This window comes from Prionailurus bengalensis, chromosome B4 (assembly GCF_016509475.1).
Source record: "Prionailurus bengalensis isolate Pbe53 chromosome B4, Fcat_Pben_1.1_paternal_pri, whole genome shotgun sequence".
In the NCBI taxonomy this organism is placed as follows: domain Eukaryota; kingdom Metazoa; phylum Chordata; class Mammalia; order Carnivora; family Felidae; genus Prionailurus; species Prionailurus bengalensis.
In genome coordinates, this window is record NC_057358.1 from 64148675 (window position 1) to 64711224 (window position 562550).

A 562550-nucleotide genomic window follows, 5' to 3' on the forward strand; every position below is an offset into this window, starting at 1 on the left:
TGTTAATTAAGTGGGATTTAAGTGAAAACTTGAAGAGAATAAATAAATAAATAAAGTTCTATTTTGGGATGAAGATAGGTGATTTGCTCATTATTATAAAATTTCTTCTCATCTGTCTCCTTTCAGTAATAAATATGGTGTAACATCATTTTTACCATTCACCTATTTTTATATACAGTTTAAAAAAAACAATATGATTTTAATTTTAATGCTCAAGTTGAAATATAAACGATTGATAAAAAATTACTATAAAATTAATATATAGCTAATAAGTAAATGTTTGGTATGATCATACTAGAAGGCATAATGAATAGTGAGTTGCTTGGGCCTCTATATAGAAAAATGAGAATCTACTAGGTACAAATGCATATAGCAACAGTTATAATATTGTTGGACAGATTTTTTTCCCTTTATCTTTCAAAGTTTCTTCTGGCTAAGATTTAAATTGACATGAGATTAACAGGAGAAAATCAAGTTTAATTTTGTATGTACAGGAACCCCACATACATGAGAGGTTCAAAAAGCAGTAAAATAGGGGCACCTGGGTGGCTCAGTAGGTTAAGCATCCCACTTCAGCTCAAGTCATGATCTCACAGTTTGTGGGTTCAAGCCCCACATCGGGCTCTGTGCTGACAGCTCAGCGCCTGGAGCCTGTTTCAGATTCTTTGCCTCCCTCGCTCTCTACCCCTCCCCCACTCGCTCTCTGTCTCCCTCTGTCTCAAAAATAAATAAACATTAAAAAAAATTGTTTTTAAAAGAGCAGTAAAATGAGTTATATGTGCCATTCTGAGCTAAGAAATGGGATAGAGGACTGGGGCTTCAGAGGGTGGGAGGGCAGTTCACAGGCAAAGAGAAGAGCAGGTGTTTCGTAATTAGATGTTTGCCCTGCCATAGAGATTGGTCACTCAGTTAAAATTTATCTCTGGTAATAACTCTCCTTGTGGGAAAGGCTCCTTATGTAGATTCTTCTAGGTAGTTAATGGAGGGCAAATTTTTTCTTAAGTTTTTCTTAAGCCTGCAGGGCCTCAGTCATGTTCACCTCAAAATAGTACACAGGCCAAAGTGGCACATTTTGCGGAGGCTTGTTCTGAACCACTTCAATGTATCACCAGCTCAAAAACTATAACCCAAGTTGGCTTCAGAGAAATGATTTTCCAAAATGCTGAGTAACTCAGTAAACTCCTGGGCCAAGTAAAGTATAGTCTTTCCTAGATTTGCACAATGGTTGCATTTGTGGAAAATTCAGTGTCTAGTAAAAGCATGCAAAGTGTTTTCTTTATATGTGAAAAAAAAATTAGGTTTAAGCTCAAATAATTATGAACAGGTTTTTAACGTCTATAAATGTTTGGAGGGACTAGACATTCATACTCAGAAACAATTTTGCATTGTGAGACTATTCTACACACTGTTGTGTGCCTGGTCCCTACTAAACTAAATGGGAGTCCATATGAGTCCTTCCAATCCCAAATTCCAATGACTGAGACAATCAAAAAGACTTTCAGGGGGCTCCTGGGTTGGTTGAGCAGCTGACTTCAGCTCAGGTCACGATCACACTATTTGTGAGTTCAAGCCCCACATCTGGCTCTGTGTGGACAGCTCAGAGCCTGGACCCTGCTGCGGATTCTGTGTCTCCCTCTCTTTCTCTGCCCCTCCCCTGCTCATGTTCTCTTGTCTCTCTCTCAAAAATAAATAAACATTTAAAAAAGTTAAAAAAAAAAAAAAAAAAGACTTCAGAAACTTCCAAATTGACCTCTAGGGGGCAGTCTGATTCCTGTGGAGATCACAGCTTGAAAATCTCTGTTTTCTTCCACTTGCCTGTGAGGTTAGGTAGGGTGGCATTATTCTGTTGCCTGGGGGGCTGGCTTGGGGTGGGGGTGAGTGGTGGAAACAAAGGAACAATTTTTCCCTCTTGCTAGCCATCAGGGAAGACTGCAATACTAGGGCTTTTACATAAATGAATGGGTAGGTAACTTTGACACATTTCTCGTGCATTTTAAAATTTCCTTGATCAGTTTTCCTTGCATAGAAAGCTGGAGTCAAAAACCCCTCCCTATAAATATGATAGAATAAATGCAGAGATATCCATGTATATTGACATGTATGTATGTAAATGTACAGATATGTATATTGTATGTTTACACACACATATTCATCATGTTGTTTGTACTGTAGAAAAAGTACAGGCAATAAATAAATGTCCACAAAGAGGAGAGTAGATTAAACAAACAAAGAAAAAACAAACAAAATCCTGTGGCACCTGCATAAAATGGAATAGCATTGTAGCCATTTTTTAAAAATGAGATAAATCAGGGGCACCTGGGTGTGTCAGTCAGTTAACTGTCCAACTTCAGCTCAGGTCATCATCTCAAAACTCGTGAGTACGAGCCCTCCATCAGGCTCTTTGCTGTCAGCACAGAGCCTGCTTCAGATTGTCTCCCTCTCTCTCTGCCCCTCCCCCCCTGGTGCTCTCAAGTCTCTCTCTCAAAAATAAATAAACATTTTTTAAAAAATGAAGTAGATCAATTCATTGGCCTTGAAGAATGTCCTTAAGAACAACATAACTATAAATGTGATGTGTACAGAAATAGAATTGAAAGAATATAAACTGAAATACTATTAGTGGTTATTCTGGAATCTGAAAATTACAGGGGGTATAGGGACTTTCATAGTAGGGTGACCTCCTAAGTCATGACCACAACCCACAGAAAGCCATGTGTGATATCAGGTTTCAGTTAGGTATCTTCTTTTCTTTTTTTCTTCTTCAGTATTGTTTAAACTTACGTGACCATGAAACCCTATTTACCTTTCAGAGAAAGTGATATTTGAAGAAACTGATAGCATGATAAATGTAAGTGTGTGAGTTTTCTTGTGAAATTATACTGGCAGGCACAGAGAGCTCTAATTATGTTCCAGGCATCATTCTAGGGCTTTATAAGTATTCGCTCACTTAATATTCATGGCAAGTCTATGAGGCGAGTTGTTCTCATGATCTTACCTACGTCCAGCTTCATAAAACTATTCAGTGGTAGAGCTGGGATTTGAACCTGGATAGTCTTGCTCTAGAATCTACACTACCTGATGATACTCAATCTAATTCTCTATCTAGTCTAGAAATGCTCAGGCAAACTCAAAGTATGCTGGGTAGATGAATTTACTACTGTTTTCTTCCAATCCAGATACTGTTCTCTATCAATCCGGTAACCTTAGCAAAACTGAGAATTTTGTCAGTCTTAAATCACTTCAATTCATATCCCCATCCTAGTTGGTCTTCCTGCTTTCTGTATAGTCACTTTATTTCTTAAAATTTCCAAGACTTTTAGGGTAGAGCCGAAATCCCTTACTTTTGCTTACAAATCTGTGTATGATCTTGCCTCTCTTTATGTTCCAGTTGAGGGCTGGACAACTGGAGGGCAAGCTGAGGGCAAAGTACAAGCTAACAGCACCCCACCCCAACGTGGGGTAAGTGTGATATTCCTCAGACACTCCTGGCTGCCCAAGAACAGAAGAAAGGAAAGACAGCAAATGGTTGACTTGGTAGAGATCACAGTTATGCAGGACAGGAGTCTCCTTCAGTTTATGTATAACTGCAAGAAAAAGGCAATCTTATCCATACCCTAATCTCTAAAAACCTATAGATTCTGTTTCCTGGAGACCTAATATCCCCCTCATCAAGATGTAAGGGGGTTCAAGTTCTTGTCCTGGTGATGTGTGAAAAAAGGCAAATTAAAAATTAAATTCCTTTACTGTCTACAGCCCATTGACATCCTTGAAACTGGCAGAGTGATCTTCCTCTAGTTGCTCAGCTGCCTGTGTGAGCTGTGCTAGGGGCAAAAGGGAATCTTGGCTTAACATTATCCTGACCCCTCAGGATCCTGTAAGTTTACTTCAACATATAAAAATTCCTTTGGAAACTTCCTTTATCTCAGCCCTCCCAAGATATATGCTGGCAATCATACTCCAAGCTTGTGGCCCCTGATACACATCGGAAGGGTCTCATGACTGAGGTTTTACTAAACGGTAATAAATGGCGTTTTCCTAACAACAGCTAGCCCCTCGGGGTCCTGGAAACCTTGCTTCAAAATACCTTTAGAGACTTACTCTATCCCTAACCCCCTCCTAACTTGAAAGTATAAAATCAATTACCCATCACAACCCCAATGCAGCTCTTTCTGCCCATGGGTCCTGTCCTGGTACTTTTATTTATTTATTTTTTTAATGTTTATTTGTTTTAGAGAGAGAACGAGAGAGACAGAGAGTGTGTGTGAGCGGGGCAGAGTCAGAGAGGAGACACAGAATCTGAAGCAGGCTCCAGGCTCTGAGCTATCAGCATAGAGCCGGTTGTGGGACTTGAACTCACCAATCGTGAGATCACGACCTGAGCCGAAGGGACACTTAACTAACTGATTGAGTCACCCAGGCACCCTGTCCCCGTGCTTTAATAAAATCACCTTTTTGCACAAAGGTGTCTTTAAGAATTCTTGCTTGGCCATCAGCTCTGAACCCCACCATCACCCCAAAACCCCACCACAATCTCATCTCTTGCTTCCTCCCCACTTCCAATACATAGACACTCTCTCTGCCGAAGAGACCGCCTTCATTTGTTCCAGCAGGAGAACCTCTGCTCGTGCTATTCTTTCTACCTGAAACTGCCTCCCCTCAAATCCCACATATTTCTGGCTAACTTCTGCACATTCTTCAGGCACCAGGTTGGCTGGTAATTTCTTTAGGAAGGCTTTCTGACCCCCAGATCTCAGATACTCAGGAACTTTTCCTGCATCTCCAGTCCTCCACACGGGAGGCACCCTGTACTTCCTATCTGTCATGAGCGTGCTATGAAGGTACACACATGGATTGTGTCTTTCTACAATGTCAGCTTTATTCAATCTTAAAGCAAGGTTAACATAATTATAGCACAGGTTCACAATTCCAAATTTAATGATATTTCACCCACGTGTTTAACTTGGCTTCTTACATGGTACATAAAGTAAAGCACAAGACCAGCCACACAACCAACAAAAGACAAGAGGGGGTAGGAAGTTAATAAGCCAAACCCAAAGTCAGCCTGTGGGCAAGCAGTTGAGGTAAGGCCTCAGTCCAGCCTGGTCAGCTTGCAGCTCTTACTGCTTATTATGCTCAAACAATGAATTATCTCAGTTCTGTTTGGAGATGAACTGGGCAAAACCTTTAGCAGCAGCTGCCTTCTTGAAATGGTCAGACACAGAGGGGTCAGTGTCTGAAGAGTCTGACAATTTCCTGCAAAAATCCTCCCTTTTAAATGGGATTTTATCAGTCTTGGACCCCTGCACACCTCTTTGCTTCTGTGAGTTATCAGTTCTGGGATGTCATCAGCTGGCTCGGGTCTTGGCCATATCTGGTAGCTGCATTACCCTTGGCTGCTTGAGTCAGTAATTGACACGGGGCTCTGCCTGACATGAGTAACTCCATTTTGCTCTCTACACTATCACAGTTTGGGTTGTCTGTATCATCACCAAATTCTGTAGTCTCTGTGAAGCAACCAGGGTCACTTTCACCTCTGTATCTCCAACATCTGGCATATGGTAGATGCTCAATAAATATATTTTTTTAATGTTTATTTATTTTTGAGAAAGAGACAGAGTGTGAGTGGTGGGAGGGGCAGAGAGAGAGGGAGACACAGAATCTGAAGCTGGCTCAGGGCTCTGAGCTGTCAGCACAGAGCCTGTTGCTGTCATGACCTGAGCCGTGAGATCAGACCTGAGCCGAAGACAGACACTTAACTGACTGAGCCATCCAGGCATGCCAATAAATATTTCTTAAATGATGAATGGCTTAACCAAATAAAAAATGGAGAATGTTCTCTACTAGAAAATATTCATACTTCTTTTCTTAGTAATTTCACTTCTAGAATCTTTAAAAAAAAACTTTTTTCTTTTTCGTTTATTTTTGAGAGAGAGAAAGAGACAGAGCGCCAGCAGGAGAGGAACAGAGAGAGAAGCAGACACAGAATCCGAAGCAGGATCCAGGCTCTGAGCTGTCACCACAGAGACTGACACAGGGCTTAAACTCATGAGCTGTGAGATCATGACCTGAGCTGAAGTAAGACATTTACCTGACTGAGCCACCCAGGTGCCCCTAGAATCTTATCTAAAGGAGAGAATCAGAGAAACTTAGAAAATTATGTTCATGATAACAGTAAAAAATGCAAAAGAACCTAGATGAACAGCAAATAGGGCTTCCTCAAATATAACATGTCCAGAAGACATTATTCCACAAGGCTTTGAGAATGCCATTTTTGAAGAAATATAATGAATAGGAAATTATATACAATTTAATATTAAATGGAAAAAGCAAAATACCAAAAAGTGTAATTCCACTTTAATTTAAAATATACAGGGGCACCTAGGTGACTCAGTTTGTTAAGCATCTGACTCTTGATTTCCTATCAGGTCATGATCTCACAGTTCATGGGATTGAGCTCCTCGCTGAGCTTGGGATTCTCTCTATCCTCTCTCTCTGCCCCTCCTCAGCTCACATGCATGCTCTCTCACTTTCTCTCAAAATAAATAAATAAACATTTAAAATGTACATGTATGTGTGTGTATGTATACATGTTTATATAGCTCAGTTACACACATGTACATACATAGAAAAAAATGAAAGAAGAGAGAAAAATGTTAATAGGGATTATTTTGGACTGATGGAATTTATAGATGCTTACTATTTTATTCCTTACATATTGTTCTATTATCCATGTTTATTTAAAATAAATGTGTTACTTTCTTTATTATCATTTTTTTATTTAAAACTTTTTACTGTTTATTTTTGAAAGAGAGAGAGAGAGAAAGAGAGAGAGTACGAGTGGGAGAAGGAGCAGAGAGAGAGGCAGACACAGAATCCGAAGCAGGCTCCAGGCTCTGACCTGTCAGCACAGAGCCCCATGCAGGGCTCGAAATCACAAACCGTGAGATCATGACCTGAGCTGAAGCCAGATGCTCAACTGACTGAGCCAACCAGGTGCCCCAAATGTGTTACTTTCTTTCTTTTCTTTTCTTTTTTTTTTTTTTACCGTTTGTTTATTTTAGAGACAGAGAGAGACAGAGCATGAACGGGGGAGGGTCAGAGAGAGAGAGAGGGAGACACAGAATCGGAAGCAGGCTCCAGGCTCTGAGCCATCAGCCCAGAGCCCGACGTGGGGCTCGAACTCACCAACTGCGAGATCATGACCTGAGTCGAAGTCGGACGCTTAACTGACTGAGCCACCCAGGTGCCCCTGTGTTACTTTCTTAATCAGAGAAGAATAACTAAAATGTTTTACCACTAGATAGCTGGGTTATGATTATTTTGGTTTACGTTATTTTTTGTCAGAGTGAACAAAATGATAATTTAAAATTTTACAATTTACTAAATTTCCCATGCTGTATATTTATTATATGAATTTTTAAAGACTTATTTACTTTTACTGTTTCCTTTTCTTTTTTAATTTTAATTTTATTATTTTTAAAATTTTTAAATGTTTATTTATTATTTTGAGGGAGAGACAGAGCATAAGAAGGGGAGAGCCAGAGAGGGAGAGGGAGACACAGAATCCAGAGCAGGCTCCAGGCTCTGAGATGACAGCTCAGAGCCTCCTGCAGGGCTCCAACCCACGAACCATGAGATTATGACCCGAGCTGAAGGCGGCCACTTAATCAACTGAGCCACCCAGGTGCCCCAGTGCTGTTTTCTTTATTATGATTTTTGAAGTGAGATATAACTGACATATAACATTGTATTAGTTTCAGGTGTATGACATAATGATTTGATTTATGTATATATTGTAAAATGATTACCACAGTGAGTTTAGTTAACATCCATCACCATATAAGTTGAAAAAATTTTCTTATGATGAGAATTTTTGAGATTTTCTTGTGATAACAATTTTTGAGATCTAGTCTCTTAGCAACTTTCAAAATACAATACAGTATTGTGAACTATAGTCACCATGCTAAACACTCATCCCTATGACTTATTAATTTTATGTTTTATTATTTTTTAAATAGGACTTTACTTTTTATTTATTTATTTAATTTACTTTATTTTATTTTATTAACTTTATTTTTTTAAACTTACATCCAAATTAGTTAGCATATAGTGGAATAATGATTTCAGGAGTAGATTCCTTAATGCCCCTTCCCATTTAGCCCTTCCCCCCTCCCACACTGCCTCCAGTAACCCTGTTTGTTCTCCATATTTAAGAGTCTCTTATGTTTTGTCCCCCTTCCAGTTTTTATATTATTTTTGCTTCCCTTCTCTTATATTCATCTGTTTTGTCTCTTAAATCCTCATAGGAGTGAAGTCATATGATTTTTGTCTTTCTCTGACTGACTAATTTCACTTAGCGTAATACCCTCCAGTTCCATCCACGTAGTTGCAAATGGCAAGATTTCATTCTTTTTGATTGCCAAGTAATACTCCATTGTGTATATAAAACACCTCTTTATCCATTCATCCATCGATGGACATTTGGGTTCTTTCCATACTTTGGCTGTTGTTGATAATGCTCCTATAAACATGGGGGTGCATGTGTCCCTTCGAAACAGCACACCTGTATCCCTTGCATAAATACCTAGTAGTGCAATTGCTGGGTTGTAGGGTAGTTCTATTTTTAGTTTTTTGAGGAACCTCCATGCTGTTTTCCAGAGTGGCTGCACCAGCTTGCATTCCCACCAGCAATGCAAAAGAGATCCTCTTTCTCCACATCCTCGCCAACATCGGTTGTTGCCTGGGTTATTAATGTTAGCCATTCTGACAGGTGTCAGGTGGTATCTTATTGTGGTTTTGATTTGTATTTCCCTGATGATGAGTGATGTTGAGCATTTTTTTCATGTATCAGTTGGCCATCTGGATGTCTTCTTTGGAGAAGTGTCTATTCATGTCTTTTGCCCATTTCTTCACTCGATTATTTGTTTTTGGGGTGTTGAGTTTGAGAAGTTCTGTATAGATTTTGGATGCTAACCCTTTATCTGATATGTCATTTGCAAATATCTTTTCCCATTCTGTCGGTTGCCTTTTAGTTTTGCTGATTATTTCCTTTGCTGTGTAGAAGCTTTTTGTTTTGATGAGGTCCCAGTAGTTCATTTTTGCTTTTGTTTCCCTTGCCTCTGGAGACGTGTTGAGTAAGAAGTTGCTGCGGCCAAGATCAAAGAGGTGTTTGCCTGCTTTCTCCTTGAGAATTTTGATGGCTTCCTGTCTTATATTTTGGTCTTTCATCCATTTTGAGTTTATTTTTGTGTATGGTGTAAGAAAGTAGTCCAAGTTCATTCTTCTGCATGTCGCTGACCAGTTTTCCCAGCCCACTTGCTGAAGAGACTTATTCCATTGGATATTCTTTCCTGCTTTGTCAAAGATTAGTTGGCCATACGTTTGTGGGTCCGTTTCTGGGTTCTCTATTCTGTTCCATTGATCTGAGTGTCTGTTCTTGTGCCAGTACCATACTGTCTTGATGATTATAGCTTTGTAGTATAGCTTGAAGTCCAGGATTGTGATGCCTCCTGCTTTGGTTTTCTTTTTCAAGATTGCTTTGGCTATTTGGGATCTTTTCTGGTTCCATACAAACTTTAGGATTGTTTGTTCTAGCTCTGTGAAGAGTGCTGGTGTTATTTTGATAGGGATTATATTGAATATGTAGATTGCTTTGGGTAGTATCGACATTTTAACAATATTTGTTCTTCCTATCCAGGATCATGGACTCTTTTTCCATTTTTTTGTGTCTTCTTCAATTTCTTTCATAAGCTGTCTATAGTTTTCAGTGTATAGATTTTTCACCTCTTTGGTTAGATTTATTCCTAGGTATTTTATGGTTTTTTTGTGCAACTGTAAATGGGATTGATTCCTTGATTTCACTTTCTGTTGCTTCATTGTTGGTGTATAGGAGTGCAACCGATTTCTGTGCATTGATTTTATATCCTACAACTTTGCTAAATTCATGAATCAGTTCTAGCAGTTTTTGGTGGAATCTTTAAAGTTTTCCATATAGACTATCATGTCATCTGCAAAGAGTGAAAGTTTGACCTCCTCCTGGACGATTTGGATGCCTTTAATTCTTTATGTTGTCTGATTGCAGAGGCTAAGATTTCCAATACTATGTTGAATAACACTGGCGAGAGTGGACATCCCTGTCTTGTTCCTGGCCTTAGGGAGAAAGCTCTCAGTTTTTCTCCATTGAGGATGATATTAGCGTTGGGTGGTTCATATATGGCTTTTATGATCTTGAGGTATGCTCCTTTTATCCCTACTTTCTTGAGGGTTTTTATCAAGAAGGATGCTGTGTTTTGTCAAATGCTTTCTCTGCATCTACTGAGAGGACCAAAAGGTTCCTGTCCTTTCTTTTATTGATGTGATGAATCATGTTAATTGTTTGGCAGATATTGAACCAGCCCTGCATCCCAGGTATAAATCCCACTTGGTCGTGGTGAATAATTTGTTTAATGTATTGTTGGATCCAGTTGGCTAATATTTGGTTGAGGATTTTTGTGTCCATGTTCATCAGGGAAATAGGTCTATAGTTCTTCTTTTTAGTGGGGTCTCTGTTTGGTTTTGGAATCAAGGTAATGCTGGCTTCATAGAATGAGTTTGCAAGTTTTCTTTCCACTTCTATTTTTTGGAAGAGCTTCAAGAGAATAGGTGTTAACTCTTCCTTGAGTGTTTGGTAGAATTGCCCTGGAAAGCCATCTGGCCCTGGACTCTTGGTTTTTTGGCAGATTTTTGATTACTAATTCGATTTTTTTTACTGGTTATGGGTCTGTTCAAATCTTCTATTTCTTCCTGTTTCAGTTTTGGTAGTATATATGTTTCTAGGAATTTGTCCATTTCTTCCAGATTGCCCATTTTATTGGCATAAAATTGCTCATAATATTCTCTTATGATTGTTTTTATTTCTGCTGTGTTGATTGGGATCTCCCTTCTTTCATTCCTGATATTATTTATTTCTGTCCTTTCCTTTTCTTTTTGATCAAACTGGCTAGTGGTTTATTGATTTTGTTAATTCTTTCAAAGAACCAGCTTCTGGTTTCATTGATCTGTTCTACTGGGTTTTTTTGTTTGTTTGTTTCAATAGCATTAATTTCTGCTCTAATCTTTATTATTTCCTGTCTTCTACTGTTTTTGGGTTTTATTTGCTGTTCTTTTTCCAGCTCTTTAAGGCATAAGTTTAGGTTGTGTATCTAACATCTTTCTTCCATCTTTAGGAAGGCCTGGATTGCTATATACTTTTGTCTTATGACCGCCTTTCCTGCGTCCCAGAGGTTTTGGGTTGTGGTGTTATCATTTTCATTGGCTTCCGTGAACTTTTTAATTTCCTCTTTAACTTCTTGTTAATAAATGGGTGAGCCCATTAATTCTTTAGTAGTATGTTCTTCAGTCTCCAAGTATTTGTTACCTTTCCAAATTTTTTCTTGTGGTTGATTTCGAGTTTCATAGGGTTGTGGTCTGAAAATATGCATGGTATGATCTCAATCTTTTTGTACTTGCTAAGGGCTGATTTGTGTCCCAGTATATGGTCTATTCTGAAGAACGTTCCATGTGCACTGGAGAAGAATGTGTATTCTGCTGCTTTAGGATGAAATGTTCTGAATATATCTGTTAAGTCCATCTGGTCCAGTGTATCATTCAAAGCCATTGTTTCCTTGTTGATTTTTTTGATTAGATGATCTGTCTATTGCTGTGAGTGGGGTGTTCAAGTCTCCTACTATTATGGTATTATTATCAATGAGTTTATGTTTGTGATTAACTGATTTATATATTTGGGTGCTTTCACATTTGACATATAAATGTTTACAATTGTTAGGTCTTCTTGGTGGATAGACCCTTTAATTATGATATAATGCCCTTCTTCATCTCTTGATACAATCTTTATTTTAAAGTCCAGATTGTCTGATATAAGTTTGGCTACTCTGGCTTTCTTTTGTTGACCAGTAGCATGATAGATGGTTCTCCATCCCCTTACTTTCAATCTGAAAGTGTCTTTAGGTCTAAAGTGGGTCTCTTGTAAATAGCATATAGATGGATCTTGTTTTCTTATCCATTCTGTTACCCTATGTCTTTTGAATGGAGCATTGACCATTGACATTTAGAATGAGTACTGAAAGATATGAATTTATTTGCATTATGATGCTTGTAGAGTTGGAGTTTCTGGTGGTGTTCTCTGTTCTTTTCTAATCTGTGTTGTTTTGTTTTTGTCTTTTCTCCCCTCAGAAAGTCCCCCTAAAATTTCTTGCATGGCTGGTTTAGTGGTCACAAACTCCTTTAATTTTTGTTTGTCTGGGAAACTTTTAATCTCTCCTTCTATTTTGAATGACAGCCTTGTTGGATAAAAAATTCTTGGCTGCATGTTTTTCTGATTCAGCACATTGAATATATCCTGCCACTCCTTTCTGGCCTGACAAGTTTCTGTGGATAGGTCTGCTGCAAACCTGATCTGTCTTCCCTTGTAGGTTAGGGACTTTTTTTCCCTTGCTGCTTTCATGATTTTCTCCTTGCCTGAGTATTTTGTGAATTTGATTATGATATGCCTTGTTGATGGTCGGTTTTTGTTGAATCTAATGGGGGGTCCTCTGTGCTTCCTGGATTTTGATGTCTGTGTCTTTCCCCAGGTTAGGAAAGTTTTCCACTATGATTTGCTCACATAACCCTTCTACCCCTATTTCTCTCTCTTCCTCTTCTGGGACCCCTATGATTCTGATGTTGTTCCTTTTTAATGAGTGACTGATTTCTCTAATTCTTAAATCGTGCTCTTTTCCCTTAATCTCCTTGTTTTTTTCTACTTCATTATTCTTCATAAATGGGTCCCCTATATTGCTGATTATCTATTCTGCCTCATCCATCCTTGCCGCTGTGGCATCCATTTGTGATTGCAGCTCAGTTATATCATTTTTTACTTCATCCTGACTAGTTTTTACTCCTTTTATCTCTGCAGAAAGGGATTCTAAGCTATTTTCAACTCCAGCCAGTATTCTTTTTTTTTTTTTTTTCAACGTTTATTTATTTTGGGGACAGAGAGAGACAGAGCATGAATGGGCAAGGGGCAGAGAGAGAGGGAGACACAGATTCGGAAACAGGCTCCAGGCTCTGAGCCATCAGCCCAGAGCCCGACGCGGGGCTCGAACTCACGGACCGCGAGATCGTGACCTGGCTGAAGTCGGACGCTTAACCGACTGCGCCACCCAGGCGCCCCTCCAGCCAGTATTCTTATTGTTGTCATTCTAAATTCTGTTTCAGACATCTTGCTTGTATCTGTGTTGGTTAAGTCCCTGGCTATCGTTTCTTCCTGCTCTTTCTTTTGGGGTGAATTCCTTCATTTTGTCATTTTGAAGGGAGAAAAGGAATTAATGAAGTAGAAAAAATTAAAATTTAAAAAATTTAAAAAATTAAAATTAAAAAAAATTAAAATTAAAAAATTAAACACACACACACACACAAATCAAATAAATGATGCTAGATCCTAGGTGTATTTTGGTCTGGGTGTTTAAAGTGGCTTGATAGATTAGAAGAAAAGGGGGAAAGAAAAAACAAATCATTTGAAATTTGAAAAAAATGAATACGCTGAAGTAGACTAAAATGAAATGATGGAAATAAAATAGAATTTGAAAAATTTACGCAAAAGTAAAAAATATAGTAGAAAACATTTAAGGAAAATATTTTTAATAAAAATTAAAGATAAAAATGAATTTTTTCTCTTTCTGTATTCAAGAAAAAGAAAAGAAACAAAAAAGAAGGAGAGAAAGAAAGAGAGAAAGAAAGAAAGAAAGATAGAAAGTTGAATAGATGGACCTGCTAACAGACTGAAATATGACTGAAATTACTTCGTTTTCCCCTAGAAGTCAGATTATGAAGACCTTTAAAGTCCATAAACTAAGTAGGCAGTGAGACATCTGTTCATAAAGAGTGAGGTTGGCCCAGTTGGGTGGGGCTCAGTGTAACGGCTCTGTTCTCACTAGATGGCGCTGTTAGCCTGCTGGGGTGGATTGTTGTAGCACTCGTAGGTGCATATGCGCATGCACGGAAGTGGTGAGAATGGCATCACCCAGCTACCCAGTCTCTAGTATTGGTACTCTGTTCTCCCTGATCAGCAATCGTGCGCCTATCCTTTGTCGTCAGCTTTTCTCCACTGTCCACTTTTACACTGTCCGCAGCCAAGCCCCAGGCAGTACCTCTTTCCTGAGTTTTGTCTCAGATGCGGCTATTTTCCCTGGCCCCTTACTTCTGAGGGACTGTGGCTTTGACCCATTCCACCCCTCTGCGGAGGGTCTTATGGAGCAATGGCTGAATGCCGGCCACACCCAGGAAAGTTTGTGGGACTGTGCTGCTGCCGATGCCCAGAGATTGCAGCCAGGTGCCAGCCCTCCCTAGAAAAAGTTTGCAAGGTAGTGTAGCAGCAGTGTTTCAGGGATTATGCAAAATCACAACACACATCTGGCACTAGGCTTCAACATTAATAACCTTGTTCCAGCACCAGTGAATGTGGCTGTTCTCTGAGGTTTGCAGGGACCAGGTGGCCTCACAACATCTACTAAATGTCCTGCCAGCAGTGGAACCGCTTCTCCCCATGGGTCCTGAGAACCTCCCGGACCCCACTCTGTTCCTCAGGATTTGCCCTTCCCACCAGAGCACTGCCAGATATCGAGCTGCGGAGTTTCAGACTCTGCACTCCCCCTGTTTATAGTCTTAGTGGAATTTAAATCCTCTCCTTTCTCCTTTCTCCCTTTTTAGTTCAGTCCCTGCAGCTGTTTCCAATTTTCTACTTTCTCTCCAGCTGCTTTTGGGGAGGGGTGCTTTCCCATATTCTCTCCCCACCCCCTGTCTCCACATGAAAAAGCAACTCCCTCCCCTCTGTGCCTTCTCTCTCCCCAAGTTCACCTCTCCACACTGTGTATGTACTGAATTCTGTGGTTCAGGTTGTGCAGATTGTTGTGTTAATCCTCAGACAAGTTTTCTAGGTGTGCAGGATGGTTTACTGTTGGTCTGGCTGTTTTTTATGGGCACAAGACACACAAAAAACTTCCATGCTGTTCCGCCATCTTGGCTGCCCCCTGACTTATTAATTTTACAACAGAGGTTTATATCAGTTCACTCCCCACCCCACCCTACTCCCTGCCCCTGACAACCACCAATCTATTCTCTGTAGCTATGAGTTTGGGTGTGGGTTTTTGTTTTTATTTTGCTTTGCTCTTTGTTTCCACATATAAGTGATATCATACAGTATTTGTCTTATTCGTCTTTCTCTGTCTGACTTCTTTCACTTAACATAAGACCCTCAAGATCCTTCCATGTTGCCACAAATGACAGTATTTCCTTCTCTTTTTTTGTGGTAAACGATATTCCATATACCGTGCCCATTTTTTAATGGAATTATTTGGGGTTTTTTTACTATTGAGTTGTATGAGTTCTTGTGTATTAAAATTTTTTTTTAATGTTTATTTATTCTTTGAGAGAGAAAGAGAGCATGAGCAGGAGAGGGGCAGGAGAGGGAGACACAGAATCTGAAACAGGCTCCAGGCTCTGAGCTGTCAGCACAGAGCCCAACACAGAGCTTGAACTCATGAACCATGAGATCATGACCTGAGCTGAAGTTGGACGCTTAGCCAACTGAGCCACCCAGGTGCACAAGTTCTTATGTATTTCAGATATTAACCCCATTTCAGACATATGATTTGCAAATATATTCTCCCATTCTATAGTTTGCCTTTTCATTTTGTTTGTGGTTTCTTTTGCTGTATGGACGTTTAGAATTTGATGTAGTTCCATTTCTTTATTTTTGCTTTTGTTGCCTATACTTTTTTTTAAGTTTGTTTATTTATTTTTGAGAAAGAAAGAATGAGCGAGCAAGAGAGCCCACAAGTGGGGGAGGGGCAGAGAGAGGGAGAGAAAGAATCCCAAGCAAACTTCACACTGTCAACCCAGAACCCAATGTGGCGTTTGATCTTAGGAATCGTGAGATAGATCATGACCCGAGTCGAAATCAAGAGTCAGATGCTTAACTGACTGAGTCACATTTTCACCTATTCTTTTGATGTCAAATCCAAAAACTCATTTCTAAGACTGGTGTTAAGGAGCTTATCCCTTGTGTTTTCTTCTATGACTTTTATAATTTCAGGTTTTATATTCAAGTCTTTAACCCATTTTGAGTTTATTTTTGTGTATGGTGTAAGAAAGTGGTCCAGTTCCTTCTTTTGCATGTGGCCGTCCAGTTTCCCTAACACCATTTATTGAAGAGACTATCCTTTCCCCATTGTGTATGCTTGGTTTCTTTGTTGTGAATTTATTGACTGTATGCATGAGTTTATTTCTCATTTCTCTATTCTGTTCTATTGGTCTGTGTGCCAGCTTTTATGCCAATACCATACTGTTTTGATCACTATTCCTCTATAATATAGTTTGAAATCAGGAAACGTGATGCCTCAAACTTTTTTCTTTCTCAAGATTGTTTTGCCTATTCAAGGTCTAGATACTATTTTTTACTAGGTTTTACTTTTTACAGTGAAAATAAATTCAATTAATTCTTTTCTATTTCATTTAACAACTTTTTTCTGTTAAGAAGAATTATCTGCAATTTGAAAATAAGGAAAAATTATACCATGCATACTATCAAAGTCATACTAGAAGTTCTGTCAAGTGTTTTGTAATTTTGGGGGGCAATGATTCTGAAACTTGTTGACCTTAGAACCCCCATACATGCTAAAAATTATTCAGGACTTCAAAGAACTTTTGTTTAGGTGGGGAATATCAATCAATATTTAGTGTATTAAAAATTTTGACATGGGAATGCAAGCTGGTGCAGCCACTCTGGAAAACAGTATGGAGGTTCCTCATAAAAGTGAAAATAGGACTACCCTATGACCCAGCAATTGCACTACTAGGCATTTATCCAAGGGATACAGGTGTGCTGTTTCGAAGGGACACATGCACCCTCATGTTTATAGCAGCACTATTGACAATAGCCAAAGCATGGAAAGAGCCCAAATGTCCATTGATGGATGAATGGATAAAGAAGATGTGGTATATATATATACAATGGAGTATTACTTGGCAATCAAAAAGAATGAAATCTTGCCATTTGCAACTATGTGGATGGAACTGGAGGGTATTATGCTAAGTGAAATTAGTCAGAGAAAGACAAAAATCTTATGACTTCACTCATATGAGGACTTTAGGAGACAAAACAGATGAACATAAGGGAAAGGAAACAAAAATAATATAAAAACAGGGAGGGGGACAAAATATAAGAGACTCATAAATACGGAGAACAAACTGAGGGTTACGGGAGGGGTTGTGGGAGGGGGGGATGGGCTAAATGGGTAAGGGACACTAAGGCATCTACTCCTGAAATCACTGTTGCACTATATGCTAACTAATTTGGATGTAAATTTAAAAAAATAAAAAATAAAACAAGTTAAAATAAAAAAATAAAACAAACAAAAATTCTGACAAATATTTAAAAATATTCATTAACTCATTTAAAAATAACTCATTACATATGAACATAAATTATATATGTTTTTAAAATATAGCTATATTTTCCAAAAATAAATTAGTGAGTAGAATGGCATTGTTGTACAGTTTTAGAAATCTCTTTAATTTCTGGCTTAATAGAAGACACATAGATTCTCGTATCTGTTTCTGTAGTCAATCTACTGCAATATCACATGTAGACTCTGGAAAACTCCACTGTGTACTCATGAGAGGATGAGAATGAAAAAGTATATTTATCTTAAAAAGTATATATTTATCTTAGTACTATGAAAGTAATTTGACCTTGCTCACCTCTTAAGGATTTTAGCTGTCCCCTTGCCCCATCCCCAAGGGTTTCCACATGACACTTTCAGAGCCCTTACTCTAGGAGCTTATACAATCAATATAGGACCCAGACTTTGAAGTTAAATATTAAATGGATGAATAATTTTATTTTTTTAAATGTTTATTTGTTTTTGAGAGAGAGAGAATGAGCCAGAGAGGGACAGAGAGACAGGGAGACAGAGGATCCGAAGCAGGCTCCTCACTGACAGCAAAGAGCCTGATGCAAGGCTTGAACCCGCAAACCTCAAGATCATGACCTGAGTCAAAGTCTGACTTTTAACCAACTGAGAGACCCAGGTGCCCCTGGATGGATAATTTTCAAATGATACTTTTTTTCAGTACAATGTAAATGTTTTCTGTCCAGTAGAAATGATTACCCCAAAGGGTAACAATTTTCTTTTTATTTTAAACAGTTTTGTATGTAATTTAGCAAACATGCTGGCATTCTCTTTTTTCCCCAGTGATTATATATATCTAGTCTCTCAAATTCTCCTTTGAACCAGTTTTTCCACCCTGTTGGTCCCTTCATTAATAAGTTAAGTAAACCTGTAGCCTGGATTAACCTTTAATACTTTTTCACTTTGTATTCATCTGAGAGTCATGTTTTTAAGTATTTGAATACCTTTGTATTTCTTAATTTTTTATCTAGAAAAATTCACACCTTTAGAAAAGTTGCAATACTACAGTGAAGACCCTTATGCCACTTACTAGATTCAATCATTAAATTTTTACTACATTTGCGTTAGCTTTGTCTCACTCCATCCATCCTTGTAAAGATAAAATTTTTAAATGAATTTCCCCAGTGGCCAAGACAGAAGGGAAAGAAAACTTTTGCTTCTCCCCTTCTTAAAGAAGATCATTTCTGTGAGAAAACTTAGTGATTATGAATCCTTTCTCTAACCTTTTTTTTAAATAAACATTTTGTTTACATGTTAAGTATGAGGGCATTCTACACATCTAAATATAAGTATCCGACTCAGAAAACTTAGAATTTAGGGATGCCTGGCTGGCTCAGTCAATTGAGAATGTGACTTTTGATCTTGGGGTCATGAGTTTGAGACCCATGCTGGGTGTAGAGATTACTTTAAAAAATAGAATTTATACAGTAAGCTATCCTAAATTTCTAATATATGGTCTGTATTCAAATTTGCCAATAGTCTTAATAATGTCCCTTATGGTTTTCTTTTTTCTTTTTGCTTCAAGATCCAATTAAGGATTATACATTCCTTCTTTAGGAATTTGGACCTTCCATTGGCTAGATAAAAGGTTACATTTTTAACCTTTCTTCCCTCAGAGTTTCTGCTTTTTTTTTCTGTATGCAAGAACAGGTAGATAATAGCATGATGTGCTATATTCAAATCTTTACACTTGTAAATTATTTAATTTTACCAAACCTCAGTGAATCAGTTAAGATGCTTTTGGTTGCAAGTAATAGAAAATCCAAAATAAAAATGACTTAAACAATTACCTTTAGGGGTGCCTGGGTGGCGCAGTCGGTTAAGCGTCTGACTTTGGCTCAGGTCACGATCTCGCGATCCGTGAGTTCGAGCCCCGCGTCAGGCTCTGGGCTGACGGCTCAGAGCCTGGAGCCTGTTTCCGATTCTGTGTCTCCCTCTCTCTCTGCCCCTCCCCCGTTCATGCTCTGTCTCTCTCTGTCCCAAAAATAAATAAACATTAAAAAAATTAAAAAAAAAACCAATTACCTTTAACATCTCAACTAAAAATAAGTCTACCATTAGAACAGCTGCTCAGTGATGTCATCAGAAACCAGGTTCTTCCCATCTTTCCACTGTGCCATTCTCAACATATTGGTTTGCTGCCTTAGGCTGGCTTCCCATGTAATCCCAAGATGGCCACCACAGTTTCATGGTCACATATCAATAATAATGTTCAGAGGCAGGAAAAAGGATATATGTCTTCTTGACTCTCTTTTAAAGAGAGAAGATAACCTTTCTAAAAGCACCAGCCCACACACTGAGGCTTCATTGCCTAAAATTTTATTCCATGTTCCTGCTCAAACCAGTAACTTGGCAAGCAAGATGACAACTCCATGATTGCTCAGGCCAGTTAAAATTTATCTCCTAGTCTAAGAAGGTGCTGAGAATCCTCTGAAGGATTTGTCTGCATGATGAACATAATCTGGTTTGGGAAAGTGACAACAGTGTCTGGTACACTCAGTTTTTTCTCTTACCAAAAGGAGGATATCACTTATGGAATATTGCTATAAGTATGAAATGAAATAACATGTGTGAAGTCTAAGCCAGTGCCTGGCATGAAATATGTGTTGATTAAGATTAAGTTTCTTCCCTTGCTTTCTTGTTAAGATATACTGTTGTTTAACCAAAAGATGGCAGCAAAGGGAAAACTCTTCAATTTAATATTCTTTGCCGGCATCTACCTAGTCCATCACTTTATCTATGTTAGAATTTATGAGAATCTTTAAGTACTCTGAATTTTAATGTTGCTCGCAGAACAATTTTTAATAGATCAGATCTTATATTTTTAATGTTATAATAATAGCTGTTCTTGAAATCACATAATTTCCACTATGTGACTATATCAATCACTTCAGAAGAAGAGAATATATTAGAATTCTTAGCTGGGAGAGCAATTAAATAGACTGGGAAATATGCTGTTCAAACCACTTGATTCTCCAATCATTTTTATTTGAGGGACAAATCATTTAATAATTTTACAGTGTCTATATCAAATATATTAATTAACCACTGATTAATACTTACATCTCCCAATGGAATTTGTTATAATAACTTCAGTTCAGTTCAGCAAACATTTGTTAAGCACCTGTTATATGCCAAGTTTTGTGCTGTGCTGCCTTGGAAGAATCTACTGGGTTGGACAAAGACATGAATAGAAATTCCAACAAATAAGGTAAAGGTATGTACATGTTGCCATAGGTGTTATGCCCAGAATTCGTGATCCCCAAAGACCACTAGGGAGCCGAGTCCGATGCAAAAGCAAAGAGCCTTTATTCGAGCTAGCTCGAGCTCAATCCCCTACCTGCACCGACGCAGCGGTGAGATACCAGGGAAAGAGAGCGGGTTTCAAAAGGACAAAGGTTTTATTGGGGCCTGGGGGCAGTTGGTGAGGTAATGGCTATGGCCTCAGCCGATTGGCTGGGGAAGGGTCCTGGGGAAGGGTCCGAGTCCTGTTAGGCAGGTGAGGGAGGGTTTACTCAAGGGGAGGAGGTGTGGTCAAGGTGAAGGACACAGAACAAGATGGAGTTGGCTGGCGTAGGCCCGCCCTTTCATAGGAGCAATGAGAAGGGTACTATACCTGGTCTGGGAGATCGGGAAATTTTTCTAGGGTAGATGAGGCCTGAGATACAGTACAGTGAATGAGCAGGGTTTAGATGAGAAGAGTTGGGTGATCAAAGAAAATTGGGAAGACATTCCGAGGGTGGGGTGGGGGGAGAAATCACAAGCCATAGCATGAATCCCAAGCTTACAGTGAAATGTTGGGAGAATGGGAATCTATGAGCGGGGGTTAACTAGCTTAAGTATTACCTGAGAATGAGGTTTATTACTAGGAAAATAAGCAGATGAAACTGGGGGCCTAGGGAGCCCAGTTCATTGAAGACTTTTCAGACCAAGTGAGGAGAATGAATTTTAATGAATAAACAGTGAGTCCTTGACCACTGTCTAAAGGGTTTTAGGCAAAGAAGGAATATGGTAAAAATTTCCTGTTTAGGTATACTGATATGTCTATTTGTTGCATTTGATTTTTGTTTCTTAAAAATGTTTTGAAAAAATGTGTTTTGGAAAAAAAATGTTTTGTAAAATGGGATTAGGGGGCACCTGCCTGGCTCAGTCAGTAGAGCCTATCTCTTGATCTCAGGGTCATGAATTCAAGCTCCGTGTTGGGTATAGAGATTACTTAAAAAAATTTTTAATGAGATTAATAATGGTATCCACCTCATAGAATTGTTATGTGTGTTAAAAGGCTAAAAGATTTTCATATATGTAAAGTGCTTAAAACAGTTTTGGCATATTGTAAGCATTATATAAATGCTTATTAAGTTAATAAATTCTAATTTGTAACTGAAGAATGCCATATGAGATACACAATATGTTATATATATGTAATAATTGCATAAACATGAAGGCTGTTTACATATAGACATATAAATGTATACATATATAAATAACATATAAATTAAAACATTAAAATATATAAATAAAATATACATATATCATAAATATACATATAAAATGTACATATCTGCATAAATAAAATAACTTTGCAATGATTAGTCTGGTATGAAATTATGTTAGCCATGTTTGTTTTCATGTGGGAATAAGTTGGCTTTATAAAGTTTGAAACTAGGCAAAATATAAAGGAACTCTGGAAGTGTAGGTAAGAAACTAAGCACAGTGCATTGGGATGCATTTCCTGGGGTGGAAACCAGGCTCATGTGGGACAAGATGAGAGGGAGATTTTTACCTACTGTATATATTTTTATAATTTTTGGATCTGGAATCAGTATCTCTTCATCTTAAGTTCTTCATATGATGAGTGAGAATCATATCTACGTGTTAATGTTTTTTTCAAAGAATTTTCAAAGGGTTACGGATAGAGAACATTCTGAAGGATCCCCAACACAGTCCTGCAAAAACTTTTAACTGACTTTTGAAACAACTACCTACTAAGAAAAATGTATGATAGCTCAGTACAATTTACAAAGTGCTTTTAGAAATACTTTCTCATTTATTTCTGACAACTCTGGAGTTGACCAGAAAAGCTACTTTTCTACTTTTAGAAATAAGAAAGCTGAAAGTCCCAGAAGTTTCTGGGTGTGAAAGCCAGTATTTGAAACTGAGCCTATGTCTAGAACTATTTTTACTCTACCACCTACCTCTATAAAACAGATGCCTCAGGGAGGCTGGCTGGGTGGCTCAGTCAGCTAAGCATCAGACTCTTGGTTTCAGCTCAGCTTGTGATCTCACAGTTCATGAGTTCAAGCCCCGCATTGGGTTCTGTGCTGACAGTGTGGAGCTTGCCTGGGATTCTCTTTCTCTCTCTCTCTCTGCCCCTCCCCCATTCATGTGCATGTGCTCTCTCAAAATAAATATTTTAAAAATCAACAATCCAGGGAAAAATTTACTATTTAACTGATAGTTAAATTAGTTAATTTACAACTAATAGTTGTAATGCTTAATAACCAGCAAATAGTGATATTGACTGATTTATTAAGTTTTCATTATGTTTTTTACTGACTGCATAGTCAGCTGATGAGGAAAGCATTAATTATTGGTCAAATAGTCATAGATCATATGGCACAAAAAAGGAGGAAAGGAAATAAGCAACGCAGAGCCCCCAGCACAGAGCCTGATGCAAGGCTTGATCCCACAAACCATGAGATCACGACCTGAGCTGAAATCAAGAGTCGGATGCTTAACCGACTGAGCCACCCAGACATGCCTGGATTGTTGATTTTAATTAATAACACATGTTAATTCTCTACCACCTTGGGAAACTGAGTGTTGTCTGCAAGTTACACATGCACTGATAACATCTGCTTTAACAGATACCTGGTAAGTGGAATGAGAAAGTGGTGGTTTGTGTGAGTTTGCATTTCTCAACTCTTTTTCATGCCTCTCTTCATATTTGTAATTGAGATTATTGGGATAGTAAGGTAAATAATCACTGTTAGGAAAGCATTTTCAGGCATGTGATAGGTAAGTTGGACAAAGAACAAAGCCCTGATCACAGCTGTTAGAGATGTTGATATCTGCATGACAGTTTTCTTTTTAATGACATTTATCGCCAGCTCTCTTATTTTTGATGTACACTAATGATCCATTAACCAGACAATCCTCACTGTTTTCCAGAGGGATATCAGACTCTGAAAAGCTAACTGATAAGATGAAAAGTTGGGGCAGGTGGGATGTGAAGGGTACCCCCACTGGCTTTCCCTGTGCTAGAGTAAGTGTCACTCTAGTTGTCGTCCTTGACCATGTGAAATGGTAGGAGCACTCCCAAGGTGCAGGGGCACTGGTTTCCTGAAGCTGTCATGGTCTGGGTGTTAGCTGTTGTATCTCTTTAGAAGTCTCCTACAAGACACTTGAAACTTTTCCCTTAGCCTCTCAGGGCTTTAAGACTGGGACCATATCTTGCATACCTTTAATCTCTACATGGGACTCCTATTTCTTCCCATATTGAGGGATACTGAAGCCTTGGTAAGCTGTGCCCTTGGCCAGTAGTTATTTTTTTCTCCTACAATTGTTCTGGGAGAACCAGCGGACTCCATGAGGGCAGGGATTACATCGGTTTTGCCTATTATTGTATCTCCAGCACTTAGAACAGTGTTGTGCATGTAACGAATGCTCAATTTATTGAAGGAACTATCTTTCCTTTCTTTAACAGCTGAGTGTCACAGACTTGCTCTAGGTTTGCACAGTCTCCAAGTCAATGAAAAGTACATCCGACTGGCTCAGGACCCCCAACATCTCACATGTCTGGAGTTGATCAGTTTAACTGAGCCCAGAGTAAAATTTTTCCCTCTTCTCCCTCACTCAGTATACATTTTATGGGTCTCAGTTGATTGAGTGGGATTCTTCTTAAGCTCATACTGAGATTTGAGTCCTACCATTAACCAGCCCATTTGGCAATGGACCAGATCCCCTGCATAGTTCTATCTTGCTTTCTTTTTCCTCCTAGGGAATTGGCTTCAGCTCCAAGAAGCCCTAGATTTGTCCTGTGTCCTCGCTATCTCTGAACCTCCACTGGTGCCATGATTTTAGCAACAAATTTTGCCACTACTCACAGACTCTTATACTGAGGTCCCTCTCTATCTGAATGGATTTGTTAATACTGATTCCATTCTGGATGAGACATGAATCAATGCCCTCTCAACACACACACACACACACACACACACACACACACACTTTTGGACTTAAATTTTATTTTACTATTATTTCTTAAAATTTTATTTATTTATTTATTTATTTATTTATTTATTTATTTATTTATTTATTTTGAGAGAGAGAGAGAGTGTGCATGCACATGAGCAGGAGATGGGCAGACAGAGAGGGGGACAGAGGATCCAAAGAGGCTCTGCATTGACAGCAGAGAGCCCAATGCAGGGCTCAAACTCACGTACTGTGAGATCTCAACCTGAGCCAAAGTTGGATGCTTAAAAGGACTTCAATTTTAAAATACTGTCTCCACTTTGGGGATTGGTTCCATTACAAATATGCTATCTTAGTCACAGCTCATTCATTCCTGGGGCTTACATTCATCTCTCTGCCAGTTCACTGTTGGATTCCTAGCTGATCTCAAGGCCAAGGCTATATATGGTTATAAGAATAGCTCCTTCCTTTGGCAATGCACAAGGACTTCTGGGGATAAGTAGCCAAAAAGATGGCCTGATGTTATTACTTCAATTCACCATTATCTGTTCACTTCTTTGAAAGAGAAGTGTCTTGTTTTCCCTTGGTAAGCCACACAAATTACATGATATTTTTAAAAATAAAAATCAAAGTATTACTGTGATTTCGTTCCATTGGCTAGTAATTTAGTTAAAGTGGGTACATGAGCCAATTCTGGCATATGAGACAGAATGGAAACTGACCTGTGCAGGGTTTCCTTCCTGAAAAACAAGACAAAGGCACCAAAGGAAAAAGCTCTTGCCCCCTACCCTTTTTATTGGCTTGGGTTGGGGGAATGCCCAGAGCAGAATGCAGCCCTCCTGCAACCTTGAGATGACAAGCACAGGACAAGAGCCAACATGCCGAGCACAGGAGAGCAACAAGACAGCTGAGTTTTGCATCATTTGGCAGCTGAACTGATGCCAGCAGCAACCTACCTCCAGGCTTGTTTTAGGGGAAAATTTGTCTATTATTTGTTAGGGCCTGAAGTTGGGGTTTTTTTTACTTGCAAAAGCATGAATTCTAACTTGGAGTTAATTTTCTCTGTTTAGAACATCAGTTCTTATCTTAGAACTGTTAGAACATCTTATTTCTAGGTATTTTCTCATCTGACACTTACTGTGACCTCACATTTCCACATTCCTGGCCCATCCCTGTCTGGAATTTTATTTTTCTTTGTGTCCTAATTGTACCCTTTACCCTGTCCACCACTGGATATCCACCTACACTTTTCTCTAAAGGTTTTTTTTTGTTTAATTTTTTTTAACGTTTATTTATTTTTTTGAGACAGAGAGAGACAGAGCATGAATGGGGGAGGGTCAGAGAGAGGGAGACACAGAATCTGAAACAGGCTCCAGGCTCTGAGCTGTCAGCACAGAGCCCGATGCGGGGCTTGAACTCACAGACCGCGAGATCATGACCTGAGCCGAAGTCGGCCGCTTAACCGACTGAGCCACCCAGGCGCCCCTCTAAAGGTTTAATAGTCTACTATCCAAATCAGTTTTGGCTCAGGTCATGATCTCATGGTTCATGCGTTTGAGCCCTGCATTGGGCTCTGTGCTGACAGTGTGGAGCCTGCTTGGGATTTTCTGTCTCCCTCTCTCTCTGCCCCTCCCCTGCTCATGTGCTCTCTCTCTCTCTCTCTCTCTCTCTCTCTCAAAAATAGATAAACATTAAAAAAAAAGTCGACTCCAACATAAATATTATATTTTTTAAACGTAGGAAACAATGATTTATGGAGGACCTACTACATGTCAGGCTCCATACCAGGTATGTTAGAGACCTTACCTCACTGACTCTTCAGAGAGTTACAAACAAAAGTAATGGTTGCAAGCAAAGTAATGCATTCTAGCTCATTTAAGCGAAAGGGATTGATTTCCTGGTACAGGGTAGCTTACAGAATTTCTACGAGTCCCAGGAACCAAGCTTAAATGCTGCAGAGTTTAAAGGAACACTCAACCACATCATGGACTGTCAACACAGAAGCCCCACTGCTGCTTGTGCATGAAAGCACTGGACACCTGTGACACTAGAGCTTGATCAGTAGAACTTCTGCCACAGCGGCCCTGGAGAAATCATGTGCTTCCATCACAAGAGCCGATGGGCCCCAGTGCAGCTGCCCCCTCATGGGACTTTTTTCACCTCCCAAGTCTCCCAAGCTTGCTTGGCAAAACCTAGCCGTATATGTAAAAAACTGTGGCCACAAGAGAATCTAAAAAACGGAGTTCTTAGTTTTCCAGCATCTAGAGTGTAGGATGGCAAACTAGAGAGTGTTGCAATTGATGCTCAATGAGCCAATAGGAGGGCCTGGCACATGCTTCCTTAAAGAAAGAGTTTTCTTTACAGGGGAGCTGTTTAACTGGTTAATTGCCACAAGGCAGAGAAAACAAATGGATTGCAATTCAGTGGCATCTTCAGAAGAGTAGTGTTAGAATGATTGAGATGGAATTTCAGGAATGAGGGCCATGATGAATGAAGGATGCCTCTGCTGGCTGAGAAAGGTTAAGGAGTTATTCCTGAAATTTCTTTTAGGTAGCTTCACAAATAAACATTAAAATTTTCACATACTTCTTGAAATAAGTTGATGACCTGGGGCACCTGGGTGGTGCTGTCGGTTAATTGTCTGACTCTTGATCTTGGCTCAGGTCAGGATCTCACAGTTTGTGAGTTCAAGCCCTGCATCGGGGTCTGTGCTGATGGTGCGGAGCCTCCTTGAGATTCTACCTCTCCTTCTTTCTGCCGCTCCCTTTCTTGTGCACTCTGTCTGTCTCTCTCTCTCTCTCTCTCTCTCTCTCTCTCAAAGTAAGTAAATAAATAAATAAAATGACGATCTGCTTCAAATAAATTAGGTACTTAAAGTTTTTGTTTTAACCTATTTTAAATTTACTTCTGGAAGTAAATGGGCAGATAAAACTTTCCTTCTGCTCCTCTGTGAGTGTATGGGAAAACCAACCTGTGGGACATCCCTTCTATGGTGCTGTGATCTTCTACAAAATATTAAATAAAAATCCTTCTAGCTGGCTATGGAAAGTCTTAATGAACTGAAGGGTGGAGGAACGCTTTCTAATTCCTCCCATATTCATCACCTTAGTAAGAGACACATTTTATTTTATTTTTTTTTAAGGTTTATTTATTTTTGAGAGAGAGAGGCAGAGCGTGAGCAGAGGAGGGGCAGAGAGTGAGGGAGACACAGAATCTGAAGCAGGCTCCAGGCTCTGAGCTGTCAGTATAGACCCCAACGTGGGGCTCCAACTCACCAGCTGTGAGATCATGACCCGGGCCAAAGTTGGACGCTTAAGGAATGAGCCACCCAGGTGCCCCAGTAAGGGACACATTTTAACATCTTAAAAACCAAAAAACCAAAAACAAAAACCTTGTAAGTTTCTTCATTGATTATTCTGTGCTAAACTGTTTTTTTTTCCTTCAAGGGCAATGTTCATTAATTTAGTACCACCAGCTAGCTGACAGCTTGTTCTGTAGGCTGTCAAGGGCATTGACAAGTGACAAGGATTTTGCTTTTCCTGAAGGATTCTGGGGGGCTTTTCACTGCTACTCACAGGGTACTGACAGCAGAGAATGTGAGTCCACTGGCAAGGAGTCTCCAAGCGGCAGATTGAACATTTCCTGCCGCTGCCAGAAACCCAATACCATAGAGTGAAGCTCTTTGCATTCAGCACCCTCGCCCCCCATTCATTTTCAGAGCCTGTTTTTCCTTTGACAACACTTCTCAGAACAGTGACAAGTGTACAAATGAACTGTCTATTCCTACTCTACTGTATAGCAACATGTCTACTGTCTTAAATCCTCAAACATAGCAGCTTCTAGTTCATTTCCTTGATGTATTCATTATGGTAGCTATACCAGGGGTTATCAAATAAAATTTTCTTTAATGAATATCTCGAAAGATATAGTGTGTCTCTGCAGGATTGCATTGCTTTCTTAAAGTTTACCATGAAGTTACTTTCAAATGAAACATGCTTTTCTCATTCACGTCATCTTACAAATGAGGAATGCATGCTTATAAAAAAAAAAACTAGTCTCACTATGTAAGTAAAGACGCTCAACAGAATGCAGCAAGTTAAGGAAAGGAAAAAGGAACATCAGTAATAATTTTAGCACATTTCAGCACAGATATAAGATTCAGTGTTTGTTGGACTAAAATCATATTATTTAAACATTAATCCTCCTGGTTATTAGGCCTAGTTAATAGGTAGCCCTTTTAAAATCTCAAGTCTATCGCTTTTAGGCATTTGTTGCAAAAGTGTTTTTCTGTTTGCTCATCAATTTCATTTATTTTGTTAAAGGCTTCTCTTTCAGAGTAGGTCTCACTACTTTCAGAATGTCTAATAGATAAAATGCTCGACTGGTGTTTGAGTTTTATGCTATTGTTTGTGAGCCTGGGACTGAACCTTATCTCCAGAACCAGTCCTGCTCCCTGAGCCATAATACGATGTCAGTACCTGAATGAGTTAACACTGACGCCCACAAGGGATGAAAACAATCACTGCCCTAATTTTTTTTTTTATTTCTATAAGTTTGTCAGCATAGGGAGTTTTAAGTAAATGAAATAATATATAGTAATTAACGGTAAAAGATGAGGTGAAGGCAACAACAACAACAAAAAATAAAGTTGATTAAGAAGAAATGCATAGAAGTTTGAATAACAAGAATGTTTGAACAGTTACTAGTTGACTGGTTTAGCTTAGAGCAGGGTTAGCAAACGGTGGATCATTGGCCAAATCTGGCCCAATGCCTGTTTCTATACAGCTCATGAATCAAGAGTGGTTTTTTTTATATTTTTTAATGGTAGAGGGAAAAAAACACAAGAGAAATCCATTTTGTGACATGTGGAAATTAGAAGAAATTCAAATTTCAGTGTTCGTGGATAAGGTTTTATTGGAATACAGCAGCTCTGTATGGCTGTTTTCACACTTTTTTGGCCTAGTTGAGGAGTTGTGACAGAGATCATATAGTCTGCAAGATATTTACTACCTGGCCTTTTACAGCAAAAAGTTGCCCACCCCTGGACTAGATTTTGAAGTTTAATATTTGATACTTTGCTCTTCCTTGCTTTTCCTGTCTTACACCACTTCTTTTCTTTCTTCTTTTTAATTAAAAAATTTTTTTTTTAATTTATTTATTCATTTCAAGAGAGACAGAGAGAGTGAATGGGGGAGGAGCAGAGAGACAGGAAGAGAGAGAATCCCCAGCAGGCTCCACAATGTCAGTGCAGAGCCTGATGTGGGGCTTGAACCCACAAAACGTGAGATCATGACCTGAGCCATAACCAAGAGTTGGTCCCTCAACTAAATGAGCCACCCAGGCACCCTACATTCCTCTTTTTCTATGCACATCTTGGGGATCCTCAATCTGAGCTCAGGGGTGGCATTAACTTAAAGTGAGGGTCCGTTTATACCTAAGTCTGAAATAGAAGAGGCCCAGAAAGAGGAGAGAACTTGATAGAAGACAAACTTGGGTTTGGATTCTGGCTCTGCTGGTTGTATATCTTCTCTCGAGGAAGCATCAGTTTTGTCATCTGTACAATAGGGATAATAATTCAGACATGTGTACTGTGTAGTCAAAAAAATTGAATATGTATGGTGACTGATCTATACCTTCCTTCCCAATTTCCTAAGGAGCAGTGCTCTATGTTTGAGCACTGCTCAATTTGTTTGCCCAAATTCATAGAGATGGTTTGGGGAGAAAGAACCCCTTGTGTGGAGTACTTTCTTCCTCTGGTTCCTCTCCTGATGGGGTGATTTAAAGCAACCTACCCTGGATTAAGTGGACTTTCTCTCAAGACTGCATTAGAACTCCTTTCCCCTAGTGTCTAAGGAGGCCTGCCTTGCACAACTAACATTGTGGCTGATGTGAAGAATCTGTGCTTATATGTGACTTTTCATTGTTCTATTGAAGTTTGTCAACTTTGTTTTCATTTCCATTTAGCTCTCTTTTCCTATAAATAGTGTATGTCTAGATTTATACTTAGACTGAATAACATTATCCTGTAATATTTCATTTCTTGTGTCGAGCCCTAAAACATTAAGATCCTGGTCAATCTCTCTCTCACACAAAAAATATAAATATATTTGTTTTTTTTTTTTTTAACCAAAATGCTCTTAAAGTTTTTGGTCATATGCTCTTAAAGATATACTGCAAACACTGAAACATGTTTTTAAATGTCACTTATTTTCTCTACAAAATGTAGACACTTGTTAAAAGTTCTCACTCTTAAAATGCTGCCATGATTATTGTTATAGCTCAACTTTGTTTTGGTCTGGATAGAAGCCACAGTGATGACTCAGTTCATTCCATGAACCTTCAGTCTAGTTTGCTAAAATGGACAACAGCTGAGCCATATTTATGTCATAATCTAACGAAACAACAGTGTATGAAGTAACATTATAAACCCTTTTTTGAGAAGGAAATTCATTTAAATTAAATTTCCGTTTATATTTATCTAAAACAGGTATTATGTGATTTATATATATAATAATAATATATATAATATATGTATATTATATATATTATATATATATATATATATTATATATATATATAATATATATATATACCCCTACTTGATCTCTACAGGTACCTACTAAGTTTTGGAAAAGTTTAGAATTTTTGCTAAATAGATTCAGTCTTATTTTCAAATCTAGGCTTTGACAATTAAGATAAGGCTTGCTTTTTTTTGTAAAGTGAGGATAAATTTAATGTCACATTCTTAATCCTGGGTTTATATTTGCATAAAAGAAGAGCTAGTGGCTGAAAGAAGGAGCTCCTCAAGTTTGGAAGGAACTTTTTCCCCTCACAAGCTGTCACTAAAATAGATCTGCTCCCTGACATTACCCTGGAGGTGGCAGGAGTGTTGACAGGACTGGTCAGGGGTAGCTGGCTACCATGGCTTGAGTGCCACGATGTGGAACTGTGGGTAGGTCCCAGACTTACAGGTTCATCTTAGATATCTGTTGTCCCCTGACTCATAGGTGTGATTGATGAGGGACTGACTGAGCTGAACCAGAGAGAGAGGCTGATTTTTGCCTTTTGCCTGACTAGGCCAAGGACCAGAAAGGACAATGATTTTATAATAGAACTCCAGGTAAGGTATTCACTGATGTATTTTTTTTTTTTTCTTAATGCTAGGGGCATCAAGATGAGGCCATTTGCTTCATTCCTTACTGATCTCTATGTGGATTGGCTATATTGCCTGATCCATGAGTGAGCCACTGGGCCTTTTTTATTAAGTGGGTTAAGCTCAATTATCAAAGGTCTCAAGCATGGAGATTTTGGTCTATTTCTCCCTCCCTCTTTTTTCTAGCCCAATGAAAGCAAACACTAGGTGAATGTATCTGCTCTGTTCTCTGAAACTTGCCCTTAGGTGGGTTATTCTAAGGGCTAGACTGGAGGACAAGGAATTAATACAATCATTTTATTTTCCACACAGAGCTTCATCTTCCAAACTATACTTTATCAGTACTAACAGTAACAATTGAGTTTCCATCTGCCTTATTCCTTTGGAACGTTTCTTAATTGGTTCAGAAACCAGGTAGGAAGTGAGGTACTATTTATGGGTTGCTCTCAAAGACTTGATCAAGAATGACCCCCTGGAATAGTCAATCTCACCAAAATATCATGACTTTTACACAAAGGAGGGGAAGGGAAATGAATATTGGTCGTAATTGTTAACTGACATACAGCAATTTGGACTTAATATAATTTTAAAGTGATTTCTTGACTGATATTGGTGATAGCCCTTAGTTAGAGGTGGGTTAGGTTTAGCTAATCCCCGTTCCTCACTACCAGCTTATAATGAAAACAAATTTCAGATAAAATCAAGGTATTTACCGAGCTTGCACTTAGCAGCAAGCAGGAACACAGCAGTTCTTACGATGTTTTATTCGATTAGATTAAGACCAAGTCTGTTTCCTCAGGTGCTGGAGTACATCTTGCATAAAATGTTTACCTTAAGACACAGCTATCAGTATTCTGGAGGCAGGATGTGGTTAACTTCATCACTGAATCTTCTGAATCAATGACTGAACGCAGGAGGTTTAGAAGTCGATCTGGGTGCCATCCCTTAGGGAGCAGGCTCCAGAACATCCTAGATTCTTAAAAAAAAATTTTTTTTAATGTTTATTTTTGAGAGAGAGAGAGAGAGAAAGACAGACCACAAGCCAGGGAGGGACAGAGAGACACACACACACACACACACACACACACACAGAATCCAAGCAGGTTCCAGGCTCTGAGCTATCAGCACAGAGCCCGATGTGGGGCTCAAACTCATGGACTGCGAGATCATGACCTGAGCCGAAGTCAGATGCTTAATGACTGAGCCACCCAAGCACTCCAGAACATCCTAGATTCTTATACTCTGTTCCTGCCAAGAGTGGCTAAAACACTTTAGCTAATCCACCTGTCTTCATCATCACCAGTTTTACCAATGAAAACTCTCTTGTAACATAATGATACTAATTGGAGAAGTCTCCTTGCTTATTACAGAGAAGCACTTGTAGGGTGGGCTTTCTGGTTAGCACGCTGGCCAGCCCCTGAGAGGATGGAGCAGTTCCCAAGAAGAGCATCTGACCTGCCTACTTCACATGTATTACAGAGTGCACAGCCTTTGCAAAGGCCTTCTGTGGTATCCTTGCAGTCTCATTTATGGAGGTGAAAGAATTCAGCACATGCCACCCCAAAATATGCCCCATTTGTATATTGATTATTTTGAGCTGAAGGCACGTGAAAGTCAGCAAATGCTAGAGGAGGCTTTCTCTGAACTTCTATTATCTGCCCAAAGAGAGATCCTCCAAAAGGAAAGCAGTTGTCATAGGTGCCCTCCCCTGGAATTTCCTCAACCAGGGAAGACTGAGTTTTATCATAGGAGGCAAGACCAGAAGTTGGAACCCCACCCAGACACATTCTGTCACAAACTATCATATCTCACATTTTTCTCCTAAGGCCCATTCATTTACCAAAAAATCAAGTCGTCGCTCTGAAGTGGCCTACAACCTCTATTCCCTCGCCCTGTTAAGATTGTAAAGCTCTCAGATTTCACAGCTTCCCCCTCCGTGTACATAATATTAAAAATTAATAAATTTGTGCACCTTTTCTCCTATCAATCTGCCTGTTGCCAGTTTATGTCATAGACCCAGATATCATACTTAGAAGAGGAGGGAAGGGGTGCCCCTGGGTGGCTCAGTCAGTTGAGCGACCGACTTTGGCTCAGGTCTCCATCTCACGGTTCGTGAGTTCAGGCCCCGCATTGGGGTTTGTGTTGACAGCTCAAGCCAGGAGCCTGCTTCTGATTCTGTGTCTCCCTCTCTCTCTGCCCCTCCCCCGCACACACTCTGTTTCTCCCTGCCTCTCAAAAATAAAGAAAACTAATTAAAAAAATTAAAAAAAAAAAGAAGAGGAGAGGGAAAGTCTTTCTTCCCCTACAAAAGTTAAGTCTTTTATATGCCCATTTATAGAGGACAAACACAATAGCAGGTTTCCTGCTTCAATACATATTTGAACTCTCCAGTGAGGAGAAAGTATGAAATTTGTAAGAAGTTTTTTTCCATTTATTATTTGATTGTCGATTATATTATTCTTTTTTGGTTTCCCTTTCTATGCTTAAACATATTCCTTATTATATGCTGCACATTGAATAATTTTGGATTTCCTTAGTTCCTCTCTCCCTGCCCCCCTACTTTTGTAATTTTGTAATTTTTTCTTAAGGCCAACTCGTAATCATAGTTCAATTTCCTACTGTAGGCTTGGTTGGACATCATTATTATCATAACTATCATTATAGGTTCCCCTAACCCAAATTCGTCCATATCCTACGTCTTTCCAAGGTTTTGAACATGTTTGGAAGGTGGCACCTGTGTCCCCCCAAAATACGTGATCTATAGAAGAGCCCAAGTCATGAACTGGTGAGCTCAATGAAGACATAACAGGAATAGTTCCCCTTGATCTCAAAAGTATTCCATTAAGGATTGATTGTATGAATAATGTTTATTTTTCAGTATCCGCCCCGAAGAGCCAAGTATGGTACAGGCTCAATATTATAAGGTGAACAGCCACAGACATGGTTTGGTGGATTAACAATGGACCCTCCACTCAGCAGCCTTTGTAACAGGCTGTGGATACATTGGGAAAGATTGATCAGGGAACATTCTCTTTAGGGTCATGTGGCCTGACCCTCGTGGTGAATTGAATTTCCTCTGCCTTGTTTCCTTGTTCTCCCCTAGGGAGAGAACATTTTTTTTTTTTTTTTTTTTTTTTGCTTACAATCTTTATTGAAGTTATACAAAAAGAATCCCCCCAAAGTGAAAAAATACATTATATACAAACACACTTTCCCTCAGGAGGAAGGCTCTGCGCCCTCTCTTAACATGCAGTGCTTTCAACTGTTGCTCCGGCCTCCACGGTCCCCTCTGCTGCTGCCCGGCTTTCAGCCTGATTCTCAGCCTCCTCCTCCATGTTTTCTGAAACTTCATTTCCACTGGAGACAGCATCCCCACTGCCTCCATTCACCTCCAGCTCTTGTTTGGCTTTCTTTGCCTCATCTTTTCGGGGACTCTCTTCCTCTGGTTTCCTCTTCTTTCTGACAAGGTGGGAAATGTCAGTCACACAGTTAGATGAGGAAGCACCATCTGTTGGCTTTCTACTGGCAACCATGGAGACTGAAGTGCCTCCTCCACTAGGAGTGAAACCTGAAGCAGAGCTCTCCACCAGAGTTGCTTTCAGAGCCAATTCAGCTACATTCCCACTACACTGGGACTCCTTCGCATCTTCTATCTTCTCTCTAATTTCAGGTAGCAGTTCCTTCAGCTCCTCAATTTCTTTTTCATATTCAGAAGATGATCTATCAGCCTCCTTCATCTGCTTACTTAGTACAGCCATTCTCTTCTCAATGGGCTTCTTCGTAGCCCATACCCTCGGTCTTACAGAAACACATGGCTTTGAGGGCTCCTCTACCCGTGTCTATTCCCAGTCACATTTGAAGGGTGCAGGAAGGCTATTACCATGAAGAATGCTTTCCATGGAGTAAGATGGATCCTGAAGGCATCAGAGCTTCTTGCCTTAGCCACATAGGAGATGAAGCCAACCTTATGCGTTTATCTCATCAAGATTCTGCCTGTTGCATTCAGGGCAACATGAAAGTGTTTAGGATTTCTTTATTTTAATCTGAGAATGAATGATAGAATTTCTGGCCTTGAAGTGAAAAAAATGGTTTTTAAAAATTAATTGAATACATTGTGCCATGAGTCATGTCCTCCATCCCCACCCCTCCTCCTGTACATATCCCTCAACATGTCCTCCATGTTGGTCGTGCATGTGTGGCTTCGTTGTATGCTCCCATAGTCTGCAAAGCCCTCCCCTCATGCTCCTGACATCTCCTGTTGTGTGTACCAGCTGTGTCAGCGGTCCATCTCAATTTCCAGTTGTGCCAATTGCTTCAGGAGTGGTGTTTGGCAACATGAACAAAAATCATCAACGATGTTGTATCTGAACTAACGTGCTTGCGTGTGTGCGTTTGCTCGTTGATGAGTCATAAAGACTAACCCAGGGGTGCCTGGGTGGCTCAGTCGGTTAAGGTCCGACTTCAACTCAGGTCATGATCTCGCGGTTTGTGAGTTCGAGCCCCGCGTCGGGCTCTGTGCTGACAGCTCAGAGCCTGGAGCCTGCTTTGGATTCTGTGTCTCCTCTCTCTGCCCCTCCCTAACTTGTGCTCGGTCTCTGTCTTTCAAAAATAAATAAATGTAAAGAAAAAAAAAAGACTAACCTAGGTGCAGTCATCACACAAAGGAAACTTTATTTGCAACACATAAGGAGATGGGGGGGGGGCAACGAGGAGGAGGGAAATAACTTCCAAAGCATGACTCCTGGAGCATGGGTGAGTAGGTTCTTTTATTTAGGGTTAGGATGAATATTCAGAAAGGGGAGCTTTATTATCACATATAAAGGCAGGCATAAATAAGGTTATGCAGGTACTTAGAAAACATCCTATATTATGTTCATGAAGCTTGTGCTCCTTTTAGGGTAGACTTTAACATTATAATAAAGCAGGGGGAGGGGCTATATGGTCATGTTCCTAGAACTGGTATAAACTCCATGGGGTCTTGGGCTTGTTATCTCAGAGAAGGAATGCAGGGCCTTGCTTACTTTTGGAATAGCACTGGGAGTTCTAACATTTATTTATTGTCTCTGAACAATAAATAGGTTAGTTTATTTCCTGGACTGGTAGAGAATGTTAGTGTTTGCATTCCCTTTGTTCCCTTAAAATCCTTAATTACTATGGTTTTTGCATTTCTTTGTAATTCTGCCGCATCCTAGGAAATTCTGCAAGAAGTGAGCTCAGATTAGCGGGGCATACATAGATTACAGAAAATAGCTGCCTACAGTGACTTCTCTGATGTCACTAAAGCTGTGTCTTGTCTTTCTTTTCTGGGGACCCCTAACTCTTTCTGCTCACAATGTTTCACTAGACTCATTCTATATTGCTTAAGGCTTAAAACAAAGTTTTAAGTTTTGTGGACAATCCCGGTTTCCAGTCCAATGAGAGAGGAGTACGTGGTTTACTAGAAAAGCCTATATAACAGTTGATGAACATCATTTACCAGTTGTGAGTCCTTGGACAAGGTATATAACTTCTCTGTGCCTTCATTTCCTCATCTGTAAAATAGAAAACTGATCTCCTGGGATTGTTGAGAAGGGTAAATTAGTTGTAAAATGCTTAGAACTGGGTCTGGCACAGAGTAGCATGGAGGACATGAGACATGTCTTTTTTTTTTAAACGTTTTTTTTTTTTTTAATTTATTTTTGAGACAGAGAGAGACAGAGCATGAACGGGGGAGGGTCACAGAGAGAGGGAGACACAGAATCCGAAACAGGCTCCAGGCTCCGAGCTGTCAGCACAGAGCCCGACACGGGGCTCGAACTCACGGAGTGTGAGATCATGACCTGAGCTGAAGTCGGACACTCAACCAACCAAGCCACTCAGGCGCCCCGAGACATGTTGTCTTTAAAGAAGGAGTAGAGGAAAAGGACAATGGGTTAGGATGGGATCCACTTGACATGTTTTCCAAATTGAACGTCAAAAGCTTGCAGTTGGGTTTTCCTTAATCACCTAGAGAATGCAGTTGCACGTGAGATAAATTGTTGATGAAGTTTGTATAGCTTTGTCAAGCATGTGGCCATGGTCTGGGCTTAGCATCCTTGAACCTCTCAATATCCTCATGAAAATAGGCTGGAATATCCAGGGGCCTTATTAGGAGAAATCAGAGGAGAGATTAGAGGATTATTATGGCATGTCCTTTGTACTTATTAAACAGTTTTTAAAAGAACAGAAAAAGCTAAAATTGTCAAAAAAGAGATGCTAAGAAGTTGAGCCAGTTGTGTAACACAATGCCAAACCATCTAATTTCCCTCTACCAGCAATGTGAGAAAGCATTTCTAAAATGAAATGATTTTGGTAGATACACGATTTATTTGACTTGGTTTACTAAAAATTATTTGTGCGAGCTGGTTATGTAGTCATGGTATCAGCTGTGTTTCCATGGCTACAAAAATAATTGCTCTTCTACAAACAGTTTTTGCAACAGACAAGTATTTGATTATGATCTTAAAATTGCTCTGTAATTCAAGGAATTTTATCTCAACCGAAAGAACAAAAACCTAATGCTTTAAAAACTTATTTTTCGGGGCGCCTGGGTGGCGCAGTCGGTTAAGCGTCCGACTTCTCACGGTCCGTGAGTTCGAGCCCCGTGTCGGGCTCTGGGCTGATGGCTCAGAGCCTGGAGCCTGTTTCCGATTCTGTGTCTCCCTCTCTCTCTGCCCCTCCCCCATTCATGCTCTGTCTCTCTCTGTCCCAAAAATAAATAAACGTTGAAAAAAAAAATTAAAAAAAAATAAATAAATAAAAACTTTTTTTTCTGGAATTGATTTTGTTTTAAAAAAACAAGAGGAGAGAGTTAGATTATGGAAATGATCTAGCAACTGTGTTTCGAGTGTTTTGCTTTTAGAACTATGTATCCATCCTCAGTTAATAAGATGGCAGTTCACTCTGCAGGGCCTGCATGCTGACCTGAGCACCCATTTATGTGTTCCTGGTTGCCCCTTTTCTATTCCCCATGACTGTTCCTCAAGCTTCTCTATTAGGCTGTCTCCTCTCAGCAGATGACTAGAGACAGAAAAAATAGAGTCTGTTATCTTATTTAAACAGATACAAGGAAAAACACAAGGACCTTGATAGAAAAATTGCAAAAGATGGAAAGAGAGAAGAAATGAAGTGATTAATAAAATAAATGTAGTGGTTTGGGTCAGAAGGTTCAATCTCATTAGTTATCAACAAAATGTAGATTGAAATGACAATAAGATAATACTCCTTTTTTTTGCCTGTCAAGTCAGCAAGGATTTTCAAAAGAACTCAGCACTGCTAAAGCATGATAAGACAGGAGTCTTATCCTGCCTTATCCCATTGTCTATGCCAGTTGACGGGAAAATTAAGCACACAGCCTCCCAAACACCCATGGTCTTTGCCCAGTCATTCCAATTGGAGTAAATCCTATATAAGTAAAACTGAAACAATAGAAATATTCCAATGACTTCTTTTTAATTATTTTAAAACTTCTTTTAACCACTTAACTATGAGCCTTCACATGTATCTTGTCATTTGATCCTCATCAAAACTCTATGAGGCAGGTAACAGTATTCCCTTTTATACAAAGGAAGAAACTGAGGTACAGAGGAAATAAGTAACTTACTTGCCCAAGGGCACACAGACAGGAAGTGGCTCCAAATCCTGAATCAGGCCCTGAACAATTATGCTCTATTACTTAGTTCTAGAAAAAACTTAAGACAGCAGGCAGTACTCTATAAAACACAGATAATTTCAAGAATTCTGTAGAAGAAAGAAAAAAACAATGATGGGGACATAAAATAGGAACGATGCTAAAAATACATATTATTTCACCTATACCTTGCAAAAAGAAGGTCACAAATTTGCCTAGAAGCTTTCTAGCAGCCTGGGGATAAACAAAAATCTGATCAGTTATAAAATTCACAATACTCATGATATAAAAGCAGACCACTTACTCTGCAGAAGTCCAATTATTCTTGGTAGTAAGATCAGACATAGATTTATTGCACAGAACACAGAGGGTTCTCATAAAAAGATATTAGGTAATGTCATAGCTAATGACCTTGATAGCATCCTTGTGTAGACAAGATGACCACTTCTGCTGAGTTGAGTATTCCAACTTTTCTCATGTGGCCTCATGACCCAACATCAAAACAAAGCAGGATGTGGGCCAAGCACCTCGTCCTGTACTGGTCTAGAGATTATAGAGTACCTGTGAATGATATCCTTTAGATAAACCTCCCTTTGATAAATGTTGTAGGGCATGAGATTGAGATTGTGTTTTCAACTAGTACCTAGAACTGTCAGTTTCATGTGCACTAAGGACCATTGAATTGGATAGAGTATTAAAACAATTATGAAATAGTCAATTATGCAGCTATTAGAGATGATGCTTAGGAAATATTTTGCTAACATGAAAAATGTTCCATACTACAATATTAAATAAATAAAACTGGATATAAAACTGTATATAGCATATGATATCAACTATTTGAGAATATGTTATGTAGCAAGACATGATTCTTCAGTTTTTCTTAATATAGAATCTTATTTTTTCTGTTATTTACTGCAATAGAAGAACAAAAAGTACTTTCTGGATTGATGAGAATGTCTTAGAAAAAGGCAGCAGTTTTCAATTCCTAATTGCTTGGGTCACCATCAAACCAAAGGGAAAGAAGAAAACAGGTTTTGTTTTGATTTGGTTTGGGAGGCAAGAATACTTGGGGGAAAGCATAAAGACAATGTGGGGGAAACAGATTGGGAGAGGATGGCAATGAGGAGGATTTCCAGAGGTGCCTTCAGAAACCTAAAAACTAATCCCTGGAGTTGCCCATGAAGAGAGGGAGTCCAGTGCTAGGAGATTTCTGTGCCCAGGAGAGAGCTGAGCCCTCATCTCCTATCGGATACATCTGCACTTGAATAGTAACATGCCCAACACTGTTGTCCCAGGGTCTGTGGCTGTTTCTTCTCACAGAGATGTAGGGAGGGACTTGATCCTTCCTGGACTTGCATTAAGCTGATAATTGCCAGACCACAAGACTGTGGGACCCCTCATTCGTTACCCCAGAAAATACAGAGCATTTTCTGTAACCATGCCTTAGGATACCAGTGCAGGGTGGAGAGTTGGGGGGGGGGGGGAGGTGAGCAGACACAAGGAGCTTCTGATGTAAAGAAAAGACACTGAACTAGGTAAGTCTGAGATCATTTTAATAGTGTGCACACACACACATACCGGAAAAAACTATACCTCCTTCAGGGTCCTACTCTGCTTCCCCTATCTGCTCCTTAAATATGCGTGTTGCCCAGGATCGGTTCTCACTCTTCGTTCTTTATATTCTAGATACACTTTCTGGGCTGTTGCAGCTTCCACACAAATTCTGATACACACTAAATGTGAAGTCTCCAGTATCTTCTCCTTCAATTACAGTCTAATGACATCCAAACAGCTTCCACAGAGGAAACACATCTAGTTTCTCATCTATAAACTTTTAATCTGTGTTTTTGTCTTTGTTTCTCAATCCCTAAATCCTTGATAAATAGTGTTGTGTTGTAAAAAAGAGGGTCCTGGGAAGGAGAAGGAAATTAGCACTCAGAATCCTTGCAACCATTTTATGAAGTAGGTGTAGCATTATTCCTATTTATAGATGAGGAAATTGAGGTTGGGGCAGGTAAGTCACTTGCACAAGATCAAACAGCTTGGAAGTAGAATGACTAAGGTTTAAACTTAGATCTATTTCCATAAGAAAAGAAGCCTGATGCTCATGCTGGGGAATCAAACTTCCTGTCCCAGGACTGGGATACTGTGCTAACCAGGAAATAACCAGTTCTTCCTCCAGGACATGTTAGCATATGAGGTGTTTTGTAAGTCATCATTGCCTTTTAACTTGTTTTATTTAAGAATTCTGAATAAATGCAGTGACCTTCTAGCTTCATCTACTTTCTGATGTTACCTGGGACCTCAGTGTATTCTGCAAAAAGGTACATTACGCTATGCACACCATAAAGAAGAAACATCCCTCCTGCTGTGTGTCTCCTTTACTCTCACACTACACTCCTGACCCCAGACATGTGGGTTTTCCACACATCAAGCAATTCTGGGACACCAGCTGGGTGTCCTACAATTTAACACAATTCTGATACTACCTACCCAGAGATAGTGTCAGACCCCACAGGTTAAGGACTTAGTCTCACAAGACTACCCTATACCCCCTCCTTCAGACACCAATTGAAAGTTGAAGTTGGTACCTGTGCTTCTGGTGAACTAGCTATAATTCAGAGGTTCCCACACCCCAACACTTGGGTGTGATTAATTTGCTAGAGCAACTCACAGAACTCAGGAAAACAGTTTACTTACTAGATTACCAATTCATAATAAAGAAGATAATAAAGGATACAGATAAATAGCTGGCTGAAGACATACATAGGGCAAAGTCCAGAAGAGACTTCTGTGCAAGAGCTTCTGTCCCCATGGAGTTGAGTTGTGCTACCATCCCAGCACATGGATGTGCTCACTGACCCAAAAGCTCTCAGAACTCCACCCTTTTGGGTTTTTATGGAATATTTAAAATTTTATTTATTTATTTATTTATTTGGAGAGAGAAAGAGAGAGAGCATGCAAGTGGGGAGAGAGAGAATCCCAAGCAGGCTCTACACTGTCAACACAGAGCCTAATGTGGGGCTCGAACTCATGAACTGTGAGTTCATGACCTGAGCTAAAACTAAGAGTTGGACACTTAACCAAGTGAGCCAACAAAGAGCCCCTGGAGTCTTTATTATATAATTAAGATTATATAATTAAGCATGAATGATTAAATCATTGGCCATTGGTGATTGATTCAACCTCCCGCTCACTCCTCTCCCTAGAGGTGGGGGGGGGGGGGGTGGACTGAAAGTTCCAACCCTCTGTTCTTGGTTGATTTCTCCAGCAACCAGTCCCCATCCTTAGAGGCTTTCCAAAAGTCACCTCATTAATATAAACTCAGATGTGGTTGGAAGGAGCTTGTTATGAATAACAAGATACTCCTTTCACCTTTATGGATCTGGAGCTACCTCAGGAACTCAAGGAAAGATCAAATACTATAACAAAAAGTGTTCCCATTTCTCTTTTCACTTAGGAAATTCCAAGGATTTTAAGAGCTCTGTGCCGGAAATGGAATGACCAAATATACGTTTCTTATTACAAATCACAATATCACATACACCTCCCAATTTCAAAATTTACAGCAAAGCAACAATAATGAAGACACTGGTACTGGCATAAGAATAGACAAATGGACAAATGGAATAGAATTGAGAGTTTATAAATAAACCCACATGTCTATAGTCAACTGACTTTTGACAAAAGTGTTAAGACCATTCAATGGAGAAAGAATAGCCTTTTCAACAAATTGTGCTGGGATGACTGGATAGTCACATGTTCACATGTAACAGATGAAATTAGGCCCTTACCTCACACAACATACAAAAATTAATGCCATATGGATTACAGGCTTAAATTTAAGAGCTAAAGCTATAATAACTATTAGAATAAAACAGGTCTAAATCTTCATGACCTTGGATTTGGCAGTGGATTTCAGCTATGACACCAAAAACACAAACAACAAAGGGAAAAATAGGTAAGTTGAACTTCATCCAATTAAGACCTTTTGTGCTTCAAAGGACACTATCAAGAAAGTGAAGAGGGGCACCTGTGTGGCTCAGTCAGGTAAGTGTCTGACTCTTGATTTTGGCTCAGGTCATGACTTCACCGTTTGTGAGATCAGTCAGGCCCAGCATCAGGGTCTGCACTAAGCATGGAGCCTGCTTAGGATTCTCTCTCTCTCTTTCTCTCTCTCTCTCTCTCTGCTCCTCCCTCCACTCATGCATTCTCTCTCTCAAAATAAATAAACTTAAAAAAAAAAAAAGAAAGTGAAAAGACAGCCACATGATGGGAGAAAATCATTGCAAGTCATATAACTGATAAGGGAATTGTATCTAGAATATGCAAAAAACTCACACAATTCAATAATAAAATGACAACCCAGTCAAAAAAATGTATAAAGAATCTGGAAAGGCATTTCTTCAAAGAAGATATACAAATGGCCAATAAATACGTGAAATTATGTTCAATATCATTAGCCATTAAGAAAATGCAAACAAAAATCACAAGATACCATTTCATATCCACTAGGATGGCTAGAATCAAGATGTCAGATAATAATAAATATTGATAAGGATGTAGAGAAATTGGATATTTCATACACTGCTGCTGAGGAGGTGAAATACTTCAGCCACTTTGGAAATCGGTCTGGCAGCTTCCCAGAATGTTAAACCTGGAGTTACCACATGACCTAGCATTTCTACTCCTAGGTATACCCTAAAGAAATGAAAATATATGGCCATATAAAACCCTGTATGGGATGTTTATAACATTATTAATAATAGCCCAAAGGTGGAAATCAAATATCCAGGAACTGATGAATGGATTAAAAATATAGTATATCCATACAATGGAGTATTATTTAGCCGTAAAAAGGAAAGTAGTATGGATATATGCTACAACATGGACAAATCTCAAATACATGCTAAGTGAAAGAAGCCAGTCATAAAAGATAACATATAATATGATTCTATTTATATGAAGTGTCCAGAATAGGGAAATCTATAGAAACAGAAAGATTAGTAGTTGGGGCGGGGCGGGGGGGGCAAGGTACTTGGAGGATAGCTAAAGGGTATGGGGTGTATGTACGTATGTATGTATTTAGTTAGTTAAGTAAGCTCTACACCCACTGTGGGGCTTGAACTCATGACTCCGAGATGAAGAGTTCCATGCTCTACTGACTGAGCCAGTCAGGCACTCCACAGTGTTTCTTTCTGAGGTAACAAAATTTTTCTAAAACTGACTATAGTGATAGCTGCAGTTTTGTGAACATACTAAAAACCATTGAGTTGTATACTTTAAATGGGTGGATTCTAGAGTATGTGAAACATATCTCAACAAAACTGTTAAAGAAAAAAGATTGACTAGAATAGATGATTAAAATTTTTTTTTTCATTTTTATTTTAGAGAGAGAGAAAGAGAAAGTATGTGGGGGAGAGGGGCAAAGGGAGAGAGAGAGAGAATCTCAAGCAGACCCTACAATCAGCACAGGGCCTGATGTGGGGCTTGATCCCACGGCCCTCAGATCATGACCTGAACTGAAATCAAGTTGGATGCTTAACCCACTGAGCTACCCAGGTGCCCCTAGAATAGATGATTTCTAATGTTGCTCTCAGGCTTAGGTGATCCTTGCAGTCAGGATGAAAATGATGAGTTTGAACATTAAAGCTGGTTATCTCACCAATCCTCTTGTTAAGATTTAAGAACTGGGCACTTAAAAAATTTTTTTAAACAATTATTTACTTATTTTGAGAGAGAATGAGAGCATGTGTGCACACAAGTTGAGGAGGGACAGAGGGAGAGAGAGAGAGAGAGAGAGAGAGAGAGAGAGAGGAAGAGATAGAGAATCCCAAGCAGTCTCTGTGCTACCAGTACAGAGCCTGATGTGGGGCTTGATCCAACAAACTGTGAGATCATGACCTGGGTGAAAGCAAGAGTCGCTAAGTTAACCAACTGAGCTACCCAGGTGCCCCAGGACCCAGGCATTTTCTATCCTGTTGTCCAGTCTACATGATTTTCATTATCAAAGTTATTTCATGGGGAAAAAAAAACCCACAAAGTTATTTCATGGGCCAGGATGGCTCCTGGAGCTCCAGTCATTCTATTTGCATTCCAGCCAGCAAGAAAACAGAAGGTAGAAGGGTATACCTTACATTAAGGACAATTGCAGAGTTGTATGCATCACTTCTTAAATCCAGTTAACTGGATGCTCGTTGTTGGCAAGTAACTGAATGTACTCAAATAAATAGCCAGATTTGTTACATGACCATTCACACAGCATGACCATTCTTCTATGGAAGAAAAGAGATGTTGAGAGACACCCAGCAGTTGGCCATGTTCCACAACTTAACCCATCAGCTACCTTTTCATCAATATCCCCAATTTGCTCGTCTCCTAGTCCTCTTACACACTCACTGACAAAACCCTAAGTCTGGATTGATACATCTACTCACCATCTCTACTCTTATACTTAATCCTCTGGAAAAAGCCATTAAGTGTTTCTACAAATCCATGATATTTAACTATAGTTGGGCTCTTGACTCAGCTGGCTGACAAAAAATTTACTTAAAACAATCTTTAGATTCTTTGATCCATAGCACCTTGTAAGACCTTAGATGTATTTATCACTTAGCTGCTAGCATGTAGTTTTAGTCACTAGAGTGGTCCTCAAAATAAGCTTTATAAAAGAGAGGAACTGGTATTCTGAAATAAGTAACTCAGAACATTGCCTTAGATCAAGAAAAGCAAGGCTGGTCAGTGGAAAAATTCTAAAGAAATAAGAACTGGCACTCAGAATTTTTTAGTCTTCTTTTATTTTTTTTTTTATTAAAAAAATTTTTTTTAATGTTTTTATTTATTTTTGAGACAGAGAGAGACAGAGCATGAACAGGGGAGGGTCAGCGAGAGGGAGACACAGAATCTGAAACAGGCTCCAGTCTCTGAGCTGTCAGCACAGGGCCAGACACAGGGCTTGAACTCACAGACCGCGAGATCATGACCTGAGCCGAAGTCGGCCGCTTAACTGACTGAGCCACCCAGGCGCCCCTAGTCTTCTTTTAAAGAAAGAATACATTATATTAGCTTGTGTCCTACAGTGTGCAAATTCTTTTGGTTGTTTTTCAACCAATACATACGGGAGATAGATTTAATAATGAAGAAAGAATTAAGAAGATGAGATTGCCCCTGGAATAGTCAAATGCTGGTGGCAAAAATGGCAAAATCAGGAGTTTTTAAGAAAATATTATTTAGAAAGTAAAGAAAAACAGATGGAGAAATGTAATCCCAATTAAAATTAAATCAAGTGCTTGGAGAAACCAGTGCCTTTCCGGTGAGAAGATGACAAGGATGTAAACTGTGGCTAAGAAACAACCCCAGAGAATCTGGTAGTCACTGATTTTGAAGATGTAAAACAGGAGAGAACAGCTATGTGGCTTTTCTTTTTCTTATTACAAAATACTCCAGCTTTTATTAATTAGCATCTTGCATCTTGAAAGAAAAGAGACAAAAGACAGATGAGATAGCAGAGTTGGGAGTGCTCCCTAAATAAGGATCCAAAAGAGAGCAGAGCTCAAGAAGCCATGTGAACAGGGGGAGGCAACACCCTCTGGGAGTGGGTCTGGACCCAGGGGTGCTCCAGGATCTGAGCCAGAGGCAGCTGTACAGAGGGCTGGTATCTGAGCAGCTTGGAGATGAAGTCCTGGCCTCAAAAGACATTGATGGGGGAAAACCCACTCTTATCCCGGGGAGCATTTGGAGGTCCCAGTGTGTGAGATGCTCTTGAAGGGCGGATTTCTCACCAGCAGTTCATAACAGAGCATTCCAATCCAGATCCACCTTCTCACTGTATACATACATTGTTTCTGGGGTGTTTCTGAGGGCGTGGAGTTGTCTGCTCAGGCTGCTTCCTTCCACATCTTAAACTTCTCTTCATGCTTCAATCTCCTATATTTTGGTTTCTACCCTCTCTGTCATGCACAAACTGCTTTTGTCAAGAGTACCCACTTCCATGTTGCTAACTATGGTGACATTTTTGTGTCCTCATCTTACTTGACCTTGACCTCTCAACAGCATTGACTTGGTCCTTATTCCTTCACTTTTCTTCTTCTTTTTAATTTTTAAAAATTTATTTATTTTTGAAGCACAGAGCACAGGCTGAGGAGGGCAGAGAGAGAGGGAGACAGGATCTGAAGCAGCCTCTGCACTGACAGAGGACAGCCCTATGCAGGACTTGAACTCACAAGCCAGCTGTGAGATCATGACCTGAACCCAAGTCAGATGCTTAGCCAACTAAGCCGCCTAGGCATCCCCTCCTTCACTCTTCAATGTTTTGTTTTGTTTCCTACAGATATTTCTCTCCTGATTTTCCTCCTACCACACTTACTGGTCTCTTTTAGTTTTCTTTCTTTCTTTGTATTTTTTCAGTTTTTATTTAAATTCCAGCTAGTCAACATACAGTGTAATATTAGCTTCAGGTGTACAATATAGTGATTCAACAATTCCATACATTACTTGGGGCTCATCACAAGTGCATTCTTTAATCCCTAGCACCTATTTCACCCATCCCTCCACCCACCTCCCTTCTGGTAACCATCAGTTTGTTCTCTACAGTTACCTCTCAGCTTTCTTTGTTGGCTTTTCCTCTTCAATTCAACCTTTATTAAGGGTATTACAGGGCTAGGTCCTGGACCCCCTTCTCTTCTCTATTTGTGCCCTTTCCCTAGATGGTACCATCAATTTCCTTCACTTGAAATACAGTAAAACCATGGTTTGCAAGCATAATTCATTTTGGAAACATGCTTGTGATCCAAAGCACTTGTATGTAAAAGCGAACTTCAAGAACCATTGGCAAAGTTGTGATCATGTGACATTTGGCATCATGTACTAGTTGTACTGCAAGACATCACTCATTTGTCAAGTTAAAACTTATTAGAAATGTTTACTCATCTTGCAGAACACTCACAGAACAAGTTACTTGCAATCCAAGGTTTTACTCTACCGTATAATCCTGGGGCTCCCAGCTGGCTCAGTCATCAGAGCATGCGACTCTTGATCTCTTGGTCATGAGTTCAAACCCCCTATTGTATGTAGAGTTTACTTTAAAAAAACGTCATCTAGGGGCGCCTGGGTGGCTCAGTCGGTTAAGCGTCCGACTTCAGCTCAGGTCACGATCTCACAGTCCGTGAGTTCGAGCCCTGCGTCAGGCTCTGGGCTGATGGCACAGAGCCTGGAGCCTGCTCCCAGTTCTGTGTCTCCCTCTCTCTCTGACCCTCCCCTGTTCATGCTCTGTCTCTCTCTGTCTCAAAAATAAATAAACGTTAAAAAAAATTTTTTTTAATTAAAATAAATAAATAAATAAATAAAATGCCGTCTAATGCTAATTTCCAGAGGAGAATTGTTATACCTTCAAGAAGTCTTTTCTTAACCTTGGTCTTGCATCCAATTTTTGACAACATTTCTATTCAAATGTCTCCAAATGTCTTACACTTAATATGTCCAAAATAGAACTCTTAATCTCCTGAAATTTCCTCCCAGCCTTTCCCATCCAACTAATGGCAAACCATCTTCCAATTGCCCAAGTCAGAAAATTAGAATTTGTTAATGATTCTTTTTTTTCTTCCTATCCCACATCTAATCCCAAACAAGTCTTAAGACTTCTATCTTCCCCTCCCCCCAATATATTATGAATCCATCTACTTCCCCTACTGCTACCACCTCAGTCAAGGTCATCATCTTCTTTCTCCTAGACAATCACAACAACTTCTTACCTAGCGACCCTACTTTTTTTTTTAATGTTTGTTTGTTTAGATACAGAGAGAGAGAAAGAGAGAGAGAGGGAGAATGAGCAGGGGAGATGCAGAGAGAGAGGGAGAGAGAGAGTCCCAAACAGGCTCTGTGCTGTCAGTGTGGAGCCTGATGTGGGGCTTGATCTCATGAACTGTGAGATCATGACCTGAGCTGAAATCAAGAGTTGGATGCTTAACTGAATGAGCCACCCAGGCACCCCATACTTTTTTTTTTTTTTAAAGTAAACTGTACTCTCAACGTGTGGTTAGAACTCGTGACCTGGAGATCAAGAGTTGCAATCTCCACCGATTGAGTCAGCCAGGAACCCCCCTATTTCTGTTTTTTGATACCACCAATCTTTTTGCATCAGTAGTGATTTTTTTTTCCTTCATGCCCTGTGTGGCGCCCAACATGGGGCTTGAACTCACAATCCTGAGTTTAAGACCTGAGTTGAGCTCAAAACCCGGACGCTTAATAGACTGAGCCACTCAGGTGCCCCAGTAGTGATGTTCTTAAAGTACAAATCAAATCATTTCATTTTGTGACTAAATAATCAAGTCTCCTACTGCACTGAGAATAAAACCCAAATTCCTTTTTCTTCTTTTTCTTTCTTTTCTTTAGGCTGTTGGGTAAAGGAATGTTCCTGAACAGGTTCAGAATCACTATATAAATTCTAGGGCTATCAAAAACCAAGAGAAGGGACATATTTTGGCAGAAAGAAGCAGACTAAGAAATTTTGTTCAAATCTTGAAGAGCTGGGTGCAAGTCCAGCCTTAGGCAAAAATGTGAATTAGATGATATTTGTCTTCAGTGTTCCCATCCTCCACTTCTTCAGCCATTCAGTTCTTTCCTTGGGGGCATTTTTTCATCAGAATCAGAAAAAAATACAAAGCAAATATAACTGTACATTTAAGTTCAATAACTTTTTGCATTTTAAACTTATTTCTAATTATGAGATGATAGACTTCTTTGTTTATTACCAAAGGAGTCTCAGACATCATTTTCAGGGGGATTAGAAAGACCAGAGGATTTAAAAAGTCCTTTCTGGCAGCCTTAAAAAATCCCAGCTCACAACCTACCAGCTCTTCTGACTCTAAGGCTAATCCAGTTAGTAGGGTTATTTAAACATTTTTCAAAAGCATGCTGAGAAATGAAACAGAAATATCTTTTCTTGTTCTTGTGTGGTATGAAACTCATTTGCCTTAGAAAGTTTTTTACTCTGTGAATGCTTGCAGTTTGAAAGACCATAATTTTTTTTTCTTTTTTAAAAATTGGGATGTGGGGCACCTGGGTGGCTCAGTCCGTTGAGCATCTGATTTCAGCTCAGGTCATGATCTCACAGTTCATGGGTTTAAGCCCCACATTGGGCTCTGTGCTGACAGCTAGGAGCTTCAAATTCTGTGTCTCCTTCTCTCCCTGCTCCTCCCACCCGCCCTGCCCCCAGTCTCTCTCAAAAATAAATAAACATTAAAAAATTTTTTAAAATTGGGATGTAATTGATATATATAACATTATATTACTTTCAGGTGTACAACATCCAAATTATTCTAACCTGCAAGGCAGGCATGATCCCTGAGTGCCCCCCAGCATTGCTGATCTTTATATTGCAGTCTTAGGCCATCTACTCTTGGCTTATTAAGCCTCAGCTTCTGATTTTTGTTTTTTTGGTTTTTTTTTTGCACTCACCAAGCTCTTTTCTGCCTTAGACTTTTAGACATGGCTGTTCCCTCTTCCTGGAAAGTTCTTCCTTCACATTTAGCATATCCAATTCCTTCAGGTACCTTAAATATTAAGGTGTATATCACTTTTGTAGAGAGATTTCCACTGATCGTCCTGTTTCTGTTTTCTACCTCGATTTTATCCTTGTTTTTTCCCCTCAAACTTAAAAACACACACATTTATGCTGCTTATTAGGTGTCAGTTATTGTTCTGTTCACAACAATCTCATTATTGTCCCCTCTTTAAGGATGAGGCAACTGAAGCATACACAACTAGTAAGCGGCAAAGTTGGATTTGACCAAGACGACTAGCTTCTGCTCTTAGCTGCTCTACTGTATCCTGCTTATCAATGTCAAACTTTGGAATTTTTGTATTAATTTATCTTTTTTGTTGTTGTCTATTTTTGGTCTGTTTTGTTGTGTTTGTTTGTTTATTCCTCCCAGAACATAAGCTCCATGAGGTCAGGGACTGTTGACCCCTGACATCTTATTGGTCATAGATTTCACAATGCCAACTATTGTTCCTAGGACATAATGGGTACTTAATAAATATCTGCTTAAGGAATGAATGAATGAATGAATGAGAGCAAGAGAAAGCAATATTTATGTAAAGTTGGTGAAAGGTTGGTTTGAGGTACTAAGTCACAAAATATAAATTTTCCTGGATATTTGTAAGTAAGAAAATTGCCTAATTAATCAGAGTAATTGGAGTTCCCCACTAGGATAAAGAAATATGAGGGAGCCCTAGTTCCAGGAACAGTTTAAGAAATTCTTTCCTAGATACTTGTCAGTGTTATATCTATCTATATCTATATCTATATATACATGATATGTATGGCATATATATGAAGAAAGAGAAAGGTAACTGTGCAGTACTGGAAGAGTATGGTGGGTAAGGGAATAAGTTGACTTTCTTCAAGGTAAATGCCAACATATACAGGATCAAAGTTGTAATAAGCAAAATCTTAGTGTTAAAATAGTGTAATATCTCAATGAAGTCAGACTGAATACATTAACAAAAGTGGATCAATCAGCAAAATGCGGCAGGACAGAGCATAGGGAATGGGTGGCAATGGAAACTTGGAAGAAGGAAGATCACAGAGGCAAACTCCATTCTTAGTTCTACCCAAAGGAAAGGGAATCATAGGCAATCTACTCCAAATGTTATGATTCCTTTGGAAGGGCTCTGCTTATACTTTGCTGAGTGAGGAAAGGCCAAGGGCATCCTGGGAAGGAGGCAGTTTAGCTCCCTGCAATTACAGCTTTCATCTCTTTTCTCTCAGCACTTCATGATCGATTGTTCATCATTGTGATAGGGGATGGGCACTACAGGAGCACATGGGAGGGTCTTCTCAACTGTGGTGTGACCTCAAGGTAGTATAAATGGAATGATGTGGTCTTGATCACCCCCACATCTCTGCCAGCTTGCCATTCATGGTTGGTTGCATGTTTCAAGTGTTTTCTCCTTTATTTACTTATTTATTTATTTATAGATTAGTTTATCACAAGAGAATATTCTGTTGTAATTGTCAGCATCTGGAAGGAATCTTTTCTGTGTTTTCCGAGGTAGAGAAGATCACATCCAGGCTATTAGTCAAGGCTTTGTAAGACATTGTTGTTTGTTTGCTCTTCCTCCCACACCATCAGCAACTGCCTTTTTTTGTTTACCAGGTACAAAATGAAGGGGAGAGTGGAGTCCTGCTTTCTAAAACGGGAAGCTAGCCAGTGTGTGTGTGTGTGTGTGTGTGTGTGTGTGTATTGAACACCTCCTGGCCACTGAGAAGCAGCTCTCTAATAAGTGCAACCCAATAGAAGAGAGGGAAGGAACTGGTTAGACTTTTGGTCTATGGATCCCACAGCTTCCCTTCCATTTCCACAGAAATCCCTCCTTTCTGCTCCTATCCCTCCCTTTTCTGTAGGTTCTGTATGCTCATCTCTTCTCTGCTTTTGGTCTTTCACTCTGACTTTGCCTTCACCTCTTTTTGTGACTCTTCATCATCACTCTTCATATTGCTCAAAGTGCTCATTTTAAGAGCATATGATATTTAGTTGCTGGATTTGTATTGTTAATGAATGGTGAGGCCAACATAATGATCCAGTTTAGGGCTCTGGAGTTAAGGTTAAATTTTGGCTTCACCACTTAAGAGTTGCCTGATTTGGACAAATCCCTCAACTTCCCTAGGCCTTTCTTTTGCCACTTGTAAGTTGGGGATAAGGGTTGCTACCCTCCAAGAATTGTCATTAGGACTGGAGAGAATGAACATACTATACTCAGAAGAATGCCTGTCACATGGGCTCAAGAACTATTAGCTGCTACTATTTTAAAAATGTTTATTGTAGGGTATATCGGTGGTACCGTATAGAGGGAAATTTCATGCAGTTTTGCTTTATTGAAGAATCAGTAGAGTCATGAAATAATAGTTCCCAGAGGCTTACTGGGTGCCTGCATTACAGATCTCTTTTTCGGAACAGATGCCGATCTTGAGGCAAACTGGGCACAGGACCCCTGTGCGAGGGCAAGCAATCTTTAGCGAAGACTCTCTGCAGGGGTAATAAGGCTATTCGGTGACAGAGTGAGGTGAACCAGGCCAAGCTGGAGAGCGGAAGGGAGGGAAGGCGGAGGGGGTGGTGGTGGAAGCGGGCGCCTGGGGGCGCGTCTGGCAGGCACTGGAACCCAGCGCTGGTTTGGGTGCCGGAGGCTGCGAGCCCAGGGGGCGAGAAGGATGCGCGGGCCCGGAGCGCGTTAGTTACCGTTTGCTTTTCTTTGGGGAAGGCGCCGAAGGTCTTAGAGCAGGTCCCTGAGCTTGCGCTCACGTCGCAGCGGCAGAGCAGGGGCGTCCCCGCCACTCTCGGGGGCTGCGCGTCCGCGGGGCAAAGCCGTGCGAGGAACTCCCGCCCGCAGCGAGCCGAGCAGGGAGGAGGCTCCCCCCGCGCGCGTCCCGCCGCCTTCGCCTTGGCCTCTGGCCCGCGCTCCCCCCGCCCGTGCAGCCGGCGGCGGCAGCGGCGGTGGCCCCGCGCGCCCGGCGGGAGGCGCCTGGGGATGTTTCCGTCGGTTCCTTCCCTCCCCCCGCGCTGACTCCATCCGCCTCCCCGCCCCCTGCTCGGAGCCGGGGCCAGGCGCGAAGGGAGGGAGCGGGCCCGAGACTGCATCATTCCGCACCGGCTGCAGCACAGCCAGAGGGAGCAGGTGGAGCGAGCGAGCGAGACGCGAGCCGGAGCGCGCCAGGCCCCGGGGAGACTGCAGTGACGCTGCCCCGGAGACATGGCGGCCGGGCGCCTCTGAATAAGCAGAATCCGGAGCCCCTCGTCGTCCGCGGCCGCCGCAGCCCAGGCCATGCCGTACGGCTGCTGAGCGCACGCAGGGGCCGGCCCAGAGGACACATGCGGCAGCGGCTGCCGCCTCGCCCCTGATCCTCTCCCTGCGTTCTCCATGTTGCATTCCTCCTCAGTTTCTCGGGCTGTGTAGCCGCTGCCGCCGGGAGCAGCAGTCAGGGCATCGCTCCTCTCCGCACGTTCACCCAGCCACACTTTTCCATTTTTACCCTTCCCTCCCCACCGCCTTCACCCTTCCCCCCTGCCTGCCTCCCATCCATCACCCCACCCCGACACCCCCTCCTGCCTCCATCCGCCGGGGCTATGGCCGCAGAAGAGGTATTGCAGACTGTGGACCATTACAAGACTGAGATAGAGAGGCTGACCAAGGAGCTCACAGAGACGACCCACGAGAAGATCCAGGCTGCTGAGTACGGGCTGGTGGTCCTGGAAGAGAAGCTGACCCTCAAACAGCAGTATGACGAGCTGGAGGCAGAGTACGACAGCCTCAAGCAAGAGCTGGAGCAGCTGAAAGAGGTGAGTTGCCTGTCACCTCATCCCTGCTCGGCCCCCGTCCCCCCACCCCCAACGCCCACTCATCATGTACACAGAAGTCGGGAAGGATGCGGCTGGAAGGAATGTTTCTTCATCTTAGGGTCCTTTGTTGATAAGAGAGGATTGAAAGAGTCCATTGTCCCCCCCCCCCCCCCCGAGAAAAATTGCCCAGGAAATGAATGTATAAGCTGGAATTCGAGAGGCAGTGGCCCTTCAGGCTGTGGGGGAGGGACATTCAGAAGTCTTCAAGTCTTAGCACTCTGAGGCGACCTTCTGCTGGGTTGGAATGTGTAAATCCAACTTCTCAAAACTGCTGTTATTTCAAACCTGGGTTCCAGCGACAATCCCATAATCCACAAAGGCGATGAGTAGGTTTGTGCTGAGGGACCCACAATTTAAGGATGTAGGATCTATGCTACCTCAGCCTTCTGAACGTAACCACTCCTTGATGCAAGAGGGGACTGTTATTAGAAGAACTCCCCGCCAATCCCATTTGACAAAGTCTGGGCAATCTTCATTCTCCTTGACTTTAGTTATTCTTGTCATGGGCTGCCTGAGAAAAACAACTCCGCTGGATGATCCCACTGCCTTGATTTCACTTCTGAGTGAGGCAGAGCCATGCCCAAGTCCTGTAAGGTCACCCTGACCAGGGAGGATTTAAACTCCCTTACAAATGGTCTGAATGGTAGGTAGCAAATACATGGGTGGCTGTCCATATCAAACGAGCCTCTTCTGTTTGAAGGGACTGTGTTTATAAAATGCGTAACACTTGTCCTTTGTAGTCTTTTCGTATTTGGCTTTTTTAAAAGACTGGCTAATGTTTTGGAAGAAAATAATGGGTATGCTTTGATGTCCTGTCAAGCACTCATAAGCATATACATACTGTTGAAGGAACTCAGTCTATTTTACCCGATTCCTGAAGCACTATGGGTAGCAACTCACTGGTTATAAATTTAAATGTACCCACTGCTTTTCAATGTGGCAAGTCTTTATTTTTAGGTGCATTTTGGCATTTAAAGTGTTATTTCTAAATTTAGTATGTATTATTGAAGATGTTTTCTTATCATGTACTCACTTTTTCAGAAGGCATCTGTTTTATGTTGTTACAGTTAAAAAACATGGTTTATGACCTGTCTAATGAACTTGCCTTCTAACTTAGTACGTAATATGGCCAACACTTATACTTTCAGGTATGTCTAATTTTTATTCTGATGCCTAAAAGCCAACTAATAAACATACAGTGAACACCCCAACTAGACACCTGATCTTTGTGTATCAGGCTGTTAATTTTGAGTTCATGTTTTTCTTACCATGGACATGTCTGTTCTTAACAACAGCTGGGCTTACTGGTATTGTCCAACTTAGATTAGGTCTGATGTGTTTAAATTCAGCAATGCTAAACCTTGTGAAGTCAGGAAACAGGATAGTGATTGTAATTCTCAGAGATGTTTTGATGTTTACACCCGTCAACACTGCTTTGCCAAGACGAGGAAGTGCAAACCAGGCAGTGGTAAGCTATCACCTCCTTGATAAAGGAGGTAGACTTCATTTAATGAAGTATTACTGTTAACTGACCTTCCTGCTTGATTTAAACAACGTTTCTAAGGATATTTCTGTGTCATTTGCACTTAGCCTGCATAGTAAACCATAATGCAATTGTCTTTGCCTTTACTAGACCATGAGCTCTTAAGGCAAGGAATCTGTCTTAATTTACTTTGCATCTAAAGCCTTTAACAAAGCCTAGCACATAGTAAGTGTGTAATAAATATTTTGTGGAAAAATAAATTTATACTGGAAGAAGGTACACCTTTATCAAACATTCACTAGTCAGTATTGGTTAGTGTCAGAGAAAGACTAAGAAAATTAGGAGGTATGGGAACTGTTATTGAAACACTATATTACTATCATCAACAATAATGGGGAAAATGAGAAAAAACATTTTGTGAGCATGGTATAACAGTGGTTTCTTAATAAAGAATGATACAAATAGTAGTTATAAATTTTTTTCTTTAAAAATGTAAGGCGTATTTTGTTCTATATAGCAGGAGGTTAATAAAAAATTTATCGTGATTATTTTTACCAGATGATACTCATGTACATATGTATTTTAAGTTGCACTCAGCATAAATTAATTCAGTGTTTTGATTCCTAATGAACTGTCTTAAGCAATTACATACAATTTATTTTAGAGTAATAAAAATAATCATTATATTTGATTGATAGACTAACCTGGTATTTTTATTCTTTAAACATAATGTACACTTTAGTTGGGAATATTATTAAATGAGCTAAATCTGTCTCAATAATATTTCCTGTTTGAAAAGTAAATCCAGAAGAATTGTGCAAACAAAGATATCCCAATGATGATATCATATAGAAGCCATTTTTGAAAGACATGTTTTATGAGTGCTCTGATTTTTAAAAGGGAAGTTTTGTTCATTTTCAGGTGCATATAGGTGCATTTCAGGTGCAATGTTACATTTTATCTGTAAAGCCAAGTATAAAAATCTTTGGTTTATTTCTAGGCTCTTTCAACAACTATGATTCATTTAAAAATAATTGGTCCAGTTTATGGGAATATCAACAGAGAAAGACTGTACTGTTTTTCGAAGTTGAACATTAGTAATTTGTAGGGTAGCAATATGGCTCAGGCTTTACAGGTCATTTTGTTTTCAAGAGTCAGCACCCAACAATGTTGCTGCCCTCCTTCCCAGGCTGATTACCGCTGTGACAATAATGGAAATGAGCAGCATTGCCTGAAGATGTTCAAAATCAAGACAATGAATTCCTGAATGTTTTTCTAGTTATTTCTTCCCTTAGTCTAGATTGCTTTTTGACCTGGCCTGACATCATTTAGAGCTCTGCCCTGTGCCTACATCACTGTCTACATGACCCAAAAGAACACACTTAAAAAGAAAAGTACTAAGGATATGAAAAAAAAGAATGACTTCTGACATCGTCATAATGTTCTCGTTTTAATTATCTTTGGGGAGCTGGACAAAACCATATACCCGTTAGAATACGTGACCATCATTTTATGATTTCACAAGTAATGCTTGCTTCTCAGTGACCTGAGGGGCACCCATGCCCAGTTATGTCCAGATCCTGCTGATTGTATGTTTGGGATGTGTATAAATCAGCACTGTGAGTGTCATTCAGGCCAAAATAGTGTTTGAAGAAGAGTCATAGTTCTAAAATAATTTTAAAACTAAAAATAGACATACATTAAAAAAAAACCCTAGAATTTAAGTTTGTTTATTTGTTTTTTGTTTTGTTTTGTTTCTTACTCAAAAAAATATTTGAAATTTAGAAAGTAGTAAAGTTGAGAAAGATCTCCTCAGAAAGGAATGATTCAGCATTCCTGATGGCATTTTAGAAAACATCCATGTGACATCTTTAGAAAAGTTTTGCAGCTAGGTTACAGTAGACTATGCACTAAGAATCTCCAACTCCCTTTTTTTGCTCATGTTCTCAACCCAGACACCAAGGATAGACCCCACTTGCTGAAGAAGCACTTTGTGGGCAATGGGCAGCTTTTCTTCCTGGCACCGATTTTATGATTTTTCAGGGCTATGGTTAAATCATTCAAGGAGTAAACATTGAACTCACACACTTTTTAGAGACTGTCACATTAGGGACCTGAGGAAAGCCATTAAATTACTTTGATTCATCTTTAAACAGAACGTTTTTTCTTCATATGCTTGTTGTATATTCTAAATCATGAAATCATACTGTGGTGGGAATCCCTAGATTTCACTTCCCATCTATAAATAAACATAGAGAATGTTAATAATTCATTTACCTAAGCTAATATTTTCTTGCTCACTGTTTTTTCAAAAAAGAAATATTTATTTTTGTTATCAAGTTAATTAAAACATCTAAAATATATCAATGTAGGGTGCCTAGGTGGCTCAGTTGGTTGAGCATCTGACTTCTGATTTTGGCTCGTGATTCCAGGGTTGTGGGATCAAGCCCCGTGTTGTGTGCCAAGTGTAGAGACTGCTTGGGATTCTGTCTCCCTCCCTTTGCCCCTCTGCCCCTCTCCCCCACTCACGTGCTCTCTTTCTCTCTCTCTCTCTCAAAAAAAAAAAAAGAATGATACTTTAAAAAAGTATATGCACATACATTTTTGGAAAGTATTTACAAACAACCTCAACAAACAACACAATCACTTTCAATCATATTTCTTCCTTTCTTTTTTTTTTTTGATCTAATTGCTCTAACTTGCACCCTTCTTTTTATTTCAACTCAAAATTTCATCTCTGGCAAAGTTATTTCTCAGATATCATTTAGCAAGTTGTTATATCTTTAATCACACTCACTATGCTTGTATGAACAGGTATGGTAACCATGGTTGGGCAATTTTTTTGGATTTGCATGTTTGTGAATATTCTACTATATCATTCCCTTAAATACAGTTGTACTTTATGGACATCGCATTCCAAATTTGAAAATATGATGGCTACTTGCATGTTGAAATATACTGTAAAACATAATGTTGTACCTGTAAATATGGCTTTGAAGGAGAGGAAGGCATGAAGAGATGCACTCACAATAATTCATTGTGCTGAAGGAGAAGACGTGTGAAGTCAAGTGGCAAGAGTTGAAATTGGAAAGTGGCAGGAGCTACATTTTGCCTTGAAGATGGGGAGCCATTAAAAGGAAATGAAAAGAAACACTTTGTAACTGTATTTGGTGCCTTATATCTTATTTGATATTCAAAGTAATTCGAAGACTTACTGCTCATTTTTACAGATAAAAAATAGCAAAAATAATAAAGTGTTTAATTATGTACAAAGCTCCATTTAGGACTAGGCATTTTGCATGTCTTATCTCTGATTCTTACAGCGATCTTTTTATGAGGTAGATATTACTCAAATTATGCAGAAGAGGAAAGTAGGTTTTAGGTTAAGGATTCTTCTCAAGGCTGCCAAACTAAGTGGTGAAACCTGGTTTAGGAAGAAGCCCATTTTCTTCTCACCGCACCATACCACCCGGGAAGGTGGTACACGTCCATCACAAGTGTGGTTTAGAAAGTCCCATGGGGCGCCTGGGTGGCGCAGTCGGTTAAGCGTCCGACTTCAGCCAGGTCACGATCTCGCGGTCTGTGAGTTTGAGCCCCGCGTCGGGCTCTGGGCTGATGGCTCAGAGCCTGGAGCCTGTTTCCGATTCTGTGTCTCCCTCTCTCTCTGCCCCTCCCCTGTTCATGCTCTGTCTCTCTCTGTCCCAAAAATAAATAAACGTTGGGAATAAAAAATTTAAAAAAAAAAAAAAAAAAAAAAAAAAAAAAAGAAAGTCCCAGCGTTGGCTCTAGAGGGTGGATTGGAGCTGTGCGGGAACGGTAGGGATGGTGAGGAGGGGTCACACCTAACAGCCCTTCAGGAGGTGTAGGGTGGAACCCAATGCTGGGTGACTAGATGTGGAAGGTACGGGAAAGAATAGAGTGGAGTATTTTCTTAGGATGTGTAGAAGGTGGTTCCATTTACAAAGGAAGGTGCTATGGGGTAGAGCACTTTTAGAGGGTAAGGTTGATGGCCAAGGCATATGAGTCCTTTTAATTCATGTTTTCTTTGAGGGGAGGCATAAGTTCCATGAGACAATCCAGTACTCAACCCTCAATTTAATAAAACAAATGAGTAATTTGTGCAATTAGTCACCATTTCATTCAGACCTAATTTCCAGAACACAGAAGACATGAACAACTTAACAGTGTTTTCACCAGTTTGACTGCATTTTGAATTAGGAGATTTGAAAATTAATAAACAATGGGCAAAGAAGCTGGGCTGACACAGTGAGGGCCCAGAGGTCAGCCTAAGTGGAAAACAGTCCTTGCTGACCTCTTCAGTTAGAGAGGGGCCTGGGAGAAACAGCTCACACCCCTTGCTGACTGAAAACTTGAAATTGCATTAGTGTTTTGTTTTGTTTTGTTTTGTTTTTATTTGAGAGAGAGAGAGAGAGCATGTGAGCAGGGAGCGGGACAGATGTAGAAAGAGAATTCTAAGCAGGTTCCACACTCAGTGTGGAGCCTGACATTGGGCTTGATCCCACAACCCTAGGATTATGACCTGAGCGGAAATCAAGAGTCAGATGCTCAATCGACTGAGTCACCCAGGCGCCCCTTTTGAATTTAAGTTTTTTTTCCTTTCCTTTTTTGGTGACAAGAGTTTGATTGCTCCTTCAGAATTATGATTCTGTAATTACAACAACTTATGACAACAATCCAAGTTAGGTAAAATCATATACAAATTAATAGTTTCTCCTTTCTCTCCTCCCAATTCTGTCTGTATTTCTAATACTTTGATGAGTATTCTTTTATACTTGTTTTAAATGTCTTTAAACATAAATCCATTGACAGGGTTGTTCCTATTCCTTTGTTTTTATAAAAATGGGGTCACTTTATACATATTACTTCGCAACCTGCTGTCTTTCATTTAACACTGTATCCTTTTAGAATGCAGATTTTTCTAGAGCAGGGCTACCCTTTTAAGGCACTGATGTTGCAAGTGTGAAGAAAATTGGACTGCGTAGAGAAGAAAACCAGAGAATCTCAGGGAGGGTGGGTGACTCTGGGGGCTTGGAGGGAGCAGGTGGCCCAGCTTCTGCCCTGAGGATGGCTCTGGTGCTGAGAGAGAGAAAATAAGTGCAGGCGTGTGTAAAACAAATGGATGGTGTTTGTTGGGTTGTCCTGTGGCAGGCCCGTGTGATAATACCAAGGAAAAAGATGGAAAGTCTTGTGGGTGAATTAGCAGCAGTTTTGATTCTTGTCTTCTTGGCTGACGATGGAGCTATGTGTATCAGCATAATAGGTGGCTAGGTTCCATGGCCAGCAAGAGCTGGTCCTGCAGTGTGACTGCATCCTGTCCATACTGGGTCTTGGTGAGAAGCCAAGATGATTCAGACAATTGGGCCTCTTTATGCTCTCCCATCTTTGCCCCGTGATAATTGAGTTTTGAGATAGTTGGTTAGGCTCTTCCACAGCACCTCATATTTGGCATGTCATGAAGTCGATGGGGATCAGTGGGTACAAGACAGGAGATTGTTTGGCAAAAGAGTTCTTCCTTATTACAATGAAAAAGAATAGAAGAATGACAATTGGCCTTTTCCTTCTGGGATTTAATTATTTTGTCTATAAAATTAAGGGGTTGGGATAGATAATTTCTATGATTTTTTGCAGCTCTAAATTTCTGTGATGCTGTGTTTTAGAGTTACCTTGTCTACTTATTTTATCTACCTGTCCTTTACTTTTCAAATTCATTCTAATTTTTTTTTTTTTTTTACAAAATACAGAATGATCTTATGTAATTACAGTAATGTTTACCTAGCCTTTAGGGATGTGCATCAGCTGTTTTTGGTATTTTTCATCCTATCTATTTTTGCTCTGGTCACTCACTTCTAGCCAGGATAATCCACTTGTTTTCACACTTGTATTCTGTCCATTTATTTATTTATTTATTTATTTTTAATAATTCACAGTTTTCCTTTCCTTTGATACCTGGCCCAAATTCCTTTTCCTTCTGGATTCACTTTAGTTCTTTAATCATATCTATATTGTTATAGAACTGATTCATTGAGTTTATTTCATTGACATATTTGTACTTGGCTTCAGAGAGCAGAACCATGGCCCAGTGGGTCTCTGGGAGCCAGATTTGGGGCCCAAATCAAGAACTAACAAGTACAGGTGTCCAATAATGGAATGAGGCAGCTTTCTTTAGGAAGTAGTGAGCTCCCTGTCACCAAAAAAATTTAAGGAAAGGCTAGGCAACCACATGCTAGAAACACTGTCTGGAAGGTTCATACTTAGAAAGGAGTTTATGTAGAATGATCTCCAAGTTTCCCCCCAACCCAATCTGAGTTTTTTGATTTTATCATTTCATGTGTTCCAAGTAATTTCATACGTTTATGTGTTTTTATTTTTTATTTTAATTTTTTTATTAAAAAAATTTTTTTTTCAACGTTTATTTATTTTTGGGACAGAGGGATACAGAGCATGAACGGGCGAGGGGCAGAGAGAGAGGGAGACACAGAATCGGAAACAGGCTCCAGGCTCTGAGCCATCAGCCCAGAGCCCGACGCGGGGCTTGAACTCACGGACCGCGAGATCGTGACCTGGCTGAAGTCGGAGGCTTAACCAACTGCGCCACCCAGGCGCCCCCGTTTATGTGTTTTTAATATGCTCTTCCCCATGACTAGATAACAGTGTTTCCAACTTGGTTACATTTTTCTGTTTAATGTTTAGCATTTTGCTGTATTTCTGACTTTGAATATTTGGAATGTTTTCAAAGTATATCAAAACTTTATCTTAATTTTGATTTATGTTTTTCTTGATTTTCAATAGGAAACATGCATAATAAAGAATTTAAGGTGACTACATCTGTAAATTTGGGGTAATATCCATGAAACTTTGTATAGTTTGAAGCTATATGGTTACATTGAGGGGGAGCGGTCCATAGCCTCTAGAGTATTTGTTTTCGTACACACACACACAGTGATATATTTTGTCATTTACACTTAGTTCAGTATTTTGTATCTGCACTGTCAACTGTTTTCATTAGGTAGCAATCTGAGTTTTTGTTTTGCTTTAGATTGCCCATGCCTGTTGTTGTGTTTCAGTTATCCATTCAAAAGTTTGTATTGAGTGGCTACTATGTTGGGCACTATGCCACATGGTGAAGATACAGTGTTGAGCAAGACAGACAAGATGGAGGTGCCTGAATGGAGCTTATGTTTCAGACCTGGGAGAGATTCCACAATCACACAGTCAGGATGTGAGAAATGCCACAAGTGAAGAGATGGAGACTGGCTAGGGATGGTGTGATCAGGAAAACCTCTCTAGGAGGTGATGGTTGAGCCCGGACCTGAATGATGAAGGGCCCATCCTGTGGAAGAAGGGATTTTGAGGAAGGGGTACAAGTACAAAGATCATAGAACTCTGTTTGTAGTTGTTAGGGGAAATGATGGGTCACCATGCCTTGTAAGTATAGCCATTTATATTTGAAAAGTGACCGTTTATAAAGTACTATATTATCTTTAGAGTTTTGGATGAGATTTTGGGTCTCAGCATAGGAAGTGTGTAAGCAAAGCCTAAATATGCTCTCTGGGATCTTCTTTTGGAAGAGTTGGGTCAGAATCAGTGACTTTCTATACGGACTACTCATTAGGGTCATCTGGGTGATTTACAAAAATACTGCTGCCTTGACCCCATGATCCCACTCCGGCTTCCCCCCTGGGCAGTTCAGAGTCTTTGGGGGTGAAGCCGGGGCTTTGTTTTGTTAACCCGTCTCCCCTTATAGGTACAGTTAGGGCTGAGAACCTCTCCTAGAAACTTCCAACTCTAGGACTAAATGACTATAGGAATAGAAGTGTTCTGTAAGAAAAGCTGGGAAGTTATGAGCTAATATGTAAACCTTAATTGCACAGTCTTTTTACTTCTCCAGTTTCTGAAAACTAAAACACTGTAGGGGCACCTGGATGGCTCAGTCAATTAAGTGTCTGACTTCAGCTCAGGTCATGATCTTGCGTCTGTGAGTTCAAGCCCCGCGTCGGGCTCTGTGCTAACAGCACAGAACCTGGAACCTGCTTCAGGTTCTGTGTCTTCCTCTCTCTCTGCCCCTCCCCCACTCACGCTCTTCTCTGTGTCTCTCAAAAATGAATAAACAGTAAAATAATTAAAAACAAAAAACTAAAACACTGTAAAGTGTTTCAGAAGACCAACAGATATCATCAAAAACTTAACTGCGTTAGACAGAAATGTATGTTAAATGAGACTGTGTTTATTTTTATATACTCTAGGGTTCTTTAAAGTTTACTTTAAAAGTTGTCTTCCTTTGGGGCGCTTGGGTGGCTCAGTCGGTTGAGCGTCCGACTTCAGCTCAGGTCACGATCTCGCGGTCCACGAGTTCGAGCCCCGCGTCCGGCTCTGGGCTGATGGCTCAGAGCCTGGAGCCTGCTTCCAATTCTGTGTCTCCCTTTCTCTCTGCCTCTCCCCTGTTCATGCTCTGTCTCTCTCTGTCTCAAAAATAAATAAAAAACGTTAAAAAAAATTTTTAAAAAAAGTCTTCTTTGTTGAATCTGTTTTTTTTGCTTTATTCTGTTTGCAGTTGCTAATGCAAACTTTACAAGTTTATAAATAGAGAATTAAAAAAGAATTGCTTTGATTGATCTTTAACTTCTGGGGTTCTTTTTAAAATTATTAACGTTTATTTATTTATTTTGAGAGAGAGAGAGAGAGTGGGGGGAGGGAAAGAGAGAGAGGGAGACAGGATCTCAGGCAGGCTCCACACTGTCAGCGCAGAGCCTGACATTGGGCTCAGTTTTACGAACCATGAGATCATGACCTGAACTGAAATCAAAAGGATGCTTAATGGACTGAGCCACCCAGGCACCCCTGGGGTTATTTCCAATTGTTCTTTTGGTTATACATGCTCACTGTTTTCAAACAGTATTTTATGGAGAAAAAGCACTCTTCTAAAATGTAATATTTAACTGGTGTGTTTCTGTCTTTAAAATTAGAATTGAAAATAAGAAACCTGTTTACATTTATGGGAAGTACCCGGTGACAGTAATTTCCTTAAGAATGTTTGTTGCAGTTTGGCGTGGGTCTGTAATGGAAGGTTCAGAATGACGGGTCTTTGTTTTTCTCTTGCATACTGCAGACTAATGTGGAATCAAATGCCACTGCTGAAGAGGCCTTATCCATCACTTTTTGAAATTGAAAAAGGTTTATATTATAACGGATGTGTGTTGTTGATAAGTCTTACTGAGTGCCATTCTCTAGAAGGTTTTAGGAGATTTTTTTTTTTTTAAGTTGACCTCTGTGTGAGGTAACTAGATGGAGACAGGACTGGACATGACTTCTGTTGTTGAGCTGAAGATACTGTCATCTTGCACATTATCTTTTTGGCATATACAACCATTTTTTCCCGCTTTAAATCATAATGTGGCTTGCTTTCTGCTAATGCTGGCGTATGTGTGCAGAGCTTTTAAACCCAAAACCTCAAGTAAACATAATTAGGAAGGAAAGCAACCATTACAGAGGGGAAGAAAAGGGTATATTGCACTTGGAAACCAATTCTGAATACCTTTTGAATTGTTGGCTTTTTGGATTATTTAAAAAAAAAATTGATACTGGGGACTCCTGGGTGGCTCATTCGGTTAAGTGTCTGACTTCGGCCTGGCCAGGATCTCACAGTTTGTGGGTTTGAGCCCCGCATTGGGCTCTGTGCTGACAGCTTGGAGCCTGCTTCGGATTCTGTGTCACTCCCTCTCTGCTCCTCCCCCTCTGGCACTCTGTCTCCCCCTCTCTCAAAAATAGACAAACATTAGGGGCACCTGGGTGGCTCAGTCGGTTAATCGGCCGACTTCGGCTCAGGTCATGATCTCGGGGTCCGTGAGTTCGAGCCCCGCGTCGGGCTCTGTGCTGACAGCTCAGAGCCTGGAGCCTGTTTAGATTCTGTGTCTCCCTCTCTCTGACCCTCCCCCGTTCATGCTCTATCTCTCTCTGTCTCAAAAATAAATAAACGTTAAAAAAAATTAAAAAAGATATGATACCGGTTCTTAAGTAGTGTTGGTAATTCAGAATTAACTATGGCTTAATGATCTTCTTTTAGTTAATATTTTAAAATAATTTAGGGGCACCTGGGTAACCCAGTCATTCATTGAGCCTCTGACTCTTGATTTTGGCTCAGGCATTATCCAGGGTTGTGGGACTGAGCCCTGCGTTGGGTTCTGCGATGAATGTAGAGCCTTCTTGGAGCCTCTCTCTCTCTTTCTCTCTCTCCCCCACCCCAAAAAAAAAGTCCACCTCCTTCAAAGAGGGGAGAACACATGGGCATACACACACACACACACACACACACACACACACACACACAAAATCATTTAGAACTAGAACCCTAAGACACGTCAGGGTGTCTGTCTTAATTACTGTAGTTACCATTATAAGCTTTTTTTTTTTCATTGTAGCAAAATAAAATACAATACCTTTGCAAGTAACTTTGAAGTGTTTGGGATAATATGAGCTATTATTTGCTAGAATTGAGACCAAGATCTCAAATCCACAATTATATTTTTAGACAATGGTCACAGTAAGACATATCAGGGAAAGACAATGAAAAGAACTTTATACCCATGAGGTTTTTGTCATCATTGAAAAAATTTTAAGTTGCATTTAAAAAAAAAGTTTATTTATTTTGAGAGAGAGGGAATGAGGGTGAGTAAGCAGGGAAGGGGCAGAGAGAGAGGGAGAGAGAGCATCCCAAGCAGGCTCCATGCTGAGAGCGTGGAGTGTGGAGCTCATTGGGGGGCTCAATCTTATGAGCCATGTGTGACCTGAACCAAAATCAAGAGTTAGGCACTTAACCCACTGAGCCACCCAGGCACCCCTTAAGTTGTATTTTAATTTGTGATACCCATGTGATTTAGAAATACAGAAAATGTACACCAGAGTAAATACTGTGAGCAGATCATTGCATAAATAATGGTTCATTCATTCTTCCTTACAATAATGATATATTTAGCACCTTCTATGTGTTAGGCATAGAACTGGATGCTGAGGATACACCAGAGAACAATTCCAACAGAAATCTTGGTGATGGAAGGAGACAAGGAGAGGGTAGTGTGGGGACAATAAACAAAATGAGTAAGTAAAATAGAATGTTAGATGGTCCTAAGTGGTAGAGAGAAAGAGCAGAGAAGAGGGAGATAGGCTTTGAAGTGGGAAAATGTTACTATTTCCAATAGTGTGGTCAGAGAGAGGCTCCTTGAGAGGGATGGCAAAGAGGCCACCTGACTGGCTGGGATTGAGTGAGGGGGGTGAATAGTAAACGAGGCAGAGAGGGAATGGGGGTTAAATGATGAATCAACTTTTAGGTTATTACCAGGACTATGCCTTTTGGTCTCAGTGAGATGGGAAACTTGAGAAGGATTTGGAGCAAAGGAGTCACAATGCTCTTTTTCCCCACATTGAGATAATCTGTGCATACTTTCAAGTAAGACTTAACTTCTTTTTGGGAAAAGGAATTTAAATTGAACTGGTAGCTCCTGAGATGTGACGCATCCTTTTTTAAAACTCTCCTCCATAGCAAGTATTTAATAGATATTTATGGTATTGCATTGATTGAGGCTGGAAAAAAATGATAAAGTTATTCAGGTATTTTATTTTCTTTTTAAAGAGTATTTATTTAAGTAATCTCTACACCCAATGTGGGGCTCGAACTCAAAACCCCAAGATCAAGAGTCACATGCTCTACACACTGAGTCAGCCAGGTGCCCCGGGTAGCCAATTATTTTGAAAAGAGGTTGGATTAGACCACTGTTTTAAAAATAACCATTTGTATCATGTCTCTGCCTTTTGGCTAAGATCAAGTGTAAAAATAGCCATTTGTTTGATTGATTAAACCAGTTCACTAAAGAGACACTGTGCTGACTTTTCTGGTTCCTTGTACCTGAATCTTTAACTTTCTTTTATTCTCTGTCTCTTATTCTAGACCTTTTGAACCATCCAGTAGATCTCAGTCGAAGGTGACAGAAAGACAATTTCAACATTCTATTATAGATTCTGTGTTATGGTTGATATCCTACTTTCTGAGACACTGGAATGGATGCTAGTCATTATTTCATTCATTTGTATATTAAAAATTTATTTAATGTTTATTCATTTTTGAGAGACAGAAGGAGACAGAGCGTGATCATGGGAGGGGCAGAGAGAGAGGGAGACACAGAATCCAAAGCAGGCTCCAGGCTCTGAGCTGTCGGCACAGAGCCCAATGCGGGGCTCGAGCTCACACATCAAGAGATCATGAGCTGAGCCGAAGTCAAATGCTTAGCTGACTGAGCCACCCAGGCACCCCTACATATTAAATTTTTTTTAGTTGAAGTATATTTGGCATACAGTATTGTATAGGTTCAGGTGATTTAACATTTATATACATTTATATACATGGTGAAATGATTACCATGATAATCTGGCCACTATCTGTTACCATGTGAAGTTGTTGCCTATTATTATGTATGTTCTGTACTGTATGATGCACGCTGTATCCTCATGTCTTGCTTATTTTATAATTGGAAGTTTGTATTAAATATTTAGAGAGGATCAGTTGTATGCTAAGCATTATGGTTGTTATATGAAAATGAGGAAGACACAGTGTCTATGTATTAAAAAAAATTTTTTTAAGTTTATTTATTTTGAGAGAGAGAGAGAGAACACGGATAGGGGAGAGACAGAGAGAGAGGAAGAGAGAGAATCCCAAGCAGGCTCTGCACTGTCAGCACGGAGCCCGATGTGGGGTTTGAACCCACAAACTGCAAGACCATGACCTGAGCTGAAACCAAGAATCAGGTGCTGAACCTACAGAGCCACCTACGTGCCTCGAAATGGTCTATATTTTTAAGTTAGTTATTTACTCTTGGTAGCAACAGACATGAACAAAGGTGATTATGATACTTTATTGGAAAGGTCATGGGCTTTTTTTTTAATGTTTGTTTCTTTATTTTGAGGGAGAGAGAGCATGTGTGCAAGAGCGGGGGATGTGCAGAGAGAGAGAGAGCAAGAGCAAGAGCAAGAGAGAGAGAATCTGAAGCAGGCTCCTCACGGTCAGTGCAGAGTCTGAAGTGGGGCTTGAACTCACAAACTGCAAGATCATGACCTGAGCTGAAATCAAGTCAGACGCTCAAATGACTGACCCACCCAGGCGCCCCAAGGTCATGGGCTTTTGAGTCAGAGTGCTGTGTGATCTTAACACTTAAAACTCTATGAACCTCACTTTCTTCTTCTGTAAAATAGGGAAAGATATTAACTATGGGTGTTAAAGAAAAATCCCTGTGAGGGATGTAAAAGAGTCCTTGACACATAGTAAACACCTGATAAATGATGGATGTGTTGGGGATGATGATGATAATAATAAAATAACAATAAAAACAGTAACGTGTTGGCTGTGCTTGATAGGATACTGAAGTGGAGGGCAGCAAAGTTAACTGAAAAGAATCAGAGAAAGCTTCCTGATTGAGGCAACATGTGAGAGGGCATTGAAGAACAAGTAGGGCTTTATCAGGCAGCTGAGAGGGCAGAGTCATTCAGTAAGATGGAAACCACCTGCAAAGGAGGGAAGGTTGGAGGGACTGACGCTTCTCAGCTGTGGTGGCTGCAGTAGGTGGTGTTTGAAATGAGATAAGAGGTGGGGGGTGAGCCTGGGGAGATGGTTTGGGGCCAGATGGGGAAAGGTCTTCTAATGAGGTTGTCAGTCCCCACCAGCCAAGGCCTTGGTGCTGACTGTGATGTCTGCCATGAGAAGGCTCTGCCAGTGACAGCAGGCTCAGCCACCCTGGAGGAAGGTACCTCTAACAAATCAGGGGGCTGGAAGTATCTGCTGTTTGTATGTGCTCTGTGGGGTATGTTTTAGGGTTTGTTTTAGCCTCATGGCTTTTTGTGAATCTGAGAGTGGCAGCTTCCCGGTCTTTTACCGCCATTGTGGTCAGGTCGCCTAATTGCCTGTTAGTTTGGGCCTTCAGCGCCCACTGTCTCTTCACGGCATTGGGCTGGTGCTGCTCCTCATGGTCCTGATCTCTCACATCCCCCTCGCATTCCTGACTCTGTCAGCTCTGAGAGCCACTAGTGTCCTGCAGTCTTGACATAGATCCTTTAAAAAAAAATTTTTTTTTAAGTTTTAAATTTTATTTAAACCCAAGTTAGTTAACATCTAATGTAATAATGGTTTCAGGAGAAGTTGACATAGATTCTAATCTGTTGGTCAAGCCTTTGGATATGTTAAGCTCTGTCCATACCGGACTTGAACATTCTCTGCCATTGGGTTTTGCTAATTAAATTTAATTGCTGTTTTCCTCCTGTCGTCTTTTCTCTCAGTTGCCATTGATTCAGGTTCAGCCTTCCTTTTGCTTCTCCTCTGGGACAATCTCTCTTACAACTTGTGAACAGGAGCAGGTCACTTATGGGGAAGTTCAGGAGCTTAAACTATTCTAATGCTATGAGGAAAGTCTTGAAAATTTCCAAGCAGGAAAATAATATAATTAGTTTTGTATATTTTTAAAGTTTATTTATTTATTTTGAGATGGGGGAAGGGAGAAAAAGAGAAAGAGAGAGAGAGAACCCAAGCAGGCTCCACACTGTCAGTGCTGAGTCTGTTTTGGGGCTCCATTCCACAAACTGTGAGATCATGACCTGAACCCCAATCAAGAGTTGGGTGGTTAATTGACTGAGGCACCCAGGCATCCAGGTTTATATTTTAAAATTGTGATTTTTGGTTTTTGATTCTGGCAGTACAGTGGTCTAGGACCTCTGACTAACCCTTCTGCTGGAGACAGTTAAAGATACTTGATAACATATAACACTATCCTTTAAAATGCACAAGTGAATTGGCTATTTCGGAAGGATTCTCAGAGGCTAAAACTGAATTAAAGCGGAAACCCTTAGAACTAAGTAGTACATCAAAGCTGACTTTGGCTTTGAGTGCTTTTGCTGAATCAGGTAAAAATGAGCATTGTTTCTGTGGGTTGCTTGGGGTAGAGAAAATAGGAGAGAGAAAAAACCTAATGTCCTTCTAAGTTTGAGGCCCAAAGGACTTAATGCTCAGTGTAAGGGACAATTGGATATATTGTCCTTCCCCACCTCCATCACCTGACTACATGAAAAATTGGGTCTTTTTCCTCAGATTTCCTATTATCCACAATTGGTTCTCACCATAGACTGCAGATTGTTCACACAGAATGTATGTGTATGGAGGGGATGAATCCAAAAAATCTTAAGGTCCTAAAGTCAGAATTTAGAATGATTCCAGGTTGGTCATGCCTGCAGACATCTGTCAGAAGCAAATACAGACCTGCTCTAAGAAACCTACTGACATGATAGGTTAGAAAGAATCAACACAGATAATATTCTGAAAAATACGAAGGGTGCCTGGGTGGCTCAGTTGGTTAAGTATCAGACTCTTGATCTCAGCTCAGGTCTTGATCTCAGGGCCGTGAGTTCAGGCTCCATGCTGGGCTCCACACTGGGTATGAAGCCTACTTTAAAAACAAACAAACAAACAAATAAATAAATGGCAAAATATACAAGGAGCAAGGCACCTTTGGCTCCACATCTTTGTCATTACCTTTTAAATTTAAATTTATTTATTTTTATTTGAGAGAAAGAGAGGGAGAGAGAGAGAGGAAGGGAGAGAGTCATAAGCAGACTTGGGGCTCAATCCCACCACCCTAGGATCATGACCTGAACTGAAATCAAGAGTTGGATGCTCAACCGACTAAGCCACCCAGGCATCTCCTGGTCATTACTTTGTACTGTTAAACTTTAGGATATTTGCCTCACTGGTAGATGTGAAAGTTATCTCATTGTAGATTTGGTTTGCATTTTGGAGATTGTTAATGAGGGTAAGCATCTTCTTAGATGTTTACAAGTATTTATGTTTCCTCATTATTGAAAGGACTTTTTTTGTGTCTTTTGCCCATTTTTCTATTGGGGTTGTTTATGTTCTTTTTACCCATTTGTAGGAGTATATCTGTGTTGTGTAGACTAAGCCTTCTCAGTCATATAAGCCAGAAATCTCTTCCTAGTTTGTGCCTTGTCTTTTGACAGTTTCTGGGGTGTCTTTGATGAGGAGAACTTCATAATTTTAATTTGGTTGACTTATTACTTTTATGTTGATACATTGTGTGTTTTTTTACGTTTATTTATTTATTTTGAGAGAGAATGAGCGAGAGAGCTGTCAGCATGGAGCCCGATGCAGGGTTCAATCTGATGAGCTGTGAGATCACGACCTGAGCCGAAGTTGGATGCCCAACTGACTGAGTCACCTAGGTGCCCCTATAATAACATTCTTAATAGCTGGTGGAATACTTCTTCCTATTTTTCTCTTCTTTAGAACCCATTGGTTTTAGGAAGTCTTCTTTGCTCTCATTGACTCTTTGCTTTGATAGGCTTTCAACGTTTACGAGGAAACAACAAGTGAATGAGGGCAGATCACACCATTTCTATCTCACCAGTAAGTGTTAAGGAGAAGGATGCCAAGTGTTTGGTTGTGGTTGTCCTAGACTTTGCATACATTTTTATAAGCAAAGCAGGCAAGCTCCAGAAAAGGAACTAAATTGTCTAATTAGATGTTACTAGAAAACTTAATGGGACCTGTGCTCTAATTCTTAAAAAGTCACTTGGGACAAAAATATTATTTAAGGGCTTTTCATAAAGTATTAAAGATATAAGTTCGAATCCCTTTTTGGTTTTTGAGCAAGCACATGCATATTTCTAACTTAAGCATCTGGAATATCTTACTACCTGAAGCTCTGAAAATTCTTCCTTTGGTTATTTTCTTCTCATGACAGTTGTTGGAAAAACAAACTTGTAGACTACTTTCCAATTCACGGGTCTACTTAGGTATAAATAACATCATAATACCATAAAATTTAAAACTTTTATGGAAAGCGTCAGGTGAAGTATTACTTAAGTAGGAATTAACTTATTTTTTTATCATTTTACATGATTCCATTTATAGTACTATGAAAAATGTAATTGTTCCTCTTAAGTTGAAAAATTCATAGCATTACTTTTGTTCCGATAGTTTCAAACCAATAATTTTCTCTTATGTTTATAGCTTAATTACATTTTCAAGTCACAATATTTGACCTTTTCCCCTTCATAATATTAACTATATGAAGAAGAAAAGTTCAGCAATGCAGCATTATATGGAAACTCCCTCTTTAACATTACAAAATAAGATTTCTCCAGTCCCTTTTTCTACCCAAATCCTTTTCTTTTCTTTCTTTCTTTCTTTTTCTTTTCTTTTCTTCTTCTTCTTCTTCTTTTTTTTTTTTTTTTTGATATTTTTGAGAGCAAGAGAGAGACAGACAGATAGAGTGCAAGTGGGGGAGGAGCAGAGAGAGAGGGAGACAAAGAATCTGAAGCAGGCCTCATGCTCCGAGCTGTCAGCACAGAGCCCGATGTGGGACTTGAACCCACCAACCGTGAGATCATGACCTGAGCTGTAGTTGGGATGTCGAACCAACTGAGCCACCCAGGTGCCCCAATACTTTTCTTTTTTATCTTCATTTATCCCCTCCCTCCATTAACTTTACACTAGAATTTTGAGGATTTAATGGATCATTTAATGGATCAAATGAACTCTAATTAGGAGAAAATTCCTGAGAACACTTATTAAGTGTCAGTGTGGGGGAAATATTCCTAAGCAAGATTTGAAACTTGGAAACAAAAGACAGGACTGACACATTTGGTTACATAGAGATTAAAAAAAAAATGTGATAGACATTGTAAACAAAAGTAAAAAACAAGCAGCAGACTGGAAAGAAAATAAAGCAGTGTGGATGATTTACAAAGATTATTATCCCTAAAGTACAGTTCCTACAGGTCAACTGAAAACAATGATACAGTGGAAAAAAGGACAAAGACTAAATAGACAAACAGGAGGATTTGCAAATAATCAATAAACATCTGAAAACATGCATGATCATAGTAGTCCATGGATGCAGATTAATAATAGTGAGTTTTTTTGGGACGCCTGGTGGCTCAGTGGGTTAAGTCATAGCCTATTGATTTCAGCTGAGGTCATGATCTTAGCGTTGTGAGATGAACCCCACACTGGGTATGCTGAGCCTGCTTGGGATTTTCTCTCTCTCTTTCCCTCTCTCTCTTTTTCTCTCTCTCTGCCCCTTCCTTGCTTAGTCTCTCTTTCTCTCTCTCTCAAAATAAATAAATAGACCTATAAAAAAGAATAGTGAGTTTTCACTTTTTCACCAATCAACTTAAGAAGAGTTAAATTTTTTTTTAAATGTTTATTCATTTTTGAGACAGAGAGAGACAGAGCATGAACGGGGGAGGGACAGAGAGAGAGGGAGACACAGAATCTGAAACAGGCTCCAGGCTCTGAGCCGTCAGCACAGAGCCCGACGCGGGGCTCGAACTCACGGACCATGAGATCATGACCTGAGCCGAAGTCGGACGCCCAACCGACTGAGCCACCCAGGCGCCCCCAACTTAACAAGAATTTAAAATACTGATCATGTACAGCGTTGGAAAGGGTGTGGAAGTGTGAGCATTCTCCTACATTGCTTATGGGGGCATGAATTGCTATGAGCTTTGAGAATGGCATCTGGCAATCTTATTAGAATATAAAATGTAGTCGGTTAAGCGTCCGACTTCAGCTCAGGTCACGATCTCGTGGTCCGCGAGTTCGAGCCCCGCGTCGGGCTCTGGGCTGATGGCTCAGAGCCTGGAGCCTGCTTCTGATTCTGTGTCTCCCTCTCTCTCTGCCGCTCCCCCGTTCATGCTGTGTCTCTCTCTGTCTCAAAAATAAATGAACGTTAAAAACAAAAATTAAAAAAAAATAAATAAAATGCACACAGCACTTGGGCCCAACAGTCTCACATAAATCCTAGGTCATTGTATACCAGTCCCCAAATATCTCTTATCAAAGAAAAGCACTTAGCGTTTAGTATCTCCTACTCTAGACCCTATCCAAATATAGGTCATGTATGTGGGGAACATGACAGGAATCAAATTATACTTTCTTCTTTAACAGACTTCTATATATTTAATTAAATAATGCTTCTATACATTTCATAAATTCATATTATAAAATCTAAATGTAATCCTACATATCCCGCTTATCCCTTCTCCCTTAGTTCATTTCATAGACCTGGTTTGAACATTAGATTTAGTGCTCCTAAACTGTGTTTAAAAAATAATTTTGTAATGTTACATTATTTTTCAACTCTTTTGAGTCTTGAAAATATATTTTGTGAGCACTTTTAACAAAAGGTGATTCTCATTCTCTCTTCTGGTGGATTTGGGAGTTGTTCCCATCAAAGTAAAGGGACCCACGTATTTACTTTTGCCCTTGGAAGTACTTCTCCCCTGCTCTACTGACCATGTTAGTCAGAAGTAGCACATTTACTGTGAGGTTTAGAGAAATATGGTGCCCATAAACCCCTCCCCCCACGTTTACATTCTGTGAAAGAGGTAATTGGTGACTTGGAGCATTAAAAATTTACTGTTACCTCTCTGTGCCGTGGAATGATGGGTCAGTGCCACTGTACCTCCAAATGAAGTTTTGTTCATTCCTGATTCTAAATAAGAAAAGTTATTGTAGACATTTATTCATTTCACAGAAAATTATTGAACACTTGCTATGTTCCAGGCATTGTTAGGTGCTGGGGGTACAAATTCTCTCAGGGGGTTAACACACCAGAGGGGGAAAAAAGCAATAAAAGAGTAAATAAATAAACAAGTAAATTTTGCATAGTGATATGTGCTAAAAAGTAAATAAAGCAGGGTAAAAGAAAAAATAAAAAGACTGTCAGGAATGCTGGTAGTCTACTTTAGAAATGAGGGCTGGTCCATCTTCAAAGGAGATGACGTCCTGTCCCACACGTGAGAAAGAGCAAGCTGGGAAAAGATTTCACAGTGTGTTGGGCTGAGTACCTGCAAATGTAAAGACCTTGATGTGGGAATGAGCTTGCTGTTTGTGAAGATGGCAGCGATACTCCTGGCATTGGGGTACAGTGATCCTTTGTCGTGTAGAACCGTGCTTGTGTTGCGTGATGTTTAACATCTCTGGCCTGCCTACTAAATGCCAGTAGTGCCCCCTCCCAAGTCACTGTGATTACAAAAACGCACTCACTAGACCACACGGTGGCTACAGTTAACAGTCCTATATGGCATAATTGAAAGTCAGTAAGAGAGTAGATCTTAAAAGTTCTTCTCATCACAAGAAAAAACTTTGTAACCATATGTGGATGTTAACTAAACTCATTGTAGTAATCATTTGCAATATGTACATATATCAACTTTTTATGTTGTACACCCCCCCAAACTAATACATTGTTGTTTGTCAATTGTATCTCCACTTAAGTAAATACAAAGAAAAGAAATGCAAACAGAAAACATTCTCACTTATTTCAAACACTGCTTCTCCCCTCAGGGTGCCACTACCGCCCTCCACCTAGAGCCTCTGAAAGCTGGGAGGGAGGGAAGTTGGGGAAGGGGATGTTAGAAAGGCGTGAATGGGGAGGTGGAGGGCAACCAGGCCCTTGAGTCCTGGCAAGAAACCTTAATTTTATTTTAAGCATAACAGGCAGCCACTGGAGTGATGTGATCTGACAAATGTTTTAAAAAAATCACTCTGGCTCTTCCTTGCAGACTGTGGACAGAATGAGCTAAGTTAGGAAGCTGTGGCACCAGTTCCCATATTAGATGGCGGTGGCCTGGACTGGGGAGAATCTACCCAGGGAGAGGGCGGGATGATCTGATTCAGGATGTTGAAAGACTTGCTAATTAATTGGATGTGAGAGCCAAAGAGCAAGAAATTAGGATGGCGCCCGGCTTTTGGTTTTGTTTTTAATAAGGAGTTAAGAATATAAAGAAATCATATGGTAAGGAGATATGAAAATGAAGGAGGAGGAAATGTCACAATTAAATGTAGGAGACGAACCACTCCATATTTTTGAATTTTCAAATTCTTGTGGACTTCAATTTTGATGCTCTGTTTAAAAAAGAATTTAAAAATGTGTGTGCCAAAAGCATTTAACATTTGGAAAGGATTCATGACTTTGGTAGATAAACAAGCATCATCCTATAGTTATTATGCTCTATGATGTAATTTACTGGACTTAAGTTGGCTCCATTTCATGACACACATTGGGTGTATAGCCATATTTCTTAGTTTTCATTTAAAAGCTAAAATGTTAAATCATTTTCTTCCTATGAAATTGAACTAACCATATACACTCTCAATATTCTGTGAAGCCAACCCCATCTAGTTATCAAAGTGGATGTATCTTTTAAACTAAAGATTTAAAAAAAATTATTTATAGGACACAATGTGTAAATTCTAGATTAGGAACATGGAGACAAGGGCATAAATATATCCTTAAATTGGAATTATAGCAAACAAACAAACAAACAAACATGACTCGTAGAAAGAACACTTCTCTTTCCCTCTGCTGTGGATCTTTGTTGACTCACTTGCATTGTAGATTGTTCCATAGTCTTGAAGGGCAAGGAGGCAAGTGTACTAGCCTCATGAAACACTGTCTAGGCTGTGACGATAAATGTGAATCCATCTACTCCTGGGATATTTGTGCTCTAGGTATAATGATCCAGGAACAAACGGGTGGCAGTTACAATACAGAGTTCACCTTAATATGAAGAAGGACCTTCCATATGGGGAGACTAAGAGTAGAGTGAAAATTAGCAGGCCTTCTGAAGAGAGAGACTTCCCTGTTGGCTAATGGAGATGTTTAAACAGAAGCCAAAAAGCTACTTGCTAAGGGGGGTCCAGGAAGTGAGTCAGGCACTTGATGGATTTTGGAACAGATGAGGTCGAAGTTGTTCTCATAACTGCAGTTCTGTCACTGAATGTGCCTGCCCCATTAATACTGCAGAGTTAGGATAAAATCCTGGTAGCAACAGTTGCACCGTCCACTGGCTTGCTTTGCAATGATTGCTTGGTTGTTAAACTCTAAACTCTACGGGTGAAATACCACAGTGACGGAGACCAATGCCAGTCAGATCGGCCACCTGTCATCTAGAGCAGAGATTGCAAACCGTTATCTGATAGGCACAATGCAGCCCAGTGATTAGGAAGCATTTGATTTAGGGAGATTCTTTTTTAAAAAATGAGTCATAGAAAAAGACTGGATTGCAGAACTCTCTCAAAAAATTGGAAGATTTCACAAAACCCCGGGCCCACCTGCCCTTCAGAAAGGGCATGAAACTCCAGTTTGCCACAGCCCTCCCCATTCCATGTCGTCCATATCCTCTAACTGTCTATTTTCCTCATTTACATCGTCTGTCAGTTCCCTATTGACGTTTGAGTCTGACTTCTGATTTAGATGCTGACACTCTCTTGCCTTTCTAGAGAAAAAAAACAAAGGAGAAAGGAAAATCAAGAATGAGAAAGTAGAGGAGGTAGAGAAGCATCATAGTGCCTTACAGAGAGCCCAGGACTTGGATTAAGAGGGCCTCCATTTCATTCTGAGTTCTACCTCTTACGTCTTGAAGCCTCCATTTCTTTTTTTTTTTTTTTTTTTTAAATTTTTTTTTCAACGTTAATTTATTTTTGGGACAGAGAGAGACAGAGCATGAACGGGGGAGGGGCAGAGAGAGAGGGAGACACAGAATCGGAAACAGGCTCCAGGCTCTGAGCCATCAGCCCAGAGCCTGACGCGGGGCTCGAACTCCCGGACCGCGAGATCATGACCTGGCTGAAGTCGGATGCTTAACCGACTGCGCCACCCAGGCGCCCCTCCATTTCTTTATCTACTGAACAGGAACCGTAAATAGGACTGATACTGATTTTTGAATGAGATAGTATATACAGGAGCACCTGGCATAATCCTTGCTGAAAGTATATGTTCTGGTTAGCTAGTTAGCTGAGGTCTTTCTGTATTGTCCTGTAAAACCCCAGGGAACTATAATGTTCCCTTGTTCTGTGACTCTTGATTTTTGTATCTGTTTTCTATACTAGATTCTTTGTATTGTATTCAACTTTATATCACCAAGCACTGAACTTGACATTTTGATGAATAGACGAATTTTTGAGTGAATTTTGAGAATGGAGGAAAACCGAATAGAGAAAAGGGAGTAACTAGTCACCCCTTGCTTCCCTTTCTCCAGATCCCCCTTTCTTCCTCCTCCAGACCCTCAGGCTCATAGTCTTGCTGTGAACCATCATCTCTCTAGAAGGAAGTCCAGCCATACTGACTTGGACCACTCTGTGCCTGGGTTGAACATTCTTAAGAAATGAAGGAGGTAGTTCTTTGCTAAACATACCCCAGTTCTTTATTTAGGAGCATTATTATCAGCTTTGCTTATGGGTCCAAAAGTGGCCATTGATACACGGACCTAGAGCAAGCACTGTTTAGGTTTATGAAGACTCTGGTTTTCATTGAATACTCAGTATTTTAAAGCCGGTCACTTTACTGACAAGTTATTTTGCTTTTGCGACCTGAAGTAATACTATCAAATATTTATTGTAGTGATTCATTGCTTGTATACTTTGTGTATACTTTTCAAGAAGGAAAATGTCCTAGCAGAAAGAGAAGAAGCTAGTGTGTTTGGTGGTGTATGTCCTACCAGGGTATCTGACTGGATTATTGTACAAACTAGAAAGCCGTTGGTGCTCAGTGTTACCCAGTACACAATGCAACCAATGCTACTTTTTGTTACTGTATCATAATAGTACTTGTATCTATTCAATTAAATGGCCTCTTTTGATGTTTTCTAGCAGTGTGGCTGTAGAAAGTGCTCTAAACTTTATCAGGAGACTCGGGTTTTAATTCAGATTCCCTATTTCCTGGCTAGGAGACCAAGGCCAAACATTTATGCTGTAAAAATCACTAAATTGTGTTTGCCATCTACCGTGCACGGAGTCTTGTGCTAAATACTTCCTACTTCTTATTTCACTCTCAATAGCTTGTGAAGTATATGTTTTTATTATTACTTGCATTATATGAATGAGAAAAATTGAGACGCAGATAGATTAACTTGTCTCATGACAGAACCAAAATTTGAGTCAGGCAGTATGACTTCAAAACTTGCATTCTTAAGTAATAATAATTAATAATAATAATAATAATAATAATATCAACAATAATAATAATACTGTAATGGTAGGAATGATAGCTTGGGCTTCCATAGTGCTGCTTGTGTGTCAAGGAGTTCTCTAAGTGCTTTACATACGTTTATTCAAACTCATTGACCTGTGCTTTTTTAGTTCATAAAATTGTTATGAGTATTAAATATGAAGATATGTACATATTTATATATGTATAGATACATGCTATGGAAATTATAAGTTAACTAAATTTCTTAGATGGTATTATTGTATGTTCACACATAAGAATGTAGGATTTTATGGGACACCTGGTGGCTTGGTCAGTTAAGCGTTTGACTCTTGATCTCAGCTCAGGTCTCCATCTCATGGTTGTGAATTCAAGCCCCATGTTGGACTCCAGGCTGGGCATAAAGCCAGCTTTAAAAAACAAAAAGAATGAAGGATTTTGTGATTTTTATTAATTCATAGACTTTAAAGGGACCAGGAAGGTAGAATTTTCTGCATTCAGAAAAGCTGCATGTGTATTCATTTTATATAACAGCATAGCAGTAATAGCTTGGTCTTTCCTTAGTAAGTGTGTACTGCAATTTGTTTTCTTTTTTTTTTTTTTAATTTTTTAATGTTTATTTACTTTTGAGAGAGAGACACACACAGGCAGTTCTATCATTAGGCAGTGAGCAGGCGAGGGGCAGAGAGAGGGAGACACTGAATCTGAAGCGAGCTCCAGGCTCTGAGCTGTCAGCATGGACCCCAACGCCAGGTTCGAACCCATGAACCGCAAGATCATGATCTGAGCTGAAGTCTGATGCTTAAGTGACTGAGCTACCCAGGTGCCCCACAATTTCTGTTTTCTTGAAAACTTTGTACTGGAGAATGTGCTCAGTGCTCTTATTTAGAAACTATATGACAACTACATAATTGAGGGAGCTAATCTGCCATATGCCCTGTAGTTGCTGTAAAGTGACTGCTTTTAACAACAGTGTTACCTTTGCCTGCTGGATTAGATATTATTGCACCATCTGTGTTTGAGGCTAAGTTTTCTAATGTAGATTCATGCTGTTTCTGTGAATTTGTGTTTGTTGTCGTTTTACAGATTTTAAGGCAGTGCTTTTATGGGCTCTTCTTTTTTCTTTTTGTGTGCAGCATGATGAAAAAAAAAAAATCAAAACCTCTTCAATTAAATCAGAGTTTAATCCCTGTCCCTAAACTAGATGGTAAGCTGCTTTAGACCTTTTCCTCTCCCTTTACACAGAGTCATGGCTCAGTAAATACTTGCTGATTGATTCTCAAGTTAAGGATTATTTTTATAGTAGCATATGGTAGGCTTTAAAAAAATATTGGTAGTGGAAAACTAGCTGGCATATATCCATTTTTCAGATTTTTCTAGAAGATATCCTACCAGATGAAAAGCAGCAGAACCATCTGTCCCAGTACTTGGGACAGATCTTAGCAGTCCTCCTTTGGGTTGCACTCTTTGTAGCGGATTGCCTTGCTGCACTGTAATTAAGTCAGCCGGTGGGAGTCCCTGTGTTGAAGGGGCCCTTCCCTGCTGGAGAAGCACCACTGCCTTTGTGTTACATGCCATGTTATTGTGGAGTGGGTCATTTTTTTTCCTGCATGGGTCTTGATTTAACAGCAGGATCCTCTGGGCTTCTTCCAAGCAGCATCATGTTTCCCTGAAAATAAATGGTGGATGAATTCTTTCTCGAGATGATGAAAAACTGTTAAATGAAAGCTTTTCTTTTTTTCACGTTCAAAACAATGCTAAGTGTTTATAATTATACTTACGATGAGTTACTTGGTTCACTGGCTTTCTTCCTGTTATGGCAAAGATGGAGGTTTGTTTTTTTTTTTCCCTTTCACATGGCAGAGAAATTTATAAAGATATAATATTTTTTTAAATGACTGAAAGTCAAGAATATAACAGATTTATATGCCTGTCTGTGGCCTGATAAAAGAAAGACTACATGTAATACTGTAATAAAATTGATCTGAATATCCTTTATTCCTCTTTTCTCTTATTCTTACCTTCTTAAAGCCCTGTGTCCCCTCCTTCAGCCAAGTCTCTTTCTGCTTACCCATTCTCTTACTCTGCACACCCCCTTATTCTACGTACCCTTCTCCATGGTAAGCAAACTTTTTTGTACCTTAATCCCTTTCTGGAATATTCTTTCCATCTCCTTTTCTTGGCCTTACGTGTATTCTCCTGCAGCCCTTTGTAGGAGACATTGCTCATTCTCTCCCACATCCTTTAACCTAAGACTCCAGAGACAGTGGCATAGTCTCTTTTTTTTCTTCCATATTGCGATGTTTAGACCATTATTCCTCTATTGTTGCCACTACTTTTGCTATGTATCCTTGTTTGTAGTCTGTTTAGACTGAATAGCTTAGTGAAAAAGAATAGACTCAAGGGAAAAGGGAAGATGGGGAGATGCAAATGGGAAGTCTGTCAGCTGTGATAGGATGCTGTTATATACTGTGATAGGATGCTGTTACTTTTTTATGAAAATTTTTTATCTCATTCGTAAGCACTCAATTTTGACTAAATGGCTGAGTACAAAGCAGCTCCAAGAATGATCATATAAAGTTTGAATATTTAATTTGAGGGTAGAGAAAATATTCTTCCAGTGGTAAGATGCATAATTTCACCAAGAAATGTCTGGTAAATCAAGTCAAAAGGCCCTCAGTTTTCCAAGAAGCATTTCAGGGTACTTTCACTTCTTATGGGAAATCTTCCTAGGCATGACCTTGTGAAGTCTGTTATTACTCTGAGGATGTATTAACAGGAACAAACATGTGATCAGAAACGTAAATTATGAAAAATGCTGGAATTGCAGTCATAAGTGTTATTGACCTGTTACACATAAGAAACAAATCTAGGGGCACCTGGATGGCTCAGTTGGTTGAGCATCTGACTTCTGCTCAGGTCATGATCTTACAGTTTGGCTCAGGTCATAATTTCACAGTTTGAGAGTTTGAGCCCCGCTTTGGGCTCTCTGCTGTCAGCACAAGCCTCCTTCAGATCCTCTGTCTCCCTCTCTCTCTGCCCCCCACCCCCTCAGAAATAAATAATAAAACATTAAAAAAGAAAAGAAACAGAAATCTCTGCCTTCTTTCCCCAAACCTCTACTTATTGGATAGGTAAAACATGGTATGCCATACATAGTATTTTGAATTTTTAAATTATTAATAAGGGTGAACAACCCTCATGTTGTTTAACCATTTAAAATTCCTTTCCTGTCAGGTGGTTTTTGGTGTGCATATCCATTGCCTTATCAAACTGTATGTCACTGCTTCCATTGAAAGAAGTGCCATAGTTTAAGAGGATCTTTATTTTTTAGGCAGACTATCTATTGGATTCAGTGTTTATAAGAACTAGGTCTACAAATAAGAAGCAAAATCTTGGATATTAGTTTCTTTGAATGAATACAATTTCCATATATTTCCTCATTCTTACAGGGTTACATGCTTGAGTGTGTATAGTTTTGGCATTGGAGAGAGCAGAACTGAGAAAAAAGATGTTTGCAACCACATCATCAATATGTTATACAGCAGAGGAAATGTAGTGACTTAAATTCACTAACTGGAAACTCAAAATTTTTCAGTGTCACTGAAATCTTTCTTAGAATGTATATGTTTCCTTAAAAGGAAAACACATTAGAGAAATTTCTATTAGTTACCTTCTATTTCTGCAAAAGTCTTTGAAATTCAAAGTCTCTCTTACCTTTGGAGGGGATAAAAGTTCAGAACCATGGTTCTCTGTTTTGCTTCTTTGCCTTTGGCTGAGTGGTTACCTTTTCTGAGCCCTTGGCTTTCCATCTGTGAACATAAGGTGCTCCATCTGCCGTTTTAAAGTGAAAATTTATAATTCAAACAAGACAGTGTTTTGATCTTACACTGCTGTTTTATAAGTGTCCAACTTAAAATTAAAAAGATGGAATTATTCAAGTTATTATTATCTCATTCATATCGTATTAGGAATTAACATTTCTGACTTATTTTGTCCAGATATCTGCTTTTGGCCAATTTGTTGTGTTTTTGGTTGTAAGCTAAAAATGTATGAAATGGTATCTCAGAACAAAATCCTGTATTTGTAATGCCCAGTGAGAAATCTGATTTAGATACCTCCTGCTTTGGACAGACTTCAATAATACTTGCCATACACATGTCCTGAACATGTTGGTTTTCTTACCTTTTTCTCCCTCCTGTTGTTGGTAAGCTTCATGAGTCCGTGATCCTTGTCTTGTTTTTGTCTCTCTAGGCGCTAGTGCATGGTATGTGATCAACAAATATTTGTTCAGTGTACGGGTTCAATCATAGTCTAGTTTAAAAATAATATCATCCTCATCAGTGTTTTGAGTTTGCTGAACAGAAGATAGTGGGTTCCTTTTAAATAGAGAGGAAAAGTTATTATGAAAAACATACCTTTTCCATATAATGTCCAGCTCTTCAAGCACTGTAAGGCAGGACTGTGTCATAAATAGGACACAGCTTAGACTGCAGAGGTCGCATGTTAGGACAAATCCTATGAAACTGCCTTTTTGTAGCTCAAAAATGATGGGCTGAACCATGTGGAATTTTAATATTCTAATATATTAAACAGAAAGGTGTGAGTGTGAGGGCTTAAAATTTAATGCATTTTCAGGACCTTTGTTACCTGAGAACAGCTACCTACAGAAAAAATAAAATCAGTTCACTTAAAAATTGGGACCAACACTTGATAGTGTAAATAAGCAGGAAAAGAAAAAGGACTGATTGGAATTCTTCCTTGAAATATACAAACATATGGAAATGTTGATAAAAATAACGAATTCTTCAAATTAAAAATGAATGGCTTATTGTTATTTATGACACACAGCCTTAACTTCACATCTCAGATCTTCGGATCTCACATTAAATTTGAAGACTTCGTTAACTTTTCCAAGGCTTTAAAAAATATGTTATCATTAAAATTTTCTTATGAAGCATCCAAAATATAGACTGTGTTTGAAATTTTATTTTCTTCAGTGGTTAACTGGCTAATACTTCCAGATACTTATCTATCAGGGACTTTGGGTATCACTGGAACCATCTTTTACGGATTTTATGAAATCTTGCATGCGGCACAATTTGAAATTTCATTGTGCATTCAATTTGCATTGCCTTTTTGTGTCCACAGCAGCACTCCATTTGTAGCTGTGGAGATACTGATTTTGTAGGCTATAAATAGTTCTCTCCACTCAACCCATTGCCCTTTTCCTGCCTTATATTTCTTCATGGCAGTTGTTCTCTACTGATGATATTTTTTGTTTGTCCTTTGTTTCCTCCCATCCAGTTTCCAGAACATCTAGTCTTACCTGTCTGTATAACCTTTTTAAAAAGTTGCTTAAACTGTGAAATATGCCCTTCTATACAGAAAAAGCACACAAATAGGAAGCACAGTTTAAACACATGACATAAAGCCACTCTTTGTGTAGCCACGACCTAGGCAAAGGGAATAGAAGATTATGAGCACCCCAGAATCTGCCTTTGTGCCCCTCCTCCATTGCAACTCTCCCCACTCCAGGTAATCCATAATTTTGTCATAATAATTGTCTTTTTTTAAAAATAGTTTTACCACATGTGGTTTAGTTTTTGTCTGGTTTTGAACTTTACACGAATGGAATCATATTGTATATGTTCTTTCATACCATATCATTTTGTTTAACATTTTTTGTGATATTCTCCTGGTCATTGCATGCAACAGTGGTTGTTTTATTTAATTACTATATAGTACTCCATTGTCCTATTTATCTACTCTTTGGTTGGTGGATTTTTGGGTTACTTTAATTCTTTGGGCTATAATGAAGAGTGCTGCTATGAATAGTTTGCACATATAATCTCATATACAAGTTTGTGAATTTCTACAAGTGTGGCATAGTATATGCCTATCTTCAACCTCATCATGTTTTCCAAAGTGATGGTACCATTTTATATACCTCCCAGCAGTGTATGAGAATTCTTACATTATTGGATATTGTCAAATTTTAAAGTTTTGCCAATCTGCTGGGTATAGAATGATAGCCCATTGTAATTCTAATTTGCATTTCCCTGATTACTGAGATTGAACAACTTTTCAAATGTGTATTTGAATTTCCTATTTTATGAAATGCCTATCTAAGGTTTTAGCCCTTTAAAATATTAGGTTATCTGTCTTTTATACTGGGATATAGGAATTCTTTATATATAGTCAGGATTCTAGTTCTTTATCATTTATGTGTTGCAAATATCTTTTTTTTTAATGTTTATTCATTTTTGAGAGACAGAGATAGAGCGTGAGTGGGGGAGGGGCAGAGAGCAAGGGAGACACAGAATCCAAAGCGGGCTCCAGGCTCCGAGCTGTCAGCACAAAGCTGTCAGAACAGAACCTGACATGAGGCTCAAACTAACAAACTGTAAGATCATGACCCAAACTGCGAGATCATGACCCGAGCTAAAGTCTGATGCTTAACTGACTGAACCACCCAGGCTCCTCCAATTATCTTTTCCTACACAGTGGCTTGTTTTTTCTTTTCATTCTCTTTGTGATGTCCTTTGATAAAATTCCTAACTTTAATTAATGTAAGTAAATTTATCAATTTTTTCCTTTATGTATTTTTGTGTCTTAAAAAAATTTTTTTTTAATGTTTATTTATTTTTGAGAGAGACAGAGACAGAATACAAGTGGGTTAGGGGCAGAGAGAGAGGGAGACACAGTATCCGAAGCAGGCTCCAGGCTCTGAGCTGTCAGCACAGAGCCCGATGCAGGGCTCGAACCCATGAACTGTAAGATCATGACCTGAGCTGAAGTCAGACACTCAACCGACTGAGCCACCCAGGTGTCCCTATGTATTTTTGTGTCTTAAAGAAAGTCTCCTTTTCCCCCTAAAAAGAACATCTTCCCTATCCTGAGGTCTTAAATATAATTTTCGTCTAATACAATTAGTTCTTGAATCTTGTATTATTGCAAATATAAATAAATTGTGACCATCACTGAATCCACAGTAGTTGAATTGCGTATATAGACGCTTGAGTCATAAATGATTCTTTCCAGGTTTACTATTAGCATATCACAATAGACCAATGGCTCTTTTGCTAGGAAAATCTAATATTCTTGTTTCCCTGTCACAAAAACATTTTTGCTAAGCTAGAAAGAATATATATAAGGGTATAAATCTGTAGTAGACGTGAATGCCAAAAACTGTGGTTTAAACCAGCAAAATGTACCTTCTTAGATACAAGAAACCTTTGTCAAATAGCCCCTGGCTTCTTCTGGTCCAAGTGAAGAATCACCAGGAGATGTCACATAGTGAAATTAATCCACTTGTGGTAATAGTACTTGGTAATTGCTTGCATTAATCAAGGTAGGTTAATTTCTATTTATTTTCATAACTGTAAAAAAAAATCTATCATCTACCGAAGACTTTTATTTAATAAGCTAAGCTCTTATTTCTTTCATAAAGATTAAAGATCAAATATTAATCCAAACTACTCAGAATCCCTTTCTTTCCCTCACCTTTCTGATACCTGCACCCCACTCCCCTGAGAGGCCAAACTACATTATCAGTCATCTCAAAGCCCTCTTCTTTTATATCCAATACTAGGCCATAAATTAAAAAAAATGTTTTTTAATGGAAAGATGGGAATGGAAAGATGCATTAGTTAGTATGGGGTGGGGGCCCGTGTCAACATCTTTTACCTAGGAAAAGAGTTAGCTGTCTCCTGATGGTTCAGGAATATGCATGGACATAGAGGGAGACCTGAGTTTTTCTGAAAGCAGTATTCTTTAATTCTTGTCAATATTTTAATCAGTGCCACCATGTGTATGTTATTTCTGCATATTGTAGTGCTTGGTGTTGAAATGACAAAAAATGGCCGAGGAAAAGGCCATGGAGAGATACAAAATAGGAAAGAAAAGAAAGGATTCACTTTTGCTATAAAAATCCTGTCTATGTTCCCAAATCTCATTTCTTCTTTCTTTTAAAGACAGTGATTTCTGAGTACCAATTAAGTTACAAGGTACTATGTTGAGCCCACTTATTACACAGGAGATCCTGAAAATCTTTAATTAGTTCTTGGTCTTAGAAGAGGGAAGGAAGAGAGAGATGCTAAAATTATACTACATGATAATTTGCAAGATACTCAGATAATGTGTAATGGAAGCACAAAAAGCCAGTAACTACACAGAGAAAGCAGTTTTGGGGCTGGATCTTTGAGGACCAGGCTGATAGAATTTGATGATCAGGTAGATTTGAGGGGCTGGGGACAGTGAGTTTTTTGTTTGGCTTAATACTGGAGTGAATATTATTGTTGCAGGATTTTTTTACTTCAAAACTCAGGGTTCGTTGTCTTGCGGCTTTGAAGAATGAAGAGATGGACACAAAATGAGCAGCAGGCAGAAGTTTATTAGAGTATAAGATCAGAAAGGAAGAAAAGTATGAAAACTCTCTTTCAGAGAGGGGACCTGTGGCTATAGGCAAGGGCCTTTGTTTTACAAGGTTTTGGTCCCCACCTCCCTTCCCTTCCCTCTTGTTCCTTCTCAGGCTCTACCCTTATTGGCTTGGGAGCTCTAGGTGCGATCATTCCTGATCGGCTCAATTCCATCGTATTGGGGGTGGTGTATGGCCGGCCATACCAGTCCTTGAGCGTCAGACGTTTTCTGGTCTACTACTTATTTTCAGTTAGATCTTTTGTCAAATTCCTGAGGGAAACCTGAGGGGAAGTAGGTGGTATCTGTTACATTCTTAAGAGGAACCTTACACCTGAGGGGCTTTGCTGTGTCAGACACTACCAGCATTGTTCCAAAATATGTGTTTTTCCCTACTCAGGGACCTCAGGTCCTAATCTTTCCCTCTCTGACTATTGAATCCTATCTTTTCCTATCATATTAGGTCTACAAATGCAGGGCTTTAAGGAGAAAGGCGTAGGACAAAGTGCCAGAACACAACAGGTTTCTATTTTTTGTGTACTTATAGATCACGATAATTCATTTATAGACACACTCATCCTCGTGAATAAATTGTTCATATCCTATTCACCTTTACCTGGTCTGAGTTGTCAGATTTAGTCATAGAGAGTACAGAGTCAGCTTTTCCTTCTGTGGTGTTTGTGTGGAATGTTTTCAAAGAAGTTTCTCTTCTTGGTTCTTCTTCTTCTTCTTCTTCTTCTTCTTCTTCTTCTTTTTTTTTTTTTTTGTCTGATCTTGATTAGATGTCTCTGCTTGTCTCCTACCTTCCTGATCAATTGATACCTAGGAAATTTGATAGCCGACATCTTAGACTTGTTAAATCATTGAAAGGGTCTTTTAAAATGATAAATGACCCTCAAGTCCAATTTAGTTTTGCTGAGGTGAAAATCACAATCAGAATCAAGGTCTCTGATTTAGTGAGAAAGAGAAATTTCTGGTTAAATAATGAACTGAAGTCTCAACAGATATGCCGAGAAAATCTTATTCATCTTACTAGATAATTTTTAGTTTCTGTGGTGGCGTATATTCAGACTGATATTGTCTGATGAGGTTTAGGGGTGATGGGGGGAGTTTGTGGGTTTGGAACTGACAGCCAAGAAAGAATTCTTGAAGACGTCTTTGGTGCAAAAATGGTGATTTTATTAAAGCATGGGGACAGGACCATGGGCCAGAAGAGCTGCACTGCAAGTGTCGGGGGGTGACCGGTTTATGGAGTTGGGGGAGATAAAGTAATGGAGTTTCCAAAGAGATTTTCACATGTTAAAGACTTACTAGAGGCCTAGCTATTACCAAGCTAAGGTTGTTTTCACTGTAGCAAAACATTAAGACAGTAGGGAGTTCCTGGAGAAATGTCATACATTTCTCAAGTATTTGTCAATGGGCTGCAGATTATAAGGAAATTTAATTTTACCTCTCATTTCCTTCTTGCCTCTGTCCCCCACATCACTATGGTGGGGAGGGTGATGCTGGGGTTCCCAGGAAGCTGAGTCTACAGTTTACTGGAGATTAGACTATTGATGATTGCCTTTTTCTTGTAATTTACTAAGATATTTGTAAACTGATGGAGACTCTCATCTGTTTAACCATTTGTTTTCTGTCCTTTCCTTTGTCCTTGGGCAGCAAGGAGTATCTGAGGAATGTCAGACATATCCCACCTGGGTGGGGATGCATGTGTGTGCTAGTTTGTATTTTGCTCCCTCATCATGGTCTATTGGTGTTCTCTGAGTCTGCTTTGATTTTGATAGAAAAAGCAAAGCAGAACTCCATTGTTTTCAAAACCAAAGCAGAACTCAATTGTGTTTTCAGTTAATGTGAGCTAATGTGTTAGCAACTGTGTAACCATCAAGCATTTACTAAGCACCTACTATAGGTGAAGCACTGTACAAGGTGCTCTCCATACAGAGATAAGCAAAACAGGCAGGGGTCCTACCCTCATAGAACTTAATGTTGAGTGGGAAAAATGGAATTAATAAATTTTCCATATTTATAATTACAAGTGACACACACATATAAATAGAGGTCGCTCATAACCCATCCATTATTCCCTTTCACTCTTCCTAATATACCATCTGTGTAAGTTAACAGTCATTTGTCAGGCTTATTTAGCAAGTAGCTTTGCAATTTTCTCTTGCATATTTTTGTTGACAATTACTGTTAGTTACACAGTCACTCTTACATATTGGCCAAAGTACCCCACAATCACGATGGCTTCTAGATTTTCAACTTGGGAAAGCAGGTGGATGGAGAGGCCATATACTGAAATAGAGAACGCAGGAGAGAAATTTGAGACCAAAGAAAAAACATGTTTTGAACACAATTTAAGGGAACTGTGAGATGTCACAGTGGAGGTATGAAATAGGTCTTGGGTAATATTGGAAACATGGTTGGCCATTGATGAAGATTTGACTCTGTGGTGATGGGCTGGTGCAAATGCGCTTCTGAATCTCCAGACTGACTAATGATAAAAAGCAAGAAAATTAACAATGAGGAACCAATCACACGTGTCTTACTTGGGTTATGTGATATGTGGCTTCAAATCATGTATGTAAGTCATTCCTGAAGTCATGGAGCGAATGAGATGAAAGTAGAGGAAGAAGGACGAGAGTGCTGGTGGAGCCCTGGGGATCACAGTCGTTCAGGGCAGGCAGAGGCAGAGGCTGCAGGGAGAGCCAGAGCCGTGTGGTGGGAGAGCTGTGAACGGCACCAGAAGAGCAGACAAATGGAGACCAACACAGGAAGCGTTTCGAGAAACCAGAGACCAGCACTTCAGAGAGGCCAAGGCAGAGGGGCACTGGACAGCAGGCTGGTTGGGAGGTTCACAGGAACCCCTCTGGAGAATTCTGAATTCTGAAATCCACAGGTGTCATTTCATAGAAAGGACAGTGGGGTGATGGTTTCTTTTGTTTTCCTTAGCCACCATTTGGATATTTGATTAATTATCAGACAGCTAAATTTCCAGTGTCTGGGTAGTTAAGATTTACCAAGAAGAATTTCTATGCTCTTTAAAAGTAAGTGACTTGTGATTAAAATCATTCAAGTTGGTTGTTCACCTCGCTGCTCACTCCATTTCTTTGTTCTGTGTTTTAACATCTGCTTCAAGGCTTACTCTCTTTAGAGTCTCTATGGTGATCATTTTTAAAAAGCTTTTTCAGGTTTTCTAGAAACACGCATAGGTGCACAATAACTCTGAAAGTGGGCAGTAAGTACCTGGGTGTGATGGTGAAGTGCTTGCTCTGCCCTGAGAAGTAGGGAATAACATGAACAATTAAAGAGCTAGAGTAGAGAAGGAAAAATCTCAGAGACAGAATGGCTCCAGGTCAGCAAGCTTTGTCTATAGTCTTAAGAAAAGAAGTCTTAATACTATATCAAGACTGTAGCAGTCAGAGGTAGGGTTGTTTTAAAATGGGAAGCAGAGAACAAAGAGAACCCGAGAAGCAGAGGTTGGCAGTGCGAACCGAGCAGGGGCGGGCACCCTGCCTGGCCTGCATAGTGGTCAGCGCTGCCGACAGGCTTGTGCTGTGGAGACGCACAAACTGCTTTTCCAGGGCCTGATGGAGTTACATTTGAATCAGGCATATCTCATTTTGATGTTGATTCCATGCTTCTCCAACTGGTGCCTGGTTAACTGGTTGCTGGAGAGAATGTGATTTTCTTACTGATGTCCTTCTCTGACCTCTTGGCAGTTACAGAATTTTTTATTGTAAGATAAATGTCTATTCTGGTTTTGTGTATCAGTCTCCTGGGGGTTTAATTCACATGTGAGAGCATCCATGAGCCTGAATGAGTCTGGAGTGGGATCGAGTTTCCTAGTCCCCGGCTCGTGACCAGAATTATGTCAGATTCACCAAGTTGAGCTCCCTGTTAAAGTCTCTTGGCAGGCAGGCACTTTCCCGGTGCAACTCCTCCATATCACCATACAGCCTTCCTCTGGGAGCTTTCAGAGATTACCATTATTTTTCTAAAAATGGTAAAATTTAATGTACTAAGACTTAATTCTGTAATTGTAAAGATGTGAAACAGGTATTATCTAATGCGAAATGAATAATTGGTCATTTGCAAGCATGCCATGGTTACTACTGTGTTGCATTCTGTCTCCTGATGCTCAACTGCCTGGGCCAGACCATTTGTGTATAGCCTGGTCATCTGGCTCATAAACATGTATTAAATATAGATCTTGGGTAATATTGGAAACATTTTTGGGTTTCGGCCATTGATAAATGTTTGGCCACCACTGTGTGGTGATGGGCTGCTCTCTTATAAATGATAGCATTATACATCTATATGTTCTTGTATGTTAAAATTCACGTAACTTTATTAATAAGTTACGTAAGTCACAACTTAATCTGGCCTTATATATATTTCAATATGTAGTATAGGAGAAATCATTTAAAAATGTTTTTTAATTTTATTTTTGTATTTTACATCCAAATTAGTTAGCATATAGTACAACAATGATTTCAGGAGTAGATTCCTTAGTGCCCCTTCCCATTTAGCCCGTCCCCCCTCCCACAACCCCTCCAGTAACCCTCTGTTTGTTCTCCATATTTAAGAGTCTCTTCTGTTTTGTCTCCTCCCTGTTTTTATATTATTTTTGCTTCCCTTCCCTTATGTTCATCAGTTCTGTGTCTTAAAGTCCTCATATGAGTGAAGTCATATGATATTTGTCTTTCTGACTACTTTCACTTAGCATAATACCCTCCAGTTCCATCCACGTAGTTGCAAATGGCAAGATTGCATTTTTTGATTGCCGAGTAATACTCCATTATATACACACACACACACACACACACACCCCACATCTTTATCCATTCATCCATCGGTGGACATTTGGGCTCTTTCCATACTTTGGCTATTGTCGATAGTGCTGCTGTAAACACTGGGGTGCATGTGCCCCTTCGAAACAGCATACTTGTATCCCTTGGATAAATGCCTAGTAGTGCAATTGCTGGGTCGTAGGGTCGTTCTATTTTTAATTTTTTTGAGGAGCCTCCATACTGTTTTCCAGAGTGACTGCACCAGTTTGCATCCCCACCAGCAGTGCAAAAGAGATCCTCTTTCTCCACATCCTCGCCAACATCTGTTGTTGCCTGAGTTGTTCATGTTAGCCATTCTGACAGGTGTCAGGTGGTATCTCATTGTGGTTTTGATTTGTGTTTCCCGGATGATGAGTGATGTTGAGCATTTTTTCATGTGTCGGTTGGCCATCTGGATGTCTTCTTTGGAGAAGTATGTCTTTTGCCCATTTCTTCACTGCATTATTTGTTTTTTGGGTGTTGGGTTTGATAAGTTCTTTATAGATTTTGGATACTAACCCTTTATATGATATGTTGTTTGCAAATATCTTCTCCCATTCCATCAGTTGCCTTTTAGTGTTGATGATTGTTTCCGTCACTGTGCAGAAGCTTTTATTTTGATGAGGTCCCAATAGTTCATTTTTGCTTTTGTTTCCCTTGCCTCTGAGAAATCATTTTTTTAAGTGTTTATTTATTTTTGAGCGAGAGAGAGAGAGATGGAGGGAGCGTGAGCGGGGGAGGGGAAGAGAGGGAGGGAGACAGTATCTGAGGCAGGCTTTGTGGTGTCAGTGCAGAGCCCGATGAAGCAGAGCTCGAACCCCCAAATAATGAGATAACGACCTGAGCCAAAATCGGACTCTGAACCAACTGAACCACCCAGGTGCCCCAAAACCTTTTTTTTCTGAGGTCAAGAAATACATATCGTTTCATGCCACAAAATGTGTATGCTTTGTCAAAGAAGCACTTCCAGAAAGTAAGCTGGAGTTGTGAACAATAAAGTTGGGGCTTTAAGATGTTTTAAGTGAATCAGGAAAAAGAAGACTGGTGTCAAAGTTAAAAGCATGCAAAACAAGAGTAAAGGCAAAACATTGACCCTACCTGGCTTGGGAGAATTTTGGTCATGTAACTGTAAGCAGAATAAGTATCCAGGGTTCCTGGGTGGCTCAGTGCATTAAGCGTCTGATTTTGGTTCCAGCCATGATCTGATGGTTCGTGGGTTTGGGCCCCATATTGGGCTCTGTGCTAACAGCGCAGAGCCTACCTGGGATTCTCTCTCTTTCCCTCTCTCTCTCTCTCTCTCTCTTTCTCTGCCCTCTACTCCTGCTCTCTCTCTCTCTCTCAAAAATGAATAAGTGAACATTTAAAGAAAAAGAAAAAAGAAGAGTAAATAACCAGTTTGGGATTTCCCTGATAGTCCTAGTAGGTCATTTTAGCTTCTCTGAAGGTCTTATCTAGGGAGAAAAAAAAAGCTTTCTTCCTGACCTGGAGAGTTTATTCTGGCTTTGCTGTGTACAAACAGGAAGATCCTAGGAGATGCCCAATCAGTTTTTGAGAGGCATGTCGATAAAGGTAGGGATTGCAAGAACTGGGCTTGGGGGCTGAGCAGAGAAAATGATAATCTGAAAGGACACCCAGGTATGATGCTTCTCTTTAGCTGTACAAATACATTGCTTGTTAACATCACTGAATTCACATTGTTGCTTTTCCATGGTAATTTCCAGGCCTGCTGTGCTACATAACTTTGAGGAGTAGTGATGGAAATGGCACCACTGAAGTAATGCAGTGCAGGTCTGCAGAGCCTGACTTAGGTGTCTTGGGTCGGTCTGTGACAGCAGTAAGTGTGTGACACTCCCATATCCTGCTAGAGCAGAGGTACTTTGCTATTTTATGAAATAGATAAGATATGCAGGCTGTTGTTCAGAGATAGTATTCTAAAGAGTTAGAACCCTTTCCTTAGGTCAAGAAGGCTGGCAAGATTCCTGGTAAATTCACTGACTCATATAATTGTAGCCCTTCCTTGTAATCTTAATATAAGCTATATTGTGCTTCTCAGCAATTCTGGTAAGTCTTTGTGCTTCAGCAAATACTCCTAAACATGTAGGGTCCACTGGCTTGTCTTCTGTGTAGACATCAAAACAGATGATGGTGACGTTGTTGGAATGTGGTATGAGACACAGTTGCTTAAAGATAATAAGATTGTCTTGATATAAATGACTGGAAATACCTGCACAAGGCAGGTGATGGTGTAGCGTGTTTTGAGACAGAAGTACAGGGTCCCGCTCCCCCCAGAGCACCTCACACAGCCGTACAGCTGCCACTCACAGAAGTTGCACAGATTCCACCAGTGGACAGCCATTCACCTTCTTTCTTAGGCAGTCTTTTTGCCCTGACAGCCCTTCTGACTCTTCTGGAACCTCTGGCTGCCCGCCTGCCTGCTCACCAGGTACAGCTCATTAATTACTTGTATACAGTATGATTATTGGATTATGGTACAGCTTTCCTTAAAGCATATTTTTCATTTTTATTAATTTGGAGAAATGCATATGCCAACCCAAACATAGTAAGTTGTACAATATTTATTGTAAGACTAGATGAATGGGAGGCCATGTTCCCAGGCATCCCTGGGCTTGGTAACTGTACATTATGGTTACTTCATATTGGGTGATGACTAATCAAACTTGATCAGATCCACTCTCTGGGAGTTTGTGAGACACAGGAGAAAGGAGCAGAGAAAGAAAGAAGAGGAGCGGAGCCTGAAAGAACTGAGAGTGCACTGAGTCACGGAGTGAGGAATATCCAAGTAGACTCTGAGGGGTGGAGGGCATCCCTGCCTCTGCCTGCACTGTTTCACGTCTTTCTTCCCTGCCTCTGGTTTTCCTTTTTCTTTTTCCCAATGGCCATGGTGGAAGATGGATGCTCCATGGTTCCTGAGATTACATGTCTTCAGTTTAAGCAGTTAGCAGAGATAAGTGTTTTTAAATCCCAAATCCACCTGCTAGGGAGGGTGAAATTGATTGGTGTACCTGGGGTTATGTGTTCGAAGCTGGTCTATTCTGCTGTAGCCACGGAGACCGGTTTGTGTGTATAAACATGACTGCTAGGGTCCAGCCCAGAGAAGACAGAGATATGAGCTTGTGAGAATAAGTTCTCCTATTTAAGGAGTTATATCTATAGGTGTATAACATAACCTACTATTTATTTGTTTATTCAAAGAAATCAAACCTACTTAATATAGTAATAACATAGTCAAATAAATACACAGCCACATCTGGTTAGATTTGGTTGCTCATCTGGATCTGAGAGGATTGTTCAGTTATGTTCAAGAGGTTCAGTAGGAAAACTGCTCCTAGCAAGTTAGTCAGCAAGGCCCCCCTGGCAAAAGAGGAAATTAAAAAACATTAAATCAATTAAGAGGTTTATCAGGTTCCCAATACTTGACATCAGAGGGTGGATTCAAGACTCACCCAATTCTAAGATTTTTTTAAATGTTTATTTGTTTATTTTTGGGAGAGAGAGAGAGAGAGAGAGAGAGAGAGAGAGAGAGAGAGAATCCCAAGCAGGCTCCGTGCTGTCAGCACAGAGCCTGATGCAAGGCTGGAACTCAAAAACCGTGAGATCGTGACCTGTGCCGAAATCAAGAGCTGGACACTTAACCAACTGAGCCACCCAAGTGCCCCATCTCTAAGATTTTTTAATGGGCTTCTTTAAGGTCATTGTGTACCTTATTTTAAACAAGTCAATAATTTTTTTTCAGTATTTTGGACCTATTGCAAATATTTTCAATATTTTACATGTAATGCTTTTTAATTACTTTCCACCCTGGGGCTTTCATGGCACTATTCTCATTCTCCTCTTACCTCTCTTCCTCAAAGGGCCCCCAAATGCTCTGTATCTCCCCACTCTGTGAAGAGGGGCTTGACTTAAGTCCTTTGCCTCTGCTCTTCTTTTTCACTCATTTTCATAAGTTTTTCCAGTATTTTAGCCAAGGAGGCACGTTTCTGCCCCTGACCTCTCACATAACTATTTCTTGGTAGACACATTTGCCAGTTGAATGATAACACAGTGGCTTCATGTCCCACAATTACTAACATTCCCCTAATTTTGTCAGTCACTGAAACTCTCCCATTTACTTAGGTTTAATACCATGAACTCTTCTTTGACAGCTTTTCCTTCTTCATTTTCATTGCTATGACCACAGACCAGATTCTCATTGGGATATCATCATATTCTAAGAGGATTAAAAAAAATTCTTTTTGGCTTTGTTTTGCTTTTTTTTTTTTTTTAAACTTCACCTAATGGTTCATAGCCAGAAATCACACCAGGATTACTTGAATATTTCTTAAACACACACCCTCTGATCTCCATTACAATCACGATCTCTGGAGTGATTTGAAAAATCTCAAAAAATAAAGGCAAGTTCTAGTGTAGAAAGGTTTTGCAGGTGATTCTGATGTGTACCCTGGGTTAAGGATTACTGCTCTTATCTTACCACTGTTAGATCAGTTCTTTAAACATTGCATAAATCCTTCCTTTTGCCAGCAGCCTCCTTAGGCTTGTCAGGTCAAGGTCAAGGTCAAGATCCTCAGTCTGACATTCAGTGCTCCCCATTCCTCTATGTGAGTCCTGAACTTGAGGCAATTTGTTTTCTTGTCTGCCACACTCATATTCAATCTGTCACTTTACTGGTCTCATTAAAGCAGTTCTGCCTTAACTTCTCATAAGAACCACCTTCTCCACCAAGCATTCCCAATGAATATAGCTCCTGTTCTTTCCTTTGCCCAAATTTTTGTGGTTTACTTATTGTCTATACTGCTTATAACCCAATACTTGTTTAGGTACTGTCTTATATGCATGAAATCTTTTCTATCAAAGTAGATTTTACGTTTTCTAAAAGTAGGAAAAGTCTTTGATATCCTGTACACAGTCTAGGATAGCCTGTACTTTGAGTCAACTTAATCAAATACTAAATAACATGCATACTGATGCATTGTGGATAAACCTCCTGCTTCATCCTGTATCCAATTAAAATGATCTCATTTCAGGTTCTCCTCTAATTCAAGCATTTTACCCCATATTGTTTCTGCAATTAGGCAGAAAGATGAGCATCTGTGAAATTAACCTTTTTGCTTTTCTGACTCTGAAATGTGAATTTTAAAAACACGCCGTGGTTTTAAAGTCCAGTGTAGTGAATGACGTTTATTGTTTTTTTTTGTCTTCAGGTAACATATTTTAAAATTTCTTTAACACACAGTGCAGACAGGATGCTAATAGCAAATGTGGACTTTGTCCACAGCTGTACCCTATCAGCCACTAACACTCTGATTGCATTATTTCAAAGGCGCAGCAATCATTTACACTTTTTATTACCCAGGGGCATTTCAAACTGTTACTGAAATGCATCCATCCCTGGAGTAACCATCTGTGAATGTTGACACCATAAGGTAGAATGATGAGAACTAAATCTAATTGATATGCAAAAAGCAGAATTTCAGTTGTCCAGCTATGGAGATTAAAGTTCAGCAACGAGCTAAATTTTTTACGTAGTATCTAGTTTAAGAACTTATTGTATTGAGATTCTCAAGGAGAAATATAGCCCTCTTTATTCTGATAAGAACATCTCAAAGTATCTTCTTTAATACATGCTTATTGTAAACAAATTCAAACTCTGCAAAGAAAGGAAGTTCTTCTGAAGGCAAGGAGATTGCTGTTGTTGCTATAGGATACCACAATAACAATACATTTCCGTTATACGTTTTCTTGCCCTCCAAAAACAAAAAAGAAAAGAATGCCTTATTTTAATAGTTAAGCTATATTAAAATAAACTATTGGGAGCAACATTTATTAAGATATTAAGATATATTCACTTATATTAAATTGGTTTTATAACAATGGCTTAAGATCTTTGAAAAATTTCTGTCCCTTTATTATGAAATATAATTGTGAAAGGGTCACTTAAATTAGCTGTCTGGCAAGATGTACCGTGCCCTCATTCACTTGGAATTATCCAGAAATCCTACAGACCAGCTCATCCTTCAGAAAAGATGTTCCCTGGTGATTTATATGTCTGTGTGGACAAATAACACCTTTAAAATGCAGCGAGGTCTTGAAATGGCCCTGCTGTGGCTGTCCATTGAGAGATCACTATTCTCCTGAGGTCTACCCTAACTGCTGGAAGGAAAATAGCAGCTCCTGTCAGTCTGTGACAGGAGTGTATATTAGCAGACATTTGTAAAGAGACAACGGTGCGGACTCAGGCCTTTCTGCAATAAAATTGCACTTAAAAATGATTGCTGCTCCAGAGTTTTTGTATGCAGTGTTATGGCACGCTGCAGTTCGGGCAGCAGGCAAACAGCTCTCTTTGAATGGCAGGACAAGTGTATCTCTGTGTTTGAAGTGCCTGAGCTTGTCTTGCCTTTTGCCAGGGGGGACACAATAGCGTCGTCTCTTCTCCTCAGCACAGCTCAATCCTGGCTCCTGGGATGAATTAATAAAGGGATGTGGCCAAGGGCAGCGTTAGCCAGGGCTCAGGTTCCCAGCTATCATATTGCTGAAATCTAAGGATGTGCTTAAAGTAATTGAAGGAAAGCACAGCAGGATTTTATTGGCTCGAGATGAGGCACTCTGAGAGAGGTCTGTTACCGGCATTTGGGGAGTTATTTGGCACTGGGTAACTAGATCGTGTCCCCCCAAATTGCAATATTTTTTGGTGTTCTGGGCTCCACATACTTACCATTCTTTTCTGAAGAGCTGCTAACTGCCTGTCAGTTTAAAAGATTACATTTTGAATAATGCTATGAGGATATCCCTGTGCTGTCTTGGTATTATTTACCACAAGCAGGGCATGTATGTGTTTGGATCAACTAGGAGATCTGCTTGGGACACAATTCTAGAGGTGGTCAGGACTGCTTTTTATATTCTGAATAAGTTATTTGAAAATTATTTGTATTCAAGAAAAATTCCAACCATATGGATTTTTATCTCCAAACAGGAAAATTCTACAAAATTGTTATAAAAATACATATACATAAATATATATATACACACATATGTGGGTATGAGACATTTTGTTCAGTGTTACGTAGTGTGTGATACTGTGTTTTGTGATGCGTGTGTGAGGTGCGGTGTTGATTAATGTGTGTGTGAGTATATCTCTATTACCTTAAGATTTGACAGTATTGACACGTATATATACCATGTGACCTAAGAATAGATCAGGAAAGACTTAAGTTTTGATTATCAAAACAATTTCTCAAACATGATGGTACTATTTTATACTGAGTAGATACCGGTTATCATAAAATAAATAATTTTGGTGTTTACAAGTTAAGTAATCTTTTTATAGTCAAGCTAATTCTCTGGTTAGTGCTTTTCTTTTTTGTAAAATGTGTATTTTTTTAAAGTTCTGTGCCCAACCTGGGGCTTGAACTCATGACCTCTAGATCAAGAGTCATATGTGCTATTAACTGAGGCAGCCAGGTGCCCCATGTAAAGTATGTATGTTAATAACAGCACCTATCTTTTTTTTTTTTAATTTATTTATTTTTGAGAGAGAGAGAGCATGCGATTGCAGGGGAAGGGCAGAGAGAGAGAGAGTCCCAAACAGGCTCTGTGCTGTCAGCACAGAGCCCAACACAGTACTCTATCTCATGAATCGTGAGATCATGACCTGAGCTGAAACCAACAGTTGGACACTCAACCGACTGAGCCACCCAGGCATCCCATTAATAACACCTATCTTGAAAGATTTTATGTATTTGTCTATCTATACATATTTGTCTCCGTATACATTTATACATCATTCTCCCCAAACCAAAAATGTGTGATAGAAATGTATATGTACACCCCCCCCCCCCCGTATATGCATATACAGATTGAATTAGTGTATATCAGTTAACTGGCTGTTAACTGGGAGTAATTTTGCCCTCTCTTCCTCCCTGCCTTGGGGGGCATTTGGCAATGTCTGGACACATTTTTGGTTGTCACTGTTAGGAGTTGCTGCCTGCATCTGTATAGAGGTCTGGATGCTGCTAAATTTACTAAATGCATGAAACAGCCCCCCCCCAAAACAAAGAATTATCTGACCCAAATGTCAATAGTGCTGAGGTTGATTATCTCTGGATTAGCATAAATTAAATATTGTCAACCTGGATACATTTGTCTGTGTGTGTGTATATATATATATATATACACACACACATACACACACACAAACACACACATATACATATATGCATGTCATATATAATATATGCATATACTATATATAAGGAGGAAGAGAGACGGAGACAGAGAGGCAGAGACAGACACACATACATACACTAGATGAGTTAGTAAATATAAAACACTTTGAACTGTTCCCTAGAATATAATTGCTGGTACATATGCATACATTATAATTATTTTTCTAAAGCAGTGCTCTGATTTTCTTAGGCTTAAAACCCAATAAAGTTGGATATTAATTAGCATGTTTTAAAAATATTAGATATTGATTCAGCTAATTAAATTCTTTAGAAATTACTGTTGTCTATTATAATTATTTTGAGTCTAGAGTCTTATTTTCAGAGATAAGGACTTGATCCCAGCCTCTGTGTCAATATGAATTGAACTTTATGCATATGCTTTTTTCTAGTACTCTTTATATACAGGTGAAAGCATTAATGAAGGACCCAGGCCCACTCTGAGGATGCTCAGAAGTTTACCTTCTCTAGAAGAGATGAAATAAATGTTGGTAGGACAGACCTCTTTGCTTCAGAGCAAATGCAGGTGTGTTGTTACAAATTTTGGATAGTTTATATTAACAGATTTTCAGACCCACCCGTAAACATTTGGGTGGCCAGGACAAGAGGGCAACTGGAAGGCCACACATTCTATGTCTCAGTATTAAAAGTGATAAATCAAGTGTGCTCTCCATGTTTTTCTGTTTCTTCTGGAAGCACCCAAGATTCCTGAGTGCTCAAGGCTGCCTATTGGATGGAGCCAGGAACCATCTGATCCCAAATTTCCTTGCCATGTTTCTTTATTCTCTCAGCATGACTGTTCATTTCCTAGGTATTTTCTTAATCTCTCTACTTTTTTTTCCTGTCTTCATTGGCCATAGCTTAGTGAATTTCACCTTAGACATTTGCTTTTCCACCTATTTACTTTAAAAAAGTTCCCCCCGATGTTCACTGTGGTGTCATGATTAAGAGTGTGTGTTCTAGAGCCCAAATACCTCAGCCAAATCCTCTATCTGCCCTGGGCTGGCTAAGTGATTCTGGGCAAGTTGCCTCCCTATGTGTTAGCCTGTGCATCTGCAAAATGGGGATAATAATAAGAATACTTTTAAGGGTGTTTTGAAGACAAATGAGAACGTACATATAGAGTAGGTAATAAGTGTTTGATAAATGTTACTATTTTTATTGACAGGAAAGTAAATATAATTCTTGCCTTTACCTAAAATATTTGTCTAACCAGAAGCTCCCTTTGGGATTTTGGTATTTTGATTTCTGGTATTACAAAGGTGTGATACTTTAGCAGCTTTATTGACTAAAGTAAGTTTTGGTGACTAGATAGGGCACTTTGGCCCAATTAATAATATTTGAGGAAATATTTTCAAAGATAGATTAAGGTTTGGAACATGGCTATTTTTTAAGTTGGGACTGTGTTTGTTCACTGAATTGACAATTGACTGATGCCCTGTCATCTGGGGTGACTGGGGTGGCCTTCCTGATATCTGTGCCTTCACAATTTGAAAGGAAGTCAAGGCCTTTAGCCAAATAAAACATGTCACAAAGTTTATTTAATTTTAATTTGGCCATTAATTATGGGGCACTTTTCTACGTGCTAAGGGTTGGGGCAATAATATAGTTAAGAGGTTAAGGTGTAGGCTTCGGAATTAGACAGCCTGGTTTTAGATCCTGGCTCCCCCACTTACTTAGCTCTATGACCTTTGGCACATTCCTTCTCTGTGGCTCAGTTTCCAGAAGTAAAAGGAAAATAAAAATGATAGCTACATGTTAAGGTTGTTGTAAGAACTAAATGAATTAGTATGTGGAAAGAACAACTCTGACACGTAGTAAGCACTCAGCCAGTATTAGCTGTTAGCTTTTAAATTCTGTAGGTGGCAGATGTGGTCCCTGTTGTGGTCTTGTAGAGAAGAAACTCCTGCCATGGATTTGTGGAATAGCCCTCCATGACTCTCGTGATGGCTTTGCTTCCATTTCTGTGTGGCTTTCACACTTGTGCAGAACTTTCTTAGTCTCTGCGACATCCTGCAGCATTATGTTTGTATTCCCTGCTCTCCATCCCCACTGGTTTATGAGCTCTTCAGATGCAAGAACATGGTCTTTGGTATTCTTTTCAAAGGGCCTGCACAATGCCTGCCACTCTTGATTAAAAATGCTTAAGAAATGTTTGTTGAGTGAGTGAATGAAAGAATGGGACCAATAATTTGTGTGTAATTTGTACCCTATTAAAAAAGATTGGTTTCCCAGTTTTCTAATGTATAAATGAACTGGTAACGTGTATTTTTGGAGAGGTTGGGTGGGGAGACTTGGAGAAACTGTCAGGCATACTGACAGCAAAATGTGACTACTGGTAGGCTACCAGGGAGGGGAGAAAAACTATGAAAAGCCTGATGTGGGGTGCCTGGGTGGTTCAGCCAGTTAAGCATCCCACTCTTGATTTCGGCTCAGGTCATGATCTCACGGTTTGTGGGATTGAGCCCAGAGTCAGAATCCATGCTGACAGCACAGGGCCTGCTTGGGATTCTCTATCTCCCTCTCTCTCTGCCCCTCCCCTGCTCGTGACTGTGCATTCTCTCTCTCAAAGTAAATAAACATTTAAAAAACTTAAAAGTCTGGTGATGCACAGCTATTTCATGTAGACATAGAGTGCTACACATTGCAGTAGCCCTCTCTGGCATCCCTGTGATGTCATGGTGCAATAACCAAAGTGCCAACTATGCCCTCCCTGTCCTGTTAGCTGTAGCCATTATTATCCCGTTAGTGCAGCACCAACCACTTGGTCCCCAAAGCCAGTCCTGGCAAGGAGTGTTCAGGGAGAATCAGTTAACCAGCGGCAGGATTCTGGAATTGTCTTGCTGCCAAAGACCCACTATTTGATATATCTCTGTCATTACTGGATATGTGTGTCTCCAAGTCCAAGTCCCCATACTAATCTTGTCTTTGACAGAACTCTGGCTGAACCCTGCCTGTTTACCTGGTGCTTTGACATTCTTCCAGTTTATTTTGCCATTCTTGTTCCTGCAGAGAAAATAGGGCAATTAGTGTCTACCAGTAGTTTGGGACTCTCTTTCAGGAGGAGCCACACAGTTGCCCACTTTGAACACAGAGCTCTCCTTGGATATGATGGGTTGGGCCTCACAGACTGAAGCTCAAATCTAGGCTCCAACGTGTCATAGTTGTGAACTCTCTGAGCCTCAGATTTCTTACCCATAAAGTGGGGATGATAATGCCCTGTTGTTACAAGTTTGTTTGTTTACTTATTTATATTAAAAAAATTTTTTGTTTATTTTTAAGAGAGACAGAGCACAAGTGGGGGAGGGGCAGAAAGAGAGAGGGAGACACAGAATCCAAAGCAGGCTCCAGGCTTTGAGCTGTCAGCATAGAGCCTGATGCGGGGCTCAAACTCACGAACCGTGAGATTGTGACGTGAGCTAAAGTTGGGTGCTTAACTGACTGAGCCACTCAGGGACCCCTTGTTACCAGTTTAGATAGCATGTATGTATGACATCTGACACACACGTGGCATGTGGTTTAGCCTGGTACATACGTCATAGTCAACAAATGGTAGGTATTATCTCTCCCGCTGCCATGTCCCAACTACTGGCTTAGCGCACTCTGGATATTGTCTGGAACCATGTCTGCCTTTACTTGGCAGCTCTGGCTAAATCTCCTAGAGGTGAACCCATAGCATGGAGAATCTCTCCCAGCATGCCCTAGACTGCCCCTTTTGACAAGAGGTTTATAATACCCTTTGTAGTTAAAAAAGGTTTTATTGTTAAAAAGTTAAGCTGATGCAAGAAAAGCTATCTTTTAAAAACTATTGTATACTTTATAAATATTTCCACCCCAAAAGGGTTAAAAGAAAAGTAACCACTCTTATTGAGGTTATGTTCATTTATCTGAAAATAGAACTGCCTCACCTTAAAAAAAAATATTGAGCCTCAGTATAGATTTTGGAAAATCAGAAAGTATGAGTTTTTCAATATCAAATCTGGGTAATAAGAGCTAGCTAACTCAAATTACTTAAAAAAATTTGTTTTATTTGAAAGAGAGGGAGAACAAGTGGGGGAAAGGCAGAGGGAGGGAGGGAGAGAGGCAGGGAGGAGAGAGAGAGAGAGGGAGAGGGAGAGGGAATGAATCTTAAGCAGGCTCCATGCTCAGCATAGAGCCTGTTGAAGGGCTTTATCCCACAACCCTGGGATCATGAGCTGAGTTGGACACTCAACTGACTGAGTGACCCAGGCACCCCTCAAATTACTTTTAATCCTTATAATCTGGTATGAAAATCTGAATTATCTTGAAGTACAGTGGTACCAATTAAAATGGCTCTTCTGTTTCATATTCATTCATGCAACAATTTAGTGTTTATTATGTAGATACTGAGTAATAAACAATGAGATGGGTAGATGCTCCTGTTTGTGAATGGTTAAATGTATTTTTGTATAATTAAATTTCAGGTATCTCTCTTGTGCACACACACATACATGTATACATATGTGTGTGTTTCCCCTTTTTCTCCTTATGTAATTAAAAGTTAAAACAAGCAAAAGTTGATAATGTTTCAGTTGTACTTAAACTCTATCTAAAACTGCTTTATTTGCAATAAGACTGACATAATTTCATAAGTATCTAACATCATTCAATTTTTTAAAGTTTATTTATTTTGAGAGATAGAGAGAGGGCATGTGCATGAGTGGGGAAGAGGCAGAGAGAGAGGGAGAGAGAGAATCCCAAGCAGGCTCCACACTGTTAGCATGGAGTCTGACGCAGGGCTTGATCTCAAGAACCGTGAGATCACGACCTGAGCCAAAATCAAGAGTTGGATGCTTTACCAACTGAGCCACCCAGGCACCCCACACCATTTATTTAAAAAAAAAAACAAAAAACATTTTTACAGCATAGGACATAGAGTATATCATTCTATGACCAAAATCTTTATCTTTAGTCTGGGAGTCTGATACGGTAATTGCCCATAATCTGTTCAGATCAGAAAGAAAAATGATTTGAGTGTCATTATCTTTTCATACTTACTTAAATCCAGTCTTTTACATGACTCACTGAGCCCCCCATATGGTAAAAGATCTGAGCCTGAAGACACCCGTTGCCAAATCATTAGCCATCATAATGCTGAGTAGTAATCCTTCCAAGCTGAAAGATGGCATGCTGTATAACAAATGAAAGGGAGCTGACACTAGAAAGAACATTAGTGAAATCAATATTATTCAACCAGAGACCTAGACTCCATTAACAGTATGTCAATATGACCAATTATTTTCTGTAGCACTGACATCATGATTGTATTTTTTTTCTCTTTGTCTTTAGCAGAGAATAGTTTTGCTTACCGTAATTGTTGAATTGTAGCCATTTTCCAGAAGAAGGTCTTCTTGGAATTTTTGCACTGTCATCATTACAGGTTCAATTTGTCTTTATTTGGTATCTAAACTCCTGATTGTAACTTACCTTAGTTTGAAGTTAAGATCAATAAACTGAACTAAACGTTCTGTAAGTCAGTATGAAGTCTAGACATTTCTGATGGTATTCACTGCCTTGCGAATAAGAAGAAATGAAAGCAGGCAGAACTTTGAATAATTAGAGTTTGTAAATATTTGCATAATTATTTTGTTAATTTTTGCTTTCTCAACAAAGCTGTAAGCTCCCTAACTACAGACATGTATATTTTGTTTGTCATAGTGTTCCCACCTCCTAGTAGTGTATTGTGCCTGGCAAATAGAGGGCTCTCAATGATTTTTTTTTAATGCATTTCTAACGTTTCATGGACTTCTGTTCAATTTTTTTGACATTGGGAAGACACCAGCTTCAGAATTATACCTCCAACTACTATAGTAAGGAGACCACCATAATCAGGCAATTCCACATACTGTTGCTGGTTCCAGAACCATCCCATGCCTGCTACAGTATATACCAGCCAATGGATGCACCTCATCATGTCCTTCAACACCCATGAGGTGAGGGAATAATCTTTGGTAGCACTGCCCCAGCGAAGGAAGATCCCTGTATGACCATGTTTGATGGCAGAGACAAGCTGTGATCTCAGCCTCCCTTCTCCCCTCTAAATCCCAGATGAGTATGTCTGTGGTGGACTGGAAGTTAGACTCAAAAACCTAGCTGCAAGGAAGTCTAGAAAATGCGATTTTAATATTCTAGCCTCTGCTGAAAAGAAGGCTCATTAGAAAGAAGTTGAAATGGATGTTAAGCACAATCTACTGTATCTGTTCTATCTCCTTAAAAGTCTATATTCCATTAGCAATCTTGTAAAGAAGGTAAGTGTCGGTGATGACTTTGCAATGCCAAAAAATAATTGACGTGTATAGGGTAGTGGGTAAGGGTATGGGCTCCAGGGTCACACTATCTGATGTCAAATCCTCTTTCTACTCTGTGTGCTCCAATTTCAATACCTATAAATGAGCATAATCTTGTTAAGATAAGAGTTTGAGGAATACATGAGATTAAAAAGTGTGATATGCTTAGCACAGTGCCTAACTAATGGTAACTGACCAGTTAGTGTCACCTATTATAATTCTAACCCTTATTCATCAAATTCTTGTTCTCTAATAGGAAGTGAAGATTCTGTTGATTAATAAGTAGAATTTCAATTTTCCATTATAGTAGATTTGTCAAGTAAGAGTAACAAATCTCATTATTTAATTCTTCCTGTTCCCTTTTCATTCATTCATGCAGTGATTGAGGGTTTATTAATATACAAGGTCCTGAAGTGGATTGTACTCTAGTTTTATTGGATTGATTTAAATTCTTTTTTTTTTCTTTTTTCCAGTGCAAAAAAGTGATTTTATTAAAGCACAGGGACAGGACCTGTGAGGCGAGAATGATTATATACTTGGGAGTTGGAGGAGGTAAAGTGAAGAGGAAGTTTCCAAAGGGATTTTCATATACTAAAGAAGACTCACAGGATACTGGAGGCCCAGCTATTATCAAGCTAGGGTTGTTTTTCCCTTTAGCAAAGCATTAACATGAAGACAGTAGGGAGTTCCTGGTGAACTGCCTCAATGGGCTGCAGGTTATAAGGAAATTTATCTGCCATTTCCTTCTGCCTTTGTTTCCCTCATCATTCCCCTCTGAAAGATAGAGCACAAAATTTTGACCCTTAAATCTTTAAGGTTGCTGAGGGTAGAAGGTCTTCTCTTCTGTAACTTCTTCCTGCTGAATAGGGGTGTAGAGATGGCCCTACCTATGGGTCAACATTGGTCATTTCGGGTATTGATATACCAAAAATAGAGGCAGCCAGTCCATGGTAGACAATATAGAGGAACCTCCTCGAGTAGAAAGGATCACCTGTCAGCTAGACATAATGACAATGAAGGAGTCTTGTCACCAGGCAGGAAGACACTGGAAAAGACAACAAAATAAGGTGAATATTATGAGAAAGAGAAGCCTCAATAAAAGACCTTTGAGAGTTAATCAGAATTTTCCTCAAGTCCTTTGTTGTTGTTAGAAGAGAAATTTGAGGTCTTCCACAGGTTCACAGGAATAAGAAAACACATCAGTTTGCTCATTGGTTTCGTGTGAAGGAGATACAGGTTTTATTCTTGATATATGAACCTATGAAGAGTACCCCTCTCACTTTACTGCAGTGGGAATACGTACCTAAGATGACCCGGTAAGGGCCCTTCCATTTTGGAGTTAAATTCCCTGCTGTATTAGACTTCCAGTCCTTTAATAAACCATATCTCCTGGGTTTATATTGGATGGGTTGTTAACTGTCACATCAGGTTTAGGGAGGATATGGTTTGCATATTCACTTAGGGATCTATGAATTAACCCAGCCTCAAGTGAATGATTTAATAAGGCACTATAGGCTTTATCTATTGATAGGTCTACAGTGAGAACAGGCTTTTCATAAACAGTTGTTGGGGGAGTCCATCCCATTTTCCAGTTGTTCAAATAATTCTGTGTCTATGGGGTCCTGTTACTATCCCTACAGAATAACAAGCACAAAGATTGTCTATACATGAGCCACCTCTCTGAAGTTTACCTCAAGTTGTCCAGCTTAGGCAAACAACAAACATTTAAAGACAATCAGAGCTAGAATTTAACATCCACAGAGGTGCGTTACTGATACATAATTTGTCTCTCTAGTAACCTTCATTCCCAAAGACAGCCAAGTCAAGACTAATTTGTTTGTAAAACAAGTCCAAGTTTAACAAACTTGGCCTTATTATTTACATACGCTCAGTAAGAACAGCAATTGGCCATGCAGGTCTTTTAAATTTTGCTTTGCTGGAACTTTCTATAAGGAATCTAGATTGAATGTTTAGTAGCCTTTAGTAGCCAGAAGCCAAGCCGTACCAAGTACTTGTGCCATAAGACATGGCTGCAATACCTGTAGATTTAGGTGAATTCCTCTTCTTGAGGTCCCCCAAACATCCTGCACCTGCCAGGAAGTAGCATTCTTTACTCACCTGGTAAGGCTGCTGGGAACTCTGTAAGCAACGTATCAGGCCAACGTTTCCAAGGGGCTTTATTGGCTTCCTGCTTCATAAAGCCAATCTTAGTTCCTGAAAGCTGTATGGTCATATCTGAGTCTATGCATGTTGCTCTCAAATATGACATTTCAGTCAAAACTTTGGTAAAATAACCAGCATTTCCAATGGTGTTACAATGGTTACAAGGAGAATATTCTTACTGAACTTATGCAAATAACTATGATTGCCATGGAAGAAAGAACTCTCATTGAGAGTTTTTTGAATTTCACAGGGTTTAGGTAGGTAGGGGATATAAATTCTTAATATATTGTTACTGTATTTGGCATGGTATTGGAGAATTTGACAATAAGAAAGTACATAGAGAACAACATCAAGCTACCTCTAATTATACCATACGGAGATAACTATTGGTAATAAAGTGATATTTTTGTCTAGCTTTTAATTTTAATTGCTTGTAATATTTTATTATGTGGAATATAAAAATTGCTATTTCTAGTGATAGAAATAAATGTTTTGAACATGGATTGTAGTGCTCACCAGATATTCCATGTGCCCCTTATGTTTCTTAGCTTCCCTTTTAGTTGAGTTAGGATCCTCAGACTGGTTTAGACAGTGACCTGTGAACAGAATTCACTACTGGCACTTCTTGGCAAAGGCAGTTAAAAGCTAATGTGTTTCCTTTATCCCTTTCTTCCCCTGGTGAAATGAACTTGGACATGGTATATTCCCAATGGCATACCTGAGGAAAGCTGCCCAATCTACTTTGGACTTTACCTGAGTGAAAAACATTTGTTGAGTTAAACCGTTGAAATGTACAGATTTGTCTATTGTAGCAGCTTCTGTTAATTGTCCTAATGATTTGTAGAATTTATCTTGTTTATCAATGGTATTGATTTACTATTATACTCCCAGTGTTAATGGGCTAGGCTATTATGCACCAATTTTCATCAGTGCACTTAATAGTCGGTTCTTCCCACCATGTTAACTGAAGATAAATCAGAATATATGGTTGAGGGGAGCCTGGGTGACTCAGTCGGTTAAGTGTATGACTTTGGCTCAGAACATGATCTTGCGGGGCGCCTGGGTGGTGCAGTCGGTTAAGAGTCCGACTTCAGCCAGGTCACGATCTCGCGGCCCGTGAGTTCGAGCCCCGCGTCAGGCTCTGGGCCGATGGCTCAGAGCCTGGAGCCTGTTTCTGATTCTGTGTCTCCCTCTCTCTCTGCCCCTCCCCCGTTCATGCTCTGTCTCTCTCTGTCCCAAAAATAAATAAATGTTGAAAAAAAAATTTTTTTTTAAAAAAAAGAACATGATCTTGCATTCGTGGGTTCGAGCCCTGTGTCAGGCTCTGGGCTGACATTTCAGAGCCTGGAGCCTGCTTTGGATTTTGTGTCTCCCTCTTTGTCTCTGCCCCTCCCCCACTCACACTGTTTCTCTGTCTCTCTCTCTAAAATAAACATTAAAAAAAATTTAAAAAGAATATAAGGTTGAAAAGTGAAAGACCAAGAAAGTTTACTACCATGTAATTTATTTTTGTCTCTTTTTTCTTTTTTTATTGACATCAAACCAGTCAGTGTTTTAGACTACAAAATTTTTATTGCATGGAGGAAAAGTCAGATGGATTGAGATAGTCCCTATTGTTAAATGAAACGTTATGGTATTTGTTATAGAGGCAATTAAAGTAATTATAGAAATTCAAATATAACCTGTCTTTCTGTCTCAGTTCCTTAGTTGCGAGGTCAAAGGAGGAACATTGCAGCCTAGATTCAGAAGTCCTTTTCTTTTCTTTTTCTTTTCTTTTCTTTTTATTATTTTTTAATGTTTTATTTATTTTTGAGAGACAGAATGCAAGTGGGGGAGGGTCAGAGAGAGAGAGAGAGGGCGGGAGACACAGAATCGGAAGCAGGCTTCAGACTCTGAGCTGTCAGCACAGAGCCTGATGTGGGGCTCGAACTCATGAACCGTGAGATCATGACCTGAGCTGAAGTCGGAACTAAACTGACTGAGCCACCCAGGTGCCCCCAGAAGTCCTTTTCAATAACATATTGATAGTTAAAGACAAAGATTGTTGTTCAAGGGCATGAAAGGACAGAAGTGAATCCATTAACACCATAGATAACAGTCTGACTACTGTGAAAAAAAATCGGGAGGTAAAATGGATTTTAGAAGGTCACAGGAACTAATTGTCATTGTTTATGCTGTTCATCAAAATTATTTTTAATGAGCTATGTGAGGGCCGTGCATCCTGACAGTGTAGGTGAAATGGCAAATCTAGGATCATAGGGCGTAATTAGCTGACACTTCCCTGCTTTTGCTGAAAGAGGGAGATCTCTCCTTGAGAAAGATCCAGAGGGGACCATGGTTAGTTAGACAAAGCATTTGGTGAGAGCTTGAATTTCGCATCAGAGCTCAAAGGAACTGCAATAGAGATGAATTGAGAGAATATTATGAGAAGAAAGACCAGAATTACTAGAAGAGATATTTGAAAAGAGACTCTAGGACTGATGGTTCAGATCTATATAAAAGTATTTGAGGAGATGCTCTGTCAAAATTCATTTGTCAAGAGGATTTGGCAAGTTAGCCTCAAGGTGAACACGGTGAAACAATGCAGAATCTCCAGAAACTGCAGAGACCCTTCAAGAATCCTAACAGGGCTCTTTATAAAGGAAATCTGTAGGTAATCATTATTGAATGGTTTCTGTGAAAAAGGTCTGTCTTAGTTAATGGTATATGCTAATCAGACTGAGTTTCCAGAGATTGTTACAAGGTTTATTAAACTGCAGTAGTTCTCAACTGGGGGTAACTTTGCACTCCCTTCTCCCTCCACAATGTCTGGAGGCATTTTTGGTTGTCACAACCAGGGGAACACTACTGGCATCTAGTGGGTAGAAGCCAGGGATGCTGCTAAGTATTCAAATGTCCTATGTTGCACAGGACAGTCCCCACAACAAAGAATCATTCAGCCAACAATGTCATTATTGCTCAAGTTAAGAAACCTTGAGTTAATAAACCAGGGAACTTGTATTTAAGTGAAAAAATAGAGAAGACTGGAGGAAATGAAAATGAACCATATTTGTTAAGCCTCTACCCAACATAGTGCCTAGGACTATAGTGCCTAGGAAGGATTATAGACAGAGTGCCTGCCTCACAGAGATCATAGGATAGCAGTTCTTTTAGTAGTAGGTTGGAACCTTGGCTGAGGGCAAGTTTCCAGACCTTTCTAAGCCTCAGTTATCAAAAAAGTAGGAATAATAATAACAGTACATGCCTTGTTGGTTTTTGTAAAAATTAAACAAGAAACATAATAAATGCTTGTCACAATGCCTGACAATCTTTAAATGCCCAATAAATGGTAGCTGATATCAGCACAGAAATAAAATTGAAAAGTTGTATACCACAGTATCTGTATTGGTTATCACTGGGCCATATAAAAACATATTTTTTTAAGTTTTTTTTTTTTTTTTTTGAGAGAGAGAAACAGAATGAGTAGGAGAGGGTCAGAGAGAGAGGGAGAGAGAATCCTACTGTCAGTGCAGAGTGCGATGCGGGATCGAACCCACAAACTATGAGATCATGACCTGAGCTGAAATCAAGAGCCAGGCGCTTAACCGACTGAGCCATCCAGGTGCCTCTGGGCCATGACTTTTAACTTAGATTGTATTTAAAAATTTTCTACCATAACACTCTTATTTTTATGAGAAAATAGTAAACTTGTTTTAAGTCAGTTCAAAAGGAAGCTTCAGATTCCATATTATAAATTCTAAATATTCTCTTCCTTTTAGAGTCAAGTCTAGGTTATCTAGATTACAAAATAGATATTTTCAGCTGCTACCTAAATTATGAGTGTATAGAAAGCTGCGATGCTGGAATGAAATAGGACTCTGAAATAAAATGGTTGTCAATATTCTGTGATTTAAAAAAAAAGCAGTGATGTGTTTATGACAGATGGAATGAATTGCAGGATTTGGTTTTGTTCAAGGTATTCACATATATTCTTGTTTTGCTTAGACTTTAAAATTATTTCTCTTTCTATGGGCACATAGAAATTACAGAGAAGTAGCTGAGAGTCATTCTTATTTGACATGGATTTTCTTAATGCCAGGTCATATGTGATTGAGGGAAACCCAGAAAGAGTCTTGTGATTGAGGGAAACCCAGAAAGAGCACACACAGACCCTGCAGCCCAGCTTCTTTGCATCAAATCCCAGCCCTACCACTCATTACCTTTTTGATCTTGGGGAAGTAACTTAACTTCCTTGTGACTTAGTTTCCCCACTTTTTAAAAAAAATTTTTTTTTAACGTTTATTTATTTTTGAGACAGAGCATGAACGGTGGAGGGCCAGAGAGAGGGAGACACAGAATCCGAAACAGGCTCCAGGCTCTGAGCTGTAGGCACAGAGCCCGACGCAGGGATCGAACTCACAGACCGCGAGATCGTGACCTGAGCCGAAGTCAGCTGCTCAACCGACTGAGCCACCCAGGCGCCCCTTAGTTTCCCCACTTTTAAAAAGGAAATAATAATGTTATCATGCTATGAAGGTTAAAAGGAGATGATATACATTTCTGTTTCTATTTATTTGTTGAATGTTGGATAGATTTTTAATTTCTATATTTTTTTAACCTATTGCAAACACACAGCACTAACTTTGGTAAAACAAAGGTAATTTTGATAGCCATTCTTCAGGACATAAATAGTAGGTATCAGACTGCTCTGTATTAATTAGTTCACTTACATTGGATTGTATTCTATGACTTCATGTTATCTGTTACATTGGAAGATCTTATTATTTAGAACTAGCTACTAATGCATGACTCAGCTTTTCCAAGTTGTGGTTCTTGGTCAAGCACCTTCTTCACCTTTCATTCTTTCTCAAGAAAGGCCTTTCATTTATGTTCAGCTCATGAGATAAAAGCTAAGATGCACACTTGTGTGTTCTTGGTGGGAGAGTGAAGGATTCAAGGTCCCTTTCTCCTGGTGCAGTTTCCTATACTTGTTTTCTACTTACGTGGTAACACTTGGCCTCTGTGAGCCTTGTGCTTTGAAAGGCCCCGATGTAGGACTGAGGAGCAAGGCCAGATGAGGATCCAGGGACAAGAAATGGAAGCCAGCTACTCAGGGGTAGTTCTACCCTGGATCTTGAGGAAAGAGGATGGGAAGTGGGGTGGGGCAGTCTTTGAAACTGGTGAGGAGAATTTGGCATTTGGTTGACAGGAGCCAGGTCATGTAACAGAGGTTGATCACTGATAACATTTGTGCTGAAAGATTTTTAGGCTCAGACTGCCTCAACAATGCTCAGCAATGTAGAAACTTTGGATGTGGACCAAGCACTCAGTCAGGTCCTGAGTGAATCCAAAATAGTTTTCTGAGAAGAATCCTGATGTTGTGTGTGTCTATTGTGAGGAGATGGGACAGTGTTGCACCTAGATGTGAATCCTGGTCAGACGCTAGAAGTGGGCTCAACAATGAACTCTTCTAAATTCAAGGATCTGGGTATTAATCTACTTCACAGGCTCTCTCAGGAAATTGTATTGGGAACCATCAATTTTCTCATAAAAAGTTCAACTAAAAAAATTATTTAAAAAAGTTTTTTTAATGTTTATTTATTTTTGAGAGACAGACACACACACACGCACACACACAGAATGTGAGCACGGGAGGAGCAGAGAGAGGAAGACACAGAATCTGAATCAGGCTCCAGGCTCTGAGCTGTCAGCACAGAGCCCATGTGGGGCTCGAACCCATGAACCGTGAGATCATGACCTGAGCTGAAGTTGGACACTTCACCGACTGAGTCACCCAGGTGCCCCAGCTGAAAAAATTATTTTAAAGAAAATTAATATCTAAAACAATATTTACTCTGACACTTAGGAGCACGATACGTAATTGTTGAATTGTTGAAAGTATTCTAGGTATTTGAAGTTTTATTCTCTAGATTAGTGGCTTTTGAATTTTGCCTTGAGTCCCTGAGGCCTTCTGAGGATGAGAGAGAGTAGAAAGAAGGAAAGGCACAGATTTATTCAAGACTTCTCTAGAAGGTTCTACTTGAAGAAAAGTTTTCTCCACTAACCACACTTTGAAAACCACTTTTATAGGCAAATAACATCTTATCTTTGGATAACCTAGGTCATTAGACAGCTTTCATTGGAAAGCTACCTGTGTTGCTTTAGCTTCCCAAAGAAACACCTTCACCAAATTGTGTTTTAAAATTATGCTTTAAAATTATATTTAAGGTTGATATAAAAACTGGCTTTTTCTGTGAAACCATGACTATGGATCCTTTGAACATGTATTCCTCACATGAAACATATCTGATTAAATTCTAAGGAAACCCTTGTTTCTTCTTCTTCTTTTTTTTTAAGTTTATTTATTTGTTTCAAGAGAGACAGAGACCGCATGAACAGGGTAGGCGCAGAGGGAGGGGGAGAGAGAATCTCAAGCAGCTTCCATACTGTCAGCACAAAGCCTGATGCAGGGCTTGAACTCATGAACCATGAGTCCCTGACCTGAGCTGAAACCAAGAGTTGAACACTCAACTGACTGAGCCACCCAGGAGCCTCTGAAAAACTTTGTTTCTTTAGAGAGTAATTCCTCTTCTCTGCCAATGCAAATTATATAATTACTTTGTCTCCAACTTTCCCTTCGACATCTAAAATTCTGATCCTGATAAAATTATGCACAACCACAGAAATGATTGACTTTGAGGATCGCAATAGTTGTTTACTCTTTGTTCTTTACCTATTTCCCCCTAATTTTCTTCTTTTCTTTCCATTTTATTATGTATGCCTCTTTGCAAGCTGCCTCAAATGCTTTTTGGAATAAGGCAGTTTATGCATTCAATAAATAAAATATGTTTAAACCACTTATGAACAGTACCCTCTTGGGACAAAGCCTAAACATTGCTTGTATAAAAAGATCACCTGGGGTGCCTGGGTGGCTCAGTCGGTTAAGCATCTGGCTTTGGCTTAGGCCATGATATTGTGGTTCTCGAGTTTGAGCCACGCATCGGGCTCTGTGCTGACACCTCAGAGCCTGGAGCCTGCTTCGGATTGTCTCTCTCTCTCTCTCTCTCTCTCTCTCTGTCTCTGTCTCTCTCTGTCCCTCCCCTGCACATGCTCTGTCTCTCTCAAAAATGAATAAATATTAAAAAAATTTTTTTAATATGGTTTCCCAAATTTATTCTTAAAGTAGCAACACAGTGAGAAATTTCCCTTTGAGAATGAGATCAAGATAAAGATGTCTTTTGTCAAAAACAGCACCGTCCCTAAGAGTGCCTCTCTATAGGAAGATTGTGCATTCCTGCCCTGCTGAAGTCAGACATGGCTACTTTATTGTTTGGGCCTGTGAACTATGAGCAGAAGCAACATGTCACTATCAAATAGAAGCCTTAGGAGTGCATGCGTGATGTGTCACGTTCACTCTTCCCCTTGCCGGCACGACTAGTAATGTTCCAGGTCCGGCAGGTCTGTTAGCATGGTCTCAGAGCTACAACCAACCCTTGACAGGGATGTAGTGGGAACTAGAAATGAGCCTTTACTGTTTTAAAAACATATCACATCAGGAAGTGTGATATACAGTTTTCCTATGAAGAGCAAGATTTTGATGCTTCCTTTACTTTATAACTTAAGGTCTACACATACAACATTCAGTAAGTTTTTCTTCTTTTGTGGGTATCTCAACAAGGGTGATGAAGTTTTGTGGGTGAAGGTTCGGATGGTCTGGAGCCGACGGTCAAGAAAGAATTCTTGAAGATGTCTTTGGTGCAAAAAGGTGATTTTATTAAAGCATGGGGACAGGACTCGTGAGCAGAAAGAGCTGCACTTGGGTCGTGACCTGTAACTCATTATATACCTTCAGGTTGGGAGGAGGTCAAGGGTAGAGTAAGTCTCTAAGGGATTTTGGAAGCAAGGTTTCCAGGACCTTGAAGGGTTCAATGTTGCTAGGGAAACACCATTTATTACTGTTTAGTAAAACCTCAGTCATGAGACCCTTAAGATGTATATCGGGGGGCCATAAGCTTGGAGTAGGATTACCAGCATATATCATTGGGGGCAATTGAGATAAAGAAGTTTCCAAAGGAATTTTTATGTGTTAGAGTAGACTTACAGGAGCCTTGAGGGTGGGATAATGTTTAGCCAAGATTCTCTTTTGCCCCTAGCAAAGTGTCATCAAAGGAGGTCATTCTGCTGGTTTCAAGGACTTGTCAGTGGATTTTAGGCAGTAAAGGAATTTAAGTTTTCATTTGCCTTAGTTTCCCACATCACCATGGCAAGCACTTAAACCCCTTTCCTTTGTTTTTTGGTAGCCAGGAGTGTCTGAGGAATATCATGCATATTCCACCTGGGGAGCGGGGTGGTGTGTGTGCTGTTGCCCTCAGCTTGCCCCACGCTCCCTCATCAAGGGCACCCTCTGTTCTCACCCATCTGGAGTTAACAGTAAGGCTTATGTCACAGTACTGTTATGATGGAGTTAGCTGTATGAATGCTTTTCTTTGTTGTTATTGTTGTTTGCATATTTATATTTTTAAAATCATACTAAGACTGCTGGAGTTGAGCACTGGGCTTTATGAGGGATTTTTCCTTCATTTCTCTCTTATTTGTATCACTTTTCCCCTTCTTTTTCCTGTCCTGCTTTTATATTTGTTTCTACTTTGGACTGAGCACTAATGCATTCATTACTGGATGCTTTTATGTACCTTTATGTATTAAGTCTAGAATGACCAGTTACCCAAAGAAGGAGTTAAGTAGCTAGAGTTAAGGAGTTATAGTTAGCTAGGGTCACCAAGCAGCTGGCATCTTTGTGAGAGGGAGTGACTAGTTTGCTTTTATACTAGGTACTGGTTATATAGAGATGAAAAGAGAAGGATTCTTCAATCAAAAACCTTAGAATCTAGAAGGGAAATAGACTTATCAGCAAGCTAGTTTGTCTCTTTACCCCTAAACTTACACCAGAATCTCTGACGGTAACACTTTTCTCAGGAAGGACTTTTTCTTCCACATTAAAGGCAGTAAGAGATCCAGAGTCCAGAACTTTCTCCCCTCAGGCTTAGAGTAGATCTGGCTGAATTCACTATCTTCTCACTCACCCTCTACCTAACATTGGTCCTACACACAACTTCAGATCTTTTAAAGTTGTGACAACTTCCAAGACTCAGGCCCTCTTACCTCATTCCTGTGTAGGGAGGTCCAAAGTGACTAATCCTCCAGGGCTTTTATAGATCGTGTGGTGTTACAGAAGATTTTAATGTGGGTAGGACAGAACATCCATTCATTCCTTCATGTGCTTACCATGTGCCAGAATTGGGGATCCATTGCTAAATAAGACAGACAAGGTCTTTGCCCTCAAAGTGCCTGTGTTCTATACATTAATATTGTGAATTTCCTTTCATAACATGCCCTATGCCAAGTCATCCTCTCTTGTAGATCTCATCTTTAAGCGTTGTTCAGTTGCTAAACCAGCATTATCAGGTAGGGTTATGCCAGTTGACAGCACAACCTACCTAATACCAACAACATAAAATGCCTGAGTTTACCACTTGCCTGTGCTGTTACCTGGCTGGCCAGGTGTCTTGCTCCATTCAGGCAGAGCTTTAATTGACTACCATCAACTGCATTACTCCTAGATTCTAATTTCTGCTTGGATTCCTTAAAGCTATGTCCCACTTACCTGATTGGCTATCTGAATACAAACTGCTGATTAGCTGAGATAAGCATGGTTTTGACTTCTGTCTAAGCTACCCATGACAACTTTAGCTAACATGATCATTTTTAGAAGTATTCTCTTTAGAAACAAAGGGATGGGAGGGAAGGAGAGAGGAAGGAGACCAAGGAAGAAAGGAGGGAAGGAAGGAAGGAAAGGAAAGGAAAGGAGGGAAACAAGGAAAATAACAGCTAGAGTCATGCTTACCTAGTTTCAACTTTCCAATTTTGCCTCTTTTCTTACCAATGTAATAGCTCAAAAATAGATCAAACACCCTAACACAATAATCCCCAACTCCAAACCTGATTTTTATAGATTTCTTTAGAAATTATTTTAGCCACTTTATTTAGGTTTTTCTCTTTGAAAAATTACTTTAATTTCCATTCAGTTGCCAGATGTATTCATCAAACACTTCTCTAAGAAACTTGCACATATTTGGAATTCAATAAATATTGGTTGGATAAATGAATGTGAACTCTGTAAGAATCACTTATTCCACAAATAGTCTCTTACCAAAATTTCCAGAAACAATTTTTGTGTTAAATCAAAAAACAAAACAAAAAGCCAATTCTGCTTCTTCCCACAGAGTTTTACAATAGCCTTTACAAAATAATCTGGAACATATTTCAGTCTTGTTTATGGTAGAAATAAAAAAGCATCATCACATTTTTCTGTTGGGTATTGTTTCCTCCCATAATTTATAGGCATTCTTTGTCTATTATGATTATAACTTTAAAGCTTTAATCCACTGGAACTACTTTGTTTTTATTTTCTTCCAGTTGGATAACGAATTGTGTCAGCATGATTATACTGTACTGCCCTATGAAATGAATTGCCATCTCTTGACTATATGGACTCCTCTTTCCCTGTATATCCTGTTCTCCTCCACTGGTCTATCTTCTGTAGTTAGGCCTGTATCATGTTGGAAAACATTGTTGTTAACATAAGTTTAAAAATAGTAGAGATTCTCTTCATTATTGGTTTTCATAATTTTCCTGGTTATTTCCAGATTTTTATTTTCCAATATATGCAATTGTAAATCACTTACCTCCAAAACCTCATTGGAATTCTAACTGGAATTGCATACATCTTCTGATTCACAGGATCAGAATGTATTTCCATTTGTCTTCTCTTATGCTTTTTAAAATATAGTTTTCTTCATATAGGATTTGTACCTTTCCAACAACATTTTATAGGTTTCTTTTTTTGTAAATGGAATTTAAAAATGTTCTTTTTCTACCTGGTTACTATTAGTATAGAGAGAAGTGATTGATTTTTATTAGCCCTTTATTTCATTTATTTGCAGGCATTTATTAATTGACCCTTTTTTGAGGTCTGTTTCCTGTTTTGAAGCACAAGATAATGTTTACCTTACTTACTATTTTATTCCCATTTCAGCAGGTTTGATGAATAAATGAATGAATGAACTTCTTTTAAAAAGAGTTGGAGAGGAGATTCATAATTTTCTCTACTTTCTCTTATGTTTATTATAAATGTGTTTCTAACACATACCAAACACTTAACATCCTTGGATTACTGCTGTCAATAAATTGAGAAGATTCTTCAATCTCTTCCTTAACTTTTTTAAAACAACTTTGTTGGGCACCTGGGTGGCTCAGTCTGTTAAGTATCTGACTTTGGTTCAGGTCATGATCTCGTGGGTTTAAGCCCCACGTCAGGCTCTGTCCTGACAGCTCAGAGCCTGGAACCTGCTTCGGATTCTGTGTCTCCCTCCCTTTCCATCCCTCTCTGGCTCACTCTGTCTGTGTCTCTGTTAAAGATTAAAAAAACAAAACAAAACACACACACATTAAATAAATAAATAAATAAATAAATAAAACAACTTTATTGATGTATATATTTTGTATAGCATAAAAATCACTCATTTCAAGTGCACAATTAAATGACTTTTGGCAAATTTATTGAATGGTACAATTGTTACTATAAATCAGATTTAAAACATTTTGATCCTCCTAATAAGATCCCTCATGCCCATTTATAATTAATCTCTCTTTCTACCCCCACTCCCAGCCCCAAGCAACTACTCATCTATTTTTTTTCAATGGATTTGCTTATTCTGGATATTTCATATGAATGGGATCATATAATATGTGACCTTTTGTGACTAGGCTCTTTCACTTAGTATAATGTTGCTAAGGTTCATTCATATTGTAGCATGTATTAATATTTCATTCCTTTGTTGCTAAATAACATTCTATTGTATGATATACCACATTTTATCTATCTATTCATTACTAATTGTACATAGATTATTTCTACTTCTTGGTTATTATAAATAATGCTGGTGTGAACTCTACATGCAAACCTTTGTGTGGATATATGTTTTCATTTTTCTTGGGTAGCATCTAGGAGTGGAATTTCAGGTTCATTTTACTGTATTTGAGAAAATGCCAAACTGTTTCCCCAAGTGACGAGACCATTTTATATTCATAGCAGCAATGTATAAAGTCTCTGTTTCTCCTTCCTTACCTCTTTCTTCCCAATTGATATATGATTGAGATATAGTGTATGTTGAGGTACAACTTATATATGATAAAATTCTTAGATTTTAAGTGTGCAATCCAGTGAGTTTTGACAAATGTACACATGTGTGTATACCATCACTATGTCAATCAAGATAAGGAACATTGCCATCACTCTAGAAAGTCCCCATGCCAGTTGCCCTCAGATGTAATTGCTGTTTTGATTTTCATCATTGTGGATTAGTATAGTCTATTCTAAAATTTCATATAAACCAACTCATACAGATGTGCTCTTTTGTGTTGACTTTTTTCACTTAACATAAGGTTTTTGAATTTCATCAGTGTTGTTTATTCTCAGTAGTTTGTTCCTTTTTATTACTGAGAGTATTTCAGTGTATAAATGTACCATATATTATTTATCCATTTACTTGTTGATAGACATTTGAGTAATTTTTATTTTATGGTTATTAGGAATAAAGCTACAATTGAGCATTCTTATACAAATGTTTTGATGGATATGCTTTTAATTTTCTTATATAAATACCCAAGAATGTAATTGCTAGGTTATAAAGTAGTTATATGTTATCTACTGATTTATACCTGATATTGTCAGCTTATGAAATTTTATAAGAATTCTTTTTTGGAGTGCCTGAGTGGCTCATTTGTTAACGGTCTGACTCTTGGTTTCAGCTCAGGTCATGATTTCACAACTCATGAGTTTGAGCCTTGTGTCGGGCTCTGCCCTGATGGTGCAGAACCTGCTTGGGATTCTCTACCTCCCTCGTTCTCTGCCACTCCCATGCTTCTGCTCTTTCTCTTTCTCTCTCAAAAATAAAAATAAAAATAAAAATAAATAAATAAATAAAGCATTTAAAAATATGTCTTTGATTTTTAAACTTTTTAAAAAGTTTATTTACTTATTTTGAGAGAGAGAGAAGAGTGGGAGGGGCAGAGAGAGGGAGAGACAGAGAGAATCCCAAGTAGGCTCTGCACGGTCAGCACAGAGCCTGATATGGGGCCTGATATGGGGCCTGATATGGAGCCTGATATGGAGCCTGATATGGGAGCTATCAGCACAGAGCCCCGTGCAGGGGCTCAAACTCATCCAGGTGAGGTCATGACCTCGAAGTCAGATGCTTAGCCTACTGAGCCACCCAGGCACCCCTACTTTATTTCCTTTTTTGTTGAGATGATAAATTATGTTTATAGATTTCTTGAACTAATTTAACAATCCTGAAATAAAACTTACAAAAGACCAAAGATAGAAGTAGGATTTTATTAAAAAAATTTTTTTATGTTTTACTTTTTATATTTGAGAGAGAGAGACAGAGAGCGAGTAGGGGAGGGGCAGAGAGACAGAGACAGAATCTGAAGCAGGCTCCAGGCTCTGAGCTGTTAGCACAGAGCCCGACACGGGGCTCAGACTAACAAACCATGAGATCACGACCTGAGCCAAAGTCAGATGCTTAACCGACTAAGCCATCCAGGTGCCCCTAGAAATAGGATTTTATAGAGAAGAAAATCTAAGTGACCAACAAACATAAAAAGAGGCTCAACTTTAGTTTTAATGAAGGGAATATATATTAAGGTAACACTGATACACCACCCTTTATCCATAAGATTAGCAAAGAGGGTGATGATACTTAGTACTAGTGAATTTTAAGAAAAGAACACACTCCTATTTATTGGAGGGAATGTGAATTTCTGTAGGCTTTTGGGAACACTATCTGGCAAATCTTTAAAAAATAATGCATACAATTATTAGATCATATATGTAAGATCTATGATCTAATAGTCATAATCTTGCTTTATGTTGACATAGCCTTATATTTTTCATGAATTTCATGCTGTATAAGAGTTGGATTTTATACTGTGACTGAGTGAGAAAGTCTTTTTTGTTTGTTTGTTTTTTAACGATTTTATTTTTAAGGAATCTCTGCACCCAACATGGGGCTTGAACTTAAAACCCCAAGATCAAGAGTCACATGTTTCACCAACTAAGCCAGCCAGGTGCCCCAAGTGAGATAGTCTTGTAATCAGAACATTGAGTTCTTTTTTTTTTCCTTAAATTTTATTTATTTTGGGGCACTTGGGTGGCTCAGTCGGTTGGGTGTCTGACTTTGGCTCAGGTCATGATCCTACAGCTTGTGAATTCGAGTCCTGTGTGAGGCTCTGTGCTCACAACTCGGAATCTGGAGCCTGCCTTGGATTCTGTGTCTCCCTCTTTCTCTGCCCCTCCCCCTCTCATGTTCAGTCTCTGTCTCTCTCTCTCTCTCTCTCTCTCTCTCAAAAATAAACATTTAAAAAAATAAAGTTTATTTTTTTATTTTGAGAGACAGAGCATAAGCAGAGGAGGGGCAGAGAGGGGAAGAATCCCAAGCAGGCTCCTCACTGCCAGCGCAGAACTGGATGTGGGGCTTGCACTCATGAAACTGCAAGATCATGGCCTGAGCTGAAACCAAGAATTGTTTGCCAACTGATTGAGCCACCCAAGTGCCCAGAACATTGAGTTCTTAAGTAATAAATGTTACCCGTGATTAGCATGTAAATATGAAATAACATTATAATAACATTCTAATTATCAAGTTATTATTTCAGTGTATGTAAACATCAGGGTTTTTTTTTTCAGTATATGAAATTTACTGTCAAAATGGTTTCCATACAACACCCAGTGTTCTCCTCAATACCCATCACCCACCCTCCCCTCCCTCCCACCCCCCATCAACCCTCAGTTTGTTCTCAGTTTTTAACAGTCTCTTATGCTTTGGCTCTCTCCCACTCTAACCTCTTTTTTTTTTTTCCTTCCCCTCCCCCATGGGTTTCTGTTAAGTTTCTCAGGATCCACATAAGAGTGAAAACATATGGTATCTGTCTTTCTCTGTATGGCTTATTTCACTTAGCATCACACTCTCCAGTTCCATCCACGTTGCTACAAAGGGCCATATTTCGTTCTTTCTCATTGCCCTGTAGTACTCCATTGTGTATATAAACCACAATTTCTTTAACCATTCATCAGTTGATGGACATTTAGGCTCTTTCCGTAATTTGGCTATTGTTGAGAGTGCTGCTATAAACATTGGGGTACAAGTGTCCCTATGCATCAGTACTCCTGTATCCCTTGGGTAAATTCCTAGCAGTGCTATTGCTGGGTCATAGGGTAGGTCTATTTTTAATTTTTTGAGGAACCTCCACACTGTTTTCCAGAGTGGCTACACCAATTTCCATTCCCACCAACAGTGCAAGAGGGTTCCCGTTTCTCCACATCCTCTCCAGCATTTGTAGTCTCCTGATTTGTTCATTTTGGCCACTCTGACTGGCGTGAGGTGATAGCTGAGTGTGGTTTTGATTTGTATTTCCCTGATGAGGAGCGACGTTGAGCATCTTTTCATGTGCCTGTTGGCCATCTGGATGTCTTCTTTAGAGAAGTGTCTATTCATGTTTTCTGCCCATTTCTTCACTGGGTTATTTGTTTTTCGGGTGTGGAGTTTGGTGAGCTCTTTATAGATTTTGGATACTAGCCCTTTGTCCGATATGTCATTTGCAAATATATTTTCCCATTCCGTTGGTTGCCTTTTAGGTTTATTGGTTGTTTTCTTTGCTGTGCAGAAGCCTTATATCTTCATAAGGTCCCAGTAGTTCATCTGTGCTTTTAATTCCCTTGCCTTTGGGGATGTGTCGGGTAAGAGATTGCTATGGCTGAGGTCAGAGAGGTCTTTTCCTGCTTTCTCCTCTAGGGTTTTGATGGTTTCCTGTCTCACATTCAGGTCCTTTATCCATTTTGAGTTTATTTTTGTGAATGGTGTGAGAAAGTGGTCTAGTTTCAACCTTCTGCATGTTGCTGTCCAGTTCTCCCAGCACCATTTGTTAAAGAGACTGTCTTTTTTCCATTGGATGTTCTTTCCTGCTTTGTCAAAGATGAGTTGGCCATATGTTTGTGGGTCTAGTTCTGGGGTTTCTATTCTATTCCATTGGTCTATGTGTCTGTTTTTGTGCCAATACCATGCTGTCTTGATGATTACAGCTTTGTAGTAGAGGCTAAAGTCTGGGATTGTGATGCCTCCTGCTTTGGTCTTCTTCTTCAAAATTACTTTGGCTATTCGGGGCCTTTTGTGGTTCCAACATCAGGGTTTTGTATAGCAACAGAGTTAGGAGTGTGAGTGGCATAAGTATTAAAGAGTGCCATCCTTTAAGAAATTTATAATAAAAAATATATGCTCTTCTAAAATGGGCAGATCCGAGAGTTGATGAGTTATTTGCTTTATAAAAGCAGTCACTATTGCTTAAGTTATAACCTTAAAGTGTAAAGTTTACTACAAATACGTGAAAGTTTTCTTATATTGTATGTTCATGGCTTCTGGCAATAATGCTTTTCAATAGGGAAGAAAAGAAATGCTCTGATTTTCAGAGTTTAACTAGAATAATTTAAAGATGGCATGTGTTCATTATTTTCCCTTACTCTCTCTTTTAAAAATAGTGTAGTTTTTTCTTAAAATGTGCATTTCCCCCAACATACTAGATTTCTATTTATTTAGACTTAACTTATTCGGTAAGAGTAGCATAATGTTTGGATTCAAACTCAAGCTAAATCTTACCTTCTTCAAAATTAATAATGTGTAGCTTTTTTCTACCCATTTTACCCAATAAAATATTTTCACGGTTAAAAAAAAAGATAGGATCTATCCCAAAGAAATAAAATTACCAGGATTCAAATGTATGTATAAAAAGTCAATTTTATATTATTTTGTATAATGTCAAGAACTAGAAAAATCTGAAGCCCATCGTATCATGCGTTCATGCCATGGAATTTATACAAGTAACAAAAAGAATGAGTTAGATCTTTATCTGTTGATCTTGAGTTTGTTTTTTTGTTTTTGTTTTTTTTTAGTGAAATAAGCAAATTGCTGAGAAATGTACATGGTATAATACAAATTTTATCAGGCAGGTAATAACATATATATATTTGTTGATAATCTCATAGGCAAGGGAAGAGATTCAAAAGATGACCACTGGAACACTGACCCTGGTTTCCCGGCTGAGGTGTGGCAATGTCTAAGGAGAAGTGGAAGGAGTTGAGTTAAAAAAAAAAAAAAAAAAAGAAACAAACAAACAGGGATAAAAATATATTATTTTGAAAAGAAAAGTATTTTATTTTAGTTTTCAACAATTTTTTTAATATTTATTTTTGAGAGAGAGAGAACACAAGCAGGGGAAGGCAGAGAGAAGGAGGGGCAGAGAGAGGGAGACACAGAATCTGAAGCAGGGCCCAGACTGAGCTGTCAGCACAGAGCCTGATGCAGGGCTCGAACTCCTGAACCAGGAGACCATGACCTGAGCCAAAGTCAGATGTTTAACTGACTGAACCACCCAGGCACCTTGAAAATTATTTTAAAAAAATATAAATATTTATGTAAAATAATATTGCAAAAACTCTTTATAATGATAAAATTTAGAAATAGCACAAATGATTAACTTAATGAAATTATTTACAGCTGTTAACAATAGTGATATACATGTGTTTAGTATGTGTATTAAATGACAATTCAGATTGCAAAAGAGTATATATGCTGTGATCTTGTCTACTTCGTGCTAATGTGATTGCGATGATGGTTTTTTTTTTGTTTATTTTTTTTAGGGAACAAGAGCTGAAGTTATTTTTGGAAGTATGAATTACTAAAGTACTTATAGTCTCTATTACTTAAATTATACTCTTCCTGGTATAGCTGTAATTTCATGAGATTTAGTCATATCTTTAATTAGATAGTAGTCTGATTGAGGGGAGGAATCACTTTTTAAGATTCTATGTGTCACTCTCAGCACTCAGAATAATTCTGATTCATAATTTCAAGAGATCACCATTAAATACAGCCCATATGAGAGAATGGGTTCAGCATTAAAAAGGTCAAACCCTGAGTTTTTAAAAGCAGCAGGCCACGGTCAAACTATTCTTCACTTGGCTGCAGTGCTGGTGCCTGCCTGTTGCAAGTAACCAGCTTGATCACAATGCATGCTGGGACTGAAGCTGAAGTTTCTAGGAAAAGGACAGGAAGGTGAGATAGGACAGGAGACTGATCTGTTTGCCAGGTCAGCAAATTAGTCTCTGATATATGGAAATTAGGATTTGCTTAGAATTTGATGAACTGGTTGCTTTGATTCGAGCTGGAGCCTCTACTCCAGGATCTTCTATCTGGTGGATGGGCCATAGAAGCAAGAATCTCAAAAAAAAAAAAAAAAGGTGGGGGGGGAGAGAAGGGAACAGGAAGGGAAGGGAAGGATCTTATGTTAATGTTAAAAAGTCAGGTAGGTGGCCACTTGTTGAGTAGTCTCTATAATGGTGTGGAAGTCTGGCAACTGACTGGGTTTCTCGGTCCATACTCCCCAGTGCTGATGCAGGGAGTTCCTCTGTCTCTGAGGCTGGCTGTCCTGGCCCACCGCAAGTCAGACACCTGGGGGTTCCTCACTTCCGCACCTTCCAGCTGAAGGAATGAATGATGCATAAGGCTTTTGTATTATACTTTCATTCAAGGGCTTCGCATTTCATTGTAGGGAACTTAGCTGTTCCTTAAACAGCACTCTACTTGTAACAGAGCAGCCACCCTTTTCTACTTCTGGTAGGGCCAGCTTTTGGAGTATGTCAAATATTAATCAAAAGAACAAGATATACTTCATTGTTCTCTAAGGGCCACCACAATGTAAATAAATCAGGTTATTCCGCATAGTTGAGGGACCCAGTTTTGTATTTTTCTGTGTAATCTATTTGTGCTTCTGTAGAAACAACAGGCCATGTCTCAGGTGATGAAGCAGTTCTGTGGAGAAACCCATGTACACCAGATTCCGGATGCCATTCCCACCAGAAACGATGCCAAGAAAATACTTTTATTTTGAATAAATGAGAAAATCAATATCTAGATGAGGTATACATTGCAAAGTAGAAATTTTATATTGTTGGTATATTTATCAATCCCTATTAACTCAAGCTGAACTTGACAGAAAAATATTAGTCCCTCCTTAAAATAGATAAAACACATTTTAAGGTAGGTTGTTTTTCTTTCTATTGTGCTAGCCAGTGTTTAAAATTTAATGGTATAAAAATGTAGGGGAGGAAAAAGTTTTCCTCAACCCTCAACCCTTTTAGGATCCCCGACTGGGTCTGAAAATTAAACTGACCGAGACAGTCTAACAGGAGAAAAGCCTACAAATATTTAACAATAATTTTATAGATATGGGAGCCTTCATAAGGAAATGAAGACCTGAAGAAGCTGTTAAAGCTGAATATTTTTATGCTAAGTTTGATGAAGAGTGGGCATTTGTGGAGACATTTGATAGGTCAGGGAGAATGAGATTAGTGCGGTAAACTGGGAGACATTTAGCAAGGCCCGTTTGTTCTGATTCTTCTTACTGTCCCTTCGTCATAGGAGGTAAGGATGCCCCTTTCCTCCCTTATAAGGAAGACCTCTCTCATATGAAGTTTTTATGACCTGTTTTAAGGGTGAGAGACGGTGAGGAGGGAAGGTCTTTTCTACTTTTGCTATTTTCTCAAAACTCTATCAGTTTAAAATTTTCAGCCTGCCAAGTTGCCATATTTTGAGATAGCATTTTCTGAACCTCATCAATAGGTTGAGTGGTAAAAGAATCTAAATTTCTACCTTTTTTGAGTTCCAGAGTGCTTATTTTACTACAACTATGAAAACAAGCAAGATGTTTTCATAGCTGTAACACTGTGTTATTAAAAAAAAAATTATGTGAAGATTGTATATTAGGCTAATGTTTAATAAATTAGGTGAAGGCTGAAGTAATTCATGTCTTTGTGGTGGGAATAAAGGGGACTTAATGTGGGGGATTTCCCCTCATATAAGGCAAAGAAGCAAAGCCCTATTTATCCACTGAGCCCGAGCCCAGACTTGAACATCTTTCCCCTTATGAAGAGGCAGAGCGAGTGAAGTCCACATGTAGACATCAGTGCTCCTGAGCTCTTGGGTCCCATAATTAGCTTTAAAGCTCTGCCCAAAGAACCCTAAGGATTTCTCCCCAGACCTTGCAGTCACCCACTGAGACGTGTTTTCTTGGTCTGCTTTTCCTTCTTCCTCTTGGATGAATGTCTTCCTTGCCTTCATGAAGAGTCTCTACTTCACTTAGCCTTTCATCTGGAGGCCAACTCAGATGATTTATAATAGGCACCAGGTACATATTCTACTTATATTCTGGAGTTAGGCCTTTCTCTTGATGTTTTTTCTGGTTACTTTTTTTATTTCTTTATCAGATTTCCGAATATACTGCCCCTTGTGCCCTTCATTCTCTTCTGCAAAGGTTTTTCTAGGCAATATTACCCTAGCTCCACTGGAAGTACATGGCTCCCTTGGGGAACCTAAAATATGGGCATACCTCGGAGATATTGTGGGTTTGGTTCCAGACCACTGCAATAAAGTAAATATTGCAATAAATTGAGTGAAATGAATTTTTTGGTTTCCCAGTGTATATAAAATTAATGTTTGTACTAGACTATAGTCTATTAAGTGTACAATAATATCATATCTAAAACATGATTTAAAATAATTTAAGTTGGGGCGCCTGGGTGGCTCAGGTGGTTAAGTGTCTGACTTCAGCTCAGGTCATGATCTCATGGTTCATGGGTTCAAGCCTCACATCGGACTCTGTGCTGACAGCTCAGAGCCTGGAGCCTGCTTCTGATTCTGTGTCGCCCTCTCTCTCTCTGCTCCACCCCCAGTCATGCTCTGTCTCTCACTGTCTCAAAAATAAATAAACTTTACAAAAATTAAAAAAAATAAATTAAAATTTAAGTAATTTAAAAATGATTTAATAATATTGCTAAAAACTGCTAAACATCATCTGAACTTTCAGTAAGTCAAAATCTTTTTGCTGGTGGAGAGTCTTGCCTCAATGTTGATGGCTCCTGACTGATCAGGGTATTAAGTGGTTGCTGAAGGTTGGGGTGGCTGTTGCAATTTTTAAAAATAAGATAATGGCAACAATAAAGTTTGCCGTATCAACTGATTCTTTCTTTCATGAATGATTTCTCTGTAGCATGTGATACTGTTTGATACTATTTTACCTACAGAAGTACTTTCAAAATTGGAGTGAATCCTCTCAAACCCTGCCACTGCTTTATCAACTAAGTTAATGTGATATTCTGAATTCTTTGTTGTCAGTTCAGCAGTCTTCACAGTGTTTCACCAGGAGTAGATTCCATCTCAAGAAACCACTTTACTCATCCATAAGAAACAACACCTTGTCTTTTAAAGTTTTATTATGAGGGGCACCAGGGTGGCTCAGTTGGTTGAGCGTCTGACTCTTGATTTCAGCTCAAGTCACGATCCCAGGGTCATGGGAATGAGTCCATACGCTGAGTGTGGAGACTCTTTGGGATTCTCGCTCCCTTTCTGCTCCTCTCCCCTGCTCATACTTTCTAAAAGAAATTATGAGATTGCTACAGTTCAGTCCCATCTTCGGGCTCCTCTTCTAATTCTAGTTCTCTGGCTCTTTCCACCATGTCTGCAGTTACTTCCTCCACTGAAGTCTTGAACCCTTCAGAGTCATCCATGTGGCTTGGACTCAATTTCTTCCAAACCCTGTAAATGTCAATCTTGGACCTTCCCATGAATCGCAAATGCTTTTAATGGATCTAGAATAGCAAATCCTTTCCAGAAGGGTTTAAATATTCCTTTTATGGGCTACACAATGGATGTTATGTTAGCAGATGTGAAAACAACATTAATCTTGTACATCTGTATCAGATCTCTTGGGTAACCAGGTACATCGTCAGCAGACAGTACTATTTTGAAAGGATTCTTTATTTTGGAGCTATAGGTCTTGACAGTGGGCTTAAAATATTCAGCAAACCATGTTGTAAACAGGTGTACTGTCATCCAGGCTTTGTTGTTCCATTTACAGGGAAAAGGTAGAGTAGATTTAGCATAATTCTTTAGGGGCCCTAGGATTTTTGGAAATGGGCAGTGAGCATTGGCTTCAACCTAAAGTCACCGGCTGCATGAGCCCCTAAAAAGAGAGCTAGCCTGTCCTTCGAAGCTTTGATACCAGGCATTGACTTTTCCTCTAGCAATGAAAGTCCTAGATGGCATCTTCTTCTAATAGAAGGCTATTTCAACTACATTGAAAATCTGTTGTTTGGTGTCACCTTTACTCATTATCTCAGCTAGATCTTTTGGATAACTCGCTGAGGCTTCTACATCAGCACCTGCGGCTTCATCTTGCACTTTTATGTTATGGACACACCTTCTTTTCTTAAATCTCATGTACCAACCTCTGCTAGCTTCACACTTTTTTTCTGTAGCTTCCTCGCCTCTCCCAGCCTTCATGGACTTGAGTAGAAACAGGGCCTAGCTTTGAATTAGGCTCTGGCTTAAGAGAATCTTGTGGCTGGTTTGATCATCTATCCAGACCACTCAAAGTTTCTCCATATCAGCAGTAATCTCTCTGTGTTATCATTCGAGTGTTCACGGGTGTTCGTGGGAGTAGCCTCAAGAACTTTTCCTTTGCCTTCACAACTTGGCTAACTGTTTGATGCAAAAGACCTGGCTTTTGGCCTATCTCAGCTTTTAACATACCTTCCTCACTGAGCTTAATCATTTCTAGCTTTTAATTTAAAGTGAGATGTGTGACATTTCCTTTCACTTGAACACTTAACAGCCCATTGTAGGGTTATTAACTGGTCCTAACTTTAATATTGTTGTGTCTTGGGGGAATAGGGAAGCCTGGAGGAGAGGGAGAAAGACCGGGGAACACCAGATTGGTGGAGCAGTCAGAACACACACAACATTTATGGATTAAGTTCACTGTCTTAAATGGGTATGGTTGGTGGTGCCCCAAAACAATTACAGTAGATACCATCAAAGATCACTGATCATAGATCACCTTAAAGAATATAATAATAATGAAAAAATTTGCCAGAATTACCAAAATGTGACACAGAGACACAAAGTGAACAAATGCTCTTGGGAAAATGTCGCTGATAGACTCGTTGCACACACAAACCTGGGGCGCCCGGGTGGCTCAGTCGGTTGAGTGTACGACTTCGGCTCAGGTCATGATCTCATGGTTCGTGAGTTCGAGCCCCGCGTCAGGCTCTGTGCTGACAGCTCGGAGCCTGGAACTTGGAGCCTGCTTCAGATTCTGTGTCTCCCTCCCCATCTCTCTGCCCCATCCCCACTCATGCTCTGTCTCTCTCTGTCTTAAAAATAAAAAAAACATTAAAACACACACACACACACACACACACACACACACACACAAACCTTCAGTTTGTAGAAAAAGAAAAACTAGTATCTGCAATGTGCAGTAGATCAAAGTGCAATAAAATGAGGTATGCCTGTAGACCTTTCCCTTTAATAATTCACAACTCTGGTCTCAGCAGGTTACATTTTCCTCCTAACATTCTGTTTTCTTAGTCCTGGCTTGCCAATTTGAAACTTTATGCCACCTTCCAAAAGATCACCCGTTGTAGACATTCTGTTGAAAATAAAGATTACCCATTTATTGTATGCTTTATTTTGTGACCTATATTATCTCATTTAATCCTTAAAATAACGTTATTGACTAAGGAGTCTTGGTTTTCTCAGGTTTGTGGAACCAGTCACTCTTCATCCACATGTATTCCAGCTTGTGACAGTTGCCTCCTCTCATATTCTCTGGTGGAAAGATAGATACATATTTAATTTTACTGGAGGTTTAAAGGATTTTCAGGGAGAACTAAAAATACCTATGTTTCCATCTATCTTTACCCAGAAGTTGGAATATTACTTTCTACAGTGAAGTCATGAATTTAGGTATATTTTTGTACTTGGAAAGAAACATAAAAGAACTAAATACGTGTTTATAAAAAAGTTCCACTCTACTAATTTGTCATATTGAATGCCATGGTGTATAGTAATTCTGGCTATAAAATGAAAATCATTTTTAGATTTGATTTTTTTCTCTGATTAATATTTGAAATCCTTAGAAGTTACTATCAGGAGCCTTTTATTTTGTGCATATAAATGCAGTAAGACAGCTTGTTGGTTATCTTATGCACTTACGTATTATCTTATGAAATATTATATTTTTGCCCATTTCAAGTTCACATAAACTAATGATTCTATCAGAAAACATAATTTTTCACTCACTGGATTTTGGAACATAATTCAGTTTTTTTTTTTCAGTAACTACTGTTTATAATTGGAATTTACTTGTTATCATTCTAACAGCAAAATACTGGCCTATGTAATTTGAGTGCAATTATATTTTTCTCTTTATGTCTGTATGTACTTCATCAATTTAGTAAAAGCAATAGCAGAACTTTGAAATTCCTGCACAGCAGATTGCAGAGGAAATATCTGCTGATTTGTCTGCACTGTAAGACCCTGGTTCTGACAGAATTGTGATGGTAATTGCTCAAAGATGTATTCTGTTTACTAAGACTAATGTTGCATCTGTTTTTAATTAGCTGCTACAAATGATAAACTGCCAGTGTATGCTTGTTAGATTTACTTAAATTTATTCTATTCCAAATAAAGGAGAACTTAAAGAATACCAATATAGGACAGAAAACTGCTCATTGTCAATCAAGTTCAGAAAGGTGGTGGTAAATATCTCCATGCATCTTTTTGATTTTATGGAAAGGAGAAAAACTTGACTTCCTGTGGTACAGGCAATTATATCTCGTGTCTGTTGTAGTTTCCTAATTTTTTCGTATATATGAATTACTGTTTTGAGTAGATGATTCATTTCCAAGGACAAGGCTCTCTGCAGTCTCACACTGTCTGCCACTGTGTATAGAAAATGTTTACTGACATAAGGAGATTTGTAGTATTCCTATTCATAAGAGTTTTAAAAGTTGTTTTGAGAAAAAGGGTTGGAAAGGACGGAGAGTTAAAAGTGTTATGATTTATCGTGAAATTTGGTGATATCATTCACAGTGCTTTATTTATCCAATGGGTTGGAAAAATGTGTGTTAATTTCTTATTTTTTCATAATTTTACAGGCTGTTAAGCCATCTTGCTGTTAGTTTTAAAAGAGCAGTATTGGTGGTGCCTGGCTGGCTCAGTTGGTAGAGCATGTGACTCTTGATCTCAGGGTTGTGAGTTCAAGCCCCACATTGGGTGTAGAGCTTACTTAAACAGGAAAGGATTATGACATGCTGAAAGATGAGATATGATGGTTTAGCATCTTGGGGCACCTGGCTGGCTCAGTTGGTGGAGGATGTGACTCTCAATTTTGAGGTTGTGGGTTTGAGCCCCATGTTGGGTGTAGAGATAACTTAAAATCTTTAAAAAAAAAAGAGCAGTGTTGATGATCATAATCAGGACTGTTGAAGAAAGAGGACATTTTAAGTAACTGTGAAGTGTTTAAGTTGAGTTGGTATCTAATGCAGTGCCTTGCAAGGAGAAAACATTTATTGATTTGGTTTCTTGGCATACTGATTCCTTGCTACTGTATGGCCTTGAATAGTCAGTAATTGACTAAGACTAAAATGTTATATGGCAGATGATTGTTTTCCATCCTAGGTGAGGACCTCATGAGAAGTTGCTTAAAATAGCATCAAAGGAACTTAGACTTCAGAAAAAAAAGGAGGATAACAGGAATCCTTTTGCAGAGGATTCCTTTTTACCTGAAACTTTGGAAAACAGGTAAATGAATTAGAAAGTTCAATTTTTATAACTTTTGCTTTCTTGATTTTCATTGTTATGTGCAGTTTATGAAATCTAAATTTTCTTCATGAGATGTGTTTTGTGGTTTAAAAGAACAGTTAGGTCAAGTTAGTTAAGTTATATCGATAGAGTTATATATTAGAATGTCAGCTTTGTTCTTATCAGCTAATTCTGGCAGAACCAATTTGTATTTTTCAATATGATTTGTTGAATTCCAGAAGTTTATTTGTTAGTTGTTACAAACATGGTTTTATATTTAAGCTCTGTCCGGATGGAGGTGTTTTTATCTTTGCATGTGCCTGAACTAATAGTGCCAGAGAACAGAGGAGCAGAACTACCCCCCAGGCGCCTCGCCCCTTCCATAGCCTTCACTACCTGGCAGGGAAGCAGGGACTTCACGTCTCTAAGCCACTGGTAGAGTCCGTTCCCCAGGACCTGGGAAGGAATATGACAAGTAAAAAAGGCCAAAGTAAAGGTCATACCTAATTTAAATTATTGCTTTTGTCATATTCTCTGCTAGTCACAAGAATGTTTTATTATTAATCACAAACCAAGGAATTGCTATTCTTAATTTATAATGCTTTTTTTTTTAATGTTTATTTACTTTTGAGAGAGCGAGAGAGAGTGTGAGCAGAGGAGGGTCAGAGAGAGAGGGAGACACAGAATCCAAAGCAGGCTCCAGGCTCCAGGCTCCAAGTTGTCAGCACAGGGCCCGATGTGGGGCTCAAACTCACAAACCTGAGATCATGACCTGAGCCGAAGTGGGACGCTTAACCGACTGAGCCACCCAGGTGCCCTGTAATTTATAATGCTTCTAAAGAGCCGCATCCAGTGCTATGGTTTTGATACTTTAGTAGTCACTGAAGCTAAGTTATGCTGTGGTAACAAACCACCCTCAAAGTTTCAGGGGCTTGCCAGAGATTTGTCCCTCACGCTCTACATCTGTTATAGGTAACTAAGACTTATTCCATGTCGTTGCCATTCTGAGACATGAGCCACGGGAGCAGCCCTGGCTGCTCTGAGACTTTGCTTATCATTTAGCAGAGGGGGAAAAATCCCACAGTGAAAACCTACAGTGGATCTTAAAGCTTCTGCTTGAAAGTGGCACATGTCATGCCACACACTTTACAAACCAAGTCACATGGCTGCTCTGGGGTGTGCACAGAGGCGCACCGCAGGTCATGCAGCCAAGTCTGGCGTCAGTGTGGCAGGGGTGTATAGTCCTTCCTTGTGGGGCCACCAATAGTTTTGAATAGCGATACCATCTCCTTATAAAATCTTGAGATTCGTCTGTGTGTGTGATGAGGTCTGAATGTTGACTGACTTTTCATGCAAAGGCAGCCATCTGTACTCAACCCATCATTTCATTTCTTCTGGGATTTATAGGAAAATAGCCTGTCTCAACCCCTTTGCATCTATGTGGGACCAGAAGACTACTTATGGCCAGGGTATTATGGAGAGAAGTGTTGTGTGGCACTTCCAGACCTAGCTCCCAAACATCTAGTAAAATCCCCCCTCCTCTCATTATTGTTGAGGTGAATTCAGGGGAGCCTACTTCTCTAAATCACAGTTCCAAGGGGATGTAGCCAAGAGAACCACCTGACCAGAAACATCTACTTTGAACTATGGGATAGAACAAATGAACCTTTGTTGTCTTATGACACTAAGATTTCGTGGTTGCTTATTCCTGTGTTACCCTATCCTGACTAATAAAACCTTGCTTTATGGTTTATTTAATGATACTCATTTACTAGGATTATGTACATTCTGTAATAGAGTGGCCAAATAAGACATACTTCCAAAATTGCTGAAAGTATGCATGGATTTCTTTTTTATTTATTAAAAATTTTTTTTCAACATTTATTTATTTTTGGGACAGAGAGAGACAGAGCATGGACGGGGCAGGGGCAGAGAGAGAGGGAGACACAGAATCAGAAACAGGCTCCAAGCCATCAGCCCAGAGTCTGACGCGGGGCTCGAACTCACGGACCGCGAGATCGTGACCTGGCTGAAGTCGGACGCTTAACCGACTGCGCCACCCAGGCGCCCCTATTAAAATTTTTTTAAATTTGTATATAATTTTGAGAAGGAGAGAGATAGAGGTGAGTGGGGGAGGGACAGAGAGAGAGGAAGACAGAATTCAAAGCAGTCTCCAGGCTCTGAGCTGTCAGCACAGAGCCTGACATGGGGCTCGAACTCAAGAACCATGCTATCATGACCTGAGCCAAGTTGGACACTTAAGACTGAGCCACCCAGGCGCTCCTCTTTTTTTTAAATATTTATTTTTGAGAGACAGAGCATGAGTGGGGGAGGTGCATAGAGAGGGAAACAGAGAATCTGTAGCAGGCTCTAGGCTCTGAGCTATCAGCACAGAGCCCGATGTGGGGCTCAAGCTCACAAACCATGAGAATCATGACTTGAGCTGAAGTCGGACACTTAAACGACTGAGCCACCCAGGTGCCCCTGCATAGATTTCTACTGTAGAAATCTGAATATGTGACTAAAGAATTGAATTTTAGATTTTATTTAATTTTTTTAAAGTTTATTAGAGAGAGAGAGTATGTGCAAGCATGTGCGGGGAGGGGCAGAAAGAGTAGTAGAGAGAGACAGCAGGCTCCATGCTGTCAGTGCAGAGCCTGACATGAGGCTCAATCCCATGAATCTTGAGATCATGACCTGAGCCAAAATCAAACATTGGATGCTTAACTGACTGAGCCACCTAGGCACCTCCAGATTTTATTTAATTGTAATTAATGTAAATGTAAGTGTCCACATGGGGCCAATGGCTCCCATATTGGACCACAGAGCTTTAAACAGTAGGAAGCTTTTTGGCTTTTTGATGTATTATAAATCTTTCCACTATTTCATCCATTAAGCATAAAACCAATGTGTTGTCTAAATTAGACACTTACTGGGGCGCCTGGGTGGCGCAGTCTGTTAAGCGTCCAACTTCAGCCAGGTCACGATCTCGCGGTCTGTGAGTTCGAGCCCCGCGTCGGGCTCTGGGCTGATGGCTCAGAGCCTGGAGCCTGTTTCCGATTCTGTGTCTCCCTCTCTCTCTGCCCCTCCCCCGTTCATGCTCTGTCTCTCTCTGTCCCAAAAAATAAATAAATGTTGAAAAAAAAATTTAAATTAGACACTTACTGAATGACTGAGACTTATAAAAATGAAGAGCAAAAATTAATCACATTTTTATACAGTGTTTCATTGGGGACAGTTTTGACATTGGAGCACGAGTCAGAGTTCTTTACTAGTACGAGTTGACATGAGGGCCCATGTTAATAGGTTCCAAATATAGTGCAGAAGAACAAATGGTGAAATGGACATTTTTGCCAAAGTATAAGTGTAATCTTTACTGCCATAAAATAAATTTAAAATGAGTAAGACTTCACAGTCTTAAGTTTAAAAAATTTTTTCACTGTGAAGTATGTAAGATGTGTTGAGTTGATAACTTTGCAAATGCTGTGCCTTTGCCTGAATCTCTGTATTACATTTGTAGAGATGCTTGTGATCCCAGGAACCATTTACAGCTATCATGAAAAACGATCTACATTTCTCTATGTTTAAATGTCCATTTCAAAGCAGGAGCTGAGTCATGTAATGGAAATAGTATTGGATTCAGAGCAAATATCTATATTCTGTTGTCCACACTCTAACTTGCTATATGAACTTAGGTATGTTATCTAAATTCTCTGGGTCTCAATGTCTTCTACAGTGAACGTATGAGCTTAGACTCCTCACCAAATTCTAAAATTCTATGGTTGAACTTCCCTCTATTTCAATCATGTTTTTTCTCCTTAACCATTTGTTATTTATTTACTATTAGAGAGAGGGGGGAAAGCATGCTCAAGTGGGAGAAAAAGGCAGAGAGAGAGAAACAGAAACAGAGAGACAGAGACAGAGAGAGAATCTTAAGCAGGTCCCACGCTTAGCATGGAGCCTGACGTGGGGCTCGATTCCATGACTCTGGGATTATGACCTGAGCTAAAATCAAGGTTGGACTCTCAACCAGGTTGGACTGAGCCACCCTGGAGCCCCTAACCATTTGTTATTTACACATGGAATGGGGCATATTAGAACTGAGCCCACCCGTGTCAACATGACTTAACTCTTTGCTCCAGGAAATTATCTTGCTCAGGAAGATTAGACAGTAATTTAATAAATAACTTCACTGTTTGCTTTAGAAAATTCTTGCAAATCAATTTATCAGGACAAACACTTTGCTCATCTGGGCAAACAGCTCTCTTAATAGAACGATATACTGTTCATCTGGGCAAACAGTTTGACAAGTATGGAGAACAATGACATTATGCTTTGGGGTCTTGAAAGTGAATCTGCTGTAAATGCTATCTAATTTGGAGAAAAATATCTTAGTATGTGAGTCTAGGTATTTTTCTTGACTAGCATGAGATTCTACATAGTTTGTATATTGCTGAGGTTAATTATATATAACATGGATAGTGAGAACATAGACATTGGGTTAATTATAACAAGGCAGGTGAGCAAAATCAATTTTCTCTGTCAAACAAAGTTTACATCTTTATGTAAACAACAATTTGTTTATAAAATACATTCTAAGAAATTCAGTTTTGTATAACAAACATAACATAGTTTTAAGGTTCAAGGTTAAAGCCCTTATAGTTTGCATCTTTTTTTAGTTAAGTAAGCTCTTTGCCCAATGTAGGGCTTGAACTCACAACCCTGAGATCAAGATTCTCATGCTCTACTAAGTCAGCCAAGTGCCCCAACTCTTTATAGTTTGAAATAACATACTACAGAGGTTCCCTGACATTACTTACCCAACATTTAAGAACTACTTATTAGTTTGACAAGAGGCAGAGCATGTGCAAATTTAAACTGAAAGCAGAAATTTGTGCCTGTTGTTTGAGTATTCTTTGTTCAGTGTGCTCTTAAGACTCCCAAATGAAACTACTTCTCAACTTGTCATATTTTTGATCCTTCCTGAATTCTTTTTTTTAAATTTTTTAATCTTTATTTATCTTTGAGAGAGAGAGACAGAGTGAGAGTGAGGGAGGGACAGAATCTGAAGCAGGCTCCAGGCTCTGAGCTGTCAGCACAGAGCCTGATGGGGGGCTCGAATGCATGAACTGTGATATCATGACCTGTGCCAAAGTTGGATGCTTAACTGACTGAGCCACCCAGGCACCCCAATCATTTCCGAATTCTTAAATAACTTCTATCAAAGTTATTTTTCTCAAAATTTCTCACTCAGTACCTTCATTACTCATGTGTTCTCTCTTTAATTTTAACCAAGACTGAATCAAGGTATTTTCAGATTTATACTTTTTATTTCCTCACGAAATGTGGTAGAAAAAGTTTTGTCCTTAGAGTCATAGTTTTACCTTAGGAAATTGAAACATGGATCTGAAAGCAGGTTGTTGAAGATATGGAGTTGGAACTTAGAATGTGTCTTTAAGAAGGAATAACCCTGAGAAGAGCCTGTGACATTACATTTTGTTGTTCTGACATAGCCATTTTGTTGTGGGATCATTTGGTGTGTACTAAAAAGGATACCTTGGTTTTCAGTTGAAAGAAATGGCCAAATAATGTGCAAAGCAGACAGCCTTACCTTTCCTGAGCCTCATCCTGGTTGGCTACCTGTTACATTCTCTTTCCCTTCCTGAACTCCTCTTCCCCTTCTCCCCACCCTGGCCCTGTGGATACTGGATAATGTTGAATTGGGGATGTGGCATAAGGTGAATTGGAGGGAAGCATGAGATGGGCTAATGGTTAAATAACATCTGGCAGGCCAACTGCATATAATTAGGCATTAGAAGTTTTCCAGCCACCCTTACTTATCTTAGGAAAAGCCATCAGTCATTAAAAACAAAGCATCTTTTCCTTCCTGAGATTTTACTTATATCTTAAAAAAAAATTTTTTTTTACATTTATTTATTATCGAGAGACAGACATAGAGCATGAGCAGGGGAGGGGCAGAGAGAGGGCGAAATACATACTCTGAAGCAGGCTCCAGGCTGTGAGCTGTCAGCACAGAGCCCAACGCGGGGCTTGAACTCACAGACTGTGAGATCATGACCTGAGCCAAAGTCGGATGCTTAACCCAACTGAGCCACCCAGGCGTCCCTACTTATATCTTTAATGTCTGCATCTCAAATTCCATTCCTCTCATTTCTCCCTAAAGTTTTTTTTTAAGATTTTATTTTTAAGATCAATACACCCAATGTAAGATCAATACACCCAATGTGGGGCTCAAACTCACAACCCTGAGATTAAGAGTTGTACCATCCACTGGCCGAGCCAGCCAGATGCCCCTCATTTCTCCTTAAAGTTAAAGGCACTGATGCAGATTGTAATTGGAGTGGAAATGTTTGGGCTGTGGGAGAAAAATTCATATTAGTTTTGGTTTGAAGAGAGGAATCTACTTGTGGTTATCATATTATTACAATCAGGCCCGATGGAAGAAACCGAAAAGTCTTGTTTTCTTACTGACTAAGGAATTTAAGGACTTTGCCAAGGATGTTACATATAGAGGGCTGGAGACAGCTTCCTTGACAGCCAATTAGTATGTATAGTTTTGAAGTTTATGACTATATTCCTCAAGAAATAGAATTAGCCTTCTGAAGTCTGGATGTCTCCAGGTAACTTGTTACACATTGGTTGGGACGCTTTTATGATGAAAAGGTACAGAGTAGCCGTAAGTAAGACAGGAAAGAATCTTCACCCGGCACACGGTTAGGATTTGTAGATCTCCAAGTCCTAGGTATTATGGCTGTTCCTAGCCTTCACCTTATCAACTGGCTATGACTGCTTGTCTAACACAAACCTCTGAGTAATAAGCATGCATCATATATTTTTTTCCCAGTCCTTATGTATAATGATGAGTTTGGGGAGAGGACCAAATATCCTTAAAGTTCTATAGACATTTTGATAAATTTTTGAGAGGAGAATGATTATAGGAGTAACATGTATGTTATAAATGCTCTAAAAATACTGAAAAAAAAATAATGAGGAGCCTGAACATTCTTCATAGCCAGGGTTGGGGTCAGGGGTGAATGTTGCATGACTTGGTAATAAAACCTGCACCTGTGCGCTTTGACAGGCCAGTCTGAATACCCTGCTTGTTAGTCTGTTTCCCCACCCTCATCTTCCCCATGCTGGTGGTTGAGAGGCACCTCTAGCCTCCTTATTTCATGATTTTACTCCTCCCCTGCTTAGTACCGCACCAAGGTCTGTTTTTCTTAAAATGCCCCCTCACTCTCATGGCTTCTGATGGTCTGTAAGTAAGTACCATCTACCTCCTTCCTTCTCCCTCAAGGCTTTTTGTGAAACCAGTCACCCTCAACTGGAAGCTTTTTCCACTTCCTTCTTGCCTGTTCACTATCAGTGTTTCCCTTTAAGACCAACATCATAAAGGAGACTTTAGGTCTGGGCTCTGGTTTCATCAATTACTGGACTGGTGATCCTAGACAAATTTCTTACCTTTAATTTCTCAATATCTTTTTTCCCCTTTTATATCACGGCTGTTGACTTTTCATTTACTGTTCATTTCCACCTTTACTGATGTTCCACTGTTTTCTATTAAGAGTATGCTATGAATTCACAAAGAGATGAATATAAGACTAGTAGGAATGAACTGCAGAGAAGAATAAATGTGAGGCGGAAAGGAGGTTATTGTGAATTAGAATAAAATTTGTTTATTTTTAAATGTTTTTTTAATGTTTATTTTTGAAAGAGAGAGAGTGCAAGCCGGGGAAGGCAGAGAGGGAAGGGGACAGAGGATCTGAAGCAGGCTCTGTGCTGGCAGCAGAGAACCTGATGTGGTGCTTAAAAACTGTGAGATCATGACCTGAGCCAAAGTTGAACGTTTAACTGACTGAGCCACCCCGGTGCTGCTAGAATAGAATGTATTAATAGTTCTTGTAAATTTTTGGAAAGTATTGAGGATAATTAAAAGTTAAAAAATTATATAAGACAGTATATGGGGTACCTGGGGGCTCAGTCAGTTAAGTGTCCAACTCTTAATTTTGGCTCAGGTCATGATCCTAAGTTCATGAGATCGAGCCCCATATTGGGCTCTGCCCTCACAGCACAGAGCTGCTTGGGATTCTCTCTTTCAACCTCTCTCTCTGCCCCTCTCCTGTGCTTGTGCTCTCTTTCTCTCTTTCTCAAAATAAGTAAACATTTAAAAATATGAAAAAAAAATATCTAAGAGACTATATCACTTACAATTTGGCTACATTTTACAGAAAACTCAAGTAGGAGTGGCTTAAACATAAAAGAGGCCCAAAACTAAATAGTTTAGCACTAGTTTGGCAATCCTGTGGTCACAAAGAGCCCAGGCTTCTTCCCACCTTCTTCCTGCTCTCCTTAGTGCTGGCTTACATGCCAAAAGTCTGCTTATAGTCACAAGATGCTCTTAGCACTCCAGCCATCATGTCTGTATTCCAAGTTGAAGAAAATGAAATGGCAAAAGTGCACATCTGTCAACTGAATAAGCCCCCTTTGAAGGAGCTTCCCTAGCTTCTATCTACTTGGCTTCTGCTTACATTTCCTTGAACTCCTGTAGAAGTCAAGAAGTTAGGAAAAGCAGTCTTTAAGCTAGGGCAGTATACCCCAAATAACATCAACATTTCTTATGAAGGAGAGAGAGGGTAGATATTGTTTAGATAACTCACAGTCCCTTCCACAACAGCAAACTAGGGTGGGGGTAGCTGGATGACAGTTTCACTTTGGTTTATTTTTATTTTTATTTGTGTTTTTAATTAAAATTGTTTTTAATGTTTATTTTTGAGAGAGAGAGAGAGAGAGAGAGAGAGAGAGTATGTATGAGTGGGGGAGGGGCAGAAAGAGAGGGAGACACAGAATCTGAAGCAGGCTCTAGGCTCTGAGCTGTCAGCACAGAGCCCAACATGGGGGCTCGAACTCACGAACTGCGAGATCATGAGCTGAAGTCGGACACTTAACCAACTGAGCCACCCAGGCGCCCCTATTTTTATTTTTTAAAGTAGACTTCATGCTAGCGTGGAGCCCAACATGAGGATGGAACTCAGAATCCTGAGATCAAGACCTGAGCTGAGACCCAGAGTCTGATGCTCAACTGACTGAGCCACGCAGGCACCCCAGTTTCACTTTGTTTTAGCCTAATCTTTGCCTAAATTACTTTTGTATTTCCTAACTTCCTATAAGTTCAGAACAAAAGTCTCGTATTATCTTAGTAATGCTTTTTATCAGGTTTTTCATTTTCTGATCTGCTGCAGTTCTGCTCTGCATCGTACAGAGTACTTGATGCCCAGGCTCTGGAGTCAGGCCACTGGGCTTTTAATCCTGGCTGTCCCGTTGTCCAGCTGGTGACTTTGGCAGATTACTGAACCTACTATTCAAAATAGTCAATAATAATACCATTATTTATTTTAAGTAATGTTTTAGGCTGAGGTGGTTTTTAAACATTCAAGTAAAAGATCAGGTTACTTTACATGAAGGCAAGAAGACACCCTCAAAACATTTGGTTCATATATTTTGTTAACCAATAAGAACATGAGGGTCCACATACAGAGGAAAAGAAACAATATATCCAAGAAACATTTTTCTTTTCTTATTTGATTCGTAATAAAAGTCACTCAATGTAGTCTCATATCTCAGTCACAACTGAGTGTTAAGAAAATCTAGGCCACGTTGATAACTCCATGTTAATACTGCTTTTTTATTTTTGCTAATAGCTGCAAAACCAGGAATATTTCCTCATTACTTTCTTCTTTAGGCTTTCCAAAAAGCCTACAGTATTTCTTCTCTGAGAATAGAGTGTGAGATAATCTTTTTCCTGAATGAAACAAGGTTTTCCTTTTCTGACTCTGGAACTAGAATGATCTCCTGGGGGATCCCTCTTATCTAGGGCGATTGTGGTAGTCACTCTGCCTGAGCTGATTTCTGTTCACTTTCTTGAGCTGAATCACCTCAATGGCTCTACAAGTTGTCCTTCAAAGCACTAGACTTGTTTTTATACAAAACCTGCATATAAATAAAACCACCAGTTTTCCTAAGTTTTAACGAGGCCTTGATATTCCAGCAATTTGGTACCTAAATGCACAGGTTCTGAATGAATGTTGGAAGGAAGAAAGGATGGCAGAAAGGGAAAAAGGGAAGGGAGGGAAAGTTAGCAAAAAGAAATTGTTTTTTTACTGAATATTGGTTTGATTTTTAGTTGGGAAAAGGAATGTAAAATTTATTATTTTTCTACTTGGAGACCCAGAATATAACTTATGATGACTAAGAAGTTAAGTTCCTTTTATCTACATCTTAATAGACAAAGACGCTCAATGGATAAAATCCAGAAAAAAATTCTACCTGTATTTTATACATATTTTGTTCAGAAAACAGAATCTATTTAAAGATTGAAGAGTTGGTGTTTTTTTTTCTGGTTGTAGTACTCATAAAATGTGTGCATTTGAGTTTTGCTCCTGGACAGACATATTCTGCTAAGCAAGCAGTCTTAAAAGAGATTGATTGCTGAGCATGTATGTTTTTCCTTATGCTGATTCTTAAAGCCTCTGTAATTTGCTTGAGACTGTGGATAGCTATAGTAATAAGAGACTAGCTTTTAACCCAGGCAAAGGAGGCTGAAGTGAACCATCAGAAATAAGACTGACTATATACATCAACTAAGGGACAGTGGTTGCCTAACCCTTTTGACCCCAAGATTTCTTATGACATAAATCACCCTGCCAACAACAGAAAAAAAAAACACTTAGAACCCAGGGAAAGCTAAGGAAGAGGAAGCATGGGTGATCACCAGCCTGGCCAGATGGAGTCCTTTTGGTTGAACCAAGTTCACCAGGGTAGAAGACCAGATCTTAGCTTGAGGCCCACACCCTGATGAGTAAAACATGTGTTAAAGACTTCAAGGGGCCCAGTGGGGAACAATGGGCAAGATTTGGAGGTCCTGAACTTCCCTAAGTTTTGGGGGTGGGAGAGGAAAGGTGTAACTTTTTTCTTTTTCTACTTTTTGGGTTTATCTATATTTTCCTCAGTAATTACATGTATTACTTATATAAAGGTTTTATATATTCACTGGCTAAATTTCAAAATCAATATGGATTTGCTCCTTTCCTACAAAGTATGACATTTTCATTTAATAGATTGCCATCAGTACTCACATTCTGTTTGATGCAGATAGTTCAAAGCTTAAATAACAATGAATAAGGTTTAGATGATACAAGTTACCCCTTCTTTCTCAGGGGAACTGCCCCTCACTTCAGTACCTTAACATCTGTGGCGCATTATGGGATAGTCTAGAGACAGGCACACTTCTGTCAATATGATTTATGATGGACTTGGCACTTGATATCAGCAGGAAAGGAGGGGCAATTCATTACATTGTGCTAGGGATATTGATTATTTATATAGAAAATGATTAAAATAGATCTGTACTTCATTCCACACACAAAAATCAATTTCATGTAGATTAAGGGACTTAAATGTAAAAGGCAAAACTTTTGAACTTTTGGAAGAAAACACAGAATAGCCTTATGACCTTGAAGAAGGGAAGGATCTTAAATGAGACACAAAAGTCCTGGCCAGAGAGCAAGGGATTAGTCACTGGACCTAAAACTAAGGACATTACTTCATCAAAAGACATCACTAAAAGATTGGAGCGGCGGGGAGAGCAACAAACCAGAAAATATTTGCCATACTTATTAGTAACAAATAGTAAGGGAACAGGAACCTGTCCTTTAGAAAATGAGACCTTATGTTTTGAAAAGACACTGTAAAATGTGTGAAAAGACAAACCATAAATACTGGGGGAAGATATTTGCCATGCATATAACTGACAAATTAGTAAAGGCGGGGGCGGGGGGAAACACTCTGTTGAAAAATGAAAAAAAAAGCCTTGAGTTGAAAAATGAAAAAAAAAGCCTTGAGTAGAAACTACACAGAAATGGAAAGGTGAATGGTTAATAAAAATATGAAAATGCATAATCTCATTTGTAATCATGGAAATGCAAATTAAACCACTAGGTGGTACTATTTTACCCTCCCCAAGGTGGTAAAAACTTTAAAGTCTTAAAGTAAACAGTAAGGATGTTGGGCATTAGGAACTCTCGGTCACTGCTGGTGGCAGTGTGAGTTGGTCCAGCATTGGAGTCCCCTGCAGCCCTGCTGGGGAGAGCAGAGCTGTGTGTGATCTGCAACCTGGCCATTCAGCTCCTGGCCCGCACCCCAGACCCGTGGTCCTCAACCCTTCCTTACGTTAAAATCTCAAAATGAGTGTGTCAGAAATACTTAGGCGAGGACTTACCCCAGACCTGTGGATACCAAACTGTGTGCCCAGGGTGCCCAGGGGCACTGTGGCAGCCCCACAGAGGACCAAGGGATATTCACATATATTTGTTTGAGGGCAATACAGTGATACTTGGCCTCTGTTGACACTGTGTGAGCTACTAGCTCCAGATAGTTCAGTTCACAGTTTCAATATCAGATTGGGCTACATTCTTCTTTTTCTTTTTAGCACAATATTTTGCAAAGCTGGGTTTTCAGTGGTTGCTAATAAAAAGCAGATGCCATGCGAAAATCAATGTGTAACAGGAAATGAGGGTGACAGGGTCCAATCTGATTCCAGGTTTGAGAAGTTGTGCAGTGCCCAGTGGATACACACATCTCATTAGTAAATAATTATGGTTATTTAAGAATGACATTAGAATATTATTTTTTCTTTAAATTTGCATACATTAGATTTTTTTTATGAATGACAACTTTATTTTTTTTATTTTTTATTTTTTTACTTTCTGTAATTTATTTGTCTTTTATAATTTACATCCATGTTAGTTAGCACATGGTGCAACAATGATTTCAGGAGTAGATTCCGTAAGCCCCTTACCCGTTTAGCCCATCCTCCCCTCCCACAACCCCTCCAGCAACCCTCTGTTGTTCTCTACATTTAAGAGTCTCTTATGTTTTGTCCCCCTCCCTGTTTTTATATTATTTTTACTTCCCTTCCCTTGTGTTCATCCGTTCTGTGTCTTAAAATCCTCCTATGAGTGAAGTCATATGACATTTGTCTTTCTCTGACTGACTGATTTTGCTTAGCATACTACCCTCTAGCTCTGTCCACATAGTTGCAAATGGCAAGATTTCATTCTTTTTGATTGCCGAATTATACTCCATTGTATATATATATACCACATGTTCTTTATCCATTCATCCATCAGTAGACATTTGGGCTCTTTCCATACTTTGGTTATTGTCAATAGTGCTGCTGTAAACACTGGGGTGCATGCGTCCCTTCAAAACAGCACACCTGTATCCCTTGGATAAATACCTAGCAGTGCAATTGCTGGGTCGTAGGGTAGTTCTATTTTTGGATTTTTGAGGAACCTCCATCCTGTTTTCCAGAGTGGCTGCACCAGCTTGCATTCCCACCAACAATGCAAAAGAGATCCTCTTTCTCCGCATCCTCGCCAACATGTGTTGTTGCCTGAGTTGTTGATGTTAGCCATTCTGACAGGTGTAAGGTGGTATCTCATTGTGGTTTTGATTTGTATTTCCCTGATGATGAGTGATGTTGAGCACTTTTTCATGTGTTGCTTTGCCATCTGGATGTCTCCTTTGGAGAAGTATCTATTCAGTGTGACAACTTTATTTTTTACACTTAAAGGCTGATGAAAAACCATTACTAATCCTTTTAAAGAAAATGCAACATCTCGATCAGAAAGGATAACTGTATTTACTCATTAAATACCATTTACGTTTTTTACAACACAACTCGAAGACACCGAACATACATGTTTAATCTCAGTACAGTGGATTCAAGACCAAGTATAAGTGTTAAAGCATCAAGGCCAGATTACAAATTATCATAGTCGTCATTGTCGTTGTCATCATCGTCATTATCATCATCATCTTCTCATTTTCTTTTCAGCGCATTTGATGATTCATTAGCAGTACTTTATGATGACACCATTTTAATGGTAATAAGGATGTTTTTGGACCCAATTAATGATGGATTAACCAGAATGTTCTGAACTGTGAATGTTGCAGAAATTGATGCTTTATCAGCTCGGGACTGTGCAGTGGGCAGCCCAAGACTGTAAACCTTTGCTCTGTGAGGAACATTGGAGTCCCGAATTTAGTTGACACAGTGTGGGTTTGTGGGTTTGGCATGCCAAGTGTGGGTCTACTAGTCTACTACATCGTGGTCTGCTAGTAACTGAACCAATACTTAACTGTGGAACTGTTATTCTTCTCACAGAAGTAGATGCCTTTTTTTTTAAATTTTTTTTTTCAACGTTTATTTATTTTTGGGACAGAGAGAGAGCATGAACGGGGGAGGGGCAGAGAGAGAGGGAGACACAGAATCGGAAACAGGCTCCAGGCTCTGAGCCATCAGCCCAGAGCCTGACGCGGGGCTCGAACTCCCGGACCGCGAGATCGTGACCTGGCTGAAGTCGGACGCTTAACCGACTGCGCCACCCAGGCGCCCCATCCTTTTTTTTTAAAAATAAAGACTGAAGTCTATAGTTTGGAGCAGTGAACCAGTATCTCTCAGGTGCCAACCTGGGACCTGAATATGGCTTGGTTACTGGCAAAGGAGTTTGATTTCTTTGCCTTGCAACATCTAATAGAAAAATCTCTTGGGAGAGGGGAGGTAAAAGACCGATCAACATTACATTGGGTTGCAAATCACACATCGTTTGCATCAACAGTAGCTTTCTTAGCATGCCTTCAATAAATTTTTGCTTCATCTAGAATTGTGGTCACATATCGGAAGGCAAGCTCCATCTGATTTATAACTCTTGGCTTATATTCTGTAATGCCCATATCTTCAGGATTTGTGCCATCATCTGTGCATCTTTCAGCGTGCTCTTGGGAGAAGCCATCTTGCCAGACTCCATGATCTCCATTGTGGCTAAATAACCCACATTAATGTATTTCAGTCCTGATCTTGCAAGTTCTTTGCCTAGCGCATTTTTTCCAACCCCTGGTGTACCACACTGGCTCCAGGAGCCTTGGCTCACGTGCTGTACATACGTTAGTTTTTCAAACACCTACTACATTGTTAGGACATAAATACTTATTTAGGAAAGAGTTGTTCAGTAGTTCTTTTGTCCTGGGGTGCCATGAAAACATTATTGAGACACCAGGTGTGCCTTAAACCATGAATGCTTAGGAATCTCTATCCCAAATCAGTTAACTCAGAATATTTGGAGATGGAGTCTGTGTGTCTGTTTTCAAGAACTTTACAGGTGATTCTAATAGGCCACTAGGGCGGTACCATTATAGAGAAACTTTTGCACTTATGATTTAGGACAATGCTATTCAAAGTATATCTGGGGACCAGCAGTGTTTGCAAATTATTTCCTGCAGGTCTGTACCAAGATAAATATAGTTTATATTAATCACACTTTCAGTGAGGTACAGTTTTTATAATCCTTTTGTAATCCTCTTTTACTCCTACGTTATGTTTGTTCTGGTTAAGTTTATTGAAATACAATTTTATGTCTCTTACATTTATTAATAAAAAAATTGGTTAAGTGAATGCTGGTGAGGATGTGGAGCACTGTGAACCCCCATGCATTGCTGGTGCAAATGAAAAATGATGCAGCCACTTTGGAAGACAATTTGGGGGTTTCCTATAAAACTAAACATACTCTTGCCATATGATCTAGTGATCACGGTCCTTGACATCTATCCAAAGGAATATGGATATGAAAACATATCCAAAAAAAGCCTGTACATGGATGTTTACAGCAGCTTTGTTCATAGTTGCCAAAACTTAAAAAAAAAAAAATTTTAATGTTTGTTTATTTTAGAGACAGAGAGACAGCACAAAGAAACAGAGAGAGCCAGAGACAGAATCTGAAACAGGCTGCAGGCTCTGAGCTGTCAGCACAGAGCCCGACATGGGGCTTGAACCCACAAACTGTGAGATCATGACCTGAGCTGAAGTCGGACGCTTAACTGACTGAGCCACCCAGGTGTCCCAATAGTTGCCAAAACTTGAAAGCAACAAAGATGTCCATCAGTAGATGAATGAATAAATAAAAGGTAGTCCCTCTAAACAATGGAATCTTATTCAGTGCTAAAAAGAAACGAGCTATCAAGCCATGAAAAGACATGGAGGAAACTTATATACATATTGCTAAATGAAAGAAGCCAATCTGAGAAGCTAAATACATACGTGTGATTCCAACTATATGACATTGGCAAAACCACAATGGAGATAGTGGAAAGATCAGTGGTTGCCAGGAGCTAGTGGGGATGAGTAGGCAGGACACAGAATTTTTAGGGCTGTGAAACTGTTTGGTATGATGAAGGTGGTTACATGTCATTATACATTTTTCTAAATCTATACAAAGTACAACACCAAGAGTGCATCCTAATGTAAAGTATGGACTTTGAATGATAATGATGTGTCAATGTAGGTTCGTTGATTGTAACAAATGTGCCTCTCTGGTGGGGAAGGCTATGCATGTGTAGGGACAAGGAATAATGGGAAATCTCCATAACCTTCCTCTCAATTTTGATGTGTACCTAAAAGTACTCTTAAAAAAATAGTCTTAAAAAGAATTGAGGCCTATATTTTGTATTTTTCTTCTCACATTTTTAGCAATTTATGTTTGTCCAGCTTTGTTAAGGTGTAATTGACTTGCAACAAACTGCACGTATTTAAAGTGAACAGTTTGTTCAATTTTGACATATGCATGCATTTATTAAACCATTACCACAACCAAAATAATGAACATATCTATCAGTCCTTAAAATATTTTCATGCCCCTTGATAATCTCTCCCTTTTGCCCCTCCACACCCCTTCCTCAACACCCCCTACCCCATCTCAGAGCAACCATTCATCTGCTTTCTGTCACTACTGATTCTTTTACATTCTCTAGAATGTCATGTAAATGGAATCTGACAGTATACACTCTTGTTTTGTCTGGGTTCTTGTACTCAGCATGATTATTTTGCATACGTTGCATGTATCAACGTTCATTCCTTTTCATTGCCGAGTAATGTTCCATTGTATGACTCTACCATATTTGTTTATTTGTTCACCTATCGGTGGACATTTGAGTTGTTTCTCATTTTGTATATTACAAATAAAGTTGCTGTAGGGGTGCCTGGGTGGCTCTGTTGGTTGAACATCCAACTTCAGCTCAGGTCATGATTTCACAACTCATGAGTTCGAGCCCTGCGTTGGGCTCTGTGCTGACAGTTTGGAGCCTGGAGCCTGCTTCAGATTCTGTGTCTCCCTCTCACTCTGCCCCTAACCCACTCGCATTCTGTCTCCGTCTCTCTCAAAAATAAATATTGAAAAAAATTTTTTTAAAAAGTTGCTATAAATATTTATGTACAAATCTTTATGTGGACACATGCTTTCATTTATTTTGGGTAAATAAATACCTAGGAATGGAACAGTTAGGTCATATGGTCGGTGTATGCTTATAGTAATTTATTTTTATTGCATTTTACAAAAGCATTAGTCCACCAAAGATTGGAAATAAAACTGTTCCTTACCACATGTATTTTGAGAAGTATTAGCCTAGGAGATAGGCAGAAGAATATCCAGAGCTACATTGTTTATATCAAAAAACTAGAAGCAATCCAATTATCCATTGTCAGGAGAATAGATTATTAAAATGAGGTAATTGGGCACCTAGGTGGCTCAGTCAGTTAAATGTCTGACTTCGGCTCTGGTCATGATCTCGCGGTTCATGAGTTCAAGCCCCGCATGGGTCTCTGTGCTGACAGCTCAGAACCTGGAGCCCACTTTGGATTCTGTGTCTCCATTTCTCTCTGCTCCTCCCCTGCTCATGCTCTGTCTCTCTCTCCTTCAAAAATAAACATTCAAAAAAAATTTTAATGAGGTATATATTTATATATTTGTTATTCAGTAGAATATAGCAATGAAAAAAGATGAATTACAGCTATACCAATCAAAATTATATTGTAGGAATGTAAACGAGTTAAAAAAACAAATTACAAAAGAATGCATATGGAATGATTCCATTGTAGGACTTCAAAAACAAGCAATATTGAACAATATATTATTTACAAATACATACATATATGGTAAACTACAAAAAAGGAAATGGTAAATACAGAATAGTGTTTACTTGGGGGGCGTTGGGGTGCAATGTGGGAGATAGAGCAAATAGAAACTTTTGAGACTAACAAATCATGGTCTTTTTTTTAAACTACAGAAATTAATTTTGATGTTATTTTTTGTGCTTATATTTTGTTATAAATTTTCTTTGTGTATGTTCAATATATAACAACAACATTTAGAAAAATCTCTGAACTGGGGCTCCTGAGTGGCTCAGTCGGTTGAGTGTCCGACTTCGGCTCAGGTTATGATCTCACACTTTGTCAGTTGGAGCGCCATGTCGGGCTCTGTGCTGACAGCTCAGAGCCTGGAGCCTGTTTTGGATTCTGTGCCTCCCTCTGTCTCTGCCCCTCTCCCACTCACACTCTATCTCTCAAAAATGAATAAATGTTAAAAAAAAAAAAAAGAAAAGAAAAGTCTGAATGGTTTTAAAAGGCTGCCTGAATAGTTCTGGGGCACCTGGGTGGCTCAGTTGGTTAAGCGTCTGACTCTTGATTTCGGCTCAGGTCATAATCTCATGGTTCATGGGTTTGAGCCCCACCTCAGGCTGTGTGCTGACAGTGCACAGCCTGCTTGGGATCCTGTCTCTCCTCTCTCTGCCCTGCCCCTGCCCCGCCCCCCCAAATAAATAAATAAACTTAAAAAAAAATAAAAGGGGGTTTGTTTACCAAGACAGAAGGTGCCAATTATAAACCATCAAGAATACAAAAAAAATCTAGGCTTTAAATAAATATATATGTGAATGATAGGCTGTTAGGTATTACACTTGGAAATATCAGAGACAATAACTCAAGTTATCATAGATATCTTGTTTTTCCAAGATGGATGGAATTTACAATGAGATAGGAGTTAGGTTAAAAGTCAGAAAAGATAGGGAAAGTTAAGGAAGAGTTGCAAGTTCTCACTGAAGGAAGATAAAGCTGAATTCTTTGCTAAAGTAAACTTTAGAGCCTAGGCCTTGAGACATTTCTGTTGTTTTTTTGCTTGTTTGTTTGTTTTTACATTTTGAATGGCTTAATAAGAAAAAGCGTACATCAGAACTCCCTTTCCGGTAAGAGGTTTAGGGTTTCAGAAATGCACAGGGAGCTGTGATCGACGGAGAGAAGAACAGCCCCCTGAGTCATGCACAAGTTCGCAGAGAACCTCACACCAGACCTGAGACTTCCAAAGGGGAGGTGAGAGGCAGGGGCAGACGGTGTTTAGTAAGCCTTTACTGTGTGCAAGGTATTTTGTATGGGTTTTATACCTCTTCTCTGATACCCTTACCTTTGAGGGCCAGTCTGTTTTTACTTTTAAGGTAGATGGTATTATTCTCATTTATGTACATGTGAGGACTGAGACATAGAAATTCAAAACCTTGCCAGACATTTCAGAAGAGGCTTATTTAAACCCAAATGTATTTGATTCCAAAGCACGTTTTCTTCCTCCTGATAGTAGCCAGTAATTTTTGAGCATTTACTGTATTTGTACCAAGAACTGTTCCAAACGATACATAGATTTTCTCTTTTAAGCCTAACAATAACCCTATGAGATAAGAAAACTGAGGTTTAAGATATTAAGTAACTTGTCCAGTGCTCTACAGTTAGGAAGTGGCAGAGTTGCTCTAGCTCAGGAGCCCATGCCCTTGACCTCTTCTGCCTCTTATGAGTACATGTGCCCTTTCAAGGATCCGACTTGATTCTCACTGTCAAGGATACCCTAGGACTCCTAGTAACTTTTGAGCCATGAGTCATGGAAACCGATTTTTCCTAGCTGGGTACTTTTGGGTTGTCTCACCTCCAGTGATCTCGTCCCTTGTTATTGGATCATACCCTCTAAGATACTTTCCTGCTGGAATAAGTCGTTTGGGAAATGTTTCTCAGTCACTTCTAACAAGTGTAGCTCATTTATTCCTGTGTGTGTTATGCACACACTTTATGAAATCTTTTGGACCCATTATTTCCCACGGAATGAGTGAATCCTTAGTAGAACTCTCAGTTCTCTTAAACTCTCAGACTATAATCTTTAACATGGGCTTTCTTTAAGGCTTAAATTTCAAAGAAATGGTAATTCAACATTATTTAAACCATTTGATGGGATTATAACTCCTATCCTTTCTACTCCAAAAGTATTTGAAGTAGATCAAAATAAAAGAAGCCCATACCATGGGGGTATATACAACAAAAACTCAAAACAGTATAGAGAAAACAGGAGAGAGTTATGCCAGAAACTTAAGATATTTTAGTTAATTGCTCTAGAGCACTTAATGCTGAATTTCCTGGCCAGCTGAGGCAACAGAGAAGTATAATTGGTCAGATAGTTTTTATTATATGTTTACATCTTTTTTTTTTAATGTTTATTTATTTTGAGGGAGAGAGAGACAGAGTGTGAGCAGTGGAGGGGCAGAGAGAGAGGGAGACACAGAATCCAAAGCAGGCTCCAGGCTCCGAGCTGTGAGCACAGAGCCCGATGTGGGGCTCAAACTCACAAACCATGAGACCATGACCTGAGCTGAAGTCGGATGCTTAACTGACTGAGCCACCCAGGTGCCCCTATATGTTAAAGAAGGTAAAGTTGTTCATTGGAGAGGATGGGTTACAATGATAGGTTAGTTGCCAACCGTTTTTTCCTACATATTAAATCATGGCTCAATATTTCCTGATGCACCCAGATCTTAAAGTGCTACATGTAGTAGAGATTTTGAAGGACTGCCATTGATAGTCCTTTAAAGAAGTGCCATGGCACTGCAGTAATTCTTGTTTAGTAACACCGAAATTTAGGCTTGCTGTTGAGGGGAAAGGCCAGATTCTGGCTCACTCTCCCTCCTTTGTTCAGGTTCTGCTCAAAGGTCACCCCCTTCCCTGATAGTGCTGTTTAAATGGGTGGGTACCTGCCTTACTCTCTATCCCTGTTCTGTCCAACATGGGAGCCACTATTCAAATGTGACAATTAAAATTAATGAAATTACATAAAATGAAAAAATTCAATTCTTTGGTCACTCTGGCCACAATTTCAGAGCCCATCAGTCACATGTGGTTAGTGGTTAGTGGTTAGTGGACAACATAGATACATCTTTGCAGAAAGTTCTATTAGGCAGTGCTATTCTGTGCTTTTATGCTTGCTTTCATTTTCTTTCTAGAACTTTTCCAACATTATGCCACATACTTACTGATTTATTTATGTTCCACTGGAATGTATGCTCCCACTAGCAGAGATCTTTTTTCTAGAACATTGCAGATCTTCAGTGCTTAAAGCAGTGCCTATTACAGTTCTCTGTAGGTACTTGTTGAGCACTTAGATCAATGAAATGAATGAATAGATTTTAATATTTGAAATAAAAAAGATTTTGTCTGATGTCCTTGGATGATTTAGTATATTGTTTTGCCACAATTTTTAAGATGAAAGAATGAAAATTCTGTAACCAATTTTCAATTTTCTGTAACATATTTTCAAGATAATGTAACATTATTAAATACACTAGCCAAACTTTTATTTCTTTTATCATTCATATTAAGAAGGATAATAAGTATGAAAACTCCACTTAACAGCTAGTGTATTGTCCTGAACATGAAGGTAAAAAATATCAGTTCTCTTTAGGTTAAGAAGTCATGTGAGTAGGATGAGAAAGCAAAAAACTATTTTGTAGCTAACTGGACTTCCATTGGTATGTAATTGAAAGCAACTGTGATTCCATTGTAATGGAATATATGAAGATAATATTCTACAATTAAATCCTAATACATTCCAAAATTGTATAGAAATATCAATTTACCTGAATTAATTTCAAATGAAAATTACCCATGAAATGATTGCAGTACATAAAAGTATTTGCTGTCTGAAAGATAACTAGAGGCATGACTACCCTGGGTTTGCCTATATACATAGACATCGAAGCTAGTTTTGTGATTTCTGCCAAGGATACAGCTTCAATGGCCTTGAAGAAGATTGTCTTCTCTTGGGTCCAGCTTTGTCGGGATATACTTGGAGTAGTGATGGAGGAGGAAGCTACCTGGCAGAGCCAGACAGGTCTGATGAATGCACTTTGACAAGTAACCAAATGATAGATGTCAGCTGGTATCCCATCCCATTCTAGTTACTGACAGTTAGGATAGGTAAAGTAAGAGTGTTTTCTCCTTTTTTCTTCCTTTCTAAATTGCAGGTATTTTCTGAGTAGTGTTAGCACTCAGTGCATTTGCAAATGTAGATCATGGGGCTTCGGTAGCCTATGCAGCACTGCTATTATTTTTCTATTTCAAGTGAGAAACACCATGGTTAATGTCCTTGGATAACCTTGCATACTTTCACTGGTTTTTAAATCAGGTCCAATGAAGGGCCAAGTTCTTCATTAAAATAATGACTAACTTTGGAAGCCCATATGTTCAGTTAAGGTTCTGAGCTGCAGTAAATGTAAAGAGTCATCAAAATGTTTATATTTGCAATTTCAGTTCTTGATTCTTTTTTGAAATCTGTTCTGTGTATATATTTGAAAAATTTTATCCCCTTTGGTGTTGGACCCAGAGTATAATTTTTAAAACTGTATGTCAGGGGTGGAGAGGCACAGTCACTTGCTGTTAAGACTTCAGGGTTTGTTTCAGCTACCAAGAGAGCATTGCTTACGTACTGAGAATAATATGACCCCCATTTTTGAGTGCCTAATAAGTCTATTGATTTTACTCAGGAAGAGTAAAGAATATGTCCTCTGGTAGTTTTCTATTATGAAGAAGTGGAAAAATAGGTTGTAAAAAAGAAGGTAGCTGAGGTGCTTGACACAGTTAATGCTAATTGTAAATTTTACTAATGCCTAACTATGTAGTCAGGGTTCCTTTGCTAGGGGGAAGGTAGGTGAAGACTTCACCAGGTCACCATGGGGAAGTGTGCTGCCAGACCTCTCCCCTCCAAAGGCTTTCTAATGGGTAATGAATTCAGAATTGCCCTCACAGAATTTGACCACTACTGATGGAAAAGCAAAGTAAACATCACCTCTGAAGATAATTTTTCATCTGCTCATGAGTCTATATGTTTATTACTACATCTAGAAATTTGGCTACTCAAATAAGAGTTTATTTCTGTTTGGAGACTTAACAAGCCAAACACCAAAATGAATGTTCCACTCTGTGCAGATGAACGTCCATCTGTCCATACTGGAATGTTTCCTTCTCAGTTGATGCTTAGGAACCATCTTTTGATTTTGATCTATGTAGAAGTTCTAAAGAAGATAGTTTACTGAGACATAGTTTTGCAGGTTATTATTTTTTAAAATTTCTGTTCTATGAGTATAATTTGAAGAAGAGTCTTTGAAATAATGAAATCATACTGTCTCCTCCTAAGTTTTAACGATTTCCCTTGTAATGGATCAACACACACCTTTTCTGCCTTCAGGTTTGTAATGATGTCAAACAATTTTCCAGATTAACTCCAGCCTGTATCAAGTCCAGCAGCATAATTTTACGACATTTTAAATTTCAGAACAAAATTGCATTACATACATAATAAAGCCTCAGTACTATTTTTTTTAATTAAAGCATAGTTGACATACAGTGTTACGTTAGTTTCAGGTGTACAACATAGTCAGTAACTTTATATATTATGCTGTGGTTATCACAAGTGTAGCTATCATCTGTCACCGTATAATGCTATTACAGTACCATTGACTGTATTCCCCATGCTGTACCTTTCATCCCAGTGACTTACTCATTCCATAACTGGAAGACTTTGTCTCCCACTCCCCTTCGCCCATTTTGTCCATACCCCCACTCCCCTCCCTCTGGCAACCATCAGTATGTTCTCCGTATTTATGGGTCTGTTTCTGCTTTTTGTTTGTTTTGTTTTGTTTTTGAGATGCCACATATAAGGAAATCATATGGTATTTGTCTTTCTCTATCTGACTCATTTCACGTAACGTAATGTCTTCTAAGTCCATCCATGTTGTCACAAATGGCAAAATCTCATTCTTTTTTATGACTGAGTAATATTCCAGTGTGTGTATATGTGTGTGCATGTGTGTGTGTATGTGTGTGTGTGTGTGTGTGTGTATACCACATCTTTCTTATCCATTCATCTATTGATGGATACTTGGGTTGCTTTTGTATCTTGGCTATTGTAAATAATAATGCAATAAATATAAGGGTGAATATATTTTTTTGAATTAGTGTTTTTGTGTTCTTTGGGTAAATACCCAAAGTACTTCTAATTAAATATAGTATTCCATTGGTGTTGAAGTACATGTATTCTTTTTTTAAAAAATTTTTTAATGTTTATTTATTTTTGAGAGAGAGAAAGGGCACACAAGAGGGGGAGGAGCAGAGAGAGAGGGAGACACAAAATCCAAGGTGGGTTCCAGTCTCTGAGCTGTACGCACAAAGTCCAACACGGGGCTCAAACTCACAAAATGCAAGATCATGACCTGAGCTGAAGTTGGATGCATAACTGATTGAGCTACCCAGGGACCCCTCAAGTACATTTATTCTTCATAATTCTTTATGCCACTATTTTATCAGATCTACCAAATTCTTTAGGGTAGAAACTATACCTATTTATGTAACTTTTCATTTTGAAATAACTCTAGACATAGAAAAAACTCCAAAAATACTACACTGAATTCCCCAAATGTTAACATCGTACAAAACCATAGGAAAATTATGGAAACCAGAAATTTGCCTTGATACAATATTATTAACCGATATAAAGAATTTATTTCATTTTTGCCAGTTGCCCTACTAATGTCTTTTTTCGGGTCTAGGATCCAATCCAAACTCCCACATAGCATTTTATTGTCATGTTTTCTTAGTCTCACCTAGTCTAGAGGTGTCTTTACTTATTTTTATGGAACTTAATACTTTTCAAGAGTCCTGGCCAATACTTTTGTGGAATGTCCTCCAGTTATGGTTTGTTTGATGCATTCTTATGATAAGAATTGGCTTATATGTTTTTGGCAAGAATACCACAGAAGAGATGCCATCCCCTCTTATTGTGTTATATTAGAGAGTACATGATGTCAGTATGTTTCATTGCTGCTGATCTAACTTTTGGTCACATAAGGTGATCAGGATTCTCCACTGCAAGTTTCCCATTTTTCCAACTGGAATTTATAAGTATCATGGGAGAAGATACTTTAAGACTATGCAAATATCCTGTTTCTCATCATACTTTTGGCCTATGAATTTTATATTCCATTGATCATTTTTGCCTGCAACAATGATTACTTGGTGTTTGCCAAATGATGATATATTTTATCTCCACCATTCCTACTACACCTAAAAATTAGAGTTCTACTATAAGGAAGAGCAATTCCTTCTTCCCTCATTTATTTAGTTATTTTATCAATATGGACTCATGACTGTATTATTCTATGGATTATAATTCATTACTGTAATTATTTATTTTATTGACCAAATTATCCCAGATTTGGCCATTGGGAGCCCCTTCTGGTAGGCTCTTGTGTCCTTTGACAGATCCCTATCATTTTTTGAAAGCATTTTGTTACTTACTCTTTGGCACCACAAGATGTATGAAATTCATTTTGCTCTAGTTCAAGAATGGGTTGTTTCTCCAAAGAGCCCTAGTTCTTTTATTTACTTATTTATTTTAATGTTTATTCATTTTTGAGAGAGCGTGAGCAGGGGAGGGGCAGAGAGAGGGAGGTACAGAGGATCCAGAGTAGGCTCTGAGCTGTCAGCACAGAGCCTGATGCGGGGCTCAAACTCGTGAACTGTGATATCATGACCTGAGCCAAAGTTGGATGCTCACTTGAGCCACCCAAGTGCCCCCAGCCCTAAATCTTTTCTTTTTTTAAAAAAATTTTAAACGTTTATTTATTTTTGAGAGAGTGAGCGGGGGAGGGGCAGAGAGAGAGGGAGACACAGAATCTGAAGCAGGCTCCAGGCTCTGAGCTGTCAGCACAGAGCCTGATGTGGGGTTTGAACTCATGGACCATGAGATCATGACCTGAGCCGAAGTAGGACACTTAACTGACTGAGCCACCCAGGCGCCCCCCAAGCCCTAATTCTTTTAATGGAAATTGATATGTAGAAACAAAATTTGGGTGCAGGTATGTTCTTGGCTGCTGAGATGTCCTTGCTACTGCGCCTCTCAGAGGGCAGAGTTAGGAAATATGTGTGTGTGTATGCACATGCATAAATGTCTCTCTCCATCTGTTCATCTGTGAATATTTATCTACCTATTAAAGACTGTAAGTTCACCCTGATGCTTCTAATTACAACACAGTGCCACCAGTTTCCTTCCAGAAGTCTCCCTTTCCTTATTTGTAACTTTCTCCAACAGTGAGAAACCTGGCTTCCATTATCGATAATACAGTTATTTATTTGCTCAACCCTAGTGTACGTATAAAGAAGTTTTTAGGATTGTGATCCCATAATCCCTGTGAGAATTTACTAGCTTGACTATAGTAGTTGGGTACAGTTCTTTTTGTCTTTAGCTTTACAGTATACAGCAAATACACTAATTTCCAAAATTAGCTCTCCACTCCTCTCAGTATGGTTAAGTTGTTCATTTGTAGTACAGCTAGGAACATTGGTTACTTTTTGTGTTCCACATGGGGTCACTGGTTTTAGTTACTATTTGGAAGGTGTGTGAAACATGACTAGAGTTGTGAGAATCAGGGCTATATGAAAAGGTGTGCTCGGGAAAGTGAGTATCCCTCATCCCTTATATCACTTTTCCTTCCTGCTGCTCCCACTCGCCCTCTGTGGCTTACCAGTATCATTAGTTTCTGGTTTATTCTGTATTTCTTTTTTATTCTGTATATGTAGATGCATATCTTCTTACACAGTGATTACAGTTCTTGTGTGTGTGTGTGTGTGTGTGTGTGTGTGTGTGTGTTTAGTAGTGTGCAATTTGAATGCTGTTTGGGGATTTCCTCTCTTCAGAGTGCTGTTCCTAATTGGTATATTCTTACCACTAATGTATTCGAAAGCTAATGAAACTATTATTTTCTTCCTTGAAAAATAATTTTGGGATTGTTTTCTAGAATGAGAGTGAGAACGTGAATTTTGTTGGCCTCGTTAGCACTGGACTGTCTGTTCCTTAATAGGCTTGGTTTAAGAAAATTGTAACATAAAACAAGCAGTGTTTTTCAGGTTTTCTTTAAGTCATTATATATATTTTTAGCAAGACATTTAAAAATTTTCTTTCCCCTTACTAATTGAGTGAATTATTTCAAGTATCAGTGAGAGCAGTTAGACTGTTGCATAAAATGTATTGTTTTGCTCCCAGAAGTCTTGTAGAGTAGCTTTTCTAAAAATACTAAAAACCAAACATTTCCCGGAGTTTGTTTAAATAGTGCTGTGGTGCATTTCATCGGGCACTCTTTTTCTTTTCACATACTCTGCAGGCATTTGGGCAGTCCTTCTCCATCCACCGGAAGGTTGCTGAGGATGGAGAGACCCGGGAGGAAACACTTCTGCAAGAGTCTGCATCGAAGGAAGCTTACTACCTGGGGAAGATCTTGGAGATGCAGAACGAACTGAAACAGAGCCGGGCTGTGGTCACTAACGTTCAGGCAGAAAATGAGAGGCTCACGGCTGTCGTGCAGGATCTGAAGGAGGTAAACAGCCAACTCCCTGTGAGAGATTTGTGGGAGAGAGAAATAAGATGAAATTCTTTCTAGGAGAGAGGAATAAAACACACAAAGCACATAATACTGATGCTAGTGATTTTTCTTGTTGAGTGAAATGACAGCCTGTTCTGAGATGAGCTTTTTTGTCTTCTTGTTTGTTAAGAATTGGAAGTCCATTTATCGAGTAGTTGGGAATTGGCCTTGCTTTCCTGCAAAGGTTTTTAAAAAATATTGTGACCTTAGCACTTCCTCTCCCCTTTACCTGTTTTAATACAAGGTGGAGAAAAAGCTGGCTGTGATGCTCTGTGTCAGCACTAATTCAAAATGACAGTCGTGTTGGCTCAGGACTCTTCTCACTGGGGAGTGAGACCCCAGGGGAGTGTCTGTGGGGTCGTAGAGTCTGACAATGCAGAGCCATAAACTATTTTTTTGGCTGTAGAGAAGGCAGCACATTACAGCTGGTATGAATTAGGTCTGGGAGCCTTCCTCAGTTGCTGGGCCTTCTGGACTCACTCTCTTCAGCTTTTCCATGGCAGCATCACGTGCCAGATCATTTTCAGAGTGGCAGAGTCATTCTTTAGTGGGGGGGGATATTGGGAACAGCTTAATCTACCACACCCTTTTAAGAGCATTTTTGGAAACTTCATATTAAGTCATTCACTCCATTTTTGGATGTGAATGCTATAGAGGAGGTACAGATGTCCTCGAATTCTTATACCAGTGCAGAAGAGAATGATGAACCAAGTGGGCTTTTCAGTTGAGTGTTTTAGTAATGTAAAAGGGTAGAATGAAAGAATTGTTAAATATTGTAAAATACAAGAGAAATAATACACCGATGTTTTTCTCCTGAAATTAGTGACATTACAAATAGAGTTTTGTAAATAGAGATGTAAATTGTCCTAAATTTGTTGGCATTTAATAAATAATTTGCATTTCCACATGTCCATGTTACAGTGAACTAAATGCATATTACAGTAAGGTTTCTGCTTTACCTAGGTCATTCTCTTTGGACATGCCCAAGAATAGTAATATGATTTCTAGAGACCAAGAAAGGGCCGACCAAGTGGAAATTAGTGCTGGGTACTGAGAAGAACATGAGACAGTTTTCAAGATACCCTGCCTCCTTTTCCTCCAATGCAAGTGAAGGTTAAAAACAAAGCTCCTCTCTAGTTCTTTATATGATGCATCTATCAGTGTTGGGTTTGGGCCATCACTTGCTTACCCTTTATGGTAGCAGACCCTGCTCCTCCTAAGGAATTGCCATTCACCCTTTCAGCCCCAGGCTTCCCTGTGAGACAGGTGTCCACTACAGAAGTGGACCCAAGATCATGTAGTGCTACAGGCTACCATCCTGGATCAAGTGAGTCCCTGGACATCCACCAGGGGCTTACGTGGAGCAGCAGGTTCACGTGGCAAGTTGGCAGATGCAGTGTGACAAAGGCAACACGGGGCCATGGGCACACACAGGCAGTTGGTTTGTGGAGAATTCCCATGGCCAGTGAGTCAAGCGGTCTCAACTGCTAATTAGATGGATCCTCTGAAAGCCACACATCCTCACTGTGCACAGCAGCTAGAGCTGAGGAACAAGCAGTGAGGGTTGGGGAAGGGCAGAAAATCCACAGATGTTTCTCTGTGGAGGCATTGCAGTGGTGATTGACCAAGCATCCTCACTACAAGCTGCACTTGAGTGGAGTTTCCAGGGAGTAGATTTACGATCACCAGTGAGTGTCAGTACTGAAGAGTGAAGGTATAAGTTATGAATGAATTGAGGGAGCAAAGAAAAAAATTTTAAGGAGCCATTCATTCAGATCAGTTTTCAAATTTTAGTGAGTATCAGAATCACCTAGAAAACACATCAAAACATGACCCCTGGCCCCACCCTCAGGAGTTCTGATTCTGGAGGTCTTGGTGGAACGCAATTAATTTGCACTTCTTACAGTTTCACAGCAGGTGATGCTGTGGCTGCTGCCCTGGAGACCATGCATTAAGAACCACTAATTTAAACTTTTTGGCTGGCCCCAAATTAGGGAAAGGAGTATCATAATCATATGGCTCACAATTTGGGGAATTGCTGAATGAATCACTGGGTTATAATCCTCTATTTCTATACAATAGTTGATTTGCAGCAAGAGAAAAACTTGCTATATCCAAATTTATATATTTTTTAATCTAAAATATACATAAGGCAATCTAGCCTATGAGTGTATTCATTCAGGTTTATTAGTTAATGAAAAGAAAAAAAAACCCAGTTGTCAATTTCCTGTTCTTCTAAGTGTGCCAACAAGATATTTGTTGGTGTTCTTTCTGATGGGCTGGAAGCTACTGGTATTACTATACTTGGAGGCCTGCAGGTTTTCATCCAGGCCTCATGTTTTCAAGTACCTAGTAAAACTATTAGCATTTAGAGCTGAGTACATCTGTAAAAGGAGAAAAGGAATACATTCTATTTTTTGGTATATTGATATAAACTTTTTTATTGAGATATAATTGACATACAACATGTTAGTTTCAGGTATACAGCATAATGATTGATATTTATACAATGATTGATACAGGGTAATGATTTGATGTTTATATTGTGAAATGATCACCACAATAGGTCTAGTTAATGTCCATCACCTTACATAGTTAAAAGAAATTTTTTTTCATGTGATGAAAAAGTTTGTTAAGATTTGTTCTCTTAGCAAATATATAATACTATATTATTAATTATAGTCACCATACTGTACATTATATCCCCATGACATTTATTTTCTAACTGGGAGTTTGTATTGACATAGATTTTTGATGTCTGGTGTTAAATTGAAATCACAGATTTGTTTTTATTGTATGCTCAATTTTATTTTTTTATTTTTGTACTCTGAGCATGGAATGATGCATAATGATTGGAAGAGAGATCATAAAACAAAAAATCATAACCTGATGGGCCATGGGAAATACAGAAGGATAACCAACACAAGGTGTAGGAAATCATCAGCTTGACAGATGCTATGTGAATTTAATTAATTGATGGAATCATTTTTATGTACTGGCAGTAAACCATTTACTCATTTATTTACTCATCTCTTATTTCAGTAGGATTGTTGGTACTGGCCAAGATGTGTGTGTCTGTAAATGTTGCGTCTGTATTATAGAAGCTTGACACATGTTTGTATACATGTGTAATTCCAAGGTCAAATTCTCTTCCATATATGGTAGATATAGGATAATATAGTAGAAAAAAAATAGAACATTTTATGAACTAGGTATTAGAAAATTAATATTCTAGTCTTAGCTCTGCTAAAAGTTTTACAATTATATTCATGGTATTTGTAGAAGCTTATTTTATCATATAGTAAATACAGTACATATTAAACATAAACTGTTATCATTAAAAATTTTCTGCATCCTCCATAAAAACATTGTTGAAAATATCCCTTATTATGTTGATCTATATTCTTAGGTCAAAGAAACATCAGATAAATACCTCTTTGAATTTATTACCTTGAAAATTCTTTCTGTTGAGATATGAATCAGGCAGTAGGAATTACAGTATGCTTTTTTTTTTTCTGCTTTGGTTGTTAAGAAGCTCCAGGACTATGTTTAACTGTAAAAACTCAGATTTTTCATATAATTCTTCCCATTTTTATCATCCTGATTGTATGTGTGTCTTTAATGGTAAACTACTTTAACAAATTTTTTGAAGTATAGACAGCATAAAGAAAAAATATCACCCCAACTAAAGAACCAAATTAGGGGTTAATCCTACAGGGCCAGTAAAAAAACCCTTGGGTTGCCTTGATCAGCATCATTTTGGTGAGAGCTTAAAGAGAACAGGTTACCATAGTGCCTAAGCAGATATTTAGTAAACAAATTTGATTTTCATTTTTCTCTCTCCAACCTATAGGTGTAACATGTAGACGATAGCCTAAATAGGTTTATTTGAACAATATTTATTGAACACTTACTTTGTATTAAAGTAAAATCCACATTGATAAAATCATAAAACAGGATAATGAAACTTCTAATAATACTGAATACTCTCAGTTGTTAGTAAGGTAAGTCAGAATTTACTGCAATATTTTACGAAGCATACAATGCACTTTTACCGGTATTCCTAACCAGAATTGGTGTATATGTGAAAAAGAGATGTTATGGGAGATAGAACCCTTCAAGTAGAATGCAGAAGACTGGAGTTATAAAATGGATTATTGACCTTAATAGAGATTAAACCTATACTTTAAAATGCAAATAACTTAACATTGACTGCCAGATAATATGCCAGGCACTGTTCTAAATTCTTTACATGGATTAACTTGCTGAATCCTTATAACACCCTGTTGAGGTAGATTCTATTATACCATTTCATTTTCTGACAGGGCACATAAATCACAGAGATGTCACATAACTTGTCCAAAGCATGTGAGTAGTAAGTGACAAGCCAGGATTGGAACTCAGAAAGTCGCTCTCATCTAGACTGTGTCTGTCGTGTCACTATACTGCCAAGAGCACAAGTTTCCCTCCTCTCAGTCTTGCCTCACGCTAATGAAATTTCTAGCAAAATATATGAAGCTTTAGTACATTATCTAAATTTGTAACTTACTGGAATATTATTATTAGTTTTGTGATGTGGCCATTTTTTTAAATAATTTTTTTTTGTTAACATTTATTTATTATTGAGAGACACAGAGCATGAGCAGGGGAGGGGCAGAGAGAGGGGAAGACACAGAATCTGAAGTAGGCTCCAGGCTCTGAGCTGTCAGCACAGAGCCTGACTCCAGGCTCGAACTCACAAACTGTGAGATCATGACCTGAGCTGAAGTTGGTCGCCTAACCAACTGAGCCACCCAGGCGCCCCTTGGGATGTGGCCATTTAATTTTTTTTCCTTTTCTTTTTTATTTTTTAATTTACATGCAAATTAGTTAGCATAAGTGCAAAAATGATTTCAGGAGTAGATTCCAGTACTTCATCCCCTATGTATAACACCCAGCGCTCATCCCAACAAGTGTCCTCCTTAATGCCCCTTACCCATTTAGCCCATCCTCCCCACCCACAACCCCTCTAGCAACCCTCAAGTTTGTTCTCTGTATTTAAGAGTCTCATGTTTTGTTTCCCTCCTTGTTTTTATATCATTTTTGCTTCCTTTCCCTTATGTTCATCTGTTTTGTATCTTAAAGTCCTCACATGAATGAAGTCATATGATCTTTGTTTTTCTCTAATTTCGTTTAGCATAATACCCTCTAGTTCTATCCACATCATTGCAAATGGCAAGATTTCATTCTTTTTGATTGCTGAGTAATACTCCACTGTGTGTGTGTGTGTGTGTGTGTGTGTGTGTGTGTATCATCTTCTTTATCCATTCATCTGTCAATGGACATTTTGGGCTCTTTCCATACTTTGGCTATTGTCAATAATGCTGCTATAAGCACTGGGGTGTATGTGCCTCTTTGAAACAGAACACCTGAATCCCTTGGATAAATACCTAGTAGTGCAATTGCTGGGTCATAGCAATTCTATTTTTAATTTTTTGAGGAACCTCCATACTGTTATCCAGAGTGGCTGCACCAGTTTGCATTCCCCCCAGTAGTGCAAAAGAGATCCTCTTTCTCCACATCCTCTCCAACATCTGTTGTTGCTTGCATTGTTAATTTTAGCCATTCTGACTGCTGTGAGGATGGTATCTCACTGTGTGATGTTGAGTGATGTGGAGCATTTTTTCATGTGTCAGTTGGCCATCTGGATGTCTTTTTTTGGAGAAGTGTCTATTCATGTCTTCTGCCCAAGTCTTTACTGGATTATTTATTTTTTGGGTGTTGAGTTGGATAAGTTCTTTATAGATTTTGAATACTAACCCTTTATCTGATATATCATTTGCAAATATCTTCTCCCATTCCATCGGTTGCCTTTTAGTTTTGATGATCGTTTCCTTTGCTGTGTAGAATCTTTTTATCTTGATGACGTCACAATAGTTCATTTTTGCTTTTGTTTTTCTTGCCTCTGGAGGCATGTTGAGTAAAAAGTTGCTGTGGCCAAGGTCAAAGAGATTTTTGCCTGTTTTCATCTGTAGGATTTTGATGGCTTCCTGTCTTACATTTAGGTTTTTCATCCATTTTGAGTTTATTTTTGTGTATGGTGAAGAAAGTGGTCCAGGTTCATTTTTCTGCATGTTGCTGTCCAGTTTTCCCAGCACCATTTGCTGAAGAGACTGTCTTTATTCCATTGGATATTCTTTCCTGCTTCATCAAAGATTACTTGGCCATACGTTTGTGGGTCCATTTTTGGGTTCTCTGTTCTGTTCCATTGATCTGAATGTCTGTTTTTGTGCCAGTACCATACTGTCTTGATGATTACAGCTTTGCAATACAGCTTGAAGTCTGGAATTGTGATGCCTCCAGCTTTGGTTTTCTTTTTCAGGATTGCTTTGGCTATTTGGGGTCTTTTCTGGTTCTATACAAATTTTAGGATTGTTTGTTCTAGCTCTGTGAAGAATGCTGGTGTTGTTTTGAGAGGGATTGCATTGAATACATAGATTGCTTTGGGTGGTATTGACATTTTAAAAACACTTGTTTTTCCAATCCCGGAGCATGGGATATTTTTACATTTTTTTGTGTGTCTTCTTCAATGTCTTTCATAAGCTTTCTGTAGTTTTCAGTGTATAGAGTTTTCACCTCTTTGGTTAGGTTTATTCCTAGGGATTTTTTTGGTTTTTAGTGTGCCATTTTATATTTTAAAAGCTGCTTAATCCATATGACTTTTATTACATTTGAAACTCTTACTATTTTCCCTCATTGTTATACACCAAATTTCATGATATACCGTGGCTTAATTTCCAGGAACCTATGATGCCAACATTTTAGGAATACATCTAATCTACCATTAAGAATCCATATCTACAAACTTTTAGGGCAGGAAGGCTTTTAGTGATTATTTGGTAAAGACTATTCCTAGTTCAACAATTCTTTTTCCAATATCTCTACATGGTCAATGTAGCCTTTATTCAGACATTTCCAGCACTATGGAGAAGATAAACTGTGAGTCCTTACAAGGAGGGGGCTTTCTTTTGTCTGCCATTTATCTTTGAATCTCCAGCACCCAGCACAGTGTCTTGCCAAAAGCAGACATTAAAAAATGTTTGTTGACATGAACTGAAAGAACATGCTTTGGAAGTTACACATTCCTAGATTTGAATTTGAGGTGGGCCACTTACCAACTATGTGGTGTTGAAAAATTGCTTTTGTTCTCTAAGCTTCGCTTCCTTAATCCCAATGTGGAGGTGATAATACTAACATAGAGGTCCTGTGCAGAATGCCCAGAGTTGCTAAATTATTATTTTCTCCCTGTCTTACAACTTCTTTACAAGGCTGCCCGTCCTGTTGCTTGGCAGTTCTAATTGTTAAACTGCCCTTTTTTATTAAATGAACAGTTGACACCCTGTAATTTTCACCAGCTGGCCACATTTCTAGCCTTTGGATATACAAAGAATATATATATATATAAATAATATATAAACTAAATAAATAAATATAAATAAATAAATAAATAAATAAATATAAATAAATAAATATAAATAAATAAATATAAATAAATAAATATAATAAATAAACTAAAATATATATATATATTTATATATATATATATATATTTTAGTTTCCTATTCCACTTGACAATTTCAGCCTATGCCCAACAGCTTCAAATATTTGCAAAGACCTGTTTCAGGCTAAACATATCTAGATCCATTAGCACTTCCTTATGTGACATGGTTTCAGGTTGCCTTACCTTCTTAGACTAACATCCAGTGTCTCTTAAGAATATGTGTCTGCTTTTAAAAAACATGATACTATTGAGTGTCTTTACCCTTGTTATATATCCTTGAAATTTTGAATCATTGGACCTAGATTGGAGTTTCTCATCTTAGTGTTTTAATGTTTTTGGATTTCCAATTTTGCAATTGTACATTCATGCACTCAACAAAGCTCTCTGAAGTGCTTAATATGAACCAGATGCTTGGAAAACACCAATGAACAAATATATTTAATAATGAGTGGTTGTTTTCTTTTTTTTTATTTATTTATTTTTGGGACAGAGAGACAGAGCATGAACGGGGGAGGGGCAGAGAGAGAGGGAGACACAGAATCAGAAACAGGCTCCAGGCTCTGAGCCATCAGCCCAGAGCCTGACGCGGGGCTCGAACTCACGGACCGCGAGATCGTGACCTGGCTGAAGTCGGACGCTCAACCGACTGCGCCACCCAGGCGCCCCTGAGTGGTTGTTTTCAATGTTAAAACAACTAAATGTATTTAGAAACTATTTCCTTCTACTCTACTATCTGTGGAAATAGAGAGTAAGCTGTGTTTTAGACAATATATATGAATGTTTGTGCCCCCCCCCCCAACATACATATGTTGAAAACTAATCTCCAGTGTGATAGTATTTGGAGATGACATTTTTAGAAATTATAGGTCATGAAGGTGGAGCCCTTATGAATGGGATTAGCTCCCTCATAAAAGAGACCTCTCTAGCCCCTTCCACCATGTGAAGACACCGTGAGAAAATGGCCATCTCTGAACCAGGAGGCAGGCCCTCACTAGACACTGAACCTGTCTGTGCCTTGTTCTTGCACTTCCCAGCCTCCAGAACTGTGCAAAATAAATGTTTGTTGCTTAAGCCACACAGTCTATGGTATTTTGTTATAGCAGCCTGAATGGACCGGGACAACATATAACATTTTATATAATATACTCATCATCTTAGTCTCTCATTATAACTACAAATATCTGGTACTTGCTGTGACTAAGTGAAAAATATCATCTAAACAGCCAGATTAGATGTCATTGACCTGAGCTACTAAGCACATGTTCACTTTATTCTAGGGAGAGCCCTTCAGCCACTCTTTAAAAATCGATTTGCTTGTTTTATAAATAGGTGCTTTGGTAATGGGGTAGAATTAGCAATCAGGAAATCTAAGTTTGCGTCTTAACTATTATACCAGGTGTGTGATTAAATTTTTCATTTCCTATGTAAACACTATAATAATACCTGTCCTGTTCCCCATGATTTTTATGAAGATAAAATATTTTCATGAAAATGCTTTACAAGAAATAAAAGACTGTTATTTATTGTTTCAAGGTTTGGTAATCAGACTTACTCACACATAACAAGACAGAAACAATAAATTAGAAAGTTGTATTGAAGTGTCAGGAGAAGCCCCCCACACCTTCTGAAAGTAGCAAGAATAATGCCTGACATCCTGACACTAAAACAGGAAACAACACATATTTTAAAACCAGTAGGTTGAAAGAGGTGAGCTGTCTAGGTGCTCTTACTATCAGTGTAAGCAGCCTTTTATACCAGGCTCGTTCTTGAAAGGGTCACTGTGTTATTAGTACAACATCGAATGTGCTTATAGATGACCCAAGTGATGGGGACAAGATTGAATTATTTAATTGGCATAGCCAATAAATAACAAAGGTTTCCTTATGGTCTCTGATGTTGATCATTGGGAACTATGTTTATACATAGTTGAATGAACTTGACACTTTGAACTGAATGATGATTTTACCATTCTGTAAAGATAGGGCTTGGATGTACTCAGAAAACTATTTCCCTGGCCTGTCCCATTTTCTCCCCTGCTCCCCACACTTGTTGGGTATGGGCCTCACACCTCTCTGAGATGATACAAAGCCCCAAACAATGAAGAATTATCAGGGTTTTAATTGGTTTAGTAACTAATAACAATATCATAGCTAACATTTTGAGAGCTTACCACGTGCCAAGCATGGTATCAGCACTTTACCCTCATCATTTCTTTTAATTCCTTCTCTGTTTTCTATCTTTGCCTGCCTTTACTTGTGAGGCAAAGAGAGGCTAAACAGCTTGTCCAGCAAGTAGTCAAGAAGGCCTAAACAATCTGACTCTAGAACCCCTGCTCTTAATGATGTTAGTGTCTGCTATTGGTTTATTAATTCCACCAGAGAGTGCTATATTTCTTTTGGTCAAAAAGTTCTTTCCAGGGGCACCTGGGTGGCTCATTTGGTACGTGTCCGACTTTGACTCAGGTCATGATCTCGCAGTTCGTGAGTTCAAGCCCCGCGTTGGGCTCTGTGCTGACGGTTCAGAGCTTGGAGCCTGTTTTAGATTCTGTGTCTCTGTCTCTTTCTGCACCTCCCCCACTCGCACCCTGTCTCTGTCTGTCTCTCAAAAATAAACATTAAAAAAATTCTTTTTAAGTTATTTCCAACACTTGCTAAGCTATCGTAAACAAATATCTCTATTAACATTATTAGGAATTTGAAAGCAAAGTTTAACAATATACAGACAATTCACTTTTGAATAATTGTGCTTTGATTGTGCCTTTTGGAAAAATAAGTTACACGAGTGGATTTGTTTGTAGGATTAATTTAAAATTATAAGCTCAAAGAATGTTTTTTTGGCGGGGGGGGGGTGTACAATTCTATGAATTATGACACATAAATAGATTCATGTAACTGCAGCCACAATCAAGATGCAGAACAGTTTCATCGCTCCAGAAACCTCCACTGTGCTGGGCGACTGCTTGTGGTCATACGGTCCCCCACTCAATTTCTGATAACCAGTCATCTGTTCTCAGTCACTATGGTTTTGTCTTTTCAGGAATGTCATGTAAAGGAAATCCTACAACATGTAAACTCTTGAATTTCTGTCCTTTCTCTCAGCATAATGTCTATGAGATTCATCTAAGTTGTTACATATATCAATAAGTGTTCCTTTTTATAGTGGAATAGGATTCCACTATATGGATATACTATAGTTTTTTTCAATCAGTTCACTTATTGAAGAACAGTTGGGTGTTTTCAGATTTTGGTAGTTACAAGCAGAACTGTCATGAACATTTGTATTTTTGTGTGAATATAAGTTTTCATTTCTCTAGGACAAATAATTAAGAGGGTGGGAACTCTTGGTCAAGTGGTGAGTGTGTGTTTCAGAGTGGCTGTACCGTGTTGCATTTCTGATAGCAATGTGTTAAAGTTCTAATTTCCCTTCATCCTTTCCAGCACTTGATATTATTAGTATTTTTAATTTTAGCCATTTTTATAGGTATGTAGTAATATCTCATCATAGTTTTGTTTGAATTTCCCTAATGCCTAATAATATTGAGCATCTTTTCATGTGCTTATTTGCCCTCCACAGTCTCCTTGGTAAAGCTTCTGTTTCAGGCTTTTTTCCATTTATTAATTGTGTTATTTCTTTTCATAGGTAAGTTTTGAGAATTCTTTATATATTCTGGATATAAGACCTTTGCAAATGTTTGTCCTAGTACTTGGCTTATCTTTTCATTCTCTTTAATTTTTTGCAAAGCACAATTTTTCTCGTTTTGATAAAGTCTAATGTATCAGAAAACACTTATGGGAGGTGGGAGTGGGTGGAATGAGTTAAGGGGAGTCAGAAGGTACAAACTTCTGGTTTGTAATGATGTAATATATAGCATGAGGATGTAACATATAGCATGGTGAGTAGAGTTAATAATACTATATTGCATAGTTGAAGGTTGCTGAGAGAGTGGATCTTTTTATTTATTTATTTATTTATTTATTTATTTTTTATTATTTTTTTAAAGTTTATTTATTTTTGGGACAGAGAGAGACAGAGCATGAACGGGGGAGGGGCAGAGAGAGAGGGAGACACAGAATCAGAAACAGGCTCCAGGCTCCGAGCCATCAGCCCAGAGCCCGACGCGGGGCTCGAACTCAGGGACCGCGAGATCGTGACCTGGCTGAAGTCGGACGCTTAACCGACTGCACCACCCAGGCGCCCCTATTTATTTTTTTTAATGTCACTTTATTCCTATTTGGTATATAGATGAGCCAAAGGATTTTTTTTTTAATATGAGTTTATTCCTATTCAGTTGTTGCCTGCTTCCAGACCTCTATGGAAGACAAAGTTCCTTTGATCATCTGGTAAGTTGTGGGTTCTGAGCTGAGCAGTGCTCTTGGTCATGGAGTAGATAGACATAGAGTAGGTTCTGTGTCTGTGTCTGCTCAGGGCTCACAGCTAACAAGAGAGTAGATCTTAAAAGTACTCATCACACACAAAAAGTTTGGTAACTAGGTATGGTGACAAATGCCAACTGTATTTACTGTGGTGATCATTTCACAGTGTATACAAATATCGAATTATTGTGTTATATACCTGAAATTATTGGAATGTCATGTGTCAGTTATACCTCAGTAATATTAATATTATTATTAATAATAATACATTTATGTATTGTGTTGTTCCTATCAGATTTAAGAATACTCTGGGGTGCCTGTGTGGCTCAGTCAGTTGAGCATCCAACTCTTGATTTCAGCTCAGGTCATAATCTCACAGTCATGGGATTGAGCCCTGTGTGGGGCTCTGCTCTGTGTGGGGTGTGGAACCTACTTGAGATTTTTTCTCTCCCTCTCCCTCTGCCCCTCCCCTGGTCTCTCTTTCTTTCTCTCTCAAAAGAAACAAACAAACAAAATAAAACAAAAAAACCAACTTTTCTATCCCCAAGTCATGATAGATAATAGCTAGATTTTCTCCTATATTTTTATCTCAAAGCTTTAGAGCTTTAAATTTAGATCTGTGATCCCTTTGAGTTAATTTTTGTATAAAGTATGAAGTTTAAGATGGGGTTCATTTTTTTGCATATACATATCTGATTGTTCCACCATCATTTGTTAAAAAGACTTTTCTTCTTCCATTGAATTGCTTTTGCACCTCTGTCAGAATCAATTGGCCATATTTGTTTGGGTCTATTTCTAGACTCTATTCTCTTCTGTTGATTTATGTGTCTATCCCTTTGCTAATACCACACTGTCATGATGAAGTCATAGAGGTAACAGGAAGCCAATTCATGTAGGGTATTATAGACCATTGAAAGGATTTTGGCTTTTGCTTTGAGCGAAATGGGAAATTATTGGAAAGTGTTGAGCAAAGGAGTGACATGACTTTAATGAGACAAGGATAAGAGTAGGACATTTTTGCAGTCATCCAGATGTAAGAAGATGGTAGTTTGGGCCAAAATGATAGGTGGAGGTAGTGAAAAGAGGTCATATTCTGAAAGTATTTTGAGAGTGGAGCCAACATGACTTTTAAATGGGTCGATTGTAGAGATTAAGAAATAAGAAGGGGAAATGTTGACTCCAGTCAAAGGTTTTAGCTTGACCAACTTGAAAAATGGAATTATCATCACTTGAGATGGGGAAAGCATCAGATGAAATAAGTTTTAGGAGGGAAGATCAGAACTTTTAGACATGTTGAATTTTAAATTTTGATTAGACCACCAAGTGTAGAATATGCAGGGGTCATGGGGAAAGAGGGCCTAGCATTTGGGAGAGAGATTTAGGGATAGAAATATAACTTGTAGAATTATCAGCAGATACATTCTACTTAAGGCACATCAGTGGGAGATCACCAAGACTGGAAGTATAGATAGACAAGGAAGAGGCCCAGGAACTGATCCCTAGACCACCTCAGCACTGAGAGGTTGGGGACAAGAAGGGAAACTAGCAGAAGACACTAAAAATCATAGTGGGATAGAAAGAAAATAAAGAGAGAATGATTCCTAGGAGCCAAATGAAGAAAGTGATATCTATGAAGGAAGTTATCAAAAGTGCAAATGCTGTGGGGCACCTGGGTGGCTCAGTTAGTTAGTTAAGCATCCGACTTTGGTTCGGGTCATGATCTCATGGCTTAGGAGTTCCAGCACCACATCTGGCTCTGTGCTCACAGCTCAGAGCCTGGAGCCTGCTTCGGATTCTGTGTCTCACTCGCTCTCTGCCACTCTCCTGCTTGTGCTCTGTCCCCCTCTCTCTCAAAAATAAATTAAAAAAAAATTTTTAAGAGTGCAAATGCTGCTAATAGGTCAAACAAGATAAGGAAACTAAATATACCACTGGGTTTAACATCATGAGGTCATCAGTCACCTCAGTGAGAGACATTTCTGTGGAGTTGTAGAAGCAGAAGTCTGATTTAGAACAGGGTTGAGAAAGAAAAGAAGGAGAGGAATTGGAGACAAAGAATAGAGGCAACTTTGTGTGTGTATGACGGGGGGGGGGGGGGGCTAGTTTGTTTGCAAAGAGGACCAAAGAAATGAGGAAGTAGCTGGGGAAAGACAGAATGGGCTTAAAATAAAGTGGTTGATTTTTGTTCTTTTTTCTTAAGGTGAAAAATAATGTAATGGTGGCCTTTGTAAAGGCTGATTGATGATGGGTGACTCAGCAGGGAGGGACATTTTAATGACATAAGAGGACCAGGGGAGAATGCTAGAACAATTGATTTTCTTGATGGAAGGAGAAAGGGATGGGATTTGGTACAAAAAGTGGAGAGATTGCCTTTAAAAAGGAGCAAGGACGTTTCATCAATGGCAATGCCTGGAAAAGCAGAGTATGTGGATGCAGATGTAGGTACTATGGCAGGTGTGAGCAAGTCCTCTTCAGGTTGCTTCATTTTCCTCACTGAAGCAGGAAGCAAGGTCAGCAACTGAGAAGGAAGGTTGGGGGGAAGTGTTAGGAATTTGAAGAGAGAAGAGTGACAGAATAGTCACCTGGGACGGTGAATCACTAAGGGAGGAGCAGGGGAAAGAGTGGCTGAAGCCAGAGGAGGACGTTCCTCAAGAGCAGGAATTCCAGGAACCAAGATCATCTATGTGCATATTGAGGATGTCAGGAAGTATGACCAGAAGTTTTAGAGTTATTGACAGTAATCCTGGAGCTAAAGTCTTGGAGAAATGACGGGGAATGAATTGGTGTCTGGGAAGTGACTGTATCATTGGTGGTAATGGATAGTATACAGGGTTTAGTCCTACCCTGCTGCCACTAACTTGCCCCAGTGGAAGCTACTGTTATTTTGTCCCCCCCCCCCCAAATATGTATTTATCAGCCTAAGAAGAAAATCTCATAATGACATGAGATTCGAAGCAGAGGGGTTTTAGGAGAGTTGGGAGACTGCTCTGAAAGCAGCCATGTGGAGCAAAAGGGGCACCCATCCCACCTCCAGGCCAGCACTTGAGAGGGTTGCAGGGGAAACAGCGTCCCCAGGGGAGAGTCAGTTTTCCATTAAAGCAAGGTGAGGAGTGCATTATACACATCTATAAAACCATCATGATGCCTGCTGCAATCCCATATGCTCATAGAGTCAGTGGATATTGTTTAAAATGCATGCATTATTGTAAGGAGCATATACATTTAATTTCTCTTTTTAAAGATTGAAAATATTTTGTCCATGATTTTGGAAGTTGGTTGTTCTATTTGTCAATGAGAAATAATACAACAGCTCTTGAATAGTTTTGAAAATGATGTCAGTTGATCCCTATTAAATATTTTGAGCCTTTTTGAGATTATTTTGGAGAGGTAATGAGGACCTTTATAATGCCAGATATTTTGAGGGCAACTTAAAAAATGAAAGCATATGTAAATATTTCCAACATCCAGATGTTGGACATCATTTGGACACAGCTTCAAAATAGTACCTTTTTTGTTTGTGACTCTTTTGTTTCTGCACTATAATATGAGAAGAGGCATAAACTTCTGGCCTGATATGATAGTTGCATCAATTTCCCATGTAATAGCCAGTCATTAAACCAGTGCCAAATGGAGGGGCGCCTGGGTGGCTCAGTCGGTTGAGCGTCCGACTTCAGCTCAGATCATGAGCTCGCAGTTTGTGAGTTCGAGCCCCGCGTTGGGCTCTGTGCTGATAGCTCAGAGCCTGGAGCCTGCTTCAGACTCTGTGTCTCCCTCTCTCTGCCCCTTCCCCGCTCATGCTCTGTCTCTCTCTGTCTCTCAAAAATGAATAAATGTTAACAAATTTTTTTTAATTAAAAAAAAAAAAACAGGGCCGAATGGAGAATTAAAAGGGAAACTGCAGGGAAGGTCAAGCCAAAGTTAGAAATGGTCAGAGAGTATTGCTCAGAACATACTGTAGAAATGGAAACTCTGAAGTTGATCTAGGTTTTAAAGAAAATCTATTTTTAAATGTTTATCTATTTTTGAGGGAGAGAGAGAGAGAGAGAGAGAGAGAGAGAGAGAGAGAGAGAACAAACCTATGCATGCACGCATGTGTGGGAGAGGGACGGAGAGAAAGGGAGACAGAGAATCCAAAGCAGGCTTTGCACTGTCAGCTATCAGCACAGAGCCCGATGCTGGGCTTGAACTCACAATCCGTGAAATCATGACCTGAGCTGAAGTCAGATGCTTAACCAACTGAGCCACTTAAGTGCCCCCAAAATCTATTTTTAAAGTAGTCTTGAATAGTCTACTTTTTTAAAAAGGTAAGTAAGTTTCTGTTAGTTCTCATTCATCATTTAAAAATAATAAGCTGTGAAAGGCAGCCTGCTAAGTGTAAAATGGGTATGGTATATATGATCTATCTATCTATCTATCTATCTATCATCTATCATGTATATATTTCTTTCCTTTCCCCTTCCCTCCCTTCCTGCCTGACTCCCTTCCTTTTCCCCTTCTCCTGCCTTCCCTTCCTCCCTTCCCTTTCATATCTTGTGAATAGGGTCAAACATCAGCTTTCTGTCTCTTGGAATATAAGAAGAAAGATCCGTGTACAATCCATTTTGTACACATTGATTCTTGGACTAAAAATAGCTTGATTCCATTTCAAACTTTTTCTCCCATCCCAAGAAGCTCAGGTTTTGTTCCCAGTGCAGACTGGGTAGAAGGAGAAATAATGCCGTCAGCATTTTAGCTGGAGTGCTTAGTGGACAATTTTAATGTTTTTTTACATCTTGACCTCTGTTTCCAGAGAACATCCTGGTTGGCAGCTCAGGCCTGATTAAGATTCACTTCAGGCATTTAATTCTCCTAGGGGAGTTTATAGCTTAATCTAACAATCGAGAATACCTGAATCTACTCAGAACTTAATTTCTTGAAGGTTATAGGAAACTTCTACTCGAGCAAGGCAAAAAGAGCAAATAAATGGGTGAGCTTAGGTATATAATGAATTTTGATGTATATATTTTGAATTATACTTCTTAAAAATTTTAATTTTTTTGAGAGAGAGTGCATGAGTAGGGGAGAGAGAGGGAAGGAAGGAGAGAGAGAAAGAGAGAGAAAGAGAGAGACAGACAGAATCCTAAGCAGGCTCCATGCTGAGCAGAGTCTGATGTGGGGCTCAGTCCCATGACCCTGGGATCATAGCCTAAGCCGAAATCAAGAGTCAGATGCTTAACTGACTGAGCCACCCAGGTGCCCTGAGTTATACCTTTAAATATTTAATCAACAAATATATTTTTTAAAATAAATGTTAAAGACCAAATCGTACTAAATGTATTAATAGATCCAATTAATAGATCCATTAATAAATATTAAAAGACCAAATCGTACTAAATGTATTAATAGATCCAAACTTTAACTTTCAATTTGAGTTAGAGTAGAATACTAAATATCCCATTAGACAGCCTATACATTGATTACTTTCTTATCTAGCTTTCTCATTATCACTTGTTCAGCAATATTAAAAGTACTCAGATTTAGAAATAATTCTTTGTAGGGTTTTGGTTTCACTAAAACAATTATTCAAAAAGCAGAATTGGAACTAAAAATCTCTTTTGAGGCTACCACAATATAAAAAAACCTCACCACTTACATTACATTAAGAAATCTAGAATACCAACATGGGCTTTAGCAATACCTCATGGGCTTTAGCAAACAGTATACCCCTACAATTGTTTTTATTTATTTATTTTTTTAGAGACAGGATGCAAGTAAGCGAGGGGCAGAGAGAGAGAGAGAGAGAGAGAGAGAGAGAGAGGGAGAGAGGGAGAGACAGAGAAGTGGGGTTCACCAGAAGTGGGGCCCAAGCTTACCCAATATGGGACTTGAGCTCACAGTCCATGAGCTCATGATGAGCTGAAGTCAGATGCTTAATGACTGAGCCAGCCAGGCGCCCCCACAGTTGTTTTTAAACAGGAAGGTAGAGGGGCGCCTGGGTGGCGCAGTCGGTTAAGCGTCCGACTTCAGCCAGGTCATGATCTCGCGGTCCGTGAGTTCGAGCCCCGCGTCAGGCTCTGGGCTGATGGCTCAGAGCCTGGAGCCTGTTTCCGATTCTGTGTCTCCCTCTCTCTCTGCCCCTTCCCCGTTCATGCTCTGTCTCTCTCTGTCCCAAAAATAAATAAACGTTGAAAAAAAAAAATTTAAACAGGAAGGTAGAGATTTGACTACTTGTACCAAGAAGTGGCCTTCAAACGTTTTTGGATGGTGAACTTGGTGATTAAGAAAGGAGGATATGAAAGAATCTGTCAGTATAACATCACCTCTCTTCTGCAGCTATTAATGATGGTGAGACTGGGCCTTCAGAGCAATAAACATCTCACCTCATTATTTGAATCAGTCTTTCACTGGCAGTGCTTACCACTTTTCTTTCATTATCATCTCTATAAAAGAGCCTTTTAAGATATTTTTTCCTAATTGCCACAAAATTAAATAGCGAGGAATAAGATTTTGGAGGATAGGGTTGAGCTTGAGGGAATCACACACCATCGTAATACCTAAGACTTTTTTCACTTCCCCTAGGACCAATTTCACTCCCTTTGGGTCTGTATTGATTTTCTATGGCTGCTGTAACAAAGTACTTCAAATTCTGTGGCTTGAAACAGCATAAACTTACTCTCTAGTTTCTGGAGGCTAGAAGTCTGCAGTTTACTGGGCTGAGGTCAAAGTATGGGGAGGGCCACACTCCCACTGAAGGCACTATAGGAGCGCCTATTTCCTCTTTTAGCCTCCACCTTTGTCCAATTTCTAGAACTGCATTCCATACATTCATTGGCTCAAGGCTCTGTCCTCCACCTTTCAAAGTCAGCAGTTCAGCATCTTGCTTCAGTGTCATATTGCTGTCTTCGTCAAATCTTCCTCTGCCTCCCTTTTATCAAGACACTCGGGTTACATTTAGGGTCTACCTGGGTAATCCGGGATAACTTTGCCATCTCAAAATCCTTAACTTAATTACATCTACACAGTCTCTATTGCCATAGAAAGTAACATTCACAGGTCCCAGGCATTAAGACTTGATATATTTGGGGGCCATTATTCAGCCTACCACATGGGTGATACCACCCAATTGGAAATGCGCCATTAAGAAAGAAAGAAAAGAAAGTAGAATAGAAGGTAATAAATATGTACCTTTGGCTATTTTTTTAAATTATATTTTCATCTATTTGGGGCACTTGTCATTAGAAGATAGAGGATGTGTTTAAAATTAATAGGATTCAGAAGAGTAGAGTTGGTGATGCCCATCTTACTGTGGTGTACATTTATTCTGCATCACCCTTTCTGCTGGGGCCAGTCAGCAGAGAAGGGCAGTGAGTCACTCCAAGGTCAGACAGTGTTATTACCTAACTCTTATTGTGATGGGCAAATCCACCATTAAGCTTCAGATTGAGAGAAATACTATTGAGTTGGCAAATGCTTTCGATGTGTACGTGCAGATAGTCATATGTAACCACAATTTCTCACACTCTGTGGCAAGAGAAAGAAAGATGAAATGAAAAGAGAAATGAAAATTCTGTGCTGTATTTTAATTTGCTGCAAAACTCCTCCTTCATGAATGACCATTCTGTTAAGCACCTACTTTGTGCAAATGCTATGCCAACACTGCTGAACATATGAGCATGTGTGATGCAATGTGTGCTTCTATTAGACTGTTCAGAGGGATAAAATAAGTATGTAATTAATTATAGTACTGGAAGGCACTTCTCTCCCCCTGTGCTCCTCAGGATAGTTGTCTGAATTAAAGCAGGAAACACCTGCCTGACATCCTCTAAGTACGTAGCCTGATTAGTGCCCTCTGGGAAACATCCAGTGGCCACCACTTGGTTCTCTAGCCTAAGAGAAATATTATTAATTAAAGACTTACTGCCAGGTTCTTCTTTGTTTATTATAATGAATATCTTAGATGGCCTTGAAATCGATTAGTTCTCTATTAACAATCCATGAGTTGTACTTCCATCCGAAATGAGTAGAGGGTATTATGGAGGCTGAATAATACATTTAATAATTATGGAAGTTGAATTCAACAAGAATCCTTATCAAGTCCAACTAGATTCTTAAGGCTCTGCTCAAACTGCTTTTGGAGACAGACTTTCCCTGACATATTTAACCAAATCATAGGCTAAAAAACCTTCATATTTGCCCTTATTCTTGGGCAAATAGGACCTGGGCATCTTAATCTTTATTTTAAAACTGAATTGCTGGAAAATGGTATTGAAGGCTAGCATAATAACATTTCATTTTGGATAATGCAGAAGAACAAAAGAAAAATTGTATTAGGAAAAATCTCCTAAAAGTTTATTATTTAAAACTTTGCAAATAATTGAAGTCAGAAATTTTGGATTTTGTTTTTAGAGCTATGTGTAGATTTTGCAAGTAGTTTCATCCCCATATTTGCCAGAGTTTAGCGCTGGTTCTGCACATGTTAGTGGAGTAGTGTTAGGCAAGTAAAACAGCCTCTTCAGGCCTCAATATTATTACCTATTAAATGGGAGTAAGTTAATACGTACCTCTCCGGGCTTTTGTGAGGATTAAATGAATCCTGACATGTGACATACCTGGAAAAGCACCTGGCACGTAGTTAACATGGAGTCAGAGTTAGCTATTTTATTATTTTATTGCTGTTTGCATATATTTAAAAATATATTTAGGATTATTTCACTAGGATAGCATTCCAAAAATAGAATTACAAGATCAAATGATACAAAGGTTTTTTTTTTTTTTAAAGATCCTACATGTAGCTATATTGCTTTCTTAATTGGTTCAAGCAATTTATGCTCTCATCAGTAATAGAAAAGAATTCCCATTTCTCTGAGCCCTGGCGAGCATTAAGCTTTATAACTCGTTTTGATTGCTTATTTGGTAGTTGAGTAGTGGCATTTCAGTATTAATTTATAAGGTCATTTATGGTAGAGACATGATTTATCTTGTTCATCAGTGTATCCTAGCACAAAGCTTGGAATACAGTAGACACAGAAAAAAGAACAAGTGAATGAGATTTGCTACATTCATTAAATTGTGGAATAATTAATGAATAAATTCATTTAGTAATTAAGGAATAATTTGTATTCCTTATGTTTTTGCATATTTATTTATTAGGTTTTAGTGTTTCTATTATGTATGTGTGTTTCAAGAAGTTACTGATTGTTTTCTTTTTCATACATTACTCAGTGCTGGTCATGATAAGTGTACTCTTAATCACTATCACCTATTCCATCCATCCCTTCACCCGCCTCCCCTCTGCCCAGTTGATTTTTCTTAATCATTACTATGAGTATTTCCTCCAGTTTTTTATTTGCCTTTTGATTTTATTTTACTTTTGACACACTGAAGTTTTGGCAGTTCTATTTTTAAATCCACTGCTTGTAATCCTATGAGGTTCCTTTTAGTGGTTTTAAGAATACAATGTTTTTCCCTCCTTCTTCCCTTCACCCTTCTCAAAACTATAAAATCATAATATTTATATCAGTTTGATGGTTTGATTTTTAATCTTTTTTAAATTTAATTTTATTTATTTAGTTTGAGAGAGAGAGCACACACAAGTAGGGGAGGGGCAGAGAAAGAGGGGGAAAGAGAGAATCCCAAGCAGGCTCCACTGTCAGCGTGGAGTCTGATGCTACTCTTGAACCCATGAACCGTGAGATCATGGCCTGAGCCAAAACCAAGAGTTAGCTGCTTAAATGTATGAACCACTCAAGTGCCCCTGATTTTTACTTTTAATGCTTTAGTCTATGTGAGATTCAGTTTGGTATGTAGAACAATGTGAGAGTTTAAATTTAAAAAGTTCCCTCAGATGGTTAAATAACCCAACACCATTTACAGCATGGTGCCCCTCTTTTAGAAAGAATATCCTTCTCGGGGCACCTAGGTGGCTCAGTTGGTTGAATGTCTGACTCTCGATTTCAGCTCAGGTCATGATCCTAAGGTAATAGGATCAAGCCTTTGCATGGGGCTCTGTGCTGAGCTTGAAGCCTGTTTAGGATTCTCTTTCTCTTTCTGCCCCCCTCTCTAAAGTAATAATAAAAAAAGAATATCCTTCTATTTTCTTTTAAATAAGCTCTACACCCAATATGGGGCTTTAGTCACGACCCTGAGGTCAAGAGTCAGTTGCATACTCTATCGATTAAGCCAGCCAGGTGTCCCTCTTTCTCTATACACTCTATTTAAACTTATCACAAACAGTTTAAATTGGGAGAGTCAGAATAAATTACAGTTTAAAAAAAAAACAACAAAACCCAGAATATCCTTAATGAAAAGAATGAATTGTTAATAATTTTCAATTCAAATGAAGAAAAATAAGCATATTTAATGCTATTAATATTTTCTGCAATATGATTTTTTAATTTGACATAGTTCTTTTTTGTTTTTAAATGTTTATTTATTTTTGAGAGAGAGAGAGAGAGAGAGAGACAGAGCCAAGTGGAGGAGGGGCAGAGAGCAAGGGGGACACAACCTCCAAAGCAGGCTCCAGGCTCTGAGCTGTCAGCACAGAGCCAGATGTGGGGCTTGAACTCACAAACCATGAGATCATGACCTGAGCTGAAGTTGGACGCTTAACTGACTGAGCCACCCAGGCGCCCCCTTGGCATAGTTCTTTAAGGCATGATTTATAAGCTTTTAAAATTGGCCTAAGTTCTTCGGTTAAGGGTTTATAATTTTGATAACAGTCTCAGTATTTTTACTTTGAATATCAAAAATAGAACACTATAGTCAAAATTAATCTTATTTCTTTCTGCTTGATTAGCCAGCAACAGATTTTGATTAGCTTCCGGAAACCTAAATATTCAGTAGCCTGAGGGTTTCTTACCAGGTCTGAGAAGGTAATTATATACATAGCTTCTGAATAAATAACACATTTTTTGGTCTGAGTGATTTTCTTCATAATTTCCCTTTAAACTAAAATTGATTCCTTTTTTAAAGACACTTGTGTTTTCTTTCCCAAAAGAACACCTGCATGAGTCTGTCTTCACTGTATTGTGTTTTTTATCCTGTCTGTCCTAGTTTGTCCTGTTTCTATTGTATCCTGTTATTCTGCCTACATGCTCTTACGCTGGGGATTCACTTTGTAATTATTACCATGTGACAATATGTTTAAGTTTTACTAGTACTGTTTCTCTCTTATTTTTTTCTTTTGTTTCAATTATTTTGATGGCCCTTTTACTTTTAGATTATCAATATGCCTGCACTCTTGATAGATAGTACAATTTGGAAGACAAGCTCAGGCTCCTTTTTCTTTTCCTGTGATGATTTAATATTTCTTCTAGGAGTGACTTAAAAAAAATCATTAATTCAATTGTCTACAGGTAACAGTTCTTTATCAACTGTTCCAAAATTAAAATCATTGCTTTCATATGTATTCTCTAAAATGAAATATGGAAACCACTGATATTCACAACCAGACATTGCAAAAATCAAGACAGAAGTTCTTTTGGATTTGAAATACAGAGCTCATAATATCCAGTCATAGAACTTCCCGTCTAATTTTTTTTTCTGCTAATAGGTGCTCACTCTGACAGCTCTTCTTAAGGACCACTTGATCCTGTGTCTTTCTTTGCCCTTTCTCTTTATGCAAATAAGATGACCCCTATATCCAGTCAAATTATCACAGCAGGCTTTTCATCAGTTTTAATGGAGTGTCAGCCTTGCCACCTGCTTATCTGGTACCCAAAGCTTGTGTATCTCCCTTCATTCTGCAGCACAGAATACTCATCAGAAGCTGTCATCAGACAGGGTTAACTTCAATTGCCTACTTGTTATTCTATTCCTGTCAAAAACCCAGCTGACAGGTGTTCAAGGGCCATAGCCCAAGTGACATGCAATCCGCCAACTCCTCCATTTTTTCTTAAGTTTTAGTCTTCTCTTGACATGGAGTATTGGAAAGCTGTATACTTTCTCTTATCAGGAATTTGATGTGATGTTTGAAAATATGGACCCAGAAGTCAGGTAAGAGTTAAGTTCAAATTCAAGCTCTACCACTTTTTTTTCAGTGGAATCTTGTCTAAATCTCACAGTGTTTGTCAGCCTCAGTTGTTTATCTGTGCAATAAGGTTAAAAATAATGGGGAAGAAATGTATTTCTCTTGAATATCTAATGGTATTTTTAAAATGTTATTTTATATATTTTTCTATTTTTATTTTTATTATTTTTTTATTTGAATATAGTTTTTTTAATGTTTATTTATTTTTGAGAGAGATAGAGAGAGACTGCATGTGAGTGAGGGAGGGGCAGAGAGAGAGGGAGACACAAAATCCGATGCAGGCTCCAGTCTCCAAGATGTCAGCACAGAGCCCGACGAGGGGCTTGAACCCACGAACCGTGAGATCATGACCTGAGCCAAAGTTGGATGCTCAACTGGCTGAACCACCCAGGTGCCCCTATTTGAATATAGTTGGCACACAATGTTATATTAATTTCAGATGTACAACTTAGTGATTTGACAAGTTTATACATTATACTATGTTCATCACAAGCATAGCTGACATCTGTCCCTTTGCATCACTATTACAGTATCATTGACTGTATTCTTTATGCTCTGCTTTTTATTCCTGTGACTTATTCATTCCATAACTGGAAGCCTGTATCTCCCTTTTTCCTTTACCATTTTGCCTGACCTCCCACCCCCCTCCCTCTGGCAACTTAAGTTTGTTCTCTGTATTTGTAGGTCTGATGCTGCTTTTTGTTTATTCCTTTTTAAAGTTTTTATTTATGGGTGAAATCATATGGTTATTTGTCTTTCTCAGTCTGACTTATTTTACTTAGTGTAATACCCTCTAGGTTCATCTATTGTTATCTCAAATGGCACAATAGCATCTTTTTTTATGGCTGTATCATATCTAATGGTATTTTATTCTTTTTTTAAAAATATTTATTTATTTTGAGAGAGAGAGAGAGCAAGAGTGCATGAAGGGTAGGGACAGAGAGAGAGGGAGAGGGAGAATTCTAAGCAGGCTCACATCAGCACAGAGCCTGATTTGGGGCTCTGTCTCACTAACTATGAGATCATGACCTGAGACAAAACCAAGAGTCAGACGCTTAACTGACTGAACCACCCAGGTGCTCCAATTTTATTTTGTTTTTAAAGTTTATTTATTTATTTTGAGAGAGAGAGAGAGAGAGAGAGAGAGAGAGAGAGAGAGCAAGCATATGCATGCAAGCAGGGGAGGAACAGAAAGAGAGGGGGAGAGAGAATTCCAAGCAGGCTCTGAACTGTCACCACAGAGCCCAATGTGGGGCTTGATCCCAGTTACTTTGAGATCATGACCTGAGCTGAAGTCAAGAGTCAAATGCTCAGCTGACTGAGCCACCCTGGCACCCCTGTCTAATGGTATTAAAAAAAAGAGAAAACTAGAATTAAATGACTCTGTGTGTTTCCTTTTTCACATGTTTGCTGGGAAGCAGAGAGCTCAGTTTAAAGCTCAGTTACAGTGGCTACTTGAGACCTGGTCAGGGTATTGCTTTTTGGTATGTGAGCTATTTTCCTGGGTAAGTAGACGATTGGATCGTCAGTAAGTAACTGATCCAAGATCAGTTAATTTTCCTAAAGTAAAAGTTTATTTAAAAGTGAATTAAATTATCAGTTTACAGTCTTATCTGTCCTAGGCAAAATTTTCCTGGAACAAATAATTCATGTTGACACTAGGGGTCTCAGTCTTAGTCCTGAGAATTCAATTCTCAGGTCCTAGTCGTAGGACTAAGGCATCATATTAATGCTTTTGCTCATACTTCTCAAGGACATGTGCTTCTTTTTTTTCATTTTGTAAAATTTTCTATTTTATTTTAACTGCTTTATTATGTATATAAACATATATAATAAATATTATATATATTTTTTACTATAAATGTCCTCAAAACATTTTAAGTAGGGGGTATAAATAATAATAACGCACAAATGGTAATATAACCCAAATCATCAGGAGGGACAAAGAAGGCAAAAAAGGCCATGGTGTAGTGGTTAAAGCATAGGATTTAGAGTCAGACACATCTTGGTTTGAATCATGGTCCTGAGCAGTTCTTTACCTCTCACCGCCTTAGTTTCTTAATTTGTTATGTGAGCATAATGTTACCGTATAGGGTTATTCTCAGGATTAAATGAGGTAGTACAAAGCTCTTATAGTAAAAAGCTTAGAGTGAATAATAAGATGGGTGCCCAGTAAACAGTAATTATAGCAAAAAGGATGAAATCACAACTTGGTGCCACAGGCATTTTAAGGATTTGAATTTTAGGTTGAAGCAAGATTGACATCAGGAAAGAAAAAGTGTCCCTCAGCTTTTCAAGAATCATGAACTACAGAAGCTAAACAGTGCCTGACTTTAACCTGCCTCCTGTTAAAGAATTATTTAAAGTATACCACAAAGTCCTGATTTGATTAAATTCTCTAAGAAGGTGTAATTCCAAATTCCAGAGCTGGAGATGGACATGGTAATCACTGGACTTCAGTATTAGAATCAAGACATCCAAGAGGCAACCAGCATTGCTTCGAGTTCTCTCTCTAGTAGATGTAAAGACCTTTGCCAGCTGATTGGCAAGTGTGAAAGAGGAATATTAACAATACCCAGGAGTCTAAGTCAGTAGGGAAAATTAGGAAATGTTGCTCAAGTTGACTTCCCAGTGTAGAATAGAAGGAATGTTTAGACTGAAAAACAACTACCTGTTTGTAAATAATGTAAAGACGTAAATAACACATTTAGGGACACTTGAATGTCCTATTACTTCATTAGTTCACCTCCTGCTTAGGCCCACCTGAAAACTAGAAGAATGATGGGAGGGACTAGTCATTAAAGAGGAAAAGAATTGATTATCTCAATCTCCAGAAATAACAGCATAATAATATGGCAGATTTCCACCAAACCATTAAAAAAAAAAAGGCAGCACTTTTCTGCTGATTAGGAAAAACTGTTAAGCATCTTTATCGTTATTTGATATTTGTAGCTTTTACAGTGTTTATTGTTTTTACTTTCCTTCTCCCACTATTTTGCATTCATCAAATACTTGTTGAACATGTTCTGTTCACCAGGTACTGGTCTAGACAGTGGAGGTACAGCAAGAAACAAGACAAAATCCTTGCTGTCATGAAGCTTACATTCTAGTGGGTGAGAATGACTATAAATGTAATTATAATATCCTGTCATGTTGTAAAATGGGGAACTCTCATGGAGGGACTGGGTTGGTAGGCTGGGGGGGGGGGGTGTGTAACATCAGAGTTTTGTTTTGATCATATTTTGTTTGAGATGCCTGTAAGACCTCCAAGTGGAGAAGACAAAAAGAAGAAGAAGATCATTGGATACACAAGTCTGGAGCTCAGGGTAGAGGTTGAGACTAGGGAAAGAAGTTTAGGAGTTACCAGTGAAAGATGACATTGAAAGCCATGGGTCCAGATCTCATCACTGTGGAGTAACAAGAGAAGAAGTCCAAGGATCTAGCCTTGGACAGTTACTTACAGAAATCCATGAAGAAAAGGAAGAGCCATTAAAGGAGGCTGAATCCTAGAGATACATGTGTTTCCAAAAGGAAGAAGTGAACTGTGAGTAGGATGAAGCCAAGACTTGACCATTCAATTTGGCAAGATGGGGTTGCTGATAACCTTGGCAAGAGATATTTCCCTGGAGTGGAGGGAACAAGGCAGAGCAAAAGGGAAGAAATGGCAATATAAACAATTCATTTCAAGATTTTGCTGTGAAAGGTAGCAGAGGAATGGGGCTACTATTATTTTTGTTTTCTTTCTTAGTTTCTGTTATGGTGGTCATGTATTTTATTGCAAGATGTGTGTTTGTAAAGTGATGATCTTTATTTTTTTTTTAAGTTTATTTATTCTGAGAGAAAGCATGCAAGCAGGAGGGGGGCAGAGAAAGGGAGAGAGAGAAACTCAAGCAGGCTCTGTGCTGTCAGTTCGGAGCCTGATGGGGGGCTCGATCCCACCACCTGTGAGATCATAATCAAGAGTTGGGCATTTAACCAACTTAGCCATCCAGGTGCCGCATAAAGTGATGATCTTTAAAGAAGGAGAAATTGATAATGAAGAAGAAAGGTAGGAGAGATATTGGTAAGAGCAAAGTCCTTGAGCAGGTAAGCTTTCCTTGAGCTTTCCTGATATGCATAGAGATGGAAACCTTAGAATGAAAAAAACAGACTCAACTCTAAGTTAGGTTAGGGTGGGGTTGGTGTGGGGGCCTATGAAGCTGGGGAGCCTGTATATTACTGAGTACCAGTCGTTAGGGAAAGGAACCCCAAGTGGGTAGGGTAGAGTATGGTAACAGCTGACCAAAAAAAAAAAAAAAAAAGATTTGAATAAACAAGTGTTGTGGTGCCCTGGAGAGCAGATCTGGGATGCAAAAGTGAGCCGCTCAATTGGTGAGAAGACTGATATGGACAGGGATCTCTATGAAACAAAATATGTTCTTATATATGGGTGTTTTGAAATAGTTTAATTGGTCCTATACTTTGTTTAACAATATGTATATCTATTTTCAAGTAATTTATTGATTTGCCTGTGAATGTATCTTTCCTCTTCTCACTTTTTCTTATTTAGAGTAAAAACAACAGAATAGAGTTTCTTATTTGATTTTCATGGAGGAAAGAGATATAGATCATTGTGGCTGGAGAGGAGTATTTCTAGGTTTCCCAGGTGTCCCTAACAACATTCAAATGGAGTCTAACTTAAAATGCTGTGGTTTGGGGAATGTTTTCTTAGGGATCACTAATTACTTCAGGAGCCCTGCAGAAGAGTTGTTTGTTGACAATTTAAGATGTATTTGGTTAACTGGCAGTATTGAACTGAAGTTGTCACATTATTGTGTTGTTCATTTTTATGTACAATGACTTCCTGTGTGATTTGATAATACCATTAATTTGTGAGTGTTTTTATGGTAGCACAGCTTTAGTTCCCAGGAATGCTTAAAGCATGGGTCCTACAACAGAGACTTGACAAAGAAATAAAAGGGATATAATAATAAATGCTGTCGAGTTGGTATGCCAGACAATTTGGTTAGTGACCCGTTTTTTGAGGTCAAGTAGGAGACACAAGAAAGGATATTGGGAGAGCCTGTATGGTGGAGAGGCTGAACTATTGGAAAGGCCAGATGGAAAAGTATATTATTATGTTAACTCTGCAGCCCTAGATCTGCTAACAGGACTGCTAAAATAAAGCTTGTCTTGTGCTTCATTAATCATGAAGAAATTTCTTTTCAGACATTGAGTCGAACTTTCTTGGCTATATTGAGCACAGCACTAAGTGGTTGGTTGAGATTGTGCACTTAGCAGTTACCCTGTTCCATTCGAATCTGGTTTTTATCACTTATTAGCTGTGTGGACTTTGGGCAAGTAAATCCCTTGTGCCTAAGAAATAGGCATGATAATAGTGCCAACCACAGAGGGGTTATTGTGAGGATTAAATGCAATACATCTAAAACAATTAGAAGGATATCAGGGACACAAGTTAGATGTTTTCATTATTACTGCATTGGGATATATAATAATATGACTGTCTAAAAACCATTGTGTGGTGCATAGTTAACTTTAAGAGATGGTGAAAGGGTAGAATGACAAAGCTAATAAATACTCAGGGATGAGAAATGAGACTCATCTTTTATCTTGCTTGGTTTTCCCATACTTTTCAAAATTGTGTTATTTTAATCTTTATTACATATAGACATTTTCAGTAAATTTGGGCGCTATATGTCATTGTAAGGATGAAATTGCAAGCCTAATTATTAGTCCTTTTGAGTGTGTAAGAACCTATACAAAATTTCCTTCTCTTCAAATTTTATTTTTCTTATATTTACCTCATTGTTTTTGGCCATAATAGAAACTTGTCTTTAAAAGTTATTCCCTACAGAGCTGCCTGGGTGGCTCAGTCAGTTAAGCATCAGACTTCATTTCAGGTCATGATCTCATGGTTCGTGGCTTTGAGCCCCACCTTGGGCTCTGTGCTGACAGCTCACAACCTGGGGCCTGCTTCACATTCTGTGTCTCCCTTTTTTTCTCTGCCCCTCTGCAGCTTAGAGAATGACATACAATTGAAATCTTTAACCAGGCTGCCCCAACCTCCAGCACCCCCTTGTAGAACTAACCACTCGCATTAGTTTCCTGTAACAAATTACCACAAACTTTTTTAGATTAAAAACTCCAAATTTTTTAACTTAAAGTTTTATAGTTCAGAAGTCTGAAATGAGCCTCACTGGGCTATAATCAAGGTGTTAGGAGGGCTGGGTGTTTGTTCCCTTCTTGAGGCTCTAGGGAAGAGTCTCTCCCCTTGCCCTTTCCACCTCCTGAGGCCACCCACATTCCTTGGCTCATGGCTTCCTTCCATCTTCAACATAAGCAATGTCAAGCCAGGTCTCTGTTGCGCTAACCATTTCTCTGGTTCTCTCCTCTGCCTCCCTCTTCCACTTTTAAGGACCCTTGTGATTACATGTGCCCACCTGGATAATCCAGTATCATCTTCCTGTTCCATGGTCAGCTGATTAACAACCTTAATTCATCTATACCCCTAATTTTCATTTGTTTATAATTTAACATATGTACAGGGGATTAGGACACGGACATCTTTGGGGGGCTGTTGTCGTACCTGCTGTGCCACTGTTAACACTTACTTACATATTGTTTCAGAAATGTTTAATACTTCTTGATTTTTTTTCCATTTAATTATACATTTCATAGAACTTTCCATAGTTTTTTAATAGATACATACTGTTCTGTGTGGATATACCATAATTATGTATGCAGTCCCCTGGACAGTTGGTTTATTTTTATGCTTTTTGGTTTTTCTCTTAAACTATATGCTAAAGAATATCTTTGTAATTTATATTTGCATGTTTTGGTAAATATATCCATGGGATAAGTTGTTTGAGGTTTAATTTCCTGGTAAAACAGGATGGACATTTACAATTTTGATATTTTTTTTTCCAAATTGCCTTGCCAAAGACTCCATCAGTTAACCATTGATAAGAGTTCATGTTTACACGCACATTGGCAAACACTGTTCTTTTCAGGGTTTTTTTAACAAAAGTTTTAAACTCTACAACTATGATATGTTGGGAAAAAAACCCACTTCTTTTACTTTATTGTTTTTCATTATGAATTGGTGTTAGCATCTTACTGTGTTTATTAGCCATTTGGATTCTTTTTTCTTTGAAGTGCTTGTTCATATATTTGCACAGTTTTTCTGTTAGATTTACCACATTATTAATAATGCCAAGAACTCTGCTAGTTGCTATGCATGATGCAGAGATGAGGAAAATCTGATCCCTAATTTCAAACTGCTTACATTCTAAATCTGAACTCATTTAGTGTACTTTAATGCCCATGTACTTATCCAACCCCGTTTGTCACTTTCCCCTTTCAAAAGGACTTAGTATACATACAAATTTAATTGAATGAAAATAGCCCAAGAAGGACCGTGGATTAGTATTTTATTGTTTTTGACCGGAAGTGATTAGAATGTTTCCTTTTTCAAGAACAGCAGCAGCAACAACAACAACAAAAAGCAAAAGTGAATGTTAAGCTTCCAACTAATATTTATTAGTCAGAAGTCTTAGGTGAATAGTGACAGGAACAGCTCCGCAGTCACTCTCTAGCACATTTCTATTTGATTTTATTCTTAACGTTTTTGACCATATGAGCTTTTCTGGGTTTGTTTTATTTTATTTTCTATTTCCCTCCAACCGCACTAGATGCTCTCTGTAGGCAGGGACCATATCTGTCTTATTCATTGCTCTATCCCAAACACCCAGAATAGTGTTTGGCCTTCATACAAGAATATTTGCTTAGGAAAGTATCTGTTGCATAAACAAAATAGGGAATTTAAACCTCTTAATAGGTCCCCTATTTCGATATATTCACATGTAATATCTATTTGCAAATCCAAAGCAACACAGGAAAATAAATCAAAGCCTGGCATTCCCCACAACCTTTCCTCCTCTGTTCAGCATGCTGCTGTCAAGAGCAGTGCATTTGCTTGCATCACTAATTCAGTTGGGGGCAGTCACATCATGTGCCTCTTGCTGAACTAAGCCTTTGAATCAGATGAGTGAAATTTGGGCCCAGTCTTCTGGAATTCGATGAATACTATTACCTAGTTTCCCTCTGGTGCAATTAGAATGGAGCAGTGGCACCAAGAGATAACATTGCTTAAAAAGCAATTTCCTCTTTTGTTCTCTGTCTTTAATTAGTCTGTTTATTTGTCTCCGCACTGCTGAGGGGCATTTTTTTCTCCCAAAGCAAAAGCATTAAGATCCATTTAGTGTTTTGATTGAGACTCATATCTTCTTCCCTGACTAAATCTTGCCCACTGTGTTAGTCTGCTCAGGCTGCCATAACAAAATGTTACAGACTGGGTAGCTTACATAACAAAACTTTATACCTCAAACTTATGGAGGCTGGGAAGTCCAAGATAAGATTCCAGCCAATTTGGTCAGGGCTTTTCTTCTGTGCTCATGTAGGGGGTGAGGGGCAAGCAAGTTCTCTGGTGCCTCTTTTTGAAAGGGCACCAATCCCATCATGGGGTGCCCACCCTCGTAAGATCATCTAATTCCAATTCCTCCCGAAGGCCCCACCTCCATCACATTGGCAGAGCGTAGGACTTCAACATGAATTTGGGGTGGGGGACAACAACTCAGTACCTAGAAGCTGCAGTGGGCCAGTCATCTGGAGGGAGTTTGGAAAAGCTCTACCCATGCCAAAGCTTTCTCTCTTTTTAAAGGAATGGAAGTATAATTACTAATGTGACCCTTTTGATGCTCATTTATTCTACAAATATGTGTGCCATATTACTCACTGGATTACAAATCTTATCATGCAGCAGTGAATTGGAGAACATAACCAATCTGTCTGTGAGGCCGTGATCAGGCACCTGCTCACCTCCCAAATGTACTGTAGCACTCTCTTTTACCCATGTTGCTTCAGAACTCTGGCCACTTGTGGCTGCTTCCTTCCTTTTTCAGGGCCTTTGTTCTTGCTGTTCACTCTCCCTGAAATGCTTTGACCCAGATGGTCAGCTCATTGTCATCATTCAGCTAAATGTCATCCCTCATAGGACATCCCTGACACCAACCACAATTACTCCCTGGGCTAGTTGGTCTGTGCCAGATGCTTTGCCAGATAGAAAGAAGACAAAGATCAGTAGTAAAGTGCCAGGCTTATCAAAGTGTTACCCTTAATAAATGTTGGCACGAATGTTCATGTTGATAATAGCTGGCAGGTATTGAACACCTACTATGTGGGAAGCACTGTGCCAAGGGCTTACCATTATTTCTCTGATAAAATCCTTACAGATATCCTCTGATATACACATGATTATTGTCTTCACATCAGATCAGAAAACTGCAGCGCAGGAGAAAATGGTAGAACTAGAAATTACTCAGTTTCACTGGGTTTCAGATTTTAGAGGCTTACGTAAGATTTCCTTTTTGTTAGATGATAAATCAGATCAGCAAGACAAAGTATCTTTATCTTGAAAAGTTGAAAAAATAATAGATCAGAAGGAAAATTGTAAAAAGAAGCAGTGGTGATTAATGGACATGAAGGTATTTTGTAATTAGACCTGCATTTGAATTCTGACCCAGCCACCATTTGGCTCTGTGAAAGAATTAACTCTTATCTTTTGTTTCTTATCTGTACAAAGGAAGTTCCAACTGGCACTAACACATTCTCGTTCAATGTCAGTTTGATTTTCTTGAATAATAATAATAATAATGCTCAGTTATCTAATTTGTGCAGTTCAGCACCAAACACAAATAAACATTTAATAATTTCTTTTTAATGGTATAAAGTCTTTTCTAAGCAGCACTAAGATTAGAAATGCAAATTTTCCAGAAATTTGAAAGCTGTGTTGAAAGGATCAGACATTTTGTTAGGGAAATAGAAATAAATGTACAATTATATACATATAAAATTATTTTATTTGTTCTGGAATACAAAATGTTGCCTGTATTACTCACTGTAGATCCAGTGACCGTAGAAACTTGTGTAGCATTTTGTTGAGCTCCTCTGTCTCTTTAAAGGATTGTGCCAACGTATTAAAAATGTCAATAGGAACTCTCAAATATTAAGAGTGGGAATATATCTTGGTATAATCACTTTGAAAAACTGTTAGGTCTTATGTAGTAAAACTAAAGATGCATAGACTCTAAGATCTAGTGATTCCAATCCTAGGTATGTACCCTGGAAAACTTTGCACTTTTGAATCGGGGGGGCATATACAACAAAGTTCCCAGCAGCACTGTTTGCAATAGAGAAGGCTGAAAACAGATGTCCATCCACAGTAAAATGAGTAAATTATAGTATATGCAATAGAAACTTATGTTTGTACAGTTTAAGTGGCTGCTAATCACTAATGTGATTGTAATTCATTAGTTCTCATTGATAAATAATGTTTTATATATAATCTTACGTATATAGAATATGTCAACAACACACATGCACGGACTTTAGCTCAGGTCATGATCTTGCAGTTCATGAGTTTGAGCCCCACATCGGGCTTTGTGCTGAGCTCCGAACTTGGAGCCTGCTTCCGATTCTGTGTCTCCCTCTCTCTCTGCCCCTCGCCCGCTTGTGCTCTGTCTCCCTCTCTCTCTCAAAAATAAATAAACGTTAAAATTTTTTTAAATTTGTTTTTATTATAGTATAGTTTACACACAATGTTACATTAATTTCAGGTGTACAATATAGTGATTCCACAAATCTATATGGTATGCTGTGCTCACCATAAGTGTAGCGACCGTCTGTTACCATACAATATTATTATAATACTAGTGACTATATTCTCTATGCTGTACTTTTTATCACTGTGACTTAATCACTCCATAACTGGCAGCCTGTATCTCCCATTCCTCTTTGCCCATTTTGCCCATCCTCTCATGTCCTTCCCTATGTCAATCATCAGTTTGTTCTCTGTATTGATGAATCTGTTTCTACTTTTTGTTTGTTCATTTTGTTTTGTTTTTTAGATTCCACATATATGTGAAATCATATGGTATTTATCTTTCTCTCTCTGACTTACTTCACTTAGCATAATACCCTCCAGGTCTACCCATGTTGCTACAAACGTCAAGATTTCATTTTTTCTTATGACTGAGTAGTATTCCATTGTGTGTGTGTGTGTGTGTGTGTGTACCACATCTTCTTTATCCCTTCATCTGTTGATGGATATTTAGTTTGCTTCCATATTTTGGCTATTGTAAATAATGCTGCAATAAACAAAGGGGCACATACATCTTTACTAATCAGTGTTTTCATTTTCTTTGGGTAAATAACCAGTAGTGGAATTACTGTATTATATGGTCCTTCTATTTTTAACCTTTTCAAGGAGCATCCATACTGTTTTCCTTAATGGCTGCACCACTTTATATTTCCACCAAGAGTGCACAAGTGTTCCTTTTTATCCACATCTGTGCCTACACTTGTTATTTCTTGTCATTTTGATTCTAGCCTTTCTGGCAGGTATAAAGTGATATGTCCTTGTGGTTTCGATTTGCATTCTCCTGATGATTAGTGATGTTGGCATCTTTTCATGTATCTAAATTGTTTGAGATATTTGGCTATTAAGAATAGGGCTTCTCTGAACATCCTTCTTCATGAAATGCAGCATGTGTATGTGTACTTCTGTTGGTTATATGCCTAGGAGTAGAATTGCTGTAGGATGTGCCTGTTCGAGGATAGCAGAGACTGACAAACAATTTTCCAAAGTGGTTGTACCAGTATACATACCTAATATGTGAGAGTTTGGCTATACCACATCTTCAGCAATGCTTGGTATTTTTTTTCCCTTATTTTTGCCACTCTTGTGAGCATACAGCTGTATTGTACCATGGTTGTAATGTACATTTTCCTGAGGGTTATTAAAATTGAGGCCCTTTTAGTATGTTTATTGGTCATTTGTATGCTATTTTTAAAGCAAGATATTTATTAATAAAAGGATCCTTGGAAACATTATTTAATAAGGCTGATTATGAAATTTCTGTGTAAATCGTTGTATCGGTGAATTGAGGCTATATTATTCTACAGTAAGTGACATAATAGCACTTGAGCATCTGAGTCACTCAAAGCAATAAGGTTTAATTATTGCTTTTGCTTCTTGCCTATTTCTGATGGTTAGTGGTTCTGTTCCACATCCCCACCATTCTGACAGCTTGGCTGTGAGGACAGCTCCTATTTGGGGCATTGCTGGGCTCTGGGCAGAGTGAAAAGAAAGGCAGCAATGTGATGGGTCATACATCAATGCCCAGACGTGGCAGGCACTTCACTTTTACTCATATCCATTGACCAAACGTATCATGTGTCTAAGACTGATGTCGGTGAGAGCATTATATAATCTTCTAAGAGGAAGGAGCTTATTGGAAGGGGCAGTAAACATTTGTGGCAAGAAAGTGACCAATACAGTCTCTGTCTACAGAGTAGGTTTGAGAATCGTTTGGAGCTGAATGGCAGCCATCCCTCTAGGTAGGGTATACACTCACCGGTTCTTCAGAACTGTGTCTGGTGGCTGCCTTCTCTGCAGTTGTGCCTTTCAAATACTTTAAAGATAGCCCACAATAAATAGTACATTTTACATTGGTATTTGTCAGTTACATGCGTGCATATGCATGTGTACACATTCACGTGCAGGTGTAGAGATGCATATACATTCTAAAGCAAAATTTCATGGAACAATGCTTACTGTTACTTTCTGCAGTGCATGCAGATATGATCTCTTCTATTCTATCCTACTTTACCATATTCTGTTATTTGATACTTTTTTTTAAATGCTGGAATCAACCCTCTAAATTGATTTCACAAACCACTGCTGGGTCATAGGACACAAATTGAAAACATTGCTCTTGATCATATCCCTTGTCTGCTGCTCCTCTGAATGCTACTGGTTAGTTTTCCAGACTGAATTTCTGCCTATGCTTTTTAGGATTCCCAGGACAGTTTGTTGTGTGGGTGAGCAGCATCTGCTTGCCCTCACTGATTTAAGCCTGTGCAATTACTGTTTTTGCCCAAGGGCCCTAAATAAAACTTATACTGCTTAAGTACCCAGAAGTTTCCCTGACTCCTCTTTCTTTATCTGACTTTTTATTTCAATCAGAATAGCCTTTTAGACAAACAGACCTCTGATTCAAAGTATCATAATTTCCTAGCTGGGCAAATGTGAGTGAGTCCTACTGTAGGCGCAGGAAGGAGAGTTCCAGGAGCATGAGGGCTGTGAACGGGGACTTCATTACCTGGCAAGGCCCACAAGCACTGTTTTCATAGGATCAATTCCTCTATCTCATGGAATCATTTAATAAGTATTTATTGATCACCTATGTGCCTGGCCCTGTGCTAGAGACCTTACCCAAAACTTGTACAAAGATTCGTAGATGCACAGAGTGTAGATAGTAGTAATCATTTATTTCTATGTTTTACCCTTCCTGTTTCTTTTTTTTCCTCTTGACCCAGAAATCCAGCCGTTGTCAGAGGACAATTCCACTTAAGTGTTTGTCACTCAAATGTGTATCCTGCTCAGATCTTTGTGAGTTCTCATGGTGGTTTGTCTATACGTGTGTGGAATGGGTGTATGCATGTTGTTATAGGAGGAAGGTATGGGGACAGTGAGACACTAAGTAAAGGTCTATCAGCCACCATGACACAGCAGCATTGTTATGAAACCAAGTGGAAAAGGGTAATGCTAAAAGGAAGAAAAACAGTGCCTCCACGTTTTTATGGAGTTCAGTGAGGCTTTGCATTTTGAGGACCATACCTATTTTGATACCGAGAGGATCACACCGTCTCTGTGGTGTTGGTGGCTGGAAGAGATTTGGCACCTAGGGGAGTACTGGTGTCAAAGAACCTGGCATGATCGGGCAGCAAGGCCTAGAGGGACACGGCAGGAAAAGGCCCGTTGGGATCGTCAGAGGCAGCAGTGAGATCCTTTCGTGCCAATTAGGAGGCAGTGGAGGCACAGCAGGAGAGGAAGGAAATGGTGAGTGCCTTGACAAGACATGTTGCTGAGCCCAGGAGGACAGCTAAGGAAGACTACCAGAAATAATTACGGGGCTGAGGTGAGTTCACACCTAACAGATCTTGCAGTAGCTGTTGGAGGCAAGAACTGGTGACACATGCGTTGTTACTATTAATTGTAACCCCATTTTAAGTCATGGGCTTAGATAACAGGGTTCTTTATCCTTGTCTGTATATATGCTTTACCTGTAAATGCCCTTTCCTAACAGGTTGCATGGAGCTCATTACCAGGAATCTTTGAACACTGTCCCCAGCCTTCCCCATTGCCTTGACATTTGTTTCTTCTCTTTTTAAATGTTTTATTTATTTTTGAGAGAGAGAGCATGAGTGAGGGAGGGACAGAGAGAGGGGTGGACAAAAGATTCCAGGTGGGCTATGCACTGAGAGCAGCAAGACTGATGTGGGGCTCGAACTTACAGACTGTGAGATCGTGACCTGAGCTTGAGCTAAAGTCAGACGCTTAACTCACTGAGCCACCCAGGTGCCCCTCTTCTCTTTTTAAAAATCTTATCTCTTTTCTACCTATTCTGTTCTTGATCTCTTGAGTATATATTTGAGCCTGAGGAGTCATGAACTCTTTGGCTGCTCTGTTATGGTTGTCTTCTGTTTCCTCTGTTGTTCCTCCTCAGTCTCCCATTCCCTTCTCCATCCCCGTCCCTATTAAGAGCAAGCCTCTTGCTCATGCACTTCAGCCTCCTACCACCCTTAATGTTAGCAAAACAACAAAAAATAAGAGTAATTAAAGTGGGTGTAGGGGATTGAATAGTGGCCCCCCCCCAAGTAAATATCACACAGCTCAGCACAGGCTAATCCCTGGTACCTCAGAATGTGACCTTATTTGGAATAAGGGTCTTTGCAAATGTAATTAAGGGGAAGATCTTGAGATGCGATCATCCTGGAGAAGAGTGGGCCCTGAATCCAACGAGAGATACCCTCATCAGAGAAGAAAAGGAACAGACATAGGGAAGAATGCCTTGTGAAGACAGAGGCAGTGATTGGCTAATACAAGACAGCAAAGGCCAGGGACCACTAGAAGCTGGAAAATGCAAGGAAGGATTCTCCCCTAGAGTCTTCAGAAGGAGTGTGGCTCTCCTGGTACCTCAATTTCAGACTTTTGGCTTTTAGAACTGTGAGAAAATAAGTTCTATTGTTTAAGCCACCAACCTTGTGGTAATCTGTTGCGGCAGCCCTGGGAATCTCAAACCATGGGAGACTGTACAGCACCAAAGGATCATTTATTTCACAATCGGTGAACATTTTAAATAAGAAAATATTCTAAAAAGAATATTAAAACATTTTCCAATTGTTAAAACATTTTTTAAATGTTTGCTAAGTAATTATATGTAACATATTATAGAGCCAGTTTTCACCTGGCAATAAAGTGCTTCTAAAGTTAATGCATATACAAATTGTTTGAGACTCATAATACATTTTTTCCTGTAGGAGTCATGTGATATATTATGGGTTTTTCAGATATTAATCCATAACAATCATTCTAATGTTAATCATATGAAGACTGTAAATTTCTTGAAACTGGGAATCGTCCTAAACACATTTAAATGTCACTGCCTAGCAGACGGCTTTGCATATGATGGGTCCTCCAATAAACACTCCTTAAACAGTTCATTTTTTTAAGTTCCAGTAATGTGTTATGGCAGCTGTTTTGGAGTCCGATTTTAAGTCTCGAAATCCTGGCTCTGCTACCTACAGGATGTAAGTCATTGAGCAAATTATATAATCTCACTGCACCTCAATTTATTTGTCTTATAAAACTGTGATAATCATAATACCTAACTCATAATGTTGTGGGGAGTAAATGAATTATTACATATAAAATACTTATAAAATAACAGTACTTGCATACCAGGATTCAATGCACATTAAATATTATTAGCTTTTAAGCACATCTCCCCAGCTAAATTATAAACTCTTTGAGATAGAGGCAATGTCTTATACTTTTTATAATACCAGAGCCTATATAATTTCTTACATATTATATGCATTAAGTGAGTATTTATAAAAGTATATAATAAAAGGCATGAGTGAATGATTATATGCTTACAATACTTTCTCCATAAAAAATCAAATATACACAGAATTGGTAACATTCTAACATTTGTTACAGTAAAAAAATGTGATCAGAAATTAAATAAAATTTAAGACTTGTCAGAGAACTACAAGTATAAGTAAGAGAAGGAAAGAAACAGAAATCACTACCAGTGGGAAATTCTTCACTGTATTTTAGCCCCTGAAGGACAGGGACTTTTATCCTATGTTTCATTGTAATTCCAGTGTTTTGCATAATGTTTGGGATAGGAAGGCATGTGCAGCCTCATACACAAGAAGAGTTCAAGGAAACCCCTATGCAGATTTCCAGAGACCTTGTTCTTTTCTTTTTAAAAAATTTTTTTAAAATTTATTATTTATTTATTTTGAGAGAGAGAGAACACGCATGCATGAATAAGGGAGGGGCAGAGAGAGAGAATCCCATGCAGGCCCCACACTGTCAGCCCAGAACCTAGTGTGGAGCTTGATTCCATGAACCATGAGATCATGACCTGAGCTGAGATCAAGATAACGCTTAACAGACTGAGCCACCCAGGTGCCCCTGGAGGCCTTTTTCTGTGTAGCTCTCTTCTTTCCAGAATTCTACCCTGCAGATTCCAGCCACCTCAGCTTCCTGAGCTCTGAACTCCATCTGCTCACCTCAGGTGAGCCTCTGAGTTCCCCCACCTGGCACCTCCAGGCAGAAAGTTGGGGTGTGCATAGCATTTACCTCAATCTGGTTTCATTCTTCCAGAAATCATAGTCCTATAGGCCTGTCATTCAGTGTCTGAAAACAGCTGTTTCATATACTTTGTTCAGCTAATTGTTTACAAATTAAAGTTAGGACTTTGTTACTTTATCACAGCTGAAAGCAGAAGTTCTCATGCAAGTGTCTTGGTTAAAAGAGGGAAGAAAATAAAGTAACTATAAACTAAGACTTTTAAGTCTTTTGTTTACTAAGAATTAAGTGCTATAATTAATTTAAAAAGACAGTGTCATTCCTCAATTCTAGGCAAATTGTCAGGCTCAGTCAGCAGTTTGCTTCAAGAATAAATAAAGTCTTCCATCTTCACTTCCAGCTTAAGTGAATTAGAATGGAGAATGGAATTCTAAAGTATAAAGAATGTACACTGTTCACTGACCCAGAACCCATATCTCATAGCTTGTTAGGCAGGATGGTGCCTAAGTATGTCATCTCTCCATGCATTTGTACATCCATTCTTACAGCCATAATCTATGAGGATCTTCCATTGCCTCTCACAAATTGGCTTCAACTTTTAATGATGATGTATACAGATTCCTTCATCTAAGCACAGAGACCATGTCTATTTACATTATTTCTGTGCAATCAGTCATTTCCCCCTCGAAGGTCATAGCTGTACAGTTCTATTGTATGTAAACTATCTGTTTTAATCCTATTTTAATCCTCCTGTACTGGTGAGGAGGAAGGGATGAGAGTCATTTCATCAAAGAAGTACATTATATCTACTGGAAGATTTTCTTGTTTGAGAAACACTCTTGGAATTATAGTTTTCAAAAAATTTCAAAGTTGACTAAAATGCGGTAATTGTCAATTTTACAACGGATGATTTCTTTTCAGCATAGTGGTAATGAGTGGGCCACGTTGTAAAATTCATCCCATTGTTAGTTATGACCAGACTCTTAAAAGCTCCTTCGTGTGAGCTGCCGAACAGCAGGTGAACCCCATCATCTAAAAGATATTTGGGGGCCACCTTTGGTCCAGAATCCAAGACAACACAGCAGGGGTAGAATTTAGGATGAGCAAGAAGTTAACAAATAATACCTCAATCACCTTATGGGACGGAGAGGCCTGGTCTGAGAACCCTGGCACCAAAGCTTGAATTCTTTCCTGGCTGACAGGACTCCCAAGCCCCACCTTCATGGTCCCATTGTGCCAGCACAAGAGTGGCTGATGACAGAGGCTGTCAGATTTCAAACTTTCCAGACTTTCAAACTTTCTATTTTTGGGTTCCTGTATTTATATATAATGTATATAATTTACCCACAATTTAAGCAAATAACTGCATGATTTCCTTATTGATTAGGTCTGTTGTAAGTAAGGCATGTAAGTTCAGGAGAGCAGAGATCTTTATAGTTTTTTGTTGTTCTTTACTATATCCTAACACTTATAATAGTGTCTGGCACATAAGCACTTGATGAATAGTTGTTGAATGAATACATACTAAATATGAGTCTTTGTCAATATGTGTGAAAAACATCTATTCCTGTTTAGAGGCTTATCTTTTCATTTACTTTATAATAAATGATACATGTATAAACAGATATATTGAATTTTAATGCAGTTAAGTGTACCAATCTTTTCCTGTATAGTAAGCTGTTTTTGTTTCTTGTTTGAGAAATTTTCTGCTACAAAGTCATAAACGTGTTCCTATATTTTCTTCTAGCCCCTTTTTCCCCACTGATGTGCAATGACATCTCTGTGGTTTATTAATTTTTTTTTCACCCATTCCCCTACCCACCTTTTCTCTGGCAACCATCAGTTTGTTCTCTGCATTAGGAAGTCTGTTCCTGTTTTTCGTTTATTCATTTTGTTTTCTAGATCCCACACATGAGTAGAATTGTTGTCTTTATCTGTCTGACTTATTTCACCTAGCATTGTACCCTCTAGGTCCATCTGTATTGTTGCAAATGACGAGATCTCATCTTTTCTTATGGCTGAGTAATGTTCTATTGTGTGTGTATGTGTGTGTGCGTGCCACATCTTCCTTTTATAAAAAATTTTGTTTTGGGGCGCCTGGGTGACGCAGTCGGTTAAGCGTCCGACTTCAGCCAGATCATGATCTCGCGGTCCGGGAGTTCGAGCCCCGCATCAGGCTCTGGGCTGATGGCTCAGAGCCTGGAGCCTGTTTCCGATTCTGTGTCTCCCTCTCTCTCTGCCCCTCCCCCGTTCACGCTCTGTCTCTCTCTGTCCCAAAAATAAATAAACGTTGAAAAAAATAAAAAATAAAAAAATAAAAAATTTTGTTTTGATTATAGTATAGTTAACATATAGTGTTAAATTAGTTTTAGGTGTACAATATAGTGATTCACCAATTCTATATGTTGCTTGGTGCTCATCAAGATAAGTGTACTCTTGATCCCCTTCACCTATTTCACTCATCCCTCCCCACCTCTCCTCGGGTGACCATCTGTTCTCTATAGTTAAAAATCTGGGGGCTTTTTGGTCTCTTTTTTTTCTTTGTTCATTTGTTTTGTTTCTTAAATTCCACATATGAGTGAAATCATATGGTATTTGTCTTTCTCTGACTTATTTCACCTAGTATTATACTCCTAGCTACATCCATGTTGTTGCAAATGGCAAGATTTCATTCTTTTTTATAGCTGAATAACATTCCATTATATACATATATATATATATCCATTATATGTATATATATATATCCATTATATATACATATATATCCATTATATATATATACACACACATACACATATATACACATATATATATACACACATGTGTGTGTATTTGTATACATGTATATATACACACACACAAATACATGCACACATACCACATCTTCTTTATCCATTCATATATCAGTGGACACTTGGGTTGCTTCCCTATCTTGGCTATTGTAAATAACGCTGCAGTAAACATAGGGGTGCATTTTCTTTAGTAAAAACACAGTAGTGGAATTACTAGATTATAGGTATTTCTGTTTTAAATATTTTGAGGAGCATCCATACTGCTTTCCACAGTGGCTGTACCAATTTGTATTCCCACCAATAGTACACAAGTGTTCTTTTTTATCCACATTTGCACCAACACTTATTATTTCTTGTCGTTTTGATTCTAGCCATTCTGACAGGTATAAGGTGATATCTATCTCATTGTGGTTTTGATTTGGATTTCCCTGATGATTATTATGTTGAGCATCTTTTCATGTGTCTGTTGGCCATCTGTATGTCTTCTTTGGAAAAATATCTATTCAGGTCTTATGCCCATTTTTATACCAAATTACTTTTGGGGGGGGTACAGAGTTGTATAAGTTCTTTCTGCATTTTGGATATTAACTCCTTATTGGATATATCATTTGCAAATATCTTCTCTCTTCTCCCATTCAGTAGGCTGCCTTTTTGTTTTGTTGATGGTTTTCTTTGCTTTTTATTTTGGGATAGTCTCAATAGTTTATTCTTGCTTTTGTTTCCCTTGCCCGAGGAGACATATGTAGAAAAATGTTCTATGGCTAATGTCAGAGAAATGATTGCCTGTATTTTTTTCTAGGAGTGTTATGGTTTCAGGTCTCACATTTAGGTCTCTCATCCATTTTGAGTTTATTTCTGTGTGTGGTGTGAGAAAGTGAGCCAGCTTCATTCTTTTGCATGTTGCTATTGTGAGTCAGTTAACTTGGACCAGTGGTTATCAAATTTTCATGTACATCAGAAGAGCTTGTTAAAATGTGGATTGTTGGGGGTGCCTGGGTGGCTCAGTTGGTTGCGTGTCTGACTGCTGCTCAGGTGATGGTCTCATAGTCCATGAGTTCGAGCCCCGTGTAGGGCTCTGTGCTGACAGCTCAGAGCCTGGAGCCTGCTTCAGATTCTGTGTCTCCCTCTCTCTCTGCCCCTCCCCTGCTCACGCTCTGTCTCTGTCTCTCAAAAACAAATAAACATTAAAAAACATTTTTTAAAAAAAGAGGAAGGTAAACAGCTCTTCTTGAGTCTGTTGGGCCTTGATTGTTTTCAGCTTGAAATAATATATACGCCAAAGTGACATTTTTGAGGTCATGTATTTTGCTCCCCCTCACTTTTATAGACAAAATTCTCTGAGTTTATAGTACTTTCAACTTTTCCTTTTGGTGACACCAGAAAAGGATGAAAGCTACTTCACACATATCTTGATTAATTAAATAGTAGATGAGAGCATATTTTGTCTCACTGTTTAACTCACTAAAATGTTAAGTAAGTAAAGCAAAAAGTAATTATTAGAAGTTTTTAGGTAACAGTATAACAGGATAAAAAAAAAGCAACTCCAACAGAATACTCTTAAGAAATGTCCACCCCCTCCCCATGCACACTGAGAGTTCATTTGGCTAATAGTGATTTTTAATATATATTTTATATTTCCTTGGCCTTGGCCCATAGACTAAATGCAGACATTTCTCATTTAGTTATTTTCAAGTTTGTTGCCTAAGATGCTAATTGAAATTCAGGGCAGGGAAAAATACATCACTGGCCTTTGTGTATCTATGAAAAGGCCTTCTTATTGGACTTTGTTCAGTATAAAAGCTTCTCTTCTTTGCCAAGTGAGAGTGACCCTATGTGTGAAGTGTGTTCAGTGGGGTCTTCAAGAGCAACATCAACACCAGTCACTTACCAGCCGGAAGCCATCATGCTCTCTTCCCAAGAGGACAGCTTATAAGCTGTATGTGCCCCTGACCAGGTGCCAAAAGAAGATATTCACTCATGCTTTCCAAAATTCTTTCCCAGGCCTGGGGGAAGGGAGCCATCCTTTGAGCCCCTTGGTGGAACTCTGAGTCTCTAAGGAGGTAAAGCATGTTCTCATCCCTCAAACACCGCCTTTTCTCCCTGAGCCAAATACGAGTGTACTTAGGGCTTGAGGGTATGACCCCTTAGTTCTCTGTTTACAAAGAGCTTCCAGCCTCCTTCTGAGTTTGAAGGCCCACAAAATAAGGAATTCATTTTGATTTGCAGAGAACTCCTCATTTCACCTTGCATATTGTATTCTTTTCCTTTCAGTCTGTTTTCTTTGGTTATCTGCCTGCAGCCAGGAGATGAAGTCCGGGTGTCTTAATGAGAGGAGCCCTGACTGAGGGATCTGGGGAATCTGGGTCAAAACCTAGAGCTATCATTTCCTACCTCTGTGGCCTATCTCCATTTCCTTATTCTCTCTAGGCCTCAGTTTACTCATTATTGGAGTAAGACATACACTACAAGTTCTTTTTACTTAACTACTTCCACCATATTTAATTACCAAATATTAGTATTACATACTAGTTATATATGGTTGAATCATATGTTCTCTAGCTGTCTTTTTTATGCCTGACAAATTGCTTTCCTAGTTCTGATAACTCATATGCATGTGGTTAAAACAACTTTTCTTAAAACTTTTTTTTTAAGTTTATTTATTTTGAGAGAGAGAGAGTGTGAGGGAGGGGCAAAGAGAAAGGGAGGGAGAGAATTTCAAGCAGACTCCACACCAGCAGCGTGGAGCCTGATCTGGGGCTCAGACTCATGACTCATGAGATCATGACCTGAGCCAAAACCAAGAGCCTGATGCTTAACCAACTGAGCCACCCAGGCACCCCTAAAACAACTTTTATTAAAACATTAAATAATCAAGGTGTCATTCTTCAATGGCACTGTAATTGATTGAAAATTTCACTTTGGGTGATTATAAAATTGGTAACAACAATAAAGCAGCTGTTATTTTCTTATAAGAGAAAAATCACAAGATTGAGAATTTACTTACCTTTACCTGCCAAGAAGGAAAAATGTTGCTGAATGTATTTACATATACATACATATGTATTTGTATCTTTGCAATATAACTGAATTTCTGCTAATACTTCACTCTGTTCATCTTGACTTATAGTACTTCATTTGGTTTTAGATGTCCATCTGCAAAGATATACCTTGTAGGGGTGCCCTGGTGGCTCAGTCAGCTGAGTCCAACTCTTGGTTTCTGCTCAGGTCATGATCTCGCCATTTTGTGAGTTTGAGTCCTGCATCAGGCTCTGCACTAGCAGCATGGAGCCTGCTTGGGATTCTCTCTCTTTCTCTCTCTCTGCCCCTCCCCCACTGGTACTGTCTCTGTCTCAAAATAAATAAACTTTAAAAAAAAATTTAAAAAAGATATAGATTGTGGGAAAATTTCTTACTGTTATGGAGAATGTAAAGAAAATGCCTCAGAATATTCTCTTAGGAAGGCAAAACATTTCTGATGCCATTCATATCCCTGACACCTCTGTTCCATTTGAGGGCTGACTTGTATCATCTGCCTTCTGGTGTCCCAGCAGCTCTGTCCCACCTGAATATGCAGGATGTGAGGGAGGGAGGCTGCACCCTCTCATCCTCTGCATAGTGTCTTCCTGGATGGTTGCTGGAATTCATCAGTATTGCATTCTATTTTCCTAGCCTCAACTCCGTTTCTATTTGCTTTTATTAAAGTTGCAGCAATTACGCAAGATCAGATCATTGAAAGGACTCACATGATTCCAAAGGGTATATTCATATAAGGCTTTGTAGGGGCAGAAACCTTTCCTCTCTTCCCTTCTAGGTTCTTTGCCTTGTCTAATAACTAAATTGACTTAACACATTAACAGGAGACAAATTTTGTATGTATGGGTGGTCCCATAAAAACAGACTCCCCAGCAGTCAGGTAATTGAGTCTTATATGCCATCCTGAGCTAAGGAGAAGGGGGTAGGAGTCTGGCACTATTTTTTTAAGTTTATTTATTTATTTTGAGAGAGGGAACTGGAGAGGGGCAGAAAAAGAATCCCAAGCAGGCTGTGTGCCATCCACAGAGCGTGTCATGGAGCTCCATCTCACAAACCGTGAGATCATGACCTGAGCTGAAACCAAGATTCGGATGCTTAACTGAGCCCCCCAGGCACCCCAGAGGGTCTGGCACTTTCAAGGGGTGGAAGATGGGAAGAGCCAGTGTTTGGTAAACAAATGTTTGTGAAGTCATGCAAGTAGTTCTTTCTTATACAAAACGTTCTCTTTGGTTACAGCTCTCTTCCTGGTATAGCCCTCACCGCCCGCCCCCCCCCATCTAAATTCTTTGAGGCAGTTCAGGGGAAGGTAAAAAATTCTCCCTGTCTCCTGGGCCTCTGGTTGTCTTCAGCTGCAAATAATCCATATGTCAAAGTGGCACATTCTGGGGTGGCTTATTCTGCTCCCCCTCAGCTTTGATAAACTAAAGGATGGGGTATAGCAGGAGCAGGAAAACACAGACAGACAGAGAGGTCTGAGCCTTCCAGACACAGCTTTAGGGCTCTTTCTTAATCTCAGTGGATGTGATTTGTGTTTAGGTTATGCACCATTAAGATACACACAAGATACCTGTTTCCAGGGCAGCCAAGACACAAGTTTACAGAAGAGTCTTTTGTATCGCCCTGCTCATATAGCTAAATTAGACAATATAATTTATGAATCTGAGTACCAATCATCGACCTATAAGTTTTCTATAAAAGATATAGATAATGGGGCACCTGGCTGGCTCAGGCAGTAGAGCATGTGACTCTTGATCTTGAGGTTGTGGGTTTCAGCCCCAAGTTGGGTGCAGAGATTACTTAAAATCCTTTTTAATAGGGGCGCCTGGGTGGCTCAGTCGGTTAAGCGTCTGACTTCGGCTCAGGTCATGATCTCACGGTCCATGAGTTCGAGCCCCGCGTCGGGCTCTGTGCTGACAGCTCAGAGCCTGGAGCCTGTTTCAGATTCTGTGTCTCCCTCTCTCTCTGCCCCTCCCCTGCTCATGCTCTGTCTCTCTCTGTCTCAAAAATAAATAAACGTTAAAAAAAAATTTTTTTTAATCCTTTTTAATAATATACAGACAAGTTAGTAGAGTATGTGTCAAGGAGAATTTCAGACTTTAAACAGCATACAAGTCACTCTTTAGTTCATTTTGTCTTTGTCATGGCCCAGGGTCAGCCACGGATGTCCAGGGGTCCCCAGAGATGAGCACAGACCTACCTTTGACTGCAGGTTAACCCGTATACAGTAACTCTTATTCTGTGCTAATACTGTTTCACTCTCACCTGAACCTTATAACTTTTAAATTTCACTACCTAGGATTTCCACTATATGTCAAGTTATCACTCCTGTCATACCAAAAGTTCGTTTTTTAGGTGATACCAAAGTTCAGTTTCTATTTACTTATTTCATAACAACAACAAAAAAAGCTTATACCAAGAAGACCTTGGTAAGGAGAGTTCTTTTTGAAACTTTTTAAGAAGTTTATTCATTTATTTTTGAGAAAGAGTGCATACACGTGAGCAGGGGAGGGGCAGAGAGAGCAGGAGAGAGAAAATCCCAAGCCCGCTCCATGCTGTCAGCACAGAGCCCAACACGGGGCTTGAACTCGTGAGATCATAATCTGAGCTGAAACCAAGAGTCAGACGCTTAACCGACTGAGCCAGTCGGTACCCCTCTTTTGGAAACTTTAATGGAGATTTTAAGAGGTATAAAGTTTATCACCTTAAATATTTATGTAAAAGATACATCTTTGAATTTCTTAAGACTTTTAATACAACAGTAAAAAATTGGAATGCCGGTTAACTAAACACCAATCAATACTTTAGAGTTTGTAACTTGTATTTTATTAAGCACATACACAGCTGGCTTCCTATATTAGTTAGCCTGTAGGACTCATATTCCCAGAATATTAAAAGCCTTTAATAGGGAAAAGATTCTGGATACACTGTAACAGTCAGGACCATAGCTACCACTGCTTCAGTAATCAGAGTCTTTACCTATGAAACTTACTTAATAGGCAGTGAGTATTCAAAATGTGGGCACCTCTTACTACCATCATGTCATTAGCTCCAGCATCAATTCTGAGGAAAATCTGTAGGTTGTCCTCTTGGAAATAATAAAATAGTTTTTTTTTTTTTCCAGAAATAGCACCCACTAGTTCATTATAAACTGGGATAGATTTGCTGAGGCATTTATATGTATATTCATTCGTTATTTCTTAGAAGGAAACTATAACCTAAAGACAGAAGTTAAAATAATCTGGTTCATATTAGCCATCCCATTTAAGCAATAAATCACTTTAAAGATCATTTTAAAGATAGCAGAACATAGTGGTTAAGAACATGTGTTCTAAAACTACATTGACTCTTGCTCTGCCATTTATTCTTGAATTTAGGGAAATTATTATGTAACCAAACCAAGCCTCAGCCTATGTGTAAAATGGGATTAAGGGCACCTGGCTGGCTCAGTCAGTAGAGCACATGACTCATGATCTCCGACTTGTGAGTTTGAGCCTTACGTTGGATGTAGAGATTACTTAAAACAAAATTTTAATGAGATTAATAATGGTATCCATCTCATAGAGTTAAGTGTGTTAAAAGGTTAAAAGTATTTCGTATTTCTAAAGTGCTTAGAATAGTCTTAGCACATTGTAAGCATTATGTAAGTGCTTATTAAGTTAATAAATTCTGGCTTGTAATTGAAGAATGCCATATGAAATACATGATATATATGATATATATATTATATATAAACATATATATAAATACACGTAAATAACATATAAAATACTTATTAAAACATATAAATAAAATATACATATTCCATAAATATACATATAAAATATACATATATGCATAAATAAAACAGCTTTGCAGTGATTAGTCTGGTATGAAATTATGTTAGCCATGTTCGTTTTCATGTGGGAATAAGTTGGCTTTATAAAGTTTGAGACTAGGCAAAATACAAAGGAACTCTGGAAGTATAGGTAAGATACTAAGCACAGTGCATTGGGATGGGGTGGAAACCAGGCTCGTGTGGGACAAGATGAGAGGGAGATTTTTACCCACTGTATATATTTTTATAATTTCTGGATCTGGAATCAGTATCTCTTCATCTTAAATTCTTCATATGATGAGTGAGAATCATATCTACGTATTAATGGTTTTTTCAAAGAATTTTCAAAGGGTTACGGATAGAGAACATTCTGAAGGATCCCCAACACAGTCCTGCAAAAACTTTTAACTGACTTTTGAAACAACTACCTACTAAGAAAAATGTATGATAGCTCAGTACAATTTACAAAGTGCTTTTAGAAATACTTTCTCATTTATTTCTTACAACTCTGGAGTTGACCAGAAAAGCTACTTTTCTACCTTTAGTAGAAAACTTTTCTTTTAATAAGAAAATACTATTATCTTAATAACTTTTCTTTTAATAAGAAAACTGCAAGTCCCAGAAATTCCTGGGTGTGAAAGCCAGTATTTGAAACTGAATCCATGTCTAGAACTATTTTTACTCTACCACCTACCTCTATAAAACAGATGCCTCAGGGCGTCTGGGTGGCTCAATCGGTTAAGCGTCCTACTCTTGATCTCAGTTCAAATCATAATCTCACAGTTTGTGGTATGGCTCCTCATCTGGCTTTGCGCTGAAAGTGCAAAATCTCTTGGGATTCTCTCCTCTCCCGCTGAGCCTCCCCCGTTTGTGTGTGTGTGCGAACATGCACATGTGCTCTCTCTCTCAAAATAAAAAAATAAATATTAAAAAAAATAACCTAAACAGAAACTTAAAAAAACAGATGTCTCTCTGCAGCTATTGTTTTTGATACTATGCCATAAATTGAAGACTTCATTTGAGTAACTATATTCACTATTTTTTAAGTTTCCTGCTTTATTGCCAATGTTTGGACTAAACTTTTATTTCCTGGGTAATAAAGGTGTTTTATAGGAACAAAAAATAAATAGCTAGGTCAGACAGGCCAGATATCCTGGAAAAGCTTCAGAAACTATCTGGATGAATGACCAATCATCGTTTACTAGACACACATACCTGAAGAATAAACAAAAATAGTGTCTCTAATAATCAGTCCCCTGAGGGACTAACTTGTCCCTTTCAAATCAAATTATAAGTTGTATTAATACCCCCCTTTCTGTTCAGCCTTTTCTTCCTGATGATAATCATCTCACATTTTGTTACTTTCTATCCTTTCTCCCTTATCTTTCCTCTAAATTTTTTCTTTATTTCAATGTTTACTTGCATTTTAAAAAATCACTTTAATGGATACAATTACCTCCTTTTTTATTCCCTTCTTTCCCTTTCACGATGTCTCTTTTCAATAAAAAATCTATAAACAGTATATTCCCTTGATGATGGGGATTAAAATTACTTATCATAATCAATCACTTTGACCCTGTTGATGCTATCTATTTCTTTGGTTAGATCATTCTTTACAGTAAGATCAAGGAAAGTATGAGAAGCTGAGGTAAAAGGGTAACTGTTAGAGATTGAACTATTTCTGGAGTATTTGCGAATACAGCTTTCATGTGTATTGCACAATCTAGATTCAAATTTATTTATTACGTGATGTAAATTTCCCTTTTCCATTTAATAAGTCATCACAGTAATTGTGTAATCAGAGCAGCATGTATATTTAATGTTATAAAGAGAAACTATCAGAAAACTGTTGTGCTATCATTCATTATGGTGTTTTATATCTTTAAATTTAAAAAAGAGAAATTAAAAGAAAAATCAAACAAGTAAGCAAGAGGTAACTAGACTGCTTTGGGAAATGATCATGGTTTCCTGACGTCAAGGTTGGTTATAGAAAAGAGAAAAGATTTCAATATTTTATGTATGTAAGAGCTCATTCCAAAACAGATCAGTATATTTAGGTTACAATACCCGGGTCACAAAGCCACATTTTATTGATAAAAAATAACTTGCAGCAATTGAGTGAACTTTAAATGATCATGCTTCCTTGTGAAACATAATATTGTGATTGCTAGATCTGATATATGCTGGATAAATGCCAGCACGATTATAGTACTTTGCTGATGTAGAATGAAATATGTTTTGTGCTGTAGTAAAGCTGCCTATAGACTTCAAAAAGCCAAGATATTTTATCAGCAGTAACCAATTGTTTAAAATGTTCCACACAGTTTTAAAGGACCACATACTATATGATTCCATTTATATGAAAATGTCCAATAGAAGCAAGTAGAAAGTGGATTAGTAGTTGCCTGGAGCTGGAAAAATGGGGTGGGGTATGAGGTGGGGAGCTAAAAGGTTTAGAATTCATTTCTGAGGTAATAAAAATGTTCCAAAATTGATTGTGGTGATGGTCACAACTCTGTGACCATATTAAAAACCACTGAATTAAATACTTTAAGTGGGTGGATTATAGGTATATGAATTGTATCTTAAGGAAGTTGATACCAAAAAAAAAAAAATCTTACACAAAGAGCTTTCCTGTAAAACACATGTTCCACACCACTAAGATACAATGGAAATGTTTCTGATTTATTTTGAAAATTTAGAATTATGTCTGTGTTCTTTTAATGCACTCTTTATTAAAGTAAAAGAATGAAAAAACTATAAATCAGGGTATAAGAAAATAAGTCATGTTATTTATTTTGTGCCATTTATTTCAAATGTTTGCATTAAAAGGATAGGTTTTATTTTGCTGGCGAGCTATTGCTTATGATAAATGTTTGAGATGAGGCATTGAAATGTGAACTGTTTGTGAGATGTATTGGTCCTTGGCTTCTTTCTAATGGAGTCAGATGTCCTATGGGAAAGATGCCTTTATTGCTTCAAATTCAGTCTAAAATCGTTAACTCTTCATGATAGCACTTCTTCAGAGCAAGATTTGTGTACGCTTCAAAGTGAGAATTGCAGAGTTTTGGTTTTGTTATAGCTTTGTTTCTCTGTTTTTTTCTTTCTATTTTTTGTTTCCAGTTTTTATTTAAATTCCAGTTCGTTAACATACAGTGAAAGGTTAGTTTCAGGAGTGGAATTTAGTGATTCATCACTTACATATAACACCCAGTGCTCCTCATAACAAAGAGCCCTCCTTAATACCCATCACCCATTTAGCCCAAACCTCTGCCCACTTCCCTTCCAGCAACCCTCAGTTTATTCTCTGTAGTTTAGAGTTTGTTTTATGGTTTGCCTCTCTTGATTTTTTCTCCTATGTTCATCTGGTTTTTTTTCTTGAATTCCACATTTGAGTGAAATTATATGGCATTTGTCTTTGACTGACTCATTTAGGCTTGCATAATATGCTCATGCTCTAGTTCTGTCCTTGTTGCAAATGGTAAGATTTCATTCTTTTTTATGGCTGAGTAATATTCCATTGTATATATATACCACATATTCTTTATTCATTCCTCAGTCAATGGACACTTGCACTCCTTCCATAATTAGGCTATTGTTGATAATGTTGCTATAAACATTGGGGTGCATGTGTCCCCTTGAGTCAGTATTTTTGTATCCTTTGTGTAAATACCTAATAGTGCGGTTACTGGATCGTAGGGTAGTTCTATTTTTAACTTTTTGAGGAACCTCCATACTGCTTTCCAAAGTGGCTGCACCAGTTTGCATTTCCTACCAACAGTGTAAGAGGGTTCCCCTTTCTCCTCATCCTCACTAACATCTGTTCTTTCCTGTATTGTTAATTTTAGCTATTCTGACAGGTGTGAAGTGATATCTCACTGTGGTTTTTATTTGTACTTACCCGATGATGATTTATGTTGAACATCTTTTCATGTGTCTCTTAGCCATCTGTATGTCTTCTTTGGAAAAATGTCTATTCATGTCTTCTGCTCATTTCTTAAGTGGATTATTTATTTTTTAGGTGTTGACTTTGATAAGTCTTTTATAGATTTTGGATACTAACCTTTTATCAGATGTCATTTGCAAATATCTTCTTCCATTCCAAAGGTTGCCTTTTAGTTTTGGTGATTGTTTCCTTGACTGTGAAGAAGTTTTTTTGAATCTTCATGAGGTCCAATAGTTCACGTTTGCTTTTGTTTCCCTTACCTATGGAGATGTATCTCAGAAGAAATTGTTATGGCCAAAGTCAAAGAGGTTGTTTCCTGTGTTCTCCTTTAGAATTTTGATGGCTGTCTTACAGTTAGGTCTTTCTTTCAGTTTGAATTTACTTTGTGTAAGAAAGTGGTCCAGTTTCATTCTGCATGTTGCTGTCATTTTTCCTACATCAGTTGTTGAAGAGACTGTCTTTTTTCCATTGGATATTCTTTCTTGCTTTCTTGAAGATTAGTTGGCCATATAGTTGTGGGTCCATTTTCTGTTCTGTCTTCTGTTCCATTGATCTATGTGTCTGTTCTTGTGCCAGTACCATACTGTCTTGATCACTACAGCTTTCTAACGTAACTTGAAGTCCAGAATTTTGATGCCCCCAATTTGCTGTTCTTTTTCAAGATTGTTTTGACTATTTGGTTTCTTCTGTGGTTACATACAAATTTTAGGATTGTTTGAGCTCTTTGAGAAATGTTGGTAGCATTTTGATAGGGATTGCATCAAATGTGTGGATTACTTTGGCTAGTACAGACATTGTAAAAATATTTGTTCTTCCAATCCATGAACATGGGATGTTTTCCCATTTCTTTTTGTCATCTTCAATTTCTTTCATAAGTGTTCTATAGGTTTCAGAGTACAGATCTTTTACTTCTTTGGTTAGGTTTATTCCTAGATATCTTATGGTTTTTGGTGCAATTGTAAAGGGATTGGTTCCTTGAATTCTTTTTCTGCTTCTTCTTTATTGGTGTATAGAAATGTAACAGATTTCTGTACATTGATTTTATATACCTGCAACTTTACTGAATTCATGTATCAGTTGTAGCAATTTTTTGGAGTCTTTCAGATTTTCTACATGGAGTATCATGTTGTCTGCAAATAGTGAAAGTTTGACTTCTTCCTTGCTGATTTGGATGCTTTTTGTTGTTGTTATTGTTGTTGTTGTTGTTGTTGTTGTTGTTGTTGTCTGCTTGCTGAGGCTAGGACTTCCAGTACTATGTTGAATAGCATTGATGAGAGTGGACATCCTATTCTTGTCCCTGACCATAGAGGACAAGCTCTCAGTTTTTGCCCATTGAGGATTATATTACCTGCAAGTCTTTCATATATGGCCTTTTCTATGCTGTACTTTGCCAAATGCTTTTTCTGCATCTATTGAGTGGATCATTTGGTTCTTATCCTTTCTTTTATTAGTGTGGCGTATCGGGGTGCCTGGGTGGCTCAGTCAGTTGAGCGACCGACTTCAGCTCAGGTCACGATCTCACGGTTCGTGAGTTCGAGCCCCGCGTCGGGCTCTGGGCTGATGGCTCAGAGCCTGGAGCCTGCTTCCAATTCTGTGTCTCCCTCTCTCTCTGCCCCTCCCCTGTTCATGCTCTGTCTCTCTCTGTCTCAAAAATAAATAAACATTAAAAAAAATTTTTTTTTTAATGTGGTGTATCACATTGATTGATTTGCAGATACTGAACCACACTTACAGCCCAGGAATAAATCCTACTTGATTGTGATAAATGCTTCTTTTAATGTACCATCGGATTCGATTTGCTAGTATTTTGTTGAGAATAATGGCATCCATGTTCACCAGGGATATTGGCCTATAATTTTCCTTTTAAAAATTTTTGAAAAATGTTTATTTATTTTTGAGAGAGAGAGAAAGAGAGAGAGAGAGACAGAGTGCAAGCTGGGGAGGGGTAGAGAGAGAGGGAGCCACAGAATCTGAAGCAGGGTCCAGGCTCTGAGCTGCCAGCACAGAGCCGACTCAGGACTCGAACTCCCAAACCATGAGATCATGACCTGAGCCGAAGTTGGACACTCAACCAACTGAGCCACCCAGACACCTCTGTAATTCTCCTTTTTAATGGGGTCTTTATCTGGTTTTGGAATCAAGGTGATCTGTCCTCATAGAATGAGTTGGAAGTTTTCCTTCTATTTCTATTTTTTTGAAAAGTTTGAGAAGAATAGGTATTAACACTTCTTTAAATGTCTGGTAGAATTCTCCTGGGAAGCCATCTGGCCCTGGACTTTTGTTTGTTGGGAGATTTTTGATTACTGATTCAATTTGTTGGTTATGGGTCTGGTCAAGTTTTCTATTTCTTCCGGTTCTCCTTTTGGTAGTTTGTATGTTACCAGGAATTTATCCATTTGTTTGAAATTGCTCAGTTTGTTAGCATATAATTTTTCATAATATTCTCTTTTAATTGTATTTCTGTAGTGGCGGTTGTGATCTCTCCTCCCTCATTTGTGATTTTATTTATTTGGGTTCTTTCTCTTTTCTTTTTGATAAGTCTGGCTAGGGGGTTATCAATTTTAGTAATTCTTTCAAAGATCCAGCTCCTGGTTTCATTAATCTGTCCTACCTTTTTATTTTAATTTTCTGTATCTTTTATTTCTGCTCTAATCTTTATTATTTTCCTTGTTCTGCTGGCTTTAGTATTCATTTGTTGTTCTTTCTCTACCTCCTTTACATGTAATGTTAGGTTGCATATTTCAGATTTTTCTTGTTTCTTGAGGTAGAACCGTATAACTGTATACTTTCCTCTTATGACTGCTTTTGCTGCATCCCAAAGGTTTTGAACTATCTTGTTTTGTTTATCATTTATTTCCATGTATTTTTTAATTTCTTCTTTGATTTCTTTGTTGACCCATTCGGTTTTTAGTAGTATTTAACCTCCATGTATTTGCGGTCTTTCCAAATTTTTCCTTGTGGTTGACTTCTAGTTTCATAGTTTTGTAGTCTGAAAATATGCATAGTGTGATCGCAGTCTTTTTGTACTTGTTGAGTGCTGATTTGTGACCCGATATGTGATCTATTTTAGAGAATGTCCCATGTACACTCAAAAAGAATGTGTATTCTACTTTAAGATGAAATGTTTGAATAATCTGTTAAGTCCATCTGGTCCAGTGTGTCATTGAAAGCCATTTTTCCCTTGTTGATTTTCTGCTTAGAAGATCTCTCCATTGCTATAAGTGGGGTGTTAAAGTCTCTTATTATTATTGTTGTTATTATTATTATTTTATTTAGACAGAGAGTGAGCATGAGTGGGGGAGAAGGCAGAGAGAGGGAGGGAGGGAGAGGGAGGATGTCAAGCAGGCTTCACTCTCAGCATGATGCCTGAGGCGGTGCTTGATACGACAACCCTGGGATCATGACCTGAGCTGAAATCAAGAGTCAGATGCTCAACTGATTGAGCCACCCAGGCACCCCTAATGTCCCCTACTATTATTGTATTATTGTCAGTAAGTTCTTTATGTTTGTTATTAATTGATTTATATATTTGAGTGTTCCAAGTTGACATAAATATTTCCAAGTTTTAGATCTTCTGGTTGGATAAACCACTTTATTATGATATAGGTATTCATCTCTTATTACAATCTTTTGTGTAAAATCTAGTTTGTCTGATATGAGTGTTGGTATTCCAGCTTTCTCTTGATGTCTGTTTGCGTGATAAATGGTTCTCCATCCCCTCATTTTCAATCTGCAGATGTTTTTAGGTCTGAAATGGGTCTCTTGTAGGCAGCATATAGATGGGTCTTTTTTTTTTTTAATCCATTCTGACACACTGTGCTTTTGATTGGAGCATTTAGTCCTTTTCCATTCAGAGTGATCATTGATAGATATGAACTTAGCGCCACGGTAGTACCTGTAAACTCCTTGTTTCTGGATATTTTCTCTGTTCCTTTCTAGTCTTTGTCCCTTTTGATGTTTCCTTTCCATTCAGAGTCTCCTTTAATATTTCTTGCAAGGCTGGCTTAGTGGTCATGAACTCCTTTAGTTTTTGTTTGCCTGGGAAACTCTTTATCTCTCCTTCTATTCTGAATGACAGCCTTTCTGGATAGTATTCTTGGGCTGCACATTTTTCCCATTCAGCACGTTGAATATATCATACCACTCCCTTCTTGCCTGCCAAGTTTTGAGGAAGGGGTATGCTGCTAACCTTATTTGTCTTCTTTTACAAGTCAGGGACTTCTTTTGTCTTGTCGCCTTTTGGATTTTTTCCTTATCTCTATATTTTGCCAATTTAACTATGATATGTCTTGGTGTTGACCTGCTTTTGTTGATTTTTGATGAGAGTTCTCTGTGCCTCTGGGATTTAGATGTCTGTTTACTTCCCCAGATTAGGGAAGTTTTTAACCATTATTTCCTCAGTCAACCTTCTGCCCCCTTTTCCTCTGTTCTTATTCTGGAGCTCCTATGATATGAATGTTATTAGGCTTTATGGATCACTGAGTTCTCAAAGTCTACATTCATGATCTAATATTTTTCTTTCCCTCTTCTTTTCAGCTTCACAATTTTCCATAATTTCATCTCCCATTTTTTAAAGGTTTGTTGATTTATTTTGAGAGAGAGAGAGAGAGAGAGAGAGAGAGAGAGAGCAAGCAGGGAAGCGGCAGAGAGAGGGAGAGACAGAATCCCAGAGCAGGGTCTGAACTGTCAGCCGAGTGCTCAAACTCACAAACTGTAATATCATCCACCTGAGCCAAGATTAAGATGCTTAACTGACTGAGCCACCTAGGCACCCCCATAATTTTATCTTTTTTTCTTTTTAACAATGTTTATTTTTGAGAGAGACAGAACATGAGTGGAGGAAGGACAGAGAGAGAGGGAAACACAGAACCTGAAGCAGGTTCCAGGTTCTGAGCTGTCAGCCCAGAGCCCAAAACGGGCTCAAACCCACAAACTGCAAGATAATAATCTGAGCCAAAGTCAAATGCTTAACCAATTTAGCCACCTAGGTACCCCCATAATTTTATCTTCTATATCACTTATTTGTTTCTCTACTTCTTCCATCCTCGTGGTCATTACATCCAGTCAGTTTTGCATTTTGGTTATAGCATTTTTTATTTTGGCCTGACTAGTTTTAGGACTTTTACCTCGCAGTAAGGGACTCCATGGTGTCTTCTATTCTTTTCTTAAGCCTAGCTAGTATCCTTATGATTGTTGTTTTAAATTCTGGCTCAAGCATATTACTTATATCTGTTTCGCTTAGATCCCCTGACCTAACCTTTTCTTGTTCTTTCTTTTGGTATGAATTCCTCCACCTTGGCATTTTGTCTAGCTCTCTGTCTTCTTTTGTATGTTAAGAAAGTCTGTTATGTTTCCTCCTCCTGACAGAAATGGATTTATGAAGCAGAGGTCATATACCGTCCAGAACCTGGCGCTTCAGGAAGTGTCTCTGGTGTATGCTATGTGCACTCTGCTGCTGTTTTTTGGCTGCTCTTTCCCTCAGGTCAATCTTCTGCAGAGTTTCTCGGTAGAGAGTTAAACTAAGCCAGAGTGTGGCTAGTTTTAACTAGGTGTGCTCTGATCTACTTGTTAAAGAAGACCTGATGTTATTTCCACTAGAGCTGAAGCTTTGCAGAACTCTGTGACCGGTAGTAGACATGGTGTGTGTTTGTTGGGGGGTGGGGGTGGGGGGTTGTGCTGGTCTTCTGGAGGAGAGGCCCATTGCACTGATTCTTAGGCATACTTCCCCCAAAAAAGCAGTACCTGCAATGTGCAGGGGGGTGGGCCTTGGTGTAAGCAGTTTATTTAGGCTGCCACTGTCGGCACTGTGCTGGTTAATGAAGTTAGTTTATGCTGAGGAGTGGGGAAGAGAAATGGTGTCAGTTGCCTCCCTTGTCCCCAGCTAGGGAAGTTTGTGCCTGCTGTTGTCTGGGAAGTCCTCCCAGAAGGGCAAACCATCTCCCCTCATATAACCTAGGCATCCCTCATATCCTTGCCCACACCCTGTCTGTGTCTGGGCCATCTGCCCACCAGGCAGCACAGGCTTTGTTGCTCTTGTATAGTCACTAATTCGTGTCCAGTCAGGACCTGATCCTGATTACCCTTTTTAAAAAAAAACATTTATTTATTATTGAGAGACAGAGAGAAACAGAGCATGAGCATGGGAGGGGCAGAGAGAGAAGGAGACACAGAATATGAAGCAGGCTCCAGGCTCTGAGCTGTCAGCACAGAGTCTGACATGGGGCTCGAACTCAAAAACTGCGAGATCATGACCTGAGTCGAAGTCAGATGCTTAACTGACTGAGCCACCCAGGCACCCCTGTTTTACCCTTTTTAAAAAAAAATTAATGTTTTTTGTTTTGTTTTGTTTTTTTTTAGAGAGAGAGAGAGTGCAAGTGGTGGAGGGGCAGAGAGAGTGGGAGACACAGAATCTGAAGCAGGCTCCAGGCTCTGAGCTGTCAGCACAGACCCCAGTGCAGGGCTCCAATCCATGAAACACGAGATCATGGCCCAAGCCAAAGTCAGATGCTTAACCGACTGAGCCAGCGAGGCACCCGATTTTACCCTTTTTTATATTGATCCACTTCTCTGCTTTTATTTTTATGCCATTATTTAAATCTGATCGTCCAGTCAACCCTTGGCAGTTGCAAGTGATAAGGGGCTTAGTGGTTTACACCATTCAGCTGTACAGATACTATCATTTTACTGTCTCAAAATAACATTTTTCAGTGATTTGGTCTGTGGATTGTTTAAAATTTTCCTTTAAAAGGCAAAAGTCTTGCAGTCAAATAAACTTAGCAAACACTGCATACCATGTCTTGCTCTTACAAAGTTTCAAAGCATACTAGCAAATGAAGTGCTCTGGGAAGTCCAGCAACAACAACAAAAATAAGCGCATGACTTTATTTAACGTAGTATTTCCCAAACTTATGTTTGAATGACTCCTAGTAACTCTATATAGAATAGCCTACTAAAGAACTCACTGTGGGAAATGCTGTCCTGAAATCATAATTCTCTTCTTCTTTATTACTCTTGCCCAGCCACAACAAATCTTCTACTTCCTTTTTCTTGCTGAGCATGTTTGTTTTAAGCCACATTTCAAAATTACCCTGTTTGTTCTTCCTAGTTATTAAGTCTAGATTGCAATCAAAGATACCGACTCTTTGGTACTCTGGATATTGTGTTTTCTTCATTGGTAGCTCTCCTGAAGACTTGTGAAGCCCACATACTGCCTGTTAGAGCAATAGGGTTTACCTTATTGTGATTTTGGAAGAAAATCCTTATGTGTCCATCAGCTTGTTATCACAGAGATGTCTTGCTCTGTTTCTCATTCATTGTACCCATTCTTTTTTTTTTTTTTTTTTTCAACATTTATTTATTTTTTGGGACAGAGAGAGACAGAGCATGAACGGGGGAGGGGGCAGAGAGAGAGGGAGACACAGAATCGGAAACAGGCTCCAGGCTCTGAGCCATCAGCCCAGAGCCTGACGCGGGGCTTGAACTCACGGACCGTGAGATCGTGACCTGGCTGAAGTCGGACGCTTAACCGACTGCGCCACCCAGGCGCCCCTCATTGTACCCATTCTTATGAGAGATAACATTGCAAGTCATGTCAGTCATATATCAATACAGTAAATGAGTTTATCAAATCTTTTCCTTAGTGTAAATTTCTAGAGATGGAATAAAGTATAAATATGCATGGAATGGGTGTCACCAATAAGAATTTCTTAACACTAGGGGATTTTACATGGGACCTGATTTGTAGGTATGCTTTTGAAATTTTTTTTCAGTTTATGAACTCACATGTATAAAATATACTCACCCCTACAAAGACTTCCTTAGCTTCTCTTCATGTTACCACTAATCCTGTTCAAGCTTGAAATGATGAGTTGAGCTCTGGGATACAACTACCATGTGTGACATGCCCACTGGATTCTAGGGCACTGTGATAAACAATTACTGAGAAAGTCCCTGCTGTCATGGCTCTTACATCTAGTAGGAGAAAAAATAGCCAATAAGCAAACAAACAAATCAGTAGCGATAAGCATTTTCCAGACCATTAACACAGGATTATGTGAATGTGACTGGGTAGCTACTTTAGATTGAATCATCAGGGAAAGCTTCTTATGGAGAAGACATTTAGGTTGAAATCCTAATGTGACTGTTAGATTTTGTATTTGGGATTTTTCTTGTTTCTTGAGATAGGCCTGGATTGCAATGTATTTTCCTCTCAGGACTGCCTTCGCTGCATCCCAAAGCGTTTGGATTGTTGTATTTTCATTTTCGTTTGTTTCCATCTATTTTTTAATTTCTTCTCTAATTGCCTGGTTGACCCACTCATTCTTTAGTAGGGTGTTCTTTAACCTCCATGCTTTTGGAGGTTTTCCAGACTTTTTCCTGTGGTTGATTTCAAGCTTCATAGCATTGTGGTCGGAAAGTATGCATGGTATAATTTCAATTCTTGTATACTTATGAAGGGCTGTTTTGTGACCCAGTATATGATCTATCTTGGAGAATGTTCCATGTGCACTCGAGAAGAAAGTATATTCTATTGCTTTGGGATGCAGAGTTCTAAATATATCTGTCAAGTCCATCTGATCCAATGTATCCTTCAGGGCCCTTGTTTCTTTATGGACCGTGTGTCTAGATGATCTATCCATTTCTGTAAGTGGGGTGTTAAAGTCCCCTGCAATTACCACATTCTTATCAATAAGGTTGCTTATGTTTATGAGTAATTGTTTTATATATTTGGGGGCTCCAGTATTGGGCACATAGACATTTATAATTGTTAGCTCTTCCTCATGGATAGACCCTCTGATTATTATATAATGACCTTCTTCATCTCTTGTTACAGCCTTTAAAGTCTAGTTTGTCTGATATAAGTATGGCTACTCCAGCTTTCTTTTGGCTTCCAGTAGCATGATAAATAGTTCTCCATCCCCTCACTCTCAATCTAAATGTGTCCTCAGGTCTAAAATGAGTCTCTTGTAGACAGCAAATAGATGGGTCTTGTTTTTTATCCATTCTGATACCCTATGTCTTTTGATTGGCACATTTAGTCCATTTATGTTCAGCGTTATTATAGAAAGATACAGGTTTAGAGTCATTGTGATGTCTGTAGTTTTATGCTTGTAGCGATGTCTCTGGTACTTTGTCTCACAGGATCCCCCTTAGGATCTCTTGTAGGGCTGGTTTAGTGGTGACAAATTCCTTCAGTTTTTGTTTGTTTTAGAAGACCTTTATCTCTCCTTCTATTCTAAATGACAGACTTGCTGGATAAAGGATTCTCGGCTGCATATTTTTTCTGTTCAACACATTGAAGATGCCAATCCTGCCAATCCTTTCTGACCTGCCAAGTTTCAAAAGAGAGATCAGTCACGAGTCTTATAGGCCTCCCTTTATATGTTAGGGCATGTTTATCCCAGCTGCTTTCAGAATTTTCTCTTTATCCTTATATTTTGCCAGTTTCACTATGATATGTCATGCAGAAGATCGATTCAAGTTACGTCTGAAGGGAGTTCTCTGTTCCTCTTGGATTTCAATGCCTTTATCCTTCCCCAGTTCAGGGAAGTTCTCAGCTATTATTTCTTCAAGTACACCTTCAGCACCTTTCCCTATCTCTTCCTCCTCTGGGACACCAATTATGCGTATATTATTTCTTTTTAATGTATCACTTAGTTCTCTAATTTTCCCCTCATACTCCTGGATTTTTTTATCTCTCTTTTTCTCAGCTTCCTCTTTTTCCATAATTTTATCTTCTAGTTCACCTATTCTCTCCTCTGCCTCTTCAATCCGAGCTGTGGTCGTTTCCATTTTATTTTGCATGTCATTTAAAGCATTTTTCAGCTCCTCCTGACTGTTCCTTAGTCCCTTGATCTCTGTAGCCAGAGATTCTCTGCTGTCCTCTATACTGTTTTCAAGCCCAGCAATTAAGTTTATGACTATTATTCTAAATTCACTTTCTGTTATATTATTTAAATCCTTTTTGATCAGTTCATTAGCTGTTGTTATTTCCTGGAGATTCTTCTGAGGGGAATTCTTGCGTTTGGTCATTTTGGATAGTCCCTGGAGTGGTGTGGACCTGCAGGGCACTTCCCCTGTGCTGTGGTGTATAACTGGAGTTGGTGGGCGGGGCCGCAGTCAGACCTGATGTCTGCCCCCAGCCCACCGCTGGGGCCACAGTCAGACTGGTGTGTGCCTTCTCTTCCCCTCTCCTAGGGGCGGGATTCACTGTGGGGTGGCGTGGCCCATCTGGGCTACTTGCACCCTGCCAGGCTTGTGATGCTGGGGATCTGGCGTATTAGCTGGGGTGGGTAGGCAAGGTGCACGGGGGCAGGAGGGGCAGGCTTAGTTCACTTCTCCTTAGGTGATCCACTTCAGGAGGGGCCCTGTGGCAGCGGGAGGGAGTCAGACCCGCTGCCGGAGGGGTGGCTCCGCAGAAGCACAGCGTTGGGTGTTTGCGCGAGCAAGCAAGTTCCCTGGCAGGAACTGGTTCTCTTTGGGATTTTGGCTGGGGAATGGGCGAGGGAGATGGCGCTGGCTAGTGCCTTTGTTCCCCACCAAACTGAGCTCCGTCGTCCCGGGGCTCAGCAACTCTCCCTCCCTTTGTCCTCCAGCCTTTCCGCTTTCTGAGCAGAGCTGTTCACTTATGACCTCCCAGAAGCTAAGTCCCGCTTGCTGTCGGAACATACGCCGTCTGGCCCCTCCACTTTTGCAAGCCAGACTCGGGGCTCTGCTTGGCTGGCGCGCTGCCCCTCCGCCCCCGCTCCCTCCCGCCAGTCCGTGGAGCGTGCACTGCCTCTCCGCCCTTCCCACCCCCTTTCGTGGGCCTCTCCTCTGCACTTGGCTCCAGAGACTCTGTTCTGCTAGTCTTCTGGTGGTTTTCTGGGTTATTTAGGCAGGTGTAGGTGGAGTCTAAGTGATCAGCAGGTCGGGCGGTGAGCCCAGCGTCCTCCTACGCCACCATCTTCTGCCCTCCCTTGACCACTGGGTATTTTAACACTGCCCTCAACACAAATATGACTCTGCTTTTGTTTCAAAAGTTTACTTCTGACTAGAAGGGCTGTCCTCTTTATCGATTTAGTTAACTCTACTACATGTCTTTCAAGGTCTGCTCAAATGTAACTTCCTTTGTAAGGCTTTCGCTGACTTAACCAGTAGTAATTGACTGCTCAGCCTTGTGGTGTGAACCTCTCTAACAACACTTGTTCTGTTGTGTTATGGTGAATTATCTGTGTGTCTGGCATCTCTGCTCCTTTCCCCATGTTACATTATTAAATCCTTATAATTACCACATAATGTTAAGTATTAGGTTCCCCATTTTACAGATGAATAAACTGGAGGGTCTAGTGCCCATCTCACACAAGCTATTATAAAGACCTAATGTGACAGTGAATTAACTAATTTATAAAAGACTAAGTTATATGACTGGAAGGCATTATTTACACAATACTTTTGTGTGGTAACAAATGCTTAGATTTTCTTCTTGCCGATAATAGAAGGAATGTATTGTTTGCGCAAAAAGAAATCCTTTTAATATTAATTAAAATAAAACTAAGAATGCTGCTATGCTCTAGTGCAATGCAAATAATGAGGATAGTCAACCCCAAACATTTCAGGTCCATTTGCTCTGAGGAGGAACTGGAGCTCAGGTCTCTGGAGGTGACAAACTAAAGCATTCCCTAGTCGTACCTTGTCTCCCTTTCTTTCCTGCTTTATTTTTCTCACTCTCCTTATTCTTTACGGGGTTTTTAGAAGAGCTCAGAAACATCTTATCCCAGGAAGAAAAAATTGTAGGAGATAAATGTATGATGCGTGACACAAAAAACAATAGGAGAAATCTTTTAAATTTATGATGGAAGCAAAGAACATTGCTCAAAGAGTGTAGTCTTTGCCAGTTCAAAAACAAGGACTTCTAGCAAAATACATAAGACCAGGGGCACCTGGGTGGCTCTGTCGGTTGAAGGTCTGACTTCTGTTCAGGTCATGATCTCACGGTTCATGAGTTAGAGTCCTGCATTGGGCTCGCTGCTCTCAGTGTGGAGACTGGAGTCCGCTTGGAATCCTCTGTCTTCCTTTCTCTTTGCCCCTCCCCTGCTCACATGTGCTCTCGCCCCCCCACCTCAAAGATAAATAAACATTAAAAAGAATACAGAAGACCAGTTTTCTTCCTTTAGGCCTTATGTCTGTTTCCTTGTTAGCTAGTCTTTGAACTTAACCTGTCTCCCAGCTAAGCTCCTCCTTTTCCTTATTTAGCATCAGGAGTTTTCATTAGCCATTTTATGAGTTATTTGATAGTGATGCTCATTAGCGTTGTTGTGGCCTTAAATTTGACATTTACCATCTTACTATATAAGATTTTAATGGTTAATTCTCAGTGTATTCAAGCTAGGCTTCTGGTTATTACATTTTTTTACAATGTCCACGTTCACATTTTAGAGCATGTGTTATATCTTAACATTTTTCTTTACAATTTTATATAAATGACTGGCATCCAATTTATCAGGCTTCTTCACATCTTTATGCAGGTAAATATGGACAACTAAATAAATATATATCACTCAGTTAATGGTAAGTTTCTCAAGAAATAGAACAATATTATTTCAAGGTTTCATGTTCTGCAAAATAAAAGAATTTAATGAAATATTTTAATTTGGCTTTATAGCCAAACTCCACTACTTTTCATTCTATACTTACTGAGCACGTGTGTCCAAGGAACAGGGAATAAAGTAACATTTCTGCCTCCAAGTTGCTGGACTACATAGTGAAGAAGAATTATAGCAAGTCTAGTTATTTCACAGATTTAGGTATGTTTTATTTCAAAGTGTCTTATTCTCCCTTTGGTCCCCACTCTAAAGCAATGCAAGACCAAAAGCCATCATCCCAGCAATAATAGTCTTCTTTAAATTTTGAGTTAACCATTTGTATTCCTGTTTTGTTGTTAATTCCATGGTTATAAAGGCCTAAAATTTGCCAGGTATTAGGGACACATCGATGAGCAATACAGAAAAGGTTCATTATGTTCAGATGAAAAAGGAAATTTAATGTCAAAAGTATAAAAGGTACGTGAATGATTTCCATCAATGATTGGTGCTATTCTTTCAATGGTTATTTTTTGAGTGCCTACTATATGCTAAAGGCTGACATATAAAGTAAATCATGTAAGGTGAAGGGAGGGCCAGGGAGCTGTCATCTTAGCTGTTTAGAGAAGGTCCCTCTGAGGAGATGACATTTGAATTGAGATCTAAATGACAAGCAGAAGCAGAAGAGTTTTTTTGACCTGGGTCCTCAGAGTCTATGGATAGAATTCAGGAGACTTGATGATAAACTTGGGTGGGAAAAATAATTACATTGCGTTCACTGAAGTTAGGCTGAAATTTGACTTTGTCTTGATGTGACTGTAGGCGTCAAACCTCAGTAGTATCATCATCGCCTGTTACTTTGTGATCAGTATTTTCATACCACATCTCTGTTCTTGCAGGTATTGAAATATCATCATTGCTTTGAAATTATGGTATTTCTTAGATCTGCCACTAAATCTGATTATTACGTTGTGTTAATAAAGAAGCACACGTGATTATGCTGTTGGTCAGTATTGCTGTGTAGTCACCTCAACATTTAGAGGCTTAAAGCATCACTCTGTGATTCCAAGGATCGGTCATTTGGGTTGTGGTCGGCTGAGCAGTTCTTATGGACAGGCCTGCGGTCACTCACAGGGCTGCTTGTCACCCGGCAGCCCAACTGAGCAAAATAGTCCACAAAGTCCCTCTCCCGTGCTTGGCAGCTGGTGCTGACTGTGGGCTGGATGGCATGGCTCCTGCAGGCGGGCCTGGCTTCTTCGTACGGTGGCACTGTTCCACCTCGTGAGGCTGAGGCTCAGAAATCCCACAACACTTCCACCACCTTCTGCAGGTCAGAGCAAGTCAGAGGCCAGCTCAGAGTCAGCTTAAGAGGAGACTCCAAGAGAAGTATGATTAATTGGAGTCCATTACTGTAATAAATGACCTGATTGCCATATCGTAATTTTTAAAACATTGTATTAATTTAATTGTAATATAATCAGTATCCTTTGTGATCCTGTCAAAGCATAAGCTCTGAGGGAGGAAATTTTCCCTCCTCTCTGTGCCTGAGCCAAAGAATTAAACATAAGACATTTTATATAAGACATACACAAGATACGACAGGTGAACAAGAAGAAAGCATACAAATTAACTTTTTTATGTGTACACAGGGGGCTTTAGAAGGAAAATGAGAACCCAAAGAAGCCATCAAGCCCCCAAACTTATATATACCTTTTACACAAAAAATGATAAATTGTGGGGATGTGACAAGATAGGATAACTTGTGCTAGGGGCAGGACATTGTGGAACAGTGACTAGGAAATGTATGGAGAACCTAATAGAAGATCAGGGTTATTTTAGTAGGTTTGTTTGTACAAGTCCATTTTGGTGCCCATACTGTCTCTGCTGATAAGAATGTTCTTCTCTTCTGGTACACGGAGAGCACCTTTCTCAGGGGCAGTTTCGTGTCCTGCTTTTAGGTAGAAAGGGGAGGACAGAGAGAACCCTTCCTGCATCAGCTGTTTCTCAAGGGCCTGCAGCTCAAACTAATCAGTATGCATGCTCTGAACCCTTTAAAATATTATTCTGAGAAAAGCTTCATCACCTTCAACACATTGTCAAAGAGGGCCATGGCACAAATGAGGTCAAGAACCCTTGATCAGGGGGCACATGGGTGGCTCAGTTAGTTAGGCATCTGACTCTGGCCCAGGTCATGATCTGGCGGTTCACACGTTCAAGCCCCACATCCAGCTCTGTGCTGACAGCTCAGAGCCTGGTTCCTGCTTCATTCAGATTCTGTGTCTCCCTCTCTCTGCCCCTACCCTGCTTGCACTCTGTCTCTCTCTCTCTCTCCAAACTAAATAAACATAAAAAATAAAAAAATAAAAAAATAAACTGATCTGGAGGCAAGAAGTTCTGGGAGGGGAAGTGCAAAGGCCTCAAGGCAGGAGCAAGCTGGCAAGTCCAACATGGTTGGGGGGCACGAGGAAAGCTACTGAGACTGCCACGCATGACCAAGAGCTGGACAGAGGCAGGTCAGACCATGTGGCTTATTGGGAAACTTGTGGATGGACAGCCCCCATACTTGGAGGCTGGAAAGTTGGTACTGTATGTGTACTAACCTATGATTTTCTTTTATATTTCATAATATATTGTAGCTGTATTTCTCTTTCAGTATATTAAGCTCATTTTTTTCTCATTCTTTTTTTTTTTTTTAATTTTTTTTTCAACTTTTATTTATTTTTGGGACAGAGAGAGAGAGAGCATGAACGGGGGAGGGGCAGAGAGAGAGGGAGACACAGAATCGGAAACAGGCTCCAGGCTCTGAACCATCAGCCCAGAGCCTGACGCGGGGCTCGAACTCACCGACCGCGAGATCGTGACCTGGCTGAAGTCAGACGCTTAACCGACTGCGCCACCCAGGCGCCCCTCTCATTCTTTTAAATAATTTTATAATGCCAATTCAGCAGATGCCTGATTCTTTATTTCATTGTTTCCCCGATAGCCAACATATAGGCTATTTCCAGTTCTTTGTGTAAATATATACAGGTTTACTTTTCTCTATGAAAATACTTTTAAAATTGTTTTTTCTATGTAGAATTGCTGAATCTCGTGTATGTGCTTTTAAAGTTTTGTCACATACCACTACATTGCCATTCGAAAGATGGTGGGACTGACTTACATTCTATGAGGTGTTTTTGTTATTATCTGTAACCACCAAGGTATCTGTACTTTATAAAACCTAGCATAAGAAAGTTTTATATCTATTGTCTATTCTGTTGTTTCAGAACAATGAGATGGTGGAGCTACAGAGAATACGGATGAAGGATGAAATCCGAGAATACAAATTCCGAGAAGCCCGCCTCCTTCAGGACTACACTGAGCTGGAAGAAGAAAATATCACGTTGCAGAAACTCGTGTCCACGTTAAAGCAGAACCAGGTGAGGTTCAAAAAGTTTTTGAGTTACACTCCAGATAGAGCCACATCTTCTGACCACCAAGGTTAAATCTCTTTATTTCTCAGAAAGGAACTTGCCTGAATTTGCCTTAATCTTCCTACAATATTTATGTGCTGGTATTTCCTGACCCTCCTCCTGTTTCAGCTAACCTTTAAAAGTCAAACCTGGAAGGATAATTTACAATAAAACTTTGCTGGATAAGAAGCAAAATCTTAGTTTATCCTGTAGCCCTGTGTTAACTTATTTTAGGTGGAATTGAGTTGTATTATAATCAATTTAACCTGACAGCTTCTCATTAAGAGCAATCCCTTCTCTCTCTTTCTGTAGATTGCTTTCAAATCACACAGGAAAAGGGATTATGAAATATAAATGAATAAGAATAAAATTATAAGAAAAAGATAATATCTGATTTTTCTTCAGCTGTAACCTGACCAAAAACATTGCGTGTGGACATTCAAATAATTTTTTTTTTTTTTGTAGTGAGGCTTAGTTTAATTGCTTAATTTTCCAGATTGGTTTGCTTGTGGTATGTTACAGTAAGTAACAAAAGTAAGTAACTTAGTAAGTAAACTTAGAGGCCATCCCAGGTGTATGCTTCTATTTCTCCTCCCTTCCCAAGCTGATATCTCTATCCAAAACTATTTTGGGGTTTGATAGATAACAAGGGTTAGGAAGGGAAAGAAAGAATCCAGAAGAAAAAAAAATTGTGTCACGTGTTGACACAATTGAAATTTGATTTCTGATCATTGCTACTTCCCCCCAGCTTTGGAATGTTGGGGAAACAAAGTATCTACCAGGGAGCACAGGAGTGGGGGGGTTGGTTTCAGACCATTACAAAGGGCTACCAGGACATCCCCCTCTGTTTTTACCTCAATCCTTGCAGTTTAAGTACTGACTCCCTGTGTGTATGTTCTGTTCTGAGGGCTGGTGAGCATCCCAGGTCTCAGTTTGGCTGGGGTCAGTGAGCTCACGTGAAGAAAATCAGTCTGAGAAAAAAATTTTAAGTATGTTTCTGAGAAACTTCTTAAGAAGGGTATTTTTGTTGTTGTTTTGGTGTTTTGGTCACTGATGAAGAATGCAGAGGACTTGAAGCGAATTTACTTGAAGTGCAGATATTTGAAGTGGCCATTAGCTCCAGTCCTTCTAAACCCTCTCTGCACAGGCAGGAGTGTGGCCAGACAGCCTTGCTGTAGCCTCCCATCACTGCATGTGGTAGACTGATAGAGTCGGGAGGTTAATTTAGGCCAGTATTAGGTATTCTTGAAAGTCTGCCAAGGTATCCTGTGAGTATTCATTAACCCAGATGCCGTTTCTGTGGGAATCCGTACTATTAGTCTGGCTGATTACTGTTTATGGCTCATCCATGCCCTTCCACCAGTAATTGAAATATGGAAATCAAATGCTTAACTCAGAAGTTTGAAAAAAGACAAAACAAACAAATGGGAAAATGTACGCATCTCTCCAGTTTTATTTTCTAGATGCAATATGGTAATTTTCCCAATCAAGTGTCTAATTAATTAACTTGAAATCATTTTCTGCACAAAGGGCCATTCTGGCTTATTCCCTGACAAATGGATACACTGTAGTGTTATAAGTCTCTCCCAATTAAGAAAATGCTAGGTTTAGCTTTTTGGTGTTTTTTCCTCCTGTTGGCCTTTATTGCCAGGAGTTAGAATCCATCATAAACTCTCTTCCCAATTAATGCGGTATTAAGTATAATATTTTATGTATACATGCCACAGTTGGTTTTTTTTTTCCCAAAGAAATGACGGTGCTGGCTTTCAATCTCAAAACTGGTCTGAATGTTGCTTTGTACTGAAGCTCCCTAAGCAAAGTATACTCCCACAGCCTGGGTATTGACATTTCTCTGAATAGGTAAGCTAGTAGCATTGTAAAATGCTTAGTTCAGAGAACTAGAAGATTATTTTTCTTCCTGAGGTTCTATTTCTCTTTTAACTATTTATTATTTTCTAAATAACTCTGGTTTAAATAGCACTTCTTATTCTCTATATAGTTCCTATATATTACTTTGTTTATTTTCTATCCCCCTCAACAATTATATGGCACTTAGTACAGAGCCTGACCCATAGAAGGCGTTGAATAGACATCTGTTAAAAGAATGAGTAAATTGTTTCTTTCTTTCTCTTATATTCATTCTTTTCAGCTTAGAAAGGAAATTATAATTTCAGATAATTATAATTAACCAAACCACATTTTATTGTTTTATTTATTTTATAAATATGAAATATATGGGAACACCAGAGAGTCGACTTTGAAAACTTTAGCTACTTTGCTCTGTGTGCTGGTTTGGTTCCGTGTACAAAATAAAATCAGGTCCAGTCTTATAAATATTATTTATACCTCGATATTTTTTAAAAATAAAATATCTGAAAGAAGTATAGGAGCCATGAAGAGAGGTCAAGTGAACTGTCAATTTCCTACCAGAAAAACCCATTGATGAAGCAGAGCTATTTATTAGACCTCTCCCAGTAAGAGACCACCCACCTCGACAGAGCCTCAGTAATGTCTAAAATGGGAGGTTTAGGGAAAGGGTGTTCATAGGATTTTAGGTTCTGGACTGGGTTTTGCATGGTGGGGAGCTGGTTGGGATAGATTGAGCCTATGACATAATGGCTGTCAGTTAGGAGGCACAACAAAGCAAGGGTCCTGATGTGTGGGTCTCATCTTTTAGGAGCAAGTATTTCCCACAAGCAGCCAAGTTTTTTATCCCTCATCTCAGTATTGGTTAACACAGAGTTAACAGGAAAATTTGCCTGGTCCCAGTATTACCTACAGGGCAGGGAATTATGTTAGCTTCAATTTCTAGAGATGTACAGGTGGGGGGGGGGGGGAGGGCGGGCGGAAATAATAAGTTCTCTGTCCCTAATATCTCACATGCTAAGCTAAAGCACTCAATATTGGTTATCTAGCCTTTGAAACCCTGTTTAAAATTAATAATTCAATCATACTTCTATTATGAAGAACATTTCCTCCAGGGATATATTTCTATATCAAGAAATAATATCATAAGAGACCTAGGGAATGTATTCAATTCAGTTTTATTTCATTTAACCAGTGTTTCAGGAGTATCTTTCAGTGAGGTCATGTACTTTTTTAAGGACAAAAGATATGGTCACTGGCTTAAAGAATTTATAGTCCCAGTAGGGAAGGCAATAATAAACTCATAGCCATCCACATAATTGCATATTAAAGCTATGTGTTAGATTTGGCAATACAGGGCCAGTGCCGGGAGCCGATCCATCCAGCCTTCCTGATGGCACAGCCCGGGTGGTTGGTGGAAGGGCAACGCACAGTGACCCTCTGAATGGGAAGCTACTGGTATCCCTCCTGTTACTCATCTTGGTCATCCCCATGGTCCAGTTGGCACTGATGATTCAAAATAAACCCATGGGGGGCAAACTTGGGAACATTTTCTGGGGATGACCCCCAGGAAAACTGGGAAAAACCACGAGAATCCGAAGATGCATAATGAAACCTTATATCCAGCCGGTGCCACCCCCGCCTGCCCATCCCCTACCTAAAGGAAGGATAGCCCCCTATATTTCCCAGCCAAGGAGGGGGGCAAATGGATTAGAAACCCCCACTCCGGCAACAAAGGAATGTATCTATGGATACAAGTTACTCCAACCCCTAGGCCCACTTGGCCCCCAGGAGGCATTCCAGAGCATAGCTGGACCTGGTGGGTTAAGGTATAGAATGGTTCATTAGTTCCTAGGTATACATTGTCTCTCTGGGAGCGCATAAGCGTGGGTTCCCAGGGCCCTCTTGGCTCCCTCCCAGCACCCCAGACCAAAGCGAATACTTTTGTTCCTTATGCTGCAAATGGTTCAAAGGAACAATTAAGAAGTCACATCCCTGTAAATGTTCCACTTGAGGTGTTGAGAGCTAGATGACCTTTCATGAAAATAGCAAAGCAAATGCCTTATAAACTATAAATAAACGTAGATACATAATGAAAGTAATATGAGGAAATTAATCAATAAGCAAAGGGCAGGAGGGAATGTTACACAGAAATAACCATGAAGTTCCTTAATGGGTGATTACACAAAGGAACATTTTTAGAATTAGGTAATGCCGAGAAACATAGATGACGCACGCTACAAACAAATTGCTAACAAATATGATGCCACGTTGGCCACAATAAAGCGGCCAGTCTAACACACTGCTGTTGTCTGTGTCCATTTGTCATCTCACGGACGCCATTCATCGTTCGGGAACCCCTGGACCTACTGGGGCTGGACCCCGGCAGGCCAGATTAAGATTTTTAGAGTTCCTAAACTCTGAAAAGATTATGATACTTACCCCCAACCCTCTTGTAGTTAAAAATAAGAAAGTTACTAAGCTGTGAAGTTGCTATAAGAAATTGTACCAAAGTACTGATTTTTCTAATAGTGACTACTTTGATGATATCTTTAAAAAATCAAACATCAATTTTTTAAGTGCCTTCTCATTCCTGTTTCTTGGTACCTCTCCTTTGCTGGACCTCTAACCATGTAATGTGGCCTTAATGGTAATGGCATCAGAAAAGAGGGATCTGTTTGCCTTTGGAGTTAGGATCAGATTTTTGACATGGGTCTGGAAAGATGAATAGGAGTTTTCCAGATGACGTCCTTTGCTGAGGCAGAGAAACATGAAACAGCTGGGTAAATATTAGGAGTATTTGAGTGAGAAGCGAGTGAAGCTGCCCAGAGACAAAGAGATCAAGTCTTATACGAAGTATACCATCAATTAAATAAGAATTATAAACTAAAAAAATCTACAGTGTCTTCAAGTATAGCTCAGAAATCAGTAAACTTTTTCAATAAAGGGCCAGGCAGTAAATATGTTAGGTTTTGCAGGCCTAATATATGTCTAACAGCATCTCTTCCAACTACTCCACTCTGGTGTTGTAGCATGAAAATGGCCATAGACAAAATAGGTTGAATGTATTCTAATAAAACTTTATTTGTAAAAATAGGTGGTGGGCTAGCTTTTGTCCAGAAGACACAGTAATGTTTGATAGTTCCTGGCGTAAGCTATCAGTTTAACAAGGATTACAGAATAAAAGGCCTACAATGTAAACTAGAGCAATGTCTGCATACGTAAAGCTATCATGTAATTTGGGAGCAGTCAGAGGATTGGTTGAAATACTAGGAAAGGTTAGCAAATGATAGGTATCCTGAGTTGTCCAGGAAAGGGAAAAGAGAAGGTCAAGAGGAAGATAACTTTATAGTATATAAGCAGGCCTAGAAGAAACCATGATATAAGGACACAGATTCTGTTATCCCAAGCAATTTCCATGATTTGAGTCTTTTGAATGATTCTGTCATGGACATGTGAAGTTCCAATGGTCTTGTATAACGGTGAGTGCTGTTTGTCCAGCATTATCCATTATTCCTTTCTCCCAATGTTATTACCCAGTTTTAACTGAGCATAAGGCTACCCAGAGGAAAGATATATTCTTATTCATTCACCTCCCTTGTAAATAAGTTTCATATGACTAGTATTGCCCAATGGTATATGAGAAGTGATGAGCACCTTTTGGGACATGTGCTTAAAGGGAAGGGGTGAGAGGGCGCCTGGGTGGCTCAGTCGGTTGAGCGTCTGACTTCGGCTCAGGTCATGATCTCACAGTCGGTGAGTTCGAGCCCCGCGTCGGGCTCTGTGCTGACAGCTCAGAGCCTGGAGCCTGTTTCAGATTCTGTGTCTCCCTCTCTCTGACCCTCCCCTGTTCATGCTCTGTCTCTCTCTGTCTCAAAAATAAATAAACATTAAAAAATATATATATAAAAAAAGGGAAGGGGTGTTCCCCTTACTTTGAGCCACTGCTTGAAACATGATCAAGGTGGCATACTGCCTTAGATCATATGGGCCAGAGTAGAAGACAGTGCAATAAGACAGAAGAAGACTGGTTCCTAGATGACCTTATGATGGAGCAGAGAGTCCTATTGGCCCTTTACTGACTACATCCATAGTGTTACGTGAGACAGAGAAACAAACTTCTATCTAGACTAAATCATTCTTACTTAGGTCTCTGTTACATCAGCCAAACCTATATCTGACCTAAACCTATAACAAAAATTGTTATCCTAACCTTTATGAGATAAGCCATTGCATTGAGATTATGTGAAGAACAGGGGTTGGAGGGTAGAATTAAAGATCCCCATCCTTTAATTTTTTTTAGTATTTCTTAAAATGGAAGTTTAATATAAACACTAAGATAAATGTAAAGCTAAACACATAGTTTATATTAGTATCTAATATAATGACTTTATTATATTACCTTCCTAGTTTTTTCTTCCACAATAATTTATTCAGCAAACACTTGTTGAAGAGCAGAATTCTGTTGGAACATGATGGAAGAATATTGAATCACTGTGAGGACGCCTAGGTGCATAACAAGTATTTCCTCCTTCTGAGGAAATTACCTCTGTGGAGGTAAAAGAGTTATTAAATTAAAAAGTGACATGTGAAAGGGAAACCACAAGAGACTAGAGATAGAGAACAAACTGAGGGTTGATGGTGGGGAGGTGGGTAAGAGATGTGCTAGATGGGTGATGGGTACTAAGGAGGGCACTTGTGATGAACACTGGCTGTTGTAAGTGAAGGATCACTGAATTCTACCTCTGAAATCAATATTGCACTGTATGTTAACTGATGTGGGAAGGAAATGACAGGTAGAACTAAATTTCCTTATAACCTGCAGCCCACTGACAAATGCTTGAGGCAGGCAGAGTAAAATGTTTCTCTAGGAACTCCCTGCTGTCTTAATGCTAATGATTTACTAGAGGGAAAAACTATCTTAGCTTGACAATAGCTAGGCCTCCGGTATCCTGTGAGTCTTCTTTAGCATATAAAAATCTCTTTGGAACCTTCCTCTGGACTTTATCTCCCCCAACTCCCAAATATATGACCAGTCTCTTCACAGGGTCTGGGGCAGCTCTTCCTGCTCCTGGGTCCTGTCCCCGTGCTTTAATAAAGTCACCATTTTTGCACCAAAGACGTCTCAAGAATTCTTTCTTGGTCGTAGGCTCTGGATCCCACCTTAACCCCCAAAACTTCATCATTAACTAAAATTTAAATTCAAAACAAAAGAAAACAAACAAAGTGGCATGTCGATTTAGAGTAGGGATCTCTTTCACTTGTGGGCATTCATGACCGAGAGAGTGTTTAAGCAGGCTATTTGATTCTAATTCAAAAGAATATTACATTGATAACTATATATATATATATATATATATATATATTTGTTATTAGATAATCAGTACCGCTATTCAGATTCTATCTGTAAGCACATAAAATTGTTCTTTGTTTTGTTTTACCCTCACACATATTTTCTTGAGATTAAATTCTTATTGTGATATTTTAGCTAATTTATCTGAATATAAAACTTTCCTTATCATTAATAATTGAATAAAACAAAATAATAGTGATGATAAAATATTTTCTTGGTTGTAAATATTCTGATAAACTATGTTGTTGTTGTTTTTTTTTAAATTCCTGGTTTTTTTTTTTTTTTTAGGCAAACAATGCCCCCTTTTGGCCATTGGCTCCTATAAAAAGAAATCATAAAAACAGACACCTTTTTCATCTCTGCTAAGAATTGAATTTATATATATAACTTAACATATATATAGATTATATATCATGTTACATATATAAGTTATATAATAATAATATGTTATAAATTATATAATTTACATACAAAGAACCTGTCCTGTGTTACCTTAAGAGTATATATACTGTGTCCTGAGATTTGAGACTTATTTTGTAGAGAAACAATTTATACTGCGTAGTTTCTTTCTTTTATTTTGTTTTTAGTTAACGTACAGTGTTATATTAGTCTACTTGCTATATTGTATGCCTGAAACTAACATTTTAATTTTTTAAATAATTAGGTCTACTAGAATGGTTAATGGCAGTGTTGTAAGACCCAAATTTTAGTTTTATGAATCTTCTTTGTCATATCTAATTCAGGTTGAATACGAAGGCCTAAAGCATGAGATTAAGCGATTTGAGGAAGAAACCGTGCTGCTCAACAGCCAGCTGGAAGATGCCATCCGGTTGAAAGAGATCGCAGAGCACCAGCTGGAAGAAGCCCTTGAGACCTTAAAAAACGAGAGGGAACAAAAGAACATCCTGCGGAAGGAGCTCTCCCAGTATATCACCCTCAATGACAACCATCTTAGCATCTCTGTCGATGGACTCAAGTTTGCGGAGGATGCGGGTGAACCGAACAATGACGACAAAATGAATGGGCATATCCACGGGCCCCTTGTGAAACTCAATGGAGACTATCGGACTCCCACTTTAAGGAAAGGAGAGTCTCTACACCCCGTTTCTGACTTATTCAGTGAGCTGAACATTTCAGAAATACAGAAGTTAAAGCAGCAACTTATGCAGGTAAAATCTCTTCTGTTACTGTGAACTTCTTGCAGGCTGCACGGAGCCTGTTTTGTGATATCTTCTTCTCACATTTTACTTCTAGCTCATTTTTTGACATACTGCTTCTTCACCTGGCAACCTTGAAAGTATAGTATTTTAGAAAGACACAACCGAAGAGGTGTTGAAAAGAAATCTCTCATTTGCCTGGCTTTAGGAAATATATCTTAGAGCCACAAAGTGGATTATGATCAGGTGTGAAGGGAGAGAAGCCTCTTGATGCGTTTCTAACAGAAGAATTCAAAAGCTTTATACATGAGTGATCTGACTTTTCCACCACAAACAACTGTAGTGTTAAAGAATAACAATACACTTCGCAGGAATACTTTAAGCTTTTTTTTTTAATTTTTTTTAATGTTTATTTATTTCTGAGACAGAGAGAGACAGAGCATGAGTGGGGGAGGGGCAGAGAGAGAGCGAGACACAGAATCAGAAGCAGGCTCCAGACTCTGAGCTGTCAGCACAGAGCCTGATGCGGGGCTCGAACTCACAAACCGTGAGATCATGACCTGAGACGAAGTCGGTCGCTGAACCGACTGAGCCACCCAGGCGCCCCGAAGCTTTTAAAAGACATGAAGGACTTTCGGTCTATAAATTAGCCAGGATATCATATGATTCAAAATACAGAGCAGGTATAAATCTGAAACCAAGGAGTTCTTATTGCAACATGAGCTAGGCCTTAAATTTTTAGCATCTTCAAATTCAAATATCTTGTGAAGAGTCCTGCGTTTTAAGTTTATCTCACTGTGAGATGGCTTTTCTAGTTTAGATACTGCCTCCCTGCCATACCTTAATCTAGTGCTAATGGGAATCTCGTCTGAAGCATAGCACTGCCACCAACACCATCATCTGAGGGCTTCTTTATAGTACACATTCTTGGGCTCCACGCAAATCTTCTGAACCAGGAATCTGGTTCAACAGGCTTGTCAGGTGATTAACTCTTTGGTCTGTTACCCACCCCCTCACCCCCCAAGTTTCTCTACATACAACTGGTTAGAGGCCATCAGGACTGTGCAGTCATTTATTTCTATGGTAAACAGGGCTTATAATGTTCTGCCTCTACAGAAATGATGGCTAAAAAGTGAAATTAGTGAAAATAAATAAAGATCTGGAGACGGAGTGAAGTTAATTTTATAGGTTTATTGTTAATATTACATCACGAGTTAACACATTGTGCACTTTACCTGCCCTGTGCTCTTGGCTACTAGCAAAGAATTCGTTTTCACAATGTTTAACTGAAATCAAGAGGGCATGGCCATTGGAAGAAAATGAATGTATATAGACTTTTATCTGACTGCAAAGTTCAGTTCTGTGTAGGTAATATTTTTTTATGTCTTTTTGCTCAGTTCACACTAATACAACTAGATTGATAGCAAACATATTTTAAATTTGTATGTGACAGATAATATAAGAATTCATGCCCCCAAATTAAATAGAATTAATATAAAATTTTTCTTAAACTATCACGTTGGTGGCTTTAGGATAAAAAGTTAGCATGCCAAGACTTTTGTTTCTTCTTATTAGGGTGGCAGTGTAGATTAGGAAGAGGCGCTTTTCTGCATAAAACAGCACAACAGTTTTCAACTAGGTCGGCCCTTGGGCTGCAAACTCAGGGCTGCTCTTCCATTTAATCCTGTAGGTCATCTGAAATAATAGAAAATTCTGAAAGAAATGAGTCGTGTAACAAAAAGAATGGTGGAGACAAGTTCTCAGCAAGGGAGCGATTCCGGGTTGGAATGTCATTTGCATTGGGGTGGGATGATTCCTCCTTGTCTGTGACTGGTGAGCTACCAGAGGTTTAGTGTCTCTGGTCCCAACCCATTAAGTGCCGGTTACATCTCCTCAGGCAACGTGATGATGAAATGCCCCACCCGTTTCAAATGTTCCAAGGGTCAACTGCCAGTTGAGAATCCTCCTATAGAAAGACAGCACTTTACTCTCCCATAAAATGGGGATACAGACTACCTTCTCCATTAGAGTGGCATGGTTTATGAGTTAATGTGTGTAGAGTGCCTCGTAAACGCTCAATAATTGTGAACTGTTATGACTACTTCAACTCCATACTGCCTGGAGCACTCTCTTTAGCTTTTATTAGTATTATTAACTTACTGTTGGACAGTTGGCTCTGGGAGAGTCATCTCAGAAGGGACTAATGTGCTCACTGGTAAGAATACAGGAAGGTAACAGTAAAGTGTCAGCGTGAGGTCTGAAAAGGGATGTTCATTTAGCAGAAAGTTAGGGAGAGAAAGACTTGGCCGGGTAAACCTTCCCTCAGTACAGCAGACAACAGTGTACCGGGGTTTAATTAATGTTGACAGTTTGTCAAGATATGAAGAGGCACAGGCACGGCCTTATGTTCCAAAGTTAGCACTGCATTTAGTTGTGGAGACCAGGCTCAACACAGGAATGGGGGACTTACAGCTTCCAGTCTCACAGCAACAACACTAACATCTAATTATGGTTTAGACAAAATCACCATCTTTTGGTAAGCAACATTTTTTAAAAAGCGCATTAACTGGGGCGCCTGGGTGGCTCAGTCAGTTAAGCGGCCGACTTCGGCTCAGGTCATGATCTCGCGGTCTGTGAGTTCGAGCCCCGCGTCGGGCTCTTTGCTGACAGCTCAGAGTCTGGAGCCTGTTTCAGATTCTGTGTCTCCCTCTCTCTGACCCACCCCTGTTCATGCTCTGTCTCTCCCTGTCTCAAAAATAAATAAAATGTTAAAAACAATTTTAAAAAAAGCGCATTAACTTTTTCTAAGAATATATTTCGTTCAAACTGTTGAGTACAAGTATAGCGGAATGTATCTTTTCATGCATAATTTATAATCTGATAGGTTTTCCTTAGCTGTGCATCCCCCTTGGGTTTAATTTGTATAAATAAGCAAATTATAAAAACATTACAGGATACATTACCAAAAAGTAATTGCAGTTGTCTTTGATGTTAATGAGGCTTGAAAATAATATGACAGTTCTGATACACAGCAGTACTCTTAATGCACCTTGCAGCATATCCTGTATGTCAGCACCACTGTCTGGACATCCCAAGGAACAAGCAATCAGATGTACTTTACGTGTGACTATCTGAAATGCTTGGAGCCAAATGTGTTGAATGAAATGTTCAGAATGTAGAAAGGTAATATACAGCATATACTATATATTTTGCGACATCCCTAATGAGATCAGGTGCAGCAGTGAATGATCAAATACTATTAACAATTTTTTTTATGTTTATTTATTTTTGAGACAGTGAGAGACAGCATGAACAGGGGAGGGTCAGAGAGAGGGAGACACAGAATCGGAAGCAGGCTCCAGGGTCCGAGCTGTCAGCACAGAGCCTGACGTGGGGCTCCAACTCAGGGAATGTGAGATCATGACCTGAGCCGAAGTGGGACTCTTAACTGACTGAGCCACCCAGGCGTCCCACTATTAACATTTTTGTAGTGAAACATGTGACTGTTCACTCTAAGAGGAGAAAATGAGGACCAGAGAAGGCCTCTCATCAGGCAGGTGCAATTTTGCTGCTTGAGGAGTCTAGGGCTGTCTGAATATCACTACCCATTGAGTTATGATACAACTTTTATTTAAAGCCACTTGAGATTTTGAAATTATGGCTGTCGTGGGGCATTACAGCTGCCATACTGTTCAGGCAGTTCTCAGTCTTGTGTACCTCAGCTTCTAACATCAGAATACTTTGGATATCCCAGCTTGTATTTTCATAGTTCACTTGTCTCTTAGGATTTCTTTTGGCCAGGGTCCAAAGTACCGCATCTGAGAGAAAGTTTTGCACCTTCAAATTGAACACCTGTGCTTAGTTAATGTTGTCAGTTTGTGGAGACATAGAGAGGCACAAGCAGGGATCTAACACCCTGTACCAGGGAATATGCAGCTTTTAAATTATTCTTCCTGAGAATTAAAGAAACCTTTTGTAAACAGCATGCCCAGGTCAAAGCCTATTGGCCTATTCTTATCTTACAAGTTTCCATCTATGCATGTTAATTATGTTTTCCCATCTATGGGTATTTATTTGCCTTGGTTCTGAAAAGAAAAAAAATCTGTTTTTGCCTTGGGTATCAGGAATGATGGGTGAGTTGCTTTACTTCTCTGAGATGCATCTATAAAGGGAAGGTAATAAATTAGCCCCATCAGAAGTCTCTAGGCCTTTGTTAGTTAGAATTAGGGAAAAAAAAAAATAGGTCCATTTCTAAAGAGGTCATACTGCCATCTTCTGGGAAATGGCAATAATTAATATGAAAATCTAGGACAACTGCAATTGAAATAGTGTCTCTGACAGTTGTATTGCCCTCAAGACTCGGTTATTTAAAACAGATTAAACAGCTTACCCTTGAACAACATGGTTTGAATTGCATGGTTCCACTTACACACAGATTTTTTTTTGTAAATACAGTACAGTACTGTAAAGGTGTCCCTTCCTTATGATTTTCTTAATAACTTTTTTTCTCTAGCTTACTTTATTATAAAAAAAAACTAGTGTATAACACAAGTAACATATAAAATATGTATTAATTGACTTTATGTTATTGGTAAGGCTTCCAATCAAACAGTACTGCGTTGTTCAAGGGCCAACTGTAATTGATATTTTCCAGTGCTGGTCAGGTAACTTAATTAGTTTTATTAGAATGAAAATAAGTAGATCCTGTCTGAGGAAACTAAATTTCTTAATCTATTTAAAGGAGTCTCTATGCTTATGCTAATATTTCTGCCTTCAATAAATAGCCTCTGTCTAACGTCACATTGCAGAGAGTTTTCTCCTTGGTCAAACTAAGGGGAAAATTTTTGGATTTTTTTCTTTCAGTATCACACTAGCTATATTTTACATTTAATGTGACAAAACAACAATGTTTCTATGAAACTGAAACTGATATTTTGTTGTATCCTCATGGTTGTGAAAGAATAAAGATTCATATTATATTTAGATCCACTCTATTAAAAACAATTTTAGTTTTTCCTATAATGATGGTAAGTGGTCAATTTGCTATATGTCCCATAAGAGTTCAGAGCAGTTTATATATATTTGATTAATTGGTTGGTGTTTGCAACAACTGTATGGGGTAGATAGTATTATTATCTTCATTTTACAGGTAGGGAAACTGAAGCACAGATGTTTTTGTCACCAAAATCAAATCAAGTCAAATATTATATGTGCTTAAAAAGACTTACAGAATATTTATGGGGAGAAATTAATTATAAGAAGATGCTCTGTGTTTTTTAAAACTTAAAGTGACATATACAGTTTCCTAGGACAAAGTTGACAACTCATTAAATGATTACAGACTTTATAATTAAAGATTACCTTTAATATAAGCTTTATAAGCAAATGAATTTCTCAGAAGCCTTACTTTTCCTGCCATATATCAAAACATAAAAGGGCATCTATTATCACAACAGCAAGGGAGTCTATGTCATTTTTTAAGAATTTTCTGGAGATATAATTCACGTAAAATACATCCACCCAGCTAAAGGGTATAATTCATTGTTTTTTAGTGTATTTACAGAGTTGTGCAACCATCACCACGGTCAATTTTAGAGTATTTTCATCACACCAAAAATAAACCATGTATTCATTAACCACTCCAGCCCTGAGCAACCACTAATCTACTTTCTGTCTTTATAGATTTGTCTATTCTAGACATTTGATGTGCTTGGAATCATACAGCAGGTGGCCTTTCATGACTGAGTTTTTCTTTTTTCTTTTTCAATGTTTATTTATTTTAGAGAGAGAGCATGAGCAGGGGAGGTGCAGGAAGGGGGGGGACAGAGGATCTGAAGTGGGCTCCATGCTGACAGCAGAGCCCAATGCTGGGCTCAAACTCACAAACCATGAGATCATGACCTGAACTGAAGTTGAACCCTCAACAGACTGAGCCACCCAGGCGCCTTATGACTGGCTTTTTCCATTTAGCATAACATGTTTGAGGTTCATGTATGTTACAACATATATTAGTATTTCATTCTCTTTTCTTGGCAAGTAATATTCCATTATTTGGATATACCGCATTCTATTTATCCATTTACCAGTGATGAACATTTGAATTGTTTCCACTTTTTGACTGTTATGAATAATGGCATGAACATTTATGTACAAGTTTTTGTGTGCACATATGTTTTATTCTCTTCAGTATATGCTTAGGAGTGGAATTGCGGTCCTTTGGCAACTCTGTTCCACCAGTTGATATTTCACTAGATTGATCTTTTTCATAGTTCTTGTTTGTCAGGGAACAGATATGCATTGCCAGAATAGTTTTACTTCAAGCAGAGAAGAATAAATTATTTATTTCTGATTTCTATTTGTGTATGTCTGTCCTAGGTATACCATTACAAGAATCACACTATCCATTCAAATTGAGAGTCAGTTGACCAGGATAAAGACTTTATGAAAATGAATAGCATATAAGGGTACCTGGGTGGCTCAGTCTGTTAAGCATCCAACTTCGGCTCAGGTCCTGATATCACAGTTTGTGGGTTCAAGCTTTGTGTTAGACTCTGTGCTGACAGCTTGGAGCTTGGAGCCTGCTTTGGATTCTGTGTCCCCCTCTCTCTCTGCCCTTCCCCTGCTCACACGTTCTCTCTCTCTCTCTCTCTCTCTGTCTCTCAAGAAGGAAGAAAAGAAGGAAAGAAAGAAAGAAAGAAAGAAAGAAAGAAAGAAAGAAAATTAATGGCATATAAAGCAGCTTTGATTTCTTTTCCTATAAAAGTCCTTTGAATGTGCAAATTCTGACTATCTTTTCTTTTGTTCTTCCACAAAAGAGCTATCAGTACTCAATACATATAAATGTGTTCATTTAAAAGATAAAGATACAGTGAAATTAAAAAATTTCTATGGGAGGGACACGTGGCTCCATCAGTCAGTAAAGGATGCAACTCTTGATCTCAGGGTCATGGGTTTGAGTCCCACATTGGTGGTAGAGATTACTTAAAAAAATTTTTATGGGACATAATGACAATAATAATAATAGTTAACATATATTGTATACTAAAACTGGATTAAAGAGTTCACAAATTCTGCATTCAAGTTTTCTGGCAAAACAACCCGCCCTACCATAAAAAATAAAATACTCAGTTCCAGATAGAAGATGAAGATTGTAGAAGATGAAGATTTTAGTCACTATGGAAGATGCTAATTAATAGAGCAAGTCTCCCTTAGATAAGTTCTTCACCAATAGAGATTAAAATAGTACCCTTAAAATGAATAGTAATTTTAATCTTTGAAGTGCTTTACACATCTTAGTTTGTGCACTGCTTCTGAAATCCAAATATAATTTAAGGTACTCTAAACCTCAATAGCTAAGCGAAAATATCATGCTGAAGTTGTATAAAATTATCCACAATTTAGTTATTCATTGGAGGGGGAACAAACCAACCATAACTGTCTGGAAAAAAATGTGTGTGTGTGTGTGTGTGTGTGTGTGTGTGCGCGCACGCGCGCGTGTAAATTTTGATATCATTCTCTGTTCAAGTGATTCCACCAGAAATATACTGAGTGTGATAATTAATACTGTATGTGGAAAATACAGACATGAAAGAGATAATGTCCTATTTGATATTTTCTGGAGAGACTATCATGAAGAACCTGACAGATTTACCTTGTAGCCTTAGAAAATGTTATTTGTAAATCAGAATTGGCAGAGTACAGATTGAAATTCTCCTAATGGTATTACCTCATTTATTATAACACTGTTTCCTCTAAAAACAAGGTTGAGACATATTTAGTGCCTTTTGTTCTGGTCCAATTTTTATTTTATTCAAAGGCTTTTTGGAAACAGCTTTGTCTGTTGTAATCATATATACTAATCAAATGATGTTTAGGTTTTTCAGAGTAAATACACTTAGTTTTCAAGAGAAAAAAATTCCTAAAATAATACATTTTCATTGATACTGTCTACAATATCAGTAATAGAATATTTAGAAGATTTTCTGTCTCCCTTATCAAAAATTCAACTGACTTGGCTTTTCATCAAGTACATTACATAATTACCTGCATTTTTTCATTTAAAATTATTGCCCAATAGTCTGGATAAGTCCATTCATCTTTGGCTATGGTGATATAGTTTGTTATATCTAATGAAACCCAACCAGGAGGATTTGTATTGAAATATGTCTTGACTTTGAAATGAAATAGTTGCTTTTGCAAATACAGATACAAATCTGTGAAACAAAGGCGTTTGCCGTGTAGAAATATTTTGGTCATGGGAATGACCAGTTACCCAAGTGTTAACAATGGCTAACATTAGAATACCTGGAGCATTAAATTCACTGTCTTACTCAATCATCCTTTTGTAAGTTAAGAAACTTGCCCAGAGTCATAGAGTTAGGTAAATGCTGGTGCCAAGATTAGAGTCGAATTCTCTGATACTACAGCCTAGTTGGGTTTTTTTTTTAACCTGTAATACTATTCTTTTGGAATATTTTGGTTTCTATAGCCATAATATGTACCTTGTGGATTGTGTTCCAGATATGGGCAAGCACTATGTCATAAAATCAAAGCTATGACTTAGAAGGCTCTAATAATAAGATAACATAACTATATTTTTAATTCTAATTTCATGACTGTACTATACATTTGATCTTAGCCAAAAGGCCGCGAAGCAATGAGTGTACTATACAGGCAGTCCTCGTTTTGCATGATATTGATGGGTCATAAATGATTGTGTAAACTGAAACCATGCAAAACAAACTCACAATTAATGGAGAAAATTCAATTGTACTATGATCTTTTTTATTTCTCTCTCTCTTTTTTGTTTTGAGGTAAGGTCTATGCTCAATGTGGGGCTTGAACTCATGACTCCAAGATCAAGAGTCGCATGCTCTACCAACTGAGCCAGCCAGGTGCTCTTTGTTTTGTGATCTTTAAAAATTTTTTTTATCAGAACATTCAAAACTCCCTTATTGTTGGCTATAAATATGTAAAGAATTGAAAAAATAGTAAAACTACTTAGTACACTGTAATCCAAAAATGAGAAATATATTTAAAGTTTTCCTTGTAAAAAACTTATCTTTGAGATAAAAATTTAACCCTCCCCAGAATAAACTAGGGAAATTAAATTTATGTTTTATAGAATATTAAAGATATCCAAGCTTTTGAAACAGAAATTTGAACTGTGCCTCCTCCCCACCAAACACTTATCAAGAATAGTTTGATCTTGCCACCCTCTCATCACATAATTTATTATCGGAACAAGAATCTTTTCTATGCCTTGTTAAATTGTCATACTCATAAGTTTGGATCAGCTTTCAACATTCTATCCTTTGTACTTTCAGTGTCTGAAAATATCTCTGAGAGTGCCTTTAGTGTACCCATGTCATTTTGTCTAGAACCTTTTAATCCTTTTTGTAACAACTGTTCTTTTGATTTATATCGATACCTCTCTATCACCAAATTGCCTTGGCTGCATATCTAAATTCCTTGAAATGGCATCGGGGTCAATATTCGCAAATTCAACCGTTTCTCCTGTAACTCCATTTATGTTTAATTCAGATTTCACTTCCAATGTGTCTCTCTTTGTTTCTCTGCTGCTTGTTCATTCCCTCCTTCCTTTTCTTTTTGTTTTTTCACTTTCCCTCCCTCCCTTTCTTCCTTTCTTTTCTTTCTTTCCATCTCTCTCCCTCCCTCCCTTCTTTTCTTTTCCTTTCTTCTCTTTCCTTTCTCCTCTTTCTTTCTTTCTTTCTTTCTTTCTTTCTTTCTTTCTTTCTTTCTTCCCCAATGCCCTCTTTGGACTATTTTTGTGAAACTTCATGTGGGTTTATCACTGGAAGATGGTGAGACAACACAACTACACTTTGCTGTCTGTGAATGAACTGAATAACAGATATGCAGTGACCAATCACTGAAAGACTTTGGAAGAAGTAATGTAATTGTTCACTGGTCATGATGTTATTATGTAATGATTTTGTATATTGAAGCAGCAAAGTTTATACCTTACACATTGTTCACAGTTAATGTACCAGTCATCAAAATTCAAACTGTGTTTTGGGGGACTGGTGTTTTAACTAACTATGGTCACTGAAATTAATACATATTAGAACCTTAAGTGAAGACTCTCTATATATGATAATAATATGAAGGATATCAAGTATCACAAAGAATCATAAAAATATTACTCTACTGTATTACAAATTTATAGATAGCTATGGATCTCCTAAAATAATATGCTGATATAATATTAATTATAGTTTAATAATTGATATTATCATGTTATTATAATAATAATTTTATTTAACCCCTAGGAATTTAGAAGTTTGGAGGGATATAATGTATGATTCAGGAAAATTTTAAAGTTCAAATTGATAAATTACTTTAGTTATAAAAACATTCAACATCAAGCTGTTATCTTTAAATAATATTTAAATATTTAAATAATAATATCAATATATTAGTAATATCAATATATTGATACTGTATTTATAGAATATATTATATTATGTGTTATATTATTATGTTATATATTAGTATAATATCAAATATTAACAATATCAATATTTGCTTATTAAAAACACATTTATGTCATAATCACATAAAAACTTTTAATTCATAATGATTACCTGAATTGAGGGAAGAAAATGTTCTTTTAAATATATATATTTAACACAACTATGTATTTAAATATATATATATATATATACTTTTTGTTTTTTAATTTTTTAGTGTTTATTCATGTTTGAGAGACACAGAGAGACACGACGCATGAGGGGGGGGATAGAGAGAGAGAGAGGGAGACACAGAATCCAAAGGAGGCTCCAGGTTCTGAGCTGTCAGCACAGAGCCCAACATGGGACTTGAACTCACAAACCATGAGATCATGACCTGAGCTGAAGTCAGGTGCTCAACCGACTGAGCCACCCAGGTGCCCTATATACTTTTAATATTTATTTGTTTTGAGAGAGAAAGAGAGCAGGGGGAGGGGCAGAGACAGAGGGAGAGAGAGAATCCAAATCAGGCTCCATGCTCAGCACAGAGCCTGATGTACGGCTTGAACCCACAAACCGTGAGATCATGACCTGAGCTGAAAGCAAGGGTTAGATGCTTAATTGACTGAGCCACTGAGGCACCCCCAGGAAATGCTTTTTAAAATTCTCCTATTATAGGGGTGCTTGGTGGCTCAGTTGGCTAAGCATCTGCCTCTTGGTCTCAGCTCAGGTTTTTGGAGTTCGAACCCCACGTTGTGCTGTGCTGACAGTATGGAGCCTGCTTCAGATTCTCTCTCCCTCGTTCTCTGCCACTCCACCCCTCTCAAAACAAATAAATAAACTTAAAAAATTCTCCTATTATAATTTCTTATAAACTTATGCTTTTTTAAAAAAAAATTAACGTTTATTTATTTTTGAGACAGAGGGAGACAAAGAGACAGTGCACGAGTGGGGGAGGGGCAGAAAGAGAGGGAGACACAGAATCCAAAGCAGGCTCCAGGCCCCAAGCTGTCAGCACAAAGCCCAACGTGGGGCTTGAACTCACAAACTGTGAGATCATGACCTGAGCACAAGTTGGATGCTTAACCAATTGAGCCACTTGGGTGCCTTTTTATAAACTTATGTTTAATGAGACAGTATTTTACATTGAGATTAGAATTTTTTTAATATACAATAATACTACCTATGTAATAACAAAACTGTCATGTTAATCAAATATATTGCTAATTTTTAAAATTCCTGTTTGGACTGAAGGAATTGAAATGGTTTATAAATTGTTCTTTTAGCCCTAAAACTCTGTGTTTTTATATTAAAATCTATCAAATTTTGAGCATGTCTGTTTTGGAGATCAAATGATTATTTTTTATTTTAAGGGGATGGTTAGTGCTCCCAGCATTATTTAGTAAGTTAAAGCCTTAGGTGTTAAATCTGATTTTTGGTTGAGCTCTCAGAAGGAAAGGATGATTCATAGGCACCTTGAGACAGTCACTTATCCCACATGAACTAAGGAGCATATATTCTCCAAGGCTCTGAAAATAAAGACAGTGCTAAGTACCATCTCTTGAAGTCATGTTGTGTTTTCTGCAAGATGTTAAGATAAAAATAAGATTGTTTGGATAACATTCAGGTTTCATGAGTGTATGTGTATAATGCATGAGAATTTGGATGAGTAAATATGCATAGCATAATTCTTTTAAAATGATGTACTTTTAGACTGATTGACTTACCAGAACTGCTGAAATAAGAAAACACACTCCAATTTAATTTGCAATAATGGGGACATTGGCTCTTCTACAGTTATTTTAAATGTATACATGCCTGACTGTGAATGGATCAAGTGCGTCATTGGCATTGCACTGAAATCATTCAGACACTTTTTTTTTGCCATCACAGGTAGAGCGGGAAAAGGCCATTCTTCTGGCCAATCTCCAGGAGTCACAGACGCAGCTGGAACACACGAAGGGGGCGCTGACAGAGCAGCACGAACGGGTGCACCGGCTAACAGAACACGTTAATGCCATGAGAGGCCTACAGAGCAGCAAAGAACTCAAGGCTGAGCTGGATGGGGAGAAGGGCCGGGACTCAGCGGAGGAGGCCCATGACTATGAGGTGGACATCAATGGCTTAGAGATCCTTGAATGCAAGTATAGGGTGGCAGTAACTGAGGTGATTGATTTGAAAGCTGAAATTAAGGCCTTAAAGGAGAAATATAATAAATCTGTAGAAAACTATACTGATGAGAAAGCCAAGTATGAGAGTAAGATCCAAATGTATGATGAGCAGGTTACAAGTCTTGAAAAGACCACCAAGGAGAGTGGAGAGAAGATGGCCCACATGGAGAAGGAGTTGCAAAAGATGACCAGCATAGCCAACGAAAATCACAATACCCTTAATACAGCCCAGGATGAGCTGGTGACATTTAGTGAGGAGCTAGCCCAGCTTTACCACCACGTATGTCTGTGTAATAACGAAACCCCCAACAGGGTCATGCTGGACTATTATAGGCAAAGCAGAGTCACTCGTAGTGGCAGCCTGAAAGGGCCTGATGATCCCAGGGGACTTTTGTCTCCACGATTAGCCAGGCGGGGTGTGTCATCCCCAGTAGAAACAAGGACCTCATCTGAACCAGTTTCAAAAGAAAACACAGAGGCCAGCAAAGAACCAAGTCCAACCAAGACCCCCACAATCTCTCCTGTTATTACTGCCCCACCATCATCTCCAGTATTGGATACAAGTGACATCCGCAAAGAGCCAATGAATATATACAACCTTAATGCCATAATCCGGGACCAAATCAAACATCTGCAGAAAGCTGTGGACCGGTCCTTGCAACTGTCTCGTCAAAGAGCAGCAGCACGGGAGCTGGCCCCCATGATTGATAAAGACAAGGAAGCCTTAATGGAAGAGATCCTCAAGCTCAAATCCCTGCTGAGCACCAAACGGGAGCAGATTGCCACACTGAGAGCAGTACTGAAAGCCAACAAACAGGTGATCTCATTCACACGCTAGCCAACGCTTTCTTAACTAGTTAATTCTTTAATGGTTTTAGTGTCCGTTATCATCAGGGTGAGAGTTCAGATTCCTGGTCAGCAGAGTAATAAATCAAACTACGTCTCAGTGCCAGATCAGAATGTAATAATTATTTTTCAGTGAGTGAGTAGATGATACAGGAGAGTAGCTATGCCCCTCTAGGGGAGATCGAGGAGAGGAAGTTAAAGCAGGATCCAAGAGGAAGATCTAGTTGCAGATGTAGAAAGGCAATTCAGGCAGTACTTAGCTGGAGTCCAGCAGTCACTGAGTATGGAAACAGGAGATGGAGGGGGGTTGAATGGGCTGGCATGGCAGCATATACCAGGGAGACACTCTGGCAAGCCCCAGAGCGAGCAGAGGGGAGCCCTCTAGAGAGAGATATAGAATGTCTACGAGCTCTGCCAGTGACCACGTATCTGAAATTTAGGTTCAGTTGCGATGTTAATTCATCACCTAGCTTAAGCTGTGGAAAGTTTTTCCTAAGCATAGATCTTGTCCTTCTGGAATAAGCAGGAATGCTACAACATGACCCTACCTAATTCCTAGATCTTCTCTGTGACTGAATTTGTTTTCCACCCTTGAGTTTTACCTGGGTGAGAATGCTGTGAAATATAGATGGGAAAATATTTTTAACCTCTGTTTAGTCTCTCTGGAACATAAACCTTAAAAGATACATTTGAGAAGGGTGCTGATAAAGGGTGTTGATAAAGGGAAAGCATCAGATGCCTTCTTGCAAATGTAGGCAGTGCTGGTGTTGGGGGGTGAGGGTTAATTTCAGATGCAATGCTCCTTCTCCTTTTACCCTCATATGAGGGAAGCCACACCAATATTGTGTCATCCACAGTACAGTTTTGTAGCGTCTTTGTCTTTAGTTCCCATAAATCCCCTGATATAATTGGGAGGTCTGTCCCACAAGCACTAATTTCTTTGCACTGTAAACATGTTTTATATAAATCTAAGGACAAATTAGGACCTTCTTTTGTGCCATCACTTCAAGGAAATAGAAGAGATTAGGATGAGTAAAGAATTTGCGAGAGATCTGACTCCAATTTGAGGTCAGAATGAAAGAATTTGTGGGGCGCCTGGGTGGCTCAGTTGGTTAAGTGTCCGACTCGTGGTTTTGGCTCAGGTCATGATCTCATGGTTTCTGAGTTCGAGCCCCTGTCAGTGCAGAGCCTGCTTGGGATTCTCTCTCTGTCCCTCTCTCTCTGCTTTTCCCCTGCTCTATCTCTCTCTCAAAAATAAGTAAGTAAAAACTTAAAAAAAAAATAATTTGCTACCATAAACTACTACAATCCAAAGACCCAGTTATTTAGAGTAATCATAACAAACCAATACCATATCACTAAAAACCACATTAGATAAGGCTTAGACATATCCTGGGCATTCTTGCTCAAGCCACTCAAATAGCATCTCTGACTTCTTCCTGAAGGTTGAATATGAACAACCTAGAAATCTAGATCTATAAGTGACAAGATGCTTAAATGATGCAGGAGTATAGATAGGCATGGTTGATAAGCCATGAAAGACTAATTTGTGAATGAGCATTCATTTATTACATAGTTCAAGGCAGGTGGTAGATAATGATGCCAATTAAGTGACCAAGTAATCTAGTAGGAGTTCAACACATGCCTGTTAACTGTTTGCAGAGTAGGACGTGTCATTGAGAGGTATAAACAGTATCATAGGAATTCAGGGCAATACAGGAATACAAAGCATTCCTGGCTAAATTTTTATTTTCTCAGTGGTTTGTGGTACCATTTGCATTACACTAGCGTCACAAACCGTATGGTCTCAGTAAATAAAATGAAAACACATTTCTAGCCATGCATTTAGTTTACATTTTAATGATGTTGGCCCTATCGCTATGATGCTTATGTGCCATAAATAACTTCAGATGTCTGCAGATGACATCCATTATGTTTAGACATTGTGGAATGTTCACTATTAAGACTAAGGTAAGAATTCTGTCATAAAGGGAAAAGGGGGAATCTTCTTGTTTTAAAAATAGACATTCTGCGTTCTCTATGAATTTTTTCATAGACTTCAGGTTTTTCTGTATGCAGTGTCTTCTGAAATATGCAAATGTTTATGAAATAGCATCTGTGTACTAAACTGTGCTAGATGCTAAACATTCAAAGAAGAGTGATACATGGTCCCTGCCCTTCAGAATAGGACTCACAAACTGGTGAGAATGTTGGGAAAGAAACAGATCATTACAGTTTGATATTATACATGCTGTAATAGAAGTTATGGAAACATTGCCGAGGAAGCAATTGATGTTTCCTAAAGGAGTTAGGAAAAAAAAGAAGACTTCATGGAAGCAGTTTTACTTAAGTTTGTTGTTAAAGGATAAGGAGTTGTTTTCCAGGAGAGGAAGAAACAATTCCAAGCAGAAAGAATAGTAGGTAGAAAGTCAAAGAATAGAATGATATATTCAGGGAATGGTTGTGAAGATGTCTGTGGCTGGAAGCAAGATTTTTTATTTACAAAGTTAAGTTAGGGAGCATGGAGAATGTAGCAAATGCAGACATCAGCAAATCTACTCATGGGCTGAAGATACTTAGAGTTTCTAACTTCTGAAAAGGCTTTGTGCAGTCTGGACCAACAAGTCTACAAACAGAACTGAGTCTTTGGGGGCATTTCTCACAAATAATAAATGAGTTTGTGCTTCTATTTCAGATCTTGCTCTTCTGTTATTCCCTTCTCTCCTCCCCTTGGATAACTGACCATTTGGCTTCATATGCTTACCAATTTGTTACACCTACATTTTCACAACTTAAGCTTAACGGTTCTATATGGATATATGTATAAATTAAAAAAAAATTAAACTGCCATTTTTCTCCCCAGATCAATTTCTGCATTCTGGATAATTTTCTGAATCGGTAGTATTTCTGAAGATTCCATTGAGTTATAGCTACAGAATACGCTAAAATATTTTATCAGTAAATTCTCATTTTAATCTGAATTTAAATTCAATTAAAACCTATAAGAAGCTACTTTGGAATCAAGACATTAACAAGTTACTCTATCCTAACATTGTTTTAAGTATAAAAAGAATCCAGGTATCTCGATAGAAGTTGGCACTTTGCATAAGAAAGTTCAAGCTGTCCATTTTAAGCACAAAAGGAAATGTTAAAAACCAGGAACATCCCATTAGCAATGGATTTTTCTTCATTAGTAGTGGATTTTTTCATTAGTATTGAGTATTTTTACACACTCTGAAAAGCTGTGGTTAACAGTTTGTTTAAAATGGTTTGTTTTCGGGGTGCCTGGGTGTCTCACTCAGTTAAGCATCCGACTTCGGCTCAGGTCATGATCTTGCGGTTTGTGAGTTCAAGCCCCGCATGGGGTTCTGTGCTGACAGCTCAGAGCCTGGAGCCTGCTTCAGATTCTGTGTCTTCCTCTATCTCTCTGCCTCTCCCTTGCTCATGCTCTGTCACTTTCTGCCTCAAAAATAAATAAAACATTAAAAAAAATTTTTTTTAAATGGTATGTTTTCTGTTTGGCTTCAATATATATACACCATGTGCTGTGCATCAAACAGGCAGTCCCTGAATACACATTGATTTCATGCATTGATTCAGTTAACATTTTTCTTTCTTCTTACAGTGTGTCAAGCTAGTTTTCAGTTTGAAACGCTGTTAATTCCAAAAGATTCAGAAATGCCCAAATTCTAAGTTCAAAGGGATATTTTAATTCATTCAAACATTTTGGAATTTCTCCTTTTTATGGAAATTGTGAAGAATTAAATTAGACTATAATTTATTGTTTTGAAGTTGTATGCAAAGGCAGGAAGTAATCGGTTCCTTGTGAATTCTTTTCCTTACACATGTAATATGGATTTATAGTTTATTGTGTACTCATACTATAAATTGCAATGGCCTGTGTCTTTTATTCTATGTTTTAGGCCCCTAGAGCACAGGGGCAAGAATATTTGCATTCTGTTATATTTCTTTTTCTTTTTTACTTTTTTTTAACATTTATTTATTTTTGAAAGAGCACAAGTGGGGGAGGAACAGAGAGAGAGGGAGACACAGAATCTGAAGCAGCCTCCAGGCTCCAAGTTGTCAGCACAGAGCCCAACATGGGGCTCAAACTCACGATCCATGAGATCATGACCTGAGCTGAAGCCGGACATTTTACTGACAGAGCCACCCAGGCGCCCCGCATTCTGTTGTATTTCATTTGGAACCTGTGCTTCTTTACTGCCTTCTCCTTGATAAAATCCTTCTTGGATAAAGTTTAATTTTAGCTCCCTTTCTGTCTGAAAAATTGCGGACTCAGGAATTTGCATTAAAATATTTTCTGAACTATGATCATTTCCTTAGCTTCTGATACTCTGGTTCACAGCTGGCTTCCAGGGCGATTTAACCATGTTATGGATTTTAAAGAAAAACTGCCTTATGTCCGTCCAAATACATATATATGTTTATATAAAATTAACCAAACCAATTTCACTTTCCATTTATGAAAGAAAGTCCTAGACCCAGCATGGAAAAATCTGTATGATAGGTTTTCCTGATACGAAAATCCTAAGCGTTGTGATTTTTCTGCTTCAGACAGCTGAGGTGGCTCTAGCTAATCTCAAGAACAAATATGAAAATGAGAAAGCAATGGTGACTGAAACTATGACGAAGCTTAGAAATGAACTGAAGGCTTTGAAAGAAGATGCAGCAACTTTCTCATCCCTGAGAGCAATGTTTGCAACAAGGTAACAGTTTTTTCTTCCAAGATGAGGTGGGGTGCTTGGGAGAAAGACTTTAAAATTCACATTCACATGCACACCTCTTGGTGTGCCATCTAAGGGTGAGGGGTGAAGAAAATACTTGAGATTCCACTCTGACCTAAGGCAAAATGTTGTGTGCTGTTTTCCAGAGCCCTCTACTGGACACACTGGATCAAGCAATTCGTTTACATAGAAGTATTTTTAAATTAATAGATATTTTTCCCTAGAGCTTATGTGCCAAAAAGAATTAGGACCCCCCCCCCAAAAAAAAAGCCTCCGATAATGGGGAGGAAATGTTTTTCTTAAAATTGCTAAATATTGTATTATCACCACTGAAATTTATTTCTGTGACATAAAAGTGCTTATCATTAGTAAGTATTGCATGAGAAAGACATGTTCATGATGAATATAAGTACTCATTATATCAGCTAATTATTTGGACTTTAATACACTATGAATTAAATTATAATTTTTTTTTGTGAGAGAGAGCATGAATGGGGAAGTGGGGCAGGGAGAGAGAGAGAGACAGAGAGACAGAGAGAGAGAGAGAATGAGACAATCTTAAGCAGGCACCACACTGTCAGCACAGAGCTCAACGTGGGTCTTCATCTCATGAACTGTGAGATCATGACCTGAGCTGAAATCAAGAGTCAGACGCTCAACCAACTGACCCATCCAGGCGCTCCTAAATTATAATTTCTAAAATGTAATTGTATTTATCACCAAGTTTTTCACATTGCCATGCTAATTAACTAGACAAATATTAGTGACTACCTCTCCCCACCAGTTTCATTATGAAGTGCTTTGTGTTTAAACTTGAAGTGATTAAGCATGTATGGATTCAAAGGTTTCAAAATCTTGAGATTTTCAATAGTGTCGCCATCCCCTTTTTACTGTCACAATTCAGTGCCAAAACAAAAGCAGTCATGTGTCTTATATAATACACACGTGGTACAAAATTCATAAAGCGTAACTATGGGTTTATTTGCAGATTTAGTAGATAACTTATATGTAGCTGATATAAATGTAAAAAACAAAACAAAACAAAACAAATCCTGGGTTTTATAGGAGCCCTGGAATCTGTCCGGCTTTCTTGCATATGAGGAGAGAAAGGTTTCAAGCTCATACATTGTGATTGACTCTCTCGGTGATGGCCGCTAGAGGGCTAAGTGCTTGGTGAACCACAGAGATGCAGAAGACCTGAATGAGCTGACCTCTGGGTCTGATCCTGGGAGAGTTTGAGGAATAGAGTGGATATATTTATACACCTCTGGCCACCGTGGGGGGCAGGATAGAGAATGGGGATGCTACACAGTGCTCCCCTCTTTGATGAAAGAAATCAGTCAGCATTACATGTAGAATTAAAATATATATATTTCCTCTTTTAAACAGAAGTCAAAATATTTTTAATGGGACATTTATAGTCTTAATCTGGCTTAAATAACCAGAAATTTGTTTTTTTGTTTTGTTTTGTTTTGTTTTTTTAGGTATAGTAACTGCCTTGCTCCCTAGTATTTTTAAAAATATTGTTATCTGACCAATTAAAATAAATCCAGGATGTTAAACCCATCTCGTATTTTACTAAGACGCAATATTTCTTTTGGTATCCCTACTATGCTTCTTGACATTTAAGTTTAACAAAAATGGGACCCACCTGCATTTCAAGTTCTTTCACCTAGAGTCTGTTTTTTCTTTAAAATGCTGCAAGGCTTATCTTAATTTCAAAGTTTGCACGGCACATTTTGGATATCTCCATCAAGTCATTAACTCTCAGCTGGTGCATGAAGAGTATTTGTTGTTATTATGTTAGTGGGTAAGTAAACTCAGAAAAAAAAAACCTGAAAATTGTGTGATCAAGCCTCCCTTCCAAATGTTTGTGTGCTTAGATTTTACTTTTGTTGGGGAAAAAAGATCACTGAGCTTATCTTTTGGCTACAGCACGAGTATCAAAGCCGAAGAAAGATGTTCCCGACAGCCTGCTATATCTGTATCAAACCCTATGCAAATCTTGATTTTCTTTGACATCTATGGCTTTATCTTCTGGTTAAGAAATCTTTGAAAATATTCAGGTTTCTAATTCAGGCAAATCTGCCATATTGAAAACAGTGCAGCTGCAATGGGGACTCAAAGTAAAACCTATAAATACAGATAAAGGAGGAAATGTTTTCTTTATAAACACTATTATTCCTTTGCATGCTACAAGCCTAGTCTATGATAAACCTGTCACATTCCTCTGAAGAAGATCATGTTACACAGTAGAAGAAGCTATTGTAACACATCTAAGATGATGTGAACATTACCTGAAATGTTACAGTTCACTCTTCTGCCACCATGGAGCAGCCTCCATAATAACTCTGTCACTGGGGTTTAAGATGTCATCCATTAAGAGTGTCCCCATATGCACTCCATGGTATGGAAGAACCATCAGTTCTTGAACCTTCTCCAGTTTTCCACTGTAATAGGTTACCTCCATTCTGCTCAGGGAAGACCAGTGTTCTAAATCTAAATTCCAGTGAAATTCTCAACTCAAGTTCCACATTTAGTATCCCCAAGATTTTCTCCTGACCACTTTTTTGTTTGGGTTCTAGATGTGATGAGTATGTCACACAGTTGGATGAGATGCAGAGACAGTTAGCAGCCGCAGAGGATGAGAAGAAGACTCTAAACACTTTGTTACGAATGGCTATCCAGCAAAAACTCGCCCTGACCCAGCGGCTGGAGGACTTAGAGTTTGACCATGAGCAGTCCCGACGCAGCAAAGGCAAACTTGGAAAGAGCAAGATCGGCAGCCCTAAAGTAAGTGGGGAGGCATCAGTCACCGTGCCCACCATAGACACTTACCTCCTGCATAGTCAGGGCCCACAGACACCCAACATTCGGGTCAGCAGTGGCACTCAGAGGAAAAGGTATGCATGCAGCGATCTTCATAGTATGGTGCAGAGGCCAGATTTTTAGTTAACTGCAAAAATTAATGTGCTCTTATTGTGGAGGATGGAGGAAGGGAAGGAAGAGAAAAACTGGGAGTGGGTGTATAAATGGGCCTTGCTTGGCCCTTCCAAATCAAATCCTTTTGATAATCGTGTTTATTTGTTCCTTTCTGTCCCCCATGCCCCACGTCTTGATTAACCATAATATAATTTTTGAGTATCTGTCAACATTTTTGCTGTTCTTTGTATGCATAAATTTGCCTCTCCCTTACCTCCAACCTAAAAATTGATAGACAAAAAAAGGTGGATATTAAGAATGAAGCTGCGTTTTACGTGACATTTAAAAGTCATTGTACCTCTGGTAATGGTGCTAGTTACCAGCTTCTCTTTAATGCGGCAAGGATATGAATATGTTTTTTTAGGGAAGCTTGTCCACATTACCAAATCTGACAACTGACTCAAAGGAGATGTCTATATTTAGGTAAATGGAATTGATTGTGTGTAGTCTTTTCCTTAAAAGCAGGTTGTTGTGCCTTTTCATTTCGTATGTGAATGTTGCTCAAAGAAATCATTTGCAAGGTTATTAGTGGCTTGATTTGGTGACCTTTTTACAGAGTCCTGGATGTTGAATTACTTACCCTGTATTTTCAGTTAATGGTAAAATTTGTATTTTAGGAATTTTCAGTAAAGTATCAAATAATATAAATATTTTCTATTTGCGGTTCAAACTGACTAACGATAATAAATTTCTTTTCCAGTATCCAGTACAGTTTCCAAATAGGGTTGTATCCTGGTATGGAAACTAAGCAATAAGCAAAAATCTTGACTTACATGTTTTAAAAAAATTAAATGCCAATGTAAATAATGTTGTCACTGGTGAGGCTTTGAAAGGTAATTAAAGTAAAACTTTTTTGTTTCCTATATGTATTTTCTTGGATCTCCTGCAAGACAATTTTCACCTTCCCTTTGTGATCAGAGCCGTCCCAGGACTTCAGGGGCTACCTACCTACAGAATTTATTAAGAGTTCCCCCTGATCCCACCTCCACAGAATCATTTCTTCTGAAGGGCCCCCCTTCCATGAATGAATTCATCCAAGGGCACCGGCTCAGCAAGGAAAAAAGGTTAACCGTGGCTCCACCAGGTAAACATTTTTTCCTTGGGTGCATGTGATGCAGATGATTAGCTGAGTAGACCACTCCCCCTTCCTCCCAACCACTCATGTCCACCCATCCACGGAGTCCAACTTGGACCACAGGTAAATTCCTGCAGCTAACATAAAAATGCCTTTATGCCTAGCTTCCCGTTTCCTCCTTGACTCGGCCAGACGAGCATACCTTAGGAGTCTCCAAGGACTTCCTTTTAACAGCCAATGATGGTAAATGAGAGTTGGAAGGAATGGGATAGGTCAAGGGAACCTAGCAACAGGCGTAATGCAGGGCACACCCCCCGGGTCCTATCTGCAGCGTGGTAGCTCATAGCGATTCCATCTTGATCAAATTTTGTCATTTTGTTCTGATATTTTTTAAGGTAGTTTCAGTCAAGGGAGCTATCTTTATAAAAAGCCTTTGGGGCTAATCTCCTTTTGTAGTGACTCAGAATGTCTCTTCAATCACTATAGAGAAAATAGAAGTAAAATCCGCTAAGGTTTTGCTCCTCTGGAACATTTACATCTTAATGTAATATTCTTGTAGTTTGCAAGCCCTTATTGATTTATGCTTACCAATATGCTCACATTTTATTTTTAGCTTCACTGTTTTGCATTTTTCTTTTTCTTTATAAAAAATTTTTCCTATGAAGAGCTTCCTATGTGACTTCTGGCAAATAAAGTTCAGCCCTCTGAGAAATCCCTGCATGTGAATTATAGGTCAAAGGTGTCATACAGGAAGTCCATGAAACAAAATAAGCCCAAAGGCAGCATAATGGTTAGTTGTCACAGGGAATGAAAAATTAAAACTAATTCAAGTTAGTTGTCAACACGAGCATCTATATTTCTGGCCTCCCTTGAAAGATTCTGAATATCTGATAGCCCGAGGTCAGTGTCCATGTGTGTCAATAACCTGTCAGAGCCTCATACTGGCTGCTGCTTTTATGCACTTTTCCACAGCCCCCTTACTCCCGAGTACTGATACCCAGCCTGCTGCACCCATTTTTGTTATCTTCTGGACCCTACTATAGCCTTTGAGTTTGCCACAGAATTTTTTTTTTTTTAATTCACTTTAGTTGTCTCACCTACCTCATTTACTTGATGTTTACCTTAATTCCTTTTTGGAAACCTCTGCCTTTGGATCTGTAATAATATCCTCATATGATTCACGAATCAGCCTACTGATTGGGATGAAAAGGTGTGGTGTGGAAATTTATAGCACATAATCAACATTCTAAGAATGTTTGAGCAAATGGGTGATGATAACGAGTTGGGAGAGCATATCAGCCAAAATGTATGTCAAAAAACAAAACAAAAACAACAAACAAAAACCTACAACTCTGCCAGGTGTTCTTACTTTCATAGCTCATTTCCTAATATTTCAGACCCCTTTGGAAGGTACCTTGAAGTATCTGTAAATCACCAAAACGATTGTGGTTCATCAGGATATCTAACTTGAATAAAACACTTCAAGTTGTTTTAGTGTTCCAAGTGGATTTAGTAGCACTATCTATTGGAACTTAGGAAAGAAATCCTATGATTAATTAGGAACCCTATTGTATTTGAATTAAAAAGTGACCTATCAGTAAGATTAAAAATTAATAAATATTAACAATAACTGTTTTCATTTTGTGTATGATCATTTGATCCTTATTTACATTAATGTGTATTTATATCATTGTCATTACATTGTCGAAACCATTAACATTACATTGTAAACTTTTCTATGCTACTACCTCAACTATTTTTATTTTTAAAGGTTGTATCATAAATTTTATTTCAGATTTTATTCCTTTAATCTCTACTTCTCCTGTTAACTGCTGGGGTGTTTTTTCATTTTTTGTTATTTTCTGCAGTGCTGCTAGAAATACTCTCATGCATTCAACTTCTCATCGGTTTCGTTTTTTTCTCAAGTGAGATCACTGGGTTACAATGATGAAAATCTTTATGTTTTTTGCTCCGTTTTGATGTTGCTGTCAAAGAGGATAGATCAGTGTACTAAGAGTCTCACAGAATATTTTTCCCTTTTCCACACATTCTGAATGTTTCTAGTTCTTTTTGCACACTGTACCCATCTTGCAACTCTAAGGCTAGTGAGCCTACATGAACGAGAGTAGCATTATGTTTTCTCAAACACTTGAGTTTCAAATAACCAGAAAATGCCGTTGGTCTTAGAAATTATTATTTTATACAAGATTAGAGATGTAAATAATGTGGCATTGAGAATCATCACTAGGCCAGAAAATCATTTTAATCACAACTTACTATATATCGATAAACCTTACATTTTTAACCATTTATTTGAAGTTAAAATAATGGAAGAGGGGAGGGAGTAAAGCTGTTATCATAGCCTAAGGAATTTTCAGTTTATACCACGGGCCCAACCAGATTAGTTCTTAATCAATTTTTAGAGCAACCCAGCAACATTTTTTAAAAAGTTTTGGTTAAATCAATTACTATAAAAAGTGACTAATTACCTATACCAAATTGTAGCTTCAAAAAATATATTAGGGTTATTGACACTATATATTATTTTTCCTAGGCTGAACTGCATTGGGTAAGACATATTAAGTATTATTTATAATGGTTTTACTATATAAAATATGTTCAATAAGCTGAGAAAGGGAAAATATACCATATATATCCAGTCCAATGTTCTCTGTAAGAAGTATTTTAAACCCATGGGAAATAATAGATTTTATTAGTCTTTTTTACTCGTGAGTTTACTATAAGTTACTGATAATTATAAAATTTACTAGCTAGTAACAATATATGTTCATCATTTTAAAAGGACAATTCCCTGTTAACTTATTAGAATGTTTTTTGATAAGTTTTCTGAAATATGTTTTTAATAGGTTGTTGTAGGTGATTATTATTATTCTAATAAGTGGGTTTTCTATTGAGGACCATTGAAGTAATTAAATTAATCAAATCATTTCAGTAGACATACAAAGAGTTTAATTTGTTTTGAAGCCTTTTGTTGAGGAATTATGACAGATATAAATCTCATTTAAAAATTTAAAACACAAAACATAAAATATTATTTACCATATATAAGGTATATTTTCAAATAGATTTTATTTCTTTGAGATGGTCAGGAGAAAACCCATCTTATTCAAGCTACAATTTCTCAGTTTCTGGAGAATCAACTCTAGGATGGGGCACTGATTTTCAAAATTAATAGATTGTTTTGTACTAATTAATTTTCAACATTAATATAACCTTTTGGAGGAAATTTTGGCCTTTGCTTCTGATTTCGGCTGTTTCTGCTGCCTCATCCCCTGAAATTCCAGAGTTTCTGTCCTTAGCTTGTTGACTTTCTTGTTGATGACTTTGTCCTTATCATGGCATACAAAATGTAGTGTCCTCACACATATGGCTACTATCCTTGATGAATTTGAATCCAAAGGGACTCTGCTGTCATCAACAAGTTTACAATCAGGCAGCAGGTGGCGCATCTTTATAAAATCATTAGTTGTTTTATATTATTTATAATATAAATGGTTGTATATTATTTATATAATAATAATAATAACAATAATAACATCTTACTATTTCATCAATACTTACAATCAGTCTACCAGAATATGTGAAAGAAATCCGTGTAACGTATAGGTAAGAGTTGCTATTTCAGTAAAGACTTGACTGCATGATTTGCGCAGGTAAATTAGGTTCCTGAACCCAGTTGAAATGTGTGTATCTGTGTCTGTGTGGAGGCTTCCCCACACCAACCAGCAAATCTCAGACACCATCAGGGTGTGCTACGATTCAACTGAATTCTGACACTGTGTATCCAGAAATAACACTGCATTCCACGGTCCCACAAAACTGCTGCTCCCTGCTTCCCAGACACCAGTTGAAAGGCCAGATTATTACTTGTGCTTCTAACTAACCGGCTATAGATTAGGGGTTCCAATGACTCCCACTTTGGCTTCAGATACCAATCATAAATTAAGTTGTTACCTATATTTCTGACCAAATGAATCAGAGAGACTATGAATCAGAGTTCCCATGACCCCCTCCTCAGGTTCATTAATTTGCTAGAGCAGCTCACAGAACTCAGAGAAATATGTTACTTACTAGATTACCAATTTATTGTAAAAGGATCTAAATCAGGAACAGCCAGATGGAAGAGAGGCATAGAGCAAGGTATGGCAAAGGAACTGGGAGTTCCATGTTTTCTCCCAGAGCACACTGCTGTCCCCAAATCTCCTCAGGCATTCACCAGTTCAGTCCTTTTGGGGTTTTTTGGAGGCATCATTACACAGGCACGGTTGATTAAATCATTGGCCATTGGTGATTGATTCAGCCTCCAGCCCCCTCCCCTCCCCTGAGGTTAGGCCTGGTAGGACTGAAAGTTCCAAACCTCCAATCACATGGCAAGTTCTCGATTCTCCTGGTAACCAGCCTCCATCCTTAGGCAGAGTCCAAAAGTCACTTTATTAACATAACTGGGGACACCATTGTCACTCCCAACACTTAGGAAATTCCAAGGGTTTTTTTTGTTTTGTTTTGTTTTTGTTTTTGTTTTGAGAGCTGTGAACCTGGAACTATGGACAAAGACCAAATAAATCTTTCTTATAAATCACAGTATTGCAACAGGATAAACAAGAAATTTCAAACTTACAAAAGCAAGTTGGAACTCTCTTCTTGAAGTAACAGCCTAAGCAGTTTGCTCTTCGTGCTGCATTTTCCGTTTAGGAGCTTTCTCTTTTGGATGTTTTGCTTTCCCGTATCATTTCACTTCCCTCTGTCCCTCCGCACTTCTCTCTTTCTCTCCCTCTCTCTGACACCATTACTGAACTCGTGTGAGAGAATGGTATTCTTGTGAAATCTGAACATTTTGTATGATGTTTTAGATTTTACCCGTGTTTAAAGCAGCTCACAGAAATGTGTTAACCTTAGATATGCAATCACCCTTTCAGATGTATAGTCAACAATAGACACGAACATGTTCATTAGTGAAAATTTCACTGCATTCAAACATTTATTTGTCTGTCTTTTATATTGCAGTTTATGCTCTTAAGCATGTATCAAAACCATATTTCTTAACTCATTTGCTCACTCACTCATTCATCAGAATGTAACAAAATGTATTGAGCTACCATTATGTGTCAGGCACTTTTCTTGGCTCTTGACATAATATGTTATGTAAGTGAAACACCATCCCTGTGCTTCAAGAAACTCATAGTCTGTAGGGGAGGTAGGTAGGCAAATAAGTAACAGTGTTAATAGGTTTTCCCAGAATAAACAGAGGGTTTAGGGTGTTTAGGAACATTCTCCCAAAAGAAATGCAAGCCCTGGTCGTGAAAGGTGGCTAGATGTTGATGGGCAGATGATAGGGATGCAGGTGTGGGTAATGAGCAGAGCCTCCTAGGAAAGGAGGTCGACCAATACAAAGGCCACGAGGTTGGGAACTAGAAATTGCAGCAGGACTGAGGAGTGATGGGAAATGACACTGGAAGGACAAGCAAGGACTTGAAAACAGACGGCCAGGTTAGTGAGAGTGGACTTTATTCCATTGGCAGAGATGACTGTTTTAAGAATAAGAACAGGTTTTCATTATATACGATTGCCCTGATAAAAGGTGGAGAATGGATTGGATGTGCCAACACCTAAGGTAAAGAAGCAGATACAGTGTCTGAAATTTGCAGATGAGAGGTGGTAGAGACTGGACGTCAAAACTGGAGCAGTGTGAATGTTGACATGTGTCTGAATGTAGAGAAGTCCAGCCATACCCAACAGCTGGTATGTCCTGTGTACCCACAGCCTACTTTAACAGCCTGTCTCCTTCATCCTCCCACATTTTGTAGGTAGAAGGAGCTCAGTGAATGCTATTTGAACTGACTTACTGAACTAACAAACAGCCTCAGTGGCATTTTTTTTTGTTTCCTAAAGCTTATTTTTTCCCTTAGAGGCTTCTCCATTTTTGTGGGTTCCCTTTCCCCATATCAGTATGCTTCCCGCCCCCAACAGGATTTAATTCTTGAAATAGCCAGAGTGAACAGCATTCTTTTGAAACTTGTAACTTTGGGGCGCCTGGGTGGCTCAGTCGGTTGAGCGTCCAACTTCAGCTCAGGTCATGATCTCCCAGTTCATGACTTTGAGCCCCGAGTAGGGCTCTGTGCTGACAGCTGGGAGCCTGCAGCCTACTTCGGATTCTGTGTCCCTCTCTCTCTCTGCCCTTCCCCTGCTCACACTCTGTCTCTCTCTTTCTTTCTCAAAAATAAATAAACATTTAAAAAATTAAAAAAAAAAGCTTGTAATCTTTTGGGCTTGTATTTTCTCTTAACATAGCTTCTATAGAGTTCTTCTTTACAGATGAAAGCTTGGGTGTTTTCTGATGCTGGTCCATGTTGCCCTTACTTTGAATCTGACAAAACAGAAGTTAAATCAAAAATATCAATCCAGGGGCGCCTGGGTGGCTCAGTCGGTTAAGTGTCTGACTCTTGATCTCGGTTCAGGTCATGATGTCACAGTTGGTGAGTCTGAGCCCCATATCAGGCTCTGTACTGACAGTGCAAAGCCTGGTTGGGATTCTCTTCTCTGCATCTCTCTCTGCCCTTCCCCCACTCGCTCTCTCTCTCTCAAAAATAAATATTTAACAAAAATATCAATTCAGAAAGTTACCAATCACATGTCGAAAAATACATGTTTCTGTCTTGCCCCGATGTAATATGCAATTAGAAATTGGTTCAGATTTCCAAATTTCAGTGTATCATGTATGTTGCAGGAGTATTTTTATTTTCTGGGTCAGTCATGCTTCATTTCACAGTGGAAATGTCCGACACCCTCACATTTCTTTTCAGTATTTCTTTCAAGGAGCAATTCCATTTTTATAGGAAATCTTTTACTATAGGATGAATGATCTTGAGTTGGAATGTGCAATGTTAAGAATGCCATCTGGGGGAAGAAAAAAAAAGAATGTCATCTGAGAGATGTGTCTCTTCATTAAATTCCAGTTGAAAATTGAAAAATACCCGATTGAAAACTGAACAATGTAGCTTATTTTTCCCAATAGCTCTATATTTGGTTTGGTTAGAGAAATACCCGTGTATTCTCTAATTTAGCTGAATGTTTTGATTTTTGTCTAGATAACGAGTTTAGTATAAAAATATCTTAGAATTTTAAGATTTTCCCCCTTTCTTATTTTCTCTTACAAAGTGTTTAACCTGTGTGTATCCTATATACCAGTTTTACCATTGGGTACATAAATTACACAAATTATGAAGACTTTTCTGATCCCTTGTATCCACTAGATAGAATTGCCTTCCTCTTCCTCTCTGCCTCCCTACAGGTGGCATGGACACAGTGTCTTAAATCAGATTCCTCTATGAATCTATAAGGTTTTCGGCAGGAACCCTGTTCCTTGATCTTTTACTCTTCAAGATCTTGCACTGTTCGTGGCACATAGTTGGCCCTCAGTTTGGTGGATAATTGATATTCAGTCCAAATTTTCTACGGTGTCTCAAAATATTTGGCTTTATTGTGGTTTATCATCTATACATGTAGTTCTTCTGATGTGTAGATTAGAAATAGTGTATTTCAGATGTGATGTAATGTAGGTAATAGAATAAAATCTGCATAACAGTTGTATTTGGGAACTTTTCAAGTGGGGTCTTCACTTCTCTTGTTTTATTCAATGTGTGATATATATATATATATATATATATATATATATAATCTTGAAGTTCCTGTATTTGGTTGTTTTTATATATGGGTACTTAAAAATCAAGGCAATTATAAGAAAATATCCACTTTAGAGGCAAAGTTTATGAATCCATGTAGTACAGAGTAAAAGATTGCATATAAATATGTAGGCTTTCCTCATTTTTTACTCTTACTCCTTTTTATATGTTTTTAAAATAGTTTTTAAGTATATTTTCAATAGATAATGATGGTCCAAAGTTCAAAAGGTACGAAAGAATATAAAATAGAAGGTAGCTCTCTCCCAGCCTCCTTCTCATGTCCTTCCAGAAACATTCTCTATATGTACAAGAGAATATCTATAAATACGTACATATATAATCACAAGTATATATTATATATGTATGTATTAACATTGGCACAACCACAAACATTGTTATGCATGCTATTTTTTTCACTTAATATAGCTTGGCTTCCTTTATATCAATATTCATCTTTTTGTTTATTTTTAACCAGGTGTTAATGAGGAGAAGGAAGATATACTTGAACCCTTTACAAAATCTTAAAAATGTTTTCATGTGTAGAATAGAAATATTTCTTGCTATTCAATAAAATGGGAGTCATCAGATGTTTCACCTCCTAGACCAGAGCTATTCAGTAGTAAGATAGTGTGAACTAGTTGTGTAATTTTAATCTAGTAGCCGTATGAGAAAAAGTAAAAAGAAACACATGAGCTTAATTTTAGCAATATGTTTTAACACAGTGTGTCTATATTATTATCATTGCAACATGCAGTCAATAGAAGCAAATATTAGTGAGATATCTTATGTTCTGATCTTCTTGGTCCTTGAAATTCAGCCTATATTTTGTACTTAGAATACATTGCAGTTTGAATTAGCCATATTTCAAGTGCTCAATAGCCAGATTTGGCTGGTAGTATTTTATTGAACAGTGTAGTTCTAGGCCTTCTTGCTTACCAATAGTTTTAACTACATATAATTTCTGCACAGAAACTTCAGTTTTACTCATTAACATCTAATTTTAAAATGAGACTTAAGATGGTGCATATTTAGGTTTTCTTTTAAAATGAAATGCTAGGGGACACCTGGGTGGCTCAGTCAGTTGAGCATCTAACTCTTGATTTCAGCTGAGGTCATGGTCCCAGGGTTGTGGGTTTGGAGCCCCGTGTTGGGCTCCATGCTAAGCATGGAGCCTGCTTGATAATTCACTCTGCCTCTTCTTCTCCCCCTCCCCCCATTCTCTAAATAAATTTAAAAATGAGATATTGGGCCAAATGTTTTTTGTTGCAGATTTATTCTGCTTTGTTTGTCCCTGATTGGTGGCAATGCTCTTTTAGATAGGTACATATTAAATGTTTGTATACTCTTCTTTATACTTCTCCTTTATTTGTTACTAGGCATCTTCGTCAGTATTCTAATTTAATCCCTATTGTTTAGGTATATCCTAAGAAACCATATGTCTTAAATATTCTTAAAATAATAACACAACTGAATTTTTCTAAAATTGGTATAATCAAGCTTGTAAAAAGTCCATTTTATTTAAGTAGGGAGTACATTGAAAATGTTTATAATGCATCCTGCTAGTTTTAAATGACAGAATTTAATGACACCATATTATAGACTGAAAACACACAAAAAAAACTCTTTCCAGGTAGGTCCCCTGTATTTTCCTTTTGTCCAGGATAACAGAGAAGATAAAGACAATACTAAATAAATAATTTCATGGTGCGTACTAAAGCCACTCAATAAATAATGCAGAATTTAATGGAACATCTGACGACCTGAGGATTTTAATTTATTTTTATTTTTGTCTTTGTTTCCTACTCCCTCCTCTGTGAGGTATACTATCCAGAGCTTAAATTTTCTTGAAAGATTCCATATTTAAAATCTGAGCATTGTAAGCAAAATTAGCAGTGATAAAAAATTTACGGAAGGGATCCTCAGGAAAACAACATTGTGGCAGGAATGTACATATTAGATTAGACAATATTTTTTATTCCATGTTGACTATTTTAGTATAAGTATGTGGTTTTAAACCCACGGAAATTGAAATTTTCTTGTTAAATTCTTCAAGGAAAAAATGAAAATCTTCCCCAATATATCCATTAAGTGAAAGAAAATATAGTTTTTGATAGACCTAATTATTGCATATTCAGGGCAAAAGTGGTCAGGTCATACTTGTGTCCTCTAGAGTCCAGCTAAAGATGGAGGCCTCCAGGGGCACCTGGGTGGCTCAGTTGGTTGAGCATTCCACTTCAGCTTAGGTCATGATCTCGCGATTTGTGAGTTCGAACCCCATGTCAGGCTCTGTGCAGATAACTCAGAACCTGGAGCCTGCTTTGGATTCTGTGTCTCCCTCTGTCTCTCTGCCCCTCCCCCATTCCGTCTCTCTCTCTCTCTCTCTCTCTCTCTCTCTCAAAAATAAGTAAACATTAAAAAAAGAAAAAAAAAAGATAGAGGCCTCCATAAACTGGCTAAGTTCAGAAGGATAATGGAGGGGCATAGATGGGCTGGGACACACAAAAGACACAGGACATTCCAGGCAATAACTGCCTTCCTCTTCTGATTCTGCCCAAATGACACTTTGTAGCTCACTAAAAAATATCAGGAGGCGGATAGAAAACATCAAGGAGACGTATACCTCTAGGATAAGTTTCTAGATTAGAGATCCTGCTTCCGACTCACTGAATTGACCAGCCTCTGCCACTAAAGGACCAACTAGTCCAAATACTGAATTTAAAAATTGCTCATGTTCTCTATGATCTACCTGTGCATGCTCCCAACTCAAGTCAGGGAACACCTTTATTCTGCCAACCTGTCATCTACAGCACCTACAGCACCTAACCTTTAGTATCTTGGGTATCCTTTGTGGGTGTCAGGTGCTGCAACTGTCTACCACTGGCATCACCTTGCCTTCATATCCCAAAGCTCCTTATGCAAAAGAAGAGTTTTAGTATTCTGTTCTGTTGGGCAGCTGGGACCTCCCCCTTATTGTATTCCAGGGGAGAATAGCCATCAGCCTCTTCTTTGCTATGCTCCCACTATTTAATCCTGTTTGTTGGCACTAGTCTATTGTATTCTACTGTTTGCCCTCACTGCAACTACTTAATAACCTCTGTTATTTTAAAACAAAACCCCTCTGATTACAAACATTTCCCGGGATGTTAAATCCAAACTTCAGCTTTCAAAGGGATGCTTTATATCTACAAATAACTCTAAGAAAACATAAGAAAAAGCCACAATGGGTCTCCAGTGAAGCCAATCTTGAGGTTAACAACAGTAGACTCTCCTTTACATTCATAATGATATATGGACAGAGCTTCTCCCAACTCTGGAGACTCTGATTCTATGAGTACACATTATTCCCTTCGTGATCGGGACTGGAGCTTGTGTACAACCATGTTTCTAAATAGACTTGCAAGTAAAAACATTAAAATATTTCAGTACAAGTAGTACACTTTCCAACAAGAAAAAGGAATATTCCCATTATCTTAAACAGAACAACCTTTTTTTGTTTGACAGTCTGAAGTGTCTATGTGTTATGAACTGACTGTACAAGGCAGGAAAGAGCAGTGTCCCACACTGAATTCTTGCAGTGTGCTAATGCTTTGATTTCCTTCCCAAAACTGATGGGACTCAATTTCTAAAAGCATCCCTAGATTATTACACATGATATGGAGGCCACTGATTTAATTTAGATATGTTTCTTTGGTGCCCATCACCAAACTCTCTGGAGGCATTAATAAATAGCTGGGGAACGGACCTTTCCACGTGCTAACACTGGCTTCAGTGGCTCTCCTGAGCTCTGGGCAAGTTGGTCAGGGTCTGAAGGGGCAGCCTGAATTCTGCTGGGAGCATGGTGCAAATAATGGGTAGATGTAATGCTCATGGGAAGACTACACTTGCTTGAAATGAAGTAGTGAAAAGGTAGTTCCATAGCACTTGCACCCAGACTACTTACAGTGACCTAGTAATTAAACTTGTACAGCTCATCGACCAGAAAAGATTGACCGTGGGTGATACTCATTACATGACAATGGAGCCACCCTGGCTTTCCTTTTGTGCAACAGTATGTCCCTTCTTCTACACACCCCTCTCTTCCACCATCTATTGATGCTTCTTTGGTTATCTTGGCAGTTTCCTCAGTGTATTGTGCTTGAAAGGTATGAGAGGAAAAAGGAAAAACACCAAACAGTTGACTTTATTCCTTTCTCTTGTTTACTCTAAAAAAAGTAAAGTCATAAAGATGTCATATAACTCTTAATTTTATGGTCCTTTAATTGTCACCTCTCAGCCAAAAAGAAACAGTCATTAATGTGCTCTCCACATCACAAATCCAAAGTTTTTAGGAACTGTGCATGTAAAAGCCAAGTTCGTTTCCATTTTGCTCATTACTGGACTCTGGAGATTTCCTTTTTCTTTCTTGGTGTATAGGTTATGTCACTTTCATGTGTCCAGACCATAAATCAGATCTCCTTCAGGGGGACTGCTCAGGTAATGGCATTAGTCTGTGAAGGTTCTCAAGAAACGGACTGATCAGATTGTTACTCTTAAAATAGTTAAAGGAAACAACTCTAATTTCAAATATTTGCATTGATTTATATGAAAATGTGTGTGTTTATTTTGCAGGATACTGGTTTAGAAACAGGACTGTCATTTTAGCTAAACCTACTTTTAGTGGATATGAAATTGTTGCTTTTTTTAGTTGAAGGGATAAACTTTCCTCACATGAAGTACTTTTTTGCTGCTCCGATGCTGTTCATCTAGTCTGTTTTTTGCTCCAAACTGGGCCTTGCCTTCCAATTCTTCATCACACATAAGGGTATGTCTGACTCCAAATAGAATCAATCGATGATCAGCTTAGATGGTAAGATCTGAAATTACAAGTTTAGAGTAGGAGGGAGTACCATCCCTGGTACTCTGGTCAAATGGCACCCAAGACTGGCACAGATGTCACAGGGAGGATGCTATTTAGCTTACCTTGCACACCGGTTTCTGGCAGCCCACAGTCACGGCTCCGCCTCCATTCATACGTCCTTAAAAAAAACAAGTATAGATTAGTTGCTTACTCTGAGTAGGTATTTATGGAATAAGCCGTTATGTAATGACACAGAATCAGTTAAACATACATTTTTTTCTCTTTTTATGCACTACTTGACATCAAAAGCAAAAAGAGGTAAGTTGGCTATATAAACCTGTAGGTGAACCTCATTTTCTTTAATAGATTTATTCTTGAGTAGCTTTGCTTCAAACAAGTTTCCATAAGTCAAATACTTTTACATTAGGAAGCTTGTCATTGTAAATCCTTATTCTTTGATAAATGAATAAGCACCTTCTGTAAACCTGGATTTTAAAAATATTTAATATTTAAAGATACTGCTTTTCCTTTAACCGAGTTATACTTAGGATTTAATTTGCTTGTGAGGACATAGTGCATTTTGTAACACTTGGTTTAGTTTGGGGGTTTCTGAATTGTTCCCCCCCCAAAATATGGATTACATCAGTATTTCTTCTTTTCCAAGAAAAGTGAAAAAAGGCAAGAAACAACTGACATTGGTGAACATCTATAATTTTCAGATCCATCGCTTTACAGAAGAGGATGCCCTGAACCTCTCAGAATATTTTCTAGTGTTGACTTTTTTATGATGAAAAAATATTAAATAAGAAAATCAAACACATTTCACTGAGTGGTGTCTCATATATTTTTCTTTTCGGGATATATTTTTACAATTGATCTTTTTGGTGGGTTTTCGGTGGTAGTTTGTTTAACTTATTTCTCTCTTGTGTCTTTTTGGTGATGAATCAATTCTGACATTTCAAAGGTATAGCTGGTCTTCATCTGCTACGTGCTATTATTCACTTTGCTGAATGAGAACAGACCCATCATACCACCTTGAGTTAACTCTGCCAGCTAACATTGTCCTTGGGAAGGTCATTTCTGAACAAAAGGCTGTTTTCCAAAAGGTGTCTAATTGGTGTAAGAATCTGGTAGCAAAATGTACTTTTACCTCTTGGTGCCACTGTATTTCATCCCCCTCCCCTCCTTTATCTTCTGTCCTTCCCACCGTAAGGAGTTGATTACACATGTGCTCATGGTTTCATTATACATTGTTCAGGAGCAGAAGGCTGACTATATTGCAGGGCATTTTTATATTTCTCTTTCGCAAGGTTAGAAATAAAAAACAGATTGTGAATATTGCTTTGTTTTATCAGCTAGTTATATGATATCCATGAGGACAGCAGATGGAAAGCTGGGTGAAAGTTTTTGTTTAATCTATGATGACTGAAAGGTTTAAAGATGCTCCCTCTTCTTCGCAAGTCATGCTCTGATTCTACATCATTGAAGACAATTTTAATGCTTGTCACCAAAATGTGATAAACTATATGCAGTTGTCATTTGTATGAAGGTGGAGCCAGTTTAAAGATGTGTTATCGGGTCATATGTTTGCATTGTCTATATTGAATTTTTTCTATGTATTTCAACAATTCTGTCTTTACTGTTCTCTGGAAAATTTTAATGAATAATGATTGTTTCTATCAAGGGTATAAACATGTCATGGAATTTGCTGTGTTAAACACTGATGGAAAGATAAGGCTGAAGTGTCTGGTGACATGAATTAGCAGATTACACTCCTGAGTAGTCAGAAATAAGGCTATTGTCCTATCGGTGGATACTTTCAGAGAAACTAATGTATTCACAGGATATGTTGTATGTTTAGCAAACAGGGATGAGATAGCCAACTCTATGTGTTTGATTATAAAATGCTAAAAGTTGATTCACAGCTATCCATTTTTATTAGTGTCAATGTACCTTTAAGTTCATCATTAGACTTTTACAAATATTTCAACTTTTCTTAATTACTGTTTATATTTATGTCAATGTTTCTATTTCATGCTCTCCTTATTATTTTTCTTTATATAATGTTTCTACTTTAAATATTTCTTTTTTTTCCCTAAATATTCTGTATGTCTGTTTTTTTCAGTTTATGTGTATAGGCATCCATAGGACCATTTAAGCGTTCAAGCCGTTACTATTAGGAGAATGTATTTTGATGCTTCTTTCCATGAACTTTTCTGTTAATTCACTAACACACTATTAATCATTTTGTAGATTTAGTGAGGAATAATTTAGTATTGATGTTATTTGGCACACTTTAAATAATGGCACTTAAAAATTATTTTCAAGATTTATACATCCGAGTTTTACAATTATCAAAGGACAGTAATTAATCACCCAATATCACTAAATTAGCTCTAAAACCTCTATCAGATAGTATTTCCTCCTTCTTAATTCTTTCATTAGAAAGATGATGACAGGAATGCCTAATTATAAACTCTCCCCTCTTCAAGTGGATCCATCAGACAATGCATTAATGAAGTACTAATAAAGAAACAAATCCAAGAATCCTTTAGGGAAGATGAAATCAGTATATTAACAAGGATTTTTTCACCACATGCATCCCCAAGCAAACTATTGTGGGGAAACGAAGAATTATAAGAATGATAAGACAGGGTTCTCTCTCTCTGAACCACGTAGAGTGGCCAAGGAGATTAGACATACTTCAAGGACAGCAGTGGTCAAAGCTGTATACAAAAGGAGTTTAGGGGAAGCAAATGCTTCCCTCTGGGTGGTCAGGAATAAAAACAAAACTTGTTATTTCTGAATGGTCCAAGAGAAGAGCATTTCAGATGAATGTAATGATAGGGGCAAAAAAAAAAAAAACAAACCAAAAGAATCATTGTCAAGATGATTTCATCATATGGTCTATCTTGGCTTTTTAAATTTTACTGTTGTCAAAGGCATTTACTTAGTTACTTCAAGCTGAAAACCTCAAGGTCACCTTGACTTCTCCCCATGGTGTTCCTCATGTGTAATCAATGGCCAATTCCTGTCCATAGACCTGGGCTGTATGCTTTCACAGACATTCTTTCACCTGGTCTGCAAAGTTGTATTTAATGTCCTCACTTAACAGAGAAACTGAAGCTCAGAACAGTTAAGTCACTTCTTCAGTGTCCCTCAGCTACTGTTTGGTGGAGTAGGATCTAACCACAAAGGTCTCTCTGATGGACTTTAAATCTCATGCAGAAATGGAGGAAAGTTGAGGAGCACAGGGGAGAGAGAATGGAGAATGAAGAGGAAGGCAAGGAGACCACAGAATTGCTGCAGAAGTATCATTGGCAGATGGAAGAAAATTATCATGATTTACCCATTATCCATCCCCAAGGATTGTTGTGTAAAGCCCTCACTTAAGACCTGGCTGTAGGCATAAGTATGACAGTAACTAATCATGAGGAGCATCTTTGTGCTGTTATCTGCAAATATCCAGAATTCCTGTGTTTGGGAGGCTTTTCTTTAATAATTATACATTTTTTCTAGAAACTTGTTTTCTAGAAAATACTCAGATATCATATTCTGTCATCGGTTTAGTTTTCGCCAATACCACTGATTTGACCACTTTGGCATTTAAAATGCTTTTTTGCTAAGAAGAAAGTCTGCAGAAATTCGAGTACAGATGTTCATTTAGAATTTGTGCTTCTGGCCTTTTGTATATGTCTTTTTCCCTGAGTTTCCTTGAATTAAACCTTATTTATTTGTCCCAACTCTTAGACTGTTTAGAGTTTGGAAAAGTTTAAGTTCTCAGTTTACTTAGACTAGAGAAGTACTGGTGACAGAGTAAGAGAGAAGAGTGGGGGTGCTAACTGCTTCCACTTTGGAGCAACTACAGAGGCTCCATATTAGTTTGCTAGGACTACCATAACAAAAGACCATAGACTGAGGGGCTTACACAATATACATTTATTTATTCATCGTTCTGGAAGCTAGAAGGCCAAGATCAAGGTTGGGCAGGATTTGTTTCTCTGGAGGCCTCTCCCCCTGGCATGTAGATGGCCACCTTCTCTTCACATGGCCTGTGTGAGCCCATCCCTGGTGTCTCTGTGTTCTCTGTCTCCCAATCCCTGCTCTTCATAAGGCCATCAATCAGATTGGATTAGAGCTGACCCTAACACAGCAGCATTTTCACTTAATGACCTCTTTAAAGATCCTGTTTCCAAATATAGAGTAGTTACATTCTGAGGTAGTGGTAGGGCTTCCAACATAAGAATTTGGGGTGACAAAATTTAGTCCATTACAGATCCATGGGGCATTCCACTGGGCTTGTGTTCTCACTGTGCTTCCCTCTGCAAGCGTGCAAAGCACATCACTTGAACCTTTCTGATCCTCAGTGTCCTGATATCTAAAATGAGGATCATGACAACCAAACTCAACTGAGTTTTGTGAGCCCAAAAAAGCTTTATAAAAATCACTATAAAAATCTTACGGAAGGTACCCATGCACAAACTCCTTAACCTTGGCCTCAGGTTCTTGTTTGCAAAATAAAAATAAATCCTATCTGTTTTAAGTTTTTTTAGGGATTAAAGAACTGTTGCATGCAAAATGCTTAGCCTAATGTCTGCAAATATACAGCACTTACTGAATGTTCCATGTTACCATTATTTCTCATCCTTTCCTCTTCCTTCTGCATTCCTTCTGCCTGCTCTTCCTTTTCTGTCATGGCCCAAATCCCAATTAGTGACTAGTTTGGAAGTATATGGCCAGGTGTGTGGAAAGAAGAACGAGGGATATCCTTTCATCTCTCATAAGGGCACAAAAGAGGATGTCTCTACGTTTGGATCATTAACTAAGGAGCTATTTTAGGACAATCTATAACTATCTCTGTTGACCTTCTGTTTGATAACTTTCATCGTTAAACATTTTTTTTCTACTGTTAATCATCTGTCCTCATTGAAAGGTCCTTAATGAATATTGACCATTTACTCCAAGTAGGTAAGATTTTTGTTCCAAAGTGATATCCATTTGAAAATAACAGTAATATCATTATTTATGACAGCAGTTGTTTAAGTGGGTAAATTTAATTACTGAGCCCATCTTTCTTTAACAGTCTTGGAAATAGTACATCAAGTAGACAAAGTGATTAACTGTCTCACCAAGAGGCATGTTTGCATTTGTATCGTGATTTTCATTTTCCCTGCCATTTTTGAAGTATGTGAGTTGCCATTTGTAAATGAGAAGGGGGAAAAAAAGGAAAGCACACATACTATTCCTTCCCACTTTTCTTGTTGAAGGAAAGATGCTAAAAATATCATGGCCTTATGAAAGATGAGGAAAATGTGCTCAGGGAGAATATGGAAGTGAGAAGGTGAGTTCCTAGATGAGTCAGAGAAAGAAATGTGGAAATAGAATTTTTATATAATGGAAAAGAAATATATTTCTCTGATCTGTAGACCAACAACCTTGAGGCTGATTCTAGGGAAATTTCTGGAAGCTGATGGGTTTCATATGCTCAGTATAGAATAGGGATCACTAACAGCCAGCATGAGTTCATCAAGAATGACTTATGCTAGACTTATTTTCATTCTCTATCTTGTAAGATCAGGAAGAGTGGTAATATAATATACCTGAATTTTGGCAAACAACTGACCAGGTATTTTATAATGTTTTTTAGGATAGAAAAATTCTAGATGATGTAATTGTTTAGGTCCATAACTGGTTGAAAGACATCTTCAAATGGCCCAAATTCATAGATTGGTACTCATGACATAAGGTCTCTACTTAGCCTGACCCCATTATTGGTTACTAATCTTAGATAAAGATGAAGATATCAAGGTCATGATTATCACATTTTCTAATTTGAGGGAGAAATAACAGGGAGAGGACGTTACTGTACTAGATGGACAGAATAGGATCTAAAAGATGCATCAGGTAGGAAAAGGTGAGACTTACTGGAGATAAACATAAAATTAAAAGTATGTGAAGGGCACTTGGCTGGCTCAGTCGGAGGAGCGTGCAACTCTTCATCTCAGGGTCATGAGTTCAAGCCCCATGTAGAAATCACTTAAATAAAACTTTTTTAAAAAGCACATGAAATATCGCATTGGGATTCCAGACACCCCAAGTACAAGTTGGAGGAAGCATAACTGGATGGCACCCTCTGTAGGCAAAGTGAGCTCGTATGAAACAGTGTGACACATCTGCCGGAAAAAAAAAAAAATCCATGCAGGCTTCTGCTCTTTGGATAGAATCAGGGTATCTCAAATGAGGCAAGACTGCCAGCCCACCCCACCAATCACATCTTATCCCACATGATTTCCTTTCTGAACACCTCACTTTTAGAAGATTGTTGCACAAACTGGAACATGGTCAGAGAGCAAGGAGGCGAGTGAGGGAAGTTGAAATTGGGTCCTGTGAAGAGGAATTTGCATTATTTGGCCCGAGGAAACCTCAGGGGACAGGGAATTTTCATAGGAAGATGTGTAGCGCCTGGCAGAGTCTGTGGTCATGAGGGAAGGAGGTGTAGTATGGAAAATAAGAGCTCATGAAACCATAGGGATGCGTCAGTTCTCAGGTCTGGAACCCCAGGGGTGGGGAAGGCTGGCCACTCTGTAGGGGACCATTTGCCACAAAGAGCTGCTGCTACGCTTCCCGCAGAGCATATGGCACCAAGGAAGCTGTCCCTGCAGCCGCAGGGTCCTCATCCTCTCACCACTGCCTGCTGAGCCCAGTGTGGAGCCAAAACACAGAGGCGGTCCCTGCCTCCTTCCACATGAGGCTCTCCCTCCCTCCCCAAACAGCCACCAGGAGGCTCATGGGACTTTCTAAGGCATTGACTTTTTAAAAAATTGGTTCATATTTCTAAGTTGCATTAGGAAATTTAAAAGTAATAGAAGCCAGAGGGGAAAACCCTATAACCAGACTTTCTCTCCCTAATCGTTAATTTACAGAAATTGCATATTATCTCCATTCTTGCACCCTTGATCTTGCTTTGTGTTTTGAGGGAATTGGTTGCCTTCAAATTACTATGTCAACTATCTGGTGAAGTTCTTATTTTTTTTAACTTTTTTTTAATGTGAATTTATTTTTGAGAGACAGAGGGAGAGAGAGAGAGAGGGAGAGAGAGAGACAGAGCATGAGTGAGGGAGGGGCAGAGAGAGAAGGAGACACAGGATCTGAAGCAGGCTCCAGGCTCCAAGCTGTCAGCACAGAGCCTAACAAGGGGCTCGAACTCACAAACCGAGAGACCGGGACCTGAGCCAAAGTCGGCTGCTTAACCGACTGAGCCATCCAGGTGTCCCTGGTGAAGTTCTTATTTATGTTTCTTTGACTCTATGACCCCCATATTTTCTAGAGGCCTCAGCATCAGAAAAGTCTGCCTGTTTTAAATGCTCTGCCACTTTCTACCTGTGTGACGGTGAGCAAGTTAATATATATGGTGATCGTGTATTAATTTAATCAGTGAATGTTTGTGGAACACCTACTATGATGTCAGTTCTGTATTTGTTGCTAGTGCATGAAAAATGTTAAAGGAAAAAAATAGCCTCAGGGTATATGAGATTCTGATATCGTTCCCATATATCAAAAATACTTATTTTCTTATGGTAGGAATAGTGAAAATAATACCTCCAGAGTGTTGCTAAGACTTAAAACAGATAACTAATATAAAGTTCCTAAGAGAAATTACATCACGTTGATTCAGCGAATAATTTCCTTTCTTCTTTCTCCTTCCTTTTTTTTTTTTAACTTCCTTTCTAGTCGGTTTTGTTTATGGAGGAATGTCATACAAGTGTAGTCTTTATGTGTATACCAATATAGACCTGTCAATGCTTTAAGCTATAATATCCCTTATTCATCTGCCCTTGAGGTACTAACAATCTCTTGAATACGCTATGACGTGTCTCAGGCCTGTGACCTTATGAACATACAGTGTTATCTAGTTCAGTTCTGAACATTTCAAATACTTTAATTTTGTGATAAAAGATTTTATTACTATTAGTAGAGACCATAAGCCATTTATAGTTGCTAAGAAGTTCTTTGGCTAACTCATCATTTTAGGCATCAGCCTAGATGTTACAACCTCCAGGAAGCATTTTCTGGCCATTTAGACTCAGTTAAGTATTTCTGCTCTGAGATTCCTACATTTTCCTATCCTGGAAAGCAATGCACTGATTTGTGTGCAAATGTAATTCAGCCTTTGGCTTATACAATCCTGGATTCAAATCCAGCTCCACCTCTTGGTGGACTTTGGCTAGTTACTTAACCTAAGTCCTCCTTTCCTCATCCATCAACTGTGATTAATAAAACAGGATTACAGGAGAGCATGCATGTTAAGTGCCTACCCAGTGCCTGGCACATGGTAAGCATTGAATAAGTGCTGGGTGGTTATCATCATCACCATCATCATCATCACCATCACCATCACCCCCGGCATCATGACACTTACTGTAATTGCTGGTTGAATATGCTTGTTTTACCTAATTGGCCAGGGACCATATCTTCTCTGTTTTCCTTTTGTCCCCAGTGCCTAACAGATTTGAACACATACTCAGAGTTTAGTAACTTGATTGTTGAATGGTTGTGATGAGCTCAGGTGACAGTCGTGACTCCTGGAGTGCTTTAATATATCCTGCATGAGTCACATAATTGTCATCTTTTATGCCCTCAAAAGTAAAGGGATTTTCCCAATCCCCAACCCACCCACTTCATTTTACAAAGTACATGCTAGTACACATCCCACTGTTCAGCTGGGCTAGATGTATATGTAACTGGAAGGCTGTCAACCCAATAAGAGAGTTTAAAAAAATTTTTTTAATGCTTATTTATATTTGAGAAAGAGAGAGAAAGAAACAGTGCACAAGTGGGGGAGGGGCAGAGAGAGACAGAGGCAGAATTGGAAGCAGGCTCTGGGTTCTGAGCTGTCAGCACAGAGCCCAATGTGGGGCTCGAACCCATGAGCCATGAGATCATGACCTGAGCTGAAGTCAGACACTCAACCGACTGAACCACCCAGGTGTCCTGAGAAGAAAGTTTTAGAAGGCAAGTCAGAGCAATATGGCTGTTTTTCAAATTTTATTTTTCCATCTATCACCATATTATTTGTGGAATTTGCTTTTTAACCTTTAAGGACAACACTTGCTAACTACTTATAAATAACAAGTGCAAAGTAGTAATGATAATGAGCCCAGAGGTGATGTTGCTACTAAAGTAGAAAAAACTGATACTCACTATAAGTGTAAGGAATATCCACCACTTATTAAACAATTCATTAAGGGAATACACTGTGGTCCTGCTCATCTGCTTGCTAAATTTTATCACAGAGCATATTTTGAATGAATAATAATTTGTAACTACCTTAGCAAAAAATATTTCTATTGTAAGGGAGAAATAGGAAAAAATTTAGACCATGTAAACCCTCAAAATTAATTCTAAGGCTTGTCATTCCACAGAGGCCAATTTTTTTTAAAAGAAGAGCTTTACCTCCCTGGAAATGGAAGACATAAGGCCACATTCCAGAGTGGTTTTCCCAGTGTTCACTTTCATTTCAATCCATTGTATTTACCCAAGTACACCATAGGAGGGCAGCATTCTCCTGGTTAACTTAAACAAAACTGCTGATCGTATCAAAATCATTATCTGAATTAGCCCAAGACATCCCTAAATTATCACTTAGATCAGAAAGCCGTTGGAAAAGATAAAAGGAGCATGAAGGAAATCATCCTTTAAGACTCTGAGTTTCTACAAAAGGGAATCATTGAGTTAATCAAGCTGCAAAATGAGAAGACAAAGTTAAAGGAAAGAAAAAATAATTCTCCAAAGTGGAGAAAATGGAAATATTTGTTACATTTGAAAGACTTTTACTAACTATGATAATCTGAACACAAGCTACTCAGTGAGAATCATATCTCATTCTTATTAGTAAGCAATAATTAATAAGCTATTCTGCAACAAAGACCACCTATGAAAGGCTCCCTTCAGTAATGATGTTCCCTTGAATGAACTCAAATCAGGCCTGTCTACTTAGCATCACAGACAGCTTTAGTGTGGTTTCAGTGTTGTAAGCAAAAGCATCAGCAGTTTTCACAAATTTTGGTATTCTGGAATTATATAAGCAGGTTTTGCTGTATTGAGAATATACTGGCTTTAGAACAAGTGATACTTAGACACAAGCCTGTGAATGGAAATTTCAGTGAAGCCTCAAAAATTCAAGGCTATAAATCATGATTTTATAATTTGGCTTAAATGTTATCTTTATAACATATAAGGAAAGAGGTTTGCTAAGCAAATCCATGGTCTAAGCAGTTAGCAAAAGGACATGCTGCAATTATTTGAGAATAATTGAATTTTCAAGTCTAACTCCAATTTTGACTTTTCTGCAAAATCTTTTTGCAGAAATATGACACATGCATTTCTAACTAGCTTCTCAGGTGACAGTCTGGTGCTAATGAACAGACTATTCTTTGATTATTTTAGAACACCCAGTACACGGTCTTTCTTGGGAGTAGATGATTAACATAACTGATCAGCTAACACATGGAGTTCACTAACTAGCATTTTGCCAACCTAGTGTGAGTAATATTATGTGACTTTAAAATGGCAAAAATATAACAAAAGTGATTCTCCCATTCATGTTATCTTTATCAGTCCAAGTTACTAACAATTAGCTATTGTAATGAACATTCTAATATTTCTGCTAGCAGTTCTTGCTTTTGATTAATAACATTATCAGAAAACTGTAAAGATGACTCCTTTCTCTGATATCTTCTTAATCATGGAAAATATTGTATTGCATGCTTTTTCTCAGTGTGCCTATGGGATTGACAATATGCCCATGTGTTCTGACAATAAAGGCAGTTATCTGAATGTATCCCATTTTGGAAAAGCAGACCTAGGTGCAAAACATGTAACTACCATCAAGTTCAGAACTTGAAGATCTTTAATTATATTAATAGGTCCCTTATTTTTAGATGTATCCAGATACCAAATATGAATGGCCACATATGTTCAAAAGTACTTGAGAAATCTCACTACTAATTTTGTGTCCCTAATTTTTTAATACTGTATTTAAATAAGAAAAACGTCTTTTCTATTGGCATCATTCAGGGGGGAACAAAGCTTAATCCAGATGTTTCAATGAGAATGCACATTCCTCACTAAATCTCTCAGGCAACTGCTTTAGTTACTGTTACTAACACGATGCTCCGTCATCTCTTTGTATACATGTCTAATTTATCAGTTTCTTGTAGATTGTCAGCAGCCTGCTGCCTCCGTACCGCCACAGTGCTCACAACTAGCCGGGAGGCAAGACTGCCCAACTGTCAGGTAAATTTGGATGTCATTTCTCTTCTCACCCAGCTGCATGTCAGATCCATGGATCCCAAGCTCTCCTTTCTAACACCATAACTTCCTATCCATGATTATATTTGCTACATTGTATCTCAAATATGGGCTACGCTAACATACACTGGATACCTGAAGTCCACGTGTACCCGATGGAAATACAAGAGAGCTAGAGTTGATTTTACTGGCTGCCAGTGGGTAGACTAAGGGCTGCCTTCAGCTCCCTTGTGTGAGTAAATAGTTGAATTAGTCCAGTGGTTCATTACCTTCCCAAATATAAAACCTGGAATTGTTAGGATGCTTGCCCTACTTTTTCTTTTGCTTGTCTTTTGTCCTTAGAATATAGTTCTCAGGCAAAAAAAAGCAAGAAGAATAGAAAGCATATCTCATGTCTGTGGCAAGATAACTTTATGAAAATGTTTCTCTTTTTTCTCCACCCACCATCCTCATTAAAACTGAATTTGAAAGCTGGAGAATAACTTATAATTGGCATTTAAAACGAATATTTGCAGTGATAGTGCCCTTTATGTGAGATTAACTGAAGAATTTTAAAGACAGCTTTACATATTCCCTGGACACTAAGTTGGAGAGTTTGCTGACGACTTGTGTTCCAATGAAATCTTTACAAATCCATCATGAATTTACCTCCATGTGGCTGCACTCCCGCTCAGCATCAGAGCGCCCCCCCTCAGGACCTCACATTCTTGTGGAATACTTCATCTCCAGTTACTTGGCCTCTGATGGTGCCAAGTTTTTATAGTCTGGTGCCGCTTGTATAGTCTACTTATTGTTCTTTCCGGATTTTAATTTGTGCTTTGCTCTTCTACCAGGGCAAGGCTGGTTTTGAGCAGGGGCGGGTCTAATTGTATTTCTACATATGTCAGAACTAGATATCAGTAGCTGGCTGCCCGTGGCCATGGGTTAGAGCCAGGAGGACTGGGGAGCCATAAGTTCTCCCCAGAAATACAGTGGCAGCCAAAGCCCCCATGTGACTTGGTCTCCAGGTGGTTGTCCAGCCAACTGTGGAAGTGAGACGGGGAGTTAGCAGGAAACGGTGCATGATTAAATAGGCCCCAAGCCAGTATCTCCTGATTGATGTCTAGTCTGCCAACAGGATTCCAGCAACAGGATTTTTACTTTAGAAATGTTCTTTGCTAACATATGAATGCCATTTTATTACAGCAGCCAACTGTAGAGTCACTTTAATTGTGTAAGTAATTGAATATAATTATAAATGTTCACACCCAACCTAGCGGGACTCTGTGTGTGGAGTGTTGAAGGGGTCTTAACCCGCAGTCCATTCTCCACCGGGCATCCCCACCGCTCCACCGATGTTCAGCACCTGTTGATTACAGGAATGAGTGAATGAGCTCTGGAGGCAGATAGTTTGAGTTTAAGTCCTACCCCTACCACCTGCTAGTTGTGTAATTGTGGAAAGTTGCTTTTGCTGGCTCAGCTTCTGTGTGTGTCTGTTGTTGTTTTGTTTGTTTGTTTGTTTCCACTTATAAAGTAAGGAAGAGAATAGTTTTGAGGGATTCTGTGAGGCACAGGCCTGATGCACACCCAGTGTGCTCTCGATATCTATTACCACTACTAACCATTCTCAGTACCTAACTGTTCCTCAAGGCAAAGGCCTGTGGTCTCTTTCATAACTTCTCTAATTTGCTTGTGGAAAGTGTGAGGAAGCCCACGTCTTATTTATTTATTTATTTTTTAAATTTGTTTTAATTTACATCCAAGTTAGTTGGCATATAGTACAATAATGATTTCAGGAGTAGAATCCAGTCATTGATCTCCTATGTAGGAGAAGTCTACTTCTTTAAGTGTTTCAAATGGGTAAGGAATGGAAAGGCTAGTGGGGAAATTTTTTACATTGAATTTTATTTCACCTTCCTTTCTTTTTCTTAGGAACCAGTTTGACTAAATGGTTACCTGCCCCAGTTCCGTATCTTCTGAGTGTACAGAATTTAGGTTGTTTGCTACACCCTCACAGGGATTATTTCCTTTAAAGAAAAGCAACTTAATGAATTACAGATGTTTCCAGTTTCTGCCCATGGGAATGCAGCATGGTCCAAGCTTCCGCTGTCCCTTATTGTGGTCCACACAGAGAAATGATAAAGTACATACAGACCTGAAAAGACTGTCCTTTTCAGAGTCACCGAGATTATGATCGTCTTCCTTCCCACCCACACCTGCTGCCAAATGGCTTGAATTTGATGCCCTCACTGCTCTTTTCACTTCTTTCTGGCAAGAAAAGTTAACAGCCAACGTTTGAATTCTTACCATGTACCTGACATGTGTTCAGTTCTTTACGGTTTTTAATCATTACAACCCCCCGAAGGTAGGCACAGTTACCCCACCCATTTTTAAACCAGGACACTGAGGAGGAGGAGGAGGTCACATGACTTCTCTGGGGTCACCCATCCTGGAAGCAGTTGAGCCCAACGAGTCTGGCACCCATGGTCCCACCACTACAGTACACACCAATGTGCTGCCAGGAGATGCTCACCGATTTTAATTCTGCTGTGATGAGCATAGAGAGCATTTAAATCACCCATGTTGACGCTTTATCCCTGCCTGGAAAAGGAACGTTCATTTCATAGAAACATGAGAAATGAAACACGCTAACAGTGTTGAGTAACCATACATCAGTGTTCTCTATCTCTGTTTCTCACAATGAAAATTATCTTATACTTCCTTCAGCTTACATAGGTGTTCAAATAACTTTTTGGGCATATGGTTTTGAATACATGAGCATTTTCCTATTTTTCATATGTGCTTTCTACAGACTGATTCCATCATAGAGCTAAGTTATTGCAATTGTTTATAGATGATAGATACTATAATATGGACAGAGTGCCCAAGGTGTTGCAGCGTTGGATGTAATATTTAAATATATGCAGATGTTTCTTATTTAGCACTTCTCCCCTTCTATCAAGTAGTTGCTTATTGGGACAAAAAAAAAGAAACTTTCTGAAGAAATACCCATCTTTATATCTTAATAATAGTTTCCTAAGCCAACTGTTTACAATGTGATCTACCTACAAAAAGTAGGTTCTTAAATGGTAAAGGTTGAATAACAGGTGGGTTCCTGAAGGTGTTTAGTCATCAGAATTGAATACATTCTGTGCCTTAAATAATTAGAACTTCTCTAATATTTATATCTAAGAAACAATTTTTTAACCTGTAAGCCAATGTGTGATTGCATTTTTATGGAAATTTAAAATAGCCATAGTGTATTATAAAGTATTTATGGGGGTGCCTGGGTGGCTCAGTCGGTTGAGTGTCTGACATCAGCTCAGGTCATGATCTCACTGTTCCTGAGTTTGAGCCCTGCATCGGGCTCTGTGTTAAGAGCTCAGAGCCTGGGACCTGTTTCAGATTCTGTGTCTCCCTCTCTCTCTCTCTGTCTCTGTCTGCTCCTCCCCTACTCATGCTCTGTCTCTGTCTCTCTCTCTCTCTCTCTCAAATAAACATTAAAAAAATAATAAAAAAGAAATAAAGTATTTATGATCCCTCACTTTATGTAAAAAATCTGAAATAATGAACAAATTTTGAAATCATCATGAATAGCATAGTGTCATGGTGTTGGGCCAAGCGGACCATAACTTGGAGTTAAGCTGTTGCTACACCCTTCAGCTGGTCAAGCAGAAATGCTTGTCTTCTTTGATGAAGAAGAGTATTTGAACGACATGGGGCCTTCAAACAGCCATCTTGTGTAATGTGACTACCCCATGCTGCTTGCCACAACTTATGTTGAATAATATGTTTCGTTCCCCCCAGAAGAAACTTGTTCTTAATCATGCAGATTTAATAGAAAGAAGCCCTGTTAGGTCTGTGGGAGAGTCTGTCTGCTGCTGTGTTTCCTCCGCCATCTGACTCTGTGTGGAGGGTGGAGGTAGACTCTTGCCATGCGATATTTTTTAGTGCTTGTGTTGAAGCTCCAGCTCTCCCAGGCTCACCTACCATATTTTAAAAATAGCTGGGAAAAATCATTGTTATCGCTTGTTGCTCTTACCAATACAGAAGAGCACCTCTCCTCTGAAATTAAATTCATAGCAGTTCAAAGAGTTTGGGAAGTAAAGATGACCTCAAGCAGATCGGTATTTTACATAATTATAATTTTGTATTAAAATTCAAGAGATATACTTGAAGGATAATCTCAGTACCAAAGGTAAAAAGTGGTTTTTTTAATGTTTATTTATTTTTGAGCGAGAGAGAGAGAACACGAACAGGGGAGGGGCAGAGAGAGAGGGACACGCAGTATCTGAAGCAGGCTCCAGGCTCCCACCTGTCAGCACAGAGCCGGACGCGGACCTCAGACTCACCATCCGTGAGGTCATGACCTGAGCCAAAGTCAGATGCTTAACTGATTGAGCCACCCAGCTGCCCCAAGATAAAAAGTATTTTTAATGGCAATTTTTAATGAATTCAATGATAATATTAGCTTTAAAAACTATGATTAAATAAATACTAATACTCATAATCATGGTAAGCCATGAATAGTTTTCTCAAATATTACTCCTGACAGAAATGAATTCTATGGTACTGAATTTCATAATATATGAGGGAAAAAGCAGAGTGTTAGAAAAATGCCCATCTTTTTCTATTAAAAAAAAATCCCCATAGTGTGTGTTCCCCTCCATTAGTTACCTTTGAAAAGGTCTGAACTCCAATGTGTTTTATATTTTACCGTAGAAAATTCAGTGATTTCACTCCCTTATCCTGCAAGATTATTCATCAAAACATTGATGAGCCTGGACATTTATGTGTTCATTTAAACTGGAGGCTCTCCGAAGTGGTTGTTTGGAAGTCTGTATTATATGCTCATCGAATAGGAAGTTTTAAAACTGTCCCGTCTGATTTACACCACTAAACTAAAGCAAGCAGTGGCAACCTTTAGAGCAAATTAGGCTTCAGTAGACAAAGGACTTATCCTATGGAATCTGGATCTACCAGAGAACTGAAGAGTTCTCTAAAGGCTTGGTCCAGCATTGTCTGCATTCCCCTGGAGCTTGTTAGAAATAAAGATTCTCAGGTCCCCCCTCAGAGCTATCAAATCAGAATCGGCATTTTACCAAGATCCCAGGTGATTGGTGTGCACATAAAAGTTTAAAAAGAACCGATTTGAAGAAATCTTGCAACTAACCCAAAGACCTGAGGGAAACGAGACTGTGTGCAGAAATTAAAGAGCAACATTGGGGGAAGAGTTATATATGTCCTTTCCTTACCACATTTTCCTTTTTCTTTTTAATTCCTTTCTTTCTCTCTTTCTTTCTTTCTCTCTCTCTCTCTCTCTCTGTCTCTTTCTTTCTTTCTTTCTTTCTGTGCACTGTTTTGAAAAACTCCAGTCGTCTTAGCATGCTTTAGATTTAAACCGTTTATTGTGCAGAGTTTCTGTTTCTGTTTTAAAATTTTCTGTGAAGAGATTGTGTCTCTTTAACCCTTACAAGTGTGCCTGGCCCCCTGTACGTGTGTTTCTTGCTGACACGCTTGTTTCTCATTTTCAGTCCTGACATAGCTCTCCCTGACGAGCAGCCACATTCCAGCCCGCAGTGCGCCCCTCTCCACTGTCTCTCCAAGCCTCCTTACCCCTAGTCTCCATCTCCCACGGACGAATATCTGAGGTGAATGCTTTGTAACCACACACAGGATACTGCCCAAGATCCCGCGGGTGTTTTCTTCTCGGGTGTGAGAGGTAGGATTGGATTCGTGTTCGTCATTTTGGAAGATGAAAGAAAGTTAAGAAGAATAACACAAAGCACAGACTCCAGTGTGATGAAACATTTGATGGTTTCTCTAAGTCACAGACAAACCTCTACAATCAAATGGCTATGGTTAATTAAAAGCAAGAAATAAAAGGAAACAGGAACCGTATATCTCAGATGGCTGGCTTTACCTCGATAGCGTAAGAAAGACCTAAGACAATGTAAAATACATAGATTGTAAAATCATCTTTCCTTGTACTTCTAATTCAGCTATAGAAGTCGATTCCCATATTTTTTGTCATCAATATTTATTTTATACTTTATTTGCCACATGACTTATGTCTATAAAAATCATTTCTGTGAGAGGTGAACTTAATTCATTTATTTTTAAATACACATAATTTGCTCAATTAAGTATGAGTTTTAATTTAGTTTGAAATCTGGAATTGACCAGACCATGGTCATATTTCTTGCACAAAATAATAAATGAGGTGCATCGGAATGTTAACAATAACTGTATTTTGCTGCTACACTGATATTGTTTATGTGCTTATTTACATTAACTGCTGGTGGTGTTTATTTTTTAACTATAATTCTTTACTTGATTTTATTAAGTAAATCTAAGAAAGACTATGTTATGATTCACTGACTTACTCAACTTTTGACAGCATCTTTAATTTTTTAAAACTGCAGACAAGTAGATCACTGGTGCTGCTCTCTTGTGTGTGTGTATGTGTGTGTGATAATGTTAAGGAAGCTAAATAACGTTAAGGGGGAAAAAAGCGTGTTCATTTAAAGACCAGATTTTTTTTTTTTTACTTTCCCAAATTCAGGGTCCCTAATCATGAGTCTTTCCTGCAAAAAAGGTATCAAACTGGGAAAAAATATACTACATAGATGTAAGTTAGCCTTTGATTAATTAATTTACCCAGAAAGTGTTCAAATTTTGATTAAAAGTGTATGTTTTGTTGTTGTTAGGTTTTTTTCATAATGAATCTTCCTTGCCAAAAAACAATAAATAAACCTTAGCTCATTGTCTACTTTTGACAAACACTCAGGTGCCTACAATCATTATATTATATTGAGATAATACATGTTCCTAGTTCATTTACAGATTCTGCTGGGTAACTTTTATGACTTGATTTAAGGCAGTGGATTTTCATAGCAAAATTTCTTTTGCACATAATCTGACGAACAAGGAAAACAGCTAATTGAGCTGAAAGGTCTAACACTCTTGGGCTCCTTAAGTACCAAGTGCTGCCCACACAATCGCTCCTAGCCCTGATTCCTTGTCTAGTCAGGTAGCCTTAACTTATTTAAAACCATAACGGTTTGACCTTTTCATGTAACTGTATCTGTGACTTCTCTTCAAAACAAAAACAATCCTCACTGTTAACACAAAAGACAGTTAACAATGCAGGGCTCTAGCAGTGGAGATCTAGTTGTGGAGATCTCAGCTTCATGGGTGGGGGTAGGGAGCACATTCGTGGATGGTCTATCAAAGATGGCAGCCAGTCAGTAAATCCTAAAGCACAGTGCAGGAGCTCTCGTCAGTTGTACGTACACCTATTAAGTAGTGGTCACTATTACCAAAGCAACCAAGAGGTTTTGAGTTCCTTATGTGAGTGCTATTTTCAACAGTGTCATTTATTATGCAGCTTGGAGTAACTGGAAATCTTCACCAAAGTAAAGATTCAGGTTAAAGTAACAGAAACAAGAAACAAAACAAACCTTCATAAAGTCCTGATCGTGGCAGCCAAATGTTCTGCTCGTTCCTACCTGCATTGCCTTGCTGTTCTTAATCATTTCCTTCATTTTGTTAATGTTTTATCTGCTTGGTACCAGTATTAGTGAGACGGTGTGGATTTCGTTGGAGTTCAATTCAAAGAAACTATCCCATACCCCCTCCTACTTTTTCTTTCTCTGTTTCTTCTTTTTATTTCTCTTTCAAGCATTATGTTTTCAGACCTGAGAAGTGGCATGGCTGCTAAGTTGACTTTTAATAAAAACTGTTTGTGCCTGAGGGAAAATACGCCTTTTTAAAAAGTACCTCAGAACATCTTCCTCTATTGCCTCATCAACTTTGTTGGTGGTACAGGGATTCAGCAGTAAGTATTGTCTGTGTGGAGTACAGGGCAGTACTGCCTATTGACAGTGCAGTATTGCTTTCGTGCCCCTTTACTCTGTAGTTATGACCTGGTGAAAAGCCAAGGTATAGACAACACATTTATTTCTTTCAATACAAGTTTATCATTAAGTCTATTATATGCTGGTTTTATTTCACTTCTTTATCCTAATAGAGTGGGAAATGCTTGTTTTGAGGTATCAATTCTATAAAGTTGTTAATTTTAGCAAACTTTGCCAAGAAGATATAGAAACGTGGAAATAAATTTCTAATTTTCAGCACAAACTTAGATAATAGTCCCTAACCGGTAAGAGAGAATTCCATGTATTTACACTGTGGCATCATTTAGTATAGTTTAAACCGAGCCATATCTATATTTATTTATAGGCATTTAAAAATTAAATATGTGTAGCATTGATAAAAATCAGTACCTTTAAAAAAATCAGAATTCAAAAAGAAATTGAAAAATTGAAGAATCAGTGAAAATCAGAAAGAACAAACCTCAGTGAGACTGACTGAAGACAGACTTGGCGAATGAAAACCAACTACAGAAATACAATAATATTGGTTAATCATTGGAAACACAGTGGGCAAAGACGAAAGGTAACCGGCAAGAGCGGTTAACAAAGGAACTAGTAGTTTTTTACAAGTAAGCACAATTACTATACTAAAAAGAAGTCATTATGCAGAGATGCTTTCCTACTGAGGCTTTTTCTTAGCCAAAAAATAAAATTAAGTTTAAAGGAGCAATAAATTGCCTTTGGCCTGAGTGCCCAGGAGTATACAGGACCCTTGGATTTATCTTTCCAGTCAACTTGTATGTCATCAGATCCCTCTCATACATACAATTCTGCTTCAATGAGAGGAATCTGAAGAACTTTGAGAAAACGAAAAGTTATTAAATAATTCAGAAAAGACCTATTTAGAAAGATGATACTTTTACTTAGCTTAAGGAAAAGGAGGTACAATAGTGATCCTCAAGCCAAGAAAATGTAACAAACGAGAAGTACCGGTTATAGATATCATTATTAAGACTGGAATAAGAAAAACTAAGTCTTTAGTGTGAAGGATTTATATTACCTCTATGAAAGAGATTTTTAACGGTGGAAAATAAATCAGTGGAACTGATAATCATAAGGAATTTTTGTTTTTCAAAAATTAAATACTATTGGTTTTCTAGTAAGGATTGATAGGTGGCAAGGTATTTTGTGATAACGTATTATAATTCTGGGATTCCATAATCCTATGCTTCTTTTGAACTTGAAAATACTCTGAAGTAATGCTGGTTAATCATAAAATATTTTATCCCTTGAAAATAGGATAACAATCTTAATTTTTCCAAGATCTCTGATAAAAAACAAGACCATTGGTATTACTTTTTCTTCCAGCTATATTTCATAATATCTTTAAAGTTGCCCAGAATGTAGTAATTTTAGTATAAAAAGCCTCAGTTGTCAGAGTCTAAAAAACAAATGTCCTCAGGAATACTTCAGAAATAGAAAGTATGCAATCCCTTGGGGGCCAGATGCCTCTCAAATTTTATCTTTTCTTAAAAGGATCTCCAATCTCAGTATTTCCTCTTTCTAATGCTTTGGAAAATATTCCTGTACAGATAGTCCTTCTGTTTCCAACAACCATGAAACATTGGTCATATAAACCAACCGGGAATGTGGACGGTATTAAATAAAATCCTCTACAATTCTCAAGTGGAAATTACAAAATATGAAAAGGAAGAAATGGAATATATTTTCTACTAGGATAAGAATGACAAATTTTAATGTGTAATTATTGTAATCAATCAGCCAAAAGACATAATCTGTCTTTCAGAAAGACATATCAAGGGAAAGTAATCGATTTCCCGTAAGGAACTATGTTGATCCAGCCCAAGGATGCCAAAGGCATTGATATTGTAGATCTAAAGGAGGACTTAGATTCAAAAGGAACTCTTAGGATAAAGTTCACAATTCAAAAAAATTGTCCTCCAGACTTTTTGTTTGTTTTTAAGCCAGAATGATTTAAAATAATCATTGTATTTAAGATTGCAAAAAATTTAGAAGAATATGTTTTCAAATAAAGGGAACATAATTCTTGACAAAGCTGTTGAACTGGAGTTGTGATAAATGGCATGATCAGTGCTGCTATTGACAAGGAATTTTTACCTTGAAATCAATTTCTATGGACATAGAAGACCAATCTAGCTCCCGAGTGACCTTTTCCACTGTCTGTAATTATGTCCCCAGATGAGTTGCATCTGTAAGTAAATTCATCTTTACTTAAACACCAAGTTAACTGCCATAGTCCCTGATGTGTTGCATTTGTAGCCTGATCCAATTACGTTGACATCAGAAGGATTTTGTCTAGACATCTCTTTCATCCTTCTTACTCAAAGTATAACCGCAAAAGATAGTTAGTATTAAGGTGTGTTCCCCAATCGATTTTTCCAGAAATAATGTTCTACTTACGAAGAAGAGGAGTAATTAACTGCCTTTACTTTAAGGGTGTGAGTACATAAAAGTATGCGTGTAAAATGTTTGCATGAGATATTTCACATCATGTAAGCTTTCCCATATTCATAATATGAACACTATAGAAGTCTTATTTCTCTTGTGATCTTCTCTCCATTAGGAATGTAAGGAGATTATTACCTATATCTGGTCTCCTTTCCATATTGAAATGCATGGCTCTAATCCTCAGTGTATTTTTATCCCTTTCCTCTGGAGTTATTTAAAATTTGTCCTATTTAAACTGACGCCTGAATAAACTACCGAGCCAGATTATTTCTGTGATTGGAGTTTAAGTGCTATAGAACATTGGTCAAGAACACATCTTTATTTTAACTTTTCTTTCTTTCAGAATTATTCTCTGATCGTTATGGTTCTCTAATAAAAACACTGAGAAGTAAATCGAATGTTTTTAGTATAGCTGTATGCTTTTCTTTCTAAAAAGTCATTTAAAAACAAAGATCAGAGAACTATAAAGAGAAATGTCATCATTTTGTTGACGAATCATTATTCAATAATAACAAATATCCAGAATGAATCATTTTGTTGTTTAGGTTTATAGATTTGATTATGTACCAAATCTTAGAGGAAATAAATGATTTTACCATTATTGCCACAAAATTTTTAAGCTCAATGGTTTGACTGTTAGAGTCAATTAAACAATTCTTTGAAAATCTTTTATGATATTTTTATAATCTACTCAGTGTTTTTATTTGCATGATTATGCATATATGATGAACCATATATGATTCTGAATTGTATTTCTTTCCAGTATTAACATTTGTGCAATGTGTGGCCCCCCTGATTTGTACACTATATAATTGTTGTTGTAAAGATTCTGCTGTTCCTACATTTAATTGCAATTTTGTTATTATACCTTTTGGGATTAAATGATGTGAAGTGTTTCCACCTAATGATAATACCATATGAAAACATGACTAAAAGACTGATCTAAGAAACTCTTTTGTTGCTAATTATTTTTTAAAACCCAAATTTCAAAGGACACTTGTTCTCCAAGACATATACATTTATTTTAAATTCAGAAAAATTCTTATGAATTTATTATTGCTTGTTCTTTAAAATTTTTTTATTATAGACAATCCTCAGTGAATGTTTCGTGGGAGAATCCATATATGATATGTTCTTGTATTTGTGTAATCTGATCATGCACTCAATGGTTGGAAAAGGAACTCCAATGCTAAGAAAATAACCAAAAGCCAATATATCGATTCTTATATCTTGGTTTATGTTACCAACTGAATATGGTGTAATGCATAACTCTTTCCAGTAAATAAACTGGTTATCTTTTGTTCATTTCATCTATGCTACCTTTTTATCAGTTTGAGCCATTTTTCTGTATGTCATTTTGATTTGTACTTACCAAAAAAGAAGAAAGTATAGGAGTTTCTATGTGATTTATATATTTATTCAAAGAGCACTTATTTGAACTGAAAACTAAATGCTTCCCTTTGACATTTCTACACGTTCCTATTAAGTAATGTGTATCAAATTTGCCCATTTTCTCCATTTATCATCTCTCATACCTGTAATCTTTTCTAAAAGGGTATTTCGGCAGGAGGATACACTTAGCTGAATTAGATTAGGATGTACCAACATGAAGAAAATGTGTGTTCAAAAAAAAAAAAAAAAAGAAACATTACTTTAATGAAAGAAGAATGAAGAAGTTTGTATGCTTTATTTTGGAATACAATCCTTCTTTGTTCTCTTTCATGTGAAGGAACAGCAGAGTCCCAAAACTTGGAGGAAGGTTAGTTTGCTAGCTCCTTCTTCAACTATGTGTTGTAGCAAATCAGCTGCTTTGGGAGTTATCTGCTTTGACGTGATTGTATTTCAGGAAGTGGGAGAGAGGGAGAACCAGGCAGAATATGGACTTACGTGAGGCTTTGATGAGTTGAAACCTCTAATGCAGTCCTCACCATAACTGATCAGATTAATGGGCACTGCAACAATCCTAGCTGAAGGTGCCTGCTTAGTTGTATGAACACAACACTAGATATAATAGTGTAAACTTTCCCCCAAGTCTCTCCTTTTCCTCTTCTGAAAGCTATTGCCTTTCCTGGAGGTTGGATCTAGAGGTCTATTTGATCCATGATCTTCTCTTAAACAATGAAGCTAATAGTTGCATTCAAAAGCTAAAAACTGGATCAGCCTCCAGGAGCACCAAGTAAGTTTCTTCTTATCCCTGCATTTTGCAGGTGACTTGAACAGCACTGCATCCCCACTGGGCGTAAGAAAGAATCCAGAATTGATGGGCACTCGTGGGAGGGATTTTCTTAATTCGGGGTTGTACACACATCGACTAGTAAGTACATTGTGGGAACTCAATAAACTCGAAACCCACTTCCTGAGAAGTGGGTTCATTGGCTCCTTACCATCGAACCTTTCTTTTAACACATCTGGAATTGAGTTTATAGAACCTAAAGTCACCTATTGTAATATCAGCAGGCACAAAATACCAACCAATTGAGGGAAGTGGCCTTTAAATTAAGTGAATGGTTATTCTCACCATTTTCTTAGTCTAGGTGTCTAACTATATTTGAAGGAACCTTCATGTATATAATGAAATCATCTGACAGAGTTCCTTCTTAAACATTTCATGAATCAACTATCATTGAAATACCTTAAGCAGAAAGGATAATTCAGCTACAATATTAGCTGTCAAGAAAGATAAATATCACTGGAAAAAATATTGCCAGTATCAAAAGTAAACATAATTCATAATGTAATTTAAATGTAGAAAACAATATAAAGATAGATAAGTCATAACTATAGTAACATCCTGTTAAAGAGTAAAGAAAAGTTACAGTTGTTTACGTAATTTGTGAGACCTGGTGCAGAATGAAAATGTGGACTTCCTTGTTCAAACATTATTCAGAATTTCAAGATCTTGACAGCAGAGCATGAAAGCAGGCTGGGAATCCTCAGCATAGGGCCCTGTGTGACAGCAGAAGGCCGGCCCACGAATAGGCTAGAAGTCCCGCCCCAGAAGATGCTGCAGTAATGCTCTGGGACCTAAACAGTGAACGGAGCTATGCAGAACCTGGACCTTATTATTAACAGAATGGATTTTCCAGTTTCTGTGTTGGCAAGAAAAAAATAATGTGTTTATTATCTGGGACAAAGCATTTTTTTTATATAAATAGCATTATTTTTTATTTTTTATTTTTTATTATTTTTTATTATTTTTATTTTTTTTATATATGAAATGTATTGTCAAATTGGTTTCCATACAACATCCAGTGTTCATCCCAAAAGGTGCCCTCCTCAATACCCATCACCCACCCTCTCCTCCCTCCCACCCCCCATCAACCCTCAGTTTGTTCTCAGTTTTTAACGGTCTCTTATGTTTTGGCTGTCTCCCACTCTAAAGGGACAAAGCATTTTAATGCTGTTACTTCAAAGAGTTATAATGTTGAGTCTTGCAATACTCTCATAACCCAATGCAGTCATACATTTCAATTTGAGACTTTAAAATTCTGACATACCTACTAAGTCGTATAGAGATGGTAAAAATCATTAAAATAAATCTTATATCAGCAGTAGATGTTTTAATTACTGTGTATTTAAGTAAAACCAATTTAAAAACCCTGCTGGTAGCTTCATAACTTGACTTCCCTTGAAGTTATGAATGATTAATAATGTCAGTCAAATATCACAGGAAGATTTGCCTCATTTAGAAGAGCTAATAGCCCAAGATTAGTAAGTGATTTCTCTCAATTTCTAAATAAATCAGAGGAAAGAAATTATTTACTTCTTTGAGATCCATTGATATTGAAAATAAAAGGGCTCATGTTTTACTGTTACCCTATGTGAAAGAAAGGGAGAAAATTTGAATATATATTAGTTTTTCCCCCCTTGTTACTTTTGATAAAGTAACAGTGGAGACCTATGGAAATGGTTATCTGTAAAAGAGCAAGGGGTATGGTGGAAGCGAACCAAGGGAGCCAGATCCCTCAGTAGGAGGTGAATGCTTTTTTACATTGTTTTCCTATTTCAACCATGGAAATATAGTATCTATTCAAAAATGGAAAAATAAATATTGGCTCTCAAATATTTTACAATGAAGTCAGAAATAAAAAATTAGCATGAATTCTGGAGCAATAATTGTTTTAAAGCAGACTATGTCATCAGAAGTATTTTGAAAAACATGAAATTTGTTCAGATTTAAGCCCTGGTATTTACAATCTCTGTGCATTGGAAAGGTATTTAATCTCTTCTTGCCTCAACTATCTCATTTTATAAGTGAGGATACCAATGACCACCTGCAAGGTTATTATAAAAATTAAATGCAAGGGCGTACGTGACTTCTTTCAAACAGTATTTAGCCTTTCACAGCTAATAATATTTCCAATACCATAATGCTTAGACTACTGAATTTCATCTTATCTGGATGAAATTCATCATTCACTTGTACATGCATCACTTCAGGAAAGATTTATTGAGAACCTGTTTTGTGCCAGATATTCCTCTAGGGGCTTAAGATAGAAATCAAAACAAAGAAGGTTCATGTCTTTCTGAAATTTGTATTGTATATGTTGCATTAATGAGGGAGATATACAAAAAACAGTAAACAGAATAAAAGTGTAAATATCAAAGTATGTTAGTGAAATTGTTATGGAAAAAGAAAAAAAGTAGAACCAGGAAAAGAGATTGTGCTGGGTTGGTGGGGTGAAAGTGAAACAGATCACAATATTAAATGGGGTGGACAGGTGGGGCCTTATTAAAAGAAGATAAATATAATCCTGTTCACATCACGATTGCTTCAGTTTTTAAAATTATTAAATTACATCTGTTGTTTGGATTTTTATATGTTATTATCCATCTAAAAACATCAACCACAATGAACATTAAGCAATAGCATTTTCAAAATCTGCCTTTTAAAATATTCTAATAATTTGGAATGAGCATTAAAAAATCTGCATGTATTTCATTTCATGACAATATTGGCTTAAAATCCCAATATTTATTTTACAAATAGCTTTCATGCCTTTTTGAAACTTTAAGACATGCCCATTTATGCTTCCCCAATAAAAATTTGAGTCAGATAATTTTACTCAATAGACTCACTGATAATTGTCAATTCTAATGTCAATTGACCCTATATATAATCCTTAAGATAACTCATGTTTTTCAATGTATAGTCAGAGACTAAACGGTTCTTTCCTTTATGGATTAATTCCAACTCTCTCCTTGAATGACCCTTTCATCCAAAATAAAATTAAGGGTTCTTTTAAAAATATATTTGTAGGGGTGCCTGGGTGGCTCAGTAGGTTAAGCGTCTGACTTCAGCTCAGGCCATGATCTCACAGTGCATGGGTTTGAGCCCCACATAGGGCTCTGCACTGACAATGCAGAGCCTGCTTGGGATTCTCTCTCTCACCCTCTCTCTCTGCCCCTCCCCTACTTGTGCTTTCTCTCTCTCAAAATAAATAATTTAATAAATAAAAACTTAAAAAAAATGTATTTGCACACCCTCCCCTAAAAAATACATTTATGCAAACTTTCTTCCTAATACAAAGGTAAGAAAGATATTGTCATGGAGTGCCTGGCTGACTCAGTTGGTAGAGCGTGACTCTTTATCTTGGGGTTGTCACTTCAAGCCCCACATTGGGTATGGAGATAAAATTAAATCTTTAAAAAAAAAAGATATTGTCACATTGCTAAACTTCGCATTGACTTGCTGCTGAGAATTACCTTTTTCTTAGATTTGCATAGATTCAGACTTCAAGCCTGCCTATTTCATTAGAATGGGCAGAAAATCATATATATTTTGAAGCCAGCTTTCTCTGTATTCTCATGAATAGTTGCCCTAATTCTGGGTTATTTTATTAGAAAATAAGGCCCATGTTACTAAATATACTTATGAAATATGGAAAGAGCCTCATCAAATTACAAACGTAGGTAAGTATGCATACTTAATAAATATCAAACAAAGATGAAAATAAAATCCAATTTATGAAAATATCATCTATTAAAAGTCTAATTATCTCCTGTGAAGAGTTCTTTAATGTCACTCCTTTCCAGCAGCTGCATCAACAAAGCTGACTTGAATTCAAGTATAATTATGATAATGTCACTTTAATTACACACACACACAAAACCAGTCAAAGGTGGTTCTTTAAAAGTGTGTTTTATCTGGTAAATGGCTGCCTTTGGACTGGAACGTGACAGCCTACAGTTATTGGTAATATCATTTAATTTCCACATCTAACGATTGATGGGGAAAACAAGATTTTTCAAAAGTACTCTGTAGGAACACATTATTATTGGAATATTCCAAAGACCACATTGGAATATATTATGCACATTACTATATAGTTTCTATATATTTTTTAATGTATATACATTATATTTAAAGGATATTTTCTTGCTCAATATACTTCATTAGAACTTTGAAAGTGAAGTCAGACCAGGGAAATGGAGTAACTTCATGTTGTTGGAATAAAAATTAAATGAATTCTAATGAATTCAATGTGTAGGCATCACCTGCTCCTGTCTTATGTTCTCTCTATAATAACACTGCACATGACCATCAAAATTGCAGTTTTCATTTATCAACTGTTCAGTTACTACTAAAAATTCTTTTGAACATTTATTGACCACATATTACATGTATCAGTGGAATCTTAAAACTTCCTTTAAGACCAACCAGTTGGACAAAATTATACCACCTGGAAAGTATACCAAATGGAAAGCTGGAACATGTGCTGAAGTAATGGCAATCTCCTGGTGCTTGAAACCCTGTACTGAACAATATGGATGCTTCTAGAACAGTCCTGTTATTTAGGACATATGAAAACAGCATAATACAGTTAAAACATTTACCAGAATACATCTGATAAAGTCTGAAAACGAGCACAGAAAGCCTGGCTGTCTATTTTCAGATGGAAACATTGTGCCTAAGGTATTGAACAAATTATGCAAGAACTGATCATGTTCTTAAATATACTCTAGATCAGCAAAGACACAGGGTGATAATTGTCAGGGTAAGTGATGATCACACTAGTGAGGCTGAGGAGGCAGTGTCAGCTTTTAAGTTCAAGATCCTATTCTCACTCGAGACTTGCTGAGCTTCTCTTTGTCCTTGGATGGGAGTTACTTTCAACCAGGAAATTTGGGAGAGAGCTGATCAGTTCAGGATAAAAGCGTTCAGTTCAGCTGGAATAAATCAGATTATTTTCCTTCAAATCGGTCCAGGTGAGGTTCTGCCAACCCCATTCATGTATTTCCCAGATGTTTGTTCCTCTTTTCCTAGTAATAGAAGCAATAGAAGCATGTTTATTCTAGCAAATTTGCAAGATGTGGAAAAGGAGAAAGAGGACAATAAAATTCACCCATAGTCATCTCTCAATAAAAACTGCTGATAATATTTTGGTGTCTTTCCTTGAATGATATTGCATATACAATTTTGAATCCTGCTTTTTTCTCTTAACATTTTATAGGGAATTTCTTTATAGGTTATTAAAACTTTTGAACTATATCATTTTTAAGGCTGGTATAATAATATTCTATGGAATGAATAAAGTATACTTTTTAAAACACTCTCCTATTTTTGGACATCTAGGTTGCTTTCAGACTTTTACTATTGTAAATAATTATTAAATTTTTAATAAAATTTTAATTATTAAATTAAAATTTATTAAATTTTAATAAATTATTAAAATCTTTATACAGATATTATCTAAATTTCTGACTCTTTTCATGGGATCCATTCCTTCAGGAGGAATTACTGTTAATAATGGTCATATATATTTTTCCTTTAATGCATTTTTCTTCAGTAAATTTCACTATTTTACTATAAAGAAGTTACTGTGCAAGATGCTACGGGGATACAAATATGAATTAAACAGACTTCACCATCATAGACCTTACAATCTAGAAAGGAAAATCATACAAAAGTATACGTAATTATAATCAATGTTTGAAAGTGATACATTCCATGAACAAAGGTTTTGATTTGCCCTTTGGAGACTCAAAAATTAGGAGTCTGTTTTCTCATGACAAATTGAAATCTTTTTGCACGAAAACATTATTCCCTGCTTTAAAAAGTATTTCTTTTTTTTTTTTTAATGTTTATTTTTGAGAGAGACAGAGAGACAGAGAGAGACAGAGCACGAGCAGGGAAGGGGCAGAGAAAGGAAGACACAGAAGCCAAAGCAGGCTCCAGGCTCAAAGGTGTCAGCACAGAGCCCACAGCAGTGCTTAACTCAGGAACTGGGAGATCATGACCTGCGAGATCCTGACCAGAGCGGAAGCCGGAAGCTCAACCGTCTGAGCCACTCAGGCACCCCTAAACAGTATTTCTGATTGCCAGTGTTCTCATTAAAACGTTGTGTCTACTTTGAAAACGACTCAATTGGATGTATTGCATAAATAATATCACCGAGTTCAGGTTTGTAGTTTGTCTCTTTTTCATGAGAAATTTCATGGCATTTTGAATATGGTTATTTTGTATTCTAATGATGTAGGCAAATGCCTACAGATGTGAGTTGTATAATAAAAGCAATGGTGTCATTGGATAAATTATACATTATACAATTATACAATTAGCACTACTATCTTATAGCTACAATATATCAGCTTTGTTGACATTGTTAGGGTACGTACGAAGGCATAATATAGCAGAGCTTAAATGACAGGTTTTGATACTAGTTTAATTATTTTTCAAAATCAAATGAACATTCTACGTAGGTTTCTTATTTTCATTATATCAGGGGTCAGAAAACTCTGTAAAGGGTCAGAGGGTAAATATTTTCAGACTTGTTCTCCATCTCGTCTGTGTCACAGCTACTTAACTCTGCCGTTGTATGAAAGCAATCATAAACTGCTGACTGGGTTCAATAAAAATTTATTTATGAACATAGAAATTTGTATTTTACATAGATTTTATGTGTGATAAAATATTATTATTTTGATTTTCCCCACTGTTTCAAAAATTAAAGGCCATTGTTAGTTCATGGGCCATACAAAAATAATCAGTGGGTGGGCTGCATTTGGTCCACAGGTCATAGTTTGCTGACCTGTTACCTAGATTATCATATTCTAAAGTGACATATATATACATATATATATATACCCTAAAATAAAACCTTTCTAACCAGCAGTAATAAAAGATTAAATAAAAAGCTTTATAATTTCACCACTTTAAGTACTTTTCTTAAAATTCAGATAAATTATTTTCCTTGTATTAGTATGCTTTTGGCTACAGGTAACAAGAAAGGGTGACTAATGGTGGCTTCATTCTAAAGACAACCTATCACTTACGAAGGATTCAAGATGTAGGAAGTTTCAAATTGCTTGCATAGCATATTGAACTCAGCAATTCCCCGGGCTCTTTGCAACATTCTGTTCTAGCACCCTGAGTAGATCCAGCAACCTTTCCCCTCCTGGTCACAAGATGGCTACAGCAACTCAGGGCTTACATCTGTATCCTTATAAAACCACTTCTATAAGCAGGAGGAGCATGGAGGACATGGGTAGGGAATGGGTTCTTTTCCATAGGTTATTCTGTTATCGAGGAGGAAAGTTCTTCCCAGAAGCCCACAGCAGAGTTTCCCTTAACACCCACTGTGCGGAACCAGCCATATGCTCTCCCCTTAAATCAACGAGCAAAGAAAACAGGATTACCCTGATCATCTGACCCCATCCAGCTTTTCCTTTGAAAGAACACAATTTATCTGCTATATTGCTGCCAACATTTAAATGACATTGGGTTTTGTTAACAAAGAAAAGTAGGGATGGCAGTTGAGTACACAACCAAGAGTGTTGCTGTATTCTTTCAGTTTTTAATAATTTATGAGGCAATATATTTAAGGTGTATAAAACCAAGTTAAGAAAAACCACACTTCATTAAATGAGATATGGGGTTTTTGTAACATTGTAATAAATTTTCTAATTTCTTTATATATTCTGCCACTAATTCACTTCTGATCATTCCTGGAATATTTTAGCTCAAAGAATAAGCTTCTTCCAGTAATAAGTACATAAAATATATACATACATACATACATACATACATAAAATATTTGAGAAAGAAAATTAATTTAAATCATGCACATATAAGAAGCTTTAGAAAAAGTCTATCAGAATGTTATTTGGATTTATAACAGTACAAAAAATGTGTATGTTTACAAATGTATGTATATCATATTTCATCCATCCATTTTTTTTCTTTTTAACATCTCTGAAATTGCATTGCATCTTACAATCAATGGTATCATATAATTTAAGGCTAGATAGCTCCTGATAAAATACATCATTGTGGACGTGTAAACTTGGTTTTTGAGGGTTTTTTTAATCATAGTAAAAACACATAACATGAAATTTACCATCTTAGCCATTTTAAGTGTATAGTACAGTAGTATTAATTATATGCACAGACACTAGAACTGTCCTTTTGCAAAGCTAAAACTCTATACCCATTGAACAACAGCCCCAGCAACCATTGTTCTACCTTCTGTTTTTAAGAATTTGGCTACTTTGGGGGTGACTGTGTGGCTCAGTCGGTTAAGTGTCCAACTTTGGCTTAGGTCATGATCTCACAGTTTGTGAGTTCAAGCCCTGCATCGGGCTCTGTGCTGATAGCTCAGAGCCTGGAACCTGCTTCAGATTCTGTGTCTCCCTCTCTGTCTCTGCCCCTCTCCTGCTCATGCTCTGTCTGTCTCTCTCTCTCTCAAAAACAGATAAACGTTAAAAAAAAAATTAACAAAGAAATTTGGCTTTTTTTTTTTAAGTTTACTTATTTATTTTGAGAGAGAGAGAGCAGGGGAGGGGCAGAGAGAGGGGGAGAGATTCCCAAGCAGTCTCTGCACTGTCAGCACAGAGCTGGACATGGGACCAAACTTATGAACTGTGAGATCATGACCTGAGCCAAAACCAAGAGTCGGGATGCTTAACCAACTAAGCTACCCAAGTGCCTCCAAATTTAGCTACTTTAAATACCTCATGACCATTGAGTTTGTGCATTGTAAGTTTGCGTGTGGTGGGTTTAAAAGCATTTAAAATATCTCCAAAGAAATTTCACATAAAATGGAATCAACAAAATCTTAGAGTGTATACACACAAAGGTACAGAAACAGAACAATGGTTGCAAACGTGATTATTAGTAACATTAGTGATGGCTGTAAATGTGATACTAGCAAATATTTGTTGGAGGAAGGACTGTATTTCCATGTTTCCTTAGAAAAAAATAAGAGTTCTTTTTATGGGATTAACAAGTTACCTATAAGTAGATACGGCTGTTTTATTTCTCCAGGTAAGATAAGCAATTTTCTATCTCATACAAAGCAATACAATTGGAAGTAGGAGAAATTGTAAAATTCTTCAGAATAGATAAAAGAAATTTCACAGCAAGATTCACCAAATGATCATTAAAACATTTGTCATGGATGGCTCTCTATGCCCTCCACTAGGCCTTGTCTTCACCTTGCCATTCCCCCTTAACATTGACTTCCTCTGGGAAACTTCTGATAGGCCAGCTTCAAGCTGGGTGCCCCTCTCCTAATATCACAGAACTATCAGGGACTGTATACTTTATAAGGTAACTGCTTTCTTTCCAGTTTCCAAGTGGTTTAAAAAATATTGACTGGCCATTTCCTTTCAAAGAGCAATAGGGGTAAATTGAAGTTCAAGGCCAAACTTGTACCATGACAGTTTCAGAGGACTCTTTGAATTTGTGCAAATCTTCTAAGAGGTGTGTATATATGTTTCCTTGATGCAATACTTGGTCAAAATATAGGTGTAGAAGTTAAATTAACAAAAATTAATTAACAGTAATATATATGAAATTATATATATGATTGCATAATTTCTAACATGCAATTTCATATATATAGAAAACTATTGAAATCTCAAGTAGTATCAACTCAATATATCATACTGTTTACTATTTCCTGTTAAATGTAGCATCTTATTTAATTAGGTCTTCAGAAAATTATCTTCTGTATGTCATCCCCCTAATGCTACTACATAAAGTCAGCATGATTCATGCCTTTTAGTGACCTTTATTACTTTAATGACATTTCTATAAATTCCTACCCAGTGATGGCATCAAAGTAAATGAATAATAAGTTTGTAACTCATTTACTGAGGATATAACACAATTTATTATTAAGGTGAAGAGGTTTTATCTTTCTTTAGTGAGATAAAAATAAGAATGAATTTGCTGCAAAGCATTGATTTATCATAAATTCTAGTTTGGGAAATGATGTCCTATCAGTCATGGAAGCAGCTTATTGGTTCATAATTTTTCTTCTGAATGTTCTTTTTAGGCTTTATCTCACTTATTAGGGACTAGATCAGTTGGAGACTGGTTAGGTTGTTAAAATTAAATTGCATGTTTGTTTAAAATATTTAAATCAGAATTAAAAGATATATCAATATACATAAAACTTTTGCTACAATGCGAAATATAATTATAGATAAAATTTAAGGAACATGAACTAGTCTATAGTCTTGCTATGCATTTTTCTAGTCTGACCTTACACGTTAATTCCTGGGAAAGAGGTGATTCTGGGCTGCCAGCTCCTCTCCAGGAGCTCCACCATGGTGTGGGACTCCAGCTTCTCCTCCGGCCCTTCTGCATTCCAGCTGGCAATTAGAGGACTAGAGATCCTCATGGTGAGGGTGCAGAAGCCAGGCCCGGAGGTGACACATACCACTCCTGTCCACAAAATTTTGAAGAATGTGGTTACATGGCTCTACCTAACTGCAAGGGAAGGTTTAAATCAGTCCCCTTGTGTGCCCAAGGAAAATGATACAGGAGTGGGTTAGCATCCCGCACTGTCTCAGCCACAGAGATGGGGTGTATAAGCACCTGTGAACTGTGCTTATCTCTGTGTGTCGGTATCCAGTGCAGTTCTCATTCAATATGTGCTAATTAGTGGCAAATCTCCTATTAGCTATATAGATCAAAAACACAGTACACAAAGACTATATGTATTAGATAATATTCAATATTTTGTTCTACTCTTACCTAAGATAACTTGAGATCAAATGACCCACTCGTTCCATGTTGCAAATCATAGCCATCAAATGTGAAGTTCCTTAAAAATGGTTTTTATCAGAAAATAGTAAGCAGCAGTAACACTGATAGAGGTAATGTCAGTTGATATGTATGTTATAAAACATCCCATCTGAAAATACAGACATCCACTGATGTGAACTGATATTATATCATTAGGCAAATGTGAACAACTTTGAACCAAGAAAGAAATAGAAATATGTACACACTACTCAAAATATCCAAATAAGGGAGCATAAAACTGCTGCCCCAAATACTTGTAGTAAGATACCTTTTTGCCCCAAACAGATGTGTTTACTGTAGTCCTCTTTTGACAGAGAAAGCATCTCTCTCTCTCTCTCTCTCTCTCTCTCTCTCTCTGTGTGTGTGTGTGTATGTTGGGGAGGGGAGTTCATCAGTAACCAGTTCTCTAAAAAAGAAGATTGCCAGCATGTTCTCACTTAAAAAAAAAAGGTTACTCTGAGCTAGGTTGCTAGTACAGTAGTATTGATTGCAATACTACCTTTTTACGGAAGCAAATACATTATGTTAAACTTTGTATTTCAATTATGGTTAACTCGCATATATGGAGTAAATCTATTTCAGTATTAATTTATATTTGAAACTACTATTTAAATTATTTCCAGTACCATATGGCATAGTATATAAACTTTTAAAATAAATAAATAAATGTTTATTTATTTTTGAGACAGAGCATGAGTGGGACAGGGGCAGAGAGAGAGGGAGACACAGAATCTGAAGCAGGCACCAGACTCTGAGGTGTCAGCACAGAGTCCGATGTGGGGCTCGAACTCACGAGCAGTGAGATCATGACCTGAGCCAAAGTCAGACGCTTAACCAACTGAGCTACCCAGGCACACCAGTTTATATAATTAGGTGCAATGTAGTGATACGGATAATAAATCCAAGGGGAGCAAAACCTCCTTTCAACAAGGTGTGAAAACTTAAAAATTAGGGGGTATTTTCTTCTCAGGGGGTATGTTTATTGAAGTAGCAGCCAAGGAGATTGAGACAGTTGAACTGCCCTCTTTAAAGTTTTCTTGAGAACTGGGTTATGAGTTACACTCCAGGGAGCTGGAGGAGATGTTAAGCAGGTGAAGGACCATTTGAATAAATGTGGAGTGGCTTCCAAGGTGGAAACCATGGTTGGGGAACTTCTTCAGCTTGAGTTGGGGTTCTTGGAATGCTGTTTTTTCCTCTCTTATGTCTGTGATTTTGGAACACAGCCTTTTCATTATTAGAGAGAGTAGTGAATTTTTAAATGCACGTGAGCAAACCAATTTAACGTGTATTTTCTCCAATTTGCTATTTAGCTGATGTGAAACAAAACAACAAATTAAATGGACCCTACAGTGTGTTACTAATAAAGTCCTAAAAGTGTTCAAGGTGATGGAGGGTCTGATGCTTTTCTGGAAACCTGTGGATTGTTAGTTCCACCTTTTCCTTTTCCTTCCACACATGCCTTCGTCGTCTCTGGTCTGATGCCTCTGGTAAGACAATTTGATTCGGTGAGATAAAGACAAGACATTGATGCAGAAACTCGAGTAGGGATTCTAGCAGTGCTATGTGACCCAGTGTGGGTTCCGCTTCGGTTTCCTGATCTGAGATACTTAAGTCACCGGGTAGCTCTACGACCATAAATAAGATTATAATCAAGGGCTCGGGACAGCGGCCTGAGGCGCACGTGTGACCCCAGGCATGTAGGTGTGTAAGAATGGCGAGCCCTTGGGCAGCGTTCAGAGTAGCTGTTAATTTTCTTCTCTTTCTCCTCGAGACCAGTGCGCGGCCGGCAGGCGAGCACGGCTGACCCCTTGAGCACCCCAGGTGTGTGCCGCGCCATTCCTCTCGGCCAATGGGCTGGCCCGTAGCGCGCCGGGCGGGGCGGGGCGGGGCCGTCCCGAGGAAACCGGCTCAGGAACCGCGCCCAGGGCGCTCCAATCGGCACTGCGAGTCCTTGGCTGCTTCCCCGGGAGGAGGCGGCCGCGGCGGCGCTGACTGTCTGTACTCTGCGCTCCCGGCGCTCCGCCCCCGGGACCTGCGGGCGATTGGCTCCAGCGAGGAGGGTGGACACAGCACGGCTGGCCGCTGCAGTGGCCGCGTCAGGTGAGTGCGGGAGCCGCAGCGACCGAGGCGTTGCGGCTGCGGCAGGAGCCCGAGCCAAACTCTCCGCGCGGCCCTGCGCGTCCCGGGAAGGAAGGCGCGGCGGCGCACTCGCGAGGGGCGCCGAGCAGCCCGGGGTCGCCCCTCTCGAGTCGCGCCGGGTGTGGCACGCAGGCGACACTGCCCCCCCCCCCCCCGAGGTCCGGTCCCCCCGAAGGAGCGGGTCGAGCGCACACTTGCGGACGGACGAGGGCGAGGGAGAGCGCGGAGCTGCGAGCGAACCCGGCGCGATGAGCGGCGAGGGCGGCTACAACTTCAGGCGGGTGGCTATCCGACGGAAGTCCAGTCCGTCCTACCTGCCGCCCGGGACCCCTCGGCCCTGGAGCAGGCCCTCGCCACACCTGGGACGGGCCGAGCCGGCCGCCTTCAGGAGCCAGGCGCCCGCAGACGGCGCAGGTGAGTGTCTCGAGGGGCAGGGTTGGGCGGGGGCGTGGCCGCCGGTGGAGGAGGCGCCGGGCGCCCTGCAGGTGTGCGGGTCTGCTGGCTGCTAAGGGAGCCAGCTGGGGGCAGCTTCCCAGACGCCGGAGCCTGGCCTTCCACCGTGACCGGTTTCGTCCCTTCCCCCAAAGGACCTTGGGCAGGAACTCACAGAGGGCTGAGTATGCCCTGGAGGTCACTTATCAGGGAATTCCGGAAGTGTAGATATAGCTTAAAAAAGAAAAAAAAAAAAAAACTTAGGAAGTAATAAGGCCCATTTTCGAGACCCTGAAGTTTAAGTTTCTTAGCTAAATTCCTGCTACGGCAGACCTAGTGAAGGACTCCTACGACACATGGGGGAGGCTGATGTTCTTCTTAGTCCGGTAGCCCAGCTGTTGGGTAACCTCGGACCGGCTATCCTGAGTGCTCTGGTTTTGGCTGTTGAAAAATACGCTTGACCTCCACTCTAATTGTGAAAGTCTCTCTCATAAGGAAACATGTTCCTAACATCGAGAAATGGAGCTCTTATTGCTCTCTTTGTGTAGATAAATTCAGCTATCAGTAATGCAGGATTTTGAGTTCTGAATTCTCATTTAATCTTAGTGTTGGCAGGAATCCTAAAGACGATCTATTCAAGCCCACATATTTTCCTTCTCCCTTTAACGGCATTCCTTTGATCTGAGGGGAGCTTGAACCTATGTGGAAACTAGGGATTTTTTCCCTTGATCTGTAAAACGTTTTTTACCCCCCCCCCTTTTTTGTGCTCCTATCCTACAATACCAGAAACGTCTTCTGTGTAGACCAGTTATCAGGCAGAACCGTCGTTTAAGCGGCAGAAATACAAATGCTCTTATTCACTTTCACACGTTTTGATTAGGCAAAGCTGTTATGAGGGTTTAAATGGGATAAGTATTGGAGTTTTAAAATTTCTCTGTCTAGTCCTTGTCCTGAAGCAGTAGTCCTAGGCTAGAAACACATGATGGATGGTGAATTCGAAATTTACAGCTATAGTAGGTAAGGGAGAAACAGTGATGTGAGAAAATAGGTAAACAAGTAACTGAATTATAGTTGTTTATGTCTCAGTTTCCTCATCTGCAAAATGAGGACAGTGGTGAAATCATCTCTTCTAGATTTAGGTGTGATTCGCTCTAAAATGAATGGAAGAGTGTGTGCCCCCCCGAGCCCCCCCCCCCTTTATGTACTTGAGAGAGAGAGAAAGCAGGAGGCAGGGAGGGGCAGAGAGAGAGGGAAAGAGAGAGAATCCCAAGCAGGCTCTGCCAGGAGTCAGTCACAGGTCTCAAATCCACCAAAAGGAGATCATGACCTAAGCTGAAGTCGGGTGGTGGCTGACTTGAGCCACCCAGTCGCCCTGAGTGGTTTCCTTTTTTTAATGAAAATATGTTTGCTTTGTTTTGAAGTTATTTATGAATTAATTTTTAAGTTGAGCTACCAAATTTCTTAGTCATCATCTGTTTTCAGTCTGAGGCTGATAGGATCCAAGTTCTTTACATCATCGTTTTACTTAAAATCGCATGACTTGAGTAGGTGAGCAAAAGATGAAGAGACTTCCTTAGAAGTAGGAGTGAATGGAGCTGTGGCAGTCTATAAATCTTTCCTACAAAGCAGTTGCGCTTATAGAAGAAATAGCCTTTTCTTTTTCTTTTTAAAATGATAGGTAGGGTTTCCTGGCTGGGTCAGTTAGTGGAGCATGCAACTCTTGATCTCAGGGTTATCATTTTGAGTGCCATGTTGAGTGTAGAGATTACTTAAAAATAAAATCTTAAAAAAGCAATAATAAATGATATGTAGAATGTAGCAATAACTTTTGTAGGTCAGTTACATTGTTTTAAAATGGTTTATAAGAACTCAAAGTTTTTGCTGCTGTTATTTTCAGAGTTGAAATCTTCCTCGATAAGATTCTTTCTCTTTACCATAATATATATATTCTCAATATATTTGAGAATGATCTGATATTTAGACAAGTAGTCTTAACCTATTGAGCGACCACACCCTATGCAAAAGTGCTTCCTTTTTTGAATCAAATCTGCCTCCCTATTCAGTCTCATCCAATGATCATTACATAAGTAGGATCCTCTCCAAATAAAAAAATAAACCAGGTTTAATTTGCAAGAAGTGTCCATTTCTTTGCAGCACCTAGAAACGTATTTATATATGAAACCACAACATTTAGACCCATTGCATACACAGTGGATGTGACTCATAATTGAAAAATTACTTTCCCTTTTAAAGAAGGAACAAAAACTGCGAGGTTAAGAACTTAACAGAAAATTCGGTGTAGTGATATTGTGTTATATCTATGATTGTGAGACCGGCTATTTTTAGAGTTTGCTGATTTGGTGCCAAAAAAACAAATGAAAGCAAAGTCTACCAACTGCATCTTCTGTATATACCTGGAATGTGCATTTCCTGATCTAGGTGAAGCAGAGAGTTAAGATGATTAAGATACAGGGTTTGGGACTCATAGCACCCAAGTTTTAATTCTTCTTTTATTACTCGCTGTGTGAATTGGACCAAGTCCCTTAATTTCTCAGTTTCTTCATTTGAAAAATGCAGAGAACAGTACTTTATAAGATTATATAAGTAAATGGCAGAAAACAAACATTCCAGATAGTATTGTAACAAGGAATTTTTTTTTATCTATCTGTGTCTGAAAGAGTCTGGCACTAGGACACAATAAATACTTGTTGAATGAATGGATACCCTCCCCCTGTAATATTCATAATAGCAACTATGTAGTGACTGCATTTTCTATACTAAGTACTGTGCTATGTGATACACACACAAACACACACACGTATGAATTTATTTTGTAACAATCTTAGGTAGGTAGCGGTAAGCCCATTTTACCACTGAAGAAACTGAAGCACAGAGAGCTTTACTTACTTGCTTGAAATCTTAGAATTGGTACTTGGTTTGCTAGGATTCAAATTCAAATGTGCCTGGAGTCAAAGGCAATGGTCCTATACACATAAAATTAAGCACATAATTCTACTATGGAAAAAACACATAATTAAAGGGATGTTTTACACACACAAATTTTTTTTTTCTGTTGTCGTAGGGAAACTCCTTTATTTTCTTATGATCTTAGCAATAAAAATACATTTAGAAGCATATCTGTTGTAATATATTCATCATCCAGGTGCTTTGTGGTGAAGGACTTTTCACATTGTATGATGTGCTACCTTTCTGTAAGTGGAGTTTCTTTTTCCAGTTCTCGTCACAGCTGGAGTACTCAGATTTTCAACACTTACCTCCAATACCCCCGAGCACTTTTGGAGGGCTGATTTCACCTTTGTTGTGGGAGGAGGGATGGAGATTTGGGTAAGAGTGATGAACATTTACTGTTTATTGAATGCTGTCTCTGAACCAGGATTACATGTGGTTTTGCTTCCATTTCTATAACAACCTGTAAGACAGGTTCTATTATCATTTTAGACAAGAAGAAAGCTCAAGTTTCAGAAGGTCGCAACTGTAACGTGCTACAACCAGCCTAATCTTCAGGGGCAGGATTTGAACGGAGTCTCTCTGGTCTCAGTGCTCATACACTTGTAACACTAGTTCTTGAAGGTTTCCCAGAGCTTTGAGAGGCAAAGTGCAAGGTGACACCAATGTGTTACATATGTTAGCGCTAATATTCTTTGTGACGTTAATAATGTATTTTACACTTAAAACAATGATCTGAACAAATAATTTAAAGATTTATAATAAAATAGTGGTGTGCAGCAATATCGTTAATGTTTCTTGAAACTGCTTAAAGAGGGACTTTGAAATAGGAAAGTCCTTCAGAGGGACAGGAAACAGGAAGTGTTTTTTAGTTTGGATTTCCTTCCAAGGGCAGTTAGAGTGGTCCTTTGTCTCTTAATGAACAGCCATGCCAACTTGTGAAGCTGAGGACCTTCAGAGACTTACTCCACATTTACTTATTTGCTTGCATTTTTCTTCTGCTGACAGACACTTGGGTTCATGGATCCCACTGGTGACAGAAGAGGATGTGGGACTTTTGGGGAAGGGATTAGGGGTCTGCCCAAAGCCACTACCTCTGGGCTTCCAGGACCCTGGATGCATACCTGGTATAGTCCCAGTTGTACTGAAATTCTTTTCTACATGCATGTGCTGAAAAGTTGTTTGAAAAAGGAGTCAAACATGATGCATTTAATTTTGTGAGTATAATGTGAGATTCACTAGATTTGGACAGGAGCCCGGAAACCTATACTTTTTAAATAGTACATTGGGGGATGCCTGGGTGGCTCAGTTGGTTAAGCATCCAGATTTGGCTCAGGTCATGATCTCATGATTCTGTTTGTGGGTTCAAGCCCTGTAGTGGGCTCTCTGCTGTCAGTAAGGATCCTCTGCCCCTCTCTCTCTCTGCCCTCCCCCACTAACACTCTTAAAAAAAAAAAAAAAGTACATCAGAACAGGGCGCCTGGGTGGCTTAGTCGGTTAAGTGTCCGACTCTTGATGTCTGCTCAGGTCATGATCTCACAGTTCGTGGGATTGAGCCCCAAGTCAGGCTTCATGCTGTTGGCATGGAGCCTCCTTGTTGTTCTCTCTCTCTCTCTCTGTTCCCCTCCCCTACTTGAGTGCACTCATGTGTTCTCTCTCTCTCTCTCTCTCTCTCTCTCAAAATAAGTAAAATTATAAAAGGAAAGTACATCAGGTGATTTTGATGATCTACTTGGTTTCCAAAGGTCCTCCTACTGGCTGCATCAGAATTACTTGGAGTGCTAATTAAAAATTCCCAGGGGTGCCCGGGTGGCTCAGTTGGTTGAGCGTCAGACTTTGGCTCAGGTCATGATCTCGCCGTTTGTGAGTTCCGAGCCCTGGGTGGGGCTCTGTGCTGACGGCTCAGAGCCTAGAGCCTGCTTCAGATTCTGTGTCTCCCTCTCTCTCTGCCCCTCCTCTGCTCATGCTCTGTCTCTCTCTGTCTTTCAATAATAAATAAACGTTAAAAAAAATTAAAGAAAAATTCCCATCCATATCCTGGGTATAATGAGTCAAAATCTCCAGGGGTAGGGTTAGAGAAGCTGTATTTTTTAACAAGTGCCCCAGATGATTCTAATGTGCAACCAGCTTTACTGTGAATTCCTAAACATTGGTGAACCCTGCCTTTGGTCCTCAGCACAGGTAACCAAAATTAGCAGGTGCAAAGCAAAGAACAATCTAGATGGCCCTTCAACTAGCACAACATCCAGGCCCTCTGTACTTTTTGGCAAACCTTTTGCCCATTTCTGGCTGATTCTTCATTGCATTTTTTATATCTGTTATAGGTATTTTCTACTTTGTTCTTGTTTCTCAGCTCGAGCTGTGAGATCATGACCTGAGCAGAAGTCGGAGACTTAACCGACTGAGCCACCCAGGCCCCCCCACCCCACCGGATTAATTTTCTTAAATCTGGACCTTGATCATAATCTTCACATTGTCAGAAGCATTCTGTGGCTCGCCAACTGCCTGTTATTGATGTCTATAATGGAATATTTTAAAATGGTCACCTTAGTGACTGTTGGTTAAATCTTTACCAGTAACCTCTCAGTGGGGAGATGGACCTTTTAAAATTCATACATTCGTTCTTATTTGAACTAGTCATGCATTGATCACAGTTCAGGAATTGTGTGTTTGTTTTCATGAGTAAATTTAGCATTGTTTGCAGAGCATTGTCTAGAATTAGTTCTCTGTCCCTGGAGTGTAGTTGGCAGTGTGGACATCACCAACAAGTATTCTGGGTGCCCATGATCAATTTTGTATTGCCTCCCTTATGCAAGAATACAGTGGAGAAGCCAACCCCAGCTGCTATGCCCCTCACGCGTACCAGCGCACTGAAATTAAGCCATCAACTTCAGCTGCAGCATCTGCAAAAACTAGGGAGCTGCCACCATTCTGGGGAATGCTTGAGCCACAGTGCAGTCTTGCTGCACACCAGTACCCCATCTGCTCTGCAAGGTTGGGTTGTTCTCTGGGGCCTCTAGCAAGATTTTGTGTTAGGCTCCATGTTAAGAGTAACCCTAAAAAGTGCAATGACTTTGCGAAGAGGTTATTTGTATTTTTTAAAATGTATGCTAGTGAGCATATTTAGGAAGTGAAAAGTCAGTAGGTAGAACCAAATAAGATGCCCTGACTGAAGAATACAGGTGAGTTATGCTTACAGTTTCAAATACAGTGCAATATAATTTGTGTGAGGTTATCAAATTATAGCCAACTAAAACCCTTGATAGAAAGAGTAAAACATACATTTATTTTATTTTATTTATTTATTTATTTATTTATTTATTTATTTATTTAGTGAGCTGGGGAGTGGCAGAGAGAGAGGGAGAGAGAGAATCCCGAGCAGGCTCTGTGCTGTCAGTGCAGAGCCCAATGTGCACTGTGGGAGATCAAGCCCCACTAACGGTGAAATCATGACCTGGGCCAAAACTAAGAGTTGGCTGCTTCCCAGGCACCCTGAAAAATAAAACTTTTAAACAAAGTGATCTTCATTTCACCTGCAGAAAGTTGAGTGATCTATACCTTTTTCCCCTAATTTATGCTATTTAATGGTATCATTTGGTGGTATGCCATGTTGATAAATGATATTGGGAGTCCAAAGGTGAATGAGACAAATGCCTTGACCTTTGGTCATTTCAATCCTAGAAGGAGCAGTAGGATGTAAAATAAACACCTGGGTATAAGTTAGTGTTATAAGTAAAAGCAGTGATTAGAGTGGTTGTAGTTCAGAGGAAGGAAATCCATACCAGGTTGGAAAAATGATTTCACTCCCAAGTCCATTCAGAGCCCTACACCAATTAACTCCATCTATGTATCTCCATTCTCTTTTCAGTTCTCTGTATCCTTCATTACAAAGCTTGCCTCCTAGAATCCCAGTAAAGCTAGGGATCCTTCAGTCTTTTAACAAGTATATCAGTGTTCACTATGGACGAGGCATTGTGGCAGGGCCTAGAAATCTAGGTGAAAAGAATCCATGATAAGGGCTGATAGTATCGGCTTTGGAGTTGGACGGACTGAGTTTGAATCCTCCTCTAGTAATTAAGTGGTGGATTTGGAGCTCTTTTTGACTCTGCTCCCTTATATATAAAACGGGAACGTTAATATTACCTACATCATAGAGTTGTTGGAAGAATAAAAGTTAATATTCTTAAGGGCTTAGAGCAGTGTTCGGGAAGTGTTGAGGGAATAACTTTCAGTAGTTTTGTTGGGATTAACACAAGTGCTATCCTCATAGTCTGGCCTTCTCTTCTATTGTATGTGTCCCTCTAATCTGGTGCTATCTCACGAGATTGTGATTGGTTGCTTACAGTTGTACCTATTGAATGCAAGCTCAAACATGCTGAGCTCTTTCCTGCTTAGCCCTCTTCTCTCGAGTCCCTGCCGAAAGGGCCTCCCTCCTCCGTCTTCCCTCTTGTGCCATCCTGAGCCCCACTTTCATGTCAAACTTCCCTAAAGCCTGGAGTGCATCACAGAACCACCACCCTCTACCTCTATTTCCTAATTGAAGTCTGGCCTTCTCCTCTTCACACTGATCCTCTGGTGACTCAAGTGGCCATTGGTCATCTTGCATGATCCATGGACCTCCTGGTCAGAATGTGAGGCCAGTCCACCCGTAGCTTTCCCTGACTATTTGTCTTCTATGTTCCTAGAAAAAAAATCCTCATTAACTCTTGCCAGCCAACTCCAGTTCTTCATGTTTGTCTGTTGTACCTGCCCCACCAGTCCCTAACTGGAGTCATCCATTGCCATCACTCCTCAGGAGCCCTTCGAAGTCCATGTAAAGGCACAGTAAATGTGAAGTAAACGGAAGAATCCCAAACTACCTTGGCACATCTTGGTCCAACAGAAAAATTTTCTGGCAGTGCTGTCAGAGAATGGAATTGAGTTCCTTTAATGATGGTGAGCTCCTTATTAATGAGGATGCTCAAAGATAGGCCAGGTGACTTAGTGGCTGTGCTGTAGAGATGGGGTGTCTTTCTGGCCTGTGCTCCTAGCTCAGAGACTGTTTTCCTGTCAGTGGTTCTTTGCTTTCCTTCTGTGTCTATATCATTTGTATGCACCTATCAGCAGCATGTGGTAGTTTTGTGCAGCGGTGTGTTAGGGGAAGCTTGGGAGTGGTATACTTCGGCCTTGTTGAGAATCCATTGACTAGGTGCCCTTTTTGTTTAACAATTGTGATTAGTCCCGGCATTCTTTCTGATGCTGTGGTATGTCTGGACTAAGAGACCTTTGGAATTCGGAGGACCTGGGTTGCTCCTCTATGGAAAGACACAATGCTTTTTTGTCCAAAGTTTTGTTCTCTTCTAGCTTTGTCTCTCCCATTCTTGCTATCCTCCTTTTATGGCCTTTTTTTTCTTTTTCTGTTGTTTCTCACTCTTAGGACTTAGCTTTTGAGATCAAAACTCCTAATAAAAGTTGTCTTTTGGGGCACCTGGCTGACTCAGCTGGAAGAGCGCGCAACTCTTGATCTTTGGATCATGAGTGCAAGCCCCACTTTGGGTGTGGAGCCTACTTAAAAAAAAAAAATTAGGGGCACCTGGGTGGCTCAGTTGGTTGAGTGACTGACTCTTGATTTCGGCCGCTCAGTTGTGAGATTGAGGCCTATGTTGGGCTCACGCTGAGCATGGAGCCTGCTTGGGATTCTCTGTCTCCCTCTCACTCTGTGCCTTCTCTCTCTCTCTCTCTCTCTCTCCCCTCCCCCACCCCCCACCCAAAAATTAAAACCTTAAAAAAAGTTTTTTTAAGTTGTCTTTCTGCCCAGATCTAATGGGCTTGCTTTAAAAAACAATCTGAGGGGCATCTGGGTGGCTCAGTTGGTTGGGCATCTGACTTTGGCTCAGGTCATTGTCTCGCGGTCTGTGAGTTCGAGCCCTGCGTTGGGCTCTGTGCTGACAGCTCAGAGCCTGGAGCCTGCTTCAAATTCTGTGTCTCCTTCTCTCTCTGCCCCTCCCCCGCTCATGCCTTGTCTTTTTCTCTCTGTCAAAAATAAACATTAAAAAAGTAATAAAAGTAAAAAATAAAACAATCTGAGTGATAGATATTAGGTATGATCAGAAGCAAAATTTTAGTTTCCAGTTCTCATAGCAAAAGGTGAGACTGTGGAACATCTGATACCTGAAATCTGTCTGTATTGTTTTCCAGATCTCAATGTATTTCACCAAATCCAAAATGCACACTTTTTCACATTTTAACATCTCTGAAATTGGGATGCTTTCCGTTGGTGGCATTTAAAAAATTGTAAGATGTTAAAATATAGATTGGCTTGAATTGTAAAATGTAACTGCAGTATTTACTCCCTCTGAATAATAGTGAAGATGATGAAATGTATTCCTGGATTATATAACTGAGAACATTGACTAACCACTGCCTTCTCCCTCTTCTCTAAACCCAAAACATATGTTGTGTGGTTATCTCCTCTGTATCTCTGGCTACTTCTTCAGCCCCCTTAATTATAATTATTATAATAAGAGTTGTAATAGCTATCATTTATTGAGCACTTACTTTGTTGGTCAGACACTGTCCTAAGTGCTTTATGTGCATAAACTCAGTTACCACAAGTCCTCACTGTACAGAAGTGGAACCAGAAGCCCAGACAGATTAAATCATTTGTTAGAAGTTCATATGGCTGGGGGAGCCAGGATTTAAATCCATGCTCTCAACACCTGGGCTTTTCTATCTCCCATTAATTTCTTATTGCCAGTTTTTAACATCCCTGAACATAAAGTTACTAATTGTTGCTCTTGAGTAACAGAGGAAGCACTTTTCCCTGGTATTTTTCTCTATTCTATCCATAGTATTCAAAACAAAAGCAATGCTCTGACCCACTGTAGCTAGTAAGGAAGGGAGGAAAAAACAAACAAACATGTTCATGGAGAAAGAGAAACATTCTTAGAAAAGATTCTGCAGATGGTTACAAGAAATAGCTACCTGGTCTTTGCTGTGCACCCAGACTTCCCAGGAATACTTACCTAATTCAAGTCCTCTGCTGCTTTCTTTCTAGGAAATTTTGACTAGATTATATCCTATCTTTAGCAGGGTGATACTTATGTACCGAACTTTGAAGTTATATGAATAGTATTAATTTTCAAGAATCCTGCTATTTATAGATGTTATCCAAACAGGAAAAACTGCATTTCTCTTACCTAATTAAAAAAAAAAAAGAACTATAATGTATGGCTAGGTAATAGAATATGTCTATTATACACATGTATATGTGTGTATATAATGTTAATAGATCAATATCATGATCCTATTGGTATGTGTCAGCAAGGCACTTTAAATTTTCAAGGAGAATTCTGTAAGCTCCCTCCTCCCAGCACTCTTAACACCTTAAAACACAGGGTGTGGGTAGTCACACTCAGATGCCCACTGTGGAAGAAATAGGAAACTGACGAGGGTGCTAATTAGAGACCCTTTTTAGTCCTTTTATAGAAAGTGGTAAGCTCAGGCCAGTGGTTGTGAAAACAGTGAAAAGAAGGGAAGAGAAGGATTCACGGAGAAGCAAGGAGGAAACTGCCAATGATGGCCATCATTGTTCCAAAGTCAGTGTGGTGCCCAGTAGAGGCTCATTTTCAATTGAGAACTGATGCTCGTTTCCAAGTTTTGGAACTAAAGGACCAACTTGCAAGTTTTTGTTAACCTGGGAGATTTGCTTTAACCACATTGTGGGCACTGGGGAGATAGAAAAAAGAAATAGAAAAGTAAAAGATATTTGTGTAATCCCCACTTCCAGGGGGCATCCTATAATGTCATGAGAGCTTCCCAGAGCCGGCAGGAGTGCGTGGGGTACTTTTCTTCCTCATGGTCTTGATGGTAACCCATTTCTGTAAACCTGAGGAAAATTGTATTGGCAATTACATGTATCACTGACACACTAAAAGCCCTTATTTCAGAATATTTCACTCTTGCAGATCTTTTGTTAATTGTCCATTTCTGGCATAGATTCCTGGGTTCCACTATTCATACTTTTTCATCTGGAAAAGGTCTCAAAGCCAGTTCCTTACAGTTAGTTCCTGCAAATGTTATAGTGGCTCATTCAGAAAATAGGCTTCGTTATGGACTTTTGGAAAAGCTTAACAGTTTATATCTGCTTATTTGCCTTTATCTGAAAATACTACTCCCCAATTATAGATGGAGAAAATCCCTTCCTGTTATTTTTTTCTTCGAATATTTTTTCTGCTCATGTGTTATGTGACACAACTTCTTATTGTAGACCTGAAAGTCTTGGATAGGAACTTTCAGTCACTTGAAACATTATTTTTATTTTTTTATGTCTGTTTCTTTTTGAGAGAGTGTGAGCGGGGGAGGGGCAGAGAGAAAGGTAGACGTCGAATCCGAAGCAGGCTTCAGGCTCTGAGCTGTCAGCACGGAGCTTCTCAGACCCACGAACTGCGAGATCATGACCTGAGCCGAAGTTGGACACTTAACAGACTGAGCCAACCAGCCTCCCCAAAACATTTTTAATGTTTAAAAAGTATTGAGTTCATCTGTTTTCCATGTTTACTTAAATTCACCTTCACCCTGAGGCCTTTCCCTGACCATCTTATTTAACGTTGGAAACCCTGCTCTCCCACTCTTTTCCGGGTTTTATTTTTCTTTGTAACACTTGGCACTATTTAACTGTTTTCTACTCCTCCTTTCTGCTGTTCGTCCCCTCCCCCGCCCCCAGTACATGAACTAACCTCCATGAGATCAACTGGTTTTGTCGGTTGTGTTCTTTTTTCACAAAGACAGGGTATCGTCAGGGTCCACATTGTGGCAACTGCCCAGCTTAGGCCTGAGGGCTTGTGAAATAGGGATGTAGGTGGTGGTTGTGTGTTCGGGTGGGTAGTGGGAGTGAGCATTGGTCAGACCTGTGAGGTAGGGTGCCAGGCCGGGCCCTTTGACCAGAGCGCCCCCGCTACGGCAACTAAGACACTGTTGGCTGCAGTTTTGACCAGAACAGGTGGAGGCAGAGTGTGGGATCAAACTGATTTAAGAATAAAGTAGAGACGAGTTGGCATGAGGCCTCAGTTCATCAAGTTGAGACTATGTAGTTAGAGAAGCTTCTTCATCGCTTTTCCTAATTAGTTGAATGACTTTAACACAAAGATAATTTTATGTTAGCATAATGAGAGCAGTGACTCTAGTGGTCTTGTTCCCTGCTATTTCTCCAGCACCTAGAAGAGCTCCTGGCTCACTGGGTTTTTGTGAAATTGGGTGAGGGCGGGGGTACAAATATAGCACTCAAGATTTCAAAGTGCATGTTTTATGCCAGCCCAATATTTAAAAATCTAGTTAGTAAACAAACTTTACCCTACCTTACCTTCATTTTTTTCTTTACTCCTTGTCTTTATTTTTCCCAAATAGAGTTCCTTTAAATAAGTTTTCTTGGTGCAGATGAGAGGTGATTCAGTTTAAAGGTGCACAACTAGAACTTTTAAAAGTATATTTGTTTGATATACAAAGTATACTTCAATTATAACTATTGAAGTTACATCTCTGAGTTGTTTCCTTGAGACAAAGTTCTATCTGTGAAAATCACTCTGGGGGTGGGGTGTAAGGGAAAAAGTCCTTTGGCAAAGCAAAGGGATTAGCTATCTGATAGTATGTTTAACCTGAACTACATAACAAGCTGAGCCTTTTCCCTTGGTTTTCTAAGGTTTCTCACAGGCCTCTGAAAGATTTTTTCCTTTCCAGCTCTTTTATTTGATAGTACATTCTAAAACTTTCCATCTACATTTGTATGATGGAGGAAGACCTCAAACCATAGTAATTAGCTTTGTGTTAGCTTGCAGTAGATCTTAGCCACAGAAAAGTTGGTTGTCCTGTACCTACAAAATGAGGTACAGGTGAGCACTTAATAGCTTGAATACAAAACTCCTTACAGCTGGAATATTTAAAATAGTTTTGTTCTCTTCCCCATAAATTTGATGCACAGGAAAATAATTTTAAATTCATAGGCTAAATTCATTTCTTTGCTCCTTTATAATAGTCTGACCTTTTCAAAGAAGAAAGCTTTAATTATAGTGTGTATAGGAAGGTCACTTCCTTCATGTCAATTAGGATTTTTGTGTATCTGGGGCCACTCGCTGGTTTCTTTATAGGTGTAATGAATTGCCTTCTCAGTGCTTTATGCTAGGGAAATGGGAACTGCGTTAAATTTTTGTAGATATTGACATTTAGAATGTGATTAATTTGTGAACTAGGGTTCAGATTTATTCTAATGCAAAAATCTATACAATGTGATGAGGCATCATTTGGTGTTTTGATCAAATTTTGTTCACTCTGTATAAGTCATGGAGTAGTGGACAAGATTAAAGAAAAATTCAGTACAATGATGAGTGGTAGAAATTTTTTGTTCTGAGAGAAGTAGCTTCATTTCTGGAAAGTGGGGTAAAATTGGTTAAGAGATCTGGCTCAGTAATCACACAGGCCTGGGTTCAAATCCTGCCTCTGCCACTGCACAGCTTCGGGCAAGTTGCCTTACCTCCTGAAGGCTTTCTTTATAATCAGGATAATGAAAATGATATAACATTGTAAAGGATTAAATGAAGTAATGCATGTCAGGTTTGGTACATTTACATATTCAGTACTCAATAAATGCTGCTACAAATTGTATACAGACCGTGTATATATGGTATATGTAATATATGTATGATTGTGCATTTTAATTGGTAATTAGAATTGGACCCAGGTCTTTTGAAGATGTCTGCTGAAGCTAATGTATCAAAACTTCTACACAGATACCCACAGAATTAAGTAGAACAAGCAGATTTCAAATTAGCAAATGTTTTTTATTAGCTCCTAAAATCTTACAAAGATTTTAATGTGTTTTTATGTTTACAAAGGTATGCTTACAAAGTTTTTTCAGATGTTCTATGAATTCCTTGTTACTTTTTGGGGTGTTTTATATTTGACCAGTGTCTTTTCAACAGAAAGGAAATACCTTTTGTAGACCCCCCGATCTTCCTATTGCACATTATTTCACATATTTCCCTCTATCATCCTCTATACTACTGATATGTTGTCACCATGAAACTTATTTTTCATAATGTTGCACGTCAGTGTTGAGGGTAGGAATATGCAGGAAATGCTCAGTTCTTTTCTTCTTAGGAGATAGTACGTTCTCCTTTGCATTATTGACATGGCTCGGAAATATGTCGTACTGACCACACTGTACCTTCCTAGATCAGTCTTGTTTAACAGCAGTAACTGTTAGGACATTACCCCAAGTTGAAAAAGAAAAAAGTATCTATAGCTCTTAAAGTAATGTTAAAAGCTCTGAAATTTTTTCATGTTAGCCTTCATCAACAAATACGTTAAGCTTGATTTTACTTTTCCCCACTGTTCATTGCAGATGAAAAGCCACAAATTAGAGGCAAGAAGGGGAGTGACCACAGGAGTGTGCTTCTAAACAATACAGCAGAAATTGTCTGACAATCTGACATAAAGAATAGAAAAAATTTGCAATACCGTCCAATGTTTCAGTAATGGATATTCACAACTATGTCTTTGTCATCAAAAAAGTTAAATAATGTTCAACACTGTAAAAAGCAATCGTGTATAATTTCCTAAAAATTTTGACTGTGATTGTTTTCAATTTTACCTTCATGTACCAGACTAGGATTATAGTGTGACATCATAGAAATAGCAGTCTGGCTGTTAAGTCACAATCAGACTCTTTTTTTCCACCCCCTTTCCCTTTGGTTTCCATTGGCCTACCTCTTGGGTCTTTATGAAATCAAAGCAAACTGTAGATAAAGGGTGTGAAAATTTTCTACAAGTGCTAGTGGTTGGTAAACAGGGTTTAATTTGTAAACCCCAATTATGATGGTTTTTTAAAATTATTTTTTAAATGTTTTTTATATGTTTATTTATTTTTGAGAGAGCACGTGAGCAGGGGAGGGACAGAGAGAGAGAGGGAGACACTGAATCTGAAGCAGGCTGCAGGCTCTGAGTGGTCAGCACAGAGCCCGATGCAGGGCTCAAACTAACGAAACGTGAGATCATGACCTGAGCTGAAGTTGGATGCTTAATCGACTGAGCCACCCAGGTGCCCCTAAATGAATTTTTTTAATGTTTGTTTATTTTTGAAAGAGAGAGAATGAGCAGGGGAAGGGCAGAGAGAGAGGGAAACACAGAATCCGAAGCAGGCTCTAGGCTCTGAGCTGTCGGCCCAGAGCCTGATGCGGGTCTCAAACTCATGAGCAGTGAGATCATGACCTGAACCGAAGTCGGACACTTAACGGACTAAGCCATCTAGGTGCCCTTCAATTATGTTTAAGAGCACCATCCATAAAGTATTTGGTTAATGCAGAATTCCCCAGTCTGCACCATTGACACTGTGGGGCTCATAATTCTTTGTTGTGGGGGCTGTCCTGTGCATTGTAGGACATTTACCAGCATCCTAGCCTCTACTCACCGGATGAAAGTAGCTCAGACATTGCCAAATTTTCCATGAAGAGCTAAAATTGCCCCAGCCTGAGAACCACTGCTTTAGTGCAAGTGTATTTAAATTAGGTATAAACTGGTGTGCCTGGGTAGCTCAGTTGGTTAAGGGTCTGACTTTGGCTCAGGTCGTGATCTCACTGCTCGTGAGTTCGAGCCCCACATGGGACTCTGTGCTGACACCTCAGAGTCTGGTGCCTGCTTCAGATTCTGTGTCTCCCTCTCTCTCTGCCCCTGTCCCACTCATGCTCTTTCTCAAAAATAAATAAACATTTATTTATTTATTTAAAAATTTTTAATATTTATTTATTTTTGAGAGAGAGAGAGACAGAGAGAGAGAGAGAGAGAGAGAGAGAGAGAGAGACAGAGTGTGGGCAGGGAAGGGGCAGAGAGAGAGAGGGAGACACAGAATCTGAAGCAGGAGCCAGGCTCCGAGCTGTCAGCACAGAGCCCAACGCAGGGCTTGAACCAAGAACCGCGAGATCATGACCTGAGCCGAAGTTGGACGCTTAACCAACTGAGCCACCCAGTTGCCCCCAAAAATAAATAAACATTAAAAAAAATCAGGTATAAACTTAAAACCAAATGCACTACTTATGTTTTATCTACACAAAAATGTCCATTTACCGTCTTTTCATGGTGGTTTTGGGTACCTTCTGTGCTCACTTTTTGTTGTTGAACAAGGAAAGAACTGCCTATGTTTGGATTTGTTTCCTACTTGTTTTATATCGCCCCTATTGTGACTTTAAAGTACTGAAAAAGACTTCTATGACTCATAGAAGGAAGTATACAGCATTGTTTTAGCATCTCATTATTGAAGTTTCTGGACTGTTTGGTGGGGCATATAACTCCTAGTAGAATGCCAATGCTGGTTGAAGAGGAGGGTACTTGCAACTTGCCTGATTTGTAGCTGGTCCCCTGGAACAGATGGTGCTCTTAAAGCCAGTCTCTGTGGATATGCTGATCTGTGTGCACAAAGTGGGGCAGAGTGCCAGAGTCTATTAGGGAGATGAATGTTGCAAGCCTTTGCTCTCTGCCAGCAAGAAAGGGTGCCGAAGTCTCTGTTTTCTCGTTTCTTCTTCTTCTTCCTTCCTCCTTCAAGAGTTCTGTCATTTTCATGTTAGTTTTACAGGAGCATGAGCTGGACAAGGGAATGGGCAGAAGAACTGAGAAGTCTAGGGCTATAAGGAATGCTTTGGGGAGAGTTCAAAATAGGCCCAGGGACAAGCACAGAGTGTAAGAAGCACATGGGAGATCAGAGAGGGTTTTAAGACATGTTGCTGTGGAGTGGACGTTGTATTTGTAGGGTTTGAATGCCTGCCACATGCCAGGTGTTGAGCAAAGAGCTTTATATACACAATTGTACTTAATCCTCCCTCCAATTTTCCGAGATGTGCACTATTTCACTTGTTTTATCGATGAGGAAACTATGGTCTTGGAAAGGTGATTGGCTTCCTCAAAGTTTCCTAGCTAATGAATGATAGAACCGGGACGCACATCTAAGCTAGTCCGTGTGTAAAGCCTGCAATCAACCACAGTATTATTCAGTTAATAGGCTGCTAGAAATTACATTCCTCTTCTGTGGGATTTAGAGGTATAAAACAGTAGAAAATTACCTTTTATCTTAATTAAACAAAAGAACTAAAGTACTTTGGACCAGATGGAAGAGGAGAACTAGAGTGTTCCCTGGCCTGCATGAGAGCTCATGTCTGCTCCTGAGCTAGCACAAAGTGGCTCTTACTCCTTTCTTTTGCAGGCATGTGCACGTGGCTTCCTGGGTTTGGTTGGTAGCTCGTTCGTCTAGGTGGATGCTTGGGTAGATTTTCTCTCTCTCTCTCTCTCTTTTTTTTTTTTTTTTTTTTTTTTTTTTTTTGGTAGGTACTTGCAAGGATAGGGAGGAGATGACATGCACTGTAACTGTTGCTTTATGGTGAAATAAATGTATAAATCACCCAAACATGTCTCAAACCATTGTTTCTGCCCACTGCCATCTTCATAAATCTGGATCAGTTCTTACAGAATTCCTTCTGGTGACAACAGCTTACAAGCCAGTAACGCTCTGGTTTTATGGATAAATTCCTCTGTCCCTCCTACTTAAAGATCACTGAACTGTCAGCCCTATGATTTGGTCCCAGTGGCTTAGTTCATCCCTGTCCCCAGCCAGTATCTGAAGTTGTATCTTCAGAGCACCACTCTTGTTTGCAAAGCGTCACATTCCTCAATGTCTTGCCTTATGGCTAAGAAAAGGGCTTGTGAGAAACAGAATGTGAGGTCAGAAAAATCTGTTTCAGGAGAGCTGTAGTACTGGCAGTCCTGAAAATGCCAGAATGAAAATGAACCATAGTCCTGAAGTTCAGTCTCTGCATTTGATTGTGATGACAGTTTTGAAAAAGGAACCATATTTGAAAAGGCCTAAAACCAAATTAAAGTAATAAATTGTGGGGTTGTGTTTTTGTTTATTATTAGAAAATTAACAGGTTGACTTTTGTTTTTTAAGCTTATTTACTTTTTATTAAAATTTTTAAATTTATTTTTTAATGTTTATTTTTGAGAGGGGGGTGCAGAGAGAGAGGGAGTCATAGAATCTGAAGCAGGCTCTGGGTTCTGAGCTGTCAGCTAAGTGCCCCACACAGGGCTAAGCTCATGGACTGTGAGATCATAACCTGAGCCAAAGTTGGATGCTTAACTGAGTGAGCCACCCAGGTGTCCCTGTTTATTTATTTTGAGAGAGAGAGAGAGAGAGCAAACAGGGGAGGGGCAGAGAGAGGGAGAGGGAGAGACAGACAGAGAGAGAGAGAGAGAGAGAGAGAGAGAGAGAGAATCCCAAGCAGGCTCTGAGCTGTTAGTAGGGAGCCTGATGTGGGTGGGGCTCAAACTCACAAACCGTGAGATTCTGACCTGAAGCCAAAATCAAGAGTTTGATGCTCAACTGATTGAGTCACCCAGGTGCCCCAGGTTTACTCTTTTTAAAAACCAACTTTATTGAGATATAACTAAAATATCATACACTTTATCCATTTAAAGTGGATAAACTGACTTCTAGGTGGAAAAAACAGTGGAAAAACTTTGGAATGTTTCAATATAATTCCATAGAGCTCTGACTTAGGCAATGATTTTTGACAGAGGAATTTTCTCTCTTCAAAAGGGCTTAATTATGGCCAAGTAAGAACTAGGACAAAGATCAAACAAAAAATGGGTAGCATTTCTTCAGAGTTCAGAAAGTTTTGGCTACCTTTAAGAAGACACCCTGTCCCAAATTTGTAATGATTTAAGTGCTTTCTTCCAATTGCCTAACATTTGAGATGGTGATTGATAATGTATATAGACATGGTTGGCTTATTAGAAAATCTTTCACAGAAGCATAGTAAATGGAGATAGAAAAGCAAGGGTCACTGATAAATAAGTTCCTATGCAAATATGTGCTTTCTTTAACACTTCCCGGTTGGAGACTTTGGGGTGTGTTCATGAATTGGCCATGAAAGAGAGTGAGGCAAATGAGGTTGAAGGTGGTTCAGAGGTTCTTAAAGGAACAGGAGAAACTGCACTTGGCATAATGAGATTTATTAGAAAAAGCTGGCGCCTAGTGAAGTCTTCAGTGTGCTCTGTCTAGTCCTTACAAGGGAAAAATCCTTTAAAAGAATATACAGTCTTCTTCATACGGCTCTTTAAAGGTAAGTTTTTTATGTGGTTAATATTTGTAAAAGCTTGTATCAAGGGTTTTTTTTTTCAATTTCTTTTGCTACTTCTGTGGTATAAAATAGGTATTTAGGAAATGAACTTTGACTTACATAATTCTTACCCTTTGACCATTGCTTAGGAACCATTAGGTTGCAAATTGGGGCTTACCTAGTACAATGGCTTTTTATATGGGTAAGGACTGAAGGAAGCAGCTAATTCATGGTAGGATTATTGAATAAAATGTTTTGTTTCTGTGGGTGCTGAAAATGGCAGAAAACATATTTATTGCATTTCATCAGTAGGTCTTTATGCATTAATTATTTTGGGACTGAATTTACATAACTAACATAAGCTTCACTGAAAATGAGGAATAAGTTAGACTGGGAGTCAGGCTATACTGTGAGCTGTGAATAAGATACATATTCTTTCCAAGAGTGTAAAATTTCTTTGCTAAACATGGATTAAAAAAAAAAAAGGAAGCTTCTGTAAGGACCTCCTGCCAGTGGAACCTCTAATTTTTCTACAGAAGCTCAGAAGCTGGAATATTACGTAAAAAAATTTCTCAGTGGTTGCAACTAATTACAAAATGTTACTTTGTTTCGTGGGCCAAACCAACAAGCTCTAGTTGGCCGTGTGCGCTCTCCTGCCCAGGTGGCGTGGGCACGATTCTGGCCTCGCTGGAGACACAGAACAGCAGTACCTGTCACACAGGCTGGAAAGTGGTCAAGCCTGGAGCCCATGGGCGTGCGGAAGTCCAGCAGCGGGACAAGGAGGCGTAGTGCAGAGACGAAGCGGCGTTGATCTGGGCCCTGGAGCCTGGGGAGGATTTAGAGGTGTGTCAGCGAGGGGGGTGCATTGCCCAGAGGACAAAAGCACAGGCTGATTATTGGGAGTAGCAGTTATTTCAGTGTGCCACCAGCCTCCTGCTGTGGAGATGTCTCCAGGAAGAGAAGGATAAAGTAAAGTCCTCCCCATAATATGTGTGAGCCCCCACAGCCCCAGCCTCTTAAAATGAATCATACAGTATAGGTTAAAAGAGAATATGAAAATTTAAAAATAAGGAAAATCAACTTTCAGACAGGTCTCATAGCCCGACCAGATTTTTGATCCTTAAAGGCTCTTCTGTGTGGTGGAGCTGCTGCTGTCTTATGAGTAGTCACCCACTTTTCGTCTGCGGAGTCACTGGCTGAAAGTAAAACCACCACACGTTTTACTTTTAAGTAAAAAGGATATTGGCTCAGTACTGGAAGAATTGAAAGCTTTGACCCCTTAAATTTTGTTCTTCTTCACTAGACTTTCATATTAAAAAAATTTTTTTTTAATTATTATTTTTTTAACGTTTATTTATTTTTGAGACAGAGAGAGACAGAGCATGAACAGGGGAGGGTCAGAGAGAGGGAGACACAGAATCCGAAACAGGCTCCAGACTGAGCTGTCAGCACAGAGCCCGACACGGGGCTTGAATTCACGAACCACAAGACAATGACCTGAGCCGAAGTCAGATGCCCAACTGACTGAGCCACCTAGGCGCTCCTGTATTAATGATTTAAAAAAAAATTTTAATGTTTATTTATTTTTGAGAGAGAGAGAGAATGTGAGCAGGGGAGGGGCAGAGAGAGAGGGAGACACAGAGTCTGAAGGAGGCTCCAGGCTGCAAGCTGTCAGCACAGAACCCGACTTGGGGACCAAACCCACAAACTGTAAGATCATGACCTGAGCTGAAGTCGGTCACCCAACTGACTGAGCCACCCAGGCGCTCCTAGACTTTCATATTTTAGAATCACCTTTATATTTCTCATTAAGTAGTTTCCTGAGGTGTGGTTGGATGACTCAAAGGTTACTAAAGTTATGCTTTCACTTTCCGGGAGTTAAGGTTTATTGTCTTTACCGTTAAGCATTAGATTTCTGACTTAAGGTGACACACCGTATGAACTATTGTGTTGTATTAAATGAGACTGTCTTTTCCATTTGCAGTATGGGAAGTAATCTTATACAACTAGAATTAAATGTACAACTGAAACACTTAGCCATTTGAGTCCTGAGTCATCCATTAACTTGCTCAGTGACCTAGAGCAAATCACTTACCCTGAATGACTTGGGACGTTTTTCATCTGTTAAATAGAGATAGATTGTGTAAATACTTGATGGGGCAGGGTTCAGAACATACACACCAAAATGCTGTACCTCCTCCTGTCTAATTTGTTCACCTTGGAATCATAGTATGATGCCACACACATAGCAGGCTTTCGTGAAATCCATGTAAAAGAGAAATCGATTTCCTCCCCCTGCGGTATTAGAAGAGGTGGAAGCTATGTATCTTCAGGGTTTGTTTTTATGAATGTATGTGTGTGGAAAACCAAAAGCCAAACACTTATGAAGAGGGGAAGGACACGGAGAACTGTCTGACAAAAAATTAAAGGTGAATACCTGCCTGATCTGTCCCCAGATCTTTAGGTGCTGCAAATTGTAACCTTGGCCCCTTTTGTGCCCTCATGTGCTCATTCACTTTGGTAGATTCATTTATTCAGAACTCGTTTATTGAGCACCTACTAGGTCCCAAGCCCTGGTTTAAGCAAGGTGGTGGCTAAGATGATGAGGTCCATACCATCAAGTAGGCCATCATCTTAATAGAGAAATGAACAGAAGCAGATCATGGTGCTGCTGTATGATGTTAGAGGTATTAAGGCGAGTGAATATAGAAGGTACAGTGGAAGTGCAAATAAGGGAGCCATTGTCTCTGGACAGATGGAACAGAGTCATCTGGGCTCATAGAAAAAAGGAGTACTTGAGCTTGGTCTTGAATGTGAATGTCTATTGAATAAGGATAAGGAATAGGAAAGAATGGAAAGCAAGTGAAGCATAGGGCACTGGGGATCATTTCCTATAGGCTGATTTATAGGAGAGGATGTATGAGAGGGATGCAAGGAAAAACGGGAAAACCTGAAACCACATATCCTGAGACAGAGTATTTCTAAAGTATGGTTATAAATTAATGTACAGGAAAACCTTGGTTTGTGAGCATAATTCATTCCAGAAACATGCTTGTGATCCAAAGTACTTGTATATCAGACTGAATTTCCCATAAGAATTTCCCCATAAGAATCAGATGATTCATTTCACAACCCAAAAATATTCATGTAAAAATGATTACAATACTGTAATAAAATACAAAACAGTAAAGAAAATATAAAGAAAAATAAATTAACCTGCACTTACCTTTGAAAACCTTTGTGGCTGGTGTGAGGGACACAAAAGAGAGGAGGGTTACTCTGTAGCATGACTTTCACCATCACTAACAGAATCACTGCTATCTATTGGCTCAATGGGATCTTTTTTGCATGGGGTCCTTTGTATATGTGCACACAGATGTTGACTACAGTACAGCATCAATAAACTCTTGTCATATACTGTATTTAATGCAATTGGCAATAAGGCAGCTGAGGAAAGGGTCTATCTGCAGCCAGCCTGACCTAGAATGAAGCAAAGCATTCGAAGCTTACTCTTGTGTGGAAAAGCAAAGGACTGTCCATCGGTGCTTTGAAGTGACAAAAAATTGACTAGTGCCAGTTGTGGGCACCTTCCAGCATTCTGAAAAATCACTGACTTCTGCCAAACACTATGGCCTGAGATGGAGCATCCGAACATGGGAGTTGATTGCCTACAATCCTGCAGTGAGGAAGAGAGAGAGAGCGAGGAACTGTTGGCTCAGTAGTGATCATGTGACATTCGGCATCATGTACTACTTGTATTGCAAGACACTGCTCATTTATCAAGTTAAAACTTATTAGAAATGTTTGCCCGTCGGGGTGCCTGGGTGGCTCAGTCAGTTAAGCATCCGACTTTGGCTTAGGGTATGATTTCTTGGTTTGTGAGTTTGAGTCCCACATCGGGCTGTGTGCTGGCCACTCGAGGCCTGGAGCCTGCTTCTGACCCTGTGTCTGTCTGTCTGTCTGTCTGCCCCTCCCCCACTTGCACTCTGTCTCAAAAATGAATAAGCATTAAAAAAAATTTTTTTTAAATGTTTGCTCATCTTGCGGAATACTCACAGAACAAGTTGCAATCTAAGGTTTTACTGTATTTTATATTAAAATTTCTTCCAATATATTAAATTTTGTATTTTTATGTAATTTAAATTTCATAATATTCTTGGAAGAGTAGACAGTATTATTTCCATTTGTAGACTGAAGAACTGAGGTAATCCAACTCAGACAATTTGCTTAGGGGAATTACTGATTATAAATCCTGTGTCTTTAAAAAAATTAAATAGTATCAAATATACAAAAAAACCTGAAAATGTAATACACAGAACTTTTTTCCCTGGTTGACTTGATAATAAGTTGCCTACCTGATCCCCCATCATCCCTGAATATTTAGTGCCTGTATATATTTTAAACTAAAGACATTGACCTACATATTCATAATACAACCATCAAAATCAGGACATTAAATTGATTACAACATCTAATCCTTAGGCCCCACTCAGGTTTTACCAGTTGCCCCAGTAATGTCCTTTGTGGCAAAAGGATCCAGTACAGAATTGCCACTTGCTTTTAGCTGCCATATCTATCTTGTCTCCTACAGTCTGGAATACAACCTTAGTCTTTCCTTGGCTTTTGGAATATCCTTGACACTTCCAAAGATTAAAGACCAGCTGTTTCATGGAAAGGCTTTCAATCTGGGTATGTCTGAGGTTTTGTCATGATTGTGTTGAGTTTAAAAATCTTTGACAGGTATATCACAAAACTGATACTGTTTCTCTTCTAATTGAATCTTACCAATCATAAGATTGACTGATTGCTCTTGGTCTCATTACTAAGGTGATTTCTGCCCGACTTCTCTACTGCAGATTTGCTTCTTTGTAATTAAGTACAAAGTACTTTGTGGTCAAGTACTTTGAGACTATGTATATATGTTCTTTCTCAACAAACTTCACGTTTATTTGGTTGCACTCCTGTGTATTCCTCATTTCCTAGTAAGTTTGTATTTGTTATACTCCTTTCAAGTTGGCTTTTGTTCTTTTTTGGCAAGTTCCCATAATTCTCTGAGCACTTCTGACTGGCACAAGGTGTTCCAAGATCATCGTGTTCTTCCCTTTCTCCTCAGTACTGGAATCCATACTGGAGCCAGTAATGCTCCAAGACACCCTGGTTCTTCTTAGTGGAGAATGGTATAGACAAACCAAGATCATGACTATTGGGATGTCAACTGCTCCCAGGTCTTCTCAGCTAGGGGAAGATATGCACTTATATACATATGTATGTATGTACACACTTTACATATTCTCTATCTAAAAACAATGAGCCATTCACACAGATATAGCCAGGTCTAATCTGATACCACAGGATTCATTCCAGTTTTCTCCCTTGCCATATTTGCAGCTTCTTTCAGAAAGTGGATATTCTGGCCGCTGTTATCTTTGATGCATTTACTTATTTGGTCAGTCCTGTACTTAACCAGTCTCCCATTGCTGTGGTCACCTCTCCTTCTGATAGACTGATCATGTTGACCCCAACGTGTGGATACCCTTTTGACTCAGTGTGGGGTTGGCTCTATTTTTAAGCGTGGCAAGTCTGAAAGCACTAGATTTAGGTCTCTTGTACTTTGGGTAAAGCTTTGTGAAGGGGTAATTGAGATCTTGCCTGTACTCTCCTAATCTTAACTTGCATATTTTTTGGTCAGTTTTTTTCATGTAATTAGGTTTCTTTTTGTTTTTGTACTTTGTATAAAATGATATACATCATTATTAGACAGCTTGTGGCATATTACATAAATATTATACCTAAAATATATACAAGTAGTGAAGCCATGTTTGTGTAGCAACATAAAATGCAAAGATGGTAAAACCAATTTTGTCTGTAATCCTCATTATCAGAGATTGCAGTATAAATTAGAATATTGCACAAATTTGTGATTCTCAAATTTTAAAATTATAGCAAAGACTTTACTATTGGTGTACTAGTTTCTTTTGATTTATAATTGTGTTATTCCTTAAATTTCTTTTTTCTTTCAAACATGCATGAGGAAGAAATTACTAATTAAGGTCATGCATATGTTTTAAAGATAACAGTAACAGGGCGCCTTACTTTCCTGAACTGCATTACTTTGGAAATCCTTCACAAGCAAGTCAATCTGTTGGAAAGTAGAGCTTCCTGGACATTCCTTTCTTGTGTGCACTTATGTGTTTTATAGGAAGCTTATGTAAATGTGGACACCCTGAACAGTTGTTGACTGATCCCCACACGGATTGATTAGAAGCACACTGACATTCAAGTTCTTTTACATTTTTGTTCCTTTACATTTTTCTTTCATAAGTCTGTCCTGAAATAGCACCTCTGGGAAGCCCTCCTTTTTCACTATTTTTCAGTGACTTGAGGAACAATTTTATAGGACAAGGTTTTATATCTCTGCCTGTTATGCCTGATAATTCTGGTGGAGTTGGGAGTGTCAGTATATACCAGACAATATTCAGATCTCATCTGTCTTTCTTCGTGAATCTAAAGATCACTGTTGCATCCATGAGTGGGTAGATCACTGTTAATTCAAAACAAGTTAACAAATTCATTTGTCTAAGAATGCCATGTTGCAGAAATTATCAGTACAAATGAAGGTATATCAGTTTGTGAGGTACAGTTACACTGGAAAGTAATACAGTTGGCTGGATTGGTTGGATTTACTACTTTTTGGAAGCTAGGATCCTGAAGCAAAAAAGGTAGAGAACTTTGAGGACCATATGGTAGGTGAATCATTTGAGTATTCTCCTTACTTTGAATTCTAGCCCATCATTGCCCTCTGGAACTATATGACCCTTAATAGCTGAAAGTGTTTTAACACCTTGTGGTAAAGAATGCACTAAAATAATTTAACTTTTTATCATGGAAAATACCTACTTTGCAGAGGTTTGAAAAGGGTATAACCTCCAGCTTTATCACCCAACTTTGACAATTAACATATGGCCAAATGATTTTAAGTTATAAAGTTTTCTTTTTAAGTTTGTTTGTTTATTTTGAAAGAGAGAGAGAGTGCGCACATGTGTGTTGAGGAGGAGCAGAGAGGGGGGAGAGAGAGAATCCCAAGCAGGCTTTTCATGCTGTCAGTGCAGACTGATGTGGGCCTCGATCTCACAAACAGTGACATCATGATCTGAGCCTATATCAAGAGTCTGACGCTTAACCAACTGAGTCACCCAAGTGCCCCAAGTTATAAAGTTTTTAAAAAACTCTTTGAATTTTAATGAAATGGGACTCACAACTTTTAGTCTGCTATATTCTCAGAACTAAAATAATTTGCATTTAGAGCGATCATGCATATGTAAACTTTGTCTAATAGGGAAAATGAGACATTTCCCTTGAATTCCAGTTTATTGCCTTAGGTACAATTGATTCCAGTTCTCCCTTTGTTTTGTAAAATCATTAAGATTACTTTCTGGAAAAAAAGTTTTCCCCTAGGCCTAAACAGTAAGTAAAAGAAACAAAAAAACCTGAATACACTGATGATTGTTAGTTACCTGAATTAATCAGAAAGGTTCAAGGTGATATTTTGCATAGCAAGATTCTTTCCCTTCCTGATTTTTTGATATCCTTCTTCCCTGTCTGCACAGCATATCCTCAGAACTTTTTTTCCATTTTTAAAAACTGTGGTAAAATACACGTAACATAAATTTTGTTGACTTCACCATTTTTAAGTGCACAGTTCAGTGGTATTAAATACGATCGTGTGCAACCATCACCACCATCCATCCCCATAACTCTTCATCTTTTATAAAATTGAAACTTTACACCCATTAAACATAACTTCCTATTCTCTCCCTGTACTATGCAACCTCTGGAAACCACCACTGTACTGTGTCTCTATAGTTTTGACTACTTTAAATACTTCATATAAATGGAATCAAATGTGACTTATTTCACTCAGTATAATGTTCTCAAGTTTCATCCATGTTGTGTCATATGGTAGAATTTTTTTTCAATTTTTTTTAAAGTTTATTTTTGAGAGAGAGAGAGAGAGAGAGAGAGAGAGAGAGAGAGAGAGAGAGAGAGAGAATGAATCTGAAGCAGGCTCCAGGCTCTGAGCTGTCAGCACAGAGCCTGATGTGGGGCTTGAACTCACAAACCACAAGATCATCATGACCGGAGCTGAGGTGGAACGCTTAACTGACTGAGCCACCCAGGCACCCCTAGAATTTCTTTTTTAATGCTGAATAATCCATGTGTGTATTTACCACATTTTGCTTATTGGTTCATCTGTCAGTGGACAGTAGGCTTGCTTTCATGTTAAAGCTACTAGGAATAATGCTGTCATGAGCCTAAGTGTATAAATCTCTCTTTAAGACCCTGCTTTCAATTCTTCGGTTGTATATCCAGAAGTGGAATTGCTGGATTATATGGTAGTTCTATCTTTCATTTTTTTTTTTTCTTTAAAGGAATTGCTACAGTATTTTCTACATTATACACTTGCACTAAAAATATACAAGGATCCAAATTTCTCCAGACCCTCACTAACAGTTGTTTTCTGTTTTTGTTTGTGTTTGTTGGTTGGTTTTTGGATAGTAACAATCCACATGGATGTGAGGTGGTATCTTGTAGTTTTGATTTGCATTTCCTTAATGATTAGTGATGTTGAGGATCTTGTCATGTGCTTATTGGCCATTTGTATATCTTCTTTGGAGAAATGTTGCCCATTATTTTTTTTTTAATTTTTTTAACATTTATTTATTATTGAAAGAGAGAGAGAGTCAGAGCGTGAGCAGGGAAGGGGCAGAGAGAGAGGGAGACACAGAATCTGAAGCAGGCTCCAGGCTCTGAGCTGTCAGCACAGAGTCTGACGCGGGGCTCAAACTCACAAACTGCGAGATCATGACCTGAGCTGAAGTTGGACACTTAACCAACTGAGCCACCCAGGTGCCCCAAATGTTGCCCATTATTGAATTAGGTTGTTTTTTGTTGTTATTGAGTTTTGGGAATTCTGTATATATGCTGGATATTAATCCCTTATCAGATTTGTAAATATTTTCTCCCATTTTGTAGGTTGCCTTTCTGTACTCTTTTGAATAGGTCTTTTATGCACAAAACTTTATTTTCATGAAGTTTCATTTGTCTATTTTTCTTTTGTTACCTGTGCCTTTGCTTTGCTGTCAAGAAATCATTGCCAAATTCAATGTCATAAATCTTTTGTCCTATGTTTTCTTATAAAAATTTTCTTGTTTTAGGTCTTAAGTTTAGGTTCTTGATGCATTTGAATTCTTGCATCTGGGGTTAGGTAAAGGTCCAACTTAATTATTTTGCATGTAGATAACTAGGTTTCCCAGCGCCATTTGTTGGAAAGACCATCCTTTCCCCAATGAATGGTCTTGGCATCCTTGTCAAACATTCGACCATGTATGTGAGGGTTTATTTTTTAGCTCTCTGTTCTATTACATTGGTCTATATATCTTTATGACAATACCACACTATTTTGATTATTGTAGCTTTGTAATTTCAAAATCAGGAAGTGTGAGTTGTCTAGTTTTGTTCTACTTCAAAGTTGTGTAAGCTATTTGGAATCCTTTGAGATTCCATATGAATTTTAGGATGGGTTTTTCTATTTCTACAAAAAAAAAAGTCATTGGGATTTTGACGGGCATTGCATTGAATCTGTGGATCAATTTGGGTAGTATTGACATTTTGGCAATATTAAGTTTTCAAATCCAAGAGAATGGGATGTGTTTCAATTTATGTCTTTTAAAATCTTTTCAGCAATGTTTTATAGTTTTCATTGTACAAGTATTCCTACTTGCTGCTATTGTAAATGTATTTTCATAATTTTTTTCAACTCATCGTTTATAGAAATGCAACTGAGTTTTGTGTGTTGACTGTGCTGAATTTAATTTTCATTTATAACAGGTGTGTGTGTGTGTGTGTGTGTGTGTGTGTGTGAGTGATCTGTAGGGTTTTATAAATGGCCAATAGGATTATTATCTGCAAACAGATAATTTTACTTCTTCCCTCATTTTGGATGCCTTTTATTCCTTTTTCCTGCCTAATTGCTCTGGCTAGAAATTCCAGTACTATGTTGATTAGAAGTGGTGAAAGCAGGCATTCCTTGCCTTTTTTTCTTATCTTAGAGGAATAGCTTTTAGTCTTTCTCAAATGAGTGTGGTGTTTGCTATGGGTTTTTCATATAAGGCTTTTATTATGTTGAGATTGTTTCTTTCTATTTTTAGTTTTTTGAGTATCGTCATGGAAGGGTATTGAATTTTGTCAAATGCTTTTTATGCATCAATTGAGATGATCATGTGTCTTCCCCCCTTCATTCTGTTGATGTGGTATTACATTAATTTTTCATATGTTGGACCATCCTTGAATTCTAGAAATAAATCTAACATAGTCATGATAAATAATTGTTGCATTATGTTGCTGAATTGTTTGGTACTATTTTGTTGAGAATTTTTGCATCAGTGCTCATTGGAGTATTGGCTGGTTAGTTTTCTTGTAATGTCTCTGTTTTGTTTTGGTATCAGAGTAATGCTGGCCTCCTAGAATGAGTTAGGAATTATTCCCTCTTTGATTTTTTTTTTTTTGAAAGTTTGAGAAGGATTGGTATTCTTTAAATGTTTGATAGAATTCTCTAGTGAAGCCATCAGGTCCAAGGCTTTTGTTTGTTGGGAGATTTTTGACTAATGATTCAATCCCTTTACTGATTATAGGATTGGTCAGATTTTTTCTTTGTGATTTAGTTTTGGTAGGTTTTGTGTTGTTAGGCATTTGTCCATTTCATCTAGATTATTCAGTTTGTTGGTATAGCATTGTTCATAATACTCATCCTTTTTATTTCTGTAGAATTGGTAGTAATGTCCCTACTTTCATTTCTGATTTTAGTACTTGGAGTGTTCTGTTTTCTTCTTCGTTCATTTAGCTAAAGGTTTGTCAACTTTGTTCATCTTTTTGAAGAACCAACTTTTGGTTTCATTGATTGTCTTTATTTTCTAGTCTATAATTTAGCTCTGTTCTGTATTATAGTTCCAGCTTTCAGTTCATTTTGTTCTTCTAGCTCATTATGTTGTTACAGGTTGTTGATTTGAGATTCTTATTTTTTAATGTAAGCAGTTACAGCTGTAAATTTCTATCTTAGCATTGTTTTTACTGCATCCCATAAGTTTTAGTATTTTGCTTTCATTTTCATTATTTAAATATTTTCTGATTTCCTTTGTGATTTCTTCTTTGATCTGTTGGTTCTTTGAAAGTGTGTTCAATTTCCACAATTCCATGAATTTTCCAGTTTTCCTTGTTTTATTCTTAACTTCATTCTATTGTGGTCAGAGAATATACTTTGATATTTAAAAAAATCTTTTGAGATAGGGCACCTGGGTGGTTCAGTCAGTTAAGCATCTGACTTTGGCTCAGGTCATGATCTTGCAGTTTGTGAGTTTGATCCCCACATCGGGCTCTCTGTTGTCAGCACAGAGCCTGCTTCAGATCCTCTGTCTCCCTCTGTCTGCTGCCTCCCCTATGCTCTCTCTCAAAAATATGTAAACATTAAAAAAATCTTTTGAGGCTTAATTCATTTCCTAACATATGGTCTGTCCTAGAAAATGCCCCATGTGCAGTTGAAGAATATGTATTCTGTTGCTGGATAAAGTGTTCTGTATATGTCTATTAAGGCTAGTTGGTTTGTTGTGTTAAATCTTTGATTTCCTTACATCTGACTGGTGGCTCTATCCATTATTGTGAGTAGAATATTCAAGTCTCTAACTTTTAGAACTTTTTATTTCTCTTTTAAGCCTATCAGTGTCTGTTCCATATATTTTGATGGTTTGTCCTTAGATACATAAATGTTTATAATTGTTATCTTCTTGCTGTATTGAACCTCTTATTATATAATGTCCTTTTTTTAAATTTCTTGTAAACTTTTTTGATTTAAAGTCCATTTTGTTTGATATTAGTATAGTCACCCTTCACTTTTGGTTACTATTTGCATGAAATATCTTTTTTTCCCCATATTTTCACTTACAAACTTTTTGTGTCTTTGTATCTTAAGTAAGTCTCTCTCAGACAACATAGAGTTGGATTGTGTTTTTTATCCATTGCGCCAATGTGACTTTGTTTTTAATGTTTATTTCTGAGAGAGAGAGAGAGAAAGAGTATGAGAGGGGGAGGGGCAGAGAGAGAAGGAGACACAGACTTAGAAGCAGGCTCCAGGCTCTGAGCTGTCAGTGTAGAGATTGACATGGGGTTTGAACCCATGAACCGTGAGATCATGACCTGAGCCGAAGTCAGGCACTTAATCGACTGAGCCATCCAGACATCCCATGCCAATCTGACTTTTGATTGGAGAGTTTAATTTAAAATAATTATTGATAAGGAGAAACTTATCATTGTGTTGTTTCTATATGCCTATGTGCCTTATAGCTTTTTTCGTCACTGATTTCCTGCATTACTGTCATCTTTTGTTGACTTTTTCTTTTTTTTAATTTATTTAAAAATTTTTTTTAATGTTTTTATTTATTTTTGGGACAGAGAGAGACAGAGCATGAGCAGGGGAGGGGGAGAGAGAGAGGGAGACATAGAATCTGAAGCAGGCTCCAGGCTCTGAGCTGTTAGCACAGAGCCTGATAGGGGGCTCGAACTCACGGACTGTGAGATCATGACCTGAGCCAAAGGTGGACACTTAACCGAGTGAGCCACCCAGGCGCCCCATTTGTTTTTTCTTTGTAGTGAAATGTTCACCTGCGTTTCCCATTTCCTTTTATGTATATTCTGTATTTTCCCTGTGGTTACATGGAAATTACATTCAATCCTAAAGTTATAACATGAATTTGAATTAGGCCAGCTTAACTTCAATAACATACAAAAAAAAAATCTCTCTTATAGCTCTATCTTCACTCCTTTGGGTTGTTAATGTCAAAAAATTACCTCTCTGGGCATTATGTGCCCTAAAACAAACTAGGTTTTAATGCATTCGTCTCTTATGTAGAAAACAAGATTTTGAGTTATGAACCAAAGTTAAAGTAATACTAGCTTTTATATTGATAATTGTTTTTTTCCTTGATGGAACAGTATCTTAAATCATGTAGAAAACAGAAAGTTCAGTTATAAATCATTGTTAAGATAATACTGGCTTTTATTATTGCCATGTATTTACCTTTATTGAGGTCTTTATTTCTCTATATGGCTGTGAGTTACTGTCTAGTGTAGGACTCCCTTGAGAATTTCTTGCAGGGCATATCTAGGTGTCACAGACTCCCCAGCTTTTGTTTGTGTGGGAATGTCTTAATTTCTCCCTCACTTTTGAAGGACAGTTTTGCTGGATATAGGATTCTTGTTTGAGAGGTTTTTTTCTTTTAGCACTTTGGATATATTGGCCCACAGTCTTCTGGGCTCTAAAGTTTCTGATGAGAAATCTGCTTATACTCTTAATGAGGATCGTTTTTTGTGATGATTTACTTCTCTCTTGCTGCTGTCAAGATTTTCTTTAGTTTTGACCTTTGAAAGTTTGAATCAGAGTTCTGCCACAATAGTAGCTGCCCACTTCCTTGTCTGCACTTCTGTAATCAGAAGCAGTAGTCAGCAATGAGAGCATAGATCCTGAAATTTGGAGGATGGGGTCCTTTTTGCCCATCCTGATTCCTATAAGCTGTATGGAAACTACTGCCTGTCCTGTGACTGGGGTTGGGGAATAGGTTGCTGCTGTTGCACTAAGAGCTGAAGTTGACCTATATTGACTGCAGTTTACCACCCAAGTCTTCCCCTGGAAGTTACAAGCCTTCAACCAACTCCAGAGTTCCAAAATGATTAGCATCAGAGAAATTCTGCAGAATTGTTGTCCAGGTGGGGAGACAAGATTCCTGCTTCCTACGATGCCATCATCCCAGATCTTCTCCACAGTGAACTTTGTTTGTTTTTGTTTTTGAAAGACAGAGCATGAGCAGGAGAGGAGCAGAGGGAGAGAGGGAGAATCTCAAGAAGGCTCTGCACTGTCAGCACAGAGCCCCAAGGTGGGGCTTGAACCCACGAGACTGTGAGGTCATGACCTGAGCCAAAATGAAGACATGGATGCTTAACTGACTGAGTCACCCAGGCACCCTGTCAACAGAAAGTTTTTGAAGAGCACAAGATCTTCCCACTAGAGCACAGATTGGATATAGCCATACAAGTACTCAATTTTATTTGACTTGGTTTAAAATTTGCTTCTCCTCTTCCCCCTTGGATCCACTCATTCTAGAATCTGATCTTGTAGCTTATATTGCCCTTTTATCATTCAACTGTTAGCAGAAGACTTCATAAAATGAATATATCAAAATGGTGTTTTAGCTTAATTTTGAAGGATTGGTAAAATTTAGATTGGGAAAGGTGGGATAGGAATTGGGAAGGTTATATTCTAGATCTCTGGAAAGTACAGAACTATATCCAATTAGAATAAAAGTGAATGCCTTTTTATGTGTTAACATGTTTTAAAGTATTGTCTACAATTCAACAATAACCTTAAGAGGTAGATATTGTTATCTCCTTTTTTGGTATAATACTAGTCTTTCTGGTACTCTCTTGGTTTCTCTCCTGGCATGTCTTCCTGTTTAGCATTGGTCCTGGATAAGTGTTCTAATTTGGTTGATGAAATCTGTGCTCATCCTATACAGAAGCAAAGTGGCGTTCAGACTGATTAATCAGCTTGCCCAACTTCCTGGGAAAGAGCCTGATTTTGGCTCATTATTTCAAATTCTAGTAAACAGTATTTTCAAAAACTGTTCATTTTCCCATGATGTAGGACGCTTTATTTTATTTTATTTTTTATCTATTTGTTTTTTTATATGCTTATCATCTCCCTTGTTCTCTGAAGAGTAAGATCCAGGAAGCCAGGATTGCATCTGTTGTATTTACTACTGCACATCCGATACCTAGTATAACATCTGCTATATAATGTTGAATAAATATTTGTTGAATGAATGAACTCGATTACTTTTTTAGTAGGAGTTTTGGACTTGCATTCTAAAAATATTTATATGGCATTAATTAATTTCATTTCCATCAAGAACAATTCCCAGTTTTTCTTCATAGTAGACTATTGCCACCAGGGACAGAGTAGACTTGATTACTCTGAGTGTTTGTCTCTAATAAAAAGAACCTACTAAAGGTAAAATATGAAAGGACTATAAAAACTGTTTATTTTCCAACCTGTCAGCCAGTTGCTGAATTGATATTTATAAGCAATGGGTAGCATTGAGGAGAAAGAGGCATGTTGGTAATGGGAAGTAAAAGAGTAGTTCTCCCATATTCCAGGAGCAGAACTATGTAGCATCTGTGTTCTCTTCTCCTTTTAACATAATCATAGTGTAAATGAGTAATGTGGGAATGACTTGAGGGAATGAGTGTATGTACCCTGTGCAGGTGTCTTTCCATTTTACCTCATTAAAGCATTAGTGTCACATAGTTCGCAATGCAAAAACTTAGGTTGCTCAAAAAACAGAGTGGAAATGAGCAGGAAATGCCTTTGTTCCTTGAGAGAAGTACTTTTTCTTTTAATTGTCAAGTTAGTCTGTACGCCAAGACTTTTTCCCATAGTAAAGGATTTCATGGCAACTTTTTGTTATTGGTTTAAAAATATTTTTTAATGTGGTTGGTTTAATAGAGGCAACCCGAAGTAATCCTGTGTGCCTGTCTTCACTTTGAAGTTCATCATTTAATTTAATCCAGTGTATAACATAAAATGCTGAGTCAGCATGCTCTCTAGGGTTTTTCTAGTTAGTTTCTTGAATTAAATCATCAGGGATTGTTAAACTACTCAATTGTCTCATAATAAAAAAGCATATTCTGAGCCTAAGACATAGAAACAAAAAAAAATGGACCTTTATATTTATCTAAGTGAATGTATCTGAGCAATAACATTCACCATTTCTGAAAAATGTTATTAGAAAATTGCTAAAACTACTACACGAATCAAGAGTATAGAGTGCTGTTAGGGCAAGCAGAGTGAGCCCTAAATGTCATGTTGGACATAGACGTTTTTTGTCAAAGGCAGCTTTGTGGATGAAATTAGGAAGTCATAAAATCATAATTCCACATTTTGTTTATATTCTCCTTTGGATTGATGTTTTGAATCCTAGTGTTGCCCCTCACCCCACAATGTATTCACTTCTCTGTGCTTGTCTTCCTTCAGGACTTTATCTGTGTTAGTCCTGGGTAGCTCATGGGTAGTGCATAGTGATTTGTAAAGACTGAATCTATTCTCTTCTGATGCTTTTATGGCAGTAAAATTTTAACATACATTATGAGAGGTTTCTGTGTTAATTTGGATCACATTGATTCTGGCCTTTGGGTAGTTTCCTTTTATGCAAACAATGATCGGTATTCTATAGAAGGTCGCTCTGCAGATCTCTAGGGATTTCAGGTGACTATATGGTCATCTTTCATTCGCACCCCTACTACCTATGAACCATTATTTGTTTAGGGTCTGCCTTCTCTACAGAATTAAAAGCTGCAGGAGGACAGAAACCACATTTTATTCACTTGTATATCCTGATAGTCTGGAACATACTACACACTTAATAAATATTTGCTTAAAAAATAAATCAGTAAATGTCAAAAATGACTGTCATGATTTTATAAATCATGTACTCTTGAGTATTCTTTATTATAGAATACTCATGTACTCTTGAGTATTCTTTATTATAGAATTCATGTGGTGTAGAATCCATGTGGTATAGATATATTTGGGGGTATCTGCCAGTCAATCTCTGAATTGCTGCTTCTCTCCCACTTTCCAAATGGATAGGCTTGAACTTAAGCTTCTGCCTCAGATGGGATAACTGAATTTACCCTCCCATCCAAAACAAAAAAAGCAAACAACCAACAAACAAAACAGACAAAAGACATGGCATAAAATAATAAAGAACAATGATCCTGAGAATTGTTATCCCTGGGAGATGGCAAATAGATGAGGCAAGCTCTAAAAGTTTTATTGCCTTGAGAATGCTTCTAGTTCACAGCTCAGGAAGGGAAATCTTAGGAGGAGTGCAGAGGACTGAGTTGAGAAATCAGGGAGACCATTGTGGTTAGAATTTGTAGAATACTGATCATTGTTTGCATAAAAGGAGACTACCCAAAGGCCAGAATAAACCACCCAATGTAGATTATAAGAAACAATGCTCAGTGCTCAAAGGGAATAGTACTTTTTCTGAGTCATGATGGGACCTTGGAGACAATACTCAGAATGATTATGCCTTAATAGTGGAGAATTAAGTAGCCCTGGACTGAGCAATGCCTTGGATCTACCTAACAAATCATAAAAGCAAGACCTGAGAGGCACAGTTTTCAAGTGATTTCTAACTGCATCCTGGAACAAAACTTAAGAATATTTATAGGAATATAAAAATATCCAGTACCCAGCAGAATAACATTAACAATGTCTGGCATTCAATCAAAGATTACTAGGCATGCAAAGAAACAGGAACACAATCCTTAATGAGGAGGATAATCACTTGAAACCAATCCAGAGGTAACAGATGTTACAATGATCAGAAGGCATTAAAATGGGTTATTGTAACTATATTCCATATGTTTAAAAAAATACAGATGTGAAGGATGAAAAAAAGACCAAAATAGAACTTCTGAAGACGGAAACTATGAGATGAAAAACACACTGGCTGGGAATAATGGCAGGTTAGACATTGCAGAAAAAAGACTAAGGAACTTTAAGCTTAATAGAAATTATCTGAAATAAAACATGGGGGTGGGGGACAAGAGTGAGAAAAAGTGAAGGGAGAGTAAGTGAACCATGGGCAACTTTACACAGCCTGATACAGTGTACTTGTAGTCCCTGAAGGGTAGAAGAAAGGGGTGGGAGACAGAAAAGAGTTTTTGAAGAAATAGCCAAAAAAATTCGAAAGTGATGGAAACAATAAATCTGTAAATCTAAAAATTTTAGTAAGCTCCAAGCACAAACACTAAGAAAGTTACACAGAGGCGTATCGTAATTACATTGCTCAAAATCCATGATAAAAGAACACCTTAAAAGCAACCAGAGGTGGAGCTCCTGGGTGGCTTGGTTGAGCATCCAAATTTGTCTCAGGTCACAATCTTGCAGTTTGTGAGTTTGAGCCCCACATTGGGCTCTGTGCTGACAGCTTGGAGCCTGGAGCCTGCTTTGGATTCTGTGTCTCCCTCTCTCTCTGCCCTCCCCCATTTGTTCTCTGTCTCTCTGTCTCTTTTTCTCTCTCTCTCTCTCTCTCAAAAATAAATAAACATTAAATTAAAAAAAATTTTTTAATGTTTATTTATTTTTGAGACAGAGAGAGACAGAGCATGAATGGGGGGAGGGTCAGAGAGAGAGGGAGACACAGAATCTGAAACAGGCTCCAGGCTCTGAGCTGTCAGCACAGAGCCCGATGCAGGGCTCCAACTCAGGGACCGTGAGATCATGACCTGAGCCGAATTCAGACACTTAACAGACTGAGCCACCCAGGCGCCCCAAACATTAAATTTTTAAAAAATATATATTAAAAGAAATAAAAGCAACCAGAGGTAAAAGATACCATACATGTAGAGGTCTTTGACAGCAGATTTCATCTGAGCAATGCAAGTGAGAAAACAAAGGAACAACATTTTTAAAGAACTCAAAAAAAAAAAAAAAAAAGAAAAGAAAGAACAAAAAGAAAATGATAAACCTAGAATTCTATATCATCAAAAATATCTTTCAAAAATAAAGGTGAAATAAAAACATTTTAGACATTTTCAGTTTCAGACACTCAAAAGCAAAAAGAATTTATCACCGGTGGATGGGCTTCCAGGTATCCATTTGATTGGGCACAGATGATTTGATCACAAATAGGCAGACCTTGGGGCGCCTGGGTGGCTCAGTCGGTTAAGTGTCCAACTTCAGCTCAGGTCATGATCTCATAGTCTGTGGGTTCGAGCCCCGCATCGGACTCTGTGCTGACAGCTCAGAGCCTGGAGCCTGCTTCAGATTCTATGTCTCCCTCTCTCTCTGCCCCTCCCCTGCTCATGCTCTGTCTCTCTCTGTCACAAAAATAAATAAAAATATTAAAAAAAAAATACAAATAGGCAGACCTTACCTGGGCCCATCAGAATATTCTTCTAGGACTAATATTACCCTGTATGTTAAGTAACTGGAAATTTAAATAAAAACTTAAAAAATATTTTTCTAGGAATGTGGAACTTGAACTAAGAGAATCATGTTAATATGTGAAAATGGGGCTGATGTGCAGTAGCCCAGGGGAGGTTGTGAGCACAGAAGGAATAGTTAATGAAATAACTATTAATGAATAACAGAGGTGACAAGCAGACATTCCCATGATTCTTGGTGGTCTTCCAATTCTCAGTTCTAGTCTTTCTTGCGAGTGAATTTGGATTCTGCATTTGAATTCTGTGAGAAACCATTCTATCTTTAGAATAAACTTACCTCTTTTTAACATACTTGTCACCAAAATCCAAAATTTTTTTGTTTATTTTAGCATAAATACACTGGGGTTGTCACATCTAGACATAAGAACAGAAAGAGTAGTCACTTGTGAGGATTTAGCATTTTTAGGCCAGTCATCTTTAGGATACCATGGTCTTCTGAGCTTTAAGACCTTGGATTTCTGTTGAGTCATGGGAGAAAAAGATGCTACAGCTTTTAAAGTTTTCTTTTTCACTATATAGAGTGCCCAGCCAGCCAGAAATTGTTGAAAAAATGAGGAAAACGGCAGCAAGTGCTTTGCAATATTGGTGTAAGAGTCCAGGAGAAATTAGAGTTTTCTATATGTACTATTTGCTCTTCTAGCATCATTCACAAGATGCCCCTAAGCCCTGGTTGTTACTAATAGAATCTTTGACTTTTGCTTTTTCATTAGTCCTTAGTCTTTTTTTTAAAAAAAGTTTTTATTTTAGGGGCACCTGGGTGGCTTGAGTCGGTTGAGCGTCTGACTTCAGTTCAGGTCATGATCTCACTGTCTGTGAGTTCAAGCCACAGCTCAGAGCCTGGAGCCTGTTTCCGATTCTGTGTCTCCCCCTCTCTCTCTGCCCCCCACCCCCACTCATGCTCTGTCTCTCTTCTCCTCTCTCTCAAAAATAAACAAACATTAAAAAAGAAAAAGTATCAATGTGGTATATGCCAGCCTCTGAGTCTATACCAAACGATTGTTTTAAACAAGTTTTGGTTTCCATGTATCCGTATTTCTATTCTAGTCATTAGGTATTAGGTTTTATTTTCTTTTATTTAATTCAACAGGATAATAAGCATGCTTTTGACCACACGTTTTGCTGGTAAATTGACTAGACTTCAACTTAGAATCTTAGAAAATTTAAATCTTTAAACAGTTGCTCTTTTTATAATCTTTAATGTTCTTGTTTCTAACAGTGTATCCTGTGATTTTTTGTATTTTTCTTCCCTTTTGGATGATGCGACAGTGTTAAAGTCTTTTATGAAGGTTCTGGTGATTCTAAATATCGTTTGGGGGTGTTTTGACCTACTTAGAATGGCTCTTTGTGCTATAGAGTGTGCTGATCCCCAGGGTAACGCTGCTACAGAATTTCCTCGTGTGAATGCATTGAAACTTCCCACTTGCCAGATCTTTTATTACATGAACACAATGAAGCAGCATGTGGCCAAAAAGCAGTGAGGGAGATTGCATTGTTCTTGACTTCCTTGAATTAGACATTTTATTCATCTAGTGTTGTCTACAGATTGTTTAACAGTAACATCGTGAACCAGGGTTTTGCAGCAATAGTTGCTCCCACGTGTGTTAATTCTCAATATGTTTGCTGTGCATTTTGTTTAATAGCACATACTTTCAGATAAAAGTTTACTTTATACTGCAGTTTTTTCAGGTGTATGGCTCTATTAAATGTGACAATGTAATCCTTGTAGATATTTAAAGATGAGCTGTCAGGTTGTTGTATTTAAACTTACAGGATACATTTTCAGTATTTGCATTTATTAATACTCCATATTTGTGGATTTGTGTGAATCTGCATGTCATTTGCTTGATCATTTCAGGGTTGGGTCATTTGCAGTAGACATTTTTACCTAACCATTTCCACTTTTAAAAAATGCAAGTAAATATTTACACAGAAATGAGAAATAATCACTTGAAATAAAAATAAGCAGGTCATGTTCTGTTTGGTTGCTGTCAACACATGAACTTGAGGCCATGTGATGTTTGTTGAAAGTGGACAATTGTGATGAATGTAGTATTTTTATGTACTTTGCCTCTAGGAGGCAGCATGATCTAGTAAAATTTCTGCATCCGAATAAGAAAACAAGTTTCCTTTGTCATTTTCCTTTGTCGTTTTAAGAACTTTTCAGTATGAGGGGCGCCTGGGTGGCTCAGTCCGTTAAGCGGCCAACTTCACCTCAGGTCATGATCTCGCGCTCTGTGAGTTCGAGCCCCGCGTCGGGCTCTGTGCTGACAGCTCAGAGCCTGGAGCCTGTTTCAGATTCTGTGTCTCCCTCTCTCTGACCCTCCCCCGTTCATGCTCTGTCTCTCTCTGTCTCAAAAATAAATAAATGTTAAAAAAAAATTTTCTTTTAAAAAGAACTTTTCAGTATGAAAACATTTGCCCTCTGATTCATAAAGTTATATTGGGAACAAATAACAGCGGATAGTCACAGACTCCTAGAGAAGGAGATTTTGTGATTGTGTTGTTCTCTTTGTGAGTACTTAAAAAGGAAAAGGAATTATTGTGATTGCTAAAGTAGTCGCCCAACGATTGAGAAAGCAAAGAAATTGATAATTTTAATGGATGGATACTTTTCCATTTACAGATCATAGTTTTCTCATGTAAATGCTCTGTGAGCATTACTATTATTAATAGTTGGGGACTCATTTCTAGCTGGTATTTTTGCTAGAATACTATGATAAGTGTTTAAATATAATTTGAATTACATCATTGGCAAATGTTATAGCTCTCTTATAGCTATTATTAAAAGCTGTCTAAAATTGGCTGAAATTGAAGAGATGCATTATGTCAATATTTTCATTGTAATATACTTTTGAGTGTGATCAAAGTATACTTATGACCTACAACTATTGCTGGCTTCAGGAGAACAGGAATTGTGAATGTCTTGTTGGGGGACAGTTGGAAAGCGGCCATCTTTTATGTATTTTTCTTTTCCTGTTTTCATGGCACCTGAATGAATGCTATTTAGTGACTTGGATGAGAATAGTATTGTAAAAGAATAATGCCCCTCCCCCCCTTCCTGGTTTCCTGGAATTGCTACTTTTAGGAGAATTTATTCTGCTAAACCTCAAAAGGTGGTTCACAAGTCAAAGGAACTGGTGGGAAAATTTATTTATAACCTTATTTATGAGATTGATACTATTTCCATTAATTGAATTTTGTGTCGGTTTCAACCTGAACCTCATAAAGTTTGGGTCCTACTCTTTTGACCTTGAATGTACTTAATCCAGAAGGAATTAACCAAATACTGAAAGAATTGATAAATGTGAAGGAAAATTAGAGTGCCATATATTCTAAAGAGGTCCAGTGCTTTTTCCATAAAAGGATGTGGTCCTTTAAAATGGGTGTCTGAAAATATAATCTGGCATTTTCTCATTTGGATGGTCTGAGATTTCCACCTCTCTTTTTGTATTTGGCACACAAAGGTTTGCAGTCAGCTAATGAGCTGGGTTTCTTTGGGGTTAAATGTTCAATGTTTCTGCATTCAAAGGGTGATATTTGGGACAAAACGGAAATGGGGGAACACTAAGTGGTATAACCTGTTCTGACTTCTGTAATGATTAGGCATTTGCTTGAAGGGATTAAAGCATCTCAAAATCTTCAGATTTTAGAAAGCAAAATGGGGCTTCAATTCTCAACTTTTCATATATTCTACATTATGTCACTAAAAAGTTACTTACAGGAAAACATAATTGCTACCAAGAAAAACAGTGTCTCAAAGTATTCTATTTCAACATTGTCTAGTTTCTTGTTGTTCTTTTAACTAGAAATCAGTTATATGAAGGAGAAGCATTGTGAAGCATGTTGTATTTTAGCCTAAGTGTACCTAGGATTTTTTTTTGTCCATTAACGTAATTTATGACCGTTAGACCTAAAATAATCATGCCTAAAAGTTGTGTCCTGGTTCTCGTAAGAGGAGGAATTGTAGTAATGAGATTATTTTTCGTACCATTTACAACTGTCCTCATTTTGAAGCAAGTCTATCCAATGCATGCTATAAGTATACATCATAAATATACTGTAGTGTTTGTAGAGTATGGGAGGAAATTTCTTTCTTTTTTTTTTTTTAATTTTTTTTTTCAACATTTATTTATTTTGGGGACAGAGAGAGACAGAGCATGAACGGGGGAGGGGCAGAGAGAGAGGGAGACACAGAATCGGAAACAGGCTCCAGGCTCTGAGCCATCAGCCCAGAGCCTGATGCGGGGCTCGAACTCACGGACTGCGAGATCGTGACCTGGCTGAAGTCGGATGCTTAACCGACTGTGCCACCCAGGCGCCCCAAAGGAAATTTCTAATATCTAGTTGCAAGAGTCTTCTGTAAGAAAACATGGCCTGTGCTTGGTTTGTCAAATATAGAATAAAATGTACTGTTAGAGCATTCAGTGTGCTTCAAGGATGTCTACAGTGGACTGAGCCCTCCAGGGTTGTGTTTTGTGGGGATGTGTTTATGTGTGAGTACATGTACATGTATGTAGGCTGGGCTGTTTCATTAAAAACAGCTTATTAGGTACTATTAAAAATACTACATTGGGCACTTGGGTGGCTTAGTCAGTTAAGCGTCCGACTTCGGCTCAGGTCATGATCTCACAGTTTGTTAGTTCGAGCCTTGTGTCGGGCTCTGTGCTGACAGCTCGGAGCCTGGAGCCTGTTTCAGATTCTGTGTCTCCCTCTCTCTCTGCCCCTCCCCTGCTTGTGCTCTATGTCTCTCACTCAAAAATAAATAAGCATTAGAAAAATAATAAAAATATTGCTACATTTGTGCCCAGAACGGTATGTAGCATATATAGACAGAATGAACATTTCAGTGTAAACAGAGTCCTAGGGCTTAGAGGGACCCTGGAGAGTGGCAGTGCTTCTTCAGTCCTCCAGCTCTGCTCTCAGGAGCCGGGGTAAAGAGTTCTGTGTTAAAATTGAATAATTAAATGATTAATAATTAAATTCAATAAGGACAGGGTTGCTTTCCTTTTTGTTAATTAGATGTAATGAGTAGAATTTCTTCATTAAAAAAATTTTAGCGCAATGTTTCTTTTAACCTTTGTCACTTCTTGCCATTTGTCTGCCTGAGTGCTAACTGAATTCATGGGGAAATCTGTATAGATACATATGAATGCAAATTAATGGGAAAAATGCAAATAGCTCACTTTTTTGTGGCCTTGTTTGCTTGTGGCTATGATTTTCTTTCTTCTAATAGGTATAACATGGTTCAATTTTCTGGGGGTAAGAGTCCCCTGTGTGTGTGATAGAACTGAACTTAGCCGGTAAATCAATATTCTATCCACAGGAACATGTTCTGCAAAGAGCGTTGTGAAATTTCAAGTGTTCCGTAACCCAGACAATGATCATAGCCAGTGATTTGGTCTGCTGTTTGTTCTTACCAGTGAAGCCCAGAGAGATTTAACGACTCCATTAAGGTCAATGAACAAAGATTGGTAGGGTTAGGGCTCTAAAATGTGGCTCTGACTTTATGTTCATTATTCTAGATTTAACAGCAATACTTCACAAGTATAACTGAATTTGGAAGGAGCTTTTTTGTTTTGGAAATATTCATCTATTCGATAATGTAATCACTATTTTTAAAGATAAGGAAACAGGTTTATAGAGTTTGAGGGATTTGCAAAGTTTTCTAACTGACTCATTGGAGGAGAAGCCAGGTCTTGTTCTGGAATTGCTGGTCCTTTCTTCATATAATTGGATATTAGTAGGGGAGAAATTATCAACAGGAATGATGACACCTTCAAAAGTCTCTCCAGTCAACATTTCATTAAAATCACATTTTCAAGGATTTAAATTCAGGAAGAGCTGGGCCAGCTGATAGCCTTTTGAAAGAGATTTGGTTTGTAAATTGTGGTTTTGGGGGGATGTTTGACTCTTGCTATTATAAGGATCACAAACAAAATTCAAAAGTTTTTTTTAAGCCTTTGTCTTCATTTAAAAATTGTATGTCCTTCAACAAAAATAAAGCTTGGAAGAAGCAAGCATGCATTTAAAAATCTAAAAGTCTTTTGAAGGAAAATAGATAGTTTTGAAATAGAGTGTCTCAGATTAGATTGTACAGCTGATTGAATTTAGTGTCTTATTTATTCCTAAAATATTTTCCTGCTGTAATTTTTCTGTTCTTTGAAATTCTCAATTTGATATTTAAAAAAGTTCTTATTTTTGAAAAAAGGTCCAGTTAAAAACTAGATTATTGCTCCTATAGTGTCGGACTATAGATGTTCAGGTTGTTACTGGGACTCAGAAAGACCTAAGGCTGGGTGCGGGTTACTGGACTGTGTCCATCGTATGAAAATTCATTCAGCGTGGTGGGTGCACTGTCCTCTGTGAATATTGTGTTTCCATTAAAAATGGGGATAAATAAAACCCCTGTGGAGCAAATACATTTCTTGAATGGCTAATCTTAACTTTAAAAGTTTGCTAGTTGTCATTAGATGGAATCATTATTTTGCAGCTTTGCCAGCTATTTTTTTAACATTTGAAAATTTACCTTTCCACAAAAGTTGCATTGAAAATGTCATAATAATACAGCAGTAAGTGTTGTTTATAACAACTTGACTCAGTGATATAGCAGCTACTGGGAAGAAGTCACAAAATCTTTCCAGGCCAGTTTATGAAGTAAAAATGGACATTGGAATTGGATTTTGAAGGATGAGTAAGAGGTTATTGAACAAGGAATAAGGGAGGTTAGTATACTCTGGGTGAAGGAGATAACACCTACCTGACAAAAGGAGCTAAGAAGCATCCCAACCCCAGGCTTTCATAATACTTTGCATAAATCTCCATTTGAGTACTTTTCACATTATGCTGGAATCTTATTTATTTGATTATTGTGCTGGAAATCTGGGCAATGACTGGGTCTTTATCTTCCCCAATGCCTGGCATATAATAGATAGCCAATAAATGCTTGCTGAATGGGTGAAACTATGCAAGACCACGTGTTAGAAACATCTAACAATTTGGTGGGGCTCTAGGATAAGCCTTAGTGTGGGCATTGGTAAGAGGAAAAGCTGTGTATAGATGATATGAAGTTTTGGGGTGATGGGGGAGTTCGGAGCTGATGGCCAAGAAAGAATTCTTGGAAGTGGGCGGTAAGAGCTGCACTGGGGTTGTGAAGAATGACTGGTTATATACCATGGAGTTGGGGGAGGTAAAGTCAAAAAGGAAGTTTTCAAAGAGATTTTCATAGGCTAAAGATTCACAGATTACTAGAGGCCTAGCTGTTGTCAAGCTAAGGTTGTTTTTCCCTCTAGCAAAGCATCAACATTAAGACAGTAAGGAGTTCCTGGACTTTAGGCTATTGATGGGATTGCCTTTTTCTTTTAAACTGGTGAAGACTCTTATCAGTTTAACTGTTTGTTTTCTTTGTCCTTTCCTGTTCTTGGGCAGCTGGAAGTGTCCAAGGAATATCACACATAGCACACTCCTGGGAGGGGGGTGCTAACTTGAACTTTGTCCTCAGTGTGCCTTATGCTCCCTCATCAATATCCTTCTCCACGTCATAGACTTTGTATGCAAGGCTAAAGGGTTTGGATTTACCCTGTAAGGAGTTGTTGTGCCATGGAGGATATCTGAGAAGGGAGTGGGTAACATGATCAGACTTATAATTTAGAAAGGTAACAGTTTGAGGCCATGCAGAACATAGACTGGAGGAGGCTGTATTAAAAGTTTAAGGCCAAGTGGGGTATAACGTGTATGTATACTTGGGGATATGTAAGACAATCCAGGTGTTAGGAGAAAATATTCAAACTTCGATTTCTTTTTTAAAAATCTTTACCAGCATTTATAATGTATGCTGAAATGTCATCTTAGTTATTGTATATGTTGATAGTGGCTTCCTCGTCTGAATGTCACATATTCACATCCATGTGGTAGGTAAGGCTTCCTGAAAAGAGAAAGGCAATTCTTTGACTCAAAAGGCATGGCAGGGATTTTTTGTTTGTTTGTTTTTTGCTTTTAGTATTTTGCTGAACTTTTTTTTTTTTTTTTTTGAGAGAGAGAGGCTGGGGTGGTGGGGGGTGGGGGGAGGGCTTACATGAGAGAGGGGCAGAGAGAAAGAGAGAATCCCAAGAGGGGCAGAGAGAGGGGCTGGAGTTCATCCCAAGCAGGGCTTGTGCTCATGGGATGTGGGACTTAAACTCACGAACTGTGAGATCATGACCTGAGCTGAAGTCAGATGCTTAACGACTTTGCCACCCAGGCATCCTGAACTTTGTAGTTTGCGTGTGGTTGGTTCAGTGGATTTACAGAATATATTGTCTAGCTTTAAACTCTCACAAAATGGTGCATGAATGTAAAAATACTCTTAAGGAAACCACAGTTTGAAGATAAGCCTAAAAATAAAACCCAAATAAACAAGTAAATAGTAGAGTTTACATTTCTAGTAGTTCTGAGTCACATGATGAGGCAAAAACAGTGACTGTTTAACCGGACAGGACAAGCAGGTGACCAAAAAAATAAAATCAGAATGATCACAAAGATTCTCTGGAGTCTGGATGTACATCCAGTGTGAAGTATGAATTTTGACTTAAGCTTTACCATGCTTTGAGATATTAAGTAATATGAAGCCAAGACTGCTTTTCAGGGCTCCTGGGTGGCTCAGTTGGTTAAACATCCGACTTTGGCTTAGGTCACAATCTCACCGGTTGGGAGTTCTGTGCTGATGATGCAGAGCCTGCTTGGGATTCTCTCTCCCTCTCTCTTTGCTCCTCCCCCACTTGTACACACACACACACACACACACACACACATTCTCTCTCTCTCTCTCTCTCTCTCTCTCTCTCAAAGTGAATAAATAAACTTTAAAAAATTAAAGAAAAATAAACAGGTTTTCATTTTATCTTTCGATCCTCTTATTAAAAGTTCTACTTTTGTGTATTTTTTAATATATTAGTACATTAGTACATGTGTAATTTATAAATGGTCATGTCCTGGGGTGCAGAGTCAGAAGTTTTAATGGGTTGTATGAAAAAAAAATTGGGAGGATTGGTTTCGAGAAAGATGCTGAAAAACTAAGGCAAAGAAAGGTTGGTTATTTGAGGATCTATTTAGATTCTACGAGGTACTGTAGACCTTATGGTTTCCTCTGTATAATTTTATGATGTTAATGATAATCCTGTGAAATAGATATTATCATTTTATAGACAGTGAAACTGACTTAGAGAAATGAAATAGCATGTCCAAGATCACAATTACTGTATTGCAGATTGACTATTTCAGCCTAGGTCTCTTAAAAATTCATGGGCTTTCTATATATTGTTTATATTGAATAGCTGGGCATTTTAAAATGCTTTTAACTGAGATAAAGAATACAAGTAACTCATTTTCTCCAGTAGGTTACTAGTGAATTTGTTATGAAGTTGTATTTGTAGTAATTATGTATGATGTGTGTTACTTGTTCCTGTGTCTGAGGGTCCAAAAATTATTCATCGTGTTCAAAGTTAATACTGATTTTTTTTTTAATTTTTTTTTTCAATGTTTATTTATTTTGGGGACAGAGAGAGACAGAGCATGAACGGGGGAGGGGCAGAGAGAGAGGGAGACACAGAATCGGAAACAGGCTCCAGGCTCTGAGCCATCAGCCCAGAGCCCGACGCGGGGCTCGAACTCACGGACTGAGAGATCGTGACCTGGCTGAAGTCGGGCGCTTAACCGACTGCGCCACCCAGGCGCCCCGTAATACTGATTTTTCTAAGCTTTTGTGTGATAATAGAATATTCCAGTTAGGGAAAATATTTTTCCTTTGGAAAGTCAGTCCTGTTTTGAATCAGGAACATATGGGGGGGTGGAGGGGACATAAGCACTATTCAAGCAACTAAAACTGATGTAAATACAAAATTTACGGATGCATTTAATTAAGCCCTTGTCAGATGTAGGTTTTCATGTCTCCTTCTGTATCTCCAGGCTTGTAATAAAAGTTTTCAAATGATTTCTTCAGTCTTAGAAGCTAACAAGATAATGAAAACTGCCTCAGAGCTTAAGAGGCTTTTACTTGATCAGTTTTGTAGTATTATTTCCCTTGATTCATTTGTTTATTTCTTTTGATGTCTTTTTGCCAGGTACATTATTTATTTGCTGTGAATTTATACAACTAGCAGAAGTGGAATTCACATATTTGCACAGAGTACTGAGAGATGCTGTAAAGCAAACAAAAACCTTCCTGGGGGAATTTTAAGAATGCTGTATATTTTTAAAATGCAAGTATCTGCTTGTTCCCAGTTGATGCCCTCTGCCCTGTGACTATTATTTTCTGTCTTTTTAAAGGTTTTAACTATGACCTTTTTCTTATAAATTTGGTTTGGTTTCTGCATAATGTCAGGTGGTTAATAACAAGTAAACACTGCATATCTGTCTTAGGAAAGTTGCTAGAAAATTCACTTTTCCATTCTCCATGTGGCAGCCTTAAATGCCGTTACAGCTTACTCCATGGTTTGCCTTTTTCTGGTAATTGTCAAATTCAATGATGCATTATTTCTTTTTCTGCTTATTTATTTTTCATCTGTGAGGAAGCTACCTTATACTTACATTCAAAATGAAACTTAATTTTCAAAATAATAAGTTTCCAACTATTTAAAACAATTTGTTTTTAACATTTATTTGTATTTTGAGAGAGAGCATGAGTCGGGGCAGGGGGCAGAGACAGAGGGAGATACAGAATCTGAAGCAGGCTCCAGGCTCTGAGCTGTCAGCACAGAGGCTGACATGGGGGCTTGAACCCGCAAACTGGGAGATTATGACCCGAGCCGAAGTTGAACGCTTAACCGACTGAGCCACCCAGACGCCTCAGCAAATATTTTTTTTAAAATAGACAAAAGGCTGGAGACAGTTTGTAAGTGCAGAAATACTTGGGACTCTAGTTCTCTGAAGCTGCCCACCACCACCCCCCCCGCCCCCCATGACTCCAGTAGTTTCAAGAAAATATAGCCAGTGTGATAAGGGAGAGAATGCAATCAACACACGCCAGGCACGGTGCATAGCTGTTTTAGTGCACATTATAGAACGTATTGTTCCCATATGACATTGGAGGAAACTAGGCTTCAGAGAATTTATATATGTTTTCAAGGTTGTACCCCCAGTAACTGACAAAGTGGGGATTGACTTCTGAGTGTGCTACCATTGCTCTAATTTTTCTTGGGAAAGATAACCTGTATATATATATATATATATATATATATATATATATATATATACACACACACATATATATATATATACACACACATATATATATATATATACATATATATATATATATATATATATATATATATATATATGAAAGCCTTAGCTTGGTGTCTGTCACATGGTAGCTACTTTTTAAAAAAAAATTTTTTTTAAAAAAAATTTTTTTTTTCAACGTTTATTTATTTTTGGGACAGAGAGAGACAGAGCATGAACGGGGGAGGGGCAGAGAGAGAGGGAGACATAGAATCGGAAACAGGCTCCGGGCTCTGAGCCATCAGCCCAGAGCCCGACGCGGGGCTCGAACTCCCAGACCGTGAGATCTTGACCTGGCTGAAGTCGGACGCTTAACCGACTGCGCCACCCAGGCGCCCCTAAAAAAAAATTTTTTTAATGCTTATTTATTTTTGAGAAAGAGAGAGAAAGAGAGCATGAGTGGGGAGGAGCAGAGAGCCAGGGAGACCCAGAAACTGAAGCAGGCTCCACTCTCCGAGCTGTCAGCAGGGAGCACAACTGGGGCTCGAACTCACAAGCTGTGAGATAATGACCTGAACCGAAGTGGGAGGCTTGACCGAATGAGCCACCTAGGCGCTCCACATGGTACATTCTTAATACAGATTCTCCTCTTTTTTCTGAACTTCTCTGCCTATCACTGAAACAATTAAAAAAAAAAAAATCATACACAAAGGGGATTAACTGCTATTTCCTCCCTTCTGGGAAGGGGCAACTTGATTAAAAGAAAGGAAATGTGTTAACTACCCCTATGCTGCTTTATCCCTTTTTGGCTAAGCGTCAGGAAACCATTCACAGAGAGCTTTTCTTACTGTTTTAACTCTTGTTATTGATGTTACAGTTGAGACACAATGTTACTGTAGTTTCAGGTATACAACATAGTGATTCAGCAACTCTGTACATTAGGCTGTGCTCATCGTAAGTGCAGCTACCATCTGTCACCATATAAAATTGTTACAATATTATTGACTATATTCCCTATGCTGTACTTTTCATCCCCACGACTTTGTTTATAACTGGAAGTTGGTACCTCTTAATCCCTTTCACCTACTTGCCCATTCCCCACAGAGAGTTTTTCTATTTTGAATGTAAAGTGGAACCAACAGAGAGCTGTAGAAGCTACCGGCCATTTGACCCCTTACTAATAAGGATTGTTAAAGGTTTGTTTGAAGATTTTTTTTAAATAAGTAAGCATTTCTGGAGCCTAGTTTTGCATATAAGGCCAGGCGTCTCCTGATGCAAAGAAAGAAGTAAGGGGGAGTTCTAACAAGTTTTGTATAGCAAGTTTTGGATAGTAACGAGTCTTATCAGGCCCCTTGGGCATATGGGAATAGTCCATGGCGTGCCCTTCATATATGCTAGGTTGTGAATGCTCCTTCAGACCCCCAGAGTTGTGTAGCACAGTGCCCCTGAATCCAGTAGATGGATAATTTCTTTTATTTTTCATTTATTTTTTATTTTTGTAATGTTTACTTATTTTTGAGAGAGATAAGAGAGTGTGGGGGCGGGGAGGGATGGAGTGGGGGCAGGCAGAGGATCCTATGTGGGCTCTGCACTGACAGCAGAAAGCCTAATGTGGGGCTCAAACTCACGAACCATGAGATCATGAGATCATGACTTAAGCTGAAGTTGGACGCTTAACCAACTGAGCCACCCAGGTGCCCCCAAGAGATGGATAATATCTTTGAAGAGATCATTTTCTACTTGTATGAGTCTTTGAGTCTCTTTAAAATCCCATCTGTGTGTTTTACCATTTAAACAAATATTAGCAAATATAGTGGCTTCTCAATTGATGGCTCCTCTGGAAATTAAGGTTGCCCTAATGAAGACCAGTTTTTTTGTGAGGTAGGAGGCATCTGAAGGCCAGAGTCCCAAAGGGACAGTCATTCTCAGCAGGTGGCTGAGGGAACAGCCTTTGAACACAAGAGTCATCATTTGCTCTGGTCATGTGAATCCTTGCTGCCACTAGGTGGCAGGACAGGCAAGAATTTTAGGCAGACCTATAAGGTTAGGAGGCCAGGTCAGCCATTCTTGTGGAGGTGGGAGAGGGTATAGGCAGTCAGGGTGCTACAGGAAAAGAATTTGCGCCATAGAGTTTGTTTTTCTGCTACTTATTTAAATTGTGTCCTTATTTTAATTCTGATAAAGTTTCTGGGGATGGAATTTGTTCCTTAGAATGTGTCCTCTTAAAGGCATGAATCATTAAAATCTTAGCTATCAGAAACTGCAAAGTTCTGCTATACAAATAGAGGTCCATAGAAATTGGCTTTCTCAACATCTTAGAGCAAGTCACTGGCTGTTCTTGCTCTTTGAGTTCCAGTTCTGTGCCAATTAAGCTATTGTTTTGAGCGCAGTCTATTTAAGGAGAAAACTAAGAGACTGAAGGATGTTCTAAATTGTACCTTTATCCATAATCCTGAATGTGGACCCTATTCTGCCTAAATCAGGCACTGCTGGTCAAGAGGTGTAATAACCAACCTTGTCAGTCCTATGACTGCAAGAAAATGACCTTCATTAGGTTATGAATTAAAATGAAGAACTATGAAATCTAGCTACCACATTGTGATACTTACAGGTTAGGTGGATTAAAGGGGGAATTCTAGAGGTGTGCCTGGCATATAATCTAGCACCATGACTGGAATTAATAAAATATTTTTTTCCTTTGTACCTGTCCTCTCCCTACTGATTCGTTCATATATGTGTCTTGACTTGGAGATATATCAGTTATTTGGGCATTTTAATGATCATTTGGACTGAAGTGTTGAGTAGGAGGAAGAACTTTTTAATAGTCCAGGCTTTTATTTTTAAATTTCTTTTTAAGTTTATTTATTTATTTTGAGACAGAGAGAGAGAAAGGGAGGCAGGGGGAGGGGCAGAGAGAAGGAGAAAGAGAATCCTAAGCAGGCACTGCAGTCCAACACAGGGCTCAGTCTCACAAATTGTGAAATCATGACCTGAGCTGAGATCAAGAGTCGGACGCTTAACCGACTGAGCCGCCCACGTGCCCCAACAGTCCAGCCTTTTAAACTGTCTTTTATAATAGTAATGACCTTTTAAAAAGCAGTGTTATTGTCAGTTACCTGTTTTCAAAAGGAAAGCAGTTAGTAACTGTGCTTTTGAATAGTGATTTTCAAACTTTTTAACCACAACCCAGTACAACACTATCTGTGCATGTGTGAGCATGTGTGTATCTGGGATAAAACTTAGCCTTTCTGTGTGCTTACATACGGTATTTTCTGCTGGGCTTGCTAATGGGATGAAACCACATTTTGAAAAATCTTACGCCTTAGAGAAAAAGATGATAAGAAAACATTCTTTTTTGGCAGATTGCAAACATCCAGGGCCAAATTTAAAATGAGAAGGTGTTAGAAGGTGGAGGAGAGATAGTGAAGTATCTCTCAGACAGGGCACTTGGAGACCAGGAAACAAAGAAAGACGCTGTGTATCTTTTACAGAGTTGTATTCAGGGTACCTTACTGACACGGGGGGAGATAGGGCAAGGACAATCCACAGCAGCTTCAGAGTTATTCTCAGCAAAATCCAGACCTTCGTCCGCAGACTTCATGAAGCGAGGGGACATGCAGAAGCGCACTGTAGTGAGACCAAAAGTTGACACGCACCTCAAAGGGCTTGCACATACCCTTTAAATCTTGTGGCCCCTCCTGTGCGTCAGGAAAGAAGGAAGTCTGTGTTATCTTTAACAGATTCCTGGGAAGCCAAAATAAGCCTGAACCCATTCTGGTCTTGGCAGGTATCCCTAAGGTATGTATGTCAATGTCCACGGGACCTGGGACACGTAGCCCGAAGAGAGGTCATTGAGCAAACATGAACAAGATGGAGGGCCAGAGATGGAGTCAGTATTGGGAGCACTCCTACAGATTGTACCTCTTGAAATATGTGAGTTTGGGTCCTAGATCTTGGTGAGGCAGATGGGGCATTGACATTTCCTTTTTCTTTTTCTTTTTCTGTTTTTTTTTGTTTGCTTTGTTTTGTTTTGTTTTTAGAGGGAGAGAGCATTAGTTGGGGAGAGGGGCAGAGGGAAAGAGAGAGAGGATCTTAAGCAGGTTTCACACTCAGCATGGAGCCTGATACAAGGCTCGATCCCATGACCCTGGTATCATGACCTGACCCAAAATCAAGAGTCAGGGCTCAACCAACTGAACCACCTAGGCGCCCCACGCATTGTCATTTTTATCAGCTCTCCCTACACTTACTTGTGCCAGGGCTATGATTTAAGGCTGTGAGAGCTAAAAGAAAATGCAACATAGGTACTGTGAATCACAACTAACATTGTTGCTAAAACTTTTACTCACCCTGTATTTTTTCTGTGGGTAGGTTTTAAACTTACTTCTTGTAGTTCTTGGGTCAGTTCTTGTGTTAACTCCCATCAGTTAGCAAATCCACTTAGACAGCTTTGGAAATCCAGGCGCGAGTAAAACCGACTGCCTTCTCACTGCTGGAGGAGTAGGGCAGCAGTGTTGACTGCTGCTGCCTTGCTCATAACTTGGTGTGTGTGGCCTCACTTGCTCCTCATAACCCTGCGAGAGAAAAGGTAAAATTGTCTTCTTCGTTCAATAAGACCACCAGTACCAAAAAGCAAACAAGCAAACAAGACCCAGGAATCGAAAATGTTAGCTAGCTTGCTCAAAGTCACAGAGCTAGCAGAGGAGGGTAAAAACGTCAATTCGGGTCTGCCTTATTGCGAGAAATCTTCATAACAGAGCCTTTTACAATATGAAATAAAAAGCATCAGTGTCAGAAGTATTCTTATTGTGGATTAAATACTAATAAGATGGTAAGATGCCTTCATTTGGAGAAACATTGATGCCGTCCCCACACACGATTTTTCCCCCTCTGTGCAGCAGACTTGGAAGCCTGAGTTAAATGCCTGTTTTTTATGGTTTGTCTTGACTGTTTTTTTGTATTGCTTTGTTTTTTGTTTTTCTGAAAAACCTGTGAAGTAGTGGGGGGGGTGGTGGTGGTGGTATCATTATTGTCAATACTGAGGTCTGAAAAGGTTGTGTGAGAATTTAAATGAAAGCTCAGATATTCTGACCACCTGCCCACGTCTTCACAGAAGCATTAATCCACGTGGGCAGAGTAATTGAATGTGTTGGGTAGAGGCCCAAGGTCAAAATGGCAGAGGAATAGGATCACGCAGTGTATTTGCCGTTTGAGTTGAGAATGTAGCCATATCAATACTGTGTTTGGTCCGGGAACCCTCTTGCACTGTTGGTGGGAATGCAAATTGGTGCAGCCACTCTGGAAAACAGTGTGGAGGTTCCTCAAAAAAATTAAAAATAGACCTACCCTATGACCCAGCAGTAGCACTGCTAGGAATTTACCCAAGGGATACAGGAGTCCTGATGCATAAGGGCACTTGTACCCCAATGTTCATAGCAGTACTCTCAACAATAGCCAAATTATGGAAAGAGCCTAAATGTCCATCAACTGATGAGTGGATAAAGAAATTGTGGTTTATATACACAATGGAGTACTACGTGGCAATGAGAAAGAATGAAATATGGCCCTTTGTAGCAACGTGGATGGAACTGGAGAGTGTGATGCTAAGTGAAATAAGCCATACAGAGAAAGACAGATACCATATGTTTTCACTGTTATGTGGATCCTGAGAAACTTAACAGAAACCCATGGGGGAGGGGAAGGAAAAAAAAGAGGTTAGAGAGGGAGAGAGCCAAAGCATAAGAGACTCTTAAAAACTGAGAACAAACTGAGGATTGATGGGGGGTGGGAGGGCGGGGAGGGTAGGTGATGGGTATTGAAGAAGGCATCTTTTGGGATGAGCACTGGGTGTTGTATGGAAACCAATTTGACAATAAACTTCATATGTTGAAAAAAAATAAAAAATAAAAATAAAAAAAATACTGTGGTCAACATTCTATAAAGTGACCTCGTGAGGGACAAAATTAAGTGCTGTACTGACTGGCTATTTCACGTAGCCAATAACTATCCAGCTCAACAGGTAGAAATGTTATCTGAGTTGTGATTTTTCCTTTCTGTGTCCAGTTTCTTTGAAGTACTTATTGAAATGCAGTGCAGTAAACCATGCTAGGTGAATAAACAGTGGATTCATCAGTGGCTTTTAAATGTATTTGGCCTCATCCAGCTGAAATTTAAGATTTTACGAATGATTAAAGAAAAAGGATAAGTGTAAGTAGGTCATTTGTACCATAACTGTAGAAAGGCTGATTAAATTATAAACAATAAGGAGAGTGGATAAAGTTTACTAAGAGTTTCCTATGTGTCAGACAGTGTTCAAAGTGTTTTACCCATTTTAGCTTAGGAAATCTCCTTAAAATCCCGTTGAAAGTCAATACTACTCTAGTTTTTACAGATGAGGAAATCAAGCCACTAATAGTTTAGATTAATAAACTAATAGCTTCATAGACCTGAAGGTCATAGTTTGATAAGTAGTAGAGCAAGCATAACCTGACTCCAGATCTTATGCTTATGATACTGTTATATAGCCTCCGTGTATAACAGAAATTAAACTAAGTTAATAGAAAATGGGTCCTAATTGTAATTTTGTTGTTAACTTATAATCTGAACTTACACAAGTCACTTCATCTCTTTCTACCTCTGTGTCATCATCTGTGAAGTGTGTATAATACCTATTCTGTCAACAAGTTCAATTTGTGATAGGGATCAAAAGCTGGAGTGCTAAAGTGACCCTAGGGCAGGATATGTTGTGGAAATGAGAGATGATGAGGAAGAGCTAAAGACGATAGAAAGTGCTAGAAAGTATATATTTTAAAAGCTTATATGCAAGAAATATTTCACAATGTTGGTTTGGTGGCAGAAAAGTAAGTGCCAACATGGCAATTGTCAGGGTAGGCTGTGGGTACCATCTTCATGGGAAGATGGGTGGGAGGGGCCAGAAGTAGAGCCTGGAGAAGTAGCTCTGTGAGTGGATGTACAGCGATGCCCTGTGGGTGGCGCTGCTCAGTGATGGCAGGCCACATTGGACGGCTGCAAGATGAAAGAAGGCTGATGTGGTGGGGGAAGTTAGGATGAAGCATAACCACACGTGGTATGTATGTATGTATATATGTGCCCCTTCAGCATTTTTGCATCCTTCGGATACAACATCCCTAGTAGTGCAATTGCTGGGTCTTAGGGTAGCTCTAGTTGTAATTTTTTGAGGAACCTCCATATACTGTTTTTCAGAGTGACTGCACCAGTTTGCATTCCCACCAACAGTGTAAAAGGGTTCCCCTTTCTCCACATCTTCACCAACATCTGTTCTTTGCTGAGTTGCTAATTCTAACCATTCTGAGAGATGTGAGGTGGTATCTCATTGTGGTGTTGATTGGCAGTATTCACTGATTTAAATGTTAATCTTATCCAAAAACACCCTCCAAGTGGACACATAGAATTAACCATCACAACCCTCTGCAGGATGTGCTGTAAGCAAGGCCTTCTTAGGACATTAGAGCCTTTACCATCCCATTCTTAGAGTGTGTTTTAAATGCCAGCATTTTTTTGTTCAATGTATTAGGTAGAAATCCTATAACCTGCTTGAGTTAAATTAATGGATAACAAGGTACTTTTAAAATTGTGTAACAGTCTACAAATGCAAGGAATTTAGGGAAGTGGTGAGTGGAAAGGGTATGGGTAGAGTTTAGTATAAATGGGTGGATTGCCACCTGTCAGGAGGAGTACAGTTTGGCAAGAGAACAATCAACCCTTGTTTTTGTGACCAGACACTTTACTACACACAGTGCAGGGAGGAGGGGCCTTCTTAGAACCTTCTCTTAGATCTGCAGGAAAATCCTATTTTTGTTCTGGCGGGGAATGGCTTGGGTGGGGCCTTTCGAACTCTGGTGCTGCTCCCTAACCATTGAGTTCTTACCTACTGTTCCTGCTGTTGGCTCTCCGAGAGATCTCCTTGTAGTGCTGTGAACCCGTGGGTTGAGGAACTGGGTAGATAAATATAACTTGTTTCTATAGTAGCTGTCTCTTGAGCCATATTGTCTCATAAACTTGGGGGGAATCTAATTAATTAGAAGGGATGATTATGTTACTAATATACTTACAGATAGAGTAACCCCAATTTTAATTCTTCGAGTCAGAATAGAACAGCATTTTGACATTGTTGCTCAATAAATGTTTGGAAACCATTATTCTATTTTTGTAATTCATCTCTTTTCTGTCTCACCTCTGATGTTCCCCACAACTCACATTTGAGTGCCTATGATAGGAAGGATGCTGTATTTTTTTTTTTTTTATTTTAGGAGTAATGAAATAGAATTTAGATTTCCTTGAGGAAGTTTTAAATGAGATGGATCTTAGTATCACTATGGAAATAAAGTTTTTGTTAACAAAGTAAATATTACATACTCTCAAATACCTTTTAGAGTATGTTTTTATAACTGAAATCTTTCTACAGAATAAGCTTCTCTTTAGTCTGACTTGCAGACTGGTGGTTTTATTTCCAGTGAACTCTTACAACAAAATGTTCATTAATTAAAAATAGCTGCCCCATACAGGAAACAGCTCATATAGCAGCTTCTGACACTGTTCTAAAAACAGACTTGAGCTGCTCTGAGTGCTAAAGAAGAATGAACGCTGAAAACCTTGTGAACGAATTCAGGTAAAAGCATGATATTTTTAAAGAAGGATCTGTGGTCTTTACATTTATGTTTTTCTGTTTATAAGACTCATGTGCTTATTATTAAAAAACCAAGTATTATAGCAATATATTCTGTAGAAACTGAAATTCCCACCCAAATTGTGGTGTCCATGGAGTCTGGTGGTTTTTACCAGATTTTTTTTCTATGCATCTACAGAGTATATGCTTTTTTTTTTTTTAATGTTTGTTTATTTTTGACAAAGAGCACATGTGTGAGCACGGGAGAGGCAGAGAGAGAGGAAGACACAGAATCCAAAGTAGGCTCCAGGCTCTGAGCTGTCAGCACAGAGCCCGATGCAAGGTTTGAACTCATGAGCTATCAGATCATGACCTGAACCAAAGTCATACACTTAACCAACTGAGCCACCCAGGCACCCCAAGTATATACTTATTTTTAAAATGGACTTATATGGGGATGCCTTGGTGGCTCAGTCAGTTGAGTGTCCAGCTTCAGCTCAGGTCATGATCTTGCTGTTTCCAAGTTGAAGCCCCGTGTTGGTCTCTGTGTTGACAGCTCAGAGCCTGGAGTCTGTTTCAGATTCTGTGTCTACTTCCCTCTCTGCCGCTCCCTGACTTGCACGCTGTCTGTCTGTCTCTCTATCTCTCTCTCTCAAAAATAAATAAACATTTTTTAAAAATGGGATTGTATGTTCTTTAAACTTGGTTTTTTCATTTGTATGTTTTAGAAATTTTCCACATCAAATTTTCAAAGCCCTCTTCCTTTATTATTTCTTTTTAAAAACATTTTTTTAACTTTTATTTATTTTTGAGAGAGACAGAGCACAAGGGGAGAGAGGCAGAGAGAGAGGGAGACACAGAATCCAAAGTAGACTCCAGGCTCTGAGCTGTCAGTGCAGAGCCTGATGTGGAGCTCGAACTCTCGGACTAGATCATCATGATCTGAGCCAAAATCTGATGGTTAATCAACTGAGCCACCCAGGCACCCCTATTATTTCTTCTACGTTAGCATCTCACTGTTTAGCTGTACTGCAGTTTGTTTAAACGAGGTGTCTATTAATAGGTTAATGAGTTGATACTCTATTTACATTTTTTTCCTTGAAAGTCATTGTTTTTATGGCAGATGTAATTGAACAAAGTTAGCATATAGTATATTGATAGTGTAATATATTGGGAATTTATTATATGTCTGGAACTTTTTAATGCATTATTCTGTGAAAATTAGAATAATTCTATGCTATAAGGAATTTATTATTGTCCGTATTCTCGAGATGCAGAAAGCCTCCAGGATCCTTGCATGCCATCATCTATAAGATGAACTGAAAGTCAGGGGTGACTGGAGTAGACATGTGAGAGCCCGTTAAATCCAGAGGAGCAGGGGTACCTGGGTAGCTCAGTTGTGTCAGACTCTTCATTTTGGTTCAGGTCATGATCTCATGGCCATGAGATGGAGCCCCACATTGGGCTCTGTGCTGACAGTGCAGGGCCTGCTTGGGATTCTGTCTCCCTCTCTCTCTGCCCTTCCCCCAGTCACGTACACACTTTCTGTTTCTCTCTCAGACATTAAAAATAAGAATAAAGAAAGAGGAGCTAAGCAAAAGGACAGCAGCCGTGTCAGCATAAGAGAAAACATAGCATAAGAGTTTAGAAATTCTTACTGGTGTCACTGATGTTAAAAATCCTTTCTGGTTGCCATAACAACAGGCTTCAAAAGACCTGCCATCTTAACCCCGTGACTGTGCCTTGAGGAATTCTGGCCATTACCACAGACTGCTTGGCATTTGTCTATCCCTCGCCTGTCTTCCGAATGCCTGTTGTGAATTTATCTGATACTCAGGGACTTTCCTCACATTTGTCTGTGATCCTCGTGTGCCTTGCTGAGCACCAGGAGATGTCAGCTGATGCTGAGATTCCCATCCGTGGCCAGTCCTCTTTGATGGCTTGTGCAGCTGCTTATTGTTTTTTACTGAAAATGGAAACTTTTAAGTTCTTGTCACTATTAGTCACTTACACTCTAAGATAAACTCTAAGGAAATTCTCCTGAGACTTAGAAGGTGTATTTCATATGCTTCAATGATTGCTGAATTGATCCTAAGTACAATAGATTAAGCTTTTAGAGGGGAAAAAAAGTTTACTGCACAGTATATTTCTTTATAATTTAGTCTGTCATGCCTAGAGAGAAGTGAAGCTTAAAATGCCACTAAAAGGGACTGGTTGGGGTTATTTATGGCAGTGTAACAAACCACTCCAAAACCAGATAGTCTAAAACAGCAATTTATCTCGTGACTCACTGAGTGGTCCAGGAGGTTCTGTTTTTTTTGTGGTATCATCTGGATGCTGGGATGGCTGTGGTCCTCCGAGTCTTGGTTGGGGAGATCAGCTGGGACCCAGTGGCGGCTTAGGTTGCCTTGTGGTATCTGGGTTCCAAATGGAAGAAGAGGATGCTGCCCAAGCAGTTAAGGGCTAGGCCTACAACTGGCACTGCATCATTTTTGTCATTGTCTGATGGTTCAAGTAGTAATCGGCCCAGCCCAGAGTCCATGTGGGAAAGAACTCCACAAGGAGTGGATACCTACAAGGGTAGTTCATTGGAGGTGATCACCAGAACAGCAATTTACTACAGGGCACGCTCTGGCCACTCACACACATGCACGCTGCACTCGCCCACACCCAAGACTCCCACAAGTCTTGCTCTATTGCTATGTTAGCTTGAGTCCAGGAGCTCATTCATGTCAGGTCCAGGTACAGATGAGGCTCTTTTGGTGCAGCTGTTCTCAACCAAATACCTGTGAACTAAAGGCACAAATTATTTGCTCTCCTCCCCTGACCCAACATGCAATGGCAAGGCAGGGACAGGAAAATTGCCACAGACGCTCCCCTTCAAAAAGGCATCAGAGGCTATGGAGAAGTCACAAGGATACACTGCTGGTGGAGATGTAAAATGATGCCATTGCTTTGGAAACAGTCTGGCAGTTCCACAAAAGGTTAAACATAGTTAACATTTGACCTTTCCTAAGTGTATATCCAAGAGAAAACATACGCCCACCCAAAACTTGTACAGGAATATAACATAGCATTATAATAGCCAAAAGGTGGAAACAACTCAAATGTCTATCAACTGATGAACAGATACATGAAATGTAGTGTATCCATACGACGGAATGAAGTACTGATACATATTGCAACGTGGATGAACCTTGAAAATGTGCTAGGTGCAAGAAGTGGGTCACGGAGACCACATAGTGTACGATTCCATCAATATGAAATGTCCAGAATGGGCAAATCTATAAAGACAAAGTAGATTAGCAGCTTCTTAGAGCTGAGTATATGGGTGGGATGGGTATATGGGGGTGATAACTAAAGAGTACAGATTTCTTTTGAGGTAATGGAATTTTTAAAAATTTTTTTTTAACTTTTATTTATTTTTGAGACAGAGAGAGACAGAGCATGAACGGGGGAGGGGCAGAGAGAGGGAGACACAGAATCTGAAACAGGCTCCAGGCCCTGAGCTGTCAGCCCAGAGCCCGACGCGGGGCTCAAACTCACGGACCGCGAGATCATGACCTGAGCCAAAGTCGGATGCTTAACCGACTGAGCCACCCAGGCGCCCCGGTAATGGAATTTTTTAAAAGTAACTTGCTTGTATCTGTGAATACCCTAAAAACCTGAGTTGCAAACTTTGGGTAAATCATATGGTAGGTGAATTATATCTCAGTAATGCTGTTATTTTTTTTTTTTTTTTGAAAACACAGAACAGGGAAATGGGAGACACCTAGCCCTCCCTGGTCCACAGCGGTTCTAAAATCCAGCTAGGTAAATGTCAATGGTTTCGTGAAAAGTTTCTAACTGGGGTGGTTCTTCGTGGCTCTGGTCTCCGCCCTCTAGGCTCTTGGTTATGTCCTCTGAATCTTACTTTTCCATAAGAAATGACTTATATTTGTAGCCTCTTCCTGTCTGAATAAGGGCCCTGGTATTTTTCATTTTGAAATGTCTCTTTAGTCCACACCAATGCTCTTTCCGTTGATATGTTTTTCAGAGTTTTTATGTGTATTCTCACAGATCTCTTTGGCTTCACAACATTACAAACCATTCCCACAAATCTCTTTGAGACAGGGGTCTACCTTGAACTGCCTTTAAGTCAGGGGTTATATGAAAATATCTTTAAGAGTCTTACGAGCTGTACTGTCTAGGAGAGATGGTTCTTAGAATCACACTGAAAATTCTTCAAAGCCTTTTGGTCTAGCTCTGTGATTTGCAAAGTGTGGTCTCTGTAGCGGCAGCATTAATATCACCTGGACACTACAGAGGTCAGACCCCATTCCAGACCTGAAAATTGGGTGCAGCAGTCTGGGTTTTAACACCCATGCCTCAACCCCAGCTGAGTCTGGTGCACACAGAGTTTTAGAACCACTGGTCTAACATAGTCTATGAGGAACCAAGCACCTAACATCTTTGATAGCTCAAAAAAGGTTGAGGCCACATCTTACTGGCAGCACAGGATTTGATCTTGGCCTTGAGCCATGTCTCACTTTGAGCTTACTTTGTGCTAAGATGCTGAAATGAGGAATGGTTTTATTTTGAACCCATCAAGTTTGGCTCCTCTATATTTCCTCTAAATTCTTCTTGAAAAGGAACCAAACGGTTCCTTTTTAGTTCATCTCACTACTCCTGTATTTTCTCATAGGCAGCTAACACGAACCACTTAGTACTTTCAGCATTCTTGCTGAAATTCTCCATAGTCTGATGCATGAGTCTGTTAGGTGCCCTTTCTATTTCCGTGCTATTGCATGCTTTGGGTTTGCTAGTTATTCTGTCAGTGCAGGATGTAGACTCCCTTTCTTTAGCCACCAGCGGCATTTCTTCATGTTTTTCAGATCTTTATTAACTGTCTCCTAGAGACCTTTCTTGATTCTGCCCATCACTGAGACTCAAGCTGGTATAGATTTTAGGTTTTTGTTACAGTCCCACTTCTGGTACCAAATTTTGTTATCTATTGCTGCCTAACAAATCACCATCAAATTTCATGGCTTAAGGCAACAACTATTTTCTTGCTCACAGCTTTGGGATCTGGCTGGGGTTTGGTAAGGATGGCTCCTTTCTGGTCCGTGTGCTGTTTGCTGGGACAGCGTGATTAGAGCTGGAAGATTTATTTCCAAGGTCGCTCGCTTACAGGGCTGGCAACTTGGTGTTGACTGTTGACTGTCAGCTGTGATCTTAGCTGGAGTTGTCAGCTGGACCTTCATTCTCTTCCATGGAGGCCTTTCTCATGCATGTGGCTCTTTGGACTTTCTCATAATGTGGCAGCTGGACTCCAAAAAGAAGGAAGCAGAAGTTGCCAGACCTCTTAAACATTTAGCTCAGAGCTGGTGCAATGTCATTTCTGTTCTTTTCTGTTGGATGGAGTCATTCAAAGAGGTGATAAATGACCCTGCCTCTTGGTATGAAAATAGTGGCAAAGAATTTGAGGCTGTCATCAACCCACTCCAGTCTGTTAGGGATATATTTTGTTTGTTTGTTTGTTTGTAGTATTGGAAAGGCACTCTTGGCTTAAGTTATAAGTTGGTGAAAAGTAATTGTTAGTTGGAGAAAGTTTCAAGCTTTGGAAGGAGGCTAAGGGAAACATTTACATATAACTAGCCTCTCAATGTTTGTGGAAATTTTATTTTTTTATTATTACTTAAAAATTTTACTTGTGTATGTGTGTTTTATTTTTTTTTTATTTAATTTTTTTTTCAACGTTTATTTATTTTTGGGACAGAGAGAGAGACAGAGCATGAACGGGGGAGGGGCAGAGAGAGAGGGAGACACAGAATCGGAAACAAGCTCCAGGCTCTGAGCCATCAGCCCAGAGCCTGACGCGGGGCTCAAACTCACGGACCGCGAGACTGTGACCCGGCTGAAGTCGGATGCTTAACCGACTGCGCCACCCAGGCGCCCCTGTGTATGTGTGTTTTAATCAAAGCAGTGGGAAAACCTCATCAGATTTTTTTTTTTAATTTAGGTTTTAGTTAACAGGAGTAGAATTCAATGTGTTTGTGGAAATTATATTTTTTTAAATGTTTATTTTGAGATAGAGTGCAAGTCAGGAAGGGGCATAGAGAGAGCGAGAGAGAAAATCCCAAGCAGGCTCTGCTTCTGTCAGCATAGAGCCTGATGCGGGGCCTGAATCCACAAACTGAGATCACAACCTGAGCCGAAATCAAGAGTCGGACGTTCAACTGACTAAACCACCCAGGCACCCCTGTGGAGATTTTAAATGTTGTATTTCACTGGTTGACAAAAGTCATTTTTTTTTCCCATGGAATTAAACTCATTAACAGAATATAGTCTTTAGCACTTGGGTTATGCCAAGATTTGTATGTGACAGGGATGTCTGAATGCTTTTATATATTTTAATTGGTCTGAAAATTGAGCTAGTTATTTTTGGTAAAGGTTGTCTTATATATTACCAAAGGTAGAGAAATAACCCCTTTCTATAGACTTTTCTCCCTAGAGTCAGGACTAAATGCTATTCAGGAGTTGTGAACAATGAAAGGCAAACTCACTGCATTGTAGAAATGATTGTGGTAAAGGCAGACGTGAATAGTGGGGGGAAAGAATTCCCAAGATTTTCTACCATTTGGAGCTTTTGCAGCTGTTTCCAGATTGGTAAGAGAGGACAAGACCGATGGCAGAAACTCCCTCTGGTTCTGCTTATTCACCCAAATTATGTATGAAGTTTGCTCATACAGGCTCATAAGTGGCTTCCTGAATGTGTAAAGCACTTATGTTAGTAAATTTTTCTCTATCCACATTGGAACTCCATCAAAAAAAAAAAAAATCAGACTTAGTGCTTTATTACAATAGTGATTCAACAGAGTTTAAATACGGCTTACAGGCATATTTTAAAATTAATAGAATCTGACTGGTATTAAATCTTTGACCTTTAGTTCCTATTTTTACTTAGAATTGAACATTTGATTGAATGCTTTTGGTTTGGGTTATAATCTTTTTTTTTTTAATGTTTATTTATTTTGAAAGAGATTGAGTGAGCAAGTGGAGAGGGGCAGAGAGAGAGGGTGAGAGGGAATCCCAAGCAGGCTCCATGCTCAGCACAGAACCCGACACCAGGCTCAATCTCACAACCGTGAGATCATGACCTGAGCCGAAATCGAGAGTTGGATCCGCTTAACCCACTGAGCCACCCACGCACCTCTAGTTTGGGTTGTACATTATCTTAATAATACTGATAAGATATTGTTAAACATAAGTTGAATATTTTTTCTCTAATTCGATCATTTGTAAAAATGGGGCAGAACTACTTTCCCTTACTTTTAGTTTTTCACTCTCCTACATGTAAGTAGTTGTCAAGTTGACTAGTAATGTACTTCCTCCTTTTTTGTTCTTTCCTTGATTCTTCTCTTTATGTTTATCTTCCTTACTCTCCTCATACCCTACCAAATCTGGTGGAGTGACCTATTCAGGAGGGAAATTATGGATAGTATGGATAAGATGACATGATACATGTGTTTAGAAGAATCCTTCTAGATGCCATTGTCAAACTTCCCTGGCATGATGCTCATGACCAACAGTTTAGAAGATGATAACATGCACATGTAATGCACAGGTTTGATACATAGAAGAAATATAATCAAAAAAGGGAAGAAGTGCTACATATAACTAGAGGGTATGTACTCTATCCTTTAAGCTTCCAATCTGTCCTTTTTACAGTTTTACTTGCAAAATTCCCTGTGGAGCCTTTTTATTTCTTTGTAAATTATGTGAAGCCAGCCTTTCAGCAAAATCTGCTTATTTGCCCCAAATAAATGTGTTTATGCGATTCCTGATTTTTAATTTTAGTTACTCCAGATCTCTTTGGTTTCCAAAACCTGTTTGACCTATCACTTTTTATTTTGGTAGCATTTATAAGCTATTTCTGGGTCATTGTTTGGGTTGTTTTTATAAGATATACCCATGAAAACTACAAAGTGCTGATGACAGAAATAAAGAAATAAAAATCTAAGACATATTGTGTTCGTGGATTGGAAGACTCTTAATAAAGATGACAGTTCTCCCAAATTGCTGTATGTAGGTTTAATACAGTTCCTGTTAAAATGCTAGCAAGATTTTTAATGGGTGTAGATAAGATTATTCTAAAAATTTACATGGAAAGGCAAAGTAACCAAAACAGCTAAAAAATAAAAATTAAAAAAAAAAAACAACAGTTTTGAGAAGGAAGCATAATGCGGGGAGAATCACTCTAAGACATTATGTAGCTACAGTAATCAAGACTGGTATTGTCAGAGTGAGAAACAAATAGGTCAGTGCGACAGAATTGAACCCAGAATTAGCCCCACACAAGTAGGGGGCTTTTGCCAAAGGTGCAAAAGTAATACAGTGTGTCTTTTAAACAAATAATATTAGAGCAATTGGATGTCTGGAATAAAAAAATAACTTCAACCTAAACCTTAGACTATATATGTGAATTAACTCAAAATAAGTCATTAATTTAAACGTAAGACATAAAACTGTAAACTATTTAAAACATTTTTTAAACAGCGTGTGTCTATTTTTGAGAGAGAGAGAGACAGAGCGTGAGTGGGGAGGGGCAGAAGGAGAAGGAGACACAGAATCCGAAGCAGGCTCCAGTCTCTGAGCTGTCAGCATAGAGCCCGATGTGGAGCTCAAACTCACGAACTGTGAGATCATGGCCTGAGCCGAAGTCAGACACTCAACCAACTAAGCCACCCAGCTGCCCCATAACTATAAAACTTTTAAAAGAAAACCTAGGAGAAAATCTTCTAGACCTAGGACTTACCAAAAAGTTCTTAACCATGATCCCAAAAGCATAAATCATAAAAGCAAAAAATGGATAAGTAGGATTTCATCAGTTTAAAACTTTTGGCTGTGTGACTGTTAAAATGGCAAAAAGACAAGCTATAGGCTGGAAAAAATATTTGAGAACCCAATGTTTGACAAAGAACTCTATCTAGGATATATATAAAGACCTCTCAAAACTGAGCAGGAAAACGAAAACCCTAACAATCTCACTAGAAAATGGGCAAACAACATGAAGATACTCAGATGATAAATGAGGATAGGCACGTGTGGACACTCATCATACAATCTAGCAGTCGTACTTTTGAGCATTTATCCCAGAGAAATGAAAACTTAGATCCACACTAAGACCGTACAAGAATGTTCATAGCAATTTTATTTGTCGTTGCCAAAAACTGTAAGCAATTTAATGGTCATTAACATGTGAATGGCTGAACTGATTTTAGTACAACTGCACTATGGAATTCTACACAGCAGTACAAAGGAACAGCCTATTGATACACGGAAAAACCCGAGAGGGTCCTAAGACCATTATGCTGAATGAAACAAGCCAATGTCAGTCACACACAGTGTGTTTCCACTATATACAGTGTTCTGTAGATGACTACATGATAGGAATAGGGAACAGAATAGTGGCTGCCGGAGGTTAGGAACAGTGAAGAGAAAGGTGTTGGTGATGACGAGGAATGGCTAACATGAAGGAGCTCTTAGTGATGGCAGAATCCTTGAGTGTCGTGATTGTGGTTGTGCTGATGCAGATCTATACCAGTGATAAAGTGGCACAGAACTAAACACACATATTGTGCCAAAGTCGGTTTCCTGGTTTTGATATTGTACTATAGTAATATAATATGATGTAATCATTAGGGGAAACTGGACCTCTCTGTACTATTTTTGCAATTTCCTGTGAATCTATAATAATTCAAAATAAAAAGTTAAAAAAAAAAGATATCCAGACCTTAGGCCTAAGCTGTCCGTCAGTCACTGGTTGCTTTTAAAATTAAAATTTAAATGCAATGAAATGATGTTAACTTAATTCCCTGGTTACTTGTTTCAAGTGCTCACGTGGCTACCTTATTATATAGCACAAATACAGAACACATCCATCACCACAGAAATTCAGTTGGCGGTGCGAGTTCAGACCAGATCCTCTACGGTGCCAATTCCCATATGTGTCAGTAGCTACGTGTTTCTTAGTGAACTGTCTTAAAGTTATAAGTCAAAAGATAATGGTCTGTACCAATAAAATTTAAATAGAAGAAATGGATTTAACATGGTTTTTGAAAATGTCATACTTTTTGAGGCTATATACCATATTTTAATAAAAGGAAATGAAACTTTGCTTCATGTTTGAAATAGGAATAAGCTTTTTCCTTATTTGCCAAAGCAGTTGGAGTTTCTTCCCATAATCACAATATAAAATATATATGAAATGGGAAAAATATAGAGAAGGGACAAGTAGAGGAAAGAGATCAGCAAAAAAAAAAAATAAATATTTGAAATATCTCATACTTGTTGTTTTTCATTTCTTAGCAACCAGTCTACCAATGGTAGCTCGCTATTGCAGAGGAAGCGTGGTTTAGCAACCAGACCTTAAACCAGAATTATATTTCTAGCTCAAAGTGACCTTGAGAAAGTGACAAATGTGCTCTTCCCATTTTCGTGACCAATAATCAAACTAAGATAAAACTGACTATTGCTTGGGTGGGCTATGGGGTGAATTATTCATAATGATCCTACTTTTGTAGGATCATTGGTCAAATATTGGCTTCCAAGTAGATTAAAAAAAAAGTTTTGGGGAATTTGGTTATGAAAAGGTCACATGAAATAGGAAGGGGAAGTTTACCAGGTATGAACAGTTTTAGGTTTTGAGCTTGGAGTTAAATACAAGAAAGCGCAGACAGGGTAAAAAGTTTTCTTAGTTTGTACCAGCTTAATAATTTCAAGAAGTCTCTGGGAGACTAAGCAGACGTTTGGATTTTAGAGACCAGGTTTTGAAGTTAAACAACGCAGGGTCTGAATCACAGTTCTGCTGGGAGCTGCTTACCATTATTTTTCACTTTTACGATCTGTAAAATGGGGCCCCTGACACCTTTGTTATGGTCGTTATGAGAAGGACACATAAGTATACAGCTGTAGTTACTGATGATAATTTTTATTTTATCAAGACATGGCATTGGATGATGGTGTTAGGAGCAAATAAATAGCTCTTTTTGCTTTTCTAAAGATTTATTTTTAGCCCCATAATGTTTTTTGGAGGTAGGGTACTAATTTTAGCTTTATAACACATTGGTTGATAATCATGGTTTCTAAAGCCACTTTCAAATTTAATTAGTATCTAGAGTATGACTAAATTGATCAAAATCACTTGATTTAAAGCCAAGACACATAAATCTGTTTTTATAAAATATAAACAGCCAAACTGAAAAAAAAAACCCACACATTTATGAGAGAAATGTTATTTCAGTGCAATTTTTGCAACCCATTTCTACAACTATAGCCACATAATATCTGAAGTGAACAATAATGAGAAGGCTTAATTATAAAGATTAATTATAAAAAATATTCATTATACAAGGTCAAATTATCAGAAAATATTTTGTACGAATTTTTTTTTCTTTGCTTACTACTCTGCTAAAAACATTGAAAAAAAAAAAAAGGTCAAGAACCAGAGCCACCATACTCATTAGGACCCTTCCGGCCTTAGTAATGTAGCGGAGGAGGACAGTTGCAATTTTAGGCAATAGTTCACTGGCATGTGGTCAGTTTGAAGGGAACCAAAAATGCTGACATCCTCATTTGACTTCATCACCCAAGACTGAGTACATACACCAACACTTCCTGTGCAAACCTACCCTGACTCTGCAGAGGACACCCCAACCCTTGGCTGATCTGGGTGGGGAGGGTGGCTTGGATCGGTGACGTTTGCAAAGCATTCGTCCTCAGTTGGATACCACCACTACTGTATGAACATGCCATTTCTCTTTATCTTTCACTTCATAGAGATCAGCTTTCAAAGCTGATAATAATATTCACTGACAGCAAGAGATTGTTGCCAGTACGTGACTTGCCCTGAAAATCACCACTCCTTGAAAGTACACCAGAAAACAGCATGTTTGAGAAAGAACTAATTCAGAAATGTACTTTAAAAAGTCTGTAAGAAGATCTGGAATGTTTATAGCTTGTCTCCCTGATGTCAGTATGTCTACACCTACCTTAGCACCCTTGGCCTCAGTTTTCTCATCCATATAATGAGAGGATTTCTAAATTTCTAAGACTTTGTGATTTTAATGTATTTTGCCAAGTAGTTTCCTCCATGATTGCACTTGTTGATTCATAAGCTACATTAAATGCTTTTTCTATGCATCAAAATTTCCTCAAGTATTATCAAATTCTTTAAGGTAATCTACTATTTTCAGTTTGTCATTCTTTCAGACACATAGTAGTTTGAAAAAGTGATATTGCAAAGTGAACTTAGTCTTGGTGTTAGACTTTGATGCTGACAACAACATCTAAATAGCACATGAAACGGAAATTAACATTGGGATTATTATGTAAATGCTGAACTCATGTTGTAGTAAACAATTAGGTGTTTTTAAATTTTTTCTGATGTTTGTTTATTTTTGAGAAAGACAGAGACAAAGTGTGAGTGGGGGAGGGCAGAGAGGGAGACACAGAATCTGAAGCAGGCTCCAGGCTGGGAGCTGTCAGCACAGAGCCCAGTGCGGGGCTTGAACTCACAAACTGCGAGATCATGACCTGAGCCGAAGTCGGACACTTAACCAACTGAGCCATCCAGGCGCCGCCCCTGGGTGTTTGAGATGTCTGTGTGAATTATGAAGTAAAGCATGGACTTCAGTAATTTTCCCTTATAAACGTGGCAAGGATGAGAAATTTGCTCATTCGCAACTTTCCTTCTTTATTTTTTATTTGTTACAGTTTATTTTGAGACAGAGACAGTGCACACGAGCAAATAGGGGGAGGAGCAGAGAGAGGGGAGGTGGAGAGAGAGAATGAATGAATGAATGAATGAATGAATGAATCCCAAGCAGGCTCCATGCTGTCAGCACAGAGCCCATCGTGGGGCTCGAAGCTGCAAACTGAGATTGTGACCTGAGCCGAAATGAAGAGTTGGATTGTCAACCAGCTGAGCCATCTAGGTACCGCCCCCTGCCCCTTATCTCCTTTAAAATCCTGATGCTTTTATGAAGTTATTTGGGATTGTTAGGTGACCTAGGAAAGGAATAGAAGGGTCTTTTGCTCCAGAGAGGCAGAGAGCTTAAACACTCTTTCACTGTCTTTCGCTATTCGACATTTCTTATGACTTCTAATGAATATGAAAACAATTTCTAAGACCTTTTAAAACCTATTTTTAAAGGATAGTCTGTTTTAAATCTAAAGGCTGTAACTACAGTAAAATCACATGTCCTTGGGCCCATCCTTCCCATTCCACCATAGTATTGAAGAGCTCTCTCACTGCATTTTGAAATACCTTCATGGAATTTTGAAATGCCGTACTTGCGTAGGTCTTTGAAACTGCATCAGTGCTAGAAGAGTTATGAAACCTAGTTCTGCACTTCCCATTAGTTAGTTCTTCATGTCAAATGGAGGATGTGTGCGTGTCTGGTGTCTAAATACAGACCTGTAGGTTTTACCCGTAAATTATAGATACAAATAATTCCTCCACAAGCAGGAAATAAGTATGATTGATCAGAAGAATAAAAGGCAGCACTGGATGTTGTTGGAAAAAGATCCTTTATGGGGGGCTGTGAGTATTTTATTTTTGCAATTTCTATTTCCGAGGTATCTCAGGTTAAAAACGTGAAGTTTTGAATATACAAAGTAGGTGAGTAGATGAAGTAACTGGTTTTTGTCTTTTTGATTACTATTAAATGATAAGTCATTTTTTCACTACTGAAATTATCACAGCTCTTGTTTAGAATGGTTTTGTGGTGTGGTTTTAGGACATAATGTACTTTATGGTCCATATGTGATTCCTTGAGGTAATGGCCTTTCTCTGTAGGATTCATGGCATAGCAATGTTCTCTGAGAGTGGTGAATGTAAGCTGTGCTTTGAGTGAAACTGTTGACCTTTCTGATCTGAGACTTTTTATGTTAAGCTTTTTCCTTCTATTTCTAATTTCCATTTCTTGCCTTCTTTGGTTTCTAATACATAAAAACTATACTTTAGTCAATTTCTTAGAACTTATTTGTGTACTTAATATTCTCTTAGTCATCAGTTATTTGGGAATAAAATTCTCTCTACTACTAAAACATTAGCAAAGTACATTGGCAATGTGCAAGTTTAAGGATTTCTTGAAATTACATACTAGGATCTGAAGTCCAGTTTACTAGATCCTTCTGTCATTGGGGCTATTATGTTCTCCTGGTCTTTTGTAGTTAACTGAAAAGCCACTTTAAGTAAATGTGTTTGTTCAGAAAAACAATTTTAAACAGATTTTTCTTGATAAGAAAAAAAATAAACATCTAGGTGTAACTATTGCCAACATTTTGATGTATGTTTCTTTGTATCTGTTTTACAGAGTTGGGGTCCTATTTTTATTTTTTTAATTTTTTAAAAATCTTTATTTATTTTTGAGAGAGAGAGAGAGAGACCGAGCACAAGCAGGGGAGGAATAGAGAGAGAAGGAGACACAGAATCTGAAGCAGGCTCTGGACTCTGAGCTGTCAGCACAGAGCCCGACATGGGGCTTGAATTCATGAACCGTGAGATGATGACCTGAGCCGATGTTGGTCGCTTAACCGACTGAGCCACCACCCAGGTGCCCCAGTTGGGGTCCTATTTTATGTGGATCCCCTCCCATGTAACATGGAATTATCTCATGTTGCTAAAAATTCTTAGTAAAAATTCAATAGTTGTGTGATTCTGTTAAAAAGTATTACTTTAGTTAACATGTCCTCTATTGTTAGATATTTAAATTTTTTTCAATATTTTGGATTATAAATAAGTGAGGACACCATCATATTTAATTAAAGACTATCTTGCAAAGTGCCTGGGGTGGGGGAAATCTCACTGTACTTATATTCTTGATTTATCATATAGCCTGACCTTAGAATTTTAAGGAAAAACACTGAATTAGGATTTTAAACAAATGTGTTGGGTGCAATGCTGGCTTAAACTTATGGATCTCACATTTTTTTAAACTTTTACTTCTGTGTGTCAGGCAGTCTATGCACTTGCTGTTTTTCAAAGGTGGGGGGCATTGCTTTATTTAGAGAAATAAACTGGAGTGGAATTTGTAGAACTTTTGCAAATAAATGGTTCATTGAAGAAAACTGAAAGAGGACTCCCCTAACTAAGGTTGGTTCTTCTATGTACAACCTCATGTAAATGGAAAACTAGATCCATGCAACAAAATAAATCAAGCATGGGCTATAAAAATATGGTGCCTGGGAAAAAAACAGATTCACAAGGCTTTGGCCAAAGTTTTTCTTTGTTTTACTAGGTTAGAAATGGACTGGGATTCTCCCTGTAATTCAGCCACAGAAGAAAGAAAAAGCTTCTTGTTCTTCATTCCCATTGTATAGAGCCCCTATGTCACTGACTTGCACCAAGATGGACTACTGACCTTTCTTGTGGAATGAATAGAACTGAGTTTAGAGTACTTTGAAATACTCATAATTTCTTAACTATATCTTACTTTTAAAACTTAATAGGCATAATAATTAATTTTAATAGACTAGAACTAGCTAGGGTGTATGAATATAAAGTCAAAATATAAAAGTTTGGAGCCTTACTCTTCAAGGAGTTATTTTGGATCAGCAAATTTGATTTCAAGCAGCACCTGGGTGGCTCAGTCAGTTAAGCATCCAACTCTTTATTTCAGCTCATGTTATGATCACAGTGTCATAGGATCAAGCCCTGTGTCGCGCTTTGTGCTGAGCGTGGAGCCTGCTTGAGTTTCTCTCCCTCTTTCTCTCTCTCTCTCCCTCTCTCCCTCTCTCCCTCTTACCTTCTCTCCCACTTGTGCTCTCTCTCTCTCTCTAAAAATAAATAAAATAAAAAAATGTTTTAATTTGATTTCAAGATTTCAGAAGATTTTTTTTCTTTGCCCTGCCTCTGCCTTCCCCTTACTAGTTTAGATGGTAATACAAGTTAATATCCTGACTTTTCTTTATAAGTGAGTAAAATATTACTGACTATGTGTTATACTTAGAAATAGCCATTTCTCCTAATATTTATTATAACTTTAAAATTTAGGATCTGGTTGCTACGAAATACCAGATCTTATACACACACACACATATATACATATTTTATATTAAAAAGAAGTCAAAGTGAGATTTACTACAGGACTATATGTTTTATTCTCTAACGACAAGTATGAATAGACTTATTTTTAAGACTAAAGAAGACTCAGGATTACGCTCACAACCATAGTAATAATAAGGGACTTTTGTCCCCATTTTCATTCTTTTGTTTTTTGGGCATTATAACCTGCACGTGCTTCTCTTCAGAGTGCATACAGTGCACTTAGTGTTCTCTAAGGATCAACTTTGTAACTCAACCAGTTGGACTCCTATCCAGTTTGTACACTTGTTGGCATTTCTCCTGCCCATTTGTTTAATCTTTCCAACTCATTTGATCCTCTGGCATTAGAACTGACAGCTGAAATTGCATGTGGGTTTATAAAGTAGCTGAATAATAAAATGCCATGACCTGGTTCTTGTATAGTTTCACCGATGACTGAGTTGGCAATGCTACAAATTGGTTTGGCAGGTCAGGTGGAACATTATCTTTACAGGAAAAGAGTTTATGTATAAAAAAGACTGGTATTGATCCTGAGTGATAGAAGTGCTGTTGCCTAAATCCCAGTCTTACTGTTTACTGAACACCTATTAGACATAGTGCTTTGCTTTATAGGCACATTATTTCTAATCCTCAGAATTGTCTTGTAAGATGGTTATGACCCTGTTTTTCAGATGGAGAAAGCAGATTTTTGAGGTTTTGTACTCATATCTACATATTTAGTCCAATTTCAGTAAACTGAAATTCATGTCCAAGATCATTCATTTCCAAAGCTTGTGGCCAATCCATTGCACACTGTAGCAGTAATTTTGTTCATTGTGATTAGTAGTTTATTTCCATTTTGCCATTGACGGGCATTGACTATTATGATGAATGGTGCTATGAACATTTTGTACGTGTCTTTTGGTGGAATTATTGGGTCATGGGGTAGGCATCCGTTAAACTTTAGGAGATGTTAGCCTAAAAGTTTTCCATACTGGTTGTAGTGTGTGAATATTCTGGGTGTTCCACTTCTTTGCCAGTATTCTCCGTAGGTTTTAAAAAATTTTAGCCATGTGACAGGTGTCCAGTGGTATCATTTTGTGATTTTAATTCACATATCTCTGATGGTTAGTCATTTTTATATGCTTATTGGAGACCTTCTTTGGTGAAGTTCCCAATCAAGATTTTTGCCCATTTAAAAAAAAAATTGGATTGTCTTTTTTTTGTTTGTTTTTTTGGTCTGCATTCTTTATGTATTCTGAATACTAGTTCTTTGAGCACTCACTTATAAATACTTATTTTTCCTGTAATGCTTTCTTTTTTATACTTACTGGTGTCCTTTCATGAGCAATGCTCAATTTCAGTTCTATCCTTTAAAGTTAGGCTTCTGTGTTCTTTTTAAAAGCCTTTGCCTATCTGAAGGTAGTAAAGATGATTTCCTACAGTATTTATAGAAGCATATTGTTTATTTGTTTATAATTGTTTTACCTTTCACATTTAGGTCTATGATTGCTCTGAAATGGATGTTTGTAAAAGATGTGTGGTGGGGGTCAAGATTTATTTTTTGTGCCATGTAGATATCAATTGGACTTAGCACCATTTACCGAAAAAACTGTCCTTTGCTCACTGTATCTCATTGGCAATTTTGTGGTACAGTTTTGACTGAGAATTCTGACATTTGACATTTACAGAATCCAAACCACCCCAAATTCTTTTTGTTGTTTTCCTTAAATTGTCTCAAGCATGGATTATGCTTTGTATTTCATCGCATCTCACCTAGTATAGTGCTCTGTACACATTGTAGGAAAGAGTTGAGAATTTACCAGTCCTGCAAAGGTTTTTATTAATGGAATGGCAGCTGTTGGGGTTTACATCCCTGCAGGGGAAGGAAAAGGAAGTGGTTTGCATTGCTGGGTGCAAGTCGTGTGTATGTGAGTTTTTGAGGCAAAATCTGCCTAGCTGCACTTTTCCCATGAGTTTCTTTACACTGAAAATTATGGACGTTTGGATTATAGCTCTTCTCACTGGATTGAAAGCAAGTATCAGAGGAATTATTCACTGAAAACACAGTTCTTCAGCTGTACTCTCTGATGAGTTCTGTATGTGCTCAATAAACTTACGTGTTCACCATAGTGGGGACCTATTTCCCCCTCATTTGGTTTATTTCTTTGGTTCTTTTTTTTTTTTAAGTTTACTTATTTATTTTGAGAGACAGCAAGAGCATGTGTATGAGCAAGAGGGGAGGGGCAGAGAGAGAGGAAGAGAGAGTATCCCAAGCAGGCTCCATGCTGTCAGTGCACAGCTCAACTTGGGGCTCTTTCCCACCAACCATGAGATCATAACCTTAGCCAAAATAAAGAATCGGTTGCTTAACTGACTGAGCCATGCAGGTGCCCCTATTTTGTTGTTGTTGTTGTTGTTGTTTTTAATTTAAATTCAAGTTAGTTAGCACATAGTGTAGTATTGGTTTTGGGATTAGAACCCAGTGATTTATCACTTATATATAACACCCTGTGCTCATCCCAACAATGTCTGCCTATCACCAATTTAGCACAGCCCCCACCCACATTGGTTCTTAATTTGATTTTTAAGTAAGCACTAAGAAGAAGTTCCATGAAAGAATTTTGGTCCTGGCCATGATGGAATAATTGGTATTGTAATACTCTTCTGCCATTAAAAAACTATAAAACTGGAAAAATATATGCAGCTTTATATGCTTACATTAGAAAAGAAGTTTTAGAATCAATGATCTGAGCTTCTACCTGAAGAATTTAGAAAATGAGGAAATTAAACCAAAAGTAAATAGAAAGAAAGGCATAAAAAATATAAAAGTGAAAAATATGCACTAGAGAACAGACAATAGAGAAAATAAAATGCTTCCTTGAAGTAATAGTAAGATTGATAAGTCCCTGTTGAGACTGATCAAGAATGAGACTATTCCAATATCAGGATTGTTACCAACACTAAAAGGATAATAAGTGGTTACTATGAACAACTTAGATAAAACAGACACATTTCTTTGGAAGACAAACTGAATAAACCATGAAGAAATAGAAATTTGACTAGCCCTTCAGTCTACTAAAGAAATGGAGTTGGCAATTAAAAGTTTTCTAACAGAGAATACCATGATGCTGCTGGCCCAGGAGCCACATTTTAAGAACCAGTATGTTAGACTGTGACGTCTGTGAGGGCAAGGAATAGCTTTCGAACCCCTTTTTATTATCTGCATGTGACATAACATTCCTGGTAAATGTTTCTTAAATAGAATTGATTGGATGACATGGTACTAAGGTAGGGAAGTTTCTTCCCTTGAGAAATCTAACAGCTTTTTATTTTCTTTCTTTGGTGAGGAATTTTGATCTTGTAGTTCATTTCAGAAAATGTGTACACCCTACTGAAATGAAAACACTTAAATTTCTTGTGTTTGTGAAACTATGTATGATTAGGAAGGTCTCAGGGTTTCCTTGGTGATCATATAAATCATGTTGGGTGTTAAGTAAGTGTGGGCTGTATTGTTCCCAGACATGATGCTTTAAAACCATAAATCCTGTGGTTTTACATGAGTTAAATGAAAAATGACATTGATCCTCTCCCTAGCAAAGGCAATTTGGGGTGGGGTGGCATGGGGGAGAGGGGAATCTTATGAGGGCAATGTGTGTGTGTTTTCTGGCATTACAGTTCTGTTGAACACTGTATCGCCAGTTTTTAAAGAAAGAACCAAATTGTGGCACCCCAATTGCTTCTTAAAATTCATGAGTTTCATCTAGCATGAGGCATTATTCAGCTAATAGTTGAAAATCCTCCAAAGTGAACAGCATTTAAGAGGCTATTAGAAACCTTATTAGAAAGGCAGATAGTGACTCTGAACAATAAATCAGCTCAACCTGCAGGAGAAAATGGTACATCAGCTGAAAATAAGTCTCCTTTGAATCAGGAGCCAACTCTTGTTGGGTGGAAAGTTTTGTTTATGTGAAGAAATTTGAAATGGCTGTGCTCATATTTATTGGACTCTTAGAGAAATTATGTCCTTGAGCATTACCAACCCCTATAAAATGTTAAATACCTCAATTACATATCAAAATCATCTTTTAAACCCCATCTACCCTGGCATAATTGAGAAAAAACTGAAGCAAACTCTTCTTTAGAAATAAATTCATAAAATTTATTTTTTTAATGTTTATTTTTGAGAGAGCACAAACAGGGGAGGGGTAGAAAGAGGGGGCCAGAGGATCTGAAGCAGGCCCTGCACTGACAGCAGTGAGCCCGACGTGGAGCTTAAACTCAAGAACTGAACTGCAAGATCATGACCTGAACCAAAGTCAAATGCTCAACTGACTGAGCCACCTAGGTGCCACAATTTCATAAAATTACTTAAAGAGCACAATGTTTAGGGGCGCCTGGGTGGCGCAGTCGGTTAAGCGTCCGACTTCAGCCAGGTCACGATCTCGCGGTCTGTGAGTTCGAGCCCCGCGTCGGGCTCTGGGCTGATGGCTGATGGCTCAGAGCCTGGAGCCTGTTTCTGATTCTGTGTCTCCCTCTCTCTCTGCCCCTCCCCTGTTCATGCTCTGTCTCTCTCTGTCCCAAAAATAAATAAACGTTGAAAAAAAAAAAATCTTTAAAGAGCACAATGTTTAGAATAATGCCAATCCTGATACATATTATGCAAAAGTTTTAAAGGAAATGCATCAAAACGTTAACCACGATTATATCTACCGGATTGTTTTATAGGTGATTTTAATTTTATTTCTAATTTTTTTATTAAAAATTTTTAAACATTTTTAAAAATTTATTTAGTTTGAGAGAGAGGGAGACAGAGTGTGAGAGGGGGAGGGGAAGAGAGAGAGAGAGAGAGAGAGAGAGAGAGAGAGAGAGAATGAATTACAAGCAGGCTCTGAGCCATCCGTGCAGAGCCTGACAGAGGGCTTAATCCCACTAAGCGCAAGATCACCACCTGAGCCAAATCCAGGAGTTTGACGCCCAACCTACTGAGCCACCTACACGCCCATTTCTAAAATTTATTTTTAATTTTTTACTAAAAAAATTTAATGTTTATTTTTGAGAGAGAGACAGAGTGCAAGCAGGGGAGGGGCAGCGAGAGAGAGAGACAGAATCCAAAGCAGGCTCCAGGCTCTGAGCTGTCATCACAGAGCCTGACGCGGGGCTTGAACCCACAAACTGTGAGATCATGACTTCCATCCCTCTCTCCTTCTCTCCTCTCCTTCTTTTCTTCTCTCCCTCTATCCTTCTCTCCCTCTCTCCTACTCTCCCTCCCTCCCTCCTTCTGTCTCTCCCTCTCCCCCTCCCCTCCCCATTCCTCTCCCCTGCTTCCACTCACCCTCTCTCTCACTCCCTCTCTCTCTCTCTCTCTCTCTCTCTCAAAATGAAACAAAACAAAACAAAACAACTTTGAGCATGGGAGTCTGCATTTTTTCTAGCATTAGAAAAGGTATAAAGCTGGTGCTGCTGTAAACACAGACATCCCTGCTGTCCAGTGAGTGACAAATCAGTGAAGGTGGAGACAAGTGAAGAAAATATAACTGGGGCTTATGAACTGACTAGCTATTTTGGGCTCCCAGGTTGGCTAACTGTACTTCTGTTTTCAAGAGGAAAACACCATTGCGTGATCACATTGGAATAGTGTTAGGATTTACATGACTGCCAGGTTTAGGTCATGAGGTAAAATCTGGATCATAAATAGGGAAAATGGAGAGCTAGCGTAAAGTCACGTGTCACTGTCCACCCACCCCGTAGAAGAGCAAAGGAATAGAGAAGAGTGCCAAGAAGAAAGTTGAAAAAATTTTCCCTTGATTTACATTTTTGCTAAGTCAGACATCTCTTGTTCACTTTTCCCCCAGAAAGCATCTAGAATATCCGTGACCTCTATAAGATCCCTTATCTCCTGGACTGCCCACCATCTTCCCTTTGAGACTTACTCTTTTGTCCTGGAGAAAGTGTGGTATCCTGATGAGTCAAGTTCATTAGTCCTGGGCCATAGACTTCCTGCCTGCTTGTTCCTCAAGACTAGCAAGTGTACTTGCTGCTTGACTTGCTTCAGAAACTTATCATGTATTTCTGTGCCCATTCACTCAGATGTGTCTGTGACCTGGCACCGTGGTCACTACCTGGGTAGGTAACAGTGGTGGAGCCCACACTTACATTGTCTTTATTCATTCCCTACTGTTTTTTCTTCTGTTCATTTTTCAACAAAGATTTAGTGAGCACCTGCTTTGGGCCAGATACTGGGGATTCCTTAGTAAATAAAACAAAATTCCCTTATTCATGGAATTTACCTTCTAGGGTGGGAGGCAGACAACAAAATGAGTGGGGGAAAAAATTTAATGTTGGGCAGGAATAAGTGCTATTAAACGACAAAAGGACCAAGGTGCTGGAATAGATAGGAAGTCTCAAGGGGTTGTGAGGAAGCAAAGAGATACTTGAAGAAATGGCATCTAAGCACAGACTCTAATGAAGTGTGTTATGGAAGCAAGAGGAAAATTTGGGGAAATGTTCTAAACAGAGGGAAGGGCAAGTGCGGAGGACCTGAAACAGGAATGAGGTTTGACATCAGAACTTGACAGGGAAGTATTTAAATTCCTACACACCTGTTGGGCAGACTAGCTTACGAGGAATGGTAAGGTCTTTACTTGGACCTACCTCCAGCTATATGTTCAGTAAGATATCATTTACCTTGTTTTCTCACATATAAAGATTAAAAGCTTTTAATCTGTTAATGGGGTTCCATGTTTGAACTGATAACTTCATGTTTTGCCAATGAATTGTTGTATAATGTCTAAACACATTTACTTGTGATGTGTTTATGAATATTTATTTAGTGAACATTTATGGGTCTTACCTGATGGATTGGATGTGGCTGAGGAGGGAAAAAGTAGGGAAGGAGATGCTGATGAGAAGAGGAAAGGAGTTGCTGGAGAGACCCCCGCAGAACCGGGAGAGTTAATCGTGAGGCAATACAGGAAGAAGGAATGCCAAAGAAGAATGAGGTCAGCACAGTCAGATGTACCCAGGGAAGTCCAGAGATACAAGAACTGAACAGTGACCTGTGGGTATGGCACCTGGGATGTCTCTGCTAGTCTTGGAGGGAGCAGAGTCTGGTGTATGTTGGTCAGACAGAGGTGAGCTGAGGAAGTGGAGGCCATGACTGTAGAGTTCCCACCTTTTGAGAAGTATGAACAAGAAAGACAGGAACAAGATTAGACAGCTTGACAAAAATATGAATGGAGCTAAGAGGGTTTTTTTGCTTTTGTTTTTGTTTTTTATTTTAAAAGAAATTTCATTGGTGGTTTTTCATGACAGGAAGTCATCCTTTGCTATCCTTGGCTCACAGAGTAAACAGTTGTTTTACGTGCATTTATGTCCCACCACCACACTTTTAAACATGTTTAAAACTTCTTACAGCTATATAGTTATCCAAGTATTCAAAGAGAGTTCACCTATGTAATCTTGATCTTCTTGAAAGAAAGGTACCAAATATTATGCCTGTTTCTTAGATGCATGCCTCAAATCCCAGGTTATAGCTGAGAAGTCACCCCCCCAAAAAGTTGTAGGACAAAAAATTCTATAAGTATTTCCCATCCTGCCAAGAGTTTGGCAGTCTATATTCACAGCATTAACTAACCATGATTTGTCCCCATATTCAACTGATTATCCTCTGGTTACCTCAGAAAAGAACCCAGGGCATTTATATATAATTTATAGGGAAGATGAAAATTTTCAGAATACACCATTATGTCCCTCTTGCCGCACACATACCCTGCCATACACAGAGCAGATACGGTCACCTTCAAATGTTCACAATGGAGTACACCTCAGTCCTAGTCTTAAAGGATTCTTGCCCACACAGCCTGGCTACTCTTTTCAAGACTTTCCTCTTTCTGGGGTTTGGACTTGGAGTAGAAATGTAAGGTTAGGTAGAGAGAGTTGATTTTATAAGACCAGATGAGAGGCCATAAATAATCCCTAGGTTTCAATAGTAAGGGTTCATTTGATTATTTTTGCTGAATTTGCTTTCTCTCCTAACAAAGAAAACCCTGTAGAACTTAAGCTCAACAGTTTTGTGTAAATTTGATCTAAGTAGTAGCGGTGCCCCCAAGTTGTGAGCATCCAAATATATAAATCAATTAATAACAAACATAAACTCATTGGTAATAATAGTAGGGGACTTTATCACCCCACTTACAGCAATGGACACATCATCTAAGCAGAAAAATCAACAAGGAAACAATGGCTTTGAATGTCACACTAGACCAGATGGACACTTAACAGATATATTCAGAACATTTCATCCAAAAGCAGCGGAATACACATTCTTCTCCAGTGCACATGAAACATTTTCCAGAATAGATGACATACTGGGTCACAAATCAGCCCTCAACAAGTACAAAAAGATTAAGATCATACTGTGCATATTTTCAGACCACAACGCTATGAAACTTGAAATCACCACAGGAAAAAAAGACCACAAATACTTGGAGGTTAAAGAACATCCTACTAAAGAATGAATGGGTTAACCAAGAAATTAAAGACACCAAGGCACCTGGGTGGCTCAGTAAGTTAAGCATCCAGCTTCAGCTCAGGTCATGATCCTGTGGTTTGTGAGTTCGAGCCCCACATTGGGCTCTCTGCTGTCCCAATACTACTACCCCTGCCACTCTCTGCCCCTTCCCCGCTCATGCTTTCTCTCAAAAATAAACATTAAAAAAAAAGAAATTAAAGAGGAAATAAAAAAGTACACGGCAGCCAATGAAAATGAAAGCATGACAGTCCAAAACCTTTGGGATGCAGCAAAGGTGGTCATAAGAGGGAAATACATAGCAATCCTGGCCTTCCTAAAGAAAGAAGAAATATTTCAAATATATAACCCAACCTTACACCTAAAGGAGCTGGCAAAAGAACAGCATATAAAGCCCAAAACCAGAAGAAAATGGGAAATAATAAAGATTTAGAGCAGAAATCAATGATATCAATATCAAAAAATAGTGGAACAGATAAACAAAACTAGGAGTTGCTTCTTTGAAGGAATTAATAAAATTGATAACCCCCAGCCAGACTTACCAGAAAGAAAAAGGACCCAAATAAATAAAATCATGAATGAAAGAGGAGAGATCACAACCAATACCATAGAAATAAAAATTGGGCACTCTGGAAGAGATGAACAAATTCCTAGAAACATGTAAACTACCAAAACTGAAACAGGAAGAAATAGAAGCTTTGAACAGATCCATAACCAGTAAAGAAATTGAATCAGTAATCAAAAATCTCCCAACAAACAGGAGTCCAGAGCCTGGGAGCATGACTTCCCAGGGGAATTCTACCAAACATTTAAAGGTATTCTTTTGAAACTGTTCCAAAAAAATAGGAAAACTTCCAAATTCATTCTATGAAGCCAGTATTACCTTGATCCCAAAACCAGACAAAGACCCCCTAAAAAGGAGAGTTACAGACCAATTTCCCTGATGAACATGGATGCAAAAATACTCAACAAGATACTAGCAAATTGAATCCAATAATATTTTAAAAGAAATATTCACCATGATCAAGTAAGATTTATTCCTGGGCTGCAGGGATGGTTCAATATCCACAAATAAGTCAACATGATATACCACATTAATAAAGGAAAGGATAAGAAATATATGATCCTCTCAATAGATGCAGAAAAAACATTTGACTACATACAGCATTCTTTCTTCATAAAAACCTTCAAGAAAGTAGGTATGGAAGGAACATACTTCAACATCATAAAGACCATATATGAAAGACCCATGGCTAATATCCTTGATGGAGAAATGTATAGCCAACTAATCCTTGACAAAACAGGAAAGAATATCCAATGGAAAAAAGTCTCTCCATCAAATGATGTTGGGAAAACTGGACAGCTACATGCAGAAGAATAAAACTGGAACACCATATGCAAAAATAAATTAAAAATGGATGAAAGTCCTAAATTTAAGACAGGAAGCCATCAGAATCCTAGAGGAAAAAACAGGCAGCAATCTCTTTGACCTAGGCCACAGCAACTTAGTAGGCATATATCCAGAGGCAAGGGAAACAAAAGCACAAATGAACTACTGGGACCTCATCAAGATAAAAAGCTGCTGCACGGTGAACAAAACAGTTAACACTAAAAGACAACCAGTGGAATGGGAGGAGATATTTACAAATGACATCAGGTTAGTATCTAAAATCTATAAAGAATTTATCAAACTCAACACCCAAAAAACAATCCAGTGAAGAAATGGGCAGAAGACATGAATAGACACTTTTCCAAAGAAGACATCCATGGCTAACAGACACATGAAAAGATGCTTCACATCACTCATCATCAGAGAAATACAAATTAAAACCATAATGAGATACCACCGCACACCTGTCAGAATGGCTAAAATTAACAGCTCAGGAAACAACAGATGTTGGCAAAGATGCATAGAAAGGGAAACTCTTTTGCACCACTGGTGGGAATGCAAACTGATGCAGCTACTCTAAAAAACAGTATGGAGGTTCCTCAAAAAATTAAAAATAGAACTACCCTACAATCCAGCAGTTGCACTACTAGGTATTTATCCACAAGGATACAGGAGTGCTGATTCAAAGAGGCATATGCACCCCGATGTTTATAGCAGTGCTATCAATAATAGCCAATGTATGGAAAGAGCCAAAATGTCCAGTGACTGATGAGTGGATAAAGAAGATGTGGTATACAATGGAGTATTACTCAGCCATCAAAAATAACAAAATCTTGTCATTTACAACAATGTGGATGCAATTAGAGTGTATTATGCTAAGCGAAATAAGTCAGAGAAAGACAAATACCATATGATTTAACTTGTGGAGTTTAAGAAACAAAACGGATGAACATTAGGAGAAGGGAAGGAAAAGTAAAGTAAGATAAAAACAGAGAGGGAGGCAAACCGTAAGAGACTCTTAACTATAGAGAACAAACTTGGGTTGCTGGAGGGGAGGTGGGTGGGTGGATGAGCTAAATGGGTGATGGGCATTAAGGAGAGTACTTTGTGGGATGAGCACTAGGTGTTCTATATAAGTAATGAATCACTAAATTCTACTCCTGAAACCAATACTACACTGTATGCTACTAACTCCAGTTAAAACAAAAATAAGGTAGTAAGGGTTTGCATGTGTTGGTCTTTCAGGATATTTATTTTTTGAACTGTAATAACTGTTGAACATTGAATTTTACGAGCGCAAACCTGAGTTGTCCTTCCATTCTGGCTCAATCTCAGCCTCTAAAAGAATGTTCAAGGGCACCAGGTGGTTCAGTTGTTTGGGCGTCTGACTTCGGCTCAGGTCATGATCTCGCCGTGAGTTTGAGCCCCACGTCAGGCTCTGTGTTGACAGCTCAGAGCCTGGAGCCTGGTTCGGATTCTGTGTCTCCCTCTCTCTCTGCCCGCCCCCCTGCTTGTGCTCTCTGTCTCTCAAAAATGAATAAACATTTAAAAAAAATTTTTTTTAATGTTCATAATGTTGATATTTTGATCATTTTTACAGAATATTTGCGTATCTTTGCCTAGTACCATAGTATTTTCCTAGTACCTTCCATCTATCACTGTTTTATCTTGTTAGCTCCTCACCAGCTCCTGCCCCTGCACCAGAGGTAAAGGTCTTTGTTTCTCAAACGTGCTGAAGATTCCTCAAGAGAAAGGAACCAGTGTCTCATTTTTGTCTATAGAGTTTAGGTTGGAACTTTGCAAATTGTGGAGCCCCATGTCTTGTTTACATAAGTCTTTGTTTTTAACCCTTTTTCCACTTGTCACACTGTCTCATAAACATTTAACTTAAATGCATTTACTAATTAATACATTACCATAAATGTATATTATGTTGTATATATTGTACTCCCTGCAAAGAGTCTTCAGCTTTCATATATTTCAGGAATTTTCTTAAACAAATAAAGAAGAATTAAAACATCTAGATTCCAATTTAGATGAGTCACTTCCTGGAAAAAAAAATGTAAGAAGGAAGAATGTGAATGGCAACAGACTAGGACCCAGATGCTTGTATAATTTCCTCCCACCTCTGTTTTAGAGTCAGTGTTAAAGATCTGTAAGGAGAAGGTTTATTACCCTAACGAAGACAGTAACAGATACTCTAATGATGTGAAGAATTGGATCCTGTTATTCACACTGGACTAAGACATCATCCTTCCAATTTTAATCAAAAACATCCCTTAGGGGTTCTTGGCTGGCTCAGTTGGTAGAACATGCAACTCTTGATCTCAGGGTTATCAGTTCAAGCCCCACATTGGGTATGGAGCCTACTTAAAAAAAATCCATGGGGCATTGGTAGATCTGAGGTCAAGTCCTAGTGGTTGGACTTTGATGAAAGATGGCTAGTGTACAAGCCTCCCTAACATAGACTGACCCTCCTCAACTTTTGTTTTCTTTATAGTGTGGTACCTGGGCATGTCCCAGAAAGGGAAATACTTCTCTGAAATGCTAACCACAAGAGAGGAATGATGGGCAGTTAAAAAAAAATTGCTTCCATCATGTCAGGCTGGACTCATTACTGTATCATCTTAACCCCTTGCAAACTGGGCAGAAAAGTTCCACTTATTTCATTGTGTTTTCTTTTGCCTATAAAGCACTCTTTACCCTGCAAATACACTTTTCTAAATCATGTCTTTAAAACTAGTTGCAAAAGAGAAAAGTTAAATTTTAAAACAAATCTTATAGAATGTTAAGAATACAAAATTCTCGGTAAATGTCAGAAAATATCACCTGTTTACAAATATTGTATTTTGTGTTTCAGTGTCCGTGCCTGGTCAGCCCTGTTGTTTAGTCTGGTCCTTCTTAAGCTGACATGATGAGTTTGATCTCCAATCAGGATAGGTAATTTGAGTCTGTTTCATAGTCACTCCCAGCCTGACAATATCCAGTCACCTCATAATGCAAACCATTTGTCCAGAAGGAGTTTGGGTAAGAGTATAAACAGCACACGGAAAGAGCAGTGCTGGTGTCAACGTCACTCAACAGTGTGCCCTACGGGGAATGTAACCACCACCTCACCTGGTAGCCTAGTAACATCTCATGCTCCAACCTTTCATCATAGCACACCTAAATTTTAGTATGAATTTCCTTCTGGAAAATAAATACTTGTCCTGGCTGCTCTAGCCCTTTCTCTGTTCCCCCTGAAACCAGTAAGAATGAGGAAGAGCCTTCCTTTAACATTCATTCTTAGTGTTTGAGAGCAGAAGGGAACTTGGGAGATGATCTACACTAGCTCCCTTATTTTGAGACTGAAGCACACGTGATAGGGAGGGCAAAACAACCTGCCCATGTCATACCACTGGCTAAGCAGTAAGTCCAGGCTTCTGAATTTCTAGTTAGGGAGTCTTTTCATCATCTGGCACTCCGAGAACTAAGGGCTTAAAGACATCATTGACAAAATATGTGCCTAGGCTGAGGTGCTCTGGGGCAGTGCCACCAGCTCAGTGGGGTGCTACCTGGAGGGTATTTTAAAATTTCAAGGGAAACACAGGGACATCTATTAAACACTGTGGGAACAATTAGCTCTAGGTGGTTCTGTTTTAGAATTACACTGTACTGTGTTTCTTTTGATGACATCATAGTTTTGCAGAGCTGGGGTTTCGGCGGGTTATCGTGATAATAAGCAAGTATCTGGTAAAAATCCGTGTGGAACAGAAATGAGGATGGCAAGGTCTAATATGATCCTGTGGTGTGAGAAGTTTTGCAGGACCAAAACCCATCCAGTACCTACATGCCATTAGTCAGTAATGGTAATGATTTCAGAGTGGAATAAAAATATTAATTTTTCTTGCAACTGTTTTATGTTACATTTTCAAATGGTGGTAAGTTGCTGGGTCAAAAATAGTTACAAAGTTGTTTATACCTAATTACTTAATAAGTGAGCCTGTTAGGGGCACCTGGGTGGCTCAGTCTGTTGAGGATCTGACTCTTGGCTTCAGCTTGGGTCATGATCTCACGGTTGGCGAGTTCAAGCCCTGCATTGGGCTCTGTGCTGACAATGCAGAGCCTGCCTGGGGTTCTCTGTCTCCCTCTCTCTCTGCCCCTCCCCAAGTTGTGTGTGTGCATGTGTGCACACTCGCTCTCAAAATAAGTGAACTTAAAATAAAATAAAATAAATGAGCCTGTTAGAGATTTCTCTTGGCCTGGAGTGCCATGAAAATGTTACTGAGAGGGGCGCCTGGGTGGCTCAGTTTGTTGAGCGTCCGACTTCAGCTCAGGTCATGATCTCACAGTTTATGAGTTTGAGCTCCGTGTCGGGCTCTGTGCTGACAGCTCGGAGCCTGGAGCCTGCTTCGAATTCTGTGTCTCCCTGTCTCTGCCCCTAACCCACTCACATTCTGTCTCTGTCTCTCTCAAAAATAAATAAACATTAAGAAAAAAAAAAGTTATTGAGAAGTGGCTAAGGACTCCATGATTCAAAAAAAAAAAAAAAAAAAAAGAGGTTAGAGTGGAAGAGAGCCAAAGCATAAGAGACTCTTAAAAACTGAGAACAAACTGAGGGTTGATGGGGGGGTGGGAGGGAGGGGAGGGAGGGTGATGGGTGTTGAGGAGGGCACCTGTTGGGATGAGCACTGGGTGTTGTATGGAAACCAATTTGACAATAAACTTCATATATTGAAAAAAAAAAAAGAGTTTGGGAACCTCTGACTTACAGCATCTTCCTGGATAAAACTTCTTGCTAAGAAAAAGAGAAAGGCTGAGTAAGGATGGATGCAACCAGGTACATTCAGTAGCCAAGGGAGGCAGAACAATACTCACAAGGCTGTTTGATCGCTGCTTTGCCGGCACAGTGGCCACTATGACGGGCAGTGTTGCTGCCCACCCAGCATTTGAAGAAGATAAATTATCCGGCCTGTTTCCAACCCTTTTTCACCTTGAAAATCTTTACGGGATTGTTGGCTCTTTGTCACATGCTTACGTTTGGAGGCCCTGTTACTAGATTGGTGGACAGTGCAGCTGGAGGTGCCATCACGTAGACAATGTCAGAACCCCCAGAGGTGCACATGGCTCTGAAGAGGACACTGCCGCTTGTGTGCCTTTCTGGGATCTGCCATTTTTTTCTTCTTTCTCAGTAAATGCCCATGGAATCAATTCTCTAGAAACTGTGAGTCAAGTTCTTCCTAGGTTTTTTTACTGTGTCTTACTACTTGGTAGATCCACCTAAGAACAGAGTAGAATCACCATTGAAAAATATGCGTAGAAGGAGTAAATATTGTTTTTAGAGAGTAATCATTTTTGACATCAAGAATTTTGGAAAACAGAGGAAAGGAAAATATCACCAATATTCCTTCCTCACAACTGCTCTTAGAATTTTGAAGTAGGTAACCCTAGGCTTTAGTTCCTAAGTATCTTTTCTTTTTTATGTAGTTGTTCATAGTGAGTATTTAGTTATGTATTTATTTTTTCCCCTTTATTTCCAGAAGATAATGTAGCAATAATGACTTAGAGCCAAGCTTTGGTCTCAAATGAAGTTCAGATCTTAGCTGTGAGACAGAGGGCACAGAACCGAATTTCTGAGTCTTTGTTTCCACACCTAAAAAATGAGGATAGTAAGGTCTACTTTATAATCCCTGTGAGGTTTAAATAAAATATTGTGAACTGCTTATTACAATACCTGATACCTACTAGGGGCTCAGCAAAGAGTATATACTTTTTTAAATGTTTATTTATTTATTTTGAGAGAGAGACACACACACACAGAGTACACACATGAGTCGGGGAGGGGCACAGAGAGAGAGACAGAGACAGAGACAGAGACAGAGAGAGAGAGAGAGAATCCCAAGCAGGCTTTGCACTGTCAGTGCAGAGCCTGACAAGGGGCTCAATCCCATGATCTGTGAGATCATGTCCTGATCCAAAATAGAGTTGGCTGATTAACCGACTGAGCCACCCAGGTGTCCCAATAGTATATTGTTATTAAAATGCCATCAACATTCTCCTTATGCCACATAGGTTTTGTGGCCATATTTTTAATAACTGCATGATATTCTATCAAGTTGTACGCATTCTTGTGTAATCATTCATCTGTTATTAGATTCTTAGGTTGCCTCTAAATTTGCACTAGACTACAAAATTCTGCAGCAAGCTGTTATTCATTGCAGATTTAATAAGTGCTCACTATACACAAGGACCTTTGCCTGGCATTAGGAGCATAGAGTCCAGAGTGGCAGTCCCTGGGTTTTGGCTTTGAGGGGCTGGCTCACAATCTGGTGGCAGGGGAGATGCATACAGATAACTGGCCTGTGGTAAACACCATCACAGTCCCAATTACTGAGAAAGTGCAGAGGAGAGGACAAACTGTCAGACTGCCTGAAGAGCTTGGGGAAGGCAGGAAAGGGTTGTAGGAGAGAGGATTTCGGTGAGTAAAGGGGTTGGGTCCCAGGTTATTAAGGGCTTTTTAAGCCATCGCATAGAATGGGACCTTTTTTTTTTAAAATGTTTATTTTTGAGAGAGAGAGAGGGAGACAGAGAATGAGCAGGGGAAGGGCAGAGAGCGATGGAGACACAGAATCCAAAACAGGCTCCAGGATCTGAGCTGTCAGCGCAGAGCCCGATGCAGGGCTTGAACCCACGAACCATGAGATCATGACCTGAGCTGAAGTTGGACGCTTAACTGACTGAGCCATCCAGGTGCCTCTAGAATGGGACGTTTTTAGTGCAACAGGAAAGTCAGTTTTGAGAAGAGAGTTGGCATTATCCATTTAGGTTTTATAGCCCTGTAGGAGGTGAGATGGAAGCAGAGTTTAATTAGGAAGTTATTAAAGAGACCAGGTGGTAAGAAGTGGCCAGATTGAAAGAAATAGCCCATGGCATGAGCTGTCAGGTTGGATGTGAAGTTGTCAGAGAAGGGTCAGAGATGGGCTCCCAGACATTTAGCCTGAGTTTGGAATAGTGGAGTTGCCATTTCCAAAAACAAGGAATGATGCAAGAGGAACAGGTCTGGGAGCTTATGTTTGAGATAGTTGTTAAACATCAAAGCAGAGATGTTCAGTAGGAAACTCCATGGGAAAGAGGTTTTTCCTGAAGTTATACATATGGGCCATATCAATAGATAATATTCATAACATGTTTTAAAACTTGGTATAGTTATTTTGCCCATTATTACTCTTCTCATATAGAATTTTTTTTGGTATTTCCATCTTTTTAAATCCAAGTAAATGTCAGAGTTACTTTGTTAAATTTATTTTCTAAAGTATGTTGGAAATTTTACTACTAGGTTATGTGGTAATTTGGGCATCTTTAAAATAGATCTTTGTATTCAGCAACATACTAGGTTTTCCTTTACTCCTTCTGATAAGAGTTCATTCTTCCCCCCACCCAAGTAGTTCTCACATACTTCTTGATCATATTCCCGAGAATTGTATACTTTTCATTGCCGTTGTTAGGAAATCCCCTTTCATTGGTATTCTGATAGTTTTTTGCTCTTATAAAGGTATTATATTGATATATTTGGCTATTTCACTGAACTTCTGGTACTATAAATAATACCCTACTTGATTTCTCTGATTTTTCTCCAGGTAGAATCATATCATCTGCAAATAATTTTGTCTGGTTCTTTTCAATATTTGTGTCGTTTATATTCATGCCTGGAAGAGAACTCGTAAATTTAAGATAGGAGATAACTGTGGAGGTAATTAATATATCTACATCTAGTCACAGCTTACAAGTTTTGTTTTGTTTTCACCTTAGGCTTATCCTAATTATTTATTTGACCTTTTAAAAATTTATTTCTGATAGATTTTTGGAGTGATTTGAGTTTATCTGTTTTAGATTTGTGCATTACCTCTCATAGTTGGTTTTGGTGTGAAATAGTATTTGGTTTTCAGCCATTTTACTCCTTCAAGGACTTATTCTCTAATTCGATGAGTACCACCCATTCACGGAAAGCTCTTTTCCTGCTGAATCAGCATTTAACTTTTGTGGCTGCAGAAACAAACCTGTAGAGAGTACATAATGAAGAGATTTCCATCCCATAACTGGGTAAGGCTCTAATGGAAAATTTAAATTCAGTAGCCATCCCTCCAACCTGAAATCCACATAGTAAAAATGAATGTATACAAGTTTTTAAAAAATGATTGCATGCACATTTGTAAAGCAACTGGTTTTGAAAACTTATTTTCAAACTAAGGTAGTTTTACAGATTTTAAAAGTCCTACTTGTTTAAAAAATCTAAATACAAAACCAGTTTTACTTCTCACGTGGATTGCAAATCAGAAAATGATTTGCTGCCACAGCATAGATTTCTAGAATGCTTTATCTTGAATTTTCAAGTTAAGTTTCAAGTGTTATTTTCTATTTGTCAAGTTAAGCCTCTTGTGACCTTTCTCCCTGAATGAGCAGTGGGCACTATCTGAAATGTTAGGACTCTGAATCACCAGGAGTAGATTCGCGGAAAAGCTTTTAATTGGCCTGCATCGCCTTGTTTAAATAGCCAAACACCTGCTAGGCAAGCCCTTGCGCATGTGAGTGGCTATATGTTGCTTCCTTTAGGATTTGCAAGGCTGGAGCACAAAGACAGTGATTGTTACCCAATAAGCTGTAGTCACACACTTCTACCAATCGCCTTAGGAGGGCTGGTTACCATGGAATCCACCATCTGTTCACTCCCCGCTGGAATGTGATTATCCTTGCTGGGCTGGGAACTGGGAAGCGTGTGCTGTGTGAAATTATCTGCAATGGACTGGGTTAATGGGAAGCTAGATTTGGCTCGCTGGAAGAACAAATGAAGGGAGTTTCACTTAAACCATTTGTGACTTCTAATCAAGAGGAAAAAATTCAGCTTTTATAAGGTAAGTAACCCTAGTACTGTGTATCCAGTTTGTACTACGTTTGGTGTGGGGCAGTATCTCCATGTGGTCCAAGGAAAGGGAGCTGTAAGCTCTTCTGGAACAAATCTCCAGCGTTACACACTTCTGTTGTATTGAATTTAAGCAGCTCAATTATGCCTACACAATATCCGGTTGGTGGGAAAATGAATTATTTTTTAATCAGTTAAAATTTTTTGTGCCTGTGAAATTATGTTATGACCCCTGAAAGTGGCAAAGAGGCAATCATTTTTAGCGGTTCCTAAGAGTGAATTACACCGATATTCTTTTTGAAATACGCCCATGGCTACAACGTGTTCTATGCCTGTTCGTCAAATGAGAAAATGTCTCAGGTCAGGGGCGTTTGTAGGTTATGATTTAATTAATAATTATTCTAACCTACATGACCGCCCTACCATTACTAGCTCATGTTTTGAAATGCGATGTTGATGCAGTTTTATTTTGCAATGCTTTTACACAAGTTTCAAGGGCCTGAGCATGTGGAAACAATGTGACAGTGCTTTAACGGCAGGCATGCAGGCACTGTGATAAGGGCAGGGGCAAAGCTCGGAGATCGGTTTCTTTTTCAAGGGCTTCCTTTGTTTTTCTGGTTCAACATCCCCTTAAAATGTGTGGTGCATATTGTAAGCAGTCGAAGGAGATTTTGGTGCTAACAAATGGATGACTGACATTTTTCTGTGTGGCTATAAGAGGTTGGTAGCTCAAACAAGGGAGTTCTCTGTCCTTTGTAAAGCAGCATTGTATCCCCTTCCCCAAAACAGTGCCCTAAAATATAAAAGTGAGAAACAAAAAGAGTGCTGTCTGTACTCTAGATACTCCTTTTGTGTTTTTCTGTCATTTAAACCATAGCACCAGGGCTCTGTGAGTCTGGCTAGGTCTGCCATTTTTATTTGATATAGGAAGGGTTGCAAAGAAAAGCTTTTTGCTTATGCAGCATGAGTCCTTCTAATTGTGCTGTTTTGCTGTCATCTTAGACATTCATGTCAGTGGGTCACTGGCTGCCCAGAGAGCTAGGAAAGGTCATTGCTATCAGACCGAATCTTGTTTGGTTCTCTTTTTTAAATGATAGTATAAAATTAGATAACCTTGTGTTGGTCAAGGACTCCTGGTCTTACTTCAAGAACAGGATTTTAGGCCTGACTGCTAGTTATGGGTTCTTGGTATTAAGTGTAGTTGACTTTAAAATTCTTACATTCTTTTGCATTTACTGATCTATATACCGTATTACTGTTTTTACTATGAAAAATTAAATGAGATACATACTAGCTCTAAAAAGCATCTTTTTCAATAATTAACAGATGCCTGTCTGCCTGAAATTTTCCTTAGGAGCACGTGCAAGAAATTTTAAGCTAATCTTGTATTATTGGGGTGAAATTTTCACCCATAAAAACACCTACAAGCAATGTAAGTTGGGGGGGGATGAAATAATATAAAAGTGTCTGTTTTTAGGGTGTTCATGTTGTTTTAGTTACTTTACCTTAAAAACCTAGAAGAGGCTTTGAGTAAATGAGTGTGAAGGGTTTGAGCCTCCATGTGCCTGGGGTGTGGTTACCTCAACCGGTGCGATGGGCTGGATAAATCTGTGCACTTCTCAAGTTCTCTAGTGTTTGTGAACTTCTTCACCATTTTTATTGTTACTGAGTTAAAGTTCTAAGACTGGTTTTCTTTAAGTGGGGATTCATGTCAGAATTTATCCCAGTGTTTTATGGGTGTTGGCAGGCACTTGGGTCATTTATTTTCACTTATAAGCATATGTGTTACTATCACCCCTTACTGGGTTTTTTGAGTAATAATTAATAAAGCCACGAGTGTGTTCAAATGTGTTGAAAACTCTCTTCTGCCAGCCACTGACAAGAAACTTAGGGCTGCACTTTCTAAATTACTGAAGAGGGGCTGGTGGCTGGGACACTCCCAGAGAACTTGAGATTCCTACCAGCACACCCGAGGGGCAGGGGTGCACGACCCCAGATCGCGAGGTCGCTCACAGGGCGGTGGTGTTTGGACCTGCTGTTTCTTATCAGCGGGGCTGAGGTGTTTGCTTCCATTCATAAATGGTGTCCACAGTCTTGTGGTAATGAGTTCAGACTGTACTCCCTTCTTGGGTCTGCTGCCAAGCCTTGCCTTCTGGTTCTCACCGTCCTTGCCTGAGGGTGGGAAGAGGTGTGAGGTTTCCCTGATTTCTGAGCTGCCTTCCAACTTTTCAAACTCTGATGGTGTGATGCTTTTCAGTCCTTCAGTATAGCTTAAGGTTTCACTAAATGGCAAGTTTATAACGTTTGTTAACCCCCATTTGCAGTTACTTCTTATAAACGTATTAAATGGATGACGAATCGGAAACTCTGAATAAAGTACTTGTTCTGATTCAAACCCATAACGGTCTGAATAGACAGCAAATCAACTCACTTCTGGTTCAGGGGCAGGCACGTCTTTCTGCTGTTCCATAATATATGCTGGGATGCTGCCTGACTTCACTTCTATTTGGACAGGTAGACTAGAAAGCTAATAAATAGCACTTAGATGCTTAAATTTTTTCCTCCTTTATTTTATGGCCGCATTCTTTCTAACTTCTCAACTGAGTCTCTTTGCTTTTGAAGTACAGGTTTAGAATCCATTCTTGGAAGTGAATTCTTTTGGGCCGTTTTGGCGCATTTGGGCCTTGAGCTGCCTCAGCTGATGGAACACTAGGGATTTGAAGTGGAAGAGAAACTGCAGAGGCTGTCATTACTGATGCCGTGTTCACATGTTTTCAGTGTTGAAGCTGTTTGCATGTTACATGACATTTAAAAATAGATGTACTGAAATTTTTCCTCTTTTATCCTCTCCAACAATCCCATACTGTCATGGTCTTAAGAAATGCATAGAATGAATTGATATTATGCACCAGTAAAATTTTGTGTTTGTGTTAGATATAGAACTACAGGATGGGAAGCCTCGGAAGTGGGTATGTGAATGATGTAAGGTCACCCAAAAGCCACGGCTCAAAAGTGGTTGCATTTGGCAGGATTTTTCTCTGAGTGTGCCATAGTTTTGATTATCAGCTGCTCTGCTTCTGAGATGCTTCCTCTTCTGTGCTTGTAACAGCTTCTGTGCTTCTGTAGAGTAAAAAGGCAAACTTTGTATGATTTGGGAATGAATGGGTCTATGGAGGCAGCAGCCCATCCTTGGAATGGTTTTGTGTGACCACTTCAGATCTGGGAATGGCTTTGATGGAGCTGTGTTGAGGGTGTCTAGCAATACCTTACTCTTAGAAAAGTTCCACATTTTACAAATAACCCCCACTTTGAGGCTAATTGTTCTTTTGTAACAAATGTGTTCAGTTACTGACTTCCCTTCTAAGGAGTTGTTTTCTTTCCTTCCTTCCTTTGCTTCCTCCTTCTCTGTTTAAATCCTGTGTTTTTATTTATTCATTCATTCATTCATTCATACCAATTTTCTGGTCCTGTGTTCAGATTAATAAAGTCATGAGACAAGGTGTATTTCCATAAGGCAAACAGATGGAATATATTGGATTTTTTTGATCCCTAGTATATATTGCTAGATGTGTATTTTCACATACTTTCACATAATTTTCACATCTGGCCACCTATTTTGAGGATCTGTCATGATCATCTTGTTTTACAGCTCTCATTTTATAGAGAAGAATCTGAGGCCCATAAACATTAAGCCACATATCCAGGGTCACAAAACTCGGTTGCAGAAACAGCTAATGTTGAGCGTTACATGTTGAATGCAAAGATACGGGGTAAAATCAGCTGATTTCCTACGTTGTTAGCCTTATGAGGAGCAGAACATTGGGGTGTCACCCTAACATCTCACAGGTGCAATTTTCAGTATGCCCAGAGGAAGAGAAGCTTTGAAAGATGATTCCTTAGTAACCAAGGTCATAAGAAACAGATACAGCTTTTTAAAGAAGTTTAGGCATTTAAATGAGAACTGTAACTTCCAAGCCAACTAGATATTTGTGTTTTTCAGTTTGCATGTTTGCTTCCTCACATCCATATCTGTAGCAGAAGGAAAGTAAGGATCGGAATGTTGCTTAGTGATTGTGGAGCCCAGAGCAGGTGGGGAAAGACAGCCTGAATGACAAATATAGTTCCACTCGAGGGCACACTTGTCGTCTGGATAGTATATTTCTGATGTGGGCTAATGCATCCTCTTTGAACATTGCTGGAGCCATAGAACCTGGGATTACTTACCTGGTCTTCCTTTTCTCAGCTTCCCACCACCCCAACCACTTGCTTCCCCTTGCCCAGAACCATCCTGCTGCCTATTGATTCTTTCTTTCTTTGTGTTACTGTCATCATTTTTAACTTTGCATTCACTTATCAAACATTTATTGAGCACTTACTCTCTGCTAGGCAGTATTGCAAGTGTGGAGGATAGGGCACAGAACACAAAGGGCAAGGACTTTAGTGGAAAATAGTAGAGGGGGGAGATAGATAATAAATAAATGAACAATGTTAATTTCAACTAGTGACGAGAATGTGAAGACAAAACCTTGATGTGTTGAGGGATTTTAGTGCAGCAAACTTCAGATTGGTTTATCAGGAAATGTTTATCTGGGGAGGTCTCATGAAGCTGAGACACAAATGATAAGAAGCCAGCATGGGGCGCCTGGGTGGCTCAGTCAGTTAAATGTCCGACTTCTGCTTGGGTCATGATCTCAGGGTTCGTGAGTTCGAGGCTTACTTCGGGCTCTGTGCTGATAGCTCAGGGCCTGGAGCCTGCCTGGGATTCTGTGTCTCCCTCTCTCTCTCTCTCTCTCTGCCTCTCGCCCACTCATGCTCTGTCTGTCTCTCTCTCTCAAGAATAAATAAACATATAAAAAAATTTTTTTTAAAAATCCAGAACAATTCAGTGGAGTGGGGGTGTGTTATCCCCACTTCATTCAGGAGAAAATTGAGGAAAGCCTATCAGGATCATATCATGGTCACATAGTGCTCCAAAAGCACACTGCATGTTGTCTTTTCCAAAGTCAGAGTTTACTTTGTTAGCATGGGAAGGCATTCAGTACAGTGGTTTAGAGCACAAGCAGCCTAGATTTTCTGCCATCTCTCATGCTGGCTACGTGGAAGTTTCTAGGCAAGTTACTTAGCTTCTTGAAACCCCTTCCCCCATTTGTTAGAACTTAGGGAGTTATCATGAATATTAAAGGAGGTAATATTGAAAACCCCATTTAGTGCTAAAGATGATGGTGATAGTTGTCATATTCTCTAAGAGGTATTGGTAATAATCCCATCAATGTTGAAATATTTGCTTCTGTTTAGCAGTGAAAGCCCAGGAGTACTTCTCTTTATAGGGTACATTTCTCTTTGATCTCTCCCATCATTCTCACCCCTCACATATATTCATTCATTCATCTCTCACATTCATTTATTCAGCAAACACTTTTGTTGTTTAAAAAAGGCTTTACTGAGTGATGCCTGGGTGGTCAGTCAGTTGAGCATCTGACTTTGGCTCAGGTCATGATCTCACGGTTTGTGGGTTCAAGTTCTGCATTAGGCTCTGTGCTGACAGCTCAGAGCCTGGAGCCTGCTTCGGATTCTATGTCTCCCTCTCTCTCTCTGCCCTCCTCCACTTGCACTCTGTCTGTGTCTCTGTCTCTCAAAATTAAACATTTATAGAAATTAAAAAAATAAAAAAGACTTTATTGAGGTACAATTGACATAGAGAGAGCCGTACATATATACAACTTGAGGTTTGGAGATAAATATACAGTTGTGAAATCGTTGCCACAATCTGTGCCATAAACATACCCATTACCTCCAAAAGAACGCTTTTTGCATGTTCATTTGCCCTTGCTAGATTCTGGATGAAGAACTTGATTAGACATGGTCTGTGCTCACAGGTTCTCAGTCAATAATCTGTTAACCAATCTATTGCATTCATTGTGGTTGGTGATGGAGGAGGTATACCGGGGACAGAGGAGCAGATAATTGACCGTGCAGGTGGAGTGGGCTGGGAATTCTGGTCTGAGGCAGCAAAAGCAGGGAGGCAGATAGGCCTAGGAAGCTGAGTGCAGAATGTGAGCTGAGGTAGGGTTGGGATTTGAGAGTGGAGGTCTTGGCTTGCGTAGAAGTTTTTACTCTATCCTGTAAAGAATGAAGAACTTTGAATAGTTTTAGATATTCTGAGAGTAGATCTTCTGTTTTGTAGTCTAGAAATGTATGACAGTTTAAGTGATGGAAACACTGGAAGGAATAATATCCAAGACAGCCTAAATTGTTCTTTTGCATCTTTATCTTCATCATCTTCTTCATCCGAGGTGGGCAGAATTTTTCTCCTCTTATCATCGTCATCACAATACAGTTGTCACATCTTACTCTTGATATTTAGACACTAAAGTCAGCACAGAGTAAAACTTGCACAGAGCAAAAAAAAAAAAAAAAGTCCTTGAGAATTTGCTTAGGAAGGCATTGCTTTGGAGATCAACTCTTTCATTGAGTTTAACCTAGTGTGTGTTTTATTTGTTCCCAGGTTTGGAAGAGATTGCTACTGCTTTGCTCTGGGTAGGAGATGAAATAATTACTTTGCTTGCATTTGAGGGCCATTCTGCATGAAATATGAGGGCTCAGCAGGTTCATGATCTCTATCTCACTCCTACGACAGGGCACATGAGCATTGGGATCAAATTGCTCAAACAACTTAAGCTATGGAACCTGTGTTTGTGCTGCTTCTACATAGCTGTTTTCTATGTCTGCAAAGCACATTAGTTCAAGCAAGTTTAATTGCATTTACAGTACAATTACTGTTATTGCATTGTTCCAACTTTTAGTGCTTTTCTGTGTGTGTCAAACAATGCAAAGTGTATTCATCATCTCATTTAATCTTTTTTTTTTAAGTTTATTTATTTTGAGAGAGGGAGAACACAAGCGGGGGAAGGGCAGAGAGAGAGAATCCCAAGCAGGCTCCATGCTGTCAGCTCAAATCCCGATACAGGGCTTGAACCCATGAACTGTAAGGTCATGACTTGAGGCAAAATCAAGAGTTGAACACTTAACCAACTGAACCATCCAGGTGCCCCATCATCTCATTTAATCTTTAGCACACACTTGAGATAAATGGAATTTATCCCCGTTGAACAAATAAAACTTGTTATGAGATAAATACTATTTTCAAGTTTGCTAATAATTAAATGATAAACTGGGGTTAAAACCCCAATCCATTTTGGCTTCAATCCTGTATTCGTAGCTTTTATGCTCAGTTTTCTTTTACTAGAAAATTTAACCTAAGCAAAAACAAAACAAAAACAAAACAACCTAGGAGACTTAAATACTGCAATAGCTGAGGAGGTAGAGAAATAAGATTCCAAAGAGATGGAGAGAGAATTACTAAGTTTTACTATCTTTTTTTTTTTTAATTTTTTTTTTCAACGTTTATTTATTTTTGGGACAGAGAGAGACAGAGCATGAATGGGGGAGGGGCAGAGAGAGAGGGAGACACAGAATCGGAAACAGGCTCCAGGCTCTGAGCCATCGGCCCAGAGCCCGACGCGGGGCTCGAACTCACGGACCGCGAGATCGTGACCTGGCTGAAGTTGGACGCTTAACCGACTGCGCCACCCAGGCGCCCCAAGTTTTACTATCTTTAAGAAGCCCATAGGTAGTAATTGTCAAAGAACATGAACAGACATTTCCAAAAGAAAGAAACACAAATAACTAATACATGAAAAGAAAGTTTTATATAACTGGCAATCAAAGAAATACATAAAATAAATATTCCTTTATTGCATTGGCAAAAATTTCCTGAATGGTTGTATTTTGGATTGGCACCCTTATTTATTTCAGATGACAGTGTCACTTCAGATGAAAGTGTAAATTGATACAACTTTTTGGAAAATAATTTGGTAATAAGCATTATCTTAGGGAACATTTTGTTACAAAGGATAGAAGAATCCACTCTAACTTAAAAGAGGGTTGTATAGAAACAAGGCACAGTACACTGATCCAGGCCTCAGAGGAGCCTGGAGCCAACATACTTACACTTTATCTCCCTCAGATGACCTCTTCTGCATCTCTGGATGGCAGAAAGCAGGGCCACCCCAAGTCTCGATTATACCACTTTCTAGGCCCAGTGCCCAGCAGAATCAAAGTCCCAACTACTGATGCCTTGGAGAGAGACTCTGATGGTGAAGTCTTGGTTGGCACTTAACCATGGTCCCATCAGATGTGGTTGTGGAACACAGAGGTCATTTGACTTATCAACCTATTCAGAATGTCCTGTGAATTAGAAACTCTGAAACGGGAGTAAAGCAAGCAAGTGAGAACACACCTGGTACGTGTATCATTAGTACTAAAAATATTCGTATTCTTTGATCCCACAGTCCCAGTTTTAGAAATCTACCAGTAGTTAAGTTACCTAGTGATTCTGTGAATGATTTATCCCATCACATCAGGTGCTCCTGTGGAATGGAGAGAAATGGGCAACTACAGATATGTTCCACAACAGGGAAATGGCTACATGAATTATGACCTAGTCATGAGATTGTATGTTGTACAAATATTAAAAGCCTGTTTTCAAAAAAATGTAGAACAGTGCTCACAATGAAACATAGTATGCATACATGTTGTATATGCTGTGCTGAGTTGCGTTTTATATAATACATAGAAAAAAATACTAAAGAATTAACCCCAAACACAGACTTGTTTGTTGCTATTAGATTTTAGAATCACTTTTGTTTTATTTACAACTTGTCTGTAGATTTTAATTTTTAAGTTTTTTTTTTTTTAAGATTTTATTTTTAAGTAATCTGTACACCCAATGTGGAACCTGAAATCAAGAGTTGCACGCTCTACCAACTGAGCCAGCCAGGCACCTCGTGTCTGTAGATTTTAAATAATTAACAATGGCCTTATAATTAAAAATAAACTAATATAAAATTACTCAAATTATAATCTGGTAGAGAAGATAAACCTGTCCTAAGTAAAGTAATAGTAGCTAACATAACTATTATTTTGTGTTTGGATGGTGCAATAAAAACTTAAGGATGGATTTCCTAATAATTTGACTTTTTATGAGTGGAATAGTGTATTTAAGAGCCATTTCCTTATCAATGGTGGTATTCAAATAGTAATCAGAACTGTAGAGAAGATTTGTCTGTTGTGTAGTAAGAATTAGATGACATCTAAAGTCCTTTACAACCCCAGTGTTCTGTTAGAGAAACAGGTTTATTTTGGAGTGATTGTTTTAAAAAAAAAAAGTACATAATGTTAGGGGAAGATACACAAGGCAAGTAGCTTTTGTGAAAGAGATGTGAAATTCTTCTATAGGAGATGTCACAGTGTAGGATTAATAAGGAGGCAGTGAATTTGAGTCAGATCTTGAAGGATGTGATAGGGATCAGATAATGTGTTGGAAGTAATCTGAAGGTCTGCTAATGATTGATTCTAAGGCGGTTTGGACTTGACCATTAATGGATAAGGGATAGTAACCAAATTGACTCGGTGAATGGTAGAGGCATTTTCCTTGTTCATCTTCTAGTGAGATGAGTGAAGTGGTGCAAAACTTAAATTGAACAAGAGAACAAAGTCAAGCCAGTCTGCTTGTTTGGGGGTTTAACTATGTTCTGGGAAGAAAACTTCAGGATGATTGACCTTGATGTTTATGTTTTGGTAGTTATGTTAAATTATGGCAGTAATACATTAACAGCTACACTATAAATTCAACCTGCTTGCTTAACTGTCGGACATTAAATTTTTTTTTTAATTTTTTTTTAACGTTTATTTTTGAGAGACAGAGAATGAGCAGGGAAGGGGCAGAGAGAGAGAGACAGACAGACAGACAGACAGACAGAATCTGAGGCAGGCTCCAGGTTCTGAGCTGTCAGCACAGAGTCCACCGTGGGGCTTGAACTCACGAACTGTGAGATCATGACCTGAGCCAAAGTTGGATGCTTAATCGACTGAGCCACCCGGGCGCCCCGACATTAAAATTTTTTGAAACGACACACAACTACTCAGGAAACGAGGACCTTCAATTCTGCTGGTGTGTGTATGTGTGTGTAGTCATCTTTTTGCCAAAGGTAATAATGAAGATATGTTCTTTCTGTTCATTAGGAAAAGGTGTAGCTACCAGGCATCTGGGTTGGTCAGTTGGTTGAGCATCTGACTTCAGCTCAGGTCATGATCTCACAGTTTCTGAGTTCGAGCCCCATATCTGGCTCACTGCTATCAGCACAGAGCCCCCTTCCGTCTTCTGTCCCCCTCTCTCTGCCCCTCCCCTGCTCACACGCTCTTTCAAAAATGAATAAATATTAAAAAAAAAAAAGGAAAGGTGTAGCTCCCTTAAAGAGTAAGCTGATCTCAGGGTTGGCAGTGTAGCATTTTCTGTAAAGCTAATTTTCCCTCCTTTTTTAAAAAAATTAATTTATTTTTAGAGAGAATGAGAGAGAGAAAACACGAACAGGGAAGGGGCGGGGTGGGGGGGGGAGAGAATCTCAACCCGACTCCATGCTGACTGCACAAACCCCGTCTCAGGAACCATGAGATTATGACATGAGCCAAAATCAAGATTCGGACACTTAACTGACTGAGCCACCCAGGCGCCCCTTGTTTTCCCTCTTTAAAAAATTGGAAGAGGCACCTGGGTGGCTCAGTTGGTTAAACATCTGACTCGGTTTGGACTCAGGTCATGAAATCAGGTTCATGAGTTTGAGCCTCATGTTGAGCCCCACATCGGGCTCAGCACTGACAGTGCGGAGCCTGCTTGGGATTCTCTCTCCTTCTCTCTCTGCCCCTCCCCTGCTCACGCTCTCTCTCAAAATAAATAAATAAAACTTTTAAAGAATTGAAATAGGTATAAAATTATTGCTGTAAAATTATCACCAATATATCTGTTCCTTAATTTATTTTTCTTCTTTCTGATTATTGTATACATTGAGTCTCTTCTGTGATGATTGACAACTTCTAGGCCAATTCTGATGAGCACATTCTCAACTCATGGTCATGGCCACTTTGAGGGCTCTATGGAGTGGAGTGTTTATGACTTTGAGCTCATTTAGCTTCAGACTTAAGGTACCTGATGGTGCTACAACATTTGGCAGTCCTCTTCCAAATTAGTATTCCCGTTCCCTGTTTGAGTTTGTCATTGCCTTTTTGTCATAGAAAATTGTCAAGGAAGTAGTGTCTTTCCTCAGAAGAACCAGGTTCTGTATCTGGAGTACTAGCCACTAGCTAATTCAATAGTTTGACTACCTGAAATGCAGTAGCTTTGAAAACGGCTGTTTTAATATCTATATTTATGCAAAAATGTCTAAAATTTACCCAACCATGAAGTTAGTTATATATTTCAGTAATAAAATACTGAAGCAGTATGAGTGTTGAGGCAAGAAATGGCTATACATTGTACAGTTTTTGTTTTTAACAGAAAAAAATACTTTTAGTGTTACTTGTGCTCCTTTAAGACACTGCTCAACTACCAGTCTTCCAGTAAACTTTTCTTTCCAGCTGCATTTCTCTCCTCTGGGCTCCTGAAGCACCTTGTGGTTAGATCTGTCAGCACCATATTTTGCAATTGACTGTTATCTTGCTTCTCTACCCAACTGACTGATTTCCTGAGTCCAGGAATTATTTTACACATTTTAATCCCCAGCTTTTCGCTCAGCACAGAACCCATGCTTACACTTTGATTGTTGAACTGAGCTAAAACTAATGAAAAAAAATGTTAGGTAAAGGAATTTACCCAAGTGACCAGTGACAGTTGTGTGTTGCCATTTCATTGCCTGGAAGATAAGGAGAGGTCTTCCCCCATAGGATTAGAATAGTCACTACGTCACCTGGCTCTCATGTCTCTGCTCCTGGAAAGAGCCCTACCCCAACAAAGAGAACTAAGCAAATCCTCCTCAAGTCTCAGATGGTTCTGGATGCATTCATGTCTGTCCCTGGCTAAACTGGGTGCTGCTGGAGGTCATGGATTTTGTTGATCAAATTTATGCTCGCAGGTGCTTAAAGCCCAGGATACTGAAAGTGTTAAATAGAGCATCCAATGGAAGAGATGAGGAGAAGAATGAGTCTTACCCAGAAGTCTTCGAAGTGTTGGTAGAATCACTGGTCTCCTTTCTGCCCATGGAATTTTAGGCATGGCTGGTTAAAAAAGACCGGGATTACATTGTTAGATAATGGTGATGATTACATATGTTAGATAATGTAATGGCATTCTGGTAATACTGGGTGACAAATCATCATAAGCATCATATTTGTAGATTATATAATGGCACAGTACTTAAACAAGTTTGCAGACTAAAGACCTTTATATCCTTTTCTTTTACCAAAAAAAAAAACCCCACAAATGTTCCCCATTTGCTAATCCTCCATGTGAAGAGAAGTGTCTGTCTGTACATATTTAGCAGGTTCTTACCTAGCAGATATATTTGAAAAACTAAGCACAACCTGTCCTTCTGAGGGAAGGGTAACATTTGAATGAGTGAGAAAGTAACTGCAATCAGCAAAGGGAAAAAGTACGTGATAGAGCATTTTTGGAGGGACTCCTTGGAAATATTTCCATTATTGTGTCCTCAGCAAGATAGATATTAGTGCGTCTTTTATTTATTTTATTTACTTAAAAAAACTATTTCTGGTGTGTGTGGGTGGCTCAGTTGGTTAAGTATCCGACTCTTGATTTTGGCTCAGGTCATGATCTCACGATTGTGGGATCGAGCCCTGTGTCGGGCTGTTTGGGATTCTCTTTCTCTCTCCCGCTGCCCTTCTGCCCTGGTCACATTCTATCTCTGTCCCTCTCTAAAATAAAAATAAAAAATAACTATTTCTGCATACTAATTCAGACTTAAATACAAGATCCTTTTTGCCTTATTTTAAAATCTTTGAGATAGTTATAGTAGGGTTTAGACCAAATTAAAAAAAAAAAAACAACAGTAACACTTTCCAAGACATCAAGGCAGATAGAAATATACTAGAAGAATTTCAAGGAAAACTTTTGCATAGTTGGTAGATGGATTTAAAAATGTATATCATGATTTAGTAAGTGCAGCTAATGATGTAGTTCTTCCTTTTAGAACAATGAATTTTTCTCAGCTAGAAATAACCATTAAAACCACATATGGAAGTAAACTGACTTAGATCTGCTCTTTCAAATGGCTATACCATGAACTATTTAACCAAGATTTTAAAAAACAAAGCAGATTGAATCACACTGATCCCTCAAAAATAGTATTTTATCTGTACCTCACACCATATTAAGTTCTATTTTAGTATTTCACAGTATGTATTTTAGTGCAACAATACTTGTATTTAATGCATTTAACTTATGCATATATACATGCATCCATGCATCCATACATACTTGGAGGTGCGATGCCCGGTTTTCATACTGAGAGGGATGTGCCATCAAAAAGTTTGGAGAGGGGCGCCTGGGTGGCGCAGTCGGTTGAGCGTCCGACTTCAGCCAGGTCACGATCTCGCGGTCCATGAGTTCGAGCCCCGCGTCAGGCTCTGGGCTGATGGCTCAGAGCCTGGAGCCTGTTTCCAATTCTGTGTCTCCCTCTCTCTCTGCCCCTCCCCCGTTCATGCTCTGTCTCTCTCTGTCCCAAAAATAAAATAAAACGTTGAAGAAAAAAAAAAAAAGTTTGGAGATCATTGTTCTAGCAAGCCCTCCTTGACCTTCCTACACCTGTTGCAGTAACAGGGCCCCCAGCCAAACTTGTCAGTCACCATTCTACTTGTCTGCTCTCTCTTTGACTCCTTGGAAGGGATTATTAATTGAGATTGTATTAAGTGTTTGATACTGTGTGCAGAGGACCTATAGAAATGAATGGGACAGTCATGGCCCTTGCTTTCCAGAGGCTTTGAGAATAGTAGGGAAGACAAATGCTAAACAAGGAGGACATTGCATGAACTTTCATTTAATTACGGTTGTAAATAAGTGTTCAAAGGAAACCTGCAGGGGGAAGTGAGACCTGACCATATGAAAGACCTTGAGGTCATAGGAACTGAAAAGAATAGTGCAGTTGAAAATGAGACTCCACTGAAAGTGATCATCAGGACTTTCTAAAAAATTCCCAAGTACCTAGCAGTGTGCCATGTATACTGTATGGAGTCCCACGTAGGGGCTCAATAATTCCTTGTGAATGAATGGATAAAATAATTTCAGAAAAAACCTCAAATCAGTGGCTCAACGTTTTATTTGATCCACACAATGTTTTTGAGCTTTGACATTTAAAAACAATAATTCTCCAATTTGCCACAAGTAAATAATTCATACTGTTGTAGACTGGTATCCTTACCCATTTGTGTTATGTGCCCAGATGCTAAATACATTGGTCTTTGTTACCCTGTGTAGAAGATAAAGATTATGCCATACCCCATAGACAGTGAACTGTTTACTAGTATGAGATTATTTGAGTTTTAGTGATTAATGTACAAACTAAGTGTTATGTCTTGAAGACTTATATGGATATTTTATCCTTAGTATAATACTGAAAATCTGTTTCAGCATTATTGGTAAAATTCACAATATATAGATTGCTAGGATAATGATTTTAAAATTTCAAGCAAGTACATTTATAATTTATCATGTACCCCATTCATCAGTTTAAGGCCCATATGATGGAAATTGGCTGGGTTTTTTTAAGTTCTCTTTTTATCCTTGATCTTATTTCCTACCACAAACATAATAACTTAGAAAAAGTTATCTGAAAGCTTACTAAAATTTGGAATGACTAATATCCTATTTTTCTTTCTTTGGAGTTTTCTTTATTTCTGTAATATAGCCCTGTGATTGCATCAAAAAGGAAACTGCACGTTTAAGTGTGTCATTATCTGTGGGATAAAAGGGAAGAAATAAGTAGAATGGCTGATTTGCAGACGGGATGGTGATGGTTATATTTAGGTTATCTTTTCTTTCCATATTCTGAGTTTGTCCTGTAAGAATATTTGGGCCAACACAAAAGGCTAGGCAGCTGCTGTTACACCATCACGCTGTGCATAAGGGTCTTGAAGAAAGGAAGACAAGTAATTAAAAGAAATCTGGATGAGGCAGCGAGGCAGCTGATGAAAAAGAGAGAGAGAGAAACAAAAGCCCCCCCTCTTTTCTCCCAAGTTAGTAGCAAGTAACTGGCTGTACTTTACCCTTTATCTGACCTGCCAAGGGCAAAGCCTAAGTTTTATTTTCTTAAAGCCTCAGAGGAGCCTTTTCTGGAAGCTGCATGACTATTTCAAAGTTGGAAAAAATAATAGGTTCCTGTGGAAATTTATGAAAAGAAAACATTTTTTTTTACTTCCTTCTCAAAACCGGTGATTGATAGAGGGAACATGGTTTGGGAACATATTTTGAAAGCAACGTGGCAAGGAATGAGGCTAGAAAGGTAAGCAGGGGACAGAGCCTTAAGGAATTATGTGGAGTTTGGATTCGTTCTGAGGGCAGTAAGCAGCCATTGAGGAGATCAGCTGGGAAGTGATGAACAGTCCTGCCAGCCGCAGTGAAGTTTGCAAATCTGCCACACGTCTCCTCACTATGCAGCCTGAAATAAGGTGCTTTCCCTCCTTTGCTGCCTAATGAGATCTCATTTACCCTTCAGGGTTAAGTTCAGTCTTCCCTTCTCCCGTGTAAGGGGTAGCTTACAGGTATATGGGAATGAGAGCATGAAGCTGAGAGACAGGTTGGTACCAGAAACAGGTGTTTTATAATCTTCTGCATAGGGGAGGAGCTGTAGCTTTCAAGTGGGTCAGTTGTCCCGAATAGATAGTCAAGAAAGTAGAATGCGGAGGCACGGTCAGGCAGTGGAGAGTCTATGAAAGGGACTTCATAAGCATCAACAAAGAGATTGGCCAAAGCAGAAATAGGCTGGCTGAGGTTGGGTGTCATAAATTCATGGTGGAAAATGTCCTAGTCGCAATAATTTTTTATTGTCATAAAATATACATAAAACTTACCATTTTGCTGTTTTTAAGTGTACAGTTCTGTGGCATTAATACATTCACATTGTTCTACCACTGTCTCCACTTAAGCCATTTCTAGAACTTTTTCGTCTTCCCTAACAGAAATTCTATATCCTTTAAAATAGTTGTGGTGGTATTTTGTTCACACCAAATGGCAGCCTCCGAACCAGAGACCTACAAGTGGACAGTGTTGTGGTGTGTACAGGTGAAGGACAAGAAACTGCTAGAGAAAGCATTTGTAAAGAGTGACTCTGTGAGGTGGGTGAGGCAGGGGGACTGTGATGGGGAAGGAGGAGGAGAGAAGAGAAATGGACATGTATGGTGTGTCCAGCATCATAGTAAGTGCTGTGTGTAATATTCTTTAATGAAGCTATTAGGACAGCTAAGAATAGGTTCATTCAAGAGTTTAGAGTAGGAAAAGGAGGAATCCAGGTGGTGACAGGATGACGACTGTGGAATTTGAAATCTCAGAATTAATTTCTTGCTGAAGTGAATGTGATTTCCTAAAGGAAACACATACATAGCCCTTCCAGTGTAGGGTCGTTACCTGGCATTGTTCAAGTGGAATCCAGAGAAGTTGTGCAAAAATAATAATGGTCATAATTAAAGAAGAAGCACTGTATTTATCCATTAACTTTGTTGCTCCTTTGAATTTAGATCATATCAGTTACCTGGGATTAGTACAAAGGCTGAATTAGATAAAAAGCATGCCAGATGTGAAGGTGTACTATAATGAGTGGGGGAAATGCTACAAGAGAGACACATCACCAACTTCAAGTGTGTGTATTGCTGAATGGTGTGTGTGAACATGTGAAGTGAGCGTTGTGACACAGGAAACACATACCAAGAAAATCAGGTTATAACTTGAGATATGCAGATCAATTCCATAACTTAGGTTAGAAAAGAGTGTTTTTATTCTCTAGGATTGTGTATTTTTTATTAGAGGATTATTAATGTCGGATGACATTGCAGACATATTGCAGATTTCTCTCCTATATATCTAAAGTATACAAGCTGTCCCTATCCACACACCATAAGAAAGATGTATAGCTCTCGCTGGGCAGCCAGAGTGGAAGAGGAACAGAATTGAATTAGAAGCCAGAATGGGCAGCAGTGTAACCAAGGTTTATATTATCTATCATCCATCCAGGAACTCTGGTTGGAGGGGTCCTTAACAGTACTGTGTGGTTGGGACTCTAACTGAACGTCTAACTACAGAATTAACATAAAACATTTCTATTAAATATTTTTTAAAAGAATAACAATTCAGGGATAATATTCTTGCTTTGAAGATCTGTATAAAAATAATTTGGTACAAAAATATTTAAGCAACAAACACCATTTACCTGGAATGTATTCAAGAATTTTTAGGACTTCATTAAGGCTCACAGATGTGCAGAATGGAAATTAGGCATCAGTTGGTTGACTTTTTAAATTAAAATGTGTGTTTTTTTAGGTCAATGAGGGAATCATTTTAGTATCAAATTGTTACTTGATTTTATTAGATTGTTATTAGAAAACTAAAGAGTGCAAAATGGGTTAAGATTCAGGTTAGTTTTATTCTGTGAAAATGGAGTTTGCCTCTCAGTTAAATAACATTGGAGAGTGAGGATTTTGCTCCTTAGTTGATAACTGAAAGTCATAAATACTTCCGTTTTCTTACTCCTTGTTGTATCTGAACAAAGTGAAATACTAGCATTCACTTGTTATAACTGTCTTGTTATTTATTGCCAAAACGTGTTTATTGCCAAAACGTAGTAAATAATTATTAAAGTCACTTTTGGCATTAGTCCACAGACGTTTTCAGGTATACGACAGATGGTGTGCCAGGTAGCTTTAAAAAAAAATGCTAGGTCAGACAACTTAATCCACCACCTTTTTAAAAAACATTGCAGATTAATAAATTTTAGTTGAGAAAGCACAAGCCGTGTGGTAACATTTTTGTCTTAGATCACTTCCATTAGAAATGGTAAGCTATAGAAAGTTGTAGAGATAGCCTTTAACACAAAAAGTAAATGAAGTTCAACAAATGGTTATGAAATACAGTATTATGTGAATGTCTGACAGACCTTTCTAAGTCCTTCTTCAACAATTTGTGAAGAATAACCTCTCTGTAAGGAGGAGAAGCATAGGAGCAGAATGCCGGCCCGTGAAGTCTTCCGTGCATAAGGCATTTGGTGAATAACTGTGAGTTCTTTAACATTGATTTTAGGTATTTTCGGGGCTATGATATATGTGACAAATAATCTTATTAAATCACCTATTTCCTAAACATTTATTTGAAAGTTCCCTTTAAATGTATTATCATAAACTTCAATTTTCCCAGAGGGACTCTATGTGGGAAACTAATTAGGTCACTTCTGAGTTTAAGATTTTTAAAAATCAGGGGCGCCTTGGTGGCCCAGTCAGTTAAGCGTCCAAGTCTTGATTTCAGCTTAGGTCATGATCTCACATTGGGACCTGAGATCGAGCCTTAAATCTCTCTCTACCTCTCCCTCTGACCCTCCCTGACTTGTGCAGGCTCTCACTTTCTCATTCTCTCTTGCTCTGTCTCAAAAAATAAGAAATAAAAGGGAAAAAAAGATTTTTAAGTGAATAAAATGAACCAGTGATTATCTCTACTACTGATGAGAAAGGCAATGAATGTACCAAAATGATTTGGTTTTGAGTTTACACTAAGACTATGCATTTCATACCCTTTTGCTTTCTTAAAGAATATATTGCTTTATTTGCTCCTTAATTTTTAAAACTAAGGGATAATTTATGTACAACATAATTAACCCTCCTTAGGGTATAATTATGAGTTTTGACAAATGCAAACAGTTATGTAACCAGCACTGCAATGAAGATCTAGAACAGTCCTATCTCCAAATATTCCATCATGCCCTTTTGTAATCAGCCAGTTTGTTCCCATACTACCTGCTGCTTCAGACTTATTCTGTCCCTGTAGGCTTGCCTTTTCCAGAATGTCATAAGGAATCATATATATGTAGCCTCTAAGTTAGCTTCTTTCTTTTTGTTTTTGTTGAAATTCTAGTTAGTTCACATATAGTGTAATATTGGTTTCAGGAGTAAAATTTAGTGATTCGGCACTTATATAACACCCAGTGCTCATCACAAATGCCTTCCTTAGTCTCCATCACCCACTTAGCCCATCCCTCACCCACCTCCCCTTGAGCAACCCTCAGTTTGTTCTCTATGTTAATAGTCTCTTATGGTTTGCCTCCCTCTCTCTTTTTTCCCCTTCCTTCCCCTGTTTTGTTTCTTAAATTCCACATATGATGAAATCCTATGTTACTTGTCTTTCTCTGACTGACTTGTTTTGCTTAGCATAATACGTTCTAGCTTCATCCACATCATTGCAGATGGCAAGATGTCATTCCTTTTGATGGCTGGGTAATTTTCCAGTGTGTGTGTGTGTACACATATACCTACATACACACCACATCTTCTCTTTCCATTCATCAGTTGATGGATGTTGGGCTCTTTCTATAATTTGGCTATTGTTGATAATGCTGCTGTAAACATCAGAAGTACTCCTTGAAGGTACCCCTTTGAATCAGTATTTTTGTATCCTTTGAGTAAATACCTACTAGTGCAATTGCTACATCGTGGTGCTAGTTCTATTTTTATATTTGGCTTCTTTCTAAGGCACATGCGTCCTTAGTTCATTCCTTCTTATTGCTGAATGTTAGACCATTGCATGGATTTATCACAGTTTGTTTATCCATTCACTAATTGAAGGATGATTGGGTGTTTCCAGCTTTTGGTGACTATGAGTAAAGCCCCTGTAAACATTCATGCGCAGGTTTTTGTGTGAAGTAAGTATTCATTTCACTTGGGCAAGTACCTAGGAGTGTGATTGCTGGGTCACATGGAAGTGCATGTTTAACTTTGTAAGAAACTGCCCTGGCTGTTATTAGGGAGCTTAGAATTTAGTTACAAGTTTGTGGTAGATGCTTGTTGGGATGAGCACTGGGTGTTATATGTAAGTGATGGATCACTAAATTCTACACCTGAAGCCAATTTTACCATTTATGTTAACTAGAATTTAAAACAAAAATGTGAAGTAAAAAAAAAAAAAAAAAAAAAAAAAGATAAAATTTCTTCTGGATTAAAAAGAAAACAAGTTTACGGTTTGATGCTGAATATAATTGCAGATTACCCGCTTGTGGCCAGTGAGAGTCGATAGTAGTAGTTATACTTTATTATCACTTGAGTTTACACTAAGTTATACTTTATAATCACTTACTAGCTACAAATCGTGTTTCTATAAAAATTCAAAAGTGGATTCCATTATATCTTAATTTATTGTACAAAAGTGAATTTAACTTCTTAAAGGTTGTTGTTTTACTTGTTATTGGCCAAGTTTTTTAACCTCTTGAACCTAGTTTTCTCTTCTACAAAATGGTAATTACTATTTCCTCCCTGACCTGAATTATTCCTCTATAGTGATAACTCATTTTTGCCTTACAGTGAGGATTTAATGACGTGCTGCATGGAAGGTGCTCAGCAGCCCCTGGCACAAAAGTAAATGTTAAGTATAAAAAAAAAAAAAAGAAAAGGTATTTATTTGTTTGACAACCAAACCTGAATTTATAATTTAAACATTGCTATCAAAGCTCAAAAAGCACATCAACTGGAGCATTTTTATGACAGGGAAACGTTCTGTTTTTTACATTACTGAAATTTGCCAAGTTTAAGTGGTCTTGGAATCCAATATAGACAGTTTTCCTGCCACTGTGAAATTCAAACACATGGGTGGAGTTTGCAAAGGAACTAAAAGACAATTCCGATTTCTTCTTTCTTGGACTCCTTTTCTTAATGTTTCAAATTATCCCTTCTTTTTAGATGAGTTTTAAAACCTATTCATGGCCTAATATGTAAGTAGATTTCTTTTATTCAGAATTACTAAGTTGATAACCACTCCCTTCCCGGTGAGCAGGTGGAAGTTACTGTTCCACAGCCCCTCAGACCTCATCCTGGGTATCGCCCTCCTGCCATTGACATCAAGCAGTTCTAAGCAGATGCAAGTGAGCCAGGGCTTTAGGCCCTCAGTGAATGAGGCAAGACTCCAAACAGGCAAATTCTTGCCCTAGTACGTCTCCTAGGGTGGTCCTTGAAGTGCAGTGCCAGATCAGTAGTGTTCCTGTCACTTGGGAGCTTGTTAGAAATGTAAATTCTGGGCTCCACCACAGACTAAATTCAGTTGCGGAGATGGGACTAGACAATCTGTGTTTTATTTATTATTTTTTTTAATGTTTATTTTTTTATTGAAAGAGAGCATGAGCACAAGAGGGGCGGGGGGAGGGGGTGCGGAGAGTGGATAGAGGATCTGAAGCAGTCTCTGTGCTAACAGCAGAGAGCCTAACATGGGGCTTAAACTCACAAACCATGAGATCATGGCCTGAGCTGAAGGTGGATGCTTAACTATCTGAGCCACCCAGGCGCCCCAGGCAACTTTTTTTTTTTTAACTTTTTTAATGTTTATTTATTTTTGAGAGAGAGACAGAGGCACAGTGTAAGCGGGGAGGGGCAGAGAGAGACACATACATACAGAATCTGAAGCAGGTTCCGGGCTCTGGGCTGTCAGCACAGAGCCCAACATGGGGCTCACCAACCGTGAGATCATGACCTGAGCCAAAGTCATATGTTCAACCGACTGAGCCACCAGGTTCCCCCAGCAATGTGTGTTTTAAAATGCCATCCAAGGGGCGCCTGGGTGGCTCAGTGGGTTAAGCGTCCGACTTCGGTTCAGGTCATGATCTCACGGTCTGTCAGGTGGAGCCCTGTGTCAGGCTCTGTGCTGACAGCTCAGACCCTGGAGCCTGCTTTGGATTCTGTGTACCCCCCTTTCTCTGCCCCTCCCCGACTCATGCTCCATCTCACTGTCTCTCAAAAAATAAATGTTAAAAATTTTTTTTAAATGTCATCCAAGTGATTTGATGCAACTAGACTGTGACACTGATTGCCGATGGACACAATGAGGAGGAGATTGGAGAGGTTATTTCTAACCATGAGAGGGATATCTGTATAGCCTGTTACTTCATTGTGATCTTATAAATATTTTAATTGACATTTTCTAATATTTCAGGATATGAGGAATTTTTCGAATACTTGTTGAATGATACAAACATAAAAAGATATAGAAAAGTGAGTAATAAATATTATACCAATTGTACAGTGTTCTAAATAACAAAACTTGGCTTCCTTAGGAAATCTATGAGTAGTATTTATTCACCAAGCTCCATGACCTGTCGTAAAATGGAACATCAAAGTGGCAAAATAGCATTTTTGATCATCCAAAGTGACATTTTAGCGTCTTAAGCCTGTGAAGCCAGAGTCTGTAACCTCTTCCGTCCAGGGCATGGACCCAGTTAAAGTGGAAACAAACTGTTTTCACGCTGGCGTTTTGAGAGCATTACTAACAGTTAAGGAATTAGGCAGTTTATAAACCATCCTATTCCCAAATGCATTTCTAGTTCACTTGAAGCTTCCATGTGCCTCTGTTGTTGTTTATTTTACCGTAATAAATAGACGTCTCTGTATCACCAGATACTTGGTCTCATGAAAACCCTGCAGCAGCCCTTCCTCTGGGGGTGTGGCATATTATGCATGAGGTTGTCTTTGAGAAGTAAGGTCTGAGAATGCCCTGAGGTACACAGGGCACTGGTGCGGGCTCCTGGCTGCTCTGTGTGATCTCCAGTCTAGCAGAGGCTTTAAAGCCAGGAGTGAGATTTTATCCCATGATCTCTGAAAGAGTAAAGACAAATATTTTCTTATCAAACCAAAGTAAACTAATTATCAATATATGTGAAGTCACATCCACTGATCAAGGTAAGTGGTTTCATTTTCTGCTGTATCTTTCTTATGTTTTGTTTTGTTTTTTAATAGTGTGGTCAGTTGGTAACACAGCATGCCAAGGGACTTATAAGTGGCAGAGAGTTTGGTTTTGTTTTCATGTTAAGAATAGGGTTCACAGTATTTTTCAACTTTCACATTAAATATGTAGTATCTTCAGGGTTTTTGGCTCTTTCAGGAGGCGTCTCTGGGCTAGCAAAGTACAAATTGGTTTAAGTTCTATTTCTCTGACTCATTCTTAGTAACATTAGGACAGTTTAAAAATTCAGTCAGTAAGGAGAAGAATGCAGAGAAAGAAAGCAAGAATTTTCTTTCCTTTTTTTTTTCTTCCCCTTCAGTTTCTAGTGTGAACAAAGCTAAGGAATGTTTACTACTAATCCTTTTCTAGTGCTACTGCATGGAGCACTCTTCTGTTCAAACAAACCCCATCATCCCAGCCTTCTTGTTTTAGTAAAGTTCAGAGGAGTGTTATGTGTTTTACATTAGATAACATTGCAGAGATAGGCATAGATCTGGACTTTTTTTTTTTAATTGTTACTGTTATTAAGCTATTGTTTCCTTCCTCTAGTATTCTAGAGAGCATATAAATGAGAAATGGACTTTGAAAGAGGAATGAAATTCTACTGTGTGGTAGAAATATAACCATGTGACAGGAAATTTATGCTAAAAATATTTTTTTAAGGCTGAAATGGATTCATTTTGTGTAGCTATTTTCCCATTGTTTTCTGCATGGGTATCAACCCTCCTGAAGAATGCCTACATTGCTAAACAGGGTGAGCCGCACCTTACGACAGGCAGTCTTCACAATTACCAAGGTTCTCTTTTTTTTTCTGACGTCACTCTTTCCTCTTTTGGCCTCAGTGGAGCTTGCACGGAGTGTAGAAGCGCGAGGGTAGGGTTGGTCCTAGCACTGCTGCAGGCAAGCTGAGGCTCCCTCCTGGAGCCCCACAACCTTGGCTGGCTCTGCTCCCAGGTTCTAGTAGTTGCTAGAGATTGAGGAGCCCAGTCCTTGCCTGCTCCTGCTTCCTCCCTCATGTAGGTGGAAGGCTTGATTCCTTTGTGAGGGTTCTACTGTTCGTGCGTAAGTAAGCTCAAGGTTTGTATGATCTCACTATGGTTTCCCATCATACTCTAAATATGAAAAATTGTTTCAAACTGACAAAAGGGAAGTATTTTTCTTTCTCCATTAGTGAAGTTCTCTCTCTCCTTGAAATAGCTGCTCTCTCTTTTCATTCCGTCTTCAAACAGTTAGGGTTGATTGGAGGGAATTAATATTCCTTCCTGGAAGGCAGCTCTCAGATGGAGAGAAAACTACTAGAATTTTCTGTTCTAATGGACACCTCCCTGTAGTGAGTGGCTGCTACCATAGTGTGCGCTTTACAAGTTCCTTTTAAGGTTTTTAAACTGAAAAGACAGTAATAGAGCACTTCCTGCCCATACCAGTGGTTTACTTTTATTGCCAGTAAGTTGTCTAAGAAAACATTTCACATACACATAGTTACATGTTATTTGTAAAAGTTTTATCTTCGTTTAATGACTTGAAGAAATTTTCCTTTTTAAAACGTGTACCTCTAGACAGACTCTCACATGGAAATTGAAAAGTGAAAATAGCGTGATCAATGACTCAATAGTAAGTATTGTTTAATCTTTGCAGGGATAATAATATGGTCTTCATTTCATTTTCATCCAAAATAATGTAACTTATGTTGTAATCCAAGAGTGAGATTTAAATTTGGCCGCCTCTCCTTAGATGCTAGAACACCATTCATTCAAAAAATGAAAAAGCCTTTTTTTTAGGTGTCCGGTCCCTACCTCCTTTCTGATCTATCCTCTGATAATCATATTCACTCTCTGTGTTCTTTCCTGCTTATAAAATAGGGAGCTAATTTTTACTGGTCTGAAATATATTTTTAAAGGTTTTCTCCCTGATTTAAATATATTTTCTGACTTGTCCACTACCACAGTACCTGTTAAGCCCTGTTTAGATCAGGTCCTTCTATGATTTTTTCCGCTCTAATTGACCAGGGTTCTGTAGTTGGTTGGTCCTATTTTGAAGCAGCAGAGGGAAAATGCCTATGAGGAGAAACATAGTGTTGGCCATGGAGGTTGGTTGTTCTACATGGTAGTTATTAAGACCTGTCCTGGAGAAAACCACTCGTTCTCCCCTTAGAGAATGAATATAGACAAGATTTTTTTTTTTAATAATTAAAAAAAAAAACCACTAAGTCATTGTGGCCTTCTCCATATCTTTGTGTATCATCTGTTACTTCTTAGACTCAGGCCAAAAACCTTGCTCTTCTTTAAATTTTTTTTAATGTTTATTTTTGGAGAGAGAAAGAGAACATAGCAGGGGAGAGGCACAGAGAGAGGGAAACACAGAATCCGAAGCAGGCTCCAGGCTCCGAGCTGTCAGCACAGAGCCCAATGCGGGGCTTGAACTCATGAATGGAGAGATCATGACGTGAGCCAAAGTTGGACACGTAACTGACTAAGCCACCCAGGCACCCCCAAAAACATTAGTCTTTGTTCAGTCTTTTTCTCTTCCATCTAATCTGTCAACAAATCCTGCTTCAAGAGACTTCAAACTGACCATGTCTTAATATGTCCACTGCTGCTACCCTGCTTCAAGCTACTCAAGTTTTCTTTGGATTATTCCAATAGCTTCCTACCTGCCCTTGACTACTTAGAGTTTGTTCTGCACCCAGCAGCCTGAATGCTTCTTTAAAAATGGAAAACAGATCATGGTCTTTCCTCTGCTCACAACCCTTCAGTGGATTCCCAATTCTGTCAGGGACGATATACAAGGTCCTGCCTCTCCTGACCCTAGCTTCTACCCTGTTAACTCTGACCTCGATGCTAAACGTGCTCCCTGCTCATTCTTATCTATCCATGTTGTCTTTCTGATTTCTCCCTGAACACTTCTGTGCTCCTACATTAGGGCTTTTGTAGTTTTATCTTTTCCCTTGGAATGTTAATCCCCCAAATATTTGTGTGCCTCACTCTCTTTGGGTCCACTCATTGTCACCCGACTGGGGAAGCCTTCCTTGAACTATGTTGCCCAACAGCTTTCTGTCTCCTTTACCCAGCTTTGTTTTCCTCATAGCACTTTATGCCAACTAGCATTTATGTAATATATTTTGTTGTTGTTTTGTGGTTCACTGCTATATCCCTAGAGCCTAGAACAGTGACTGATAGATACTGGGTGCTTCGTTAATATGTGTTATATGAATGAGTATTTTTCTAATATTCATAACCTTTTCTGTTAGGAAATTTAGAGCTAAATGAGCAGGGATACAGAGAAGTCAATAAATTATACATATTTGTCATGTTTTTCATTTATTCCCTTCAGTTCTCTTTCATAGAGTAAATATTGTGCTAATTAGTTTCTGGTCTTCCTTGTTGAGCAGAATCTGAGTAATGAGTGTCTTTCTGTTGGAAGACTGGAGGCCAAGCTGATAACAGTTTATAAAGAACTGAGAACAGCGGCGCCTGGGTGGCTCAGTCGGTTAAGCATCTGACTTCGGCTCAGGTCATGGTCTTGCGGTTCGTGAGTTCAAGCCTCGCGTCAGGCTCTGTGCTGACAGCTCAGAGCCTGGAGCCTGTTTCAGATTCTGTGTCTCCCTCTCTCTCTCTGACCCTCCCCCGTTCATGTTCTGTCTCTCTCTGTCTCAAAAATAAATAAATGTTAAAAAAAAATAAACAAAATAAACTGAGAACAAAGGGGGTGACACTGAAGTCATGGATGGGCTCAATAAATGGTTTTGGATTATGAATTATAGGGCTGTGTTGCAGGAGAGAAAACAGATGGGAGAGGTTTTGGGGTGTGAGAGCAGGAAATTTGGGGAACTGTCTGCATGGAGAAAATTATGGCAAGATGAAAATAAAATGTTTAAGATGTTTTGTTACATATTAAGGGTATACTTTCCCCTCTTTGTTTTTCTTGGTTTTTTTCCTCCTGCCTTTAAAGGCATTTAAGTTTGAAACTCTCCTATAGAAGGAAAGAAGGAAAAGAAAGAAGGTAGAATAAAATGTAACAATCTAGAAATGTTTCCTCTAAATAAATTCTTACAGAGCTTGAAAACCAGTTCATGGATTAAAGTGTGTGAATTATTTATGTGTTTATACGTTATACAATTTCTTTCCAAATCCATCTGGATAATTGGAAATTGACCCACATTTAAAAATCTGTAACAAGGGGCGCCTGGGTGGCGCAGTCGGTTAAGCGTCCGACTTCAGCCAGGTCACGATCTCGCGGTCCGGGAGTTCGAGCCCCGCGTCAGGCTCTGGGCTGATGGCTCAGAGCCTGGAGCCTGTTTCAGATTCTGTGTCTCCCTCTCTCTCTGCCCCTCCCCCGTTCATGCTCTGTCTCTCTCTGTCCCAAAAATAAATAAATGTTGAAAAAAAATTAAAAAAAAATCTATAACAAGCAGTTAAGTTCTATGAATGATGATTTGCTATATGATAATATATTTATCAGAGTAATAATGATGATACATTGTTAGATCACGTGACTTCTTAGAAATAGGAAATCTACTTAGAGTGTAATAAGAAGTACATAAAGCTTGAAAATGATTATTTTCGTTACTTTGTAAATGTAACCCCCCCAATGACTATTGAACTGGTGAAGTTACCAATTTATTTATTTATTTATTTTTTTTTCAACGTTTTTTATTTATTTTGGGACAGAGAGAGACAGAGCATGAACGGGGAGGGGCAGAGAGAGAGGGAGACACAGAATCGGAAACAGGCTCCAGGCTCCGAGCCAACAGCCCAGAGCCTGACGCGGGGCTCGAACTCACGGACCGCGAGATCGTGACCTGGCTGAAGTCGGACGCTTAACCGACTGCGCCACCCAGGCGCCCCTCCAATTTATGTAGAATATCATCAGTTTTTCTCTTTTAACATTGCCCAATAAATTTTTTTCTTGATTTATTTCTATCAGAATTGCTAATTTAGAGCAGAAAATAGCAAAATAGTGAATGAAGATATTGAGCAAAGAAATATTTTTTTATATTTCTTTAGTCTAAAATTCACTAACTTATTTAAGTACAGGATAGTGATAAGGAGACATGCTTAGAGATGAGGAATGTAACTGTCCAGTAGTCCCCCTTCATCCATGGTTTCACAAGCAGATGATCCTTCTTCTGATGTGTTGTCAGAAGGTCACTAGTAGCCTAACAGTATGTTACAATGCCTGCGTCATTCTCCTCGCTTCATCTCCTCGCACAGGCATCTTATCATCCCACATCATCACAAGAAGAATGGTGAGTGTGGGACAAGATAGTTTGAGAGACTGAGCGAGCACACTCGCAGAACTGTTATTACAATATGTTATAATTATTTTATTAATATTGCTAATCGCATATTGTGCCTAATTTATAAAATAAACTTTATCTTAGGTATGTATGTATGGGAAAAAGAGTAAATATAAGATTCAGTACCACTTATGGTTTCAGGTATCCACTAGGGGTCTTCACATATATGTAGAATGAAAGAATATGATTATGTTCCAGGAATGGAGAAGGTGGGAATGTGGCTGCAGCATCAGGCTGTGTGTGGCTGTGAGTAGACGTGCAGCCTTTACAAGTAGGCTGATGTCTGATGGTGAAATCTTTTATGCAAATTAGAATTTTTGCTACAGGTCTTGTAGTCCCATTAAAGGATATTAAGCAAGAGCAGTAATGAGACTGGTTTCATCATGGAATGAATAAAAGAAACTTTTTCTTTGTGGGAGCAGTCCTATTAGACATAACTAAACATGAATTATATAATGCAGTTTTAAAATTCAGAATTAGAAAAGTGGTTATATTTGATGAATTGGCTTATTTTTCTTCCTAACTTCCTCTGTGAGCCAAAAAAAAAAAAAAAAAAGGAAATAATAGAAAAGCTAGATGGAATATTTGCTTTTTAAGTTTTGCGTGACTGAAACAATCCCCTACACTGTTAGAAGCTGAACACACAATGCTATTGTACTCCTGGTCTAGAACCCAGCCAGGGAAAAATACGAGGCCGCAAGGCCTGCTGGTCTGATTACACAGCAGGGAGTAAGGAAAGCAAATATCTAACTTGGTAAGCTGTTAAATATTAAATTTTCAGTAAAATGGGCTTTATATTGATGTTTGTCTTAAAAGAAAGGGTATCGAAATGAAAAGGTGGGTTGGGACTGATAAGAGACTGTCTCCAAGGTCACCGACCTTGTCAGGTTTTTTAAAAAATTGCCACTCTTCAAATAGAAGTACTGAGGTCCACATCTATCTACCTGTGACCTGAAACTAAGCAATGACACTAAAGGAGAAAAAAATGTCTTTATAAAGGTAAGCAACTTTCTCACGGTCACAAAGTAAATAATAATGTCAAAACCTTGCCCTTTTACTAAGCCACCCTGTTTTCTCTGAGGAAAAAAAAAATGCACTTCCAGATAAACATTAGCCTTGCTTCCCACAGTAGGTTTGGCTGATGCTGGGCTATAGAGATTGTATTGGTTATGTTTAAATAAGTGGCTTTCAGGGTGAAGGACTGGCTGGCCCTGAGGAACTTTTCCTACTTGGTAGAGTTCATTTTATCCATGACTGCCAGGAAGCTAAACCCAGGTTTGCAAAGTGAATGAACAGTGTCGGTAACTGCAAAACAAAGTGTAAGAAGACAGTGGGCTGGGAAGTAGAAGTCTGCCAGTAATTTTATGTGATTTAGTGTGAAGTAGGCAGATAGATGCTTGCAGATACTGGCTAGTAGAGAGTGTCAGGCTGGAATGTTTTAGCTGCTGGGAATCAGGTTCAGAGAAATCAAGTTCAGAAAAGCAGGTGCAAAATTAATGAAAATCAGCAAAGTCAGGAAGGAGTTGGTTATGAAAAGGATCTATTTTGTGTATGTGTCAAGAGACGCAGTAGTCAGTTCTTGGTTGCTTGTGATTAAGATAATTAACAGTTCTGTTCGGTCTTAGCAACATCTTTGTCAAACCTTACAAAACTTTGGCCAGTTTGATTTTCTTCTCTCTGGATCTGAAGATAAATTTATTGTGAATAAATGGAAAATAGTTTGGCATTGGGTTGAAGGAAGAGGAAAAGCCAAGATTCTGGTTAATTTATAAACCAGACATCTTGAATAAATGAGTTGGCTATAGCTCTTAGAAAAAAACAACTTTATTTTGCCCTTCAAGTTCTTTTCTTACATCTGTTTTTATTTCTTTCAGAGTTTATGAAGTCAATAAAATTTTTAAATTTTATTGTTTTAGAAGCTTCCTTTCATAGCAGAACTTTCCTTACTTGGCCAGGAATAATGTCCCTCTTTTGAATTCTCAAGGCTTCTAACTGATAGCTTTTCATATACACCATTGTTTTTGTTTTGGTTTTGTTTTGTTTTTCAGCAGTGGATTCTAAAATCAGATAATCTTACTTTATCTACCACATGGTGAAGAGGGCCTCATTCTTGAGATATAAATTTTGGCTGTGACTTAGATAGGAGCTAATCGATGTTGTGAGCCTAAATTGTTTCTATTAAAATTTCACTAGGTCTTCATGGTACTCTTGTTTTATGATATAATTTTGGTGGAACTTCAGCTTAACAGCTTAACATTTAAAGATTCATTTCATACAGCTTCCACTGCAAATACTAATTTGATTCGTGCCTGTTATGACACAGCCTTGACTGCACATTGGAATCACTTTAAAACATGGATACCTGGGTCCCAGGTACTCCAGGTCCCCGGATACTCTAGGTCCCTAGAGATTATGATTTCATTGACCCAGAATTCTGCGCAGGTATCGCAGGTGTTTTGTTGTTGTTTTTAAAGTTCCACAGCGATTTGTGGTTGAGAATTATTGACCAAGAGCATGACCTATTGGCTTATTGGTTCATATGCACGAGATAGCAGGGCAAGATAATTTTTACTAAAAAGAATTAGGGAGGTAAGTGAATTAATAGCATACCAGGCATCTGGGATTAAGATCGATAAGAAAGTAAAGATCATACTCTGTAACACTGTTAGTTTACTCCTGAGTCATCTGTAAGCCCAGATGTGGTAGATACTATGTAAGATCAGCTGTGCCGTGATGCTGTTAATGACTTTCCTGAAACCTAGCGGTTTTTACTTGTCCAAGGTCACATTGCTAGCTGGGGACAGAGCCAAGACTGGTTCTGGAAAATTATAATATTAACATAGTGCTATAGTAGTAATAGTGTTTATATAGCACTTCACCATTAATCCATGGTTTGTTGACTTGATTATTTAGGTCAAGGTCTGCAAACCTTTCCTGCAGAGGGCCACATCACAAATACATTTTGGGCTTTGTGGGACATAGGATTTCTGCCATACCTACTCAGTTCTGCCAATTTAGTGAAAAGCATCATGCACAATATATAAAAGAATGAGTGTGGCTATATTCCAATGAAACTTCATTGACACAAATAAATGGTGGGCCAGATAAGCCCTGTGAGCTATAAATTGCAGACCTTGAATCAGGTATGTTTTAACCTTCCCACTGAGAGACTCATGGGCTGTAGCTTGCAGTCTCCTGATTGAGGGGCATTTTAAACTTCCTTTGAACTTAAGAGCAAGATGAGGATCTTAGTGATCCTAAACACTGATCACTACACTGGCACTTACTGTTCCTGTTTTGACGCCCTCTCTTGCAAGGTACTAAGTACATGCTTATTGAATTAGCACATACGTGCAACTTTTAACATGTTTTCTCTCATCTTCAACCAACCTGTATAACCAGTCTTGCAGTAGGGGGAAAAGTTGCACGTATGCCAGCTATGGAGAAGAAATGCACTTCAGTTCTTTGAAGTCTGTGGTAGGCTATAATTGCTGGGTCTGGCAGAATTCTTGAAGTAAATAGAGATCTGAGTTGCTCTGAGGACATTTATTATCTTAATTTCTTAGAGCAGATTCTAAGACTTTATTTCTAAAAAATATTTCTTAAACTTGGTTTTTGTAATAACTAGGGTGTTTAGTGATTAAAGAGTATGTTTGGTTTCTCAGAACAATATTTCAATTCATTTGGATTTAAGATCACTACAGCGCTCATATGTGGTGAGTGGAGTGTTTGGCAAAACAGAGCAAATACTGGAAATAGTGTTCCGGATCATGAGCCCATTTGCAGTGCAAAATGTAAATGGGCCTGACCCCAGTTGTAGTGGAAAGAGCACTGCCCTTGGAATCCAAACCCCTCATGTGACTCTTGGCTTTATCATCATTTACCAACCTTACTATAACATGCAGATCTCTGTCCTACATACTTCTGTTGATGATGAAAGTGAAATGTGGTAGGACCTATGTGAAAGTGCCTTATGAGGTGTTTCCTGGCCTCTCCTTGTAGAGTCTGGGTCAGGTATAGCAGGAGCCACAGTGCAGCCCTGAACCGTAGCACTGGACTGTCATGGAGGGAACCTGAGAGATAGGCCCACTGGTCTCCAAAGAGAATGGTTAAGAGTATATAATGGAGAGGCTTTATTGACGTCAGCAGAGGAAGGAGATGAAAAATGTCAAGAAGTGAAGGGCAAGTGAGGAGGTCAAACAGGGAAGAGGCAGAGAAGACTGGAACTGTGTCTTGATCTATTTAGTTACCCCAAATCAAAATTCTTACCTCATATTTCCTTTTTTTAAAAATGTTTATTTTTTTATTTGAGAGAGAGAAGGAGGAAAGGAGGGAGGAGCACAGAGTGAGGGAAAGAGAGAATCCCAAGCAGGTTCCACGCTGACAGCATGGAGCCTGACGCTGGGCTTGATGTCATGAACTGTGAGATTATGACTTGAGCTGAAATCAAGAGTCAGACACTTAACTGACTGAGCCACCCAGGCACCCCTTACCTAGTATTTCTTAAGTAGGATTTTTTAATACCTTGGGTATTTTGAAGCTACTGGCTGCAGTGTTGGCTGAAATAGAGGCACAGGATCAAGGCACATAGCCATAATATAACAGATGTGATCACTTGATTATGTGCTGAGTGAAGCCAAAGAATTATGAGCCGGAGTGCCTGTCCAGAGGATACTGACAAACTCCATGTAGATATGACCTCTGACATCAGCCTAGTCACTTACCACCACCTCCATGTATCACCACCCCCATTTACCACCTTTATAATGAACACAATAGTGCCTGCCTGCCTGCCTTTATCTCACAGGATTCTTGACAGGAGCAAATGAAATAATGCATATAAAGTGCTTCACATACTGCATACTTGGCTCAGAATAAACCACGTTGTTAAGTTTTATTACTACTACTATTGCTAACAGAAAGAACAGTAGTATTTACAAGCAAATTTGTTATATACTGTGTAAGTTTTAAAGCATTACAAAATTCCAAGTTATGATTGTTAATATTTTTGTGACAAAATGTATGTTCCTGAAGAGTGTATCTTGTAGCATCAATATATCCCTGTCTGAAGCTATGCCTTGCACTGCATTTATACAAATGCCTCTTGGTGTTTAGAGAACAAATCAGTTGAGAAAAGGCCAATTTGAAAACTAGTTTCTTTCCAGGGAGCATAACCTTTTCTAATTCCCTGTTGGTGTATGGGTTATAAGTCTTGAGGAAGAAGTCAAGCTTCCTGTCAAATGTACTGATCAAGATTTGCCTGATCTTGGGGTGTGACCCTGGGGAGGTCACAGAGCAAATGAGTAGTTGGATCTGTTTGTGACTCAGCAGAATTAAAGGCCAGTAATGTGCTTTTACATTCAGGGGTCTTAGGATACTTTTCTCAATGACATAAAACTGCCCACAGTATTCTACACATGGCTGTTCTCTGCATGGTTAATTATTGTAATACTTTAATCCTATTTTATAACCACTTTAAAGGGGAGGAAAAGTCCCTTTGCAGAGTTTTCTGTGTTTGCTAAGTTGTATGCCTTCAAGTCTGCTAAAATGGGAGATTTTGCAGGGGAGGGGAGGATTGGGGGTGGAAAGAAAATGGACTGGCAGAGTTCCAGAGTTGTGATCTCACCTGGGCTCATCCAGGAGCTACTCCAGTTTGAGACTCCACGTGCAGGACTCAAGCAATCAGAGCCTTGTCCCTAGTGCTGCTTTTGTGGTCAGCACACTGTGGGAGAGTGCACCTTCAGAGCTGGGAGCAGCAGCATCACCTCCCAGAGCCGAGGACAGGTTGGAGTTTCAGCTCAGTTTGAGTCAGGGTCACGAAGGCAGCCAAAACGATGGCAACGTCAGGAAGAGATGCCAGTAATGGAGATGGGAAAGTGGGGGGGAATAACCAGGGGTATAGCTGTCAGAACGAAGGAGTCCCTAGGACAACTTTTCCCAAAACGTGTTCCAAGACACGTTAGCTCCATGGGATGTTGACCTGTCGTCTATAATGATGAGTTTTCCTGGACATATACTGGGTTCAAAGTCAAATGGGTTTTGTTGTGTTTTTTTTTGTTTTTTTTTTTTTTACTGTAGGGTTTTTTGTAGCCCATAATATGCCCCCTGGCATCATGAGGATACAAGGTAAAGCTGTAAAATTTGGCAGGTCACAAATATTTCACACAGAGTCGTTGTCCATTTGTGATGGTGGTAGTGGGGGATGGAGTGGATTGGGGTAGTGGGGGAAGGGGATGAGAGTTCCTGTTGCCAGAGTGGAGTTTCCCAGAACACATTGCAGGAAAAGTTGCCCTAGGACATATGGTATGTGCTATGAATATTGCTGTGGTTTTTTGCCTGGGCTCTTTAGTGGACTGCTTGAACCCTGTGGAGTCCTGAAGGAACTGGCAAACACCCAAAAGCATTCTTCAGGCTCTCAATAAGTGCTTTTTCTTCTCCCTCTAGCCTAATCACTTGACTGATATTTGTTACTGCTATTAATAAAATTAAAGAAATTAGTCCTTCTTATAGAAAGAAGGATAAGTGGTTTAACCCATAATTACTGAGACCAAAGACGACAACAAAAAATGGGTCATAGCTTCTGTACAGTTGGCTCTGCCTTAGGCTAATAGACTCCCCACCCACCCCCCACCTTAACAGGCAATGAAATGGTATTTTTTAAAAGGTATCAAAGGGAATACATTTGAAAATGTTAACAATGAGTTTGAAAAATGAGGCAGATGGAGTGTTTAGGGATGGCTGAACCTAATGAATACCAGGGCTTGCTATTCGTTCTGGACACTCTGACAGGCTCCTGAAACTTAACACACACAACTGTATTCTTGCATTCTTACTTAAAAGGAAAGGCAGTGTTTCCTTGTCACATTAGCCAGGAGCCTAAGCAAGCTTTTACTCCTCTCTTTTCTTCCCTTCTTCGGCCAGCCCCTACCGATGCTTTCCTCAGTATGTCTCATAGGCTCTCCTCTCCTCTTTGGTCCCTCCCATGGCCATCGTGCAGGCTCTTAGCTGGTGCACAGACTGGTGCATTCGCTTCTTGTTGCCATTAGCAAGGGCCCTGGGGAAGCAGGGGAAGGCGAGCATTCCAGACACCTATGGAATTGTGCATATCTCTATTTTATTTTATTATTTCAGTTTATTTATTTATTTTGAGAGAGAGAGAGAGAGAGCGCGCGCGCACATGAGCAGGGGGAGGGACAGAGAGAAAGGGAGAGAGAGAATCTCAAGCAGGCTATGTGCTGAAGCATGGAGCCCAACGAGGGGTTCCATCTCACAAACTGTGAGATCATGACCTGAGCTGACATCAAGAGTTGGATGCTTAACCAACTGAGCCACCCAGGTGCCCCTGTCTTTTCTCTTTTACATCTTGAATTGCATGAGGGTAAGGATTACAGTTTATTTGTCCGCCTGTCACCAGTAATTAGCAGCTTCCTGGGCCCTTTTAATTAGGGAGTTTTCACTCAGTACATTAACATAGAGACAGATAAAACAAAGAATGAAATAAAGTGGTAACTTGATAGGTTTTGTTATTCTGTTTGCAGTTGCTTATTAGATATTTTCATTGCTTACAGAACAGCTTGTATTTTGGAAGCATAAAGATGAGACCTGTTAAAATTAAAAACCGAATTTCTTTAAGGGGTCATAAACACAAACATGCTCTTCAGAAAATGATTCATTGTCAAAACAGCAATTGTGATTAGTGGGAAATGGAGTAAAATTTGAAAAGGTTTATGGAGTCTAGGACATATATTTACAATCATGGTAAAGGTGAAAGATAATGATTAAATTGTTGGGGATTAAAATTATCTGCCGTAAATTCTCCACATCAAATGTCAGACATCATTTTATCATTACTAATGCTGTTGTTACCTTTATTGAATAGAGATTCATGTTTGTAGTTGGTCATATAGTTATAAGCAAATTATTGTACTAATTTGCAAGAGAGTCATTATTTGGCAAGAATTTATCCCAGTTTATTGGGAATCCCTGAAAGACGTGGAGGGATTGGGCACTGAAGCACATGAAGATGCAGAGAAAGTAAGCCAGTATGAAAAAGTGCCGGGCAGTAAATCAAAAGCTAAGCAGTGGTCAGGGCAAAGACAGGCTAGGCAGGCAGACAAGGAGTGTTAAGGGCCTTAGGAAGCTCAAGGGAGGAGAGAGATAAAGGATCTGGTCCTCTGATCCTCTACCTTGATATCCTATCACTCGGAGTACTGAAGGGGAGGAAGAAATTTTCTTCTGTCCGGGATTCGTCTAGCTGGACTAAGAATTAAATTTATATAAGATGGATTATCAGGAGAAAAGGCCCAACTTTTACACATGTGTACAGAGGCCCAATAATAAAATTGAGACTTAAAGAAATGACCAAAGCGGGCAGTTTTTATACTTTTTAGACAAAGAAACTATAGAGCTGTGAGGAATTGACTGGACAAAGAAAACTTTAGAATTCCTTACTAATTGAAGCTCCCAAGAATTTGGGCTGATGTAGTAGATTAGTAAGAAATAAAAGGGGTTGTGGGGCACCTGGGTGACTCAGTCAGTTGAGCGTCCAATTTTAGCTCAGGTCATGATCTCATGGTTTGGGAGTTTGAGCCCCACATCGGGTTCTGTGCTAACAGCTTAGAGCCTGGAGTCTGCTTTGAATTCTGTGTCTCCCTCTCTCTGCCCCTCCCTCACACGTGTTCTGTCTCTTTCTTGAAAATAAATAAACATTAAAAAAACTATTTTAATACAAAAAAAAGAAAAGGGGTTATTTATGCAGCCTTCTCGGCTCTAAATTCCCTATCTCTGGTAATAAAGACACCTCTAACTCCTGGTACAGGGACATAGCCTGGTACTTTCGACATAGCAGATATTTTTTTCTGCTTTCAGGAGGACAGAGTAGGATCTGAGTGTCTTTGCACAGGCTGTCTGTTAAGTAATTTTTATTTACAATAATCAGTATGCCAAAGTTTTGGCACAACAGTAATGCAGGGTGTTTAGATGAATCTAGGGCCCACTTTAATCCACCTGCTTACCCTTTGCAGTAGAAAGAAGGAGCTATGAAATGGGTGTTATTGTACATTGAAAACAGTTTATCAGATGAAGCACAGCAAGCTGGGGACCTCTTCCAACTCTGGATGGTGTCAGCTAGAACCACCCTCTCCAAGTAGGCAAAAAAAAAAAAAAAAAAAAAAACCCACATGTAATTGATTGTGGTTTCTCTTTACTCCCACCTTCCGCTCTAGTCATGGCTGCAGACACAGAATCATCTTTGTGCTTTAAATAGCCAGAGCTTGCTACAATCTTGACCAATATTCTTATTTGAATATAATCAAAAAGTGAACATCAGACCATGGTTTTAGGGGTGGAAGAGCTACCTCCAGCTCCCTTCCTGATGCAGAAAGTTGCTGGAGGAAGTTCAGTCTCCAAGATAATACCATGCCAAGGCTCCGCAGAACTGCGCCAGCTCCAATCCGGAAGTCATCACGGAATGTGTACTTTCGCACTGCTGTGCAGGGATTCATGGGACCTAACAAATGGTCACACTGAAAAGGGAAACAGTTTCCTAGGCCAACATTTAAACTGGGGCGATAAAATGTAGTCGGCTACATAACAAGCACTATAGGCATGGGCCTCACTGTGATCTACTCAGTACTGGAATTTCGACAAGCTTATGTGGTTTTGTTTCAGTTACTCTAACAGAATTCTAACTTTTAAGGGACCACAAAGCATTCTTTAGAAATGTTATCCTTTTGGGGTGCCTGGGTGGCTCAGTCAGTTAAGTGTCCCACTTTGTCTCAGGTTATGATCTCACGGTTCGTGAGTTTGAGTCCCATGTCAGGCTCTGTGCTGACAGCTCAGACCCTGGAGCCTGCTTTGGATTCTGTATCTCCCTCTCTCTCTGCCCCTCTCCTGCTTGCATTCTGTCTCTCTCTCTCTGTTTCAAAAATAAACATTCAAAAAAAAGTTATCCTTTTCTTTCCTTATACATGGGAGAAAAAAATCGGTAAATAATTATGGAGCATGTTTCAGAAACATGAAGTATTTCTATTTTGAAAACAAATTATGTTTGTGTTTTTAGAGGCTATACATTTCTCTGATCTCATTGCATACATGCAATGTTGCATTTGCTCAAGAAAAATACAGTAGTCACAATTGCCTTTTTACACATATTACACATTTTATCTGTGTACATCCAGCTATGGGGCCTTGAAAAATATCGAATATCTACAGTTACTACCTTCAAGACTTAGTTTGAATTCATATTGCTTTTGAACTTTAAAGACCTCAAGCAATCTGTGCTTTTTCTGGCAATTATAAAATTCTATAATTTTAGGTAGCATCATCATAAGTCTGAAACATTGGCAGCCTACGGTGCATTTTAGCGACTCGAGTAAATGAAAATAAAATTACAGATTATGATGGATGGAAACATTTGAGTCGATTACTGGGATTTTTAGCTGCTGCTGTTTTTATCAAGACATCTGGATAGTTCCACAATTCCAGATGTTTAGAAGTCTGTTGCTGGGTTGTGGAAAGATTACTTGTGTAAAAATTTTTCCTAGGTATTTAGAATTTGGTTGTTTTTGTTTATTTGTTGGTTGGTTTTTTTTTTAGAATGTTAATTTTATTTCATTTAAAATTTTTTTTTTTATTTTTGAGGGGGGCGGTGCAGAGAGGGGGAGTCAGAGGATCCAAAGCAGGCTCTCATGAACCGTGAGATGGTGACCTGCGCTGAAGTCTGATGCTTAACCGACTGGGCCACTCAGACGCCCCGGTATTTAGAATTTGTGTAGAAATGACCTTCAATGTTTAAAAGTTGAGATAAGAATGGAAATGTTTCGAATTTTGCATGGGCTCTAAAACAGCTATGTATCTACTTATTGTTGGAATTTAGAAAGTATCTCTCTTGAATTAGAAACTAAGAATGTAGGCAAATGAAGAGAAACTTGCCTCAGGGTCGAGAGCTCATTTGTTCAAAACTATTGAGCATCTATTGTGTGGCAGGTGATGTTCCTGGGATACATCTGAACAAATGTCAGTGCCTTCTCACAGCTTACAGTCTAAGCAGGAGACACAGACAATAAACAAACAAAATAAATGTTGTACTGATTTAATTTAATTTAATTGAAGTATAATTGATATATAACAATATATTAGTTTCAGGTGTACAATATGAGGACTGAACATTTGTATACATTACAAAATGATCACCACAGTCAGTCTAGTTACCATACCTCACCAAAGTTACAGCTTTTTTCTTGTAATGAGAACTTTTGAGATTTACTTTCTTATCTTCAAGTTTGCAATACATTATTGCCTGTAGTCACCGTGCTGTACCATTGCATTCCCATGACTTCTTTTAGAGCTGAAGTTTGTACCTCTTGAATCTCTTTACCCTTTTATCCCACCCTGTTCTCTGTATCTTTGAATTTTGTTTGTTCAAGTATTTTGTTTATTAGATTTCACAGATAAGTGAAGTCATATGGTATCTGTCTTTGTCCGACTCATTTCATTTAGTATAATACCCTCATGGTCCATCCATGTTGTCACAAATGGCAAGCTTTCATTTTTTTAAATAACAATTAGTATGCCATTCAAGTAGGTTGCTTTTTAAATTTTTGTTGATGGTTTCCTTCACTGTGCAGAAGCCTTTAATTTGATGTAGTCCTATTTGTTTATTTTAGCTTTTGTTGCCATTGCCTTTGGTGTCAGATCCAAAAAACAAAACTGAATACAACCCAAAAAAGCCAAAATGTTGCTAAGACCTATGTCAAGGAGCTTACCACCTATGTTTTCTTTCAGGAGTTTTATAGTTTCAGGTCTTTAATCCACTTTGAGTTCATTTTAGCATATGGTATAAGAAAGTGGTTCGATTTCATTCTTTTGCATGTGGCTGTCTAGTTTTCCCAAGACCATTTATTGAAGAGGCTGTCCTTCCTCATTCTTGGTTCCATTGTAATAAATTAATTGACAGTATATGTATGAGTTGAGTTTTGGGCTCTCTGTGCCATCCAATTGATCCGTGTGTTTTGTTTCTATGCAATACCATCCTGTTATGATTCTTAGAGCTTTGTAATATACTTTGAAATCAGGGAAGGGGATGCCTCCATTTTTGTTCTTTTTCAAGATGGTTTTGACACCTTCAGGATCTCTTTTGGTTCCATACAAATTTTAAAATTGGTTGTTCTTTCTTTTAAGTTCATTTATTTATTTTGAGGCAGGGGACAGAGAGCGAATCCCAAGCAGGCTCCACACCATTGGTACAGAGCCAGATGAGGGACTCAGACTCACAAACCATGAGCACACGACCTGAGCTGAAATCAAGAGTCAGATGCTTAACAACTGAGCCACCCAGGCACCCCGATTGTTCTGTGAGAAATACCATTGTAATTTTGATAGGAATTGCATTGAATCTGTAGATTATTTGGGGTAGAATGGACATTTTAACTATTAATTTGCTTAATCTACAAACACAGAATAACTTTCCATCTATTTGTGTCTTTTTCAGTTTCTTTCATCAGTGCTTTATAGTTTTCAGTGAACAAGTCTTTCACTTCCTTGGTTAAGCTTACTACTATTTTATTTTTTGATGCAATTGTAAATGGGATTGTTTTCTTAGTTTTTCTGTAGTTTGGTGTTGCTATATAAAAGTATAACAGATTTTTGTGTATTAACTTGTTTATTCTAACAGTTTTGGGGAAGCTGTCAGGGTTTTATATATATGAAATCATGTTTCCAAATAGTGACAGTTTTACTTCTTCCTTTCCAATTTGGATGTCTTATTTCTTTTTCCTGCCTAATTCCTCTGGCTAGGACTTCCAATACCGTGTTCAATAAAACTGGCAAGATTGGACATATGTGTCTGGTACCTGATATTAAAGAAAAGCTTTTTTAACTTTTATGCATTGAGTATGATGTTGCTTCTGGGCTTGTCATATACAGCCTTTATTCTATTGAGATACGTTCCATCTATACCCACTTTGTTGATAGTTTTTATCATAAATAGATGTTGAATTTTGTTAAATGCCTTTTCTGTATCTATTAAGATTATCACGGTGACTTTAGCTTTCATTTTGTTATGTGCTATATCACATTATCACATTGATTGTTTTGCAGGTGTTGAACCATCCTTGCATCCCTGGATATATCCCACTTGATTATGATGTATGATCCTTTTAATGTATTGTTGAATTCAGTTTGCTATCATTTTTGTTGGGGATTTTTGCATCTCTGTTCGTCAGGGATATTAGCCAATTGTGTGTGTGTATGTGTGTGTGTGTGTGTGTGTGTGTGTGTGTGTGTGTGTTGTCATTGTCTGGTTTTGGTGTCAGGGTTATGCTGGCCTCATAATGAGTTTGGGAATGTTTTCTCTTTGGCTTATGACTTTATTCTCTTATGACTTACTATAGTATTATGCTTAGATTTCCTTTTTCATTATCTTTTGTATGTCTGCTGTAGGTTTTGGCTTTGTGGTTGCCATGATGCTCACATATAACAGTCCATTTTAAATTGATAAGAAGTTAGGTTTGTGAATGCATTCTAAAACCACATTTTTAGTCCCTGCCCCCCATGTTTATATTTCTAATGTCCCATTTTACATCTTTTTATTTTGTGTATCCCTTAACTAATCATTATAGCTATCATTATTTTCACTACTTTTGCCTTTTAAATTCATACTAGCCTTATAAATGATTAATCCACTACCTTTACCATATTTACCTATACTGGTGAGGTTTTTATTCTTTTCTTCTTACTAATTAGTGTACTTTCTTTTCAGCTTAAAGTTCCTTTAACATATTTAGTACGGCCAATTTAGTGGTGGTGAACTCTGTTAGCTTTTGTTTGTCTGAAAGCTCTTTATCTCTCCTTAAATCCTGAATAGAGTTTTCTTGGTTGGAAGTTTTTTCCTTTCAGCAGTTTGAGTATATGATGCCACTCCCTTCTAGCCTGTAAACTGTCTGCTGAGAAATCTGCTAATAGTCTTATGGGTGTTCCTGTATATATAACAAGTTATATTTTCTCTTGCTGTGCTGCTTCTAAGATTCTTTATTTAACTTTTGACATTTTAATTATAATGTGTCTTTGTGTGGGTCTCTTTGGGCTTGTTTTTTTTTTGTTGTTTTTTGGTTTTTTGGTTTTTTGGGTTTTTTTTTTGGCAGGGGGGAATTCTTTGTGCTTTCTAGATCCAGATGTCTATTTTCTTCCCCAGGTTAGGGAAGTTTTCAGCCATTATTTCTTCAGGAAAGTTTTCTGACCCTTTCTCTCTTCTCTGGAACATCTATAATGAGAATGCTAATCTGCTTGTTGTTCCATAAGTTTCTTGAGCTATCTTCAATTTTTAAAGTTTTTCTTTTTGCTGCTCTGTTTGGGTGAGGTTTCATTGCTCTGTCTTCCAGATCACTGATTCTTTCTTCTGTTTCATCTACTTTGCTGTTGAACCTCTCTGGTGTATTTTTCAGTTCTGTGATTGTTATTTGTTATTCTTCAGATCTATGACTTCTGTTTGCTACTTATATTTTGAACTCTTTTTTAAAGTTCTAATGTGTTTATCCATGGCCATTACTTTGAACTCTTTATCAGGTAAATCACTTCTCTCTTTTTTATTAAGTGGTTTTAGGGGGGGGGAAGGGGCATATCTTGTACTTTCATTTGGAACATATTCCTTTGTCTTCCCATTTTGCTTGACTCTTTTCATTTCTGTGTATTAGGTGAAACACCTATCTCTCTCAGTCTTGGATGAGTGGCCTGTATAGATGATGAACTTTATTGGTAACCTTACCCTTTGTTATCTCTCAAAATTTTGTGATTGCCTAAGCAATGTGATTTATTCCTGATAGGCTACAGTTGTTGAGGGAGTCGCTAGCCTTTTGAGTCTTACAGAATGTGGGATCTCAGTCAGCCCCAGTTTCAAGCTAATTGAAAACTTAACCCTCAGGCAGCAGCTTTTAAGATATGCAAATATATACAGTCCTGCGGGACCATAATCCTAAACCCTGCTGGCCTCCAGACCAGGCAATGTTTCAAGCTAATTGAAAACTTAACCCTCAGACAGCAGCTTTTAAGATATGCAAATATATACAGTCCTGCAAGACCATAATCCTAAACCCTGCTGGCCTCCAGACCAGGCAATGTGGTCATTTCTGGGAGGAACAGGTGCGCTATGCCAAGGCCAAGGGAGGACAAAAAGGTAATGTTCCCTGGCCTACATTCCCTGAGAGGATGGCGTGTCATTTAGGTATGTAGTACCCATCCAACTGAAGCTCCAGGACAAGTAAATAATCCTTTTTCACACAAGGTTGTGTTCTGGACTGCTATCTCTGCAGTGTTCTAGAGGTAGTAGCCCACCAAGAACTGTCACTCCAATGTTTCAGACCTGCTAGGACCAGAAACACAATCATCTCTGGCACCAGAGCCAGGTGCTCAAGGGGCATCCCTGTGTGGGGTGTACCTACCTGTTCTAAGCAGGTTTGAGGGGAGTACAAAAATGGCACCCACCAGTGCATCTGTCCCTAGAGAGAGTCCTAACAACCCTTTGGCAGATACTCTAAGATTACCAAGTGAATCTCATTCATATATGGTCTAGGTGCTTTTCAAACTGCTGCTTTTGTGCTGGGTCCCAGGGTGAGTGAGTCTGCAGGCAAGCCCTTTAAGAGTGGAATCTCCATTTCCTATAGCCCTATGTTCTTCTGGATGTAAGCCCTGTTGTTTTTCAAAGCCACTTAACTTTGAAAGCTCCTCATCTCTCTGGTGTAGGTCCCAAGGATTGAAGTGCCTGATGTGAGGCACATCATGTTGCTCCACAAGGAGAAACTCCGTGTTTGTGACATCCTTCCCAGTTGTGAGTTGCCACGACAGGGGAAGGGTGTTTGGTGAGACCCATCTCTGCTTCCTCTTCCTGTATTGATGTGGTCTAATTATCCGTTACTGTAGAGGAGATGTTCAGCTAGTTTTCAGGTCTTTTTCAGGGGGAGTTATTTCACAGTTGGCTGTAAATTTGTTGTGTGGGAGATGAGTTCAGGTCTTCCTATGCTGACATCTTAAACTGCCTTCCTCAGTAATGTGGGCTTTTAGAAGGTGATAAGTGCTATGGGGGAAAAAAAACTGTACAGCTAATAAGAGTAGTAGTTACACTAAAGAGAATGGTCAGTATAGTACATATTGACAAAAGTTTGAGCCAAGATATGAAGAAGACAAAGCAATTAACCAGCAATTATCATGGCGGGGAAAGCATTGCAGCAGAGAGTAGCTAGACCAAAGGTGTACTTGGCCTATTTGAAGAACAGCATGGAACCAGTATGACTGTCATAGAATGAGCAAGGGGGCAATACTAGCAATGAGGTCAGTGGTAAAGGGACTGAGACCAGATCATGTAGTGCTTGTCAGCCCTTGTAAGGAGATGCATTTTTATCCTGTGTGAGATATAGAGCCATTGGAGAATTTTTAGCATAGGAGTGATATGATCTGATTTGGTTTTTAAAAGGGGTCTCTCGCAGGTCCTGTTTGAAAGTATGACTATCCTGGAGAAAAGGGTAGGAGTAGGGAGACCAGGTTGGAGGGTCTTGCTCTCATCCAGTTTATGGTAAGTTAGGCCAGAATAGTAGCCTTGGAATGGTGATGGTAGATGGTGGAGTTGGCAGAATTTCTTGATGGATAAGATGTTGAACAAGAGAGAAAAAGAAGACTTGAGAATGCTTCCAAGCTTTTTGGCCTAAGCAAAGGTGAAACTGCCATTAGCTGATGTGGAGAAGACTGTGAAGACAGTGGTTTGGGGTGAGTGTTGAGAGTTGAGGATGTCAGATTTGGGTATGTGGAGTGTGAGCTAGCTCTTAGACACACTAGAGATGTGAAGTAGGCAACTTGAATGTATTAATATTTCTTCACCTTTTCTTTGCTAAGCAAGTGATAAACTTTTTAAATTAAAAGCTTTTAAAATTATTTTTAAAAAATACATAAAATTTACCACCTTAACCATTGTAAGCATATAGTTCGTTGGCATTAAGTGCAATGATACCATGGCCACCATCCAGCCACAGAACTCTTCATCTTATAATGAAACACTGTACTCATTAAATAGTAACTTTCCAGGGCACCTGTGTGGCTTAGTAGTTAAGCGTCTGACTTCAGCTTAGGTCATGATTTCGCGGTTTGTAAGTTTGAGCCCTGCATCAGGCTCTGTGCTGACAGCTCAGAGCCTGGAGCCTGCTTCGGATTCTTTGTCTCCCTCTCCATCTCTGCCCCTCCCAGCTTGTACTCTGTCTCTCCCTGCCTCTCAAAAATAAATACTTTTTAAAAATTTAAATAGTAACTTCCATTCTCCCATCTCCTCAACCCCTGGCAACCACCACACTACTTTCTGTCTGATTTTGACTATGTAACTCAGATATGTGGAACCTGACAATATTTGTGTTTTTTAAACTAATTTATTTCACTTAGCATAATAGCTTCAAGATATCCATGTTGTGGCATGTATCAGGATTTCCTTCCTTTTTAAGAGTGAATAATACTCCATTGCATGTATATTTGTCCATCTGTCAATGAGTTGCTTCCATACTTTAGCTATTAGAATAATCTTGCTGTGAACATAGGTGTGGAAACATAAAGGATATGTTTTTAAACAATCTTTAATACACATATTTGGTAACTTTCATAGATTTTCTCTTTTATGTAAGTAATTTATAAGCACAGTTTCATTATAAAACATTTAAATGATTCAGTTGTACAGACAGCAAAACATGAAAGTTCCTATTCATCCTCTCTTCCTACTCTCAGTTCCCGAAATTAAGTTTGCCATGTTACTGACATCCTCTCTAATGCATTTAGGCACATTTGTGTGTGTGTGTGTGTGTGTGTGTGTGTGTGTGTGTGTGTGTGTTTAAGTTTATTTATTTTGGGGGCACCTGGATGGCTCAGTTGGTTAAGCTTGTGACTTCAGCTTGGGTCATGATCTCGCATTTCATGAGTTCAAGGCCCTCATTGGGCTCTGCACTGGTGGTGTAGAGCCTGCTTGGAATTCTCTCTCTCCCTTTCCACCCCTCTCTCTGTCCCTTCTCCACTTGCGTTCTCTCTCTTTCTCTCAAAAAAAATAAAATTAGAGAGAGAGAGAGAGAGAGAGAGAGAGAATATGAGTGGGGGAGGGGCAGAGAGACAGGGAGAGAGAGAATCCCAAGCAGCTCTGTGCTGTCAGTGCAGAGCCTGATGTGGGGCTCAGACTCACGAACTTAGGGGATCATGACCTGAACTGAAACTGAGAGTCAGATGCTTAACCGACTGAGCACCTAGGTGCCCCCGTATCTTCATTTTTAATGGGGCTCCTACTATACATATTTTTCTATAATATTTGTTTTTTATTTAATAATAAATACTAATTAGAGATCTTCCCAATCTTATTTTTCTTTTTCTGTTTTTAACAACTATGTATATTTTCCATAATGTTGCGTTGACTATTCATGTACATATACTTTTACACATTCAGGACGATTTCCGTACATTAAATTCCTAAAGGTAGAATTCCTAGGTCCAAGGAAATTTCTGAAACTGTTGATCATATTTTCTTTTCTAAGATCCTTTGTGGTTTGCTTATCATTTTTCTGGAGAGTTTATTATGGAGCTCCAGAAGTTTGGGAAACAAATAGTTTTCTAAAATAAATTTCCTAACAGTGAATTTGTTCCCCTTGGCAAAAGAGTTGTAAACCATGAGTTTTATTAAAAAAATAAATAAATAAAAAACAAAAAACTAGTTGATCTCTTAAACTAGGCATTTTAGGTAACACATGGGAGATAATGACTCTTCCTCAAACTAATGGGACAAATGGGGAGTTTTTGAAAGGATAATAGGAAAACACTGTTGAAAAACGTCTTATGGAGTGCTTGGGTGGCTCAGTTGGTTAAGCATCTGACTCTTGATTTTGGCTCAGGCCATGATCTCTCATATCATGAGTCTGAGCCCTATGTCAGGCTCTGTGCTGACAGAACTCGGAGCCTGCTTGGAATTCTCTCTCTCTCTTCCCCTCCCCTGCTCACGCTCACAAGCTCTCTCTCTCTGTCTCTCTGTCTCTCGCTCTCTCTCTGTTTCTCTCAAAATAAATTTTAAAAAAAGTCTTATAATATTTTCCAGTGGAGAAACCTGGCAGACACCACCTTTCCCAGGGACCAAAGTTAGTATCAAATGTGATAGTCACATTGATAACATGCAGTGATGTAACACTGTTTACAGATGGGCACATTGCCTCTGTGATGTCCTGCCCTCAAACCCATAAACCCAATGTAATCATGAGACAACATTAGAGAAATTCAGTTTGAGGGGCATTGTACAAAACACTTGACTGTTACTCTTCAAAAGTGCTAATGCTCTACAAAACCAGCAAAGACTGAGTAACTCAGGTTGGGGTGCAGTAAGGAAACAATGAAAACTAAATGCAATGTGATATTTTGGATCAGATCCTGTAACAGAAAGGGTATTAGTGGAAAAATTTGTCTTTATAAGACTTGTTTTTATAAATGTGTTGTAATAGATGCTAACTTTAGGAACCTGAGTGTAGCTCCCTGTAAATCTAAGAATATTTCAAATTAAGTTTTTTTGAGGTATCTCTTCACTCTGTATAGTGTACTCCTAAAAAATTTGTCATCCCTGTAAAACTGCTTCTGTCCTCTTAAATCCAAGAGATCCTCTTGTCTCAAGGAGTGAAGTCCATTGAGCTTTTACGGACTAGAGATTTGGTGCAGTTGGAAGAGATGTTATGAATGGTTGAGGCCATGTAGACATGGCCATAGCAAAGTCATAACAATGTGGTCTGGGGGCATGAGCGGTACTATGGCAAGAGATCAGGCATGAAGAATCAGAGAACTGAGTGGACTTTGCTTTGGAATGGATAGCCAAAGAGTAAGATGTGAAAAAGCCACTCAAGAATGATTTGGCAGAGTATAACAGCTTAGAACAAAATTTTGCAAATAGGAGACAAAGTCACCCTAACTAGTCATTATCTGCCACTCACAAGTATGATACAAAAGAAGACAGATAAACTTAAGCTGTAGTGGCAACCTCTCCAGTTGGAACAGGGAGCCTTATGCAAAGATGAGGCTGGATTGAGAATATCTGAAGCCTTTTGCAGTTAGCCTATGTCTAGACATTGCTTACAGAAGATATGACCCAGCAAGCGTAAATTAGTAACCCAAAGAGGAATGCAAAATGGGTAGGACTAGTGGTTGAAACTGGATTACCAATACTCAGGAGGACACATTATTTAAATAGAACACTTTCCCCCCGCACTAACATAACGTAAACTAGTTGTATCTGTGCCCAAGATTAACTGTTTGGTCACCTTCTTGGTAAATTGGAATCTAAAAGTTGATATAAAATTTCTTGAATGGGTGGACCACCTGGTTACAATTTTGGTTTCAGTTCTGTATTGTGCAATTGGCACCCAAATAAGAACTGTCTCCAAATGTGAGTAGGCTGAGTGCGTCATAGACACTCAAAAGTCTTCTTTTGTATTGCTATTCCAAAGTGTCAGAGGATGAGCAATTTAATAAAATGGTCCTTTTTTATGGCACATTTTCTTTACCATGATGTGTCTGACTTAGAGCAGTGGTCAGCAAACTTTTCCTGTAAGGGGCCAGACTGTAAATATTTTTGGCTTTGCAGCCACAACTAGTCTCTGTTGCCTATTTGTCATTGCCCTTTTTCCCCCCCTTAACCCTTTAAAAATGTGTTTTCTGTGTCTTTAACCATATTTTCATACTTTGTGATAGTGGCTGAAGTTTGTAGACTGGTATTAAACAATGATCTAAAATCAAGTTTCTGGCTGTAGATTTTTTGCCACTGGCAAAAAAAAATGTTATAAACATGACTTTAATGGATTTATAACAGAATATGTAGTTGATCTCTTACTGCAGGCATTTTGGCACATTCGTGGGAAATCTTCTCTAATAAATATGACACCTGCATAAAACACATCATGCCCTGAAAGTTTGCTCTCAGGAAATTGCCTAGTTTTTAATTTCAAGTTATTATTTATTCAAGACTTTTTTTTGTTTCTAAATAGGCTAATTATTAAAGTGGTGTCATCTTTTAATATGTAAGTGTTGATCTATTTTTCAAAGATTCAGTATACTCCCGTTTCCTCATTTAACCCATTAACTGCCTTCTTTTTATAGATTTGTTGCTATAGATCACATTCTTTCAGTGCCTCATTTTACAGTTGCGTTATAGTTTCTGCCTCTGACTTGGAGCTAAGCTCTGGCTTTTCACTCTTTTGTCCCAAGGCCACACTTCCAGACCCCAGAAGGTGGCCTTTAGAACCACCAAACCATCCTTGAGATCACTGTGGAACCAACATCCCAATGCTCCTAAAAGACTAAGTGGTTGGATGTCATGCTACAGATTTTAGAGATAGACTTTGCCTACTTCACCCAGTTCTTCTAAAAAAGTAGATAGGCTCACACATTTAAAGATTCAACCTTTTCTTTCTTCTGTTCACAATTGCAGTAATATGCTGTCAAATAATCTCTAGCTCTTGCATTCAAAGCCTTCTGTTTGGCTAAAGAATGTTTAATCCAGCCAGCAGCTCATTTTAGCAGAAGGGTGTCTGATGAAAACCCACTTAATTTGTTTCAGCACTGGGTCTCTAAAACTTCTTGACCATACTTAAAACTGTTAATATCTTCTAAAACTTGTTTTACCAAGATAAATTTCAAGGAGAATGCAGAAAATAAAGCAGTAGTATGTGCAGATTTTAATCAATACTGTTTAATAATCAATTGAAATAAAAGGGAATTTTTTTACTCAGTAAAAAGTTGATTGGGTTTTATTAGCTTTTCTTGTTTTGAATAATTAAGGCTTTTTATCTCTCCTAGTTTTCTTTTTAGTTATTTGGATTCTGTAAAAATGAAACTCTGTTTTTAAACCAACGATAGTTTCTTAAATGGATCATGATCTCCCTGGTAGAAATTGTATTTTCTCCTAAGCAAGGTCTAGTCTATTGTTAATATCACTATGTCAACTGGAAGAAAGGAAAGTTTGAGTCGTATAAAGAGAAAGCACTGGCACACGATTTCTTAAAAAGTCTCTGAAACTTAACAATTAACTTCTTAAATCAGGACTCAGAAAGTTGATCTATTTTTCTACATCTTGGTCTCATGATGCCTTTCAGTATCGACATTTTAGAGTTTTGAGCTATAAATATGACAGTATAATCGGTATAATCCTTTTGTTGAAAACATGGGTATTAGCTTACAGATGTAGAGCTGGACTCTGGTAAACTAGTGAGTGAAGGAAGGGTATATGTATTTTTTCTTTATTCATCGAGCCGTTCTTCTAGAGTCGTTAGGTCAGCTGTCATGTTGGTGCTTTCCTGCTTTGTTCTTGAGAGTCACTCAATGACTGGTGACTGGCTGCTGGAAAGGAAAGCTTTCAGCAGATTAATGCTGGGGCCCTCCTGTCTTCTCCTTCACCAGTAGCAGCTGCATTCTGCCCTTTCTGTGGCCCTGAAAGGAAGGGAGGGAGGAAGAGAGGGAGTGTGTGTGTGGTGGGGGAGGAAGGGGCTCGATCTCTGTCAGCGTGCATTACCGAGGTTTCTCAACACATGGAATGAGATCTTTCCCAAGAAATTCTGTCAAGGCCAGTACACATGGGAAAAATATTTCTATGCTTAGTCTTGTAACTGTGATTGTTTTTGTTTTACGGGATAAAAAGGAATTTAGGTCATGTGACATAGCTGTGCTCCACCTCTGTATTTACCTGTCCTTTCTTTTTCAACTCTCCCAGGCATCAGTACCTGTCCAAAGATCACTCTAGTTCCACCTTGTGTGAAAAGCAGCACAACCCCACGGGTTGATCAGAATGTGTCTGATGAAGAGGCTCAGGGAATAAATGGAAAAACGCCAGCAAAACCCTCAGCTGCAAGTCCAAAGCCACAAGGTATGCTGGTGGGTTGTTTTTTCTTTTTCTTTTTCTTTTTTAATTAGATTGGGTGTTTTGTTCATTGATGAAGGCTATCCAGAAGAATGATAATGACTAAGAAAGAGTTTTAAGCTTTCAATGGGAGGAATTGGGTGCATTTATTTTTTTCAGGGGAAAAAAAATCAGTCTCAGGCAGAGTTGGGTATTTGTTCTGCTCCTAAAACACCTTATACATTTTTTTCTCTTAGGGTTCTTTTCTCATTGCTAGAATTACTGTCCCTTACAGGGACACTTCATGTATTATGCTTGACCTCATACAGGGCCTAACTTACTATTTGCATAATAAATGTGTGACAAATGAATGAGTGCTGTCACAAAGTCAGTATGCCTTGCTAGATTTCAGAGGATCTGTGAAACAGATCATTGTAAAACCGTGCTTAACATACTTAGTAAATGTGATTTTCTACTGTTCAGGAACTGGGGCTTGAAAAGGCTTCACAGAAATTGAAATAAATGGCTCATCCATTCAGGAATTGAGCAGCCAACAAGGGGAGGAAACAATTATAATGGTGGAAATCTTTGAATATTTTGTTCAGGAACCATTTCCTTTTAGCAATAAATTTCTGGTGAACCAGGTATTAACTGTGAGAAGCACAAAATTACAGTTTTGATGGTACACAGTAAGGCCTTTGGAAACGTTAACACAAAGCTAAGCTCTACTATGATTTAATGTGTAGTTTCTTCCGAATAAATTTTTATTTGTACCAAATGCTGAGCATTTTGATTTATGTTGTATTAACTTTGGTCTCTTTCCTGTTCTTGCAAGGAAAAAAGTGTTATAGAGAATCTATCATAAAAGAGTGACTGTTACTCTTTAAAGTTCTTATGTTTTTAGGATTTCTGAAAGAGACCTTTAAAAGGGGCTTATCTTCCAGATTATGGGACGTTTCCTTTTTGTTCTCACTGGTAGCTGTATTTGTAGTCGTATCAAGTATGACTGTCAAGTAAGGTCAAATAATTGGTGCTTCAGATGAATGGTCCATTCATGAGTTTATAGCCTTTTATTTTGGCCATATCTCTCCCTATTTAATTCATATGAATATGAACATAGACGTTTTTTTGAGCATGATTTAAGCTGTTTTATTTACAAAATACAAGGTTCCCTCTTGCTCATTAGACCTCAGCTGACAAAGATCAAATGAGGTAAGACTATAAAAAATGAATGCAATTCAGTTTTATGTAATTGCCCAGATCACAAACAGGAATTTCATTATTTAATAAAGTCTTTTTTGGGAAGATGCATTACTTCATTGTTTTTCGTAGTTCATTGAGATAAATTACACAAGTGTCCTTCCTGAGCTGTGTGCCAAAATAATCATATTCTTTAGGGAGACAACACTTGAGCTTGCTTTTGCTGTTTGTAGCTTAATGAAAGTTTAATAGAAGTCAGTATTTTGATATTTAAATACATATTTACTTCCTGTTTTGAATATGGGTTAATAAATATAATTTTATATAACTATAGGGACTATTTTCAGATTTTAAATAAATGACTTTAGAGAACATTATACTTTAAAAGTACTCTCACTCATTGTTTGGCCCTTCCCTAGTTCCCCAGCTAAAATTTTAACCCCACCCTAACCCTTGATATTTTGTGTTTCCTCAAACATATGTTTTCGCATTCACTGCAGTCTGACCTAGAATATATTTCACTCATCCATCTTAGTTTTCTTCTGCCTTTGTACTGCCAGTCCCTCCATAGCAGAGCAGGCCTTCAGCAACACTTGTTGAATTGGCTCCCTGCTCCATTACCACGTTTCCTCTATTTTGTTTCTGCTGTTCTTTGCTTAAGACTTGCAAGAATGTGTGCCATATAGAGAAAAACATTCGGGAGAGAAGGCTACATCTTGGTATTGTCAGATCAGCTGCCAAAGAGATTGGGGACTACTTATTGACCAAATGAAAGTGTTCTCCACCCTCTAGTGGAGAGAAGCTTAGTTTTAATTTCTCCAAACTCTTAAGAATATTTGGATAACTGAAGGGGAGAAAGCAAAGGGATATCATGGGGACTTCCTGCACACATCAAGAGATTATCACACTGATATCTTTATTCCCACTTAATTGCAAATCGTGAATGGTGAGCCTACTGATGCTTTAAGCTCCATTATGTAATTTTAATTTAATTGAAGATGCTTATTTCTTTCTTGAGAGAGAGTGCACACATGAGTTGGGGGAGGGACAGAGGGAGAGGGAGAGAGAATCTTAAGCAGCGAGGCTCAGTCTCAGGACCGATCTCAGGACTTCTCAGCACCGTGAGATCACAACCTGAGCCGAAATCAAGAGTCAACACTCAACTGACTGAGCCACCCAACGGCCCTGAAAATTCTTATTTTAGATAAGTGTTCTCAACTGGAGACAATTTTGCACCCCCACCCCGCACCCCAGCCCACCCACTCCATCCCACCCCACCCCACTGCCCATACTTGGTATTGTCTAGAGAATTTTTTGCTTGACACCATTTGTGGGAGTTTCTAATGGCAGCTAGTGGGCAGAGGCTAGGGATGCTGTTCAGCGTCTTACAATGCACAGGCCAGCCCCCTCAAAACAAAGAATTATCAGCTATGAAATGTCAGTAGTTTGAGAAACTCTGATCTGGATCCTCAAAAGAGCTCATAAATAAATGTGGTTTTTTTTTTCCTCATGTGGAGTGCTAATAATAGCATAGCTACAATCTATTTTAGTGATATTTATTTTATTTATTTTTAAAATTTTTTAATGTTTATTTTTGAGAGAGAGAGAGAGACTGTGTGTGAGCAGGGGAGGGGCAGAGAGAGAGAGAGGGAGACACAGAATCCGAAGCAGGCTCCAGGCTCCAAGCTGCCAGCACAGAGCCTGACACGGGGCTCGAACTCAAAAGCCATGAGATCATGACCTGAGCCGAAGTGGGACGCTCAACTGACTGAGCCACCCAGGCACCCCAATTTTAGTGATATTTAAAAGGAAGCACAATATTAAATACATTTATTCATGGTGATTATATACTAACGTGTCTGGAACAATATCAGGTTTCTATTTTTGTGTTTACTAGTAAGTAAGTCATGGGGATATAGGGTACAGCTTGGTGATTATAGTTAATAATACTGGATTTTGTATATTTGAAAATTGCTAAGAGAAGAGATCTTCAAAGTTCTCATCACGTAAAAAAAAATGTTAACTGTGTGGTGATGGATGTTAATTAGACTTTGGTGATCATTTGGCAATAATACAAATATTGGATCATATTATACACCTGAAATGAAAATAATGTTGCATGTCATTATATCAATTAAATACCAACAAGTATTTTTGAAGAATTACAGTTTTTAAAACAATAAAAGTGCTAAATTTTAGATGAGATAAGCTTACATTTGAATGTAAGTAAGAGCCTGTAGCTTTTGAAACGGATTCCTTCAATAGTTAGGGCTTATTTTGCCTCAGCCTCAGAAATACCCTAAAGCCTTGGAAAACAATGGTTTATTCACTTCATACCAATCCTACCAGTCAAACAAATAAATTACTGAGCAACTTCCAACATAAGTCTTTATTCTTGTTTACCACTTTTAATATTGGCCTATTTCCTGCCATGCTAGACATAACTCAAAATAACTTCCTTAGCAATTAAAGCTAATAGTTCTTTTTCTCTTAGGAGCTTTGATCCACAACATTCTTCGTAGTTAATTATTTTGATAGAGCCTACATATTATCACTTATCAATCATTAAACCTTAATGTTTAAAAAGCATCATGAACTTTGAAACATTATTGCCTAAATAATTTAAGTAAATGTAAAGTACTCAAACCTATTCCATTTGCTCTTAAAGTAAAGCATTCTATGTGTAATGTCACATTTTTAAAGTATAATATGTTATAAATATATAATGCATTACAAATAGCCAGCTATATAGGACGCCTGGCTGGTTCAGTTGGTAGAACATGCGACACTTGATTTCAGGGTCATGAGTTTGAGCCCATTTTTTTTTAATGTTTATTTATTTTTGAAAGACAGAGCACAAATGGGGAAGGAGCATAGAGAGAAGGAGACACAATATCCGAAGCAGGCATCAGGCTCCGAGCTGTCAGCACAGAGCCCGACGCAGGGCTCGAACCCGCAAACCACAAGATCATGACCTGAGTTGAAGTCAGACACTTAACCAACTGAGCCACCCAGGCGCCCCTCAAGCCCCATGTTAAGCGTAGGGTTTGCTTTAAAAAAAAAAAAAAAAAAGCCAACTATTGTTTTTCATAGTAAGTAAAATAAGAGTAACCAAATCCTCTGGTAATCCCCAAATTTAAACTATTAATTTGGGGTTTTTTTTCATGTTCAGTAATTATTTTGGATGATTGGATTTTTTTTAATGTTTATTTATGTTTGAGAGACAGAATGTGAGCATGGGAGGGGCAGAGAGAGGGAGACACAGAATCCAAAGCAGGTTCCAGGCTCCGAGCTGCCAGCACATAGCCCAACACGAGGCTCGAACTCAAAAGCCACGAGATCATGACCTGAGCCGAAGTGGGATGCTCAACCGACTGAGCCACCGAGGTGCCTCTGGATGGTTGGAAATTTTTAAGTAAATTGTTTTATTGTACTTATGGTCTGTAAAATTGGCTGTAATAAGCCCATTTTATTTATAGTCAACTAGATAATGTCAAACTTAGCATGTCCATAACTGGACTGCTGATCTTCCCTCCAAAAATTGCTTTACCTGTTTTGTCCCTTGATGAAAATTCCATCCTTCCAGTGGTTCAGGCTGAAGGTCTCCAGAGTCATCCTTGATTCCTCTCTCTTTCTCTCATACCTCACATTTATTCTTCCAGGAAGTCTACTTTTATTTATTTATTTTTTAAGTTTATTTGAGAGAGAGAGAGAGAGCATGAGCAAGGGAGGGGCAGAAAGAGAGAGAGGGAGAGAGAATCCCAAGCAGGCTCCACACTCAGCACAGAGCCCCACACAGGGCTTGACAACTGTGAGAACATGACCTAAGCCAATGTCAACAGTCCGAAGCTTAACTGCCTGAGCCACCCAGGTGTCCCAGGAAGTCTGCTTTTAAAACATACCTGGAAACCAACGTTCCTCACTACCTTCTTCTAAGTACTCTTGGCTCTTGGCTGAATTTCCACAGTACTCTCCTGACCCTTCTCCCTGCTTCTCCCCTGTTTCTCTGCATTGTCAACATTGCAGCCGGAGTGACACAGTTGGACAGAAGTCCTGTCATGTTATTTGTCTTCACAGAAGTCTGTGGCGACTTCTCATTTCACTCAAAGTCACTATTCTTACAGGGTTCCCCAAGATTCTACATTATCATGCCCTCCCTCTGACCTCAGTACCTACTCTTGCCTGTTTGCTGCTTTGACTTCAGTCACATTGGCTTCCATTATCTCTAGCTTGTTCTCTACTTGATGGCATGCTCTTCCCAAGGTAACTCCCCCAACTTCCAGTCTTCTTCAAATTTGCACCTTTCAAAGAGGCCCCCTATGAATGCCCTACTTAATACTGCAATCTGCACTTCCTACCATATTCCAGATCCCTTTAATCTTGTTCTGAGCCCTCCCCCTTCTTTCTTAGCTCTCACCACCTTCTCATATATGGTTTACTTATTGGACTTTTTTGTTTCATTTCCTTTGCTCATTGATAAGATCAAGTGGATAGAACTTAATACGTATTCAGTAATACTGAATTAATTTAAAAATTTTTAAAGCTCTGTATAGATATGTAAGAATTCCTGCAGGATATATATTTTGGAAATGTCAAGTTCTTTTTTTTTTTTTAATTTTTTTTTTTATTAACGTTTATTTATTTATTTTTGAGACAGAGAGAGACAGACCATGAACAGGGGAGGGGCAGAGAGAGAGGGAGACACAGAATCTGAAACAGGCTCCAGGCTCTGAGCTGTCAGCACAGAGCCCGACGCGGGGCTCGAACTCGCGGGCTGTGAGATCATGACCTGAGCTGAAGTCGGACGCTTAACCAACTGAGCCACCCAGGCGCCCCTGGAAATGTCAAGTTCTTAATGGTTCTGTAAATTTATACTCCCTCCCAGAATGTGTGAGATTTCATATTGTCTGATTCCCTCACTGACATTTGGTATTGTCAGATTTAAATTTTTTGGTTAACTTGATGGTGCTGAAGTAGAATCGTATTTTAAATTTAATTTTCATTTCCCTAATTATTAGCGAGGTTGAACACTGTTTTTCTTACTTTACATCCCTTAGGCTACAGCAGGAAGAAGTAGTAAGTTAAGTTTCAGGATTGAACTGCAGGTGCTGATAGAACACCGAGGAGATGTCCAGAGAGCATTTGGAAGTTGGGTAAAAAAGATGAGAAATGGTGAGAGAGGAGGTGGGGGAGGGAAAGACAGTCATTTTTACATCAGTTACAGTTTTTGACCAAAATACACATTATTTCCCCCTAGGACCGTGTTTCTGATGCGTTAGCCATTCATGTATCATCTTGAGATTTTTGTCATATACCTGTAACATTTGTACTCTTTTATATAAGATGTGCATATTTACTTTATTTTCCATTTGGGTTGTCTCCCTTTGCTGAGATAGATGCCTCCTCTGTGCTTCTAAAACACTCCAATGCCCACCTTTCCCAACATCGCTAAGCTGTTTCCTCACTAGACGATGAACTCCTTGATGACACTAATTTGTTCCTTCGTGTATTCCACAAATTTGCCAAGCACTGTGCATGCGGTTACTGTGAATATATTTGTGATCAAAATAAACTTGTTTCTTACCCTCACAGAATGCCAATCTTGTGAAAGAGAAAGCTTTATATCTCTAATATACTTACTGTTTTATTTCTGGTTGGTGCGATACTGTTTGACTACCTAATCATAATAATTTATTATAAACACTTTGGAGAAAAAGTACACTATCCTCTGAAACAGTTTAAGAGAGAGGCATAGTTGAGACAGGAAAATGCCTGATATGTATATATCTCCACAGGAAATTTTTCCTTAAAATTGACAAATGTCACACTTATTTAGGTATGTATCATCTTATTTGAGTTTTCTAAGCATCTAAGAGAGTCTGATATGTAATAAGTAAGTAATGTTCACTGAGTAAACTCTGGATGGATGAGTTACAAGAATTTCATAACAATGTTTATATAACCATTTTTACTGGGCTATAAATAACATATTCATTCCCTTTTTTGAATATTCTAATTAGGAATGTTGAAATTATTTCTGATATTAAAACTGCTTTTTTGGTGGGATCTTGTCCTACTTTGCTATTTTGGTATATATTCTACACAGGAAATTTTTCCTTAAAATTGACAAATGTCACACTTATTTAAGTCCCTTCTTTTTCACTGGATACTATATTTAACCATCCCCACTGAGCAGATCTTGGAAAATAATTCCATTTCCATATAAAAGAAGCATATCATTTTTTTAATCAGGATTTTCTTCTTGCCTCAAAAGGGAATGAGGTGAATTAATTATTCCTCCTCTAGTTCATTGTGATATGTTTTTCTTCTTCTTCTTCTCTGAAAGAATTGATAACTGGCATAGAAATGATGACATCTGGGCCAGTGAGCATCAGGCAACTGTCAGCTAGCCGAGTTTATAGAAGAAATGAGATGACTAAAAACCAGGATAACCAGCTGGGGGAAAATGGGGCATGTAATTAGGAGACATGATTCTCCTCCCTTCTTTTGGAAGTTAGGAGAAGGGTTTAAAAAAAGAAAAAAGATGATTTTATTTAATTTGTTAGAACCAGTTATAGAAAAATACATACATGTTCTATAATCCTTTGCCCAGAATGTTAATCTAAGAGGCAAAGTATATTGATTTTCAAAACTGAAGTAATTCCTATACTGGTAAAGCACTTATGGCATATTATATTTTCTCATCTACAGAATTCCTCATCTGTTAAGAGAAATTCTGTGGATTTTAGTATTTCAGGAAATGATCTGTTAACTGAGGGAAGGGCTTAGTAGTAAGCAGCAAATCTGTGGTGTATTAATACAAGCCAACAATTAACATAGCAGACAATACTAGTAGAACTCCTATCACCCCCTTTTGCTGGATGTGTGATGAGGAGCAGTGCTGGAGGAGGAAGGAGCTAGAGTCTGGGTACCAGTCATGGAATCAGATCAGCCTTATTCCTCCAGGCCAATCACTTAACCACTCTGAGCCTTCATAGACATAAGAAGTGAGTAACGCTACCTACCTCAAAGGACTGTGATGCGAAAGATTTCCTCTAAGATCAAATGAGATAAGGAGTTTTTGTTAAATGGGAAGATGCTACAGTAATTACTGTTGTTTGATGTTGTTTTGTTGGCTTTTATGTCTACTAGCTTTGGATTCTGGTATATTACTTATCACTCTGTTGTTAGAAAATCTGTTTTGTAGCAAGCAGTGTATCCCTGGGAATTAGTTTCAAACTTAGTACTTTGTTTTCTCTGTTTAGATAAATAACTGCTATGTTATCTCTAATAGGCTTGGGAAGGTCATAGAAATATATAGATCCTTAGATGTTTAATAAAGCCATATTTAAAATGACCTAAAATTAAAAGAACCGCTTGATTCTTGGAGATGGGATTTCCACAGGACACAGCGAATGTCTAAGATAGATGGAAGTCTGTTGATTAAGATTCAGTACAGATTTGACAGATCCCTTTACAGAAGCTTGATAATGCTGAAGATTTTTGCATGAGATATGAAATATGTTTCTTGTGGAACACATCTTAGTGAAATATTCAATTCTTTTCATTTTTTGTCTACAGTGCCTCCAAAGCCATTACATCTGCAGAATCCACCTTCGTCTAATATACACCAAACTCCCAGGCATAAAGCTTTATCTAGTGCAAAACCAAGGATGGAGGAAGTTAAACCTGCCTCTGCTTCTTGTGTCTCAAAAGAAAAACCCAGCAAGGTATCTGATCTCATCAGTCGCTTTGAAGGAGGCAGGTAAGAGCTAATATACAATGGGAAAAGGACGTGGGGAGAGAAAAGCTGTTTGTTTCATTTTAAGATGATAGAGTAATAGATTCTGTAATTCAAAAGTATTTTATTCTACTGGGTTTGGTAGGCTTTTGGAAAGAGTAAATTTTAAAAATATTTAAACTTGCCCTAATATGAATTACCATTTTCTGTATATGACCGGTATGTAGCACTCTGTGCCAGAAGCTTTTTTATCATGCTGTGTGCTGTATAGATCAATAGATACACTCTCTCATTTCCTTTGTATCTGCCTGTGTCACTCTGGGTTACTCCATTGCATCCTCCTGTTTGTGGCTAGATGTCTGGGTCGGAAGAGCAGGAGGTTGCCTCTGTCTCTTTGTTTCTCACTTTGTATGTTTGTGCATGTAGTTTCTGCCGGCCTGTGCCATCTCTGTGGCCTTCTTTCTGACCCACTTTATTTAACAGGAGTCTTCAGTACCCATTCAGTCCCTAGTCCCCTCTCTTCCCTCCTTTGTAGGAGGAGATATTGCCAGCAGCAAAATGCATGCTCAGTTTTGCATTTATTAGATACAATTTTATATTCTTTAGTCCTAATGTTTCAAAAAAGTAGGTGAAAAGTGTATTTCTCACTTAAAGATAAAAATAAACCCATATATGACCTCAGTTGCTTTTTCTTGGAATGCCCATCACTGATAGAAGTAGAAGTTTTTTAAAAAAAATTTTGTCAGAAGGATTTTAATTTTATCTGTCACCAAAAGTCTGTATTTAATTAAGCAACATATATAGCCTCCCTTTCATCCTTGAAGCTAAATGTTTCCATTTATTCTGGTGTAATACTTGGGAATGGTTTCCCACTGGGTGATTTCATGATTTATTTGCAGGATGTATTGTTATTTATATAGTGGATCATAGCTTGGAAATACTTCAAAAATCTTCTGAAAATTGTGACCAAGTGCAAAACTACAATGTCCCTCATTTAAAATGCTGGGGTGCCTGGGTGGTTCACTCGGTTAAGTGTCTGACTTGGGCTCAGGTCATGATCTTGTGGTTCGTGGAGTTGAGCCCCATGTCAGGCTCTGTGCTTAACAACTCAGAGCCTGGAGGGTGATTTGGATTCTGTGTCTCCCTTTCTCTCTGCCCCTCCACCAATTTGTGCTCTCTCTCTCTCTCTCTCAAAATGAATAAACATTTAAAATAAAATGAGACTATAGTAACAAGTTCTTGACAAAAGGAGTCCAGAAGCCTGTCTTCATTTTTCATTCCCAATCAATTGTGGGAACTTGAGTCATAAACACTAAAACTTCAACATCTTTCCCTCTGAAGTAGGAATTTTAATACCTTTGCTACCTTAAATTATAGTAATCTTTACTAGAATGATTTAGGAAAGAACAGTTAAATTTTTTTTCTCAGGGCAAGTTGATTCAGTAGCACAGAGAATGACCCTTAACGTGTGCAGATTCCCAGGGCCAAATCCAGTGACTGCATAATATCAGGAAATATCAGGAAGGCCTGGAGCCCGGACCCCTGTCTGTAGTGCATACCTGGTCTGGGGGTGGCTTTAGAAAGCCCATGGGGCACCTGGGTGGCTCAGTCGGTTGAGTGTCCGACTTCAGCTCAGGTCATGATCTCGTGGTCGGTGAGTTCGAACCCCACGTCGGGCTCTGTGCTGACAGCTCGGAGCCTGGAGCCTGCTTTGGGTTCTGTGTCTCCCTCTCTCTCTGCCCTCCCCCGCTCATGCTCTGTCTTTCTCTCTCTCAAAAATAAATAAACATTAAATAAAAAGATTAAAAAAAGAAAAGAAAAGAAAGAAAGCCCTGAGTGGGTCAGTATTAACAGGTTGAGCCTTCTGATTCTCACCATTTTGGTAACCCAACTGTTTGCTTTCCTGCCCATACACAAAATGGACATAGTTTTTCCACCTGTTAATACCAGTTTTCTTTGACTCTTTCAAACCTCACAGATTCAAAGTCATTTTTTGATGCAAAGTTTGAAGGTTGTATCTAAAGAGAGATGTTGTGGCTTAGGACATGTTAAGCAAACTGGCTTTAAGTGTATATAGAATGTAACGAGCATTTTGGCAAATCTGGTGAAGGGGTGTTACTTATAGCAGAGTCTGCTGCCGGTTTTAAAAAACGATTGTCTGTTCTTAGTGAGGTATTACTAGTAGGAACTGGCCCTAAAAGTGTGTGAATGGGTTAGCGTTGCATTGAGTCTACAGGACTTGAATGGAAGTTGTATTTCCTGTTGAGTGATGTCCATGCGCCTACAGTGTGTGTGTAGCTCTCAGGTTTCACCCCAGTTATTACAACTCAGACTAGCATTTTGTGGAATAGAGATTCATCAGGCCAAGTTACCACAGTAAACTGACAGGAAGAGTGGGATCATAGACCACCAACTATTAGACCACCCTGTTAAGACTTTACCTAGGAATCAGAATTTTGCTCTGCAGTAATGCAGGTAACACTATTAAGATGAGTGATTTGGAGGATGTCGTTGGAGCATGTAAATTTTATTTACTTATTTATGTATTTATGTATGTATTATTAGGTTTTTTGGTTTTTTGGGGTATAAGACAAACTGGTATTTTTAACCTATGAAAGATTTCAGGATTATAGAAAGAAATAACATCTTCCGTGAAACTGAACACTGGTTTTCCTAAGGCACTTCAAGGCCAACTGTTTTTCCGCACGGTCTGGCGTCCACAAACCAGCAGGAATATATGTATTGGCTCAACCACTGCTTTTACTTACCTCTCCCCACCTTATCCCTATCCCACCTCTACCTGCATATCCCCTGCATGTTACTTATTACAGGAAGTTCTTATCTTTCATGCCTAACTATTCTTTCCAAAAATCCCAAACAAGTCTAAAGTTTGGTTCAGAGGATCTGCTGAGGATTTTTCTGTTGGGTTTCTGGACACTGATGTGGGCAGGAAAAGGAAGACCATACCATTCAAATGTCCAAAGACTGCTTGAGAAATTGTCTAGGCTAAGGGTATACTCTCCCAGCAGGCAAATATTAATGGTGGAGTATGTGATATTTATTTATATTGACAACGACCAACTTTATATATGTGACATTTTCCCCTGCCAGATTTTTCCTTCCCTTCCTGTGGTGCTGAGCTTACCTTGTCTTTTTTTCCTCCCTCATTACCTTATTGCCGTCTGTTGTTGTTCTCTGTTCCATTCTCCAGTCCAGATCAGCAGTGTCCAGGAGGAGTAGAATGAAGGGAGAAGGAAATGCACATCTCAGCACTGTCCATGAACCGTGTTGCTGTGTCCTCTACCCTGTAACGTCGGTCTGCTCTGGGGAAGAGGCCACCTCTGGACTTTATTCCCACATTTTATATGCAGCCTGCTTACTTGCTTCTCACTCCATCTTTCATGTTCTAGTGTGTCACAATGTGGGGTTAAGACCATGGAATTTAGAGTCAGACTTTACGGTTTGGACTCTAGCTTTATCATTTCTTAGCCATGTGATGCCACCACGTTATGTAAGTGTCCAAGCTTCAGTTTCCCTATTTTGGGGTCCTGTTTTCAATTATTATGAGTAGAAACAAATAATGTAAAGAATACCATGTACTTTCCAGCACTTAATAAATGTTAGCCACTGGGCGTGCCTGGGTGGCTCAGTTAGTTGGGCGTCCGACTTTGGCTCAGGTCATGATCTCACTGTCCGGAGTTCTAGCCCCACATCAAGCTCTATGCTGACAGCTCGGAGCCTAGAGCATGGAGCCTGCTTCAGATTCTGTGTCTCCCTCTATCTGTCTGCCCTTCCCCCTCTCATGCCCTGTCTCTGTCTCTCTGTCTCTCTCTCTCAAAAATAAATAAACATTAAAAAAACTTTAAAATAAATGTTAGCCGCTGTTATGAATTACTGCCATGATCACCATCACAATCACAGTTACTCATTGCTGATTACTGAGCACTTTCCTATTTCCAGCACTGTGCTAAGCGGTGGGGGTAAAACAGAGAGAACATGATAGGCATGTTCAGCGCCCTCACAGACTACTAGTCTGTACTCATTTTTGTCTCCTTATTAGGTCATAGGAATCTCTCCAAGATTGCAGCCCAGAGATTTATGTTTTTCCTCCCTGGAATCCTAGATTAAAATGTTATGCAAATATTTCTATAGGGACATTGTAATATATTGGCGGTTAGGTTCCATTGTATACTATTAAGAGTTATATATAATATCAAGTAATAACAAGGGCTTTAAGGAAGACTAAAATGAGATGTGTAGTTGGTGGTAGAGTGTGCTATAATAGAATAATCCAGGAGGTGATGTCTGAGCAGAATCCTGAATGAGGGGAAGGAGTCAGCCTTCCCATACCTAAGACATACCAATGTCTTAGGGAAGTTGTCTGGGCAAAGAGAACAACAGCTGCAGAGATCCTTAGATGCACACATTGGCTTGTTGGGAATGTGGGAGCAGCAAGGAGGCAGGAGGGGCAGGAGCACGGCAAGGGAAGAGAATGGAAATGCACGAGGCTGGGGCTAGCAGGGGCTTGTGTGTACACAATCCTGGGCCATTGTCAGAATGCTAGACTACCTGTAAGTGTACAGGGTGCCCTCAGAGAGTTCGACCTCCGTGGTTGACCTAGAGAGATGGATTCCAAGGGGTGGAGAGTGGAAGCAGAGAGATAAGTTAGGTTATGGCAGAGCAGGTGACAAAGTTTCTGAGAATATGTGTTCTGCTTTCCAAACAAAAGTAACCTTTGGTTTCCAACCTGTTGATAAACTGAGGGGCTGACTATACTTGTTTTTAAAATGTTACGAAAGTAAAATCTTGGAAAAAGATGGCTTTATTAACTATAAATGTGTCTCACATCTCTGTCCTTACAAATGAGCCATACTGATAAACAGCCTAAGGAAATGTTCCAGACCCTGTAGCTAATGCTCAGTCTTATCATCTTTATTGAAATGTTTATTTAAGGGTGTATAGTATCCCAAGAGACTGAGAACTATACCCGCCTATTCTAATCCACATTTCTAAAACCATCAGAGGAAAGTCTTCACTAAATACCTCCTTTCAGCTGGAATAAGCTGGTCTGTCTTATAGAACTTTCCCATGCCAGTGTTTTCACCCTTCTTTTGTATTTTATCTTCTAGCACATTATCAAATTACAGTGATTTGAAGAAAGATTCTGCTGTGCACCTGAATGCTCCTAGGACACCAGGAAGGCATAAATTGACAACCACCCCTCAGCAAAAGCTCCTCTCCCAGCATCCACCACAGAAGCAGGGAAATGACACAGATCCAACTCAGGGTGTACAGACTGGTGTGGCTAATGGTGTGATGGCAGCACAAAACCAGATGGAGTGTGAGGAGGATAAAGCGGCCACTCTTAGCCCAGATACTCCTATTCAAACTTCAGAACCCTTGCTTGCTATGAACTTAGTGAATGGAGAAGGAAAGGAGAAAACTACCACAGAACCCGCATCACCCACGGCAAATGACTATGATGGAAACGCGTCTGATAGTAGCTGCAGGACCTCCACTGTCAGCCAAGTGCTCCCCCTAGAAGAAGGAAGGGCAGATGCGGAAGCAAACGTGCAAGAGCGGGAAGATGGAGAAAGCCCTCTGGAACAGGAACAGCTGGACCAGAACCAGGAGATGAAGGTAAAGCGGGAGACTGGCTCAGAAGTAGGAGGAAGCACCACCTGTTCCACTACTGTCTTAAAACTCTACTTAATAGCACTCGTGAAAGCAATGAGTCAGATCACCCACACTACCAGTTAAACAGTTTTAAGCTTTAGCTGCTAATGGATGTTTCCTCTACTCTATGAGAAAATACTTCACTTTTTCTTGTGTAGTTTCTGTTGATCTTTCTCTTGTGATTTCAAGAGTCAGAACGTTCTGAAGACTTTAATGTAGGAAAACCACAAGCTTATTGTTTTTACTTGCATAGAGCATCTTTGTTGCTCTAGATATTAAGGACACATCCCTAGTATATTTACGGGATAAGCAAGAAGAAATTGTATACTCTTTGCTTTTCAGACATTTCTAATCTAGACCTGGAAGAGTAACTTGAACCAGCAAATGTTTCAAGTAAGGACAGAAATATGGAGGGGGCGGGGCACCCGGGTGGCTCAGTCAGTTAAGCATCCAATTCTTGATTTTGGCTTGGGTCATGATCTCACAGTTGGAGAGTTCAAGCCCAGCATCGGGCCCTGTGCTGACAGTGTGGAGCCTGCTTGGGACTCTTTCTCTGCCCCTCCCCCACCCAAGCACGCACACATGCTCTCTCTGTGTCTCTCATATAATAAAAAAAAAAAAAATTTTTTTAAAAGGATGCAAATATGGAAGTATTCACAAATTATTCAGCAGATTATAACCATAACTCTTTCCAGGCTTCTAATTTAAAATTTTTTTCTAACTAGTATGGTTTTAAAACAATTGACTTAATCTTGGATTTAAAGATGATCTTTAAAGATCATCTTAGTTCAGCAATTCATTTATAGAAGTAGAAACAGTTCTAGAAATCACTTCCAGAAAGTTGATGTGATTCTCTGGGGTCACAACAATAGCCTGGACCTCTTGGTGTTCTGACTTACAGGCCAGTACTGTGTCCCTGATGCAAGAAATCACAAACTTAAGTGCCTGAATGCAGGAAATGTCAATGAATACGGCATCCATAAGTAATGTACTAGAGAGAGGTGAGGCTGTGGCAAAATGGAAGTTCACATCCTTTCTAAAGAGGGCTGCAGTTCAGTGAACTGCTTGAATGGCATTTCTGCCTGTGTGCAAAATCTAAGCTTACAAGGAGCTGATTTGCTGGTGACATACATTCATAATTTACTTGTGCTATAGCAGAAGCTTTGATACAATTCTTATAACAAGAGCATTGCATTTGTATTCTTTATTCATGTCAATATAGTGCTTTGAAGAGATTAATAAATATGGCCTTTACACAGTACTTGGAATTTCTTGAGTCAAAGGTGCACTATAAGCATCATCATACAGTTCCCTAGAATAGAAAGTTTGTTTTTGTCTCCAAGGACAAAAAAAGTTCCCATTGCTCAGTCTCTTTTTGATTATAAATAACAATCTGTGTGGGAGAGTTGAGAATTGAAAATTTGACAATTATAGGAAAATCTGTAAATGACAAATCCAAGTCCTAAATCTAATATTTAGGATTTTTTAAAGTTTATTAATTTTAGGACACCTGGGTGTCTCAGGTTAAGTGTCCAACTTGAGCTCAGGTCATGATCTCACGGTCCATGAGTTCGGGCCCCGCATCCAGCTCTCTGCTGACAGCTCGGAGCCTGGAACCTGTTTCAGATTCTGTATCTCCCTCTCTCTGCCCCACCTCTGCCCGCACGTGCTCTTGTGCACTCTCTCTCAAAAATAAACATTAAAAAAAATTGTTTTTTAATGTTTATTTATTTTTGAGAGAGAGAGAGAAAGAGAGAGTACATGCGCAAGCAGGGAAAGGGGTAGGAGAGGGAGAGAGAATCCCAAGCAGATTCCACACTGTCAGCACAGAGCCCGACATGGGACTTGAACCCACGAAATGCAAGATCATGACCTGAGCTGAAATCCAGAGTTGGACACTCACCTGACTGAGCCACCCAGGTGCCCCTCTATTTAGGATTGTTTATGGTGCTGTGCCTTAAGTGGCATTAGCATTAGGCAGAAATTCAAAAGGACTGACTGATAGTAAAATATCAGAGTAAAAAGTGATTGATTGATGTTTTTAGAACTTTAACTAAAATGAAATCTACAGTATGGTACAGTTTTCACCAACCCTGAAAAAGATCCCAAATAGACAAAAAGCCAGTGGCTTATTTTCTTCCAGTTAGTGAATTAATTTTAAATGCTGACTCTCAAGCAGGGAAAGTTTAAATAAGGAAGTGGGTAGGAGAAAAGTGAGTCATACTTGGTAACATTATCTGAAACAGTAAAGAAACAGGACATTGCAAAATGAATCTCTTCACTACATCTTGATGTGGTCATAGATTTTAGTGTCTCTGTGCTTGAACCATGGTGAACAGAAGAGAAGGGTAGAATCGAGAACTCAAGACTCCTCATTTGTCCTCTTATAGTTGGAATGATGCCACCAGCAAGCATTTATAAAACAGTAAGAACTATTCTTATTAATATTTTGATTGGTAATGCCTGTGGTTGCTGGGTACTACTTTTTTTTTTCCTGTTCTATATTATTATCTGTACATTCTCATTGATGAGTCTTAATTTGGTTTGGGAAAGAATTAATAGGGCTTTCTTACTAAACTAGCAGAACGCAATAGTACAGCTGGCCTTTCTCCTAAGTGGGAATGTAAGTAGTAGATGGCACATGCTATGTGTGGGAAGAAAAATGACATCTTCTCTGCAGAGCTATTGCTACAAACACTACATGTGTCTCTCATCTAAAGGGGAGCATTAGGATTTAATATATATGTGGTGATAATATGTTCTCCTTTGCTGCTCTGGTGTCTGTTATATTGCATTGGTTCAAATATGCAAACATAAATATTAGTAATGTTAAGGTGGTAAATTTTATGTTATATATATTTTGCCACAGTTAAAAACAAACAAAAAGAAATGTTAAAAAAAATAGTATATAGTGGAACCATTGGAACCAGGAAATCTTGATGCTTCTTCTGACTTGTCCACTAACTAGTGATATGACCTCAAACAAATCAATTAAATTATTTGTGCCTGTAGTTAAAGGATATAAACTGGATGTGATCTTAAGGCCCTTTTCAGTGATAATGTAATAATAATTCTATGCTGTTTTTAATAGGTATATTTCTTTGTTAGTATATCCATCCCCCCCATATTGTCAGCTGCTTCTTGAACTGCCTGGTGTGTTGAACATCTAAGATACTATGGAATACTTTGAATTTCACTCTGCAGACAACTGAAAAAAAATTACTTCAGTCTCTATATAATTCGATGTAGAGACTTAAATCAGAAGTCTTAAATAAGTTTCATTTGAACCAGTATTAATTTTTTTTAATGTTTATTATTTACTTTTGAAGGAGAGAGAGAGAGAGAGGCAGAGTGCGAGCCGGGGAGGGGCAGAGTGAGGGGGAGACCCAGAATCTGAAGCAGGCTCCAGGCTCTGAGCTGTCAGCACAGAGCCTGAAGTGGGTCTTGAACCCACAAACTGTGAGATCATGACCTGAGCTGAAGTCGGTCACCTAACCCACAGAGCCACCTAGGCGCCCATAACCAGTATTAAATTTAATGAGTATTTCTTAAATGCCCACCAAGAATGAGAGCAGGAGGGATTGGGGGATGGTGGGGTAGGAGAAGAATAGAATCACAAAGATAGTTCAGGAAAGTAGATACACATTAAACTAGATCTCTTTTTTTAATTTTTTAATGTTTATTAAAACACAGTGAGACACAGACACAGTGAGAACGAATGAATGAGTGGGGGAAGGGCGGAGAGAGAGAGGGAGACACAGAGTCTGAAGGAGGCTCCAGGCTCTGAGCTGTCAGCACAGAGCCCAACATGGGGCTTGAACTCACGAACTGTGAGATAATGACATGAGCCGAAGTTGGACACTTAACCAACTGAGCCACCCAGGTGTCCCCACATTAAATTAGTTCTTGAACAGGTATTATTAATAATGAAAACTTATTTGAAAATTGTCTCAGCTTGTGTAACTTTCACTGATATCTAATGTATTGTGATCAAGAATCACTTCAGTGGTGAATATAGAATACTGTTACATTTACCATATAAAAGATAAAGAATACCTACCTCATTGAAACTCTTGTCCCTACCATACTTGAGCAAAGCTATACTTTTCCAATATTTAAACTTTTGCAGCATCAGTGATCTAAAATATAGCCAGACACCTCAAAGTAGGCATATTGTTGTTTTTTTTAAACCTCTGAACTAAAGGAAAATTGTGAGTACTTTGTGACACCTTTAGCTCTTACCCACAAGGTGTTATCAGTGTCTTTCAATTAAAGTTAGATATGTATAACATGAGATTAAAAAACTGAAATCTACTAAAGGGGATATGTTATAAGGAAACCTTAAAACCTGTACATGACAGGGAAGGTAGGGGCAGAAGAATATCATGTGTGCCTGTGAAGGCATGCCTACCTGAGGGCACAGTGGGCAGGGTGTGGACAGTATTATAATAGTATTTGGCATGATGAATTTGGGTTATCAAAAATAGCTTAAGCTATATTAAGAGACTCAGGTAAATGGGTCAATGAGTACATTTTAGAATGAATTTTGTTTGAAAATGGTTATTTTTTTTCCCTCAGATCTGTGTGCTTTGGTGGGTAAGCTTCATTTGAAATGCACTAATGTGGAATGCAGTCATTGATTATGCCACATAATAAACACCTCTCTTTATAGTTTTCATGAGCCTGTTAGTATCCAAGATGTACTTTAACAGGTTGTATTCATAGATCTTTCTGAGATTTATTCAGTGTTTCCTTCCTCTATATTTCATATTGTAGACCAAATATAAACACATAGATGTGACCTTTTAAAGACTAAAGTTGATAGAAATTACATACCTGTTGGCAGCATAAACTCAAAGAAGCAATGTATTTAAATTTAGTAATAGCTTTATCAAGAATATTACAGAAACATTTTAAGTTAATCATTCATTTCATGAAAAATGAAAGAAATTATATAATAAAGTGAGGAATTAATGAAGATAGAGATTTGATAGAACTGATGGAGAATTGATATTTATAGAAACATTTTTGTTTAAAAACTTAAATTTTCTTTCTAGTTTTTTTTTTAATTACCATTTTACTTATATTTTAACATAATCTTTGAGAGTTTATAACCTTTGAACATACTCAAATAAAAATTAAGAAGACAGGGGCACTTGGGTGGCTTAGTTGGTTGAGCATCCAACCCAACTCTTGATTTCTGCTCAGGTCATGATCCCAAGGTTGTGGGATCGAACCCCAAGTTGAACTCCATGCTGAGCGTGGAGCCTGCTTAAGATTCTCTCTCTCCCCCCCCCCCCCCCAGTCTCTGTCTCTCTCTGTCTGTTTCTCCCTTTCTCCCTCTGCCCCTCACAAAAGAAATTAAGATAATCATCTCTTAAGGAAAAGAATGACAGAGAATCAAACTCAGAAGTATTGCAAGTAGAATGTCAATGCTGTAATCCAAGTTAAGTCACTTTTCCTTTTTCTCCTTTAATTTCACTTAATTGTAACTCTTAACACTGTTGATTTTGCAGGATGTAATGTGAGGTATCAGAGTTTTCTGGCAGTTAAAACATAATGTTTACCTTGGCTGTCACTTTCTTGTGGTGGGCTTTAAGTCCTTTTTCTGTAAGGCTTTGAGTTTCTTTTTTTTCACTTTTTAAAAAAGTAAAGGTTGGGGGCGACAACTGTTGAGATCATCTTAGACCTGAAGACAAATAGTAAGTTACTCTTAGCTATTTCTTCCCTTGCCAGCTCAGCTTTCATTCCAAGAATATGAAAGACAGCAGAAGCAAAGGAATTATCCAGCTTCACTAATCAGTCTTTGTTGTTGCTAGTATTACAGTGAAAGTTCTCACTGAAGTTGTTGGAGTTTTAAAACAATGTGTAGAATAACAGAAAAGGTGTCCCACTAACCATATGGATAGTCCATATGAGGATCACTTTTCTTATTCACTTAGAACTGAATGGTGAATTTGGAAACTTCTTTATTTTGTAGCCACTCCATTTAGTCTATTGGAAAGGTATAAGAAAGCGAGGTGAGAAAAAATGAACCTCAGAGAGCCTGTATCTGAAAAAAACACCTGTTCCATTTGCAAACTCATTGTGCCAGGCTTACTGTCCTAAGTGCCAGAAACACCTAGGATGTGAAGAGTACACGTCCTGCCTTCAAAGCCTTGGTCTACCCAGGGGAGAGAGATAAGAGAAAAATCACCATGATATGGTGCAATAAACACATACTTCAAAAACACAGACGAGGAATGACCTGAGCCTGGGGAAGGGCTGATTGAGGGGCAGGCTCCTGAGAAGCAGTTGCATTTAGCTTGAAGAAAAGTAGGAGAGGTTGCTGGTTGGTTCAGAATAGATGGGAATGGGGTTAGGCAGGGAGGAGTGGCTCTATCTAGGCAGAGGCAGAGTATAGGAAACAAGCAGTGGCAAGTGGATAGATGTCATAGTTGTGGTACTCCTGGCCACCATAATTTGTGGGTACTCCTGGCCTCGAGGCCAGAGGGCCAAAGAATTGAGTGTGAGAATAGGATAGGCTTAAAAAGAAAACATAAGCTAGGAACAAATTGCAGGCGGTTTTGTATGCCTAACCTGTATCTTTTCTCCCCTGAAAACAATGAACAATCCTCATAGGTAATAAAGAAAATGCAGCAAAGCATAGAGAATACAAATCACTCATAGTTCTACTACCCAGAGAGAGCTGCTTTGATATTTAACATTCCAACTTATTTTTTTCTGAGCTGATTTTTGGGAGAAAACAATTTCAGTAGCCTAATGTGTGGTCATTCTGCATCCTGTTTTGTAGGATTAAACATAGGTGCTTTCCTGTGTTATTTCAAATTTTCCATAAGCCAAATACTGTGTGGCCTCAGAGGCATTTAATTAAAGCATGGAAGTGACATGATTATACATCTGTGGGTTTTAGAAAAAATGAGTCAGATAAAAGGAAAACAGATGGAGCAGAGTTTGCAAGCAACTACAATAATCCAGGTGTGAGAGGATGAGGTCCTGGACAGATGCAGCAGAAGGTTAGGACAAGGAAGAGAGGTTTCTAAGGACCTTCTGATGGAGGTAGGGAATGAGTCATGTTCAACTCCTAGCTTGGGTGAAGTGTCCGTTGGTGTATCACCTACTGAACTACAAGAGAATAGAAGGAGTGGCATATTTGGAGGAAAAAAAAAAATAGGTTTAGACATACGGAAGTTGAAAGATGTGTGGATTGTCCTCATGAAGACGTCTAAGACAAAAATGGAAACTCTGGAGGCGCCTGGGTGGCTCAGTTGGTTAAGAGTCTGACTTTGGCTCAGGTCATGATCTCATGGTTCGTAAGTTTGAGCCCCCCTTGTTTGGAATTTGCGCTCTCTCCCTCTCTCTCTGCTCCTCCCCCACTCAAATAAAACTCAAAAAATGAATACTCTGGAGGTTTTATGGTGTATTGATTAAGGATAAAGACATTAGAATTAAAAGAGATGACTTCAAACCCAATCTTCGTCACATACCAGCTAGGTGACCTCAGGCATGGTATTTTAACATAATTTGCTAGGCCTTAGTTTCCTAACATGTTAATAATTGAGGTGGAAGACAGGAAGGAAAGCAATTGTGTTTGGAATGATGGGAAGGAGTAGACTTGCTAATTAGGTTAGTTTTGTACTACTGAGTTTATGACACCTGCAGGACATCCATTTGCAGCTATTAATTAGCAAGTGGAAATGTGGGTCTGGAGCTCAGGAAAGAGGGTAAGAATGTAAGAGGATGTACATAAGGGTGTGATTAATACTGCCAAAATAGAATGTGCAGGAACAGGAAGAAGGGCAAAGACTGAGCCCTGGAGAGCACAAACAGAATCAAAAGGGGAACATAGCTGTGTGAGAGGAAAAAGAAAAGAGAGCAATGTTATGAGAATCACAGGGTTTGGGGGAGGGGAACATAGGATTATTGGTGAGCTTATGAGGATTGGACATCATAGCAAACTAGCTCAGAGAACCTGGGTAATCAAATTAAACAGACTATGTTTATATTGCACATACACTATGTGCAAGGCACTGCAGAAAATAAAAGAGGAAACAGCTGAAACAGAGGATTGAGATAAATGATCATTACATAAGATATCTTGAGGCAAGGGAAAAAGGGAACTCAAAGATTAAATCAAGATTCAGAGCAAGGCTAAGAGGATGAATTCCCTGTTAGCATAAATTGAGAAGTCAGGGAGTCTGGAACTCAGTGAGAGAGGTACAGCCTCAAGGGATGGGGCTTGGAGCTTGAGGACAGTGGAGAAAGCTCTTGTGGTGACTTGTGACTAAGATTCTGAGGGCCAAGGTCAAGGGTAGTGGGCACAATCAGCAGTCTCCCCAGCGTTGCTGAATGACATGGAACTCAAGAAAGAGAAGATGGAACTGGCAGTGGGAGTGAGCCGCGGTCTGCGAGTCAGCAGTGCCAAGAGAACAAGAAGATAACAGTCAGTGGTGGGGCTTAACAGAATGTTGACATGAACCAGGAGGTTTGGGAAAGTGAGGTGCGTAGAGGTCAGGATGCATATTAACGATGCTGTTTGGCATGGGTGTGAGAGAAATGGAAAGGTCAGATCTTAAAAACACAGCAGTCATCATATGTGGCTTAAAAATAAAATAAAAATAAAAAGAGCAATATACAATAACCAGTCAGGAAGACAGGCTCAAGGACCAGAGTCTCTAGGTTTGTAGCCCAGGTTAGCCACTTACAGTTGTAGGACCTCGAGCAGGTCACTTAACGCTCTCTGTAGCTTAGTTTTCTTCATCTGCAACATGGAAATAATAACCTACCTCACAAGGTTATTACAAGGCATATAGATCATCAAATCGTTGTAGAGGATTTAGAACAGTGCCTTAAAACGTAATGTGAGCTATATATATGTTAAGTAAGCATAAAAGTAAAATCATGTTTCCTCATTTGTAATTCAAGGGAAACAGACACATGACCTGAAATGTCCCTTAATAGATCCAGAGTTTAGTATATCCTGCCAAGTGAGTGTCCCAGCACCTACCAGTTTGTTTTAAAGTGAGATGCTCCTTTGTGGGAGGCACAGAGGGCATTTTGGCTGACTCTTCCTTTTTAACACAGGTTTCTTATATTTTGTTTGTTTCTCTCCTCTGAGTCCAGTAGGTTATTAGCACATAATGCACTCATTTATATGCATAAGGTTTTAACTCCAGGGAATTATCATCAGAAATATTTATAAGTGACCTAATTACTTTGATGCTCTGCCTAGATTTGAGGTAGGTTAATTCAGTTATTGATTGTGAGCATATATTCTTCCTGATGCATGATCTTTAATTTCTGCAAAAGGCAAAAGACAATTTAATGTATACTAAATTGGATATAAGAAGAACAGAGTTCTCTCTTTGCTACCACTTACTTCCTGTCTGATCTTGTGCAAGTAACTAAATTGTCCTTCTCAGTGTGAGCTCTATTTTGCCCTTTTCCCACCCTATCTCAAAAAGGTAGAATGTAAACCTACAGATTAAACTCTCAGTCACCTGTTCTCCTGTTTAGAATTGAATAAATAGAATAGAGGACATCGGATTGAAAAACATTGTCGCTGGGTCAAAAGTAGGTTTGGGGGTGCCTGGCTGGCTCAGGCAGTAGAGCGTGTGACTTTGGATCTTGGGGTTGTGAGTTCCAGCTCCATATTAGGTATAGGGATTACTTAAAAATAAAATCTTAAAAAAAAAAAAGAAAGAAAGAAAGTAGGCTTGGACTTTGCTCCCAAAGCTTCCTGAAGGATCATGCTAAGGTAATAGACTATTTATTCTTGTGATACTCTATAATGAAGCCCTGGCAAAGGAATAATGTGCATGGGTCGTAGTGGGTATTCTTTTTCCTGTAATGTGAACCTGGTGATAAATTACTTGCTGATTACAAATCTTCCCTGAGAACATATGGCCTTCATTATGGCATTATTACATGATCTTCATTGAACACAGAATCTGTGTTTTATTCCCTTACCTTTCCATTTTCTTGTCCTGCAAATCCCCAGGGAGTTCTCTTCCTTACGAGGCTGTGACAAAGCAAGAACTTTATTTTCACAGACGTAGATTTGAATCCTGGCTGAGTCACTTACTTAGCTATATGATTTGGGGCAGGTTACCCATCCTCATTAAGACACTACTTCCTCATCTATAAAGTGAAAGGATAATGATGCCTGCTTCCCAGGAGTATTATGAGGATTCCATTAGCTAATTCATGTGAAACACATGCTAGTGCTTAGCACACAGTAAATACTCAATAAATAAGGCTGTCACTATCACTCACTTGTGATACCTTCCCTTGATTTCCCTGTTCCTTAGTATTAATAAGAAAGGATCTATAGAACTCTATAGAATTATGGATTATTGGAATGAAGGTGTCTGACACAAGTTAGAGATTTTAAGATGCTTTTTGAGATGATAGGACAGTTATGTAACATTCAAATATTATTGTGATCTAATTTTAAATTATCACCTGGAGCCACATGGAAGACATTAAAAATGACATATCAAAATTTTCATACAGCTCATGAATTGTGGTAGAGAATCAAGTGTTAATTTCCTAAGTTGACTCATCTTGTTATGAAAGAATGGACTTCAGGGAAAGCAGAAACATGTATTCATATAAAGCTACATCTTCCATCTGCAGGGTAGAATTTAATTAATTGGTAGCAAATATGGGTAGAAACTCCCAGGACCAAGAAACCCAATAACTTATATTACTTTAAATATAACCTGTAATGAATATATGAAAAAAACTATAAGAACTTTTAGTAGTTTTGATTCCATGTGTTTAGAAAAAAAATTCTTCCTGATTAAAATGAAATCATGAGAACATGTACTGAAAAGTTAAAAAGCATAGTTGAAGAGTAATAAAGCATGATGTCGGTATCTGGTTCATTTTTATGTAATTGAAGCTTTTGCCCTTAAAGCATCTTGTAGGAAACTCTAATTGTTTATTAACCTTTATGAAGTTCTTTCCAAAATGTCTGCTCCCCTGCTTGGTGGTTCTGAGACATGTGGCAGTGCGTATGGTACTAAGATTTTGAAGAATGAATCTCTGGCTCCACATGAGCATTTTCTGCCTATCCAATAAACGAAGTCTGTGAGCTGCCGTGGGGGCTCTTTGTCTGGGGCTCCTGCCATATGGAAGAGTCGTGCCAAAAGGTCTGAAAAGAGCCGTAGGAGCTGGTGACATCTGTAAATGAGGAGGCAGAACTGACAGTGTAGCACATTCATGAGCCAGCAGGCACACTGACTAATGACCAGGCTGAATCTAGCCTAGTGAGAATGGAGCAGCTCTCTACTGGAAGGTCACTGGGGGTGTGAAGGTGCACAGTCCTAACCTAGGAAGTGCATTAAGCAAGTGCAAGAAGCAGAGAAAAGTAAATTGTGTAATCTCTTACTGTAAGAAGTGTGTATTTTATCTTTTCAGTTTCAGTAGTTCAGATGTACTCTATTGCATCTTTATTTGAGGCAATATTCTGAGAATCAGCTTTCAACATAGGAACATAGTGTCATTTACAAGTGAAAAAAATCTTTATATTATAGAGGAATATCAAAGGTAAGATGCTTTTGTAATAGCATATTTATGATTGTTTTTAAAGAGTCAAGCCTGTGTATTAGGTTCCAGTAGAGGCAAATAGGATTGTTTATTAAATCAATATTGTGTAGCCATTACTATTTTCCAAAGAATCACAAGAATATATGACTTAGTGAAGTGCTAAGCACAAAAGTAGCAGTTACATAAGTTTTGAAGTGGCAAATAGTAAGAAACAACATTAACTTTACCTATTTAACTTTTTATTTAAAAAAAATACCAGCCTACATCTCTAATGTACCAGCAATTTTAAAACAACTTTGTCTGTTATTTAAGCATAAGTCTTGGAGCACCTAGGTGGCTCAGTCAGTGAAGCACCCAACTTTTTGGCTCAGGTCATGATCTCATGGTTTGTGAGCTCGAGCCCCGCATCGGGCTGTGTGCTGATAGCATAGATCCTGCTTGGGATTCGGTCTCTCCCTCCCTCTCTCTCTGCCCCTTCTCCCCCCACTCAAAAATAAATAAACAAACCTTAAAAAAAAAAAACTATCTCCTAGAGTAATAGAGCCCCTGGCATGCAGATAGATTCTGTATTTCTCCTTAAATGTAATTCATAGATGAGTTTCAGTAACTAATTTTTTTAAAGTTAGAAGCCATCATATCGTTATATCAAATATGACTGAATCTTCAATACCTGATGATTATTTTTTTAATTTTTTTTATGTTTTTATTTATTTTTTGAAGGAGAGACAGAGCATGAGCAGGGGAGGAGCAGAGAGAGAGGGAGACATAGAATTTGAAGCAGGCTCCAGGCTCTAAGCTGTCAGCACAGAGCCCGACGCGGGGCTTGAACTCACGAACTGCAAGCTCATGACCTGAGCTGAAGTCGGACGCTTAACCAACTGAGCCACCCAGGCGCCCCGTTTACCTGATGATTATTACTAAAATGCTGAAAAGCCTGCCATAAATAGAATTTATATTAGAGAAAGATTATATACATTAAAATGCAGAGTAGATACCACATTTCATTTTTAAGTGGATAGCTTGTATTTTGTTAGTCAAAAGAAAATTGGGAAGGGAAAACCCTTGCAGGCACTTTTTATAGTCTTGTTGTTTGTTGTAGAGAAGAGTTCGAGCGAGAGCCAAAGATTTACTGACCAGTGACTTAAAAACCCAGGCTCTCTTAGATGATTGGAATCTGATTCAGTTACCTTTCAACCGTGTGACTTAGAGCAAGTCACCTGGCCTTTCCAAGCCTTGAAATTTTATTTTGTTATATGTGTGTGCTGGCAATAAAACAGGAATAATGTACCTATTTTATAGAATTACTGTAAAGATTAGTCAATTTATATAAAATAATTGTAACAGCCTCTGGTGCATAACAAGCAGTCAGTGAATAATCGTTAGCTGTTCTTATGGCAACATTGTTGTTTGGGTCCATGATTTCCTCACCTCTACCACAAAAATCCTTAGTAACTTTTCACAAACCTGTGTGCAAGTGATTAAACCGAATGTCAGCGAGTTTACTTTTGCTTAACTTTGTGTTGGTTTTGGCAAGGTCAGGGACCTAACATTAGAAGACCATCTGTGTGGAAGGACACAGCTTTTGCTAATAACTGCTGGTCTCTCCCTTGGATTTTGCAAAATATGACCAGGATACCCACAATTTGCCACATTCAGCTAAAGTGTGATTTAGAGTCAGCAAAAGATCATTTATTATAAGCTTCTGATTTAAGATCCTGTAGGATGTGGAAGACCTCAGGAGTGACTTCATTGCATGACAATGATAGACAGTTTGACTTGTTGGTTAATGAATTCTCTGACTCATAAAGGATGTATTATTTTATCATGGCACAGACTTTGCCGGATGGTTTTCCTTAAAGGTATTTGTCAAAACCAGAATCAGGACATATGAAAGTGAGTGAGTCACAAAGATACAGTACCACTATTAGAATAAAACAAAGGTCTTGGAAAGAGCAAGTCACTAATACTAATGACATCATGGATGTATCTCAAATGCATTTTGAGAAGTGGAAGAAGCAAGACTCAAAAGGCACATACTGTGTGATTCCATTTATACAACCTTCTGGAAAAGGACAGATCTAATTATTAACAGGAGCAGGTAATAGGAGAGGGGTGGGACCGACTATAGAGACTTAAGTTTTGGTGGAAATGTTCTTTATCTTCATTGTGGTAGTGATATGATTATATTAATCATTTGTCAAAACACTTAGAACTATCCACCAAAAAAAAGGGTGAACCTTACTACTGTAAGTCATATATCAATAAATCTGGCTTACAAAAACACAAATGCCTTATAGTATTGATGCAGGTCAGTATTTCTTTTGAGTATGTCGAATATACATTTATCTTCCTCTGAAATGTTGATATATTTCTTATATATTCACTACATATTTGTGTTCTCTTATTATAGGTTTGGAAGTCACATTTTCAGCTCATTATTTTCTCCTCTATAAGTAGTAATTGTTTAAAAATTACTTGAGACTTTTTCAGTCGTGCAGAATATACCCCATGTTTCATAGTATTTCAGTTTTCCATATTAATGAGGATGCTTCTAACACAAATAACACCAGTAACGCTCAACCTGGCTTAAATAATAGGGAAGTTTATTAACTTCATCTCTGTGGTTATGGGGTGGCTGCCCATAGCACTCAAGTCTACAGGTACCCTTATTGACATGGAGCATGGAAGAGAAATTTCTTTTTCTATGGCTCTTCCTTAAGAGTAGAAAGTCCTAGTGCATATTCCCTCATGTCTCATTGGTTCTTGAACCAATCACTGTATATTCTTGATTATTACACCAGTTCAGGCCCACCTTTTGATCTGGGGAATGAGGATAGTTTCTCCAAAGGGAAGGCCACCTAGTAGTAAGGTAGATATACTAACCAAATCTGGATATCATTAAGAAATAGAGGGAAAGGATGTCAAACAGACAGACAACAATGCTAGTACTTTACCCTGAATTGATTGTTTAACCAAAACCTTGGCTAGCTGCGGGATTTAATGACAATATAGTTTTTGTTTCAGTATTTTTGAGACCACAAATTATTTTAACAGTATTATGTTACTTTACCTAAAGCCTTCACATAAAAATACTTTATTTCAGTGCTACTGTAATAAGCAACATGGTAACCTCATATGTTGGACAGGATGAAGCATGCTATACAGTATAATAGCATTTTATACACAGTTTTAAATGTAGCCTTTACACAAACTAGGCACTGGTTTGAAATATGCTTTGTTCTTCTTTGGTGCAGAGTTATTACTAAACCTTTACTATGCTTCGTACTTGCCTACAATGAAAAGGGTACTTCAGCAAAGTAGCTAGGTAGAAATTTCTCAACAAAAAGATGTATAAAATAGAAAATGAGTTCTAATAGGACCAAGTTCAAGAGCTCTGGGTAGTTGAAGAAGGCTCCATGGACAAGGAATAAAAAATTCAGCAGCCCATCCCCCCAAAAAAAGTATGTCTTCAATACTGAGAGACGTAAAGCAAGAATATATGCCATGCAGAGAGGATGGAAAGAAAAAAGGTTTGGGAATGACCATGGACATATTTGGATAATGGTGGGTTAGATTCATGTGTTTGGAGGGAAGGGTGCCTGCAAAGATACAATGGGAAAGAAGTCTGAGACAATGAGTAGAGATGAGATTTGAACAGCCCTGAATTATACATAGTCTGGCTGTTATCCCACTGGTGAAAGGAGGACTGTTGGGGCACCTGGGTGACTCATTCGGTTAAGTGTCCAACTTTGGCTTAGGTCATGATCTCATGTCTTGTGGGTTTGAGCCCCATATCAGGCTCTGTGCTGACAGCTCAGAGCCTGGAGCCTGCTTCAGATTCTGTGTCTTCCTCTCTCTGCCCCTCCCCACTCACACACGTGTGCTCTCTCCTCCCTCTCAAAAATAAATAAACATTTGGGGCGCCTGGGTGGCGCAGTCGGTTAAGCGTCCGACTTCAGCCAGGTCACGATCTCGCGGCCCGTGAGTTCGAGCCCCGCGTCAGGCTCTGGGCTGATGGCTCAGAGCCTGGAGCCTGTTTCCAATTCTGTGTCTCCCTCTCTCTCTGCCCCTCCCCCGTTCATGCTCTGTCTCTCTCTGTCCCAAAAATAAATAAATGTTGAAAAAAAAATTTTTTTAATAAAAAAAATAAATAAATAAATAAATAAACATTTAAAAAAATTTAAAAAAAGAAAGGAGGGCTGTTAAACGTTTTCTTTCTATGGAAAGTAGAATGATCTTGGCAAAGCAGAGTTGGAAAGATTGCTTATACAACCTCATACAAGGTGTGTTAGAGCCAAAAAGTAGTAGAATCACATCAAAATGGGAGTTCTTGATTAGCCTGGGTTTGAGATACTGTATGAGCAAAACCAGGCGGCAGTGATGAGAATTAAAGGGATGGTTGCTAAAGACATAGTATGAGTAGACATTCGTAGCCAGCTGGATTTTATGGCAGGGAGCTACGTTTACAGTGATTCAAGGTACCAAAGGCAGATGACTGGAAAAGGATGGAACCATTGCCAGGCTGGTAAAGTTCCAGTGGGGTGGAGTTGGGAGGTGATAGGATAGAGGCTTTCCTGAAAAAATGAGTTTGGTCTTACATTGACAGCATGTCAGAGTGGTAATAAATGTCCAACAATAGGAATGTGTGATTGCTACTCATTCATTTATTCAGCAATATTTTATCAAACGCCAGTATTTTATTGAAGCACTGTATTAGACAGGAGGGTTACCAAGTTACCGAGAAAAAAAGTGTTCCCATTCTCACAGAACTAGCAAAGCTCTACAAATACATTTAGGGGCCAAGTAAACATACACTGAGGAAATAATAAAATGTTTGTTTTTAATTTAATATAATATGGGTAGAGAGAGGAGGAGGGCATAGATGAAACAATATTAACAATGAGTTGATAGTTACTGAATCTCACTGATAGATATTTGCTGGTTCATTTTACTCTTTACTCATATATGATTGAAATTTTTCCTAATGTTTTTTTTTAAAAGACAAAAAGTTAGATGCATAGAGCTAATAATTAGACAAATTATCTGAAAGAGTGTTGAAATCATTTCTGAAGAGTAGCCTGAGAGAGACAGGGAGAAAATGAGCCAAATTTAGTGTCTGAGAAACATAAAAGGTGTTTCAAGGGCAAAATAGATGATACTGTTGATTTTGACAGAAGCTAAAGAAGTCGTTATAGGTTAAATCTAGCAGAATGCTTATTTTTAATTTTGTTCATTTCTGGTTGGGTGGTCCTTCACGGCTGAAAGGAATTGGGTAGCTGAGAAGCTTGAGAAAACTGTTTTGACCATTTGATAAGGTGTTTATTACTTGAAAAGTCTTGTCTAAGTTTTATTTCCTAATATGTGGATATCTATTCTATTTTTAGGAAACTAATGAACAAAAACTTCACAAAATAGCCAACGAACTTTTGCTTACAGAAAGAGCTTATGTCAACCGACTTGACCTCTTAGATAAGGTAATATTTTCCCATTCAGGATTATTTTATTTTTTGGCATTATATATCATTTTTAGTAAAGGGGCTTTAGAAACTACTGGATGGGCAAAACTGTTTTTTGCCAGTGAAAGCTTTTTCTTCAAGGAAATCTTTAGGATTTTTAGCTTTGTCAGTGAATGCACTAGACATAAAGGTTTTTCAGTTCATAAAAAGCAGATTCAAGGACTCTCTGTATGAGTCACAAAATGCCTTTATCTTTCATCCCTAAACACTAGTCTGTTTCGTGACCATTTATTATGATCCTAGAGCCATGTTCCCATTATAATCTAAATAAGAGATTGGTGATTCTAATGCCTGCATGAATATGTCATTGATTCTGTTTGTCTCATGTGCTGTTCAGACCCATGTGAGTCATCTGAATTGATGGAGTAATAGGGCCAGAAGGCATTTTGAGCGTTCACTTGTTCAAGCTTGTAGGAGACATCTAATATAGTGCCTGGCGTAAAGTTGCACAGTCAATATTTGTTAGAAATGGCATTCAGAGTACTTTATCACATTTTGTACTTTCGTCATGTTGGGGCCTTGAGTATCATTTTAAATATACATTACAAAGAATCGCTTAAAAATTATTAAGTCTTCTTAATATTGTTTTAGTGATAAAAGAACAAGATAACTGGTAAATTGCTCATATAGACCCCTCTTATTAGAAGAGAAAGTTGCCATGTTTGAGTACTAACTATAAGAAGAATTATCTCACTTCTGCCATTGGAAAACTGGAACTTCATGGGAACAGGCCATCCTGGGTATGCCTCCTTATCATTGGTTCCTAGAGTGGACTATGGCTCTGTCAGATGAGCCTTAAGGGGCCACATTGAGGCTTCTGTCCTTTGAAATAATGAGTTTGTGTCTTAAACACTCACTTTCCAAAGAATTTCACTGTAAGTCAGTCAATTCATGTGTTTGTATGTTTGAAACAATTTCCCCTCAGGGGAATACAGACCAGAAACGTTAAGTATTCCTATTGTGGAGACATGTCTTTTCCTCTTACAAGTTTTGTGGTTTTTTTGTCTTCATTCTTTTTTGTTATTTTAGCCATATTAGCTTGTCAGCTACTGTTGCTGACCTTTTTAGAATTTTAGAGTCTTAATTACTTAAAATATCCTATCTGTTGGAGTCTCTAAGGACATGATTTTGTGTTCTTTTTGCCTCCCAAGAAAATGCAGTGGAGGTGAATTTAGAAAATTAACAACCATCTGGACATTTGAAGGAACAGACTTCCTTCTGCCTACATTTAACAGAATGGCAATTAAGAGGTATAGTAGCCATAGTGGAGAATAGCTAAGAGTGCAGTTTTTTAAAAAGTGTCTTTAAGATACCATTGTTATGTACAGGAGATCTTTGTACCCTTTTATAAGTGTTTAAGTTATCTTGCATTATTACTTACTAAAAAGCAAGTAAACATCTGTGAACTGAAATATTCTTTTATTCATCCACTGGCCAGATATTAAGCACCTGTTCTTCTGTGGGAACTAAATTATGATGGCCTCCCTTCCCAAGGGGGCAGACAGTTTAATAGGGAAAGTGAAATTTAGGCCCACAAATTACAATAAAGGGCAATACTGTCAAAGTCATTCAAAACATAAAGAAGAGTGAAAAATACCACCAAAAATTATTAATTTAGATAAAATTTTCCTTCCATGTCTAACTCTACTTATAGATAGAAGTAAATCCTTTTACCTCAATTGGAAATTTTCTGGCGTAGAAGAGGTTAATATCTCCAAAACGGAGGGAGAGCCTAAGTTAGAGTCAACTTTTCTAATTCTAACTCCTGGTTCTTCTCAATCAAAGCATATACTCATCCATTTCAAAAATGATTGATTTCTTGATTCATGAACTTTTTCATTCAATAAGTTACTAAGAGCCCACTATGCCTAGCCCAGTGCTAGGTGGTTAACCAGTAAATTTGAAGTAACGTTTGCTTTATTCTCTTATTCAGGTATTTTACTGCAAATTATTGGAAGAAGCAAATCGAGGCTCATTTTCAGCAGAGATGGTGAATAAAATCTTTTCTAATATTTCATCAATAAATGTCTTCCATAGTAAATTCCTATTGCCAGAGCTGGAAAAACGAATGCAAGAATGGTAAGAGGAATAGATGGCCAACAATTTGTCTAAGGCAGTCATATTAGATGCTGTGTTATTTGCTTATAAATGGAAACAACAATGCTACACAGAGCTATAGCCAAACATCTGTGTTAAATTTGTATGGTAAAGAAGTTGTGGTACATTTTTAGCTTTGGTTTAAAAGGATTTCATCTCTGCTCTCTAAACTATCTTTTAATTAGTGGAGACAAGATTCCAGGGTAATCTGGAGCTTTAAAAACTCCATAGTTTTTCATTCCTAAAGTCCCTTTAAAAAGGTCCTGCTTCAGGGACGCCTGGGTGGCTCAGTCGGTTAAGCGTCCAACTTTGGCTCAGCTCATGATCTCACAGTTTGTGAGTTCAAGCCCCACATTGGGCTCTGTGCTGACAGCTCAGAGCGTGGAGCCCCCTTCAGATTCTGTCTCCATCTTTCTGTCCTCCTCCCCCACTCGTGCTCTTTCTCTCAAAAATAAACTTTAAAAAAAAAGGTGCTGCTTTATTCTCTACCAATCTCATAGCAAGGTGGATCTGATCAAGCAAAGAATGTGTATACACAGTGATCACTTCATTTGAAATCCTATTAATTCACTTACTCTATAAGAAATCTTAATGACTTGTTTCTGTATTTTATACAGGGAAACTACCCCTAGAATTGGTGACATCCTTCAGAAATTGGCACCATTCCTTAAGATGTATGGAGAATATGTGAAAGGATTTGATAATGCAATGGAATTGGTTAAAAACATGACAGAGCGTATCCCCCAGTTCAAATCAGTAGTTGAAGATATTCAGGTAATTGGACTCTTGTTCAAGGCTATGAATTATTTTCCTATATAAATCATAAGGTCTTCTAGATCTAAAGTTTATATTGAGACATCTGTCTGAGACCACCAAATTCCATGTTATTCTGAATGATGTAAAAATCATCTATGCAGAATTAATGTATTTATCGAGCACATGCCATGCGCTGAGCAGTAAATTCTCCATTTGCTTTTGAGACCAGGAGAGTGTAGCTTTTATAAAGATTCACATGGATTTACAAAGTGATTTCCCATTCGGGTCTGTGACTCTCTTGCTTTCTTTCAGAGGTTGAGATGATGCAATGAATATAAAAAATGATTGCCATAAACCTGACATTTTGCAGACATTATTATTCTCTGTGTGTGTATGTGTGTGTGTGTGTGTGTGTGTGTGTGTGTGTGTGACTTTACATATGTGTCCTGACTTTTTTTCAGTTGTGCCAAACCTGGATAACATATTTTAGATAACTCCATAGTGATTTCTATTTGATTCTCTAGTCAAAGGTGTTAATAACTTGATAGTTTAAATGTTGAAAAGGAATTCTTGAGATCACATAAGGTCCTTGGGGTGAGGATTCTGCTGCTCTTTCTCTGCTTTCTTTTGTGCTATACAAATATTTTTTATTTACCATTTTAATTCCTCTAAATTTTAAATGTTTTTTTCCTACTGTTTGTTGGAGGAATTATAATATGCATCTTAATTTACCACAATCTACTTGAGGTTAATGCTAATATTAATTCTAATAAAATATAGGCATTTTGCTCCATCGTAGCTCAGTTCCTCCATGCTCCATGCTTTAAGTATCATATACATTACCTTTTATATAGGTTTTAAATTCAATAATACAGTGATATAATTATTATTTTATATAATTTTGTATCTTTGAAAGAAGAGAGGATATAAGAAAAAATGTACCAAAAAAAATTATTAACCCATATATTTACCATTTCTAGAGTAAGTTCCTTTCTACAAAGGGTGTTAAATGTTTTGGGTTACCTGGGTGGCTCAGTCAGTTAAGCATCCAACTTCGGCTCAGGTCATGATCTCATGGTTTGTGAGTTTGAGCCCCACATCGGGCTCTGTGCTGACAACTCAGAGCCTGGAGCCTGCTTTGGATTCTGTGCCCACCCCCCCACCCCCACCCCCGCCCCTCCACTGCTCACACACACACTCTCTGTATCTCAAAAATAAATAAACTAAAATTTTTAAAAGAAGAGTGATAAATGTTTCTTACAAGGCAGAGATTGGATAGTAACAAATTTTCTTGGTCTTTTTTTGGGGAAATCTTTATTTTTTTCTTCACTACTGAATTGATAGTGTTGCTAGATACAGAATCTGGGTTAATAGGTTTTTTTTTTTTTCTTTCAGCAAAATGAATGTCATTCACTGTACTCTGTCCTCTGTTGTTTCATATGGGAAGTTATTAATTATATTATTTCCTGTATGTGCTGAATTGCTTTTCTCTTGCTATTTTCAAATTTATCTCTTTGCTTTTTTTTTTCAACAGTATGTATCTAATGTAAATCTTTCTATATTTATCTTGCTTAGGATTGAATTTCTGGGATGTGTAGGGTTTTTTTTTAATTAATTTGAGAAGTTTTCAGCCATTATTTCTTCAAATAATTTGCTCCAAGTACACATATGTTGGTGTTCTTGATGTTATTCTACAAGTTTCTGAGACTATTCATTTTTCTTCAGTCTTTTTTCTGTTCTCCGGATTGTATAATTTCTATTAATCTTTCTTTGAATTCATTTTTTTCTTTTTTTTCTTTTTTTTAATATTTATTTTTGAGAGAGACAGTGAGAGTGAGCAGCGGAGGGACAGAGAGACAGGGGTAGAGGATCCGAACCAGGCTGTGTGCTGACAGCAGCAAGCCTGATGCATGAGATCATGACCTGAGCCAAAGTCTGGTACTCAACTGACTGAGCTACCCAGGCACTCTGATTTTTTCTTCTGCCATCTGGAATCTGCTGTTGAGTCCCTGCAGTGCATTTTTCATCCCGGCTATTGTATGGTTCAACTCCAGAATTTCCATTGGTTCTTTTTATAACACCTGTTTCCTCCTTGAAAATTGCTATTTGTGCATTCATTATTGTTACACTTTTCATGTTTTTCAACTACAATTTCCTTTAATTCTTTGAATGTTTTTATAATAGCTACGCTGAAGTCTTTGTCGCCCATATCCAGTATCTGTGTTCAGAGACGGTTTCTTTTGATTGCCGTTTTTCTTCAGTATAGGTAACAGTTTATTCTCTGAATGTCTCTTTTTTGTTGTTGTTGTTGAATACTGGACATTTTAGATAACCTATTGTAGCAACTCCAGATTTTGCTTTCCCCCACTGAAAGTGGCTTTGGTTACTTTCGTTTGTTTAGTAACTTGCTTATACTAAATCTATAAAATCTGTCTCTCTTCTGGTATGCTGTTGCCAATGTCTCTATTCAGTTTTTTTGTTTAATATTCATGTGTGTGTATGTGATCCCAGTTTTGTAGGGATTACCCCTATGTCTGTGTAGGTTAGGAGTCAAACAGTTACTGAACAGAGATGATTAACTATCTAGAGCCAGTACGCTTCTGTCCTCTGCTGATGGACCTGTCTATGCATAGGGGAGCACATTTAAAGATCTGACCATTTTCTTTTTCTTTTTTTTTTTTCAACGTTTATTTATTTTTGGGACAGAGAGAGACAGAGCATGAACGGGGGAGGGGCAGAGAGAGAGGGAGACACAGAATTGGAAACAGGCTCCAGGCTCTGAGCCATCAGCCCAGAGCCCGACGCGGGGCTTGAACTCCCGGACCGCAAGATCGTGACCTGGTTGAAGTCGGACGCTTAACCGACTGCGCCACCCAGGCGCCCCGATCTGACCATTTTCAAGTCCACTGGACCCTTTTACATCTCCTCAGGACGAGTTCACAGCCTCAGGGTGGCCAGGAGACTGTGCTGAGTCAAGCTGTCTTCAGTCTCTGCTGATCATCTACAGAGCCTCAGCCAAGAAAATTATTATCTGCTCCCCTTCCCCAACACACAACCACAGCTTCAGCCCAGTGAAGCCATTGGTCTTCTCCACTTGCCCACCTCAGAACTATTCACTTTCACCAACAGTGTTCCTGGATGTGTGCCTCGCCCACCATTCCAAATCTAATAATATGAGCCCTCTTGAACTTTAGCAGAGACACTGCCAGTCCCACCCCTGCTGAACCTTTTGGTCATTGAAACTTCCTTTGTTAGGGGAGGAATGGGTACGGCCTCAGGCTAGAATGCCACAGATTCTCACTGCTCTTACCCAAAGGTCAACAATTTTCAAAGCATAAATACTTTTCAGATCGTTCTATGCCTTTCATCAGTTTCCAAAGTACCAAAATGGTCGTTTTATCAGTTTTATCCCCCTTTCTAGTTGCGTTTTCCAGGGGGGATTTTGCTAGTCTGCTCTCTCAGGCATAACCAAAAGTCCTGCCTCTTCCCATTTACTCTTTCTTTTTCTTCTCTCATCATTAAGCACTCATCTACCTTTCTGAATACTGGCTCCTTTGATTCTTTTACTAGCCCCTTTTACTTATACTGAAATGTGGACAGAGTACAAGAATGTGGCCCTTCACATTCTTTTCAACCTTCACACCCTCTGTGATGTCACATGTTCCTGAGGCTTTAACCATCATGTCCTACAGATGCCTGTAGGGTCATTTTTCTAGTCTGTTTCCTGCCTCTAAACTGTCATTGCACCTTGTTGAATGCTGGTTACACAACTCGGTATCAACATTTTGCTATCAAAACAAAGTCAACATGTTCCATTCCTGCCTTTAGCGCCCAAGTACTTTTTCCATCTTGATTTTTTGTGCCTTATACAGAGTAGCTTGTGGTTATGTGATTATTAGAACAAATATTTTCTCGTTCACCAGAGTTTGATAAGTTAACTTTATCTTTCGTCACTTTTCCTCATTCTCTGTGCATTAATTTGCCTGTGAAGCAGTACACTGAAGATGTTTAGTATGTTTACTGCATAGTAAGTGTTCACTAAATGATGGTGGTGATAGTGGCCATTACTGTTTTATGAAATCTTTAAAATTCTATCTCTGAAATATCAGTCTTCTCCCTAGTATGAGGCATTGTTGAGGTGTTGAAAAGAGTAGTGGACTAGGAATCAACTGAGTTTAGGATTCTAGTTTGCCACTTAGTCATGGGACCTTAGATGACTTTAACTTCTCTGAGCCACGGTTTCTTCATGTAAAAATGTGGGGGTCGGTAATATTTTCTATATTTCATAGATCTATAATATTATATATTATAGGCTTGGAGAAAATCAAATGAGATGACTAAACTTATAACATTAATATTCTACACTTTATTAAGTAAAGTTATGATTTCCTCAGCTTCCATGGTGATTTCAGACTCTATACTTTTTTCCTGGTCTACAATAATCCCTTCCAAACTAATATCCCCTCATCTCCCCACTGCAGTAGGTTAAGTCACACTGCAGTAAGTTAATGTTAACACATCTCAAATCTAATGCTATTGCTCTCCTACACGAAAACCTGCAGTAGATGAAGCAAGTCTAAATAATTCACCTTGACTTAATTACCCCAGATTACCTGTTCTTCCTCAACCCCTGTTTCCCCGTACATATCTTATTGCCAACAAAACTCAACATGTTTCATGCCTGACTGTTGTCCTCCAAGGTCCCTCTTCCTGCCCTTCGACCCTGGTCTTCACTTCCCTTTGCTCCAGCAGCTGTCCTTATCGGAGTTCATGTTGAATGTTCTCTTGTCTGTGAATGCTTTAGTTTCTTGTTTGCTTTGAATGCAAACATCATGTCTTAAGACAACTTTTATACCCTGCAGTGCCTTGATCATAGTAAGAGTCTAATAACTATTTTAATTGGATTCCTGGTTTGTTTAATATGAACAAGAACATGTCTTATTTTTCAAGTAATCTTTTCCCTGTCTTAACAGCTTATTGAAAGCAAAGGCTATATAGACTCAATTTTGCTGTAAGAAAAGGAGACCTATTTACAGAGTTCAGTTTCTAATGGAAAAGACTGCCATGACCTAATGAAAAATTAAAATTTTGTGACAGATACTAAGACACTCAGATCTTGTCATTCTTCTCTGTGGAGTCTTTAAGTTCAAAGGAAATGACATTTATGGTAGCCTTGATATTAAACAGTTTCTGCTGAGTCCAAAGTCATTTAATGCAGTTGGGCCTAGTGAACCTCATTAAATACATGCATCTTTTAAAAATCTCTGGAATCTGATTCAATAATGTGACCACACAAACCTTTCTAGTGACTGATTGAAGTGGTTGCCAGCAATCTGAGAATTTTCTTCCTTAAAATTCTGCTTGATTTTTCTTTCTGTTCTTACTCTAGTTTGGTGGGCCTCAAACTTCCATGGTGTAAGAAACTGGGGTGTTTTCAAATGCATCTTCCCAGGCCTGAGCCTCAAAGATTGTGGTTTCATTATTGGGGTGGGGTTCAGAATTTGCATTTTAATAGTGCCTTAGATCAATCTAATGCAGGTGATCCACAGAGCACGCTTTGTAGGGAAATCCTGTCCACGATTAAAGTTCCGTATGACCGTTTTTAGATTGGCCAACTTAATTTTTAAATCTTTCTTTAAAAAACCTCTCTCATTATAGAGACAGAAGGTGTGCGGGAGCTTGACTTTGCAGCACCACATGCTAGAACCTGTTCAGCGGATCCCCCGGTATGAGATGCTCCTCAAGGACTACCTAAGGAAGTTGCCCCCTGACTCTCCAGACTGGAACGATGCTAAAAGTAAATGCTCCTCCCCCACCCCCTTTCTGCTCTGGGGTAATCAAGTGGCCAGGAAGGCTTGTGGTTAAAGAGAGAGATAGGTCTCACAGCCAACTTAGTAAGATATTGCTGCCAAAAAATAGCCTCATCGGAAATTGTCATCAACAGCTCAATTAGGCAAGCACTTCTGAGCCCAGATCCCAGGTTTAGAGAAAGGCAAATCACATTTCTCATGCTGATTTCATGTTAATTATTAACTCAGAAATCTGAAACAGTAGTCCTAGAGACATCTGGAATAGCAATACACAATTACCTTCTCACAGAAAGAATACAACCGTTCAGAATTACTGGTGCTGCTGGTTAATTAGATAGGTTGATACATACCAAGAAAGCTAACATGACATTTACTGTGTAAAAATAACCTAAGCCAACTTGGCTCTACCTACCCTGGAAGAGAAGAGAAAGTAATGCTTTTTAGTGTCAGTTAACATTTTTTCAGGAAAACTTCATTCCTATTCCTCCAGTTGCCTTTTATTTTTTCACTGGTTCCTAATGAATGATTTTTTTTTTTAAGACTCAGGAGTTTCAATACTTTAGCTTTCTCAGATTCTTTCAAAAAATCAAAGCATGCAACTCTCGATCTAGGGATCATGAGTTCAAGTCCCCCGTTGGGTGTATAGCTTACTTGAAAAAAATTTTTTTTAATTAAAAAAAAAATCAGGTAACTGAAGGGAAGAATGAAAATTTAAGAGATAGGGATGGCTTAGTGTCAAGTACTAACAGTGCTGCTGTACAATCTTGAAACATTGGTACTTTGCTAATAATTGCTTGTCTTTATTATAAATGAACCCTGGCAAGAGATGAGAACACAGAACACAATCTTTGGTCTCGGCACCTGGGTCTTTTTTTGAACACAGGCTTTCTCTGATGCATTTCTCCTGCCATCCAAGTGAGTCAGTGACCACAGGAACTTCTCTTCTTCCCTTTCTCCCTTTACGGTTTAGAATTATCCTGACTTGACTTCTTCTGTTTTCCACTTCATGCCCACTTCACACTCCTCTGGGCTAAGTGGTTGGTTTTGGCGACAGAATTAGTGGTAGGACTAAGGGTGGGATTACTGCTACTCTTCCTCAAACTGCTGATCCCAGGCTATTTTATTTTGTTTCCCTCTACCTTGGAGCCTGTGTGACATGCACAGCATTCCCCAATCAGGATAGTTCTCCAAAATCTAAATAAAAATGCAGTATCTTCTAAACTCAAAGACTTAGACTTGCCCTAAGGTGGCAGGGTCAAAAATGAGACCGTTAGCAACATTGTAGGGCATTTTATTTCTCTCTTTGCTTTCCCATTGCTCCTTAAACTAATATCGTAAGGAAATCACAGAAGTGCTTTTAGAGACCCAAAAGAGAGGAGAAAGCAACAAAAGTGCATTCTGTTCAGCCACGGAACAAAGAAGAGAATTGGGTCCAGAAGTAATGAGGTTGTTGTGGTAACAGAATTAAGCAGGCTGTGGTATTCCTAAGATAAAAAAGAAAGAGCAGGACATGATTTAGGATTGAGGGCATTCCCTGGGATTGATCCTCCAGGAGGCCTCAGCCTCCAGAGCCCTTCCCCAGCAGCACTGGGGCTCCTACCTTCCCCACACCAGACGGCTCCTGTTCCCACCTCTCCCACTGCCTCCGCAGCAGAGCCTTCCTTCAGCATTGTCATCAGCTGATTCCCCTTTGCCCAACCAAGAATAGAACTGTGAATATGTTTCACCAAAGAAAGTTGGTTATGTGTGGTGGTTAATTTGCTTATAAAACTAATAAAATAGTACTGCTGAAATGTTGTAGGACATTGAATCAGAAGATGTAGGTTCCAGTGTGTCCCTACAGTATCATAGTTGTGTGACCTTGGCCAAGCTACATCACTCGCCATTCCTTTCATCTGCCGAGTGGAGCTAACAGACTCTCCATTCAAGGTTGTGGAAGAGTTAAGTGACGTAATATATATTGAAAGCATCTGGCGAAGTGCCTTATGCCAATCTAGTATACATGGTAATTGTTAATTTTGAAGGTCCGTTATCTGGGTCATATATAAAAATGTGTATGATTATTTACGAGGAAGTATCCTTCAAGTTCCAAATAATCTGCTCAGAAATGAAGTTCTGAAAGTATTCATTTTGTAAATGGAAATTGCCCCTGCTTTTGGTGTCAGATGTACAGTCTCAGGTTTCTTCTTACTATAACGTTACGTTATTCAACTATCTAGTAGCGTAGTAATGACAAAATACATTTATTTACTTTTCTTTTTCCCCATTTAGAATCACTTGAGATTATATCTACGGCAGCAAGCCATTCTAATAGTGCAATAAGAAAAATGGTAAGTAATTTTCAAAGGAGTTGGAAATCTTCTAGTTAGATAATTGTCAATAATATAGCCTAATGTTATCTGTAGGTTCGGACCAAAATGAATTGGTAAAGGTAAACAAAAAAAGATTATTTATAAAGTGTTTAGTGTTATGTGGAATAATCCTGTCCTCTTTTCCCCCTGTTTCAATTTGCTCGGAACTGACACATTTTATACCAAATTTGTGCTTAGTCCCAATCCCTTCTGCATTATTCGGATTTTAGCTAAGGTCATTGTATTATTAAAGGCACGAAAGTAAAACCTCCCTTTATTTGGTCTTGCTGTATTTTGTTTTCATTTCCTAGGAGAATCTAAAGAAACTCTTAGAGATTTATGAAATGTTGGGAGAGGAAGAAGACATTGTCAATCCTTCAAACGAACTCATAAAAGAAGGACAGATCCTGAAACTCGCTGCTCGGAACACATCAGCACAAGAACGCTACCTTTTCTTAGTGAGTATTCTAGTGTGAGTTGGTCACGTAACAGTAATTCAGAGACGTGGTTCTGTACATCTTGGAAAAGTAGAATGCTTGTGCGCTCACCAAAGCAATTCTGTCTAATCTGGTTTAGTCAACACTGTTAGGATTCCACATAAGACAATGTCCTTTAGTAACTGAAACTTGTTCCTTCAAGGACTCAAATCTTAAAGTATTTTAAAAATAAATTTTCTGTGTACTTACCATGTGTCAGTTGCTTCAGTAACCTACAGCTGATGACAACTTGTCTATGATGATCTTAGCCATCACTCACCCTTTCCTTCAGTTCTTAGAGGCTAATGAGTACCATTTTCTGACAAGGGTTCTCTTTCGAATCCTCTCTGATCACTACTTTAATCTTTCCAGTTTGAGGAAGTATATACTCAAGGTTGTGAAGCTTATGCCTAAAATATCTCTGAAAAATGCATGAGTTTGCCACATAGTTCCTTTACATTGGAGGCAGTCCCTGTCCTTTCCTTTACTTCCTGGAAATGACATTTAGTCTGGGGCTTATCTCAAATGTTAAGAGCATTTCCTGGGGCATCCAGGCCATTATGTTTTTAGTCTCTGTTAATTCCAGTTCCTTTCTATATCTAATGATGTGATAATAATCAGAATAATAGCTAATGTGGAGTAACAATAAGCTAACACTGAGTAATAGCTAGTAAATGTTAGCTATTGTTATGATTGTTATTATCATCCAAGAAACCAGACACATTGGTCATGAGGCTTGCCCGGTGAATGGCCCACGATACCTTCTCAGGATGTTACTCACATCTGACTTTCTGGTGCAGGACAGTCCTCTCATCAGCCATACTATGAGTTTATTTGGGAGCTTACAGGGTTTTTTCCCCCTCTGGTTACAGCCTTCTTTGATAGGAAAAGTTACAGGAACTAATTACCATGCAGAGTAGTATTCAGTATCTCTCATTTTTCAAAAAGAACATTTGGTCACCATATTTATTACCTAGAAGCTCCTCCAAGTTTGTATACAACTCAAGAAAATTGAAAACATGTCTACACAAAACTTGTATGTGAATGCTTATGCAGAATTATTCATAATAGCCAAAATATGTGGACATACGGATATAGTGGTATATCTATGCAATGGAATGTTATATGGCAGTAAAAAGGAATAGAACACTGATACATGCTATATGAATGAACTTTGAAAGCACTTTAACAAGTGAAAGAAGCCATTCCCAGAAGCCCATACTGTATGCTTTCATTTATATGCAATGTCCGGAGTAGGCAATGGAGAGAGGCAGGATGTAAGTAGAGGTTGCCTATGGCTGGTGGGGAAAAGGAAATGGACAGAGTTTCCATTTGGAGTCATGAAATGTTCTGGGAGTAGATAGCAGTGATGCTTGCACAATTTATAGCTATACCAAAAACCGTGAATTGTCATTTTAAAAGGGTAAATTTTATGGTATATGAATTATATCTCTATAACTTTACAAGATTTACAGATACTATCCAAATTAACTCCAAAATCTTCATTTGAGATCAACAAAAATACTTTACCACTGAGAGATCAAACAGAGAGCTAAAAATATAAATCTAGGACTTGTGATGTCATGTCAGGGTTCTGAGCTCTAATTATTTTGAAATATATGATTGTTGTTTAGGTACAGTGAGACCACTAGATCAGGAGAAAATTGCCATGAAAAAGATCATTATACGCAGAGATTCCTCAAAGGAGAGGCTTGCCATACCATGGGGGGGGGGGGGGGGGGGGGGTGGTTACACAAGAAAGCACCAGAGTCCATAAGGAGGCAGAGGAACCAAACAGAAAATGTGAGCAAGAGTGTTTATTATGGGTTCATTGAGAAGGAATGGGCAAGACAAAATAAACAGACTTAGGATTTGCTAGTTTACATAATTCCATCAGGCTCTGGGGTATATACTGGCTGTTGTCTGAGTGATTAGGGCAGGGGAATATTGGCCCAGGGTGTAAAAGCTCAAAAAAGGAGGTGGTTAGGGTATGGCCTCTGGATTGGTTGGTTTCCATATGAAAAGCATGCATGTAGGTCACTCATTTACTACTTCTAGTAAGTGGATAACCCGAAGAAGGACAAATCCCTCCATTGTCAGCAAAGCCCCAAGATGTCAAAGCATCAAAAATACAGATTAGGGACGCTTAGGTGGCTCAGTCAGTTAAGTGTCTGACTCTTGATTTTGGCTCAAGTCATGACAATCGAGTTCCGTATCGGGCTCTGCACTGACAGCACGGATCCTGCTTGGGATTCTCTCTCTCCCTCTCTCTACCCCTACCCTGCTCATGTGCACTTGCTCTCTCTCTAAATAAATAAATAAACTTAAAAAAAATACAGATTAAAAAGACATGCTTAATATACTATTTGGGGCAAAATGCCTGGGAGTTAATGTCTTCCCTCTACCAATGTCTTCCCTCTGCCTTTCCCCTTCTTTTAGGTGCTTAGGTAATTTCCTTTCCCTTCTTCTGCATGATTGTTACAGTTTCAATACTTAAGCTTCTAGCTCTGTGTCTAACCAATTGCCTTGGTTTAATCTTCACATTTGAGAATTATCCTGGAAATAGTTTTAGGCTGAATAGCTTGGTGCAGAGCCAAATTAAGCAGCTATTTGGAGGACAGATGGCAAGGAGCCTTGGGGAACTACAGCCATAGTGTCTTTGAAGAAAGGACCCATCTCATTCCACTTATTGTAAGCTATCAAATCTCTCTTGCCGTTGCCTCCCAGGAGAATGGAGTCCTAGAGCAAGAGTTACTGGAAAGCCGCATTTGTCTTGTGAAGACCATCTTAAAAGCATCTCTGTAGGTCCGTTCTCTTGATCCCAGCACGCCCACCCACCTCCATCCCCTGACCTGTTCTTGTCGCGCACCCTCCTCTTGCCAGCACACTTTGCTTTGCATAGAGCATTTTGGTTTTTTATACATAGTAACCTCAGCAACCTTTCTTATTTTTGTCTCTAGAAAGAATATGAGGGCTAGTTTTCTGTGTCCTTCTCTGGTGGTATTACATTTCTCTAAAAAAGCCAAATTGCATTTAGAATCTGATTTCAACATTCAGCTGACCTTCATGTGTTAGCACGTTTTCTTGCCTCCACACCATACTTGTTTGTATTACTGCAGTGTATTCTGTTGACTAAATTATATAACCACACCTGATATCTGAATATTTTTTTAAAAAATCACTAAATTATCCTACAGAATGACCCAGGAGGTTTTTATTCTTGGCCCTTTGGAGTTCTAGCCTTTATTTGCTTGTAGCTGGACGGGTTTTGATTTCCCTCCCCCATTCCATGACTTATTTAAACTTTGAATACAGAGCAGGCACTGGAAATTTTCTCCAATAATGTACTTTTTTCTTTTACCTTTTAAAACAAACTGGAATGAAACTGTCACTGGCGAGACATGAAATTGAATTGTTTCAGTTAAATACACATTTTAAGAGACTTAATATGAGTAGTTGAGGACACTGGAGATCAAGAAGGGGGACTTGCCCTATGTTTTTAATAAAATTGAGACTGGCTTCTAGCTTAGCACTTCTGGAGCTTGCTCACCAGCCAGAGATTACATGTCCATAACGACTTCTGAGCTGTGGCCGTGGATAACAAGGGATCTCCTGCACCGAAAGGGAAAGTCAATCTACTTGGTGCTGCACTTGCTATCACTTCTTCTTCAGTACCAGCAGAAACCCAGAGGCAAGGTGATAACGGCTTTCACCAAAGGAGCAGGGTTCACAGAGGGAACAAGAGTGACTACCTAATTCCTGTACATATATGGCATCTGCTACTTCATAAGCGCTATTTTATGTCTGTCAAGAGCTCTTACTTTCAGCTGTAAGAAAGAAGAAAAAAGGTATTTATTGATGAGCATTAGATTGTGACATGAGTTCTAGAAGGGTGATAAAACAGTTATTGACCATTGAGAACGTAAAGCCCCAATTAGGAAGACTATATAATAAGGGAAACATAATCTTGCAAGTGTAAAACAGAAAGAGAAACATCATTCATAAAACAGTCTGTCATCTTGCATGAGTGTGAACTGCAAAAACTAAATGCCAAGAATTTCCACATTCATGGACAGTGTTTCTATAAAATAAGAAGACTTTGCTGAACTTTATAAAGTGAACTGGGTATAGCATCAGATAACTCAGAAATTTTATGGCATGACATTACATTTGTCACTCAGTTTGCAGAAAATGAGGCTGTTGTTGTCTTGAAAGTTGAGCCCTGTGCATGTCGGCGGCTCTCCCCTTCCTGCTGCACTGTTTACAGCCTGGACCAAATCCACTCCTGAGACGGCCTTCGTACAAGATAGAGAGAAACGTTAACACAAACAGCAGCAAGCTGTTGCATTAACCAAGCTGGATGGTGATGAGAGCCTTTCAGAGTGTTTTCAAATCCCTAAGTCCTGTGTACTGCAATGAGGCTAGTGATTGCCATACTTTAGAACACAGCAGACTGTTAATAATAGGGCATAGGTCATTAGGGTTCTCTTCTAGAAATGTAAATGTGAAATGTGGTGCTGAGATGCATCTGTTAAAGTGTATTTAGTGCCCTTTTATTTCCATTGAGGAAATGAAATTTTTGATGCTGGTTACAGGATGTTGCATAATAATGCACAAGGAACAACCAATGAGAAATTTGCTTTCAGAATGAGTACAGTGGGCAGTGTCACATAAACAGGTTGAAATGTTTTCAGAACCCATCAAGATTTCTTGTCTTGATGGCTTAGGTGGAGCCAAACGGGACCTGGTTCAACAGGACAGTTTTCTTCATTTAATCCTCTTAACAACCTGTGACTTTTAGAGATAATTATCCTGAGACAGGAGAAGTTATGTAGTGCATAGTCCCCAGTTGCCCTTGTCTTCCAAAAATATATGTGACTCTAGAAACAGTGTAAGAGACAATAATAGGAAGGAAGAAGGTAAGTATGGACCTTCTTTAGGAATCTGCCTACAGATTAACCTAAGTATTTAGTCTTTCCTCTTTCTGTATGTTTTAATATACTCAAAAGTGAATTAAATGCCTCCCCATACTTACTGCTTGGTCCTGATTAGCAGGGGTAGTTCACTGTTGACTAGAAATGAGGTATTATACAAAGTTTGATTCAGTTTTCAAAATAAAGTCCTTCATGTTACTTAAATTTTTTTCAAATGTTTATTTTGGAGTTCGAGAAAGCACGAGTGGGGAGGAGCAGAGAGAGAGGGAGACAGAGGATCTGACGCGGGCTCTGAGCTGACAGTAGAGAGCCCAATGCGGGGCTCGAACTCACAAACCATGAGATCATGACCTGAGCCAAAGTTGAACGCTTAACTGACTAAGCCACCCAGGTACCCAGAAGGTCCTTCATTTTAAAAGCAGATCCGGTAAAGAAGATCTTTAAAAACTTTTTGCCAAAATAGATGACTTCTCTATTCATACATGACAAATTCTTAAGATGTGGGCCAATATAAAATAGTAACTTAGATTTTTATGTAGGGCTTAGTGTGCTAACCTCACATGTTCTAAAGTAATAATTTGGGGTTTTTTTAACCTAATATTAAACACACAAAAATAATTGCTAAAAATTACTCTTTTTCTCTAATAACTATTGTAGACTTGCTTTGTAAGACACAACAATTAGAAATTTTGATGCCTAAGGGCTTCAACTTATGTGGTTGAGAATTTCAGGTTCTGGTATGTGGAAAGTCCTTAATAAATTATTGCTGAATTTAATTGAACTAATTTTCTTAATAGTACAAATGATGATTGGTTTACTTAAATATCAATAAACTATGAAGGGCACCCAGTGGCTCAGTTGCTTAAGCGTCCAACTCTAGATTTTGGCTCAGGTCATGATCTTGCAATTTGTGAGATCAAGCCTCACGTCAGGCTCTGCACTGACAGTGTGAAGCCTGCTGGGGATTTTCTCTCTCTCTCTCTCCCTCTCTCCCTCTCTCCCTCTGCTCCTTCCCCTCTCTCAAAATAAATAAAAACATTAATAATTAATTATTATGAACCAATAAAGAGAAATATGTTATAAATTTTAAAATAGGGTAATTTTGACATAGGCCTAAAATCTCAATATAGTATTTCAATAATTTTGCTCACATAGAAAGTATGATATTCCCTAGAAATTCCTTGGAATTTTTGCCTAGGGCTACTTTTCGTATTGGTCACTTTCCTCTTTCTTCTTTGTTTTCTTACTTGTTGATGTGTGTTCTGTCTCCTTGCAGTTCAACAACATGTTGCTGTATTGTGTACCAAGATTCAGCTTGGTGGGCTCTAAATTCACAGTTCGAACCAGGGTTGGCATCGATGGAATGAAAATTGTAGAGACCCACAATGAAGAGTATCCACACACTTTCCAGGTATCTGGAAAAGAGAGAACACTGGAGCTACAAGCCAGGTGAGAGATTCATTCACTCAGCTTTCTACAAGCGTTGGAAGGAGTTGTAGGACAGAATAATTCTGAGGATCTTTCCCAAGTGAATACTATAGACCTCTGGGAATCTGGTTGGACATAAGAGAAGTAGTAGAAGCTCTTAAAAGGCAAGAATGATGTCTTCCCTTTTGATTCCTCTGTAGTGCCTAGGATAGTGGTTTTGAGACGGTAAAAATTCAGTAAGTTACATTGCCTCTTCAGATTTACAGGGTGCTCAAAGAATGAAGTTGTTGCATTCAAGCCAGGGTTTTGAGACTTGTAGGAAAAGGTTCTCCCCTAACACTTCCTCCCTCTGCCCTTCTTTTGGGTGCACAGTGTTTATTGATGCTTATTATTCCATGCTAAATGTTGAAGCATCAACTGTCACTCCTTCAGTGTCTCTGCATTTGTGGGACTTATTGGACTTTGATGGAGAGAATATTCAGAAGAGGCAGGGTAGAAAAGGTAATGATTCTCCTGCCACGGTGGAGGATACATGAAGGGGGCCATTTAGAGCCATCGTGGCCTCTAGAAACCAGGACTTCTGGAAGGGGTGATTCTTTTTTGCATGCTTTATTGAATTGGAAAGAAGGCTAGAGTTCTAGCATCCATCTCTCTAACCTAACCATGTTTAGAGGGGAAAAAACAATGAGAACCACTACAATGGATCATAGCTACCTGACGTGTGAACCTCTGGGAAACAGCATGCTGTCAGATTTTGAAATATCTGCCTTAGAAGACTGTCATCCATTTATCCTACAAAGACCTATGTCATGGTGAAAATTGAGAACCTTCAGAAGGTCACAGATCAGAGGGTTAAGTACCAGTCCTCACTCTGATGGTTCTGATACCCCAGGATCTGGAGACTCATAGAGCACTTCTGTTCCTTTTTGTTCTGTTGTACCTATAGTGTATCATATGAATTCATCCTGGATATTTGTACTTAGTAACCATAAAAGCTTGAAGTTCAGACTTTCAAAAGAGAATAATTCATTCTGGCAGGAATCTGCCCAGGGAATCAGGGAATTGGTGATCTTACAGTTAGGGGAGATCCAGCAGGCTGGGAAAATTTGAAGAAATAGCCAGCCAGTACTTTGGTTTCCCACAGCAAATCTCTCCTGAACCTGGCATTACTTAGGGAACTGCTAGGGGACTGCTCTGAGGATTAGAAGGTGGCATTTCAAGCATGAATTAAAAGTATAGAGGACTTGGCTTTGAATGCCATGGTTTTCCGACTTTATGGTGCGATTTGGGCCCCAGCCATTCAAACCCAAGGGAAGAAGGTATTTTGCTGTGCTTGGAGGTTCCTGACCTGAATCCTCACTCAGAGCCTGACTCACTGAGTGACTGGTTCTGGCAACGGGGAGGACTTATCAGTAGTTCTGACCCTCAGAGAAGTTTTCACTGCAGAAGTGCATGAAGTGCAGAAGTGCAAGTTTTCAGTGCAGAAGTTTTCTTGGAGAAGAATGAAGTGCTGCTGATCTGAAATACCAGCACACTTCCAAATCTGCAAACCTGAGACATGTCTAAACAGCAGAAGAGAGATTATCAAGGTTTCAGGGATTGTCTAAATGGGAACTCCAGCCTTCCATTAGCAAGTGGGCTCTTTTCTCTTGAGGATGGGGCTAATTCATGAGGAATTTTGTTAAGTACAGGTAGTAGTCACTTTGTAGAGTTCCAGTATGCAGTATTGGATACATTTCAACTGGAATTGAAAACACAGTCATGTTTCCTTAAATTTCCTCTTCCCCTAATCGCATTGCTGCACTTATATCTATGATTACATGGTGAATCAAAGATCCAAATTAAGTGATTACTTTTCATCCAGTCTATGATTCTTTCAAGAGTAGAGACAAACATTGAAAGTCTCAGAACATCAGAGTGTTACAGAGATTGCACGGAGCCCAAAATTGGATGTATGTTTGGACATATTTATAGATAATTCACTTCTAAAACCAACTGGGGGGAAAAAAGATTCTGCTTTTCTTGCAGAATGAGTCAGCCTTAAGACTGACCTCCTACAGAAGCTGTGGGACCCATTTTGCACCATGAGTTTGTGAAATCTGGATTAAAAAATTACCTCTTCAGTGTTTTGTCATACAAGCTTTCTTCTAGCATGTGCTTTGAATAAACTAAAACTATTTTCAGCTTTTCTCAATTAACATTTTGGTAGTGTACTTCAGAATGATGTTATCTGAGTGAAATTAGTTTTGAGTACATTAAATGGATCTTTTTTTTTTTTTTTTTTTTTTTTAAATTTTTTTTCAACGTTTATTTATTTTTGGGACAGAGAGAAACAGAGCATGAATGGGGGAGGGGCAGAGAGAGAGGGAGACACAGAATCGGAAACCGGCTCCAGGCTCTGAGCCATCAGCCCAGAGCCCGACGCGGGGCTCGAACTCACGGACGGCGAGATCGTGACCTGGCTGAAGTCGGACACTTAACCGACTGCGCCACCCAGGCGCCCCTTAAATGGATCTTTTATACCACATCACTGTGAACACATTGGGGAGACATACTTTTTTGGAAAACTCAAGGTGCTAGATCCCTAATTAAAGAGGAACATTTATCATGTTTGTTCATTCTAGTTTACTTTTATTTAAAATCTTTTAGGTTAAGTTTAAACTTTTAAAAATAAGTTAGTTTTGAAAATTGAGACACATTACTAATACCATAGGAATTGGTGAGGACTTGAAACTTTCTCTGTACTGTGATTTCCTTTTGGGTGTATTTTGTTAAGTGAAACTTGTTAAACTTTTTTGTTAACTAAATTTTTTTCTTAAAATAAAGATTTTTCCACAGTGACCAAAAAAAAAAAAAAAAAGAAAAGAAAAAGAAGAAGGGAAAAAAAACCCTCTTACATTCTACTTCCTCTTCCATATTTAAAAGAATATAAAGTATTCGGTCTTATATAGTTTTTATTTCATGGTTTTATGTTACTAAATCTATGTAAAAACATAGTAATAAGTAAGTTAGAGGAGTAAAAAATCTGCCATGACTGAGAAAGTAAAACAAAAAGCATTAAAGACTTATCAAGTTTCTTTGCATTTAAAAGGCTGAGAGCAGCTAGGAAATAACTATGATTACAAGGCAGTAGAAATAATTTTATCCACGCAGGCCACTGCAGTAGGGAGCAATCTTTTTTGAGGAGCAAGATTGAAGCCTTCCCCAGTAAGAGTCTTGGTCCGAGGATCCCCAGGTGAGCAATAAGCAGAATCTTCCATTTGACAAGCACAGATTCCAGCTGCATTCTTGGCACATCATGATGCTCAAGAATAAATTTGCTAGAAAGATGGATGATGTCACAAGAGCCAAGCTCCTGCTAGACTCATTTATATGTGACACCTGTAGGAGCGAGGCATGTGACATTCAGGCTGGAACTCAAACTCAGCCCTAGCCTAGCAAACACATGCAAACAAATGGAGCCCCACTCTTTTGACATTCTTCAAAATCCCCCAACTTGAAGATCTAGCTCAGGCCAGAGTCTACTAATGAGGACTTTTCTAACACATTCTGTGACAGCAGCCAGCTGTGTAAGCTACCTGCAAGGGAGATGAAATAAAGAGAATTTGCCTCAATAGGAAAATAGAAGATTTGATTATAGTCAAGGAAATTTTTTTTCCCAACAGAAAATTATTAAGTACTGGAGTCCATTAATCTGTGAAACTTCCTTCCTACAAGCATCTAAAAATTTTCTTTTGCTTTATCTGTAATAGGTTAAGTACAGTATTGCCTAAAACTTTCTAGCAAAATTATTTATCAGAGGAAATATTAAATAGCTCCCTAAGACCTTTACAAAGATATTTTAGATTCTAGAGGATACATGTAATGTTTTCTAAGATGAACTGTGACTAGTAGCCTTTGAAAATCTCGTGTGTTTTCTTAAAGGTGAATTGGAAGACTAGTTTTATATCTGGTATAACTACATCTATGTTACCTAATATGTTCAGCTAGATGATGGTTATTAAAAATAACATCAGGGCAGTATATTAATGGAAGCTAAACTTAACTCTCCCACTCAAAAATTATGTGTACCATAATTCTGTTTAAGAATTTGTTTGTTCACTTGCCAAAGATTCTGTTTAATTTTTGTTGAAACTTCTTCCTGGACATCCCTGAATTTTCCAGAAAGTTGAAACAACATCAAAGCATAGTTTTATTCTTATTCACAAGTTATAACTCATTAATGTTTTCTGCATTCACTTATATTCTGTTTTGTTTTAGTTCTGAGCAAGACAAAGAAGAATGGATCAAGGTAAACCGGATTTCTGTTTTCGTTTTTGTTTTTGTTTTTTGGTAACCTTTGTGTGTGTACACAAACATGTACATATTGTAGCGTATACATACATCAATGTCATAAGAACAAGGTCAGTTAATTCTTAAGGTCATTTTCACATCATAGATGTTTGTTTGATAAGGCATTTTCATTAATTTGTAAGTGATATTTTAATGTGTGCTTTGAATCTCATTTATATTTTAGGCGCTTCAGGAGACCATTGATGCTTTCCATCAGAGGCATGAAACCTTCAGAAATGCAATTGCAAAGGATAATGACATGCACTCAGAGGTTTCTGTAAGTTGAATTAAATTCTTTAAGTTCTTTTCTCTTTGCAGTTGCAGAACTGTTCTGCTAGACAGAATCTCATTTTTCCTTACATGAATACAATAGCGAGTGCCTTTTTGTGCTGCTTAAACTTCTTTGTACCTTTTATTTCTTTTCCTGGGTCTTGAGTTTCAGAGCATGATATAAGCAATGTTGTTGAAGTGCTTTTTAATAAATAAGTAAACAAATAGATGGAAATGACAGTTTTTTCTATTAAAATTGAATCTCTTTCTTTTTTAGACTGCTGAGCTAGGGAAAAGAGCTCCAAGATGGATCCGAGATAATGAAGTAACGATGTGTATGAAATGCAAGGAGTCTTTCAATGCACTGACAAGGAGAAGACATCATTGTCGAGCATGTGGACATGTAAGTGAGATTTCTTAATGGTCATGAAGGCTGCTAGTAACTATATAAGTGTTGTAAAAACATCAAGTTTGGAAAGGCAAAAAAAAAAATCATTCAATTAAATAAATTACTTAATTGATAAACTTATTTTGATGACAGCTATGTGCAGAACACTGTGCTGGATCATGGAGAAAAAATGGTAAGCAAAATGATAGCCAGTTTCACCTAGTTTACATTCTAATGGAGAAAATAACCGAAGTCAAGTAAATGGACAAATAAGCATTTTAAATTACTACAAAGACACCAAGAAGGCAATCAAGAAGTTAGAATGGAGAATGATGTTAACAGAGGAGGACTTGGAACCAATTTTACTTAGAAAAATGAAAACCTCTCTGAGGCACAGATATTTAAGCTGGTGCCTAAAAGGTGAGAAAGAGCTAACCATGGCAAGGGAGGTGGGAAAGACATTCAGTGGCTCCGTATGTCAGAAGAACTGAGATAGGAGAAAGTTGGGTCTGCTATTGGGATGCCAGAGGTAATGGGGCTGGAGCCTAATGAGTAAGAGGAACTGGGGCATAAGAAATAGTTAAATAGGTAAATAATAGTTAAATAGGTAAATAATAACCAAAGGATTTGATGTCTCTGAGAAAACAACAGTTGGAACATACAGCATAAATGGAAGTTCAGGCTTTTGATGGGAGAGGAAAACTTCCCTCCATTATAACAGAAAGAAAAAAGGAAATGATGGGTGCAAATGTGGGTGTGTTTTTGATTTTGTGGTAGGAAATTTTGTCATTGAAGTATGAGGAAGAGTCATCAGCTGAAAAAAGAGGGAGAGAAAGGATGAGGGAGATTCAAGAAAGAGGGTTCAGTATGATATAGTTGTCTCTGGGCAGGGAAGTGAGCCTCCCAGAGGAACATGTGTGGACTTCTGTGCCCATTAGAGGTTTATGGTTATACATGTAAAGGGGCACGCAAAACTCAGTAACTCAGGCCAGAGGGGGCTGGTGACAGGTTTTCAGCAATTTGAGCTGTTTCATATGGAAAGGGTGAGGGAGGAACAAAGCATGAAATGAAGCAGGGGAGAGAGAACAGCAGGTTTTTGATGGCCTTGTGTACCAAGTTGAAGATTATATACTTTCTTCTAAAAAGCAACAAGTAAACAGAACGGCAGGCATTGTGGTGCCATGATTTAACATATTATTAGTATGCTGAAGTGCAACACTTCTTATTGATCATTCATTTAGATTGGTCTTTTACTGCAGATTTATTCTTCTGCTTTCCTCCTAAGTTTTCTCAGTGAAACAGTTCTGCGATCAAAGTTCAATTTGATAGCAAAATTTCCCCTCAGGGTAAGACTTTTTAATCTGTCATTGAGTTTGCTTGAAATGATTTTGGGTATTGACTGACACACTTGCCTTGTGTTCAAACAAACGTGTTTGAATGTGGATTACCAAAATACTATGATATGAGTTGGAAATAAATAAGAGAGTAGCTGATATGAATATGCAGATGCAGGCATGTTTAATTCTAAATCTTAGAGTAATTTCATTGCAATTATGAGAAAACAATGAATTGAGTTTTTTTTAATTTTTAAAATTTTCATTTTAGAAAGAGAACATGAGCAGGGGAGAGAGGCAGAGAGTCAAAGAATCCCAAGCAGGCTCCACAGTCAGCATGGAGCCCAGCATGGCGCTCAATCCCTACGACCCTGGGAATACGACCTGAGCTGAAATCAAGAGTTGGTCGCTCAACCAACTGAGCCACCCAGGCGCCCCAACAATGAATAGTTTTTTTTTCTATCATTAATTGTATATGCTGTGAACCTAAACTAAAAGTTTTACTAATATTTATATAGTTTTAAATAGTTTGTCCACTATAATTGGGAGGAAATGTGCTTTTTGAAGCAAGAAGATGCTTTTTTTTAAGTGTGTGTGTGTATGTGTGTGTGTGTGTTTTATGTTTTCATTTAAATTCCAGTTTAACAGACAGTGTAGTATCAGTTTCAGGTGTACAAAATCATGATTCAACACTTCCATATAACAAGCGCAGTCTTTAATCCCCATCATCTATTTAACCCATCCTTTTACCCATCTCTCCTCTAGTAACTATCAGTTTGTTCTCTATAGTTAAGAATCTGTTTCTTGGTCTGCCTCTCCGTCTCTCTTTTTTCCCCCTATGCTTATTTTGTTTCTTAAATTCCATATATAAGTGAAATCATATGGTATTTGTCTTTCTCTGATATACTTTGCTTAGTATAATATTCTGTAGCTCCATCTGCATTGTTGCAAATGGCAAGATTTCATTCTTTTTATGGCTGAGGAATATTCCATTGCGTGTGTGTATGTATGCATTATGAGATATATATATATCACCTCTTCTTCATCCATTCATCAGTCAATGGATACTTAGGCTGTTTCCATAGTTTGGCTATTGTAGATAATACTGCAATAAACACTGGGGTGCATGTATCCCTTTGAATTAGTATTTTTTGAGTAAATACCTAGTAGTACAATTGCTGGATTATAGGGTAGTTCTATTTTTAACTTTTTGAGGAACCCTCCATACTGCTTTCCGGAGTGGCTGCACCAGTTTGCATTCCCATCAACAGCCCAAGAGGGTTCCCCTTTCCACACATCCTCACCAACACCTGTTGTTTCTTGTGTTGTTGATTTTAGCCATTCTGATAGGTGTGATATGATATCTCGTAGTTTTGATTTGTATTTCCCTAATGATGAGTGATGTTGAGCATCTTTTCATGTGTCTGTTGGTTATCTGTCTTCTTTGAAAAAGTGTCTATTCATGTCTTCTTCCCATCTTTTAACTGATTATTCATTTTTTGGATGTTGAGCTTTGTAAGTTCTTTGTGTATTTTGGATACTAACTCTTCATCTGATATATGTCATTTGCAAATATCTTCTCCCATTCAGTAGGTTACCTTTTAATTTTGTTGATTGTTTCCTTCGCTGTGCAGAAGGTTTTTATTTTGATGAAGTCCCAATAGTTTATTTTTGCATTTGTTTCCCTTGCCTCAGGAGACATTTCTAGTGAGAAGTTGCTATGGCCAAGAAAATATTTTTTTCGTGTTTATTTATTTTTGAGAGACAGAGCATGAGTTGGGGAGGGACAGAGAGAGAGGGAGACACAGAATCCGAAGCAGGCTCCAGGCTCTGAGCTGTCAGCACAGAGCCCAATGCGGGGCCTTAACCTATGAACCATGAGATCGTGACTTGAACAGACATCAGACAGTTAACCGACAGAGGCACCCAGTTGCCCCAAGAAAATAATTTTTTAAACTGGGAAGTGTTTTTTGACGATTATCCTATAATAATTAGGAAAAAAATGCTATTCACTAAGAAATGGAATGCATTTGCATTGTACTCATTCATTCATTGGCATTCTAAGTTTATTGTGTGCCTTATGAGCAAAATCTACAAGAATGATGCCTCACAGAGCTTACAGCCTAGTGAATGTTACAAACACCAAATAATCACACAAGTGTATGATTAAAAACTAATAAGTACATCAATGGGGCACCTGGGTGGCTCAGTCGGTTGAGTGTCTGACTGCGGCTCAGGTTATGATCTCGCGGTCTGTGAGATCAGGTCATGACCTCGAGCCCTGCGTTGGGCTCTGTGCTGATAGGTCAGAGCCTGGAGCCTGCTTCAGATTCTGTGTCTCCCTCTCTCTCTCTGCCCCTCCCCCGCTCATGCTCTGTCTGTCTGTCTCTCTCTCTCTGTCAAAAATAAATAAACATTAAAAAAAATTTTTTTTTTAACTAATAAGTACATCAAGAAAAATAAGGGAACTTCAGTAGCATAGTGACAAGAAACAGTTCCTTATTCTGGAAGTTGGAGGAGTCTTCCTTGAGGAAGTGAAATTTGAGTCAACATCTGAATGATGAGCAAGAGATAACTCGCTGAAGCAGAGTTGAACGAGGACAGGCGTATAGCACTTCAGGGGCTCTTAAGAAGCCAGTGTCACTGGGTATACAGAGAGTAAAAGGGGCCAATTACATGGGATATTGTGGGCCATCAGTAAGAATCTGTTCTTTATCAAGAGCAAAGGGAAAACTAAGGATTTTAAATACAGGAGAAACCTATCAGATTAGCATATTTAAGACAGCATCTGGTGCTGTTTGGAAAATAACTTGGACGGATGTAAAAACAGAGGCTAGAGAACGCTCAGGTAAGAATGCTACAAGGACCAGTCGTGAAACTGCAGTAGTCCAAAGTAGGATATTAATAGCTTGGACTTAGAAGGAATGTAGAGAAATGGACAAATCGAAAAAAAAAATCTAGGAGATAAAATCAGGACTTCATAATATGGTGACTGTATGGGCTGAAGTAGAGGTATATGTCAAGGAGGATGACTCCTAGGTTTCTGACTTGCCATGACTGGTTGGATGTCAGTGCTGTTTTCCAGGATAGGGAGCACTAGTAGGGAATAGGTTTGGAGGGGTGGGGTGGAGTCAGGAAACAGCTTCAGGCAGGGAAGATCCTGAGTTGATTTCGGGAGCTTATTGATGAAACATCCAGAGATATGAAAGGTAAAGGTCTCCTACCTTTAGAGCAAGGAAGACAAGAATGAACTAGCAGAGCTCATCACCAACAGCGTTATAATACCGTGATAAATATTCCTAATGTTCATGGGATATTCTTGGTCTGGTAAAAAATTGCCTTAAATATTTAACTCTTTCTCATTTAGTATTACTAGAAGTGATTATTGCTTAAATCTGTATGATTATTTACTCTTCATTTTTTTTTTTTAATTTAAGGTGGTTTGTTGGAAGTGTTCTGATTACAAAGCTCAACTTGAGTATGATGGTGGAAAATTGAACAAAGTTTGTAAAGACTGTTATCAAATAATAAGTGGATTCACAGACAGTGAAGAAAAGAAGAGAAAAGGAATTTTAGAGGTATGGAATATTAAATATTGGAGAACTGAAACTTTTATGCAAGAAATGTAGAATTGTTTTTTAGCCCTAAAGAATACAAATAGCATATTTTATTATTTCTCTTAATATTTAACAATTTGAAGAAGAAGCAAGATTCATACTTTTCTCTCATCTTGCTTAATTTTGGGATCATATTCAGTTGTGTAGAAAGAAGAAGGTCAGTGCTATGTTTAGTCAACATCATTTGAGAGTGAAATACATTGATGTTGTGAAAGCAGCTGTAATAAAATATTAAGAGTATGAATTGTTGTCTCTTCTGATGCCCAACATTACAGTGTATTTTTTTTTTAAAGTTTATTTATTTATTTTGAGAGAGAGAGAGATAATGTGTGATTGGGGGAGGGGCAGAAAGAGAGGGAGGGACAGAGAACTCCAAGCAGGCCCCACACTGTCCACACAGAGCCCAGATGCATGGCTCAAACCCATGAACTGCAAGATTGTGACCTAAGCCAAAGTCAGATGCTTAAGTGACTAAGCCACCCACGTGCCCCTCCACTGTATTTTTTAATAGGAAAGTGTTTACCTGGTAATTTTATCATATTGGCTTCAAAAGCCACTGTCTGAAATTATTAAAATTCATATTAAATTATTACTTTATTACCTGAAAATGTCTTCCAGCTTATTGTATTAAAAACATCATTTAGCAGCCAGTGACAGTAATCTGGTAACTGCTTTGAAATATTATTAAAATATCTAGCAAGTGAATGTGACTCATATTTCTAGAATAGTCAGAACCTCCCAAGCCTGGGCACTATGATGCAGCTTGTACCTGAAATGAGTTTCACACTCAAAGATACTAACATAAGGAATAAATTATATAATAAGGCCTTTGTAGCAGAAATTTCAAGGTAGCCTTGAAAGTCTGTGAAGAATAGGCTCATGACCATAATTCTATGTATCTAAAGTCATAGACATACATAGTTTACTAAGAATTTCCATGCTTTATTAGGGGTCAGTGACAGCTGGGGCACCTGGGTGGCTCCGTCAGTTAAGCATCTGACTTCAGCTCAGGTCATGATCTCACGGCTGTGAGTTAGAGCCCCACATTGGGCTCTGTGCTGACAGCTCAGAGCCTGGAGCCTGCTTTGGATTCTATGTCTCCCTCTCTCTCTGTCCATCTCCTGCTCATGTTCTCTCTCAAAAATAAGTAAACATTTTAAGAATATTTAAAAAAAAAAATCAATGACTGTTTATTGAGCATCTATACAGTATAAGCATACAAGGGTCGTTTCTGTTAAGTGAAAAAGAATCATAAACTTCAGAGTCCATTTAAGGCTGAAAAGCTAAAAGTTTAACTCTGAATTCTTCTAGGGTATATGTGTTGCTTGTAGGCAGACCTAAATGGGGCTTTCCCTGGCAAGGAGGTGGAAAGACATGTTTCACTGGCTCCCAAGAACACAGCCTTAAGACTTTTAAACACAGCAGTTGGCATAATATAATGAGTCCAATGATTTGTTTTAAGGGATGGGTTTCAGGTTGTATCTCTGAATTAAAAATCTCTAGGTAGTTTTCTTGAAAAACCTATATTTATTTAATCAAATAAATATATTATGTGAGGCCTATAAGTAGAAGATAAGTATGTATATGTGCATGTACACACACATACATGCATTTTGAAACTTGCTTCTTGCCAACTAGTGTGATATGTGCCTTAGACCGAGAGTCAACACACTTTTCCTGTAAAGGGTCAGAGAAACTATTTTAGTCTTTGCAGGCCAAGAGGAAAACCTGAAAACATTACTTCTATAATAAGAAAGAAAACACATTTTCACAAATTTTTACTGACAGAATTCAAAATACAATTAATAATGTAGTATAGTTTTTTATCATAGAGCAATAAGATTGGAATTCTTTGTAGGTAGGGGAGATAACATTTCATTTCATTGGAGTCCAAAGTTAGTGTTCCCTGTCATCAGATTGATTTTAAATTTTATCTATAAAAGTCAAAAAAATCTAAACAAATTCTTAGCTCTTAGGCCATACAAAAACAGGTGGTGGGCTGGTGGGCCATAGTTTGCCTGCCAGTGCTCCTTAAGGTATCTATGATGAAGGGCCAGTTTTATTTCCAAGCCACACAACTCAATATTTTTGTAAAATATGCAATCATGTTGCTTGCATGTCATCACAAAGTCAAATTGCTTTAAAAGTTTCTAAGTGCTTATTCCTACTTTCTGTGCTTTGTCTGGAATGGGTAACAGAGCAGTTTGTGAACCAGCACTGTTCAGTGGATGGCACCGAGTAGTGCTACCCTAAAGATTTGAGCAATTGAAAATAGAAGCAAACCACTTGCTTCCCATAATGTGTATAATAAAATCTATTTAGTCAATGATTTTGTTCCCTTTTTAGCCAGTGATATATATATCAAGGGACAAAGCAGAAAACTATAAATGGGTCTTCAAAGAGTTGTTGCAATTTTAGAACCTTTTTTTTTTAATTTACATCCAAATTAGTTACCATATTGTGCAATAATGATTTCAGGAATAGATTCCTTAATGCCCCTTACCCATTTAGCCCATCCCCCCTCCCATAATCCCTCTAGCAACCCTCTGTCTCTTACATTTTGTCCCCCTCCCTGTTTTTATATTATTTTTGCTTCTCTTCCCTTATGTTCATCTGTTCTGTGTCTTAAAGTCCTCATATGAGTGAAGTCATATGATATTAGTCTTACTCCGACTAATTTCGTTTAGGATAATACCCTCCAGTTCCATCCACATACTTGCAAATGGCAAGATTTCATTCTTTTTGATTGCTGAGTAATACTCCATTGTGTATATATACCACATCTTCTTTATACATTCATCCATCCATGGACATTGGGCTCTTTCCATACCTTGGCTATTGTTGATAGTGCTGCTATAAACATGAGGGTGCATGTGTCCCTTCGAAACAGCATACCTGTATCCCTTGGATAAATGCCTAGCAGTGCAATTGCTGGGTCGTAGGGTAGTTCTATTTTAATTTTCTGAGGAACCTCCATATTGTTTTCCAGAGTGGCTGCACCAGTTTGCATTCCCACCAGCAGTGCAAAAGAGATCCTTTTTCTCTGCATCCTCACCAACATGTGTTGTTGCCTGAGTTTTTAATGTTAGCCATTCTGACAGGTGAAAAGTGGTATCTCATTCTGTTTTTGATTTGTATTTCCCTGATGATGAGTGATGTTGAGCATTTTTTCATGTGTCGGTTGGCCATCTGGATGTCTTCTTTGGAGAAGTGTCTAATCATGTCTTTTGCCCATTTCTTCACTGGATTATTTGTTTTTTGGGTGTTGAGTTGGATAAGTTCTTTATAGATTATGGATACTAACCCTTTATCTGATATGTCGTTTGCAAATACCTTCTCCCATTCCATCGGTTGTCTTTTAGTTTTGCTGATTGTTTCCTCTGCTGTCAGAAGTTTTTTATTTTGATGAGGTCCTAGTAGTTCATTTTTGCTTTTGTTTCCCTTGCCTCTGGAGACGTGTTGAATAAGAAGTTGCTGCGGCCAAGATCAAAGAGGTTTTTGCCTGCTTTCTCCTCAAGGATTTTGATGGCTTCCTGTCTTACATTTAGGTGTTTCATCCATTTTGAGTTTATTTTTGTGAATGGTGTGAGAAAGTGGTCCAGGTGGTGTAAGAAAGTGGTCCAGGTTCATTCTTCTGCATGTCGCCGTCCAGTTTTCCCAGCACTACTTGCTGAAGAGACTGTCTTTATTCCATTGGATATTCTTTCCTGCTTTGTCAAAGATTAGTTGGCCATACATTTGTGGGTCCATTTCTGGGTTCTCTATTCTGTTCCATTGATCTGAGTGTCTGTTCTTGTGCCAATACCATACTGTCTTGATGGTTACAGCTTTGTAGTATAGCTTGAAGTCCGGGATTGTGATGCCTCCTGCTTTGGTTTTCTTTTTCAAGATCACTTTGGCTCTTTGGGGTCTTTTCTGGTTCCATACAAGTTTTAGGATTATTTGTTCTAGCTCTGTGAAGAATGCTGGTGTTATTTTGTGTTGAATACATAGATTGCTTTGGGTAGTATTGACATTTTAACAATATTTGTTCTTCCTATCCAGGAGCATGGAATCTTTTTCCATTTTTTTGTGTCTTCTTCAATTTCTTTCATCAGCTTTCCATAGTTTTCAGTGTATAGATTTTTCACCTCTTTGGTTAGATTTATTCCTATGTATTTTATGGGTTTTGGTGCAATTGTAAATGGGATCGATTCCTTGATTTCTCTTTCTGTTGCTTCATTGTTGGTGTATAGGAATGCAACTGATTTCTGTGCGTTGACTTTATATCCTGCCACTTTGCAGTTTTTTGGTGGAATCTTTTTGGTTTTCTATATGGAGTATCCTATCTTCTGTGAAAAGTGAAAGTTTGACCTCTTTCTGGCCGATTTGGATGCCTTTATTTCTTCGTGTTGTCTGATTGCAGAGGCTAAGACTTCCAAGCCTATGTTGAATAACAGTGGTGAGAGTGGACATCCCTGTCTTGTTCCTGACCTTAGGGGGAAAGCTGTCAGTTTTTCCCCATTGAGGATGATATTAGCATTGGGTCTTTCATATATGGTTTTTATGATCTTGAGGTATGATCCTTCTATCCCTACTTTCTTGAGGGTTTTTAGCAAGAAAGGATGCTGTGTTTTGTCAGATGCTTTCTCTGCATCTATTGAGAGGATCATATGGTTCTTGTCCTTTCTTTTATTGATGTGATGAATCACGTTGATTGTTTTGTAGATATTGAACCAGCCATGCATCCCAGGAATAAATCCCATTTGGTCGTAGTGAATAATTCTTTTAATGTATTGTTGAATCTGGTTGACTAATATCTTGTTGAAGATTTTTACATCCATGTTCATCAGGGTAATTGGTCTATAGTTGTCCTTTTTAGTGGGGTCTCTGTCTGGTTTTGGAATCAAGGTAACGCTGGCTTCATAGAAAGAGTTTGGAAGTTTTCCTTCCATTTCTAATTTTTGGAACAGCTTCAAGAGAACAGGTGTTAACTCTTCCTTAAATGTTTGGTAGAATTCCCCTGGAAAGCCATCTGGCCCTGAACTCTTGGTTTTTGGGAGATTTTTGATTACTAATTCGATTTCCTACTGGTTATGGGTCTGTTCAAATTTTCTATTTCTTCCTGTTTCAATTTAGGTAGTGTATATGTTTCTAGGAATTTGTCCATTTCTTCCAGATTGCCCATTTTATTGGCATATAATTGCTCATAATATATTCTCTTATTATTCTTTGTATTTCTGCTGTATTGGTTGTGATCTCTCCTCTTTTATTCTTGATTTTATTTATTTGGGTCCTTTCCTTTTTCTTTTTTGATCAAAGTGGCTAGTGGTTTATCAATTTTGTTAATTCTTTCAAAGAACCAGCTTCTGGTTTCATTGATCTGTTCTGTTTTTTTGGTTTCGATAGCATTAATTTCCGCTCTAATCTTTATTATTTCCTGTCTTCTGCTAGTTTTGGGTTTTATTTGCTGTTCTTTTTCCAGCTCTTTAAGGCGTAATGTTAGGTTGTGTATCTGAGATCTTTCTTCCTTCTTTAGGAAGGCTTGGATTGCTATATACTTTCCTCTTATGATTGCCTTTCCTGCGTCTCAGAGGTTTTGGGTTGTGGTGTTATCATTTTCATTGGCTTCCATGAACTTTTTAATTTCTTCTTTAACTTCTTGATTAGCCCATCCATTCTTTAGTAGGATGTCCTTTAGTCTCCAAGTATTTGTTACCTTTCCAAATTTTTCTTGTGGTTGATTTCGACTTTCATAGCATTGTGGTCTGAATATATGCATGGTAATGATCTCGATCTTTTTGTACTTGTTGAGGGCTACAATTTTAAAAACTTTTAAATTATCTCGGGTTCCAGGATTCTGATTGCTGGTCAGTATTTACCTTTTTGCTATCGCGTTATTATATCATTGATGCTGGTATAGCATTGTGGTTAAAAGTTCAGGCTTGGGGCACCTGGGTGGCTCAGTCGGTTAAGTGTCCGACTTCGACTCAGGTCACGATCTGGCAGTCTGTGAGTTCGAGCCCCACATCGGGCTCTGGGCTGATGGCTCAGAGCCTGGAGCCTGCTTCCCATTCTGTGTCTCCCCGTCTCTCTCTGCCCCTCCCCCGTTCATGCTCTCTCTCTCTGTCTCAAAAATAAATAAACATTAAAAAAAAAATTTAAAAATAAAAAAAAAAGTTCGGTCTCTGGGGGGCACCTCTGTGGCTCATTCGGTTTAGTGTCCAACTTTGGCACAGGTCATGATCTCACGGTTTGTGAGTTCGAGCCCCACGTTGGTTTCTGTGCTGACAGCTCAGAGCCTGGAGCCTGCTTTGGTTGGATTCTGTGTCTCCCTCTCTGTCTGTCCCTTCTCCCGCTCATGCTCTGTCTCTCTCCAATAAACATTTAAAAAAATTAATTTAAAAAAAAAAAAAAAAAGCTCAGGCTCTGGATCCAGATCCAAATTCTAGCATGCCAATTCCTAATGTGTGACCTGGGGAAAGTAATTTCTTCTCTGAACCTCAGAGAGAATGCAGATGATATCTTCTTAGGGTTGGTGAAGATTAAATGAAGTAGTGAACTGAGAGAAGTGCTTGCATAGCAAGCATTCAATAACTGTTTAACTTTATTTAAATTTGAGGCCTGGTAATACTTAAATATTTTCCCTTGGTCATAAAAGATCTAGATAAGTATTTAAATAATAATTGGGGGTGAGCCCTTTTTGGACATCCCTGAGAGACATTTTATATGAATATATTGTACTTTATGAATGTTCCAATAAGGTGAATTACTCTCTACCCGGTTCATTTTGTGTTCTCTTTCTCTCACTCTCCTTCCACTGTATTTTTTAGATTGAATCAGCAGAAGTGTCTGGAAACAGCGTAGTGTGCAGCTTTCTTCAGTATATGGAAAAGTCAAAACCTTGGCAAAAAGCTTGGTGTGTGATCCCCAAACAAGACCCTCTTGTGCTGTACATGTACGGTGCCCCCCAGGTATGTAAACTGCATTTTTCTGAGGGGATGGAGGTCCTGGGGTACAAAGGGAGGTGAATAGACACTGAAATCAAAATCTTTCCATTACTGTCCTCTATAGAACAAGAGAGTTCAGCCACTTGCATTGTCTTTCATTACAATTGAAAAATAGTAACTAAAATTCAAGTTTATTTAAACTGATTTTTAAAGTTTTTAGGCTGCTTTTTAAAATATAGCCCATAATTTCTTCCCCTTGTGCCTCATTTGTCTCCTCCCTTCTTCTCATTCCTCTCCAGTGGTTTGAGAAAGGGTGAGTTGGATTAGGAGGGGGCATGAGAGAAGGGGTGAAGCAGAGGGAGAAGCAAGGAGGAGAAGGAGCCTTTATAATGCCAGGAAATGATTATGATAAGTTGGGTTTTTTTTCCTGAAGGATGGATACCTGAAAAAGAAAAGAATATGAGAGGAAGGGGAATTTAAATCAACCTTGGATTAACATTATCCAGTAGTAAGTTTTTGAGAACCATGTGTGCATAGATGTGAGCTAAATCTATGGGAACAACAGACATGCAGGCTGAGCTTCTCACCAGAGCAACCCCAGACACTGTGGCTTGTGTTGTGCTTGAAAAACACCTGCATTCACCTGGAAATATATAAAATCTTCAACGCATCTGTTGTATTTTACCCTATGTCTGCATTAAGAGCTAGGAAAACCTTATTTTAGAAATAGACTACAAATACCAAGGTATATATTGTCTTCTGTTTCATTGTTTTTCCCATAACTTTTTTTGTCCATAAATACATTGATGCCTGAATAAATGGATCACCAAATAAAGCTGCGTTTGGTAATGAAATCATCATTAACATTTGGGGCTTTTATACGATACCTTATTTTTTTCCCTTTTTCATCTGAATGAAGAGTTGAATGGACTCCTTCACAGAGAGAGGGTGTAGGATCAGTGAATCGTAGCTGATTTAGGTATCAGCTCTCATTCATTAATTCATTCAGCCAGCATTATCAGTGGCCTCACGTGCAGGCAGTATGCTAAGTCCTGGATGCCCATCTCTGTCCACGGAGAGCTCACAGGGCGCATCTGTGTAGAACAGTGGTAGGAAAAGAGGTTTAGTGGGAGCCAGGTCACACAGGCCCATGCACAGCAAGCTAGTACATCTCACGCTCCTATGTACCATGTTTTTTCCTTAGGATGTCCGAGCCCAGGCCACCATTCCACTCCTGGGTTACGTTGTGGACGATATGCCAAGGAGTGCAGACCTGCCACACAGTTTCAAACTGACCCAGTCCAAGTCTGTGCACAGCTTTGCCGCAGACAGTGAGGAACTGAAACAGAAGTGGCTGAAAATCATCTTTTTAGCTGTCACAGGTGAGACACCAGATGGTCCCAACAAGCATCCAACCACCTTGGATGATCATCCTGAACCTAAGAAAAAATCAGAATGCTGAACTTCAGGACCATCCACAGTGTGGAGGTCCTAAGATTTACAGCTCAAGACATTCCCAGCCCTCCTCATTCATCTCTTAGCACTTTATGTTGAAAAATATAGGCTCTTAGATGCATCTTTTGGGGAAGTACTTTCCTATGTTTCTGTATTCATAGTGAAACTAATGTGCAGAGCCATTCTACCGGTAAAAGTTTGAAATAATGTGAAAATGGAACATTTTTTAATGAGCTATTCCTTGCATATGTACTTTTGTCTTGAAGAAAATGTTATCAGTGGGTTCTATCACTATCAGGTTAGAATAGGCCACCTCCATTTAAGGTCCTGTAATGTCTTCTCCTTCACAGGTAGGACTTGTAACCGTTTGAAAGATATACCTCCATGTTGCCAAAATAGATCCGTGGTAAAAATAAATAAATAAATAAATAAATACATACATACATACATACATACATACATACAGGGACAGTTTAGGCTATTGTATTAACTTATTTAATTTAGTTTATAAAGCTCAAGCTGCATAAATGATGTATGTTCTTTTAAAACAACAAGGACAAATTGTTGGTGTTCAAACTTTCAACTTATTAAGAAAAGATAATACTTGTTTTTGTAGAAATACTCCTAAGAATAAAATATCTCAAGTATATAGCAATTATGTGTATATAGTATTAAATATGAATATAATTATATTATACATGCTTTTCTCTTCAGCTTTAGGTTCATATTTGTCTCTAATTTATTTTTTAAATGTAAAGCATGTTTTATCTTGCAATTGAACAGTGTTCTAAACTTTAAGAAATGTTTTTGGTGATTTATGTTTAACTGATTGACATCTTAAGGTATTGATATTTTTATAATAAGAAAAAGCAGTAATTTATTTGGCATGGGATATATTAGTTCCAACAGTATTTTTAAAGTACTATTTTTTCGTTCTGTGCCTATTTAAAACAGTGCCTCTCTTTGAAGGTGCTAATAATACCTATTGAAATATATGATGAGGGTGTAATTAATGCTTCAGTCTTGATTATTCTGAGATAAAGTGCACTTTGGTCACTGGGATGGTCAAAGTCACACAGGTTATTTTATCTTTCACAATCTTGCAATTGTTGCAGCAGTTAATATCAGCATGTGCACAAATTTTCACAGAAACCTAAACTGTACAAGATACCTGACTCTATACAGAACTGGGACATAGGGAAACTACATTGATTGTAATGTTTTTCTTTTCCATAAGACTGTTAAAGTATGGTCAAATGCAGCCTATATAACTAACACTTCAGATAACTGTGTGGGCCTATTCCTTTGTCCGATGGGGAACAAAATTCACACGTGATCACCTGTGTTTGAGGTGCAGGGAGATAGATATTAGAGGAAGTTTATGCTCAACTCTTTTAACCACCTCAGTGAGGAAGAGGAGGGAGAAACACAATAATGAAAAGCAATATTTTAATGGCAAGTTCGGAGGAGGTACAAGATGATTGAAGAGAGTCTGAGCACTTTTTCTCATCTTCTCGAGAATTTTTAATAGTCCAAACATGATTTCTTGTACAAAGGCTACTCTTCACCATACTGTGGTTGTGACTAAAATCTCACATTAGTTTGACTATTTAACTTAATCTTTTTCTCAAATTAGTATTTTTCCCCCCATGTAGCCTGTTATACCCCAAACATTATCATGTTTAAATGCCTAAGTCAGCTAGAAATCCACAAGAATGACCCCACTATCTTGGCCTTTGAGGATGACACCTTAAATGTAGAATAGATTCACTCAGAATTTGAGACTGCCACACATTTATTCAGGCCTGCTGTTTTAAGAAATATTTAAAGTATCTTTTTTCCCCACTCCAAAAAAGAAGGTAAACTGATTATGGCGTACACAGTTAGGTTACCTTCCTCTATAAAAAAGGAAAGTCAGCCACGATCATTAACATTAAATCAAATATTTGGAGTCAGAAAGAGATAAAGGTAGCTTCTTAGGCCCTATCAAATAAGGGACAGACTCAAAGAAATGTTACATTACTTCTCTTTTCTAGCTGCCAACCTTGGGGTGGGTATGTATGTACAACATATGTGTTCAGGGTGGCTTTTGAGAAGGTTACACTATAGCTATAGATGATGTGTTGGTGTTCTTAATCTCAAGAAAAGAGAAGCAATAAAAATGCAGAATGATTATCAGTAAAACATGACTTTCGTAAATGTGGACAGAGCAATGGAAACATAAGGGCCAGTTAGAAGATTTATGGGCCAAGTTAGTTTTGAAAACTCTTTTAAACAGCAAGCAGACTACACTTTCCCTACCGTAAGTTCTTCTCCTGGGAAATCGAGTGATACGAACACACTCAAGTTTTGGCTGAGTAAATATCAATGTCATTTAATTTAGGTTATTGAGAGAACACTCCTGTAAAAAGAATATCATCATGCTCTTAACATTATCTTTAATTTTAAAAAATCAGAAATATTCGTACTAGAAGAGAATTTCTGATTATTCAGTCACCGTCTTCATGTTTCACCCCGTGTTCTTTAGACAAGCACAAAGAGAAGCACTGAAGCAGCCTTACCTGTTTCTCTTAAAGAATCACTAATGCTTTTACTTGGAGAAAGGCAAGGGCATGCTCTTAGGCATTTAGTAAACACTCAACTAAACTAAAAGACTTCAAAGTGTGATTGGTTTCAAGAACCATCTCCATCTTGGTTTTTGACACCCCTGAGCAGCCATGACAAATTGAACATAAAAAAACAATTAATTGCCCTCCTATTAAAACCAACATCCCATATAGGCTTTATTCTTTATCTTCCCTAATTTGGTGCTTTCCAAGCCATCTTTAAAGTGCCCTTCCTCCAAACCTAAAAAGTACTTCTTCGATAAAAACTGCTACTCACCACAAACATTCCAGTTTTTTTAACTTAAATTTCGCTTTTATTGAAAGTCTCCCATTTGGTATATTAAGTACAAAATGTAGTACAGACTTCTCTCCAGATTGTAAGTGGGACTCGGTAATGAAAAATGCCACCAGCCACTTTCGTAATAATGGCATCTACTATGCCATCATGTATGCAAGCAATAAAATTCTTCAGGGTATGTTTTTATACTGAAATTTTAATACGAATGCCTCTAGCCACAAGGAGATAGAGAATTAACTTCTAGAAATGATACTATAACTTCTAGGGAAGAGAAGGGGAGGGCATTATTCCTTGGATTCAAGTAACTGTCAAGGGCATCTTTACTTTTGCAAAGTGAAAGAATTAAGCACATCTGCACTACGTCATCAAGCTCCTTTCATTTTCCGTGAAGTTTAACATAACATGCAGGTTGGCGTACTTACCTTCACCAGGTGACCTACCCCAATTAAAAACAAATACTCCAACCTAAATAAGTACTAAACTTTTTACAAAAACCTTTTAAATATACCCTGTCCCATACATAGATACACATTTGGATTTTTTAAAAGAGTACTTGTAGTAGTCATGAGTATATAAAGAAAACGACAAGCTTCATAGTGCTGCAGGGTTGCTAAAGACTCATTGATGCCTTTAAAAACCGTATATCAAAAATACTTCTGTGAGTTCACAGTTATGTTTTACTTTCTCTCGTCAACTTTATGGAAACAGGGTGGTTGTTTTCCCTTCAAATTTTCGATCCCACTTCTGATTATATTTAAAGCCTTAAGTTCTTATGCTGAGAATATTGTCTGTGATAACTCTAATTATTATCTTTCTGGACTAGATATGTCCAGAGGAAAGGGCACCAACAGGAGCAAATAAACTTCTAAGGAACAAAGGTCTTATTTTTTTTGCAGGTATCCTCGCTATATTGCAGAATAGAAGATTAAAATTTCTTACATCACATGATATTCGTGTTAGCGGGTCTAAGATTAAGCACATGGTATTAATAAGCTAAAATTAACTCAAAAGGCAAGAATGTCTTAATGTTTTCATTCTTCAATTTTGTATTCTTCAAGAATGTATTAATATAAAAACTGTGGCTAACCAGTTCTTATTCTATAGAACTGTATTGACACCTGTAGTGGATCGTGTTACTTCTTCATTCTCATCCAATTTTAGTAGAATCAAATTGCTTTTTATTTTCATATTACTACCTACTATAGATTCTTCAGATTTAGAAAATATGAGTCTGATATATAAAGACCACTAGATCTACTTTTAAAACCCTTTCTGTGAATTTATGCATATATGTATATATGTAAAAACACTGTTGATTTCCAATTCTGTTTTTCCATAGGAATGAAATTTTTATAGAAATTGTTCTCTTCACTTAAATATCTTAACATGAATTATTTACATGGGTTTTTAATACAATTCATTCTTCTGTATGCCCCGTAATCATGTTCTCATGAGCAGATAACTTTGCTTTCTTTACTGATACAGTAAAGAGGAATAAAAAATTAGGAACTGAAATAAGCAAGAGTGAACAGAGAGGTGGACAGAAAGAGACTGCTGATCTCCTGATCAGAGCAGTGTATGTTAAGACAAGAGAAAAATACTTTAAGTGAAGTAGGGATATGAACTATAAAGTAGAAGTCTTTGTAATAGCATACTGATGGGATCTGTTGCCCCAGGTCTTTCTCTATTACTTACCTTTTTCTTTAGGCTTAAAAGACTTTCATCCTATTGTGCCATTTTCTGCACTGTTTTATGAGGTAAAAAATTCCTCTAAAGTCAATCATGGTTTTCTACTTTTTGGACTGAGCGCTTGGCAGAACTAGCACATGGCTTCTACAAGATAGTTTTTAACTCATTGGAGTCACTGAGGGTTACATGATGGTATCCTTCTTCCTAAAATTTGTTATGGTAGATTTAGTGAGAGAGTAAATCAAGAAATCTCATTGTAGCATATTTTAATAAGTAAATACCAAATACATAGAGTGATATATACACAGGTTTGGAAAGAAACACAGTAGTCTGTGGGGACCATTATGATAACAGAATTGTATTATATATTACATATTATGTGGATCTTGGAATGTATCGCTTTGGGGGAGGGGTCTCCATTCATTAGCAATCATATCTGTATATAAAACTTTTTTTTTTAACCAAACTAGCATTTTATTTTGTGAGTGACAATTGACTGATATTTTTGAGTAAGTGTTATCTGGGTTTTTGAATTGTTGACTGGTCAGTTTGAAAAGGTATGTTATCAGAATTTTAGAGTTAACTCCAATGTGAAAAAAGCATACACAAAAAGTAATTCTTTTCTAGCTATATGAATGTAAAATATTTGCATATAGTGTATATATTGTGTAACATATGTATATTTGGTCACAAAGGCATAGAATTGGAAACATTGTAAAATTAAGCACTTTAATTCCTATTAAATATTAAGCATTTGTATCTTGTAAATAAATACATCCTTAAATGAATTATAAAGACTTAAATGTTATTGCAGCCAGGATTGGAGATGTTCACAATGATTTTGTTTGTCTCAGAGAAAAGTTACTCCAATAGAGTACCAATGCTGCTTCCTACCTCTCATTCCCTACCAAAACCTATGTAAATCTCTCAAGAATAAGGCTGTCACAGAAGTCCGGGTTCCCCAGGTGTGGAAATAGGGACTTCTCCCTGTGATAACTCCAAGATTACATCTGCAGGAAGCACTACAACAGTGCTGCTCTCCTCTCTGAGAAATGACTGCTCTACTCCATAGTTAATGGTGTTCGCCTAAATTTTCCAGTCATATGTGGGGAAACAGACATGGAAATGGAAGTCAGAGAAACTGTCTTTGAGTTGTAGTCCTGCTATTACGTATTATATGACCTTATACAATTTACCTGAGTCCCAATAATAAAGTCTTATGGTCAGTCCAAGAAATATGAAAAAGGCACTTGCTGACTACAAAGCACTCTACAGGTAAATTGTATTTCGTGGAATGCTTCACTGGGTTTCACCCAGTTACTGGCTTTTGATTTAAAACATAAAACATATCTCAAAAAGGAATGTGTGAACAGTATGATTTCACAGGTAAAGTATCTCTAGAAATCATCCTTTTTAGAAATGTATAGCCTTCGTCAGGCCTTAATGAATTAATTTATTAATTGATACCTAAAAACAATTAGTATCAGGGGCGCCTGGATGGCTCAGTCGGTTGAGCATCCGACTTCAGCTCAGGTCATGATCTCGCCATCCGTGAGTTAGGGCCCCGCATCAGGCTCTGTGCTGACAGCTCAAAGCCTGGAGCCTGTTTTGGATTCTGTGTCTCCCTCTCTCTCTACCCCTCCCCCACTCACGCTCTGTCTCTCCATCTCTGAAAAATGAATAAACCTTAAAAAAAATTAATAAAAACAATTAGCATCAGCTGCAGAATTCCTTAAACTAAAGGTTGTCCTTGGCTCATTGATATGACTTGTTTGAGTTCACCTTATACCAGATTAGAAACATGGTGGAGAAAGCCAGTGTGCGTAACTCAAGGCTTCTCGAATGAATGTACATAAGGAATCACTTGTTAACATGCATATTCTGATTTAACACGTTTGTGATGACACAGTTCCAACAAAGTCTCAGATGATGTTGATGTTCTGCAAAGCATTCTTTGGAGTGGCGGTTTATACTCATACATTAACATAGCGGCTCATACTTAACTGGCTAGAAATACCTGACTTCCATTATTTGTGACTTTAGACACAAACACTTTCTTGAAACGTTGTGGGACTTAGGTGATATTTTAGTAAATTGCCTAGCCCACATGAGGCATTCCGCACATAATATCTTATTTTTAATTGAACTATAAATAATTACTTCCAGGTGTACAATATACTGATTCAACAATTATATATATTACAAAATGTTTGCCATTAGTTACCATCTTATAATATTGACTATATTCTCTCTACTGTACTTCTCATCCCCATGACTTGCTTTTATAACTGGAAGTTTATATTTCTCAAACCCCTTCACAAATTTCTCCCATCTTCCCACCCCTCTGGCATCCACCACATCTCTATGAGATTTTTTTGTTCGTTTGTTTTTTAGATTCCACGTATAAGTGAAATCATACAGTGTTTATATTTCTTTGATTTACTTCACGTATTGCCCTCTAGGTCCATCCCGGTGGCAAGTGACAAGATTTATTCCTTTTTATGGCAGAACAGCAGAACATATTCTATTGTATTTATATGTACCACATCTTTATTGATAGATACTTATGTTCCTTCCATATCTTGGCTATTGTAAATAATGCTGCAGTAAACTAAACATATATCTTTTTAACCAATGTTTTCTTTTTCTTTGGGTAAAGAGCTGAAAGAATTAATTGGGTGGTATGGGATTTTTATTTTTAATTTTTTGAGGAAGCTCCATTCTGTTTTCCAAAGTGGCTGCACCAATTTACATTCCCGCCGCACCAACAGTGCATGAGGGTCCCACTTTCTCCATCGTTGCCAAGAGTTGTTATTTCTTATCTTTTTGATAATAGCCATTCTGACTATACGGTGATACCTCATTGTGGTTTTGATGTGCGTTTTCCTGATGAATAGTGATGTTGAGCATCTTTTCATGTGTCTGTTGGCCATCTGTATGTCTTCTTTGGAGAAACATCTATTCATGTCTTATGCCCATTTTTGTAATTGGACTATTTGTGGCTTTTTGAGCACTTTTGTGGTTCCATACGAATCTGGGGATTATTTGTTCTAGTTCTGTAAAAAACACTGTTGGTATTTTGATAAGGATTGTATTAAATTTATAGATTGCTTTTGGTAGTAAGAAAATTTTAACAGTATCCTTCCAACCTGTGAACATGGTGTATCTTTCTGTTTATTTGTGTTGTCTTCAGTTTCTTTAATCACTATCTTATAGTTGCAGAATATAGGCCTTTCATCTCCTTGGTTAAATTTATTCCTACACATTTTATTCTTTTTGATGCCGCTGTAAATGGGGTTGTCTTTTTTTAATTTATTTATGTTAAATTTTATTTATTTTGAGAGAGAGCACAAGCAGGGGAGGGGCACAGAGAGAGGGGGAGAAAGGGAATACCAAGCAGGCTCTGCACTATCAGTGTGGAACCCAATGCAGGGCTCGAACCCATGAACCATGAGATCATGATCCAAGCCAAAACCAAGAGTGAGACACTCAACACACTGAGTCACTCAGGTGCCCCTTAACTTGATTTATTTTGAGAGAGGGAGAGCAAGAGCAAGCGGGAAGGAGCAGAGAGAGAAAGGGAGAAAGAAAAAGAATCTCAAGCAGGCTCCATGCTCAGCCAGCCTGTAGCCCAATGTAGGGCTCAATCCCATGACCCTGGGATCATGACCTGAGCTGAAATCAAGAGTCAGACACTTGACTGACTAAGCCACCCAGATGCCCCAGTGTTGTTGTTGTTTTTTTCTTAATTTCTCTTCCGTGAGTTTGTTATTCGTGGATAGAAATGCAACAGATTTCTATATGTTGATTTTGCATTCTGCAACTTTACTGAATTCATTTATTTTAGTAGTTTTTTGGTGGAGTCTTCATGGTTTTCTACACATAGTATCATGTCATCTGCAATATAGCAGTTTTACTTTTTTCTTACCAATTTGAATGTGTTTTTTTTTCTTACCTGATTGCTGCAGCTAGGAGTTCCAGTACTATGTTGAATAAAAGTGGTGAAGGGCACCTTGGCGGCTCAGTTGGTTATGCATCTGACTCTTGATTTCAGCTCAGGTCAAGATCTCACGGTTCATGAATTCAAGCCCCGTATCAGGCTCTGCACTAATGGTGCAGAGCCTGCTTGGGATTCTCCTTCACTCCCTCTGTGCCCCTTCCTGCTTATGTTCTCTGTCTCTCAAAATAAATAAATAAACTTCAAAAAAAAAAAACCCCAAAAGAATAAAAGTGGTGAAAGTGGATATCCTTGTCTTGTTCCTGACCTTAGAGGAAAAACTTTCAGCTTTCACCATTTAGTATGCTAGCTATGGGTTTGTCATATATGGTCTTTATTATGTTGAGGTATATTCCTTCTATACTCACTATGTTTTTATCATGAAAGGATGTAGAATTTTGTCAAATGCTTTTTCTGCATCTATTGAGATGATCGTATGATTTTTGTCCTTCAATTTGTTAATTGACTGATTTGTGTATTTTGAGCCATCCTTGCATCCCTGGAATAAATCCCACTTGATCATGAGGAATGATCCTTTTAATGTTTTAATTGTTCAATGCAGTTTGCTAATATTTTGTTGAGGGTATTGGCGTCTGCGTTCATTGGGGATATTGATTTGCAGTGTGTGTGTGTGTGTGTGTGGTGTGTTTCTTTGGTTTTGGTATCAAGATAATGTTGGCCTCATAGAATTTGGAAGCATTCCTTTCTCTTCAATTTGTTTAAATAGTTTAAGAAAGATGGGTATCAGGGCGCCTGGCTGGCTCACTCAGTAGAGCATGTGAATCTCGATCTCAGGGTTGTGAGTTCAAGCCCCATATTGGGCATAGAGATTACTTTAAAAAATTAAAATTAAAAAAGTGTTTTTTTAAAAAAAGGATGGGTATTAACCCATTTTCAAATGTTTGATAGAATTCATCTGTGAAGCCATCTGGTCCTGGGCTTTTGCTTGTTGGGAGCTTTTTGATTACAAGTAATGGAATTGATTTTCTGTTTCTTCCTGATTCAGTCTCGGAAAAATGTATATTCCTAGGATTTTATTCATTTCTTCTAGGTTGTCCAGATTGTTGACATATAATTTTCATAGTGGTCTCTTATAATCCTTTGTATTTCTGTGATGTCCATTGTACTTTCTTCTCTTTCATTTCTGATTTAAGTCTTCTCTCTTTTTTTCTTGATGAATTGGCTAAAGGCTGATCAATTTTTTCTTTTCAAAGTACTAGCTCATTGTTTCATTTTTTTTTTAGTATGTTTCATTTTGCTCCACTTTGATATTTATTTCCTTCCCCTATCTTAGGGCTTTGTTTTTTTTCTAGTTCCTTTAGGTATAAGTTTAGATTCTTTCAGATTTTTCTTTTTTCTTGAGGTAGTCCTGTATTCCCATAAAGTTTCCTCTTAAAACTTTTTGCTGCATCCCAGAGGCTCTGGAGCATTATATTTCCATTTCATTTGTCTCTGGGTGTTTTTTTTATTTCTCTTTGGTTTCTGCATTGACCCATTGGTTGTTTAGTAGCATGCTGTTTAGCCTCCACATGTTTCTGTTTTTTCCAGTTTTTTTTTTCTTGTAATTGATTTCTAGTTGCATAACATTGTGGTCAGAAAAGATGCTTCATCTGATTTGAATCTTGAATTTATTGAGACTTGTACCCTAACATATGATCTATCCTGGAAAATGTTCCATGTGCACTTGAATGTGTAAGGATGCCTGGGTTGCTCAGTCGGTTAAGCATCCAGCTCTTGATTTTGGCTCATGCCATGACTTCACGGTTCTTGGGTTCAAGCCATGCATCAGGCTCTGCACTGACAGCATGGACCCTACTTGGGATTTCCTTTCCCTTTCTGTTTGCCCCTCCCCACCCCCTTGCATGCACATGCGCATGTTCTCACTCTCAAATATAAATAAACTTAAAAAAGAATGTGTATTCTGCTGTTTGGGGATGGAATGTTCTGTATATATCTGTTAAGTCCACATGGTCTAATGTGTTCAAAGACAACTGTTTCCTTATTGAATTTCTGGCTGACTGATCTATCCATTGAGGTAAATGCGGTGTTGAAGTTCCCTGACAGTATTATTGTCAATTTCTCCCTTTAGGTCTGTTAATAATTATATGTTTAGGTGCTCCTATGTTTAGATATTTAATGCATGGATATTTACAATTGTTATATACACTTGCTAAATTGATCCCTTTATCATTAGGTAAAACCCACCTTTTGTCTCTTGTTACAGAATTTGTTTAAAGTCTGTTTTGTCAAAAATTGAGTATTGCTACCTCAGGCTTTTTTTCCCTGTTGCATGGAGAATCTTTTTCCATCCCTTCACTTTCAGTTTGTGTGTGTCCTTAGGTCTGACGTGAGCCTCTTGTAGGCAGTGTATAGATGGGTCTTGGTTTTTTATCCATTAGCTCACCGTATGTCTTTTGTTTGAAGCATATAGTCCATTTACATTTAAAGTAATTATTGATCGATACGTACTTATTGCCATTTTGTTCGTTGTTTTCTGGTTGTTTTTGCAGTTCTTTGTTTCTCCTGTTCTCCTCCTTTGTGGTTTGATGACTTCATTGTTATGCTTAGATTCCTTTCTGTTTGTTTTTTGGGTATCTATTACAGGTTTTGGTTCATGTTACAATCAGGTTCATATATAACATCCTATACATGTAGCAGTTTATATTACATTGATGGTTGCTTAAGTTCATACACATTCTAAATGTGCTACCTATCTGTGCTGCATCCACATGTCATGTATCTGTCCTATATGACATCTTTTTTATTTTGAGTATCACTTTACTATTTTTCATAGATACTGATTTTGCTTTTGTCTTTTAACATTCATATGACTTCAAAAATGATTGATCTACTATCTTTATGTGTACTTTTTAGCAGTGAAATTTTTTCTTTTTGTAAATATTTTCTAGTTATGGCTTTTTCTACTTAAAGAAGTCCCTTTAGGGGCGCCTGGGTGGCGCAGTTGGTTAAGCGTCCGACTTCAACCAGGTCACGATCTCGCGGTCCGGGAGTTCGAGCCCCGCGTCGGGCTCTGGGCTGATGGCTCGGAGCCTGGAGCCTGTTTCCGATTCTGTGTCTCCCTCTCTCTCTGCCCCTCCCCCGTTCATGCTCTGTCTCTCTCTGTCCCAAAAATAAAATAAAACGTTGAAGAAAAAAAATTAAAAAAAAAAAAAAAGAAGTCCCTTTAACATTTCTTGTAAGGTTTAGTGGTGATGAATTTTTGTTTGGGAAGCCTTTCCTCCTTCTCTTGTGAATAATAACTTTGCTTGGTAGAATATTCTTGTTTGTAAGGGTTGTAAGTATAATACTAGTTTCAGGTGTACAAAATCGTGATTCAACACTTTCATACAAGTGCAGTCTGTAATCCCCATCACCTATTTAACCCATCCTCCTATCCACCTCTCCTCTAGTAACCATCAGTTTTGTTCTCTATAGTTAAGAATCTGTTGGGGAGACTAACTGGCTCAGTTGATAGAGTATGTGACTATTGATCTCAGGGTTGTAAGTTCAAGCCCCACTTGGACATGGAGCGTACGTTAAAAAAAAAAAAAAGTCTGTTTCTTGGTTTGTCTCTCTTTTTCTCCCCCTTTGCTCATTTTTAAATGCATTAGAGAGGGTGGGGGAGGGGGTTAAAGAGACAGCGGGGGAGAGAATCCCAAGCAGGCTCCTCCCCGTCAGTATAGAGCCTGACTCGGGACTTGATCTCACAAACCATGAGATCATGACCTGAGCCAAAATCAAGAGTCAGATGCTTGACTGACTAAGCTACCCAGGCACCACTTATTTTTTTGTTTCTTAAATTCCACAAGTGAGTGAAATCATATGCTATTTGTCATTCTCTGACTTATTTTACTTAGCATATTACTTCTTAGCTCCATCCATGTCATTGCAAATGGTAAGATTTCATTCTTTTTATGGTGGAGTAATATTTCTTTGTACATATACACCACATCTTCTTTATCCACTTATCAGTCAATGGACACTTGGACTGTTTCCATAATTTGGCTATTATAGATAATGCTGCCAAAAACATCGGGATATACATATCTCTTTGAATTCATATTTTTGTATTTGTTTCCTAAATACCTAGTAGGGCAATTACTGGATCATAAGGTAGTTCTATTTTTAACTTTTTGAGGAACCTCCATACTGTCTCCCACAGTGGCTGCACAAGTTTGCATTCCCATCAACAGCACAAGAGGGTTCCCCTTTCTACACATCCTCACCAACACCAGTTGTTTGGTTGAAACAACAAGTTGTTTCTTGTGTTGTTGAATTTAGCCATTCTGACAGGTGTGAACTGATCTCTCATTGTAGTTTTGATTTGTATTTCCCTGATGATGAGTGATGTTGAGCACCTTTTCATGTGTCTGTTAACCATTTGGATGTTGTCTTTGGAAAAATGTCTATTCATGTCTTCTGCCCATTTTTTAACTGGATTATTCAATTTTGGGGTGTTAAGTTTTATAAGTTCTTTTTCTTTCTTTTTTTTTTTTTTTTTTTTGATGTTTATTTTTGAGAGAAAGAGACAGAACTCAAACAAAGGAGGGGAAGAAAAAGAGAAGGGGAGACACAGAACTGAAGCAGGCTCCAGGCTCTGAGCTGACAGCACAAAGCCCAGTGCAGGACTCAAACTCACAGACTATCACCACCTGAGCTGAAGTCAAATGTTTAACTGACTGAGCCACCCAGGCACTCCTATATGTTCTTTATATATTTTGGATACTAACACTTCGTCAGATATGTCATTCCTCCATTCCATAGATTGCCTTTTAGTTTTGTTTACTGTTTCCTTCATTGTGCAAAAGGTTTTTATCTTGATGAAGTCCCAATAGTTCATATTGGCTTTTGTTTCCCTCACCTCTGGAGACATGTCTAGTAAGAAGTTACTACAGCCAAGGTCACAGAGATTGCTGCCTATGTTCTCTAGGATTCTGATAGTTTCTTGTCTCACATTTAGGTCTTTCTTCCATTTTGAATTTATTTTTGTGTATGGTGTAAGAAAGTGGTCCAGTCATTCTTTTGCATGTTGCTATCCAGTTTTCCCAACATCATCTGTTGAAGAGATTGTCTTTTTCCCATTGTATGTTCTTTCCTGCTTTGTCAAAGGTTAATTGACCATATAGTTGTGGGTCCATTTCTGGGTTTCCTATTCTGTTCCATTGATCTATGTGTTGTGCCAGTACCATACTGTCTTGATGACTACAGCTTTGTAATATAGCTTGAAGTCTGGAAATGTGTTGCCTCCAGCTTTGCTTTTCTTTTTCAGGTTTGTTTTGCCTATTTGGAGTCTTTTGTCATTCCATACAAACTTTAGGATTGTTTGTTACAGTTCTATGAAAAATGCTGGTGTTATGTTGATAGGGATTGCATTGAATATGTACATTGCTTTGGGTAGTACAGACATTTTTACAATGTTTCTTCTTCCAGTCCATGAGCGTGGAATGTTTTTCCATTTCTTTGTGTCATCTTCAATTTCTTTCATAAGTGTTCTATACTTTTCAGACTACTGATCTTTGACCTTTTTGGTTAGGTTTATTCCTAGGTATCTTACTGTTTTTGGTGCAATTGTAAATAGGATCGATCCCTTGATTTCTTTTTCTGCTGTTTCCTTATTGGTGTATAGAAAGCTACAGATTTCTGTATGTTAAGTTTGTAACCTGAGACTTTACAATTCATGTATCAGGGAGTTTTTTTGGTGTAGTCTTTTGGGTTTTTCTCTATAGAGTATCATGTCATCTGCAAATAATTAAAGTTTTACTTCTTCCTTGCCAATTTGTATGCCTTTTACTTCTTCTTTGTTGTCCGGTTGCTGTGGCTAGGACTTCCAGTACTACATTAAGTAACAGTTTGGAGAGGGCACATCCCTGTCCTCTTCCTGACCTAGAGGAAAATCTCTCAGTTTTCCCTGCTGAGGATGATATTAGGTATGGATTTTTCATATATGGCCTTTATTATGTTGAGCTATGTTCCCTTTATACCTACATTGTTGAGGGGGTTTATCATGAATGGGTGTTGTACCTTGTCAAATGCTTTTTATGCCTCTACTGGAAGGATCACGTGGTTCTTATCCTTTCTTTTATTAATGTGGTGTATCATATTGATTTGTGAATATTGAGCCACCCTTGAAGCCCAGAAATAAATCCCACTTATTTGTGGTAAATGATTCTGTTAATGTTCTGTTGGATTCAGTTTGCTAGTATTTTATTGAGAATTTTTGAATCCATGTTCATCAGGGATATTGGCCTGTAGTTCTCTTTTTTAGTAGAGTCTTTGTCTGATTTTGGTATCAGGGTAATGCTGGCCTCATAGAATGAATTTGGAAGTTTTCCTTCCTTTTCTACATTTTGAAATAGTTTGACAAGAATAGGTATTAACTCAGGGCGCCTGGGTGGCTCAGTTGGTTAAACACCCAACTCTTGATTTCAGCTCAGGTCATGATCTCATGGTGGTGAGATCATGTGGAGTTTGGAGCCTGCTTGAGATTCTCTCTCTCCCTTTCCCTCTCCCCCCCTTCAAAAAAAAATTAAAAAGTAGGTATTAACTCTTCTCTACATGTTTGGTAGAATTTGCCTGTGAATTTGTTGGGAGTGTTTGGATTATTGACTCAATTTATTTGCTTGTTATCAGTCTATTCAAGTTTTCTATTTCTTCCTGTTTCCATTTTGGTAATTTATACCTTTGTAGGAATTTATCCATTTCTTCTAGGTTGTCCAATTTGTGGCATATAGTTGTTTGTTTTTTTCATTTCCTGGTTAACCCATTTATTGTTTAGTAGCATGTTGTTTAGCCTCCATGAATTTGTGATCTTTCCAAATGTTTTCTTGTGATTGACTTCAAGTTTCATAGCATTGTGGCCAGAAAAGGTGATTGGTATGATTTCAGTCTTTTTGTATTTGTTGAGGCCTGTTTTGTGACCTAATATGTAATTTATTCTAGATAATGTCCCACATGCACTTAAAAAGTGCATGTATTATGTTGTTTTAGGATGGAATGTTCTGAATATATCTGTTAAGTATGTCTGGTCCAGTGTGTCATTCAAAGCCGTTATTTCCTTGTTGATTTTCTCTTTAGATGATTTGTCCATTGATGTAAGTGGGGTGTTGAAGTCCCTAATTATTGTACTATTAATTACTTCCTTTATGTTTGTTATTAATTGTTTTATATATTTGGGTGCTGTCATTGTGGGTGCTTTATTGTTTACAATCATTATATCTTCTTGTTGGATTGTCCCCTTTACGATTATATAATGCCCTTCTTGGTCTCTTGTTACACTCTTTGTTTTAAAGTCTAGTTTATCCGATATAAGTATTGCTACTCCAGCTTTCTTTTGACATCCATTTGCGTGATAAATGTTTTCTCTGCCCCTCACTTTCAATGTGCAGGTGTCTAGGTCTAAAACAAGTCTCTTCAGGCGCCTGGGTGGCTCAGTTGGTTGAGCGTCCGACTCTTGATTTCAGCTCAGGTCATGATCTCATGGTTGTGGGATTGAGCCCTGCATTGGGCTCTGCACTGAGTGTGGAGTCTGTTTGGAATTCTCTCTGTCCCTTTCTCTCTGCCCCTACCCTGCTTGCTCTCTTTCACAATAAATAAGTAAAAGCTTTTAAAAATAATAATAAAATAAAATGAGTCTCGGGGCACCTGGGTGGCTCAGTTGTTTGAGTGTCCAACTTTAGCTCAGGTCATAATCTCATGGGTTGTGGGTTCAAGCCCCATGTTGGGCTCTGTGCTGACAGCTCAGAGCCTGGAGCCTGCTTTGGTTTCTGTGTCTCCCTCTCTCTCTGCCCCTCTCTTGCTTGCATTATGTCTGTCTCTCTCTCTCTCTCAAAATAATAAATAAACGTTAAAAAAATTGTTTTAATGAGTCTCTTGTAGGCAGCATATAGTTGGGTCTTATTTTTTTAAATCCATTCTGAAATCCTATGTGTTTTGATTGGAGCGTTTAGTCCATTTATGTTCAGAGTAATTATTGATACGCATTTATTGCCATTCTATTACTTGCTTTGTCGTTGTTTTTGGAGATTTTCTCTGATCCTTTCTTGTCTTTGCACCTTTGGTCTCTCCTTTGCACTTAAAGAGTTCACTGTAATATTTCTTGCAGGACTGGTTTAGTGGTCATGAACTCCTTTAGATTTGTTTGGGAAACTCTTTGTCTCTCTTATTCTGAATGACAGCCTTGCTGTGTAGAGTATTCTTGGCTGCTGACTTTCCCATGCAGCACTTTGAATATATCATGCCCCTTCCTTCTGGCTTGCCAAGTTTGTCTTAAGAAATCTCCAGCTAGCTTTATGGATCTTCCTTTATAAGTTTAGGACTTTTTTTGTCTTGCTGCTTTTAAGATTTTTTCTTTCTCACTATATTTTGCAAATTTAATTATAGTATGTCTTGGTATTGGCCTGCTTTTGTTGATTTTGATGAGAATTCTCTGTGCCTCTTTGATCTGGATGTGTTTCCTCCCCCAGATTAGGCAAGTTTTCTATTATTTCTTAAAATAAATATTCTGCCTCCTTTACTCCCTTCTCTTCTTCTGAGACTCCATTTGATGGAGTCACTGATTTCCCTAAGTCTATTCTCGTGTTCCATAATTGTTCTTTCCCTCTGTTGTTCAGCTTCATTGTTTTCCATTACTTTGTGTTCTGTATCACGTACTCATTCATCTGCTTCTTCCAGCCTGCTGTTCATTGCATCAAGCCTGTTTTTCCAATCTCATTTATTGCATTCTCATTTCTGATTCTTTTTACTCTTTTATCTTTGTGACAAGGATCTCCCTGATGTCTTTTTTTGTCGAGCCCAGTGAGTATCCTTATGATTGTTGCTTTCAATTCTCCATCCGGCATGTGACTTATATCTACTCCACTTAGATCTCTGGCCACGGACTTATGTTGCTCTTTCCTTTGGGATGAATTCCAACATTTTGGCATTTGGTCCAAGTCTCTGCCTTCATCTATGTGTTGGAAAAGCCAGTTATGTCTCCTCCTAAAAGTAATGGCCTCATGAAGACGAAGTCATGTAGTGCCGAGGGCCTAGTGCTTCAGCTAGTGTCTCCGGTGTGTGCTGCGTGCACTCTGCTGTCATGATGTGGCTGCTCTATCCTTAAGGATAGTCATTTGCAGAGGCTCTTCTTGCCTGCCGTGGGCGGTGTTTGGTCCCTGGCCTGCAGGTGGTAAGTTTAGCTAGGTGTGCTCTGGTCTGCTGGTGAAATGAGACCTGACACCAATCCCACCAGAAATGAGGCCCTGTAGAACTCTGCAGTCAGGAGACTTGGTGTGGGGTTTTCTGCTGGGCTTCTGGGGAAGGGGCCCTCCACGTTGGAACTGAGGCAAGCTGGACTTAGAAGGGCAGTCCTTCTAGAACACAAGGGGGTGGGGCTTGCTGCAAGCAAGTTGGCAGCTAGTGTAGGTTCTGGGCTGCTTCTCTCTGGTGACTCTCTGTTTATGCTGATGGGAGGGGGAGGGAAATGGCCCCAGCCAGCTCCTTTATCCCCAGAGAAGCATCTTGGCGAAAGCTAGCTCCCAGGGAAGTGCTATGGAAAGAGCAAATAATCTCACCCCCTACCCTCACCGTGTGCCCCAGGTATTTTTCCGATAGCTGTTTCCGTGTTTCCGTGCTGTCTGCCTCTGGGTTGTTTGCCTGCGTTCTCTCCAGAAGCAGGGCTGTGTCCTTCCGGCTCTATCCCAGCCAAGCCTGCTGACCTTTAAAATCCCAGGCTTTAGAGGAATGGTGTGGGTAGGGGCCTGCACTGGTCTTCTGGGGGAGGGGACTGCCAAGCTGGGACTGAGGCAGATTTGACTGACAAGGGCAGTTGCGCCAGAGCAAGAGGGGTGGGGCTTGGTGTAAGCAAGTCAGGCAGCCAGTGTCAGTGTTGTGCTGCTTCCCAAAGGTTGCTCTGTGTTTCCGCGGAGGGTTGGAGGAGGGAGGGAAATGGCGTCTAGTTGTTCCCCTGTTGCCAGAGAGGCACCTCCCTTGAATGCTGCCTCTGGGGGATGCACTCCAAAAAGAACAAATAATCTTCCTATTGTGTCCCAAGCTTCAGATGCTGTTTCCATGCTGTCTGCCCCTGGGTTGTTTGCCTGCCTTTTCTCTAGTAGCTGGGCAGCACCCTCAGGTCTCTATCTTAGCCAAGCCTGCCGACCTTTAAAACTCCAGGCTTTAATAGGGCGCCTGTGTGGCTTGGTCGGTTAAGCGTCGGACTTCGGCTCAGGTCATGATCTCACGGTCCCTGAGTTCGAGCCCCGCGTCGGGCTCTGTGCTGACAGCTCAGAGCCTGGAGCCTGTTTCAGATTCTGTGTCTCCCTCTCTCTCTGCCCCTCCCCTGTTCATGCTCTGTCTTTCCCTGTCTCAAAAAATAAATAAACGTTAAAAAAAATTAAAAAAATAAAAAAAACTCCAGGCTTTAAGCCCCACTCCTTGCAAGAACTTATTAAATTCAGCCCCTCTCATTTTCCAAGCCAATGGTTTTGGGGTAACTTTCTCCTTGTGCGTTCCCCTATATGCTCCTCCCTCTCTCTCTCTTTCTCTCTCTCTCTCTCTCTTTTTTCTCTCTCCCTCCCTCTCTCTCCAGGACCACAGCTCCCTCCCATCTGCAGCACCTGTGATCCATTTCTCCCCTAAACCACATCTCTGTACTTCCTACCTTCTTTGATATGGCCTCTTTTCTCCCTTTAGTTGTGGAGTTTGTTCTGTTAGTCTTCAGATCAATATCTGGGGTATTTAGAATGATTTGATAGTTATCTAGTTGTGTTCATGGGACCAGATGAGGCTAGGGTCCTTCTCTGCTGCCATGTTCTCCTCTCAAGTCGTAAAGGTTTTTTTAAGGTTGAAAGGTTTTTTTCCTTTCAGCACTTTGAATATATCATGCCACCCCTTTCTGTCCTGCAAAATTTCTGCTAAAAAATTAGCTGATAGCCTTATGGAGTTTCTTTTGTATATAATTATGTATTTTTCTCTTGATGCTTATGAGATTTTCTTTATCTTTAATTTTTGCCATTTTAATTATCATGTGTCTTGGTGTGGACCTCCTCGGGTTCATCTTCTTTGGGGCTCTCTATGCTTCCTAGACCTGAATGTCTGTTTCTTTCCCCTGGTTAGGGAAATTTTATTTCTTCACATACATTTTCTGCACCTTACTCTCTTCCCTTCAGGGGTTCATATAGTGTTATTGTTAGTCCATTTGATGTCACAGATGTCGCTTAACCTCTCCTCGTTTCTTTAATCATCGTTATTTTTCCCCTGCTCTTCGTTATGGCTGCTTTCCACTAGCTGTCTTCAAGATCGCTGATCCAGTCTGCATCCTCTAATCTGCTCTGATTCCCTCTAGTGTATTTTTCATTTAAGTTATTCTTTAGATCTGACCAGTTCTTTTAAATATTTTCTCTTTGTTGATGTTCTCACTGAATTCCTCTACTCTTCTCTCAATTCTGGTGAGCACCTTTATTACCATTACTTTGAACTCTTTATGAAGTAGGTTGCTTATCTCCATTTTTACTTAGCTCTTTTTCTGAGGTATTGTCTTGTTCTTTGATTTGGAACATATTCCTCTGTCTCCTTTTGTCTGACTCTCTGTGTTAGTTTCTGTGTAATAGGTAGGTCAGCGACATCTCCTGGTCTTGAAAGTAGTGGGCGTGTGCAGGTGTCCTGTTGTTCCATTAGCATAATTCTCTCTGGTCACCAGAACCAGGTGCTCCAGGGTAACCCCTGTGTGGGGCTGCACCTACCTTCCTGTTGTGTCTGAGTCACAACTGCTGCAGGTATACAGGTGAGCAGGGCTGCCCCTCAGCCTACTTGTCAGCAATGACTGGCCAACCATGGTTTTAGTAGTGCACAGGGCTTGTTCGCATGTTGACAGGCTGAGAGGCCTGGCTGTAGCTACTGCAGGCATGCTGTGAGTGAGACTAGCTCCCAATTACCAGGGCAAGAATTGTTCTGGAGAAGCATTAGGTCCCATTGGGTGTGTGGGGCAGTAGTCACTCTAGAAAGGATGTCGTTCCTGACAGAGGCTGCCTGCCAGGTGTGGTGGGGCAGGAGCCCCTGTGGTGGAAGGGTGCCTGTTGGGGTAGGTGGGTAGGTTGAGTGGCGCAGGTCTTTAGGGGAACACTTGGGTGCTAGCGAGATAGATGGACAGTGTCTAAACCCACAGGTGTCTGTTTAGCTAAGCTGAAGGAGGGCAAAAAAAAAAACGGTGCCTACCAGCACTTCCATTCTCAGAGAAAGTTCCTACAGGGCTCTGCCCCTCCAGCACACATCCTAAAATTAGTCATTAAGTCTTCACATATAGGCACTTTTCAAACTGCTGGGTCTCAGACCAAGTGACATAGCACATTGGCTCTTCAAGAGTGGGGACTCTGTTTCCTATGGCCCTGCTGATTTCCAAACCAGGTGTTATAGAGGCTTGTGTTCCCATGAAGGTCCCCGGGGTTGGGGATGCCCAGTGTGGGGCTTGTTCCCCTTGCTCCTGGATGCTTGCGATATAACCCCTTCTTGTGAATAGCCGCACTGGGGGCTTGTTTTCCTGTCATGTTTCTGCCCTTCCTTATCTTCTTGATGCCGCCTTCTTTTGATGATTTCAGCTGTGGGAGATGTGTTCCGAGAGTCTGCAGATTGTTTTCAGAGTGAGTTGCAATGTATGTAGTTGTTCCCTCAGTGTGTCCGTGGGAGGAGGTGAGTTCCGGATCCTCCTCTTCTACCATATTCCCTCCATTCCGTCTAATTGATAATACTGATAGAGATCATGCAGTTAATGCAAAAGTTTGCCGCCCTGACTACACATTAGAATCATCTGAGGAATAGACAGAGTGAAGATCTGGCCTCACCCACCGAAATTCTATGTGCCTGGGTTGGGCTCTGGGCATTCCCCAGGTGATCCTGATGAAAACCTCATTTGAGAAACACTGAACATATATTCGGTGCTTGGTCCTTTAAGTGTTCTTCTATATATACATCATCTCACATAAACCTCATAACACCATATGCAGATTTTTAGGTAGGAAATGTTTAGAGAGGTGAAGTAATCTGTCACTGCTCTCAATGTCCTCCTTTCTTCCCCCCCCCCCGCCCCCCCCCCTTACCCAGGTTAAACGCCACATTTAATCACTGTAATCACTGCTTTGCATTCACTCAACTCCCTTGCTCTTTCCTAGCTTTGTCTCGCTTGGCAAAACTAGAACCTGATCTATTCAACTCTGTCTTCTCCATGCCAGTGCCCATGCAACTGTCCAAAACAACCAACTACATGGATTGGTCTCACTTTCAATTTATTATTAGGTCATTATTTCACATCTCCTTTCTCCAACTTCCAATGCTGTCTCCCTCATCCTGGGTCCCCACGGATGACCTTTCCTAATTTAGTGAGAAAATCAATCAGCAAGGGACTTCCACAGTCTCCCACAATCACATCAAGGCATCTATCAACACCTAAACCCACACATTCTATCTTCCTGCCCATCCATCCATGTTCCTACCTAACTCTGATCCCTGCACTTGTGCCTGAACCATATCCTATCCCCACCCACCTTCTCAAAGGTATCGCTCCAGCCATTTTCCCTTTTTCATACCAGATTGTCTTTTCTGTTTTCATTGGGTCTTTCTATAAGCAAACACACCTGCTGCAAATTCTTCCCAACTTAAATGAACCCCTTCACTCCACTTCCCCTGTCATCTACCACCCCATTTTCCCTTTCTTTTGGAGCAGTATTTGAAAGACTTTTCTATACTTGCTATCTCTAATTCCTCTGTCCACATTCTTTCCCGAATGTACTTCAATTAGGGTTTTGCCCCATCCACCATTTAACTAAAACTGCTCTTATCAAGGTTACCAAATGATTTCCATGTTGCTAAATCCAACGGTCGATTCTCAATTTTTAACTTATTAATACAGTAGCATTTGACATGCTTCATCATGCTCCCCTCGATTCGCTTTTTTCACTTGTTTTCTGGACTCCCAACTTTTGGTTTTCTTCTATTCCTTTAGATACCCTTTCTTGAGCTCCTTTGCTGGTTTCTACATTTCTCCTAGACTTCTTAGGGGGATCCTAAGGCTAAGTATGTCCTGGGTTCTCTTCTTTATCCACACTCAGTCCAATGGTGATCACATATAATTTCTTGCTGTCAACTCCCAATTTTATATCTCCAGCTCTTACTGTTCTTCTGCACACCAAAAACATTTTTCTAACCATCTAATTGTCATCTCCACTTGGATGTCTAGTACATCTCAAATTTAACCCATCTAAAAGTGAACTCCTGATGTTTTCCCCCATAAAACTCATTCTATCCATAATCATCTTTATGTCAGTTAATAGCAACTGTGGTTTTCAAGTTGCTCAAGCCAAAACTTTTCATCTTTGACTCCTTTCTTTCTCAGTTTACACATCCAGTGCATCAGGAAGTTCTCTTAGGTCATCTTCAAAACATATAATCAGATTCTATTTCACAAATTTCACTGCTACCATTCTGGCCTGAATCATCATCATCTCTGGCCTACATTATTGCAATAGCTTTCTAACTAGTCTCAAGACTTCCATTCCACCCCCCCAGCCCACCCCTCCATTGTCAAATATTCAGCCAGGGGAGTCAGTTAAAGCACAAGTCAGATCATGTTGCTTTTCCAGCCCAGTCCCTGCAGCAACTCCCCATTTCACTCAGAATAAAAGCCTAGGGCTTTGTGTGGCCTACCAGGCCTTGTATGTCTTCCCTACCACCACCCTGAACCATACATGTCCTTACTTTGCCTTAAAGAAGCCAAGTACACTTCAGCCTTATATCACATATACTGGCTGTGCCCTCTTCCTGTGATACTCCTTCCACAGATACCTGCATGAGTAACACCCTCACCACTTTGAAGTCTTTGTTCAAATCTCACCACCTCAATTTCTTTTAACCACGGTATTTTAGATTACAACTGCCTTCACTACCAATGTAACTCCCATTCCTTCTTAATTGGATCTATTTTTCCCATAACATCTATTTTCCCATAACTTATAGCAAAATAATTAGCTATTTTTATGGGTTTTTTTTTCATTGTCTGCCTGTACCTACTAGAAAATAAGTTCCCAGCTTCCTCTTTTTCTATAATTTTATCTTCTAGTTCACCTGTTCTCTCCTCTGCCTCTTCAGTCTGAGCCGTGGTGGTTTCCATTTTATTTTGCAACTCATTTAAAGCGTTTTTCAGCTCCTCCTGACTGTTCCTTAGTCCCTTGATGTCTGTAGCAAGAGATTCTCTGCTGTCCTCTATACTGTTTTCAAGCCCAGTGATTAATTTTATGACTATTATTCTAAATTCACTTTCTGTTATATTGTTTAAATCCTTTTTGATCAGTTTGTTAGCTGTTGTTATTTCCTGGAGATTCTTCTGAGGGGAATTCTTCCATTTCGTCATTTTGGATAGTCCCTGGCGTGGTGCGGAACTGCGGGACACTTCCCCTGTGCTGCCTTGAATAACTTGCGTTGGTGAGAAAATAAGTTCCAAATAAGTTCCACTTATCTTTTGTGATTACTGATGTCCCAAATCCACAATACAGTGACTGGCACATTTTAAGAACTTAATAAATACTTATTCAGTGCACAAGCTAGGTTATGTAAAAGGAAAAAAAATGAATAGAACCTTTCTTCTGAAGTATCAAATTGTAGGGCGTATAGAGCTTTGGAATAGAGGCTGAGGGGAAAAGAAATCAACATTTTATATAGCTAAACTGTTTTAATAACAAAACCAGATTTCTGATTAGTTAATACATAATCAAGGACTTCAAAATATAATGATGAAAATCTTAATCTTCGCATAATGGATGGATTTTTGCTTTCAAAACTCAGTCTCACCATCACCACCATCACCACCATCACCATAGCACCTGGACTGAGGAAATTAGAGGCAGCTGGTCCCTGTTCCAAAAGGAGCCAGAGGCGCTGAAAGACACATGTCCTAAGGAAGTGGGGCTGGCAGGGTGGATCTGGCCCAGGGTTTGGATGAGTGCCTAGTCTGCAGTTACTTCATAGAGGAAGTGATTCATGGGTTGTTTTGGTCCTGCATTTAAGTAAAAACAAAGCCAGCTTGCTTTGTCTTAGTAAAAGAAACTCTCTGCTTTCATACAGTGAGAATGGACCTTATAATTCATGATGGCATTTTCACAAGAAACAATATTTTAAATCACTTAAATATGTTGTCATATACTGTGAAATATACTGTGAAAAAATTAAGAATGTTGTTTCTGTAGAGAATCATGTCCAACGGTGGAAGAAACATGCCTTATCCTAAAGATCATCTTGTAGTTTTTCAGTATCTTTTCCATCAAGATGCATTTATGTATGTTTGTGTGTATGCTTGAGGAGTAGAGAGCAAGCAGGCATGGAATATAAAGAGAATGAAGCAAAGGACCCAGGCTTAGTTATAAATATAGAAGAAGGAACCCTCAATAGAGAAAAATTATTTTCTAAAGTAGTCATGATGCTTTTCTTTTTTTTTTTTAATTTTTATTATTTTTGAGACAGAGAGAGAGCATGAACGGGGGAGGGTCAGAGAGAGGGAGACACAGAATCCGAAACAGGCTCCAGGCTCTGAGCCGTCAGCACAGAGTCGACGCGGGGCTCGAACTCGAAATCATGACCTGAGCCGAAGTCGGCCGCTTAACCGACTGAGCCACCCAGGCGCCCCAATGATGCCTTTCTTTTTTTTTTTTTAATTTTTTTTTCAACGTTTATTTATTTTTTTTGGGACAGAGAGAGACAGAGCATGAACGGGGGAGGGGCAGAGAGAGAGAGGGAGACACAGACCAATGATGCTTTTCTAAACATATCTTTTTTGTTGAGTTTTGGCTTTTGAACCATCTTAATGTTTTACACACACACACACAATAAAATTGTGAAACAAAATCTAAAGTAAAATACAAATGCAAATGAGTGAACCTATCTGTATAGCAAATAATAGCACACGAATAATAGCCAAACTGAAGCTAAAAGTTAGAAGAACTAATTAACACACACTTTTAAATACAGAATATTAACTATGTATTCTTAAACTAAAAACGATAGACTTACAAACAAATATTGAATTCCGGGTCATTGGTGTGTTTCTCCCAGTGGCATGGCTTAACGTCTCTAACATTACTTCTGCTGAATTTTAGAACTGAGCAAATAAGTGATGTGTTGAGGATAATGGAAACCAAATTTCTCACTGTCAGAGAAAGCAGTTACAATATGGAGAGGGAGAACATGCTAATAAATCCTGTTTTTGGACTAGAATTGCAGGAATCGACACAAATATACGTTTATAAATTTAGCTATCTAGGTGGGTATAGATGTTTATAACAGAAACAGATATAGTTGTAGATATATAGATGATATAGATATAGATATAGATAGATATAGATATAGACATATCGATGTGTGTGTTCATATATTTCCTACCTGTCTGCTGTGAGGATCTAGAAGCAATAACACCCCAGTAATATCCCAGCATATCTATGTTGGTTTCTAAATACCATTCTCCTTTAAAAGAAACCAGAACTCCTTGGAAAACTAGCTGATTCCAGGGCTAGGGTAGAGAACATTCAAAGTAAGTTTAGAATATCATAGTATGCTAGAAAATGGGAAAGTGCCCAAAGAATGATAACGACATGTCCAAAGAACCAGGAGTCAACTTGAAGAAGCTCCCACTGGCAAAATCTGGGACAGTTGAACGTGAAAATAAAAATGGTGGTTGTTATATGTCAATTATATCTCATTAACCCTGGGGGTCAGGGAGAATGATGGTAATGGATTAAAATCCATTAAATAAAATAGGAACACACGAATTCAAACTGGTACGAATGAATGAATGAATGAATGAATGAAGAAAAAGGAAAATTTCTTCCTATAATAGAATGCAAACAAATGTAGAAGTAATGATGAAGTTAAAAAAATAGCATTTCACAAAGCATAGCAATAAATGGGCACTGTAACTAATGGATAAAAAATTCTTGAGGACAAGTATATCTATACAGTCTTGAAGTTGTACCTACACAATTCTTATTAATTACAAAAAGAAAAAAATAACCTTACAATGGAAAAACATGGGGACAGCACCCTAACCAAGTGAATATCACCAGTAGAGACAAATCAGTGTCATGGGCCTATTGATCCAAAGCACTCAGAAAGGCATAATGTCATTTCTGTGGTATTCCTACCAAAAGGGCAGAACCTAATCTAATCACAAGGAAATATCAGACAAACACAAATTGAAGAATAGTCTACAAAATGCTTGGCCTATATTCTTCAAAAATGTTAAGGTCATAAAATACAATGACAGACTGAGGAACTTTTCCAGAATAAAAGACTACAGAAGACAACTAAATGCAATGTGTATGTAATCCTTGATTGGACCCAAGCCAGAATATTTTTTCCTACTATAAAGGACATTATTGAGACAATTGGTGAGAAATTAACATTTCCAGATTCGATAACAATATTGCATGTGTTAATTTTTCTGTTTCAGTAATTGCAATGTGATTACATAAGAGAATATCCTTGTTCTAGAAAATACACACTCAAGTATTGGAGAGTAAAGAAGCAACATGTCTGCAACATACCAACAAATGATTCAGCAATGAAAGAGTGAGAGAGAGATTAAGCCAATGAAATAAAAATGTTACTAGAGAATCAGGATTAAGAATAAACTAGAATTCTTGTAATTTGATTCTAACTTTTCTGTAAATCTACATGTATTTCAAAAAATTTTTTCCAACAAAAATTTTTTAATGTTTTTATGGAGTTTAACCTAGTTCTTTATTTTCCTGCGTTGTGATTCTATAATTGCAAACTTCCTTTTATCTCTCTTCATACAAATTAAAATTTTTCATAAAGATATAAAAAGAAAAACAACTTCAAATTGTCCTAGGAAAAATAATAGTCTCAGAAAATAGTTTATCTTGAGTCATTCATTCATTCAACATTCAAATATTAATTGAGTGCTTTCTATATGCTAGTTGCTTATTGTATCAATATTTAAGTCTAAGGGCAGGCACCTGGGTGGCTCAGTCGGTTAAGCATCCAGCATGATCTCACGATTCTGTGGGTTCGAGCCCTGTGTCATGCTCCACACTGACAGTGCAGAGCCTGCTTAGAATTCTCTCTCACACTCTCTCTCTCTGGCCCTCCCCAGCTTATGCATGTGCACTTGTGCTCTCTTGCTGTCTCTTTCTCTCGAAATAAACTTTAAAAAAAATTTTAAGGTCTAGGATTACTCTGAATATATTGACAGTAGGTTTCTTTTTAAATTTCTCTGAGCATACAGCTAACTATCCCCATATTTTGTCATTCCTCTAATCAGAGGATATGTTCTTTGTAAGCAAAATGATTTTTGAAAATATATAAGCAAGCCATACTTTCACAAAATGTTATATGTCAACATTCACAAGGAACAGTTTTGACCTCACAGATGTCAGCTGTCATTCAACCTAAGGTAATATTTCCTTTTTTTTAAAACGTTTATTTATTTATTTTTGAGAGAGAAAGAGTGAATCCCAAGCAGACTTCACATGGTCAGCATGGAGCTCGACGCATGGCTCGCACCAACTGACCTGAGCCAAAATCAAGAGCTGGTCGTTTAACCGACTGAGCCACCCTGGCGCCCCTACTGTTGTGTTTTTAAAACGAAACAAAAACAAGAGAAACATCCTATTTTAACTAGAGTAGAGATATGTACCAACCAATATCTGGAATGTTATAAAATTACACATTATTTCAAATAAAAGGAACTGGGATTGATTACTAAAAGCATTGCTTTGATTATATATTAATGATTGGTTTATTTAAGGGATCCAAGAAACAGTAATAGGTTTTTGGGAGGAAAAATTGTGTGAGAGTAAAAAAGACAACAAGCTGAGTAAATCTGTGATTAACTTCCTGCATGCATTTGGTGAGACCAAAGCTCTGCATAAGGGACATTTATGTATTTCGTTTACTCTTAAAATACCAAGTTCCAGAGGATCTGCATTTCTATTGTTTTCAAGTGACATTAGAAAAAGTGCAGTAGGACAAGTTGTACATTTCAGCATTCAGAAACCAAAGCAAAGAAAACCATGAAACCAGTATGAGATGAGACTACAAAGCCCAGGCTTCAAGCAGCCTAAGTAAAGATCAATGTAAGGTTTAAAAATAAAACCATGGGATCCTGGGTGATTTCACCTTGACTTTTCTTCTCTGTATCTTCCATTTTCTCTCAAATCTAAAAATTAAATTGAATTCTCTCAAATCCAGAAATTAAGAAGAAACACACCATCATTAAGGACCTGCTGACATCACCTAAGAATATGCCACCCCTAGTGGCAGTCACCCGTCAGAGTTTGCCAACAGTGGTGGCAGCCTGGCAGATCCAAGCTTCCTCTCACCTCGGGGTATTATCTGACAGTGACTTGGGCCCGAACAGAGGAGAGAGTCCCCAGCTCCCACACTTTGCATTAGTATTTGTCACCTAAGCCCCAGTTATAGGACACAAGTCGCTCAGATCTTAGTATGCAACAGATTCCTTGGCCAGCATGACAACCGAAATGCAACAAATAAAAATTCTTCAGCTTCTGCCAATAATCCTGTTCTTTATGAGCTCCGAAGAAGGCCAGGGGGGGCCGGCCTAGGATCAGGGTCAGATAGGACATACAGGGCCCCAGGGAAAAGTAATAATTTGGTGCCTTTTAAAACTAATACTATTTAAATACTTGTTTAACATTTATTTGGAGAAAAGAAGGAAGGGCAGAGAAGTAAGACGTCTGGGGGCAGCTGGCAACCCAGCTATTGTGTTCTGGGCTCTCCAGTTTTGGCAAGAGAGTTGCATATGCTTACTATTCACAACACGAAAAGACAGCAATCAGCTGGACCTATTTGCACGAGAAAGTGGTGTAGGGGCCACTTACTCACGAGCGCCACCTGGGGGGGGGGTCTCAAACTGTGACAAGTGGCTTTAACCACATTCTGTACTCTGAGAGTTCTGGTAAATACGACTTTCCCCAAAGCACTGTTTTCCACCATGACTAGCGCTCACCGACACTTTAGCATCCCTTGTACAATGGCAACACGGGAGGCTCCCCTGCTCGCCCACCCCTTAATCCAGCTCTGCCGGGAAGGACAGCCCAAAACACAGCTGTGCTATGACCCTCCAGGTAGTGGTCTTTTCCCCCTCCACTCTGCTCTCTTATTCTACTTACTGTTGTAATGTTTTCTTTACATTCTTACATGTAATGTTTTCTTTATTTTTGAGAGAGCACAAGTTGGGGCAGGGGCAGAGAGGGGGACAGAGGATCTGAAGTGGGCTCTGCACTGACAACAGCAAGCCCAATGTGGGGCTTGAACACATGAACCTTGAGATCTTGACCTGAGCCCAAGTCGGACGCTCGACCGATTGAGCCACCCAGGTGCCCTCTTATTCTACTTGATACCAGAGCAAATTCCTGGAGCGTGTTTCCCCACCAGTCATAACCACACCCAAGGGATAGCCTGTCACAGCTCAGATTGAGCTGGAATGCCCAAATTATAAACATTAAAAAAACTTTTTAATGTTTATTTTTGAAAGAGAGAGACAGAAACAGAGTGTGAGCCAGGGGAGGGGCAGAGAGAGAGGGAGACACAGAATCCGAAGCAGGCTCTGGGCTCCGAGCTGGTAACACAGAGCCCAACGCGGGGCTCCAACCCACGAACCGCGACATCATGACCTGAGCTGAAGCTGGACGCTTAACACGCCATGCAGGTGCCCCTGTAATTCCCAAGTTATGGATATATTTTTGTAAAATAGGGATCCACTATTTGTAGCCTGGGGTCTTACTAGTTTCATTCAATATCATCTACCCTAAGCACTTCTCTACCTCCAAAAGCAGTTTTTCATATTTAAATTTTTTTTTCATTTTATTTCTTTTAGAGAGAGAGAGACAGCAAGCATGAGTGGGGGAGAGGGGCAGAGGGGGAGAGAGAGAGAGAGAGAGAAAATCTTAAGCAGGCTTAATGCTCAGCACAGAACACAGCAGGGCTCGATACAATGACCCTGGGATCACAACCTGAGCCGAAATCAAGAGTCAGAGACTCAACTGACTGAGCCACCCAGGCGCCCCCAGTTTTTCATAGCAACAGTTAACATTTGAGGGCTTACTATGTGCTAGGCACTAGCACTATAAAAATTCATATTTTTTATATAAATGTTTTCATTTATACTCCACCACAACTTTTTAAGCAAATGTCCTACTTCCTAATTTTCACTACTTTATTTTTTTTGTTTATTTACTTATTTTGAGAAAAACAAAGACAGTGTAAGGCAGTGGCAGAAAGAGAGAGAGAGAGAGAGAGAGAGAGAGAGAGAGAGAATCCCAAGCAGGCTCCACACTGTCAGCGCAGAGCCCGACGTGGGGCTGGAACTCATGAAACTGTGAGATCATGACCTGAGCCGAAACAGAGATTCAGATGCTTAACCAACTGAGCCACCCAGGCACCCCTTCATTAGTTTAGATAATGCTTCAAGGAACATCTTTTTTTTTTTTTAAGTTTGTTTATTTATTTATGTCAGTAATCTCTACATTCAACATGGCTCTTGAACTCACAACCCTGAGATCAAGCATTGCATTCTCTTACAACTAAGGCAGCAGGGCACCCCAAGGAACATCTTTAACTTGTTACTGAGAGCCCACTTGTGACTGAGGTTAGATGTCCTAGAAAACTTCTTAGGCAGGTGGTTGTTCTGGGAGGAGAGAGTGGGAAGAAGTAACACCTGAGAGCCGCACGGGATGCTTATTGGAAACCATCCCACGGATACCCATCGGCGCTCGCGGCTGCTGTGATTTTGATGTGCCTGGGGCTACGTGCCTGCAGGTGGACAAGGATCATTTTCTCCCAGATGATTTTTTTTATTAAAAAAATTTTTTAATGTTTATTTATTTTTGAGACAGAGACAGAGCACTAGTGAGGGAGGAGCAGAGAGAGAGGGAGACCCAGAATCTGAAGCAGCGTCTAGGCTCTGAGCTGTCAGCACAGAACCCAACGAGGGGCTCAAACTCTTGAACCGTGAGATCATGACCTGAGCCGAAATCCATTGCTCCCCTGACTGAGCCACCCAGGCGCCCCTTCTTCCAGATGATTCTGATTCACCCCCTTCTTTCTTTACCTGCTCTCCTCCATTTTTATGAAGCACAGCGATAGTCAAAACTGTGGTAAGAACGGGCCGAATACAAGACCTGTCCTGATGAGCTCCGGCCTGCGCCCTGTGCCCTCGTGTCTTCCTTCTCTTCTCCCAGATGCCCGAGGGCTTCACCAATGGTCTCTTGGGTAAGTCTCAGCCTGTCATGGGGTAACTAGAATGAAAAAGATATAACTTTCCAGCCAAAAAAAGAGAAGGGAATTAAGGGATCCACAAAAAAGCCTTTTAAAGCCCGAAAATGTTTATAAAGGAGAAAGGAAATGTTTATAAAAGGAGAAAGGTGGGGAGGCAGATGGCAAGGGTATATTCCCATCCTTTGCTTCCTCACACCAAGAATGACGGCTCTCAGTCTGCTTTTCCATCTCCATGTCTCCTCCCTCCACGGGACATGTGGCAGAGTCTGGAGACGTTTTTGGTTTGTCACAATCGGGAGGGAGGTGGTGCTATTGGCATCTAGTGCATAGAGACCAGGGATGCTGCTATACAGACATCCTACAGTGCACAGGACAGCACCCCGCAGCAAGGAATTCTCCCATCCAAAACTTCAGTAGTGCCGAAGCTGAGAAGCTCTGCTCCAGAGCCTGTACTTCCCTACAACCCTCTCCTCCTTTCTTCTGTCCCCCTGTCCAAATGTTCTCGCCTCTACTCCCTTTGGGTCCAAATGGAAAGATAGGATCTAACCAGAATGCTTTAGGGACCTCAAGTATTTTCCTCATGTTCTCAGTCTGTAGGTGGTATTTAGCAATAAGGTTCCTGGAGCAAAATTCCTTATTTCATCCATGAAACTGGGAACTCATGGAGACCCATGAATAACCTAAACCCTAGTGGGCTGGGAACATGATCTGTGACCTGCAGAGTTCGAAAATTACTGTCCTAAATGGACTTGAGCCATGATTGCTAAACACTTGTCTTTCAGAGCCATCTCTAGTTCTCTAGCTTAACATTTTTTCAGGATGTTTCTCAGCTTTGCATTCCTTTGGGCTATGATTCATTCTCCCGTAACCACTCCCCACTCCCGCAACGTGTCATTACAATTTGTGTCCCTATTGAACTTGTAAATTCAACAGAGAAATAGAATTGGTGTTAGTTGTTATTTGATAACTTAAGAAATTAATTTGCTGAGAAAACGTATGCCTTGAAGGAAGAAGTCCTCTGCAGATTTTTTTGCTTACGATTAACATTCTGATCTGAATACATTTTAATGCTATTCATTATATCTCATTACACTTCTTGTGAACTGCTGGGTAGACTGAGCCTATAGAAAGGATTTTAGATGATGGAACAATGACAAGAGCGCACAGAGGTTCTGACTTCAAAACTCATCTTCAACACGGCTACCTTAGAGTCAAATACACTTTATTTGGGGGCACCTGGCTTGCTCAGTCAATAGAGCACACAACCCTTGATCTCAGGGTCGTGAGTCAGAGCCCCATGTTGGGCGTGGAGCCTACTTGGCAGTCAGAAAGAATGAAATCCTGCCATTTGCAACAACATGGATGGAACTGGAGGGTATTATACTAATTGAAATAAGTCAGTCAGAGAAAGACAGATATCATATGTTTTCACTCATGTGGAATTTGAGAAACTTAACAGAAGGCCATGGGAGAAGGGAAGGGGGAAAAATAGTTTCAAGCAGAGAGGGAGGCAAACCATAAGAGACTCTTAAATACAGAGAACAAACTGAGGGTAGATGGGGGGGAGCGGGGAGGGGAAAATGGGTGATGGGCATTGAGGGGGGCACTTGTCGGGGTGAGCACTGGGTATTGTACGGAAGCCATGAATCATGGGAATCTACTCCTGAAGTCAAGAGCACACTGTATATACTGTATGTAGGCGAACCTGACTGTAAATTATATTAAAATAAATAAATAAGTAAAATGTGCTTTAAAAAATAAAAACATTACTAACATACATACATACACACATACATAAATAAATAAAATACCCTTCATCTGTGCATGAAGAACTGGGAAGGAAAAAGGGAAGGAGTTGATGTGTATTCCCATTCAAAGACCTGAATGCAGTGCTGAGTGCTTATATGTACCATGTTTTGGGAATGATCTAAGCATCTTACTTCATCCTCACAACCCCATAAGGTAGGATGAGAAAACTAAGGCTCAGAAACTTTAAGAGAACCCCTCAGGACATGTATCTAAGGAGTGTCAGAGGCAGATTATAAACCCAGATTTATCTAGCTTCAGTGGTCACACTTGACAACAATGGCTACTATTATTGAGCACCTTTCGTGAAAAAGACACTCTGTTAAGTAAGCCCCTTATATGCCTTATTTTGTCTTGAATCACACAGCTATTTTTTAATGTATTTTGTAGCGGAGCAAATGGACTCAGAGAGTGTGCATCACTCATTCCAGGTTAGAACCCATAAACAGAACTTGAATTCAAGCGTGCTGTGTCTGCCTATAAAACCCATGCTTTAAAGAGTACAGTATATTGCCTCTCCGAAACATCATTTCCACCTCACCAGGTAGTCCCTTACCCATTATCTCATCAAATGCCACCATCACCCTCTGGGCAAGAAATCTTGGTCCCTTTTCGCAGAATGGGAACAATGAAGCTCAGAAGTATAGGTAACCTATCTAAGGCCACACATCTTTCCCTGTACATGGATTATATTAGGCAAGGAACATTCATTAGTACTCATTCCACCAATAATTTTCAAGTTCTCTCAGTGTGGGTGCCTTTAAAGACCAGTGCAATTAAAAAAAAAACAAATCAGGGGCGCCTGGGTGGCGCAGTCGGTTAAGCGTCCGACTTCAGCCAGGTCACGATCTCCCGGTCCGGGAGTTCGAGCCCCACGTCAGGCTCTGGGCTGATGGCTCGGAGCCTGGAGCCTGTTTCCGATTCTGTGTCTCCCTCTCTCTCTGCCCCTCCCCCGTTCATGCTCTGTCTCTCTCTGTCCCAAAAATAAATAAAAACGTTGAAAAAAAAAATTAAAAATAAATAAATAAATAAATAAACAAATCAGGGGCGCCTGGGTGGCTCAGTCGGTTAAGCGTCCGACTTCCGCTCAGGTCATGATCTCGCGGTCCGTGGGTTCAAGCCCCGCGTCAGGCTCTGGGCTGACAGCTCAGAGCCTGGAGACTGCTTCAGATTCTGTGTCTCCCTCTTTCTCTGAGCCTCCCCTGTTCATGCTCTCTCTCTGTCTCAAAAACAAATAAATGTTAAAAAAAGAAAAAATTTTTTAATAAAAAAAAAAAAATCAAGGGGGCGCCTGGGTGGCTCAGTTGGTTGAGCGTCCGACTTTGGCTCAGGTCATGATCTAGCAGTTCATGAGTTCGAGCCCCATGTCAGGCTCTGTGCTGACAGCTCAGAGCCTGGAGCCTGTTTCAGATTCTGTGTACCCCTCTCTCTGACTCTCCCCAATTCATGCTCTGTCTCTCTCTCTCTGTCTCTCTCAAAAATAAACTTTAAAAAAAACTTAAAAAAATAATAATAAAAATAAAAAATCAAACCATAAACAAATTGTGTTCTACATACATACATACATTTAAAGGTATTAACAAGAATGAGGTGATGCTACATATATTGATTTGGAAAGATGCCTACAAGATAGTGAAAACTTAAATTATAAAACAACATGACTCTACTCCAACTTAGACATGTGTAGGAAATTTTTTTTTAATTTTTTAAGTGTTTTATTTAGAGAGAGAGAAAACGCACACAGGAGTGGGAGAGTGGCAGAGAGAAAGGGCGAGAGAGAATCCCAAGCAGACTATGTGCTGAAGTATGGAGCCCAACGTGGGGCTTGAACTCACAAACTGTGAGATCATGACCTGAGCCGAAATTGAGAGTCAGATGCTTAACCAACCCATGTGTGGAAAATTTCTGAAAGCACACACCAGAAAACTTTGATAATAGTTACCTCTAGGGCGAGGGATTTGATGAGGTGCCAACAGAGTTCAGGTGACTTTTATCTTCCCTTTTATAACCTTCATTATTATTGTTAAAATTATTTCCACCCTTTCTTTGAAGTGAAAAAAAAAAAAATCTAAAACAACCTTTAGAGAATCTCCTAGCTTGAGAACATACCCCAGTCTGGGTGTGATAAAATTAATCTAAGGTTTGCTAACATGCTAGTGTTTTATAACGGGATCTGGAGAATGAGATGTACAATCTCTGACACACAGTTGGCAAAGTGGGTGGGGGGAGGGTAGGAAAGTGGCTTTTAGAGAAGTTATAGATTAGGTTCCAGGCCACAGTTGCTTCTGGGTGAGTGATCCTGGGAGTTGGTCATCTTTGTGAATTTAATGTCTGTGGGCAAAACTCAGGGATGATACTTCTTGGGGCTTTCAGTTGGCTTCAGGGTTTGGGTTCACCTTCTACCAGACAGTGCAGCCGGGTCTTAGGCAGGGACATAAAATAATTGTGAAAGCCGGATAAGTAAGTGTCAAATTTTAATTCTGCAAAAAGTCTCATTTTTTAAAAAAGACTCTGACAGCTCAGAGCCTGGAGACTGCTTCAGATTCTGTGTG

At 38.8% G+C, this 562550-nt stretch overlaps 3 protein-coding genes and 1 pseudogene across 8 annotated transcripts; 2 read left to right on the top strand and 2 right to left on the bottom strand.

The window, feature by feature from the left end:
* Positions 1–34946: 34946 nt before the first annotated feature.
* LOC122473950 (nuclear autoantigenic sperm protein-like) lies at positions 34947–35620 on the bottom strand. Its single transcript, XM_043564814.1, has 2 exons — positions 35421–35620; positions 34947–35363 (listed from the first exon to the last, which is right to left on the bottom strand). The coding sequence occupies exons 1-2, from the start codon at positions 35589–35591 to the stop codon at positions 35076–35078; spliced, it is 459 nt and encodes a 152-aa protein (XP_043420749.1). The 5' UTR covers positions 35592–35620; the 3' UTR covers positions 34947–35075.
* Positions 35621–53534: 17914 nt separating this feature from the next.
* On the top strand, positions 53535–300266 carry BICD1 (BICD cargo adaptor 1). 3 transcript variants are annotated; one of them, XM_043562944.1, is made up of 10 exons: positions 53535–54819; positions 163599–163811; positions 233911–234063; positions 242059–242484; positions 254838–255932; positions 260537–260688; positions 263292–263609; positions 264579–264772; positions 288520–288595; positions 294124–300266. In XM_043562944.1, the coding sequence occupies exons 1-10, from the start codon at positions 54607–54609 to the stop codon at positions 294209–294211; spliced, it is 2928 nt and encodes a 975-aa protein (XP_043418879.1). In that variant the 5' UTR covers positions 53535–54606; the 3' UTR covers positions 294212–300266. The 3 variants fall into 3 exon arrangements, with proteins under 3 accessions (XP_043418879.1, XP_043418877.1, XP_043418878.1); XM_043562942.1 differs by lacking the exon at positions 264579–264772 and having other exon boundaries at positions 53546–54819; positions 263292–263499; XM_043562943.1 differs by lacking the exons at positions 264579–264772; positions 288520–288595 and having other exon boundaries at positions 53547–54819; positions 263292–263499.
* LOC122472933 lies at positions 149759–151972 on the bottom strand (annotated as a pseudogene).
* Positions 300267–313996: 13730 nt separating the features above from the next.
* On the top strand, positions 313997–531715 carry FGD4 (FYVE, RhoGEF and PH domain containing 4). 4 transcript variants are annotated; one of them, XM_043562945.1, is made up of 17 exons: positions 313997–314545; positions 458346–458498; positions 467253–467436; positions 472542–473052; positions 490026–490115; positions 492091–492236; positions 492872–493028; positions 498669–498807; positions 501092–501150; positions 501483–501629; positions 507858–508030; positions 512270–512300; positions 512526–512618; positions 512889–513014; positions 517771–517911; positions 524763–524903; positions 526084–531715. In XM_043562945.1, the coding sequence occupies exons 1-17, from the start codon at positions 314380–314382 to the stop codon at positions 526339–526341; spliced, it is 2715 nt and encodes a 904-aa protein (XP_043418880.1). In that variant the 5' UTR covers positions 313997–314379; the 3' UTR covers positions 526342–531715. The 4 variants fall into 4 exon arrangements, with proteins under 4 accessions (XP_043418880.1, XP_043418881.1, XP_043418882.1 ...); XM_043562946.1 differs by lacking the exon at positions 313997–314545 and adding an exon at positions 429992–430262; XM_043562947.1 differs by lacking the exon at positions 313997–314545 and having other exon boundaries at positions 458393–458506.
* Positions 531716–562550: the final 30835 nt, after the last annotated feature.

What these genes read in the sequence shown, in the direction of transcription:
- LOC122473950 (XM_043564814.1), bottom strand. Translation starts at nt 35,591, where the DNA reads ATGGCTGTACTAAGTAAGCAGATGAAGGAGGCTGATAGATCATCTTCT. An exon ending in TGGCTCTGAAAGCAACTCTG is followed by an intron (nt 35,364 to 35,420) that starts GTGGAGAGCTCT and finishes TCAGTCTCCATG; the next exon opens with GTTGCCAGTAGAAAGCCAAC.
- BICD1 (XM_043562944.1), top strand. Translation starts at nt 54,607, where the DNA reads ATGGCCGCAGAAGAGGTATTGCAGACTGTGGACCATTACAAGACTGAG. An exon ending in AGAGCAATGTTTGCAACAAG is followed by an intron (nt 260,689 to 263,291) that starts GTAACAGTTTTT and finishes TTTGGGTTCTAG; the next exon opens with ATGTGATGAGTATGTCACAC. An exon ending in AGTGGCACTCAGAGGAAAAG is followed by an intron (nt 263,610 to 264,578) that starts GTATGCATGCAG and finishes ATCTCCTGCAAG; the next exon opens with ACAATTTTCACCTTCCCTTT.
- FGD4 (XM_043562945.1), top strand. Translation starts at nt 314,380, where the DNA reads ATGAGCGGCGAGGGCGGCTACAACTTCAGGCGGGTGGCTATCCGACGG. An exon ending in TGCAAGTCCAAAGCCACAAG is followed by an intron (nt 458,499 to 467,252) that starts GTATGCTGGTGG and finishes TTTTGTCTACAG; the next exon opens with TGCCTCCAAAGCCATTACAT. An exon ending in CAGTAGTTGAAGATATTCAG is followed by an intron (nt 493,029 to 498,668) that starts GTAATTGGACTC and finishes CTCTCATTATAG; the next exon opens with AGACAGAAGGTGTGCGGGAG.